We start from the raw sequence: 576,716 nt of genomic DNA, 5'->3' as shown, positions 1-576,716 counted from the left end.
CAATTAATGTCCACATGTTTTAAAAATTGTGATTTCATCTACCTAATTTACTTTGATATCAAGTTTTTCCTGTTCTGAACTATTTATCATTTGAGTGTAATGAAAAGCCTTTTAAAACTCATCTGTTATCATTAAAACTAACACATTTAAGGAAATATGCATAGTTTATTGACTGGATCATGAAGTCTTAATTATAAACCTAATTCAATGACGTAAGCCAAAAACCTAAATCCTAAGGGTATCTCCCTGTATTGAGTAACAGATATTCTATCTTCAGACATAAGCAACCTAATTTGATTATTCAGGAAGACTGTGCATCTTTCATGCAGCAGAATAAGAAATCCCCCTTCGTCTAGCCATTTATACCAGTTTCCAGGAACTGCAGGAGGGAAGAGAACTGTTGTTCTCAGGTCCTGCTTAAAGGCTGTGAGAGAGGTAGGCAAGATGGAAAGAGGAGGTGTTTGGTGGGGTGAGGAAGGGGATTGAGATGAGACCTTTCCTGAATGGAAGATAGAAAGGGGTGTGCAAGTATGGAGAAGCTGCCCAAGTGAGAAGGAGGTGACACCACCACAGGAAAGCAAGCAGGAGACGGGGGGCAGACACAACACCCAGATCTAAATCTGCCACCCCTCCCAGAGTCCTCCTTGAAGCAACTGCCTCAAAAAGGCTTGTGGGGCCCTGTTTCCTCCCACCTGAGTGCCTGGGAAAATAACCCCCTTTAAATAACCCCACTTTTATGGCAGATGTATGGCCCCATGAAATGGGGTGGTGTGTTTCAGTTCAGCCCACAGGGAACTCCCTTCTTATTGTGGGGTTGGCGCTGCTCATGCACACAACTTTGGTTTTGGCGGGGGAGGCATTTCCCACACAACACTGTTGGCATCGAAAGGCCAGTCCATTGCCTGCTCCATTTACCATTTCCAAGGAAATTCCAGTAAGTATCACACACAAACACAGCCTCTTGCCAAGCACACATTTGTGATCTATCATTGCGATACGATTTGTGAATTAAGCCCCCCTCAGGAAGCACCCTGGATCCCAAGATATTGCTAAGTTTTATCAGACGTATTTAAAAGAAAGAAAATAGATGGTTTTGTAAATGTTTTCCCATCAATCTTCGTCCAGACAGTAATAGTATTCTGAGCAGTGGTTTGAAAGGCAAGCGAGGGATGCCCGAGCTGCAGACCGTATACTGTGGATCACTTTCAGAAGAGAAAGAGTACTCTCCTCCCTTTGTTCTCCATCTTTCCTTGCTAATCAACTTCAGGACTGATGCTTTCCTTCCTTCATTCCCCGGTTGTGCCCTCAACCACTGCCTGTTGAAACTGTAAACATTTCGCACTTTTATCTCTGGGATCTTTTTACTCAGCTTTAAGTAAGACGGATAGCCAGTTTCCAGCACTGTGGCATGGATTTGTATGTGAATAATGAGCAGCAAAGGGGAAATGATTAATAATTTTCTAGAGAGGGAGGGGCATGGAGGGGACTGCTATATGGACTGTTATTAGTGCAGTACATTCAGTGCTGACTGCAGAAAAGAAAAGGAATAAGAAAAGGTTTCTTGTGTGGAAATTGTAGATGGCATATAAGAAAGAGAAAGCAGCACAGGACAAAGGGAAGCTGACAAATTGTAACGTAAGGAGGGGAAGAGCAAAGAGAATGAGCAATCTGTGCAGCAAAAAGAAAAAAGGGGGGAGCATTAGCAGAATATTAAAGATCCCTGAACAATTCCTTAAAGAAAGAAATGTCCAGGAATGAAAGGAACAATCAGAGGAGAGGCTTTCTGATTAAATAGTGAAGGTCTAGAGAGTTAGACTATGACTCATGTAAAGGTCTTAATAATTCTTTTTTCTTCCTTTCAAAAAAGAGATGGTGGTTTAAAAGGCAATACTACAAGAAAAAAACCCAACTGATCTCGATCTTGCATGAGGTTACTATACTTTTATAGAGGAGAGAGGAGAAGAAAGAACTGAAGAAGAATATTTCCAAGCAAACCATTCAAAATACAACATATGTGTGGCTGTTTGTTAGATGTACAGAATACAGGTGTCTTCATTAAATATACAACAGGGGCAATGGCTGGAGCATAAGTAGTGTAAATCTTGATGTCAGCATGACTGGACACATCATCATGTGCTAGTGGAGGCAGTAAATGACACCTACCTGTTCATCTCTATTGCATTCTGGAATAGCCGTCCAGCAAAACTATTCCAAGTCCTTAGACAACTAGTAACATCTGGATGGATTGAGAGGATTCACCTAAACAGCTTCATCAGTCCAAGCCCTGTGCAAGGACATTTGCTCAATGGGGCTTTCCTCCTACTCCTCCCTCCACAGCTGTCAAAATTGGCTCGGGAGGGTAGAAGAACCACCCCCAGAACAGTGGTGGCAGGAGGAGAAGAGGGATTGTTCCACTTCATAAGCTGTAATGCCAGCACAGATGTAACAATTAGAAAAGTGTGATGCTGAATTCCACCCAAGGGTCTTCTGAACCACCCAAAACTTGCTGTGACAATTTGCAAGGTGCTTCAATTATACAATTGCCCAGAATTGCCCAGAATTAGATACCACTGTTAGGAATAGTCCTGAGGATGTGTCCCAAGCATTGATGGTTCCTATTATCTTGTATGAGCTTCAGCTATTCCACTTGGATAACCTGCTGTGGATGAAGAGCCATTTCCAGGGAGACAACAGGTTCATAGCTTGGAGGTGCTTCTTGACCCAGGACCATCTCTTGAGACTAGGTGGCCTCAGTGGCTAGGAGTGAGCCTTTCCTGGACAGAGAAAGCTTGGTTGCAGTGACTGATGTTCTGGCAACCTCAGGACTGGGTTATGTCATGAACTCTATGTGGGGCTGCTGTTGAAGTGTTGAGAAGCTGCAAGTGAGGCAAAATGCAGAGGTCAGGATCCTGGCAGACACTATGGGCTGGAAACAAATCACGCCAACCCTTAAAGAGTTGCACTGGTTGATGATGTGACTCTGAGCCCAGTTCAAGGACCATTGCAGCCAGGCAAAATATGGGGTGTCGCCTGGGGAGAAGGGATGTGGTCAAGGAGTTAAAAAGCCCTGGAGGGTCACATTTGGTTCACGGGCCAAATGATTCACGGCCCACCTCTGCTCTGCTATATCGCTCCCTTACATAGCAATCTTATACCGGAAATTACTTCTGCGTAGACATGTATAGCATTGCACTGTTGCTCATATATTTTCTAAACAAAACCACCCCAAACACATTCCACCTGTGGCTAGACTACAGCTATTTAACATCTCTTGATATCAAAGATTAATATTCCCTGGGGAAAAGAGGCAAGTGAATGTCATGTTTCATCCTACAATGAAAGGAAGATAAAAAAAAAAGCAATTAACTTGAAGAGGAGGAGAATGTTTGTTCCATTTCCCTTGGGTTAGATCGTCTGTTGGAAATAAAGCACCCTGCTGACATAATTTTATGCCAGCTGAGGATATGATCCCTATCTCTTTCCATTCATCTGAGCACACTGGCATTCAATGTGATCTCTAAATACGTCGCTTCCTGCTTCAGTAATAGAATATGTGTTTTTAAGGAAGTAATAAAAGATTTTCATTGTTCAAAAAGAAATGTTAGCAAATGAGCAATAATCTACTGATTGGATGGAGTTCAACTCTGTAATAAATGTAGGATTTGATCAAATGTTAGTTGGTTTTGATGTTCTTTTGAAAAGTTGCAATTTCTGGTTGTAGGAGATAGATAATTATTTCCTCTTTAAAGGTGCAAATGCTCATCTTTGGAAAGGTTTGCTGCTATAGTTCCCCATTTCTTGATGATGTTTCATCATCACCCTCTCTTCTCCCATTTCTCCTTTCTCAGTTGATCCCAGGCAATCAGAAATCACAATCTGCATGTGATAATATGACAATGCTATATAGCACATCAGCCTGGCATTAGCAGTTTACAATCTGTAGATCAGTTAACTGATCTGCAGATCAAAGTAACGATCATATTGATCAAATTGGCCATCCTGACTAGTGATAAAATGCAGTGATTATAGTGTTAGTACTGAGGGCAAACAAATCAGATCATTGTTACCTGAGCAGCTGAACACTTTCATCTCCTTTTGCTGCTGACTTTGAAAAATATCTTTTTTAAAGACCCTTTTAAAAAGTTTGTAAATATTGACCCCTTCATCTCAGCCCTGATAATAATTTGCTAACTTAAAAAAATCAAAGCAGTTATGCTTTCTTAAAGCACTTGTGAAAAATGTGAAAGCCTACTGTCTTTTGAATAAGAATAAGCCATTCTTATTTAGCACAATTCCAAATTCTGACTTTAGTAACCTTTAAATCCCTAAATAAGATTGAAAAGAACTGCCTACTCCCAAAAGCTCCGGGATTTTACATATCCCAAATACCTGTTGGTTGTACATTGGCTATGTAAGTCCCTCCTCCTATTTGTTCACCTGGCATCCAATTTGATGACCGTTAGGTGCCAAGCAAAATTATCTTGTTTTCCTGGGCTTTTAATTGTTTCTAAATTGGCTTTAGGAACTCTTGGGGATCTGATAGCTTTTAAATGTTCTTTTGAAGAGTCTGCTACTGCTGAAAAATGCTGTTTATCTGTTTAATAACAGGCCATGCTTGAGAGCCTCTCAGTAGGGTAGAGTAACTTGAACTGTGGGTGAGAATACTCTGCATAAAATAAACCTTTATGGTTCTGTTTTGGATTTAGCAATGCTATCTGATGCTTGCCATCAATTCTTTCTCAGCTTGCAAATATGTTAACACATCCTTATTTGTAGATTTCATTGTGCAGCCCTCTGAAGGAAAACCAAACCCGAGAAGGATCCCTGAACAGGATCCCCTGAACATGACATTGATCCGAGAAGTGAAAGGGAAATGGTATGATGCTCAAAGCTGCCAGAAAACAAGCCCCAACATTGCTTAAGAGATTTAGAAGCCCACTAAAGTATTCCCATATGAAAACTAATTGTTTGGTTTCAGAGAGGAAGACCAGTTGTTGGTTTGTTACAATGCAATTATTTGCTTAGCAAATGCCTTGTGGGCCACTGTGAGGAGAAGATGACGGACTAGATAGAACTCTGACCTGCTCCATTTTCTTCTTATTTCCATGAACATAGTTAAGTATGAAGCGAAGGTGGAGAAAATGAGTAGTAAGGGCAGCCTTCAGCCACAGTGGCTGCATAGTGATTCCTTGGTTCCACACATCGTACTAGACATTGAAAAGTTGTTTAGAATAAGAGACATGGAGAAAAGACAATGTTCTGTTGCAACATAAGGAGAGTATGTGGGGTTCTTAATATCAAGGTAAATCCAAAAAGAATGATAAAAATAGGAATTTTTTTCTTGATCAAGGCATACAATACACTGGGAGCAGGGGGGCAAAGTCAGGCAACACCTATCGTACCCTTTTCTGGAATCCTTTGGAGTTCAGAGGTGCAAGAACAAACACAGTATAGAGAACTCCCAAAATATAGTTACAAGTCCCATAAAGGACACACTGAAAGGTCTCTGGAAAGACTTGTGAAGGACTTGGGTGACTTGTGTAATTCAGGGTTCCTTGGATAGTTATATTGAAAATTCAGCTCCGGTTGGCCGAGCTGATATGGCTCATCTTCCTTTGAGCCCAGCAGAGCATTAAAACAACAAAGACCACAACGGAAGGATGAGGCAGGTATGGGCTACATTGCTATGCTTTATTACTAAGCTATGCAGAGAGCAAAGAAATATACATCTCTCTGTGAGAAGCAGAGAGCAACTGAACAAAGAAAACAAAAGAACAAAGGAAACAGGAAACCAGTAACGTCACATCCCGTCTCCCTTTCCCGTGAGAATCCAACAGTATCTGGACTCTCTGGAATGTAAACAGTCTTGTGACTGCAAGCAGCTGCTCAGTGAGAAACAGAAACTAACAAGTTACACCCATTGATCATAAAGATTCAGGAATGTGAAAGGTGGCTCTGAAACAATGATAGTCTTGTTCCTATATCGGGTGTTAGGATATTTCCGTTCCACCTTAAAAGGGAGCAGGATGTTTGTGTCACAGCCTGCGTATTTCCTGTTCACAGGATGTTTATGTTTTGCTATTGCTTTCGTTTCTCAGTCTGTCGGAGACTCTGACGCAGAACAGTCATGTCTCTCTTTGTTCTGATCAACACTGAATAAAGCTTGTAAATAATGCTCTTCTGCAGTGCAACTTTTGGCTGTGCATTATCTGCTGATAGAGTGTGCATGAGCCCTGGAATGTGGCAAGGTATTTCCAGGAAACTCGTGTCGCTAATTGCTGAATCTGCGTGACTACGGGAGATCGATGGACGTCCGGCACACGGCTTGGGGCCATGATGGACTATATCTCCCTGGCAGTATCCCAGGTGAAAGGTGGCTCTGAAACAATGATAGTCTTGTTCCTATATCGGGTGTTAGGGGTAGTACCTCTGGTGGGGGACATGTTGTGCTCCGTCTGGGGTAGTATGCAAACTTTTAGTCCCCACCCTGCACTCACCTCTCACCTGTGGCTCCTAGAAGCTGTCAGAATGCTACAATAAACACACCCCAGAAATGGCTTCAACCAGCCGACTAAACCAGGTAAGAGTAACCACTGGTCTCAAACCCTTAGTTAGCTAGGGACTTCCCCTGCATGTGAAGACAGGCTCCAGTGGATTGAGCAGATGAGACTAATAGTGGCTCCAATGGTCAAGAAGGCAGTTACTGCATGTTCTGTAGAGGGTCAGATGGGGCTTGTCAACCTGGGAAGGTAGCCCATCTAGGAGAATGAAAACTCCACTGCCTTGTGGGATATCTTCAGGAGAAGAAACGGCAACTCCTGTAGCCTAGCTAGTGCCAAATGTATTGTTCTGCTTTCATTTGGACCACATCAGCAAGACTGGGGGGGGGTGTCTCATCATCTGGACAGCCCAGGTCCTCCATACATACTGCCCATACTTGCACCCCAGATAGGTCACTTTGATGCTGCTAAGTCAGTGGTTTGACTTCACTCCTGGAGGCACCCTCAATTGTCTCTCAAGACAGATGCCAAAAACTTGTGGTTTAACAAAGTAGCATATGGGGTCTAGGCTTTAGAAGGAATTTGAAATATTTCTTGTGAAGAATACTTGAGAATTTGGGCCCCTACATAGTCAATCAACAGGTGAGACAGTGTTGCTTTGATTATATGTAGAACTGGACAAAGATTGATTATTTAATCATTTCAGGACACTGGGGACTGGAAGGTGCAGACACTCCCTTGAATTCCAGTAGAGGATATTGGGCAAATAAACTTTCATTTTGTCCCAGTTTTCTAGATCCTTTCCAGGTTAGCTGATCTTTCCAACAAAATATAGCCATTTGAGCTAACGTGCTCATAATGGGATACACAAAATGGAAGCGAATCTTGCTCTTTAGCTGGCAAAAATTATGCTAGAAAGCAACAGCAATACTCTTTAATAAAGTGACTAAGCACTAGGGTGATGCACATCTATTTCCAAAGACCAAAAGGTCCTCTTCAGGAGCCAGAACTGTGTGCACATAGTTCCAGTAAGGCCGTCAGTGATAGCATTGAACATCTGTTTGGGATTATGTGTTAATAACTAATTTGTGGAGAAGCAATTTCAGTATTGAGCTGTTAAGATCTTCTATTATGAACAAATCTCTTTCTTTTAGCACTAGTGAAAAGCATTTAGAGAGCTCATTTCAGCCACGATAGGGCTGAATGATTGCCTCCACTGGTAAAGTTCCAGTTTGAGTCAGGCAGAAGGAACTAATTGGCTAGAACCAATTAGGATAAAAATCTACAGTGTGTTTTGGTCTCCATTGTCTATGGAGACCTCTGACTATGCAGTCACATACTAATCTGAAGTGGCTTATTTGTGTTCTTGCTTTCTTTAAGATGAAGGTAAGATAGATAAGACAAAAGCTAGTTCACTTTCTGTGGCATTTACTGATGACTAAGAATTGTAGTTATTTAAAAATATACTGAACCCTTAGGATTCATACTTAAGTGTTCAGGATGGGTCAGATAGGTTGAGTCACATCAAAAGCTGCTCCAATTTGAATTTTTTTATATAACTGAAAAATTCAGCTTTTTGTACTCCAGTTTCAAGCAGCCACCTTCAGCATGGCCAATGGTCAGCAATGCTTGTTGTTGGACTGAGAAACATCTAGAGCAGGGTTTCCTAAACCCATCACCCTGACCACTGGTCCTTTTAGCTAGGGATGGTGGGAGTTATAGTCCAAAAACAGCTGGAAACCCAAGTTTGGGAAACCCTGATCTAGAGATCACAGTGTTAACTACCCCGGGGAGATTTGGTTCCCACATAACTGAACAATCCTCTTTTGAAACAATAAACAAAACAAAGAAACAAACAAATTTCCATTTCATAAAATATTGTGTTGTTGGAGAGAGGGCTAAGCTATTATCCTTCCCTGGTGATCAATTTTTTCTATGTGCATAGAATGCTTTGGCATGGAAGAATATTCAGTCATGAGTTTGATTGTGAGCCCACTTTTCCTCTGAAGTGGTACTGTTGAAGACATTTGTTACTGAGAACTAGGAAATTATGTGCAGTGCAGTGGTAACTGAAATAGTAGAACTCTATATGATACAGAGATGAGGAGATCTCTAACCCTCAGCCATGCTGCCTAAGGCTCAAGGAAATTAGAGTCCAGCAACATCTGGAATACTACAGGTTCCTCTTATTGTTTTGGCATACTTGAGTGTAATCTAGGCACATAAAAAAAAAGGCTATGAAAATGCTTTTTAAAAGTTTTGAAAAATATATTGAAATTGCCATAAGCACACCATCTCCATCTAGCACAGTGGTGTCCAAACATTTTTCAGAGACCAAAGTTGTTGACCTTTTTTTTAGGATTGAAGTTCTTGACCTTTTTAAATGATTTTACCCCAAAGTTGTAGTTGTTGAGCTTTTTTAGGGGTTTAAGGTGCTGAGGTTTTTTTAGGATTTTACCCCAGGAAATAAACTGCCACAGAGGCCGGACTAACCTGACCAGCAGGCCAGATTAGGCCCCCAAAACGGTCTTTGGACATGCCTGATCTAGCGTCACATTTGTATAATGTACTTAAAACATTATATTTGCAGCTGTATAGCCGAGCCCCTGGTTTATGTACTGTAAATGCAGCTTTAAAACACACAGAAATATACCTGTGTTAGTCCTGGCAGAGGTCTAACAAATTGCCAATAATTTAGGCAAATTTTAGCAACAATTTACTAAGTGCAGCCCCTGCACAAGCTGCTCATTTAAACAAATGGCATTTGTCCAGCAGAATTGCTCAGTGGATTGCATGCTACAGATGAAACCTGCAGGATGCAAGAGAATTTTGTCCAATCTAGCTCAGCAGTGGATATTAGCCAGTTTTCAATATCCTCATTCTTACTTGAACATGGTTCAAGTTTCAGTTGCATTCAGTAGTGAAAGCATGCCAAGACCCCAACTTTAATCAGAACTGCAAAAAAGAAAATAAACACTCTCTTAATAAGCTCATCATATGTAATTAAAGCACATAAAGATCACATAAATTTACCATTAAAAATTAACAACTGGCAAGGAAAAAATCACAGGTATTACACAAAATTAATCCTATGCATACCTACCCAGAAGTAAGTCCTGCTCCATTTAGGTATGTGGGAATATGATTGTTTCCATAGGGAACTGAATGAATGAATGAATGATAATAAAGGTAGTGCCGTGCCTCTTGTATAAATGTGATATCCTACTGCATCATGCAGCTTTTTTTACCAACTTCTACCATATAGCTTTAATCAAGAAGTTGCCTTTGATGCACCAGCTTCAGATGACTTTTTAAGTAGGTTTCTAGTATAAACTGAGGACTTTTACAGCAATGAGGGATTTATGCTATTATCTCATCTCATAACTTTTTACAGTGTGTGACTAGTATTGGTTTAACCTTCTTGTGCAAACATAATTTCCTTTTGTCTATGAGTTCCCACAGCCAGGATCCCTCCAATGGCTATACCGTTTTCCTATGATTTAGGTCATGAGTGCTAACTTATGTAGATGAGATTCAGTACACTAGCCGCATGTGTCTGTCCTCTGCTCCTGCAACAAGAGAAAGGGCATTCAGTAGCTTCCTTATGAGAGGAGAAGGCACAGCTCAGCAGCTGAGCATAAACTTTATACGCCCATTTGCAATCCTCAACATCCCTAATTAAAGGATTTCAAGTAGCAGAAGTGAGAGAGTCTTCTACTTAAGATTCTCTAGGAAACTGTGCCAAGCAGGCTAAGCAGCAAGTGGTGTGAGGGGGTTGGACTCGATGGCCCTTGTGGTCTCTTCCAACTCTATGATTCTATGATTCTATGAAACACTCATCTCCCCTTCACCTGGGTCTAATTCAAAATGGCAGTCACACCCTGCCCTACAGCCACCTGCCTTTCCTTTTTTTTATATAAGTTTTTATTGTAAAAATAGTTCATCATTAATACACATATACAAGCATACAAACATACATTTCATACAATCCTTAAAAGTGTTCAAACATACTTCATAGAATCATAGAATCCTAGAGTTGGAAGAGACCACAAGGGCCATCGAGTCCAACCCCCTGCCAAGCAGGAAACACCATCAGAGCACTCCTGACATATGGTTGTCAAGCCTCTGCTTAAAGACCTCCAAAGTAGGAGACTCCACCACACTCCTTGGCAGCAAATTCCACTGTCGAACAGCTCTTACTGTCAGGAAGTTCTTCCTAATGTTTAGGTGGAATCTTCTTTCTTGTAGTTTGGATCCATTGCTCCGTGTCCGCTTCTCTGGAGCAGCAGAAAACAACCTTTCTCCCTCCTCTATGTGACATCCTTTTATATATTTGAACATGTCTATCATATCACCCCTTAACCTCCTCTTCTCCAGGCTAAACATGCCCAGCTCCCTTAGCCGTTCCTCATAAGGCATCGTTTCCAGGCCTTTGACCATTTTGGTTGCCCTCTTCTGGACACGTTCCAGTTTGTCAGTGTCCTTCTTGAATTGTGGTGCCCAGAACTGGACACAGTACTCCAGGTGAGGTCTGACCAGAGCAGAATACAGTGGCACTATTACTTCCCTTGATCTAGATGCTATACTCCTATTGATGAGGCCCAGAATTGCATTGGCTTTTTTAGCTGCCGCGTCACACTGTTGGCTCATGTCAAGTTTGTGGTCAACCAAGACTCCTAGATCCTTTTCACATGTACTGCTCTCAAGCCAGGTGTCACCCATCTTGTATTTGTGCCTCTCATTTTTTTTGCCCAAGTGCAATACTTTACATTTCTCCCTGTTAAAATTCATCTTGTTTGTTTTGGCCCAGTTTTCTAATCTGTCAAGGTCGTTTTGAAGTGTGTTCCTGTCCTCTGGGGTGTTAGCCACCCCTCCCAGTTTAGTGTCATCTGCAAATTTGATCAGGATGCCCTTGAGTCCATCATCCAAGTCGTTGATAAAGATGTTGAATAAGACCGGGCCCAAGACAGAACCCTGTGGCACCCCACTAGTCACTCTTCTCCAGGATGAAGAGGAACCATTGATGAGCACCCTTTGGGTTCGGTCAGTCAGCCAGTTACAAATCCACTGAGTGGTAGCATAGTCAAGACCGCATTTTACCAGCTTCTTTACAAGAATATCATGGGGCACCTTGTCAAATGCCTTACTGAAATCAAGGTAGGCTATATCCGCTGAGTTCCCTTCATCTACCAGGCTTGTAATTCTGTCAAAAAACGAGATCAGGTTAGTCTGACATGACTTATTTTTCAGAAATCCATGCTGACTATTGGTGATCACAGCATTCCTTTCTAGGTGCTCACAGACTGTTTTCTTAATGATCTGCTCCAGAATCTTCCCTGGTATTGATGTCAGACTGACTGGGCGGTAATTATTTGGGTCCTCTCTTTTCCCCTTTTTGAAAATAGGGACAACATTTGCCCTCCTCCAGTCTGCCGGGACTTCGCCTGTTCTCCAGGAATTCTCAAAGATGACTGCCAGTGGTTCTGAGATCACATCTGCCAGTTCTTTTAATACTCTTGGATGCAGTTCATCTGGCCCTGGAGACTTGAATACATCTAAACTAGCCAAGTATTCTTGTACTATCTCCTTAGTTATTCTGGGCTGTGTTTCCTTTGCTGAATCATTTGCTCCAAATTCTTCAGGTCGGGCATTGTTTTCTTTATCGGAGAAGACTGAGGCAAAGAAGGCATTGAGGAGTTCAGCCCTTTCTGTGTCCCCTGTTTGCATTTCACCATCTTCTCCTCTGAGTGACCCCACTGTTTCTTTGTTCTTCCTTTTGCTACGAACATACCCATAAAAGCCTTTTTTGTTGCTTTTAACCTCTCTAGCAAGCCTGAGTTCATTCTGTGCTTTAGCTTTTCTGACTTTGTGTCTACACGTGCTGGCTATTTGTTTGAATTCCTCTTTGGTGGTTTCTCCCCTTTTCCATTTTTTGTACACATCCTTTTTTAATCTTAACTCAGTTAAAAGTTCTTTAGATAGCCACCCTGGCTTCTTTAGGCACCTTCCATGTTTCCGTCTCATTGGTATTGCCTGACGTTGTGCTTTTACTATCTCCCTCTTAACAAACTCCCAGCCATCATGAACTCCCTTTCCTTTTAGTATTACTGTCCATGGGATCTCACCCAGCACTTCCCTAAGTTTTATGAAGTCGGCTTTCTTAAAGTCAAGAAATTGAGTCCTAGTATGCTTGGCTGCTCCTTTCCGCTGTATAGTAAACTTCAGAAGAGCATGATCACTCGCGCCTAATGATCCTTCCACTTCTACCCCACTAACCAGGTCATCAACATTGGTTAGGACCAGATCTAAAATGGCTGTTCCTCTTGTTGCTTCTCCCACTTTCTGGACAATGAAGTTGTCTGCAAGGCCAGTGAGGAATCTGTTTGACCTTATGCTCTTGGCTGAGTTTGACATCCAACAAATATCCGGGTAATTGAAGTCCCCCATTACTACTATCTCCCTTCCTTTTGCATGCTTGGCCATCTGTTCCAGGAAGGCATCATCTATGTCCTCCGTTTGGCTTGGGGATCTATAGTAAACTCCCACAATGAGGTCTCTGTTATTCTTCTCTTCCTTAATTTTGACCCAAATGCTCTCAATTTGGCTTTGAGGTTCTAAATCTTGGATCTCTTCACAGGTATACACATCCCTGACATATAACGCCACTCCTCCTCCTTTCTTGTCTGGTCTGTTTCTCCGAAATAGATTGTATCCCTCCATTATTACATTCCAATCGTGGGACTTATCCCACTCAATCCCACAAATTACACTCAATCCCACAAATAATTCCTTTCCCCATCACCATCCACCACCCCTCACCCCACCTTTGTGTTTGACTTCCAATCTACTCAATTACAATTTCTTTCCACTTCTATTACTTTCTTTCACACACCTTTAGCCTAATTTCATACTTCTTTTTCTATTACACATTGTTATCCATCTTATTTGATATTTCAGTATTTGAAACGGAACTTGTTTATTCTAATAGGAGTTCTGATTTTTCGATATGATTTTGCAAGTATCTTTTAAACACCTTCCAGTCCCTATCTATCCTTTCTTTTGAAATCCTTCCAATTTCTTCCATTGTTTTGGATATATTGTAATACTCCAATAATTTGGCAAGCCACTCTGTTTTTGTCGGTATTATACCACTTTTCCAGTTTTTCGCAATCAGTAGCCTTGCTGCTACTGTTGCATATAAATATAAGGTCTTATCTTCTTCCTTTAGGCTTCCTGGTAGAAAACCTTCTGGTGTTTTCCTAAATGAGTATCTAAACATTTTTTTCATTTCATTATATATTATTTCCCAAAATTGTTTGATGTTTAAACAATTCCACCATATATGTATCATAGTACCTTTTCCCATGTTGCATCACCAGCAGACATCGCTACAATTTTTATTCATTTTTGCTATTCTTTCAGGTGTTAAATACCATCTATGTTGCATTTTAAGGTAATTTTCTTTCAGTATATAACACATAGTAAATTTCATATCTTCTTTCCACAATTTTCCCATTGTTCAAACATAATATTTTTCCCAATATCTTGCGCCCATTTAATCATTGATGCTTTAACCAATTCATCCTTTGTTTCCCACTCTAAAATCAGATTATACAATTTAGATATATTTTTAAATTTTTCTTGTATTAAGTATTTATCAAATTTTGATATTTCTTTTTCAAATCCTAACTTTTTGTCTTTCGCTAATCTATACTTAATTTGAATATATTGGAACCAATCACTAATATGAGCTTTAATTTCTGTGTAATCCTTTAATTACAATTCTCCGTTTTCTTCCTTTAATACAGTTTTATAGGTAGCCCAATTTTCTTTCATATTTAATTTTTTCACTGCGACAATTTCTGCTGGCGATGCCCACCAGGGAGTTTTCGGTTCTAGGAGTCTTTTATATTTTATATATAGATTTTCTAGCTACCTGCCTTTCCAAGCAACGGTCCCTTACTTTGGGAGAAGGGGAAGTAGTATCATCAGGGGGCAAAAGGGGTTCATTACCACACAGGAGAGATATTGTCCATCACCATCCCTGAAAATAATGCCCAGAGAGTCATTTCCTGTCAGGAATGATGGGACTTGTAGTTTTCATACTGTTTGGTAATGAATTTTCCTGAAGTATTTTGTTTGTTTTTAGTTGAGAAAGATGGTGGAGAGAAATGCTCGTAAAACCTATATGGTTTTTCGAGGGGTCAGCAAACTTTTTCAGCAAGGGGCCGGTGCACTGTCCCTCAGACCTTGTGGGAGGCCGGACTATATTTTTTTTTGGGGGGGGGATGAACAAATTCCTATGCCCCACAAAAAACCCAGAGATGCATTTTAAATAAAAGGACACATTCTACTCATGTAAAAGCACGCTCATTCCCGGACGGTTCACGGGTCGGATTTAGAATGCGATTAGGCTGGATCCGGCCCCCAGGCCTTAGTTTGCCTACCCATGGACTAAGACATTAACAGGTGGAATATTGGTCTAACTTTATCAGTGTAAGACTATATACCGTATAGCCTTACAATATCCATTATATGTTTTTATTTATTAAATTCATATGCCATCCTTCATCCGAGAATTGTAGGGTGGTTTACAGTATAAAAACACAAAACTAAACAACATAATAACAAACAAAACCATTTCCCACCTCAGGCAGAAGTTCTTATTTCACAAAAGAAGGAAGATACCATTGTGAACAGAGGGAAACCAAGCTGTGCAGGCATGGGTAAAGGAGGTAGTTGTGTTTGGTGTCAGCTGTGAAGTCAAAACACTATCAGATAGGTGCTTGTGAAGATTACATTACATTAAACAAGATTACACACATCTGCAGTAACAGCATCGGAAGAGTTTTTACTGTTGTGATTTGTCATGCCATGCGTGCTACTGGCTATTATGTAGCCACAGGGACACAATAAGAATTCAGGAGGAAAAACATTCACAGACACTACAACTGCCTGTCTACAACCCAAGGAGAGTTATGAGACTGGATGAAAATACATAGTCCTACACCCCTCCCCTCACAACTGAGACCTCAAAACCTTTCAGCAAATGAGGGGCAGGCCTGCTTAAAACCATCCTGATTATGGAAATCTTATTCAGAATTATTGACCACTGGATAACTGGTGAAGGAGGTGGCAGTATTTTCTATTATCTCAGTCTCAGTCAGTTTTATTGCACATAGCCAAAGGCTGCCGCAATGTACACAGAATTATTTGACAATTAAAAGAAAATATACTGAATTGGTAAAAAAAGACTTAAAACATTTATATTATTAAAACATTACGTACTCTAAACAAAGCTATAAAAGTACCCCAATGTACAAATAAAAACATTACACAATAAAATTCATAAGCTAAAATCATCACATGGTCAAACAATGGTTAAAAACAATATCAATTAATACAGTGTGCAATTTATTATTTTCTATTATAATATTTTCTATTATGTGTTTTGTGTTATCAGTCTAGGCAGGTAAGGTCAGTTGGAGGACAGAGCTGTGTATGCCACATGACATGTCCTGGAGACCCCTAAACTTGACTGCTGCTACAGGTACAGTGAAGTTTGCTAACCAGTTGCCAGTGCTGAAGCAAGATTCAGCTGCCACTCCAATCAATTTCTGTATGTAGAATGGAGAGATAAGCCATCTTGTCCTTTGCCTCAGGAAGCAAATGTTTGGGGCTGGTCATGAACACACTGCTGTATCTTGTTCTATGTAGACTCATAGCTACTTTTTATTTAATGTTTGCAGCATCTGAAATGAATGTCTGCCAAACTGAGAACTGCAATAATGGTGTATTTGCTTCAAAAAGCAAAACAGGAAATCTTTTTTTTTTTTTTTTTGAGAGCATGTCTGCATTTTGGTGGGAAGCAGAATAGATAAAATGGCTTTTTTATTATTTGCTGTGCCAATTCAATTATCAAAGTTTGCTAAATTCAGTTATCGAGAGTGGATAACACAACAAACCATTCTAGATTAGTCAAGCCTATGAATTATATAGTACATTCACACCTGGGGCATATTCATTTTATACATAAATGCATGTAACATAGACATAAAAGTTCTTTTGTTTTTCAGTGTTTTTTTCCTAGAAAAAGAGGTGCCAGTACTCACTATGAAGTTGTTACAGTAAATACTATGTTTTTAACCAGTGCTTTTCTTCTAGAAAAATGGTGCTGGTACTGCATAACTTTAAGTACCTCCAGAAAAAAAAGCACTGGCTTTTTTCCTTTTTAAAATGACAAGCAGACTGAAGATGTGATGAGGGTTTTTTTAGTGGAGGAACAGCAGGGAGAAGGTGTGCTTAATACTTCACCTGCTTGCCTTTACTGTCCAAAATCATTCTTTGGCTCCCATTCATTTCACTGGTTCCATATATGTATGCCCATAAGTTTAATTTGGCTTAATATTTACACCCCACTTTTCTATATAAAAAAGTGGTTTACAATTAAAACATACAATATATGATAGAGGCCAAATAATAAAATCACATAACCAATTGACAACATTAAAACAACAATTGGAATAAATAAAAATAAGAAGCACAACAAAATAAATATCCCTAATACTTAGAAACTAGATCACTTCTTAGAAACTAGTTCTCAACTAATGTTTGCACCTGTCAAAGACAATCAGAGAAAGAGAAACCCAGTGTATCTCCATCAGGAGGACATTCCATAATTACATCACCCAGTAGTGGCAAATGTGGTGGGGCAGAAAGCAAGTTACCCTCCTGACACTGGCATCATTACAGCCGTGGAGCCAATCCAATGCTAGTAGCAGTGCATCCAAGCAACTGCTACTTTGCCAACACCCAGCCCCATTTTAGTAAGCTGTAGCGACACCAGTCTAAGCAGGGTAGGACCACAACTCTGCCTAACCACACTGGCACTACTGGCACCATTACCAAAAAGACCCTGTCCCTTGCCCATCTAGCAGCTCATACGAAAGGAACAAAGACCAGGGCCCTACAGCCAAACTGAAAGGCCAACAGGCTCATATGCACAAGTGCTTTAAGCTGAGCCCAGCAGAAAATGAGGGACCAGTACAGAAAGTGTAAGATCAGAGAAATAGCCTCCAAGATCACGATAGCAGCGAACAGCCTAGCAGCCATGTTATGCACCAACTGAAGTTTCTGAGTTGTCTTTAAAGGCAACGCCTCAAGGAAAGCATGACATCAATCCAGTTTGGAGGTATCGAGGGCATGAATGTCTGATGTCAGGCCCATCTTCTCCAGATAGGTTTGTTATCTGTAAACCTTAATACCAAAACCTTCAGTTCCATCCTATTTTCACTATTATAGTTCCACAAACCAGATGTAAAGCATCACACTATGCTTTTCACATGTCATGCATGTGACCACCACCACAACCCACATATTTTTCTTCTAATGGTCAATCCAGAGCAGTACAGAGCTGCAATGGTGTTGGTTATATATGGAAGAAATTTCAATACAATGTTGTTTTTACAAAAAGAAGTAGAGATGCTGCCCTTTGGATTATAAAGTCAAATGCAGATTCCTTCATAGAGAACATTCTAGATGATCTACTTATTTGGCAGCTGGATAACAACCCTTTTCCAGAGCCTTAGAGCTACAGTAAACGTTTAATTGTCTGTCAAGTATTATTGCAGTGTAAAACAAGCCATTTCCTAAGGCTACTTGACAATGCAGCTGGCTAAAGCCCTGGGAAAGGATTGTTAGCCAGCTGCCAAATAATGTGCATGTTTTCATCTAACAAATGTTTTATACCCTCATATCTAGCCGTAAGCATATGTCCCTCAGCAGTGAAAAAAGAGAGATATTGCAGATCACGTCAATGGTGATGCAAACTGGCATTGTTCTGTTGCTTGATGAAGCTGATAACATAACCTTGCCGATCTGGCAAATACAGCAGATTTTCTATCATAACCATGCAGAGTTGAGAAAAATTCTGTTTTTCTATCACCACCATCTGAAGTGGCCTTCCATTTTCTCTGGGCAAGTGGGCATGATTGCCATTTTTCTTGTTTTCAACATATGATACGAACAATTCTGAAACAAGATATATCTGATACTAAACGGCTGAGAAAAGCGGCAAACTGTTTCAATATCTCTGCTGCGTTAAATTGAGTTGATTGAATGCATGGGTTTTCTTTTATGAGGTTTGTGAGTGCCTAAACATGTTCTCTGTGACAGACAGGGAATTTTCCATTCAGCCATCTAAATTCTAAATGCTAAATGTGTTACTTTTAGGCTATATTACCTGAGAGAGTGGGTGTGATTAAGAAGGTGCCTTGGCACGTTCAGACAACACAGGAGTGTACACATCAGTGCCTGAAAGGGAGGAGCAGGAGTGCCCCTATATCTTAGGTGTTGGTTGATCTGCCAAACTGCCTCCCCATCCCCTTTTTGAGGCATGCACAAAATTCACATGGGATCATTTCCCCCTGGAAAATACCTACTGTGTGAAATTCAAAAATATTTGCCCTCAGCTGGCATGATGCTTCCTCAGCCTGATTCAGTTATAAATGTAATATAAACTGTATGTTATATAAACTCATTTAGGGAGGACATTTTGCTTCCTTTGGGGCTATTTTGAAACCTTTGCGTCTTTCTCTTTTGTATCTTAAAATGATTTTTATTTTTTTATTTTTTTAGATCTGTGTTTTCAGCTGGTGGTGACCCTGAAAACTCCTGAGCTTACTTCCCCATAAAGCCAATCCAGTTTGTCCATGCTACCAGCTGTGAGTGCTGAAGGCCGCTCCCTGCAAGGCCCTTTTCATCTGGCCTAGGGGCCAGGCTCACCTTGCCCTACTTCAGCAATGTGGGTGATCTGACACTAAGTAAAAGCGAAACAAAAGAAGTGCCATGGTCAGATCACTTCCTTGTACAACTGGACTTCTCCACAAACCTTCTCCTCTGCAGGGAGGTGGGACCGATTCAGATGGTCTGGCCCCCCCACTTAATGGATCCAAATGGTTTCCAGAGAGTGGTTGGGGATGTTTTATCCCATGTTGATGGCCTTTCAATTGATTCCCTGGTGGCCCGCTGGAATGCAGAGTTAACCAGGGCTATTGACTGTCTGGCTGCAAAGCGCCCTCTTCAATTGCATGGAGCCTGGACAGCCCCGTGGTTTACCCCGGAGCTGAGGGCAATGAAACAATCATTGAGACAGCTAGAGTGCCGGTGGTGGAAAACTCATTCTGAATCAGACCGGATTGAGCAGGTGATTGCTGAACAACTCCAGGCAAACCTGGAGGATGCGGATCATTTGAATCCCTTCCAGTTGGGATTCAGGCCTCATCAGGGGACTGAAACTGCCTTGGTCGTGCTGGTCGATGATCTCCGGCGGGTTAGTGATAAAGGTGAAAGCTGTTTCCCTAACAAATCAGGCAAATGGCTTGCGTGGCAAATCAAGAAAAGAAAGGAACAAAATACAATTAATAAAATCATTGTGAAAGGTGAAGAGATAGACAATCCGAAAGGAATCAGAAAAGGATTCTTGGACTTTTATACACAATTATATAAAAGCAGAGAGAAGAATAATATGAGGAAAATAGAAAGATTTTTAAAAGAAAAAAGGGTGCAGAAGATCCCGACAGATAAGAAAGACAAACTGAACGCCCCAATAGAAATTGAGGAGATAAAAGAGGTTATAAAAGAATTGAAGAAGGGAAAGGCTCCGGGACCAGATGGATTTACATCAAGTTATTATAAAGAATTGAGAAACGCCCTGACTGTACCATTAAAAGAAGTAATGAACAATATTCTAAAGGAAAGAGACATTCCGGAAACATGGAAAGAAGCATTTATTACATTTATTCCAAAACAGAATTCGGATCTAACACAAGTCAAAAATTACAGGCCGATTTCATTGTTGAATACAGATTATAAAATTTTTGCAGGGATTTTGGCAAAAAGAATGAAAAAGATATTACAAGAATTTATTCATAAGGATCAAGCGGGTTTCCTTCCAGGCAGACAGATGAAAGATAATATAAGGAATATAATTGATATTTTGGAGTATCTGACTGCCAGGAATGAGAAGCAAGCTATATTAATGTTTGTGGATGCAGAAAAGGCCTTTGATAATATATCATGGGATTTTATGTTAAAAAACCTGGAGTATATGGATGTTGGGAAGGAATTTTTTAATGGAATAAAGGCAATATATACAGAGCAGAGAGCTAAGTTGATAGTAAATAATGTAACTACGGAAGAAGTTAAGATATCTAAAGGTACTAGACAGGTATGTCCTCTCTCGCCATTGTTATTCATATTGGTGTTGGAGGTCTTTCAACGTTCAGTTAGACAAAATGAATTAGTAAAAGGGGTGACAGTTGGTCAGAATGAATATAAAGTTAAAGCCTTTGCTGATGATCTGGTAGTAACAATAGAAGAACCGATAAAAAGTGTAAAAGAAGTTTTGGAAGAGATTGAACAATTTGGATGTGTGGCAGGGTTTATATTAAATAAGAAGAAAACTAAAATGATTGCAAAAAAAAATGTATAAAAGTATGATAGAAATAATGCAACAATGAACAGGGATAGAAGTGGTAAAGAAAGTGAAATATTTGGGAATATGGCTAACCCCTAAGAATATTGATTTGTTTCAGAATAATTATATACCGGTATGGAACGGAATAAAAAAGATCTGGAGGTGTGGGGAAGAATGAAGCTATCCTTTTGGGGTAGAATTTCAACGATAAAGATGAGTGTGCTTCCAAAGATGTTATTTCTATTTTAGACTATCCCGGTAATTAAGGGGATAGCGATTTTTAAAGAGTAGCAAAGAGTAATTTCAAAGTATATCTGGCAGGGTAAGAAGCCGAGAATTCAATTTAAGTTATTAACAGATGCGAAAGAAAGGGGAGGCTTCGCACTGCCAGATTTGAAATTATATTATGAAGCTTCATGTCTTTGCTGGTAGAAAGAATGGATAAAATTAGAAAATACGGAGTTGTTAGACTTAGAAGGATTTGATAACAGATTTGGATGGCATGCGTATCTATGGTGTGGGAAGAAGAAAAATCATAAAGGATTTGAGAACCACATTTTCCGGAGATCTTTAATAGAAATATGGGATAGGTACAAAAACCTTTTAGAACCAAGAGTTCCACACTGGTTATCTCCATTAGAGGCTATGAGTGTAAAGAAAATTAATATGAGAGGGAGTTGGATTACATATGGTGAGTTGATAGTCAAAGAGGGTGGAAAATGGAAAATGAAACCTTATGAACAAGTTAAAAAATATGTATATGATTGGTTGCACTATTTTCAAGTTAATGAAGTGTTTAAAAAGGATATTAAAAAGAGTGGATATGCAGAAAAAGACTCAAAATTCCAAACAGAAATAATAAACAATGATTCTAAAATTTTGTCAAAAATGTATAAGATGCTGTTGGAATGGTATACGAAGGACGAGGAAGTCAATTCGGTAATGATACACTGGGCCAGAGATTTTGGATATAATATACAATTTGATGACTGGGTAAAAGTATGGAAAGAAAATTTAAAATTTACAGCATGTACTGCGTTAAAAGAAAACATTATGAAAATGGTATATAGATGGTATATTACACCGGTAAAATTACCAAAAATGTTTAAGACATGTAATAAGTGTTGGAAATGTAAAGAAAAAGAAGGGACATTTTACCATATGTGGTGGGATCGTAAGAAAGTGAAGGGTTTCTGGGAGATGAATTAAAAAAGATGTTAAAATATACATTTGTAAAGAAACCAGACGCTTTTCTTTTAGGAATAGTAGGAAATGAAATAAACAGAAAAGACTGCAAACTTTTCCAGTACTCAGTAACAGCAGCAAGAATATTATTGGCCCAAAAATGGAAACAGGAGGAATTACCGACGCTTGAAGAATGGAGAATGAAACTGATAGACTATGCAGAACTGGACAAATTAACTGGGAAGATTAGATATCTACGAGACCAAAAGTTCATCGAGGACTGGGGAAAGTTTGTAGATTATCTGAGAAGCATATGTGATGAGCAAACAACACTGGTGGGGTTTCAAGAAGCTCTGTGAAATTTGAGGGGTATTGTTAAAAAGAAATATGATGGGGAGGATACATTTAAGGCAATACCAAATTTAGGAAATGCGTAATTAAAAATTAAATATGGATGATTGGCGGAGAAGCTGAAGGAAGTCCAAAAGAGATAATTGGTGAAAATTTTGTTATGGAATTATATGCATACTTGTATTAAAAATTAATAAAAATCATATATTAAAAAAGGTGAAAGCTGTTTCCTAGTTCTGCTGGATCTCTCAGCAGCCTTTGATACCATCGACCATAATATCCTTCTGGACCATCTAGAGGGGCTGGGAGCTCGGGGCACTGTCATACAGTGGTTCCGCTCCTTCCTCCTGGGCCATGTCCAGAAAGTGGTGGTGGGGGATGAGTGTTCAGACCCCTGGGCTCTCTCTTGTGGGGTGCCTCAGGATTCCGTCCTCCCCCCATGCTTTTCAACATCTATATGAAGCCTCTGGGAGAGATCATCAGGGGGTTTGGACTGGGCGTTTATCAGTATGCAGATGATACCCAGCTCTACCTCTCTTTTAAATCAGAACCAGTGAAGGCGGTAAAGGTCCTGTGTGAGTGTCTGGAGGCGGTTGGAGGATGGATGGTGGCTAACAGATTGAGGTTCACTCCTGACAAGACAGAAGTACTATTTTGGGGGGACAGAGGGCGGGCAGGTGTGGAGGACTCCCTGATCCTGAATGAGGTAACTATGCCCCTGAAGGACCAGGTGCGCAGCCTGGGAGTCATTTTGGACTCACCGCTGTCCATGGAGGCACAGGTCAATTCTGTGTCCAGGACAGCTGTCTACCAGCTCCATCTGGTACACAGGCTGAGACCCTACCTGCCTGTGAACTGTCTTGCCAGAGTGGTGCATGCTCTGGTTATCTCCCACTTGGACCACTGCACGTGGGGCTACCTTTGAAGGTGACTCGGAAACTGCAATTAATCCAGACTGGTGAATGGCCACCGAGACCATATAACACCATTCCTGAGAGACCTACATTGGCTCCCAGTACGTTTCAGAGCACAATTCAAAGTGTTGGTGCTGACCTTTAAAGCCCTAAATGGCCTCAGTCCTGTATACCTGAGGGAGCGTCTCCACCCCCACCATTCAGCTCGGACACTGAGGTCCAGCACTGAGGGCCTTCTGGTGATTCCCTCACTGCAAGAAGTGAGGTTACAGGGAACCAGGCAGAGGGCCTTCTTGATAGTGGCGTCTGCCCTGTGGAACGCCCTCCCATCAGATGTCAAGGAAATAAACAACTATCTGACTTTTAGAATACATCTGAAAGCAGCCCTTAGGGAAGGTTGTTTTTTTTTAATCATATTTATTAAAATTTCCAATAGTGACAGAATAGAAAAAATAGAAAAGATAAAGAAAAGAAAGAAACAGAAAAACCAATTTTAACCCCTTATTTTCATAACCTTCTTTCTGGGACTCCCTCCTTCCCCTCCCGACTGTATTCCCCTTTCCCTAAGTTGGTTCCACAAGTTCTCATTCCCAATTTAAACCTAATATGTTGTGCCTATTAACCAATTTGAATTACAATCTTAACATCACTCCTCATCTTTAACAAAATAGAAAAAAAATAAATTTCCCCCCAAGATCTACCCCGTTTCCTTCCACGAATTCCCCCTTTTTTTCAAAACATGTTAAATCAAAATACCAAAGTTATATAGAAAGATAAAAGATAAAAGATAGAAGAAGATTCAAAAAGTTGGTTACATAGCCTTTGGATTCTAGAATTCCCCCTCCCTTCCCCGGTTTAGATTCCCCATGTCCATCAGTCTGTATGTTGTCGGCCTGGAGGTCTCAAGTCCACAGCCAAATTTTCCTCAATCCATCTTGCCGGTTTTCTTTAAATTTGCTTGTTTTGATGCTGTTTAACTTCAAAAATCCAGTCTAATAGAGGCCTTTAATTTCCTTTGGTCATAGTTGCTCCTCCCATTGTTCTTTCCGTGGCGTAGTTGGTCCTTTGCTCTTTTATTTCTTACTTTCTCAGGTTTCTATCTTGTTCAGCTGCAAAACCATTCTTATTCCGAAATCTAGTATCTCTACAGAGGTTTGTTATTCAGGAACAAAAACTTACGTCCAGTTCCTACCTTGCTTCAATAGAAAAATTCTATTGTGTTGTCACCTCTGTAGACAAAACAATATTTCAGTTTAGCTGCTTTCCCAGGAGATAAGTCCTGTACCCATCCCAGAGTAATTTTCCACATACGCCACTTGTAATGTCCCAAAGCCCCTCTAGGGGGGTTGCAGTAACTTTGTATCCTCTAATCCAAAAGTCAAGTTGTTGTTTCTTTCCCCCCCCCCGACATTTTGTGTCCATATTTATGTCCAATTGTAACAAAATTTACCAGCAAAATACTTATAACAAAGTCCTCTTTATGTTCTCAAGATTTGACAGCTACTTTGACCGCTGTCAAATTCTCCATCTCTCTCTGCCAGGTTCTCCGAATCGCCCCGGTTCCCAGAGGGGGGTTGCCTTTTCCCTCTCACCCTCGACTTTTCTCCTCCAGCACAATTCTTGTAATATCCCATCGTGGAATTGATATTTTTTGTCAGCAATAAGCTTCTGAATCGATCTTGGTTTCTCAGTCCTTGTTTTAGCATGTTTACAATCAGGGAGGGGACTGACTTCCTTTTTAGATCCCCCCCGCTTGTGCCGAATCCGAAAAAAAAAATCCTTTTTTTCTCCTTTTATACCCGGTTACCCAATTACTCACGGGTTGTTGTTAAATAGCTGAATTTTCAATGGAAGAAGCCAGTGCTCTCCGACGAATGGCATGCGGCTGCGCTCGGCAGGGGAAGCGATAGACTCACAGCACCACGCCGCTCCCCGGCACCCGATCCGTAGCCTTTAAAAAGGCTCCTTCACGAGTCGGGAGGGCGCTAACGGTACCAGCCGAGTCCCCATGTCCACGGGCTCCGTGCCCGTGGTTTTTAAGGGTCCCCGCGTCGCCGGCGCGGTAGGACCCAGCCCCTGCCGAGCAGACTCCCTCCGGAGCTCGGAGGGAGTCCGCCATTCGGCGATGGCGCCAACCCGGAAGTCAGCCCTTAGGGAAGTTTTTAATGTTTGATGTTTTATTGTATTTTTAATATTTTGTTGGAAGCCATCCAGAGTGGCTGGGGAAACCCAGCCAGACCGGCAGGGTATTAATAATAATAATAATAATAATAATAATAATAATAATAATAATAATAATAATAATAATAATAGTTGTTGTTGTTGTTGTTGTTGTTGTTGTTGTTGTTGTTGTTATTGAAGAGAGACAGAAGAAACAAATGAAATGCCTTTGGCTGGAGGAAACTGAAGGACTGATCATCTCATCTGTAGAGTTCCCACTTAGTATTATGCATACTGTCCCTAAAACCGTTCTCCTGGTTGGTCAGGGAAATATCAGTGTGAATGACTAGTGGCTGCTTCTACCAGTCAGAAGTTAAAGGTAAGTGGATTTAGGATTAGAATTTGGCCGAAAGTTGATTCAGAAATATAACAGGTGCTAGAGACACTTGCATACAATACAGATATATTATGAAAATAAAATATTAAGACACCTCAGTGTTTATACTAGGCAATTATAGTGTGTCCTAGTCAAACAATATAAGGGGAGAATCTACTCAGTAGACATTGTGTGATATCCTATAGGCTTTTGCTAGTGAAGGTATTAAACTTATCTACAGTAAAGATGAAAGAACGAGAGAAGCATTGCCTTTTTCTCATTATTTTGTTTAAGTAGGCATAATATTAGGAACAATTCTTTTGTATTTATAACTAACTTAACATCCATATTTTTTTCTTGCACTTGAACACTGGGATTCTCTTGGGAAGTTCAAGTGGAAAGATGAAACAGATCACATACAAAGCAAAATGTGCTGGAGGCCCGAGGCTAGCCACTGGTACTGGCAGCATTCTCTGGGCACAGGATGAGTGTTTTGTCTCATCCATTTATCTTCCATCAAAAAAAAAAGCCCTGGCGCTACACTTCGCATTATTAACCAACAGAATGTTGTTTCCCTAAAGGAAATATAAAGCAAGATTATGAAGACTTAGAACAGTCTAGTATCACATTCTACAGTTTCATAACCAAATTCGAACATCGTACAGTCCCTAGAGATACCGTGTTAAAAATAATTGCTCAGAGCATGTTGACAGTTCCAAAACGCTTGAGTGGCATGGTATTATAGACAACAATAGAGCTCATTCTGCTTCTTATAAAAATATGCTGTGAAAGAGAGAAACCTCTGGCCAAGTCAAATCCATTATGTCAGCAGCCTGCTTGGCACCCCTCTTTCCCACACTGTATATTGGAAAGGAGAGCTGGTTCCCAGAAGGGGGACTTGCTGTGTGGGACTTCCACATTCTCCATGTTCTAGGATTGTTTTCCCCTCTTAACTATTTCATTGGAAATTTACAAAAATAAAGTAGTAGTTTCCAAATCTTGAAGGCCTAAATGCTGTGACTACTTTTCAACATGTGCATATTTTGGGTTGGAAGCCTCTAAACATCTCTTGGCTTAATTAAAATGTGGGAAACTTGTGGCTCACTAGCTGCTGTTGAACTTCACCTCATATCAGTCCCAGCTGGCATGGTCAATGGGTCAAGGGTGAAGGGAGTTGCATGTGAAGTATAATTGGTTTAATTCACACAGAAGTGAAGGAAATGCCTGTGTATTAATGAAAGTTTAAAATGGAAAATGGTTAAATGTGTATTGCTAACATTGAGGGTTTGCCACAGTAGTTTCTAAGTGGTCTCTGAACTCCTTAATGGATTGATAATTAACTAACTGTTGTTTTCTGCTAGCTTACCAACATGTAAATGAGTAACATTAGATCAGGCAATTAAGGTATTGAATTGCAAATCGCCATTTTGAAGGAAGTTGCCTTTGGTTCTTTGTTCCCAAACTTTGTGGAAGGAGGATGTAAATGAAGCTCTCCATATAAACAACCTAAGGCAGGATGCAGGCTGTGGGGAGAGACAGGCCTCTGCTTCTAGTTCCGTTGGGATCATTTCATATTTTCTAAGATGCTGAGCCTGTGCTGGACAATATATTGTTTGGCTATTTTTCATGTATCTTTGATGCTTTTGTTACGTTTTGAAGAAAGTTCTGCAAGTTTGAATAATATCTAATGGGTCTGGACAATACTTCATTTCCAGAAGGCGTCCACTCACTTCAAGCTGTGCAATATTAATACCTGCAATATTGCGGTCCAGAAGTATCAAGTTGAGGGCAACAGGTTTCTCACTTCCTAGTGCATTGAGGTGGGAGGCACGGTGAACCCCATTTCCCAGTCTTCCTAGCAGCAATGGATTCTTCTGAAGAAAGCCCAGGACTATGGGGGAGATAAGCAGCAGGAATTTCCAGACCTACAATGATAAATTCTAATGGCTTTGGTCTTGGTTTTTTGTGGCAGGGGTGGGGAGGGGCTTCTGTGTTTAAAATTTACATCTCTTGTGAAAGTATTGTACTAAAATATGTCAGGTATAAAATACATAATATTTTCCTATGTAGTTGTCCTCTCAGTTTTTCTTGTACTATATGGCCCACTAGCCTAGCGTTTTACACAGGTATAATATGAACTAATTAAACACATAGAGATCATCACTGTAAGGTGATAAAAATGGAAGAAAATGTTCTCTGAAGTCATTTTCATTACCATGCTATCTTCTGCTGAAACAATTTTGAAAATGAATTGGCCTTTGTATTACATGTGTCTGCTCACTGATGAAGCATAACAAATAGGTGAAGCATGAGTATCCAAGGAAATTATTATTCAGCCCTGACTACAATATTGTGAAAAGGTATCCGAGGTTGAAAAAAATGAGGAACTCAAACATTCAGGCTTGATGCTATTTGCCTTTTAAAGAAAGGTCTTTAGTTTAGAGCTGCTATATGTGTCATCAAAACTTGAGCCATCTGGATGTATGTGGTACCATCACTATATAATCAAATAGTTAGTAGGTGCACAGATCTCCAGCAGTACAGTAGTCACACTCAAAGTAGAACCACGGAAAGCAACTTAACTGTTTTGACTTCAGCAGACCTACTCTGAGCATGACTTAGTTGGCTATCATCCTTTGATAGCACCGAGCAGTGGTACTCAGAAAGGAAGTGGTATATATGGAAGACTATTTTTAGGGTATTCGTCTGCCAAAAATAGCATCCAGACAGAATTTCCAAAAATTGGCCAAAATCTCTGGGGAAAACCAGGGCGTATGGCAACCCATGCCAGGAGTGTAGATTGGCAACCATAATTTGGTGGTGTGTGGAGGCTTCTGCCAGGCAAAAGGTCTTCTGGTCCTTTTCAAACCATTACAGTTCTGTGATAATCACACAAAGTAACATAGTGCTTGAATGGCTTCATCTCTAGGCAACCTTAAACGATTTCCCAAAGCTGTCCTAGTGCCATCTTAGTGCCCTTAGGTGATAGCCAACTGGGTATACTCCAAGTATGGCTAACATTGAATATCACACATCCTTCCTCCAAGAAGCATAGGATGGAATACATAGGTAATCACCCCATTTTTAAAAATCACATTAACAAGATAGGGTAGGTTAGAGTGAGAGATAGTAGCTGGCACAAAGTGAGCTTTCTGGTTGAGGGGGGATTCGAACAACTCCAATAAATTGTACTATATTTTTCGTTTTGGTCCCTCTGTTTGCTGCTACTTCTGAAGTACTGCAACAGATAAATGCAAGATTTAAGAGCTAAAGAAGCACCAGGGAGCCAAATGAGTGAGTAGAAGAGAAGAATGCAGCAAGAGATGGATATGAATGAGCAGCAGCAGCAATCTGCATGGAATCTGAGAACAAGAGGGACCAGATGACATGGGATGGGGCCATAAAGAAGAGGTCTTAGCAGTAATTAAAAGGGGAAGAAAGTTGCTCATTTATGTGCATTTTAATTCTGAGAGAGACAGAATGGAGTTGTTAATAGCTGGTGGAAGTTCACTCCAACAACTGAAGTGAATTAAAAAGTGAAATGGAATACTAGCACATAAATTTGAAAAACAAATAATTACAGAATGTTATTTCACATTTTGGAAACACCTGCCCAGAAAACAAAAAAACATTCTGTTCCAGTGCCAGTTGCAAGATGTTCCCTTCCCACCAGTTCATAGTTACTACTGCATATCTCTTCAGCTGAGTGGGAATGTATAGAGCAGCCTTCCTCAATCTGTTCCCCTCCAGATGTTTTGGACTACAACTCTCATCAGCTCCAGGCAGCATGGCCAATGGTCAAGGGTAACAGGAATTGTAGTCCAAAATACTAGAGGGCACCAAGCTGGAGAAAGACAGTATAGAATGGACAGCCCTGCTCGAGGGTGAGCGGTGGTTGCAGATTGTTGCAGGCTCCCTCTCTGTCCCCAGGGGGTGAAAGCTGCTTCTTCATTGCCAGCTATTGGGCCCTCCGCCAGTCAGCAGCTTAAGGTGATGGGATAACCCACCTAACCTAAACTCTGAACTGCCCAATCATGGACAGGCAGTGGGGTGGATCCTGGGCGATAGACCAGAGCCCAAGAATCTTCACTCCTGTCTGCCGCCTAGGAATAAAAGCTGACTGTGCCTGGATTACTCAGCAGAGTCAGCCAAAGAGCAAGAAGACCAGAAGACCAAAGAGTGATGATCCACAGAAGTGACAGAGAGTGACAGGAGGACAGCACAGGTAAGGCATCCTGGTCCGTAAAAGGGTTTGGGATGAAGTAGTGCATCACGGGACGCGGGTGGCGCTGTGGGTAAAACCTCAGCGCCTAGGACTTGCCGATCGCATGGTCGGCGGTTCGAATCCCCGTGGCGGGGTGCGCTCCCGTCATTCGGTCCCAGCACCGGCCAACCTAGCAGTTCGAAAGCACCCCCAGGTGCAAGTAGATAAATAGGGACCGCTTACCAGCAGGAAGGTAAACGGCGTTCCGTGTGCTGCACTGGCTCACCAGATACAGCTTTGTCATGCTGGCCACGTGACCCGGAAGTGTCTGCGGACAGTGCTGGCTCCCGGCCTATAGAGTGAGATGAGCGCACAACCCTAGAGTCTGTCAAGACTGGCCCATACGGACAGGGGTACCTTTACCTTTACCTTTACCTTTACCTTTACCTAGTGCATCACCCCAACCTATAGCAAGTGCAGTCACAGGATACCCTGTTAGAAGGGTTTAAGTGGAAATCTCTGTCTAGAAGCCAAGTGTGGGACCAATGGGCCATAGAGGTTTCAGCAGTGGCCAGGACTGGACCACGTCAATGGATCTGTGTCTTGACATGGTCCATACCCCAGACATGACCCTGCTTAAGCGTCAGCCCTCCATCAGGAGGCTGTAATGGATATACACCCAATACCGGAGCCAAAGCCTACCTATACAGTCGTACCTTGGAAGTCGAATGGAATCCGTTCCGGAAGTCTGTTTGACTTCCTAAACATTCGAAAACCAAAGCACGGCTTCTTGATTGGCTGCCGGAAGCTCCTGCAGCCAATTGGAAGCTGCAGAAGCCCCACCGGACATTTGGCTTCCAAAAGTAGCTCGCAAACCGGAACAGTCACTTCCAGGTTTGCAACATTCAGGAGCCAAAATGTTCGGGAACTAAGCTGTTCGACTTCCAAGGTATAACTGTATCTGTAATCAACAAAGTTGTGGCAATTTTTAATCCCAGATCATTGTCTTCAGAGACTGGTAAAAACATCTTATCTGCTTTTGCCAATGGTGGCATGATATTATTAGATTTAGCAAAGTCTTGCTAGAGGATATTTACTTCCAAGGTTAGGAGTGGCTGTGGCCACCAAAACCTCTTAACGTAGTAACCCCAGGGTCTTGCAGAATCATTGGCTTGTATCCAATACAGAGCTAAGCAACCACCACATCTGTGTAAGAATTTTCTCCCAGGGCCCTCTCCAAACGTGCTTGGGAAACCTCAGAACAGGTTTAGGGGTAGGAGAGGGAAGGGAAGTTCCATTGCAGAAGCCAAATACTTGTGCTGATGAGATGGTTACTTAGCTCTGCATTGTATACAATCTATTGGATCCACCAAGTCTGACACTGTCCAGTTCTCACTATGTGTGTTTGCGTGAGTTTGAAGGGAGCATTTCCATACTAAGGAAACACAGTTGGATAGATTTGCCTGTATCCAGGCAGAAAGAAGGTGAAGCAGGTGTTCCAGGACCTCTTAAGGCTAGATAAGCTCAGTCTCTATGGCTAAGTAGAGTACATTGTTGGAGCTCTGTACTTGACAAAATGAATTCATTACCAAAGGGCCCAGATCTCTATGTCACCATGGTGAGCCAAATCTATGAACCAAACATGGGCTGCTACTATGTCTCATAGCAGCTAACTATTCAAATATAGCTTCCATTCTACCGTTGTTTTGTTTAGTGACAAAAAGATGCAGCTCACGTACCCAGAACACTGAAAGATTGATATATCTAATGCAATTATTCTACTGCTTTCTTTGGGGCTTAATTAAATTCCAGTTACCACCCTCTGAAAGTAGATTTGACACATGAAGATTTAGCTTGGCATGTTTGGCTGCTTAATTTTTGATTTAGGCTAAGTCGTTTACTTTAATGAAGGTGACAACAGTATGCTTACATCATTGATAAAGCAAGTTCATACTTAGAGTAAAATATGCACGCATGTGTGTGTGTGTGCGCGCACACACACACACACATTGTTGGTAAAGAATGCAGGTTTAAACTGTTGAGAATTGGACCCACAAGCCTCACTCTTCCACTGTTTCAACACAGAAAACACACACAGAGAGAGAGAGAGAGAGAGAGAGAGAGAGAGAGAGAGAGAGAGAGAGTGTCTTCTAGTGCATAGGAACCCTTTTGTCATACATGGTTTTTACAGAAGACATGCTACTATTTGAAGGTGGCCTATATTTGAGGGATGTTTCCTGCTTGGCAGGGGGTTGGACTCGATGGCCCTTGTGGTCTCTTCCAACTCTATGATTCTATGATTCTATGATTCTATGAAATCTGGTTTAAACAGGATGGGGGCATAAGAAAGGAGAACAGTGCCCTTAAAGTGGCCACTGGTCATCAGAGTCAGTGGACACAGGACACCTGTGTTCCACACTATGGTGAAATATATTAATATGGTTATTTTATCAAAATTATTATCATTATTTTTAATTACTTCTCAGTATTATTTCTAGTTATGGGACATGGGTGGCACTGTGGTCTAAACAACTGAGCCTCTTGGGCTTGCCGATCAGAAGGTCGGTGGTTCAAATCCCAGCGACGGAGTGAGCTCCCGTTGCTCGGTTCCCAGCTCCTGCTAACCTAGCAGTTCGAAAGCACGTCAAAGTGCAAGTAGATAAATAGGTACCGCTCCAGTGGGAAGGTAAACAGTGTTTCTGTGCACTGCTCTTGTTTCAGTGTTCCGTTGTGACAGAAGCGGCTTAGTCATGCTGGCCACATGACCCTGAAAAAATGTCTGCGGACAAACGCTGGCTCCCTCGACCTGTAAAGCAAGATGAGCGCCGCAACCCCAGAGTTGTCTGCGACTGGACTTAAATGTCAGGGGTCCTTTACCTTTACCCTTTTATTATTTCTAGTTATGATTCCAGAGTATGGCCTGAAGGCGGATAAGCTGCCCCACCTTGGCTGAAGCCAAGCAGGTCCAGAACTGTCAGTGCCTAGATGGGCAACAGCTTAGGAAGCACATGCATGCCATGTTGGGTTCCATGGCAGAAGATAGGTGACAGATAACCAAATATGCATCCACACGTGTAAATCAGCACATGCAAATTTCATGCAAATTTGTATTCTGTCCACTTTTTGTAGATGCGTTTCCTCTTTTTTGGCAGTGCACAACTAGCCACACAAATGATGTCTGGGCATTGGTATGAGCATGCGCAGCAGTGTCCAGATGGGGAAGGAAGCACACTTCCAGGTGTGCCTGCCTGGATGGTGCTGGACATGCCTGAGGTAGCACAGACAAATGCACATCTCACATGCTGTGGCAAATGCTCAGAACATCCAGGCTTCTGTGAAATCCAAATTTCTTTCTCCGTTTTCTATTAACCAGTGATAACTTTGCAAAAAAGAAGAAAACAGTGAAACAGGGAAGGCTTACAAGAGAAGGGTATCATGGGGGAGTGTCTTCACCTTACCAGAGTCCTGTTGGCAAAATTGGAAACACAACGTGGCCTAGAGCGGCTTTGCTAATTTAGAGTGAGCCTGGATGTTAAACAGATTCATCCATAAATGTTCATTTAGGTTGCTCCTTAAGAATCATGGCCATAAAAGAAGAGGCTTTTTAAAGAAATGAAAACATTCTTCCTAATAGAGATACACTACTTGCACTGCTCAAGGAACATCAAGTGCTAAGATCTGTTTAAAACATGCAGTCAGAAATACATAAGTACTGGTAGTTCTATACTGAGTTCAAGATATTCACAGACAAGCCTGGAAGCTAAAGTCACCCCACATTGCTTTTAATCTCTGCAATCTCCTCCTCTCTTTTAGCCAGGTGTAATTCTCTCCAGTGATCAAGAAAGATGTGTGTTTAATGAACTGGGAAATATGTGGATGTGTACTCTATATGTCATATAAGATGTTTGCAGAGGATGTATCATATTTATGATTAATATACTTAGCAAAGCTTCCATTATACACACTGTCTAAAAAGGAAGGCAATTATAACAGCATGGCATTCAAACTGGCACTGCTTAGAGTAGATCACGATTGGCTTTTATTTCTTTTTTAATTACATGGGAAGTGAAGCATCTTGGCTATGGCTTTTGTAACGTAGCAGAGAGAGTAAAGCAACATGAAAGGGGATTCCTCCAAGCCAAAAAAAGAGATTGCATAGCCTGCTTCATGTCTATGTCAGGAATGGCTACCATACAAAAATAATGCTCCTCTCAGTACAGGCTTTCCAGTGTGACATCCTTCTTGGGGGAATCGGACCATTTCTTCATTTCTTGTTCCCCAGTCCTATGAGTAGCCTTCAGCATGTAGGCACTCTGCTTACAGTGGACTGAATCATGGCATCCATTTATATTTTTCTCCCTGGAACATCTTGCAATCAGAGTTTCTATTCAGAAATAAGTACAAAGTATTGCATCAGTTATTATCAGAATGCTTCAATAACGTTACAAATAATAATTATTTTTAGAGCCTATGAACTTTTTGCATGGGGTCATTGATTAAATGTTCTTAACTGTTTTGTTAACAAGACGCTTTATTGATAATGTTGCTGGCTAATTACTGATAGTGTATTGTTTTATTGAAGGTAAGACCTACCATCCATATGCTGCTACTCTTTTCTTTGTTTAAGATGTATTCTGAATTTGCTTTTATCAATGTAATTGTACTTTGTTCACCAAAAGAATTATTTTAATGTTGGCTGTATGGAAAAAATAATAATAAAAATAATAAAACTGAGGCTGAAGCCATCAGTTAGACTTGATTCAAGCTCTCATTTTGTTCTTGATAGCTGGTTAGCACAACTGATTCCTTAGCATAGCTGCTTGAACTGCTAGAGGTGATTGTCCAAGGTTTGTTGGAATATATTTAGGCATCAATTGTTACTACTTTAGGCTTGTGTTGTGTCTGCTGTGTGATCTCGTTAGGGGTCTCCTAACAACTCTCAGAACCTTGAACAAACTACAGCTCCCAGAATTCGGGGGGGGGGGATTGCCATGAGTGTTAGCATGGTAGAATAATACTTATCATGCAAATGTGGCCTAGAAAATGAAGCAGCTCCTGAAGGCTTGTTCTTGGAGTCTGAAGATAATGTTTGGGAGGGCATGAGGAACAGTGCTGAAGGTTCTCTCAGAGGGAACGACAAATTTAATCCTCACTCATGCCTTTTTCAGAGCACTGTGGAACCTCAGGGTCATAACATGAACTTCCTTATGTTAATTTAGGATCCAAGCCTTCATATATGGGACAACAAAGCCTGAATTGACTCCGGAGGGTTTGCTTTCTATTGATCTTTGTATAATTGTGGGAGGGAGAAAAAGGATTGATCAAGCCTCCTATACATAAAGAATTATATCTAGGTGTGTTTTCAATTTCCTTTCCTTAATTTATTACCTTTAACAATAAAACCATAAGTAGGTTCTGTAGCACCATTTGGGCTAATGCCAGTGCTAATGGGATTGCTCTAGAATAACTAGATTAAAGTTCCTGTCCAAAGTCTGGTTCTTAGGGATAATCATTTTTAGATATAAATAGTTGGCATGCCCTAGAAGTCAAAGTTAAGTAGTATAAGCCAAATTGATTTCAGTGGGACAAATGAAAATCAATGGGATTCATTGAAACAGAAGGGCTTATTTTTGGCTGATTTATCCCATTGCTAACAGGTTTTTAAAGCCAAATGCATTTCTTTTCTTCCCAGCACTAGCTAATCTGGTTTGATAAGAAAGAACTGTACAGTGATTTCAGGAGCTTAGTCAGTAGATTACCCTTCACAAGTAGCCAAGATCGTGTGTTAATTTTCACTGATGATGGAAAATAGGAAGCATGTGATGTTTTATGATTTGATGCTTTTGTGTGTGACCAAAGGCAGTCTAAGGAATAACGCATTTCACAAATAGCATTGGCTGGATATGTCCAAGGGACATCTACAAGACAGCTAGGGTTGCATCCAACATCATGTGAATGGGAGGCAGTTTGCTCAACTAATCTTTCTCTTCCTCTTCTCCCTCCTGCAGCGCCCTGAACTTTGCCTGTAAAACCCTCCAGAGGGACCTACTGAGTATTGTCCTCTGTGTCTTATAGGGCTACAGCAGGAATGGGAACCTTCTAGCCATGTGAGATTCATCTGCTCCATTTTGGTTGAGTCCCCCTTCCTCTGCAGACCTGTCAGACTCAGTTTACAATATTTGGTAAGACTTTTTGACTATAAGGAGAAGTTCAGTCCCCCTCCCACGTTTTTGGTGATGTTTCACCACATGGTCACCTTCTTGTTTAGGCAGGTGTTTGTTATCCAATACCTCTACAGTGGTACCTTGGTTCTCAAACTTAATCTGTTCCGGAAGTCCATTCCAAAACCAAAGCGTACCAAAACGAAGGCACGCTTTCTTATAGAAAGTAATGTAAAATGGATTAATCCATTCCAAACTTTTAAAAACAACCCCTAAAACAGCAATTTAACATGAATTTTACTATTTAACGAGACCATTCATCCATAAAATGAAATCAATAAAAAATGTACTGCGGTCACACAATTAAACAATCAGTAGCTGAACTGGGTTCGTCTGTCGTTATTCCAACCCAACACCACACAGTCACAAAAACAAAACAAAAAGCTGCAAAAGCAAAAACGCAAAATAAATAGCAAGAACAGACAGACCTCAAAGTAATACTCAAAACGGAAGTGTGGCACTCAAAACAGAAGCGTAACACTCAAATCGGAAGTGTAACACTCAAAATGGAAGTGTTACAGACTGTAAGACCTATTACAGTCGTTAAGAGTCGTCAACAGGCTCATCTCAGCTATCTGCCAATCTCCCATTCCCACCACCCTTCTGAGTAATACCCCTCCCCACCTTCTCACTATATAGAAGGGTCCGGCAACTTCTGTCTCAGTGTATCTGAAGAAGTGTGCATGCACACGAAAGCTCATACCAAGAACTAACTTAGTTGGTCTTTAAGGTGCTACTGGAAAGAATTTTTTTATTTTGACTCAAAATGGAGCATGTTCAGCTTCCGAAAAAAGTTCACAAACTGGAACAGTTGCTTTCAGGCTTGCAGTGTTTGGGTTCTAAGTTGTTTGAGTACCAAGGTGTTTGAGAACCAAGGTACCGCTGTATTTTATCTGTTGCACTTCCTCTGTTTTTATTACAGTGGTTGGGGGTTTTTTTTGGAGGGAGGCATGTATTTCAGACGAACTAGAAGGGTGGGACATATACAGGACTTCTTTTCAGCCAGAACTCACCAGAACTCAGTTCCGGCACCTCAGGTGGGTGCCATTGCCATTATAAGATATAAGATGTTCTGAGCCATGTCTTGTTGTAAGCAAAAGAACCCTGCAAATGTCAGTAATGGAACCTTGATGTATTGCCAGGAATTTAGAGGTATGTGCTGGAATATACAAGACCCTGCCTATGCCAGATGCACCTTGCTGTCCCATTACATGAACCCATAGAAGAGTAATAGAATGAGAGAAGTCTGTTCATTTCTATTCATTTCCCTTGTGACATGGATATTTGAACTGTTTTCTCCTGTTAGGCAGTTTGCCAGCCTACTGATGTTCTTATGGATGATGAGCTAGGCAGCTCTGGCAGTTTGATCCATATTCTTGGGCATAATTTTAGCAAAACCTTGGTATCCTCTCTACAAACATCTTGGGTTTTTTTTAGAAAGGAGTGAAACTCAAAGCATTGCTGTCTGTCACTCCATCAGCATGCTACTGATGTGCTTGGCAAGTCACCAGAAAGGAGAGCAGCAGCTGCTAATGGCTCCCACTGACATTTATATGCGCAACGTATGCCTTGACAGCAATGATAAATCCACACGGGAAAGGCTTTACTCCAGAAGCCCATGACCCACAAACTGAATTCAATTGAAATATTTCAACTACGTTCTTTAGTGTTAATAATAATAATAAAATAGGAACAGAACAGAAAACCCTCTTCTCAAAAATGGCTCGCATCAACGGAATATTTTTCAGAACAAAATCTTTAGACATTGTCACTGTAAGCCATTTTGCAAGGTACAGTATACTGAAGTGAAGAAAGATATTTCAGTTGGGGAATAATAGTCACATACGCTGTTGACCTTTCTGGTGTGTTGCAGGAGATTGGACAGAGAAGGGGCCAGATAATGCACATTCACGCTGACTGGTTTTTCAAAATACTTTCATGGTATGTCAAATGCACAACCCATAAAGTGCTTCAGGTGGACTGCATGAAAATATTGTATTGCAAAGTGCTGAAAGCATACTGTAAGTGTTTGCTTTGAATATACATTATCAGAGGGCTAGACTGCTTAATACTATGAAGCAGCTTTTAAGGCGCAATAAATAATGTTAAAGATCTGCAACTGCCTAAGTGCTTTTGTTTTGTTTCTATATCCAATGTGGGTATCTACAAAACTCAATGATGCCTCTCATTTTAAGTAACTTGACACTTATCATTCTTACCAAGCCATGGTGTTACATTGCATGGTTCATGCCATCAGGTCAATGAAATCATTTCATTTGAATTTATTTATTTTATTTTTTCATTTCATAAAATGTATACACCGCTTGATTGTAAAAAAAACCCCACCACCACCACCTCAAAGCGGTTTATAAAATATAAAACAGTAAAATCAAGAAAAATTCACAACCATACTTTAAAACATACAAAAGTCAAACTACTAAAGCAATTTAAAATTCCCCCAGCTTTCTAAGCATCTTAGATTACCTTCAAGATGGCTGCACACACAAAAATATTTATTTAGGTGGAACTTAATTCTGCTGTCTTCTACTTCCTGCACAATTAAAGTTGTTTTCACCTATTACAAGTTTAATCTTGCTAGTCTAGGTTGCTGATATCTGTATGTTTTCTCAGTCCTATGGCTCAGATAGAGACATCTTCCCTGCTCTGCCCCTCCTTAAGTGATTTTGCCTGGCTAGAATGTGTACCTGAACAGTGATAATGCCAGAGTGGAAGATGGAAATGTGTGTGTTAGAGACCTTTGATTTATGTGTGGCCATAATGTAGCCCACTGCACAAAGGTAAGTCACATCCATTCCTCCATCCACAAGTGCCTCTGATGCTAGTGCTTGTGATACAGGAGGTAACTGTGTTTACATATGCCCAGCCAATATGCAACAAGCTTATTTATCTTGGGTCCAATCCTACACCACTTTACCTAGTTCCTTTACCTTTACCTTTACCTGACTAAGACGTTTGCTAGGTGACCTTCAACCAACTTTTCTTCCTCCCTATCTGGCATTTGAGAGGCAAGCATAGAATGAAATAACACACCAGTAATAAATAAGAACAGGTAAGGCAAGAATGAAAATTTTCTGGTCTTTACAATTAAGGCAAAGGAACTAATGAAAGAAATGCAGTAGCTAGATTGGAATAAGTTTATCATTGGCAATTTTCTTCCTCAAAGACAAAGACCTGCTTCTCCAAAATTCTCTGTTTGTTTTATCTAATATGAGAAATCTCTTATTAGAGTTGCCAATGCAGTAGAAATGCAAATTACACGATAGTGCTAGAACAATTAAGATTTCGTCTGCGGGTTTATTGCCACAGGAGAACTGTAATTGAATTCATACTGCTTCCAGAGTAGGTGGAAATAAGCTATAATGAAACACATCACTTTTCTACTTCACATGTCATTGTTTGAACACCGAAACATCTGTCTGGAACTTTTCTTCCCACGAAAGCAGATCAGAGAAGTATCATGAGAAAAGTTGCTAAATATTGTTAGTATAACTTCTAATTGTATAAACTCAAGGAATTAAAAGTTATGTGTCCCTAAACTCTCTTGATTCTACTAGGTCTAGAGTAGCTCAGGGACAAATTTTTAAAGAGTTGCATTGCTCACTTTAGAATTTGATTTGGGAAAGAGTTCATTTGTAATTTAAGAAGAAAAATAAAGGTTCCCAGGATCCCATTAGCACACACATTTTCCAATGAGCAAAGGGAGTATATGAGCAAGTATAAATTAAATTAAAATGAATAATGTAGGCAATAGGGCCCAAAGCTACTTTTACATATACTTGAACAAATAAATTGCTTAGTTTTAGGGCCAAGCTAAACTTTATGACAAATATGCAGCTATCACCAAAGATGTTGTCCATGTCTCCAGTTGTCTCTCATCATCTTGGATGTCTAGTAAAATATACTTCATGTGATTTCACAGCTTTCCCTGTTTCTCCATCTTCTATCATCAACCAGATTATGTGGAGCAAGAGTAGAACCCAGAATGCTGTCTGGGTATCACAACACAAGAGGGCAAGTTCTACATGATGCTACAGGATGAAATGGGAATTAGATAGGCAGTCATTCTTTTTGACAGCAAGCACACATCTGCCACAGCATCTTGTATTGCCCTTAAATGCAGCTATGCACCACTTTTCTGTAAAGCTTTGAGTAGAGGTGCAACCCATATACACAGGAGCAGCATACCTACACATGGGACTGTGAGTGATCAAGCATGCAGTGTGCAATTCATACTGGATCAACCATGTGGTATAGTTCCTGACTAAGAGTAGAGTACAAAAGATTGGGATGAAAAATTAGCTTTCTTTGGTAGCAAATAACTCAATAGGACACAATTCAGTGCACTAATAACAGGAATTTCCAAAATAATTGCCCTAGGGCATTGTACTCTCTTAGAACAAAGAACATTGGCTTCAACAGTGCTTAGTTTTCCTTGCAGTCATTTGAACTGTTGCTTCGTGAAATGAAACAGTTTTCTTGTTCCCTAGACTAATGTAAAGTGAAATAAAGCAGTATGAGTACAGGAAAACTCCAGTCATCCTATTCATGTCATTGGAAAACAATACACATTGATTCTGAAACTGTCCCCTGTCCCATCACAGCTGAAGATCCTTCATTCTCGGAGACACTATGGAAAGTCATTGGAGGAAATTTTTGATACTGGACTTTTGGGGTTGTTTTAAAGTCATTAAATTTCACCCTCATAGAAAACAGATCCTGTCCTAATGGTATCAAAGTCATTATTCACATATTTAAAGTTAAGCATGTGATCAATACATTACCTGATCATTGCCTTATAAGTATGCATAGTTTCATCCAACTTGACAATTTGTATTATTTGTTACATGGTTGATGTATTATTCTGTTTACTTCTCAGTTACTGGTTTGAGAGATGGTTGATTTAATTTCAAGGAACAATGAAATAGTACAGAGCATCATTTATCTGCCAAATGGCCCAGGACATAGCCAAAATAGTTGAATTTCCCAGTGATAAATAAACATTTATGCAGACTATGTAGTGATGGGGAGATCCCCATAGTCCAGTCCAAAAATTCTCTCCTGCAGCATAGAGCTGCATGTTTCCTGGCATATACAAGTATTTCTACTTCTCATGCTTGCTCAGTAACACAACGCATATTTATTATTATTTATTGCATTTGTTAAGCACTTTATACAAAAAAGTCTCAAAATATCTTAACGACAGGATAATTTACTCAGAAACAAGCCCTGTTCTGTTCAGTTAAGCTTCTTCCCAGGTAAATGTGCTTGCGATTACTATCTTAATCACCTTTAAGCAATTTCACATGATATTATAGGTGTCTTTTATTACATGGAGATTCATTGCCAAAGTCATTCGACTGTATCAAAAACCTAAACAATACTTCCCTTTGTTTGTAAAGCATAGAACAAAAGCAATATCCATAAAATAGTATCTATAAAAGCTCGTTTTTACTTCACAGTTGCATAACTGATAATGAACTGTTTTCCAGCAACTGGGTCATTTATTGCTGATATTACTAACAATAAGTGACACATGGTCTGATATTTTTCCAAGCTAAATACTTTGTTACAAAGAAGGGTGGATGGAAAGTTGTTTCTTCCTCAGTGTGCCGTATAGCAGAAATAAAATATTCCTGGTATGGGAAGGAGTACAAGTAAATGACTACAATGCAAATGCAACATATTGCCTTTGAATGAGAGATTCTCTCTTTGGTGTGTGACTGATAGTTTATGGTTTTCAAATGGACAAATGAACTGATTTGATTTAGTTACTTCTACTATTATATTTTATGCTCCGTGGAGAAAGTAAAATTCTAAAACAATTATTAAATATAACTTGTGGCTTGAAATATAATAATTATGGCTTGTAACCAAGGCCAGTCCCTAGGATAAATACTGTCCTAGGCAAGGACTGCCTTCTGTCTCTCTCTCTCTCTCTCTCTCTCTCTCTCTCTCTCTCTCTCACACACACACACACACACACAGAGAGAGAGAGAGAGAGAGAGAGAGAGAGAGAGAGAGAGAGAGAGAGAGAGAGAGAGAGAGAGAGAATGAGTCATTTTTCAGAGCCACCCAGATGGTCTATGGGGCATTGTGCAAGTGTGATGTTGGAAGCCCTGCTGCCGCCCACTATACAGACTCATTCACATGTGTAGAAAGCAGGAGGTACATGTGAGAATTATTGCATGCATGGACTACATGCATGAATTCTTGCTTTCAGCAACTCTTGGATTAAGGGGAACGATGGATGTGTGAATCGGGATTAAGTTGTGCATCTCCTAAGTACCTCTTCCAAATTCCAAACCCCTTCTGACAGAACTTCTCTCTTTATGCTTCCTGGGGCTCAGTCTCTGTGAAGTTTAAACTGCATCCTTTGCTTAACAACATCAGACAATAGAAGCAAGGAGTTAAGGAGCAGGTGCAAGAAACTAAATTTATGTACGTTCAGTTTTCAGTGGCTTTTCCCTACCAGTACAGTGGGTATTAATTAAAGACTATTGATTACTGCAACAGTTCCTAGTCCAACCATCTTCCGGGTCCTAGTCCAATAGTCTAACATTACACCACTCTAATGGCTTCTTTCCTTACGTGGCCATTAGAGGGTTTCTTCCTTCTAAAACTTGCACATGCCAGATGCAAGAGGCTCTACCCATTATTTTGTGTTAGCGTTTGTTGCTTTAATTTGTATCCTAGCTCCTATAAATGGAAGGAAAGAGAAAAATAGAGACATAAAATCTGCCTATATGGTTTATCCACAGCTTTTCTTGATAAGAAAAACAAGTTGAACATTTCTCTATGACTCATCTAGGCTGGTAAGCATCCTCACACTGCTTCTTTTAAGAAATGAAAACATGACCTGTGAGCTGTGACCCCATTTCTGCCACCCTTCAGACTCTTTTGGCTCTGTCCTACCCAATCTGAGAGAGAAACTTAAAATCTTCCCATACTTCTTCTTTTTCTGCATTAGAAGTATAGAATGATTTTGAGAACAAGAGCCTGAAGCTGAACATATGTTGCTGTCAAGAATGACATTTTCCCTTTTTCTTGCTCAGTAACTCAGTCATAATAGTATTAAGATAACACATGAAGGCATTCCTGGTCAGCCTGTGACCTTTGCCTGCCTTCGTTTGGACTATGCTAGCGTCTATAGTTATTATCTGCCAGACTTGTTACCCGTGAAATAATACAGCGCAAAAAATTTTTTTTGTGAAGTAGCAGACAGTCTTTTAAAATATAAGGCTCAATCCAGGCAAAGTTAAGTGCTTTGAGATCCATTTATTTCCATTCTATTCATCATAAGGACATGTTATGAGAATGAGCATCATTGGCCACTGTCTTGAATTAGGTCTGCGCTGTTATATGTGACTATTTCTGGATCAGGACCTAGGTTTATTATCACAAAATAAAAGACACCCTGTAGACATCCCTCTGTGTTCATCTCTCTCCAATATGAATTCATTTAATTGTTCTCTTGAGTTCAGCTACAAGGTATATTAATAAGCATTTGTGTTCATCCAAAACTTACAGCTCAGTTTGCTTATTGGATTTCATATCCTTACCTAGGGAACCAAAGCTTACCATATGTTTAATGAAGCATTCATTAGATCTCTTCCCTTTTTAACAAACATATTAAACAGAATGTGGTGTTGAGTTTTGGCCTCCAGCGACATCTGATGGGAGTTTTTAAGGCACACTGTTTCCATGTATACAGGACATGAAGGAAATGACTCTTCCATCTTATACCTACCCATCTATAGCTAAACGATAGTGTATGGGTGCTAGAATCCAGATTTTGATCTAATGCCCATATTTGAGCTTTTAATTTCCGCAATGCAATTATATTTATGCCACTATTTATATTTTCAGATTGTTTAAAATGATAAAAACCAGGTATGCAACACATAGTTTTATCATACAGATTGTTTAAATGATTGGGGCTCCCTTATAAATAAGTCCACAGAAGCTACTATCCTGCAACTTTTTTACTCACCTGCTAAGAGGAGAATAGCCTGTGTTTCTATGCTGGACATGGAAGAGGGAAGAAGAAGAGTTTGGATTTGATATCCCACTTTATCACTCCCCTTCAGGAGTCTCAAAGCGGCTAACATTCTCCTTTCCCTTCCTCCCCCACAACAAACACTCTGTGAGGTGAGTGAGGCTGAGACTTCAGAGAAGTGTGACTAGCCCAAGGTCACCCAGCAGCTGCATGTGGAGGAGCACAGTTTAGGAGACTACCGCTCTTAACCACTACACCACACTGGCTCTGCTTGGTGGTCAACATGGAAATGGAAGCTACTCCAGGTTTATGGAGGAGCCATGAAGCAATCTACTCCTCCTCGGCCAACCTTCTCACTTGCCTGCCTTGTCACCTATAACAACCAGGCAACTTGCTAAATACAAGGCTGACTTAAGGTGTAACTTAGTGATGCAATATGGTCACACAGCGAACACAAAGGTTGACAGCTCAAGATGCAAGTGAAAGTAGCAGCGGCAGTGCTAGTGCACCGAGATGAAACTACAGCATTGTTGTGGCAATGGGGATATTAATATCTTGTCCTAAAAGCTTTTCGGTCAGTGCAAATGGGCAGAGGATTGGTCTGTTAAGAGGATTTGTCATTGTGCAGTGAGGGAGGGAGGAATATAGCACAGCAATTGAAGCAATTCATACAACAGTCTGAACTTCCCATGTCCATTAAGCCTTGGAGTGCCAGGAGGTGCTATGACTGGCTGTGTGTTATATGCACCCACAAATAGATTCATATCCAACATCACAGCTGTTTCTGCTATTCCTTTCACTCTCTGGAATTGATTGGTTTCTGGAAGGGAAGAACAAGGGTATTTCTGTGACTTCTCTTCTCTTGACTTCCTTCTACTGCCAGAGGAGGAGCTGAATGGAAGTGAGAAGGCTGCAAGGGACTTCCAAACCCAACTAGGAAAAGTATTTGTGGAATACTCATCTATCTCTTTTACTTGACAAGGATATTTGAATGTGGGAGGGAAATCTCATCTTCTTTCTGCACAGTTGGAATCAGCTGCTGATCGGTTGCTATCAACAAGGTGAAGCTGGCAGAAACATAACTAATTCCAGTATGCTTGGGTTATGTGGGAGTTGTAGGGAGACAAAGTGATTTTTATGCCTAAAAACTCACTATTCCCCACTATTTCAGTGACACTGTTTGGAACACGATTTTCTCAAGGGTGCTGAAAATACACTTCCTTAATGTTATATACAACCCCAGCATACCTTGCTCTTCTTAGGCTCAAACATTTGAGTGACGAATGTAAGTACACTAATCTCATATTAAGCAAGCAAGCATACATTTTAATCAAGTCTGCAATCAGTGCTGTATTGAATAAGCAAGCAAAATGACCGGCTTCTATGAAGCAATCTGGTGTGTGCCAACAGGTTATTAATTTCACTGGCTCCAAATTAGAGAGCAGCTTGCTGCATTTCAATGAAGCTAAACATATATATTTCTTATCTGAATACATATGACAGAAAATGTAATGCTATAAGACTGTTGAGATCTGTCCGTGGGGAGTCTGAGCAGAACTTTCTGAACATACTATCAGAGAATAAGAGTAGTCCACTTGAGAAACAGGGTGGTGGTATCCAACCCTAAACCAGAAACTGAAAAATTATCATAAAACAAGAAACAAAATCAAGGTCCAATATATATTCTGTAGTACCCAGGACAGCTCCCCAGCAGCAGACACCCTGCTTCAACAATTTCCAAAATCATCAAGAGCCCCTATGTCACCCATCATTCCAGCTCCAGGTTATAGTCTTTATTTGAGGAGCAAAGATCTTTATATAAGCCCTATATGAAGGCATCCCAACACCATGTTGACTGAACAAGCAGGGAGGGACAGAGGGATGACTACTCTGGTTCTGCTTTCCGTGTCCTTGGAGTGCGACAATGCCTCTTGCTACCCTGGATAGAGGACGGAGAGATGCAGGTGTCTCGAAATGGCCAGCTTTTGCCTGACTGGAATGTACCCAACTGTACAAAGTTAAAAGGCATATCCATTAACTGCACAAAGTTAAAAGGCATATCCAAAGTTAAAAGGCTCTGCCCACTCTGACAATGCCCATCACTGGCATTTGGTCCCCAGAAAGATGCTTGTGGCTCTTAGTCTGAAAAAAGCTTCCCTATTCCTGTGTTAGATAAATGTGTGTAGATATGTATATCAATGATGGGTAGTTCTGACATGGTGAAAAATACCAGGGCCACAGCTGGAGACAGTGCCAGGTGGTTGGATCCAGCCTAGGCTATGCTTAGTTGTTATATTCTAATTTAGATTAGAATGGAAATGTGCACAATTAAAAAACTTTTCTGCTCACCTACTGCTATCAAAAGCTGTCAGTGGGAATGCTTTTGAACACCCCCCCCCCCAATAAAACCCTTTCGAAGAGGCTTTAAAGCAAATTCTCAAAGCAACACATTTCTGTGTTCTAGAGACTCTTCTATTAAGGAGATAATTGGTTGAGGGTTAAAAAGAAGAAGAATGTCTTATTCCTGCGGGAGTCTGCTGGCAGGTTTCATTTTAAATAACAGTCAACAACAACAAGGCTTCGTGTTTGCCAGCTGCCTTGTAGAAAGAAAAAGACCCATCAAGATTGGTTGTTCTCACAGGAAAAAACAATGTTCTTTTGTTTTATACCCTAAAGTTGAATCAGATTAAAAGAAAAGGAAATGATTATGTTCCTGTCCTACTTACCTGTCATAAGTTAGCAAAGAAAACAAAATTATGCTCATAGGTCAAAAAGGGAAGAGCAGGGGCCAAGCATGAGGCAAAACTGAAAATGACTAAACTAAAGACTAAGATATGTGCTGTACATAATGCTGTTCTCAGGCATGAAAGAGCAACAGGCTCTTATGGGACATATCCCTGAAATATTTTCTCTCTCACACAACCCTCTTTTGCCATGGCAGTTGCACTTTTTACTCAACTCCACAGATTTTTACTTATTGTGCCCCATGCTAAGCTGGCTCACTGCATGTGTCAGGAGTTGGCTCCATCTTCTTCGCACACCATTGCAACAGGACAAAACGAGGAAGATGGGATTGTGTGCTAAAGATATCTGTCACAGTGATCCACAGTGTTCAGATCATTAACATTCACACAACCTGCAGAATACATGGCATTGTGGCTAAAAGTTACCGTGCTATGGGGTGGTGGTGTAGATAGTTGATGAGTACCAAAAGGTTGGTGAGAATAGCAGAGTCTAATATTGAAAACTCCACAATGTATTCCACAATGATTTATGAAGAAAGATGCATGGTATGGTATGGTATGGTATGGTATGGTATGGTATGGTATGGTATGGTAGCTAGATCAGTTCTCGTGTTATACTGGGACAGAGGCATCCACAGGTGAGTTCTCCTTGACTCATTTCAGAACTAGGCTTGACACACTGAACCCCAAATCCAGAATTCAGCCTCTATCATGAAACCATCAATATAATGGGATCCAATGGCTGGTGCCAAATTGTCCCCTGCAGACCCTCCAGCCAACTCCTGCCCAAACAGTTTCTTCCATTCCACCTACATAAACTTTTCACTAGAGGCTTCTCTATTCATCTCTCATTCCCAATCTGCTTATTTTGTAAGATGCTTTGAGAACCTGATGGTCAAGAGGCAGGGTATCTGTTCTATAGCACAGGCAAACATGAAATTCAAGGTGAAGAAGAAATTTTAGGGGAAATCCATAATGCAGGCAAGCACTTCAGACTGGTTAAGTTTATATTTTGACCAAAGCAAATATGTATTTTGGTGATGTCACTACTTGCGCAAGGATAAAATTGCCCATTGGTTTCATCACTATCCCATCAGAATCTTATGAACTCCTGACAATGGAACAACTCATGCAATAGAGTGTAACTCATTAATGACAGTAATATAGTATAAATCTAACCCAGGGAGAACCAAATATGAAGCCAGGAACAGCACTGATCCTAAAATATGAAGTGAAAGATCACCTCTGCCCATATTTGCCTACCCAAACCTTCAGATCCTCTTCAGATGCCCTGTTCCAGGTGTCCTGGCCAAGTGAATTTAGGTGAGTGGCTACCAAGGTGACCTGGAGAGGCTGACCTGGAGCCTTCTTAATTGTATTTTCAGTGGCATGTGAGGAGCTTTATATTTACCCAGGCTTTTAAATTGTGCTTTAATAGGAGGCTATTTAATGCCATCTCTGTAGTAATGAAAATATTTTATTGCCTTTTATTTCACAGGTTGGTTTGAATCATGAGATACAGCATTTTAGCACTGTTTTGTTTGAAAGTCACCCCCCCCCCCACTGCTTATTGATGTGAGGCTATATAAATGAAATGATTAATAATGGTGGTGATGATGATGATGATGATGATGATGATGATGATGATGTAACTAAGATATTAAAATATTGTGCTGGATTCAGACTTAGTCATGCTTAGAGTAATGCCCTGACATCAATGATAGTTAAAGTAGTCATGACATGAAATCTGATCTAACCCACTATTCTTTTGGGAGGTTTTGTGCATTTATCTCAGTCTGCCAGTCAGTGAAGTAAGCTCTGCTGATGTTGCTGCATTTGCTCTAAGAACGTCATTGTCCTAAATGGAATATATGCATCAATATTCATGGCATAATTTGAATCCTGTATTAAGCAGAAATTCAGTACTCAATTACACAGAATAAATAATACTACCATTTTGCATATATTGTTGGCATAGCTAATTTGTCTCCTTCTGAGAATTTGCAATAAGATTATTATCCGAGCCTACAGCTTCATGTAATATTTATTTACCGTTCCTTAGCCCTTTGTAAATCACAGGAATGGCAAACACATTTCAATACCAACATGACTTTATACAGTTGTCAGAGGGGGCACTAAAGAACAGTAAATCTACCAGTCACATACTATTTGTTCATGATTAATTCATATTTTTGTAATTCACAACATTCTTCTTACAATTTCATGAGACTATAAAGCAAAGACAAATCATATAATATTGTAGTGTGACTGTAAGATTGTTTTAAATACATATGAAACTGACATGTTTTTAGTCAGAGCAATCATTTTGAAAATCTGAGATGTTGATTTAAATATTTTTATTTAATATTCTATTTGCCACTGAGAGCTTTTTATGACTTATAAAAGTTTAAAAGGTGCATATTTGAATGTTTTCAGGTTGTGTTGTGCTTTTTAAGCAAGTGCAACTTGGAGCTTTGATATGAAAGAGCAAATCTTCAGTTTGGCACATCAAAAGAACAGCAATGAAAGATGAGAGGGATTTTTGGAGGCTTCCCTAGTTTGATAAAGTGAAAGCATTTAAATTGTGTACAATTTTTGCATGTTTGTAAGTCACTGAAAAGTTTCCAAATCATGTGGTTTTTACTTTTCTCTTTGTTAACACCTCATGTTTCCAAGTCCTATGACAACATTGGCTAAAAACAAATATGTGTCACATATCTTTCAAATTATCCAATGTATATTGGTAAAGATGTGCAAATTTGCTCAGGTTGAGATCTGACCACAAAATTGAATATTACTTAAGTCAGAATGTCTGCTGTACTCATATACATTGTCCCCCATGTGATTCAGAACCTTGATTGTGCAGGCTTCTGGAGCAAACTTCCCCAATTCTGATCTTCCTTCTCCATCATGTTGAAGATGGCAATGGATCAGAGATGGTACAGCGAGGGAGCACTGTCATATTCCATGCCCACGCCCCCCATGCATGAGGGGGAAGATGTGGATAAGGCAGGGGTAGACTTTGGTAATCTTCCATAATACGCACCCTGTGCAAGGTCAAAATTTGCCACCCCGAAATAGATCTTCTCAGTTATGGATCTTCTCAATTTTTGGCCCCCTCAGCTCAACACCCTGTGTGAAGGAATTGCCCACACCACCCTAAATCTGGCACAGGATAAGGTTATAGTCACGGTGATATCCAAGATGCAGTTATCAAGTATATGCCAGTAACTTCACAATAAAGCTGACTGCTTTATAGGCTGCAACCCAGTGCAAACTTATCTCAGAATAAACCCCATTCAAAACAATGGAACTCAGGCTGCAACCCAAAACCTGGCAGGTCAATGCCAGGGTTTTGTGGATTAGTGGGGTTGCTGCCAAATCCTCAGCGCTGCCACCCACAGCGGCTTGGTTGGAAGGCAAAGGATCTGGAGATGGTGCACAAAGGGGGTCTGAATCAGGGCTAATGCCATCACATGACAGCAGTGGGGCTGAGGCTCCTCCCTGCCCCAACAGAGTTCTACCCACACGTGCAGCAGAATGAATGAGAATCTCTATGCTAGGGAAGTGATGCTGGGGCCACTCTATGGGCAGATGACTGCAACTATCAGCTGGGCTGGACTGAGGGACATCTTTGCCCAATCTAACCCACCAGTCTGGTGCAATGAGTAAAGTTCTGAGTAAAGGATTGCACTGAAAATATTTTTATATTTATTTATTGCCTTAATTGGTATCCTTTCACTGAATGCCCTGGAACAACATTTTAAAAAAATAGAACACATCAAATAGAAGAATTAAGGTTCAATTAATCTAAGAGTCTCAAAAACCATAGCCTATCTACGACCACAATATAATAGGATGCAGACATGTCATTGCCTGAAAACTAGCCTTTCATAAAACTGCCTAATTTATAGAAGGTGGTGTGTCAGCAGCAATATTATATTTTGGCTGTGAAAGAGCTAATGGTGTTGAGGCTCTCCATTTAATCCATCCCTAACCCAGTTCATTAAAAGAACAGATGCACATTTAAACAATTAGAATTGGACTAAGGTCAGTGATGAATGGCGTGCTGCAATGAAGTCTCTTTGGCTAAGCTAACGGATGCACACAGCCTTTGCGGTTAGTTATGCAAATTTCCAGAATTTAAAACTGTATTCTGGAAGGCCGCATTTCATCTGAATGGTTTCCTGGCCTGTGAGAAGCATTGCAGCACTAACGTAAGAGGGGAGGGAATCCCCACACATCAATAAGCAATATTGGTAGTCATAAACTTCAGAGCAGAGTTAATAAAAAGCCCTTTGTCCTCTCCAGTGGTTTTATTGTACAGCAAATGAGCATACTCTTTTTCTTGCTCACAAAACAGACCATCTACATAAGTGTTCTATTTGAAATTCATGCACTTGGAACAGCTGGAGTTGTGTGTGCATATGCCCAGATAGATACTCTGTCACAAATCAGCTGTTCATTGAGAAGTTGAGGGGCACTGCCTCTTATTATTAAATCACACAACCTCACACTTACCTCATTTTCTCACTAGATGGTTTTAGATAATCCTACAACTCTTCAGGCAGTCCTAACTATCTATCATCTTCCTAATATTCAAATATATTTAAATATAATTATTTAACTGATTGATTAGTTAAAAGGCATATGATTAAGCATCTAGGCATTCTTAATCAGTTGACATGCGAGAATTATTACCCATCTTGATGATGTACTAAAATATGCCAGATAATTTTTCAGAGTAAAGCTGCCTTTATATTTTACTTATTCGGGAATATAGCCATTTGTTTTTAAGCATTTAATTATCTTCTCATTGAAAGCTCAGTATTTGTAACAACATTTTAATGTATTTGTAACACGTTTCAGTGTTGAATCATGCATGAATGGGGCTTTCATTTATCAGCTCAGGGATCTTCTGTGGCTGTTAAGTGCTGTACTTCCAAGTATGACTTTTCTACACCATTTCTTGTTATCAGTGATGGTGTGGGAGGGGGGCACAGCTGCAGGATGCTTTTTCAGAGCAGGAGGAATGCCATTATCTGCCAGAGAGCCCCACTACAATTTTTGACTGTTCTTCAGCTTTTGATAGCTTTTAGGCAATATCACGATGAACTCCTGCACTTCAAAATTTGCCACTACACCACTGATCATTATTGTGCATTTAAACATCACCTCCCCTCTTCCACTCCCCAAAGTATTCTTTGCAGAATAGACAGAACAGAAGGAAAGGTTTGGATTCATTTGCTGTGTCTTCTTTCAAACTATATTAAGAATTGGTGGATCAGATGTTGCATTTATCATGGATGTCATCGCAGGGCTGAACTGCAAAAGGCTCTTAAGCCACATACTTTATTGCTGATGTTGACTATGGGCTTTGGCAACAATCATTCCATAAAAATTAAAATAAATGCAATTTTGTAAGCTGATCAGAAAAAGGTCACATATTTCAAGTAGCTAATTGGCATTCCATCCTATTTTATTTATTTATTAAATTTATATCCCACGCTTCCTCCCAAAGGAGGGCCCTGGGCTGCATTTAGCATGATCGACAAATCTCTGGTGATGACTCCTTTATTAAAATTGGCAGTAATAAAAATGACAGGCATTGAAGGATATCCATTAGAATCATTTTGAGAGGAAGGAAAGGCCATTTCATCTTCATATCCTTAGGAATTAAAAGGCAAATCCATGTTATGTCTGGCAGACCCCTGACTGAGTTGGACAAGCAGTAAATCTGGCTGAGACTCAGGCTGGCAGACTTGAAGCAGCCAGATGAGAAAAGAGGTCCAGGACTTGGTCTTCCCTCTTACAATAAGTTGTTCAAACAGATACTCTATTTTAAAGTCTGAAGCTGTCAAGATCCAGGTGAAGCCTCTAATCCTGTCACCTGGCAAGCGCTGAGTCAGCCAATGGCAGCAGGGGTGGAGGAACGGGGTGCGGTGGGTCTAGGCTACCCCAGGTGTCACCACTAAGGGGGGTGACAAAATGCCAGGTGGCACTCACCACGGGGCCTGCAGCGAGCCTGAGCCACGTGTCTCTCCTGGAAGAGACATGGGGGCTTGGGCATGCACAGCCTCTGTCCACCCACTGCCTACACCTCCCCCCCCGGCAGCTGTAGGGCAGCTGAGTGGGAGGAGGCAGGCAGACTTCAGAGGCCCCGTGGTGTGCCCCACCCCTATGGGTGTCTCACCCCAGGCACCTGAGCGGCTTTCTCCGCCACTGAATGGCAGCACTCGCTTCTGGCCAGGTTCGTGGATGATGACCAGCTAGAGAAAATAAGATCCTAGTGGCTCCATCTTCTGGAGATCTGCTATTGTGAGCAGTGAATAAAGTGCTTAGATCTGCCTGCCACTAAATTACCGTATTTTTCGCTCTATAACACGCACCCGACCATAACACGCACGTAGTTTTTAGAGGAGGAAAATCCGCAGGCATGCCACCCGTAGGCATTTCCTCCATAACACGCACAGACATTTCCCCTTACTTTCTAGGAGGAAAAAAGTGAGTGTTATGGTGCAAAAAATACGGTATATGTACAGTGGAACCTTGGTTGTCGAACATTTTGGCTTTTGAATGCCGACAACCCAGAAGTATGCTTCCATTTTTGAGCGTGCCTCGGAAGTCAAATGGTTTCTGAGGCACATTTTTAAAGAGATGCAGAAGAAGAGAAGAAGAGTTTGGATTTGATATCCCGCTTTATCACTACCCAAAGGAGTCTCAAAGCGGTTAACATTCTCCTTTCCCTTCCTCCCCCACAACAAACACTCTGTGAGGTGAGTGGGGCTGAGCGACTTCAGAGAAGTGTGACTAGCCCAAGGTCACCCAGCAGCTGCATGCGGAGGAGCGGAGACGCGAACCCGGTTCACCAGATTACGAGTCCATTGTTCTTAACCACTACACCACACTGGCTCCCCAGAGCAAGACTGGGGAACCTCAGCCCCAAGAAAGTTGCCCATGAGGGCATGTGACCCTTGAAGAAGGTTCCCCAGTCCCTCTGCAGAAGGAGGCAGGACCAGAATTTAGCCTGGGATCAGAGTAGGAGTGAACAGAAACTAAAGCACTGGCACCAGTTTTCAAAAGTGTTTATACATTTTTATACATTCTAGAGCTATCAGTCAAACAGCACATTCACACATGCCCTGCAGCAATATAGTAACCAAAGGTAGTTGCTCTGACTAATAAGTGGCCAGCCTAGTAGTACATAGAGACGGTGCAACAGGAGAATGTTGAAACTTCCCACTGCCCCTTTGGGTGCTGCAGAGATCTTCACCCAAAGATTGCTCTGCCTTAAAGTTCTTGCACTTTCAGCTCAGTCTTATATCATGTCGCTCAGTCATGAAAATTTGAGTAAATTCCTTTTAAGGCCATCCAAAGTTGGTTGCCATCACCGCATCTTGCGAGAGCTGAGTCCACATGATCACTCCTTTTTATCTATCCTGTATTTGAGACTTTAGGTTAAGCAGGTTTCTCATTGCTCCACTTGACTTTCCTCTGTCACATATGGCTTGGCTTACTTGTTTTGTCTTTGAGAGCCATTTGTTTCATAAGCACCTTCTGTGGAGATCCTGCTCCCTCTTGTGGTATAGTGTACTATGGCTTTGGATTGTGTACATTCATTGGCAAGGGCTCGTGGATGTCAGAGAAGACTTTGTCTTTGGTGCTTGAGAGACTTTCATGTTCCTTCCAGAAGGTAGATCCAGTCCTCAGAGGCACTTTATCTACAAACTGCATTCAAATTTCTGGTGGCCATCTGTCAAATGTTTTCTTCATCCCTGCTTTAAAATATGAATATCTTCTATGAAAAATTTGATTGCAGTTTTCAAATCACTTATGCCAAGAAAGTATTTTGACTGATTTTCCCCTAGCTTGATTAATCCAGGGGCTGGTAGCCTTGAAATGTTGGCCTAGAGGCACGGCAGAGATCCGTGAATTACTGGTGGCTCATCAGTAATTCACTACATGCCAGCCTTAGGTTGCTATACTAAGAAGTAATCATTGCTTTTACCTCTAGGAAGATGGAGTGCTGCTGTAAGAAATGCTGGAGGTAAGTAGGAAACCTCAGGCCATGACAGATGGCAAGCATGCAGCATAGAAAGTAATTTACTCCAGGAAAATGCTGTGCACAGTGTAATGTGTGTGTGTACAAGCTCTTGGTCCAACAAATGCAATTATGATTATGTTAAGAAAAATGACAATAACTAGACAAAGATCATACTGCCTACCAAGGAATCAATCTAACTCAGACAAAAACCTTTCAATTCACTTCAGTGGGCATTTTAATCATCTTCAGGCATTAGCAGTGCATTCCAAATATAAGCCCAGATGTTAAAGTGCATCCTGCAGAAGGAGGGCTCCGATAACATAAGAATATAAAGAGGAGTAAGATTTCACAGGGGGAAAAGGATGGTTAGTGAAGTATTCCGGAGACAGAAGCTGAAAGGCTAGAGTCCTAGTGGCTTGTGGAATAGTGACTTGCCATCTTCACAGTTTAATGAAAAACAGTGACCTAGTGATGCCCTCAAAACACAAATAGGCTCAAATATTTCAACATCAGTCACAATTACCAATTATATGAGACAATGAGCGGATAGGCTAAAAGGGGTTGTCCCAGACTATTAGATTCTCATTGTACTGCAGATCTATCAAGTGTAAAAGAGATGCAGGTGCCATTTATGGGCATTTGTAAATGTGTGTGTGTGTGTGTGTGTGTGTGTGTGTGTGTGTGTGTGTGTGTGTTAGTGAAATTAAATGCATATCCAAGCAACATTTGTACATTTAAACTCAATAGAAGAATAGAAGGACTACCTTGTATCACCCCCCCCCAAAAAAAAAGTGGCAGGTGAACCACCCTCTTTTTACCAGATGTCCATATGGAGGGAGGGGGAGAGAGAGAGATCAATATATCACACACAATACCCAAAGTTAGAAAACCAGCATGAGTGTTTTGGGACTGAGATTTAAGCTAAGGATTTCTTTAATTCATTGTAGTCTCTGAAATGGTTGCAAGACTCTTTGATTGCAAAACCTTTTATTTGAACTCCAATGCTTTGTAGAAACTAATTGGCACTAATTAGTGTGATCCTTTTATCTTACTCCAACCAACACAAATACTCTTCCCTCTTCAGCAGTACTATAAGGGACTAAGGAAGAGGGGCCCATTCATCCATACTGTCTTTAAGGACTGTTGTTGTTGTTGTTGTTGTTGTTGTTGTTGTTCTTGTCAAAATAAATTTCAATGCAGTTACTAAAGTCCTAGAGCCTCTTGATTAAATGCTTCAGCAAACAGAAGCTGTATTTCCCATAGCCAGAAGCGACACTGCCTTGTTGTGTACCTTTGAATTTATTGATCTGAATTGGCATTTTGAAATTGTTGCTTCCAGAAATACTTCCCTCTCCATGCTATTTAGGTCTGTGCGGATTCTAGGATATTGAACTTCAAACCACCAGGTTGAAACACAAGGATTTTCTTTCTATATGCCACAACCTTTCCGATATTTTCCTGGTATGTCTGACTCTGTTAACAATACAGTGGTACCTCAGGTTACAAACACTTTGGTTTACAGACTCCGCTAACCCGGAGTTAAGGACTTTACCTCAGGATGAGAACAGAAATGGTGTGGCGGCGCGGCAGCAGCAGGAGGCCTCATTAGCAATAGTGGTACCTCAGGTTATTAGAAAACAAGACCCCAAGGTGGTTGTCACCAATGGAAGCTAAGGCTCGGAAAAGACTCAATATGGAAGCCGAATGGCCGAAATATTGGGAAATAATAGAAAAAGTTGGAGATACTTGGAGGCTGCAGAGTTTGGAGAAATTAAAGGATAAAGTGCGAGATTGGTTACATTATGCTCAGATTAAAGAGGTTTTTAATTTGGACAAAAAGATAGGATTCCAGGTGGAAAAAATCGAAATTAGAAACAGAATTGTTAGAACCTAAGACTAAGGTACTTTCAAAAATGTACAACTTGCTGCTAAAATGGAATACTCAAGATGAAACAGTTAAATCAGCCATGATAAAATGGGCGCAGGACATTGGGTACAACATTATGTTTGCTGACTGGGAAAGGTTATGGACCACCGGTGTGAAGTTCACGGCATGTAATGCCTTGAAAGAAAATATTATGAAAATGATATATAGGTGGTACATGACCCCAGTCAAGCTTGCAAAAATATACCATCTGCATGATAATAAATGTTGGAAATGTAAGGAGACTGAAGGAACATTCTTTCACCTCTGGTGGACCTGTCCGAGAGTGAAGGCCTTCTGGGAAATGATCTATAATGAGTTAAAAAAGGTATTTAAGTATACCTTTCCTAAGACCCGAGGTGGTTATCACCAGTGGAAGCCAAGATTTCCAAAAAAAGGCCCAATATGGAGGCCTATTGGCCAAAATATTGGGAATTAATTGAAAGAGTTGGAGACAACTGGAAGCTCCAAAGCCAGGACAAACTAAAAAGTAAGGTGCGAGATTGGTTACATTATGCTCAAATTCAAGAGGTATTTAAAATGGATAAAAAAGTGGGTTTCCAGATGGAGAAATCGAAACTGGAGACGGAGTTACTAGAACCAAAGACCAAGGTACTTTCGAGGATGTATGACTTGCTGCTTAAATGGAACACACAGGATGAGACAGTTAAATCTGCTATGATAAAATGGGCACAGGATGTAGGACACAACATTATGTCTGAGGACTGGGAAAGGTTATGGAACACCGGTATGAAATTCACGGCATGTAGTGCCTTGAAAGAGAACATTATGAAAATGGTATACCGGTGGTACATGACCCCAGTCAAGTTGGCTAAAATATATCATCTTTCTGATAATAAGTGTTGGAAATGTAAGGAGGCAGAAGGGACATTCTTTCACCTCTGGTGGACCTGCCCGATAGTAAAGGCCTTCTGGGAAATGATACACAATGAGCTGAAAAAGGTATTTAAATATACCTTTTCCAAGAAACCAGAGGCCTTTCTCCTGGGCATGGTGGACCGGAAGGTGCCAAAGAAGGATAGAACCTTGTTTATGTATGCAACCACAGCAGCAAGGATCCTTATTGCAAAGTTCTGGAAGACACCAGATTTACCCACGCTGGAGGACTGGCAGACGCAGTTGATGGACTACATGGAGTTGGCAGAAATGACTGGCAGAATCCGAGATCTGAGCGATGAAACAATAGAGGAGGACTGGAAAAAATTTAAGGACTATTTGCAAAAATACCATAAGTTGTTTGAATGTTAAGATTGTGCACGATTAAGAAATGTTATGCTTCTGCAATTTATCTAAGTAAATGATAAAGTAAGTAATGATGAAAAAACGAGATAAATTAGAAACAAAATATTATGTTTATTAAAAGTGTTGAAACCAAATTACAAATTTCCGAAATTGGTAACATAATAAATTTAAAGGTACAATAAGATGTGAAACAAGATAACAAATTGCTGAACTGGCTAGAATAATGAATGCAATGTTGAGAGGATGCGAGGAGGTCCAAAAGAAAGTGAACTGTTGATATCTAACTTCTGTTTTCTTTTTCTTATTCTTCTTCATATATATAAAAAAAATGTTTCCTGCATGTTGCTATGTAAATTAATCTGTTAACCTATGGAAAGAAACGCAATAAAAAAATTTATAAAAAAAAATAAAAAAAAAATAAGTATACCTTTCCTAAGAAACCAGAGGCCTTCCTTTTAGGCATTGTCAGCCAGAAGGTGTTAAAGAAGGACAGAACTTTTTTTATGTATGCAACAACCGCAGCAAGAATACTCATCGCAAAATATTGGAAGACACAAGATTTGCCCACACTGGAAGAATGGCAGACGCAACTGATAGACTACATGGAGCTAGCCGAAATGACCGGCAGAATCCGAGACCTGGGAGAGGAGGCTGTGGAAGAGGACTGGAAAAAGTTTAAAGACTATTTACAAAAACATTATAAGCTGTATGAATGCTAAGAAAGTGCACGAAAGGAAATAACATGGCATCAGCAATTTAGTTGAAAGATATATGAGAATAAGCGGAATTTAATGATAAAGATGAAACTTGAAGTAATGTTATGTCTAAATCAAGCAGTTAAGCATTTGATAAAAATACTTAAAGTTTGAGGCATAATATATGAGAACTAGAAATAAGAATTGAAATAAGATAATAAATTGCTGTTCATAACTTTACTATGGAGAACGCAGGAAAGGGAGATGTGAGGAAGTCCAGATAGTTATGAAAAAACAATGTATAAACGGTTATGACCTTTTTTATTCTATGTGTATGCTTTTGTTTTTTACTCTATGTGTATGTTTTTGTTTACTTATGCTTTCTTTGTTTGTTACTTTTTGGTGAAGGTATTCTATATGTCTGGTGATTTTCTTTTGTTTAAAACTTGCAATAAAATATTTTTTTTAAAAAAGAAAGAAAGAATGGTTTTCAGGTTAAGAAGAGACCTCTGGAACGAATTAAGTTCGTAACCAGAGGTACCACTGCATTGTGATTTTACACTAATACATAAAATATCAAGTATGGTAATCCTAGTTGTGGTGTTCCCAGCAGTGCCCCCGAGGCTCCATGCCCAGTGCGAGCAAACTAGTCACACTTACCTAAATCCATCTCTGTCCCTCTCGGGTCGGATCCTGCTAGAACCAACCCAAGCAAGAAAACTGCAGATGGGGTACAGATGCAATCAATGTACTTCCACAGCAGGATCAGCCCTGAAACTTTGTGTGCTTTGGTGCACTCTGAGTCTTCATTGACTCACAAAATGTATGTGTTATAATCAATGTGCAATACCATTGCAGCTATTTAGAGAATGGGTGGGGGGACCACTTGCTTAATCTTGTCCATATGATAGACAATGCTAGTAGTTGGCTGGGTCAGGCATTGGCTGAGGACCATATTGCATTAGGAACTCCAACATGTACAGAGTTACAGTGGTACCTTGTGTTGCGTAACCCCCAGGTTACGGCCGTGGCAAACCCGGAAGTGGGTTTGCTGGGATATAACGCCGAGGCCTTGTGCCTTCCTCCAATGCAGCACCACCCAGCGGCGTAGCGTGGGTTGTCAGCACCCGGGGCAAGGCAAGTAATTTGCACCCCCTAACCCGGGGCAAGGCAAGTAATTTGCGCCCCCTAACCCCTAACCTGCCGCCGCTGCCACCTTCTTCTTGCTGCTGCCTGGTCTGGTCTGGTGTGGTTCTCTCCTGCGCTCAGCGCTGCCCTGGGCGGCCGCTGCACTGTCCCTCCCCCAGATAGTCCCTCGCTCTCTCTCCGCACCGCACGCCTGGCACCCACCCCCTCCACAGTGGGCGGCGACCCAGCGGCTCAGATCGGATTCGCACAGCCAGCACTGCAGTGAGAGAGAGAGAGTGAGCCAGGTAGGGGCAGAGAGCTGCGAGTGCGAGCGCGCTCCCCCCCAGATGTTGCACCCGGTGCGGCCGGGCCCCCCCCTGCACCCCCCATGCTACGCCACTGGCACCACCCAGGATTCTTCACTCTGGTCTCCCGTCATGCTGGTGTGACCCATATCCTCTTGTGACATGAGCACACAACCAGCAGAGTCCAAAATAGAAGCGTTAGCCTTGAGGTGTAACATCTAATCCTTATTTATTGTAACAAAATCAAACATAACAGTACAAACAGTACAAAATAAACATGGCTCCTCTTTCTCTCTCTTCCTGGGAGAGAACGCTGAAACAAAGCATCACTGTGAGAGAACAGTGGGAGGAAGGGAGCAAACAGTGTATCTCCCTTTCCTCTTCTATAGCTTTAACAATCAGCAGCTGAAATGCATTACATACAGACACGTGATCCAACAATCCTATATCTGCAGCATAGTGAGGGGTGAAATTCTAACAGGGTTCGCGCGTGTGCTGAAGCGGTCCTCTGGTTACGAAATTTTCAGGATACGGCCAGGCCCCTGGAACGGATCCCATTTGTAACCGGAGGTACCACTGTATTTAAATTATCCTGACCAGCTAACCTGCCTCTTCCTCTTCCTCAGATTGGAAGGACATATGTCCACAGTAATAATAATAATAATAATAATAATAATAATAATAATAATAATAATAATAATACTCCACCCATCTGGCTGGGTTTCCCCAGACACTCTGGGCGGCTCCCAATCGAATATTAAAAACACAATACAGCATTAAACATTAAAAACTTCCCTAAACAGGACTGCCTTCAGATATCTTTTAAAAGTAGGATAGTTGTTTATTTCCTTGACATCTGATGGGAGGGTGTTCCACTGGGAGGGCATCACTACCAAGAAGGCCCTCTGCCTGGTTCCCTGTAACCTCATTTCTTGCAGTGAGGGAACCACCAGAAGGCCCTCAGTGCTGGTTCTCAGTGTACAGGCTGAACAATGGAGGTGGAGACACTCCTTCAGGTATACAGGACTGAAGCCTTTTAGGGTCATATTAGGTTACCTGCAATTAACTAAAAAGCAGAAAAATAAACTCTAGTTGGAAGCGATCCACACATGCCTTTTTCCTCATATTCTTTCTCTCTCTGGTGTAAAACCATGCATTAAACACTTAAGTATCTGTAATGCAGGCTAATATCAGCTATATATTTTTAAAAATCCCCATTTTACAGATTGAGAACTGAGGTTGAGAAATACCGGTTCGCCTAACTCTTCAACAGATGTTTCAATTCTGGCAGTTTAATCAAAGTCTGCCCAGCAGTTTTAAACAGTCTGGTATATAGTAAACAATCCATTTGTGCTGCTTCACTGAGTCAAGTGCAATTTTTGAACCTCTGTTCTTAGCATTTCAAGACCTTGTCTAGGAGCAGGGAACATTTACGTAAGAAGGGCATCATTGTTCCTTTGTGCAACCTTTAAATAAATCTGCAGTGGTTTTTATCATTATTGCTTCATGGAACTCGGCTTTCTGAAACCATTTAGCGGCTCAGAGTTATGGCAACTCCAGATCTTTCAAGGAAAAGTGAATCAGAAAAGGAATGGCATTTTCTTTAGAGTTGGCAGCCAAGTTTTCCCAAGCCACTTCCAATGAAAAAAATCAGGGGCTCATAAAAAAAATCTGCCTGAAATGGCCATCTTAAAAAAGAAATCCTGAGCCAAAGTGGAATTCCCAATTTATCTCCAATTCCATTCTCACAGCCATCACCCTCCCGATTGCTTTCTTTGGTAATCTCAGTACCAAAAGCATCCCCTTCCTCTCTCTTCTCTTACCTGGCAAGCATACGAAGTAAAGAGGAGGGATGTTTGATCTTTCCGTCTTGCATTCTCATTACCACCATGCCTGGGCACAGCAAAGGGGTCTATGGGACACAGTAGTAGCCCTTGAGAGAGAAATAACTGCCATGACTCATACTTTGCACCCTGGTGTGCTGTTCATGGTGATGAAGAACAAAAGAATAGAAAGGGAAGTGGAGAGTATTTCAAGAAGTGGGGTTGGCATAAGAGGCGTCTTGAAGACAAGATAGTAGTGTGCCATTTTTCCAAGTCTCCGAATAGCTAGATAAAACAAGTCTGAGGTATTTTTCAATATTATTTTTTGTGGGGGGGGGGGGAGCTCTGGTCATTTTCAACTTACTCTGAGGTGAGTGGGAAAGCTCTCACCCATGTCTAATTTTCTTGCCATTTCAGTTCAGCAAAGTCTTCCACCAATATCTCCTGACAGGTTCGGGCTTTTTAATACCAATGTGAAGGCATTGTGAAATTGTCGTTTATAGTTTTCTAATCCTTGCTCTTCTAGGTAAAGCCTGACTGATATAGAATGAAGAGCAGGCCTGTCTATGAAGTCCTATTGCACATATTTGCCACTAACGAGACAGTAAATGTTTCCATCGGTCTTGGCATATAATGAGCCTATTTAGTCCAGCACCCTGTTCTCAGTGACTAACCAGATGTCTGTGGGAAGTTTGAAAGCTAGACATGAGTGCCACAGGGTTCTCTCCTTCTGCAGTTTCCAGCATCCATGGAGGCAGAGAATAGCCACTGTGGCTAGTAACCACTGATAGCCTTATCCTCCATGGATTTGCCCAATTATCTTTTAAAGCCATCCAAATTGGTGGCCCCCCCTATCTCTTGTGGGAGAGAATTGCATAGTTTAGCTATGTGTTACGTATGGTATGGCATGTGATCTTCTAACCAAGGCAACAAGGAACTGAGCCAAAGTCTTCTATCTGGCTAATATAGAATAATGCTTTGCTATCTTCTTCCTCCCATTTTAGTTCATTGGAAAATAGTGAAATTAATTGTTCTTTCAAGTTTATTTTAATGGATGTCAGTTGTTAAGCTTAATGATCTGAAATTACCTGAATCCCTGGAAGAAGTCCCATATGGGACAGTGCTATGTACCTATGCATTGCCATTTACATGGTGAGGCCGGATTCCCCCAGCTCACCGAAATAAATACACAAACACAAGAATATTGGGTTAATGGGATAAATAAAACCACAACTTTATTGGTTACAGATGTGAGCGGTTTAGCTTAGGCAATTAGGTGAAGCAAGACTATAAACCAGGCATGTCGAAAGTCCGTTTTGGGGGCCTAATCCGCCCCACTTGTTGGTTTAATCTGGCCCCTGTGGCAGTTTATTTCCTGGGGTAAAATCCTAAAAAAACTCAACAACTTCAATCCTTAAAAAGGTCAACAACTTTGGTTGGCCCTTTGGTCGGCCCTCACTGCCCTTCACTTCATCAAATCTGGCCCTCTTTGAAAAAACTTTGGACACCACTGCTATAAACTGTCTCCTGCCTGACTGCAGGAAGTCTCTTTTAGGGTCAACCACCAGAAGGGGGGGGAGTCCTATGAATTAAGAAGAGGAAGAAGAGTTTGGATTTGATATCCCGCTTTATCACTACCCGAAGGAGTCTCAAAGCGGCTAACATTCTCCTTTCCCTTCCTCCCCCACAACAAACACTCTGTGAGGTGAGTGGGGCTGAGACACTTCAAAGAAGTGTGACTAGCCCAAGGTCACCCAGCAGCTGCATGTGGAGGAGCGGAGACGCGAACCCGGTTCCCCAGATTATGAGTCCACTGCTCTTAACCACTACACCACACTGGCTCTCTGATTTACATCAGTTGACCCCCCGCCCTGCCCCCATCACCGTTGGGGTCGTGGTATGGCCCTAGCCCACGCCCAGGCTTCTGACAGGAACCATACCCCCAGATCCCTTTAACGGGATACCCATGACATGGAGGGGCAGGCGGAGGCAACAACATCCCCTCCCATAATAAGGCTTACCTTAGAAAGTTGTGATGATTGCTACTAGGTAGGCGAAAACCAAATGGTGTGCCAATTTTGCCAAGTGGAAAAATTCCTACCTGGCCCCAACAAACAGGCAACTGACATAAATCATAGCAAGGCCAATAGTCAAACCAAGCAAGAAAAGAGGGTGGATGGGCTGGGAGATCCTGAACTGGAAGCAGTGGAGGCCGTCTCCCCAGCTGCGCCACGGTTCAATCATGGGTAGCCACGGCCCCAGGCAGCCCGACTGGCTGGCCGGGAACGTGATGCAGCCTGGGATGCTGCTGACGTGGGCTGCGTACCTCCACCCAAAGCCGAGTCGCAGGAAGGCCCCAGATTCCCACCCGCAAAGCAGCCCTCCAAAGAGGGAGAGCTGACTTATCTCAACCTCCAGGCTATTAGAAAAGTTTCTGTATGCTCCTTATTTACTCTAACATCTTCAGATGACAGCAGTTCACTTACAAAACCCTCTATAATGACTGTGGGTGGTTGTGTAAAAGATTGAATCTTTGTGCAGTGTTTTGTTTCCTTTCTTACCAAAACTATTTTTAAAAAAGCAATGTTTGCTTTTTTAAAACGACTGAAAGATTGTAGTTTAAAAAGAAGTGAGGGGGCTATATTGATCCTGTTGGAATCAGAGACCTGTTGACCTCTGTAATGTGCTTATTGGGCATCTTGATACTTTTCTTAATTGCCTCACAGAATGTGATGAAGTGGTGTGGTACTAGTAAAGAGAGGATTCAAATCTACAGCCTCGGTTTTCTGAAATAAAGATGTACATTAAGGGTCATTTTCCTTAGTTATTTCTCGCCTTTTTAAAAAAGATACCATTATAATGAGTCAAATTTAAAAGGCTGGTTCAGCTGGACTTCTGGGGGAGACTTCAGTGTGATTGGCAGTAATGAGAAAGCTCTTCATAGGAGCTGCTCTTTTTCCTTCCTCAGAGCACAGTTCTTCTGACAAGGGAAGAAATATTCAGTGTGACACAACATGCCTCAATGTGGCTGTTACTGAGTGTGATCACACATCTCCATGTGGTTGTCACTGCTGCTTAATGTCCAGAAAATGACCAGTTATGGCTGAGTGTCTACATCTGAACTGGAAGCCTTTCACCAAATTTCTAATGGGTGATGAGGGATATGCCCTTTGAACTTCTTAAGATACATTTTCGCTTTCTATTATTTTATTGCATATTCTCCAAGTTAAAGCCTTCCAACTATCTTGAACAGAAAGGAGGAGAAGACTCTGCCATTTACTTTTCATTTGCCAACACAGCCTCACCAAGGAGCTGTGTATTAGAAGGAGCTACTGTAAACTTGATTCCCAAACCTACAAATAATTGTGTGTGTGTGCTTTTAATGGGAGCAGCCATTTTTGTTTCTTTGTTTCGGTGCAAAATACGTTTTGCACCAAGAAGGGGCACAACAATTCCTTGAATCAATCAATCTTAAACTTATTTCAATCTGCAGGTGGTGTGGTTTTAATTTCATTGTGGCTTTTACTAGTCATGAAGACTATTTGTGTCTGCTGTGTCAGAGGTCATATGCCACTGAATATCAGTTACTGGGGATCATGAATGGTGAAGTGTTGTTATGCTTGTTTCCTGCTTGTGGACTTCCCATAGGCATCTGGTTGGCCACTATGGAAAAAGGGTGCTGGACCAGATAGGCCTCTGGTCTGATCCAGCACGCCTTGTCTTATGTTTATTGACTGACTTAAATATTTCACCCCCACCCACCCACATACAGATCTGTACAAATTTGCCATTCATGTCTTAGGGTCATATATTTATTATTTCTGCATATGTCTGGATTGAGAACTTTGTAAAATGTCCCCCCACCTCACTACCATGTACTCTCTCCTCCTCAATTTCTCTCTGTCCTCTTGTCCTTGATTCTTTCTTCCTCACTTTCCATTAACTTATTTTACACCTTTTTTCCACATTTGCTTCTTACCAGAGTGCTAAACCAATGACTTGCACCTCCAAGTCAATATTCTGAGCCACCCCATTTGAAGGGACCCAAGAGTGCACCCATGAGGAATGTTTAATGGGGGCTTGCAATCTCAATGAGCTACCAGCAATTCCACGTCTCAATAAGGATAGTCATACATAAACATAAAGTAAGAATGCTAATAGAATTTGCCTTTTTGGGTGAGGGGTCTTTAATCATGATGCCACACAGAGCCCACTAATATCCATTCTGTGTCAGTTAGCTGCAAGCCTTTTTGGTTTCGAAATTCTGGTCTTCAGGAAAAATAATAATCAAAAACCAAAAATAAAAAGGTGGCAAAAGCTTTTAGCAATGTGGTCCCTACAGAGAGTGACCCAATGACATCAAAGATAGTAAACAGGAAGAGAGGTTCGCCCATCCTTAGAAACAAGCCTCTAAAGCATTTTACTGCCACAAGTCATTTGAGAATGATGGCCTTACCTTTTACATGTCCTTCAAAGTTAAAGGTTTCAAATCTAAGACGTAGAACTTTGCTTCAAAGTACTGGACAAAGAGCACGTAGCTAGAGGCAGAACACACAGAAGGTCTATGCTTATCTCCTCACATCTTCATTTAACAGATCAAAGGGTCAGTGATGGAGGGCTGGCATAGTGTATGACTCCAGGGCAGGAGCGGGGAGCCTGTAGGCCTCCATCTATTGATAGTCTAAAATTCAGATCAGCCCAGATGAGCATAGTCAATGGTCAGGGATGAGGCACATTGGACTCCAGCAACATCTGAAGGGCCAAGGGTCCCCCACCCTTGCTCTAGAGCAGGGTTTCCCAAACTTGGGTCTCCAGCTGTTGTTGGACTACAACTCCAATCATCCCTACCTAGCAGGACCGGTCAGGGATGATGAAAATTGTAGTCCAACAGCAGCCAAAAAACCCCAAGTTTGGGAAACCCTGCTCTAGAACCATACAGTGGTACCTCGAATTACAGACGCTTCAGGTTACAGATGCTTCAGGTTACAGACTCCACTAACCCAGAAATAGTACCTCGGATTAAGAACTTTGCTTCAGGATGAGAACAGAAATCGCATGGCGGCGGCGCAGGAGGCCCCATTAGCTAAAGTGGTACCTCTGGTTAAGAACAGTTTCAGGTTAAGAAGGGACCTCCGGAACTAATTAAGTTCTTAACCCGAGGTACCACTGTAATAATATTGGAGTGTATTGTACAAGTCAGAAGTTGTGGAAGAGGGTCCATCTGTGTGAGGAATACAGCTACTCACGCTTTCTGAAGCAATATACTTTCAACAGTTCAAATTATAATTGTACTGGTGAGTACCATCACAAAAAGCAGTACACAAGGACCATCACCTCTCTCTTTCTTGTTCTCTCTCTCTCTTTCTTTCTCTCTCTCTCTCTCTCTCTCTCTCTCTCTCTCTCTCTTTTTTTTTTTCCTGCCCATGGCAGCCACTTGGTGCTAGTACTCACAGTCCTTTCAACAAGATATGAGCAAGGATGCCAAAAGGATTTCCTGGACCCAGTACACTTTATTTGGATCAGCCCCCTGCCCTGTCCAGCACCCTATTGCCAGCCCATTGTGACCCAGACCACAGGATTGACTCAGGCTCTATCCACTGATGTCAAAATATCTCTCATCACAGGATGGGGAAAGATGCCTTAAACCCCACATTACTCTCTGTTAATTTTCCACTCATTTCTTGGAAACTCCTGCTCTTTTTTCTGGGTGGACAATGGTATGAGTTGTTTTCAGAGCATTTTATCTCTGCATGCTCTTGTTCTTTCCCTTTGACAGTATTCACTGGGAGAGCATTTACATGGTGGACAGGCTGCAGACATGCCAACAAAGAATCTCTAAAAAGATAGTGAAAGTATCCTATTTATCTCTAAAACCATGGAACAAAGAAAAGGGAAGGATAGATCTAAAAGACACTACAATTAATGGTGTTTGAACTAACTTCACAAATGCTACTTTGGAGAGCTAAAGGGTGTATGATTCTTGTAATCCCACACTGCTACAGCTATACCTCTGATTAGAAGCAGCACAGCCTTTCTTCTTCTAATCCTTTTTTTAATAATCAGAACAGTCTCAATTCATCCTACAATAACATACAGGGTGTTAACACATTGCCCAGCTCTACAGGGAACCTTCCCATGAGGAAAGTGGAGTTCTGCCACATGCACACACACAGGCACAGAGAGAGAGAGAGAGAGAGAGCGCTTTCTCCAAGGACAGACCTTCAAAGCAACATTCTAGCAAAGCAATGGAGAAATGCTACATTGCTTTTCTAGATGATGTGTGTTTAAAGGGTTGGCCCTGGAGAAACTTGAAGGGGGCAAAATAAATGCCCTGGGCCGAGGGAAGCTTGTGCTTTGAAAATACTTCTCTTCAACTCAGCCAGGGACAAATAGCAACAAATACAGTGGTGCCTCAGGTTACAGACACTTCAGGTTACAGACTCCGCTAACCCAGAAATGGTACCTTGGGTTAAGAACTTTGCTTCAGGATGAGAACAGAAATCGTGCAGCAGCAGAGGGGCAGCAGTGGGAGGCCCTATTAGCTAAAGTGGTACCTCAGGTTAAGAACAGTATCAGGTTGTGATTCGAGGACCCGATCCCCGCTTGGGGAATAAAGACACGTGGACACAGAATGTAAGGTTAATGGGTAAGGTAAAGGCCACAACTTTATTGATTACAGCATGTGAGAAGGTATTGGCTTAGGCACTGGACCACGGAACATTAGACTCCACCCACTCGTAGAGGGGTGAGTCTGAGGAGGGGTTAACCACCAGTAGGGGAAGCCTGTTGATGCTAATCCAACTATAGGCTCTCTTTCTGATGTCACCGAGGGTCGTGCCATGGCCCCCCGCCACACGGGCATCGGACAGGATCCACGACCACCGGATTCCTTTAGCGGAATACCCAAAATTGCCAGAGAAGGCGATGGCCACACCTTGCCCCCCGAAACACCAACAACACATTCCAATGCCTAACCGCCAAATACCACGAAAGCTGTGACGGTTGCTACGAGGTAGACAAAAAAAACCAAGAGGCCGGGCCAATTTAGCCAATTGGAAAAAAAACTCCTACCAGGCCCCCTGGTTAAACAAGGCGACCAACCAGAGGTCCATAGCAAAGTCTCAGGAACAGCTAATCTAAAGGGAGTGGAGGGTGGGTGACTCGGAGAAAATGTGTGTGCAATGGTGGGGATGGCTGACGGGGCTGCGTTTGAGCAGCAAGCCACGCCCCCGCCGAGCTTCCCTATTGGGTGCCCAACCGGGGAGGGGCGTGGTGCGCCAGCCCTGGAGTTGAAGCAGGGGGCGGAGCGCCCCCTGCATGACGCAGGAATCGTCTCCCGATCACAACCCCTTCCCTTCCTGGGAGGAGGAAAGGCTTTAAGAATGGACCTCCAGAACGAATTAAGTTCTTAACCCGAGGTACAACTGTAGAGAAAACCCAGTAAAGGTGTAACCTCCTGAAAGTGAAAGAGGGGGAAATGGTTCCCGTTCTGTTGTGAGTGGACTGACATAGCAGATCTGTTTATTCCCCAGTCGCGTTCAGACCTTAGCTATTGAATAGAAGGAGAATATGAACCTCAGATTGATTTTGTATGTGAGTATTCTTGACTAGAGTGGAAAAGGACAATCAATTAAACTAATTTTAGGCAAGAAGATAGAATGGAAATTCTTAAAATAAAGATTTAGAGTGTAATAAGAGCCTGTCTGGACTCTTGATAAAATCATGAGACTCTCAGATCATATCATGCAAAATGAAATGAGCTCAGCAATAAAGGAATTTGACTGCTAATCTGAGCCCTTCAGACTGAATGGGATGTGCTGTCTTGGCCACAGCGAGATGTGGGACAGTGGATGGCTCTGAATTTCCAAACCTTTCCAGTTGTCCTGATTTAAGATCCAAAAAAGTTCACATCAGGCTGCTTAGGCTTTATTCAAAGCCTCACATTATCACAAAACATTACCCATAAACACAATCAAAATAATGTTATCCAGATCCATAACTATCAATATTGGGCTGTACTCAATGTGAGACAATTCAGAGTACACCCATTGAAGTTAATGAACATGACTAACCTAGCTCATTAATTTCAGTGGGTCTGTGGTGGGAAAACTTAAGTTGGAATCAACTCACTATTGCTACTCTGACGTAAGCAAGGGGTATTTATAGATGACCCCAATATTATTATTTTTGAAATCGATAACAGGGTCCAACAACTAATTACATATCCCTGTTCACTATGTTATTAACACTAGAATATGCATTGCATGTTTAACAGTGTGTCAATCAAAGGTCCACAAATCAAATGATCAGAAGGAAGCTAGAGTATAACAATTCAATAACAAGGGTAATGAAAAGAATGTATGAAGGAAAATAAATCAGGCCATTCCTCTGCATTAGTTTTTTTTTAAATGTAGGGTACAATCTAGTCCCTTCTGTGTATCTAACAATAGACTATGCAAGCAAGTGCAGAATCATGTTCTTGATAGAAACCTCAAAGGCTAGCAAACAATACAGCAGACCCAAAATGCAGGTGCACAAATAGCTCCCTTTGGTCTTGTTGTTGGGTCTTTTGTATTTTGCCTCAGCTGCCCTTTTGACATCCTCTGGGGTGTTTCTGATCATAGCCGGTCTTATCTGCCGGCTGCTAGGCAAAAGGAGATGCTAGTTTGTTTTCTAAAAGTCACCCAAAGATTTCAAAATGGCCTGTTTTCAGCATTGTACTCCTGGCCTCCACTGCAAATCCCCTCAGCTGCATTTTGAGGCTATATAAAAATGTCATGCTGGGTCATACAAATGGGTCACCTTAGTTGACATTTTAGTGTTGGTAAAGAGAGGAGACTAGCCTCAGCCTATTTGGGAATCTAGACCCTCACCCTGGAAGTCCTGAACCTCATTTCAAGATATGGAATTGTTGAGATTGCATATTAGCAAATGTTACTTTGCATATTCCTACTATGAAAACTAAATGGCCTTGATGATTCCTGGCTCAAATGAAGCTGCATCTATGGACAGTGGCAAATCAGTTGCTTCAGGGTGGTTCACCTCAATTTGCCTTCATACACTCTGAATTCCCTTCTTAATATATGGACAAAACTTTTGTCTCTCTGGAAAACACATTCCGAAAAGAAGTTTAGGCACACACATTTCTGAAGAAAGCAGCTGTTTTCACTGTGGGGAAAGGCTCCATTGAAAGGCTCTATTCAGCAATTCTCCAGCCACCTGTAATGACAAACTCTTGTTACAACCACCCAAATAAAATAGACCAATCAGCCTTATTCAGGTAAGATTCAATTTTGTTGCTTCATTTTTCTTCATGAAGCAAGGTCTCCTTTTATTTAAGTAGAATAGCAAGAAATCATTGCTTGTTTGCCACAAAAGAGCCATGGCTTTAGCAAAATCGTATCATTTTTTAAACAAATCATTAAATTCAGGTTTTCAAAGGTGAGAGTTCTTTTTTGGCACAGACTGTTAGAAAGTAACTCTTGCATGCTTATTATTTTTTTTAAAGGTTATGATTATTCAGAATTGGGTTTGTGTCATGGCTACTTGGAGATCCAGGTTGTCAGGAAACTCAAAAAGAAGCAAGCAAGCAAATCAAATTAAGTGACTTTGGATCTAGACTAGCTGATCTGAGAAGGGACAAATTCATTTACAGAAGAGTCTTCAAAACATTGGAAGCACCTCATATTTGTAAAGTAGTGGGGAAATTTTCCCAGATTCCCCCTACTCCCTGCAGCCACTCCCTGACACCAACTACCAATGAAATAAACAAAAAACTATGAACTGAAGTGCTGATTAATGAGTGGCAGGGAGCTGCCTGGATTGCATTAGCAGATGGTTTTTGCATGCCAAAGAGCCCAGGGCGCTTTGGAGCCTTGAGTTAGTGAAGTTCCTTTGACAGCGGCAAGAAGCTGAGCCTTTATTGCTACAGGCCCAGTCCTGTGGAATGTTCCTTCTGATGCTGATGCACTGACATGGCCGCCAATGTGTTTCCTGAAGAAATGACAATTCACCTCAACTCAAGGTCTTGTCTTGATTGTCTTGAATAGCAATCAGTACTAAAATCAAGAGAGGCTATGCTCAAGAAATATGAACGACATGGGAGTGATTAAAGTGTTTGTCAGTTTCCAGGAGAGCCTCCTTCACTTTCCTTCCCATGGTTATGCCCAACAGCTATTATTTGCCAGATCCTCGTTTTCTTTCTTTACAGTGTAATCCACAACATGCTCACTATCCAGTAACTTTTTCAATATATTACCGTGAGACACTCATATGGTCTCTGGTGGGGTGTTTGGGTTTTTTATGTAACCAAACTTTTGAGGCAGACTTCATACTAATGATGATTAATACATTAATAAGTGCACACAATAGCTGGGGGCAAACCATTGGTGCAAAGAAAAGGACAGAACTGTGGGTGACGTTTGCTGTTAACATCTTTCATGTCATGTGTATTCATGTTTGACTCCAAAACAACCCCCCAACCAAACACACACACACACACACACACACACACTCCAGTGTAGCATGCTTTCATACTGCAGTACGTAAGTTAGAGTCAAAAAGCAGGAATGAACAAAAAGGTAATCAAGTACCCCACCACACAGATTCCATACATCAGAAGTATTAGAGGTAAGTCACATATTTCTGGAAACAATAAACAAGAGCAAACACTGTGTTCCATACCAAAGTGCCCAACTAGCAGATTCCTCCATCAAAGTTGAGGAAGTGAGGCAATGAGTCAAGCCACATTGTACAGAAGGAAACAAAGTCTCTTGAAAGATCTCAAAAGCCCACTCCACAGTAGCTTTCTGTGCTGCTGCCCCTGCTCTGTGGAATAGCATTTCTGACAAGATATGGCAGGTACTCACAATCTACACATTCTGGAAGCAATTCTGACAGGTTCTCTCAGGTGGAGAAATATGTCTATGCCATGAGTACCTATTTTGTATAGTTTCACTTTAAATATATCAGCTGTTTTTTGCTTTAACTGTTTTTTAATCGTATGTAACAAAACAAAAGGCGAAAGTTGGAAAAATTAAAATGTACTATTTATATAATTTGAGAACGCATGAAATTAAAACTTTTCTAAACATAAGTCTATGTTTAAGTTATCTTAGCCAGCCTCTCTCTTCTAGGCAGGGAAACACAAATATTATTTGTGGGGTTAAATTGGGGAGCCATGAGTCACTCAACCAAATGGAATGCCTCATGTTGGAGCAGGAGGAGAAGGCATCCCATGAAGATTTAAAAGAACTTTAAAATATCACTTTTAAAGTGGTTCAAGATGAGTGATTTCTTACCAGGTCATCCTCTTCACTTCCCACTATGGCGGGGGCAAGCTCAGCCACTGGCTGTGGCTATGAGAGAAACAAAATACTTTGAGGGTGTTAATGCTGTGAACCCCTCCATCGTAGCTAAGGGTGTGTGGGTGTGTAAATAAACCATATATCATAAAGACACCACATTATTCACTCTGCCATATTTCCAAACCCCTGAAATTTCACACCACTTAAGAGACTGGGATGACATGAAACAATATGATGCATATTAGCACATTGTCTAGAATTCTTCAAAGTTTGCACAGTAGATTTTAATGCATATTAGAGCCAGAACAAAATGGGTAAAAAAGGGGGGATGGCATGACTTTGATTGACTTTAAGACATTCTTAGATGCATATTTGAACCACCTTATAATTTTTTTTTGGGGGGGGGGGGATATTAGGAAAATACCCAGAAATTGACAGTGAGTTTTATAATTGTAGTGTGTTCGTTGTTTACACAGGGAATATTCAATATGGGATTTAACATCTGCATTCTAATGTACTACAGTACTTAATGCAGAAGTATTAAAGCTGCAATCACACACACACACACACACCTGGCAGTAGATACCACATAATGCAATAGGGATTACTTTTGCTAGTGAGTATAGGATTGTAACTGAAGCCTCACGATAGGCAAGCTCTCTCTGGCTTACTTCAGTTTTCAGGAAATCTGAGGCATGGAAAATGACAACCCAGCTCCCACCAGCTATCCCCATCTCCCAAACACCCCTGTTTTCCTTTACTTGCTCAAATGCAAACAGGAGTGGATATTTAGTTCTCCTGAGGGCTACTGCAATTATGGATTTTGATACAGGTGAGTGCTGAATTCAGGGACTTGTCAAGCTCATTTGAGGAGGGAAAAAATTACCAGCATCTCTAGTTTAGCCTTTTGTCTACACATAACAGCTTCCAATATATTCCACCTAGATCCATTTTTGGCCACTAAAAGGATTGATAATGTTATTTGGGGGCAGGGGGGAGAGGAAAGAACTAATTTATAATGTATTTTAGCTTGGCTCAGCACAGAGAGATGCTGTATTTCAGAGAAATAGAAATGAAAGAAGGAGAAAGTTGTAAAGGCTGAGATAAGCCTGAAGGAAATAGTTATGGTTTCTTGCACAAATAGTACTTTGCCCCTATTCAGAACAATAACAACACTTTTTTCATAGGTCGCAGCAAAAGATCAGCCGAAAAGGCTTAACAAAGACATGTGCAGTGATGCTCCCATTTTTTTTAATAAAACCAACCAAAGTTTTTCTTTTTCTCTTTTAAATAACTAAAAGAATGTAGCCAGTAGATGTTGCGTGTGTAGGTCCCCAGGCCACCCCTCAAATAACTTCACACATAACACATAATTTTGGTTTTGGTTTTTGGGCACTATTTTGGCCACAACTTTATTAAAATACAAAATCAGTGAGTGGTTGTTTAGACATTGGTTATGACTATCTGTCCCCCCGCCTGGGACAGAACTGACATCCCGAGGTCCAATCGGTAGCCAGTAGAAGGGAAAGTCAAACTTGGGGGTCATTTGAGCTAAGCGTCGGACCCACACCGCTCACCCCAGCAGCTCCCCGAAAGCTTGCTGGCCCTGGTCCCATGACAGGGATTCCCATGACAGCGATTGGGCGGCCCTGGTCCCATGACAGGGATTGGACGAAATTGTGGCAAGCCCCAGGATTCCTTTAACGGAATTCCCTTCAGCACAATAGGAGGGGCAGGCACAGACTATCCTGACCCCTCCACCACCAGCATATTATAACCAATGCCTAACCGCAACCTTACAAGTTGTGACGAATTGCTGAGCAGTAGGCAAAAACCAAATGGCACAGCCAATCACCAAATGGCAAAATTCCTACTAGGCCCCTGCTCCAAAGCAGACGACCCCATGACAGGCAAAGCAAGGTCAACCGGAAAAGAGGGCGGGCGGGCGGGTGATACGATGCACTCTGCAAAGAGAAAGAGAAACCAGAGTGCACCAAAATTTAAAGACTATGGTCCCACCCACCCAATTTGCAACATACAATTTGCCCAAGCAACCCGGTTACCCAATCATAATGCCAGGCAACAACTATTAACCTGCCTGGCAACAAGAGGCCTGGCCCGGTGGCCCACACCGCAACACGTGCTCTCCATTTATTGGAGAACACGCTTTATCAAGCAAAAATCTGGAGTATGTTGTACAAACAGAACTCCTTGAAACTTTATTTCCTATAACTATAGGTATCCAATATATATAGCATATTTATAGTATAGTATCTTTTTAATAAGAATAAAGAAAAATAATTGGACAGTAGGGATATAACATTTATATACGCTGCAATGAATATTCAAAATGAGATTAACTGCAGACATGAGGGCATATTAGGATTCCAGATGAATGCCAAAAATTATAGAGTTACACTAACAAATGTCGGCAGCAGACAATGACCTTTAGGTGATATGCACATTCACTGATCTTTCAGTGTTATATCTTTGGGCATTTCCCAGATAGATAAATGATAGCCAGTACTTCCTAATGATGGTTGACCTTGTCTATATTTCACTTGAAAATATATATTGGCTTATGTCTAAAGGGGTCTCATGTGAGCAGAAAAGCACATGAGACCCCTGCTTGTGCCTGGTGCCACCATCAAACTTCCTCATCCTCCTGTAGCTTCAGTGCCCCATCCCACACCACCCCAGAGGACTTTGCAAGCAACTGAACTCAGGACTTGTAAGCAAAGAACCTTCTCTGGGCTCAGAGAATGAAAACTACTTGCAACATCTGATAATACTATGTATGTACATAATGTGTATGTTTTGGCCTAGTAGAGATAACTCTGCTAAACAGTTGTTTCCTTTGGTGAGCTTAGCCACTTCACTGAGCACCCAACAGAGGTCCACTCAATCTTCTCTAGATCCAACTCATAATTAGCAATTTTTTATATGTTAGTGAATGACATGCTATGACAGAATTTGAGTATCAGGCGAGTAGCAAGGCAACAGAAAACTGTTCTTCAGATTCATAACCCCCTGCCTAGCCCAATATGGTCCCATGTTATTAATAACTCATTCTCATGCAATGAGCCACGTCATTTGTGGACATAGTCACATTTATTTAGGTGAACTAATCTGGTCCCTGAAACAGCTTACAAATTCATAAAACAGATGCAAATATATTTGCAAAACCAATTAAAATAAACCAAGTTGATGACTGATTTAGGCTGATGGTGACTAAAATGCTTTTCACTTACTGGAGCATAAAGAAATGGCAACCACACTATGAAGTGATATGAGAAGAGCTCATTGACTTTCAGGTAAGCGTGCTCTCAAAAACATAGCCTTACAAGAAAAGTGCATGCAAAGTATGGCAGTTCTTAAAATATGAAAAAATTGCAAAATTTGCAATCTTTTCTATTTTGCTTCTTGCAGGAAGAAAATTGTAATTAAATTTAAAAGAAAAGATTGATTCCCTGCCATGTTGCATTTACAGTGTAATAGTTCTGCAAACCACTCAAGTCTCCTAGGCAATATGTAAAAAAAATCCATTGAAATCAAAGCCTGATGAATCAAAAACATCAAGTTATAGCATTCACATTAAGGAACATCCCACTAGTAATTACCCTGCCCCTGCCCTTTCTCTTCCTGCCCTGCCTATAGATGCACAGAATAGGGGAAGACATGCAGGCAAAATGAATACGAAGGGGCTTTGCCTAAGCTTCTCTGATCAGACTGAGCTAAGATTAGAGATTGCAGAGCTCTCTCACTTGAGCAGCTCAGGCATTTGCCAGAGCTGTGTGCTGCAGGTTAGCTTAGGAGTTTCATAGTCCCTCAGAAAAATAAGCCTTTGGATGCTTTTGCACAGCTACCTCTCAGCTGTGATTTGTCTCCAGAACTTGGATGAAAAACAGAGGCTCACCATTCATTTTCAGGCAATCTGTAAAGCTGTGAAAGGTTCACCTTCACTGACTATACAAATGACAGCAGAAAAACCAAAACTCACCTGAGTTGTAACCATCACCTTCATTTCAAAATACAGAGGAAAATAAGTTAATATACTGGGAAGAACTTGTATGGGGTGGCCGCTGTGGTACCCTCCAGCTGTGCTGAACTGCCAGTTCCACAGCCCCAGCCAGCATAGCCCATGGTCAAGGATGATGAGTGTTGTAGTCCCAGCAACATCTGGAGGGGATCACCATAGACCATAGACTTGTAGAGTTGGAAGGCACCACAGGAATCTTTAGCCCAACACAGGGCTCGAACCTGTGGCCTTGAGATTAAGACTTTCATGCTCTACCGAATGAGCTATCCCAGGCGTGCCTATCACTCTATCTCTCTCTTAGCTTAGAAATACTAGAATGAAGTAAGGGTGGGTTAGTTGGTTAGGACATCATTGTTTGACCACTATTTATTAAAATATTCCTTTCATGTATCAAAGTATTATTCATCATTTAAAACAATGACAAATATATACACCATAACAGCACAGCAGTAAGAGAAATAACTAGCAAGATAGTTCATGATCAAGGGTCTGCAAATGGCTGGGTAAGAATAAAAACTTCCCCAGTTTCTGACAGAAACACATCGCTAGAGGTAAAAAAAAAAAAAAAGTAAAGGACCCCTGGACGGTTAAGTCCAATCAAAGGCGACTATGGGGTGCAGCGCTCATCTCGCTTCAGGCTGAAAGAGCTGGCATTTGTCCACAGACAGCTTTCTGGGTCATGTGGCCAGCATGACTAAACCGCTTCTGGTGCAACGGAACACCATGATGGAAGTCAGAGCGCACAGAAACACTGTTTACTTTCCTGGTGTGCTTTCAAACTGCTAGGTTGGCAGAAGCTGGGACAGAGCAAAGGGAGCTCACCACCGTCACATGGATTCGAACCGCTGACCTTCTTATAGGCAAGCCCAAGAGGCTCAGCGGTTTAGATCTACATCGCCAGAAGGTTCTCACTTAGACCTGTGTTTTGGGGAGGAAGTTATATTTTCAGAGAACCGTGGGCCTGCATAGTATCCACAACTGGTACCTAGCATTTTAGGATTAGAACCACTTGTAAGATTCAGCCCCAAACATAAAACCTTTGACTTTGCAAATAACCTGTTTGATGTGTACAAAAAGAACCCAAAAAACCGATCAGCACCATCAATTAGCAAACAACACTGGATATCTGTTTGGTATGGGGGAACTACCTCGGAAGGTGGTGGACTCTCTTGAATTGGAGGTTTTTAAAGAGAGGTGGGATGGCCATCTGCCAGGGATTCTTTAGCTCTGATTCCTGTATTGCTGGGTATATATGGATTGGAGAAAAATATATTTAGAATATATTCAGAAAAGTCATACTTTTGGTATTTTATAGGAGAATGCTAATTCATAGTTTATAGGGAAGAAAATTAGGCACTAAAATAATTTTGCTGAAAAGAAAATATGCACGGCCAAAAATATAATTCATAATACTTTTGCCAACAAACGTATTACAGACAACAGTACTATGCCAAAACCATTTAAACGCCACTCAGTTCAAAGCCAAGCAAAAACTCATGATGTGTTTAATTTGCCAGAAATTTAATGAGCCAATACCGGAAGCTAATATTATCTATTTAAAAATAGAGAAACGGTCATAGTGGCAGGGGCCCTACCACTGAGTGAGAGTCCTCTCTCTAATAAAACATGGTGACTTTATCAGACTGTCACCTGGAGGCAGCCATTCCATTAAGTACCTCAGTGGGAGAAAAGGGAAGCAGGGCTTGTTCCACCAGCGTTGTTGAAAGAACAGCTCCATCAGACATCTCCTACCACAGAGCCCCTGTGCCAGTGTGTCTTTTTTAAAAAAAATAAATCTGTAAGTTTCAGGCAGGGACTGTCTTGTTTTAATTGCGTGTAAGCCACTCAGCCTTTTTGGCCGATGAGTGGGGCACAAATGCTCTATATAAATAAACAACTATTTCCTGGAGTAGAAGCTCAAACAATTTTTATGATAACTGAAAGGAACCATCTGCAGGGAATGGAGTGGAATGCTGTCAGATTTATATTTTTCCACTTTTAAAATTCAACATTAATTTTTTTTATTTTAAAAAACTGCACATTTTCTTGGAATAATGCCCACACATCTTCTTGGTGTACTAGTACATAAAACACTCAGACATGCACAATGCAATAGTTCCCCCCCCACACACACACATTATCTATAGCCTATTCTGAGGAGACAATCCTACTAGGGTTGAGCCCAAACTACTCACTGTTTTCCATGAGCAAGTTTGAAATAAGCACCATTCTTTGCACAATTCTCTCTTGTCTAGAAGGTGCTGCTTGTTTAGGGATCACTGCTTCCACTTTGAATTGATTTTATTCACTATCGAGCGATATCAGCATATACTCCAATCTAACTGGCTAGGTAATGCCATGATATCATCAAGTTCACCACACAATGCCTGATTGCCTGGGATCACCCATGTAAGTAATGTAAGGTGGAGAAAGAATACATGACTTGGGGAAATGGTGTCTAAGGCAGAAGAAGTGTTTCATGTGGATTTGGAAGATAGCAAACTGGCCAGCAAGGAGAGGGCCTCTCTACCTATGAGCATCATATTGTCCCTTGTCTTCAGTCTGCTGAAGCAGGACATCAGTTGGTGGAGAGGAAACTGAGAGGAACTGAACACCCTCCTTTATCCCCAGCTTCACAGAGAAGGTAAGGCATTAACATGAGAGTGGAGAGATGGGCAAATCTGCCATTATAAGTTTCTCATTTTCTTCCAGTCTTAAGTTCAGTTCTCCACATTTCTGCATCAATCCACTTTAACAATAACAATAACAATTTATTATTTCTATCCCGCCCATCTGGCTGGGTTTCCCCAGCCACTCTGGGCAGCTTTCAACAGAACATTAAAAACGGAATAAAACTTCAAACATTAAAAACTTCCCTAAACAAGGCTGCCTTCAGATGTCTTTAAAAACCATACAAGTCCTCATGAGAATTTGTTAGCATTTTAGTGCAAATCTATGCCTATATTCTCATATTTGTATGCTGTTTTGCCCAATATACACATTTTTTGAAGCAATTTCCCCCTAATGTAATGCATTTTGTACATTATTTCCACTCATATGTGCATTCCCCTAATAAACACTTTATTGCATAAATTATTATGCTGGAAAACTATCACAAAATTTGGAAAAGTGAATTTTGAAGGCTCACTATGTTTCAGCTTGCACATTGTTTCAGAAAGCACAGATTAGGTAGGTTTGTCTTAAACTCATAACTAATCTGAAGGAGGAAAGGAGAAATGTGGGCGGGGAATTTATAAGAGGAAGGGGAGATGAAGTGGAAGAAGGGGGAAGAGGCTAGGTAAGGAAAGGTGTCAGTGGGAACAGGCAAGAGAAGGATATAGTCCTTGTTTGTCATTATTAATGAACATGAATTCCTATTACTTGATTCTTAATCCTTAGCTGTAACACAGATAGTCTTCAACTAGGAAGCAAATTCAGCTGGGCAATGTGCTCCGGCAATAATTAGACAAGATATCACAGACTTAATTATGTCTGGTCCCAGATTCTCTTTAATGTTTAAACATAAAATATACTTTTAGACAGAACATTTTATCTGTGTTACTTTTGGAGTTACTCCCAACTTTCAAAAAGACCTAAAGGGCAACACTAAAAGCAAGAAACATTACCATAGAACTTATTTGGAAAATAGTACATTTGCTGCTGCTGCTGCCTCTTGCTAAGCAAACTGCATGGTCAAAGAGCAGGCGTTATGGATAATTAGTGTAAAACTAGAATGCTATTTTTGCCAAAGGCTCTTCAGGGTAATTAACCCCCTTGGGGCACTTTAAATTTGAAAGCTATCTTTGCTCGCAACACTGTGTGTGTGAGCATCTGTCTGCACACACGCATAGACACACTTGGGGGTGTGAAACTGCTTGCTGTGCTCACCAACTGCCCTGGCATTTCCCCTATTAATTTCCCACAGTTTCCTCATCCCATTGCAAGCTACTAAATACGCTATTCATTTCCCCAACCCCATTTCTGAAGCCACTTCTCTCATCTGTCCTGCAATCCTAAATGGCCTCGGTCCCGTATACCTGAAGGAGCGTCTCCACCCCCATCGTTCAGCCCAACACTGAGATCTGGAATGGATTCCGTTCGACTTCCAAGGTACGACTGTATTTATTTATTTATTTTAAGAAACCTCCTGTGAAGCAACTTATTTCCTTTTATCTTTGGGCTTTTGTGCATCATCAAGTACACAAGTTATCCAGATAATATTTATAGTACTCTCCAGGTGAGAAAACGATTTTTGGCGAGCCTTAGGAAAAGAAACCCACCAAGAAAGATGCAAGCAAACGCTTGATGTTTTGTTGTAAAAGCTTTCAATTACTTTGTTTATGAGGCATAAAGTATCAGAAATGTGGGTTTATGAAGAGCAACAGCCAACAGACATGTTAGAGCATTTAATTTCATTTAGAGATTTGATGAAGGAAGATGAACAGAGTAACACAAACAACCACTACGCTTATTGTGATATATGTGACATTATCTTTCTATGGCATTAAGAAACATGACCTACCTGAAAATCCATTCAAATCCCTAAACTGATATCCCCAGTCACCCTTTAACTTTATCCTGTGCAATAATTTCTTCTGTACCAGTGCATTTATTTGTAGAGGGAGGGCAGGAGCTCAGTGGCATGCAACATGTCTCAGGTACAATCCCTGGCATCTCTAGGTCACTTCTGCCTGAACTCTGGAGGAGCCACTGTCACTCAGTGGAGACAGTACTGAGAGCAGCGCTTGGAAAAGTCATTTTTAATAGCAGCTAGGATTCGTTCCAGTTCTCCCTGTGCAAAAAAGGAACTAGCTCCAGCTTGTCCTTTTTATAAAATGAGCATGTTTATCCAAATGTTCTCCTTAAGTTTATAAAAAGTTCACCCTTGGCCAATTTATGTTGCTTCAGCTTTTAAAGGACACCAGAGTTTTTAACTGGCTTCCCTATCTACTCAGAAGTAAGTGCTATTGAATTCAGTGGGCCTAACTCCCAGGTAAGTGGTTTTAGGATTGCAGCCTTAGCAAAGGGATCAGAAGCTGGATTGCAGCAATGATCCACCTCCTCTTTCAAACAATATAATCTTATGTGCCTGGCATTTTGAACAGTACAATACTGTAGTGCATTACGAACACTTGAACATATGTAACGACCCCCTTTGATGGGGCACTTCTGGTGGTTCTCCATGCCCCTGAGGTTTGGTAGGCATCTACTAGGGATTGAGCCTTCAGTGTAACTGCCCCTGTCTGCTTACAGCTTTGGTGGGGACTGTCCTTGCTTTCTTCCAGACATTTTCTGAAAACTCCACTGTTTAGAGAGGCCTTCACAATATGGCTTTTTCTTTAAACCAAACAGTACCCATTGATGGTTGCAATTATGTTTTATGGATATTTATAGACTTGTTTTATTGTATTTCACGTGTTGCAATCTGCCTTGTTATATTTTACGAAAGAGCGGATTGTAAACTTTCAAATGAACAAATGTCCTGTGCCATGCAAACTATGTAGATGTGGGCAATACAATAAAATAACCCCCCACACACAAACACACATACCCCATTCCTTTGAAAGCAGACACAGATCCTATTTAGTTGATTAGTTATGGGGGAGGGGAATTGTAAAAGTACCACTTTCAACTAAAACATTCATGAGCTTAAGACAAAGATAGCCAACATGGTCTCCTTCAGCTGTCATTGGGCTCACAAGTCCCACCAGCTTCAGCCAGTATGGCCAGAGGCCAGAAATGGGAGTTAGCTCCACCTACTTGCTGATTTAGGGCCCAAAAAGTGCCCTCGCTAAACTGGTTAGAAATGAAAAGCCACCCCTTCAAAAACATTTTCAATGCAGCTGAAGAAAGAGATAATATTCATGGCACATCGTGCCATCCATGTTTTCAGGGAAGAAAAACAGAAAAAGTTGAGGTCACATCTGTTCTTTCACTTGGCAGATATTCTGTCAAAGTATACCGCAGCTGAGGGGAATTCTTCACACTGAAATCAAATTAAAACTGGCTTTGTGATGGTTTGTTCCCCTCCCCTGCTTTCATTTTTCTTTCTTTGCTTTATATGTTTCCAGATTTGGGAGGGATTTTTCTCCCCCTTTTTACAGCATCCTGGAAGTTGTCCAGGGAAGAGAGTGCTACATTACTTCATAACCATTTCTTCATTTGCTCACTAGCTGATTCCTCACCCTACACACATGCCCTACATATCTGACCCTCATCGATCATGTAAGAAGCAGATGGGTGCCTTGACAAGTATATTCTTTATCACCAGGTGAAATGGACATTGATCTATCTATAAGCAGTTCTCCAAAAGGAACACTCCACAAATGGGGGCCCACAAAATCTATTTGCAAATACAGAAGGAAATACAGTAACTGCTGCCTGAAGCTGGGAGGCTGAGCTAGAAACAGAGAAGGCAAAATCTGAAGCAAGATACAAAACCCAAGAATAATAATAATAATAATAATAATAAATTTTATTTATATCCCGCCCTCCCCAACTGAGCCAGGCTCAGGGCGGCTAACAACAATCAAATAAACAATCAAATAATCACAGATTCTAAAAATATTTCATTATAAAAATTAGTTAAAATCAAATTGATGGCAACCGATTAAGCAAAATTCTGTGCAGGTTGCCAGAGGAGGGAGTCAGGCTGCGCCCTGACCAAAGGCCTGGTGGAACAACTCTGTCTTGCAGGCCCTGCGGAAAGATGTCAGGTCCCGCAGGGCCCTAGTCTCTTGTGACAGAGCATTCCACCAGGTTGGAGCCGCAGCCGAGAAGGCCCTGGCTCTAGTTGAGGCCAGCCTGACCTCTCTGAGGCCTGGGACCTTGAGGATGTTATTATTTGCAGACCGTAGGTTTCTCTGTGGGGCATACCAGGAGAGGCGGTCCCGTAGGTACGAGGGTCCTAGGCCGTATAGGGCTTTAAAGGTTAAAACCAGCACCTTAAACCTGATCCTGTACTCCACCGGGAGCCAGTGCAGCTGGTATAGTACTGGATGAATGTGATCTCGCAGCGAAGACCCCATAAGGAGTCTCGCCGCGGCATTCTGCACCCGCTGGAGTTTCTGGGTCAGTCTCAAGGGCAGCCCCACGTAGAGCGAGTTACAATAATCCAGTCTGGAGGTGACCGTCGCATGGATCACAGTGGCTAGGTCAGGGCGAGAGAGATAAGGGGCCAACTGCTTAGCTTGGCGGAGATGGAAAAATGCCGCCCTTGTTATAGCTGTAATCTGCGCCTCCATAGAGAGGGAGGTATCAAAGATTACACCCAAACTCTTAACGGACGGTGCTGGCACTAATTGCACCCCCGCAAGAGATGGGAGTTGCCCCCTGAATCCCATATCATCCCGCCCCAGCCAGAGGACCTCTGTCTTCGAAGGATTTAACTTCAACCGGCTCCCACGTAACCATCCAGCCACAGCTTCCAGACATCTGGTCAGTGTGTCTGGGGCCGAGTTAGGATGGCCATCCATCAACAGATAGAGTTGGGTGTCATCAGCATACTGATGGCAACCCAGCCCAAAACTCCGGACAAGCTGGGCGAGGGGGCGCATAAAGATATTAAAAAGCATCGGGGAGAGAATCGCACCCTGAGGCACTCCACACACCAAGGAGTGACGCGATGACAATTCCCCCCCAAGCGCCACCCTCTGTCCCCGATCAGAGAGAAACGAGTGCAGCCATTGAAGGACTGTGCCCTGGATCCCCACGTCGGCAAGGCGGTGGTCCAGGAGTTCGTGATCAACCATGTCAAAGGCTGCTGACAGATCTAGAAGAATCAGCAGCCCCGACCCGCCTCGATCCAGCTGCCTGCGGAGATCATCTGTTAGGGCGACCAGAGCCGTCTCGGTCCCATGACCAGCACGGAAGCCGGACTGGAATGGATCCAAAGCAGATGTTTCATCCAGAAACCTACCAAGCTGTTCAGCAACCGCTCTCTCAATCACCTTACCCAGGAATGGAAGATTCGAGACCGGGCGGTAATTGGATAGATCTAAAGGATCTAATGATGTTTTCTTTAAGAGCGGACGCACCACGCCTCCTTCAGTTCCCCTGGGAATATCCCGGTGCCAAGGGACAAATTGATGATATCCCCCAGGGGGGCCTGCACCTCGTCTGGACACGCTCTAATCAGCCATGACGGGCACGGGTCAAGAGGACAGGTGGTGGGCTTTCCAGCTTGGAGGAATCTGTCCACATCGGCTGGAGATATCCAGTCAAAGTGGTCCAATACTGGACCCGAGGACAGTTCCTTTATTGTATCCAAATTGGCAGGGAGGTCATGACGGAGCAACAGGACCTTCTCCGCAAAAAAGCTCGAAGAATCTGCTATTAGTCTGCAAACTCCATTGTCACCTGTTTAAATCCAAGGGGAGATTTGGGGGGATGCATCTCATAATTGGCAGCTAGGAACAGCTTTTTAAAAAGTCTCCTTCGTGTTTATTTCAGAGGGTATTATGGGGATTTTGAGAATTATGCAATTTTGGTACAGCTGACAGGTTCAGTGTGGTCAGGAAAGGAGATAAGCAAAGGTTATCCTCTCAGACTTCTGTATGGTGTAGAGCCATTAATACGACTGACTTCTTATGGAAGACCAGAGCAAGAGGCTATGGGGAAAGTTGGTCTTTAGCCCTGGCAAACACAATTAAAACTGGCATGCAGCGTACATTAGTAATGCAGGATCTTCTTCAGTAAAAGAATAAAAGCTTTACTGAGTTAAAATAAACTTGTTTGCAAATAACAACATAGTGAACAGCTTCAGAGCATACACAGAGTTACTGAGTCATACAGAGTCTCCATTGAGCACAGGCTCCACCTACAGACACACACACACTGACTGACTGACTGAGTCTGCCTGCAAGCAAATACAATGCTTATACAGAGAATGAGTCATCCTCAAGATGAGTCACAATGATTCAGCATGCTAAATGATTCTGCAGCTTTTCAGCATTTCACTACATTTCTAGACTCCTTTACTGCTTCTTCTCTCAAATACCTTTGTCACATGACAAAAACATAATAATAATAATAATAATCATCATCATCATCTGGCTGGGTTTCCCCTCTAGGCGGCTCCCAACAGAATACTAAAAACACGCTAACCAGCGAAACCAACGAAAGCGAACCAGCACATGTCTGAGCCTAGGTTAACCCCTGTTGGATATTTGCTCATAATAAAATTAGCCTAAGCGTGGAGTTCCCTTGGGCCATGTCACAGTACTTGCTTGGAATATGTTCATGAAAAATGTGGAAGTACCACTGGAAGCCAATTCTTTTAAAACCTACAAGTGTATCACACATCAGGAGGAAATCAGCACAGTTCACCTTCCTTTTTTCCAGGCGTGATGGAGAATGTGGCCTGTTTGATTTGAAATTAATACAAAGCAACAGCACTAGCTGAATAAGTTATATATCTAAACTGCTGGGTCTTCTAGCACCCCCAAATGGAATCTAGAAACAGCTGCATGGAGCTAGGTTTATCAGCAAACTCATCTCCTTCAGCATATAGGAATGAACAAGAGAAGTTTTTAATATGTAACGCTGTACTGTTTTTAACACTGATTAGGAGCCGCCCAGAGTGGCTGGGGAAACTCAGCCAGATGAGTGGGGTATAAATAATAAATTATTATTATTATTATTATTATTATTATTATTATTATTATTATTAGTATTAGTATTATTATTATTATTATCATCATCAACATATTCACTCCTATTCATATTATTTCCTCTCTCAAAATGCACAGATGCCTACACATATGCACATGTATTGAAAATTGCATATACATCTTATAAAATCACAGGGGTATTGAAAAAATGTTTTGTTGAAAGGTAAAGATCAACCCTCTTTGACTTCAATACAACACTTTCCTGTTCTGACTGTCACTGAGTCACTCCTTCTCAGACAAAGCTAATATTATATCTTACCTGAAAATAAGGTGATTGGAAAAGTGTTCTCTACTGAACTTTGTTTTTACGTCTTCAAGGTTAGAAACAGGAACTGCAACAAATTATTGCCGTGCATCTCCAGATCTACGGAGGACTTCAGCTCTTCAAGGCACATATGCATATCTAAAGTAGGAATAAACTACTACCTTTTCTTCCCTTGTATAGCCTCGTTTCACTTCCAAATTGATAGGCATTCAACCACCTGAGGTGTTATTAGAAGGAATGATATACAGTTTATGAACTGCGGGTGTTTGTATTAGAATCTTATTTTTTTAATGTTTTATATAATTTTTTAAAATGATATTGTGTAGTTATGTTTCTTTTAAAAAATGTAAGCCACTTGTAGACCTTGGTAGCATGTTTGGTGATGTGCAACATCTGAAAATCGGAAGGCTTTGCTTTAATCGCCACTGTTGGGCTATGTAAATGGCTTTAGTCCACTTGGGAATCTGGTCCCAATAAAGCAGAACAGCAAGCTTGCAATTGTCTCTCTTTGCTGTTTTACAACACAATATCTTTACCCGTCATCATTCTGCAGGTTTTATTTACTTATTTGTAACTAAGAAATTTATTAAACAACAATAATGGGGAAGGTCCAAATTAACATTAGTGGACAAGTTGGGGAGTTGGCATTACTGCACAAGCAGAACTGTAATAGTACAAAACAGTATACAATAGGTTAACACTTTTGCCAACCCCAGGTGCTACTTTGATTTCACTGTTGCACTGCCATAGGAACAGGGCTTCATCTAACAGACTGGGTCTTGCGCTCGTGAGTTGCCACAGTTGGCTCTCTAAATGATGATGATGGTGATGATGATGATGTCTGGGCAACAGCATCTTCACTCATACACTAGAGTTGGAATAAGTATAAAATAAATACATCAATTCAAGAATACACAGAAAGGAACATGAATGGAACATGTCCAGATTATTAGCTGCCCATCCAGAAACCTGCCTTACTTAGTGAAAGGAACATGCTAATTTATGCTACATGTTAGCAAATATTCCTCAAATGCATTCATATCATTTCATTCTTATGCAGAGATACAGCTTGCAAGGGGAAGCTACTTTCATTCTGGAAAGCCGAAGGGATGAGAGTACATAACTATGCTATAGATTAAAGTCAATATTAGTCACAATCTTGTAAATCCACATAGATCCCATGAGGATGAAGAGTAAAACAGAGGAAAAGATTTTAAAGGTTCTGTTCAGTCATGGGTTTTTGAAACCCAGGAGTCTTATGTGTTTGCTTCAACAGATTGACTGCTGGTGTTTAAATAACCTTGTGGTTCATTTATTGAGGGGGAGGGGGAACAAGAAATGTCAGGAATGGCTGAAACTGTCACAGCATATATATGTATCTTTTTCAGCTTCAGTTGACTAGTCCACATCCAGTCTATCACTACCTCTACACAACAGTGCAACATCTGCACAACAGTGCAACATCTGCACAGCCCCACACAGCAAACCAACCCCACTGATTATCCCTTCCTGTGGTTTAGTATAGATGTTAACCAGTAGATGAGACAACGCTATAGTGCAATTGCCATGGAGCTAAGCAGGAGTCTCCCATTGACACTGTCCAGAGCAGAGTGAAGCAAAACCAGCATATCACCAAGATACCATGGTCAGCATGACCAAAAGCTGGTATGAAATCAAGGAGAATAAACTGCCATGATCCATGGGGATTCCTACCACCGGTTAAGAGTCCAGTCATGAATAGATCAGTTGCTTCTCATTCCCCTAGTTGGTCAGGAAAGCACAACGTGGATGTTTGAGGCTGGACATCTAATGTCCTATACTTGGCTTCAAGTGACAAGAAAGGAGATTCCAGCTAAACATATGGAAAAACTTCCTGACAGTAAGAGCTGTTCGACAGTGGAGCAGACTCCCACAAGAGGTGGTGGACTCACCTTCCTTGGAGGTTTTTAAGCAGAGGTTGAATAACCATCTTTATGGATGCTTTACCTGTGATTTCTGCACTGCAGGGGATTGGACTAGATGACCCTTGGGTCCCTTCCAACTCTATGATTCCATGAACCTCTGACCTACCTGGCAGCAAGTCAGTATGTCAAGTCCCCAGTCCAGGGTCAATCCACGGCTGCAAAGTCCCGCAGAGATTCTGGAGCATCCAAGCTGAGGTCCCTCAACATGGGCAGTTGAGCAGACACAGCATCCAGCTCTGCTGCCCTTTTATACTTTGCATACTGATTGCAGCATCTGGGCTCGATGTGGCATGTGACCCTCACCTGTCCAAGCCAACTTCAACTGGGGAATCACACACCTCCTCCTAAAGTTTGCGAGCCCCACCTGGCCAGGATTGTGGGCCCTTGCCTGCCTCTGCCTCCTAGGGAGGACCTCCTGCTGCTCCTTACGCCTTAGAGCATGGGTAGGCAAACTAAATCCTGCCCACAGATGGTCTGGGAATTAGTGTGTTTTGACATGAGTAGATATGTGTCCTTTTATTTAAAATGTATTTCTGGGTTATTTGTGGGGCCTGCCTGGTTTTTTTACACGAGTAGAATGTGTGCTTTTATTTAAAATGCATCTCTGGGTTATTTGTGGGGCATGGGAATTTGTTCATTCCCCCCCCCAAAAAAAAAAATATAGTCCAGGGTCTGAGGGACAGTGGACTGGCCCCCTGCTGAAAAAGTTTGCTGACCCCTGCCTTAGAGTCTGTTGTGTTCAGAGAGAAAGGGCCCCTCTTGTTACCATAAAGCACCAATGCTGCAGCAAGCAAAGGCTCCAGCAGCTCAGTCAGCTGCTTGTGGCTGGAAAGCCAGACAGGATGTTTGTGACTGTTGCCATGGAAACAAAGGGGCAGTCCATTCTGTACTGAGCACCGGATGTTAGCTCAGTGTGTGTGTCATATGACCCGTACTGGAAGTACATGGGTGGAGTTTCTTCTTGCTGTTGTCGAGTGCAGACGTGTTTCTCTGTACTGATATGAGAGACAGAAATAAAAGATGTAAATAGTTTTCTGTCTGCTTCTTTCCCCTCTCTGGGGGACACCAAAGGGGAGAGAGGGAGAACGGTGTGTTCCTCTCACACATCTGAGATGAATCGCCGGGACCTCGCCTGCTTATCAGCAGAGTGGAGACGCGGGGAGGTCGACAGGAATATCTGCCGGTGCCTACGCTGTGGCACATTCCTCTGACCCAGGCAGAATTCCAACAGTGGTAGCAGAGGATGGTTTCGATCCATCGACCTCTGCATGAGAGGCTGGTGAATTGTCCTCCTCTGCTCCATGGAAGCCTGATTTGAGAGGCTGATTCTCTGCAGCCAGAAGCTGACCAGAAGAAGGCTGACAGCCAAGCCGATGCCCAAGGTATGAGACTTTAAGGGCTTGAAAGTGTGAATGCAGAATGATTCATTCACTGCTTCACGGAGAGCGTGTGTGGGAAAGCAGCTCCAACTTAGAAGAGGCCTGCATACCAGGCATTTTTGTGGTTTCCTGTCCGAGGAAAGGAATGCGCTGTTGCTAAGCAACGTCCTTCAGAAGGCTGTGCCTCAGAGAGGAGAAATGGAAAGTTACTCGAGAGGGCTGGACAGTCAGACTATGCCTCAGAGAGGCGAAAACAAAGTTTTGTTATGACTAGGTCCTCACGAACTGGTGGAAGGGACTTTCCAACGCAGCCAGTGTCAGAGTTGCCAGGTGTCAAGAGAGTAAACAAGCCAGCTATTGGATTTTAGAGGCTTGTGTTTTAGAGTCAATGCAAGGACTCAAAATGGATGCTAAGAAGGGGGGAGGCTTGCCTTCTCCACCCCTCCTGACCAATAACAATTATTCATCTTGGTCTGTAAAGATGAAGGCCCTGCTGCAGAATCAGAGACTGTTTGGGGTGATTGAGAATCCCATCCCAGCAGCACCAACGCGTGCTTGGGAGTCACAGAATGTGAAGGCTAGGACTGCTATAATTCTGTGTGTCTCAGATGAGCAGCTTGTGCATATACAGCATTTGGAATTTGCGCAAGAGGTTTGGAACATGCTGCGTACAACGCATCAGAGAGATGCCGGTTCTTCAGCGTTGTTGTATTTTGAGAAGTTGGCCAATCTGAGATTAGCGCCTGATGGAGATGTTCAAGCGCACCTGACAGAAATGAAGTTTCTGCGTCAACAGATGGTGGAACGCAATTTCCGTCTACAGGAGGAAGTGTTTTGCTTCATGATGATAAACAGCCTTAACCGCACCTACAAGGTTGTTGCCAGTCAGCTTGGTTCTCTACCTGCTCAGCAGCTAACCGCAGAAAGAGTGTGTGCTGTGGTCCTGAACGAACACGACAGACTTGCTGCACTGGAAGTGAAAGACAGAGGGAGGCAAGAACAGAGTTCAACTCTTCCCACTGCTGAATCTACTGGAGAGCATGCCATAGCATTGAGTGCTGTCCGATGCCACAATTGTGGACAGACTGGGCATCTACAGCGAAACTGTAAGAAGCCGCGACAGTCAAAAGGAGCCAAGAACAGCTCTACGAAGCCTGAGGCGTCAAGCAAAAGCCGTACCAAGTGCCAGGTGAAACCTGCAAAGGCTATGATGGCGAAAGGAACCACGCCAGATGTTGGGAACGCATTCATAATCGATACGGGCGCCACGAAGCACCTCTGCCCACACAGAGAACTGTTTTCGACGTTGAAGAAGCAAAGCTTCACTGTGAAACAAGCCAACGGTCAAGAACTTGAAGCGACCGGAATTGGAACTGTGTATCTTGAGAGTCTGAACTTGACTATAAGCGATGTTTACCTGGTTCCAGAACTGAAATTTAGTCTGCTGAGTGCTTCGCAGATTGCAAAGAAGGGACTAAAACTGTACTATGATGCCAAAAGATGCAAGATCTACAAAGATGGAGAACTGTTTCTTACTGCCAAAGAGAAAGATGGACTGTATTTGTTGACTTTTGATCAAAGTGATTACATGAAATGTAATACTTCTGATTCTAACGAAATTTCTCTTGCAGGTGTGACCAGTGTGAGCACCAGGAAGGTGGCCAAGAAGGTCCACAGAGCTTTTCAGCGGGTGTATGCTGATGTGATTGGTCCTCTAGAACCATCTAGGGGCGGTGCAAAATATTACCTTGTGTGTGTTGATTGTTACACCAATTATTCTTGGGTTTATATGATGAAGAAACCGCAGGAAACTTTAGAAAAGTTTCAGGAGTTTTGTAACAAGGTTAAAAGTATGCATGATGCTAACATTGATTGTCTTTTCACAGATGACAAGCCAGTTTTTCTTTTACAGGATTTCCAGAGGTTCCTGGATGGAAAAGGGATAAGACACAAACTTGCTAGTTCCGAAGAAGCATGGAAGAAATGTGTCTGTGTTAGGGTGAACAAAGAATTGCAAAAGGGGATGCATGCGCAATTGCTAAGTTCACATTTACCACATGAATATTGGGCCGAATCGCTAGCGTCCTATCTTCATGTGTGGTTGAGAAAAGTCTCAACAGAGTTGGGATGTTCTCCTTTTGAGAAGCTGTTTAATAGAAAACCTTCTGTTGCCTATTTCAAGGTTTTCGGGTCTCATGTGAGAACAGAAGCTCCAAGTGGGGTAAAGAATGCCAGAGGCATCTTCGTGGGTTATGAAAAAGGTCTCTACAGAGTAATTTTGTCTGAATCTGGTCAGGTGATTCTCACAAAATTTCTAGAGAGTGCTCCTGAACGGGAGAGAGTGATTGTTCACACTTTTTCCACAGATGATTCTGATGATGATGATGATGATGAGTTTGATTTTATTGAGTTCAGTGGTACTGATGATGATGACACTGATAGCTCAGACAGCTCAGTTGTCACAGTCATTGAGAGGAAATCTCAAATAATGACTAGACCCTCAGAAGAGGAGGATAAACCACTGATTAAGCTTAGTACTGGTTCTCCAGAGAGTTCAGAGGCTGAACCAGAAAGCAGAGAAGAGCAGCAGCTCTTACGAAGGTCTGAGAGAGCAACGAAGGGTGTACCACCCAAGAGGTATTCAAAGGAGTTTGCTAACCTAGCATATGTTGCTGTTGTAAACGATCAAGGACAGATTGAAGCTGTGTCTGAGTCAGAGACAAAGGCACAACAGAGAATTGTTAACCAAGGAAATGCGAAGTCACACAACCAGAGAGGTACATTGGTAAAACCAGTGGCGGGTAGTTCCAAGGGTGGAACTGAAACAACAGGGGAATGTTATAAGTATAACAACTGTTTGTTTTCTTCTCTGGATGACGCTTTGCTCGCGGCACGCATTGATACTTTAGGGGGAGTATGTTACCATAAAGCACCAATGCTGCAGCAAGCAAAGGCTCCAGCAGCTCAGTCAGCTGCTTGTGGCTGGAAAGCCAGACAGGATGTTTGTGACTGTTGCCATGGAAACAAAGGGGCAGTCCATTCTGTACTGAGCACCGGATGTTAGCTCAGTGTGTGTGTCATATGACCCGTACTGGAAGTACATGGGTGGAGTTTCTTCTTGCTGTTGTCGAGTGCAGACGTGTTTCTCTGTACTGATATGAGAGACAGAAATAAAAGATGTAAATAGTTTTCTGTCTGCTTCTTTCCCCTCTCTGGGGGACACCAAAGGGGAGAGAGGGAGAACGGTGTGTTCCTCTCACACATCTGAGATGAATCGCCGGGACCTCGCCTGCTTATCAGCAGAGTGGAGACGCGGGGAGGTCGACAGGAATATCTGCCGGTGCCTACGCTGTGGCACATTCCTCTGACCCAGGCAGAATTCCAACACTGGTGATGAGTCCTGCTGCTCTGGTTCTTGTCATCTGTCACCCTGTACTTCCTGCACCAACCTTCCTATCCCCACTTTGCCCCAGTCCCAGCTACTGAGATCCTCTTCCTCCACCCCCCTGTTCTGCCAGTTCATGACATCCAAGTTGTACTAGCAAAGGCCTGGTGCAACTAACAGAGTTTTATTTTTTATTTTTTTATAATGCTTTTTATTAACTTTTCATTAGAGCACGCACACACATGACACTTAAGAAACAAACTAAAAAAAACACACAAAACAAATGACAAACATATAGGCATAAATCCAAAAGTTCTTACATACGGACTTATGTTACCCTATTTTCTCTTTCCGATTCTTATTCTATTCTAATAGACTTCCTTTCTCCTCAAAGCAGTTCTGGTTTCGTGTATGATAAACTGTTTCTCATTGCATCATTTCTACCCTTCTCCATATACTATGCTTGTAGACCATAATTTATTTTGCAGAAATTACTCAAAGCAAGTCCAGGTTTTGATTTGGGGGCACTGTTTTTTAAAGTAATATCTGTACATTCCCCGCTCTTTTTGAAAATTTTGGTTAGGCTGTCCCCTAATTGCATCCGTCATTTTTGCTAGTTCAAGAAAATCAAATAGTCTGTCTTGCCACTCTTTTTTTGTTGGTACTGTTTCACTTTTCCAAATTCTTGCAATTAGTATTCTTGCTGCCGAATAAGAATATTCTCTTATTTTCATTTCAGATATCTGAGTCTAATATGCCCAATAAAAAGGGCTTCTTGGTTTTTTTGAAATAAAAGTTTGTTTAAATATTATTATTTTTCATAAACAGTGTCCCAGAAGCTCTTAATTTTGTTGCAGGTCCACCACACATGAAATAGCATCCCTTCTGCTTGGCTACCCCTCCAGCACATTTTAGATCTTGTTTTGTACATTTTGAATATTTTGCTAGGTGTCATATACCACCTATAAAACATCTTTAGGAAATTTTCCTTTATCAAGTGCAACTGACTGAGTTTTATAGCAGGTTGTCATTGACTAGAAACCCCATCTCTTGGTGGTGCCTCCTGGGCAGTTAAAGGGCTGGTGCGTATTTCTGTCGCTTCTTTGAGCTGATGGAATTTCTGGCTGTGGGATCTTCACTCAAGGTTCTGCTAAACCTCCAAGGAGTCTGAGGACCAGCCTCAGAATCTGATGACAGATGGGCTCCACCTCCTTGTGGGGATGAATTGCAGGCCAGCTGGCAAGCCTCCCCATCAGCGTGGGAGGCAGGACTGTGTCCCACCTTACACTGGGGAAGCCCGGCCATGCCAGATAGCCAAGCTAACCAGGCGTCTTGGGGGGCGTGGCCAGGGCCAACTTAAACCATTGCGCGATGCTGAATCGCCCCTTTTCAGCCTCACGCAGGCATTGGAATAGCAATGGGGGGGAGGTGCAGCCATCACCTGCCCCTCCGTGCTCAAGGGTATTCCGTTAAAGGAATCCTGGAGTGTGGATCTCGTCCAAAGCCTGGATAGGGGCTAGGGCCATGCCACGACCCCATCGGGAACCTGGGGGATGCTCGAATCAATCCACATTGGCGGGGCTCCCCCTACTGGTGATTTACCCTTACCAGACTCCCTGCAAGGCAGGCAGGAGTCAGATATAGTCTGCTGAAGCCAATGCCTAAATTTTGCCCATTAACATTAACCTAAAATTCTGTGTCCTTGTGTCTTTATTCTCATGGGGTGCCTTGGGGCTTTGACACACAACTATCTTCTGCAGGTTCAGAGGAGGGGAGGTGGGCAAAAAGCAGCATTTTGATTCATATAAACCAATATAGTAACAGTACAGTGCATATTCTACCAGCACCAAATATTGTATTTTATTTATATATTCAATTTCCTTTTGCGGCCATTTTAAGAGTGACCCTAAAATGTATTCTGATCATATTTATCCAATTTGTTCATGACTTTTGTTTTCTCGTAGTCAAACAAGGACATTTCTCTAACAAATTCTCCACAAAACATTTTGTATTGCACAGGGTTTTGCTGCCCTCTCGTGTTGGGAATTAGTTTGAAGATGTTTCATGCTAGAAATGCAATTCCAGTGGAGAATTACGGCTTCTCTGCAAATACATCTTAAAGCCACCCACTCCCATGGCACTTTTTTCCAAAGTTCTACTGCGTTTTTTGCAAATATGTGGTGCCAGTGTCCCGTCACTTTGGGAGAAACAAATTTTGAGGACTCAGAAAATTGTGGCTGCATCTAGAAAGGGAATAGACAGCTAACTGGCTACTTGCCACTCTTTATTCTCCTCCCCCCATACAACTGTCATAGTGGATTCTGCTTTCTGAGAATCAGAAGGAAGAAATCGGGGAATATAACTCTTAATGAAGAGGAGTGAAACTAAGCAAAGTCACGTAAAGTGCACTTCATTTAGCAGCTATTAGCGGGCAGTGGAAGGGGGAACTTCAGATTTACATGCACACAGAGTTTCTGCATCTATTGTCTTGCACTGCAACATGGATCATGTAGTTTTCAAACTGCTGCCCTATTCATGCATTACTCACAGGCGTGCTGCTGATCCACTCCCAAATTTGTGCACCTGAGCTAGCCATGCTTCCCAATAGCCACATGGATCTTTTAAAAAAAGCTATAAAAAAACCATTATACTGTATAGCTCTCAAAGCAATTTTCAATTGACTGCTGTACACTGCCACCTGCTGTCACATTTTTATAACACGTTTATGTTATAACTCACCAGTATAGATTAGTCTATACTGCCAACCTAGCAGTTTGAAAGCACATCAAAGTGCAAGTAGATAAATAGGTACCACTCCAGTGGGAAGGTAAACAGTGTTTCCATGCACTGCTCTGCTTCGCCAGAAGCGGCTTAGTCATGCTGGCCACATGGTTTTCCCAGTAGTGATGTGTGGTAGTGAAAGCTGGACCATAAAGAAGGCTGATCGCCGAAGAATTGATGCTTTTGAATTATGGTGCTGGAGGAGACTCTTGAAATTCCCATGGACTTCAAGAAGATCAAACCTCTCCATTCTGAAGGAAATCAGCCCTGAGTGCTCACTGGAAGGAAAAGATCCTGAAGCTGAGGCTCCAGTACTTTGGCCATCTCATGAGAAGAGAAGACTCCCTGGAAAAGACCCTGATGCTGGGAAAGATGGAGGGCACAAGGAGAAGGGGACGACAGAGGACGAGATGGTTGGATAGTGTTCTTGAAGCTACAAATATGAGTCTGACCAAACTACGGGAGGCAGTGGAAGACAGGAGTGCCTGGCGTGCTCTGGTCCATGGGGTCACGAAGAGTCGGACACAACTAAACAACAGCAACAATATGTAGACCTCCATAAGTAAGCAGTTGTTCACACACAGGAAATCCTTGGAAGTCATTCAGCATGAAGTCACTGGAAGGCAAGGCCAGCTTGGGGTGTGATGTCAGGGATAGGGACAACAGAACTACCCCACATCAACACCCTGCATGTAAATAATGTGTGGATAGGACAGTCATTCAGACACATGCATGATTTGGTGGCAAAAATGAACATTTTGTCCTATGAATGATAATATCACATGAGATCATTCTGTGGGGAATAGAGATGATTTCATGTGAATGGAAGAAAACTGCAAGATACAGATGGCATGACACAGATGTCAGCAGAACGCAAATTATTTTGCATGCAAAGCTTAAACTTTTGGTATTCTAAGAATTATGCTGCAAATCTATCAGGTGAATGCGTTATGATGGGAGGGTTTCTTCACTTTATTTTACTTCTATTGAAAGACAGAAAGGATGGGAGATGGTTCAGTTGCTAAATTTTATTAGGCCAGATGGGGCACTATTTCTTCATAGCTAAAGATTTGTCAAATCCCTATTTATATTTTATACATAAAATATAAAACATTTGCAATATGGGAATTCACAACTGTTTGCTAGATTGAATTGCTTTAAACTATGTAATTTGAGTCCTCTCTCTCTCTCTCTCTCTCTCTCTCTCTCTATATATATATATATATATATATATAGTCAGTGCAACAGGGTGATATGTCTGTTTTGAAATTGATATTTCCCTCTAAGACAAGCATGTAGTCAGTGTTTATGTAGCACCACTGAATAAAAATATACTAACTAAAATTTTTTTCTTTCCCAGCATCCCATTGCAAGAACGGCTATTTTTAGGCTTCTCAATCTTCAGGTGTGCAACGAATATTATTTCACTTCTGTAGACACTGCCGCAAATTGATTGCTGACTCATAAGATGCACAGTTCAGCCAAAATCTCATCTTATTCCTCTTAGTAGTTACTGCATGCCATTAACGGGGGTAATATGACTCTCACAAAATTGCACTGCATTGCTTTTGTATTTGGGGACAAAAGGGAAGGTTGTGATGGGGAAAGAATAAGGGATCAGAGAGATAGTTCCACCAGTGCAAGCAGAAATGCACTGGTGGAATGATTTCTTTAGTGCTATGTTGAATGCAACCCTTAGCTTCTTAGCCTTTATACGGTAATTCTGTACTAATAGCTAATAGGTATGTACTAATAGGGACGCGGGTGGCGCTGTGGTCTTAACCACTGAGCCAACCTAGCAGTTCAAAAATATGCCAGTACAAGTAGATAAATAGGTACCCCTGCAGCGGAAAGTTAAATCGCGTTTCTGTGCGCTCTGGTTTTCATCGTGGTGTTCCATTGCGCCAGAAGCGGTTTAGTCATGCTGGCCACATGATCCTGAAAACTCTCTGTGGACAAGCACTGGCTCCCTTGGCCTGAAAGCAAGATGAGCACCACAACCCCATAGTTGCCTTTGACTGGACTTAACTGTCCAGGGGTCCTTTACCTTTAACTATGTACTAAATGCTCCAAGATACCCAACAACCATGAAAGCCATAAGCAGGCAAGCAGTTAAACTGCATAGTCTAATATGGCAATCTCTTCACTTGACACAACACAATGCTACTAACATATCATCATTGTAATATGTCACTTGAAGCATTAACAATTCCACTTTAAAAAAGAGACTTTGTCCCATTGTCTGCATATTGTTTTTCCCACACCCATTTAAAATAAGTACAATGTATTGCTGTGTCACGAAACTTTGAAAACCTTTTCCCGATGTGCTTTATCGACTCCTGTCCCTGATTGTTACTCATTGTTAGCAGTCCTGTCATGGCTATTAAATGATTGGGCTGATCCTCTTGGCTTACATTAAGTTAGCACTTAAGATCAATGAAACGTCTTGATAATTAATCACTTCAACAATGAGAACCACTGTCAAATTAAGCTTTAATCTCTTGCAGCTCGAGCCTCATAGTCCTCAGCACTCTTAGCTGCCACTCTTCACACACAATTTCATTGTCTTCAAATTAAAATCTTTATCCTTTCCAGGCACAGTAAAGTTCAACTATCTTCAATCACTTCAATTTTCGTGATAAATTAGGCCGGAATCCTTGTTTTGAAAATGTCAGCCTATTCAAATATCCCTGTATTTTAAAATAAATAAATAATAAAAACTCCCCTCAAGGGTATTTGTAAGCCAGTGGACAAAGATTTTGAAAACCTGGGTTCAAGGCTTACCTCAGCTAAGCTTTTATTGTGCAGCCTTGAGGGAATTGCTATTTCACAGTATTAGTCCCACATCTCTAAAATTGGAATTATTATCCTCACAAATAGGGTAAAACTCTTTGCATAATAATGCCACAATATTGAACATGTTTAGTTGGAATAGAAAGAACTTTATTTCAATTAAACCTTATTTCATGCTAGTACTATATAAAGTACAATACTACAATTTGTACATTAACAGTACAATCTTTACTATACAAAGTTATTTCAGCACTGTCTCTCTAATCCAATTATATCCTAGTCTTCCATAGCTGTCAAGTGTCCCTTATTTGAAGGGACAGTCCCTTATTCCAGCGCCATGTCCCACTGCTGTCCCTTAGTGATGGCTGTCCCTTAAATGTCCCTTAAATGATGTCCCTTAAATTTCAAAGGAAGCAGCTCCTCTCCCTCCCTCCCTGCCGGCCAGGGAGGAGGGAGGCTCCAACTGTGTTGCTTGGCTGTGTTGCTCACCCAATAAGAAGTCTAAGAACGACTGGGGGGTGGAGCTTGCATGCCTTGTGTGTGGCTAGTTAATGCAAGCTGAGGGGGTTTTTGAATGCTGGACGCCATTTTGTTGCACATGCTGCTGCAAACTTTGCAGTGCAAAGCCAGGCCGGGGAGCCATCTTAAGTTGAGGCTGCATAGGCCTTGTGGCGCATGTGATTCAGATTCTATTCAGTTGAACCTCTGGTTACAAAGTTGGTTGGACAGTGTTCTCGAAGCTACCAGCATGAGTTTGACCAGACTGCAGGAGGACAGGAAGACTGGAGTGCCTGGAACAGGTGAGGCTGCAGGTCCCTTATTTTGGCTGCTGGTCCCTTATTTTCAAGGCTGCTGGTCCCTTATTTTCAAATCTGCAAGTTGACAGCTATGGTCTTCTGTGTAACAATCATGTTCTGGGTGGCTTTAAACTTAAAGCAAGAACAGTTGAAGGGGTTCTAGCAACAAGGTAAAATGTAAGATGGGATTGATAATAGATAAACTAATAGGATATGAATTTGCTGAACCAATTCTTAAAAGGGATACAAAAAAGGGAGGCGTGAGGAAGTCAGGAAAATAAGTTAACTAAAGATGAGAAATCAAGAAAGAGGGAGTTTTCTTTTCTTTTATATGTGTTTTTTCTTCTTTGTGTTTAATGTTTGTATTTTTGCATTTTGTAATTTTATATTTTTCTGTTTTTGTATTTTTCTGAACTTTTCTATTGATAAAACTTAATAAAATATTAATTAAAAAAAAACTTAAAGCAAGAACAGTAACACAACATTTTGAATTCACATAATTCCTTTATTCACAACAACTGCACTGCTTGCCCGTTTATTTCTGGGAGCAATTCAAGGTGCTCACATTGGTGTTTGAAACCCTAAGTGACTTAGGCCCCAAATATCTGAAGGAGCACCTCCTTGCCTTCAGGAGCACTTTAATTTTGCTTTGGGTTTCAGGTGCATTCTGGGGAAGGGCATTTTGGCTGAAATTCTGAAGGGGAAGGGGGGAAACTTTGGGATTTGGCTTTGGGGTGTGGCTTTTTACTGCTCCCCTTGCCTTTTTCATTTCTTATTTTTGTATCTCTACTGCAGTATAGTGACACTAGCAGAGCTCTAGTCACTGCTGCCACACTCGCGGTAGGAGTCAAAGTTCTGCTGCTGCCATCCTTCCACCAACTCAAACAGCTGTATAGCAGCAGAAACAAGGGCTCTGGGCAGCATTTTGAGCAAGTGTCAAGACGCCTAAGCATCTTAAAAGCTTTTATTCCTTTCTGCCTTAACTGTTGGGTACTTGTGAGATAGGCAAAGGGAGTATAGCTTCTCCGGGAGACCAAATCACAGCAGAGAAGCTGGGGACCACACAGTTGAGGTCTGTGGCCTCAGCAGGCTCCCCCCTCCTAGCTGATATCCACGGCAATGCAGCAGCAGAAAGAGTTTGTGTGCGCCTCATTGAAATGGATTGGAAATATTCCTTTACTTGAAGAAACTGAAGTGATACTAAACTTCCCCATGGGAGCATTGGGGGGAGATTATTTCACAGGGGAAGGATCTCATGCATTCTGAAAACTTGTGGGGGGCAAGGAAAGGGGGGAAGTGCAGGGGGAGGGGGTCAGTTCTGGTACAGTGGTACCTCGGGTTACAGATGCTTCAGGTTACAGACTCCACTAACCCAGAAATAGTACCTCGGGTTAAGAACTTTGCTTCAGGATGAGAACAGAAATTGTGTAGTGGCAGCGCAGCGGCAGCGGGAGGCCCCGTTAGCTAAAGTGGTACCTCAGGTTAAGAACAGGTCAGGTTAAGAATGGACCTCCGGAACAAATTAAGTACTTAACCCAAGGTACCACTGTACTTTTTCCAGGAACAAATGCTGCAGCTACCAGTCTGTTTTCCACTGTGAGAGGGTGATTTAGATTACAGAAAGATGTAGAAGAGGACTAAACGGTTTCACTTTCCTTCCCAGTGACCCTGCCTCCATCCAGTTTGAGTCTTCCTGCTATCTCTTATACATTATATCAGAAAGTCCTGGATCGCCAGCATAATACCCTGAGACTGGAAAATTATGTATTGCCAAGCGAGTTCATGACTGAGATCAGATTAGCGGAAGCTCACAGTTCAGACCGCCGCATATCAGCTGTCCTGTGAATCTGAGTTTATCTGATATGGCTTTACTCTATACATACCAAATTCAAAATTGATTGATTCATGTGCAAAAGTGTGTGGTTTGTCTTCCATCTCGAGACTCAAGTGATTTGGAGGTCAAACTGCTATCTTCCTTTAAACAAATGAAGTTTAGTGTGATAATGTAATTTATTTCTTTGTCCAATCCAGTTTGCCTCCTGGGCGTTGAATTCTTCACCCACACGTAGCACCATTCTTATTCAACTTCTGCCACTTTTATTTAAATCAGCTAAATGGAAGAAACACAAAGGAAGTTAATGGTGTCTGTTAACTCAATGAATTCAACACCAGCTCCCTTGAAGGAATTCTGGATAGACAGAGTGGAATGGAATTGTAGGGGGAACCTACAAATGTGGGAAAACCTACAAGCTACATTCTGACCTCAATTTCCTACAACATGGGGATTGGGGAAGGGTGCAGGGGTGGAACATCTGCTTGGCAAACAGAAGGACCCAAGTTCAATCCCTGGTATCTCTAGATACTGCTGTAAGAAATTACTGCCTGAAACCTGGAGAGCCACTGCCAGTCAGGGTAGACAAGTATTGGTGGCACTGTGGTCTAAACCACTGAGCCTCTTGGGCTTGCCAATCTGAAGGTCAGTGGTTTGAATTCCCGCAACGGGGTGAGCTCCTATTGCTTTGTCCCAGCTCCTGCCAACCTACCAGTTCAAAAGCACGCCAGTGCAAGTAGATAAATAGGTACCGCTGCAGCGGGAAGGTAAACGGTGTTTCCGTGTGCTCTCTGGAAAGCTGCCTGTGGACAAACGCCAGCTCCCTTAGCCTGAAAGCGAGAAGCCACAACCCCATGGTTGCCTTTGACTGGACTTAACTGTCCTGGGAGTCCTTTACCTTTGACCATTTTTTAAAATAAGGCAGCTTCCTATGATCCTAATATATTAAACATTTCTCAGATTCCTGTAGTGAGCATGGTTATTTTCAAATACCAATTTCACCATGTTTTTATTTTCAAAATTGCTGTTTAACGAGCCAACTAATGATCATCCTGAAACATATGAGGAGTGGTGTGCTGACACAAAATGCCCTCGTGTGGAGCAAATAGCTTGTTTCATGAGGGCACGTTCTATAGGCAAGCACTAATGAAACAGAACAGCAGAGGGCACTGTCAATCCATAGTTAGGAGCCATTTATGCTAAGTTGATTTGGCTGGTCTTTCTCAACAAAGCTAGAAGCTTAAGATTTTCCCCAATTAAAAGTATCTTAGGTTGCATTTGCAGCAAACTGGAGTGATAGCAACAGGTTTTCATTATGTGTTCAGCAAACCTTCAAACCTTCATCTGTCTATGGTTTGTCCAGGGGCTTGCAGAGCTGAAGCAGTCCAGGTAAACATTCTGCAATCGGAACACATTTCTGACCTTCAAAATACCTGAGAATTCATGGCATCAGATTCCTCAGAGAGGCATTAAAATTGTTCAACTGACACCCTGAATGCTGAAATCGGGTTTTGATGCTTCAGTATTTGCATTTTTATGCTGCAGCTGGGAGTAAGGTGAGAGGTGTTATTATACAGGTGCAATGACACAGTAAGCAGAAAATATATCACTGCTTTCATCAGATTTTGCACATAACATTGCAAGCACACACACACATACACCTCTGGTCTAAAAAGATTTGAAAAACTATGCACAAGCCAATGCAAGTAACAAGCATTAAAGATTCCAGATGTGGTGTATCTGATAGGAAAGAGGATGTGACTAAAAGTCAGAAACACCAGAGAAACAGAGGCTACTGGAGCTTTTCCTTTGCCTGATTGGATCTGGATTTGCATTTTGTTTTAGGGGGACCCAGTTTCACTTGAAAATATCCGATGCTGGACTGGACTGTACAAAACTGACTTGTAGATATGGAGGTCTCAGATTTCCCCCCACCCACCCCCGCCCCAGCCTTTGTTGCCAGGCTAGAGAAATAAGAAACTGGTCAAGAGGGCAGGCATAGGAGAACAATTAGCAGTAAGCTACTACCTGGTGGGGACACGGGTGGCGCTGTGGGTTAAACAACAGAGCCTCTTGGGCTTGCCGATTGGAAGGTCGCAGTTCAAATCCCCGCAACGGGTTGAGCTCCTGTTTCTCCGCCCCTGCTCCTGCCAACCTAGCAGTTTGAAAGCACATCAAAGTGCAAGTAGATGAATAGGTACCACTCCGGCGGGAAGGTAAACAGCGTTTCCGGGCGCTGCTCTGGTTCGCCAGAAGCAGCTTAGTCATGCTAGCCACATGACCCGGAAGCTGTCTGCGGACAAACGCTGGCTCCCTCAGCCACTAAAGCGAGATGAGCGCCGCAACCCCAAAATCGTCCGCGACTGGACCTAATGGTCAGGGGTCCCTTTACCTTTACCTTGTCTTGGTAACCTAATTATAGCCATGTGACCTTGGGGAAAGGGCCAATGGGTCCTCCATTGGCACTGACATCCATTGATGTGGAGGGGGCAGGGGCAGGGAATCACACAGGCCACGGGGTAAGCTATACCAGACATAGAAGATAGGCTAGCGGCCCGACACAAGGCTGCCATCTTCAGCAGCAGCCGCACAGCCATTTCACCCAACTGCACCAAGGTGGTTATTGTGTGGATGTCACAGAAAGTGATATAGGATCTCTCCATTTGCATTTTCTTCCTACAGTGTCCACTGGTGGGTATTAAAATCCTATAAATCATAGCAACATTTTTTTGAAAAAAGCCACTTCAGTTTTAACTCACATATACCATATTTAACAAGAACCCTGTCATAAGCTCGTATTTATGGATGTAGTCAATAAAAATCAGTTGGACGTAATTGATAGCTCTACGTTCTTATTGTGTTTAAATTATGCAATTATCAATCCTGGCCTCTGGGTTGCTATTAAAATGTGCATAGTAAATGGAGGAGCAGCATATCATGTTGCCGTGTCTTTCCTTGACAGAAGAGCAGAACACTGAAACAAATGGATTTAGTGTGGCTATTTTTCCCTTGCTGCTGCCTCCCGCAAAGGGAGAAGGAAAGTAATGCTGTTGGCCAGGCTTTTGTTCTCTATGATAAAAGTTTAGCAGCTACCAAATTCTGCTGAGTTTAATGTCTTTGCTCCCTGCCTGAGCTATTATACAGATCTGAATTCCATTATTAAATATTTTTTGTGCAGCTAAGGGGGGCAGGGAGGGAAATGTGGACTCAGGCTGGCACTAGCCATATCTCAGGTAGGCTTGGCCTATCCCATCGTGCAAAGCCTGAAAACAGCTAGTGAATTGGCTGAGATAATCTTAGTGGTCACTAATAAGACTTATTAGGAACCATCCCATTGATTTTTATGGCTTGGATCCAGGCTTGTTCTTCTATTAACAGAAGGGTATTTGAGCCAGCAGAGACTCCAACTGAGAGAAAGGTGAAGGAGTTTGCCACATGCAGTTCCTACAGCATCTCTCTCATATTCCAGAAGAACCCTCAGCCTCCAGAGCAGAGGTGTGATGAGGCTGAAGGAAGAACGAGTGATCGACAAAAATCACTTCTACCCTTCCATGAGAGGGAACATCCCATGAGCTGATCTCTGGATCCAAGCCTGTATTTTTTAAAAATATTTTATGCATTTTCTATCTGGCTATTGTACACAGCACTGAAAATAATAATAATAATAATAATAATAATAATAATAATAATAATAATTTTTTAAAAAATAATTTATTATTTATACCCCGCCCATCTGGCTGAGTTTCCCCAGCCACTCTGGGCGGCTCCCAATCAAGTGTTAAAAACAGTACAGCATTACATATTAAAAACTTCCCTGAACAGGGCTGCCTTAAGATGTCTTCTGAATGTCAGGTAATTGTTTATCTCTTTGACATCTGATGGGAGGGCATTCCACAGGGCGGGCGCCACTACCGAGAAGGCCCTCTGTGTGGTTCCCTGTTGATAAATATTGATAAAACCAGGATGCAAATGGTGGAAGAGTTGAACTCAAGGGATTAGAGCAGGCATAGGCAAACTTGGGCCTCCAGAGGTTTTGGGACTACAACTCCCATGATCCCTAGCTAACAGGACAGGATGATGGGAATTGTAGTCCCAAAACATCTGGAGGGCCAAGTTTGCCTATGCCTGGATTAGAGCATCAGACATACAGCAGTAGATGCACTTCATTGTCCTCCTTCCTGCATGGAGTTTGTTCTCTGAGTGTCAGAACAGAATTCACTTCCTGGGGAAGCATAACTTTACCACAGTCCTAGTTTGTTTAAAATGCTCAGGGCTTGGAATGCCTCCCAACAGGCCTACTCTTTGACACACAAGTGTAAAAAATGAGGGACCAGAAAATGTGACTGTGAAAGAACAGTTATCCCTGCCTTGCCTAATATTTATTTTATGTGGTTTTCATAATGTATCAATTGCCTCGTCAAAAATACTGCCCCAATAAAATACGTAAAACCTATACGATAAAACATAATAAAACCAGACAAAAACAACTGAGTATATTCTCATAAAGGAGCTCTTAGCCCAAATACCTGCCTAAAGAGGAAAGTATTCATCATTTACCTAAGAAGAAACTGGCTCAGGTGGGCCTCACTGGAAGAAACTGCCAGAGAAAAAAGGCAGGTAACCTGCTGTCACGGAGGAGCAATATTTCCATTGTTCTGTCTGCAGTGAGCCCAGCTTCTGATATGTCACTGTAGTGCAGATAATGCTGGTTTACTTGTAGGTGGCATCTTCTAGTTCTTTACCACCCTGATTTTGATGCGGAACATTGCTTACATGTTAAAAAAAAAAAAGTGAAATTTTCAGTGCAAAATCTGAATTCCTGCAAAGTTTATTGTTCCACTTCTAAATATTATCGAGGATGTGCAGTGACTTCAGACAAAGCTGAAGCAGGGTGTTTCGGAGTGTTTCTTGGTCTGTCTGAGGTAAAGGTACAATGTGCACTTCATCATGCATTTGACACCAAAAAAGAAAACAAATGTCTGCGCAAAGCAAAACTGGTATCTCTAAGGTTACCATATAAGGGAGACACGGGAGGGAGGTGTAGAACAAATGCTCTTCTGGGAAGAGGGCAAATTCTGTTGTAACTGACAGGTCAATTTTATAATCAGAGGGGATGATTTACCCAGACTCTTCAATCCCAATGCTTTGGGGAAGGGATGTTGATGGAAATAAAACAGCCTCTTGTTCATGTGCTTCTTTCTCTTTGCAAATTGCTCCCCCCCCCCAAGAAGCAGAACTTTACAGAGTTCTGCTGCAGCCTTTTGTTAACCACTCATCATTCCAATCTAGTTCCTTATTTATAACCCATTTTCTTCCAAATAGTTTTTTTAAAAAAAATATTGACAGATTCCTTATCTAGGAAGAACTTATTTCATGTCTGCTGTTTTCATAACAATGGGAGAGAGTGAGTGATTCCATTTTTAACCCCCCAAAGAGAGGCTGACGTGATCCCTTTTCTGAAGTACCAAATCAGAGTCCTTGCCAGATCTTGTGGTCATTGCACATCCCTATTATTCTTCTGTAGGTTTGCTCTGCCCCACATTCTACTTTGCCTGTCTTCTATTTTACATGGAGAATCCTTTTTTTTTTGCCAGATACTCAGATTCACACTCTCACACCAAAGAAGCCCAAGCTGAAACAGGCAAGGACCGAGTGAGAATTCACCTGGCAACTGCCATTTGCTTCTCTGGCCTTGCTCACATTGCACATATGACTGCATAGGAATGCACAGCCTTGCTTGTCGCGGCTGCATGAGCATTCTTGCAGATTACTGTATCTGGAATGAAGCTATCAAGAAAAAACAACAAGTGGCACTTTTAAGTATTAGATTAGGTTGATCTTCTGATTGCTCAACTTGTATATAAATTATAAAATATTTTAAAAGAGCAATATTAAGTCTAGAAATCACAGTTGTTTCATTCTTCACTTGCAGTTTTGGCTTTTTTATGAAAAGAAAAACATGGACTGAGCTCAATCTTTATGTATTGCACTAGGTAATAAGAGATGGAAGTGAAGGGTAGATATGCAAAGGAAGGATGCTTTCTCTTCTGCAGTACCAATGGCAAAGGAGAGATAGAACCATCCTCCTCTTTGTTTTTTATATAGTCATGTATGTTAGATCCACTACAGTGGTACCTCGGGTTAAGTACTTAATTCATTCTGGAGATCCGTACTTAACCTGAAACTGTTCTTAACCTGAAGCACCACTTTAGCTAATGGGGCCTTCTGCTGCTGCCGTGCCGCTGGAGCACAATTTCTGTTCTCAACGTGAAGCAAAGTTCTTAACCAGAGGCACTATTTCTGGGTTAGCAGAGTCTGTAACCTGAAGTGTATGTAACCTGAAGCGTATGTAACCTGAGGTACCACTGTATATGGTACATTGCTCTCTTAAACTAGCTGATCTGATCCCTCCCTCACTATACCCAGGCACACAGCCCTGCACTGCAAAAATAAACACAAAAATAAACACACACAAAACAGGCTAACAGAATGTCTAGTAGAAAGCTTGAGAATGATGATGCTTCCAGACACCAGGGTTACAGTTTCTGCACTGCGCTACATACACTTCATCCCACATGTATTATTTGGGGATCTGCAGATCAGATATTTCAATGGTCTATTGAAGCATTTTCCTTCCGTCACTGTTCTTCAGATGCTCTGCCCACATAGAAACTGTCATGAAGTAGTGGTCCTGTGAGCAAGTATCGCTGGTTGGGGCCCCTCAGGCAGGTGGTAACAATTAGTTCCCCAAGTGGGAGCATGTGATGGGGATGGCTGGTTGCTAGCATTCCCCAGCCACTATAAATCTTCAAGTTAACCTGCCAGGAGAGGCAGAGAACATGCCGTGCTTTAGACTTGATGTTCCGTAGCTGGTGCCAGAGAAGAAGCCGAGAAAGTCTGGTAACCCGTTTGGTGCCTGCGTGTGATTGATCAGTAGCTTGGAGGGAAGACTCGGGAAAGCGACCCCCTTCTTGACAGAAACTTCTAAATCTTTCTTTCTTCTGAGAAAGCTATGTGATAAGGAATTTCTAGTCATATATACCACAAGTCTTCTTTGAAACCTTTTGTATGTTTTCTTTAGCTTAGCAGCACTGAACAATAATATGGAAGCATACAAATTTCTTTAACAGATCTGACTTGTTGAGTCCACTGAATATAGATGTTTCAAACAGCAACCAATACAGTTTCTGTATATAATGTGTAGAGTTTAGAATGCGAAAAACATGTACACAGTGTTTTATTGGGAGATGCAAGTATTTGTACATAAAAGGGGAAAGCACAGCAGTTGAAGACTAAAAGACAATGGGAGCGCATTGTCAATATATCTTTAGCTTCACATGTTTTGTTTTTGTCTATTGTATCTTCAAGGAAGATGCAGTCACATAGAAGAATGCAAAGTAATTTTATTAAAAGCCTTTCAAAACAGTGTAAGGCTCCATTTCATTCAGTAAATGATCAAGTAGTCCATACATTCATTTTGCAATAATAGAATGTAGCTTAATACTGTCTTTTTAAGTCTATGGGAGCTGCGTATGCAGTTAATCCACAGGAGGTTGCGGACTCTCATTCCTTGGAGGTGATTAAGCAAAGGTTGGATGGCCATCTATCATGGATGCTTTAGTTAAGATTCCTGCCTTGCAGAGGGTTGGACTAGATGACCATCAAGGTCCCATCAACTCTACAATTCTATGATTAAATGATTCCAACAGTTTAGATTGGGGCTGCCATACGTGCAGACATTACCGAGATTTCCAAGGCAGAATTGATGTTCAGGGGTGATTTCCAAAAGGCAGCGCTTTGTCCTGGGGTTTATCTAAGAAAAGCTCAACAATTTTGGGGCTGCTCTGGTTTTTACTTAGTTCAGCTTCCATTTCCTGAATTTGCAGGTAGAAATTGACCTAGCCCAGAAACACCTGTTTTCCTGTTAATCATTTAGAAGCATGAACATCAAATACTTCTGGCTTAATTAGTTCAGGGATCTGAATTTATTACCATATGAATCCATATATACTTCTTCACAGATTGATATTACTTGGCAAAAGTAGCAGAATGGGACAGCATGAAACATTGATTGAGGACTGTTCAGCTGTCACCGTCATTAAAAAATAAAATCTCAGCACGAAGACTGGGATAATATCTGAGAGTCAACAAGGACCATTACTGTAACATACAGACATGTGAATCAGTATCCTTGTCGTATCTGTCTAGCTAACTGCCTCTACCCTGCTGCACCTTGCTTCATAAAATAAACACAAAGAGGAAATTAACCAGCAAAAAGTATTGTAGCCCCTTAAAGACTGTGACCTAAATAGAGGTGGGCACACTTGAGCCATTGATTTCAATGGGCTTAAGCATGGGATAACTCTGTGTTGGATTTAAGCCGGAGACTTAACCACAAATTAACTACAACATATTCAGGACTGGTGATGGAAGTGAGAGCTGGACCATAAAGAAGGCTGGTCACCGAAAAATTGATGCTTTTGAATTATGGTGCTGGAGGAGACTCTTGAAAGTCCCATGGACTGCAAGAAGATCAAACCTATCCATTCTGAAGGAAATCAGCCCTGAGTGCTCACTGGAAGGACAGATCCTGAAGCTGAGGCTACAATACTTTGGCCACCTCATGAGAAGAGAAGACTCCCTGGAAAAGACCCTGATGTTGGGAAAGATGGAGGGCACAAGGAGAAGGGGACGACAGAGGACGAGATGGTTGGACAGTGTTCTCAAAGCTACCAGCATGAGTTTGACCAAACTGCGGGAGGCAGTGGAAGACAGGACTGCCTGGCATGTTTTGGTCCATGGGATCATGAAGAGTCTGACACGACTAAACACTAAGAACAACATTCAGGACTGGTGAAGTTTTGGGTGCAGAGGGCTCCTGCTGCTGACACATCTACTTGGCGGAGCCTTCCTCTAGCATACAGAGCTGCTAGCTCCTTCCCTTGATGGACAGTTCCTCTCCATTGGTAGAGCAGTACAGCTTCCAGTGGCTCCTCAGCCTCTGGCCAGCTACTGAATTACTTGGTAACAAATTTATTATGACATAAGCTTCCAAGTCCAGAACACCAGAGGAGTATGTTTTTCAGGCTGCAAAATTGTTGGCCTGCCTGGCCAAGGAGTTGGTGATGCTATGTCCAGCTTTTGTCATATTGCAGACCACTAGTGGGAGAATCGCTCTTTTGAATGCTCCCCCTTTATTAGATTTTTTTAAAGTAAAGTATGCTACAAGAGTATTCAATATAATATCCTTAAAAAAACCATTAAAAGTATTGTTTTTCTTAACATTTTAAATGTTGATGTTCTCTTATTTTCTAATTTATGTGCATGAATATATATATAGAGAGAGAAAGAGAATACAGTTTTATCCCTGAAGTCTAAAGCATTACTGTCTAATTCATGTGATCCAGATGATTCTACATCTTTCTCTGTGAGTCAAACCACATATTATAGTTGTCATGAAGATACCATCAAGAATGGCTTCTCCGTTTTGCCTGCCTGGTCCATAACATTTGAACATACTGACTGCCTGAATTGCTCTCATGATATTCTGAATTTATATGAAGCCCAAGCTACTAGCTGGAACATGAAATACTGCCAGACAAACTAGCAAGGGCTACTCAGAATTATATATTCTTCAAGTGGGGGGGACCTTTATAAAAGCAGTTCAAAAATTATAGCAATAAAAATGGAGCAGTTTAAAAGTTAATCTGAAATTTTGCAAGCAACTGCAGTGATACCAAGTGCTCAGCTTCCACATCTCCGGCTGATGAAGTCGAATGCTCCAGTGGGATTCCTGGACCAGCCCATCTATTTTTCTCTGTTTAATTTAGTTTAGCCTTTGCTGAGCAGACAATTGTTCATTACAGAATTAGACAGCAAACTGATTTAATGTCATATCCCACTGAGCAAGCAACTGAGTGAAGAAATTACTTAAGGCAGGCAAAGAGCCTAGCATTTGAACAAGTTGGTGTTGTTCAGCAAAGGTCAACTTAAAATTGCCAGAGGCCTCTCAGTGGTTTTCCTGAACTGCATGTGAGACAACTACATTGAAAATGAACCCAAGTTTGTAGCTCTGTTGATAAATCATGCCTAGGATTGCCAACGTTTTCTTGGCATGCCTGCTATACCTTTAACAAGCAGAAATTCACCAGGTTAAGTTTTCCGACTGCTACCCCTACACACTGGAAATCTTTTGCTTACCACAGAGCCATTAAATGCACAAACACCCTGTTAGGAAAGAAGTACCTTATTATGCTTTTTTTGGTAGTTGCCTCCCCAGGGTTGATGTAAACAAATCATTATAAATGGCAGAATTGTAAAAAGCTTCCATTTTGCATCTCCATTTCTCTCTTTTGTCCAAGCTGAAGGCCATTTAAGAACTCTACTGATTATCATCTGATGGGCAGCAGACTCTGTATGGCATGTGTACTGCATTCTTGAGTGGCATCCTGTCTCATTCTTTGGACTTGCCCTGTGGCACACTTGCAAAAAGGTTGGCCAGCTCCACAGATGTATGTCAAATATCTCCTAGGACTACAGCTGTTAAAGGCAAGGGAGATCACCGTTCGAGGCCAAAGCTGACACTTCTAGAATAAAAAAATATATGGTCAGTTCCCCAGGGTTCATGTAAACAAATCAGTATCAATGACAGAACTGAAAAAGCTTCAGCTTTGCATTTCAGTTCTACCTTCTGGTCTCTCTGAATTCATAAATTGTGAATTCCATTGGCCACAATCTGGCAGCAAGAAATTCTGCTGAACACTCTTAGTTGGAAATAAACTGCACCCAATAAATGAAAATAATTTTAAGCGGCCAGTTGGAGCCTGGAACTCACAACACTGATGCATTTTGTAATTTCAACATTTTGGGTCAAATCCATACATGAGCCACTAGCTATCTAATTTTATGCGTGTATATATTTGAAATATTTATATCCCACATTTTAATTTCAAGAAAATTCATGAAGTAGGTTCTTTAAGAACACAGCAAAAAAAGGTCTAACATTCAATAAAATGCAAACTCTGTTAATTGAGCAACCTGGCAGAACACAGCACAAGAGAATAACAATAATAACATCAACTATTCATCTAAATACCAGACAAAGACATTTGACTTGGCACTGAACACTTTATAGGATAGGCACCAGAGCTACTATTTCTGAAGCCGGTGTTCCCCAGTTTGACATCACTGCCAAACAACATCTCATAGGATCAGAGAATTGTAGAGTTGGAAGGGATAATGAGGATCATTTAGCCCAACCCCCTGCAAATCAGGAATATGCAGCTGTCCCATATGGGGATTGAACTTGCAACCTTGGCATTATCAGTACCATGCTCTAACCAACTGAGCTATTCAGGTCTTAACTGGGCAGGTTCATACATGAGAAAGTATTCCTTTAAATGCCTAGCTCTCAAGCAGTAAAGAGCTTTTCATATCAAAACCAGCACTTTGTATTGTACCAGAAACACACAGGTAACCACTGAGGATCTTTTCACATGATTAAGATATGTTCCACGTGAATAGTTCAAGTCAATATTATTTCCACAGTATTTTGCATCAATTGGCATTTTAGCAGACTTTGGGCATCCCCATGGAACATGCACTGCAGTAATCTATTTGCATGGATAAGTCATCAGCAAGGGCATGGATAATTAATCCTGCTATCTCTACCCTGGAGGGGTTATGCTAGCGAAAGGTGCTTTGTATATCACAAATGTCATCTGGCAATCTAAAGTAAGGGCTGGACCTAACAACTGTGAACAGTTCAAGCTGTTAACCTGCTCTTTGAAGAAGAGCACAGACTCATCCATTATAGGGTGAATGCCAACTCCCTGGTCAGAAAAGTCAACCACTGAAACAGACACCTGGAGCTTCAGGTTATTCACCCTCATCCAGTCCATTACTGACCCCTGCTCAGAACAGATCTGAACCATTGATTCTGTGAACATTTGTGTACATATGCTTTAGCAAAATGTGCCCCAGGATCCCCTTGTTGTTTCTGCTGTTTCTGCTGGGTTCTGTGTATTTCTTCCATGTCTGGGGCTTGATGACACAAAAGACTCACCCCTGGTTCAGCCTGTGCATATTGGGTCTCTCTGTGTCCACATGGCATGCAGCCACTTTCAGCAGTTTTTCCAGGGGCACTGCTAGCCTTGTACTTCATAGCAGCATAATGCAAGTGTAGGATTGCTCTGTCTATTATCTTAAATGAATGTGGAATATTATTATCTGAGGCTTAGAGCTAAGCAAATTTACACGTTGAAAAATATGTGCGCACAGACAAAAATGCACATGCACTTTTGCAAACAAATATTATGCTGCTGATAGTCATTTTTGACAACATGGAAATATACACAGAAATAACAGGGAAAGTCTGTCGGATTGCAAGAATATACAAAGATGATCTTGACTATCAATAACCTTCCCTATCAAAAGATTATAGCAGTTAGTGAAACTAGGAAGAGGTTCTACATTATGTACAACCTACATAAAGGGATTTAATTGATGTCATATTTTACTAGGAAATATAAATCGACAGATTAAACATTTATGTCCATTAAGCAAATTTTTTGTATTGTGCTCAGCGGCATGCCAGGCCTTGGTAGAGGATGCAATGGGAGTCAATTTCTACAACAGTATGATATATGATGTTTACAGTAGTATGAACAGGAAATGAATTAATAAAGGAGTCTAGGGGTTTGGATTTTAAAATTTAACAGAAGGGCAAATTTGTCTCAAGCTTTGCCTTGCAAAGTAGAACACAGCAGTTGCTCTAAGACATATCAGTTCCGGCATGGCATATGCAAAAGCCCACATGGCTATCACGAATCTCACAGACCATTTTGTTTGATTGTAATTGCATGAAAACCAATATAGGAGTACATCAGCATAAAATTGAATTAGTGCCATGGTAAATCACAGACATTTCTAGGTGCATGCATTGGTGATTAGACAAATTTTTGCTGCCTCTAATGGTAGTGATAAAAAAGAAAGTCTTGTTCTTAGAACCCAACTGTGCACAAGCTCCTAGTAAAAGGAAAGATAATAGACTTCAGCCAATTAAAAATTTAAACAGATTTCTTATTTAATGCAAACCATCTGGTACATGATAATACATGCAACGTGTCTGGAGATAGAAGAGATGGACTGGGCCAGATTCTACAGAAGCATTCCAACCACTTACTTTACCTCCCAGTTTTACTGTGCAAGAACCTTAGACTAAAGCTGTGCTAAATACTTTGGGAATAAGTGGGGCATGTGGTGTGAGTTCTCTGGAAAGGGCTAAGTCAAAGTCTATTATGGTTCAGCCTTGTCTCAAACCCCAGTCACCATGTAAAACAGGAATGGAGAACTTGTGACCCTCCAGATTTCATTGGACTTCATCTCTCATCCTCCCTGGCCTTACTAGCTAGGGCTGATGGGAATCGGAGTCCAACATCTGGAAGGCCATAAATTCCCAAACACTGATGAAAAGCTTAATTACATTGCTATATTTCTTTCCACACTTAAGTCACTTTCTATATACTGATGTATATTTCATCAGTGATAGAGTTTAGGAATGTGATTCCTTTGTAAATACAGTTTATTTGTGCCAGGAAAATAAATAAGAATCACTCCTGTTATGTTGGCATGAGAGCAAGGGTCACATCGATTTTAGCCTGGGTTTGTGGAGGGTGAGGATTATCTCCTGCTGTAGTGATTATTTCATACTGGATGTGCTCCCAATTTTGTTTTAAAGACATTTGTTTTGTGAGCAGTTATTTACACTGATTCAGAAATGTAATACAGGGGAACATAAGGGAGGCAATTTTTGGATTTTGCAGGGCAGTAGCAATGGTGCTATCTGCCAAAGCACCAGGATAATGGGTGGGTCCTCCTTACTCTGGCAAGTGAGTGAGGCGATAATGAAGCTTTCACATGTTCTGCTGTTTGTGATGCATATTGCTTGAGATACATTAGCATAGAGGAAGCCAGACAATGAGAACAAAACAATATACAAACAGAGGCTGGGTACCTATTTCATTTTATTTTATGTTCCTACTTCATGCTAATAGTTTAAATTGCACATCTATTTGATGGGATACTAGGGAAGGTCATGACCCTTTGAATTATAGCTAAGCAAATGTTTGAGTTCCACACAATCTAGGTTTCTCTAACCTTGAGACTAATGGGTGGAAATGTGTTTACTTATGGCTGCAGTGCCTCAGGCATTGGAATATTCCTTCATCAGGTCTCTAGGATGGCCAATTATTTTATTTTATTTATTTATTTTATTTTGTTAGTTAGTTTTGTTAGTATGTTAGTTAGTATACTGCCCTTCATCTGAAGATCACATGGTGGTTTACAACATAAAACTACAAAATGGTAGGGTATAACAACAACAACAACAACAACAACAACAACAACAACAACAACAACAACAACAACAGACCAATAAACCAAAATCCCCCTCCTATAAACACATTTAAAAGGCCATAGATTGCTTAACCAGCTCAAGGCCTGGTTACAGAGAAACATTTTTGCCTGACACCAATTAGTATGCACACCTTGCTGATGTGATTGCATTAGGAATGACAGGGGGGAAGACACCTTCATAGTCAGGATGCCTCATGTATCTTTGCATAATGCCCAAGGGTTACTGCTATGTTCTATGCTAATGGACAGCAGACAGGATACACTCCTGCTTGCTCGTGCCCTGGGTTTCTAAGTCCAAGATGAAATGGAGATTTTAGCAGCCAAGGTATTGTATGGATACTTAAAATGAGAGCAAGGTTGCGCCTCTAGGTAACATGTTAGATTACACAACTTTTTCTCATTATAACATGTTAGAAAGAACATTATACTTTCACTGGCCGGTCACACTTCAGAAGTTTTCTTTTTGACATTTATATTCTGCCCCTTGTCAATCCAGTCCTTAAAGGGTTAAATGATATTGTCACGCTGGACCTGAGATGACCAAAGCCTTAGACCTCACATGCAAGCAAACCCTAGACTCAGATTGTGTCTGGGAACATGCTTTTCAAACAAAGAAGCTATGAATGCTAAGTATGAGCTTGTGATGAAAAATCACACCGTGGTTTGATATGCATAGATGTTGCATGCAGTGAAGCTACTGAGAAGCAGCAGAGGTTATTTGGTTAAGACCTAGCAGGTGCAGGTAAGGAGACAACTGAGATAAAAAACAACAACTCAGAAGGTAGTGATAAAAGATAGTGGGGCAAGAAAGTATTTAACTTGACAGTGCCATGCCACAACACAAATGATCTTGTGTTCAAAGAACAATGACAAGGCTGGCGACAAGACATGTCATCAGAGGCTCAACGACAATAAGGGTTATATAAGGGTTTTTTGTTGATTTGAAGGTTTTTGCCAAAAAATAAAGCAAGATATCGAAGCCAACATCAATGCATTTTGTTTTGACTTTGTTCAGCGGACACAAAGTAAGGGGACACTTTTCTGCAGAATAAAAGTCACAAATTGTTGTCCGTCTGCTAGCCACTATGGTACTGGTTGCTCAGTACCATAAATGTCATGATGGTGTGAAGGAAAGATGGGTCTGTTATGGTCCCAGTTGGATTTTGATTTGTATTGGAATACCCATACGATTCATGAGCTTTGGAGCAGTCTCCTTTGTGCAGTTCTAATGTGACTAATGACAGTAATATTACCTGGCCAGTTTTACTCCAAGCGTCTCTGCAAGCTTTGTGCCCTGTAAATTTTACTTTTATGGCATTTCATGCTTCTGCACATTGCCACCAGAGCTACCTGCAGCATTTATTGCTTTAACAACATTTTCAAACACTCTGCCAGAAACTAATTGGCTTTCAATGTCACAAAGTAAACATGGCAAAGGCAAGTTAAGGAACATCAATGTCTAACAAATAAGCAGACAGATGCATGGATCCAGAAAAACCACAGTGACATTTAATCATATTAGCAAGAAAGAAAGAAAGAAAGAAAGAAAGAAAGAAAGAAAGAAAGAAAGAAAGAAGGCCTATCATTTGCTAAGTGTAAAGGCACACTGTGGAGTTGACTCAGCTCATATTGAGGGTTCCAACAGGGGCAACTATGAAACCATGGAAGTTGCTTTCTCAAGAGACAGTGATGGCAACCAACCTAGATGGATTTCAAAGAAGATAAGACAAATTCATGGTGGAGAGGGCTATGCTCTGCCTCCACAGTTGGAGGCAGTGATGCTTCTGAATACCAATTGCTGGGAACCACAAGAAGGGGGAGTGCTCTTGAATCCTGCTTGCAGGTTTCTCACAGGCATCTAGTTGGCCACTGTAAGAACACTGCAATGAACAGGCAAATGTTCCATATGGGGATTGAACATGCAACCTAGGCATTATCAGCACCATGCCCTAACCAATTGAGCTACCAACCAAGAAACATGCACATACAGTGGTACTTCAGGTTACATACCCTTCAGGTTACAGACTCCACTAACCCAGAAATAGTGCTTCCCGTTAAGAACTTTGCTTCAGGATGAGAACAGAAATTGTGCTCCAGCAACGCGGCAGCAGCAGGAGGCCCCATTAGCTAAAGTGGTGCTTCAGGTTAAGAACGGTTTCAGGTTAAGTACAGACCTCCAGAACGAATTAAGTACTTAACCGGAGGTACCACTGTACATACATACATACACACACACACACACACACACACACACACACACACACACACACAAGCAAAGCTGGATGGCCACTTACATATCACCAAAAGACGTCAAAGACAGCGTATACACAGAGACACATATTGAGAAATAATTTCTATATTTTAAATATAAAAACAAGGCATCTCGCTATGTTGTGACTAGGTTGCCTGGGTGCCTGCTCAGCCTGCTTGCTGTGACTTCCAGCTCCCTGCCACTCTTCCTTCTCATGGTTCTTTATCTTTAAAACAGACTTCGACCAGAGAGCCCTTTAAAGAGAAGAACTCCTTCAAAGAGAAGACTGTCCTCTGTAAAGTAGGATATATGACCATCCTAATTTAAAGCATGCAGTTCTAACTGGGGAAACTGCCACTGTGACAGACAAGGTCTGAAAAGCTACATTAAGAAAGGCTAGCAGGTGACAATGGGGAATAGTATGCTGCCTTGGAGCAGAGGAGCAGAGTTCACATTCGCAGAATGGGGCTATTCCATCTTCCCTCTGTAGTTCCTGGCCCTCCCCCATCCCCAATCTGCACACACCAAAAGAAGAGAAGCTTCGGAAGCCAGAGGAAATTTCAGCTACCAAAAAAGAAAAAAACCCAAAAAACTTCTGCTTTGGAGTAGATTTCAAGGTGACTTAACAGACCAAACTGACTTCTATCTAAGCATGTTGTATATTTTGTGTAGGCTTTTCATAACATGTCAAAACATCATTTTGTGTTATTGGGCAGAAATCTGCTGCCACAAATGGAGGGGGGAAACCACCCTGATTTTTGATACTTACCAATCCTAAGTGATGAACTTGGACAAACAGTCTGTAACAAGGGTTTGTGATATTAAATTAACTTTATTCTTCAAATAACTAATCACTCGATCAGCAAATTCTAGGGGAGTCGAAGTGGATGAAGGAAGGAAAGAAAACAGGTAGTTCACAGCTTGCTACCTGTGACAGCCAATAATGTGGTATATTGGGAAATAAGAAGCTGAACAATGGCTGAGTGGCCTAGATGCCTTTAGCATTGGGTGCTTGGAAGAGGAGGCATGGATATGGTGATACCAATGCCATGCAGGTATGCAGATGCTAACAGATCAGTAGCATCTAAAGCAGGTCTGAAGCTCATTCTGGGTTATGCCAGCCGGAAAACAGTGCATGGTGTTAGCCTAGTAGCTGTCATTCCACTGCCACCATCTCCTGCCACCTATTAGAAAAGGTATTGGTCTTCCTAGCTGCTGTCTAACAGCAGTAGTCTCTTACTTTCTACTGAACCATGTATGGGCTCCTGCCGCTTGCCAGTTTCACAGAAGAATGACTAACACCAAGCCTAGAAATGCAATCTGCTTGTCCATCCTACATCCTACTTTCTAAAGTTGCTCTGAGAGTCAAAGTAGCTGGTGACAGAGGCTGCCATTAAAACAAGGCCCACCATTGTGTTCTCCAAATTCTAATTTGTATATTGTTAAAAATTAATTTGGCAGATTTATCTGTTCAGCTGTATTTTGTACATGAACTACAGTGGCTGGTGGATGATGCAAATAATTATCTTTATATCAAGATGGAATATGCAGCCTGTAATGTGTGTGTGTTAAAAAACTATGGTCTCTACATATGGAATGTAAAATTATTTCAAAATGCTTTATAGATGGAACTGTTTTTAAATGTTCTTACACTTTTCTTCTTTTGTGGTTGTAATTGTTTTATAACTTGCTATTTTATTATTGTAGTCAACCCTGGAACTTTACAGTAAAGGACAGGAGAAGAAGAAGATTTTGGATTTGATATCCCGCTTTATCACTACCCTAAGGAGTCTCAAAGCAGCTAACATTCTCCTTTCCCTTCCTCCCCCACAACAAACACTCTGTGAGGTGAGTGGGGCTGAGAGACTTCAGAGAAGTGTGACTGGCCCAAGGTCACCCAGCAGCTGCATGTGGAGGAGCGGAGACACGAACCCAGTTCACCAGATTATGAGTCCACTGCTCTTAACCACTACACCACACCGGCTCTCTAATCTAATCTAATCTAATCTAATCTAATCTCATAGAATCATAGAATCAGAGTTGGAAGAGACCACAAGGGCCATTGAGTCCAACCCCCTGCCAGATTATTTCTTAATCTAATAAGAGAAATAAACAAATACATACATGCAAACATACATACATAAAAAATCTGAGGAAAAGATCAGTTACGGAGATATAGAGTGCAAGAAAGGAGGGGCCATGGTGAAAATGGGGCTAGGAAAATTCTTTTGAAGGACCTAGGCACATGAGGGACTTTGTAGTGAGGGGAGAAAGGGAGAGTTTTGATCATTTATTTAAAACTCTTCAATTTCACCTTTCCTTGGTGGGGAACAAAAATAAAATCAGAAATTAGCATTTAAGATATCCCTTACAAACACTAGAACACTAACACTTTAAATCAACAGCAGAAACAGCAGCAGCAATAAAAATAAATAAAAAATATGCAAAGTTCCAGAGACAGTTAAAGTCATTTTCATAAAATTTATGACCCAAAGGCCTTCAGAGGTTGTGTGTGTGTGACAGTTTGATTTGTGAGCTGTTGTAGGATTTCCTAAATTAAACATGGTATATAAATGGACCTAATAAAATAAATAATGAATAATAAAATGGAAACTTTTTCACTGATTTATGAAAGGCCATTAGAGAGGAGGCAAGGTGGACAATTGAATAGACAACTACTTTGAGAAGGGCTGCAGCTCAGGGGCAGAAGACCCCAAGTTCAATCCATGGCATAGCCAGGTAGGGCTGGAGAGACCCCTAACATAAAAGCCTGGAGAGCCATCATCAGCCAGTGTCAACAATACTGAAGTAGATGGACCAATGAAGCTTGCACCTTAAAGAACTGCAGAGTTCATTTTTAAAAAAATGATATTTATTAATGTTTCACAGACAATAAAAACCAATTCCAACATTTAAACTACAAAAGCATAACAAATAAAAATACACAGTAGAAAAACAGTTGATAAAAGAAAGAAAAGAAAAATAAAGAATAAGGAATAAAGACAAAGAAAAACACCAAAGTTCAGAGCTAAAAACAAAAAGTAGATTAATATTTTCAAATCTTATATTTTCTTCACTAGTTTCTTGACCTCCTCACACCTCCCATTTTGTATTCCAATTCAAATATTAAATTCAGCAAATCCTTACCCTCTAACATTTATCCTTACTCCATATATTAACCTATTATTATAAATATCCATTTCCAATTATCAATCCCTATTTACATTTTCTTAAACATCTCTTTACCAGTACCACTTATTTTCAACCAAACGTCATTTCAACATTCCTTAATTTTACAGTGCTTCTGCAGGTAATCTTTAAATTTCTTCCAGTCTTCCTCCACCGACTCTTCTCCCTGGTCACGGATTCTGCCAGTCATCTCTGCCAATTCCATGTAGTCCATGACCTTCATCTGCCATTCTTCCAGTGTGGGTAGCTCCTGTGTCTTCCAATATTTCGTGATGAGTAATCTTGCTGCTGCTGTTGCATACATAAAGAAAGTTCTATCCTTCTTTAACACCAATTGGCCGACAATGCCCAGGAGAAAGGCCTCTGGTTTCTTCAGGAAGGTATATTTAAATACATTTTTCAATTCATTATATATCCTTTCCCAGAAAGCCTTAATCCTTGGGCATGTCCACCAAAGGTGAAAGAATGTACCCTCAGTTTCTTTACATTTCCAACATTTATTATCGGGCAAGTGGTAGATTTTTGCAAGCTTGACTGGTGTCATGTACCACCTATAAATCATTTTCATAATATTCTCTCTAAGGGCATTACATGCCGTGAATTTCATACCTGTGGTCCACAACTGTTCCCAGTCAGCAAACATAATGTTATGACCAACGTCCTGTGCCCATTTAATCATAGCAGATTTGACTGTTTCATCCTGAGTATTCCATTTTAACAGCAAGTTATACATTCTTGAAAGTATCTTGGTATTGGGATCTAACAATTCTGTTTCCAACTTTGATTTTTCCACCTGGAAGCTAAATTGTATACCTCTCTTATTTGAAAATAATGAAGCCAATCTCGCACTCTATCTTTTAATTTCTCAAAACTCTGCAATTTCAATTTGTCTAAAGAACTGCAGAGTTCAGAACATTCAGCTAGGTAATGTGTCTTCTGTAACAGAAAAGGCCATACCTCTAAAATTCTTCTTTCTGTGCAAATGCAGAAGCCGTCTCTGCCAGAGGGTGCATCTGTAAGAAAACCCTAAGAGACCCAAGAGGATAGTGTGTAAATGGACAGGGATTCATAAACTGATTTGAAGCCAAAGCTACCAAACAGTGAGGCACAGCAAATCCAGAGTCTGGGAAAATCCTTAAGCAGGATGTTTAATTGCTGTGGACCCATAGATGGGCTCTTAACCACACGGGAAGCCATTTGTGTGAAAAGATTTTCCATGTTGCGTCTTTCACCATCAAAACTATCTGAAAAGGAAGACATTTGCTGGCATGGAAGAGCAGTACAGTGGTACCTCGGGTTAAGTACTTAATTCATTCCGGAGGTCTGTTCTTAACCTGAAACTGTTCTTAACCTGAAGCACCACTTTAGCTAATGGGGCCTCCCCCTGCCGCCGCGCCACCAGAGCACAATTTCTGTTCTCATCATGAATCAAAGTTCTTAACCTGAAGCACTATTTCTGGGTTAGCGGAGTCTGTAACCTGAAGCATATGTAACCTGAGGTACCACTGTACCTTCAAATAAATTGTTTCCCAAACGGTCAGAAAGACACCCAGTTTGGGTACCAGTGTAACACAGGGATACATCACAACTGTTTGCTCTTGTTTTATCCCACAGTTTCAAGTTCCCCTGCTGAATATGTCTGGTTAAGCATTTCCAAATCACAGTAGGATAAATGCTGCTGCAACTGTTTTAATTCTTGTAATTTTCAGTAGATTACAGCTAGTAGCAAATAATTGTAGTTACTGTACTGCAATACTACAATTTCATGTTCCAGCTAGCAGTGTTGTTAACATTGGCTTTATAATATACCCTGTATTCTTGTGCAGTCTCTGAAAATCTAATAGTAAAACAAAAATCCCAGGAAGGCACATATATTTCTATAAAGCATCGGCAAAAGCACAATACGGCATGAAAACCTTCACCTGAGATGCTCTTAATACACGTGAGAACCATGATTTATTTAAAAAATCTAGTTTGAAAAGCTTTATAAACAGATACATTTATTTTTTTACAAAAAGAAGTGAGCAGCTCATTTCTATAGTGCATTTGTGACTACTTTACTGTCATAACTGCAAGCTAGTGTATATTCTATACTTAGTAAACAGTGTCAAGAGTCATGACGTAGTCAAGATGATACAGGTATGTTTAGATCAATTGTACAACCAGTCACAATGCTGGGCCTGAACAACTTCCCTGCCAACTGCACAAGGGAAGCGCAATCCATACCCATATCCTTCCTTGGAGGTTTTTAAGCAGAGGTTGGATGGCCATCTGTCATGGATGCTTTAGTTGAGATTCCTGCATTGCAGGAGGTTGGACCACATGACCCTTTGTGTCTCTTCCAACTCTAAGATTCCATGATTCTATGAAGTATCACAATCATGGGGAAGGGCTGTAGTTCCCATTGTAGAGCACTTGCTTTGTATATAAAAGGTTCCAGGTTCAATGCCTGGTATCTCCAGGTAGAAGTGGGAAAGATACCTTTTCTCTGAAACTCTGGAGAGCAGCTGATGGTCTGTGTGGAAGTGCTAACCTAGACTAGATGGATCAATGGTATGACATAGTACAAGGCAGCTTTTGATGTTTCCTAGTTCAAATCCATATCCCCGTAGGCTATGTAATTTCATTTTCTTAACTGGAATAGCTGCTTACAGTTAGCATTCCCAATACTACTCAAAACTGACATATATTGGCATCTACATAATTGAAATAAGTGTTTTGCAACAGTTCGTTTCAGAATTCAGTATAGTAGCTGTGTTGAAGCCGCAAACACAACAAAGGCAGACACATCACGACACCATCAAATGCAAGAACGCGGCATGCATTTGATGACATAGGACCTTGCCCGCAAAAAGATTGTGGTTAAATACATTTGCTTGTCTTTAATATGCCACTGATTGGTACTAAAGGGGGGGAAATGGATGAAGGTATCACACAAATCCTTATCACTGAAGAAAGGGTAGAAAAGGTATGTGTGGAGGATCACATCCAGTCAAAACAGTGGGATTTGGTGGAAATGGAAGAGCTCAGATGGCATGAGCTGCTATCTCCTGGTGTCAGATTTACACATCCAAATGATGTGTGCAGATTACAGATAACAATACTTAACCAGCATCAATGGCCATCAGAGTTGGGATTTGGAACTTCTTATTTCCACAAACTTAGCAAAATAATTTTTTTCTGCTCAAGGTAGTCCAAAGCTTCATGAAAATAGAATTTTTTTATTAATTTACTTGTCATAGAATGCTTTTCATCACATCCCGATCACTAGTGGTTTCCAATATATTCATAGAACACAATTAAGATTATCACAATTTATAACAAAAACAGTGCAGTCACTTCTAAAATCTGGAGCATGCTAAACAAGTCTTTCAAAAGCCTGTTAGAATATTTATGTTTTTACTTGGTGGTGGGAAAATGGCAATGTGGTGGTCATCTGTGCTGCCAGGAAGACGGAATTTCACAGTTGGTGTGTCAGAGAGAAACTATGCTGTACTGTGAATGTTGTACTGTGTACCTGCTGTCACCCAACCACCACCAAGCTCAGATTGCAAGTTGGCTGATATGGGAACAGGCACTTCATCAAGCATCTCAGCTCAGGGCTTTATAGGTTAACATGAATACTTTAAATTTCTTATCTCATTATACATGACTTAGCCATTTTTCACCTTCTCACCCCTTGCCTTTTCCTGTAAGACCTATTGCAGTCGTTAAGAGTCGTCAACAGGCTCATCTCAGCTATCTGCCAATCTCCCATTCCCACCACCCTTCTGAGTAATACCCCTCCCCACCTTCTCTCTATATAGAAGGATCTGGCAACTTCTGTTTCAGTGTATCTGAAGAAGTGTGCATGCACACGAAAGCTCATACCAAGAACTAACTTAGTTGGTCTTTAAGGTGCTACTGGAAGGAATTTTTTTATTTTGACTTTAAATTTGGCCATGCAATGTATAGGCAGCCAATGCATGTCCTGTAAAATGGGTGTCATATGTAGGGCTGGATCAACCAGTACTCTAGTGGCAGCATTCTACATTAGCTCCATTTTTTAGACCATCTTCAAAAGAATCGGGGGAGCAGGTTTATGGAGGTTATAACACAAGCCCACCCCCACCTCACACTTCCTGGATGTACTCACTTTTTTCTAAACAAAAGAGGCCCAATTGTTGTTATCGTCCCTCGTAGAGATCACCTGTTAGTCACGTGACATCATAGCAAGATTGATGGATTTGGTAGGTTTGACTTGGGAACTCCATAAGCTGTAATATAACAGTGTTTCAAAGGGGTGTGATTCATGAGAGGGCCGTGCTTTGCTGATACAGTCATGATCTTCACCTTCCTCATGGCAGTAACAACCAACCAAGTTGGGCAAACAAATGTGGGACAAGAATGCCATCTGACTAATACCAATTGTGCCTGTTTCTGATGGAGAAGACTTGTGGCTAATCACAGTAGGTGTAAAGCTTTTTGACCAGGAACAGAGCAGCACCAGGTATAGTTAGGTATATGGCCTGTGATTTGCACAATACAAAACTTACACAAATATATATATGCACATAAGTGTGCACTTTTATCAGGTATCCAGTTCCAATTTCAGATAATGTATTGTCTAGGCTTGTAAACTTTTATTAGAGGTACATTAAGTAGGTAGGAATTTTAGTTGGGATTCTGAAATGTAGCCTGTTATTCAGAATGCATGAATCTGCTGTATAAAACAGTGAGAAGATGGCATTTTGCATGGTTTTTACCTGCCATTTTCCTATTAATTCTAGGCTGCTGGGTTGCTTTTCTGGTTCCCTTTGCCTAAAATAAATATGCTATGAGATTTTCTTCCAGGCTGCAGGTATTTGTATGCTCAATCACGTCTAGGGAGAGCAATTATTCCTAAATATGGTAATAGGCTCCGTGAAAAAAGCTTCAAATAGAGGAATTGTGCCCTCTTTTTTTGCTGGTTACACACAAAAGAGGTTAGGAAGAGGAAAAATTACATTTCACACTCTGTAATTTTGTTAAGTGTTGCCAAAAGCAAAAGCCTTTAGCAGTTTAATACTAAACCAAAATTAACCTTATTTATGGCAGTTTTAAATTAAGTAATTTGAGGAGAAGGTTCTTGTGTAATGCATCCCTGAAAGCACCATACCAAATGTTCTTCTGTTGGTCAAAAGTGGTGGATGAATATCTATCCAACAAACAGCACTGCATTATATGAAACAGATCTTTTCCCATTCCTGTTTGCTGACATAGTTCCCCTATCTGTTGCCTCTTTAGTACCATCTATTTATTCTAATCACTGGGCCTTCTTTGTCACAGAATAGTTACATGAGTGAGCAAAGCCAACGGGGACTATGGAGTAAGTAGGACAGTCATCATGCTGTGTGGCCAGTCAAGTCTGTCTCAACATCAAGCCAATTGAGAACAAGTGTGGTCCTTTCTGAATCAGTTACATGTGTAATCCAGTCCATTAGGGCAGTGTTTCCCAACCTTTTTGGGGCAAAGGCACACTTGTTTGATGAAAAAAATCTCGAGGCACACCACCATTACAGCCCCGTGACCTCAGCGTGCAGCGTCACGCCGGGAGGGACGCACGAAAGTGTAAGTTTCAATTTTTTTCCCTCCCCCTTGCCGGGGAACCTCCAAGCTTTGGGGGTGGGGGGGGGAGGCAGCAAAGCGAGGCAGGAAGGAGAGCGCGGCTTGGCTGGGTGAGCTTTGGCAGGGGCAGGGAATGAGAGCCGCGAGGCGGGCGCTGCGGACGGAGGCGCTGCCCGCCGAGCTCGCAGGCAGCCAGGCAGGCAGACGGCGAGAGCCCCGCGCTGGGCGGCCTCTCCTCGCCGCCGCCGCCCCGCCTCTCACCGCCCGACTCGCCCGCCTCCCTCCAGGCAACATCTCGCGGCACACCAGGCAACATCTCGCGGCACACTAGTGTGCCGCGGAACAGTGGTTGGGAAACACTGCATTAGGGATCACACAATGAACAGGACGATGTCACAACACTATACAGTGGTACCTCGGTTTTCAAACAGCCCTTTAAAAAAACTATTCGGTATACGAACTCTGCAAAACCGGAAGTAGGTGTTAGCGAACTTTACCTCGGTCTATGAATGGAAGCCGAACGGTGGAAGGGCACCAGCAGCGGGAGGCCTCATTAGGGAAAGCGTGCCTTGGTTTAAGAACGGCTTTGGTATAAGAACGGACTGCCAGAACGGATTAAGTTCGTAAACCGAGGTACCACTGTACAGCTAATCACATTTCAATAAAGCACAATTCTGAGGGCAAACATGGCCAATACAGAGTTAGGGCAATGCTTCCTGAGTATCTGGAACATTTTCCTCTCTTTTGTCACATGAAAAAAAATCACTGAAAAGGGGGACTTTTTATTATATCAAAAGTGTTCACAAAAGTGCCTTCCCTTTTCATCATGGTTCTTTGTTTTGAGCTGGTCTTCATCTGAACACAGCTCACATAAAACTTCTATTTATATGCATGTTTATTGAGATCTAAATAATGAATTAATATTGCTCTGCAAAATGCATATTTTCTGTAAATCCATATGATCCTTTTCTAGGGTTTCATATTTGGGGTTTGACAACTCAGATTTTGTCTTCATTTCCAGAGACTTTCCCTTCATATCATTTGATCATATTGTTTGATTTCCTTCATAACCCTTGATATTGTTTTCAAATTCTTTTTCTCTATGTTCTTTATTTCTCTCATGCTGCTGAATCAAACACATCCTCTTATGTATTAAGCTGAGATGCTTGAACAAACTGGGCCAGAGTGAAAGTTGTCTATTATGTAGAAGAAAGCCCATCATCTTGTTCAGCACAGCTGTAAATCTGCATAACTGGCAGCACAAAACAAGGAAGCAAACTCTACCCAAATATGGAAGGGGAGGTTAAATTCATTGGCAAATGAGCTTGGTGTTTCTTCTCCTACAGATGGGTAACCTGACGCAGAATCTTTTAAAGGCATTTGGCTCCAATCACAGTGCAAGGCAGTGGTATAACTGTGAAAAAGCTGAATGTATGCTTGGTGGGCATACAATTAGAGTGCCTTTTCAGCGGTGGTTCCACTTTTGACTATGAGACTGATGTTTTTTGAGAAAATGTCCCTGGTTCCCTTTATCAAAGGGAGAAATGTTAAAGCAAATGTTAAAAACCATACAGTTATTCAGATTCTTTAATGTGGAAGCAACCCATGAAAGCTTTCAGATTGGTAGAAAGCTATCTATATATTAGACTTGGCAGTAAAACTTCTCTAATAACTGAGGATATATTGGTCAGTTCCACATTTTATTGTCCTTACATTCATAAGCTGGCACCAGAGTCCTTTTACTTAAATGTCTGGACTAATGGATCAGTCCAATTAATGTTTTTATTCTCCTTGAAGGGCAGGCTAATAACAATTAGATTGCTTTATTCCTAAAAGACAAATTGAGATCTGCAATGTGCCTCTATATAGTCATAAACAAAATGTCTGATGTCATCACCTTAAATATCGGGAAAGAGAGACATTGGCGTCTATTGTAGCTCTTTTTGAAACTAGCTAGCATTTCCTTATGTTAACTGAACCCTTCTACAGTAATAGGTATTAATTCAGCAATGCCTATTGTTCAAGACAGGCTTGATTAACTGTCAAATCCCATGCTGCTGATACCAAGTCCGAGGCTCCTTTCTCTGACAGTTGAGCTCTTAACTTTTAAGATGAATGGAAAGTTTAAGAGATGACTTCATGTACCTACCTCAGGACCAAGAGCTGGAAATGGATATTTTTTCTTGCTAAGAGACAGCCAGTAGCATAGCTGTGGAGCAAGAGGCCACTCCATCTGACTTCAAATGACACAACAGAAAATGTCTCTGAACATTTAAAGTACTATTTGGACTCAAAAGACATACTCAGTATCCTAGAGAGACTAATTTAATTGCCCTCTGCTGATCTACTGAAAATGCCTTAGCCTGGGAAAATCGCATGCTAGCCTCTGAGGCTTCATGTATATTCTTTTTTTAAAAAAATATCCATGCAATATCAAAGGAAATGCCCAAAAGAATATATATTCTGAGCATGCGTTTGCTAATATCAGATTTTTCTGAACAGGATGCAGAAATTGCTAGGTGAATGTTTTGGGCTTGCATTAGACGAGAGGTCACATAAAATGATGGGTTCCTTCAGCCTTAAAAAATCTATGAATACATTTATCTAAGGTTCCTTGCAATTTATATTCATGGTGAAATTTTCCCAGAGTCCGGTTTTGATTCAAAGGGGCCATTTTCACAGTTACAATGTGATTTAGCAACAAGAGGCACTTAGGCTTCCTACGTAAGGTTATATCAGGTAAGAAATTGTATGCTGCGTCTTAGCATTTATGTCTTTTTCAGCACAATCCCATCATACATGTGTTTATTTGGAAGTAAGCTCAGAGTTCATTCAAACTTACTGCCTAGTACCACAGTCTTAGACACGTTGTAGCACATCCTGAACAAACCCCTAATGTATCTGAATAAATCCTTTTAAGTGTTATTTTTATCGGCTTGTGATTTATTTTTTTCCTTATTGGGACCGCTGAGGGTGTCACCAGTTGCTGTAATCAAACCATTATTATTTTATTTTCAAGTTCCTATTCTAGTTCGAGTTAGACGTATACTTTCAGAGAGTGATTCACCATTATGTTCTGTTTTGGGAAACAATAAAGATTCAGTCGCGTTTGACTTGACTCCCTGACAATGTGAGCAGCTGAGGAATATTGACTTCCACAAGAATATATTATTCACAGAAATATGACAAAAGAAGGGCAGCTGAACCAAGAAATTCACGATGGAAATGGACTCAAATGGAAAACTGTGACACCTAGGATAACCCCAGATTCTGACTCTTACCCACAGCATACTGCAAGTGCTTCACCCCACATTCATGGGGGGTAATGCCAAAGGGGATCTTCCTCTGTGGCGGCACAACAATACTCCAGCTCAGCCTGGTTCATGTTTGTATTAAAAATTAAGAAAAAAAGTTTACTATATGTATAATGTGTGAAGTATCATGTATGTGATAGAATATCATGTATGTGATAGAATATATAGATTCTAAGGATTGCAAGGCTGCTGGAGGAGGGAAAGTATTGAACAAAGAATATCACTTATATTGTTACATTTGGGAGCATCTTACTCCTTAAGATGATTAACCAAGCACCCACAATTTAAAGAATTATTTATAATGCCATTTCGGTAGCAATTTAGATTTGCTTTATGTAAATATACATATGAGACCAAAAGTTACTGCAAAATATGTCCCTATTCAAAGTTTAATAAATGAAGGTCTGTTCATCATCTTATGAAATATCCAATAGAATAAACTTTCATATTACTGCTAAAATTAAATCAATTTTCCCAACTATGTTTTACAGTGCCCTAGATTAGAAATTTCTATAGAATTTTTTGATATTCAAATAGCGGGAGACAAAAGAAAATAGCAAGTGACTTGTCCTTGGAACCAAACATAAGGCTGCAAATAATAGCCTTTATTGTCTTTCTGTATTCAGACATCACCTTCCAGTAATTTACCAGAAGCATTACTCACTGGATGAATCATTAGCTATTGGAGAAATGTTGGAAAGTGTCATATATTAAAAGACAAATTTATAAGTTAGAAACAGAGCTTTAGGATATCTAAAAATGTAATCAACATAGATGGAAGTTATATAATGTCATATATTGTTACAGCAAAAACTTCACATCTAATCTGATTTTAAAACAAACAATTTCTCAACCTAAGGAATAAGTATGGTCAGTATAGTCATGTGACCTGAGAACCCAGCTTAAGTTAAATTGGCAAAAAGGGTGGTGTAATGTTTAAAGGTTTGTTTTCCCTCTGTCAGATTTATGCTGGCTTAGCTAGCAGTAACCCTGTGAGAAAATGGAGTTTGGATCTGGCGTATTTTTGCCTTGGCTTAAATAACTTTATATAGGTATAAGTATAGTGTACAGGATATCCCTGTATTATAAAACTTGACTACTTCAGTAACCATTTTTTAAAAAAATCTGATGATCAGATGGTTAGTCTTTTGCTGTCAGCAATCACTGGATGCATTTCATTTGTTCAAACTGCTGGGCTATTCCAACTGTTTTACAAATTAATGTGGCTTTCCATTGCCACTTTTTATGTAGCAAAGTGATTACAGTCATCACAATGTGAAAAATCCACTTGCCAGCAGGGATGTGATGAGATTATCAGTGTGCTTAGACAGACCCTTTGTTCAAAATTCATCTTAGTGTGTGTTTGCACAGTCAATTTTGACAATAAAGGGCACATTGAAGTGAATTATCCCTAGCACACATTAAGTTTATTGTGGATGTGCCCTTGTCTTCTGCAAATAGATTTTATGTTCTTATGCAGGAAGTTATTCTGTAAGGTCCTTTATTCTATTTAGTCCATTTTATAGACTGCCCTGTGAGGGCTTTAAGAAGTTGATAATAAAACAAAATAATTAAATGATGTGGTCAGTCTTATATTTAGTTGGATTTTGAAGCAACTTATTTTTATGTTTAAGTTTATGGTTAAAATATAATTATGGCAGGTTTTCATAAAAAAAGAAGCTTAACCATACTAGAATGATAGTGGGAATTGTCACCAGCTGACTTTTTCCTGGACAAAATAATTATGTGAAGCTATTCTTATACAATACACCATTGGAGTGCTTCACAAATCTATCATCCAGAAACCTCCTCCACAGACTTACCATCAAGGCAAGTGCACGATGGAACATGTGACACAGAGCACCTGTATTTCACAGGCCTTTCGCCACTAAGGGTAAAGTAGTGAGGGATCAGGAATCCACCATATGGATGCATGTATGTGTGTAGCTACTATTCTACCTATGGGACACTTGTTAGAGGGAAAGCTCTTGCACATTCTCACTAACAGAAGTTGGCCAAATTAGAGTTTCCAGCTTGCCGACTTTATCTCTCAAACTGTTGAAAAGATAATTCCTTGCCATTGCTTTCCTGCACGAAGTGACATTTGTCAGATTTAGGCAATGTGACAGCATAGTTGCACCAGTCTCCAAGCTGTATTGTTCTTTAGATGCTGTTAAATGTTGCAACCCATTCCCATCATGTCCTCCAGCTAGCACTGTTTCTGAGGTTTAGTTCTCTCCTGGACATTAAATATGGACAGCTGGCTCTGCCCTGAATATAGGTATTCTCATGATAATATCCATGTATCTTCTACGTGCATGTTGACTTGCCAGTTGTTATTCTGATCCACCAAGCTGCATGTTCTTGGCAGAACAACATATGTCTGGAATACGGACGTTGACACCTGCTGAATCAGGCTGACAGCACATCTAGTCCAGCATCCTCTTCTCACAGTGGCCAACCAGATGACTGTGAGAAGCCTGCAAGCAGGACCTGACCACAAGAGCACTCTGCCATCTGCGATTCCCAGCAAGTGGTATTCAGAGGCATACAGCCATTAACAGTGGAGACAGAACAAAGTCATCATGACCACTAGCCATTGATAGCATGGCCGTCCATGAATTTGTCAAATCCTCTTTTAAAGCTTCCAGGTTGGTGGCCATCATCACTGCCTCCTGTGGGAGTGTGTGGAGAAGTAATTTCTCTCTTTTTTGTCCTGAACCTTTCATCATTCAGCTTCACTGGACGCTCACTAGTCCTGAATGGTCTCCTGGGTCCTGAATGGGGTAACTATGTCCCTGAAGGACCAGGTGCACAGCCTGGGAGTCATTTTGGACTCATAGCTGTCCATGGAGGCACAGGTTAATTCTGTGTCCAGGGTAGCTGTCTACCAGCTCCACCTGGTACGCAAGATGAAACTCTACCTGCCAGCAGACTGTCTTGCCAGAGTGGTGCATGCTCTAGCTTGGACTACTACAATGCACTCTACGTGGGGCTACCTTTGAAGGTGACCCAGATCAATTAATCCAGATCAATTAATCCAGAATGCGGCAGCTAGACTGGTGACTGGGAGTGGCCGCCGGGACCACATAACACCGATCCTGAGAGATCTGCATTGGTTCCCAGTACGTTTCCGAGCACAATTCAAAGTGTTGGTGCTGACCTTTAAAGCCCTAAATGGCCTCGGTCCAGTATACCTGAAGGAGCGTCTCCACCCCCATCGTTCAGCCCGGACACTGAGGTCCAACGCCGAGGACCTTCTGGCGGTTCTCTCATTGCGAGAGGCCAAGTTATAGGGAACCAGGCAGAGGGCCTTCTTGGTAGTGGCACCCGCCCTGTGGAACGCCCTCCCATCAGATGTCAAGGAAATAAACAACTATCTGACTTTTAGAAGACATCCAAAGGCAGCCCTGTTTAGGGAACTTTTTAGTATTTAATGCTGCATTGTTTTTAACACTAGATTGGAAGCCGCCCAGAGTGACTGGGCAATCTCAGCCAGATGGGCGGGGTATAAATAATAAATTATTATTATTAGTAGTAGTAGTAGTAGTATTCACTAGTTCTTGTGTTGTGAGAGAGGGAGAAAAGCTTTTCTTTATCCACTTTCTCCATGCCATGCATATAATTTTCTATCATGCCACCTCTTACGCACCTTTGCTCTAAGCTAAAAAGTTGCTAACACTGTAGCAATTCATCATAGGAGAGTTGCTCCATCCCTTTGATCATTTTGGCCATCCTTTTCTAGAAGATAATGTAATGAGTTGAAGAAGAAATAAAATGCTTAAGAGAAAACTGGCAAAAGAATGACTGGAGGAGAGGTCCAGTGTTCCAGTGAAAGGGGTGGGGAAGCCACTGCGTAAGGTGGTACACTTGTACACTGGGGCCTCTCTGCGGGAAGCCCATGCAATAGTAATGCAGGGGGGTAGATTGCCTGTGCAAATTGTTTGATAAATATTGTACAGCTCTCAAGCTTTCTAGGGGCAAAAGCAAAGGAGCTACAGCCGAAGAAGCTCGAGAGAGGTTCGAGAGAGCTCAAGATGCCCAGCAGCAAATTTCTGCAGGAGAAGAGCAGATAGACAAATGCTAGACAAAGAAAAGGACGCCTATTGTGTCAGAATCAGTTGTGAAAGTAAATGATAACAGGGATTAAAGAGCATCTTATGAAAGCACAATGTGTTGCTGGGGAATTGGAACAGCAGAATGGGAGTCTGTTCAAACAAGTTTCTCAGATTGCTGGACTAAAGGAATTAGTTACGGAGTTAACACATGAAAAGCATGTTCCATCTCCCCCGTGTTCTTGAGAGCAGGGAAGGAGGAAAATGGAACAGCACTGTAAAATTGTAAGATGTTTGTTTAACTGGGATTTTATTAAATATGAACAATTCCTTGAATTTAAGAATTTGAGGGGTTAGAGTGTGTCTTTTTCAGCTTATATGGACACTTCAGTCCAATTAGAGAAGTTGGGTATAATGGAAAAATTAATATGTCAATATGCATTAACTGAATGGCCTAAAGTAATAGGTTTGTTCAACATAATGGATGTATCAGTTTGCAGTCAAAAGGAATAAGGGTATTGTCCATGTCATAAATCACATTATCTTTAGCCTGAGTAAGAATCTAGAACACTTATTGGTGGCTCTGGAAAATGATCTGTCTCCAACATTTTTGAAATATATCTCAGTTGGATAAAAATAAATATACTGGATGGAATAATGTATCTGCTTCTCAGTATCAGCCTCTGTGTGAAAAAGCCATGCGATTTCTTTCTTTCTTTTTATTCAGATACATTAACATTGTCTGGGGCAAAAAGAGCACCCTATTGGCAAAAATCAAAATATTTCCTGGTATAGTTTATTCCCCAGTCTCTTTACTGGTTTTCAAAAAATAAAACTCTTTCTTCACACTTAGACCTGTACCACTGGAGTTTTTTGTCGGAAAGAAAAATTACCCAGACTCATTACATTGGCTGGGTCAAAAAACAGATCCCCACATGTAAAATTCGATTGGTTTACTTCCTCCCTCCGCCATTTTTTATTATTATTATTTTTGGTCCCTGGTGATTTTTCTGTACAGAATGAAAACTGAAAACAGTAAGTGGCTGAAATGTAGAGACATTGCTTATTACTGGACAGGACTACACTGTGAATCTACTACTTCTCGGTCAATTCCAAAACAAGAAGCGCACTCGGGTGTAATTTCACCCTCAAATGTCTGGGCCAGGGTATTAAAGAGCTGAGTTAAATGATGATGAAGAAGAAGAAGAAGAAGAAGAAGAGCAGAAAGGAAATTGATTCTCTGTTGTCTGTCAAATGATTCCCAAGTATGTACTCTTGCTTAAGTACATAAGAAGTACCATGTTGTGTCAGGCCAAGGACTACCTAGTACATTCTTTGCAAAAGCCCAGAAACCAACAGGTACACGACTGTCCTTTGGGAACTGGTCTTCTGCTAGAATGCTAGATGATGGTCTGCCTTCTACCCACCCACTCTTTAACTGGCCAACTAAAGACCCCCCCAACAGTGATGTGCCTGTTTTTGTATTTGTGCCAACCAGAACCTTCTGACTAATCATCAGGTTCTTCCAGTGATTCTAAATCCTTGTTGGTCCATAACTAAGGACCATTGATTCTGAAAAGAGTGGTTACTAAAAGACTTGCCTCAATTTGGCAATTTTCCTGGCTTCCATTAAAGCAGTATTTTACCGTTAACTTCCACACACACAAGGTTGAAAACCTTAGCTGCTTCTTGGAAGATCGCATCTTTTTGTTTGCTTCTAGCTTCAGTCAAAGTGAACTGCCAGTTTATCATCTATCAAAGTTAACCCTTGATAACAGTATACTGTTGTTATTGCTTAACCATTCCCTCACAATCTAATTGTTTCTTCAAAGCATGAATCAGAGGTTCAGCCACAAGGAAGGAAAGGAAAGGTTGGGTTTTCACCATAATATACAGAGAGAAGTTGAGTGAGGACTTGGCAAGAAAGAGAGAAATCTAAGATAAAGTCAAGACCTCTTCTCTAGTCAGTGAGATATATGGGCATTGTCAATGAAGAAGGTCTTTTTCCACACACAGTGTATAAGAAGGCTGTTTCCCACAGGCATCTGGGTGGCCACTGTGAGAATAGCATACTGGACTAGACGGGCCATTAGCCTAATCCTGCAGACTTGTGTTCTTAACCAGAACTTGTGTTCTATTTTATAGAAGCCAAGGAGATACATCATAGGAACATAGATGTCCAATACTATAAATGCCTACTCAGAACTAAGTCTCATTGTTTTTTCATTGTAACTTACTCCTGGGATTTGACCCATTCTTAAATTATTATTAGGATGCAAGCACCAAATATTGAGAGCCACAGTCTCTGCTAAGATCGGACATGGGCAAAATAAAACCAAGTGGCATTTCACATCCTGTCGCAATACAAGTGCAGCTTTAAAATGTCGCTTGATATATAACACTGATGGACATAAGAAAGGTAATATATTCTCAGACCTATCTCTTTCTTTTTCATTTAATAGTAATAAATGGAAGCGAATTTAGTACTACTTAGTTTACAAGTCACATTTAAATGTATCTTCTGAGAACTACTTTCCTATGAAGAATGGAACATTTCATGGTTTTTCCCTTAAAAACCAGGAGATTAATTTTCAGCAGTCGGTGTAGGAAAATGTACAGATGGTTCCTTTCAATTAGACACAAAAGCAGTATTTTCCTCTCAACTGCTCTAAACTTTTATACAGGTGTATCTCAGATGAGAAATGACAATTCTATGCATTACTTTCAGTTCACATTTTTGAATTCTGGGCCTGAGTGACCTCAAAAATCAGGAAAAAGGTCAAAAGTCTTGCATGAGGTTTCTATTCTTTTTTCCCTCAAGTCTGCATTCATACATCCTTAAAAAAAAGCTTTTCGGGTATTGTGAAGTCTACGGCAAGGCTTTTCTGTGTTTGTAAAGACAGCCATAAAACTGTAGGGGGCAGAGATTGAGGCACTATCGCTTGAATTATAGCTTCATTCTTTTCACACAAAGCTCACCTCACTTAAACATAAAAAAATGAAATAAAAATCAAGTTATTGTTTAGAGAGCTAGCAAGCAATAGATAATAAGGAAAGCATGTGGTAGGACACAAAACAAATTATTGCAGTGTTTTTCCAACTTCAAAACAAGAAAAGTTCTGGTTCAGGGACCAACCCATCTGAAATGGGAGCCTTGTAGCAAAGTTTGGGGTTCACAGATGACACCAATGGAAGTTGGCCCATTTGGGCAGGTGCGATACTGTCCCCCCAACCTCAGTCTTCCCTCAGCAATCCACCCACCCACCTGCCTTCTTTCTTACAATGAGTCCAAGAGGTGACACTGCATGCAAGCTTCCTCCTCCTTAGTCTTGGTGTTGTCACTGTGGAACTCAACAAAGAGGAGGATGGGCCTAGGGGGCTAGAACTGGCTCTTTCTATCATTTTCTCTGACCACCTACTGTTGCTGTCCCTTGTGGCCTTCCACCTTAGTTGTTCCAATGGGCATCAGTCGCCACTGGAGGACATTCCCCCCCCCTTCATTTCCAGCCTCCTGAACCCTTCCAGTTATGTACTATGTAGCGGTAAAGGCCTTAAGATTGGAGTCGCCAGCTCTGAACCTGACTGCTTTATTGTAACTTAACTGGAGGGGAGTAGTGAGAAGATTTTTAAACTCATGGTGTGAGGGATTCAGGGCAGTATCCTGCTAAATAAAGGCACAAGACTTTGACTTGCACTATGAGACTTTCAACCCTTCTCCTCTGCTTGTGTGCCCACTGCACCATCTCTGGAGGGCTGAGGAGTTCTCCCTGGTCCAATTCCCCCTGTCAAATTATTGGCTTCATTGCCCTCCACACACTGTGTGCTGAAATTTTGCAGCAAGAAATCTTCTCTGTTTGTATAGATCCTGGCATGATTTAGAACACTGTTTCCCCTGCCACATGATCAGGAGAGAATACCTGAAGTTGCCTAGCTTCTAGTTTCTTTAGAATATTTTTCCTGCAGGGCAGGTGAGATCTTTCCATTTTTTAAAAAAACACAGGGAAATCCAAGATAGGATAGGATAGTTCCTATCTTTGGCATTCACGGCGAATCAGTAAGTTGCCTCACCAGACATTGCAGTGAATAGCATCAAGTACTGGACTGATTTCACTTATCCAATCAAGTCAAAGCGGAAGAACTGATGTAAAGTCTGAAAACAATGAGAAAGACAGCATTCATTATGAGTGCTGTTATATTCAGCTTGCTCTGAAATTAACATTTCCATGGAAAATACAGCAAAGGCATTCTACAGAACCAGTACAGTATAAAGAAGCAGTACATAACCCACAAAAGCAAAGAAACAGTATAACTTAAAGGGTAAAACATTTGGTCCCCAACTGCAGCAAAGTGATCTCCTTCCCAGGGCAACTTGCAATTCAAGAACAGACTGGTATGGTGACAGTTAATGTTGATGCAGCAAAGGAAGCTGGAAGTTGGAAACAAAATCTGTGCCAGGGGTGGGGGGGTGAGGAATAGAGCGGAAGTCCATAAAAGAGATTTTGTTTAAGAGAAAACATCAAGCTGTACAAATGATAACTAAACAAATACCAGATGGTGGATGCATACGACTGGATTTGCTTTTTCTTTCCCTAAGATTTGTAGTCATTGTTTCAACAGGAATATTATGAATGTTTTCAGTACAAGCTTTGTGCATATCTGACAGCATTATCTGATGAGACTCTGACATCACAAACAAACCAGTGTGCTCATTAGCACCAATAAGTTGTCATTCAGAGGACAATTAACTGTGCTTTAGCTAGAGGTGTCTTTCTGCATATAATTGCAGAGACTAAGAATGATAATTGCTATGACATGAATGTTATGTAACTTACATGCCAAGAAGATAGAACAGTGCACCCCTCTGTCTCTGGCCATTTAAGTCAGTTATTACAGTGCTAGGGTATTCACTCTGGTACTGCCCATTCACCAGGATCTACGGACCAGGACTTCCTGCTTCTTCCATTGCCTGTGCAGCATCCAGAGTGTGAGCCTTTTCTGCCCTGGCCTCAAGCCTTTGGAATCCCCCCTAGTCCATTGTTCCAGTTCTCTAGTCGATTACATTTTACTTTGATATTATTTAAGAAAATGTATGATGGCTAAGCTTTCTTTTGAGCAAAGGGAGCATAATGTTTTCTTACTGTGTCTAGCAAGAAGATTCTTTATAGTCAGATGTTATGAGAAATGAGGTGCCTTCAGTAATAATAATAATAATATTTTTTATTTATACCCCGCCCTCCCCAGCCAAGGCTGGGCTCAGGGTGGCTAAGAAGCAATAATAAAAACAAGTTGAATGAATACAACTTAAAAACAAGATTAAAATACAACAATTAAAATATTAAAATGCAGCCAGAAAGAGGGGGAGGGAATCAAATTGGCTCCAAGCCAAAGGCCAGGTGGAACAACTTTGTCTTACAGGCCCTGCGGAAAGAAATCAGATCCTGCAGGGCCCTGGTCTCATGAGGCAGAGCGTTCCACCAGGCCGGAGCCAGTGTTGAAAAGGCCCTAGCTCTGGTTGAAGCTAATCTAACTTCCTTAGGGCCCGGGACCACTAGGGTGTTGCTATTTATGGACCTTGAGGCTCTCCATGGGGTATACCGGGAGAGGCAGTCCTGTAGGTATGAGGGTCCTAGGCTGTAGAGGTTGGTCAGTTAGGGAAATGAGGCAGTGCCCTGCCAGCCTCAGTCTGCCCCCAGTGAATCCAAGGGGTAGAACTGCCTATCAACTTTCCTTCCTCTTTTAGTCTCAGAGTTGCTCTTGTAGAATCCAGTAGTGAGGAGGTTGGGGACAAAGATAATATTAGTTGGCTCTGCCCATCATTGGTGGTGCTTGTCACTGGCTCTGGCTCTACCTATAATTTGGATTTCTTGCTTTACACCCCAACAGTCTCAGTAGGCATCAACCACCACTGGGTGCCTTTAAGGATTTATTAGATCAAACACCAGAGCTTTAGCTGTTTCTAGCCCGTACCAAACACATTTGGTACTCTGCCTCAAAAATCTCAAAAACACAGTGATAATAAACTCTTACACTAACAGGGAAACAGGGAATTTTCAAAAGGCAACCAGTGGAGAAACCCACATCAATAGCTATAGATCAGCTGTAGAAATGGGTTGCATCACGTAACAGTGCTAGTGAGTATAAATCTGGATTAGAACTGCAAAGCATGCAAAACTGGGCCAAGGGATGTATAGGGCTGACGTTGCTATTTGCTACTAATTGCTACCATTATGCAGTGTTGAGAAGGGCATAGAAAACAGACGTACTTTGGAAATGAGTCAAGAGACTTGTGAGAGAAAATATGGATCCACCCTTCCTTCCAGCCCCCACCTGCAACAATATTAAGAAGACGAGCATTAAAATAGTTGCCAACCAGCTCACATGCAAATATCCAAATTACTCTAATTGGAATGGCATTCTAGAAGAGTATAATGACTCCCTGAATTGGATGTACTTAGACCTAATAGTCACAAGCTGCAAACGAGCTGGCAAATTTGTGTCTGCTAGTGGACACTCAATGACTAAACTTAAATAAATAAAAACCCTGCACATGGACAATTAGATACCAAGGAGAAGTGTTCTATCCTAATATAAAAAATAGTCCAGTAGCACCTTAGAGACCAACCAAGTTTGTTATAGGTATAAGCTTTTGTGTGCATGCACACTTCTTCAGCTACCTAGTCTTCCCTCAGACATACCAATGTCGGATTTCGCCCCACCTTGGAAACATTTAATCATCGCCACACCTGTATCTGAAATGGTACAGTCCACATCCAGAGCTCACACTAACATGCACACCTGTGAGCAGCTTTCAGCAGTATACATTGCAGCCCCTATCCAGCTGAGGGTTATATATGCATGGAAGCAGGTCTTGGTGTATGTGTGGGAGTGCTATTGGCATTCAGTTCCCTGCCATGGTTCAGCAGCTGGAAACATGTGTTTTTAGCCCTTTTTAAAAAGTGGAACTCTCGCTAATTGGGTGTTCTGGGAAGATGGATTTCATCTCTCTCATTGCCCCTTCTTTACCAAACAGCTAGTTGGTGGGATTCTAACCTATAAAAAATTAAGAAAGGCTGCCTGCTCTGCTTTGTGAGTGCTACATTGGATTGAAGTTATAAAGTACAAGTGCATATGTGTGTACTAAATGGAAGAAGATATCTTTTTTTAAAAAATAATATTTATTAAGTTTCCAACAAATTAAGCACAACACTACAAAAAAACCGAAAAAAGAAAAAAACATACAATACAATACAATACATAATATATATATATAAATAAATAATAATAAAAGAAACAAACAAGACAAAATAGAACAAAACAAAAACCATTTAAAATTTCAATTTCAACATCTTATCTTTCTTTCCCTTATTTCCTCGACCTCCTCACACCTCCCTTTTTGTATTCCACTTCTGTTAATTGTTTCAGCAATTCCTTTCCATCTTCCTCTGTTTTCTATCCTATACAGTGGTGCCTCGCAAGACGAAATTAATTTGTTCTGTGAGTCTTTTTGTCTTGCGATGTTTTTCGTCTTGCGAAGCACGGTCCGTCGCAACTGCGCCTCTTCAAGCGGCTTTAAGAAAAAAGCGAACAAACTCGCAAGACGTTTTCGTCTTGCGAAGCAAGCCCATAGGGAAATTCGTCTAGCGAAGCAACGCAAAAACCGAAAAACCCTTTCGTCTAGCAAGTTTTTCGTCTTGCGAGGCATTCGTCTTGCGGGGCACCACTGTAATTATCTTAACGCATTCTAACCATATTTTTCCCTTTAAAGCTCAATTAATCTATTTATACTTAATTCCGATTCCTATCCATCTTCCTCTGTTTTCTATCCTGTAATTATCTTAACACATTTTAACCTTATTTTCCTTTAATACTCTATTAATCTATTTATACTTAATTCCTTATAACATTTCTACTGAAGCCATATAACTTCATTCCAACGTTCTTCTAACATTCATTAATTGTACAATATTTCTATAAATAATCTTTAAACCTTTCCCAGTCTTCTTCCACCGACTCTTCTCCCTGGTCTCGGATCTTGCCAGTCTTTTCCGCCAATTCTATCTAGTCCATCAACTTCATCTGCCATTATCCAACACTTCCAGGAGACAACCACTCTCTCAGCCAGCAAAGAGCAGATGATTCACAACAAAATTTAAGGGTCTGGCAGGGCAGGTCCACCTCCTTCTTTAGCATCCATCAATATCTTAAGTTTTACTCGAGGCTTCCTGCCCTGCCAAACAACTCCAAAAACATCCCTCTGCCACCTCCTGATACAATCCATCCCATCCCAAACTTGCACTGTTTGAAACGAAAACAACATCCCCGGCATCCCAGCAACCCTCATCCCCACCACACAACTCGGCCCAACAATAGCAACTTCAGATTTGTCCATATTTCCCAATCCCCCTTCTCTTCAATCCAACGTCCTTCACAGTTACCCTTAAATAAATTCACATTTTTGGCGGTCATACTGGCCCCCCAAAGCCTCTCTTTCTCAACCGATGTTAGTCCAGTCTCCTCCTGAAGCTCTGTCAGGCTTTCCTTTCACAATTCAGGTAGGGCTCTGGTCCTCAAATTCTTCTGTTTTCCTTTAAGTTCCATCATAACAGATGTCACATCGAATTGCCTTTGAATGGATGGGGCTCTTTCACACTCCAGTTGTATTATTTTACATTCAGCAGCAAGGGTTTTCTCCCTGACTTCATCCGCAGTTTGTATCGATCTCTGAATGGTTTCTGTGTTAGTGTTCACCTTTTGTCCCAAATTGTCTATTTTCCTGTGAAGCTGTTCCAACGAATCGTTTATTTTCACTAAAGCGACCACTAAGGCCTCTTCTGTCGACATTTCACCTGTTTTTTCCCTTTCCATTTACCATAACACTTGAGAAATTCAAGGTCAATCCAGAGTCTCACAGTTCTTATCTTGCAGCTGGAAGTCCCCCTAGCCCAGCTCTTATAAAGTAACCAATTTCAGAGATTTCCACTAGGGGGAAACAATGTCCCCTTTAAACACAACTCATACAGTCCAAAGTTAATTTCAGATTTCAGATACTTTTTACTCCTTTTTAGAAGCAGCCGGAGACAATAGAAACAATGTATTTCTCTTTCTTTGCTAGCTGTCAAGGAACGTTCTAAATGCTGTCAATGAACATTCCAAAACGTCAGTCCTACTGGCAGCCCGTTTCCAGGGTCAGAGCGGCTTTATTTTAACTCCTTTCACTCTCTCCTGCAGGCATACTCAGTCCACAACTTTCCCCCCTCTTCTCCTGCCTCCAAGGGGGGTTTTGTGTTCTTTACCGATGGAAATTTAGGCTTTTACAAAAGGCTTTCCAAGACTTCAGCCTACAGCCTTCTTGCCTCAGTCTGTTTACAAGTAGGAAGGCGGACTTCCTGTTTTGAACCTCCCCGTTTCGATGCCAAATTAAACTTTTAAAATCCGATTCTCCCGTCCCAGCTCTACTCACGGGTAATTACTTTGGAGTCAAATTGTCCACAGGAAAAAGTCAATGCTCTCCGGCAACAGCTATGCGGCTTCGCTCCGTGGAAGAAGCAGACGATTCGAAGCACCGCGCCGCTCACCCCACGTCGCTCCGGATCCCCAAAACCGGGCTTCCCCGCGAATAGGGGAGGCGCAAAAGGTGCCCGCCGAATCCCACGTTTACAGGCTTCTCCCGCCTGTTATTTTTACGGGTCTCTGCCTTCGCCGCGGTGGTACAGACCCAAATTCCCACGGGGCAAGTTCCTCCCGATCAGAGGAACTCCGCCACTGCCGGAGGCACCAACCTGGAAGTCCTAAATGGAAGGAGATATCAACCTTGGAGAACAGATCACATATCTTTTTATTAAGAAAAGCTTCTGGGATCAGAGACACTATTTCTTTTTATTTTTCTATTTTCATATTTTTCCATGATGAACAATTACATTGCTAGCAATATGCCCATCATTGTGATTCATGAGACATGTCTGGAGGCAGGGCTTTTTATTTCAATGATCCCTGTGCTGCTGCTCTAATCCCATTCAGGGGGCAGAGGAAAGCTACTTCTAAGTTAAAATCAAAACCATCAGGAGATCAGAACAAGAATCTCTTACATAACATATAGTTTGACAGTAACTTGTCCAATTAATGTGAAAGTTACTTGAGAACTATATTTCTTGACTGGGGCCATACATTATTGGTTATTTCTTTTTGTGTGGCTATGGCACATTTCTGCAGGAAAAAGAAAAGAAAAGAAAAGAAAAGAAAAGAAAAGAAAAGGGAAATTGAAGGCTCCAGAGGCAGGTGGAATAAAATAACTTCCTGGGACACTTTTTCTCCCAGTCATGGTAAATAACATCCCTGACATTTTTCAATGTTCATTTTTCAGTTAGTGCTGCATAGCATGGTTGTGTACAGAATTGCACAGAAAGACGAGCCATTTCATATAAAGTTTCAAAGGGTGGCACAAGGTAGGCCAGAAAAAGTTTGTTTACCAGCTTGTTTAGATTCCTTCTGTTACAAAGGCCTTCCAATAACAGAGCAGAGACTATTCACTCTTTAGGTTCATATGCAGAGCGGGGGGGGGGGACAATTGCAGCACTGTTTGTTCTTGTTGGTTTGCAGGATTGTATGTGTGTGTGTCCATCAACCATGTCAATGCAAAATCCTGTTTATTTTGAAACAGGCTGGTGATTCCCCAGACTGAGAAAGGTCATGTTTTCCTGTGGGAAACAAAAGGGAAATCTCCAAATTAATTCAAATTAAAAAGAATGATATATGTATACCAAGGAGGGGGGTGTTAAGAAAAAATTATGCAGTGTGTGTGTGTGTGTGTGTGTGTGTGTGTGTGTGTGTATATATATAAAATAAAATTGTAAGGATGTTGTCAGAACTAAAGCATGAAGGCAGAAGAACAGGAAGGGGCCCCGGGTAAGCAGTGTAGGTGTTGGGTAGCCCAGGTAAGCTGCAGAATGAATCCTTTATTTGTACACACACCTTCTCTGGCAGAAAAAGACAGGTAATTTTGAGGTACATATGTATATAGTTTTATTGCTACAAATTGTCTGATCATGAAATGCTAATTAATTAACTGGCAAGGATCGTAACATGGATAGTCAAGCTGTAGTGTGGGTGTCATTTTGTAATGGGTCGATAATGATGAGTTATAGGCACAGACTGAAAGAAAACATCCTCTTCTGTGGGAGCACACCTTTCTATTAAGAAGCTAGGTATGTAGCTTGGCACATCTTTTGGAGCATGTTTGTTTGGCCTGAAAAAAATACATTTTTATATAGCTGATTACCTCATAAACACCGTTTGGTTTGTTCCTTGGGATGTAACAACAGAAAAAGAATACTTAATTCTTCAAACAAGCAATTTAATATGCCAGTTTCAGATAAAAATTCTATATACAATACATTTTCGGCTTTTGAGGGTTTTATTTTGCAGCCACTACTATATTTCCACAGCCCTCTGTTTCCTTTGCTTTTCATGCCAACATGTCTAAATTTCCTCAGGATTTAGTATTTTAAAACCGTGCCTTCTAATCATGTCTCATCTTCCTTGTATTGTAATAGATGGTGCATGCTGATCGCCATGCCTTCCGCAAATTAAGATTTCCAGCTTTGGAGCCCTCCAGATTTTGTTTGTGGCATTTTGATTGGCTCATCAGTATTCCTAAGCCTTTTAGACTGTCTTTGTTTCTCACTCTTTGTGGCCAAGTTTTCAGTTGCGAGGGACAAAAACAGCAATGGGAAATGGCTCTGGTAATCACAATACTGTTACTTCTTTTTCTTGATTTAGCTCATTGCGAAGTCTATCACAATAGCAGCGTTGCTGAATTCAAAACTAATGGTGGGCTCTCAGCCTCACCTGAAGAGATCCTCATCTCACAGTAATTGACATTCTCAGCACCTGCGTTCAGCATGGTGGCACTACTGGTGTGGTATTCTGGCATATTTATTTATTTTAAACATTTATATCCCACCTGTCCTCACACAGAGTTCCAGGTGGCTAACAAAGGCAAGTTAAATCAAATAGGAGTGAAACAATAAAAAGGACAAAAACAACAGAGGAGAAAATGTAAACACAAAATAAAAGGTAAAATCAAATAGGGGATGGTAAACTGAAAAGGCCCCCTTCCTAATCCCAAGTATGCATACTTCAGGTATAGACAACAGAACATCCAATGAAGATCTCAATAGACAAGTGGCAGGATCATATTGGAGTTGGGCTTTTGAATTAACCACGCACAGTCCCCTTAATGATAGTCCAGGCTCCAGGCTCCTTGGTCTCTCCTCTGCCTTTGGACTAGGACAAACCTTGTTGTAGGCTTGTGTTTTTAAGGTCCTGTCAGGGAGCAACATATATAAGCCTGTTATGTTGTCAGTTTTGTACAGAGCTGAAGTTCAACAGACCACACAATGTTGTGCTATAGATACAAATCTTTGTCATTGCCCTTCTGATGATGTCTGTCAGCCTTTTGCAGAATTTTGGAGGAGCAAATGACTAACAGTAAGATCAGAGCCACTTATTGTTCTGGGTTAGTGTTAAAATATTATTAGTGCATCACCTAGAAAATGTACTATATGTGGGGCATCTAATAAATATTAAAGAAATTAGTGTGTAAGACAACAAAGCAGTGAAGAATAGCATCTACTAAATATTTTTGAAAGTGGTTTGTCTGTTTGTCCATCTGTTCTCAATAGGTTCAGCTGCCTCTCGAGATATCATTCCAAACTCAGGGTTCCTGTGGTGGTGGTTTTCATCCATACTGGGCAGTAGGCCACCATTTTGGCTCAAAGGGACTTGATAAGAGCCAACAAACTGAAGCTCAATCCAGATAAGTCTAAGGCACTGTTAGTGGTTGGTTCCCTAGACTGGATAGATGGGAAGGTGGCCTGTTCTCTTCCCTCTGAAGAAACGGGTATGTAGTTTGGGTGTGCTCCTAGAACCTTTACTGTTGCTTGAGGCTCAGGTGGCCTCGGTGTTGCGGAGTGCCTTACATCAGCTTTGGATGTGTCCTTAACTGAACAGGGATAGACAGATTGAGCATGTTATACTGATCCTGTCCTGACTGCACTGGCTGCCAATTACCATATTTTTCCGTGTATAAGACTAGGGGGGTTTTTTTAACCAAAAAATTAGGTTTGAAATTGAGGCTCGTCTTATACACGGGTAGTGCTGGGGAGATGTTTTCTTAATTTGGAGTCCCCCAAAATAGAGGGTGTCTTATACACGGGGGAGTCTTATACACCGCAAAATATGGTAGTTTCCAGGTTTTGACCTATAAGCCTTGAAATAGCTCCGGTACTGCCTCTCCCCACATGAGAACAAGTCCTTTCTGTGGTGGCTCTCCATTTGTGGATTGCTCTCCTCAGGGAGGCTTACCTGGCACCTTCATTACATATATTTAGGCACCAAGTAAAAAAGGATCTCTATAACCTGGCTTTTGGATAATTAATCTGTGGCCTTTTAAATTTGTTTGTGGGAGGAGTGCTATTGGTTTGTTTTTGTTTTTATGTATTCTGTGTTCTCTTTTTGTATTTTTATGTTGTGAAGTGCCTTGTGATCTTTGAATGAATGGCAGTATATAACTTTAATAAGTAAAATAAATCTTTTGGGGTGTGACTTGGGTGTTTTCTTGGCATTATGGACCCAAACTGCACCAATTTGGATGCTTCTGAAGATATCGGTTTGACATGAAATGATGCAACTCTGCCAATTTGGACGCCTCTCAAGAGGGTTCCTGTTGTGGAGGCAGCAATATTTGTCTATGTTTGGATGCTGGCTGCTATTTCAAAACAAGCAGCCTCATGAACATGCAGTGACACCAATCTACAGTTTATATGTTCCAGACTGCTCCTTGTTGGCTCATAGCAGGTTGGTCTACAATTGTTGCTAATCATTATAATTTTGAATTTATTTTTTTTTAAATCAACTTTAGTATTTCATTACTAAATAACCTGCCATGGTAGAAATGATAAAAAAACAACAACAACCAGTACATCAGAAAAGTCCTTTGGAAATAGGCACTGATTTATTCTTTTTTTTTTTTTAAGTAAGCATCACATCTTCAAGAGGAGCAATCATAATTTATCCTATCCTACCTACCCAAGGTACAATGAAATACAGTGAGATACTGGGGAAGATGCTCACAAATGTTAAGTGATGGATGAAAATAATGGGAACAATTTAACAAGACTGACTCAGATAGAAACTGGAAAGGGATGCAATTCAAGTCACAAAAGGACTTGAAAAAATAGGCTGGATTTCTTTAAAAAAAACTTAGGGTGGCATTCACCTAACAAACCCCATCAGCAGAATGCCTTCAGGGAACAGATATCAGCCAATTGATTAGAAACAGCAGAAATAACTAAACTCAGTGGTGTGTACAGTATGAACAATGGAAAAGATATTATAAGCTCAATGTCTGACATACATTAGATTAAAGTGCCTTCAATGAAATTATAAATTAGCTGTTTGAACTTCTCACTTAAAACACCAAGGGGGGGGGAATACTACTTTTACTTTTATTTATTGTTAGCATTGCTGAAATGTTGGTTAAAGAATGTTTGTTTCACAAATACAATGAACCAGGTAATATCCAAATCATAAACCTTTCCTAAGAAAAGAAACAACAACTTTGTTTTTAAGTAGTTCAAATATTAGATTTTCTCAACCAGACAATCATAATTAATGACAAACAAGCAAAGCAAGTGATATAAATGTACTACTCAAATACTTAAATTTGCTTAATAGCTAATGCAAGACGAGTTTTCTTAAGTGTTGCCTAGCAATGGATTAAGATACTTCATTCAGCATATCAAGGCAGGTTTGGGATAATAAAATTGCCTCCAAAAGAAAATAGTTTTTAAGGAGTTGTTCTTTAGTACTTGGATATAAGTTTTATTTATTACCCATTGCACCATAGCTTGTAAGTACTCCTGGATCCAACGCTGTCTTGGGAGACTCAAGTAGCCGTGGAGCTAAGTGTTGACTTCCAGCAACAGCTCCTTTTGCACAGAGATGACTTGACCCCTGTAGTCCATGCACTGGTAACCTTCAGACTGAAGTTACAATGTGCTCACCTTGAGCCTGTCCTTGAAAATGATTTAGAAATCAAAATGCAGCAGGTAGATTCCATTTGGAACTGATATAGCTACACTGGTTGCCATTTTGTTTCTGGGCCCAATCCAATGTACTCACGTTTGTGTTTAAAACCCTAAACAACAAATATCTGAAAGACCATATCCATCCATATCAATCTTCACAGATATTAAGAGTCACAGAGGATGTTCTCCTGGTAACTCCACCACCCTCAGTATGGGGAATGGCAGTAAGGGAGAGGGCATCTAGATGATGCATCTAGCATCTTCATGGTACAGCTTCTGCCATATGCTGGAGACACACCTCTTTACTTTGGGCTTTGACATTTCGAGTATTTTGTTCTGTGGGGCTCCCACCCCTTTAACATTGTTCTGTTCCATTTGCAATGGTTTTATGTGATTTATAAATTGTATTTGTAATTGTATTTTCTATGCTGTAACTTATAGTGAAAGGTGGGTAAGAAATCTTTAAGCCCTTTTCAAGCTTCTGGGGTATTTTACATTCAAGAAGCATATAAATTTTATGAAATAAACAAATAAAATCGTAGTGTGCTTTAAAACATTTTAACAATTGTTCTATGTAAGCTTGTAAGCTGCCTTATGAGGATTATGCAGTGTTCTAAAAAATGTAAATATATTAAATATAGGCTTAATGTAACATATAGTTTGACCCTGGAGAATAGAAGAGGCTTCCACTGACCTCCTACTTCAGAGATTGGGACCTGGGGCCCATCTGAAGTTTGGTGGTCTGGGATGATGGTAGTCATAGTTCAACAACCTCTGGAGGGTCTCGGCTTCCCCATCCCTGTCCTATGGTGACAGCTCCCTCACATGCATGGCTATGCCCACATGGGGATCGTTTTACATGACTGTAATTTTAATTGAACCAAAAGCAACCGACCAAAGTGATTAATAGATTGTCTGGCACACACAAGCATGCACAGACACCACCAACCAAATAAAACTTAGAATCTGCAAGCGTAAATCTATTCAGCAATTTCTAGTCTCTTAAATATTCATTAGAATGGATGCCAAGCTCAGCCCATGAAGGTGATAAGTGCTTTGGGAAACTGTCCAGTGAGGGGTGGGGATGGGTTGCAATGAGTTCTGTTATGTATAGGAATCCCTCAGAAATCAATTAAATCGTCCTAAAAAGGGCACTCAAATGAACCAGAGAGGCAAACCAACAAAGTAAAGTTGCAGAGCAAGAGGCTGGTGTGTGGCGAAAGCTAAAGAAAAGGATGATCATATATGGAAGACATTAACTTCTCCTTCCTCTGCCGCTGCTTCAGTAACATGTACTAGATAAATAGGGCAGAGCTCTTCAGCACCAGTATTTTTAAATGGTACTGGGGAGACAAACATACTCTGAGAAGAAGAGGAATGAATGGTAGCAGCCCTTCCATATCCTCCACCTGTTTTCTATACCCCTTGCACTGTACAGAAGCTTATTTAGTATGCTGGAATGGTGCCATCCATCCTAGAACAGTAAAAGGGTTCATGCCACACTGCTCTGGCAAAAGGAGAACGTACTTCTTTGTACTGTCACTGAGGCTGTGTCACACAAGATGCTCTGCTTGAAACCTTGGCCAGCCACTCCCAGTCAATGTAGACAATATTGAGCTAGACGTGCCAATAGTCTGACTCAGTAAAAGACAACATCTTGTGTGCCTATGTTTCAGTGTCTATTGAAATCATCTGAACAAATTAATCAGGCCTAACCTAAGAGCCCATTGATTTTAACGGATCAGGGCCAGTATCTTTAAGCCACTGATTTTGCTTTTTTTCTATGTGGGCTGGTTGAAAAAAAAAGTTAAGTGCTGCTCTTGATGTCAACAGGAGGCTTAGGATTAAACTATATGGTATGTTGGACCTCTGTGTTTAGAGTTCACATCATATATTCCTTTTTCTTAAAACAGGCACTAGAGGGTCAATTCAGATTAGGCTCACCAGCTGAAGCTGATTGAAGGCACTCAGTGCCACTGAGGCCCCAAGAGTCCCAAGCAGCCATTCCCCTACACCAAGGCCCTAATCCAGATGAGTAGGGGAATTGGTGGGTGATTTTACAGAAATGAGATTACTTTGGGAGCTCTAAAGTCAGAACAATGTTACATGTAGTAGTCCATTGAATGCATGCTCTAATGCTAATCAATGGGAATTAATGGTATTTAAGGTTTGGATTTGGAATTATGCCATTTGATCAGTTTTGTCTCATTAATTGCCAAATGGTGATCTGACACTCACCATGCCATGGCAAAAGCTTCATTTGGAAATGCCATACAGTAAGAGTCTATATAGACTCCGCTGAAGATAGTTAATTTTAATTCAGTCATTTAATTCATCTTAATATGCATTATTATGCACAATTCATTTTATCTTGGTTTATGCTATTTCTGATTAATGATGATCAACTTAAATGACAACACAGTTTTTCAGTTCTGCTCAAATTACAACTGTTGCTGGATTGGGATGGCATTGCCAGGATATCACTGTAGGGCATCCATCGCTATGAGCAAACTATTTCCACAGGCCATACATTTCTAAAAGTGATGTCTCTTGTTGGTACTGATGAGATTCATTAGTAAGCTCATAGGGATCAACGGTGTACTCCCTTAACATCTAGTCTGACTCATATCAATAAGACTTTCACAGATGTTCTTTATTGGTTGTGCCCTGTTGTATCAACAAAAGAGCACTTTTTTGCTTTGAAAAAGTTGCACAGAAATTTGGCAACAATTTACATTCATTTATAACAACCTTTGCATGGTTTCCAACTTTTCCTCCCCCTTGCCCCCCCCCCACCCCCACCCCCGCCGCATGCACCCAGCCAACACCTGTGTTGACTTCAAGCTTGGCAGCTGCAGTAAAGTCTTAAATTGGATTTTTTTTCTCAGGTTATTATAACTAATTAAGGCTAATGAACTGTTTGCAGAATCTGCTAATTTGGTGGAGTCCAATTTTGCTGCTCCTATTAAAGTCAATGGGATTTCTCCCACTGGGCCATTGGGAGTATGCAATTTCAATACGATAGTATCTCTTACTGCTGAGTACAGGGGAAATCTGCAAAGTCTAATATATGGTCAGTGGTTCTCTGTTCTGTTAGCACGTTACTTTTCATGCCAAGTACCATTTTTCTTTAGTTCTCCTTTAATTATGTGGATATGGCAGACTCTTGACAAGATCCATGTCCTTCGACTGTAAAATATCCTTGCACAGCCATATGGGACTGAAAGCATGCCTGTCTTAACATTGTGGAAGCTATGAATTAAGTCCTTTTCACTGCCTGCTGCTTTGTTTAAAATGTGCTTCCAACTTCAGAGCAACAGACAGATAGGGGAAGAATTGCAGCTCAGTGAAATGTGGAAGACCATCTAAGAAACATTTCATTGCCTCATAATCATTTCCAGTAGGGGATAAATGAGCTTTTCTGTACTGCTCTGCATCACAGCTAACAATGCTGAAGTTGCAATCTTGGAAATCTCAAGGGTGTGGGGTGGAACCATAGTATGTGAATTCGTGCAAATGTCACAAATGGAATATCTATGCCATGTAGTCCTGAGGTCCAGTGATGTGTGCATGTAAATGATATGTGCATGTAGGTTAAAGTACTGGGGGGGCGGGGGGACTAGAGCTACCGTAATTTTTTGTGTTATTTCAGAAGTGTTTTCATTGCTAAAGAAACAACTAACTTTTAAAACCAAATACGTGTGTGTGTGTGTGTGTGTGTGTGTGTGTGTGTGTTTAAAAGTGGAAACTACTGCAATGAAAACAATTACAGTAATGGAACTGTAGCAGAATATGTGGATCTCACTGCTCTACTTGCACAATCACTTTTTTGCATCCTGGTATGGTACTTATTTTTGGTTTTTGTGTTGGTGGTAGATTTTTTTTGGGGGGGGGAACCCCGAACATAATTTGGCCCAAATGCCATATTTATTTGTTTGTGAATCTTAGCCTGGGACAAACAACCCTCTCCTGACACCAACGAGCAGGAAAAAGCGTGCCTTGCTGTGGTGCATTTCCATGTCCAGAAGGGGTGTGAAACAGCTTCGTGAATTGTGTACATTTCCTACCCATAAATTACATTCCCCATAACAGGAATGCTTCTTGAAGACCTGAAGACATTACAAAATTCACTACCCATTCCCCCACTCCAGAAAGTGTTATCCTTACTGTCTTTCCTTTTCAACAACTGTATTTCATGGAATTACAGTCATGTCCGACTCCCGAAGAGTCAGATACGACTAAACGACTAAACAACAACAACATTTCATGGAATTGCATTTCATGGAATATTAGTTTCAGCAGCCTGCCACTCGATTATGATATAAGTAAGAATCATGATAGTCCAACAGGAATTAGGTAGGATTAGGGCTGTATTAAGCAGACATTTTATCCCTTTAGGAGGGCATATAAAAGGCCATGGTGATTATCAGCCAGATGAAGGTGCAAGTGGAAAGATTTTCCAAGGAGGCATTGCTTCCTGGCCCTTCAGTCTTGCAAGTGGCCAAGGCAAAAGAATGAAATGAGGAAGTTCAACCTTCTCCCCATTTAGACTCAGACTTTGGGAACATGCCCTCCTACCAAATCTTTTACTAACTGAACACCCATCCTTGAACATTGCTTTTCATATGTGCCTTTCATACAAATCTCTGAGTGGTGCAAGATTCCAAAGCTTCTAGGAACTTACCTAGGATTTGTGTTTCCTTTTGGATTGAGGCCCAGAGGAGATTCTGGCATCTTTGTGATATATGGTTTTTTTAACATCTATATATACACCCAAGCCTACGATGGAGGGGTTCACAGCAAGGTCTTGTTTCTTGGATTCAAACAGAAATCAAATGTTGCTCTGAGTCTTTCTCGGAGCTTTACTTCTAGGTCACATCACCCCCACACCCAACTCCAAACTCTGGCTTTGTCTGTTGAGGGAGCAGCCATTTGCCATCTCCCACCAGAGTCCCTTTATCTCCCATCACCTCACCAGAAAGCTATGAGTACAGGGTACAATGAGTACCCTGTTCAGTTCCCCCCCTCCCATCACAACACTCTTCCTGCAACTCTCTTTTGTGCTTCCAGCCCCTCCAGCATTGTTGTAGCTACTTTCAGTAACTACAGAGAAAATGGCACATGCTAATCTAAAAATTGAAACTATCTACAATATACAAGAAGGGAATATACATTGCTGTGCACCCCCTGAATTATAATTATGTTTCAGTTAGAGCTTTAGTTGGTGGTAAATATATTATTAAATCTACAGGCAAGGGTTTATATTTTTTTACTGCTACTGTAAGTAATAAACAGCTGTGATATACTGCAGCTGTTGAAGGATGTGAAACACTGTCAAAGATTAAACCTAGAATTGCACACTTAGTAGGATCAAAACGGATTAGAAGCATTTGAAATATGGAATTATGGCATAATTAGGCAAATGGGAAAACATCTTTCTTGTGCAAACATAATCCATGTTACAATGTTCAGAATGTACAAGCGAAGCACAAAACTGTTTGGTAAACTTGATAAGTATAGTAGAACAGTAGGGTTTCCAGTACCTTGAAGGTTATGTTTATGTCACCCCCAGAATTTGCACCCTTTAAAAGTCCCAAGCCGATTATTTTGTTAATAGCCCACATCTGGCTCAGATCTATTTTCCACCTCCACAATTCAAATGTGATGTATTGCATTAGGCTTATGTGGATCAATGCCACCGTCCTGCTCATCCCTTCTTTTCTTGAAGTAAATATCATATTACACACCTTGTTTAAACTTCAGAGCTTCTGGGACTGGGTGAGGCCTGGGGCCACTCATGCTGGAGGGCATAACAGCAGGTGTGTAAGCAACTCCCATAGGTGCAGCTGTCATTGCCATGCTTTGCCACAACCCTACCTTGCCTTTGTTGGATCAACAGAATATGTTTGCATGGGTGTGACTGTACAGCACAGGAGAACAGAAGTAGATTGGGATCTACTTGGCATTTTCAAGTTTCAAATTGGGACTATACAGCTTGGGACAAGGATCACCTCTCATATGCCCAATCAACAGCTTAAATGTGTACGTGAGAGCATCCTGCAGATACCATCTTTGTAGGAGGTCTATTCCTCACAATATAGGAATTGGGTCCTTGGTGTTCTGGCACCTACCTTTTGGAATTCCCTCCTGTTAAATATTAGACAGCAACCTCCTCTGTTGTCTTTTGACTTTCCTCTTCAGAAGAAATTGTTCCCAGTCTGCACTGGTAATGAAAGTATGTTTAAATGCATTGCCATTTGCATATTTGCCACCCTGATCTTCCTTGGGAAGAAGGGTGAGATATAAATTTAACTATAAACAATGTTTTCAACAATGGATGCAGGTGCACAGCCTGGGAGTCATTTTGGATTCACAGTTGCCCATGGAGGCACAGGTCAATTCTGTGTCCAGGGTAGCTGTCTACCAGCTCCATCTGGTATGCCAAATGAAACCCTACCTGCCAGCAGACTGTCTTGCTAGAGTGGTACATCCTCTGGTTATCTCCCGCTTGGACTACTGCAATGTGCTCTACATGAGGCTACCTTTGAAGGTGACCCAGAAACTACAATTAATCCAGAATGCATCTAACATATGCAGAATGCATATAACACTAGTCTTAAAGGATCTACATTGACTCCCAGTACATTTCCAAGCACAATTCAAAGTGTTGGTGCTGACCTCTAAAGCTCTAAAAGACCTCGGCCCAGTATACCTGAAGGAGTGTCTCCACCCCCATCATTCAGCCAGGACACTGAGGTCCAGCACCGAGGGCCTTCTTGCAGTTCCCTCACTGAGAGAAGCGAAGTTACAGGGAAACAGGCAGGGGGCCTTCTTGGTAGTGGTGCCCGCCCTGTGGAGAACCCTCCCATCAGATGTCTAACTTTTTGCCTGGCCCAGTCGGGGCTGAAGAGGTTGAGCCCAGTCGTTGGCACTGGCTCAAAGGTGAAGATGACAAGAAGACATCTGAAGGCAGCCCTGTTTAGGGAAGTTTTTTAAAATATTTGATGTTTTATCATGTTTTTAATATTCTGTTGGGAGCCGCCCAGTCAGATGGGCGGCATACAAATAATAAAATTATTATGAATTATTATTACCCTCCTCCCAGCTTCATTGCTGAATTAAAGGCTTGGGGAGTGTATTTTGTGGGTAGAAAGACTCGCTCACTTGTGATACTGAAAACAAAACCCTGGTATGTGTACAGAGACACCCTATTCCTCAATTCTAAATACAGTGGTACCTCAGGTTAAGTACTTAATTCATTCGGGAGGTCCGTTCTTAACCTGAAGCACCACTTTAGCTAATGGGGCCTCCTGTTGCTGCCGCGCTGCCGGAGCACGATTTCTGTTCTCATCCTGAAGCAAAGTTCTTAACCTGAAGCACTATTTCTGGGTTAGCGGAGTCTGTAACCTGAAGCGTATGTAACCTGAGGTACCACTGTATGTTCAGTCACTGCTTGGTACCTTGCTCCAGTTCATGGTGTTAATACGCCTGTCCCAAAATAGACCCCACAAGCTTATCATTGATAGAGCAATGTATCCCAACCTTGGGTTGCCAGCTGTCTTTGGACTACAACTCCCATCATCCCCAGCTAGCAGGACCAGTGGTCAGGGATGATGGGAACTGTAGTCCAAAAACAGCTGGAGCCCCCAAGGTTGGGGAAACTCTGCTATAGAGAAACCACACCCACTGCTTTTTTCAGCCCTCAGTTCCTGCACTTCTCAGGTGGGTGCAATTTTGCCATTAGAAGGGAATGAGTGAGTTCCGGCACCTCTTTTTATAGAACAATGGCACCGACCACACGAATGCAAGTCTCCCATGCAGGTGCTGAGCTCAACCGCTTAGGTCCCCAAAGTATTTTGGGTCCTCGACACAGAGCTTTCGCAAACCAACTTCGTGGCCACTGGACCTCAACGACACACACCTGCATTTACAAACCCCAAGCCTTGAGAGTCTGACCCCTGGGCAAGAGTGTTGCAAGACGCAGAGACGGTTAAAGAAGCTCTGCTGTTGCACACAGTACTTTTGCGTTGATGAGGCAGCGAGCAGAGAAAGTGCCAACATTTTCGCCAGCGGACGCCTCTGCAAAGACGCTAGCTAGGCCCCGGGATGCAGCCCAGCCGGGAGGAGCCGGTTCCTTTCCTCCGCCGCCAGCCGCCGCCGCCGCCATTCCACCGATCGGTCAGCAAGCGGCGCCAGATTTCGATGATTCACGCCGAGCCGGCGAGGAGGCACGCGCGCACACACAGCCCGACACTTACACAAGCGCACACAAAGCGGCTGGGCGAAGCTGGAGCGGGGCTCCGACGCCGAGTCAGCGGGGAACGGCGGCGCAAAGCCAGGCGGAACGGGTGGCAGCGCGCGGAGGACGGCAAAGCCCTCTGGCCGAAGGTGAGTGCGCCTGGCATAGCTCGGCAGGGAAACTTGCAGGCTGCTTCTCGCGCCGCCCTCGAAAGGTACCCGCGTCTCCCTCAGAGCGTCCTTTGATTCCCTCAGCCTGAGGGGCGGCTGCTTTCCTTTGGGGAGGAGGCGCAGGGAGGGGCTCCCAAGGTAGGTCAAGCCCGTGAGGAGAATCCCTACTTCTGCCACTCAAACTTTCCCGGGAACCCGCCGCCCTCCCCTCCCGGTAGGACTGCTGCTGCTGCCTTGGCAGTTTTGGTTCCATCTCCAGGTTCCTCTGACGGAGCGCCCTGTGCGGTGGAGCTGCTCAGGAGACCATCAGCTGCGTCTCCCATCAAATGCGTGGCTCACCCGCCTCCCTTGCCCCTCCTAGAGCTATTAAGCCGCTGTGTTTTGAACGCTTGCCTTTTTCTTTTTCTTGTGGACTGATTGACTGAGACAGGTATTTGTCCCTGTTCTCCCCACCACCACCACCTCCTCATCATCACCTTTCTTCTCTTCCTGCTTTCTCCCTCTCTCAACCACCCCGCGCCCCGTTTTGCAGATGCATAGGATATTGGCCATAGTTGTTTGGTGTTTTCTGCAAGTGGAAGGCAGGCATCCAGAAATCATCCCCGGGAGCAGCAACAATGGCAATTTCTTGGACAATGACAAATGGCTGAGCACTGTTTCCCAATACGACAAAGATAAATATTGGAATAAGTTCAGAGATGTAAGTACCCCTGCTTTCCCCCCCTCCAAGCTGGTCCTTAGAGATCCCCCCCCCCCCTTGCTAGGGTCTGTCTGATGGTTCAGGTGTGTTTCGGTGGGGTCAGAGGGATGGGTATATCTTTCAGTATATGTCAATGGTTGCTGTAGATTTGGAAGAAGATCCTCATCCTTTAAGATCAGCTGTGTTTCAGTCTTCTTACTATTAGTATTCTGTATATGTTTGGTTAAGGACTCATTTTCTTGGTCTTCAGTTTTTCCTTAGGGCATAACTTTCAGAGAACTTTCTGTGTGCCTGTGTTAAGAGATTAGTTGCTGTTAAATGCAACCTTGGGGGGGGGGAGGATGCAAAACTATTTACCCACTCAAGCCACGAGGTGGTAAACACCTGAAGCTCTCTTCATGCACATGTGGCAGGAGACCAAAGCAGAAGATTCTATTATCTCAGTTCTGCTCTCAGGGGTATTTGTTATGGTGTCTGTATTTCTCTGCCTTGGCATACTAAACATTCAGGAATGATTTCAGCTAACATTGTTACTCCAGTTTATGGATTGTGCTGAAACTTCATGCATTTGTATGGGCAGGGAAAATGTATTTCATAAGCAAAACTTTAGGGAAAATGAACACTTCGAGAAGCAATTCCATTGTGGTTAACTGCCCCAGGATCAGTAAGGGGGGGGATGTAATGGCTTTGTTACTAAGGCTAGGTATTTGAGAAGCTTAATGTAACCCATTTAGAAATGTCTAAAGGAATATTGTGGTAAGCTATTAACAGATACCATTCCATTCCCTTGCAGTTGGTATAAGCAAGGGCATTCTGCCAAGTGGATTGTAGGGAGATGGCTGGGAAGAATTGGTCACCTGGTGTTCTAAAAACAATGAGGCAGATTCACAGCAACATTTATCTGCTTATGTCAGGCCTTATGGGAAAAATAAGACCAGATTCTTAAAAAGATGGCATTTACTTGACTATGACTATTGCAATCTGTTATTTACTGCAAGCAGTTCTCCAGTTGAGTAAAGCCTCAGTTCAGTCCCATTGATGCTATTTTCATTTTTATTCAACTTCCTTATATATATTAAACAAAATTCTAAGTATACCTTGAACCATCATGATAAATGTATCTAAGCTGGAGGAGGTGTTATGATTCAGTTAATGTTTCTGACTGAAGAAGGATTGATCTTTATGGTCAGAAGTCAACAGGAATTTTGCTATTGAGTCTGGTGGGTTTGACTTGCAACCTTTTTAAGAATTTTATTTAATGAGTGGCCTTCTGCAGTCTCTGAGCGGATTCTCCAGGAGATGGCAAAAGATTCTCCACATCTGCTCATTTCAAACCACCACTATGCTTGGCCTGTGGTTGCTAACTGGCAAGGGGGAAGTGTGGTCTTTATCTGCCCCCTTAAGAAAGGTTTTATGTGCAGAAAAGAGAAAATTATACTTTCCATGGTATGAAACTAAATATATTTAGCAGTATGTAGGAAGCAGCAAGAGATAGCAGTATAGCTAATGGACTAAGTCCAAAAGTTGGCAGCCCTTTGCTTAGCACACATCAAGTATACTAGTAAGGAATGCAGGTTTATTTTGCAGAAAATATGGGGAAGGAGATAAGTAAGGTGTGTAACACATGGATGCTACATTTATCTGTTTACATATTTATTGACCATCCATTAACAGCACTCTTGGAGTGGCTTGCAGGTGGTTCAAAACAACCTAACATTTAAAGAAGTTATAACACAAACACCAATACGGAAACCAGCACAAAGCATTTGAAAAATATTCCTTCCACATACTTGATAAATCAGCCTTGCAAATAAGTCCACAGCAGTTCCTAGACTATTAACCTACCTGCTCAATAATGCCATATAAGTAATTATTTTATGGCACAACCATAGCCTTCCAGTGTGAGGGGTCAGGTGGGGGTTATTCCAATTAAGGGCTTATCCACTCTTGTCCTGCTCCTCCTCCCACCCTCCAGGGGAAACTGCTCTTTAGTGCTCAGTTGGAGTAAATGGCAATTTGGTTTTTCTCTGGATTGAGACTTGTTTGGTTTTAGCACTAAAGAGCTGATTTTTCTCTGTGAAAGGAGTAAGGCAAGGGGAAAACCACTCAGATCTATGCCTAGAAAGTGTGGGTCAAACAGAAAATTGCTTGGGCCAATCCTTTCTAGGCATGGGACAAGTAGAAGTACGACGGAATGAGTAGAAGTGTGAATGAGCTAACAAAATTATTACCTACTTGATCATCTTGTCGCAATTTTTATTTGCCATAGCATAGGTGAATAGGCAGGTAGGCTAGTCTTGATGAAACTTTCTAGTTACTACATTTTATGTATTCCCACTGTGATTTTTGAAGACCAAAAGATAGTAATTTACATAAGCACATTTAAGAGTTGGTACGGTTTAGTGGATGCGAGTGAGCTGGGAAGTTGACCTGATTGGGTTCAACTCATTGTTTAGATTGGATTTGGATGTTTGAATTTTTCTTTTAAGTAAAATTACAAGCTGATTTTTGAAGTTTCCTCTGTTTTCAAAGTGGTTTGTTGTAAGCTGGCCGAGAAACACAAAATGTATTTTGCTTTGCATCTCATTTTTTAAATATATCTTTCATTATTATTCTCCACACCTCGTAGAGGAGTATACAGTAGTTTTGGCTGTTTGATTGGTCCAGTATGCTGTGCTTGAAGAGAGCTATTTATTTAATATGATCCATTTTCCTCAGAGATGAAAGGAGGTAGCAAAGGCATACTCTACTATGACATTTGGGCCATTGAAATGAGCATTACCCGGAGCAGCTCTAACTCATGTCATTGGGCCTAGCACACCAGAAAACTCGTAGATTGTTTCTTAGGATGTCAGGAGAAGATTGCTCACCAGTCATCATCCTTCTTCTTGAAGAGAAGCGCACATTATTCAAATTCTGCATGGCATATATCTTTAAAAGGAGATTTGAGTACCTCAACTCTGGCAGTAGTAATGCTGTCAAAAGATTATTTATCAAAAGACAGGAAAACATTAGGGTTTAGTATGTAGGTGAATGGCCCTGTGTGTACTAAATCTTAAAACCACATAAGTAATTAACAATTATGCTTCTTTCATGACTTGGATATTTGGTGTTTTGAGCTACCATTTGGGGAATGCACTTCGTTACAATAAGAAACTTAAGTTGCCAAACTAGATGTGCTGGGAGGTGTTTTTGCTTCAGTGAATGCCCTTCCATGAAAACATATGTTTTTCCCAATCCTATGAGCCAGCACATTTGCTTACCTCTGCCCTCAAGGCAACGAAATGTACTTTGGTGCAGTAGAAGAGAAAGGAAGAGCAAGCCATCTCAGATCCCTGTGGAACGTTGCTTCCCCCTCAGGAACGGTTAACTAAATTTCATAAGGGATGTTTACACATTGAATTCAGCTAGTGTACAATCCCAGTATGCAGATTGTTGAGCTGTAGACTTGTTTATGCAGTTATTTGCATGTAATGCTTAACAAGTGCACAGTCTGTGTACCTGGGTAAATAATACCTGCACAAACCAACAGGCTGCACACTCTTTTACTTAAATGCTTGTGCATGTGTAGAAAAGGCTTTTACCTGGGTTTAGGGTAACATGTGAACAAACCCATAATAATAATAATAATAAATTTTATTTATGTCCCGCCCTCCCCAGCCGAAGCCGGGCTCAGGGCGGCTAACAACAATAAAACAGTACAAAAGTACAACATAAACAACATTCTAAAATCATTCATAATAAAAATTAATTAATTCAAGCCACTGGCAACCATTGGGCCAGAGCTCTGCGAAGATTGCCGAGGGAGGGAGTCAGGCTGTGCCCTGGCCAAAGGCCTGGTGGAACAGCTCTGTCTTGCAGGCCCTGCGGAAAGATGTCAAGTCCCGCAAGGCCCTGGTCTCTTGTGACAGAGCGTTCCACCAGATCGGAGCCACAGCCGAAAAAGCCCTGGCTCTAGTTGAGGCCAGCCTAACCTCTCTGAGGCCTGGGACCTTCAAGATGTTTTTATTTGAAGACCGTAGGTTTCTCTGTGGGGCATACCAGGAGAGGCGGTCCCGTAGGTACGAGGGTCCTAGGCCATATAGGGCTTTAAAGGTTAAAACCAGCACCTTAAACCCGATCCTGTACTCCACCGGGAGCCAGTGCAGCTGGTATAGCACCGGGTGAATGTGATCTCGCAGCGAAGACCTCGTAAGGAGTCTTGCTGCAGCATTCTGCACCCGCTGGAGTTTCTGGGTCAGTCTCAAGGGCAGCCCCACGTAGAGCGAGTTACAATAATCCAGTCTGGAGGTGACCGTCGCGTGGATCACAGTGGCTAGGTCAGGGCGAGAGAGGTAAGGAGCCAACTGCTTAGCTTGGCGGAGATGGAAAAATGCCGCCTTTGTTATAGCTGCAATCTGCGCCTCCATGGAAAGGGAGGTGTCGAAGATTACACCCAAACTCTTAACGGACGGTGCTGGCACTAATTGCGCCCCCGCAAGAGATGGGAGTTGCCCCCCCAATCCCATATCGCCCCGTCCCAGCCACAGGACCTCTGTCTTCGAAGGATTTAGCTTCAACCGGCTCCCACGTAACCATCCAGCCACAGCTTCCAAACATCTGGTCAGTGTGTCTGGGGCCGAGTCAGGATGGCCATCCATCAACAGATAGAGTTGGGTGTCATCGGCATACTGATGACAACCCAGCCCAAAACTCCGAACAAGCTGGGCGAGGGGGCGCATAAAGATGTTGAAAAGCATCGGGGAGAGTATCGCACCCTGAGGTACTCCACACACCAAGGAGTGGCGCGATGACAATTCCCCCCCAAGCGCCACCCTCTGTCCCCGACCAGAGAGAAACGAGCGCAGCCATTGAAGGACTGTGCCCTGGATCCCCACGTCGGCAAGGCGGTGGTCCAGAAGTTCGTGATCGACCATGTCGAAAGCTGCTGATAGATCTAGAAGAATCAGCAGCCCCGACCCGCCTCGATCCAGCTGTCTACGAAGGTCATCTGTTAGGGCGACCAGAGCCGTCTCAGTCCCATGACCAGCGCGGAAGCCGGACTGGAATGCATCCAGAGCCGATGTTTCATCCAGAAACCCACCAAGCTGTTCAGCAACCGCTCTCTCAATCACCTTACCCAGGAACGGAAGATTCGAAACCGGGCGGTAATTGGATAGGCCTAAAGGATCTAATGATGTTTTCTTTAAGAGCGGGCGCACCACTGCCTCCTTCAGTTCCCCTGGGAATGTCCCCGTGCCAAGGGACAAATTGATGATATCCCCCAGGAGGGCCCGCACCTCGTCTGGACACGCTCTAATCAGCCAAGACGGGCACGGGTCGGGAGGACAGGTGGTGGGCTTTCCAGCTCGGAGGAGTCTGTCCACATCGGCTGGGGATATCTGGTCGAAGTGGTCCAATACTGGACCCGAGGACAGTCGAGGGGCCTCCAGTTCCTTTATTGTATCCAAATTGGCAGGGAGGTCATGGCGGAGCGACAAGACCTTCTCCGCAAAAAAGCTCGCAAATGCCTCACAGCCGTGTGTCAATTTGTTATATAAATTTGGCTGTCCCTCAAGGGACGTTAAAGACCTGATTATACTAAATAATTGCGCTGGGCGAGAGCTAGCGGATGCAATGGAGGCCGAGAAGTATGACTTCTTAGCAGCCTTCACCGCCATCTCGTAGGTTTTCATAAAAGCCCTATAAGATGTTCTTGAGGCTCCGTCACGGGCACCCCGCCATACTCGCTCTAGCCGTCTGAGGTCCCGCTTCATATTTTCGGAGCTCCTCAGTAAACCAGGGAGCCCGGTTTCTGCGGGGTCGCAGAGGGCGCTTAGGTGCGATCTCATCGATGGCTGCCAGGAGCTGGGCATTCCAGCCCTCAACAAGCTCAGTCAATGAGTCGCCAGGGGGAGCAAGGTCCCGCAAGGCTTGGCGGAATCTCTCAGGGTCCATCAGCCTCTGCGGGCGAGCCCAAATTGGCTCGCCACCTAAGCAGGGTGGGGGTGGAAAGTCAATCCTGGCTTTCAGAGCGTAGTGATCAGACCATGGCACCTTAATCGAAGGAGACATGATCACATCTATACCGACGCCAAAGATCAAATCCAGCGTGTGGCCTGCTTGATGTGTGGGGCCCGAAACAAACTGGGAGAGCCCTAGTGTCGCCATGGAAGACACCAGGTCCAGAGCCTGTGAGGAGGGAGTGGCATCAGCATGGATGTTGAAGTCCCCCAATACCAATAGGTTAGGGAACTCCAAGGCCCAGCCGGCCACCGCCTCCAATAGGCCTGACAGGGTGGCTGCTGGTGCGCTAGGTGGCCGGTACACCAGCCAGACAGCCAAGCTCTCCTCGGAGCCCCACACTAGGCCAACACATTCGATGCCGGGGATCGATGGCGATGGTAGAGCCCTGAAAGGACAATCTTCCCGGATTAATAATGCCACCCCTCCCCCCCGGCCCACAGTCCGCGACTGGTGGAGGACAGAGAAACCCGGGGGCGCCATCTCTCGTAAGGTAACTGTTGCCCCTTCGCGCACCCAGGTCTCCGTCACACAAGCCAGGTCGACCCCCTGCGAGATAAAGAAATCTCGCAGGGTGGCGGTTTTATTGCCTATAGACCTGGCATTGCACAGCACCAGTGACGGAGGTGAGTAATCCTTGCTCACCCTACCCTCGTCCCTCGGGATGGGGCGCAGATTGGAAAGGGTACGAGCGTATCCATATCTCGATCCCCTTCGCCTGTAACATCTGCCCCCCCCACTTACCATTATCACTTACCATTACCCACTTAAAGTCATAGCCATCTCTTTTTACTATCCTTTTAGTCTAGGCCTGTGAATTTTAATTATCCCACCACAATTGCAGTAGTGTAAATAAAACCACAGTTTCTAAAATAGCACCAGGGTTCCAGTATGAGTTGTAATATATGATGCATTATGCCTGAGCAGGGAACTGCAACAAAAGTAGGGGCCAGGGGTTATGAAAGCTGGTCCCTCTCCAAGCATCCCTGTCCCCAACCTTGAGGAGGAAGGTCTGAAGGGTGTTTCTATCATCAGTGCACACACACACACACACTTCCCTCTCAGAAATAAAGGGAGGACTCTCTCACCAGATAGCAGGATGTGCATTTGCTTTTCTTCTCTTGTGTCTTAAAGGCATTTTGTCATTAGATTGGGGAGTCTACTTCAATTGCCTGGGCTCCACCATACCTCTGTCTTGCCTCAGCATTCTAGGATGAAAACATTGATATCCAGCAAGGAGGATGTTAATAAAAACATACATATCCTGCAAGAGGATATTGGCTAAGAGGGCAGTTTAGCACAGCACTACACCTCACCCCCAACCCCACATCGCCAGCTAGAATCCAGAGCTTTCCACTTCCCCAGACTGGCACTTTGTGTTAACTTCCCCTGTTTCGATCAGTGGACTTTTCTCCTAGGATATGGAGAAGGAATGGTGTTTGTTACCACATTTGTAGTTTAGAGTGAATGTGATCCACTTCCATTGAGTTCCAGACCCTCCAAGTGTCCCTATTTTCCAGGGACAGTGCCGGATTTACAGAAGCCGACCCGGTTTCTTATTTGATCCTGGAATGTCCTGCTTTTCCTTAGGACATCCCTATTTCCATCAGAGAAATGTTGGAGGGTCTGGAGTTCTGGTGGATCAGAATAAAAAATACCTTCCATGCCAAAATTTAGCAGCGTAGAACCCATTCATACTTTCAAGAGAGAGCATCATGTTTTATTTTGAAGGCCACTTCCTTGAATATAATAACTCAGTGGTCAGCAATCCAAATCAGATTCATTTGGCTTCAAAATAGGAGAGCAACTCATGGCAGGAAATCTAAATTAATAGTACAGCAATGCTTTAGCAGGAGTGATAATAGGCTTCTCCATTTGCTTTGTGCTCATAAATCAGTATTTGATAAATCAATTTGGAATAATGAATTTTAATCCAAGGAACACATATTCTGCAACTTGTGTATGCAAGAGCTAAGAAAATATTTAGACAGAGAATATTTCTAGCTTCCAAATATATAAAAAAAATTGGGGAGTCTTAGAGCATGCATTAAGAAAGGTGTCATGGTCAGTGCAAAACTGAAAAGCTTGAGTGATAACAGCAGAAACCTTGCAAATGCGTCAGTTTAGTCACATGTATTCAAATATTTGAAGATAAAATAGTCTAGGTTTGTATTTGCTTTATAATGCTTATATAGAATAAAGAATATGTTTGGCACAAGTTTTTAACCCAGTAATCATTAGCAGTGAAGATGTAAATGACCCACTGAGATCATTAGAAATGTTTTATTTTTAAAGCAGTTGGATTGTAGCCACAGAGGTCCAAGCAGTCAAATGATTATGTATTATGCCTGCATATAGATATTTTTCATATCTGTATTTCCTGCTGCTAGGTTATTGACATGCCAAAAAAAGTGTTTCTTCATATTGCAATGTTTGAAAGTAGAAAATACATTGGGTGCAATGGCTTTCAGGGAGCTTTCTTTTATACAATGAGAAATGTTGAACTGAATTATGAACAATTACAGTTATAGAGCTGGACAGGGTTATCTCTGTATTTGCCAGTATGTTTTTAAGGTAGTTTTCATCAGCTTGGGCTGCATTTTTTAAAATTATGCCCATGTTTCAAATTTGTCTGTCATCTTAGAAAAAAAGTTATAGTTTGCTTTCTGGATGTTGGTTATAGGTACCAAAAATAGCCAAGCTGCAGGGAACTATAATGATGTTGAGATCATGCTATCTTCATGTTGTGGATGGAGAAAGAAAAAGAAATATTTCAGCTTTTGGTGAATTGTTGGATAAACTAAAATGAAGAAACTTGACAACCTTTATATGGAAGATGGATGCCTTCGAGGATGATAAGGGGCAAATTGGCAAATTAGATCTTACCCAGATGTGCTTGAGATGTGAATTGTTTTTAGATTGATGAAATCCTAAACCCTTGTTAAATAAGCAGCCTCTGGGCAAAATTCTCTTTTTCAGTAACATTGGCAAAACCTAAACAGAAATGAAACAGTATTGCCAAAAGCACTTCTGTGTATCTCCTCATTAAAAAGTTGGTAAGAGACAAAACAGGTTTGGAAAACAGACCCACATTCTAGTATACAACAGTGTAGCTGTGGGTTTGTATAGCTATAAAAGAGTCAGCTTTTGAAAGTACACTACTCTATTGGGACTTGATGCTGCCCTCCTGCCATGTATTTGTGAAGAGACCATTTGATGTAGCAGCTGCAATATTAGGTTCAAGTATGAGAAACTTAAATTCATATCCCTGGAGAGCAATGAAGTTCCAGTGATGGTTATAATAAGTCACTTTCTTATTCTAAGGTCCTTTCTGGTCTTTTAAAGAGGCCCTGATACTGTCTAGTTTTGTGGAAAAGAAGCTTCCCACCCTTCAGGGCCATCTACACTGGCTGCCCCTCTTCTGGGTAGATGTTCTGCCTCCCTTACAGTTACATAGAGAATAAATCAGACTGGTAACCTCTTGCTGAACATATAATCCCATGTCATCCTGGTTTCTCTTTTCCTCTGCTCCCTTTGCTGACCTTTGTTCTTAATTTAGATTGTAAGTTCCTTGGGGCAGGAACCTGCCATCTTCATTTGTTACTCTGTAATGCTCCATGAAAAAAACAGGTGGTAAAATATTATAGAACCAAGAAGTAATATGAGGCTGGGGCTTAGTGCAGCTTGGGGACATCCCCAAGCTGTGCTAGTTCCCACTTTGCATGATCCATTGACCCCTAGCTGAGAGGAGAAGTGATGGCATTATTACTTCCTAACTTGGCTGAATGCATTGAAACATATAAAACAGGTATAGCAAAACAAGGGAATGCCTGCAGGCTGAGCTGGTTTCCGCCTTGCATGTGACGGGGCTTGATTTTTCTGTAGATTATCGGAGGTGGGGTAAATTTAGAGATCAGTTCAGAACCCAGAACTAACATCCGGAGGGATTCAAGGAACCAGAGTAGAAATTTCAGTAAATGGGATGCGGAAAGGGAAAGCAGTACATCATAAAAATTAAAAACCAAGCACTGCAAGCATTTATGAGATGTTAGCATCCATCTGTCTTGAGAGACAATGGGGTGTGCCTACGGGGGTGAACTCCAACTGCTATGTTAGCAGCACCAAAGTGACCTCCCTGTTGTGCAAGCCTGGGCAGTGTGTATAGAGGTCCTGGGCTGATGTCCAAAGGAAAGCAGAGCAATATGTTTGGCACCAACTTGGCTGCAGGAGACATACAAGGTGCCATCCAACAGTCTTAGGGACTCTATTCCAGATTTTTGTGGGGTTTACTCCTTAGCCTTTTCTTCTATCTAGGAAGGCAGCAGAGGTTTGGGATCAGAATTTTCCTTCTCTTAGAAGGGCTGCCTTCCCAGGCTGACAAGCTTCATCTGCCCCTCCCTTCCCTCTACAGTCCATGCAGAAATCCCATCTTCTTGACTGTTGGACCCACTGTTGATCTAAGCTGCTCAATCTTCTAGAGCCTGTTTTCATATTCATGGGAAGTCCATAACTCGCTGAGGATTTGAGATCCATCGGTTACGCTCACCTGGTTTAGCCAACTTGTTTAAGCCCTTTCCTGGGGTGTAGGCGTGTTGAATGGTGATAGCTTCTAGAAGACACAAGTGAGATCTGAGTGCAGGGTGAGTACCAAAGGTGGACAAACTACCCCAGAAGGAGCACGATGTGTCCCCTACCACAGGCACTACCCCTCCCCTAACCATCCCATAAACCCCATAGTTTATGAACATGCCTGATCTCATCTCAACTTGCAAGCTAAGCAGGGTGCTTGGATAGGAGAAAACCTGAGAATACTGGGTGTTGTAGGCTTTTATCTCATGAAATGTATATGTTATATAATCTTGTTAATTAATTTGATCTAGTTTCTAGTTTAAAATGACCTAATAACAAAGTTACTGTTTGTCCAGGATGATATAAAGCAGAATTTGGTATGCTACCTATACTTTTCAAGATCTCGTATAGTTAGCATATCAAACACTGCATATCTAATTTATTTTTTATATATACACCTTCTCTCAATTATTTCCCAGACATTATACTCACCATGTTGTTAACCAGTGTATCTAAACCTTGATTTCAGTTTTACCAAATTACTTGCCCCTTAAATTCCTGAATATTGTCACTTCTTTGTTATTGCTTGAAGAACTTTGTTCTGCCAGTCTGACATTTAAAAAACTGAATGTTCATTTGAGCACGGTTGCTATTCCATAGTGGGATTCAACGGCAAGTGGCATTTTAAGAGGCAGCTTATAGTTAAAATAATTCCTAAAGTTGTGCAGCAGAGGCTTTGTCAGGGAGGCATCTTGGGTTAGTAGACCAGTCTTTTATCTGTCACCTAAGCTGTTTGGTTTGTAATCCATTGTAGCAGAAAATCAGTCTCATTAAATGGGCGCAAGTGACTTAAATTAATTTGTGGAATCCTATTCATATATACTCAGAAGTAAGTACTACTGAGTTCAGTTGAACCTCCTACTCTTAGGTAAGTGTATAGTATTGCAGCCTTAGTTTACTTAATGATCTACAGTAAGCACCATAAATTCACCCCGCTCCTTCAACATATTGAGCCCTTCCTCTGTGTTTTCTCAGAATACACACATTTTAACATGGGTATGAAAACTTTTTCTTCTGTATTTCTCCCAGGCTAGGACTCTGGAGAGTAAGACAGCAGATGATAGATGTATAAAAATGTCCTTGGTAGTGTAAACACTGAAGCCAGTTCAACTGTCTCCTTGTTTGGTGTGCTTGCTATATGCTTGTAGCGGGGCAAGAAGAGGACAGCAGAAAACCTTTGAGAGGCATTTGCAATAATATTGTGTTGTATCCAACTAAACTATTATATGCCCAGAACAACTTTTGCAAGGGCAGTGGAACTTTCCCTCTGTCTCTTGCCCCTTCATTCCCCAAAAAATTCTATCTGCGGTTTTACCCAACCTATGGAGCAGACTTAGAGTCCAGGGGGAGCAGAGGGAGGGGGTGTTCTTTTGTGCTTGCAGAAATCATTCTGTGCACAAAATGATTTAGTTTGGATATAAGCCAACATTATCACAGCACTATTGGGCAATATGTATTTATATACAATCTTACGTTTTTGGCCTGCTGTCTGAAATTGTCCTGTAAATAATTTGAGATTGCGATGAAAACCACAAATCTCTATTTTGTTAGTTTGGGGACATGTTCTTACAGAAGGTTCCAAAGCAAACTCTTAGTAGAACCTTTTTTGCTAACAGAAGCACATGAATAATCCCCACACAATCAAGATTTTATAACTTGGGTATCCCAAGTGATAGCCAGCTTTCCCAAACCTATTATACTCAGAACATCCTGACCTGTATAAGAATTCTATTACTTTTCTAGTGCTCTCATATGTACCAGGATGCAATATACTGTGTCTTAGATTTCATTGAAGCTTTGCAAAGCTTATTCATTGTGCTATGCAAACACTTTGGTGTAGCTATGAGTAATAATCATAAAACATAGAAAAGAGATTGCCTTGTAAAGATAAGAAAATGAAAGATAATAACAAAATGAAATTGAGAATAACATTTTCAGTGAAGGTGTGCATTCTGTCTTCCAAATGTAATTGTATTAGACTTGGGAAACCTTGTTTCATGCATGCTTATCCAACTTTCTTCTCTTCCTCAACATAAGAAAAAATAACAGTTACGGTGAAAACTGGGACCTCCTGTTATAACACCTAGGGGGGAACCTTGTGACCCAGAGTGTATTTGTAAATCCACCTAGGCTTCTTGGAGCTTGGGTTTTAATTCTCATGTAGATAAAGTTCCCATACTGTGGTTTAACTATGCTCAGTGGAAACAAAACAATGCCAAACCAAAACTAATGAATCTGGACTGCTTTCACCAACCGTAGATAAGATTAAGCTCAATTTAAAGTTTGGATGACATGCTAAATTGTGGTAACTCTAAATGGAAAAAGAAGCTCTTGAATTCATTGCCACATGGCAGTTGTTGTCCATCACATCACGCTGACGTTTAAGCTTCATTCTCGATAGATGAAATCAGATATAATTACATTTTTGTAATTTTATCACTGTATTACATCTTCATACTTTTTGGAGAGGGTTAAAGATGCATTTCATTATTGTGCACATGTTAGTAGTACTTTGCATAAGTTTTTTGCTATTTCCAAATTCTAAGTTCAAATGTGGATTTGCAAATCCTTCTTTCTCTTATCAATATGACCTAGGCCTCCGTAGCTTCTGAGTGCTATCCAACTAACATGTCCATCAGTGCAATAATGTCCCATTCTGCAATGGAATTCCCCTTTCACTCCTTTCAAGCATCACACCCTTGCCAAAGCTGTTCTGGAGGGTAATGGGTAGCAAGAAAAACAGAAGATTGCAAAATTTGAACCTAAGAATCTTCTGCATGCAAACCATGTTCTCAGTGGCTGAGCTATATGCACCCCCTGCAATGAACTACTGTCCCAGTTGAAACTGAACTGACAGCTTCTCATTTCTAAGGCATACTTTCTTGATTGGGGACATTCCCATGGAATTCTGTATTAAACCTGAATATTTGCTCAATATTTTAACAGCAAGGCTTATTTTTATTATCTGATCCTTTGTAAGCTTAATATCACAGATGTATCAACCTGATGCCTTGCTCATCCTCATTGTTCTGTCCTCATCTGCTGCTTTTTATATAATTGGCCACAGAGGACCTTGTTTTAGCTTTCTGCTCTCCATTATGCTTATCATGCTATTATTGAATGACTTTCAAGGTAAAGTCTTGTACAGGTTTTCCCCCCTTCAAAGATAACTGTTGGTTTCATCATTTAGTTGTTAAAGAGTATATAGAATTCAGCTTTATATAGTTGGTACATAAAAGTAGTTTTAAAAGCTGCTTAACTTGTCATCCACCAAGGTGAGCATGACTAGCTAGTTAGTTGTCCCTCAGGTTTCATGCAGTTAGTTGTCACTCAGGTTTCGTAAGCCTGACTCATTTAAACTTAGAAGTCAGGCATTTAGAATTTCTGTTCCCATGCTGTGGGACACTGTTCCAGTAGACATTCAGCAAGCATCCTCACAGCTGACTTTCAGGTGTTTTTTTATGACCTTTCTTTGTGCCAACAGGCCTAATTATTTGTTTAAATTTTCTTAAGTCAGGCTTAATGACTTAATGATATTTTGTATTGTTTTCATATTTTATGTTCCATTGTATTTGTGATTGCTGTGCACTGCCTTGACATTTTATGAATGGCAAGTTTTAACTATTTCTTGTTTTTGATGCCTGCATGAGACCATGGAAACAGGTCAAACACCCAACAGGTCATGATACATAGCTAGTGGGATGCATTTGGCTTCATTCCATACCTCAAATTGAAGAATAGGGTACTAGGAATTGCATCCAAGAGAAGGAAAAATATCTGCATAGCATATTCTAAGGCCCAGCTGCTACAAGCTGAATTTTGCATATATAATTAATGCTGATATGCATTAATTCTTTCTGTAATCTGTAGGTGATCATTATAAAGCACTTTGATCATAAGATGTACCTTTTAAATAATATGTATTGAATCATTAGTTTTAATTTCAGTACATGCTTTTACAGTACACTATACTGGCCAATTAAAACTTGTCCTGGAAAACTAGAGCTTTTTCACTTTTTCACTTCTGTAATAAAGTACTGGATGATCACTGGAAAAGCAGTGTGTAGTATTATTATCCCATGTGTCTTTGTAATTATATGTGTGGAAGTGGTTTCCTTTTTTTGTGTGGTGTACAACTTAAACATCAATGAGCAAATACCTGCAAAATAACTAATTTTCTTCAAATATTTTGACAGTTCACATTTCTTTCATTGTACATTGGTTCATTACCCAAATATCAGGGTGTATGTGTATAGCTATTTCAAAATCTTCAACACTTAAACCAGGCATTTCACTTCACACAGCATGAGGATCACCTGATCTAATCTTTAATAGTTTTCCTCCAGTTCTTACGTATTCCATACTGAAGTTCAGTGAAGTGGACACACTGTATTTATTAGTTTTAAACTGCAGTTTAAGATTGCAAACCACAAATAGCTCAGTCTGGAATGATCCCAAGGAGTTAATTTGGAATACACCATAGAAGAAATATATTGTCATTGTGCCTTCCAAGTGACATTTAGTTTGGTCTCCCTTGTGTTTATGAAAAATGTGAAACCTTACAGGGACTACTCTCCTTATTTCTACCTGTCCCAAAACTGAAACATCAGCAGGAGATGTACAAAACCATGCTAATCAAACCAACCCACTTGCAGATGTAGACTGACTAGTTTCTGCCTAACTCTAACATCTGTGTCTACTGCACAAACTGTTATGTTGGCATTCAGTAAGTCCAGTTGCTTTCATCTGCAGTTTTATTTCTCTACAGATGGAAGAGGATGCTTCACTGCTACCATTTTAGATCCACAGTTGTATATAACTCAGTGCTGAGCTTTCACAATGATGATTATTCCAAATTTTGTAGAAACCACTAAATTTGAAGGAGAGCTGTGTGTGTCATAAATTAGTTTTCTACATTTAATCTTATAGCCATGTGTAGGAGTCCTGTGCAGTTACTTGGACACATTACTACATATACAAACTTAAGAATGTACTATTAACAATAACTCATAATTTCCCTTTTTTCAATGATGGGTGGCATAAACATGTTTTAAATAACTAGAAATTATCTAAATTAGAAGTTTTTGAATACCAAACATTTCTATTAACTGTTGCTACTTCACCACCCTCTTATAAATTATTGTGTTTGTGCCCTTAAAAATGTATGTTGGTCCCTTTACCATATATTTTCTTTTAAAGAACTTGAATTTTTCAATAATGCACCCTTTTTCCTGCCTGGTTTTGATGCCACAAGGAGCTGTCCAGTGCTGAATAATTCTACAAGCACCTCATTGAGTTACTGAGGAAAGCCAGATTGTACAGGGTGAGTCTTTTTAAAAGAGGCCCCGTGGAACATGTGTACTCTGTATCCACGGGGCCTCTTTTAAAGGACTCACCCTGTATTACCAGAAGAGTGATTTAATGTAGGAAAGGTAACCCAGTCACTGACTCCTAGGTATAATTATCATTGTCCTTGGTATCCCCCACTCCACTACCATGTAGGAGCGCCTTAAGCAATATTTTGCTGAATGCATGTCAAACACCACATTTTTATCATGTCTTCTCTCCCTAGGAGAGCTGCACAACAGCAAACAACTTTAATATTAGTCCCCTCTCATTCTGTCTTGCCTGTCTAGGCTTCACTTTAAATGGAGAACTGCAAGTCCATTTGTGGAAGGAGCACATGTTAAATTACTTAACATTTTTGCTGAGGTAATGGCAAAAGTTTGTTACATTCGTAATCAGAAATGGAACAGATGGCAAAGTCCTAGTTTTACCCACTAAACATTCCAATAATACATACTTAGTTTACGTTGCTTAGGTTTATACAAAGACAAAACAGTGCTTTAAAACAGATACAAAGTACTAAAAGAAATACTTTTGGCTAATTGACTGAGCAAGCCAGATCAATGTGCATAAAATATACTGCCTTGTATAAACCACCGTACTGGCAGGGTGATGAGAATTCACACTGTGAGGGTGGGAGGGGGGAAGCAGTAAGGATATAGATGCTGAGGGCCAGGATCTAAGAAGCATTGGGAGGGACAGAGGTATTCAAAGCAGAATAACTCATCCTTTTTCTGCTTGTCAACTTCCAGTTGTTTTTCTTCACAATTGTGACAACTAGAAAATTGAGCAACCCAGATTTTATTTAGCTGACTTTTACTGTATTTGCTTATTGGAAAGTGATACTTTTTTGTCAATTTTGAAATTCTTAACAGTTGCAGAGAAATTGGGATTGTATATCTGATGTTAAAAACATGTTAATAGTGCCATTATTTGGCCAACCTCTAGCCAAAAGATGTTACTTTTGTGTAATGCAGAATAGCAAAAGTTTTCAGTTTGGTCTTGATTTATCAGTGATATATTATAATGTGTTTACTTCCTCCTTTTGGGAAAACAAAAACATTTATTCTCATCTTTCCTGTCTTCACATTAGCTCTTTAAAGCCAGGAAATGTGTGAAGGAGTTTCGTAAGCATTTCACAGTGATACTAGTTCTACATAGAAAGCCAGAGGGCAAAACAAAGTGGTTTCTTTTGGTCCATGTAATCTACTTAGAAAGCAGTTGTAGCCTTACGGGCACAATCACAAGGGTCCATGTGAGCTACTGTTCAGGAAGATAAGATTTTAGATGCAAAAGCTGTGTAGTGATTAGTTCTGAGATGGTCCTTTGTACAAATTTCAAACGGGGGGAAAATGAGTTTTTCCTCCCTTCTGTGTGAGAAGGAGAACCACTCTAAAGTACTCTATTTCTCTAATCTAACAGATATATTATTTTTATATCCTGAAGAGACTCGATGGATTATTGCATCCTGTCCTATATTGCCAGGATCAGTTGGTTTTATTTTTCCAATTTCTTCTTGGTTCACAATCAGATGGCTTCAAAAAAAGCCAAAGATAAACGACATTTTGGATGCTTATCTTGTAAGATAGCTTATATTTATCTTCAGGCTACAATGAATAGAGCATTCTGATAAACATAGCAGTCATGTTTTATACTGTGCTTTCATTCCTTGGACTTCTAAAGGAGAGAGAGAGAGAAATGATTTTGACAAAACAGGGACGGCATCTTCAGGTATATACAATTAGAACTTCTAAGTGTATAGTATATATTTCACTTCCAGATGAGTAATATTTTGTGATGCATGCCTCTGTTCTGTATGTTGAACTGTAAATTTTGATGCTACATTGCAGACAACATCTTCTGTGTGCCACTAGTAATGTCCTGTATTTCTTCACAACCAGAATCACAAGAAATGCAGAAGCAGAAATATAAGAGTTACAGTGTTGGGCAGGAACAAAGTTATTCTATCTCCTAGGGCAAATTGTTGGAAATAGTGGTCAGGGATGGTGAGAGTTGTAGCCAGCAACATCTGGAGAGCATCAGTTGCCCTGTCCTCCTTTTGAGGAATCAAAGTTAAAAAGAAATACCACATACTTTAGATAGCAGCTGAGAAGTTCAGCTCAGCTTTGAGTTTTGTGAAGTCTTTTAAAGTAACAGTCCATGACATATTGCTCTAGTTTTGCATGGTGTTCATTTTTGTCTTTTATAAACATATCGGTTTATTTTATTGAGCTTGCAGAACTGGTGAATAAGTGAACTGATTCTTCTTAATTCGCTTTTTGTGTAAGCATTAAGAATATGTTTGAAATAATAAGAAATAGATGCTTAGATGTTTTATCACACTAGCTAGGCTCTCTATGAACACCAGAACTAAGCCTGTGAGCTAGTGACTTTTTTCATACCCACTCAATATAGGAATGGGCATATTTCTGCAGTATGGTAAGAGTAGCCCTAGATTGTATCCTACTAAATTAGTCGTGTTCATTAATTTCATTGTGTCTACTCTGAGTAGGATTTCTGAATTGCAAGGACTGTGTCTTGGAGTTTTCAATTGTTCGCTCTAGCATGGGATCCTATGCACAGTAACAGCTAAGAGCAATTTCCAAGTAGGCATACAAGACTTGTGTTATAGCTACCCTCTTCTCAAACTTTTATTACTTGCTATTTTCTCATGAAGCATGAACTTGTACATGTTGAAATAGGGGTCCAAAGCTAGTGAACTAATACTGGCACAAGTACTATATGAATATATTGTATATATCATATAGTCCTAAGTGAAGCCAATCCCTGCCAAAAGAAGGGTTGGCAGTCAGAGTTGAATTTAAATTTGGTGTCAAATGCAAGCCCTGCTTTAAGCAGGAATCTTAGCAGCCCTACCTTGGTTTCAAGCCATGGCTGCAGTTGAAGAAAGGAAGAATCAGCAGTGCTCTTAGTGTTTGAAATTTGCCACCTGACATCTCATGACATCAGGTGATTAGGTGGCCCCGCCCACCTATCAAAAGTGGCCTGTGGAGGGTGGGCCAGATCTCCCCTCTGACCTGTACACTGGCACCAAGGATTGATTCAGATATTCTTGAAATCACTTCTCCACATTTCCTTTTCTTACTACACAGATAGGCGACTGTGAAGCACAACATCATCTCTTTCTTTTGGGTTATGTTAGCTAGAAGCGCATTTGGAGCAAAAAAATTGAAAAGCCTTTTCACGTCTGAGCATCCAGCACAGAGTTCCTCTCGGCTATATACAGTCAGTTACAGACCTAGGAATTCCCAGTATCATGACCCTTTTATCGATCACCATACTTCATGTTATTAGTTTAGCCTGTTTGTGAACAAAGAACACTTTGCTAAAGGCTAGAAGGCAGAGTTTGTTTGAGAGTTGCTGAGAATATCAGGTTTTTTAAAAGCTGGCTTCCCATCTCAGTTCTTTTTCTTTCTGTGCTTTTACTTTGCTCTCTTCCTTCTTCAGACATTGACAAGGCCATCTGAGCTCATGTATCGCTGTGGGCTAGACTTTAAACTGCTTCATGAGTCAAGTACCTTCAAGTTAATAGTCGTTAACTTAAACGCCTTCTGCACTATTTGGGGAGACAGCATAATCGTTTCAACACACTTTTGGTCCTGTGGTAACCCTCAGTTGTACAATTGCATTCTAAATGTTTTCATTTGCTACTTTGCAACTCATCCAAGCTCTGAGCAACCTTAAACTTAGGGGACACATTTTCAAGCAATTTGTTGTCAAGTTCATATTTTAAGAGGACAACCACTGCACTGAAATATTTTGAACTGTCTGCTGTTCTGGAACTTTCTTATACATTTAAATGGTCATTTCCCTTAAATCCAAAAATCAAGGTGGGTACTACAAATGGATGTAAATCGTGTTGCAGTCTGAGGAGGAAAGAATAGTGCATTCCATATTCAGTCTCTATATTTCTTTTAGTACAGAAACAATCTCTACATGTATCTAACAGTGTACAACATGCTGATGGAGGTAAAGGGCAAGTCTGAAGTGAACTTGAGAATTAGATTAAAGTTTGCTTCAGATCTAGAAATGGCTAAGAGAGTCTTCCTTGGTAGTGCATCATTTTAGTCCTGACTCCATGAGGCATAATGCCATCTTCTGCCTCTGATTTATGCAGGCTAGTATGTAGGACTGTGCATGCTAACCCCCTCCGTAAGATGTGATTCCTTTGTAATTAATTATTACAACTATTTGGAGATAGACTTTCTGACTTTTGATAGACCGTTTACAGTTACAGAGCAGCATAAATGACTACAAATTGTTTTGGGTCCACCCAACCTGTTCTGTAACAATTAGTAGCTATCTCAACTTCATCCCAATTCAGCACAAATCAGTACAAGTTGACCTGATTTGGTTTGTGAGTTGGTCAAATCAGTTGCATAGCCACAAGACAATTGCCTGCATGTTTAGGGGTTGTTGTTGTTGTTGGGGGGGGTTGCGGGGGGGAGTAGGTAGCAATACTAACGTGGAATGGCAGGCAATGTGTCCAGTGCTAGGGGTAAGACCAAGGGTGCAGTCTTGCTCCTTAGTACTTGCATGGTGCCCCTTCATATCTTTAATATATTTAGGGGCCTTCTGTGTTCTTATGGACAGATGACATTCTTATGCAACCTTTAATCAAATAAGATTCTAGGACAGTGTACAATACATGTAGATCACAAGCAGAAATCCAAATATCCTTTAAAGAAAACCCCAGAAAACATTGAGGCGTTGCATATAGTTTAATAATGGATGTGTTAATAATGTATAAAAACTTGTAAATCACATATAGCTCTTCTGGGAGGGCATTCCAAAGCCAAGACACACCATTGAAAAGGATGTATAGAGGACTTAAGGATTTTATCCTTAAAACTAATTTTCTAATATTTAAGCTACTGTTATTGGCTATAAAGATCAAGAGAGACATCTTTAAAAGTGCACTATCCATCAGACAGATTAAACTCAGAGAGCTAGAGGTGCAACAAATTAAATTGTAATTTATAAGCATCTGTAGCTGCCCTTTAGTTTTGCCCAGTTCTACCAGCACACCTGTCCTTCTAAGAGCAAAAGTCACTGGTTGACTTTTGTTTCACACCCACTCAATACTCTAAAGCAGGCTTGCCATCGCATCCATTTTTTTTAGGCAAGCTCCTATAAATATTCAACAAAGGCCTCCAGTTTGTGTTAGCAAAAAACTGTGTCCCCTGGAATTCATATTACATTGCAGTGTGTTGTAAAGAACTCTGATGAGGATGAAGTTCAGGCTGCTAACTCAAAGGGAGAACCATCAGTATCATACTTGGGGACCTCCTGGCCACAATGCCACCTTCCTCTGATTCAGATAATGAAGACTCTGCAACACCTGTCTCCCCCACCCTCGCAGAAGTAAAGTACTGCAGATTAAAGCCCTTGAACCTCTCAACTCCTCTAGCAGGTTAGAGCCTACCACACTCCAGGTCTGGTCAGCCTACACAAAGCTTCAGAATCTGTGTATCAAGCTTCATCTGCCATTTCCAGGCACTACTTGCTATAATGGAACTATCACTCACCTGTCACCGATGCAGTAAGAAGGACATGATTCATTGTGTATCCATTGAACTTTGTTTGATGCTTCCTTTCTGTGGGCATTCTACTAGGTGGTAATGATATGTGTATATTTCAGAATAAAGTTGATAATGAGAGAGAACACAAAAGGAAGCATTTGTTGTTCTAAAAGCATCAATCAAGAAAATATTAGGTGTAGCTTTTTAAATGCTCTAGGTAGCCTTGAAATAATTTGGAAGTTAATGATATATGCCAAATGCCAATATTATACAAGACCCACTTTTTATTTCTGAAGACAGAGAGGGAGAGTGATTGGCATCCTAATGAGAGTTGAGCTCTCTTATCTCTTGCAGCCCTGTGTACACTGCTGGAACTGGGACATATGCTTTAAAGAGATGTCTCATATTTTGAAGGACATTCCTGTTAGCAGAAAAACAGTGCACCATAAAATATTCTAGTTTCCTCTTATTTCAGAAAGCAGCTACTCTGTTGTAGCTCATCAAATATTTGTGCCATGGATATCCATGTTGTAAAATGTTTTGTCCACATTTTAAACATTTAGCTCAACAATAAATTATGTCTGTATGAAAGGGAAGTGGCACCTAGTTGAACATTCCACAGGAATACTGAACCTGCAAGTGCTTGAACAAGTAAAATTCCAAAAGTGTATTCATAGTGCTGGTGAAGGTGGGTAGTTGTTGCCATCCTAGGTAATATCATCTGATTAGTGCTGGAATTGTTGCTCTGGTAATCATTTTACATTCTTCCACCTGAGCAGAACCCTATTTAGAAGATGTGTTATCAGCACTTTGTTGTTGGGGTGCAGCCTTTAAGAGGATTACCCCATAGCAATTTGGAAATGCCCTTATTGAGCCTTTAGCTTTTGTAAAGTCAGCTGCTGTTCTGAAAATCCTAGATGAGGTCTTCCATTTCTATCCTATCCTATCCTATCCTATCCTGTACTGTACTGTACTGTACTGTACTGTACTATATATACATAGGAAAAAACCAAAGCAAGAAACAGTATATGTGCAATATGCTTTTATTGTATTATCTCTCTGTTTTCTAAGATGCCTTACTTTGTTTCCTAAGTTTCTACTGTTCTCTCTTAGATGCATTTCAGTAGTTGACTTGAAAAAAAGAATCCTCTCTCAAAGAAAAACACCTTTCAGCTTGTTTACAGTGGGAGTTAATGGTTCTTAAACACACACACACTTCCCCCCCCCCTTTTTTGACTTCTTTTAAAATGAGCCAACATGGTAACATCAGTTGAGTCATTCTATGAGTCACATAACTAATCTTTGTTAAGCAAAGCTATTTACAGTACTTGTTTTACAGTATTTGTCTCACTTGGCAAGAGCAGTAATAGGGCTCTTATTTAATGGCGCATGGCAGTGGTTTTCAACCAGTGTGCTGTGGAACCGTGGGCTTCCTTGAATGATGGTCAGGGGTGGTGCCACCGGCAACACTGACCTCTGTCTCTGGCAGGCGAGGGAGCCCAGCCAGCCAGTCCACCAGTCCTTGCTGTTGGGAATGGACAGACAAGTCCCAGGCCCCTGTGGGACATTGTGAGGAGGCACCTTTCTTTGGGGTGGGAGGCATTTAAGTTTTTAAAGAATCCAAGAGAGCCCCTCGGAACTCTGCAGGCAGTGTTCTAGACACATTGAAAGGTCTATTGCATGGGTAGGCAAACTAAGGCCTGGGGGCCGGATCCAGCCCAATCGCCTTCTGAATCTGGGCTGCGGACAGTCTGGGAATCAGCGTGTTTTTACATGAGTAGAATGTGTCCTTTTATTTAAAATGCATCTCTGGGTTATTTGTGGGGCCTGCCTAGTGTTTTTACATGAGTAGAATGTGTGCTTTTATTTAAAATGCATCTCTGGGTTATTTGTGGGGCATAGGAATTTGTTCTTTCCCCCCCTTTTCAAAATATAGTCCGGTCCCCCACAAGGTCTGAGGGATAGTAGACCGGCCCCCTGCTGAAAAAGTTTGCTGACTCCTGGTCTATTGGGAAACTTGTAAAGGTCCATTCATTGATAAAAACAACCACTAGAAGGAAAGGCTGGTGTGAATTTTAAAGGAAAAATACAAACAAGAACACACACTACTTGCCCACCTCTTAATTATTTTAAGGGAGGAAAGAAACAAATCTCCTCTCCCCCACCTTAAAGGACCATGGATGAAAATTTATCTGTTTTACTTCCCTGACAAAAAGATTATTGGCCTATTTGTCTGCAATTTGGCAGGCTTAATTGATTGGGGAAGGGTTCCTGTGTCCATAAATTTCACTGACTTTGGTCAAAATGTGGAAATGTATTAGCTATTTTTAGATTCCTCAATCTGGAAAAACACAGCTTGTCTTGTACAAAGAGGCTCAGAACTGATGTGGAGACAGCATGGAGTGACTCAGAACCAGAATGGAATTTTTTAAAAGTACACAGGTGGAGGTCATATTGGGCACACTCCTAGTATACACAGTTTAGCAAAGGTGTGCTTACAAACTCTAATGCAACTCACACTTCTTTAATTAGTCTTGGGCTGCACTTGATTATTTGGGTTTTTTACTAAGAGCAAAATGTGGATACCTGATTAAGATGCCATATGTACCAGTTTATGCAAATAACACCTCATGTGAACTGTTTTCAAAATTTTATCTCTCTTCACATAAAATTAAGTCAATGTTATAAAACCATTTATTTGAAATATGGCAAACCTTATGTGATACATTTTTAATTCTATGTTCATGTGATCAGAGTGGCTTTACATATAAAGACAGTCATTAAGAAAGTGGAGCTAGACTAGTAAATTTCTGATCGGCTACATTGGCCACTGACATCAGAGATGCAGCAGATCTCATGATTGGACCAAACACCCATTTTAGGATTTTCTAAGATGAAAGACATGCCTCTGAAGCTTTTACTGGTTTCAGATACGCCCCCCTCCCCTGAATAGGTGAGGCTTTACACTGTCCTTGTGTTCCTGAAACCATCTGATCAGGAAACCAAGGATACCGTCTCTCAGAATCTCTCTTCTGCAAGGAATTTTGCACATGCACTGAAACCCAAAAGTCAACTGGAAAATGATGCCACCATTCTTTCCTTTTAACTTAAATGGGCTGAGAAGCCCTGCGGGGACTGGTCAATTCCATTTCACTAAATATATCCCATGATGGCTTTTCTATGAACTGAAGTGTCACATATATTCAGTCCAGCAGCATTCAGTGCACAAAAATGAGATATGGAGAACAACATGACTAGATCACAAGGCATCCTAGAATGAACCGATTGAAAAATATTACTTATTACTGAGTAATTCTAAAGTCAGAAAATGAAGCAAGTGGATATTTTTCTCACTGCAACATATTTCAAGGCAGCACACTGAAATGGTAATACATATTGGCCCTAAATAACCTTTGCTGTGGAAGTTTCCACAGTGCATTGCAATATATATTCAGTCCTATTGTACGTGCATAGGATGAAGGCATTTTTAATGACTGAAGAAAGAGCTTGTTAGCTTTTTCACGAACCTTTTTGGGTGGTATATGAACATGCAGAGATCTGCTGCTGCACTGCTTTTGTTTTATTTGAACATATTATATGTAAAGTTATATTTCATCTGGTTGAAAAGTTGTATGGAAAGAATGTGACAAACGGCAAGAACTGAGACATGGCTTTGAAACTGTGCTCTGCAACTTAAATGACAAGGGAGTTGAAGGTGTGCTAAAGGAGGATAGGGAGATTGCTGATAAGCTGAATGAATTCTCTGCACCTATCCTCACAGCAGAAGATATTAAACTGTTCAGGCTGTTAAAACAAAAAAGGGGGAGGGAAAGAAAAAAGAAATTGCAAAAGGAAAGGAACAGAGTGAATAGGTAGTAAAATGGCAAATGCTGTTCATTGTAAACAAGTGTAAAGTGATACATGTGCTTGGGGTTGGGGGGGTGTTAATTTCACATACAAACTCACAGGCTCTGAACTGATGACAACTAATGAAGAATGAGACCTTGGGTTTGTGGTGGATAGATGGATGAAGATGTTGACCATGTGTGTGCAGCTGCAAAAAGAAAAGGCAAAGTCCATGCTAGGAATCATTAGGAAAGTAATTAGAAATAAAACTGCCTGTATCTTAAGGGCCATTATACAAATCCATCATTCAACTCCATTTCAAATACTGTGTACAGTTCTGATCACTTCTCCTCAAAAAGAATATTGTAGAGTTGGAAAAGGTTCACGAAAGAGTAACCAATAAAGGGATGGAGAAATTTCTCTGTGGGGAAAGGTTGGGAGCTTTGTAGTTTAGAGAAAAGGAGAATAAGAGGAAACAGATGTGTACAATATTTAGCATGACATGGAGAAAGTAGTAAGAGGAAACACTAGAACTCCTGGACATCCAGTGAAGCTGAGTGTTGGAAGATTAAAGACAGACAAAAGAAAGTACTTATTCACGCAGTGCCTAGTTAAACTGTAATTTGCTTCCGCAAGAGGTAATGATGGTTTCCAAGCTGGATAACTTTAAAATATGATTCGACAAACTGATGGAGCATAAAGCTATCAGTGGCTGCTAGTCATGATACAGCCAGAGGAACATGCTTCTGAATGCAGGTTACTGGAAATGGAAGGGTGAAAGACCCAGGCTTCCCTTGGGTTTCTGGTTGGCCACTCTGAGAACAGAATGCTGGACCAGGTGGGCCTCTCACCTGATACAGCAGGGCTAGTCATATGTTCTTACTTGCCATGATTCCACTCTGAGCTGACCGATGTCTAAAAGTATATCTGGGTGGGGGAAGGGGAAATGGAAATATGAATATCCTACATGTCAAATGCAATGTTTCATTTAGAATTCTGTGTATGTTCCGGAGTTAGTATGACCCTGTTTTTAATCTGTATTAAACCCCAAAGCAAGATTTTTGTCTCTATTGTGTGCATGTGCAAAGTCATACATTTTCAATGCTGAGAGCAAATTAATCAGAGCTCTCTCTTTTTTGGAGTTGAGGGAGAGAAGCATGTTTAAATAGGTTACTGAAAACATATTTCACTTGTTGTTCTTATTGAAAATATGATCAAACGATGAAAGGCCTTCCAACAAGCTTCATTTCGTTTTCTAGTTTTTCTCCAAGGAGCCCATATAATTAGTTCCTTTTTCTGTGTACAGATAGAAAGCTTTCCCCTGGAGCTTGAAATGCACTGTGTGTTATTTTATCCTGGGTAACAAGATACTGTTGCAATTCCTGTAAGCATAACACGAATGTAGCAGCTTATTAAAACAATACATAATATAATTTCATCTATTAAGAAACACAAGATAATTTATTGTTATTGCTGCCCTAGATGCAGTTAGGACAGCATGGAGCATTTATGGTCTCTGCTGGACAAGTGGGGGAAGTAGAATAAATCTTCACACTGTTCATTTAATGGTCACAATCAATCATTTAACTGTTCTCCCAGATAAGGCCATTCTGGACCACAGCTGAGACTTGCATCCACAAAGATATACCTAGAATCCGGCCACCATTAACTGTGAGAAATGTTATGAGTCATACATTGCCACAGAATTTGCTTCCTCTGATTTCCGGGTGCTGGGGGAGTAAAGAAAGGCTGTTTATCATTTGACTGGGACTGCCCCTCTCTATATGAGAAGAGGGATCACATGATTAGTTAAATCGGTTCTCTGTTCTTCATTGCCTTTTGATTCAATCCTTGGGACTTCAAGAAATGGTTATTATTTTTTAAATGTAACACTTGCAGACTTTTATCTATGCTTCTGGCTAGCATCTACTTTAAGCAGAGCCAACATTAATAGTAGACTGGTAGCAGAAGCACAGACTGCCAGACCCTGAAAAGAGACACAGAAGCCAGCAAACATCGCCACTCATTGCTGTCTTTGTTCTGCATTGTGCACATAATCAGACATATGCATAATGAAGTTGTTCCTCTCCTGCAAACAATAACAAGCAAAAGGGGACAGTGTGGTATGACAATGGCACTTTTAAATATAGGAGCCATCATCCTATGACTTTGCAATACATTCAGCCTCCTCTGTCAATTGAGAAGAAGGGAGAGGAGATGCTATGTTGGAAAACATCACTGCTTCCATTCATGGGAGCCAAAGCAATCTTCAGCTGCAGAAATGAGAGGGAAAGTAAAATGTGCCACAACTGCCGCCAAAGTACTGGATGTAGAACATAAAATGCAGCTGCTCTACTCACTCGTCCGCCACATGGATTGCTGGGAAGTTTAAATAATCCCCTGGCTGGGCGTAATGTGTGGCAATCAGAGGTGATGAAACACTGAAGAGCCAGTTTCCAGACTCCTTCTCTGCACACTGAACCTAGAGTGCCAGTTCCTAGAAAGGGACACTTTTTAGAAGCAATAAATACAGGGAAAGAGGCCCCAAAGACCATACAAATCTGGAGCCAGTCCTCCATTTAAAGCTGTACCATTATAGTTTCTTATTTACAGTACCATTTGGGGCACATTATTAAAAAACGAGTACCTGTGTTTTCAAGTGTTGGATGCTGAGTGGCATTAACTGATGAATGTACCATTCCCAGCTAGGCTCACATTTCTTCATTCCCTGCCCCATTACGCTTTGTGTTTTTGTTTGTGGCTGATTTGGTATACAGCTGTCCATGGTCATTCAAGTGTGTGGTGAGCTTCTTCTTCCTTGGTGTAAATAGATAACGGCTAAACACAAGGGGACATGAGTGACACTTTCCATAACACAGTCCTGGGGTGTCATTTACACAGAAACAGTTTGCTTCATTTGAAGAAATCCTCTTACGGATTTTTTTCTCTCCGCCTTTTGTCATGAAGAATGCTATGTGGCATTTGCTGATACATTACCCTGCATGACAGTGGAAATAACGTGCTGTCAGGTGTGATTAATAATGTGCTGCTAAGCTCTGTACAATTAAATGTTGCTACTTAATGAAATATAGTTAAAACCTGAAGCCAAAATCTAACTACTTTTGTGAAATGCTTTCATGACTCGGTGTGTAAAATGTATAAAGAAAAAGCACATTTTAGCCCTAGAGAAAAGAATTTGCTAGTCCATGGCTATGATGTCATCTATATTTTATGTTCCACCTTTGGGGATGCTACCTTTTGCATCAGCTTATAGCTAACTGAACTACAGTGTGTAGTGAGGCTGAAATTGATAGTGGTTGTGACAGCTGGGTTAGTACCATATTTTGTATAGCAGCATTTCCTCAGCCAATGATGGGTAGAAGTGAGGCTATTGCAGTGTCATGGCTACTACTAACTATGTAAAAGCCTCAGAATAATGGAGCTATAAACTTGGAAAGTGCAACTAGGAGTTTTCTAATTTACTCCTGCCCCCAAGTACAGGGTTGGCATTTATCGGGGTGAGTGTCTTTCAATACCCTATGTAAACCTAGTCAGCCCCAATTCAAGGCAGTAATACTGTCTTTTTTCAAGGAGTTCCACCAAAACACATCACATTATAGTAGATTGGAACAAGCTGAGGTAGATAGTAAAGCTAAGTAAGGTGTTAGCTAGGTATATGTGCCATTAAAGTTCTGGGTTTTTATACAAATTGCTAGTTTGTGGGATTAAGAATCCAGTGGGTGAGGTAGGGGGCATTTTAACCCTCTGCATTCTTCTTGGGCCCCAATTTGGATTGGCATTCATGGCTGTGATTTGTATTGGGGGTGGGGGCTCCCATTACTTTTTAAAATGTAACTTCTCTGAAACAGTAGATTTAGTGATGTGCAAATAAGAGTGCCTTTTCTTGCAGAAATATGAGTATTAGGGATTAAATGGATATCCCCAACTCTCTGGGTTGCAGCCATAGTTTTCAGAAGGTGTACAAGCATTTCTGTAATGGTCCCAGGACCCATTTATTTCTTCCATTGGACCACAATAACTCCTGCCTGCCATGAGGTGCATTGTCTTTCTTGACTTTCTTGAGTGCCAAGTGAAAAAGTTTTTACTCTGATAACTTGCTGAGGGTTTTTTCCTCTGCTGCTACTGCTGTTTGTAAGCCATATTTTTAAAAATGATTTTAGCAGACAGGCAAGACATAAATATCTTAATAAAAACTAGTATGAATTATATTTTAAAAACCTATGGAATATTTGGTCACCTGAAGAGTTGTTGTTGGGGAGTTGTTGTTTACAGAAAGTGCATGCTCTTGATTGGCACCTACAAATCTATTATATTGCAAGATAGCTAGCTTAGGAATGGAGACATATATGCACGTGAAGTCATGCAATGGTTTTCTGTAGAAAAGAAATTCTAAACACTATGAATGACTAGATTGTAGCATTTGAAAGGCCAGTGTCTTTCCTAGTTGAAAACATTATCACAGGCAAAAAGTGTCAACACTGACCTTGCCATTCCTGTCTATTTTCCTTGGGGCACAAGGGTATGAGCACATTGGAAGGTGTAAATTAATGCTCCTAGCACATGCTGAAAGTTTAATGTAGGTCCCTGCCTCTGTATTTGGTAGATTCCTGAAAAGGCATAGTTAGTCAGCTTACGGCATGACCTCACTCCTACTGAAGCTAAAGGCAAATCTCCTACTGGCTTCAATGGTGTTGGATAAAGCCTGCAGAATTGATTTCCTATAGTGCCTGCGGTGCTCGGAGTTGTTAAAGAAGCTATAGAGTTTGGCACATTGTTCATGACTGCAATACTAAACATTTCTGAAACTCCCTATAAGAGAATCTCTTGCTTTGTGTTTTATGGCTTTCATGTAGAATTCTACTCTTTATGAAATTGCCTGAAATGGCCAGTAATTTTAATCAAGCAATTTGGTGTCAAATAGGCTGCGGCTTAATCCAGCATTTATTTCTGCGTGCATGCGCAAGCAGGCCATATAGGACTGATTTGGGATTTAACTTTAAAACTGTGGAAATAAAAAAGCTGCATCTTGCTGTTTAGGTTAACTTAGCAGTTGTAGAGTTTGCAAATGAATGATGGAACTGGTCATGTTCCTGTTGGGAAAAGGCTCAGCTGGTATATCAGATGCTCTGGGGGATTATTCATTGGATAATCCTGTCCAGTTGAAGATCCTGCCAGAACCCTGGTGTCACTATGGAATGATGAGATTAAATGTACTGTTGACACAATTGCTCCTGAATGTCTTCCCCAGTGCTGTGGTGCCAAAGTGGCTACTTGCCCCAACCTCTAGTCTCTGCTTCTCAATTTGTATTGTATTATTTTATGTACTGTGGCTTGCTGTTGTTTTATTGATTATAGTTTAGAAATTATTTATTGTAACGAGTGGGTTTCTGTTTAACTTTTATATGTTATTATTATTTTATACTATTCTAATAATTGTTGAATGTTACTTTTTTGATGTAGGTTGCTTATTTTAAAGTTTTGTTTAATTATCACATTTTTGTATTGCATTAGATTGTTACAAGATGTACATTTTTTGTTTCTTCAGCTTGTAAACGGCCTTGAGTACTGTAAGATAGAAAGATGGTATACAATTAACGATGGTGATGGTGATGGCAGTGCAGGCAGTGAAGAAGGCACATTTTGCAGTTTGCATTGCATCTTTTAGTAGCCGGCCAGTGAAGTTATTTCAGACTGTGCAGAGGTTATTGACTTGCAGTGTGGTGGAGGAACCTGTGGAGCATTCAAGGAACTACTGTGACCAACTGACTACAGATTGTTAGGATAAAAGTCACTTGACTTCAGAGGGGGGAAAGCTACCCCCTTCCTTGGGAAGATGGATGAGAGGCTTGTAGTGGGGCAGCTACAGGCATTCTTGGAGGACACAAACCATCTAGACTCCCTCTATTGTGTGGGCAGGTAATCCCTCCCCTACCTGGCCTGGTCTCCTTGGCAACGCTTCCCCCAGGTGGGATTGGACAACTGACTGAGGTAGGCGGAGACCTCCAGGTATCCCACCTGAGGGAAGGCAAACCAAGCCTATGTTGTTGGAGCCGCTCCAGATCTAGGGGCTGCGCGCGTCCACGCAAAGGGCGCCCCCCGTTTTAAGCGTGGAGTGGTCATTCCAATCTCAGTTTAGGCTGATGATACTTAGCTCTCTTTATCCATGTCGTCTGAATCAGGAGAGGCTGTGCAGACCCTGGACTAGTGCCTGGATGCAGCAATGAGATGACTGAGGAACAGCAAGCAGAATTCAAGCAATGCTTTAATGATACAAGCACATCTACCAATAGTGGGAATTTGACATAATTCTAGAATTGCTGTTCATATTTTTTAAAATTCTGTTTCATAGTCTAGTGAACTGCATCTCTGGTACTGTTCCTTCTTGCACAAGAAATTATTAACCACCTAGTTAGTTGTCACGCTCTAAAATATGACTGAATAGTAACTTATACTCCTGAGATTAAAAGACAACTTGATGTTCCACTTACACCCCTTCATGGGAAGCGTTTTTAAAAAATGGTATAATAAGTTTTAAATCAAATACAGATTAACAGACATCTGAAAATGGATCTAGGGAGAGCCTTTAAAGTCACCTTCATTTTTAATGGAGCTTGGCTAACATTCAGCACCTTCTGTATACAATCAGAATAAGATAGGGAATGAATATTCAATTTAAGATTTATTTACATATAATTCCACTCAGATGGGATTTAGAATTGCTCAACCAGACACTCCTGTCAGCTAGCAGCTAAAACCTGTCAGTCTCAGCTGTTTTGATTTGATGCCTCCATTCCTAATCATGATGTGACTGTGCAGCAGTATGTGGAGTAGGATTTAAATTTTAGTGAGAAGGATTAAAATTTTGATTTCAACTTCAGGCAGCTGAAATCTTGCTTTATATCAAAATATTTGAAGCTAGCTTTCAAGCAAGATTCATAGGAAGTGCCATGTATATGGAAACGTGATCCAGACCAGAGCTCTACATAGATGATAAAAATCAGGTCAGAGATGTACCTAAATCTAGGCATACTTAATGAACCTGACATAGTACAGGAAGGCAGGAATGGAGAACCAGTGAGTCTCCTGATGTTGTTGGACTCCAGCTCCCAGCAACCAAAGCTGCCATGGCCAGTGGTGAGGAATTGTGGGGGTTGTAGTCTGGCAGTATCTGGAGAGTCATAGGCTTCACATCTCTGCACTAGGGTTTCCATAACCAAGAGTGTGTCTGTACTCTAAATGCCCAGGTGTGTTCTGCAATGGCATCTGCTGGCTTGTTTCTTACCAGTTCCTCCACATGTTCTTTTCCCTGCCCCTTGAAATAAACAGAATGCTTATTTTTGTTGATGAGTTTTAGAACTCTTCTCTTCTGTCCTCCACACTCTGATTCAGGAAAAAACAAGCTGTTCTCGTTTATTATTGCTGACTATGTTTAGGGTAGGGGATGCGGGTGGCGCTGTGGGTTAAACCACAGAGCCTAGGACTTGCCGATCAGAAGGTCAGCGGTACGAATCCCCATGACAGGGTGAGCTCCCGTTGCTCAGTCCCTGCTCCTGCCAACCTAGGAGTTCGAAAGCACATCAAAGTGCAAGTAGATAAATAGGTACTGCTCCGGCGGGAAGGTAAACGGCGTTTCTGTGCACTGCTCTGGTTCACCAGAAGCGGCTTAGTCATGCTAGCCACATGACCCGGAAGCTGTCTGCGGACAAACGCCGGCTCCCTTGGCCAATAAAGTGAGATGAGCGCGCAACCCCAGAGTCGGTCACGACTGGACCTAATGGTCAGGGGCCCCTTTACCTTTACCTTTATGTTCAGGGTGTTCTTAACTGCTCCCCGCAGTGTGTATTCTAGCTGCAGTGATGGGAGTAGATATAGGTTGAGCACAGAGATTTCATGAGATCTGATGTTTCTAGTGCAGAATGTCATGGGAATAGCTGCTTGCAAGGATTTCCAACCCATTACCAGAAACAATGGTCAACTCAGTATGGTCCACATTTGGTTAGGAAAAGCAGCTCTCTTGTTCACTTCTCTCTCCTATCATGCTGCTACAAAATAGTTCTGGAAGAAAGAGGGCTAAGGTGAGCCTTGCAAGGGGAAGAGGAAGGAAGCTGGTTGTAATGAAGATTGAAAAGAGAAACGTTTGGAATGGACTAGGCAGGGGCAAACTTTGGTCTTTCAAATTTTCTGGCAACACACCTTAAGACTTACTGACTGAAGGATGCATAACTAACTCATCTGCAAAAGAAATGTGAATGTGTGTATGCATGTGTTCTACCCTTATTGTTGTATATGAAACTTATAAACAGTGTCATGGCTCAGCAAGGATACTAATAGTCATAAGTTGTCCTGCTTTGTATATTCTACATTATATTAAGTGTGCTGGACTGTGAATTCAACTCTTGCATGCATAGTAATCCACATCAGCTCTTGGTAACAGCTGTCACTAGGTGGAAGAGATCCTTTCACCTCCCTTGTCTCTGATTTTGTGCTGATGAAGCACAATGTGCCAGCCATCTTAGCTGGGTGCATGCATGCAGCCCACTCCTGTGTCCAAACTTCTCTAGATCAGCCACATAGACTCCCTATAAAGGTAAAGGTAAAGGTACCCCTGCCCGTAGGGGCCAGTCGTGTCCGACTCTGGGGTTGCGCGCCCATCTCGCTTAAGAGGCCGGGGGCCAGCGCTGTCCGCAGACACTTCCGGGTCACGTGGCCAGCGTGACGAAGCTGCTCTGGCGAGCCAGCACCAGCGCAGCACACGGAAACGCCGTTTACCTTCCCGCTATAAAGCGGTACCTATTTATCTACTTGCACTTAGGGGTGCTTTCGAACTGCTAGGTGGGCAGGAGCTGGGACCGAAAGACGGGAGCTCACCCCGCCGTGGGGATTAGAACCGCCGACCATACGATCGGCAAGTCCTAGGCACTGAGGTTTTACCCACAGCGCCACCCGCGTTACAGTATGCAGTCGAGAAAATGAAATGAAGGGGACTGAGGAAGGAATGGTTTGGGGTTTTTTAAACCCAAGTTGAAGGAATTATGAAATTAGCCCAGGACCCCCTGCTTTCTTGGGTCTTCAGTCACATTCCAGAAATACGAGAGGAGGCATTGTGTGCTCCATAATGTGCTCAGCCTATTCCTTACCCGTCTTCCATGTCTGAAGGCCTCCCATCATGCAGAGCAATATCAATAGCTGGAGGGCTCTAGAGTGGATGATGTAAAGTGACTTGAGATTTTCCCAGGCTGAGCTGAGACTCCCCAATCCCCACTCTCCGGAGTGCTACAATGGCGATAATATCTGCTCAAGCCTGAAAATAGATTGAGGAATTCATTTCAGATGCCCCCATCTAATAAGAGATTCGTTAAAATAGAGTGAATTGAATCCATTCTTCATAAAAGCTTTCTTGCAGCAGAACCTAGTGATTCCACTCATCTGTAAGGTCATAGTAACATCACATACAAAATGGCGGGGGGGGGGGAGTTTATATACTTCTTAATAGTGGTTAATTAACCCTGGAGAAAAAAATAATGTTGGCAATCCTATTGAGGGTACAAAAGCTAATCAAGTGAAATAATTTTCAAGTTGGTGATCTTAAAACTAGAACACAAATGTCCCTTCTCCTCTGGGTGATGATTTTATTTTTCTGCAAAGTTCCTTCTCCTTTTATTTTAGAGGTCATCAAGATTGGGTTTTAAAACCAACACACGGATCAGCAAATTCCCCATTTGGAACCTTCTGTCTGGAAGTGCTATCGGATCTATTTAATTAGGTTTCAGTACAGCATCTGTAGCACCAGTAAATTCCAATAATTAAGCTCCATGATTTCTTCTGTATTATAAATGTCACTAAAATTGCTGTTGCAGAACAGATAATTTCTTTTTATAATTGGAATTTGTCATGAATTGTTTCCTCACTTACCGCTATTACAAGTTACAAATAATTCTATATAATTGGACTCCTTTTATTATTTTAGTTTATTTCCTTTTTGGTTTTGTATTTTAAATATATAATGCTTTTCTGTGTTCCTATCGTCCAATGTGCCCCCTTTCCTCTACTCTGTACAGCATGTTGGTGAGCTGCCACATTAAGGCCTGCCTTGTAGATGAGCTAGAGTAGAATGGTTACTGCCACCTGGTGGTTGCTCTCTCCCAGTGTCCCAAAATATTTGCAACCTATCAGGAGTGGAATTAAGATCTTGGCTATTAAAATAGGTAAAACCTTTTTTGTGAACCGCCCTGAGACCTCTGGGTATAGGGCAGTATATAAAACAAACAAACAAAAACAAACAAACAGACAATTAAAACAGTTTATTATTGATATTTTGAGGAGGGGGAGGGACATGAAAAACATTGGTGCATGGTTGATTTCTCTTTTTGAGATTTGCATAATTGGAGCCAACATCTGTCATTCATGGACTAGGAAGCTTCCTTGTCAATAGCTCTCCAGAGTTTCAGACATGAGTCTTTCCCCCTGGAAATTGCAGAAATACATCTGGGAGTTTCTCCAAGCAAAGCATGCCCTCTACTGTTAAGCTATGCCCTTCCCCAGTGATTCATATGATGTTGAAATCACAGTGCAGTCATCTGAGTTATTTCCTTTTGCCAAATGCAAAGAATACAAAGCAATTTCTGGTTCTTCTTTTTCCTATTTCTCTTGCTGTTTTATGCTGCCCAATGGAACTAGAAGTTCTGCTTGTTTACCAATCCCCTTCCAGAGCCATTTTAGCTCATGGGGTGAGGAATGTATTTAGTGTAACACAGCAGTAGGTAAATCTGTGAGTTGAAATCAAATAATAGTAACTCCAGATGTAAGTTGAAGTCAACTAATATCATCTCCAGTCAGCATTACCAGTGGTCAGGAGTTGTAGTCCAGCACCATCTAAAGCAGCCTATTTCTAAACAACTGGGTCCCCAGATATTGTTGGACTACAACTCCCATCATCCCTAGCTAGCAGGACCAGTGGTCAGGGATGATGGGAGTTGTAGATGACTGTATTAGGGGACTACAGAAATAAGGAAAAGAAAGGCATACAGGCAGGAAATGTGCAAATGGGTCCAGCAGAGGTTGGGGGCAGATGTAATTTCTGGAAAGATTGCGGCAGAACAAAGTAACAGTAAAGAGTCCAGGGTTCTATCTTATAATAATGGGCAGAAGCTTTCCAGAGTTTTAGATAGGAGCCTTTTACCCAACCGTCCAGGGACTGGACCTTGGAATTTTACAATGTGCTCTATGCTCTATGAGTGAGCTGTGGCCTTTGTTTCTAGATGAGGCACAAATCAAAGAATCTTTAAACAGATGGAGCCAGTCTTGTGATTACTCCCAATGCCTATGTGATATGTCTGCCACAAGTACATGTAAACTTTCTTCTAGGAGACTTTTCAGGACTGAAAAATGTATTGTGAGCATGGGATACAAGATTTCCCAGGATTTCCCTGGAGGGGCTGAACTCGGCACATTAAAACAATAGAATAGAACGAGAAATTCCATGGGAAAAGAGAGAGAATTGTAGCTTTTGAAGGGGCCTCATAGGCCATCTAGTGCAACCCTCTCCTGGTTCTACTGGTCCATGTGATAGTGCAACTGGACTCCTTTGTAAGACATTGGAATGCCAATGATGCCCAAAGGCTGGTCCATGTGATAGTGCAACTGGACTCCTTTGTAAGACATTGGAATGCCAATGATGCCCAAAGGCTGAAAAAAAATGACTTTTGCTATTTTTTATTTGAGCTGTCTCAATTTTGTGAGGATGGGTGTCATGATTAGATGATACAAATATGTAAACTAAATAAGTTGAAGCAATTGCTGTGATAGAAACTTAAGACCGAGTGTATCCAAATCTTAAATTAAGCTCTGTGTCTAGCAGTGCCAAGTCAGTAATACACATTAAAAGAAAATATTGATCAGATCCTTTGATACGATATGTTACATTAAGATTTATGTTGGATTTTTTTCCCTGGCAGGTTTCTATTTGTTCATTTTGCTGTGATAAGAACTTACACAAGACTGTGGCAAATAAAATAAAAAAACCATCCAGATCAATAAAAGCATTAGTAATAAATGCAACTCTCCTGGGTGAGCTAATCCATTGCGCTACACCAAAATGAAGTGTTGGTTGGAATATATTGGCCAGAAAAAGCGCATTATAGACCAATCAATACAGAAGCCCTCCAGATGCATCAGCTTAACATTAAGTGCTATTATTGGCCTTAATAAAATATGTGATACTCTACAGTAAATACTGGGATAATGTGGTAGTAAAGCAGGTCTGAACTCTGGAAATCATTTTGCCTTAAACCTAGAGCTTATGATCTCCAGGAAAGTTAGGAGTGATCGCTCCCTGCCTACAATGGTCAGTGAAATCAATGAAACGGAGGAAAGTTTGGCTGGAGTGGGTTCTGCTATGGATCTTGCTTTGAAAATCTGGAAGTATACAAAAGCAACAGTGGGTCTGATGCCAGCTAGGGATCAGCAGCTTTGAGTTGCTATGTGCTGAATGCTAAAAGTGCTGACACTAAGACATAATACATAATTCTAAGGGAGCCTACGGTGTGTGGCATGCATTCCTGTGTTAATAAAGTTTGTGATGTTATTAGGTGTTTGTGGTTGGGTGCCAGTTTAGTACCTGCCAGTATATATTTATGGCTTTTGACAGCATGGAGAAGAAGGCTCTTCTTAAGTTATTTCCCAGTTGCCCCTGAATAGCTTAGAAGAGTTAGATAATCTAATAGTTAAGATACCAAGAAGAATCTTTATACGTTCATCATTTGGCTGCTCTGCAATGTGTTGTCAGTTGTATAAGAAAAGACAGGAATAATCCTTTCTGCATGGTAATTTGCAGTCCTGCTATATTCTAGAACATATTTCTGCTGTGTGTTCCATTAGCAGTATCATTCAAGTATCACCTCAATGTTTAATTGTAGCTCTTTATTTTAGCAGTCACATGCTGTTATTTGAACACAGTAATTATTTCCCAGTGGAATATTGCTAATATAACAAATGCAATTTCTAAACAAATACAGTCAATATTTTTCATCTCCTTTACGAATTTTGTCACTGTCTAGATGAGGATAATCAAATTCTTTCAGAAACATCAAGATTACTGCTAGTTTATAATATAACTTCCATACCATGTAATGTTGCAAATCTTGCATTCCTCCAGATGGCATCCTGTTTTAAATTGCATTCAGGAAGCTGCTTCAGTAAACTCTCCAGGTTTTGTCAGCAGATCATAATTGTTGCTGTAATGGAAACTGCTCTTGGCTATTTTATAGTATTTTTGAATTTTTAAACTTGGAAATGGCTTTGAGACTTTTTTCTATGAAAATTATGACTAAAATTTAATAAATAGAAATATAATCAACTCAAACTCTTTATTCTATTATTTACTTCTGCTGCAGTTTGCTTTTTGAGTCCAAGTGTATTATGGTAAGGTAAAAGTTAAAGGACCCCTGGATGCTTACTTAAGTCCAGTCAAAGGCGACTATGGGGTTGCGGCATTCATCTCGCTTTCAGGCCAAGGGAGCCGGTGCTTGTCCACAGATAGTTTTCCAGGTCATGTGGCCAGCATGACTAAACCACTTCTGGTGCAAGAGAGCACTGTGACGGAAACCAAAGTGCACAGAAACGCCGTTTACCATCCTGCCGCAGTGGTACTTATTTATCTACTAAACTAGTGTGCTTTCAAACTGCTAGGCTGGCAGAAGCTGGGACAGAGCAGTGGGAACTCACCACCATCAAGCGAATTTGAACCTCTGACCTTCCAATAGGCAAGTCCAAGAGGCTCAAGTGGTTTAGACCACAGCTCTGAGCACAAACATTCCACCCATCATAATGAGAGGCATGTCACTAGAAATAAAGAGTTCTGAAGTGCTTTTAGGCTATTTCAAGTAGACAGCAATGTCTGTTTAATTCAACTAAATGTAGAAATACTTTGCTATCCATGTTTCCTAATCAGACATTTAACAGCATTCTAGTCATAATTGAACTAAATAATCATATATGATCTTGGCAGGCAATTTTACTTTAACTGATGAATTTTGAGGAAAAGAAATTTGAGCCTCTGTAGTTGTTATCTGTGCAGGAAATGATCTGCAAGTGGTATGTAGTCCAGATTGCACCTTCAGTCTTTAAAGAGTCCATCATATGGGGGGGGGGAGAGAGAGAGAAGAGAACAAACATATGAGGCCAAGACTCACTAAAAACCATGGTTTGTGACTGCATCTAAACTGGGCCTAAATGTCCTATTTTGAATCTGTTAAGTAGTTAGAAAGGGTAAGCAGCTCAAAATCTGTCTTAGTATCGGATATAGCTGTTGGTTAATAGCTGCAGTGGATATGTAGCTTGCCATTTTTGGTTTAGATGGACAAGAATGTTTCCCAGCTGCCTGAACTTTTGATGTTGAAATGTCATCCAGGAGCATTCTTCTCAAGCCTGTATGTGGGCTATTGGTTCAGCTTCACCTCCTGCCTTGAGTTTTTTATATCTACGTCTGAAATTGTCTCTAAAAATCGCTTATTAATTGTCTCTAAAAATCGCTTGGCGCACTGAAGAACAAATCTGAAATGGCTCCTACTTGCACTAACAGGTACTTAGTTTCCATACTGTTTAAACTTGATCTTTGGCAGCATATCAGGTCCTGGCCTCATTAGTATCTGACAGTGATGTATGTCGATACATATTGGTTTCTGTTGTATTTAGTGGGAAACATTTATGTTCTCACCCATGATCACTGAACTCTTGATATAAGAAGGGTTCTGGTGCTACTCCAGAGTCCACAGGATACACTGCCAGTGTGTTAATACACAGTATATGTTTCTTCAAATTAGAAGATAGCAGCTGCATTTGCAGCATGTCTGTTAACTTACCTAAGCATGAATGTGAAGTTATTTGCAGCAGAGTCCACATCTTCTGTGGCGGGACGCGGGTGGCGCTGTGGGTAAAACTTCAGCACCTAGGACTTGCCGATCGCATGGTCAGCGGTTCGAATACCGGCGGCGGGGTGCGCTCCCGTCGTTCGGTCCCAGTGCCTGCCAACCTAGCAGTTCGAAAGCACCCCCGGGTGCAAGTAGATAAATAGGGACCGCTTACCAGCGGGAAGGTAAACGGTGTTTCCGTGTGCTGCGCTGGCTCGCCAGATGCAGCTTGTCACGCTGGCCACGTGACCCGGAAGTGTCTGCGGACAGCGCTGGCTCCCGCCCTATAGAGTGAGATGAGCGCACAACCCTAGAGTCTGTCAAGACTGTGGCAGAAATGACTGGCAGAATCTGAGATCAGGGAGAAGAGGTGGTGGAAGAAGACTGGAAGAAATTTAAAGACTACTTGCAGAAATACTGTAAAATTAATGAATGTTAAAGGGATGTTGGATTGAAAATAAGCGGTATTGGTAAAAAGATTAACAAGAATATGTGAATACGGATTGATAATGGTTTAAAATATATAGTCATAATAGGTTAAGATATTGAGTAAAGATAAATGATAGAGGGTAAGGATTTGCTGAATTAATTATGTGAATTGGAATACAAAAAAGGGGTGTGTGAGGAGGTCAGGAAACAAGTAAATGAAATATAAGTCATGAAAATATTGATTTCTTTTTAACTTTTTCTTACTTTTTATGTGTTTTGTTTTTGTATTTTTGTATCTTTTTTCTTTTATTATTGTTATTCTTTTTATTTCTTACTTTTAATCTTGTAACTTTTTATTGCCTGTAAAATCTCAATAAATATCATTAAAAATAATAATAATAGAGTCTGTCAAGACTGGCCCGTACAGGCAGGGGTACCTTTACCACATCTTCTTTACTCATAAATAAGCACCACTATGTGTTCCCAAAGCTACCAGCATGAGTTTGACCAAACTGCGGGAGGCGGTGGAAGACAGGAGTGCCTGGCGTGCTCTGGTCCATGGGGTCACGAAGAGTAGGACATGACTAAACGACTAAACAACAACTTGTTTCCTGTATTTCATTTCAGCATGTAAACTAATTGTTTTTATTTATGCAAAAAGATGCATCAAAGGAAAGATTACCCATTTCATTTTGTAGCCCTGATCTGTAACATAGTGTTGTTCATAGCTAAACATTTACCATTGATTCAGTATTTAAAATTAAGATAATATGTGACCTTAAGCGAATAGCTTGCATTTCCATGACATATGATTATTGTTTTTCATTTTCCACATTATAATGACTACCTTGTCCTTTTCCATAGCTGCTTTGCCTGTTGCTTTTCCTCGGTCATTATACAGAGAGAAATAAAGGAAAGTATATCTTAAAAGTGAGAAATGAATAAGATTTAGGATTTAAAGTGTGATCTCTAGTTTCCTCTGCTTCAGAGGCTTAATTTTTCCCAGTCAAACTTCTTGGGAGCTGTAGGTAACCTGGAGGTTACACCTTTATCCATCTTTTGGAGCTTTGCCAGTGAGAATTTTCTATCATGAAAAATCCTGGTGGACCTTTTATGGTCCTGCCAGTTTCCAGCAGGTGCTCCTCCCACTTGGAAACTGCCTCTCCTGGAAGACCAAACTTAGCTTTCCCCCTTCCCTGCCCTTTCTAGCCACATTAAACTGGGTTTTTGCCCCTCTCTGCTTCCCAAGTAGCAAACGTTACACCTTGATCTTTCCATTTATTTGATAGCATTGTAGATGCAGACAGATGAAAGTTGGGTACAGCTGAGTATTTCACATTAATTAATGCTAGGCATTGTTGCTAAAATGCTTAGGTATTAGAGAATTTAAATTAGTACAGCTGGTAGACCCAGGAGGCAATCAATAGCATAAAAGAAGCTGCCAACAGGTTAAAGTATCGAGATTTATTATGACAGAAAAGTTCAGTAGTGATACTTGAAGTCTGCAAATTCTGATATTGAGTTTTGAAGTGTTTTGCTTTTTGGGTTGTTGTTGTTTTTTGCCTATTAGGCTGAAGTAAGGGAAGTTATAATATGCTGCCCCTTCCCTTAGCATATGGCAAAGATTTTTCATTTTGCTCTGCACTTTTGCCCTGGGAGACCTGTGATATTTCTGAGTGGGAATTCTCTGTACTGGTCATCTTTTCTCTGGCAAAGCTTTTTCTCTGGCTTCAGGATACATTAGTTTTTGACACCCATGAAAATATATGATAAGAGAGAGAGAAGCATAAAAGGGAAATGGGTTCTAATTGCATAAGAAACCCAATAAATAAATAAATAAATATTAATTAAATAAGGTATATAACAAGGCAACAGTAGCATTTAATAAAATTCCCTAAAAACTAGATACAGCACTGAACAAAATTATATATCACAAATAAAATGGAGCCATATACAAAAGTATAGAATTCATTATTGAGAGCCATACAATAAATATAACTTTAAAAGAAGCATTTAAAGGCCATGACTATCTTTGCCCCAAAAATGACCTGACAGAGGAAACTCTATCATATAATGGGTGCTGTTGCTGAGAATACCCTGCTTCTGCATTGTCACCAAGTGGCAAAACCCTTGCGGTTATTTATTTATTTATTTTTAGGAGAAAATGTGGTGTCTGTCTTGCCAGCAGTTACCTTCAGCACTGGAAGAATCCTTTTGGGGAAAGGGGTAGGGAAAGGAAATTTAGCTCTGAGGACATGAACCTGAAGGGAAGCATGATTTTATTCTAAACTGTCCCTAAAATGTAGGTGTAAAGTGATAGCAGCAGTGTTCTGTTGGAAGTTCCTGTGCTGCTGTGGCTTAAGTCATTGTCTTTAAACACTGTGACATCCCATGAAAGTGTAAAAAAGGTGGGAAAGCATAGTCTGATTTAAACATATGGTTAGAAGCAATAAATATCAACACCTCATGGAACTTAATGGATGGTAAGAGAAGACCCAATTCAATTTAGGAACATAAAAAGAGCCTGCTAGATCAGGCCAGTTGCCCATCTAGTCCAGCATTCTGTTCTCATGGTGATCAACCAGATGCATGTAAGAAAACCTTAAGCATTGTTGATGTTGCTGTTATTGTTTATTAAATTTATATACCGCTCTTCATCCTGTCTTTCCTTTCCATTCTTTCATTTGTTGTTGTTTTCTCTGCCTGAGAAGCAAATATGTCTGATGTATAATGGTTTTGGCTGCATATTGTGGTGGTGATGATGATGATGATGATTACTGGTAATTTTTAACTATCTGAGTTGACAAATATCAAAATGAAAATTTTAGGTCCCTGAAGCTCAGAAAAACTAGTTGAATCACTGTCATGTCTTAGAGACTCCCCCCCCCCCATGAGGTGCATTTATCTTTGAGTAGAATCTCTCATAGGAATGTTCTGTGAAATAAACACCATTCATAGTTGTTCTTCTTTTGCATGTTCAATGAACACATGAAACAATGAGGTGCAGGACAGAAAGGGCTGTCATTGGTGCAGTCATTTAGCCCATGTCTCTGACTTTTGCATCTAGTGTCAGAGGTCTGAAAAGCAGGAACAACTGGAAATCCAAGTGCCCCTTTGAGGACCTAAGCTCTTGTTGTGAAAGTTGGGGGCAGGACCAGACAGGTTTGCAACACTGGGGGATTTTTACCATACACGTGTTCGCCATAAACATGGCTATTCTATGAATGTGACCATAGTTTCAAATATATGTCCAGGTAATAATGAGATGGTGATAACCACACATGCCTACTTTTAAAGGTTTCTGCTACACATGTATCTGTCAAGGGTATACTGTACATGGCAACATTTAGACCAGGAATGGATAAGTTCTGATCCTCAAGATGCTTTTGGACTACAACTCCCATCCATTTTAGGCAGCATGACCAAAAGTCAGGGAGGATAGGAATTTGCCACTACATTGGCTTCTCTTGATATAGACAGACTGAGAATATGCATTGGGCATGGGTAATAACATTGTTTAAATTATTAAGCCTGTGGAAGTTGTGTTAAATAAATACATATCTTTCCTATGCCGATTTTACTTGAGAAGTATTGGAAACATTTTCAAATATGGTGTTCACATCTTTCTTATAGCCTGAAGCACGTCACATAAAGGTGACATTAAGCAGAAGGCAGTGAGCCTTAGGATGGTTTCAAGATTAAAGAAATTAATTGCTTTTACAGAGGGTCATGACGTTGTTACACTTGATCAAAATATTCATGTACTAGAGGAGTATATGATTTTTATAATCTGGCATTTGTACACTGTGGGGAAGCAGGGAAATGAGGGCAGCAACAACTGATGCAAAGTCAACCTATGGTAGAGGACAAAAATAATATTTATGGAAGCATCACTACCATCATTATCATCATCATCATCAGATTTATTTTAAAGAAAAACTGCTGAAAGCAGCTCTTAAGAACAGTGAGGACGAAAAAGGAGGACCAGTTTCAGGAAGCTGAAGAGTATTTCAATTTTTAATAAACGCAAAACACTTTAGATTATTGAGATTAGTTCTCTCTCTCTTTTTTTTTGGTCTTTCATATGTTTCATTTTTGCAAGCGTTTCTCAATCTATAGTGTAGGTACATCAAAAATATAGTCATAAATACATAATTTCCACAAAAATAGTATTATACACCCACATTAGCAAACAGACTAATATTCATATTCATAGCTAGGCACCTAATAATATAAAAAGAGCCTACTGGATCAGACCAATGACCCATCTAGTGCATCACCCAGATGCCTGCGGGTATCACCTCTAGCTGCAGTAGCTTCTTTTGTGGCTAGAGAATGACAGGGCTATGCTCCTCTAGTTCAGGTGAAAATGGGCAGGGACAAGGTCTTCAATGACTCACTACAAGTCACTATTGTGCATAATGTGTTTTGAGTACAGCATGCTCTTAACTGGAGGGAACTGCCGCTACTTTTCTCCAGAATCAGGAGCTGCTTCCCCTTCTGTGATAAATGCTTCCATAAGGCAAGGGGTGCTTCCATAAAAGAGTCTTTCAGCTCCACTGAGACTTTGCTTTTTCATAATTATCTGGAAAAAAATTAAAATATACACAGGATTTAATATAATGCCATATTACATATTTCCCCATAGCCAAGATCTTTCTATAATTACTCAAAAGTTTTCCATTCAACCACATTCCTCAAAACTTCAAATAAAAGACCAAGTTCCCCTTGAACAGCCCTTCATCACATATGTTCAAATGACCATTAATTGTTAATAGGAATATATAGTTTATGCTTGCTTTACTGTTCAATGTATTAACCAAGAACTGGCTTTAGATGACACTTCGGTTTTATTTGAAAAGCTGTGTAGTTCTAGAAATGGTTATTATACCTATTGTCGCCTTTTCCTCATCTCCAAAGTGATGACTCTGTGTATGTGGCATGACTTACCGATTTTTAAAGAAATAAAGTGACAGCTCAGAATTTCAGGGGGTGGATTCCTATTAAAAAATTGGGTGAGGTATGGGTCAAAACCAAGCATAATTAATAAAATGTACATTTCTGCCTCTCCCCCCCCATGTTGCAAATACTAGTATTGTGCCCAAAACCTGACCTCCAATTTTTTGAAAGTTTTCTCCCATCACCCCACAGTGAAAGAGGCTTTGTTTTTCCATTTCATTTACAGAGGGATTTCCAGTCATTAGAATATCAGTGGAGATATACTGTATTTTTCCGTCTATAAGATGCCCCCATGTATAAGAGGGGGCTCAGATTTTGAGGGACTCAGATTTAAGAAAATGGGGGGAGATGTATCTGTGTATAAGACACCCCCTAATTCTTGACATTTTTAAGGAAAAAAACCTAGTCTTACACACTGAAAAATATGGTACTTTATTACAGTACAAGCAGACCAGTGGTAGAGTGTGTGCATTTCTTATTCATTTATTTATGTTCCAGGATTATTTTTTGTTCCCAGCAGCATTGTCTCTGAATTTTTTTTTCCTTTTGGTATTATCATCAACATCCAACAACCAACCAAGTTGTCAAAGTACTGGTATTTCTCTAATTTAACTTAAGTAACAGTCTGGCCCACACAACCAGGAACTGCATCCATCTGTTCGGGTTTTTTATTATTATTATTAATCTTGTAGAAATATTTTTATGATGCTGGCATAGAAAAGGAGCAACAAAAATTTCATGTGGCTTTTCACCGATACAGGATTTGGAATAATTGTTCATCATTAAAATGTTGGTAGCAAAATGTCTGTTTATGGCGTTTGGCATCCACACTGTGTGTGTGCACGTGCTCGGGAAGATTTCCAAAGCCAGATGCACAGGCCTCTGTGCACAAAGTCCCCTTGCATTCCTTTCTCTGAGTGTGGTGTTTGCGAGTGAAGCTCCTTTAAGGAACAAGGAGCAAAGGGGTGTGGAACAGCAGAAGCTGGAAGATTAATCGTGACGGAATTCTTTAGTATTAAAGCAAAATAAAACATTTGTCATTTCCTTACAAGTTCCTAGCTTTGTTCTTTAATACAAGGAACAACACAGTGCTGGAAGCTGGGTCATTTTTGCATCAGGGTTGGAATGTGTTTTTCATTTATAAGGGAGAACTGGAAGGGTCATAATCAGACACCCTCATGAGAGGGGTGCTTAAATGAGCTTTATAACCATAATTTGCATAATCATATCCCTTTTTCTAATCCTTGGTGATGCACCAAAACACAGACCGTACTTGCATGCATAGATTTCCCGCTGCTTCCCCATTCCATTCAGTACATTACAAGGCAGGGCCTGTGTATCTTTACCACTACCCTTTTGAGCTTTCATTACTTGCCTCTGTGTGTTCGTATTTAGAATATTTTATATACAAATCTGACTTTTAAAATGCAAAAGCATGATTGATTGATTGATTGATTGATTGATTGATTGAAAGTAGTACTTCAGTGGACAGCACAACAATACTTAAGCTTGACAAAAAAAGTATTACTCTTATATGCTTGGCATAAGCACTGAACTTGTTATGTATTACTTTTGTGCGTAATCATTGTGTGTGTAATCATTTCAATGATTACAGTATGAGAGGTATTTTGTACAAGTTCAATGTGACAGCTGTGGCTGTAGCAGACTATGCTCCTTTGCTGACCCTCACAGATTGATGCCAGAAGCTGGTTAACTATGTTCTTGGATGAAGTAACGGCAAATCTTTGACCCACAGCCAAAACAATAGGTACTGTAGATTCAGAAAAATAACTTGGGGATGTTGCTTAGACTAAATGATTGTGTTGCATTAGATGTGCCAGTTTAAATATCAAAGGCTGCTTTAGTTTGTCTTCTCTCAGACTTCTTCCTTTGTAGCAAACATCACTGTTATACAGCCCGTTTGTGATCCCTCCATTTCATAACCTTAATGTCATCAGGCCTGGCTGCCTGGTAATTTTATATCCCCAAGGGGAAGGATTAGACCAAATGCTCAGTGTTTCATTGAACTTATTCATATGGACTTCTGAAACAACCTTTCTCAACCTAGTTCCTTATAAATGTTTTGGACTGCATGCCTCATCATCCTTGACAATCAACCTTGTTGACCAAGGTGGATGTGAATCTTAGTTCAAAGCATCTGGAAGGCACTAAGTTGTGGAAAGCTGGCCGGAAAGACTGAGTGCACATTTAAGCCTTCTTGATTGAGGAATCAGGAAAGGCTCCTGCTCACATGAAAACCTGTGTTTGATCAGCTCCTCATGCATAGGTTTCTTAACTGCAGATGTGGGAATCTGGGCAGGCCAGCAATGCAGCATTTTCACCAGTGGTTATGTGGTGCACCCAAGGCTTTTTTTCAGCTGGAACTCAGTTCTGGCACCTCTCAGATGGGCTCCATTGCCATTATAAGACAAGAAGGGAGGCATTCAGGTGAGCTCCGGTACCTCTTTCTCTAGGAAAATAGCACTATTATACACACATGAAAGGAACTTGTGACATATGCAATTCTCTGTCAAGAAAAATGTAAGACAGCACAGCATTTTGCAAGCTATTTTATGTCAAGCTTTACAGGATTTCAGACAGAAGTGTTTCCAAGTGCTGCCCGGAGGTGCTAGGAATTTAACCTGAGACCATCTGCATACAAACCCTGTGTTCTACCATTAGGCTAAGGCTCAAAAATTGAGAGCTTTTGCTGGCTCAGAGCAGAGTGCAGCATCCAAGTGGGACTATGTCCATGGTGTGTTTATTTGACAAGTTATGTTCATGTCACTAGGGTAGATTTAAAAGGCATTTGTAAATAGATGCAAAGGAGGTGTGTTACAGCACACATGTTTTAATGGCTGTAGAGAAGCTCAAATCTGCTTGCCATATCTCAAAAGTATGCTGATATATTATTTTTATCAAATTTCTATCATTATAAAATATGAGACAAATGAAATTATATAAGTTATGCAATCTTGTTATATGTATATTTACTTGGAGGAAAGTCCCACAGAATACAATGGAGTACTCATTTTGCTTTGTTGCATTGTGTATTGAATGTGTCTGATTAAGGCAACCATCATTTTACCCTTGGAGAATCACCAGTCGAAGTTCATCGTATATCCAGTGCTCTTGATAGTTCTTTTTGATATTCTTTGCTTTGGTTTGCCAACATTTCAGGATCAGATGCTGCCATTTGCATAATAGATTGTATAGCTTTTTCCTCTCAATTGGCAGTTGCAAGCATCATTATGTCAAATGCCACTTAGTGGAGCTTAAAACTGATTTAGCATGATTGAAAGCCCAATCTTGATATCAAAGATGTGGATGTTTTTGTAAAATGGTATGCTGATATTGCTTTGGAAAATGAATTGAGGCACAATTTTTCAGTTTCTCAATTTGCTTATGGCAGTAAGTAGCAAATGACAATACTGTGCTCGATTCATTTTACAAAACTAAGTGTCATTTTATTATCATGTCTCATGTTTATTAAGCTACTGTTAATAAAGCCTGAACCATTTTGCAAACCCATTCATGCACTATTCAGGAAGCAAGCCTTCAAATGAGTCAGTAGGGCGTAAGACAGTCATTTGAAACAATGGTGATGTAAAGGTTTGTGTCTACTGGAATGCTTAAGCTTCGCTTGGTAAATGGAATTGCTAAGCATAGATTAGCTGCATACATAATAAACAGTAGATAAATTGTGTATGGATATTGAAGCAAGCATATTTAAACTATTCCTTTGTCTTCTCTCTGTGAAATCATACAGCCATTACATAGTAATGTATCTTGAGTCTCAGAACATTCTTCACACAAAATAATATCCATAAAAAGGAGCAGCCTTTTTTTTTAAAAAAAAGTCTAAGCTTTTAAACTTTTGAATGCTCAGTAAAACATTTTATAATAGTCTGAGAATTCTCTTTGAGGCAAAGATGAATCTGTATGTTTTAAATCTGTTTTATAGTTTAACAACGTTAGCATTATATTCAAGATAAGAAAATCTTTTCAAATGCTTACTATATCTTTGTTGTGATGAAAAGGTTATATAGGCTCACTACCAACGTCTGGTGTACTCTGTGTTTAATTGTTTTGGGACGAGGCCTGCAACAAAAACATAGTTCTTCTGATTTTAAAGGAACATGCTAGCATTTCGCCCCCATACCAAGAAAGAAGACTCAAGACAACATGTTGGGTGGTTTTAAAAAAGCTTATGTTTTATAAAATACAATGAATTAGAAGATTTGCTGCTTTGCCAACTAACTAAATGCAGGCAGAGGAATCAACGATTACACGTGAGGAACGTATCCCTCATCCTCCAGTCATGTGAGCTACCAAATTATTTGCCCCCCCCCCCAGCCAAGGATTGGGAGAAGTTTCACCTTGCTAAGTGAAACTTCGATAATTAAAGTTCAGCCTGTTCACCTGGGCCCTGCTGTCCATTGTTTACCATGGTGCACAGGTCAGGCCCTAATGGCACCCCAAAGCCTCAGACTATTGAGTGATGACTGAAGGCTTCCCTTTATCCTCATAATGCCTAAGGTTGGCAGTGAATTAAGGTTTTACCTGCCTACACTGAATGCCAAACAGGCAAATTTTGCCAGATCAACACAAGGTGCTATACAGTGTGAAGTCTGTGAAAACAGGGAGACCAAATTGCTCATCAGAGGTTCCCCCAAAATTCCTACTCAGGCCCAGAAAAAAGGCAGCTAGGCAAAGCTCACACTATAGAAGGAGGGAAGGTATTGCAAGGCAAAAAGAGAGGGAACAGGGGATGGAGCAGCCTTAAATGTCAGACAGTTCTGGCCTTTCGCTCTGGGCACTCTGGCTGGCCCATGTAACTCACAACCCTCTCCCCCCAAGAGAGATCAATTTGAGACTCTCTTTGTCCCCACTGAGAACACTATGACCATACATGTTCTATTTGCCTGTCTGCTGTCGTGTAAATGTTGGCTACTGTGCTACAAATGGGGAAGTAATACATTTGCCAAATCCAAAGGTATAGAAGGTACAGAAAGTGTGTTTTGGGGGCTGTAGCTATGACAAGCTACCTGTGCATTGCTCATTTGTTTCCACAGAGTTCTCCAACTGCATAAATCTCCTGGCTTGCAGAGATGAGCTCTTACCTACTTTGCTTCTCCCTAGTCTTTTTAGCTTAGCAAGCTTCAAATTAGTGTGTCATCCAAACACAGGATAGTGTTTAATCTCTCACCTCATTGCCCATGGTCTTATAGCCTGATCATAGTGGTTCCTTTGTCATTTGAAGGTGTCCTTATACTCCCACCACATGGTTGTCCTTGGAGATTGGCATCCTTAACCTGAGAAGCAATAGATACAGAATTTACAGGGACAGGTAAATAAGTGGTTGGTTTTAATGGAGGAAGGGCAGGCTACAAGTGTAGTAAAGCAGTTTCTTCTCAAGCTATAGTTTGTGATCTGTCTAGTTGGTAAATCCCATCAGATTATCTGATGGACCTGATAGCAGGCTGAGTGCAAAGAACAGCCAAGAGGTCCATACTTTTCTATCTGCAGTTCTTGTCTATCAGTGTCTCCAATCCATTTTGGATGTCCTTTGCAAACAAGGAGAAAAGGGAGGGGAAGCAAACTGTACACATTTATTGGAAACCGAACCACATTTATTGGTTCTGCTCCATACTTTCCAGTCATTACAGAAAATTTCAGATGATGCTGTTACCTAGTGATATATTTTACATCACTATCAATCTGTGCCGGGGTGACTAACCTGTGGCCTTTCAGGTGTTCCTGGTCCACAGCTCCCATCATCCCTGACTGTTTGTTGGTCATGCTGGATGGGGCTGATGTGAGTTTGACTCCAAAAAGTATGAGGGTGGGGGCACAGGTTAGCCACCCTTGATCTATGCAAATGAGACACATAGAGCTGTCTTGTTACTGCACAGTTTTGGAACTCAGTGTTTCAGCTGTGTGTTGACTAGATGTTTTCTGTAACTTTTGAAGTGCTTTCATGTTTCCAAAGACATATATAGTAGATAGAGATACTATTGCACTCCACCCCAGTTTCTGTGCAGTGCAAGGTTCCAGGGATTCCAGGCATGCCTTCCCAGGGTTCGTGTTTTCTTTTGGGAATGAGGCACAGCAGAAAATGTAGTGTCTTTATGATATATGGTTTATTTACACATATATACAACCTGAGCTGATCATGGAGACACGTACAGTATTGATACTCTCAAGAGGGTCTTGCTTCTCCCATAGCTGCAGCCATGGATTCAGACAGAAACCAACCATGGCTGTGACTCTCTGCAGCTGGCTTGACTTTTTCAGATTGCAAACACTTCCCCCTGGGTCACCTCACAGCTAACTCTGAAACTACTTTTAAACTCTGCCTTGTCTTCTTATCTAAACTATGAGTTGAGGGAGGGGCTCCTCCCATTTTCTATCTGGCACAGAGTCCTCTCTTTTTGGCTTTCCTAATGGCTCATTAACTTCCCCTTGTGTTTCTTAATGGCTTGTCTCCCATGTGATTTCCTGACACAGGGATCTGGCCTGGCTTATCCAGTTTTAACACTCTAAACATAAATTAAAGTCTGGCATTTACTTAATCCAGGAATTTAGGGTGTCTGGCATGCAGAAACTCATATCAATACATACCATTTAGCCTTGGCCAATCACTGTAGTTTCACAAATATCCTTAAGATGTTTCAGAAAGTACTCAAGATGTTTCAGAAAGTACTCAAGATTTCAGGTACTCCTTTGATACTACAAACCTTAAAGGAGTGAAATTGTTCATAATCAAACAGTTTTCTGGGAGACAAATTTTCTAACGTGTTAAAGTTATGATTTCCTTTTCAAAAACTATCCTAGTTGGAATTGAAGGGAGAGAGAGAAAATCAATTGCAATGTTATGCCACCTTGTCAGCCTAAATTTCAATTTATACTAAGTTCCTTATTGCACTTGACTTGATTCATTAGTACTTTATCTATTGCTTCAGAGATATCTATGCATATGTCATCTGTGAAGTTCAGTGTTCTCACATGATATCTGGCAAGCTTTCATTTTGATAAAGGAAAAGGGCATTATTAAAATACGTTTCAAACTATGATTTGTCCATTTTAAAACGAGCAGCCGCAAATCTGGTGATGCAAAGTAATTTGATATTGAACCTTGGACATTGCTTCCCAATATGCAAAAATTAAATGATTCTGTTCCAGGGCAAACTAACATCACCAAGAAAGAGAGATGAGTGAGTGCATAATTTATCATCCCTTCCTTTACCAAATATACTACTTACCACCTGTAGGTTAAGAATTCTCATGCTACATTAAATACCTTGGTCACGCAGGACCTTGTTTTGGTGTTGCAGCAAAAACTGCACAATCTACTCTTAAATTTGCCATTATGTATTTATTATTTACAAATTACAATTTTCAAAATATTAGTTTCTTTTATTTGCAGTTTCCAAAATGCACAGTGGCCTTTAATCTAGTGCACCCTTTCTCAACCTTGGGTCCCCAGCTATTGTTGGACTGCAACTCCCATCATCCCTGACCACTGATATTGCTAGTTTGCAATGATGGGAGCTGTAGTCCAGCAACATATGGGGACCCAAGGTTGAGAAATCTGCTCTAGCAACATCAGTAGAACATCAGTTTCTTTCAAGTTCCTTTTGGCAAGCTGGTGCCAAGCATATTGCTCTGCTTTCCTTTGGACCACATCTGTGAGGCCAAGAGGGGAGTTTTGTCTTCTCGGAAGCCCAGGACCTCCAAAGACATTGTCCAGGCTCATGTCACTTTAGTGCTGCTAACACAGCAAAAACAATGCAGGAGGCCACAGTTATGAGTTACTGGTCTCTGCAGCCACAGCAGGTGCCGTGATTCTCCAGCGGTTTGACTTCACCCCCAGAGGTCTGTTGAGACAGACAGATGCTAACAATTATTTGCAAAGCATTTCCACTCAAATGCTTTATCACATTTCAGATTAAAATTGTATATGATGAATGTGGCAGATTTGTTGACTCTGAAGTAAGCATTGGTGTAGTGCCATGATTAAAGCAAACAAAATGTTGCAGGGTGACGTGTATGTTTTGGAAGGTTGCTTCCAATTTGCAGACCCTGGCTTACAGATTGGCAGTGTTATATCTGTCTCTTACCACAAACTATATTTCAGATTTTGCATTTTTTAAACCTTCCCTTTTAAATATGTCTTGTGTAATAAAATAAGAGGCATTTGCAGACATAGGCTCAGTGAACCAGGGTTTGGAGGTGTGAAGGTATCAGTAATGACCTGGGAATGAAATAGCCCCAACTTTTATTGATTACAGACAGTGGCAGAGGAACCCTCTCCGACACCTGGGGCGGCGCAGCCCATATGGAGTGCGCATGTGGCCTACATGCTTACCATACAGGCAGCGCACGCGTGGAAGCCCATACAGTTGCCATGTGAGAGGCAGCCCATATGGACTGTGGGCGCCTTTGGCCACTCTACAGCTGTGGGGAGGCAGGGGCCATCTTGTCACCCCTCCCAGAGAGGCACCCGGGGCTGACCGCCCCCTCCATCCCCCCCCTTCCTACACCACTGATTACAGATGTATGTAGACTTTGGTATAGGCAGCGGGTATGTATCCTGAATCAGTCCTATTCAGTTGTTGGTTGATTGCTTCATTAGGATCAATCCTGCTTTAAAGGATTTCCCCCCTGGACATAGATCAAATGGGGCAAACCTGCCAGGCCACCACTTGGAAGAGTGTTATGACCCATTAGCCCCTGTCTGGGCCTTCAGACAGAACTATCCTCATGGACCCTTTATTGGGGTACCCTAAACCTTTGTTCCAATTTAACTAAGGATCCAACTTAGGCCTTTTCCTCCGAAAGCTGTGACAGTAGCTATAAGGTAGGCAAAGCCCCCAGATAGGCCCAATTTATCTGCAGGCAAATTCCTCCCTTGCCCCGAGTACAGCAACGGATTTATTCCACAGCACGAACATGCAAAGCACTCTCCACTTACCTTCAGAGAGTGCACAGATATACAGAGTGGGCAGGTGGGATATATGGCAGAGAGACATACCTGAGTGGAAACAGGCTCCCGCAGGTCTGTCTCCAAACACTATGCCCCCAAACCATCCCCGATCGGCCATCTCGAATTTGAACTTTTGGCAGGAAGCCTCCATGACTAGCCAAGACTGAAGACACTATCAGTCATGCAACAGAGGATCCTCAGTCCTTCTGCAGCTGTGCTGGACTGCAGCTGCCCCTGCCAGAGATATGGTAAGCAGTGTTTCTAAGCTGCTTGTTCTCAATGCACTGAGGCTGCCATTATGAAAAGCAAGTCAGTAAGAACCTCCCCATAACTTCTTCGTCTAGATTATCGCTTCTCAAAGATACAGAAATCAGTCTTTATTTCTGTTTCCCAGAAAACTTTGAGACATTACATTCTGTTTGCATTTCCAACAGATTGATTACAGTTGACAAGTGTTTGTGATTATCAGCTTAATCTAAAATGAACCTTCCTATCAAAATAACACAAAGGTAAATGCTCTGACAAAAAATAACTAAAATAGACACACAGCTTTGGCTTGGTTGCTCCAGGGGAATATGCCATGCATTGAAATTATGTTTCAAGAGAAAAGAATGATTATGATAGGAATTTTATTATTATAGAAAAGAACCTAATGGGTTTATACATGATGGGGAAATGCAATATCTTTCATCTAAAGGTTCGATCTTAATGCATGGGTGACTTTACCACATCAGCTAAATGTGAAAAAAGATGCATGCTGTGAGGTTAAGCATCTTGATTACAGCAGTCCGTTTTGCAGATCTGAGAAAAAGCCAAATAATGAGTCCCTTACATCTGATTTATTTATTTTAAGTAATTCATTCTTGCTTGCTTGCTTTTTCCTCTTTGTTTAGTCCTTGAGCTCTTTCTGAGCTTCCATATTTCTTAATTTCATGCCTTGTGATAACTCTTAGAAATTTGTTTTTTAAGTCACCCAGTTCATACGTTTACTGAGCTAGCAATAGTCTTTCTGTGTTGAAAGGACACTACTCTCATTCCTCTCCACCAGTGCTTCCCAAAAGTTATAGGAACTGCAAGCTAGCTGCTGTTCAGGTCCAAATTAAGCAATTTCTATTTTGCATTTGGCCAATATGCTTTCAAGTCTGAATTCACAATAACCGCTGTATGGAACGGCTCCTGGCCAATATGTGCGTTTTATGGTGGTTTGCAGCAGTGTGAAAAAAGCAAGGTCCTGTTTGTGGTAGCATCTGCATATCAACATGGCACCATTGGCTAATGCATCAGGCAGCCACAGAGCAGCCGCAGTTAGAGCTAGACAGCTTATAGTACAATGTGTTGTATTTTAAACATACTGTACTTTCCCCTGTATACAAGGTTGGCTGCATTTTTGGAGTTGTTCTTGTGCTCAAAGAATAGCTTGGTTAAGAATTGCAAACTATATGACACCCTCAACTTTGGGGTTCAATAAAGGGTCATTTTGACCCCACCCTTATTTTTGGCAAAACGCTTGTGGCTTTTAAGCTTCCAAGTCTGTATATGATCAGTTGAGCTGAGAAATACATATGGTACTTATGACCTTCTGGTTTTGCACTTTAGTATTCAAATGGTCAGGCTTCTGAGCTTTCATTGGTATCCACATAACCGAGAAATGTAATCTTTCAGGTTGCTAAATGTAAACAAGTTAATAAATCGAGGAACTGCAGGCTCAAGAACTATTCAGAGGAAGAAACATGTAACTAACTCTGTCTTCCTGCTTTGGAAAAATTGATTTCTCTAAAAAGTAGATGTCAGCAGATGGGCCAAACAAATTAAATCCAGTTGAAACAAATCTACATTGATAATTATACAAATCCCATATAAATTAACCAGTGAATACTTTGTCTGCTTTATTTCCAAAGATATAATGGCATGCTGGATAACATTTTATCCTAATTTTTTTTTTTTAAAGCATCTGTAAGGCTAGACCATGGAAGCTTGCCTCCAAACCCAAGTAATACAAATACAAGTGTGAGATTCAATGGCCTGTTCTTACTGCTGGAACATAAGCGTATACTGGGATATAACATTTGTGAAACTGAACTTTATATAGTAGATATATTAAAAAATTCAGATGATTAATGCTGCTGTATTTGTTCAAACAAAATGCCATCTAGTCATTTTAATATTGTGAAGTGATTAAACACAGGATTCTGTTTTTTCTTTAACATGCTCTGTCTCCTATGTCTATGAGTGGAAATTAAACAAAGAAAATGAACTTAAAAGAGATTTTTTAAAAACCAGTCCTATGAATATTCAAATAGGCAGACCAGAGAGAGAAAAATGAGCTGACTTGTTGGAGAAAGTCAGCATGTGGAAAAGGAACAACAGAGAGAAAATTGAAAAGGCAAACATTTCATTTAATTTTTTCTGTCATCTTACTCTGCCATCTAGGGAACCGGTAAGGCCAGCCTGGACAATTTCGATTTCCATGCCGCTGCTTGGCCCTAATTAGAGAGCTGCTTTTGGCTCACATTAGATTGGTTCAGAAATGAGACAAGCTATTTCCCTGAAAGTTGAGGCATGGCTCTGTTAGTTTCTGAAGAAATCTGAATTCACCAACTTATCCTTGGGGAAGCCCTTCAAAGGAACCCTTGATGTAAAACAACAAAGATGCTTCTCAGTTGCTTTGCCCAAGGCAGGGGTTCCCAAAGTGTGCTCTGTGGACCACCCATGGTTTGTGAACTTCATTCAGGTGGTCCACGATGCGATTGTAAAATTGTTGATGATGACAGGAGATGGCATATCCATCGTATTCGATGGAATTCAAATTTCCCTAAAATACAATATACAAAAAATAAAATGAAAGCAGCAATATAAATACAATTTAAAACCATACAGCATCTCACATAGTGCATTACAATTGATATACTGTAACAGGCACAAAAATAATTAAGTGGAGAAAGTTTATGAACCACTGGCCTGAGATTTTTGTATTAATTACTCCACTTCCAGATCAGTAAAAAAACCAAGGCGCGGCTTCCGATTGCCTGCAGGACATTCGGGTTCCAAAGAACATTCGAAAACCGCAACACTCACTTCCTGGTTATCAGTGTTCAGGAGCCAAAACATTGGAATGGCAGTGCCTATCAGTTTGGGGGGTGCCCCCCTCAAGGGGCGAAGGCTCCTCAGCCCCTAGGAGTTGGCTCTTTTGAATGAGGTTGCCCAGGAATGAAAACTGGAGCTGGAGCGTAAAAGCATGAGAGCATTGGGACATGAGCAGAAGAACAGTTTTGAGCCTATTAATTCTCATCTGCATTGGCAAGTCCCGAAACTTAGTTTCATCAGTGTTTGTTGTCATAATAAAGGTATCACCACCACCATATCCCCAAATAAACCAAGTTAGTGCAAGTTTCTGGTCCCATCACCTGCTGGCAAATAGAAGGGGAAGAAATGGAGGCAGTGAGAGATTTTACTTTCTTGGGTTCCATGATCACTGCAGATGGTGACAGCAGTCATGAAATTAAAAGACGCCAGCTTCTTGGGAGAAAAGCAATGACAAACCTAGACACTATCTTAAAAAGCAGAGACATCACCTTGCCAACAAAAGCCCATATAGTTAAAGCTATGGTTTTCCCAGTAGTGATGTATTGAAGTGAGAGCTGGACCATAAAGAAAGCTGATCGCCAAAGAATTGATGCTTTTGAATTATGGTGCTGGAGGAGACTCTTGAGAGTCCCATGGATTGCAAGAAGATTGAACTGATCCATTTTTAAGGAAATCAGCCCTGAATGCTCACTGGAAGGACAGATCTTGAAGCTGAGGCTCCAATACTTTGGCCACCTCATGAGAAGAGAAGACTCCCTGGAAAAGACCCTGATGTTGGGAAAGATTGAGGGCACAAGGAGAAGGGGATGACAGAGGACAAGATGGTTGGACAGTGTTCTCGAAGCTACCAGCATGAGTTTGACCAAACTGTGGGAGGCAGCGGAGGACAGGAGTGCCTGGCGTGCTCTGGTCCATGGGGTCATGACTAAATGACTAAACAACAACAAGTGCAAATTTTGCAAGCTCAGGGTGAATCAACTGATTGAATCTTTTTTTATATAAAAATTTTTATTGGTTTTACAAAATTTTTAAAACAATACAAACATATAAAAAGACATACAAACACGTATAGTTTCATAACCTTTTTTTTCATGAACCTTGTTTCTCAGACTCCCCCATACCTCCCCTTTCTGCATCCCAATGTCCAAAGTTTTTTAGCAACTTCTAGGTATTTCTGTCAAGTCTCTGTCCTCTTAATCTTTCCTTTAGTCTAATCTTATATCGCTGTAACCCTTTCTTTCTCAAAACCTCGACATTCTAACATTCATCAAGTTTATAATAGTCCTTAAGATAAATTTTAAATTTCTTCCATTCTTCTTACGCCGTCTCCTTTCCCTGATCACGGATTCTGCCAGTCATCTCAGCCAATGTCATGTAGTCCATCACTTTCATCTGCCATTCTTCCAGGGTGGGTAGATCTTGTGTCTTCCAATACTTTGCGATAAGTATTCTTGCTGCTGTTGTAGCATACATAAAGAAAGTTCTGTCTCAACTGATTGAATCTTAACATCATATTAAATTGTGATGGTTAAAAATACCTTCTGGTAGAGCATTCTTCTTTTATGAACCTAAATATTTGTTCTTTGTATGGAATCCCATTTTGTCCAACTCTGACTAATATACAGAATATTTTTTGGTGAGTTGGGGAGTTTCTTTTTTATGTGTTTCACAAATATTGGTCATCCAGAGCTCTGGATAGAAATCAGGATAAACTCTGAGAACTGTAGCAAATCACCCTGGCTTGCCCCCGCAATTGAGGAAGTTGGCGCTGCGCAACATGCTGATGTGTCATGTGCATGCTGTGCAGTGTGTGTGCATGACATGAGCACGTTGCACGGCTTTCAGGTATTTTGTGTGCATGTCACCATGGGATATCAAGGGGGCCCAGTCCCCTCCTTGAAAATTTCAGAGAGAAAGCCCCCCGGAGTCCCCTAGATACCCCCTCCCTGAGTGTAACACATCTCTTCCAAAAACTCAGTTCTTCTTAATTGATATTGCTAATTTCACTTATACCTCTTTTTGCCAGTCTCATCCACACCTCTTTTATCGCTTGTATTTCTTTGGCTCAAAGAAGTATGAGGCATGTGGGGCTGTGTTGGATTATGACTTCAGAGAAGAAGTTTAACTTCCCTTCTAATTTGCATGCTTGCAGCTGCATCAGTTATAAGGCTTTCTAGGGCTTTGGATGTGACTTCAGGTCAGACAGAAAATGACTTGAACTGTTTAATTGAAAAAGGCCAAAATGTTCTTGTCTAGTTTTTCTGGTGCTACTTCCTTCTGTCCATAGCTATAGCCCTTATTGCCCTTGCACCTGTTCCTGGTATCCACATTTTTTATTGTTGTGCAGCTGTATTTTTGGTACTTCATTTGATTTTGATTTTTGCGAGCCACTTCGGGTTTATTTTTGGAGAGAAGAAGGATATGCTATAAAAATAAAGTAAGTTTTTTTTTCTTTTTACAGCTATGCATATTCAAAACACATCAGAGCACAGGAAGTAGCAGTCGTGCCTATAGGAATAAGTGCAGCAGGAGGAGACCAGGTGTCTGTTTAGGCTTTTTGGAAGTCTAAATATTAGAACACAGAAACAAATACTCCTGAGTTGAAAGCAAGTGCAGATGCTGGTGCTCATGCACAGCCAGCCTTGGATGTAAAACAAATGGGCAGCTACACTGTATTGCTTATGTCTGTACAGCCTGCTGATCCATTTTAATGCTGTGACTTGCTTTGTGCTCAATACATGCAATGTTTGGATAGCTGTCAAGCAGATGACTGTAGTTCAGTTCTCTGCATGGTGAGTTTTCATTGTATCATGTTAACTCTTTGGAATTATTTGGGTGACTAAGCTTACATCACACCGAGACCTACACAGATGTTTGCTGGAGACCTTTGTCCATGCTGTGGTTTTCTCAGCTGCTAAATATGAAGCAATTAGTACTGATTCATGCTTTTTAAGTAGTGCCTGAAAATGCAGTTAAGGAGGATACATTTTGGGGGGAGTGTAAATAAGTGGTGCAGCAGCAGTTTTAATAAGGTCAGCTGTAATGTTACATGAATTGATCCAGAGGGGGTGGGAATTGTGTGAGTGACAACATGCATACTAAAAAGGGAGCTGTATAAATATTGTTGAATTCCAGAAAGGTTTTAACATGAATAAATTTGCATGAAAGAATACCTTGCATCCTCTCTGAATGAGGGTAGTGATTCAGCATCACAAGGCAGAAATAGATTTCTCTCTATATGCAAAATTTCCAGTAATCTGGACTTCAGCATTCTGCATGCTTACTCTTAAGAAAGTAGACATCCTTAGAATTGTGCTTTAAGACATGACCAGAAGGACAGGGTGGGGCTATACTGCATTGCATAATTGTAAAGCAGCATGCAGAAATCGAATTTTGAGAGAATCAATCTACAGCATTCATAGGAGGTGAAAACAATAGTTGGGCCCAGTGATTTTGAATTCAGTGTTGCTCCATTGACTTGAAGGAAATTGACAATATTTGGGGCCATTCATAGCTTGCACTAAAGATTTGTGTCAACGCACCTAATGGTATTCATATTTTATTGTTGCTGATCAAGAATTATTTCTCACCTTCATTGTATTTCTTCTGATTTACAGCAGCATGCTAGTGTGTTCCATTCAGTATTGATCAGGCTTGTATCTCAGAACCCATAAACAATTTAAAATCCATTTGCAACCCACCAGCTATACCTAAGAAGTGCCATTGTGCAGCCCAGAAGACAGGTGGCTCTGTCTTGCTGTGACACCGGCATTCTTCAAAAAGTTGTCCATTGTTGAGGCCACAGCCCCTCTTTCTCTGGGAAAGGTGAAATAGAAGCCTCATTACTATGGGACCCTGCTATGTAGTTTTTTAACTGGGAAGTTAAAAAGGACTTAAATATGACCAAGTAAGTTCCTTCTTCAGCTAATGGGCATGTCACTCAATCATTCTCTTTGTCAAGTTGGCTAGATTTGTCACCCCAAAATGCCAGTCATTGTTATGATTCCCTGCTTTTTAGTGTTTTTAGCCAATGAATGAAGAGGCTAGTCTCTCCTTCTCCTTCTCCCTCTCTCACCCCCACCTTTGGATACCTATTGTTCCAGTAATGAAATTGTTGTGATTATCTCTTACATTGGAAGCTAGATTTTCTTTAGCAATTTAAATCAGTATTCTTTGTGGCCACCAAATAATTTATGGATTTGGTTAGAAATGATCAGCTGGACTACTCTTTTCAAATAGGCTTTTAACCTCCAAGGGTAATGGAATTTACCTGTGTTTATGTTAGATAATGGTGCTGATTTCTTGTTTGTATTTATCTCTGCCTTCATGGTTGTGTTTAAAGGTAAAGGTAAGGGTACCCCTGCCCGTATGGGCCAGTCGTGTCCGACTCTAGGGTTGTGCGCCCATCTCACTTAAGAGGCCGGGGGCCAGCGCTGTCTGGAGACACTTCCGGGTCACGTGGCCAGCGTGACGAAGCTGCTCTGGTGAGCCAGCACCAGCGCAGCACACGGAAACGCCGTTTACCTTCCCGCTATAAAGCGGTACCTATTTATCTACTTACACTTTAGGGGTGCTTTCGAACTGCTAGGTGGGCAGGAGCTGGGACCGAAAGACGGGAGCTCACCCCGCCACGGGGATTCGAACCGCCGACCATGCGATCGGCAAGCCCTTGGTGCTGAGGTTTTACCCACAGCGCCACCCACGTCCCTCCACAGCGCCACCCACGTCCCTTGTGTTTATTTTTAATTAATTCCCCACTTTAAGGAAGATTCTGAATCAAAACGTAAGTAGTCAATCCATAAAATAGCATTAACTGTTAAAGCCTTCACAGATATAAATACCTCAGCCAACCTATTTATTAGGAACATCAAAGATTAGGCGGTTGCCCATCGTATGTTCTATGTGTGTTCTTTCTTGAATGAACAGAACCTCTGGATAGAGCAGGAACATTTTGCCAGTGTGTATTTTCCCCCAACTAACTTTAGCCTCCAATTCACAGGCTTTGTGTTTTCACCTCAAATAGCAAATGCCTGAGCAAAAGATCCACCTACATCTGTAATAAATAAAGCTATGGCCATTTTCAATCCAGATTGTATTTACTGGATTGAGGGGGCCCCACTCTGACTGCTATTGCAATCATCTTGCCCTGATAAGCTGCGTTCTACAAGATGTGTCGTTTTAACGTTATGTTTCCTAACCTAGACTCCTTTGGGAGGAAAGGTGAGATACAAATTTAATAAATTTGGCACTAGCAAGACTCTTTCTCTGTGTCTCTCTGAGATACGGTTTGTTACTTTCAAACTTCTACCTTCCCAAATACACGAAACCAAGTTCTGAGTAAACCCGATATAGAAAGTTGCATGTTGAAATGAAAATGTGCAAGCCAAACTGCACCTAAGTTGCAGAGTTTCTGAATGCTTGTCACATGTCTACTTACTATTGTTTCCCAGTGGTCTAAACAGCCCACTGGATTCAGATGAATTGCTTACATTTTATTAAGTCTGGCAGTTCTGTATTTCACCATTGATTAGATGACCTAGGAGCACTGTAGGTTGTTGTCCGCGGATTGAAGAAGGATTGGCGCTGCCTGCCAAATTAGGCTGAATTGCTGGGAAATATCAATGTATGCTTCCAAGGATTTGACAGAAATTAATAAAGTCAAAAGTTTATTCAAGGTAGTCAGTAACATAATGAGAGCTATTTATTTTCTTTCAGTCTAAGCAAAGCAAGGCACTATTTTTATTGGTGTAAAAAGCAGCATTTAAAAGTGACTGTCGCTTATTGTGAGCACAGTGCAACAGCAACAACAACAACAACAACAATAATACCCCATCCAGCTTGGTGGCAATAAACTAAGCTAAGCAATATATCCCTCTTTGAATTACCTGATACATTATTCCCATTAAGAATGGAGATTTCAGTACCTATGTTGAAAAGAGAAAGAGCCCAAAGTGTAATGCCTCATTCTTCCCCATATAATGTTATGAATACCAGTGATCATAATGGAGCACATTTTTTTCTAAACAACTGTGCTATATGAAGTTAACATACCCTAGAACTGCTTGGCAACTTTGAAGAATACAAACTGACCTGGCATAGTGATTTCTTTTAAAAATTGAGTCCTCTAACTGCATTAGTTAAGCACAGGATTCTTAACCAAAATGCCATATTTATTTTCCTGTGCTCTGAAAGTAATATTACAGATTTGGTTAAAGCAACGGCCTAAACCCTGTTCCATTACTTACACACAGTAGCATCCACACTTCAAAAAAAACAAATTTTTCTGCAGTGGAAAATATTTGGACTCAGTCACCGAAACTGCATTTTCCAAAATTCGCTGCTTCACTCATACAGTTAACAGACTCCCTAACCTGTTCCTATGGCAAAGGATCAGGTGTGAAATGCCTCTCTGCTATGCATAGCCTGTTGGCAATCTTTGAGGTCACCAACCTTGTGGGCCTGTGGGCACATGTAGCATTCTGAGAGAGAGGAATTGTGGGCATCCAACACATTTCACCCCCTCTTTCCCATGTACGAATTAAGAGGCCCACTTGCCACCTCCACACACATACTGCACACAGGTGCATAATATTACACACACATGCAGCACACACCATGCATATACAGATGCAGACACACAAAACATTCATGCATGCATTAACTAGACATACAGATATGCTCACTCAGTCCCATTCCCTACGCCCAGACAGGCTTTTAAAAAGTATTTTAGCTTTTTCAAGGCTAATATGAGGGTGATCTTCGCAGAGGAATGGGTTAAGCTCCCCCCCCCCCCAGCTATAATCTCCACAACAACCCTCATAACAAATATGAGCTTAATTGATGCTGGGGGGGTTCAGTTCATATGGAGGGGTCTCATCTAAGGAGTCATGACTCCACCCCCCAAAACAACTCCTTTTCAGGGGGCCTTTTTTGGGCACAGCTGGGGAGGGCACAGTCTCAGAATGCATCCTTTGCCACATTCTGGCATGAAAGATGCTTTCCGTTGGCTATGATCTTCAAGCCTATTTTCAGCAGGCAGGAAGGCAGGTGGAGAAGCACTAGGGTCCTCTCAGTGTATGTGTGTGTGCATGCCAACAATCTCAACTTCACAGAGGTGGTGTGTCCCCTTGCGCCACTTGAGACAAAACAGGAAATGCTGCCCAGCTCTGCCACCACCACCACCGGCAATGTAGAAACAGCTTCAGCATCTCATGAGACCTTGCTGGAAATCAGCACTGAAGCCAGCACTGCTTCTATGCCACCAACAGATGTGGTCTGCAGGGGCACTGCCTCAGGGACTTCTGCTGCCCAAAATGGCTGCTTCAACCCATCTCATGGGTGAGCCAGGCCTGCAATTTTAATATCTGTCAGTAGGACATGGGAGGTGCATGCATCTCAGGAAGAGACTCGGAAACCTTGTGATGCAAGAACCAGGTTCTAGGTTTTCATTTCTTTGACTATCATTTCAGGGATCATGGGGTTGGGGGGCGGTCTGTGGTGTGTGTGTGTGTGTGTGTGTGTGTGTGTGTTAAAGTGAATGTCAGTTCAGAAATGTGCCACCCACACTTTCCTGAGCTGCTTCTGCCCCCTGTTGACATCTGTCTGTCTTGGGAAACAATGGAGGAGTGTGCCTTTGGCGACTGAAGTCAAAGCTTCTGCCCCGCAACCTAATCTTACATTACCCGCACCCTATCTTCCCAGTGATGAGCTGAGTAGCAAGGGGACAGTGTGGGTCTTCATGAAAACAGCAGTCTATCCTACTTTTCACCACTGTCAGTTATTCCTTTGGCTGATGTGGCCAAGGATCAGCCTCTGGGACACTCAGCCGTAAGTTGTGAGTGATTTGCGCGGCACTTTGGGGATAAAGTTGCTCAGCTCCATAGTGCGTTAGATATCTTGAGTAAGCAATCAGTGTGTAGTACAACTTAATGTTTAGGCTGCAACAAACAAATGTTGATGCAGTCTAAATTGGAGAAAGCAGGTCTAAAGTACAGTAGTGTTGTTTGGTTTTGTTGTTTTTTGGTGAAACCTAGGCTTATGCATGTTTACTCATAAGTTCCACTAAATTCAGTGGGGCATATTCACAGGTAAAAATTACAGCTTCTTGAAACTTCTTTTTAACTTTAAAAATACCACTTATTCAGTGTCCTTGAAATTACATGACCCATTTATTATTAATTTTATACATTCATTTCACACACCCACCCACCCTGGGATTTCTTCCAATATAGATCTCATGCCATAGACTCCCCAGCTGACAGGCTGTAAATAGTCTTCCTTTGAGGCTAATTGGCTATGATAGACAATTTTTAACCATCCATTCCCAAAATGGAATCTTAAGAAGTAGTCCTCTATTATCTGTGTTCTGTATGCTTTGTGATAAGTTTGTCATGGGGAGAACTGACAAGAGTGCCTATTAAACTGAAGTTCAAAGTATAGAGATCCTTCATCTGATCCTGCAGTTCTTGAACATTTTAGCCAGGAGGTATAGGTACAAACCTTTTGCATTCTTCATTTTTTATCTTCCATGGCAAAGTTTCATTAAAGCAACTCGAAAGGTATATCAGAATTTTTCTATATCAAAATATGAAGGGGGAAAAACCCTTACCTCCTACAAGGGCTTGTAGCTTCTGCACAAAAAATAATGGTATGATAAAAGGTGTCAGAACAGGCTGGCGCTAGAGTTGAAAGAGTGATTAGAAAATAGTAATTCTAATCTAAAGAACATTCAGCATGTTCTGCAAAAGAGGCTGCACTGTATCGTGTATTACTTTTCATATCTTCAGGAGATATACCAGCATATAAAGTCAAGCTAACTTTATGGTGATCTTAACAGCCAGAATTAAAGCACGTTCAGGCCTGTGGTATGGAACACTGTGAAACAAGTGGTTCTGTGTTTCTATTCTGACATCCACATTAATTTTTACACAGTGAGAATGTATTGGGCATGAATATAAAATATTTGAATCATGCTATAGCGATTATAAAATGAGAGAAGGGGATTATTCTCTTATTGCCAGCAGAATAACTTTCAGCCACCACAGAATATCTCTTTCTGTTTGTGTGGAGTGATGTGTATAAATGGAGGGACCCAAGGTGTAAATCGAGAAACCCAATGGAACATGCTTTGGGACCTCATTGTGGTGAAAAGTGGTTCGTTCATGTGTGTGTGTGTGTGTTGAGTCTTTTGGTGCAGTCCTACTGGAAGCATTTTTCTGATTTGCTTATGTGTCAGCTATATGTGTTCTCTTGTTCTTTCTGTCATAGCAGGAAGAATCAACACTAGTCCTGCATATTATCTGAAGCTTGGTCCTTTTGATTTGTAGGATGGTGTGCTCCAGACATAAAGATTGTAGCTTATGCTCCCTGAGAACTGCAACACTGTAGACTTCTGAGACAGGGTCTCCTCAGTGACAAACCCATAGACACTGTTGCCAGCAATTGACTGTTTACTGATCCATAGTTCTCACAGAGATGGTAATCTTGTCTCTGGGCTGAACCACTTCAAGCTGCAGGTGAGACCTCAAGCGGAAGTGGGACCATGAAGGGGCTTTAACTATTTGCCTATGCCTTGGTCCCAATCTGAATTGCAGGTGTTTCTGACAGCTTTTTACAATTTGAGGAAAGTGTGAGATAAATCCAACCTCATAAAACCAACATACTTAACTCTAATTAATGCATGAGGGGATTGAAACCATAGAGTATGCTGTCCTGAAAGATTTAGCTAAGTAACGCCTTTGGGAGGAAGGGCTGCCAAACTCTTTGTTCTCCTACTTTCCACAATTCTTTTTTTCTACCATGTAACCAACCAGTAAGGCTGTCTGAATTGGTTGCTCCAAACCCAGACCTCATGACTTTGGCAAGCCATCTTTGTATTTCTATACAAATAATTTAGAAACATTTACTAATTTTGAAACTAATTTACCAATTTTGAAACTAAGTTGTACTGCCTGTCTTTTCTTGCTGCTATATTGAAAAGCACATGAATCTGACCTTTGCTTCGTTTGTAAGTACCAGTAAATCATAATTAACTTGCCAAACATGTGGTCTCTTCTGATGCTAAGGGAAAGTGGGAAGCTTTGGAAGAAACTTAGAATGGGATATTTTAAATGTCTAACAGCCTATATTTCCATGCTTTACTTTGCTGCATGTTTTGTGATTTTAAATCTTTGTTGGAGTTTTCTCACCAAAGAATACTTGTCCCAAACCTGGATTTAGGCACCCAGGGAATTCCCCTTTTGTTCTTTAACCAAATTTACTACTAAAAACCAGCAGAAAGTTCCCATCAATGGAAGCTTTTATTCCATTGCAAATAGCCTAGATGCCTCCCCCCCCCCCGCCACACCACAATGTGGACCATGGATCAGAATCATGGTGTGGGCAGAGGTCTAAAGCCTCCTTTTAATAACCAGGGGGGAAAATGCATGTCTTGGCTAAAGATGAGAATACAGTTTAGTCTAGCATGGGCCTAAATTTCTTCTTCTTTGCCAGTTTTAGTATTTCTTCTGCTGGATTTCTGCAGTGTCCTTCTAGAGCAGCTTATGTAATATACTCTTATGTATTGAAAATAAATTTAAAAATTCTTTGTTTTCTGTGAGCCGGACAGTAGATGTTATTGATCATCAGAACTATGGTGGATTTCCTGGCTTTTACCCATTGTGTAGCATGAATTAGGGCTACCCCATCATATTCATGTCCATGTGACAGGGATTGGGACTCGTAAGAGGATGATAATTTCTAGTCTAGACATTCCTGAGTTTGTGATAAATTGGAAAGTTACATGAGACCTGATTAGAGTCTCAGCCAATGAGTGTGAAACAAAATGGGTGAACAGAATGCAGTGTAATAATCTAGACAGAAATGTCAGATTCTGGGTATTACAGCAAAGCAATGTGATATTTATGTAGTGAGCATTTTACTTGTATCACTGGGCTGGATCAGCAAAATATTCTGGTCACATGATGTCTTTTGCAGCTTAACTTATGGGGGGCATGAGGAAGCTTTTTGTGTCTTCTGTCTTCTATGAAGCATAAGATATCTGCTTTGAAGCAAAAATTATATTGTATGAAAGTCTCTGTTGAAGATTCATTCAGGGATTTTCATGCAATTCATTAAAAATTCCAAAGGACTGAATGTAGGTAAAGACAGTAAGAGGCTTTTTTGATAATTATCAGGGGAAAGAATTTTAACATTATAATTAACTATGGTGTGATTTAAAATAATTTACATTTGGGCTGTGAATAAATGGTTCCAGTAGATGTACTTTACTATCCATTCTTTTTATTTGCATTTTCACCCAAGAAAGAAGAGAGTAGAACATTTCATAATGGAAATTGTAACACAGGTTTCTCCTAAAAGCTGGTAGTTTAACCATTAATTATAAAATTAGAGATTGAACTATCCTTTCTTCCTTTAGTGTTTGCCTTCAGAGCTTTCTCTCCCTTTGCAGAGTGGGTATGCAAAGAAGTAGCAGGTGGGAAAGTTGTCAACCTTTTCTTCACCTACCACTTCCTCCTCTCACAGCACATATTTGTGACACTGAAAAAGCTCTGATTTATGTAGGTCAGACCTGGCCTGGATCATTTGTAATCTACCAAGCCAAAGGCAACTCACCAGCCTTGTACTGTGGCCTGTCAGGTGCTGGACCACTCAGTTGCTTGTCACCTGAGAGAGCTAGTAAAAACAGGAGGATTATCAAGCCTCAGCCTGCTTGCCCGGTGGGCTGCATTGGCCTTGGTATGCAAGCTTGTTACTGGTTAACCAAATTCTGAGAGAGTCAAAACACAAAGCAGAGTTATGCCTAACCAAATTATAATTCACGAAAAGCCTGGAAGAATGACAAAAAGTCTTAACTGCCCACCTAAAATATAAGTAAAAAGGAGAAGTCTAAATGTCAGTTAAATCTTAAAGCTCCCTTGGAGTTTGATGTGAAGATAAAATAGATAGGTGGAGAAAAAAATCACCAAGCTCAATAGCAATAGATTTATTTAGTGCCTCTTATACTCCCCTATCTCCAAGGAGTTCAGGGATTGATAAATAATAAGCAAATAAGAATTATGTTGAATCAAGCCAAAGGCTGATCTGATTTGTCAGGTTTCTCACAGGAGACAATAGTAGGGCTTTAACTAGGGGTACAAATAAAGCCCTTCATGGGCAGCAGCATGGTGTTTGTAGGTGCTGGGTTGGTAGCCCCCAGACTACAGCCTCCCCTAAGATTGGCAGTGGGTGAACCCCCTGGGGATCATTGGGGAGGGGTGCATGACTAGTAAAGAAAGAGGGACACCAGCAGCCTATTCTCTAGACTGAACCATTTGCTTGCTAAACTAAGCCAAGAGCTAATGTTTGAGGACAGAGGGAGAAAGCATTGAGAAAAACCAGCCGTAAACACTGCTGTTATATAATAATATGTACCACTTCATTACTGTTAGGCTTCTCTTTGAATTTATTTTTAATATTGGAGCAACTTGAGCTCCCCCATCTTAAAAACACATTTTATGTTTGAATTTTCCACTATATCAGTGACTTTATATTCATTATCTTTAAAAGGGGTGGGGATCATCAGGTTGTCTTTATTTTTATTATGTATTTTGTGTTTTTTATATTGTGATTTTATGTTGTGAACTTCGCTGAGATCTACGGGTATAGGGTGGTATACAAATCTAATAAAAAAAGCAATAACAATAATCTCCTGTAACCATATGGGTATGGTTTTAAATTCCATTTCTTGCTTTTTAAAAAATTGAAGTTCAACTCAAGTTTGGGGGGGAAATTGTCAGTGTAATACTTTCCCAACTGTATTTTCCACATAATTGGCAAAAATGACTGGCTTATTTGCTTTCCCCCTTCCTGTCCACTGATTTAGCAACAAATTATCAATATCTTCTCTGGGTTAGCTTTTCAGCTGACTGTGTATTTGCCTAATGTTGCAGTACAACTCAATTTTTTCTATCTGGAATTGTCAAGTATCTTAGTGATCCTGATACACATTACATAATTAGATTCTTTCATCTTCTCAGACTGGTTAAACTATTAAAGGGAAAAAAAATCACTGGACACAATCTGGCCCACCTTAGTTCTGCGCAAGGAGGGCTGGGTGTAGACGCCTTCAAATGGATGCCTGGTGCTTATCATGAAGGTCTGCATACCATAATAATGGCAGACCCTTCCATCCCACCCAGCGGGAAAGGGTAAGAATGACCTCGAAAGCTGTGTGAATGAGCTATATTGGAATTATTCCTATGAGAGATAGTCACATAAAACTTCATTATAGGATAGCAACGATTTCTAACTTAATATTGAAATACTTTGATTTGAGCATTGCGTAGAGCAAGCCAAATTCATATTTCTCCAAAGGGGTTGAATTTCTTTTTATCCTAAACTTTTCAACATTAATTTTAACTTCAAAAGTGTCATTAAGGAAGTTGTAATCAAAGCTATGATTAAAGTACAGAAATAAAAGATGGTATCGAATATTGCTATGTTCGCATAGATGTTTCTGTTTTACTTATGGGTATGTTTGATAGTAAATAGGGAGCAGGAGGCTCAGAATCCCTAGATGGGTCCCTAGATGGACATGATTTCAGTTTATGTTTAATGGACTTACATGCACATGGCCCCAGTCATGGGTAGTCCTGCTCTTCTCTTCATAGCAAATATAATTTCCTTTTCACTGAGTAAGAAGATGCTATGGAGAAAGAAATCTTTTTTCCAAGAGTCCCCTCCCAGGTCATAATGATGCTGAAGGTAATGTCACTGTTATATTGTCACTGACCCTTTGAAATTGTAGTTGGTTTAACTTGCACCAACTATAGCAACTGTAAATTCAGTGCTGACCACACGCCCATCACCATCTGCAAAGAAGAATCAATTGCAATAAACAATCAGGAGAATTCATTAGCCCAAGTAAAGAAGATACTTGGAAAAATAGTTTGTTTGATCAGGTAGTTCTGGTTGGTATATTACATATCCGTAAAAAAGAGTTTCATTCAATATATGGGGTTGACTTCAACAACTTTTGCACCTGTAAAGCAGCTGACTTGGGGCAGCTGGTCTGCTGAACTTTGTACATCTGTAAATTTTATTTAGGATACTGAGCCAGAGAAGTGTTCTCCCCCCCCCTTTTTTTAAAAAAACATGGCACTCAGTAATGTCAAAAAGGAAATTTTGTCCAAGTGTAGTACAGCAGACATTTTATTTGATGGAGAAAGCTTCCCTTATAGAGATTTGGGTTGCTCAAACTATCTACAAAATAATATTAAGATTTCCCTCTTGATTAACATTGATTACCAGGAAATCATTACAGTGCCAGAGGCAGTTTTCTTACATTAATAACTATTTTATATTTAATCATTAAATATCTGCTTATAGGACAATGTGCTCACATACACCATTTATATGATGTAACAAACAATAGCTTTACACAAACATTTAAATCATGATTAGCTTTAAGCAGCTATTTCTATTATGTTCTGCCTTTGCTGGATGATTGTGTAATCTTAGTGGTGCCGTTCAGCAGCTTTACTCTAGATTTTACATTGGTGTAAACAAAGAAAGCAGTTGGTGCTGCTGTTTTGACACAGAAGTTTATAAGATTTTGTAGGACAGCCCATCACAACTGTGAGACAATAGTAGTGTTGATAAATATCTGAAGTTGATTTGTTTCCTTGTGTGATGCCAAAGGGCATGCTATCCAGTGGTATCTGCAACTATGTTAATGTTGGAGGGGTGTTGGTTACAAATGTCTCTCTATTTTGTAATTTTTACTTGTGGTCATGTTTAGATGTCTTCCCTAGCTATTTAAAATCTATTGGGTTATATTCAATGCTAGTCCTGCTCATAGTAGACCCATTAATGTTAATCAACATGACTAATTTAGGTTCATTAATTTCAGTGGGTTTAATCAGAATAGAATTTAGTTGACTACAATCCCATTTTGACAACACTGTGGAGAACATTATTGCCCAAATAAGCATCTAGGGCTGGTAGGAAGCATAAGTATTGTTCGTAATTGTTCACAGATTACCTGGATAATGTTGAGTATGAAAATATCAGCCAGCATTACCAGCAGGCAGAGGTGATAGAAATAGTAGTCAAGCCATATCTCGGATTTCTATAGGTTTTCACTTTCTCATCCAAGGCCTATCTCCTCCGGCTTAAATATATTTATCACTATAAATGATAGTAAGAATACAACATAGCTGAAAACTATGGAAGGAAATGCTCTCTAAGAGAAAGCTGACAAGGAAAATACTTGATCCTATTGTGTGCCTGATCAGTCATTGGGAACAGAATAAGAACAAATTGGCCTAGGTTTGTTTTAAAATTGGATTAATTTGGGACATTTGTTCTCCATATTAATCTTATTTCAGGGGATCCTTTCTTGCACAGGATGTCTGCCAATCCCCATGCTGTTTAACGATATCTAGTAATCATAGTATAAAAGCATGATAGTGGAATTGCTCAGAACCTGGGAATATGTGAGTATACAGATGAGAATTGGGTTTTTTTCCACATTTCTTAGGAACAACTGTCAAGCTTCCACATCTTGGCCACTTGCATGGAGCTCTGTATCGCTGAGTATGCACTCTACAAGATCTGACCCTCAGGATTGTTTTGCAGCCATCAGTGGAATTCTATATCCAGTAAACAGTGATTGAATAAGATTTGACATTGTCCTTTGTGTAAACACACAGAAGGTCTGGAGATGTTGCACAGCAGGGGAGCTGAGCAAAATAATGCTGCCTGCTCAGGAATTATTATTATTTTTCAATGTGAGGAAAACATCTGATTCTGACAGTTTGTCTTCTCATAAAAGGAACAGTCTAGAATGAGGCTACAGGGGCAGAGATGAAAAATCTCTTCCCACCTTGTGTGGGCAGAAGGGGCATGGATGGCCCTTCTGCCATGTCAAAAGTGGGATTTCCCTAAGAATCTATGCTGGGGCTGATGTTTTTGAACTTGTTCATAAATAAGGTTGCCAAGTTCACAAATCATGCTACAGAATCCAAGGCGGTTAGAATAAAAATAAGAAAAGATTGTTAAGAGCTGCAAAAGGATCTCTCCAAATTGGGTGAATGGCAATAAAATGGCAGGTTTTGGTCAGTGTAGCTGCACATTGAGAATGGTGAGGGGTGGTCTTCAATGCACATAGGCAGTGTAGGGTCTTCAGAATAACTCAGTGAAAACATAAAGCCAGTCTGTGACAGATGTGAAAAGGCAAATCCAATCCAATGACTCATTAGGGAAGGAATTGAAAATAAAACTACCATTACCCTAATGATGTTATACAACTCTGTGTTGCAATGGCACTTGGATTATTGTCTACCATTCTTGCTCCCTCGTCTCAAAATGTACAGATGGAAAGGGACAATCAAAATAATCAGAGTGACTTCCATATGAGGAAAGCTTATAACTTTTAGGACTTTTTAGTTAGAAAAAGTGAGCGAGAGATGTATAGAACTATGCACAGTATGGATAAAGTGGATAGAGAGATGTTTTTCTCCTTCCCATCCAATGAAGCTGAATCTTGGAATTTTCTTCACACAGAGTATAGATAACTAAAGTTATTATTGATCACAAAATGCGGTGGTGGAATTATACAAGCTCATACTAGATAACTTGACATCATACCATGTGTTTTCTTTTGTCAGATGTTTCTAGGAGTGAGAGGAGGCAATGTGTGCTTGTTGCTTTCAGCGACAGCTGTGCATTCAACTTATTTTACTTCTGTGCATGAAACACAAAGTGCATGTACATCTGTGTGTACCTATCTGATGCTGTACATAGTTGCCAAAATCCTTAGTAGGAATGTTCACCCTTGTTTGAATGCTTTCCAGAAAGATTGAGGTGAGTAGGGCTGTGTTGACCTGGCTATAAAGGCTAAGAACTTACCTTTGGGTCCAGTGAAGGGGAAAATGGCAACGGAAGCTGTGATGGGCATTCCCAGAGATCTGGTGGATCATGTTTTCCCACCAGGAATGGGATTGGGACAATCAGTCCCAAAATCTCCAGCAGTAAAACACTATTTACTTTTCTGCTCGGGAGAAGGGCACAGTTTCATCCCCTTTCTTATCACTTCCTCTCATAAGAGGGCCCTCTCCCCAGATGAAATTTTGTGAATAGTAGAATTTTTCTGCCAGGGATTCTGGGACTCATAGTCCCAGTCCCATGTCTAGTGGTTTAAGCAGACTTTGGGAGTGCTCAACTCTGCCATTGCTTGGGAACTGGAGTACGGCACAGCAGTGAAAAGGTCCTAAATGTTTAACTTACAAAACATGTGCAGCAGTGACTCCACAGGTTTCTATCAGACGCAGGGATAAAAGAATCCAATAAACTATTTGGATTCAACATCTTTTGTGTCTCCAGGACTTTAAAAAGATACTATTGATCTTTACCATCAGACACCCAGGCAATCAGTCATGTGCTGACAGTCACACATATGCAAACTAGAAGTTATCATATCTAGCAGTCTGCTCCCCAGAGAGATATTGATTTTGACTTGGTTTGGAGAGTTTTCCAAAGATACCCTAACAACTTTTCTTTTTTCATGCTGTAAATGATCTGTGTGGAAGGGACAAATATGCAGAGCTGGACAGCGCAATGCTTTCAGTGCTATCGACATGCTTGTAAAACCTCAGGCCCGGGAGGCTAGTTTAAAAGTGGTATTGATTTTTTTCAGGAAGGTTATTGAAGTCTTAAATGCTTAACTACATTCTTTCCATTCAATTATATTGAAATCACCAGTCTTAACAATTAGCCAAGTTGGTATTATTAGCTGTTGAGAAAGATTTATACTGAATCCACTGCACTGTCCTTCACAGAACATCAATAGTATGTATATTTTAGCCAAAAGTGTTTCAAAGTATACCATCCAACCAGGGTAATGGTCTTAAAAGCAGCACAAAGATCTCCCAATGTATTTTGTTCTATAGCGTTCTAAAGCAGTTGCCTTATGCACATTTCTTTCAGTTGAACAGAGTGCAGCTTCTGAGCAAACATGCATAGCACATGGCTTTAAATGGGAGTGTTCTTAAATGTAATGTTTTCAGCATAGTTGTGGTAACATGAAAGAAAAGAGAGTAATCTCTTGTTCATTCAACTTTCAGTATCATTAAGTATTCAAATGCATTCACTTTTGGATAAGGGACTGGAATATGAACTGCGGGTTATATTATATTAATTTAATCAAGCGAAAACGCCAGTGCCGTATTGATTTCAGTGGGCTTTGGGTGGCTCCTATCAAAAGTGACAATAATGAAAATGTGTCACTTTCTACAAGCAAGGATAATTAAGTGCTGTAAATCATTGCCAAGAAAGATTATCAACTCTTTGCATTGATTATTAGATGCCTGTTTATAAAAGATTAATTCAGCATTCAAATAGTACAAAAATTGAGTCTGCAGATATTGGCCGGGATTCAGTGCTCTCTGACCACCAGCACAAGGGCTGTTGCACTAGCATAAGGATGGAAGTAAAGGTTGTACAATATGAAATGCAGTTGCATTAGCAGAAGCTTGCTGCACAGCAACTTGAGCAAGTGGAAGTACTTGGGACTACAGCAGGACATCGAATTGGGCATAAGGTGCAGACCATTCCACTAGTGCAACTTGAAAGAAACATCAGTGGGTGAGGACAGTAGTTCTCAGAACTGGACCAGAATCTCCAGCATCCACACTCCTCCAGCCTGAGAGATCAAATTGCCATTCTCTGACCCAGCTCTTGTGTGGCCCAACTAAGCTACACTAGATTCTGTGCCATTGGGGTCAAATTCAATGACTGTTAAGGCAGTCAGTGTCTCATTAACCAAAGAAGCTTTGCTCATTGTGAGGAGCTGGCTAATCAGATGGAGTTGCAGCTTTATCTGAGGCTCAATCTAGTTTTGGTGTTGAAACCACAGTCAACCCTGCTACCTGATGCTTCAGCCTGTCCTCTGCATTGCTTGCTGTGTCATTGTTTTGACTGACTCACATCAAACCGGGATTTGGCTTGGCTTGGCTTGCTTCTCTGGAAATTGAACCTTGTCATTCTCTACCTTGCCATGCTGGTTGTGCTGAATCCAAACCAGTCCATAGCCCTCACCACTAGAATCTCAAATGTCCAAATGTTTCTAACCAACTTTATGCAACCAGCCATTCTCCCGATTTCTGGGAAGGGTGCTGCTTGGGATGCTTCCTACCTTTTTGGGGGGTTGCTGCTGGTCACCTTTCCAGATGCTAGAAAAGGGTGGGGGGAAACACACGCACACAGAGAGAGATATTTCAAAAGAAAATAAATCTATGAGAAAAGTATATGAACCATAAAACAGAGACATAATTTTGAGAAAGGCACCCCCTCCAATTCCACCTACATATATACCCTGCTTAAAAACATGCAGACAGACTAACCTGTTTTATTTTAAGGGGTGATTAAGCAATTTTTCACATTATTGCTTATGAACTGTGATTCTAAAGCAGTATAATTTTTTCTATGGGATTATTTTTCTTTTCCCCTTGGTATTTGGATAGTGTAGATGTAGATGTAGGTTTATTGTTTGTTCTCAAGTTGCTATAAAAAAACTCTTTTTTAATTAAAAAAATCCATATCAACAGCTATATAATCGCATTTGGCTCAGTTAGCTCAAAGTGAGAGCCAGATACAAACTATTTGAATTGAACTGTGGGTTTTGAAGCTACACTGATAAGGCTGGAGTTGCCTTCTATTAGAGGATTATAAATCATTCAGGAGAAATCTCAAGTTAGTTTAAACTAAGTCACGTAGGCAGTAGATTTGTTGTCAGAGAGAGAAGAGCTTATCACTAAAAGTGGGTTGAAAGCTGAAGCCAACTGTCTGCAAGTTGTAAAATGAAGCAGTAGCTCTTACAGTCCAAAACCTTGGAAAGAGAGGAAAATACAAAGTTTTTAAGCATGCCCTCAGTCTTTGAGGTTGTGGTGAAGCGTGTTATTTTCTCCTCTAATATGATATTCTCTGCAGGACAGCCGTAGCCCCAGGGAAACACACCAAACACTTAACAGAACTTAATCCTTGGAGAGTAGTTCAAGGTGGTGACACAATTCATTTTGCATTTTCTCCTCAATGATACATGGAAGTTTGTATGCTGCTAAAATTCATACAGAACTGTTTCTTTTTTATTTTTTGCATTATGACTGAAGGCATGATTCTGCAAAATGCTTGAGTTTCTCAGTAAACCTCTGTCTATAAGTTGTAGTGACAACTATAAAAGTAGCTGTGGGAGCCGAATTACAGGTTTTCCAGTGTGATACACTGCCTAATCCTGTATGGGCTTCTTGCTCTCGGGGGGGATAGATGATACACCACACATAAGCAGCAGCCTTACATATTCCACTTTAATCTGTTGCTCCTCCCATGATATGTGCTAAAACTCAACATGAGTATTCAATGTTACATATTTTGTTATAGTTATCCTGTTGTCATACTTATTCACTTAAATTGAAATAAACACAGCACTTCCACCATTTATTTATTTGTATGTTAAATTTCTCACCTCCCTTTCAGCACAAGGTCCAAGGGCAGCTTACAACAATATAAGAATACAATATCATTTTTGTCAAACATGTCTAAAATGTTATGTTTCTTCCACACGATAGCAAATGCTTCCTGTCCCAAATTTCCGTCAGTGTTTTATAATCTCTGTACTTCTGGTGGTGATCTTGCAGCTGCCAATATGAATGTTAATGTCTGGCAGGTATCCTCGCTGCGCTCTGCCAATGGTGTCGCGGAAATAAGGTTTAAGCAGCTCTGGGACTATATGTAAATAGGTTTCCTTGTAAATACTTAAGTGCAGGAATGCTTGTCTGGTGTCGAATTTTACACCCCTTCTTCACTTGTTCAGTTGAGAGGATGGAATCATTTTGCTTAATTCCAGAGAAGGTCATTAGTTTCTTGTTAAACTTTGTTAGTCTGTTTTTATTTTGCTTTTTGCTATTGGGGGGGGGGGTTCTGTTTTTGAAAATGATATTTCATTTTTAAATAAATGTTGTATTAGAAGTACTTCCAACAATGCAAGACTACAATATAAAAATCAGTTAAAACAAATTATATTAGATGAGTGTGTGTGTGTGTGTGTGTGTGTGTGTGTTTCAGCTGTCAAAGACCTAGGTAATGATTCACAAATTGTCCTGTGTGTGACTGAGTTCTGTTCTAAGCCAAGTGAAGAGTGCTGGGTGGGTGCTTCAAAGGAAGAGGCCATGGGCGTATCCACAGAACAATTTGAGAAGCCCTTAAACATGTACCTTGGAGTCCATATCTCTCTCATATCTAAATGGGCCAAATATTTATTACTATTTTTACAGCCTGGCATTATTCTCCTCCTAATGGTTAAACAATAAAACATGGGTTTGTCTGAGTTGCTAGGCTATACCTTGAGTGGAAAGCAGGCAGTATGGTGTATGATTTAGTATTGTCACTATAGTATTACCCTAAAATATCAGGGCTCTAAAATGTGCAAGGAGCCTATACAGATTCAGCAGACTCTGCTGATGATGATTGCCCTCTAGTTCCTGGCTAGGGGATAGCAGTGGTGTCAGCAGGGTGGGTACTTGTCTGCACTTCCTTTTCCATGTAATGTTAATCACATGCATAAAGGGGCTCCGGAACATGGCTATTGTCTTCAGCTCTCAGTGGTTATCCTACTGTTAAAACGAGGAAGATAACTAGAACTGACCTTCTCTATGCCTTGCATTGTTTTAAACTTATACCATGCCACTTCTTATTCACCTCCTCACAAAATTGTCTTAACCTTTTAGAGCTTTTCTCATGTGGAAGACTTTCCATGCCTCCAGTTATTTTTGTTACCCTTGCCTGAACTTTCTCCAATTTGCCTCTTCCTCTCAGAAATGGTGTGACCAGAATTCAACACAGTACATTAATGTCAAGACTTATTAGTATAATATTTTTTCCTTCCACTCAGTGTAGCAGAACACTATGGCTTGTTTCTGAAATCATTGTCTTTGTTTAAAATCAGAAGAAACGCCACCAAAGTCTGTTGAGTAAATCTGATGAAGGTGGGTTCACTATCAGCTTCTTCTTGTCTTTAAATAAATAAAATCTGCCCCAAACCCTTCCTTAATATCATTGTCATGTGGAGTTAAGAATGTATCCTATTAAGGCTATAGGAACCACATATAATCTTATGTAAGTTTTTCTACCTAAGGCTTCCCTGTAAGTCCCATTGAATTTAAGGGGGCTTGCTTTTGATTATTTGTGTACAGGGCTGCACAGTGAATGGATCAGCTTACCCCTTTCACTAGTGGCAAATTTGCACATGGTTGTCATTTGTGGGTCATTGTTTCATCTCACACACCGAATGTGCATTGACGAGTACAAGCCTAGATTTGGCCTTGCAAGTGTCCCATACCAGACTTTACCAATCTGGTGCCCTCCAGATTTTTGGGCTGCAAGTCCCATCAGCCCCAGTTCCATTCACCAAGCAGCTGAGAATGAGGACAACAATTTGAATAGTAGATTGAGGAAGTTTGTACTATCTAATAGAACCAGTCTTAATTCAGGTCCCATCAGTTTCATAACAAAGTCCCCTATAATATGCATTTACAGTGGTACCTCTGGTTAAATACTTAATTCGTTCCAGAGGTCCATTCTTCACCTGAAACTGTTCTTAACCTGAAGCACCACTTTAGCTAATGGGGCCTCCTGCTGCTGCTGCGCTGCTGCCGCACAATTTCTGTTCTCATCCTGAAGCAAAGTTCTTAACCCAAGGTACTATTTCTGGGTTAGCGGAGTCTGTAACCTGAAGCGTATGTAACCCGAGGTACCACTGTATTTTCTACAATTCAAGCAATTCCATTTCCACGACAGCTCACATAATTTTAGCAAAAGAATTAACATCAAAAGATGAAAATATATTAAAGCTCTGAAAGAGACAGCAGTATAAAAAAGCAGATTTTTTTTAAAAAAAATTCTTCTGAATAGTAAATGGCAACATCATTTATTTATTTATTTACAAAATATGTTTATGAATAAATTGTGATGCTTTGAAGAAATAGAGCTGTGTGTTATCAGTACGCTGATAACATTGTGCTCCTAAATTCTGACGGCTTCTAAAAGCTTCATATAGATGTTAAATAGCATTGGCGACCAAATGTGCCCTCTGGAATCCCATAGCTCAAGTGCCCCCAATGAAATTCTCTGGACTTGCCCATGCAGATAGGAATGAAACTACTGCAGTGCAGTGCTTCCAAAACTCATCCCACACCATCAGTTCAGATGGAAACCATTGCCGGTGATATCAAAAGCTGCTGAGAGAGTAAGAGTAGCACACCCCTCTTGATTAAGGTCATCTATCTGGGCAAGCAAGACTCATTCAGTCCCAAACACAGCCCTGAACATAGGTTGAAGGGGGTCCAGTTGTTGCAAGAGCTGCTGAAAATGTACCATAACCCTCTAATATTTGATGGTTAGAGATGGTTAGAGAAGCTAGATCATTTTTTCTTGGCAATAGCACAGTTATCTCTCTCTCTCTCCTCTCCCCCCCCCCCACAAGATGGTTATTATAATTATCACTATCATTATCACTGAAATAAACTTAAGATAGCAGAAGAGTACAGGTTGCCAAATGTATTTATGTGAAAATCAAATTTGGCCACACATTTTCATCCACACAAATGAATCCAAAAAAATCAAATCTCCACACAAGAGACTGTGTGCCTTTTATGCTCTGGTACCAACTTTGCAATAAGTTTTGAAACAAATGAGCCATGTTTGCAGAATTAAATTTGAGGTTCAGTTGCTTTAAAGCAAGCTCCTGACAGGGAGTGTTATTTGTTTTTTATAAGCTTTATTAATAAGTAATAATTCTTAGAAACTATACAAAAGTTACAGTAGCACAGTAATCTAAATGAACATTACAGTATTAATTCTCCAAAGTACCTAATGTGAAATTATTAAATACACCATAGCATTACTTTACAGTTATATATTTATAATATTTATTCTAGCAAATACAAGACTTGGTAATAATAATAAATACTTCAACTGATGACCAGCTTGTTCTTCATTTAATCTCCCTCCTTTTCCTGGATATTTCTTCACTGCAGAACATCATGTGTTGTCTATAGGATACTTGTGCATCCTGTATGCTAATAAGGTTCTTAAAACAATACAGTGGTACCTCGCAAGACGAATGCCTCGCAAGACGAAAAACGCACAAGACGAAAGAGTTTTCTGTTTTTTGAGTCGTTCCGCAAGACGAATTTCCCTATGGGCTTGCTTCGCAAGACGAAACGTCTTGTGAGTTCTTGCGAGTTTGTTTCCTTTTTCTTAAAGCCGCTAAGCCGTTAATAGCCACTAAGCCGTTAATAGCCGCTTAGCCGCCAAGCTAATAGCCGTGCTTCGCAAGACGAAAAAAAACGCAAGACGAAGAGACTCGCGGAACGGATTAATTTCGTCTTGCGAGGCACCACTGTACTTGCAAAGTAGTTTTGATGTTAAGAGATTGCCTTTATTTCTAAACCATAGAAAAGAAGTTAACTTTAGCAGTGAAAAGTTTTTTCCCCAGACTCTTCCAAATAAAACATTAGTCTTTTATTCTGTGGTGGTGTAGAAGGATAATACTGTGATCATTCTACTAGGTAATAGACTTTATCATTACTGGAAGCCAGTTCTTTATAAATTCATTTATCAACTCCCTGCACCCTCAGAGCTTTTCCCTTCTTATATCTCTGGGAATTAAATTTAGTTATAGCTGTGGTAATATTGCTTTCCTCTGTACATCATTTTCTCATGGTGGGAGAAGATGTTTATTCAGTCAAATAAAAAAGTGGTTTTCTGGCAATACGGTCAAAATGCAATCACCAAATAACTGTGTGATTGATGTGGATTCCAGTTCTAATATCTAAGGGACAATGAAGGCCTGTAGTGAGAACAGACGCAAAGCTTATTGTTCCATCTTTCTGACCTTTATGCTGAGATCCAGCACTCAAATGTCAAAAGGCTTGGAAAAGCCCGCCGCCAGAGATTTTGCTTTATATTTTAGCTACATTTTCTACAGAAATGGTGGCAAGGGTGGATATGGATTTTTATATCCATTGGTATTGGTGCAATCCTTTCAGCTGAGGATGGATCAAGGTTTTATTGATTTGCCCCTGAGAATATGTGTCAGGAGTAGACCAACAGAGTGGAAATTAGTACACACTCTTCTTCATAGTCCTAGTCTTTGATCGCCTTTAAAAAAATCTAGATTCCATTTCATTTCTTTATTTTTCTTAACATGATTTGTATGCAACTTAACCATCAAAGCCCTCTTACACGAAGCAATAAAAATAAATGTTAGAAGTATATGTTAAAAACAAGTTGACACTCCTGCCCCCCCCCCCAAGAAAACCAGCAGTTGCATTCACGATGTATTTGGGAAAGTGGTTTCTGTCAGTCAATCTTTTCTCCATAGCCTTGGGCACCTTTCGAAATATTGTCATCAAACTTGGTACAAGGTTTCTTGAGCTATAGTGGGAGTCAAGGTCTTGAGCTATGATGTTGGATGACAGCTGCCATTTTGAATCAAGATGACGGACTAAAATGTCACTTTGGCGTGACTTAGCCCATTTTTGGCTTAGGTTCTTGTGATATCACCAAACTCATCATGAGGGTTCCTGAGGTGGGGGTAACAGACTATGTTTTTGTTGGAGTGCTGAGCACCGTTTTGAATCAAGATGGCAGACCAAAATGCAACTTTGGTGTGACTTTAGGCATAGGTTCGGCTGCCTCTTGAGATATCATCACCAAACTCAGCATGCGGATTCTTATGCTGGGGCTGGGGGTCTTCATTGATGTTTGGATGCCAGCCATGACTTTGAGACAAAATGAGACTTTGGCGTATCTTCACCCATTTTTCGGCATGATGGGTCCAAATTCACAAATTAAACTATGCATTTTTTAACAACATAGTTTTTGGTTTCTACAAATTCCTGGGCAATGCTGGGAACTCCCCAGTAGTACATAAAAATAAATAAATTGCATGCTAATATATATGTCAAAACTTCATATCTGAGTGGACTTTTAATTGGGTTTTTAGAAAGTTTTATTAAGATTTTAGCTATTGTAATGAATGTCTATCAATAGGTACCTTCTATTAATTTGTGTAATCTTATAAAGCCAAACACGTGACATGAGCACATCTATATTTCCTTTTTGTGTGTACTGGCACTTGCTGCCATTCACTTATGCTAAATTTTCAGCTCCCATTTTACTTCTTTTTTTATGGAATTCTTTCATGGAATACCATTTAGTTCAACACTTTTAAACATGGGACGCAGGAAGCTCCCATAAAGATGCACCCTTGAAGTGTTTATAGGAATGAGCAACTTATAGACTCTGCCAAGTGTGCTAATAGCCCTTTGTTTGTTGTTAAGACACATTTTACAGTTCATTTGATTTTAAGTATTTCCTGAATAAAATGGCTTTTTTGGCAGGTGTATAATAGAAATTCTTCTCATATACCTGAAGACAGGGCAGCTTTAAAATCATACCTCAAATTGACACTAAAGCAAAGAAATTATTTTCATACCTTTTTGACATGGCTTTTCACTTTGGAATTGAGTCAGCTACCTATAAGCATTCAATGAATTGATATATTATTGCCATGCTATTACTGTCAGTCATTGCTTTCTGGTGCAGCTGCATATATAAAGATAAATGAGTGATTAAAACAGACTTGCTACTTCATTTGTGCTCTCGTGAAATATATTGTTTGTTACAGCTTTAGGATATCTGGCTTCAAAGTGCATTTCAGATTTTCTTGTCGCTTGCCCGAGTTCTTTATTTGAACTTGCTAGCTAGCCTTTTGTTTTCTATATCTTCCCAGATTGGCATACCAGCTAGGACATGAGTGGCCTTCAAGAAAATATGGCATAGCTTTTAACAAAAGTGTTCTTGTCTAGCACTCCAGCCAGCCATGCTGTCCTTTAGGAAATTCTATTACATGGTTTATGTTTTCTTTTCCATCTAACACTAAACATTCTATAGCTATTGAGCGTGCTAGTCAGCATGTTTTTGGGCTGTTCTTTGCTACCTAAGGTTTTTTGTTAAAATATTTTTTTTCTGTACTTCTGAAAACACCTGGGTTCACACAACTCACTGATATATCCCTCCATCCCTAACTAATCCAGTTTTTGGTTCATTTTTGTCTGCACTCACTACCTGGGTTCTCTGTTGGAGAGAGTGATATTAAGCTGTTAAGCACAAGGTCCCCATTTAAAATCCAGTTGCTGTGTGCAAAGTCTTATTCAAATCACATACTCTCAGGTTCAACCCTCCCCACATACAGTCTGTGAGGTAGGGGCTGTAACATATCTGCATTACTGTATGTAACCTAGATTAATTAAGTCATATCAGTCTAACAAATAATTTTTATCAACAGGCCAATCAAATCACATTAATTCCAAATCACATTAGTTCCAAATTATACAGCCAAATTGTTAAAATTTTGTTGGGGGTACCCATACTTCGAGCTCCGAAAGGGATCCAAACATCACTCTTGTTGCTGCTTTAATTACACAGTTCTGTCCAGTTCTGTCCAGATAGTCTCTTTGTTATTTTCCTCATCTTCTTGTTGTTATCATATATTCCTTTCTTTGTGATCTCTGATAATCTTCACAAGCGGGTTGAAAACAAACATATCCTGTGTGGATTTTACACTCTCCAAGAGCCATATCACATAAAGGACAGACGCCATTTCCACACCTCCACAAAAAACATTCCCACAGTCTGTCCGTTGATTTTCACAGGCCTGCGAAACTGTATCTCAGGGGGCCCTGCCAGGTCAAATCCACATTCCGATAACCATACATTCACATTCCGATGACCATGGTCCTCCTCCCCCTTGTCCTCCTGTGAGCAGGCCTGTCTTAACAAATCTCCATTTGAAACTGTGTCACAAAGCTTTCTTTCCATCAAACGTTCCCACCAGTCCTCTCTTTGATCAGTAATTTATTTCCACACAGTTCTTAATCTCCTGCTTGTGATTAGTAATTTGCAACGATTCTTTCTCTCTGGGAGGGAGGATTATTAGGTACTCACATAAGACAAAAAAAGAAAAGTTTTTCCTCCCCCCCCCCCCCCGCTTTCTGTTTCGCTCCGACATACCAATCTTTTAATGGTGAGTCTTCACTTGATTTATTGTCCAGCCCGTCACTCTGCTCACAGAGATCCCATTAATCAGCAGTCTTTACTTCCGATCTTCACTTGAAGTATGTGCATTTGCTTCTGTTTCCAATTATATATTTCGAGTTGATGCAAACCAGTGCGCGATCAGAGACAGCGTCCAGGAGAGCCAGACCCACCCAAGGGCTTCATGCCTAGTGCCCTCACCCCATTCTTTCGAATCTTGGGGGTGAATTATGGGCACAGCAGGCAAGGCAGTCCCCCCCATTCCCTTGGGGGGGCAAGGAAGGCTGCATACTCGCAAAACAGCCTCTTAATTACCTCGTGTGTGTCGGAGAGATGTTATTGTCGGCCATCTTCCAATGCGCCCCCTGGTGGCCCCCAAGTCATATCAGTCTAACTATTACTTTACCACGTAATCAAAGGTGGTAAACTCTGGTCATCAGGATTGGCACATTTTTTCTGACCTTGATTCCATTTAAGCCCATTAAGCTCTTCTCTAATTTACTTCATACCAGAAAGAGCCTCATCTACTAAATTTCTGTGTGTTGTGCTACTTTTGAAGTCAGGCCAGTGAAATGTGTCTGGCCAGTAAATAAAATACTTTAGAAGCTTTTACACACTCAAGGACTGTGGGGGCTAATGTAATGTACACTGATGCTGTCTAAGTTGACATTGAAACTCCATGGCAGATATTCTCCAAGAGGCTCCATGAGGATTTTCTCAGATACTTGAACCCACTGTGCTGACTGCATACATTCTCTTCAGCACAGGTTGGCAACAGGCCAGGAGTACTACTTTAATCATCAGTAAACATCTGCCCAGCATTACTTCTGGTACGTAATGTAGTAGATCCCATATTTCAAAATTACTTTGATATCATAAATCTGTGCCACAGTTTTTTCTTCCAGTTTATAAATACCATCTGTGATATTGGCACCTTAATTTGGATTCAGCTTAATTTCCTCACACAACTAATATAATCAGAATGTGATTAATAATAAGACATTAGGAATGATGATGCTTCCATTATTGCAATTATGTATTTGTCAGCATATATTAGTATCGAAAACTACATTGTTTTGTTTCTTATGTTTTCACCTGGCATTTTAAATAAAAAGGAGCAACTATTTAGAAATGTGCAGAAGAATATAACAGGCAATAACACAATTGGATCAGATGATTAAGTAATGTATGACTCAAAAATATATAAGAACTAAAAGACGGATGCTTTTGCTTGACAGGTTTCAGAAGTGGAATATATTTCTGCTCCAAAATCTGAAGTGAAGCAGTGTGGAATATTGGTATTTTATTAACATACTAACTCATAACTGTCAGGTGTCTTTGCGGTATGAAAAGGGGATGAATGAATAAGCAAACAAAAATGCACAGAAACTTAGAGAGTGGTCCTCGAATCTTATATAAATCATTGGAACTATTGTAAGGGAGAAATGGACTGTATTATGGTGAATACTTGTTGAAATTGACTGCTTTGAAAGTTAAAGTTATAGAAAGACTAGATTGAAGGCTACGTTTGACTCATCCAAAATGATCAGCAAACTGAAATATCAGTCCTAGCTTAATCCATGTTCTGTCCTTGGGATTTGTCTGAAACTGAATATTTCCTTTCTCCATGGGTTTTGAGGTGACAGAATTGTTTACCAGAATTATGCCAGGATCTGTTTCATCAACAAAACCTCTGAGCAAGTGTGATGAAGTGATTAAAGTATTGGACTAAATGGTGGGAGATCAGGGTTCAAATCCCCACTTAGCCATGAAGCTTGGTGGGTGACTACATCATTCACAGGGCAGGATTTGCCTAACAACTTCCAGGGCTTTGGCTTCTGCAGTGGTGCTCTCCCCTTTATTCCTGTTCAGGAGAACCCCCAGAACAGTGTGGTGATGGAGGGGATGTTGCGCCATCTTGCGAGTTGCAATGCTTGTGCTGATGGGAAGTTCACCATAGCATCACATTGAAATCCACTCAGTCTCTCAGCCTAACCTTTTCTCACAGGGTTGTTAATGGAGAGGGAGATGAACCATGTCTACCACTTTGAACTCCTCTACAGACCTAAAAGCAGGTTTTGACTCCATTCCCAAGTTTAACCTTATTGTTGATAAAATACTTTTCTCTCTTATTAAGGCTCTGCATAGTAATGTTGTCATTGTTACAGTTAATGAGCCAGGATTGGTGATATATGGTCAAACCACCTTGCCCCAGTGAGCAACCTTACCTCTGAATTCTGCACCAGCAGAAGTTTTCAAATCGTCTTCAGAGGCAGCCCCATATATAACACACTGTAGTCAAGTAACATAGAGGGCCCTTGAGTATAGACAACAGAACTTAGGTTATCCCTGTACAGATAGGGGTGCAGCTGGGTTATCAGCCAAAGCTAATAAGAGGCACTCAGTGCCACCAAGGCCACTTTAGTCTGAAGCAATAGCAATGGATCCAGCAGTACCCCCAAACTGCTTACCCGCTTCCTCAAAAGAAGTGTAACCCCATCAAGAGCAGACAGCCTCCCATCCATCAGCTCTCAGGAACCACCCATGAACAGTGCCTCAATCTTATCTAGATTGAGCTTCATTTTATTGGCTCTCATCCAGTCTGTTACTGAGGCAAGACAATGGTCCAGCACACCCACTGCCACACCTGCGGATGTAAAGATGCAGAGCTATGTGCCATCAGTGTGTTGCTGACAACATAGTCCAAAATGACCCCATCCAGCGGTTTCATGTAGATGTTAAACAGCATGGAGAATAAAATCAAACCCCGAGGAACCCCATATTGAAGGCTCCCTGGGGCTGAAACCACTCCCCAAGTATCACCCTCTGGAAACAACTATCCAAGTATGACCGGAACCACCGCTAAGCGGAGCCACCAACCCTTAGCTTGGACAGCCACTCCAGAAGGATATTGTGGCTGATGGTATCAAAAGCCACAGAGATGTCAAAGAGAATTAACTCTCTCTCCCAAGAGAGGTCAGCATGCAAGGCAAACAAAGCAGTTTCTGTGCCCAAACCAAACCTAAACACCAATTGAAATGGATCTAGAAAATCAGTTTCCTCCAAAAGCACCAGGATCTTGCCCACAACTCAGAACTTTGCCCAATAAGGTGAGATAGGCAACTGGCTGGTAATTACTTAGATTTTCCAGACCCAGGGAGGGTTTATTGAGGAGTGGCTTTACCTCTGCCTCCTTCAAACAGTTCTTATATACCTGGATATAAGAAACACAGATAGATGAGTATTTACACCAGGGCAGAATCCAACCCAGATCTCGGCACATTTTAAACTCTAAGATTCAATTGCCTACATATAAGGGATGAATATATTTATTTACAGGTGGAACAAGTGTCCTGAATCAATCAACAGCTTTTACAACTGATTGTAGATTCACAAATAAAATAATAAGTAACATTTTTTGTGCAATAAATTACAAAATCAAGCCAATTAAACAGAATGAAAGAACATGAAATAATCTGCTCTTTTGAAAACAGTTTGGTACAGTGTGAAATAACAAGGTGGATAAAACTGAAGGGGAACTGTGATACATGAAAGCCCATCAGTACATGAAATAGCAAGTCAGTTGATAGCATGTGCACATTATGCTAAAACTAAGTTGTAGTCTAACAGGAACGACATGTCCTGCCATTACATATCCACTTTTTTGGATTAATGCCCTGAATTTGCAGCATCACACTTTAGCAAACTGAGAATTTCCATGGAAATAATACTCATCCCTACCATACCTTTATTTGATAATGCCCCATGAGTGAGAGTTACATTGTGGGGTATACAGAAAAGCCAACAGGATATTTAATCGTAGTACCTATTTACACTCAAAACTATAATCGGGATAGCACTTGTTTTTGATGTGTGTTTTCAAATCACATTGTCCCTAAAAATTAATTAATTAATTAATTCCTGGCTAGCACTTCAAAATATGCTCATATTTATAATAAATTTTATGGGCATATGGTATGTTTAAACAAGCAAATTGACAGCAGGTAGAGCCAGCCTCTTGGGAAATTGACATTCTTAGCACTCTCTTATCTACAAAGCATGATTGCTTGGATGGTGATGCTGTCTGAAGATAAAATACACTACAGTACTGTGGGTAAACTAGCATGGGGAAATGTCTCAGCAAAAAAGCCAGAAATAAGGAAGTGGGGATCCTTCTGAAATTATGTTATCTGGTTACCATTATTACCATTGTAACAAATGTTAAAGAAATCTGTACTCTAAAAAGGAGAGAGTTCCTCAGAATCACAGAGCTTATTTTTATTTCCTTTTCTTACCCTGCAGCAAAAACGCTTCACCAATAAATTTTAACACGTGAATGAACCAGCATTTTGAGTTGACTCTGGCATGACTGAATTACAAGGGGGAGCAATACTTTATTTTTTGATCAGCACTTAACCCATCACATTAAGTATAGCATGTTCTAAGAATGGTACATACAAAGTAATGGCAACAGCCTTGCTACTAACAAGCTTCATTCTGAACTCATTCATTTAACCCAGGGGTTGTCAACCTGGTCCCTACCGCTCACTAGTGGGTGTTTCAGGATTCTAGGTGGGCAGCATAGTTGTCAACCTTCCCTTTTTTTGTGGGAAATTCCCTTATTCTAGTGCCGTTTCCCGCTACTTCCCGCTGCTATCCCGGATTATTAGATATCCCGTAGACTGTCCCCAGGACAGGTGAGGCTGCTGATCCCTTATTTCTGAGGCTGCTGATCCCTTATTTTCAAATCTGAAAGTTGACAGCCATTTTGGGCGGTTGGGGGTTCTATGGCACAAGCTGAATCCTTCTTCCATCGAGCACTGGTGGGCGGTAAAGAAACTTTACCATCAAGAAAGATTCATTTGTGGGAGGTAGGTATAAAAAGGTTGACTACCCCTGATTTAACCCATTGTTAGACCCAAAGATCCAGGGATTAAAGTAAGGGGTGGATGGGTGGCAGATGTGGCTGGCAAATTCATTTCTTAAGCTCTAGCAGTCTTTATGTTTTCTTCAAATCTTGAAAGAGTAGCTATATAAAGCCTGCTTACATTACTCTCTGTGGTAGACATTCTATTTGGTGATTCTATAGCTCAGTGGCAGAGGTTATTTGCATGCATATGGTCACATGGTGGCAGTTAAAGGCTGCACAATACAAGGGCTATGCAAGAGTCATTATAAGGTGGTTTCATACCTTCGAGCCAAATACACATCTGGATTTTTGTCCCCAATTTTGTTTGTATGGAATGACCATCCACACTGGGCTAACTACATCTTTTGCTAATTTATCACTGGAAACCTTTTCCTTTTAAAGTATGGGTGGGGGGGAATGACCAGGTCCATGCTTTGAGCCTTTTACCATGAATGAATAGTTATGGGAACAATTTAAAGGAGTTTTCATAGGGCTTCTGATTTATGTGCTGCTGCTGCTGCTGCTGCTGCTGCTGCTGCTGCTTCAGCTCTAAGAAAGTATAATACCAACCGTCTCTGAGCATGCTGCATTTAATTTACTGGCTTATTTATTAATACAATTAGTTTTGTGTTAGTAATGACTAACTTGAGATGGATTCAGGTTGATACTAATTTCTAGATCAGGATAGCATAAGTTATGCATATTCAGTGCTAGCACTCAGATCCAGATATTTGTATTAATAAATTCTCGCTGTGAGATAATTGGTTTGTAAAACATTTGATTCAACTAACAGTTCTGTATTCCAGGGTGAAGAGTTGCAGTCAGTGTGTTTCTTTGCTCAGTACATTGGGTACATTATTTGAACAGGAAACTAAGGAAGATGCTTTTCACACAAAACTGAACTGTTAAATATCTTCATCCTTTTGGACTTGATTCAAAGTATGTAGGGATATTTTTGCATCCAACTATAAAAATGCAGACATAACAACTTTTGAATGAAATATGTGTTCATGAACACATTGAAGTTAATGTTAATAAAAGAGATGGTAAAGGGATTAGGGAATCTATTGAGTAAGATGAACAATTAAAATTAATAGTGATTTGGCAGCCACAATCAAAGAACCCATTCACAGTTCAGTCAAAGTTCTCAATTTGTCCTTATCACATCTAATCCTCTCATCCAGGTATATGAATGACTGGAACTTTGAGACATTAAACCACTTGAGAAAATGACTCCAAAAGGATGGCATAATTTGGCTAAGAAATGGTTTGATTACTTTGGCTAAGCATCAGAATTTTGTAGTGAAGAAGGCAGAGAAGGTTGGAACAATTTTATTATTAGATAGAGAGGATTATTTTAAAGAGGTGTTTAGACATTTGCCCCCTTCATGGATCACTGCCTTGCCGTGGCGAAGGGGCTTGAAGAACTCAGAGAAGCTATGAACTACGCCAAGCAGGGCACACAAGATGAACAGGTCATAGTGGAGAGTTTGGACCAAACGTGATCCACCTGGAGGAGGAACCGGCAAACCACTCCAGTATCCTTGCCAAGAAAACAACATGGACAAATACAACAGGCATATAAAAGTTATGACGCTGGAAGATGAGCCCCTCAGGTCGGAAGGCGTCCAACATGCTACTGGGGAAGAGCGGAGGGCAAGTACAAGTAGATCCAGAGCTGATGAAGCGGCTGGGCCAAAGCCGAAAGGACGCTCAGTTGCGGATATGCCTGGAAGCGAAAGGAAAGTCCAATGCTGTAAAGAAAAATATTGCATAGGAACCTGGAATGTAAGAACCATGAACCTGGGTAAGTTGGAGGTGGTCAAAAATGAGATGACAAGAATCAATATTGACATCCTGGGCATCAGTGAACTAAAATGGACGGGAATGGGTGAATTCAGTTCGGATGACCATCACATCTACTACTGTGGGCAAGAAACCTGTAAAAGAAATGGAGTGGCCCTCATAGTCAACAAAAGAGTGGCGAAAGCTGTACTGGGATGCAATCTCAAAAATGATAGAATGATCTCGATACGAATCCAAGGCAGACCTTTTAACATCACAGTAATCCAAGTGTATGCACCAACCACTGGTGCTGAAGAAACTGAAATTGACCAATTCTATGAAGACTTACAACACCTTATAGAAGTGACACCAAAGAAGGATGTTCTTCTCATTATAGGGGATTGGAATGCTAAAGTAGGGAGGCAAGAGATAAAAGGAACAACTGGCAAGTTTGGCCTTGGAAATCAAAACGAAGCAGGGCAAAGGCTAATAGAGTTCTGTCAAGAGAACAAGCTGGTCATCACAAACACGCTTTTCCAACAACACAAGAGACGACTCTACACATGGACATCACCAGATGGGCAGCATCGAAATCAGATTGATTATATTCTCTGCAGCCAAAGATGGAGAAGCTCTATACAGTCAGCAAAAACAAGACCTGGAGCTGACTGTGGCTCAGATCATCAGCTTCTTATAGCAAAATTCAAGCTTAAACTGAAGAAAGTAGGAAAAACCACTGGGCCGGTAAGATACAATCTAAGTCAAATCCCTTATGAATACACAGTGGAAGTGAGGAACAGGTTTAAGGATTTAGATTTGGTAGACAGAGTGCCTGAAGAACTATGTATGGAGGCTCGTAACATTGTACAGGAGGCAGCAACGAAAACCATCCCAATGAAAAGGAAATGCAAGAAAGCAAAGTGGCTGTCCAACGAGGCCTTACAAATAGCGGAGGAGAGAAGGCAAGCAAAATGCGAGGGAGATAGTGAAAGATACAGGAAATTGAATGCAGATTTCCAAAGAATAGCAAGGAGAGACAAGAAGGCCTTCTTAAACGAGCAATGCAAAGAAATAGAGGAAAACAACAGAATGGGAAGAACCAGAGATCTGTTCAAGAAAATTGGAGATATGAAAAGAACATTTCGTACAAAGATTACCATAATAAAGGACAAAAGTGGTAAGGACCTAACAGAAGCAGAAGACATCAAGAAGAGGTGGCAAGAATACACAGAGGAATTATACCAGGAAGATATGGATGTCTCGTACACCCCAGGTAGTGTGGCTGCTGACCTTGAGCCAGACATCCTGGAAAGTGAAGTCAAATGGGCCTTAGAAAGCACTGCAAATAACAAGGCCAGTGGAAGTGATGGTATTCCAGCTGAACTATTTAAAATTTTAAAAGATGATGCTGTTAAGGTGCTACACTCAATATGCCAGCAAATTTGGAAAACTCAGCAGTGGCCAGAAGATTGGAGAAGATCAGTCTACATCCCAATCCCAAAGAAGGGCAGTGCCAAAGAATGCTCCAACTACCGCACAATTGCACTCATTTCACACGCTAGCAAGGTTATGCTTAAAATTCTACAAGGAAGGCTCAAGCAGTATGTGGATCGAGAACTCCCAGAAGTGCAAGCTGGATTTAGAAGAGGCAGAGGAACCAGAGACCAAATTGCAAACATGCGCTGGATTATGGAGAAAGCTAGAGAGTTCCAGAAAGACATCTACTTCTGCTTCATTGACTATGCAAAAGCCTTTGACTGTGTCGACCACAGCAAACTATGGCAAGTTCTTAAAGAATTGGGAGTGCCTGATCACCTCATCTGTCTCCTGAGAAATCTCTATGTGGGACAAGAAGCTACAGTTAGAACTGGATATGGAACAACTGATTGGTTCAAAATTGGGAAAGGAGTACGACAAGGCTGTATTTTGTCTCCCTGCTTATTTAATTTATATGCAGAATACATAATGCGAAAGGCTGGGCTGGATGCATCCCAAGCTGGAATTAAGATTGCTGGAAGAAATATCAACAACCTCAGATATGCAGATGACACAACCTTGATGGCAGAAAGTGAGGAGGAATTAAAGAACCTTTTAATGAGGGTGAAAGAGGAGAGCGCAAAATATGGTCTGAAGCTCAACATCAAAAAAACGAAGATCATGGCCACTGGTCCCATCACCTCCTGGCAAATAGAAGGGGAAGAAATGGAGGTAGTGAGAGATTTTACTTTCTTGGGCTCCATGATCACTGCAGATGGTGACAGCAGCCACGAAATTAAAAGACGCCTGCTTCTTGGGAGAAGGGCAATGACAGGCCTAGACAGCATCTTGAGAAGTAGAGATGTCACCTTGCCAACAAAGGTCCGTATAGTTAAAGCCATGGTTTTCCCAGTAGTGATGTATGGAAGTGAGAGCTGGACCATAAAGAAGGCTGATCGCCGAAGAATTGATGCTTTTGAATTATGGTGCTGGAGAAGACTCTTGAGAGTCCCATGGACTGCAAGAAGATCAAACGCATCCATTCTTAAGGAAATCAGCCCTGAGTGCTCACTGGAAGGACAGATCGTGAAGCTGAGGCTCCAGTACTTTGGCCACCTCATGAGAAGAGAAGACTCCCTGGAGAAGACACTGATGCTGGGAAAGATGGAGGGCACAAGGAGAAGGGGGCGACAGAGGACAAGATGGTTGGATAGTGTTTTCGAGGTTACCAGCATGGGTTTGACCAAACTGCGGGAGGTAGTGGAGGACAGGGGTGCCTGGCGTGTTCTGGTCCATGGGGTCACGAAGAGTCGGACACGACTAAACGACTAAACAACAACAACAACAGACATTTGCAGGATGATTCCTATTGTAAATTTATTACTGTTGATGCCACTAAACATATTTCTTTTATTATTACTACCATTGTGATTGAGCGGCACTATGAAAACACACATACAGTGGTACCTCGGGTTACATACGCTTTAGGTTACATATGCTTCAGGTTACACACTCCGCTAACCTAGAAATAGTGTTTCATGTTAAGAACTTTGCTTCAGGATAAGAACAGAAATCGTGCTCCGGCAGTGCAGCGGCAGCAGGAGGCCGCATTAGCTAAAGTGCTTCAGGTTAAGAACAGTTTCAGGTTAAGTACGGACCTCCGGAACGAATTAAGTACTTAACCCGAGGTACCACTGTACATTTCTTCAAAATACACGTCCTCATGAACCAGTTTTTTAATATTTTTCCCAAGATACATAAACCTGGCTTTCCACCACTGGGGCGCCCCATTGTTTCTGGATCTGATTCAGTATTACAGCCTTTGTCTTAATATGTCCCTATGTTTTTATAATACCTTCATATATAAAAGACAGAAATATTTTTATAAATAAGGTATAGAGCATGTACATTCCAGAAAATGCAATCCTTGTCTCTATGGACATTAATTCTTTATATACTAGCATTCCACATGATGAGGCCCATGCTTATTTTCTTTTAGAACTGATGGATATGATTCAAGAAAAAAGAATATATATATATATATGATTCAAGAAAAAAGAATATATATATATTCAAGAAAAAAGAATATATATATATATATATATATTCCTGTACCCGTGAAAATCTACGAAAGCAAATATCTCACCTCTACGGGGAGGAAACCTTCCAGCTGACAAGAACCTACGAGAAACTAGAAATCCGAAGAGCCACCATCTTATGTGATCTCTTGTTCCTACGCAACTGCCGAGACAACACAGAATATCACTCAAGAAATCACTCAAGATATCCCTCAAGTAATTAATGAACAAAAGAAGAAAAGACACACTAACCTGGGAACTTCCTCTCTGCCCAGAACGTTGGAGGCTATACACCACACCCCCTCAACAGTATTTATAGGAACTCAAACACTGAGATCCTGCTCTGTTCCAGTAACAAGAAGCCGAAAGCACCAGCCTGAAGATGACGAGTGAGACCTCGTCGAAACGTCGCCTAGACACCCCAACTCTTACACGGGAAGACACCCGAAGACACCAAAACCTGCATTCCTGTACCCGTGAAAATCTACGAAAGCATATATATATATATATATATATATATATATATATATATATATATATATAGTATCAGAATTACTTTCAGCTTAGAGGATGGCCATGGGTTCATTTGCCCCCAGTGTGGCCAATTTATTTTTGGCATTTTTTGGAAGATAATGTAATTTGTGTTCCTATTCGTAATCCCTTCTATGTTAATATTTTATTTTACAAATAATGTATTGATGTTTTTTATTCCAAGTTTGTAAATCAATAGCTTGCAAGACTTTTAAAATTGAATCAACACCGTTCATGTCAGTCTAAAATTTTCCTTTCATTCAGATCAACATAGTATTTAATTTCTAGATGCTGAGGTGTATAGACATCATAATCAATTTATGAACTTTCATCAAGCCCACAGACAGAAACTCTCTCTTGGATTTCATATATTTCCATTCACTTCAGTGATGCAGAAATTTGCCTTATGGACAATAGCTTTGTCTTAATGTAAAAAGAAAGGGATTTTGCCACACACACAAAAAAACAAGATTTAAACCTCCTTCCTTCACTCTGTTGGCCTTAATTCCATTCCATGGCAAACATGCGTCAAAGCCCTCAGCTGTGTCTCCTCTAGAACGCAGCAAATGTCTAGGCATTTGTCTGGCTATTTAAATACCAAAAGCTGGTTCGCCCTTCTACTTCTCCTTATGTATACTAAGCTTTACCAACTATATCATCCCTCTTCTAGTTTACCACAAAGTAAATCAGTGGCTTTATGCTTGCTCTCTGTCTGTGAAATAATGTATATCCTCTAATTTGTTTATCTTATAACATTTACTAATTCAATATTTATTTTGATGAATAATTGTTTAATAGGTATTTAATTGCTCATTTTCTGTATTTCTGTGACTACCACCACCTCAACCAAAGGACATTTCCATTACATGTGCAGGCCTTGGTTAGTTACTATGAGTGAACTATACAAAACACTGAGGGAAGGAAAATTCCAGTGCCAACAGAGTAAATTACACTGTGCTCCCACCATGCTGGGGCTGAGCTCAGAAATGATTAATGTAGTATAGATTTTGTACAGCAGGCCAGAAGGGGAAAGAAAATAATCCCTTCATTCTCACCAGGAGTCACACCCCTCTGTTCGGTGTGTTCATCCACACTTTGACTGTCCAAAGGATACAAAACAAATGGAGAAAAGGATATTGATCACAATTCTGTTTAACTTCTGTTTAGGGAAGTTGACATTAAAGTTTCATTACGGAAAGTACTAAAACCACAGTTGCAGTCCTGCACATGTTTTTGTGTGTTGAATGTGCAAGTTGTGCATGTGGCCACTGTGTGGTTGATTTACGCCCAGGATGTGTAGATTTCAATCTGTTTTGTTTATATATCACCAGATATATGGAAGATACACATTTCTTTAAGAAATCATTCCGCTTTGATTTTTTTTCTTTCCTTTTAAACTGTCTTCTATGTTACCAGTAATTCTACAGTAATAAGAGAAACGCACACTCTCTTCCCTTACCCATATCACATATTAACTAATACTGTTAGTCTTTGTCTAAACTTAAACCACAGATGTGGTGCATTTCTTAGTACATCCCACAGGACTGGGAAAGCTCATAAGACCCTGGGTATAAAGAAGACTGGGTGAGTGCAGGGGTTCAAAATTAGATTATGAGGTTTGCAATAGTGTTGTCTGAGAACCATTGTGATGTAGTTGTATCTGTATCTAGTATAGTGCCAACTTGAAATGCCTTCCCCGGTTTTGTCGTTCCTATTCAAAAGCTGAGAAGATCAGTATTTGGGCATTTTTTTGAGGAATCCTATAAAGTTGGGACAGGAAGTACTGCATTCACACCAGTTGGATTCAGGATGAAACAATGCTTTTTACCCTCATTCTGTGACTTTCTGAGGGGAAAACTGGGGGAGCTAGGCACTGCCATTACCAGAAAAAGGTAACACTAGTGGTATCTAAAAAGGGGAACCAGGGGGAGCAGTTGCATGAAATATTTCACTTTGCCTCCATTTTCATCCCTAAATCTCCACTGTTGTTTAGCTCTAGTAATGATCCTAAGAGAAAGCAATGAGCTTTACCCCCCTTTTCTTGATATAATAATATAATAGAATTTATATTTTTCAAATACAATAGAAGTGGGAAAAGATTAAAAACACTGCCAGCTCACATTAAGAATAAGAATAGTCTATGAATTCCAATTCATAGTATAGTAGATTACTATAAGCATCTTATAAGTCCAAATAGGTATCTAAATGAGTTTGATTATTATAAGCCATGCTTTTGAACATAGAATTCTTAGTGTCGATGTAATTTTAAATATTAAAATCTGTGAATAATAGTTTTTTAAAATAATTGTTTGACACTTAAATGTAACTCTTGCCAAACTTTTCCTACCAGATATTTTAGCAATTTCCCTATTTCTAGTAACATATGTGTGTTTTGTCTATCCAATAATGTATGGAACTGAATTATGTAACCTAAGATTATTTTGACAATGATCCACAATTTGTATTCTTTCTGTTCCTTGAGACAAATTGCCAAGTATAAAAAAATCATTTCAGCTTTGTTGATTTTTTTATAAAAATAAAATGCACCAGAGTAAACACAACTTAATATAATACTGTTACATATTTCCAGTTCATTGCTTTCATTATTGAGAAATAAGCAACAAAGTAAAGCGTACACTGTAATCCTAATCAAAAGTGAAATCTTGAGTTTATTTTTAGATTCAATATTTCTGTTTAGCTTTCCACACAATGCATCTACATTCTTTGAGGAGTGGGGTGGGGTAAGCTAGAAGGGTCCCCCCCCCCACTCCCATCCATTACTGGTATCAGATTGCAATTTAAATGAATTGGGTTTATGGATGGCTGCAGAAACTGTCTTTATTCACACTCCATAAACATCCATCAGACACTCTGCAGAATTTTACTGCAGCAGTAGGGGAAGAGCTAATCAGAATCACCCAGTGGAATGTTATGATAGGAAAAAGAGAAGAATAGATTACATATTTATGTAGTCTCCAGAAATGCATTTGGACAGAGAGAGTGCTTATAATGTAGTCGGCACTTCCATTACACGGCCAGCCATCCTAAGCAATAATTTGTGAGCTAACTTCACTGGAGTTAGATGTGGGATATTTTATCTCAGGTGAAACTTCTGTTAAACTTGGGACATGGATTGTCCTGAACGTATTGAAGTTTTAATGAGTTTCCTCCATTACATTAAAAATACAATTTTAAGAAGGTGACATTTTATACTTGTAAAAATAAAGCAAGTTCTCTCCATCCGCTCTGCTGAAAGATCAGCTTCATTAGCCTTCTCCCTCAACTATCATCTACAGTAGTGATTCCATTAGACTGTAGGGAGGGGTGGCACTGTGGTCTAAACCACTGAGCCACTTGGGCTTGTTGATCAGAAGGTCAGTGGTTTGAATCCATGTGACAGAATGAGCTCCCATTGCTCTGGTCCCAGCTCCTGCCAACCTAGCAGTTTAAAAGCACACCAGTGCAAGTAGATAAATAGGTACTGCTGCAACTGGAAGGTAAATGGCGTTTCCGTGTGCTCTGGTTTCCGTCAGTGTTCCCTTGCACAAGAAGTGGTTTAGTCATGCTGGCTACATGACCCAGAAAGCTGTCTGTGGACAACCACTGGCTCCCTCGGCCTGAAAGCGAGATGAGCACCGCAACCCCATAGTAGCCTTTGACTGGACTTCAGGGGTCCTTTACCTTTTACCTTTTTAGGAGCGGGAGGGATATATGACTGTAGGACCCCTCCCTCAAATCTGATGAAACCTTTGGTTGTTCCTCTACTTGGAATACCTTCATTTCAGGGACTTCCATTTCTTTTCTCCCCCCTTCTCAATTCCTTTTTCCATTTGTGTTGTGTCTTTTACATCATAAACCTGAAAGAGGTAACTGCCTTTCTACTAAGATTTAAGAGTTGCTTTGGAAGCCTTCCTTAGATAAACAGCAGAATAAAGATGCTTGTTAAATAAAACAGATCAAGGAAGATTGTAGAATTTTATATTCAATTCAAAGAATACTGGAGAGAGAGAAATCTTTCCAATGTTTTTAAATATCCAAAGACTTAGTGTTGGTTCACACGTATGGCAATCCTTTCAAAAGTTATTATTTGTTACATTTCTTAGTCACTTTAAAAAAACACACACAAAGGGACCCCAAGTGACCTACAACAATAAAGTTTTCCTTCCCTGAGCTGTTGTTTGAATGAATTTCAGAGGGATGAAGTAATATTTACACAGGTAGTATATATGCTGGTTTGTATACAGTATAAGAGGGATGCGGGTGGCGCTGTGGGTTAAAGCACAGAGCCTAGGACTTGCCGATCAGAAGGTCGGCGGTTCGAATCCCCACAATGGAGTGAGCTCCCGTTGCTTGGTCCCTGCTCCTGCCAACCTAGCAGTTTGAAAGCACGTCAAAGTGCAAGTAGATAAATAGGTACTGCTCCAGCGGGAAGGTAAACGGCGTTTCCGTGCGCTGCTCTGGTTTGCCAGAAGCGGCTTAGTCATGCTGGCCACATGACACAGAAGCTGTACGCCGGCTCCTTCGGCCAATAAAGCGAGATGAGCACCGCAACCCCAGAGTCAGCCACGACTGGACCTAATGGTCAGGGGTCCCTTTACCCTTTACCTTTTATACAGTATAAGACTGTGGTAATCCTTGCAGTTCTATCACAATAGAGGGAATTAGTGCAATCTTGTGTAATTGTGTATAACTACATAAGAGCATAAGAAGAGCTTGCTGGAGCCATCCAAAGGTCCACCTAGTCCAGTGCTCTGTTTTTCTCAGTGGCCAACCGCATGATTCTTGGGAAGCCCACAAGTAGGACAAGAAGGCAATAGATGTCTCCTGTTCCTGCTCCTCAGCAACAGGTATCAGCTGCTTGATGATTACAAGTAGCCATCATGGTTAGAAGCCATTGTTAGATTTTCTTCCAAGGATTTATCTAATCCCATTTAAAAACTGTCTAAGGTACACACAACACACACACATTGGAGAAATAGCTCTGCTTTTATGAAGGTCCCAGGTTCCATCCATGGCATCTCCGGGTGGGCTTGGAAGAAGCTCCCTGCCTAAAAGCCCAGAGAGGCAGTGCCAATCAGTGTGGACAGTATTAAGCTGGTCTGTATTAACCAATGTGGACAGTATTAACCAGTGTGGACAGTATTAACCAATGGTCTGTCTCAGTGTAAGGCAGTTTCCTATAAGATGAAGAACACTTGCATGAAAGAAATTAAACAGTAGAGTCACATGTGAATTAGCCTTGAAGGAGGTTGGAATTCTATAATCCAATGACAGTTTAACAGGTGGCTTAATAATGATCCCCAGTGCTGCAGTCCTGAATTCAGTGAAACTTACTTCTGAGCAGACATGTATTTACATTTAAAAATCATTGAAATGTATTTACATTTAAAAATCATTGAAATTGAAACTTAAAAAAACATGGAAGCTGAGGACAAATACATTATTTTTAGAATTGAAACAGGGAGTGTAACTTCACATGTGCTGATAAATTATGATCCTCCATCATTTTCAATCTTTTGATCAAGAGCTGTTTTATGTTGAAAAAGGATAATATTTTAGGCATATATAATTTTGTAAGTGATGTAGTCAGAAAAATTACCAACTTCCTTCCTTCCTGACATGGGGGGGGGGGAACAGAGCTGGCAGGGTTTTAAGAGACTTGTGCCTTTTGATAACATAAATTTATCATGGATTTTTCAGTGAGTTTAGACCAAAGTAGTATTGATATTTATTCACACAATTAGCAGTTGCATCATTTTTGCATGTGAATGAAGTAGCATCTGCCAAGGAGGCAGTGGTCCAGATCAGGTTCACAGGATAGGCTTTGACATTTTACCACACTCTCAGTCTTTACTGATCTGGATCAGCCCTCCCCAACCCAAATTGTGTTAGGGAAACCAATCACATAATTGCTAATTGAGTGAATAATGTCAGGTCTAATTTGGCCCTAAGAAGTTGAGACGTAAACATGTTCAGCAAAGTTTGTCACCCTCAAAGACACAATCTAAACTATTAAGGGCATGTTTTTTAAAGAAGTGTTGAGCTGGTGAATTCTTTTGTACTGCCAGGGAAGTTTTGCCACTGAACTAGATCAAAGTGGTGATATGTCAATGTTGCGTTTGTATTGGAAATCCTACCTTAATGGCATTGTAATTGAGTGCCTCTTGAAACTGCATATGCAGCTATCCAAATGTTACTGTTTACTTTTAGGATGACCCTGAGTAAGATGACCATTTGCTAATTGGCTGAAAATATTGGCCAAGAGATTGACTTTTCTCAGATCTGAGGCTGCATCAGAGGGTGAGCATTGCTGTGTATAATTACCTCAGCAAGACAACATGCAGCTCAGGACACATGAAAATGAATTTGAGTTCACTTACCAATTTGCCCTTTTGACTGCCACAGAAAATTACATACAATTTGGCATGGCTGGTGGCCTTTTTAACAACATAAAATCGAAGTAGCAAAGACATTACTCTCCAGAATAGGAATTGCACTAACAAATACATAAAAACAAAAAGCTGAATGGCCAATAAGGCTCTAATGGGTACTGCTTTTCTTGGGGAGCCACCTGCATTTTAAGCCCCAGTTCAGGAGACCAGAAGCACACAAAAGCTAACTTGGCTGGCTAGAATTGTTGCAAATAGTCTCCTCAAACAGCAATAATCAGCTTGAAATAAAACAATAGCAGTAACACTCATCACTGGTATGGAATGGATAAAGATAATCCACATTCCTTGCATATCACATAACCCCTAAACTTCAAAATTTTCCAGTGGTTCCATACTTCTTGACTAGAAGTGCAAGCAGTAGCAGGTGGCATAGTGGGTTGGTGGCACTTGCCTGAGAGCTGAGTTGCTGCTGCTTACTGGGAAGAAGAATGGGAGGAGAAAGGCAGAGGTTGGCATGGCTGGAAAAGATGACCTGACACACTGGCTAGTATGCCTACACCACACTGACCTTCCTCCCTCCCCTCTCATCCCCCTCTCCTTCCCAGGAAGCAGCAGCGGTGTTACTATCAGGAGGCCCCCTCACCGTCCACTACTGAGTGTAGGTGAATCAGCCAGGTTATATGGAATAGCATTTAGAGGTCATGGAGGGGAAGGGGAGGGGAACACCCTCTTTGCAATGTTTATGGGACAGCTCAACTAAAGACCTAATTAGCTGATGAGAACTGACTGTTTTCTCTTGGCAAGCCCCTAATAGCACCATTTTATTCGGAAAGGCACAGAGTTATTTGACCAAAACAACTGCTGAGTGTCCATCCAGATTTCTCAGCAAATACTAATGATGCCATAATCTATGCTGCCCACATGCCGCTGCAATAGTTAAAGGCTCTGGTATTCCCATTCATAGTAGTTTATATGAAAACTGCTCCCACATCAAGATGCATTAACAAGTCAATATGCTCTTCAGCTTACTTTAAATTCCAGAAACACAGGTTGTTAGATCCCTGTGCAAACTCAAATCTGACAGTAGTTTTCTACTTTTGCACATTTAATCTTCCATCAATTTCACTGCTCTCTGAATATTTCATCCAAGCTGAAGACTTTATCGCACAAGGAGCCTGAGATAGCTTGATATTATCTCATGGGAACACCTCGCTATTGCCTGGTTTACATCAAAGTGCACTTGATGAGTATTATGCCTTTGACACTGCGCAAGAGCAAGGGACACAGCACAGTCCCTTGTGCAAGTTCAAAGAAGCTGAAGCCTTTGACTCTTCACGCTGAATAATCTGTACTAGCAGAACCTAGTTTTTTCTCCATTCCAGTACGCAACAACTTAGTTTCTCAATTTCAGATAAAGGTTTTCCAACCCACCAGTCAGAAATGCTTCAGCTGAGGTTACAGTTATCTCCAATCACAGAGAGCCTCAGACTTTTTTTGTTGTGCTGTCAAGCTAAGATATGTTGTTGTGTGGGGTGGGTATTTGGCCAAGAGGATTTTGCTTCATTTTGCTCTTCTCTTACCTTCTCACATTCACAGTCATAGACATTTGCAAAATATACAATAATGTCACAGAGTCATGCTTTGAAAGCTCATCTTTTTTATCCAGCTGCTAGGACTATGGCAGCACTTTATATGCTATCTTAATTAACAGTGTGCCCACCTTATGTATGTTGCTATGAAGATATTCTGCAGTGGGTTGTCCAGATCCACAGGCCCAAAGGAGAGCCTGTTTGAGTGGTTTAGTGCAAGGATACCAAAGAAGAATGCCAAAGACACCAAAATGACCAGTTCTAAGGCTTCATTAACTAAAAGTGTGAAATTACAACACAGCCTGCAAAGCCCTGCTGCTGTTATAGACTCAGGACGGACACAGAAGCAGTGGGACTCTTTCATGTCTTAACTGTGAAGTGCTAATATATTAAGCATTACTTATACAAAAAGCAAGCTACATAAGCTGCACCAGTAGCCCAGTTAGCTCATGCCTCAAATAGAGGCCCCTCCCCAATTCTCATCCATCTCTTGGATAAGGGAGTAGCTGACAGGCAGGCAGCATGAGAAGCCTCTCCTTTCCCAACTAACTGAAGAAGCTACATCTACATTTACAGCATGAAGAAGCTCATGCTGTAAAGAATTTGTTAGTCTACTGGTGCGTCCAGACTGTTGCTGTTTTCAGGTGGAATTCAATCATGAACCAGCAAATTTAGTTTGTGCTATTATAGCTGGTTTGGCAGTCATTTTGCACAATCAATCTGCTTCCCAACATAACTAAAAGGAACATAGCTGTCAAGTGTCCCTTATTTGAAGGGACAGTCCCTTATTCCAGCGCCATGTCCCGCTGCTGTCCCTTATTGATGGATGTCCCTTAAATGTCCCTTAAATGATGTCCCTTAAATTTCAAAGGAAGCAGCTCCTCTCCCTCCCTTCCTGCCGGCCAGGGAGGAGGGAGGCTCCAACTGTGTTGCTTGGCTGTGTTGCTCACCCAATAAGAAGTCTAAGAACGACTGGGGGATGGAGCTTGCATGCCTTGTGTGTGGCTAGTTAATGCAAGCTGAGGGGGTTTTTGAATGCTGGACGCCATTTTGTTGCACGTGCTGCTGCAAACTTTGCAGTGCAAAGCCAGGCCGGGGAGCCATCTTAAGTTGAGGCTGCATAGGCCTTGTGGCGCATGTGATTCAGATTCTATTCAGTTGAACCTCTGGTTACAAAGTTGGTTGGACAGTGTTCTCGAAGCAACCAGCATGAGTTTGACCAGACTGCAGGAGGACAGGAAGACTGGAGTGCCTGGAACAGGTGAGGCTGCAGATCCCTTATTTTGGCTGCTGGTCCCTTATTTTCAAGGCTGCTGGTCCCTTATTTTCAAATCTGTAAGTTGACAGCTATGAAAAGGAAAGGGATGGGGAAATGTACGGGAAAGTGTGGGATAACAATTGCTTGATGCAATGTTATATAACTTCCCCACAAACAAATCAGAACAAATGCTCAAGTAAAAAGCTGATGTCATCTGACTTCCTTGCAACCTAGAGGGTTATTGTTGGTTTTTGTTGTTGTTGTTTCCTATTTAATGCTCTAGAGTGCCAGTTACAAATCATAAGATGGTAGTTCTGCAAATGGTCCCTATATGTGGCCTAAGCCATTTACAACAACTTACTCGAATAAACAAGTTTAAAATCAGATGGTACCTGACATCATTTGGCTTCTGGATTTTAGTGGTCTAAGGGTGATGGAGAAAATTAACATATATAGCTGAGCTGCAAGTTGAGAATGGAGACTGACTTAGTAGATAGGAAACGCAGAAAAATAAACTTTGTTATGCTGAGAAAGAGACGTCGCCTTTCCTATCCTACTCACATCCTCAGCCTTTACTTATGCCAGCCCACGCAACCTTATTTGCATTTCAAATATCTGGATGCACTAAAGGCAGCTAGACCTTCCAGCGTCACAAATGATGGGACATTTCAACTAGCAGGTTGCTGACAGCGAGTTCAGAAATTTCCTTTAAGGCTTTATTTACATTTGATTAATGCGCCTCACAGTTCTGACATGACAAGGAGTAGATCTCTTGGATCAGCTTTCAGGCTGTCAAGCTGAAACTGAAGCTTAGTGTTTTTCTTTCAGCATACTGCAGGTTCTTGCAAGTTTGGCTCTGCAATGATACTGTTAAATTTTGGGTCAGCACAGGAAAAAACGTACAGGGGGAAATTGGTGTATCCAAATTGGTCTTTCTTGTACAGTAGTAATATTCCAGGATATAACCCTGCTGCAAGGTTGCTGGCAGCTATCCGTGTTATTGCAAGCTCATGCAGTTACAGAATTAAAACATTTTGCAGGTCAGGAACCTAGGAATGCCTTACTCCTGGTCAGACAACTTTCCTTTGACCCCAGCATTGTCTACTGACTGGCAGTGGCTCTCCAGGGAATTAAGTAGAGGTTGTTCACACCACCTACCACCCAGTACAGTTAACTGGAGAGCCTAGGGATTGAATGCTGGGATGCTGTGCATGCAAAGTATGTGTTCTGCCTCTGAGCTATGGTCCTTCCTGATTTAATATTACATTTAGAATGCAATTGAATGCTCTCAGATTATCCAAAGGAAATATCTGGCATTGTGTAAATTAAAGACAATTTTGTATCATTAGGCTTTTTAAACTAAGAATGCATTGGAGGTTCTTACAATTCGTACTAACAAACGGTAAGATTTTAAAATGCCTGGTTCTTTTTATTATTATTATGGATTGCTTTGGGAGGTCATCTTACATGTACAAGGTGACTGCAGGCTCTTACTATTTTGTGGGAGGGATCTAAGTGCAAACTGGAAAGTTAGTTGCATAAAATTCCAATGGGTTGATGCACTCTGTCACTCTAGAGCACAAATCTACTGGGGGCATGGAAAACTTTGCTGTAAGGAAGGTAATGGGAAAATGCACTGAAAAGTGTGGGATGAATGATTATTGAGAAGACATGCAAACGCTCATCCAGCAAATCGGGATGAAGGCTCATTGTTGTATAACCACCCTTTATACAAATAAAAATAAACGCTCCATAAAGGCCAGACATAGGCTAGTCATTGCACAAACAAATCAGGATGATTGCTGAATAAACAGGTCATCTGGAACAGCCCACAGATACATGATTAAAAATAAAGTAGCATCACATTTCAATAGCATTCTGTAGTCTGCCAGGTTCAATTTCTAATGTGATCATTGCCTCTCCTTATGATTTAATTTCAGTTGCAGGGGCAGGGGGCTTATCAGCATATTTACATGTACACTCCTGTCATCATGACGGGAAAATGAACAGAAAGCCCACGGCAGCTGCATTGATAGGCGTTGTCATTGAGAAGTTAAAGGGAGGGGAAAGGGTACCTGCTGTCCTCTGTGAAGGTAAATGCACCTGCCGTATCCAAATCAGAGACCGATTTCCCACCACCCCTCTTAGGAGGAAATGAACCCCCACCTCTGTCCACTTTGCTGCAGTCCTAGTTTCATCTCTGCTATTCACAATCTTTCAGGTGGCAACTGTGCAATATGCAATCCCTGCTTAAGGCCAGAGAACTGTGTACAAATGTGTACAAATATAAGTGGGGGGGGTGTCTAGCAATTCTCATAGTTACCCTTTCCTGACTTAATAATTTCCAGAAATCTCTGGTACATGAAGTAGCATTTTGGTGTATTTGTTTGAACTTATTCTTGTGAGTAAGTCTTGGTAGAAATATCAAGATAATTGTCCCAATATTCATTTTCAGATTTGCAGCTTATTAGTCCATTCTTTGAAGGATGTTTGGAGATAACAATATGAATTATATCACTTTGAGTTAATCCCTGTTTTGTTTCTAGTGGGAAGAAAGTTCTTTATGATCATAAAACTGTTGTATTGTGGAGGAGCAGAAATTAGCATATGTACAGATTAGCCTACAAGATACATCAAGTCTCTCTGGCTTCCATCAAACTTCTATAAACATCTCAAGGGTTTGAAAAGCTTAAGAATATTAAGCCTGCAACTGTAAACTTTTAAACTTATCTGAATAGTATATTTCTGAAACTTTTTGAACTCATCCATATGAAATGCAATGGGAACAACATGAGATAAACATTTTCAGTTGTGAAGGACTAGTCGGCTCAAAGTACTGTATTTTTTGCACCATAACACTCACTTTTTTCCTCCTAAAAAGTAAGGGGAAATGTCTGTGCGTGTTATGGAGGGAATGCCTACGGGTGGCATGCCTATGCTTTTTCCTCCTCTAAAAACTACGTGCGTGTTATGGTCGGGTGCGTGTTATAGAGCGAAAAATACGGGTAATTAATAGACACATTGTTACCCTTCATGTAGCTAGTTAAGTGTGTGACATCCTATTCTCATCTAGATCAGGGTGGGCAGTTAGGATGTAAATCAAGGGCTTACTATCTGCCCCTAGTCACTAGCTAGGCATCACTGTTCTGTCTAACCAAGAGGCAGTTTCCCATTCCCACATTGGCATAGCACTTCCTTATCCTAACATCCATCAAGTAAAGAAGCTGGAACTGGATACAACCAGCACACAGCACATTTGAAGGTTAAAGCAAGAGGTAGCCTAGTAGGTGGTCACCGGTTGGGCTACAGGTGGAGGTGGAAATTGTGGGAAGCAACCAGTAATTTATTTCCTATTGCTTGCATTCTACACTTACTTTCTCTAGATAGCCCCTGTCTGCTTTCTGAAAGAAGCCTGCTCCTGGAAAAGAACTGGCTTTCTGATTCTGCCAGCTGTAACCTGTGTTGCAGTCAGGCGCCCACGGGGGTGGGGGAGCCTTGCTTAGAAGCTTTGTGGTTGGCACTAGCAATGCACATAGGAATCGGCAGATATGTTTTGGTCTACATTAACCCATATGCTCACTCTGCCCCTTTTCCGCATTAATCTGTGATTTTTTAAATAGCACAGAGACATTTCTGTTAAAATATGTTTCAGCATATTTTCTCTCAAAATACACATCTCTAAATGTATTTTGATGCAGTTCCTGGTTAAGAAAATGTGTTGGAACATTTTTGAAGTGTGAAAACTAATGGATGGTGAAGTTCTGTTCCGCACTTCAGTCTGGCCCCTCAGATCATCATGGTTTCTAGAAAGTTCATCAAAGATCTCTAGTTTGCAGTGATGCTGTAACAGCTTCATTTGCACATTTATTTCCACCATGTTTGGAAGAGTTTATTTATCTATTACATTAATATCTCAGGATAGTGCACATGAGTCTCCTTCCCCCTCAGCCATTTTTATCTTCACAACAGCTGTGTGAGGTAGGTCAGAGTGAGAGGCAGTGACTGGACCATGTATGGTGCATTATACCCCTTTAACAAATTGTCTTATTGGTGTGGCATTGACTTCCTCTGTGGTTCGTTTCCTCAACTCAATTCTAGAAAGGAGTTCCTAACTGTGGTTACTCGTGACTATGATATATTGGGAGTAACATGCTGTTTGAAGTACAGTGGTACCTCAGGTTACATACGCTTCAGGTTACATACGCTTTAGGTTACAGAAATAGTGCTTCAGGTTAAGAACTTTACTTCAGAATGAGAACAGAAATCGTGCTCCGGCGGTGCGGCGGCAGCAGGAGGCCCCATTAGCTAAAGTGGTGCTTCAGGTTAAGAACAGTTTCAGGTTAAGAACTTAACCTGAGGTACCACTGTAATTGCATGGCAGGAGCTATATACATGGTCCTAGCGTGATGTAAGAGGATCCAGGAAGATTGTATTAACCACCCTGGTGAGAGAACATATGAAGTGTGTTTTAATAGGACAACTGCATATTAGTGTTTACTATGTTTTGCTAAAAATAGAAGAATCAATTGTTTCAAGCCCTAAGTGTAAGTTAACAGCTTATTAGAATTCCAGGCTTCTCGTGTTTGACAAGTTCTGCTGCTCTTAAATATCACATTCTCACCTTTGGATTTTCAACAGCTGTTTTGGTTTGTTTGACACACCTCCTGATTTTCAATCTTTTTTGCAGGTAGTAACTATAATGTCTCAAAAACAGGAAGACATTTCTGTCTTTATAACTTCAAGTTGAAAATTGCTTCTTGGTGATTCGGGAGCTCTATATTCTCTTGAGCAATAGCTATCTGGTTAGGAAGCCTTCTGAAATAATATTTTGTTTCATTTGATTTCCTTGTGTCAGAGGTCAGGCTATGCTGAGGAGAAAGGAAACCCTGACCTTTTATCACTGAAACACAGAGGAATGTATTCTGGAAAGTTCAACAGAATGACATTTTTTTCTCTGTGATCAGACTTCATTGCTTGTCTGTACTGGATTAAAGAAATGTGCAACTTTTGTACAAGGAAGCTGTTTTTAGTTGTTGAAGAGCTAAATCTCCACTTTTGTTGCTGTTTGCTCTGTTTTTTAAGTTTAATAATAATAAGAATAGTTTATTATTTATACCCCGCCTATCTGGCTGTGTTTCCCCAGCCACTCTGGGTGGCTCCCAACACAATATTATTATTATTATTAGTAGTAGTAATAGTAAATACTACTACTACTACTACTACTACTACTACTAATAATAATGTGATAAAACAGGGCTGCCTTCAGATGTCTTCTAAAAGTCAGATGGTTGTTTGTGGGATTTTGGAGTAAGTATTTTGTATATTGTGAATACCATCCCTTTCCCGTTTCCCTTTGGTTTGCCGGGTTTTTATCTGGAGGTTTTGTGCTGCGCGATGGAACAATGGGTGATGTGCCAGGGGAATTTGTGGGGATGGGGTGGGGACCGTTTACCTACTTCCATTTTCCATGCTTTAAGCATGGTCTGTGTGAACCTGTTTAGTGTTGTGGGAATTTTCTTTAGTTTGTTTGGGAGTTATGGGTATGCTGTGGTGCAGGTATTTTCAATTGTGTCCCTCTCCAGGTGTACCCATTGTTTTGTCTCGTCTTCTAGTATATACGGGATTATGTGGCATACTTGGTTGAAGACTGACTCAGTTGTGGATCAATCTCATTGCTATGCCTTATTAACTAGGCTAATATAAAAATAGGTGAAATTAAGGAAGCTTTTTCTTTTTTAAAGAGCAAGAATTTATTATAAGGTTAAGTTAAATATATATATAATTTGTCCATAGACTCTTTATTGGATGAGATAATTTTTGTTGATTTCTTTTCATACCCTTGCACAGTCTCTAATGCTGATTAGGAGGGTTCATTCTTCATCTGGAACTGTTTGGGGCCACTGGGGAAAGAGGAATTGGTGAAAATTGATCTTCCTCCATTGTTGGTGCAAGTCTGCTAAGTGGAACGCTTGCTCCAACTTGATAAGACTCTCTTATGACTTGTTTTTTACCTGGGTAGATAATCTAACTATTCAGTAAAAAAAAAAAAAGGTAACAATACAAACAGAATATTGGGCTATACTTCCTAATTAATGATGTGAAATCACATATATTTTTAAGTGGTTGATTTATTCCAGCCAACATGGTTCTGGACATTTTTGTCTTTACCCCATTACCCTGACATTTCTGCACATTAACTGCATTCTGTTGATGGAATATCTGGGATGCTATTGTATTATTAATGGACGTATATGTGGGCACTGCCATTCCCAGTCTTGAATGAAGAAATGGGGTGTCCTTTTGACCCTGCTAACAATGGTACGAGCATTCATTCGGTTTTGTCCTGATCACTAACATGAAAAAGTGAAACTCCCTCCTTTATCTTCTTTCAGGAAGATAACAGGGAACAAAAAAAGCCCATGTTATGTCTACCACCCAAATGCAATGTTTGTCCATATTCAGAGGCCTAGCTAATCTCCTATCAAAATTGTGGTCTTGAGCATTAACCACTTAGCCAGTCATTTTCACACTGAATACAAATTGAATTGTCATTCAATAGCTGCAGCTCAAAGGATTGGGAATTACCTTTATACTCTGCAACGTAGAGCGCTCATGAGGAACAGACTATGATAAAAGTAGGTAGTCATATTCTACTCCCCTCTCCCCGCCCCAATAAAATTGAATCTGTCTCCACGGTAATTCTGCTCTGTGGATACTAACAACCTTTGCATTTGAGTCTCACTGCAATCGTTATTGTAGTTTAGTGGTACATCCACTGAACCAGTATATTATGCTTTTTGTCTATTTATCTTATTTTTATTTCCTCTTTATTGACTATTCTAGCAAGCTCTTTCAAATTCAAACACTGTTCAAGCTTACAAAAAGTTTATCTTGGGAATATTATCGCCTCAAGCAGATGACACCATGCAATTTTATGGCTTATAACTTTTTGTCATTCATTATTAGTCTTCCCACACAGGTGCTACAACAGACACTGCTAATACATTTCAGTTATTTTCTGCCTTGCAATTTGAAAGTCCAGATACGTATCAGCAAGTGCATATAAATATACTTTCAAACATTTGGAGGCCAGTTCACTTAATTCACCTATCTGGAATTGCATGTGGTAGATATTCAGATCAACTTCACACAGTTGGAACAATCAATTTCTACAAAGAATGATAATTTTTGATAGCGCGCAGCCTAAAAATAATAAAAATAATGGTAACATAGGTGAAGTCAACAAGCCAGCATTACAGTGGCTGCAGTAGGCCAGTACAGTTCCAGGTGATCTAGAGCCAATCGTGATCACCTCTAGCCATTCTTGTTTCTCTTTAGACCTTGAAATATTGACATGGCCCTTATTTGTTTGACACAACCACAAGGTTTTGTGTTAGCCCAAGCTTCATCTAGATTCCTAAGGAGCATGGCTGGAGACTTCCTCAAAGGCCAGGGGTGATGGTACTGCATGAAAAACAAATTTAGCAGATTAAAAGAACTAGCATATTGATATATACTTCCTTTCCTCAATGTGATTGGGAACCTACTACCAAAAAAGATGGGAAAGTGCTTCTCCTGCCCATAATCACACATATTTATGTGAAGAGAGGCCTCCCTCTATTTTATGACAACTCATTGTGTGTGGGAGAAGAGGAGTAGGGAATTGTGTACATGTGTTCCCATGTTAGTTCTGGTGTCAGCTCTAGATGAATGGACAACAATATGGCAGGCATTAGTGGTACAACAACAAAGCATGAACTGTGAAGTACTTCATGGAATGAAACAAAAAATAGTGATTTCACAAAATGATTCAAGATATAAAGCTTTGTCCTCACACTCTAGGTGTTCCTTCCTGTATGAGGTAAATTGCCTTTTGCCACAAAAGTGAATGTTAAGGAGTGAGGCTCAACTAGCATCCTTAAATAGACCAGCAGGCCACCTTATGATTGGTTCTTCCACAAGATCCTGGTCTCCCATTGCCACATTCTTTGAGGCTGCTACTTAACTCTTTTGAGGGCAAGGAGACAGAACATTCTGTCATGCAGCATGTGAAAGTCTGTGTGGCTGTTAGTGTAAGAACACAAAGACTGAGGAGATGCATAAAAAGAAGGCATAAAGGGAACACATATACAGTGGTACCTCAGGTTAAGTACTTAATTTGTTCCGGAGGTCCGTACTTAACCTGAAACTGTCCTTAACCTGAGGTACCACTTTAGCTAATGGGGCCTCCTGCTGCTGCCACGCCGCCAGAGCACGATTTCTGTTCTCATCCTGAAGCAAAGTTCTTAACTCGAGGTACTATTTCTGGGTTAGCGGAGTCTGTAACCTGAAGCGTATGTAACCCAAGGTACCACTTTAGTAGCAGGAGAACCAGGATATTCAATTGGAAAAATAGAAAAATCTAATTAAAGCGAGTGTGTGTGTGTGTGTGTGTGTGTGTGTGTGTAAGAAATTAAGGCCACAAATATAGATGTGGCAGAGTTTGGAAGCAGTAAAGTTTGGGAAAGAATCTGAGCAAAGAAACCAGTTGATATAAAACTTCAATAGTCTAAATAAGAATATGGTTTTAATTTACTCTTACAAGGCAAGATAATAAAAACATTTGCCTATTTCACTGGACTGGCACCTTTAGATCATGTGCCAGTCCACTGAGTCCCCCCTTTCATATCTCTTATGGCTTCCCTTTATTTCTCCAGCAGGTATCAAACCCAACAGAAAGCAGTGGTCATGGGCTACAAGTGACTATGGTTCAGTCTCTTATCCAGTTAGTATGCTAGTCTGATTTCTAATCAGCAGCAGGAAGAAGTTTATTAACTGATTAGTTTCCTGACTCAGAGCAACCTAAGTATTCAAGTACCTTCATCAGATTTCTAATATCAGTGTTTTCTACTATCAGTGAAGGTCTGTATAATTATAAAATGTGTGGAGCAGTACTAAGTGACCATAGCTAAAGATCCTTGAATCAAATTTGCTTTGTGTACTAGTCTACACGCAAAGTTCACATGTGAACCTGATACTAGTTGACTGTCATCTAGAATTCATAATGATCCAGCTATTGTTGGAAGTTTAAGATTGTAGTTTCCTGCTGGATAATTTGTTGCTGTTTATTGATGGAGGAGTTGGGTGGGCTATCTCTGTGCAAATTCCCATACCTTTTCATTTAAATTATTGGCTTGGTGTGCATGGTGTGCTCTTGTCTCTGACATGGCTATCAAAAAATAAAATGGATTCCGCTTGTGCTACTTGTATTAATACAGTAACATGGATTCATCTTGACCAATGTTTTACTGCTAAGCTTTCTGCTGGGAAGTTTTCAGGCATACAAGGAATCTAGGCATCTCACCTGCCAGAAGCAATAATTTCTGTGCAGATTTGTGTTAGGGGTGGCACTGTGTTAGAGGTGGCACTGTTCTACCTATTAATTTTGAGATGATGATAAGGTGATAATGACAGAACTTAGCATGATATTAAATTTGTGAATGGATGTAGAGAGGCATTAAAAGCTACCCAGCAAAGTCATCTAGACAGAGCAGTAATAATATTATCAAACTTTAGAGGAAAATAAGAGGAGGAAAGTTATTTATTAAGTATATTTTCAGCCTTTTTGATGTGTTCCAGTGGTCGGTTACAATATAATTGCACAAGAACCATTCCAGACACTTAAAGATACAGCATTGAAAGTTCAGTCAGTCATTAGAACTACCAGAAATGCAGTGATGGCATAAGTGCACAGAAAAATGAATAGGTCTTTGCCTGGTGCCAAAATCATATATGATTCTAGGGGAGGTTATTCTAGAGTCAAAGTGTTACCACAGAGAAGTCCCATGTGATGAACTGATGTATTTCCCCCTCAGTGGTAGGACCCAGGCATGTTGATAGAAGGAGAGGCATTCCTTCAGATATCTGGTTCCCCAACTGTTTGGGGACTTCATAGGTCATCCTGGAAGCAAACAGGAAGCCAATGTAGATCTGTCAGGATTGGTGTTTTATGATCCCAGTTCTGAAAGAACTCTGGAGAAACAATAGGAATTAAGGGTTGGTAGGGACAAGGACAATAGTGATCATCAGATAGCAACACATGCTGGAAAGGTGCTGGTGAGTAGAATAGCAAGCAGTAACTTGGGGAGCTATTCATCTTGGAATAGATTGTTACCTGGCTATTGCATTAAAACCCTTGAAGCATTTTCACACACACCCTCCTTTCAGAGTACTGCCTTCAACACTTTCTCCTTCCAGAGCTGGCATTTTTTCAGGCTCTTCATCTTTCTTACAGTGTGTTCAGCACTGGCCAAGCTGAAAGCATAATTCATCACTGCCATTACAGAAGACAGTGAGCCTTGGTATTGTGAGAAAACATGAGTTCACACCTAATAACGGGCTAAAAAAGATTAAATGAGATTTCCATTCCAGGAGATGGAAAGATATAAATTTAATATTAAAAGCAATAAGTTAAGTTGGGAAATAAGATTCAGGAATAATTCAGCAGCTACAAAAGTATTGTCTGATTATGTAGTTTTTATGAGCTATCAAAGTTAAGTATTCAAGCGACAGTAGCTATGGTGGCAGGGTTGTTGTTTTTCAAAGGAAAGCATTTCTAATTAAACATACTTGATAATAAGACTAATTCAGTAAGCATGATGAACTAAGCAGGGGAATTGATCATGTATCTATGATAGCCATGGCTGGCAGAATCAAAGTGGATTTGGCAAGCTTATGCAATGAACTCACTTCCAAAAATAAAAAATAAATATGGATTATTATTTTTTGCTGTTAGGTCCTGTAAGCTCTCCACAATCAAATCTCAATGAATATTCTATAAACAGTAGCCAGTTTATCACCTCCACACAAGGTTTGTGGAAACAAATCATACAGAATGCTGAAAGTGATCTAATTTGCAAAAGTGACAAATTATAGAAGGAAAGCAATGGTAAACTGTTACAGGAAAAACAACAAATATTCCCGTGATACTTTAAAAACTAACAAACATGTCATAGCAGTAGCATTAATGGGCCAGAAACAAGGGTGGGGGAGAAATTAGATTCAGTTTGCATTTAAAGGTGGATGTACCTAATTCACACTGAAGTGAACTGAAACATAGCCATCCTTTGAAATTCACACTTCTCCAAATTTTGCAGTGCAGTTGTCCAACTCAAGTAATATGTACAACAATTCATATACTGGGGTAAACAGTGCGTATAAATGCATATATTAGTGAAAGGGATGTGAAGAAATGTGTATAGTAGCAGAAATTCGCAATAAATTGTTGATGATTTTCACAAGGACTTTCCTAAAAAAGAAAGAAAGAAAGAAAACACAAACCAATGTGGAAATGTGGAGAGGTGAACCTAAGACTGGTAAAATGAAAAATTAGAAAGACTGAAATTGACAGAGTCACCCATCCCTAGCTGGAGCCTACAATTTAATATGTCATAAGACGGTTGGCTGGTTAAGGAACTATGTTCTAGATCAGAAAAAGGTTGCCCGTCTTAGTTAAAGTTTGAAAATATGTTTTATATTGTTATTCAGTGGGGGGAAACACCCTACTAGTTTAATAAGAAAGTTAAGTTTATCTCATGTTGGCTCAAGCTCTACAAGGCCAGGAAAGTGGAAGCTAAGGCTGATGTCTTAACAACAACAACAACAACAACAACTATATTTAACTGCTAACCACATGGCATCTCATTTTCAGACTGGGAGGAAGCCTTTAAATTCCATTATGTTCAGTAGGCTAGCACAGACAAATCTGGTCCAGATCTGGAAGCTACCTTCACAATCCCAAAGCTCAGGCACATAACTGATAGAGGTATACTGGCTTCAGGACCACTTAGTCTCTCTTTCTTTCTCGCTGTTTCAGGATCAGTTAAAAATAAAGATTACACTTTAAAAACTAACAAACATGTCATGGCATATTTACCCAGTCTCTCATGCAACTAGTTAGTGCTTAGGATCCTTACAAGTACGGATACAGTAGCCCAGAAGTTTTTCCAGTTTATTGAAAGAAGCTGGAGGTAGGAGAGGAAAGAGACACCAGCAAGTCATTGCCTGTGTAAATGTGCGCAAGTGAATAGAAATGACCATCTGCATTCAGAAAGATTTAATTCTGGATAAGTTTGCTTAGGGTTGCACTTTATTCTTCTTATGTGAGATCTTATAGTTAAATTGCACAGTGAGAACAGTAGCTTGTATATCCTTGTGACTGTAAGAAGAAAGTATTGTGTGATCTAGCAATGCATGTGCTCATTCTGCCGCTGCCGCAGATCATATGTGAACACATCCTTCTTGCAAAGAGAACAAAAAGTAGCTTTGCAAAATAACAGTGTGCTTTGTGCTAGGGGAAAATGTCAAAAATCAGACAGAATGCTTGTCATCCTTATTTTGCACCAAAAATGAAACTTACCATTTTGAAGTGTCTTCACCTTTTCTGTCCATCCTGGAGAAATATGCTCATTACTGTGTTGTTGCTTTTACTGTGTTGTTCCCTGTTTAGGGAAGTTTTTAATATTTAATGTTGTATTTTGTTTTTAATATTCGATTGGAAGCCACCCAGAGTAGCTGGGGAAACCCAGCCAGATGGGCGGGGGCATAAATATATTATTATTATTATTATTATTATTATTATTATTATTATTATTATTATTATTATTCCTTTTAATACCTCATGTAGGAAATACCTCCAAAGGAGAGAAAAAAATCTTTCCCCCATAGATGCATAGTCTTCATGGCATCCATATTCATATGAGATCACTTTTTGCTACTTTACTTACTGGAGAAGTAAAAAGAGACAGGAAGAGTCTTGTGAGTAATGAATATTCACAAATTTTTGAATCCTGAAGAATTTTCAGGCAGAAGTGATCTGAGCGCTGTGGTGGGCAAGGAGCAGCACATGCTTCGTATGCTAGGTTCAAAAGCCAACATCTCCCATTACAGCAAGTAGAGTTGGGAAAGATCCCTATCCTGGGACCCTGGAGATATAGACTATAAGCCTGACTCTGCATGCATCTTCATCTGATTAGATGACCATGAGTCCAATTCCTAAAAATCCCTGCATCAAATAACCATTCATTCCATGGTGTAGAGTCATTACCATTTTTAAGTCTGTTTCATATCATAAAACTGCTCTGATAGAACATAGATAGATAGAACATAGATAGTGCTATATGTTTAGGTAAAGTGCATGACAATGGTACTGTATTGTTCAGAGTGTTGTATGATCTTTGATGAAGGAAAAATTAGGGCCAGATTCAACTAACACGTACTAACAGAAGTTAATGCAATAGACCTTTCCCCCTCTCTCCTCTCTTGCGCCCCCACAGCTCCCCCACATCTGCTTCAAAGGGTCAGAAGAATCCCAGAACAGCATGCAGGAGAAGGAGAGAGGAGATTGTCTCATTGGGCAAACATAAACGTTTGCACTGATGAGACAATCTCCTTTGCATTAGTCAGCTCCCCCTTTTAGGAGGGGTTGCTTTGCGGGTGGGAATCCGGGTCCTCGCAGCAACCCTGGAGTCTTATATTAGTCACCTAGTTGTCGGGGCCAGGTATGAATTTTTCCACTTGGCAAAATTGGTTTTCACCTACCAAGTAGCAATTGTCACAACTTTGTAAGGTTAGGTATTGGGTAAGCCTTATTATGGGAGGAGAGGTTGTTGCCTCCACCTGCCCCTTCTCGTTAAGGGGATCCCGTTAAAGGGATCTGGGGGTGTGGTTCCTGTCCAAAGCCTGGGCATGGGCTAGGGTCATGCCACGACCCCAGTGGTGACCCTGGGGGTGCTCTTAAATTATGTACATCATAGGGCTCCCCCTTTCAGTGGTTGACCCTTAAGAGACTTCCTGCAGTCAGGCAGGAGTCAGGATATAGTCTTGCTTCACCCAATTGCCTAAGCCAAACCGCTCACATTTGTAACCAATAAAGTTGTGGCCTTATTTATCCCATTAACCCATATACTTGTGTTGGTGTATTTATTTTGGCGAGAGCTAGGGGGTCCAGGGCCTCGCCACACAATATTGTAGTCCATCCTTAAAGCTGAAATTTGTGTGCATTTTTAAATATTTGTCTATCACAAACAGCAGAAATTAGTTGGTCATTTATACAACTCCTTGAAAAACTTTCCACATAGTGTTTTCAGTTATCTCCATTGAGGTAGAACACTTGTAACACTAAATGTCAAAATGAGATAAACTGGTTGTACTTGACTGGTATTTGTTTCCCTATAGATTTTAACCAGTGGGGCTTGTAGTTCTTTGTGGAACATAATTACAATTTGATTTATAATTTAACTTGCAGGGAACCATGACTTCTGGAGAGCACTCGTTTTATCTGATATTAATTATTCTCAAAATGATTAAGAGTTAAGCCAATAAAAGCAAAACTTTGAGTTGCTTCCATAACACAAAGCAAAAACTATGGACATATATTTCATTACTAGCCATTGTTACCCTTGTTACTTGCTCTGGGTAGCTCAATAGTGAATGAGGTTTTAATTTTATGTTCTTCTTTGACCTCATATATTTAGATATCATTCATGGGAAAACCAAGAAATTACAGGCCTGTTAAAGTCTGTCATTACGTTAGTGAAAGGCATTATTGAATCTCAAATTCTAAGTATATAGGCCTTGCTGAGGACAAATCAACATGGTTTCTGTAAAGAGCAGTTCTGCTTCATGAAAATCTTTAGGGTTTTCTTAGAGAAGAAATGGCAGCCGGCAGCCACCAAAAGACCTATGAGTGCCATGAACAGGTTCTGCAAACAAGCAGTGAGCCAATGGTGGTTCCAGGGAAGTTCTCATCCAACTAATCCCACAGTTTTAAGCTCCTCTAGGAAATGGCTTTGGAAAGACACAATTTTCAGGGAAGATAGTATAGGTGAGAGGAGGGATACTTAACTCTTGCCCCATACATCACTTCTTCACCACAGTGGCTGTCTACCTAATTAGGGTTCCTAACCCATGTCTTTGTAAGGGATATGTGAACACAGTCTTGCTCACCCCCAAAATCGATGAGAATTTTTAGGGTGTTGCTATCGGATGTTGAAAGAAAAAAACCAATGCAAGAATGCTCAAAAGCATCAAATCTTATAAACCTTTAAAATCACCTTGACATCATAGCCTTAGACTGTTATGCAACTTGACCGGGCCTGAGAGGGTTTGTATATTGGACTGCTACAGCTGGGGATCCCATGCTATCCTCTGCTTTGCAGAGGAGAAGTAGCCAGGGTTTGGACTGTCAGTTTCGCCTAGTTAGTGAAGAGACAAACATTTTATCTGCGGGAAGAGTCCATAATTTTAAAAGGCCTCGGAAATGAAGTATGTTAAAAAGGAAGAAGCTTAGAGGAATAGTCTGGTTAATTATTAGATCCCAAATAAGAGAGACTCACTGTCATACTGTGCAGAAGTGTATGATTTTATCTTCATTGTTTAACAAAGTAAACAAAATTTATATATTTATAAACTTATGAAAAGCAAGCATTTATACATATAGACACATTCAAATGCATACCCAAAGCATCTTCAAACTGGTGACTCTACTAAAATTTCGTAAGCAATTGAGGTGCAGCAACCGCAGAGATCTTGATTCCCCCAGATCTGTACTGCTATCCAAAATCGTCCCTGCCATATATATTTTGCATTATCTTTTCATGTGCACAAGTAGTATCACCTGACTTCCAACTGCCTTGGCAAATGTATCAGCATGTCTTCAATTATTCCTTCTGCCAAAGGGTGGATGGAGGGATTTCAAGAAATATCTCAATAGTATATGCAATTCATTCACTGTGGAAACCAACCTAATTGAATGAATATTCTCCACCTCCCAAGAGACAGGGCAGAAAATGATAGCTAGGAAAATTACAATGTGCTTAGAAGGTTGAGAGACTAACCTCTCTTACTAGAGCAGGCTCAACTGGGAAATCTCCATTTGAATTAAGAGGGGGAAATGTGTAATTTGCTGGTACTAGAGTTTGCTTTAAATGGGCATTAGACCTTGGGGAGATGTTTATGGTATAGGCTAGGTTGGTTTCAACAAGCAGCTGCTCCAACCTTTCTTTGATGTTGAGATGATTTTCAATATTACAAAGCAAGGGCATCAAAAAGCACAGGTGTAACAAACAGCCTCAACAAAGATGGATGCTGGGTATTGTGAATGATATTATGTGTGTTCTACTAGATAAAAGTTTTCACTGCACCCACAGAGCAGAGGTCTACAGTTAACTGTTTGAGTCAGCATTCATGTTTTAACAACAGCAAGGTGTAGTATTTCCGTGAAGGCTACCCAGTGACAACTCACTCTCAGCTCGGACGTTCAAAGCACGAGGAGGCATTTATGGAACAAAACTATTTTTTTATTTAATTACAGTCAATGAATGCTTAACATTTTCTGGTTTCAAAAGTGTGGTACAAAACTTAGTTTAAAATACAAACTCTTTACATAGGAACTTTTAAACAGCAGTCTTTTACAAACCAAGTCAAAGGTAGACAACACCCCCCCAAAGTCTATCAGTGTTCTAACCAGCAACACCCACTCATCCTTTTCTTGAATTTAACTTGCCCTTGGGGAATGAAAACTGGGTTGCCCTGCCTAGCTAACTGCTCCCAGTTCTGATCCCAACTGTCCACACTGTTAGTCCCTCTCCCACTGAGAGTCAAATCCCTATCTTTGAGAGCCAATTCACTATCTGTCCCTCCTGACAGATACGCGCTAAGAAGACCGCTCAGACAGAAAGTCCCTATCTGCCTGTTAAACTGTCAGCAGCTCATTTAAATTCCACAGTCACTCTCCTGATTGGCTGATTGCCTCAGCTGCTATCACTGCTTCAGCTCCTATGATATTATTGATCTACCTGGAAAGTACAGTGGTGCCCCGCAAGACGGAAAACTCACTAGACGAAAGAGTTTTCCGTTTTGGAGGTGCTTCGCAAAACGAATCTCCTATGGGCTTGCTTCGCAAGACGAAAATGTCTTGCGAGTTCCTGCGGGTTCTTTCCCTTCCCCCCCCCTTTTTCTAAGTCGCTAAGCCGCTTATCAGCTGATCCGATAAGCCGCTAAAAGCCGCTAATAGCGCTAATCCGCTAATCCGTCAATGGGCTTGCTTCGCAAGACGAAAAAACCGCTAGACGAAGAGAATCACAGAACGGATTCTTTTCATCTTGCGAGGCACCACTGTAATGGTCACCTGGCCTTGGTCTGCTGTTCCAGGACACTGATGCACAAAAGGCCATTTCTTGCCATTTACTTAATGCAAAATTAAGATTAGCATTTCAGTCCCCAAATATGAGAATGTATCAAGAGTAGTACACTCGCTCTAGAGCTCTTTTATTCATCTTATTGCTGCTAGATTAGTGTACAATGGATAACTGCAATTTATCCAACATTTATAGTCCTATTTAGCTAATGTTTTTGCTATTCATAACCTAAGCATTTTATGTAAGCTTCCTTTTTTTGACAAGTTTGCAAAACGTCTGTGAAATGTGTTCCTGTGTAATAAAGAGTTTACTTGCTTCAAGGAGTTTAATTATCAGGTTTATAAAGCAGAAGTTAAAAAACAAGAATGAGATTCTGGGTGGAGTTGCATAAATTTGGAACTCATCAAAGTTAATCTGAGCAAGTAATTTTTTGTGATTTGATTTGACTTTACTTCTGTTGTGATCTCTATGTCTAGGATAGTTGCAGGAGAAGTTAAAGCTAATTTCACCCTTCACATGGTAAGGGACAAAATATGGGCTGAAATCTTTTTAAGCAATCTATAAGCTGTTCCAGGGGCCTTTTTAAGATGAAGAGTGGAACAAACATTATTTTAATAAATGCTGATGGTGCTATGCCACTTGGTATGTGTATATTGAACATTATTAATGCTCCTACCCACGCCCACCTTCAAAGCTTTCACTCTGGTGTCTTACATTAGCAAGTATAATGTTCTGAAGACAAGTGTGTGAAATACAGGTGAAACTCAAAAAATTAGAATATCATGGAAAAGTTCATTTATTTCAGTAATTCAATTTAAAAGGTGAAACTAATATATGAGATAGACTCGTGACATGCAAAGCGAGATATGTCAAGCCTTTATTTGTTATAATTGTGATGATCATGGCGTACAGCTGATGACAACCTCAAATTAACAATCTCAGAAAATTAAAATATTAAATGAAATCAGCAAAACAAGGATTTGCAAATAGAGCAATTCTTCCCAGCACCCAAAGCTGCTGAGAACTTTTGAAAGAAAACATTCACTACTTGATGTGCAAAAGTGGAGAACGGAACTTAAGATTCGAAAAATGAGAAAGCGAAAGAAACAAAAATGGACAGATTCTCCTATCCCATACTATGACTGAGCAAGAATGAGTACTGCTGCCATAATACACTTGGACTCAAAAAGCCAACTGCAGTAAAAGTAAGTCAAAGTAGAATAAATAAGAAAAGAAGAGCTTGGGAAAGGTAGGCAACAAGAGTTTGGGTGTATTGATTGGAATGAGGAACACAAAAGAAACTTCCAGAGAATCCCACCAGAACTCTTCTTGCATCCTGCTCCTTAGAGACAGGACTTTCAAAAGAGAAAGAAACACTGAAGAGCAAAGCTCTTTATTTCATAAGCACCTCTTCATCCCAAAGCACTGTGATGGAAGAGCACTGCTAAAATTATTCCCTCAGATTACAAAATAGATTTGTAATCTGGTTTGGAACCCTCCCTTTCACATTTCCCCCCTATAGTAAGCTTAAATACATAGTTTGACTTTTTAGCAGATGCGCTGTAATTGTGTCTTTGACACCCACATCCCCAGTGCACTACAAAATGCTTCAGGGGACATTGCTTTGGTTAAGGGCATGTTGGACAGATCCTGTTTCACCTTGAACAACATTATTATCCCTCCAAAGCATTCTGCTTGGGATTCATCTGGATCCCTGCACACCACTAAGATTAACATATTCTTCATATATCTGATTTATAACTATTGATATACTTAGTAGATAGCATACAACTACTAATATTGTTTAAATTAAAGCTTGGTACTGCATTGCAAATGTTTTAAAGAAAATTTTAAACATTTAAAATTGGTATGTTTCAATATATTACAATTTATTTCTTATTCCCAATGGTTTATAATCCTCTCACCTTGCTGGTTTCATTACATAAATGTTACATGTCTAAATAATATGTACTGTTGATGTAAAGGTAAAGAAAGAAAGGTAAAGGTGGTGCTGTGGTCTAAACCACAGAGCGTAGGGCTTGACAATCAGAAGGTCAGCGGTTTGAATCCCCGCAACGGGGTGAGCTCCTGTTGCTCGGTCCCAGGTCCTGCCAACCTAGCAGTTCGAAAACATGTCAAAGTGCAAATAGATAAATAGGTACCCCTCTGGCGGGAAGGTAAACAGCATTTCCGTGTGCTGCTCTGGTTCGCCAGAAGCGGCTTTGTCATGCTGGCCACATGACCTGGAAGCTGTCTATGGACAAACGCCAGTTCCCTCGGCCAGTAAAGTGAGATGAGCGCCACAACCCCAGAGACGTCCGCGACTGGACTTAATGGTCAGGAGTCCCATTACCTTTACTAGCCACTCATACTAGTGAATTAAGATTCCAAATGCTCAGATGGGCAAAGACCCTACTGAGGCCACTACTGATCAATTACTTTTAGGGAGTATAGTTCTAATTGTAATTAGCATTGGGGGGTTTTCTCCCTCCCCCTACCCTTTCTAACTTCACAAAACATAGGACTTTAAAAATTCAGGTCTAGGTTTATCCACAACTATGGCAAAATCATTCAACATAACATTAAGAGCTCATGAAAGATAAGCTCATTTCTGTTTAGTTTTCCTATACTTGTCAAGCATGACATTTTATTACAGGTTTTTTTTTATAAATAGTATTTTATTGCCTACAGAACTGTATATTTATTTAGGTAATGGAAATAGCTAGATGACTTGCAATGGAATTTAGAAAGTATAAATGGATATTCTGATTTTAAATTTTGTCTTGCATCAAATGTATCTTTGAATTGTTGGGGGGGGGGCTGAAAAATGTTTGCATTCTTTCCCAATATTTAAATTCATTCTTTTATGTTTCCTCATTTATTATGCTTACGTCATCAGGAAGTTGAGGTATGTTTGCTTCTTCTTGTTAACAATTGAATACCTAAAAGGTACTGCATGGCATTTTATACACAGTCAACATTTTAAATAATGGTTTAGCCTCTTTGTTCCAAAACTTGTTCATTTTCTGGTCTCTGGTCTATGAAATAGACTGGAAAGTATTGAGCAAGAGTTCGTTCTGTTTGGAAACTATATCAGGTGGTATTCAACTAAGCTTTCCTCAGAGTAGACCCACAGAAATGAGCAAAATGTAGCTGAATGCTGCCCATTAAACTTCTGTATTGTCATCCCTGGTTTAACATCTGGGTACAAAATGGCTCTAGGCAAACTGATCCAGTAGGGAGGGAAGATCAAACTGGTACAGGCATTTAATCACACAAACTTCACTAAGTGAGCACTCCTCGAACTTTTCCAGTGCTCAGTTAATAAAGCAGTAATAGCACAATAAATGCTGTTGTTAATCTTTATTTATTTATTTAAAATATTTATAAAGTGTCTCCCATTAACATAGTATCACCACGTCAGTGTACAAGAAAGCATGTCGTTTTCTACATGCTAAAAGTTTATATATCAGAGAAGGTTTCTCTAAAAACAAAAACCCCCACAGTTCCCTTATCTATGTATTTTCCCCCGTACACAAACATGCTTTTATTCCTAAGAGACTTTGAGTTGTATTGAACATAGCATTAAAACTAAGGTTCCATCAGTGCCCCTCCTCCCCCTGTGTGCTCCCTAAATCTGTTGTTGGAGTTCCCCCAACTTTCCAGAGCAGAACTGGGGATAGCATTCTCATCACACTAGATGGAATCATTGTGCTGCCTTCCCCTACAGTGCAGTGGGTTAAATGAATATGTTCCTCTCAATTTAGATAATGTAAGTAATGAATAGCTTGGGGAAGAAAAGACACTTAAGAAATACTAAAGCATTGTATTTTGTATAGGAATAAATTAAAAGCAATTAAGCTTAAAGCGGGGGTCAGGTCTAATAATACTTTTTGTGAGAGTGAAATATGCTTCTGCAAGTCATTTGTTCATTTGAGCAGTAAAACTTCGTAGTAGTGAATCCACTGCATTAGAAGAAGCCCTGGGATGCAGAAGCTGCTAAAATAAAATGATGCTAGTTTAGAATATGTACATTGAAAATATCTTCTTATTCTTAACTAGCTGTCATTTCCTGCATCGTGTGATTAGATCTGCATTTGATCAATTTCCCACTCCAGCTCACACTTTTTATATACCGCTCTGCCCTTTTGTAAACCGCTTTGAGGTTTTATTACAATCAGGAGGTATGTAGATCTTATGGAAGGGGGAAAACCCCATTAGTATCACCTTCAAAATATGCCTAATGCCATATAAATTAGCAAGTTGCGCACAAATTAAGCAAGCTTTGTCTGTAGGCTTGCAATCTAACAAAAAGGCACGATGATATTAGGGAGGAAATGGAAGAACGGTAAAAAGGGGTTGAAGAGCAGCAGTTGGGAGAAGCAAGAATGTAAAGGAGTTTTTACTTCATTGTAAAAGAGAGTCAGCTGTTAAATGGAAGAGCACTCCAGGGAACGAGAAATGGAAGTAGGTGGGGAATAGAAAAAGTGTACTTAGGTTTAACTAGGAAATTGGTACCTTTAGAGTGAAGGTTTTAGGAAGAAGTGTGTATAGAAATAAGAGATGATAGAGAGGCGAAAAGATAATGCAAAATTATTTAAATACAAGTAGCTTAAAGCACTGATGAGAAGGAAGAGGAACCAAGTGACAGGAGCAGTATAACCAGAGTGGGGTTGGGAATTGCATGAGCTGAAAGGCAAGTAGAATATATCAGGCAGGAGGCAGAGTTGAATACAGACTATAGAATTTTGAGAGCAGAAACAGCAATACCAACAAGAAGAATGCTAGAATTTATCTGTGCAGAAAATGGAGGAAATAATAATGACCATGAATAAGTGCAGTCTACTTCTTTTGGTAGTGAATGGTTTGCCTTAAATGTTAAGACTTTGAAAGACCATGGACATATGGAGGAAATGAGAATGCCTAGATTTTAAGCTTGAGGAGAAAAAACAATATGAACACGCGCAAGAGAAAGTTCTGCATAAGAGGAAAAATCAGAAGCTCAATTTTGACCCAAATTAAGTTTGAGAAAATGGATATGATTCATATGAATACAAGGGTATCAGAAAACCGCAGGGGGTTGGAACATGAAAAGAAGAAATGGCTTGGGTGTAGGTGAGTATAGTTGCAACTCAATATAAATGTGGTATGTGAGAGGAAATAAGCAGATAAAAGAGCTAAAAGGGAGAATGTCAGGGATGAAAAGAAAAGGGCCCAGTACTCAGTTCTTTCAGAAAGGATAAGAGGTGGTTAAGCAGAACCATTGTTAGAAACTCTGAAGTAATGACAAGAAAGTTACTGCTTAACTCCAATACTCAAGCAAGCAATGGAAGTGGGTCAGTCAGCTGGACTAGAGGCTAAAGAACCAGAAGAAGGAATACAGAGAAGAGATATTGCTGCAATAAGATTACTAGAAATAGAAGTGAGAGAGTGAAAAGAACTAAAACCAATTTAAAAATGACCTATGGAAAGACTATACTTTCTAGAATTATCTCTGTACTGTCAAACAAGGGCTGTAATCAAAACATTTGGCCAAGTGAACTGTGAGGAGCAAACCTTTTCTGAGCTGGAAGCAAGTGGGCAGTGTTGCATTCATGTAGCTGTTACTTGCTATTTTTTGACCCTTAAGCTTTTTTTCTCTAAGAGGGTTGGAGGAAGAGAAGATCGGCTGAGCGGTTTTTTTTTTTAAAAAGTGACAACATTTGGAGGAGGGAAAGTAAGACATTGGAAAAGAGCAGTATCCTCAAGAGAGAGAGGAACAATGAGAGAGAGTGGGGAATGAGAATCAAACACTTTTTTTGTGTGTAACAAGGGTAGACTTACAGGAATGAAAAAGAGAACATATAGAGAAAAATTGCAAATATGCAATAAAAAGGAATGCTAGGGCAATGGATGTCAGGAAGCAAGAGAAAATTGAGTGAGGGGCATGAGTAGTAGAGTGGAAAGAGAGAATCATGAAAGACAAATATGAGTGAATAATCACAGAAAAAGAAGCAAATAAGGAAACCTCAGCCAATACAGGAGAGGAGGAGGAGGAATGTAGATGGGGGTAAAGGGAATGGATTTTTAAAATCTGTTTTAAAATGCTTTCACCAAAAACTTCTGGAGGAAAGGGTGAAAGGAGCAAGTGAAGAAGTTATACAATGTCCACAGCAGCAGGGGACTGAAATGGAGAGAGAGATGAAGAGAAGCTCTCAGAATCAATTGACTGAAGGTTGCAAAAGGGACAAGTAGCAATCATTTTGCTTCATTAAGAGATAATAATTTGTTTTTTATTTGAACAAAATGATGTCCAATATTAGTGATACTCAGAGTAGACTCACTGAAATCAATAGGTTTTATAACTTAAATCCATTGATTTCAATGGGTCTACCCCAGAGTGTATTGGATATAATCCAAGATCACTAAAATTACCACGTGCAGTATGACTAGACAATAGCAAGGCAACTTTAATTCATTTTTAAAAATGTAGATAAATGTAGGGGAAGGGTAATGTACTAACGTTGACTAGTTAAACTGTTAAATTAAAGACAGCTCACTAAATCCTTTGCTTGTTAAGTAGTTGAAAATATTGGGTTTTTTAAATGTCATTTGCATGCCACCCTTCATGACTTCTTTATTATCCCAGAGTGCTTTATAGGAGAGGAATACCTAGTAAAAAAACAACAACAAACCTGTAGTATTTTTATCATCTCTAGCACAGAAATATGAGGCCTACACCCAGTCAATTCTCTCCCATGCAGGATATGCACACCCAGGAAGAGCCATTTGCAGTGGCGTAGCGTGGGGGGTGCAGGGGGGGCCGGCCGCACCGGCCGCAACATCTGGGGGGGCGCTCGTACTCGCAGCTCTCTGCCCCTACCTGGCTCACGGGTTAGGGGGCGCAAATTACTTGCCTTGCCCCGGGTGCTGACAACCCACGCTACGCCACTGGCCATTTGCCATGCTTACAAAATCTGGTATTGTGAATTGGAATCCTGATTGTGCATCTTGAGGAGGAAGAGGAGACTTAGCTAATAGCAGCCAGTGTGTGGCCCTGTTGAGAAAGGAAGCAACCTCTGCCTCTGCTTGTCTTGTGCTCACTACTTGCACAATATTACAGTTCCTTATGCATAGCTCTTAAACAGATGCCTTACCACAAAGGCCAGTTTCACAGACTTCATTTGTAAATATGTTGCTAGTGCTGATTTTTACAGGTATACATGCCAGAGACAGAGGAAAGGTCACTTACCACTAACGTGTGTAATGGGTAAAAGAACCTTTGCTATCAGATTTAGTCACTGCAGTTCATAATGCCTTTGCTTTGAATATGAATATCAGCAAATTAAAAAGCCCAACTGTAATATGAAGCATTATTACTTCCAGAGTTTTCCTCTAACTCAGATATAACCCAAGTTAACCCTCTTCCTTTCCCAATCCATTCCAGGTATAAATTTTGGAATGGAGTAAGGGAGAAAAGTGAACTGGTTATGGGGAAGGATTTCAACCATGTCATTCTCCACATTATGTCATTGGGTGTGCAATGATATCCTGAAAAAGTTTGGGATTGCACTCAAAAATAACCAAGCTCTCTGCTGAGTTTAAAAGAAAATTGGTTGGGCTAGATGAGCCCAATTCCAAATGAAGCCGAGAGGAGTTTTCCCTTCACTGGTTAGGCTTCTTTGAAATTCCCTGGATATATACACAACCCTGGAGCCACTAAGATAGCACAGTATTTTGAAATATATCTTCATTTTCTGTGTTATATTTTGTGTGTATATGTTTGAAAGCAACATTTTAAATTTTTAAACTTTGTTTTATCTTGAGGCCAAACAGTAAATGGATTACAGAAAAAGAGTTTGCATGTTTGTTTAACAAAGAAATAAATAAAAGACTTGCCCAAAAGAATACCTACGTTTCATTTTAACAGTTTAACTGTTTTCACTCCTATTTTCTTCCCTTTAGGATGATTATTTCAGAAACTGGAATCCAAACAAGCCTTTTGATCAAGGTAAAAGAAATATTATATTCACTCTATAAAATTGCTTTGTTTTATAAGTATCAATATCCATAATGCTTGGTTTCTCAACAACATAGCTTCACCTATTGGTTTAAAACAGCTACTGACAGGAGCAGCCAGCCTGGCTTATTTCATAGAAATTGCTTACAAGGCTACCTGCACATTTTGCTTCACAACTTCCTTTTCCAGGAGGGCTAGAACCTTAAAAACACTAAAGAAAGCAAATAAATCTTAACATCTAGATGCTCTGCCCAGGAGCACCAGTGAAGGCCTTCACAGTTATCGTAGTGACTGTGGGCGCTAGGTTGGTGACCCCAGATTAAACAATGAAGTTCCATTCTTTCAACTATACCGTAGTCTCACTGAATTCATATTATTACAAAGGGTCAAAGTAGTTGCAACATGGAATTAGGATCTTTTGTGATACTTCTTTTACTCATTAGCAGCCCAGTGGGAATGCTTTGAAAACTGAGAAAGTGGTGCTTTGGAAGAGAGTGTCTAATTTACTGTTGTGCCTTTCCCCAATATAAATTACTTTCTCATGAAGACTGGTGCTTCGCATGTTCTGTAAAGATCTCATTTTTTGCAGTAACCTTTCTATGATCTCTCATCTGTATTGGAATAGTGTTGTGAAAGTAAAAAAAAATAATGCACTGCAAAAAACCATGCATATTTGTTATGTTTTGTGATTCTTTCACTTGTAATATCTTTAAATACATTTTGTCAAAGTTGCCAGTTTATGATGAAACAATTGTGCCAAACATGGCTTTAGAATTTCAACAGCATCATCTGCTGTATTTTCATTTTTCTTGCTACATTTCTGTTCTTTTTCCTTTTCCCTTTTTTGTGTGCTTGTGTGCAAGAGATATTTTAGCTTGCTTCCTCATCTGAAAATAAAAGGTCACCGTAAACAATAGTGTAACGCTACCCCTGGAAAGACTGCTGTTAAATGCAATTTTTGTTTCATTGTGAGTGCAAAAAAATCTCCCACAGCAAAGAGTACACCCATCAAATGTGCTAAAGGAAAAGGTGTCAGAGCTGTCTTGCTCTCATGTGCAGTATACAGAAATAAAAGAGTCAGTGCTGTGATGCAGTACCATATGTTGGCAAGGAAATACTGGTAAAGCGTTGATGAAATCTATCACTCAAGAAAACAATGTTACCAAATGATGGAATCATTAACCTAGCAGACCAAAACTCACCTGCCTTGAGGAAAGTAAAATGGTGAAGGAATATCTGGCCGGCCATTACTCTATAAATTCATATAGCCGAATAATAACCTGTCTATAACGGTAACATATGCCTGGATTCCAAAGGAATATAGAGCAGCAGAGTATATTCACGAACCATTTCTAGTCAGATCAGTTTTGGTAAATCACAGATTCATGGAAGCCACAAGTACTTTAGGAAAGGTATTTAATAAATTCTGATTGGCTGGAGCACATAGAGATTCTACATGTGGGTAGTTTAGAAGTTTATCATAGCATCTAGAATTTCCAGAGACTCTACAGCAGTTTCTCAAACTTTTAGATCATCCTCCATCCTTAATGCCTGACTCTGGCTTCCGACCCTTTTATCTTTGTGCTGTCATCTGTTGTACAGATGAACATGCCAAGATCCTTAGTTATAACCTCATTTATAAGGCCTGTTGCTGCTGCTTGTGTTGATCTGTGGGATACTAATCTGAACACTGGCACTATAAGAGGAATAGAACATATCTCTAATCCTATCCATAAACTATAGTCAGGAAAATACCGTTAACCACAAAGTGACTACTCTCTCTAGCTCCCTTCTTTTCAAATCATATTAGGATGTTAGGAAAGTGGGGGTGCTGTCACAGTCCTCTGTCAGGGATATATAATGCACCCAGGTCTTGGCTGGAGGTCAGGAAGGCATTACTTGCTTAATGAACATACATATCCATGTTCCTTTCAAGGGGGAAACCACCATATTGAGAACCCCTTCTATACAGGGTTGTGCAGCAGATTCTTTCCAGATCTCATACGGAGATGATAATAAGGCACATTAGCAGTCCTGCTGGGGTTGTACATATCAGTTTCTGCCAGTTGAGTAAAAAGCAAAGAATCTGCAACCATTCAACTGGAAAGTAGTTTAAGTGCATATTATAAACTGATGGTACCACACTAGATTTCTAACAATGTGACGGCCACATTTCTCCCTTAGAACTTAACATTTCTGCTGCACCCAACAGCACGGCAGAAGAATACCATTCTGCACTGGTGTCCTGAAAACCCTTAAATAAGAAAAGGAAAAAAAAGCTGCTTGAAATAGTTTTTCATTAAGACTCTGTTACTAGCAAGGAGAACATGTGGGACAATTAACCTTCCCTGGGTCTTGCCTCATTAAAATTTTAGCAGATGCTATTGATCATCTTTACACTGCATGGTGTCTACTGCAAACAAGCACTGCTGGCACTCTGGCATATATAAGAGGACAGCTTCCCAGGCTGGTGACCAGCATTATAAAGCATGCAGTTTTGTAAATTACTGTGCAGTAACCAACCAGTTCCATTACAAATTTTAAAAATCCCTGACATTTCACTGGCACATTACAGACAAATAGTATTCTCTTCCATATTTATTGCTGTATTATGTGATGTACATCACAGTAGTTGCTGACCAATATGTGTCTGATGAAGTGCTAAAAGTATCCTTGAGATCCAATCATTTCTACAAAAACAGCCGGATTGTGCTGTTGTTCTGCCCTGGAATTTATCTCCTGTGTGTTTCTGGATGCAACTTAAGGACAATCCACTCATGCAAGTTTCAGGTTTGCCACTACTGGAATACCAATGAAATACATCTCTGTTTGGATTAGATGTTCAACAGAATGTCTGTAGGCTACCTAAATCCCTCCTTAAGCCTTGTGTTTCCAGGATTTAAATTTGGGTTTTTTGTTTTTCACTGTTGATTGGCACAGGAATTACTTTCCTCTGTGGACATACAATGATTTGAATGTGCAATTCTTAATGCATAATTATCTCGTTCATGCAAAGAAGGTATTTGTAAAAGGACTCGCCCATTTTCTAACCGGTACATAATCACAAGCTTCCCGGCTGTATTATGTGGTGATTGAATGTGCATGTGTAATGGTGATGTGTGTTGGGGTGAGTTCAGGAGGGCTCGGTTTCATTCTTTACTGAAATGTGACCATTTTATATAAGTAAGCCTTATGCTCCTGCATTGCATTGCTGGTTTTTATTGTCTTGTATTTCCTGGGATGCTAATGTATTTGTGCTCTTGGAATTCTAATGATGTCAAGTTCTCTCTCATATTTGTAATTGCCTTACTTTCAAGCTGCTAATCAGTTTGCTGTTATTGTGAATGCCACGTTTCCTCTCCAGGGCTTCTAAAGCTAGTCTGCACATTTTCTCCCCCTCTCTCTAAAAATCCAAAGCACAGCTATTGCATTCTGACATATAATCAGTGACCTGTTTAAAATTATTGATTTAAGCTGTTCAGAAATCAGACTTCATAAACTGGGCAGTTTTAATACAGATAATTAACTCTTGGCAGTTAGGTCCCATTACCTTAGGCCAAAATAAAGCAGGGCAGGGAATGATAGTGTTGTTGATACAATGCTACACAACATACACCTCTGTATGTCCTAATTGTTAAGAGATTCATGTCAAAGCCTCCATTGTTAGATGGGCCAAGTAATCCTTCTTCCATAGTTTCCCATCATCAGAATACCACTCTGTGAGATCCAAGTACATGTGAAATGAAGTCAGAGAAAAGGGCCCCATGTCATGTGTCTTATAGTCTCCCTATATGAGGTTTTATATTGGTGGTAGTGTGCTGTGAATGGGAGTTGTTATGCCATATCCTATGCTCTGCCACAGCAATATTGGTAGGATGGAAGGTGACCGGAGGTGGCTACTTTGTTTTGGGAGGTAAATTCCTTACACCAGGTTGGCAGCTTGTCTAAAGCTTTGCAGCCATGTTCTGGGTGCATAGAAGATTTTGCATAAGTGTGACCTTACGCTGTCCCATCCACAGCTCACCCCAATTTCATCAACATACTTTCACTGGTGACATAGCTCTGCAAGCAGAGTATTCTACAGGTATGTCAGAGGAGTTCTACTGGCAGATCTGTCAGGACAGTAGCATATTTCGAGTTCCACCAGCATAATTAGGCTTCTGCAACTTCACAATATACCTCTGCTGGTGGATCGGACTGCACCCTGAAAGTCTCAGATAATTGATCAGTAATCAGCAGAAGTACGTAGTTCTAATTTCAAAGTCTGGGTTCATTTTAATGCTGGGAATGTGTATTTTTGACTGCTCGCTGTGACTAGGAAGTAGGATTGGGGGATAGGAATTGCACAGGTGGCAGGTTTGCCAACTTGAAGTCTTATTCCTGAATTTAAAGTGGAGGGGGGAAAGATATTGGCAGAACATGTTTATAGTCATAAAATGGAAGGGATTTATAGCCAACAATTAAGCTATTAAAATAACCATTAGGATTCTATTCTCCTCTGAGATTACAATATTGACTCACTTTTCTCCCCTTAGAGAATGCGGAAATTCTTTCACTTCATATGTGAGGACTTGACAGAGAATGAGAGAACAGGTACACAGGCAGGAGGATGAAAGGGAGATTTTTCTTCCACTCTTAGCCCCGTAGACTAACAATGGCACCCAGTAGAGATAGAGAAAACTCAAGGGTTGGAAGCTTAGAAGCCGCAACACTCTATGCTCTTTTGCTCTTGGACGTAACACATTCAGAATTAAAGATAGCTCCAGGGACTGGAAAAGAAACCAACAATCTGTACTTTGTCCAAAGCAGTTGTGGATTTGAGCCAAAAGAGAAGCGCACAATGGAGGTTTCTTCTGATATTATGGAATGTAGCAGTTACAAACAAATGCAGATGACCCACACTGCCATGCTTCCACATCTTTCCTCCTTCATTCAGAATAAAAGGTTCAGATTTATATTGTAAGCCACTCTGTGATCCGTGGTATAGAAATGAAATAAATAAATAACTTTTCCAAATGAGAATATGCCTGTACCTGCCCCTGAGAATGGAGGGAGAATGCAGAAGTTTGGCTTTGCATGATAAAAGAGAAGTGCAGGGTATTTGCACTCCTCTCTGCCTGCCACCCATGTCCCATGATGATGGAGGTTTATTGCCTGCTAAAATAAGGAAATATGTACATAGGCCACAAATGCACCCCTGATTGCCTATTGGCAGGAGGTGTGACTTCACTGTCTTACTGTATTTCTTGTTCCTAGAAGAGCAGCAAATACAGCTTAGTCGAAATACCACTGCTTGCCCTTCAAGTCATTCCAGAACTTGGGTGTTGTGTAAATGTGCCATATATCCCAGTTGTGCAGCCTGAGCCCCCCCCCCCCCGCACTTTTTTGCAAATAGTGTCCTTCCTGTCATTTTTACTATAGCTGTTCTGCTACTGCTCACTGAACTACATTATAGGGCCGGCTCTCAAACATAAAGAAACCCATTAAACATGCTCTATGGACTTGAACAGTTCACCTTGTTACATTTGAGTCCTGATCCCTGCAATTATTTTCTCTCTTTTTTAATAAGATGGTGTCAGATTTTAAAGAAAGAGCTGGAAAAGTGGTTGTATACCTTTGCTACATACTTCATAAGTACAGGAGAAAAAGTCAACAGTAGGTGCAGCATAACAGCAACATTTCAGTGTAATCACTATGAGCAATAACAATAATATATGTAGATTATAGAGTGTTTGGCTCTATAAATAATAATACAGACCTTTGCCCTATCCTCAATTCTCAATGCAGTAGAGATGATAAAGGAAGAGGAGTTGAAGGTGAAGGTAAACAAGGGAAGGATATGTTTTAGTTCAGTTATAGGTACTTCAGCTTCACCACACTAGAGGATAAGAACTAAGAAGTTGTGCCAACAAAGTTGTTGTTAAGAATAATATTTATATCATCCCCTTCCTCCTGAAGGAGCTCAATAAACACATCAGTGGTAGAACAATACAATAAAACAAAATGAAAACAATCCTTGATTAAAAACAATTAAATATATCTGTATAAAAATAATTACAGGTGCAAATCAGCATAAAGATCTCCATTTAAAAGTCTAGTTGAAAGAAGAAGGAGATTTTTTATGAAGGGTTTGAAGGAAGGATGTGCCATCAGAAATGTGTTCATTCTTATCAATGGTTAACTGTTGAAATGTTAAGTTAAAAGAACATATATCCAGCACAAGAAATCTTACATGCCACTGTAGCAGAGGTTCATTTAAATTCTTAACAGATTTGCAGAATCCTAGATATGCAAGCAGATGCTGTTAATTTTTCTGGTAATGTGCACCAATAAAGAATAAACATTGATAGCCTTAAAATCAGTGAACCAGTTTAGAATGGTTTATAATTTGTTTGCCATATGGCATTTTAAAAAGCATCATTACCCAAAAGGCAGAAACACTGGAAGTAATGGAATGCTTTTTGTACTGCAGAAATATGCTTTGAATTAAAAAATACTGGTCTCACTGAATGACCATTATTATTTCTAATAAGCAAGCAGATGGATACACTGAAAGAAGAAAACCTGTCTCGTAAATGAGACTATATCCAATTTCTCCAGAATGTTGGGTGCAAGAGATTATAGAACTGCCAGATATAATAGATGTAGGAGGTGCAAGTGTCATTCACCTATTTGGCAGGACCTTTCGAACTACATTTCCCACACGCTCCACGGCAGTTTCTGAAATTGCTCTAGTGAGGGTATACAAACATTTGTAATTAACCCCAAATAAGCAACCCAACCTCTCAAAGTTCACAGTTACATTAAAGCAAAATATCAACTTAAAAATGGCATGGTGCATGAATCTTCATTAATATCTTATTTCTGTATTGACTAAATACCAAGGATAGCATAAATGAAAAGGCTTGATGTCACGATGGGTCTCAGTGGTTCAGCAGAATTGGCTGCTTTCATAAAGAGATCTCTGAGACCCAGACTAGACATGATACTAATTGGGACTGAGGAAGGGGAAGTTTAAGTCTTTCCTTTCTTGCCATAGTCCTGACAGAAATCACTCAGTGACCCAGTTTGCAAGTAATGCTAATGCTGAGCCAAACCCTGTCTCAGAGTGAATGAACAAATGAGAGGCTTACAGAGTGATATCACAGCTGCAGGACTCCTCCCCACAGTCTGACCGCTACCACATTACCCAAGGCTAACAATGGGTTGGCTTAGTGTTACTGAACTAGGCTTCACCAACATTAATTGCAGGGCTCCATCCCTTAAAAAACAACTTAGGTCAAACTAGGCATGGCAGTGGCTCAGTTTACATGTAAAGCTAAGGCAGATCTTGTCTTAGTGCATGCAGGCTCCCAGAGAGGAGATTATGATGCCTTTGCTGCTCCTCTGGTCCTCCTGCTGCTGTGAGCTAAGTCATAGCCATTAGTGTGTTACCTGAACCCAGGTTTATGGTTTTGTCTTACACAGTCTTTGCTTGCCAGCTTTCTGTTTGATTGAATGTTGAACTCTAGAGCATGGATAGCCAATGTAGCACCCTCCAGATGCTGTTGGACTACAACTCTCACCATCCCTGGCCATTGGTCATGCTATGGGGGCTGATGAGACTTACCGACTAACTACAGCATATGAGCGCATTGTTTCTGCTACTCCTGCTCTAGAGCCTGTACCCTTAAGGAAGACCAACCAGTTCCCAATACCAATATTCCAACTGATGAAAATCCTCATCCATTGTGTTTATGGTATTCTGATTAGATCCACTAAGTTTGTTCTGGTATAAGCTTTCATGTGCATGCACACTTCTTCAGATACCTTCAGATGCTACTGGACAATTTTTTAGTCCCCTCTCCTGACTTCGTCAGACCAACACGGCTACCTACCTGATTAGATCCAACATCTTTGTATCCTTTTCATGGTTCCACCTTTTGAACCTTTTCTCATTCTTCCCTAATTTTGAACAGCCACTCCTATTCTTTTTACCAGGCCAACTCGTAACTCGTTATTTCTTGCTATCCGATTTTCCACGCCCTGTCATCAAAAATGATTCATTGCCTTTTAGCTCTGTGTTTTGTGCAGGAAGCAAATTCCATCTATGCATTCAGGTCATTATGCCTTCTTGTTCTCTCATGTGTGGAAGAGAAGAAGTGGCTGGCAGACACTTATGCCCCGTTTGCGGCACCTAGAGCTTTAACCCTCTGTGCCTCTTGACACCCACAGCTAGGCAGTACAGCTGGTACTGCCTAAAAGGCCCAAGAATGCCAAAACTGTTCAGATTTTTAAAAGGCCAGTGAGCATGCAGTGTAGTAGATTATTCTCTCTTCTGGATATTGTCTTTTCCCCAAAAGGGGGGGGGCTGTTCTCAGACACAGGTATACACTATAGTAGCTCATCCTTTCTATTTTCACAAGATTCTTTTTTCCAAGAAGGAAGGATAATCATCAGAGATATCCAAGCATCCTTCTGCACAGAAACTCCTTTATGCTTCAGCTGGAAAATATGATTCATCCTCTGCTCCCTTCTTCCATTGGTATGCTAGCTGGTTTCTGGGCAGCCTTATATAAACTGGTGCATGTGAGACAGCAATATGCCCACTGGTCCAAGGAAGAAATGTTTCCAAGAAGCACGATAAGGTATTTAGCACTGTATCAGCTGGGAGCCCCTGGCATCCGTGTACGATCATTAAAGCTTTTATCTACAAACACCTGAATGTAGATCAGTCCTTCCACTTTGCCATATGAAGTAAGAATAGGACCCACATCTTCCTAGTGTCTGACAGCTGAATTATGACCCACAAAATGGTTTCTCTCAGTACTTCTGGGGGGTGGGGGAGGGAGAGAAAGAGAAAGAGAAAGATGATGACTGGAGTTAATGAATATCCTTCCAGAAGGAGATAATGAGAGAATTGTGATGCAGGGTAAAATCATGGAACCTGCAATTATTTTTGAAGGCTTCAATTTTAGTTTAGCCCTAGCCAAGATGTGCTTTTTGAGAAGCCACTCATAAATCCATTTTCTGGAATTGTTTATTTCTGTATCTATTTTGCTCCCCATAAATGTGCAGTTTCCTAAAATCTTTCTGTTATTTCTGTTTCACTTGGCAGATTTTCTGTTTGGCCACTTATACCATCCCCCTCCCCCCAATACTCTGGGTTTTGATGTTTATTAATAAGAGTGATTGCCCAATAAATCAGCTTTATTTTAATAGTGCTTGAATATGCAGAGAACAATAACTGAAACTATGAATGAAATGAAGTACTTAGCATTAAAAAATATAGTTGGAATAGCTGTAGGCTCTGACAAACCACATATGAGCAAAATCTATAAGGATGTCTTTCTGTATTATTTAATTCTTCAGTACGCCATATCAGAATGTCTCTGTGTTTGACTTGCCATCAGATTTGTAATTCAGTTTGACATTAACAGAGCAATCCTAACCTCAGCCAGGCAGCAGCAGGGTGTGACCAAGCAGCACAGCCTCTGCTGCATCCACCACTCTGCCGCTTACACTGGGGCTGGGGTAGAAGACAAGGCAGGCAAACCAGGAGCGGACATAGCAGCTGAGCCCAATGATGGCATGGGATGGCAGAGGATCCAGCTCTAGGGATCCTATGTTGCCTTCCAACATGCTCTGTTTGGGGGAATTCCTACAGGTTGCACACTGGGGAACAGAAGACGACAGAGCTGTTTGGGGCTGGGTAGAGCAGGGGTCGACAATTTTTTTTAGCCTCAGGCCGGTCGACTGTCCCTTGTGGTGGGCCGGAGAAGCGGCACCAGTGGGGGGGGTAGCTGGAAGAAGAGGCGACGGGGGCAAGTAGTCCTCTCCCCACCCCCCAGCCCCAGCCACTGTGCTTACCTTCCCTGGGGCTTCCACCACTACCACCACCGCTGCTTCTCGTGGGTAGGCAGAGCGAGCTCGGCCGCTCCGCTCTCTGGGCCACAGGAGCACCAGGACGGCAGTTGCGGAGGGAAGATTAGCGGTGCGAAAGGGCTGCTTAAAATGGCACTCAGTCAGGTTAGCCCAGCCCCCTTCCTCCTCTAGGCAGGGTGGGAAGAAGGAAGGAGGGAGGAGGTGCCGCCATGGTGTGGGGGGAGGAATGGAATGGCGCAAGGGGAAAAAATGGTGCAGCCTGAATGAACAGAATCCCCACGCCAATCCGCAGACAGTCTGTGGACCGGGTCCTGAAAGCATTTTGGCCTGATCCGGCCCACAGACCTTAGTTTGCTGACCCCTGGGGTAGAGGGAGATTTCCACCCCATCAAATCCTGTGATAGCAGGAAGCCATGAGTTTAATTTCATATGGTGGTGGGATAAAAAGTTGGGGGGAAATCAGGATCTATAGGGTCAGGTTCAAATGATGAATTTCAGCAGCAGAAGTCCACACAATGACTTCTGCTTGTGCAGTGGGGCTCCCCACCCCAGAGGTATAGGATCGCAATGTAAATATGTATTGTATACTAGTGAAAATTGAATTAAAGTTGCAATTAGGAAACATTAAGCACCAGTATTGAAACTGTCAGACACCGGTATTTTGAGGAGTGTAATAATATTGCAAAGTATTATTGGCATCATCCAACCAAAGTTTATAAACAGCTTATGCTTAACCTTGTCATTGAAATTAATTGAAATTAAAAATGCTTAATTTTGGCTGTCTCAAGATTTATATATTCAGATGAGACACAAGATCTGTATAATTTGTGTTAACTTTCTGCTTTGATTTTTACATTCAATTTTCTGTGTGTGACCTTACTTAACCCAGAGTGTCTGTGTCTCAATTTGCTCATAATTAAAACAGAGGGTAATACTTAGGCTTGCACTCAGAAATAAAACACTGTGAAGTAAAATACTCCTGTTAAGTGGAGGGACATTATTTTAATGCTGTGCATATTTTTAGATTATAGATTCTGAAAATAGATGAAAAGCCTGATTAGAAACACAATGGTAATTTTAAATACCTAAATTGTCTTTGTGTCACACAGTACGATGTGCTATAAAGATTTATTTAGATTTTTTATTTATTTACTGTCTACATTTTTTATTAGAACAATAAATGAAGAGGTGAAATGATTTGGATGGTGAGGGAGCCAACATTTCGTTTAATATCATAACCTGGCAAAAATCCAGCCTGATCTTGATAGATTACCTTAGTCATTTAGTACGCCTTTCATTGCAAAATACACCATTACCACTTAAATAAATTTGCATTTTTTTCCCTTGAACTAACAATGAGAAAATAGCATTTTTTAAAGTATTTTTGGTGACAACTTCTACAACTTTCATGTTGTAATAATTTGAAGTGTCCAAGGAAAAGAAAGGCAAACCAAGATTACAATAAAAAGCTCGGATAACCCTTTCAACTATTAGACGTCCAGGTGCTATTTTAACACAGTGCAATTTGTTTTAATGCAAGCAGTAATGACGATAACTGCAAATCACTGCATCAAGAAGCTTTTAGAGACTGAGCGCATGAAACAGAGGTCAAATGTTCTATTTCCCGTTGTGAATTTTACATGAGTTTAATACATTGGCATTTTCAGTACTGAAACCTGTGAAATACTGGCCAATACTTCAAAGGCACAATCTAATAGAGCCTCGTAAAAATTGGACTTTAAATGTGCAGATAATTTTCCTCTTATATTTTCATTTGCATGGACCACATTGCATGTGCAAATAAAGTGTTTCCCTGCTTTCACATTCATATAGATGTGTCCATTGAAGTCCTCTAATATGATCAGTGCAGTTGGTGTCTGGAACACAGAGGAGGGAAAGAATTGGCAGCTCCAGCAGCATTAATGGTGATATCCGTCTTGCCCACAAAACAATGGAGACTGCCCGTCCAAACTAGGTGCACATCTGCCCATTTCCCTACTCTCCTCTCGTACAGAAGTTGGGTTTGATGCCAGCAAGTAACACTGTGGGTTCCCAGAAGAAGCAGAATCACCGTGTTGGATAGAGGTACCTGGACTGGGAAACCACCACTCCCACCCACCATAACTGGACAAAATACCAACATAAATCTTCTGTCGCTTTGCTTCTTAAAGCTGCAGACAATACACAATTTTTGTAGAACATGCTTGATAAATTAAGAGTGTTGCCACAAATGTGTAGCATGGATAGATTGTGTAGTGCATTATAAATGAACTTTTGATCATATTATTACTTAAGAAAATGCAGTAAGGCACATTAAGTATTGCGCTCAGTGGGGTATACAATTAGCTCAAAGTGGAGATTCATGATGTGTTTATCTTGCCATAGTTGCAAATATTTTTATTTTCAAAAAACAAATACACAGTGGACTTCATTCTGTTCACAGGATGGGTGGCCAGCAGAAGAATTTGTTGCATGGAACTGCCTTCTTCTCATGTAACCCTATCTTCAAGTTATAAAGTAATGTGGCTGACAGTGAAATCTGTGTCATATTATATATTTAAGCTGTATTTAGAGCTAAGGGAAAGTTGGCAGTTCTCAGTAGTATATGGATTTTATGTCTTATAAGACTGTGGCTCAATACAACTTCAAAAGAGACACTGCCGAAAATGTTTGTTTCAAACCAGTGCATTTCCATTGTCTAGTACATATCAAAAGCAATGCACAATCGCCTCAGGATCTGATATGCAGTTGGTGACTCTTAAGAATGCTGGCCTGTGATGACAGTTGGAAGACCCTGGTGCATAATATAGAAGGGGCATTGCCCATAGCTGTCCATCTTCTTTGATGATAGATAGCTGAAGAATCTATTCCAAGATTGGCAAGCCCTGCCACAGTTTTTCCATCTGTGTATTTCATTGGAAAAACCATGAACAATGCTTTGCTTTCTTGTGCTCACTTCTGTGCTAAAATTGTAGGGGTAATTTCTCATCATAATTTTGAGTGCCAGCCCAGTGCCTGTAATGCCAGATGTTTCTGTTACTCGCCAGACTTTTCCACTCATTGGTGTCAAATTCTTTTAAGTCACTTTTACAAACATCCTTATATCAGTCAGAGCATTGAGGTCTGAGTGGCTGGGCATATGGCAGGTGTATAATTGCTTCAGAACATGCACAAAGTAGAGAGTTGTGAAACATCCCAGAGAAAATTCACTAGAAGACCAGCTTGCATCCATCTCTAGAATTGGCATAGTGAGTAGTGTGTCAGATTACAAATCTTATATGGTTCCATTGACCTAAATTTACAGTACACAAATTGGGGCGTGTGAATCGTGTTTCATACTATGTGCTTTATCAGTGAAAGGGCTAGCAAGACATAATATTTGAGAAGCTTTGCCAGAAACAACGTTGTGCTGTATTTTTAGACCTTAAAAAATGAAACTATCAACAGTTTGGTGCCAGCCTTAATGAATTCCATCTTTCTATATTGTTCTGCAGGCAACCCAACTTCTGAACTGCCAGGGCAAATGCTTGTGTTCTGGTCCGCCAGGTGTTCCAAAACCATTGTTTTTCTCAGAAGGCAAGGAAAAGCATACTGGTGAACTATGACTAAAAACACAAGAATCCTGTCAGTTCAGACCAGTGGCCCATCTAGTCCAGCATCCAGTTCTCTCATAGGCCAATAGGAAGCTTGGAAGCAGGAAATGAATGCAGTAATACTCTCCTCCGCAATGGAGAGTCATGGTTTTTAGAATATATTCGGTGTGGTGGTCTACAGTTGTGCAGGGTATTCTAAAAGCCCCAAAGTGTTCATCCATTCATGTCGCATGTGTGTACCCTGAAGTCTTGTAATATCTGAAGTTGCTTTAGGTCAGATTTGTATGATATTTTTACTGAGGTTTCTTGTCCTCCCTCACAACTCCTATACACCCTCAATCCCAAAAGAGATTCACATCTCTAAATAGGTAATGTACTTTTATGGTATAGCCCATTCCTGCTTGCTAAAAACGCCCACATCAAAAATACTTTAGTGTGATTCAGGAAAGAAATGTGAGATTAATTTTGCAACATGTTCCTTTAGTGGACTTGCTCTTATTTTTTAAAGAAGTTTCAAATTCAGTATTAAAATATTCAATCATTGTTTCATTGTAAGACACTGAATTGTCTAAAGGCATATTCTTTACCTGGCATAAAAAAATATTAGTAATAAGCTTTACTCGACTTTAGGTTTGTTTTGTTTCGTTTTCCAAAGTGAGGAAATTGTATGATGGCTTTGAATAGGGATGTCACAAGATTTCAAAGAGAGGTGCTCTAATAGGCCATGCTTTTAATGTTCATAAGAAGATTGGGTCTGATTCATGGTCTACTGCTAGCTGGGCTAAATTCATTCCCTAGTACTATGAATCACCACTGAGGACCCGCTTGGTCCACACAGGGTTATAACATTCCACTGTCATTTACCTGTCAGGGATCCTGGGACAGAAAAGTGTCATACATGTTCAGCTGAGCATCTTTAGTTTTGAACAGCCTGAAGTGCTCTGGGTGCCTATACAATGAAGTGATTGCTTCAAAGCCTAATATAATTCTTTGGGCAGTTTATTTTAGTTCACAAATGGTTTGTTTTGTTTTTGTTTTTATTATTTATTTTGATCTTGTATTTTTATGCTGTAAACCACCTTGAGATCTATGGATGAAGTAATAATAATAATTCATTCATGGGTGGATGGGGATTCCTCATGGATCCAAACAGCCATCTGTAATCTCTGGGTCAAATACATTGTGACTGGTGAATCTTTTTCAGCCCAAAGGTCACAGTCCCTTCTCAGCAATCTTCCAAGGTCATCTGCCTGTGGTGGGTGAGGGCCAAAGGCAAAAGCGGGCAGAACAGTTAATGTAAATTTTAGTTTTCTGCAGTCGGTTGGCTTCTAGAAGAAGAAGAGGAGGAGGAGGAGGAGGAGGAGGAGGAGGAGGAGTTTGGATTTGATATCCCGCCTTTCACTCCCCTTCAGGAGTCTCAAAGCGGCTAACAATCTCCTTTCCCTTCCTCCCCCACAACAAACACTCTGTGAGGTGAGTGGGGCTGAGAGACTTCAAAGAAGTGTGACTGGCCCAAGGTCACCCAGCAGCTGCATGTGGAGGAGCGGAGACGCGAACCCGGTTCCCCAGATTACGTGACTACCGCTCTTAACCACTACACCACACTGGCTCTCAATACATACCCCCCTTTGTCCTTCACCCAGAGAAGCAAGAGGCATTCTGAGAGTTCGATTATATATTCCATCCAGGCAAAACCAGTCTGTGTCAGTGTGGGGTATGGCCTGGAGAGAATTCTGAGGGCCAGAGCTGAAGGTCTGCATTTGGTCCCTGGCCCTGAGGTTTCCCACCATTGAAATATATGCTAAAGTACATGATGCATCTGTATTAGTTACATTCAGGCTTTCTTGTGTGTCAGTTTCTCAGATCAGATACACACAATCCCATTTTGTCAGTTTTCATTTGTTTGAATTACGAAACATCTAGTGATCTGCTTAAGAAAAATTGGTTAATTCACATTCTTTTTCTCTAGTTGCCCAATCCCATTGGCTATTGTAGTGGCAAAGCAGCTTATGCTTGAGAGTCATGGGTCGCCAAAACAGTGGAATAGCTGGTGTCCTTACAGTGATACTTTCCCCCATATAGCTCCCAGGGCATATAGTGAGCAGGTTAACCTTACAAAAAAGGATGCGGGTTGAACAAAGAGGTCACTGGAGCACTAAATCTTCATACCATAGTTTCCTAGTCTCCTCCTTGCTCAGCAAAGACAGTACACACACTCTGCCATCCCTCAAAGGTTAATATTGTGCTGTACGTTCAAGATGTAAGACATGGCATTCAAAACAATTTTGAGAGCTAAGGTTTGGCTCAGATAGCACACCAGCTTGCTATCTAGACATGGAGGTCATATGCAAGCTTAGTGGCAATGGTATGCATTTAGCTGTACCAGGTCATACGTTTTATCAACATATGTTCACGGTTTAAGTTAAAGGGCAGTCATTTGTGGTCATGACTAATGGTCTCAAAATAATAAGAAGTACAATTTAAGGATGCTCAGTGTAGATCATTATTTTCTATCCACATTCACTGTCATGTTTTAAAGGCAATATTCACTTCAAAAAATGCTATAATTTAATGCACTGATGGTGATGCTGATTCAATTTTCTGCTTGTATAAATATCTTCCAAATCCCTTATTATGAAAGAACATGGTTGGCCCTAGGTAGAAGAATTCTTTTTCTAATCACGGAAGCAACCAGAACTAATGATTTGGTAATGACTCTGTCATTTGATAAACTGATCAATCTGACCTCATATACTGTACCGTGCCATTGTGTGTGCATCAATTAGTAGAAGGCATTAAATAAGACAAGATCTGTTAGTACTAAGCAGGATTAAAGGATTATTTAATGGGAGAGAAGCAATGAGGGTGAAATTATTTCAAACAATGAAGAAACCAGCTTGCTGAAAGCTAGGAATTGTAGCAAAACGTTGGTGAAGGCAATGACTTGCTTAGGTTTGAAGACGAACCTAGTTTTGATTCACTCATGTGCAATACCTTTTCTTGTAAGAAAAACATAGCAAATTAATTTTGTTCATTAAAGTTGTAATGAAGAAAGTGTATGATCATCAGTGTGTAGCTGTCAGGGTGGTACTTTCCTCTCTTCACCACAATCACCACTTCCACGAGGTGAGGTTTTATGGTCTTTATACACAAGTATTTACAAAAGTCATTACAAGCTCATCACCATCAGTCTGAGTCTGAGAGATCAGATACCCCCCAATGATTTATGATTCTGTTTCCAGCATCTAAACTGTGGGAACTTTACAACTCTTCTTTGACTCTGCCTCTTTTCCTCCTGCCTGGCTCCAGCAAACATAAAACTCCCTCCTCCCTCCAACTCAAAGCTTAACCCTCACAGTGCCTGCGAGACTGCTTGCTCATCTGCCACGCCATCCTGCTTCTCTGCCTGCACCAACTCCAACCCTTCTCTGCTGGGTCCTGCTTCCCCCCACTGGCGGAAGAAGAGGAGTGCAGGGGAAGCACACCACCCCCACAGCACGATCCCGGTGGGGTGCCATCGCGGCTGCCCCTCCCTCCACCTGTGCTGGGCACCACGCCCCCGCAGGTGGTGTGCCATGCCCCCAGGACACGTACCACGCCCCTACGGGTGGCTCACCATGCCCCAGGACGCACACCCTGCCCCGCCCCTGCCTGCTCTCCGCCCCCTGGTGTCAGAGCATAAAGCTCCGCCACTGCTTCCTCCTCCTCTGTACCCACACTTTCCTCTGCTGCTTCTGGCTCTTGCCAAATGCTCTCTTCCATGTCTGGGGGCACTGGAGCTCTGACTCAGCCCTGACAGTAGCAAATGAACTATTAACAGGAAAACATACTAACAGTGAATTCACCATTAAACTTACATCATACAGGTTTGATACACAGGGAAGAGATCATTTAATTTTACATTTGTTTGCGGACCATTGATTCACCTATGCCAACTTATATTCACATAGTGATGGTACAAGCATAATAAAGTGATATTTCTTAGCTGTGGTTACACACGTTTTTTCATCCAACTCTGCCTCAGAGCAACTGATCCCCTGCCAAGTTAACCATCATGGGGCAACTGAAATTCAAATTACCCCTGCTTTGTGCCATGCCTGGCTGCTGGACCTCACTGTTACCAGTACAACAAGGAGGTGCCAGCCTGGATTCTGTGTTTTATTCTGGCTGGATAAGCAGTGGCAGCAATGGAAGTAGCATGGTGAAACCAGGCTGAGCCAGGCTGTCTGTCTTGGGCAGTCACACACCTTCAGCCACTGTCGGGACATCCCAAATAACTGCACTAGTAGTGGCCTTATACTGCTGCTGAAGGGTTGCATCAGAAGGAACAGGTGGAGAAATAATAACATGGCATCCCATTTGAGCAAAGGACTCAATCAACACATCCTTGGCATGGAGAAAGAAGAGGTGCAGGTGTGCATCAGTGTGTTTTGCAGCCGGGACCTCAAACTCCCACAAGCTCTTTCTAAAGGTCCCCTCTCATTGAACAGATACTTTAATTTCCTCTGGATTCATTACTTTAATGTGCAGCAAAGCTGGATCTTGTTTTGTATGGCTCATAGTTGCTGTGAGTAGCAGTTCAGGGGCAGATACTAATTCCTGAATCTCTGAGGAGATTAATGTTATAATATCCCATTGCTTAATCACGATGCATCTTACTGTGAACAGACATAATCCTGCCTATTTGGCAGGCTGGCTTCACATAACCATATTTCTTTCATTTGTTTTTCAGCTAAAGGTAAAAACAACTACCGTTATTTAGGAAAAAGCTTAAGAATGTATTTCACTCAAGAATAAGTAGCCTGACATAGGAAGGCCAACAAATAACTGCTTGAATTTTAGGAAGAAGTCTAGTTGCTGTAAAAAGAACTGGGAAGAGAGGATTTTGTGTGTGTGTTTGTTTGTGTGCGCGTGCATGTGTGTGTGTGTGTGTGTGTGTGTGTGTGTGTGTGTGTGTCCGTCTATCAGGAATGTTTTAGTTCCAGGTGGCTAACTTGTGGCTCTCTGTATTTTGTTGGACTCTGAACTACAACTCTCACCGCCCCTTGACCATTAGCCATGGGGTTGGAGTTGACATCTGGAGGAACAGAAGTTCCCCACCCACTTGACTGTTTACACCTCAAGCCTGAGATGAGAACCATGTGAATCACATTGTGCCTGGCCATTGGGCTTCTGTGTTGCCATAGCAATAGTAAGCAGGAGTCCCTGGTAGACTGCTTCACTAGCAACAGCAAAGGCATTATAGAGAAACAGAGCTGGGTGACTGGCAAGTCGTATCTTTTAGAGCCACCTGTGACACGCCTTTTGACCGCTCTACCCCAGTTAAGAAAACTAGCTGTGAACCAAGAAGCACTTGTTTTAAATCTCATATTCAGTCACAAGCAAGGGCCCTGCCTTTGGAGAAGCAATGTTTCTCAGTTCCCTGTATGTAGTATGGAGACAGTAATATCGTACACATGTGGCAACTTATAAGGTTGTTTATAAAAATGACTGGTGCAATGTATGTAGAATACGGAGGGTCTAGACAGATTTAGCAACATTAAGACTGTTGAAGCAACCTAAAAGTGAGGAATAATGAAAACCATGGAAGCTAGAAACACTTGACCTGCATCTGTTTTACAATGATATAAATTAGAGCTGCACAAAATGGTCTGTTTTGATTGTTTGACCCTATGAAGGTGGGGAGCAGTAATATCCTGCCCCCAAAAAACCTTTTTAAATGTGTGAATGTTTACCCCTTTTCCCCCCAAAGGTGTTTGCTGCCCTTGTTTCTCTTATCTGATGTTCCTTTTTCTTGGTTAGCATTTATTTCTCCTTATCAGAGTGATCTTGAAAGTCCTGAGGTCATGGAGTAAATGTCCTGGCTTTCAAGAATGCTATTCAGCCAATGAGGTTTGGCTCTGTGCCAGCAACACAGAGGGCAAGTGAAGTTAGCTTAAAGTGAGGGCAAAACTGCCTGCACATGTATGAATCTAAGTAGTCAGGTTACTGACAAAAGAAAGAAAGACAAGAGAGTGACAACAATGTTCTCTGAATAGTTTTCGGTACATCCCTCAACAATCCTTTCTAAAAAAAACATTAAAGGGGAGGGCCGGTGTCTTTCAGTACTGGCTAATTTTCTTCTTCTTCTGAATGCTTCTCCTCCACTTCAGCTCAGCTGTGTATAGAGCAGCTTGGTCATATAAAGAAATCTGGTACTAAAGTACATTGGGACTTGTCATTTTGGAGTAACTAGTGATATAAACAAGCACTGGTTCTTCACATATTTAGAAGGCAATATATTTTCTAGGCCAACAGAGTATTAGCCTTTTGTTACTTGCAGTTGGATGTAACACAGTGCTTTGCCAGGGAAAAAAACCAACCTCCCAATGGAACTAATAAAACAAAGTGAAATAGCTTGAATATTATCACGCAGTTATGCTCTACTAGATACCTAGAAAAGCAATTAAAGGGACGCCATCAATGAGAGGACCCATTGGAATGAAAATGAAACCCAATATTACCATTGTTTACCTTAAGCTTCTCTGAACTGAAATTACTTTTTGTTGCTTCTGTATTCAAACACAATGACAAGAGCAATTTAATCTAATTTATGCCTTTTCAGAGGTTCCCGAAGGGAATGTTCTTGTTCCCAATCAGCCTTAGATTTATTCATCCATAATAATGAATAGTACTGTGGTCAAAAATGCATCAATTTTAATACTGTCTTTCATTTCCAAAGCGTGCCACTTAGAATTTTTTCCTCCAAGGCTTTCCTCCCTCTTTCTCACCACCATTTATGGCTTTATTGAAAGTCTTCCTGTAGAACGCAATGTATGTTTTTCATGAAACCGCCATTTAGTCCTGAAGTGAGTGATTTACATTCTATAAAAGGTTGCTGGTGTAAATAGCAGGCTCAATGGAATTAGAGTTGCAACTGAATTTAGCCTAAATGAAATACAGAGCTCCATCAAGACACAATTATTTCCCAAAATATGAAGTAACATGAGCTATATCTGTCCTACTTCAGAGGATTCAGACTCGCTTCTTTTGCACCTTTTAATTTGTTGGGGTCATTGTAGTAATAGAAACAAGAGATCTGATACAGCCAACCCAATGAGGAAGAACATTCCTGTGCTTTTTATTTTCTTAACTTACTGGGTTTGCCAAAGACGAAGCACAGCAATTAAAGCTTTGGAAGAAGGCATTGACCCAAAGGAATTTTTCTGTATATTTTACATGACCATGCAGACTTCAGATAACACAGACACATATTCCCAAGCAAGGATTCCTAACTGCACGGTGCTTGGAAGCAAAGGTAGCTTTAGTGCATTGTTTGCTGGAACTTGTTCCACTGTCACTTTAGAAAATGCAGAATTAGTTTATACATAGTGTAGACAACTGTGGAACTTTAAATATCCAGCCTTAATGCAAAATTGTAGATAGAGAACATCCGTTATGATTATGAACATTTAATATATTTCTATTAAGTAGTACTATACTGTAAATGGCTGGTGTATCTCTGAACGATTCATGAGTCTTGCCTTATCCAGTCATCATCTACTGGGACTTGGTCTTTTTGTATATTCAACCCTATTTCAGAGATGCAGCAGGATTACCTGCCCTCATAGGATATATTTTGCATGCCAAGACTTTCCTCGTCTTGCCTCCTTTCAGTTTGGAGGCATGGTCACAGCCACCCAGAGACAACTTCCTTTCTGTTTCCACTGCCCAAGACAGAAATCTCAAAAGCTCTCTCTCTCTCTCTCTCTCTCTCTCTCTCTCTCTCTCTCTCCTTTCATGTGGGGTCTGGGTAGAAGTCAGATCCAGCAGAATGAAAATAGATCATCTTGAATTTGTATGATTTCACACAGAGTCCGACCTCCCCCAAATCCACCATTAAATTAAAGTTTACGCTTGTAGACTGGGGGTGGGGCAGGGTTGTTGAGTGGACTGTTTATCTACCCGTTGCTAGTTCCTATTAATTTCCTCACTATTTCAGTTCCCACGTGGGAAGAGATTTAGTCTCCCCCCCCCATTGGAAAAAAACACAAAATAGTACCACTCCCCTAGAACAAATAAAAGATAAAACACTTTCAAAATCCTGAGTGAAATTACATGCAACTTCTTTGAACATGTAATTTGGTCCTAAGGATTTGGACTACTGGACGTTTTGTACCTGTCTTCAGTAGAGAAGGCAATCTTGAATGTTATATCTTAGACACTAGGAATCATGAGTGACTTGTGTATTCTCTCTTCACTTGTTTGTAGAATCACAAGCAGAACTTGTGCATCTTCCTCCCTCAGAGTACATTTTAATTCAGGTGATGAGCAAGAGCAGCAGCACACATTCCTGCTTGCCCTGCAGGAGACAATACCCAAAGCTTCTCTGAGAATGAATTCTTTTGCCTGGGTACTAAAATGGAAACTATATTTTATGAAACAACTTTAAAAGAAATGAATGGTAGTGAAGGAGTAATAATAACACTCCTCAGTTTGCCTGTTGGTAGCTCTGCTGTGATATAGGTTTCCTTTTGTTTGTTAATTCCTGTAAAGTACTAGTTTGGGAAAGGTATCACTCCATCCTTGAACATGAGTTAAGAATTTGTGGTATGTACCAAGCAGTGTGCTGAAGTGGCATTGTTAGTGTCTGTAACATACCTCACAGATCTTTTGTGACGGTGAGCACAATCAAATTTTGTGCTATATAAATAATAAACAGTGGCAGTACAGAAAGGAGGCCACTCTTCGAAATGCTCTTATAGAGCAGTCAAGTGTTGACTTGATCATCCTGAATTATTTACAGCCTGAAAGCCCAAAAACTGGAATCCAAAATCATACATAATGAAATTTAGCACAGAACTTGTTGATATATGTTTTGCATTTTGTGAACTGCAGCCCCCCTTAGTAAAATAGGGTTGTGTGGTATTTTTCACCTGAGCACGTGCTTCAATATTTATTCTTGGTATGCTTTTTGTAATCAGACCTGCCAAATAAGTGTTGACACCCATAGAGTATCTGTTTAGTCCTAAAGGCAGTGCTCGCTCGCTCTCTCTCTCTCTCTCGCTCTCTCTCTCTCTCTCTCTCTGTGTGTGTGTGTGTGTGTGTGTGTGTGTGTGTGTGAGAGAGAGAGAGAGAGAGAGAGAGAGAGAGAGAGAGAGAGAGAGAACACTTTAATTTGTGGCTGCTACATAATGACATTTTGAAATATGCACTGGCATTTCTGCTTGGTTGCTTCTCATCATTTTGTTTCCTTGACATGAAAAATAAAAGCTTACTAACTCTGGAAAGAATTAGCATGAAACGTGTCCATCAATCTCCATGAAGAAGCATTATGCTGTAGAATTATATTAACTTTGAAGTAAAGGTGGCATAATTGAACAGAAATGTGTGCAATCACTGATACCTGTATAATGAGAAATTCTCTTCAATACCATATTTGCTCTGTCCAAAATTTAATTAATTCTTACCTTGCATCTTTCTGTTGTTATACTTTTATTTTTTTATATAAAAATACATCATTCCAATATATAAATGTTATATAAATGTTTTATGTTGTGAATAATTTTACTTTTTAGTATATTACGCATTACTTCCTTTTTGGATAAAAGGGTCCAAATTTCCATATATTTTGGAAATGAATTTTAGATTATTAGAGTGGGACAATTTTTTCTCTCAACTAGTCTATTATCTGATCTACCTTCCTGTTCTGGGAATCAGATATAGGAAAGGAAATAGAGCAATTTGTAGCTCAGCATTTAAACTGACCATATGCATTATATTCCTTTATTTACTTCATATGTCAACAGAAACCTGTAAACAGTTTTCAAAGTCCAATGAAAAAAATCAGCATAAGAAACACAATTTCCACATTCTAAACCAAACAATTCTACAACTAGTTATAGTAATAACAATAATAATTATATATTAATAATTGTACATTATTAGATGCAAACTAGAACTGTGAAGAAATATTGTTTCTACCCAGAATTCATGAAACAGACAAGTAGAAATATTTATGTTGAATTTATCTAATTGAATTCTATTTCATTTAGAGGGCTCTTTGCTGGTTCTCCTTGGGCAAAAAGGGAGGTGCTAAAGATGACTTTCCTGAGGACATTGGCTAATAAGGAAAAGAGTAATAGCTAGGACCTTGCTTTTTCTGGTTGCCTAGGCAACACAAGAGAAGGTTACTCTCTGCAATTCGTGTGCAGTAGAACTGCAGGCTGCAGCAGGAAACTAAGTTTGTCAAAGGCATTTCAGACTCACAACCACAAGTGATTCTGAATCATACTTACTTGGGAGTTAGTGGATTTACATGTGAGTAAATATTGTTCCTGTTGTAGATTGTGGTTATTGGATGGATAGCACGGATGACCCATGTGTTGAAATTTTCACTTAGGTACAGTCATTCAACTAGCCAATTTTTTGTTTGGTTGACTTGGTTATAAGAAACTATGAAATAAAAAATAATTGTTGTTAGAAATTCATTTTCTTCTTTTCTGATTCCTTTGCTTACAGTTTAAAATGCAATACTTTCTTGACAACTAAACTTTCAAACAGGAAGAAAGGGGTTTTGAGCACTTCTAGCCATGGTGGTAGTAAAAGAGATGATTTGATTCCTAGTCACACTATTATTTTGAAACCTAAATAAATAAATAATATTTTAAAGCCAATTGGCTGGCAGTGAAGTTGATTACTCTGGACGCTGTAATCTTGAGGTGGCTGGTGTCCATTGGGACTGATAGGGTGGAAGGCAGGAGCCAATGTCAAGCAGAGCCAACTAATTCTAAACTTCTCCCCATCCTCCCTGACAAGTTCCACAAGGGCAACACTGAAACACTGAAGGACAGAAGCTGAGAGGCAGTGCTGTTAACCTGGACTAGTTGCAAGCAGGTAGGCTAAGCCAGGTGGGGCTGACTGGCTGAGGAAAGACTATGTGGGGCAATGCCCCATTTTTCTTAATAGAGCAGCCTCCAGTGGCAGATTTCCTCAGTGAGATGGGAGCTAGGCAACATGACCAAGTCAGGTTGCTTATTATTATTATTATTATTATTATTATTATTATTATTATTAATACCCCACCCATCTGGCCAAGTTTCCCCAGCCACTCTGGGTGGCTCCCAATCAAGTGTTAAAAACAATACAGCATTAAATATTAAAACTTCCCTAAACAGGGCTGCCTTCAGATGTCTTTTAAAAATAGGATAGCTGCTTGTTTCCTTTAACCTTTGTCAACTCCTGCCTACCATTCAGGGGTGCTATATATGTGGTTTCATATCATATAAATCAGCAGCAAAAGTTCTTGATATTGGAGCTCCTTTGACAACTTATTCTATGATCTAAATGTAAACTAAAGGTGAGGGAACAATGGAAACAAAAACTGTATTTTTATTAACAAATACTCAATGAGGTATAAAGCTTGACATTTTCACTATTAAGGCACAGTACTTATTTTCTATCACAAGTTGTGTTTCAGGTTTAAACAAGAACTTTTCTTATAATTCTTCACAACAGAACTGTTGCTGTTAAATCTGTTCTTTCCTAGAATGGCTGTCTGCTTTTACTTCCCTAGCCAGGCCCCATTTGCCAGTTCAACAGTTTTAACATCTTCACACTCTCCTGATTGGTAGTTTCTCCTCCTTGCCATGATTGGCTAAGGGTCTCCAGGAGGACAACCCAATGGTTTGTTTGTCACCCTTCCATTTCCAGATGCCATATATCCTGCAAGTAATCCTTGTGAGTTGCTTCTAGCTAGCAAGTTTGTTGGTGAGCTGCGATTAGAATTTGGTTCATAGCTCATGTGCTTAACCACTGTGCACTGCCATTCCACAGCTTCACATTTCACTATAGCTAGATATAGTTCTTCATCCTTTTATTTATTTTGTACAGTCCGTAAGTCAGTATTTCTGTGAAATACCAAGGTGATTAATTGTGGCATAATTTATTGTCTACATCCAAATAGCATTACTGTATTAAAGCTTTTTCTGCAAAGGAATCACATTCTTAAGATACCAACTTCCATCTCATTGTCATTGGTTTTGAGAAGTATAGATGAATGGTGCCTTTATCCTAGTACTGCATGGCCTATTAGAAGAGCTTTGGGTGCTTCATCCATTTCAAGATCAAGCTTGCGGGCTCATCTTCAGAAGCAACTGTGTGTTAAAATTCATGAGAACTGCCTTTTAAGATTGGTTATGCCAAGAATGTAAATGCTGACTACTGTGCAAATAATTTGGAATTAAAGATTACTTAGCTTGACTATTACCAGCCTTGTTCCCATAAAAGGAGTGTATTTTATTTTAACAGATTGCCGGACAAATTGTTAGACTGATGAAAGCTTTTCCTGTAGGCAAGTGTGGAGTTTATATAAAATTTGTAAGGGCTATGAAATGTGGAGCAGCAAAAGACTTTGCAGCAAGCATATTGATGGCATGGCCTAACAGCGATCCCTAGAATAGTGAATTTGGGATTATAATTCATTTTAGGTTACTATGGGTTAAAGATTTCCCTCTAAACCCAGTGTAAAGAGAGAGCGCCTACTTTGACTTTGAAAGCTATGTTCATAAGGTTAATTAGGGCGCAGTTGAAAGTGTGCTAACCTGCTGTCAACATTTGCAGACTGTCTTCAAATGAAGTCACACAAGATTGGCCTAAAACAACCACATGACTCTATCATATTTCTGAATAGAACGAGATCTTCAGACTCATGGGTTAACCACAGAGTCTGCCAGAAGGGCAAGTGGTTTCATCATATGTCATGAAACTGTATATCAGGCTTCCTCAAACTCGGCCCTCCAGATGTTTTTGGCCTACAACTCCTATGATCCCTAGCTAGCAGGACCAGTGGTCAGGGATGATGGGAATTGTGGTCTCAAAACATCTGGAGGGCCGAGGTTGAGCAAGCCTGCTGCATATTACATGCATGTTAGTATATAAAGCCTGTGAGCACTTGGGACCAGTTTTCTCATGGGATTGCCTTACCCAATATAAGGGTAACCACTTCGATATGCAGAACTGACGCTTGTAAGAAATTGATCCAGTGTGACAGGACCTACACTTTGGAGCTCCATTTCTTTTGACACCAGGCAGGCATATTTGCTGTACTCCTTTTGGCACTTGCTTAAAACAGTGTAGAAGTAATTTGTGTTTTTGTTTCTTTTTAGCTACTGTTGATTTTAATCATCTTTTGAATATTTTTAATACCATTTTTTCACTGTATTTTTTTAAAAAAACAATAATTACATTTTATTTTATTGTAAACCATTTAGATTGAATTTATTTACAATGAAACGATTTAAAATTTTTGATAAATAAAATGAGAGAGGTAAATCAGGGACAGAGAGGAGAGAATCTTTAAGGGAGCTGCATCGTTACAGCTAATACTTCTGGAAAAGCTTGCACATGAAAAGTGTTGCATGCAGTATCTGGGAATCTGCTAAACTTATCACACAGAGTAGAGGTCAATAGCCATTTATATTTGTGTTTGAAGCATCTGAGCAAGAAATGAATATATTTATAGATTAATGAGATTGGAAGCAGGCAGTCTGCTTGAACTATTCTTGTCTCCTGCATTTACAAGTGTCTTTGTGTATAAAATTGACTGAGCGTGTGAATAGTGGATCAGGTTCTCTCTGGCTTACATGTCTTGGGTGTCATTTGTTGGGTGTCTAAGCCTAAGATATACCGCTTTGGTTATTACCATTGTTAAAATGCTTATCAGCGATCATTCAACAATCATGTTTCATTCCAGCCCATGTGTGTCCTGGATGCTAAACACGGCTGGAACCAGGTTTGAGTCAGCAGTGAGGAGAAGCCTCAAGCATTTTAATTTCCCACCATGCCTTGTAGGGTCATTAGACTGGATGCTCCGGGACACTGTGGAATTTTTTAATGATGGCTTAGAGACACCTGGCAAAAGGACCCAAGGACAGATTCAGTACCCCTGTTGGGATACTGGGGACCTGTCATCTGCCTGTGGGTGCCAGTCTTCAGCAAACCTCCCCTGGGTCGCAGCTTATGTTCCTGCTACTACATCACTGAATGTGTATGTACCTTTCTACTTCACAGGGTGCCTTTCAGCTAGAGTTTATATACACCTGTAAAGTACTCTGGATAGCAGGAATTGCTAAATGCAATTTGGGCTTATGTGAGCCTTCTGAACACAGCACTGGGAGCAAAATATTTATTTTGATGCCAAGTAAAAACAACAACACCTTTTTCAGGCTTTTAGCAGCTGGTGGATGAAGTCATTTCTGAGTTTGGATGCTGCTAATTATGAGCATTGTTTTAATGTTTATGTTTATTATGTATTACATCTTGTATTGCCTTATTCTGATGTAAACTGCCCTGTGATCATTCTGGTGAAGGGGAAAATAGAGATAAATTCAACATTGTGCTAAGTCAGTTGCTCTGTCAGGGCAAGTATTTCAGCTTGCCAGACAGAATGATCCCCCTCTCACCCTCTCACGACACACACCCCAAGCCAATTTTGGGGGGTGCAGGGGGCACGAGGGGGAGGACAGGGAAGCCCCCCTGTGCAAGCAGAAGTCCTACTGATGGGACTCATTAATTGAATCTGCCCATAAATAATATATAAATCAATCTATAGCTATGTGACATTCAAATTCCTAGGAATCTCTTCCTATTTTCACGCAGATATCTGCATCTGCTCTGACTGACAGTAGCACTAAAGCCTTTGGAAGCATTTTATTTTATACATTATGTACAGTAAATCGGGGGTGTTGTTTTGTTTTGTCAGATTCAATCAAGACTAATGATATGTTATCTACTTCGCAAACTGGGAGAAGAGTCTCTTGATACTTGACTAAACAAATTGTTATGAAAATTGTATTCCCTGCCTGGGGTAATGTTCTTCTTCTCCTACTTGTACTAAGTAAATTTAGAGTGTTTTATAGAAAATGCAGAGGGAGGGGCATTTCTTTATGTTTTAAAATACTATACTATAGTAAGCAATTCATTCACAAATTACACAATGCTGCTTTCAATATTTCTACCAGGAGGTTTGCGGAGTGTTGATTTTTGTCTTTTGCAAATTTCACTTTCTGCAGTGAATGCCATTTGTGAGCTATTCTTCTGTTATTGTTGGGAGTATGAATTCCTTACTGAATGCATTGAGAAAGCTGCAGCCTTTCCATTTAACCAGGGGTGAACAGAATGTTAATAGAATGATCTTTGGAACCATGTCTATCTATGATGAATCCATTAACCAGCTTATGCTGCAGAAAAAGAACTATAAATGCTATAACCTTGAGGGTTCTCACTGTTGTTGTTGTTTTGTTTTCTTTCATATTTCTTTTCTCATAAAGGCTTAGAATACTATGCTTATTGTTGCCTGTTTGTTAACAGAAGTTAATGTTGCGTACAGTGTCAGTATTGCATGAATTACCTTCTAAAATGAAACATCAGCTGGGTAGATAGTTACCCAGAGAAATAGCAGAGGGGAATTCTCCATCACCACATAAGTGGTGGTAGAAAAGTGAATAGACTGAAGTCCATGGGCTCACCCATGGAGCAATGAGAAAAGCACAATATTGTTTGCCTAGAAGTAGTGCTTAGGAAAGGTTTGTTCCATTTATGTTTGGCAGAATTTCATAGAAGTAACTTAAGGCAGTATTGAGAAAGCCTTATGATTACTGACTTCTTTCCTTTAAGCCACATACCATCTTGCCATAGTACAAATATTTTATTATTTTTAAAAAAGAACCTGTTATAGTTTTCATTGTGGTTTGGGAGCAGGGGTAGTTGAGTCAGGCTCTTGTCAAAGCTCATGGGTTTGCTTGCTCAGCAAGGCTTCCAAATGCTTAGCTTTAGAAGTAGCAGTTGAAATGAAGGGGGAAAGTACATAATGAATTGCTACGGTCCTGATGTGGTATAATGGGACTGTACAACACCTGACTGCAGGTAGAAGGATTTTAATGTTTTCCCACATTTCACTTTTTTTTTAAAGCCCCCCTAGACTCCAAAATAGGGGCATATATTTGTTATAGCACACAGTTGTAATTCTTAGTAGCTATTATAGCAAAGCAGGGAAAGTCATGGAGATCAGACTATCCTCAGCAGATTAGCCCTATTTTCTGAATCTTGACCCAAATCCATTGGAAATTCCATTGTTGTATTGCTTCAACCACAGACTGTAGAAAGATGAAAGTGTCTAGTGTTCCCTCTACAGCTGCATAGAGAGAAGGAGATTTTTTTTAAAACTTTGCAGTGGGGAAACTCCCTCCTATGACCTGTGCAAAATGCACATTAGTCCCCCCCCACCCTGTAATCCTTTTGTATTTCACATAGTTTACAGGCCCTCAGCAAATGGTTTCTGCAGAGGGTACCTTTTCAGGTCTTTACTACAGGCAGATCAGTCATCCATATGTGATATGCATAATACAGGTCAATTCTCAGCACAGGAGGGAATTTGAATAGCTAGATCCTCAGACACTTTTAACCAGATGTTAACACTACTCGTTCCTGAGCTTTAATTTTTTTCAAAACGGGGTGAAGAGTATCATAGTCTAGCTTTCCTGTGCTACTGCAAGCTGTCGATCACAACTCCTGCACTAATTGGTTTTTTAAAACAAAAACCATCAGGGGGGAGGGAGCCCTACCTTTGGAAGACTGAGTGCTTTATAGATGTAGAAGCCAGTAAAATCTCAGGGGCAACCTGAAATTCAGACCAATGTAGAGACAAAAATCTGTGCTGTAGTTGCTGCAGGAGAATAATATTCCATTGCTATTTTTAAAACAAGTTAGGAGCGAAACGAGGCTTTATTTCACCCGCGTGAAAGCCTCAGTTTGGTACACACACACACCCTGCACATTTGCGTATACACACACACACACACACACACACACACACACACACACACAGAGGCTGGGAGCCTCAATGGCACCCTTCTGGAGCCTTCACCCAGAGTAAAAAACCTGGGTAGTCCCCCACCCCCAGTGATGGCACCATTTAAAGTCATGATATAATGATCCAGCAGGCAAACAAAATCTGATCATCTGGCTTTCCCAGGCACTTGACATTCACACTTGGTAATCAAAGTAAGCAAGAGATGAGTCATTGCCCATGTTGTTTTCCAAATAACAAGCGTTCACGAATCCCTGTCTTATGGATGAATGGAAGTGTAACAATGATAATCTTTTTTTGAGAAAAGCATGAGGCAATATTCAGATTGCAAAGTCACACATATTCCTTCAGAAGGAAACAAAAACTAGAGAAGGTTAATGTTAAATGTAGCTTTCTTGCCCATGCTTAATCAACAGACTTAAGACTTCCAGTCTGTATTCTGCCATCTTATTAATGAGAGAGAAGAGGGGGGATTTCCTAGTTTCATTGCTAGATTATGGGACATTCAGCTTTTTAACCATTTTACATGTGTAATGGAGGAGACATATTTCAACTTCCCAAATCTCAAAGCACATAAGAGCATTTACTTTTTTCTCAGACTTCATAGTGGTTCTCCAATTGTGTTATGTATAAACAATTGTATTGTGTGTGTTAAATTATTACTAGTTTCTTGTTGGTACTATATAAGCACACAGAATATTTCGAATAACAGTTTAAAAAAAAAGATTCTTGGTACAATCAGTGTGGGAAGTACTCTTGAAGCACCAATGTATTCTTGTGCATACATTGGATTGGGGAGAACATAGCATGGCATGGATGCTTATTCTTCAAGCAGGAGATGAAAAAGTGGGAACCACAGATTGAAGGTGCCAACAGAGAGTAGGGTGACAGCAAAAAGGGGACTGAAAATGAGTGACATAGCCTGTTTGGTAGAGAGATACAACTATATTAAATTAGACTAGAGCAGGCAGGGAAGGGAGGTCAGAAGCATATGCAATTCTGAGGAGTGAAACAATTGATCCATTAGTCATCTGAAATGGAAATTTTAGTTATGATAATTCCAGCTACTGTACATGTAGAATCAGAAGCTGAATGAAGGTTTGTCTCAATTTTGAAGGAACTAAAACTCACACAGTTCTGAATGTTTATGGCACTGCCTTTTCAGGGGAGTTTTCCAACAAAACAAAACTCTTTTCTATTACTTGGGTTGCACCTATTTCCCCTCTGATCTCCTGTTGTACAGTTGTGAGTGTGGAGCAAGAAACTAATTCCCATGATCAGAGCAGCAGGATATAGATCACACTGGGATATAGATTCCAACACACATCATGTTCTGCACTGCATTGTTCTCAATAGAATCCATACAGTGGTACCTTGGGTTAAGTACTTAATTCGTTCTGGAGGTCCGTTCTTAACCTGAAACTGTTCTTAACCTGAAGCACCACTTTAGCTAATGGGGCCTCCTGCTGCTGCCGCGCTGCTGGAGCACAATTTCTGTTCTCATCCTGAAGCAAAGTTCTTAACCCGAGGTACTATTTCTGGGTTAGCGGAGTCTGTAACCTGAAGTGTATGTAACCTGAAGCTTATGTAACCCGAGGTACCACTGTATTTGGATTTATTAATTTTATTCATTTCATAAAATTTATATGCTGCTTGATTGTAGAACAAAAACAACAACCCTCAAAGTGAATTACACAAAAAAAAAACATGATTCATGCTCCTGTTTAAGAAGTGTGGATCTAAGCCCCTTGACAAGGACACATCTTCCCCCTGGATGCCCATGTTTTATAGTTTCACAGTTTTCCAAGAGATTCAGAAAATCATCAAAAGGGACTTCTTAGAATGTACACAGAATGCTGTCATTCCATTTCTGGTCAACATTAATTAGAAATCATTTGCCACTCTGAAAAATCTGACTTCAAAGCTTTAAAAATATATCTCAGATTTGTATATTTTACAGTACGAACCTTAGAGAGCAGTGATATTTCCAAGCATGCCCCATTTTGCTGACAAATAGCATTAGGTAGCAATGGCTCTGGTAGAACATTTCAGTTTGCTGCTTGAAGATTTTAAGAAGTAATAGGAATAACAGTGGTTTGTCTTAATCTCTTTGATTTAATCTGATTCTGTTAAAATATGTTGTGCCATCAGTTGAGAATTATATGAGGAGATGATTTTCCAGTGTAAGGTTTGCAGATAGTAGTGTTACCGTTGAAACATGAAGGTGACCTTGGTCAAGTAAAAACTGCTGACAGGAGAAAAAATCCTTGATGTTGACAGTGATCTACAGGAACTCTTATTTAGAAGTTTTTATTTTTCCTTTTCTTTGGGGTAGCTGAGAGCAGTATTGCGCAAGAAGTAAATGTATTGGAACAGGTAGCCTTGAAATTTTATATAACCATACAAAGAAAATTAACTGCTCCAAGGGCACTGCAAATTTCAGGTTGGATGTGGAGTTTTTATCCAGTATGGGAGAATGTAAGCAACTCTTTATTGGGTAAAGGCTTGTTTTAAAAAACAGAAAAAGCTTTAAGGTTCATTCAACTTTTTTATTGTGTAAACATCCTTGTACAGGTATTGTTTTTACTTCAAGTGGATGTTTAATGTTAGTAGAAATTTGTTCTACTTGTTTGACATAGGAACATGCCTCACATTTGAAAAAATGGGAGGGGCTTTTGGGCACTGTGACTAATATGATTAGTCAGTGTAAAGCAGTGATGCAATGTTAGTGTACTACAGCCTCCATTGTCTCTCACCACCAACCATACTAGCTAGGACTGATGGGAGTTGGAGTCCAACAACAACTGTAGGGCCACGGGTTCTTTACCCCTCATGCTCATTTAATCATTTAATCATTTAAGCGGCAGGAGACAGAAATACAGTTTTCTAGCTATATGCAGTTCATATCAACTACAAGAACACTCGAGATTATAAAGTTGATAGATCTCCACAGTAAGATGCTAGAAATGTTAGATGGTGCCACAGTAATGGCATTTCCACCCCAGCCTGTCTCTGACGATACAAAATGCTTTTGGGTCTTAAGAACTACTAAATTGGCTCAGTATGACTTGCTAAGAAGATCACCCAACCTAACAAGGACCTAAAATTTTGAGGAGTGGAAGTAAGCCATTGTTCCTGTCCTTTGCCAGCTAAATGTGGTGTTTTTTTGGGGGGGGGGGACATTCTGCGAGGCAGTAGGAAATCCTAGTGTCTAATCCTAGTTGGGGTTTTCCCTAGGGTCAGTCAAAATAATGGTGTTTTTTGGAAAACCGAGATATCCAAAGATTTTGCAGTAGTGGGCAGTACTTGATAGTAGCAATGCAGAGTTGAAATCAGATGGTGTCTAACATGTAGCAGTTAGTAGCATCCTACAGCTGCTGGTGCCTTATATAAAACATGCAGCAGCGTTCAGAATTTGACAGATCTGACAGCTTGATCTCAGCAGACTTTAGTAATATTTATATTGACAAAAACGTGACTTTCAAATTTAGACGGCAAAGTGTGATTCTGAAATTCAAATGGAAAGGAAAACTTTGTAATTTGAAAAGCTGCTGCATTTTGAAATTTGGCATGTTTGTTTGTTTGTTTCCAAAATGCCCGTAATGGTGATGGAAGCACCAGCAGTCTCACAGTTGGCTTTGTAGCTGGGCTGCGAATTATCGCCTGGAAATTCATTTCTATAATATATACTGTTTTAAGCATTGGCAGCTGTAACTACATTGTCCTGATTACAGCTTGCCACTGTTTATGATTTCTGTAACACCAAGAGCCTGCTGCTCTCTGTGCTGCTGCTTCCTTTCTTGTGTAGCTAGTGTGTGGACTGCGAAAGGAATCAGCATCTAGAACTGTCAGTTCAGTACAGCACTTTTCAGTAGTATTCACTTAATCAAACCCAGTGAAGTCTGGCTTCAGGAGGATGAATATGTCTCTCAAAGTGACAGTGTACTAAAATTCCTTTTCATACCCTGACAGCAGCATACATGATGGAGCAGAATTGAAAGGCACCCCCTGATGTTCTCTCCACTTCTGTCTTTTTCTTTCCTTTTTTTGAATTCATTTAATGTGTTCTGTTCTGATATTATAGCAATCATTAATTTGTACCTGGTGTTGTTATAAACATCATTTCTCAGTTTTCTTTGAAATGCCACTCAGATGAATCACAGAGGTTGCATTTTCTATTAAAGAGCCAAAGGTTTATATTTGCATACACAATATTGTAGCAAATGCTTTAAATGTGGAAATTGTAATGAGTAATCTTTTAGACCCCTGAATTAAGAGCCTGAAGCCCCAACCCTGAAATATTTACAAACTGAGATTGAATCATAACTTTCCTGCTGAAATCTTAAAGAGATTGAATCATAATCTTTTCTTCCACCATATAAATTTGCAACAGTCATATTGTGGAAGTTAATCACTGAAGCCCAAATCTTTAATCAATTCAGATATGTATGTGGATGCCCCACTGCACTGTATTGGGCTCCTCTGTGAATTATTGTTCAGACTCTAGCTCAAGTCCCAATCATATTTCTAATAGGTCATGGTTCTGAATCCATCACACATGCTCAGCATACAATGACTGAAATACATCTGAGCCAAAGAAGAATTCCTGACTTCTTTAGCCCAGCCGCATCCAGCTTCCCCTGCCTCATATGTCCTGCTAGTTTATCACCACCACAAAATGTGGTGCACAAGAAGAAGGAGTAAGATGACTTTTGGACACACATGTATAGAAAAAAGAAATTCTCCTGAATATAGAATGTCAACCTTATGCAAATCTCCTTTGAGGGAGATACTGAAAATACAAAGAAATATCAAGTGTACACACGCATCATATGCATGCACGATAGGGCTAAAAATACAGCAAGAGAATAAATGGCTCTATGAATATTGATGAATTGTCAACATTTGAAAGTTGCTGGACAAGTGGTTCAAAAGGAATAAGCCCACTAAACTGGAAATGCTTGTTTTAGGAGTCTCATGCATATTCAATAACTAGATGTTTAATCAACTAATCAAAGCACTTCAGTAATTGAATGTTGATTGCCTGATGCACTAAGGGGGAAAGTCAGCTTTCCAACCATGGCTGAAGGTGGTCTAATAACTAATCATAGAAAGAGTTCTTTTTTAAAAAAATTAGTTCTTACTTGTAATACAAATATTAACCTTCTAAAACACCATCCTCACCTATTGACTATTAATGTATTAATTTCCCCTGCTTTTTAGAGGTTCAGAAGTCACTCCTGCATTTGTATTATTGGGAAACAACACAGAAGCTTCATTACAAATGTAGAATCCCAGAAATAGGCATTCACAAAGTTTATGAATTGGGCAGAGAGACATCCAAAGAGGGACTGGGGGAGAGGGAACTGAAAGTTGATGAGCCCTACTTTTTATGCAGCAGTGGAACAGAAGGGAGTGTTGGGTGTTTTTCTTTCCCCCTTGCCCCGCAGGGTTTTCATTCTGGAATATTGCTTCTTTCATTGGAAACAATCCACCAACTCCTTTGGGTCTGTGCTCTTCTCCCAGCAGAGTTTGCGGAAATAATTTTTCAGGTTCCTGGCACTTGTGTCATGGGATCTCACAGGGTTCCATCTTGCCCCACCCCCATTCCATTTAACCACAGTGTGAAGCCACCAGGAAGTGTTATCCAAAGCCTTGAAATAAAATATCAACAGTATTCCGACAATACATAGATCTGTTTTTCCATGTTATCTAATGCAGTTGAGGCAATGAAAGGGTCAAATTGTTGACTGAGCTCAGTAGTGTTCTGATGTGGGGAGGGCAATAAACAGAAGCTTAAACTTGATAAGACATGGGCATTGTGAGTAGAAGCCAGGATTCATTTGTCTGGTAAGGAGGTGAGGTTCAGATGGGGCTGCACTTTCCTGTAAGATCAAGTTTACAGTTTAAGAATAATAAAGCGTGTTCTCATAAAAGAGAGAGCACGTGTTGCGGATGGGGCCGAACAAAACCCCCAGTTAGTGACCAGGCCATTGATGGCAATGGGCTGGAGCAGATTGGATGAAGTTGTTACTGGGGTAAATTTGATGTTGCCAATTAGGGGTGGGACTAATGCCCTATATAAGTAGGGTCCACAGCTTTCTCTTTCTCTTTCGCTGTGGACATCGGATCTCCCGCCCGCCCTCCCTTGATTTGGGCTTGCGCTTTGACCTTGCTCTGCCTGTCATGGGGTCGTTCGCATTGGTGCGGGGGCCCAGTAGGAATTTGTCCAATTGGCTGATTAGTGCGTGCCTTTTGGGTTTTGCCTACTGCTTAGCAAATCGTCACAACTTGTAAGGTTGGCGGTTAGGCATTGGTTAAAATTGGTTGGTGGAGGGGTATGGATCGGCTGTGCCTGCCCCTCCAATGCTGCTGCTGACGGGTATTCCGTTAAAGGAATTCTGAAGCTTACCATCCCCTTCGTCCAAACCCTGACGGCAGGGTGCGGGCCGCATAAGCTTCAAGGAACATGCGCGGAGCAGTTGAGGGCCTGTGACGCAGCTCCATCTGACTCTGACCTTGTTTCCTCCGGGACTGACTAGGGAGTCAGTGCTGTCCCCCCAAGGCGGGGGGGGACAGGTAGTCATAACCAATGCCTAAGCAACCACTCTCAATTTGTATAAAAATAAAGTTGTGGCCAAAATTATGCCAAAAACCTCAAACAAAAATCACGTGTGATGTCTGAGTTATTGGGGTAGGGGTTTTGGGGGACCTCAGCACGCAATTGATCCAGCTCTGTCACTAGAGACACAACTGTACTTGGTGGCAGTTTTTGCTTTTTTCCACCTTAGACTGGTAATCCTGCTGCGATTTCTTCTAGACAGGAATAGTCTGGTTAACAGTTTTCTAGTATCAACCCGATCAGACTAGTGCAATGTGTTGTGCCTGCAGTTACCCTTAAATACAGTTCAAAGGCTGCATTTAGTTCAAAATATGGCAGCTAGAATTCTAACTGGGATGGCTCACTGGGAACATTCCACTTTATTTCTAAAATTAATTCAAGGTTCTTGTTATATCCTATAAAGTCCTTCATGGCTTGGATCCTAGAAACCTTAAGAGGTGTTCTCTTCCATATCAACCTGCACAAGAGAGAAGATCTTCCACTGAGGTCCTTCTCAGGGTGTCACTGCCATAAGCAAATAGCAGCAAGAGCCTTTTTTTTTTTTCATTATAGAATTCTCTCCTCAGGGAAGTTAATCTGGTTACCTACACGGTGGTTGTTTGGGCACTAATTAAAACATTTTTTCTTTTCCGAAACATTTTAAATGAAATGAAGTTTTTAGATGTGATGGATTAGAAAGCTACCATATAGTTTGAACACTAAGGGTGTCATTCAGTATTACTGTCTTATAAGTGTTTCTCCAAAAGCAATTGCAGAAGGCACATAGGGTGGGGGTGGGGAGCCCTATTGCAAGGCTTCCACTGACAGGGCTGGTTAGGTGAATCCCACTCTTCATAACTGGATCATAACCATTGCCAGAATTGATTTGGGAGCTGTAGCGAAGTTGTGAAGTGTTTCAATTGGGTTGCGGTTGGTTGGGTGTGTGCTTTCTTTTTATTGTAATTTCTTCTTTTGAACCAACTTGGGATGTATGGAGGTCTGTTTGTAAAAAGAGTGAGATACAAATATGTTTCATAAATAATTCCTTTTGATCCATATTATGCAGAGGCTTTAAAAGCTCATTTTAACCAAGCTTTTATGAGTTCTTATCTGAACTGGGCTTGTAGCAAACTGTGTGTGTGTGTGTGTGTGTGTGTGTGTGTATACGTGTACGTGTGTACAAAATATACATGCATATACTGCATATACAGTAAGTATTATACCCAAGGCGAACTTTTCTAACTGTTGTATTAGTTTTGGTATTGCTGGACTGAGTACACTATTGCGTGCAGAAGTTTTCAATAATGCTTTGCATGCTAACAAGGGAAATATTAAAATTCCCATAAAAACAAATTGAAATATACTAATGTTGCATTTTTGATAAACATTAGAGCAAAGGAGCATGCAAAGTCAATTCAAAAACAGATCCATGCAGCAGGGGTCCCTTTTTAATGTTATATAAGGGTGATGAGTGTGCATGATTTCTGCTGTGAGTACCTTGCTTGTGGGTGTGCTCAGGAAGACCTTAATGTTGTTTCTGTATTAACAAATATTCATCACTGGCATTTGCTGTTCAGGAATAATTATGCTTCGGTTCTTTGGGCACTTTCAGAAATCACTGGTGAATCATGCTACATCCAGTGATGCTACCATATCTAAGGTGGAGGTTCAGACAGCCTAACGGTCTATCAACATTGGTTTGATTCTTTGACAAAACAAGCATTTAATAATAGGACCACAAGAAATAATCTAGCAATGCAATCGTAACTCTGAAAGTGGGAATACACAATAATATTACGCGGTAATAGGCATCAAGATTTGTCACATGAATTAAAGTCTACTTTGTGTTAGCTATGTAACAGATGCTATCTTGGCCACTGCTTAGTGACACAAGTTTCAAAAAGCCCCCGATTAGGAGCAGTAAACCAGTTATATCAAAGTTCCTCTCAAGAGAACACAATAAATATATTTATTACAGAATGGTGAGAATGTGGCCCTCCAGTTGTTGCTGGACTTCAGCTTCCATCCCTGACCCTGCTGGCTGGGGCTGATGGGAGCTAGAACCCAGCAACATCTGGAAAGCCGTAAATTCGCCAGTCCTATTGAATTAGGACCAACAAAAATGTCACAAATTCACACTCTCTATAACTCCTCTAAAGGAGTGAGAAATTGATTACGATAGAAAATCCCAAAGCCTGTAACTGACTCAGAAACAACATGGCCTCTGCAGGCAGTATGTGCTCTACTTGATAAGGTTCCATAGGAATGCCAGGCTGTCCTGGAATCATAGATTGTGGAGTTGGAAGGTATCCTAAGGGTCATCTAGTCCAGCCCCCATAAAATGCAGGAATCTCAGCTAAAGCATCCATGGCAGATTACCATCCAACTTCTGCTTAGGAACATCCAAGGAAGGAGTCTACAAACTCCCATGGGAGACCGTTCCACTGTCTAACAGCTGTCCTGTATGAGGCAGTACTGATGTATGGACACACAAGGGCTAGCTGGGGAGTCACTCATGCATACATAGAGAGTTTTGTTTTAAAAAACAGAGTATTTATTTTTGAGGAGGGTTGTTTCATAACCCATTGGGATAAACTGTTGACTCAGTGGGAGGTGGTTTAAGATTGGCACCTTCCAGAATCATTCCGTGTTTTAGCATATTTTGACTTTAAAAAAAACCAAACCAATTGTTCAGCATTTCAGTATGACATTCAGTTTGTTTACTCCCCTTAGCAGCTTAGTGCACCAACTCTCTTCTGCCTTACATCTTCCTGCAACAAAATAACTCCCTTAAGGGAACAAAATATAAACCAGTCTTATTGTGAACATATATATGCAACACAGAGAGAATTCATCAAAGGCAGTAGGATTCAAAATATTTCTGTGAATATCTAGACGCCCAAGACTCAGACACACAATGAAGACCTGTAATCACTCCTCTTAAGGGGGGGCATATTACAATCTGTGAAAATCTTCTGGGTTTCGAGCAAGGAAAGCAATAGTTTCTTTGGTATTTATAATAAGAAAAGAAGTTCATAGTAAGAAGACAATGCTCAAGAGCTGTGTGTGTGTGTGTGTGTGTGTACATGCACTTATTTATACATAGTGCCCTTGGTGCAACTTTACGTAGTTTTTTAAGCAGAAACACAAACAAGTCTCTGCCCTCAACCAGGGTATAATCTGAAACACAGAGACAATGGGGATAGAACCAAGGGTATGGAAGAGACACAAGGTTTGGAAAGCATTTTGAATACCACTCCTGTGTTTCTCTTTCCTCCTGTAGACAAAAATAGGTATAGATATATCATAGAAGGACCTTTCCAAGTTCTCTCCAATCAGATTAATGCAGTTGGTGACATTTATATAGCACTTGAAAAATAGACAAATGTGCAAAGTTCTGATAGTTATCTTTTAATACAGCTATTTGCCCAAAAGGATCTACAAAGCAGGAAGAGAGTCCTGGAAGAGAGGGGGACTTAAAGAAACTTCCTGGTATTCAATTTTCACAGTTTTCTGAATTTTAGAGATAATTCCCTCCCCTGAAATAGCACTCTATCGCAGTAGCCTGTTTATCCCTTTTAAGTCACAGAACTTGTCGTCTAATGTAATCATGGAGATATGTCTTGGGGCAGGATTTGTGCACCAAGGCCAAACTTGTGTTGCTGTAGTTTCCACTCCAAAGCCTTAAATTAAACAAGTTTGAGTCACGTTAAAGGATTCCAATGTGGCGAAATAAAATGAAATAAAATGAGGAGCATAAGAAAGAAAGGCAGGTTTGGAGTGATTCAGGGTGTTTATTGCATAGACAAGAAGGAAAGCATTTCAGCTGGAGTAGAATTACTTGTCCAAAATTGCAGTAATACTGAGGAAAAGTTTGAACTGGGCTGCACTTGCGGTGAGCTGACTGTGTTATCATTTAATCATTGTGGATTAAAACACACATATGTTCTTTTTCCCCCAACTGGTGGTCACAGCCAGGTGGAGATTTCATCAGGAGTCCCAGTTCAAGACAAGAGTTCAGGTTCAAAGTAGCACCATGGACATCAATGAGTTATGCTGAGATTGAATACAAGGAGAGTCAAATGTTGTTTCAGAAGCCGAAAGCTCTAGTTTGGGACTTAAATGTAGTTTGGTCTGGATTTGCCTCATCTGGAAGAAGACTCTTATAGTTAAAGAGGTCTTGTCTGAGCTATTGGCCATTGGCTCTGATGGCATGGGAGAGACTGTGGGGAGACTGTAAGGAAGCTGTGGAAAGATGGGATCCTCATGAGCTGGAGCTTCTAGAACAGTGTGGTCAGCCAGATCTGGTGCTGAAGGAAATAACCTCTCCATCTCAATCACCTCCTCGTGGAGAATCTTACTCCAGAGCCATGACAGTGTAGAACATACCAACCTTTCTCTATGCAGCCATGTACCTATGCATTATGGTTCTTATTGTTATTATTTAACAGTCTATATATATTTTTAGTGATCAAAATCTAATGGGGGTGATATGTGAGCCTTTCATTAAAGATACTGAAATGACAAATATCTCCACTGTCATTTCCATTCTAGCTGTGGAGTATAAATTCCTTCTGTTCTGAGGAGGAGAGAGGAGTATTTATTGAATAAGCCACTGCGTGTTTTACAGCACTTCTTCCCCACCCCCCAAAAAATAGTATTCATTTTTACATGCTTCTCCTCTTCATTCCCACTGTATCTTACCTATTGCCTCCCTCATTATGTTCCAGTAACATGTGGAAATACTAATAATTGTGTTGCTGTGACTCAGTAATATACATTGCCTATCAGCTGTAATTGTTTGGTGGTGGCATCTAGCATCTGTACAGTACAACGCTGTACATGTCTACCCAGAAGCACTCACATAAGCAAGCAACTGTAATGAACTGACAGGACAGTGGGGAAGAGGAAGAGGATCCTGGTGAGGGTTGTAGCCAGGACTGGGACACACCAGGGCAAGCTGGAGATGGGGAAGAAGAAGTTGGTGTAAGGTTACTAGATTTTTTTCAACTTCAATTGATTTTGTATGGGGAGTGATTTGTAAATCCGGGAACTGTCCCTGGGAAATGGGGACGTCTGGTAACCTTAAGTCGGTGTAGTAAAAGTACTCATGGAGTGACAGAGGATGATGACAGGATGGGGTTCAGTACACAGGAACCAGAGCAGCAGGACCCATCACCAGAGCCAGAGGGGCTGCTGTCTCCATGAACACTCTGAAGTATAGGGACAGTGGATAGGACACTCCAGGAAGCTGAGGCAGGCAAGGGCCTACAGCCCAGCTCCCTGTAATTCCTCAGCTGGAATAGGCTTGGACAGGTGAGAGTCATGTGCCTCATCAAGCCCAGATGCTGCCATCAGCATGCAGAGTATAAAAGGGCAGCAGAGCTGAGGTGATGTGTCTGCTCAACTGCCCATGTTGATGGACCTCAGCAGGATGGTGCTTTGATTTGGACTTTCAGACACGTGGATTGACCTTGGACTGGACACTTGACTGACTGATTTGCTGCCAGGTAAGTCAGGGGTCCAGGACAACAAAAAACATCAACACTGGACCAGGAATGGTAACTCTCAAGTTCATGTAACTGGCCAGCCCTTTGGGTGTCTCCATTAGCCAAGACATTAGTGTGTGTACATGTGTATTTGCCATCAGTTACTGACTGCAAACATTTCAATAATAACACCCTTTGTTGTTCAAGATAGAATAAAATACCCCCCCAAAAAAAAATAATAATTCCCAACTGTTCTTTGTAAGAGATGAAATTGTGAAATTTGTGTGGGTGTGGGTGCCTGTGTCTGTCTGCCTTTCAGCATTCCTTGATCAATGTATATTCATCTATACATCTAAACAATGCTTCATTAATCATAGATGGTCTAAATGTAGTGCTCCATTTTGTTGTTTCCCTTCTACTATGAGTGTCATTTATTTTCATTAAACTTTTATCTAAATGAAAAACTATCCTTTTTCATTTGTGGATAGTTGAGGAATTTATTTGTTCCAGTAAAACTAGTTTAAAAGGGAGAAATTATAACCCTGCTATTTCTTTTTTTATTAATATTTATTAATATTTGCATAGAGTTCCTATGCAACTGTCCTGCACAGTCTCTGACTTGCAAGATAGAGGCTATATTGTATTATATAGTGATTAGTATATAATATGTATGTATGATTCACAGTCATATATCTGCTCATAAATAAGCCCCAATGAGTTCAATGGTATGTGTTAATAGGATTAGCTAGATAAGTGTTAATAGGATTGAAGCCTTCGAGTTGGCTCTCAGTGTGCCAGCATCCAAATAAGAGTTGCACATAAACACAAGACTTATTCACAAGAGCATAAGCTGAGGAGGAGCCATCATATTGCATGGATTTGTGACTTAATTGGCATTCTGCTTGTGTGAGTAAGCTGCACACGAGAACACTGCTGCCCTCTCTGTGTGCCATGGGAACTGAGTCTGGCTTAATTGAATTGATTCTGGCAATTGCAGAATAGTAAACTGTACCAAACCCTTTGAATACAAAAGAGCATTGTGCCTGCCAGAATAGTGAAGACTTATTTTCTGTCGTAGGGTAAAACTTCTATGTTGGTCTTTTTTGTGTCAATGCTCACTGTTTCACACTACCCATCATATAATTCCCAGCTGAAATGGGAATTGAAGGTTTTATATTTGACCCATTTAGAATGGATTTATAAGATAGCTGCAATGGAGGAGTGTGTCTTTGGAGGTGAAGTTAAAGCTGTTGGAAGGTTACAAGAGAGCCAGTGTGGTGTAGTGGTTAAGAGCGGTGGGCTCATAATCTGGTGAACCTGGTTCGCTTCCCTGCTCCTCCACATGCAGCTGCTGGGTGACCTTGGGCCAGTCACACTTCTCTGAAGTCTCTCAGCCTCACTCACCTCACAGAGTATTTGTTGTGGGGGAGGAAGGGAAAGCAGATTGTTCGCTGCTTTGATACTCCTTAGGGTACTGATAAAGCTGGATATCATATCCAAACTCTTCTTCTACAACACCTGCTGTGGCTGTAGAGACCGATACATCCTGTTGTGCTGCTGCAGATGCACCGTGATGTTTTTTCTCTCTTTGCCCCTCCCAGCGGTCATTCCTCCTCTGGTCACTGCTGTGGTTACATGACCTGTCTCCAGGCATTGCAGTCGTTTTCTTGACTGTTGGTTCAAAGGCTTTCTTCATGCCTTCATATATTTTGCAAGTGTTTCCTGTGTCAGCAGTGAGTTGAATGCTCTGGCACAGCTTTAGCCAGTAGTCATTGGCACACTGTCTACAAAACATTATTATTATTAGTAGTAGTAGTAGTAGTATAGTATTAGTATTATTAGCATCATTGCATGTCCAGGGCTTGAAACAGCAACAGTACATTAAAAGCATGCATAATAATGACAATCAGCTGAATTTTTTGAAATGAAACCAAATAAATATGAAAATCCAACTCTACCTGGTCAACTTAATCATAGGAACCAAAGGTCAGGCACCCTCACCACCACTTTAGGAGAAGGCTAAGACTCTGATGTGGCCACATCTGCAGCACATGATAATATCAAAGCTGAGGGCACACCACCCTTCATTGAAGTGTCCTAGATCTCCTAACCTAGCACACAGTAAGTACGCCCAAGAAGGGTGCTCCTGGCAGAACGGAGATTGTGATGAGGAATTACTGTTCAGTCTTATGCAGTGTTGAGCAGAGTCCATTGTAATACCAGAAATGTGTCTTCAAGTTGGAAGTTATATGGAAACCAATAAGTTCTTAATAGCGGGTCAGCTTTATGGTGCTCTGTTTTTCTAGGGTTTAGTTGTTCAAACTGTTGACCCAAGAATTGCAGCTGTACAACATATTTCTTCTTTGTATTTTAAGATTTAAATAAGGAAGTACTCTGTGCACACACAGTGTAGTATAATTTATACACAAGCATATGAACAGGCTGAAAAAGACAACAACAGACAGTTTAACATTCCTGTTTGCTTCTCTAGTGCAGTATTTTAATCCTGCAACTAGATAATTGACATTGGAGAGAGGGGAGCACACCAATGCTGGAGCTTGCTTCTTTTTATTTGTGTTACTTGACTGTAGGGCCTAGTGGGAACAAATAGGGGCTCATACACACAAAACATGATAGCACTCCAAAGTGCTAGGCAGGCAGCTACCCAACTAGGGTAGACTTCAATTAGCATGCATTATCCAGGGTTGTAAGAACTCTTCACTTTGGCAAGAGCTCAGACATTCTTTCTTTGCACTGGGAATTTGCTCATCTCTTTCAGAGACCGTTTAATGAGCTTTATTCAACACAACAATACAGAAAACAACTGTTCATGCTAGCTCATAAATAGATGGAAAACCAAGATACAACACAATAATTTTTTGGTTTTCATTTCCCCTTAATTGAAATTATATTCCATTTAACTAAAATTACATCAGTAGGTAGAAAATATTTTGGACGAATGCAGGAACTAAGAAAATATGCATTTAGGTAAAATAAGTACCGTATTTTTCGCCCCATAAGACGCACTTTTTCCCCTCCAAAAATGAAGGGAAAATCTGGGTGCGTCTTATGGGGCGAATGCAGGCTTTCGCTGAAGCTTGAAGAGCGAGAGGGGTCGGTGCGCACCGACCCCTCTCGCTCTCCAGGCTTCAGGAAGATATCCGCCGCCCAGGCAGCCCTGTGGGAGGTCCCACAGGGCTGCCTAGGCTGCGGATAGCAGCCTGCTTCTCGCAGCGTCGGGCGCCCTGAAGGCAGAGCGCCCGACGCTTCGGGAACCATTCCGCCGCCCAGGCAGCCCTGTGGGAGGTCCCACAGGGCTGCCTAGGCTGCGGATAGCAGCCTGCTTCTCGCAGCGTCGGGCGCCCTGAAGGCAGAGCGCCCGACGCTTCGGGAACCATTCCGCAGCCCAGGCAGCCCTGTGGGAGGTCCCACAGGGCTGCCTAGGCTGCGGATAGCAGCCTGCTTCTCGCAGCGTCGGGCGCCCTGAAGGCAGAGCGCCCGACGCTTCGGGAACCATTCCGCCGCCCAGGCAGCCCTGTGGGAGGTCCCACAGGGCTGCCTAGGCTGCGGATAGCAGCCTGCTTCTCGCAGCGTCGAGCACCCTGAAGGCAGAGCGCCCGACACTTCGGGAACCATTCCGCAGCCCAGGCAGCCCTGTGGGAGGTCCCACAGGGCTGCCTAGGCTGCGGATAGCAGCCTGCTTCTCGGAGCGTCGGGCGCCCTGAAGGCAGAGCGCCCAACGCTTCGGGAACCATTCCGCAGCCCAGGCAGCCCTGTGGGAGGTCCCACAGGGCTGCCTAGGCTGCGGATAGCAGCCTGCTTCTCGCAGCGTCGAGCGCCCTGAAGGCAGAGCGCCCAACGCTTCGGGAACCATTCCGCAGCCCAGGCAGCCCTGTGGGAGGTCCCACAGGGCTGCCTAGGCTGCGGATAGCAGCCTGCTTCTCGCAGCGTCGAGCGCCCTGAAGGCAGAGCGCCCGACGCTTCGGGAACCATTCCGCAGCCCAGGCAGCCCTGTGGGAGGTCCCACAGGGATGCCTAGGCTGCGGATAGCAGCCTGCTTCTCGGAGCGTCGGGCGCCCTGAAGGCAGAGTGCCCGACGCTTCGGGAACAATTCCGCCGCCCAGGCAGCCCTGTGGGAGGACCCGCAGGGATGTCTAGGCTGCGGATAGCAGCCTGCTTCTCGGAGCGTCGGGCGCCCTGAAGGCAGGGTGCGCAAGGCTTGGGGCGGCAGCGGACTGCTTGCGCGCACCTAGAAGCTTGGGGCGTGCTGAGGTCAGCGCGCCCCAAGCTTCTGCATGCCGGCAAGCAGTCCGCTGCCGCCCCAAGCCTCCCGCACCCGGCAGGAGGTCCCGCCGGGTGCGCAAGGCTTGGGGCGGCAGCGGACTGCTTGCGCGCACCTAGAAGCTTGGGGCGTGCTGAGGTCAGCGCGCCCCAAGCTTCTGCATGCCGGCAAGCAGTCCGCTGCCGCCCCAAGCCTCCCGCACCCGGCAGGAGGTCCCGCCGGGTGCGCAAGGCTTGGGGCGGCAGCGGACTGCTTGCCGGCATGCAGAAGCTTGGGGCGCGCTGACCTCAGCACGCCCCAAGCTTCTGGATTAGCGCAGGGGTCCGCTAGCCCTGGGAGAGGCGCCGGCTCTCCCACGCTAGCGGAGACCTTGCCGGCACGCAGAAGCTTGGGGCGCGCTGAGCTCCGCACGCCCCAAGCTCCTGGTGTAGCGCAGCGCACCTGGGGGGGAAATAAAAATTTTTTCCTTCATTTCCCCCCCTAAAATCTAGGTGTGTCTTATGGGCCGGTGCGTCTTATGGGGCGAAAAATACGGTATTTAATCCAATTTAGAGAAGCAAACTTTCATGATATTTATACAGATTCCTTTCTACTGTACTTATTTTGTCTTTCCCCCCATGTCAATAGCTACAGGGTTAATGTGGTGTAGTTTTTAGAATGCCAGGGTAGGCTTGGTGACACCTGGGTTCAAATCTCCACTCAGCTTGGAAGTCCATTGAGAAATCTTGAGCAAGTCATTCTCTCTCAGCCAAAACCTCCTTCAGCACAGTAGTTGTGATGATAAAATGAAGGGGCAGGAGAAGACTCATATAGACCACTTTGAGGTCTGTGAAAGAAAGGTGGGATAAAAAATATAAATAATAAAAATTAAAATAATGTACAGTGGTTCCTTGAGTTACAAACGCCTCAGGTTACAAACGCTTCAGGTTACAAATGCCACTAACCTGGAAGAGTTACCTCGAGTTGAGAACTTTGCCCCAGAATGAGAACGGAAATCGTGTGCCGGTGGTGCAGTGGCAGCAAGAGGCCCTATTAGCAAAAGCACGCCTCTAGTTAAGAACAGTTTCAGGTTAAGAACGGACCTCCGGAATGAATTAAGTTCGTAACTAGAGGTACCACTGTATGTTATATAAATACATCCATAATCTAGAAGTCTGAGAAATATATTTTATTTATCAACTTCTTGAGTAGCCTAAAGTCTTCACGGTACCACATTATTTTTTGATAAGTCCACTATATGATTTCTTTCCAAATTTTATATGGATGATGAGAAAACACCAGTTTTGTAATCTAATGAGTGCAGTCATGCCGCGGTACTTTTCTGAAAGATTTCGTTAAGTGATTATAATTCCTTGATCTGCCAATCTGCACATCAAAAGAATCTGCTTTGTTTAAATACTGTATCTACCAAGATTAATTTAACAGAACAGGTGAGGAAAGATACTCTACAATCTAGTAAATTTTAAATTTGGGGGCCTGTGTTAAAATCTCCAACAGCCCCATTTTTATCTAATGCTAGATCAGCAGCTGCTGTGGCAGCAGAATCCCCAGATGAAAGGCAGAAGAGATAAAAGGAAAAAAAGAATGTTTATTAATTAACTTCAGTTATTTAATGGGCTGCTCTTCCAATTCACTCTATCTAAAATTACTGGCATGTATTATGGTCTGCAGATGGGTTGACTGAGGGTGTGCATATGGCTGTGAATTTCTAGCACATAGATCATCATTTTGAGCATGTTGAATGACTGGATTCTGCAAATGGAATTGTCCACAGTTGTTTAATACAAAAAGGAACATAACGTGGTGCATTGCATGAATTGTTGCAATAATTCACATAAAGCTCTGTAAAGATTCACCTATACTTCTTTGTGTATAGGTGATCTGATTTGAAGAAAAAATACTCCCAAGTAGTAGTCATAGTAGTAATATAATGCTGACAATAATAATAATAATAATAATAATAATAATAATAATAATAATAATAATTTATTTATACCCCGCCCTCCCCAGCCAAGGCCGGGCTCAGAGCAGCTTACAAGCAATAATAAAAACAAGATGAATGATTACAACTTAAAAACATTAGATATTGATAAAATAATAAAATAAAAAGCATAATAGTATGACAAATTCTTCATGCCACTGGTGCAAAATATCACATTTTAAAATCAGCCTATGTTTGCCACTCCCCTCTCTCTCTTCATTGCCTATGCAAAAGTTAAAGGAAGGGAACTCTGACACTTTTTTTTTTCATTGATTATTCTTGGAAAATGAAAAGGAGACATCGACTCTGCCTCTGTATGCAAAATTGAGCCATTAATTCTTTTTATTATGTTTTATTTAAGATTTGGTGCTACCTTGACCTTGTGTTGGCCTTCTGTGTATAGAATTAATTGTATAAAGATCAAGTGCTTAGTTTACCTCATTTTAATTCAAAAGTAAACCAATATATCCAACCATTGCTATAAATATAGAAGGGCAGTGTAAAAAATCTGACAAGTATTGAAGAAGCACATACTTAGAAGCATTTTCTTCTAGAGAAGGTGTACCGGTATAACAGGAACACAGGAAGCTGCCTTATATTGGGTTAGACCATTGGTTGTTGCACTCACAGAACAATTTCCATTTGAACAATTTCCTCTCCTGACCCCACCCCACCCCTTCAAATCTGCCCTAAGGGTTCCCCCAACCCCCCAGAGCAGATCTGAGGGTGAGTGGAAGGAGAAAAAGTAGAAGTTCTGTTGTGCAAATAGAAGTTGTTTGCAATTGCAGTGACTTAGTTGGATACAACTCTTAGGCCAGTGGGAATTTTTAAGTATGTGCAGAATTAGGCACCCCTGCTGCTGAGGGGTCACCAGGTTCATGGTATACATTGTTAACTAAGAGGATACCTTTGAAATGTGACTACAAACAATTAATTGATATTGTTGAATTCAAGTATTTTAATATCATTTATTCTACTCCCAAGTAAAATCAATGGAGGCTGATCAGATAGAGTGGAGATCAGTAGCCTTCACTGGCACCCTGAGATGCCAGACTGAGATACCTTCCCCACTCCACCTTTTTTAAGTAAGTATTTTCCCCTTTTAGAAATAAAGTTGTGATGCACAACGTGCAGGCAACCTAAGCTGGGGGTTGCCAACCCAACTGAAGCAAAGGGATGAGTATAATTATTATTTTTGCTCTGCAGCCAGAGCACTTGCAGAGGTTGGAAGGTCCCAGTCGCTTCCCTCTCCCCTTGGCTATGATGTTAACTCCTCCCTTCTTTTCTGGAGGGAAGGATTTCCTTGGGCAATTTTTGCAGGACGAACATGGAGAAGAAAGAATTGGCAAATGTTGAGGGTGTGGGGGAGTGCTGAGGTTGGTCCACTTCTGTTTTGGCTACCCATGAAGAGAGGAGCTATGAAGGGCTTTGCCTGTCTTGTCTTCTCTTTGCTTTTCTGCCCATGGAAATGCTTATTGAAAAGTGGTTGGGGAGCTGGGAAGAGAAGCTTTCTTGTTGATGGAGAGGCTTTTTGAAAATCAGGAAGAAGTGTCAGGGCCTCTTTTCCCTCCTCTTTGCTGCCCACATAATAGGGAATTGCTGGGCTAAATCCTGTATACCTAGTATGTTATCTTTACTTGCACAGTATTTTTTATAGAAATAGAGTAGCATTCAGAACTGATATCATCATGTGAAGTTTAAAACAGTAATCTACTGCTTCTTACCACTGAGTAGCTCACAGCTCAATCTGTCTCAGAAACCAATATACTGTAGCAAATATGGAAGTTCATTTTGCTTATCCCCAGCTTTCCTGCAGTACTAAAAATTAAGCTGACAAGGTAACAGCCGAGTTAGTCCTTTCCTTTGTTGGTTATTGGAATTAATGGCCTCAGTACTTTTTTCACAGGGTCTTCAGAACTGGCAGTATGCTTTTGCTCTGTGGGATTATCTTGTTCTGAACAGCTTGTTTAGCACTGATAATAGGTATGTGTGTCTACAGAGTTGCCACAGAGGTGGTAACGTGCCTCTTGGTTTTACAGAACCTACAATGACTGGAGAACTTACTGGGAATGAACAACATTGTTGAACTATTGGTTCTGTGATTTCTTTTTGTTTTGGCAGTGTCTCTTGTCTGTGAGTGCAGACTCAAAACTGATGCCTGAGAAATGTACTTCCGCATTGTGGTTAGCAATTAACATTGTGTTGCCATTTAAACACAGCAAAAAAATTCAGAAAGTTGTGAAGTGGCTTCTGATTGCTCCTGCATGACATGATATGTTAGTGTTGTGTTCACTGTTGCTATCTGATGTTGTTCTACCCAATTGTGATCCTACTTTGCACCTCCAAGAAATTAGAAAGGAACTCCTAAATGTTAAGTAGGAGGCTGTTTGACTGACCCTAGGAAAATGCACGAGGTACTGGGTGAAAAGTGCAATATAAAAAAAAATGTATGAAGTCAAATCAAATATTTGTTGCCTGCTGGTAGCTAGGTGCTGTACATCACAAGACTTCACCAGTGAAGATTAGTGGTGCTACTAGAATTTATTAAACTCATTGTGAAGCATCAACCTCATAGCATATGAAGGCTTCTGAAAAACTAGAAGGAAGCAATCCATCAAGCAAAGCTGCTGCTGCTCAACTTCCACCATGCAAGTTCAATTTAAAACTAATAGGACTTGTATGGAAATTGAAAGTTCAGTCCATCTTCCCCGGGGCTCCTAATGGTCTCCTGCCCAGAGACTGATCAGGCTGCTGCTGTGGAAATTTAGATGGCAAGCTTTTTGGATAGGAAACTGTTGTTTTGTCTATATTACTTTGTAAACCAAAATTTACAGTGATATAATAAGAACTCAGCATGGTTTGAGCATTTCTCCAGGCTTACCAACTGAGGTGGCTATGAAAAGATTGCCTTGGAAGGCCACTCGTAGACCATAGCACTTAGGCTCTTCTACCTCATCTGTGAGACATGATAGGCAAGAACTGAAATATATTGCAATACTGCAGAGAAGAGTTTGGATTTGATATCCCACTTTATCACTACCCTAAGGAGTCTCAAAGCGGCTAACAATCTCCTTTCCCTTCCTCCCCCACAACAAACTCTGTGAGGTGAGTGAGGCTGAGAGACTTCAGAGAAGTGTGACTAGCCCAAGGTCACCCAGCAGCTGCATGTGGAGGAGCAGGGACGTGAACCCAGTTCACCAGATTATGAGTCTACCGCTCTTAACCACTACACCACACTGGCAGAGGTATTCATCTCTCACACGGACATTTTTTACTTACTTATGCACACATATGTTCTCTTTCACAGATTGTTGTAGTTTAGTCATTTAGTCGTGTCCTACTCTTCATGACCCCATGGACCAGAGCACGCCAGGCAGTCCTGTATTCCACTGCCTCCCGTAGTTTGGTCAAACTCACGTTGGTAGCTTCGAGAGCACTGTTCAACCATCTTGTCCTCTGTCGTCCCCTTCTCCTTGTGCCCTCCATCTTTCCCAACATCAGGGTCTTTTCCAGGGAGTCTTCTCTTATCATGAGGTGGCCAAAGTATTAGAGCCTCAGCTTCACGATCTGTCCTTCCAGTGAGCACTCAGGACTGATTTCCTTAAGAATGAATAGGTTTGATCTTCTTGCAGTCCATGGGACTCTCAAGAGTCTCCTCCAGCACCATAATTCAAAAGCATCAATTATTCGGCCATCAGCTTTCTTTGTGGTCCAGCTCTCACTTCCGTACATCACTACTGGGAAAACCATAGCTTTAACTATACAGACCTTTGTCGGCAAGGTGATGTCTCTGCTTTTTAAGATGCTGCTAGGTTTGTCATTGCTTTTCTCCCAAGAAGCAGGCGTCTTTTAATTTCACGACTGTTGTCACAGTCTGCAGTGATCATGGAGCCCAAGAAAGTAAAATCTCTCACTGTCTCCATTTCTTCCCCTTCTATTTGCCAGGAGGTCATAGGATGGGACCAGTGGCCATGATCTTCGTTTTTTTGATGTTGAGCTTCAGACCATATTTTGCACTCTCCTCTTTCACCCTCATTAAAAGGTTCTTTAATTCCTCCTCGCTTTCTGCCATCAGAAAACATAGGCAGAGTACAAATCTTCAGTGTTGTGCTGTAAATCAGAAACAAGCCATTAAAGGAAAGTCCAACTCACCTTAGCTTATAATAGTTTGGTGTTGACATTCTCATCTACTGTCCCCCTCCCCTTTCCGAATTACCATACTTTTACTGTACACACGTACACACATATATGTCTGTATACAAGTACTTCTTTAAAAAAAAACATTTTTGTGGGTTTAAATGTGCTTTATCAGTAAGTTTATTCTGTAAACTGCTTAGGGAGTTTTGTGATTAACCAGTATATATATTTTCCTAAATAACATAAATAAATGTCAAGTTGTGAAGAGATGGGAAAAGGGAAATGACAACCAAAGCATAAGCCAAGAATTGCTTCTAAGCTGCTCTTGTGTTGCTGGTATGCATTATGGGAAGCGTAAGGAGGAGGCTTTGTCATGATTTGGAAGATTCATTTGTTTCATATCCATTATAGTTTCCAGTGTCCCTATCCACAGTGAAAGGTCAGAGCTGTTGTGTTTATCACAGAGACATTTCTTGATTCACATCAGGATTTCAGAATGCTCTGACAGACTAGTCCACCACATGACTTAAAGTAGTCTGGCAGTGCAGTGGGTTTTCTGGAAAGAAGAACACCAGTCTGCATGTTGCCTTACACAAGGAAATAGAACTACAATACACAATGTAGTCTGAATCCAGATTCTTATTTCTACGAGTTCTGTGCCTTGAAATAAACAGGAGCGTGCTCCAAAACCTTCATTACGGAAAGCTGGAGTGAAGCATCCAGGAGCCGGGAAGGCTAAATGATTGAAACCCTGAACAGAAACAATTTGTTGCAGTCCCACTTGCAATTTTGTAAAGTTCAATAATCCCAACTTTCATCACCTTGGCTCCTCAAGCCAAAAGAAAACTCAACCTCATTATTTACTTTCCTCATAAGGAAGGGACTCCAACCCCTCAGTCATTTTGGTTTCCCTATTCTGAACCCTATATATCTCTTCAAAGATAAATATATTGAATATATAAAGGCAGACATATACAGAGGAGAGAGGGGCAGGCAGACACAAAGTGCTTAGGGCTATGTTGTTGAGGTTGGTTTTTATTTAATGCTGTTAGTAGCCTTGTGAATTTTGTAAAGCAGGACACATGTTTTAGGAGGAAAGTATTTGTTTTAACGGCACTGGAATACATGTTGCTTTATGTTCAACATTACGTTCATCATTTTTCAGTGCCACATCATACTGTGTTGGTGTCTGCAGTGAGCTCTACTGCTTGGATAGCCACGGCCAGCTCAGATGCAACTGTGTGTATGTGGGAAGTTAGGTTTGTTTGGGGATTTTTGGTCTCAGTATTCTTCACTTAAACACACTGAATCTCATTTGTTTTATTCATTCACCCAATTTGGAAAGGTCATTTTGAAGCTCCTAACGTCACTTAGGGAATAGGCTGTAGCTCAGCAGGTACAGCATATGCTTTGAATGTAAAAGGTCCTAGATTCATTTCCTGGCATGTCCAGGTAGGACCAATGACTGTCTAGAATCACTGGGAGACACATAGACAGTACTGAACTGGAGGGGTCAATGGGTAGGACTCAGTGTAAGGCAGCTTCCCATGTTTTAAATATACTGAGAAAATTGTTGTCATCCACAGACTTGAGTATCTCACTGCTCACCCCTGACTTGAGACAATTATGAACTTGTTGAACAGCGTCTGTCTCAATAAAGATTCTTGAAGGACACACTATATCAGCAAATCAGATGATTCAGGGGATTAAAAGCCTCTCTTGAAACTGAATGTCAAAAGCCACATTTAAAAGTTTTCAGGGGTTGTATTCTGAAATGTTTGAGTATGTGTGGACTTTCAAAATATTCCCTTTTAAGAGTTACTCTGGTGAAATCTGAATGATCTGAGAAAGAAAAAAGGAACTGTGTAACTGGGCAGATTTTTCATACGACAAGTTATTATCTTCTCTCTGCTTATGCAAATAAATAAATAAAAACCTGACATCCTCTGAGAATATGAGAAAGTAAGCAGAAAATTCAGCTCTGATGTTGATGGTTAAACCTGGAATCAGAAGCTTAATGGAAACAGAAATGTATTGCACTTCTTTTATGATGAGAGAACAAGACCTTTTCATAAGTCTAAAATAAATGAAATACTCTTGCAAAATTAGGTATATGCTTTTCATTTGCAAGAAATAATGGAGGGAGATGCTTTGTCTCCTGTTAATAACTTTACTTCAGTCTCCATTGTGGAGAATTAATGGAACACCACAGCAAGTTAGGCGAAAGTACTTGATTGTATACAAGAAAATGACAAGAGCTTTTCATAGGGTCAGTGTTTATTGAATGGAGAGCAGTATGCCTCAGCTTTACATATAGAACCATTCTTGGAAGCATTTAGAAATATTGTGGTTAATATCAAGCAATGTTGAAATTGTTTATACAACCGTTTACCACAGCCATTGTTATCTGTAGCTTTGACATGAATGAGGCGTGTTTAGTTGCCTCGTGTGTGTATGTATTTAGAAAAGCATTTATATCCTGCCTATGGCCCTAATAATTGTAACTATAAAAAACAGACAAGTCAAAAAGAGAAAATACCCTGGAGTCGGAGAGATGGTTACGAAACAATTTTAAAGAATTGAAAGAGGAGGGAAATGGAGCCCACTTTGAAAGGAAGGTGCATGGGGGACCAGTTTGACCCTGGGAAGCAAATAGCTCTTATAGGCCTCAGTGTCGGTGTAGCCAGTGTGTTGCCCTGCAGGTGTTGCTGCTCTACAGTTCCCATCATCCCTGACCATTTCCCATGCTTGCTGAGGCTGATGAAAGTTGAAATCCAGCAACATCTGAAGGGCAGCTAAAAGATAGGCTGCTCCAGTGGAAGAAATCAAGAATCTTGCCATGGGGTAGTAGCAGGCAGGAAAGTATCTCTGTACCAATTTCACACTGTCTTTGTTGGGATGAAGGAGGAACGGGGGAATTTCTGCCTGTCAGCCTTACAGGCCTGACAGGTTTTATGGCAAGCCCTAGCCTAGGCATTTTTCCAAAGCCAAAGCCATGGTAGGAGTAGCAAGAAAAGGAAGAAATTGGGACTTCTTCCATAACTTGCGGCAGATGCAAAGAGCTTTGTGGGCTTGGCACACAGAAATGTGCACAAGGCAAGGCAACAGACAAAGAATCACTTCACAGAGAGACACAATTTGATTAGAACTTTGATTTGATCGCCATTGAAATCTGGGTAGAGGTTCTTTGCCAAGCAGCAAGAGTCATATAACAGACATGGAATTCTATTCAGAACAACACAAAGAAGAACACATCTCAAGGGGAATGTGTTGTTGATGTTAGAATTAAGTGGGTTGTAACTCTAAGATAAGTTTATATTCAGAAGCAGCAGGGAGGGGAAAATGCAAACCCATCTTAGCTGGTACAGAAAAGAAATGCAAATGAGATGAAATGAATTTCCTTGAGTCATCTAGATTCCCCGTCCCCCCTCAAAATAAATAAATAAATAAATATTGAATGTAGCTCTGATATGGCAAAGTGAATTTTGTTCCCTCCTCTACCCATGTAAGGGAAACACATTTTTTCTTTTTTCTTTTAAAAAAACAACGATCAGATGTAAGAAATGAAAGAGCGAAGCCAAAACACTTCCTACATTTTACAGCCACATTTGTGGGAGAAATTTGGAAGCGGGTGGTGGACAAAATGGCAACAGTGAGAAGTTCTGTTTCCGGTGATTGGCAGCTGGTAGAAGACATCTGGGAATGGTAGTGTGATGATGAGGCATAGCTCCCAGCAGTTTTGGAGTGGGAAATGACAACCACCTGAAGCAGTACTTCTTACTACCACTGTGCTACAGGCACAGTGTCCCCTTTTCTCCCTTATATCATCTCATTGGACTTCAGCCAATCTGGTATTCCTGCTAGTGCATTTGTGCCAGTGGCGGATCTTGGAGTCTCACATTTCAGTGGCACCCTGTGCGATGGCAAAATTCTGCACTCCTCTGCCTCTCACGCTCCATTCTAAAACATAGTTGTGGCATCCCCAATGGTGCCCCCAAAGCTCTGCCCCCAGTGTGAACGACTATGCCTCTCTCCCTGTCCATCCTAGTATTCTGCACTTACTCAGGTGGCTGGAGAGCTGCTGCTGTTTGGAAGCCTAAAAGGATGTTTATCTTTGCATACCTGGATGTGGGACAAGGGCTTTAGGTAAAGGAGAAAAACCTTTCCTTGTCCCTTACCTCTACTGATGGTCTGACTGGGGATGTTTTTGTCTAAGAAAAAGCACGTTTATTAGTTAATGGAAAAATCATTTAATATGTGTGAATAGCTAATTATCTTTTTGCCTTTTATGTTTTTGATTTTTGATTTTTCTTATTTCCAAGACACTTGCAGCCATTAATAATTTAAGGAGTCTCTGTACAGTTGTGGAGTCTTACCTGGCAGGGGGAATACGTAGGGTTGTGAGTTTGGCCTTCTGATTACTGTGAATGGATCTATCACTTTGTTTTTGCCTGAAGTATCACCTGATTGAGGCCTGCGTTTGACAAAAGAACTTGAATGTTCCATTAAGGGCTGTGGGTGTCTCCTGAATGGGTTATTCACCTGCAAGAGCACAGTCTCAGCCCAGTGCTGTTTCAGTGTAGATTTCTGTGAGATCATATAAAAGCAGTTTCAAGTTTGGAGATGGGGGGAAATGGTAGTTGATTAAGCCTGAATCGTTTTAGGGTTCAGTGTTCCTTGTGCCCTCCCTTTCTCAGTGGAGATCTGTCTATCAAAATCAAATGATTTTTATTTATTTAGAATAATTTTTAATTTAGATCCCTAAGATGTGTATAGAAAAACAAAACAAAAGAAATCTCACCAGTATACAAGCAAAAAAATTAAAATCATGTATATATCTAATAAAACAAGTATGCTGAATTTAGAAAATTCAGTGGCAGTGGCAGGGCATATGTTTTGTATGTAGAAAGCTCAAGCGCCAGTCCTTAGTATTTCAAGGTTCATTGGTTTTATTCTTCTTATGTTCATCATATCGGTGCTATTTTCTCCTCATAAACAAGTTTATGCACATTTGGGTAACGTATGCATTTTTTGCAAGCAATTTATCCTAATATAATGCAAATTGTACATTGTTTTCACCACTCTTCATTTTTGTGCATATTTTAAACTAATATATGCATATTCCTAATTATTGGTTGGTTGGACAACTGCATAGCAAGATTTAAATAAGTGTGAACTTTGAAGGATGGTTATAATTCAATTTTTGTATTGTTTCAGAAATTGTGAATTTGATAAAATCAGCTTTGAATGCAAACTGAATCAAATTTATCCCCCATCCCTAGCTGGCACCCATGGCACTCTTACTAATATACGAGCAGCAGCACCATTTTATTAAATCCAAAAATTACTGTCTAGAGGGGTCAGCAAACTTTTTCAGCAGGGGGCCAGTCTACTGTCCCTCAGATCTTGTGGGGGGCCAAACTATTGGGGGGGAATGAATGAATTCCTCTGCCCACGAATAACCCAGAGGTGCATTTTAAATAAAAGCACACATTCTACTCATGCAAAAACATGCTGATTCCCAGACTGTCCTCAGGCCGGATTTAGAAGGCGATTGGGCTGGATCCAGCCCCTGGGCCTTAGTTTGCCTACCCATGACTTGGTAGAAAACTCTAGAAAACTAGATCAGGGCTCATAATTAGACCCAGCGTTGGTCCCAATTTAACCATTTCCCCCAAACAATGCCCTGTTCCATAGCTGATGTCATTTGTGGTTTCAGGTGTGGTGCAAGTATGGAAACAGGGGAAATGTCAAGAGCTTATGATGAGCTCCCAAGTCTTCTCAGCAAGTAGGGCTTGTTCTGGTGTCAATTAGCTGACTGGCACTGACAGTGAGCCCCACTGGGACCAACTGTTCTACGGAATGTCCCATTAGGAACTCCTAGTAAAGACAAGGGGACTCAATGTTGGTACCGAACTGCACTGTCAATGAGTCCCTTTGAAGGCACACTTCCATTATCAATGCTGTGAGTTCTGCTTTGGCAGTTTGCAGGCATGGTTTGCACTTTGAAGGTGTGTGTGAATCCAAACCATGCCTGCAAATGTACTTCAAAAGGACTCATTGGATCCATAGATCAGCTGAGCAGTGCTTCCAGTGATCTCCTTTGAAGACACACTTCCCAACCAAATCTAATAGATAGATATTAGTATTATGTGACACTGATACTGGTATTAGTGACAAATGCTGTTGGGGTTTTTTTTAAGTCCCAAAGTGAGTTTGAAAATACTCTCCAATTACAACAATAATTACCCCCACCACAACAGATTTGATGCTTAGTTCTTTAAGACTATGTATGAGTTGAAGCCTATTTTTCCTAATGTAGATAGGATTAATAATATTTTCCATCTTTTTAATAGGTAATGGATAAATTCAGTATTTTTATTTGGCATGCGTATTACTGCAACGTGCAAAAATAATTTCCTCAGCAAAATGCCTGTCATAAAGCAATATGTCTGCTTTAATAGCTAGGCCATGTAAAGTTTGTAAGACAGAACATTTCTGAACCAAGGGAAAGAGAAAGATGAATGCTGGAAATCTGAATACAGATGTGAAATGTGAATTTTTCAAATGTAATTTTAAAGTTTTTATTATTATTACCATCCATACTCATCTCCGGCATTAAATACGTGTGTCACTGTGTAGTCATAGTAGCATTAATTTTTAAAGCATCAGGTTTTTTAAAAAGCTGCTTTACTGTTGCAGAAGATGTCTATTATACTACAGTGGTACCTCTGGTTAAGAACCTAATTCGTTCTGGAGGTCTGTTCTTAACCTGAAACTGTTCTTAACCTGAAGCACCACTTTAGCTAATGGGGCCTCCCGCTGCCGCCGTGCCGCCGCCATGCAATTTCTGTTCTCATCCTGAAGCAAAGTTCTTAACCCGACTCTTCTGGGTTAGTAGAGTCTGTAACCTGAAGCGTCTGTAACCTGAAGCGTCTGTAACCCAAGCTACCACTGTACTGTTGTACAAGCCCACATACAAATTAGCAGTTAGTATCTCACTGGTGAGGAATGACACTTTCTCTCCTCAGATGTTTTCCAATGACTGTTTCCTTACTTTGGAAGGTACAGACTATATCCACAACTAAACTTTGGCATTGTAGGAAAGATTCTCTCCTGCTTTTACTTTTAACCTGTGGTCGTTGGCTGACTGGAATTGTAGCATTTGCTGCTTGACTGGCAGAGCAAGACACAAAGTATGATTTGAAATTGCTTCACAGTACATATCTGTAATTAATCAGCGGAGGGCTCTGAGCTCAGGAGTCCAGTCAGCATCTCCTTTAAGATTTACTGTGTCACATTCAGAGCGCTATTCGTATCTCTGGAGGAAAACAAAAGTTCATCACACAGTCTCTCACACACCTACACCTCTCTGCACACTATAGCAAAGCAAATAGGTTGCAACTGGGAGCACATGGGGTTGGAAGAAGGCATCAAATCGTGCTCCGACCTGTATTCGTTACAATCGGGGCTGTTTCCATTCTGCTGAAGTTTAGTTTCTGCCAAATAGTTTGACAGAATTATTTCTGCCAAATAGCTCCCCTGCACTTTGGTTTTTCATCTCACTTCCCACTGTTAAAAATATATTATGCAACTAGTTACATGAGTTGCATTACTTACTTTCATTTAAAATAAAACATGAAAACAATGTTTTTAAAAGTCATTAATTACCTTTCTTGCAGACTTAAAAAAACAACACCAAATTTCTTTCTTTGGGAATTCTCTGTAATCGTGGGAGCCTGGGCCAGGTGGTTAGATATAGATATATATTGAAGAATAGATATAAAGCCAAGGACTGAAAAGTTGAAGTAAAGGAACAGAAGACAAAGGGGAAATATGAGCAATCAGGGGTGTGGATGAAATTGTACTTCAAGGTCAGAGTCTCACTCAAGGCTAAGAAATGGGAAAGTCAAAAGAGCCTCTTAGTCAAGACATGTTATGAAGCCACCTTGCTCAAACTATGCAAATGTGGGCCTGTTCAGAGCCTGGACACTGAGAAGCTGCCTTGGAACCCTATATATGCTACCTTCATTGTGAAAAAAAGGAAGTTTATACATGTACTAAGTCAGTGAAGAAACCTCCCATGCAATTAGGTATGTCCTGGGATCATTTTATGAAGCTACTTTCCACATGGTGCAGCCATGATTCTAGAGTTGCATAAGCAGGGCCACAGCTCTAGATGAACTGATCAGCAGGTGACAGGGCAGAGATATCCACCAAAGATCCTGGAAAGGTGGTTTTACATGTTTTAAAACTGTAATGGTTTATCTGTTTTTATAATGATGTGCTACTGTTGTAGCCTGTCATAGGGCCTTAAGGTAAAGGGCAGGTAAGAAATCATATATATAAATAAATATAGCTATCAACAATTTTGCGTGCGTTTTTCATTCCTTATGACAATGAACCAATCCAAGGGAAGAAACCCCCTTACCAACATTATCTAAACTGCAAGGTAAATGAAATGCCTATAAATTCCTTGTCTCCACCGTAGAGGTAATACAGCCAACCTCTCTATAATTGGATTCACTTCATGGCAGCAGAGATAGCACAGAAATTTTGTTAGTATTTACCTTTGACTTATCAGCTAATGCATATTAATACAGGAACTGACTGAACTCATCCTGATTTTTCTTTTCTCCTTTAGGCCTTATTTCATTATCAGTGAGTTTCACTGGCACTGCTTTAGTAAATGTTCTTCTGATGCCTTTACAGAATATTATATATCAACTCCACTCTGTCAGTATAGTTTTGGAGTTTGTTTAACAGAGGCTTCCAATAGCTAGGCTCTGATTTGATTTCCACCTTCTAGTTTACCCTGTCATTAATAGGTAATGGAATAAGAAACAATTATCCCTGATGACTGATGATATGATAAATGAAGGTAAGTTCACACAACTAATTATCACGTGTTAGTTTATCAATTATACAGTGGTCAATGAACAGTTGCCCTCTCCCACTCTTTTTTTCCGATATAAATTTGGAAGCGCAGAGAGATTCATACTGGGCAAAAGGAATACATACAGATAGTACATTCTTCTGGCAAAACAAGTGGGATAATGAAGTCTTCTATTGTATTTCAAGAAATCTAAGCAATTTATTCTTTTCGAGAGAGGGCAAGGATAGAACGAAATATATTGCACCCCTCCTGGTCTCCTTTGCAAATTATCAGTGAGCAATCTGAAAGCTCTTTTTTAAAGGCTAAGATAATTTCATCTAAGTGGGTTATTGAAATGCCAGTTTCCATTACCAGCAGCAGTCCTGCCCAGAAACATTGTGAAGGGTATTTTAGCATGTAATAGCACAGGTGTTTTAGCTTCTTAAATTTGCCTTTTAAATTTCATGAAACTGGATAGCATCAAATCTTTAGGGCTGTATCTGCACCCTTCATTTCTGAAATTCAGTACTTCACATGTTGCTACAGCACACTATTTACTGTGCATTATCAGCATTAAACGCAGCATAGTTTCACTACCATTTTCAAAAAGAGGACCTAGGTGTAAAGAATAACTGATTCCAAAGTGATAATTCTAATCTGTAATACAGAAGGCTCGTTGGAGGCTAGAAAACGTGCATTGTTGCCCTAAAGCTTTTCCCTTTACAAAAACAAACAGCCACCTTTCACTGGGAATGGTATTTCCTTACATCTGAATCCATACGCTTACTAGCCTGGTCTTGTATCTTTTTGCAGTCATTGTGTAGAATGTCAAAACAGGCATGGGGAGAAACATGTGCCCGTTGAAAAGCACATGTTTTTCATGCAGAAACTCCCATGTTCAGTTTCTGGCATCTTAACGAAAGGAATCAGGTAGGAGGTGATGGGAATGACCTCTGCCAAAGATCCTGGAGAGAGGCACCACCAGGGTAGATGGTCAAGAAATCTGACCTAGCATAAGAGGGTCAGAAAGATTTGAAGGCTGTGATTTGGTGAATATATTCTGAGGCTGGTTATGATTGTGTACATAGCATTTCAACTCCATGGTAATTGGTAACATGTTGGTAATGAAAAGCGTGTACACAGTGGTTGTTCAGCAAGTATCTGGGGTGAGTAGCTATTGTGTGAGCAGCTTAAGACACAGAAATGATAACACTGAGTACCCTCAGTTTGCAGGTACTTAGGACAGCTGCAGACAGGAGAATATTTTTCCAGCATCAACCAAAAGAATTATGATGGAAAGATGCTCTGCAGCCTAGAAATTCTATTAATAAAATGTAATACAACAGCAAGAACATATGGTACAATAAAGTATATTTCTTTTCCCAAATAAAGTTCTAGAGCACAGGTTAATACTTTATAACTTTCACCTTTTAAATATTTAGCTGATACGATTCTTCATATTTTAAATGAATTTATCGCTAGTCAGTATGCTAAGCCCTTTTATGATACATGTGGAATGCAAAAGCCTAAGATGTATGATGTAAAGAAAATGTTAACACGCTGTTAATTAAGGCCGGATCTTGAAGAGGGGCTGAATGTCTCTCCGCTGTTTCAGTGGGAACCAAAGGTGCTCTGGACATTCTCCAGCCTGACACTGAGCTGCCTGGAAATGAAAGTTCAATTTATATTAATGAGGAAAATTGTTCTTTGTGCAGTACATCAAGATGATAATCTGTAATTTATAGAATACACTGTGGGCAGGAGCATACAAATTTGAGGGCTATCAAGATAGCCGCCTGTCTCTCCATAGTAGTGGCTGGAAAGTGCAGGGTGGGGAAAGCTTATTGACAGAAGTTATATCACATTAACAACTTCGGCTACGTGCCCGTATCCTTTTATTGCTTTTAATTTTCCTGATGTAGTCTGATAGCATTCAGCAGAATCAGACCAGGACAATTTCCAAATCACTTTCTCTGGCTTGAAAGCACACGTTGAGAGCTCACTGCACTGTGAAGGACATGTTGGGAGCTCAGCCTTTTTTATATTAATGTCAGCGTACAAACTAATCAAATGTTGATATCGAATCTTGTCTGCGCTGGCTTGCTCACCTGCCCTGTTGCTTCTGCTGCCCATGCTGCCTTCTTTGGCAAGGAAGCAAAGCAGCAGCAGGCCTGCTATTTAGCTACCTTTTTGGTCCGTTGAGGAAACTATGTTTGTGTTCTCAAGTCTGGAAAATGTCTAGCCTGAAGCCTGGCGAACAGAAATATGCAAGCAAACTAAGCAAGGCCTCCTCCCGTATACAGCACCTTATCATGAGCTGAGGCTAACCAGAGACTTTAATGCAAGTGTTTTGTGGCTTTGTAGTACTGGGGAGGAGGATTGCCGATTCTGCACATCAAGGTCTTGCATATTTCAACAATATTGTACCCCTTATCATTATTTCGTTGTCTGTTTCCCCCCCCCACACACACACACTTTGGGTCACAGCAATGGTTATCACTATAGCTGTGGCTGCTGGTAAAGAGGAACAGATTCTATCTAATGCTGTTCCACTTGTGCAACAGACTTCCACCTGTGCAATGTAAGTTTTCCCTTCTCTGCAGCTCCCGTCACCACCACCATACACCCTCAAAATATGCTTCAGAGTGTTGGGGGACCCTCCTGGGATATTTGGGGGGTACAGGAGTGTTGGGAAAGCACTCTGGGCTATCTGCAGCCTCCCCCCCACCCGGATCTCCAAGCGTCCTCCAGTGAGCATAGCCCTGGAAAAGGCATCACCTTATTTTCCAAGGCACTCCAGTGATTTATGCACACTAGCCTTCTGGCTGAGCACAGCAAGAAGAATGAAGCATTGTAGTTCTAAACTACTATTTATTTAGACTATATTGCACAGACAGGGAATCAAGGTGCTCTCTCTCTCATCCCGCTCCGAGAGAGAACAGGCTAAAGTACAACACAAAGTACATACAGATAGGACTATACCTGGTTCTCACGCTTGCTCTCAGACAGACCATGTGATTTCCGCTAATCACAAAATATAGCCTCGGAGGAGTGAAATTACTAACATCCTCCCCCATTTAAAGTAACCGGTGCTTGATAGGCTAACACAGCAGTAAGTGAAGTTAACATACAGTTGTCATACACATAGTATACCCCTGTACAGTGGCGTAGCGTGGGTTGTCAGCACCCGGGGCAAGGCAAGTAATTTGCGCCCCCTAACCCGTGGAGCCAGGTAGGGGCAGAGAGCTGCGAGTGCGAGCGCGCCCCCCCCCCGATGTTGCGCCCGGTGCGGCCGGGCCCCCCCTGCACCCCCCACACTACGCCACTGCCCCTGTAGTACCCATTCCACCTTTGGAACTCCCTGTGACCAGATTGGTCTCGAGTTTGACCTCCTTGCACCTCTGGTTACCTCCCTTCCATGGTACTAGAGCCTTAGCTAACAAGGAGAACAGGGAAGGAAAGAGAAGTCTTGTTGTGTGAGTGGAACTCTGTACACATAGCTTTAAATGCAGCCCAAAGATATGAGAAATCAGGTACAAAACTTTTTCACTCTATAAAGGTTCAGAGAATAAATCACTCTGGATCAGTTCATTGTGTTGCAACCTAAAAAGCCTTCTCTGTGCTTCAAATCGTAGCTAGCATGTGCAGGCAAGTACTAGGCACCATAAACTTTGTGGAGACGTAGGATATAGAAATAGTTGTAACACTAGTCATATTAATAGTAGTATGTGACTAATCATTTCCATTTGCTGCATGTACTGGGAGCAATCAGAAGTCCATATGGGCTAGGAGTATCTATGGCTGCAACGTAACTGAAGTTCCCAAACCTATATTAGTCTTCTACTTCATAAAGTCATCATGAGCAGCAAATGAGCAAAAGCTATGTTAATGGAACCCACCCTGAGTCCTTGGAATAGTGTGGGAAAGAAATTTAAATAAGGTCTAAGTAACAGTCAGGTTTACAGACTCTTGATTGTATGTTGGGTCTGTGAAGTGATTTCAAGTGAATCACAGCTACTTGTGCAACCAGATAGGATGTGTCTTAGCGTTCTAAGGTCTTATGTGACTTGGATATATGCAATGAAAACAAAAGGTGTTGAATGCTGTTCACAAAAATGCAGCGCAATAAGCATACCCCAAGCTTTCGAAGTATTAGAGATAGGGAGTGAAGGTCAATCAACTCACTTTGCATGATCAGTTATTGAAATATACTCAGAGTCGCAAGGTGATTTCATGCTCTTTATTCAGCTCATAGTGGTGAGGAGGGATGAATGAAAGTCCCCTCACAGTATCTGCTTTATATACATTATTTACACAATGGGCTGCACATGATTGGCTAATTCCGGAATTCTACTGTAAGCCAATCAGGTTGTGGATTCACTTCTATCTGGAGCAGGATTGGGTGGTTCCTGCCAACCAATCATACTGCTGCATTGTTCTAGGACCAATCAGACTGCTGCATTCTGAATCCTATTGTTCTAGGACTAATCAGACTGCTGCAATTTGGATCCTATTGTTCTAGGACCAATCAGACTGCTTCAGTTTGGATCCTATTCAACTCAGTACATAACACCCCTCCCCTCTAAGTTCCAGTCCTGCCCGGGAGGTCGCATTCATAGTCCTCGAGGTACGCCGGCGGCCTACGTGTGCGTTGCCGCCTGGGGTGTTCCCTGGTCCGGGCTCCAGGTTCTGGCTCATGTTCCAAGGATGCTGGCTGTGATGGGGCTGTTTGGTCTGGTGCAACCGGCTCGCTCAGACATGGTTCTGGTTCTGGTGTCCTTTCGGCCTCACGGGTCCTCTCTGTATTTACTGATTCTGCCTCTCCTGCTGGCCCCTCCTGCTCTATGGGCCTCACTGCCCCGCTGTTCCCTTGGGACTCCTCTGACCTGTCCTCCTCCTGGGTTTCTCCCGGGAATCGTCGCCGTATCTGGTCGCAGTGGCGGCGCCAGCATTGCCCCCCATCCGTTAGCACCTCGTATGACACTGGGCCAGTGACCCTGGTGACTGTGGCGGGTACCCATGCTGGGCCTGCCCCAAAATTCTTTGCGTACACTGGGTCCTGGGCCTCGAAGTTCCGGGGGTTCCTGCCTTCCCCCACCACTACCTCATCCTGAGCTCTATCGGGGTGAAGGCGGTCCAATCTGATTGCAAGGCGCCGACCCATTAGTAGTTCAGCGGGGCTCCGGCCAGTCGTTGAGCTGGAGGTGCTGTGCTGTGCTAGAAGGAATGTGGCAAGGCGGTACTCCCAGTCCCCTTGCGTCATGCGGCGAAGGGTGTCCTTGGTGGTCTGCACCATGCGTTCTGCTTGGCCATTGGTGGCAGGGTGGAACGGCGCCGAACGGATGTGGCGGATGGCGTTCTGTGCTGTGAAGGTTTGGAATTCTCCTGACGTAAATGCAGTCCCGTTGTCTGAGACGAGAGTGTCAGGGAGCCCGTGGGTTGCAAACAGCCTGCGTAATACCTGGATGGCTGCGGACGTGGAAGTGGACGGTACCAGTGCGACTTCCAGCCATTTGGTGTAGGAGTCCACCACTATGAAGAATGTTTTCCCCTGAAAGGGGCCAGCGAAATCCACATGCAGGCGTGACCATGGTGCTCGGGCGGACTCCCAGGACTGGACTGGGGCCCTTGGGGGATCTGGGCGGGATTCTTGGCAGGCCTGGCAGTGTTTGACCCAGGCCTCTATCTCTCCATCGATCCCCGGCCACCACACATAACTCCTGGCAAGGGCCTTCATTCTTACTACCCCTGGATGTGTCTTGTGTAGGGCTGTGAGGACCCTTTTGCGGAGGGGCTGGGGAACAACGACTCTGCTTCCCCATAACAGGCACCCCTTGTGGGCCGACAGTTCATGTTTGCGGGTTGTGTAGCCGGCGAATTCTGGCCCGGGGCTGCTGCTGGGCCATCCCCTCCACACCCAGTCCAGGACCCGGGAGATGACCCTATCTTTCTTGGAATGGTGTGCAACTTCTTGTGCCTGAATGGGGCGGTCGGGAAGCAGCTCCAGGCTCATAACCTCTTGTGCAGGTGCTGGGTCAGGGCCTGTTTCCGGTAGTGGTAGCCTGCTGAGGGCGTCCGCATGGCCCATCGCCTTACCAGGTCGGTGAATCAGTGCATACTGGTAGCTGGCAAGGAAAATTGACCACCTGAGGACGCGAGGAGACAGCACTTGGGGGGTCTGCTTTTCGGGGGCAAACAAGCCAAGCAATGGCTTGTGGTCAGTCACCACGGTGAAGGGCCGCCCGTACAAGAAATCATGGAATTTTTTTACTCCCTTCACGATTGCCAGACCCTCCTTGTCAATTTGCGAGTAGTTCCGCTCGGTTGCGTTGAGTGTCTGGGAAAAGTACGCCACCGGTACCTCTCTTCCATCCGGGAGTTGGTGCCCCAGGACAGCGCCAATGCCATAGGGTGAGGCGTCGCATGCTAGCACCACCGGCAGCCTCTCGTCGAAGTGTGCCAAGACAGAGTTTGAGACAAGCAAGTCCTTGACTGCCTGGAATGCGGCCTCCTGGCGCTGGCCCCACACCCAAGGGGCCCGCTTGTCCAGGAGTCTGTGTAGGGGCTCCGCTACCGCCGCCTTGTGGGGAAGGAAGGAATGGTAAAAGTTCAATAGTCCCAAGAAGGCCTGAAGTTCAGTCTTGCTCTTGGGCGCTGGGGCATCACAAATGGCCCGTACCTTGTCCCCAGTCGGGTGGACCCCTTCTGCGTCCACCATAAATCCCAGAAAGTCCGCCTGAGGCACTCCTAGTAGACATTTTTCCCGCTTCACCTTGAGACCCGCCGTCTGGAAACGGTGCAGAACGGTGCGGAGGCGGTCCTCAAACTCCTCTGGTGTGGACCCGGCAATCAACACATCATCGAAGAAGGGGGTGACACCAGGAATCCCTTTGAGGAGAGAGTCCATTAGATTCTGGAATATGCCTGGTGCCACGCTGACCCCGAATTGCAGCCGCTTTACCCTGAACGCTCCTCTGTGCGTCACAATCGTCTGTGCCTCTGCTGTGGCCTCATCTACTGGCAGCTGTTGATATGCTTGGGCCAAGTCCAGCTTGCCAAAAATTTTCGACCCAGCCAGGGTGGCAAGGACATGGCTGACCACTGGCACTGGGTATGCGTGGGCCGTGAGGGCCTTGTTTATGGTACATTTGTAGTCCGCGCAGATGCGGACCGAACCATTAGGCTTGACGGGTGTGACGATTGGAGTTTCCCAGGGGGCATTAGGCACCGGCTCCAGCACTCCTTGCTCCACGAGTCGGTCCAATTCCTCGTCTATACGGGGTTTCAAGGCGAACGGGACCCGGCGGGCCTTGAGCCTGACCGGTCGTACTGCGGGGTCAAGCTGTAGCGCAATGGGGGGGCCCGTATACTGTCCCAATTTCCCGTCGAAAACCCCTGGAAATTCCTTGCATATGGCGTCCACGTCCACTTGTAAGGTAGTGTGGTTCACCCCGTTGACAGCTAGCCCCAGTGGTCCAAACCATGCCAATCCCAGTAAGCTAATGTAGGGGCCCTTGACCACGAGCAAGTCCAGTTGCCGCGTCCGCCCTCGGTATTGCACCCTGAAGGTCCCCACCCCCATTGTGGGGACCTTACGTTTCTGGAAGTCCCGGAGGGTGAATGGGGCCGGCCTGAGTTTGGGACCCCCAGTAGGACACAGTTTCCTTAAGGTCTTTGCCGAGATTATGGATAGAGTTGAACCCGTGTCAAGCTCCATGCGGCATGGGGCCCCCTCTATCTGTACCTCTACATAAATTTTCTCTACGTTGGGGTGGGGCAACTGGTATACCTGGCAGTCCGTGAGCTCCGTTGAGTTGCCTTGGTGCGTTGGGCCCCGGGACCTGGGGCTCTTGGGTTGGTCATCTGATGCCTGGTGTCGGGTGGGCCGAGCCCGACACACCCGGGCGATGTGTCCCAATTTTCTGCACTGCCTGCACTCTGCGTTGCGGAAATGGCAGGTCCTCCTCTCGTGACTCTCCCCGCAGCTTGCGCAGTTTCCTCCTTCTCGTCGAGGCAGCTGTGGTCTGTGCGCTGCTTGAGTGCGCTGCTGTACTCGGTGCACCTCCTCCCTGTCAGATCCTGAGTCGTCGGTGAGGTCTTTGTGGTGGACCCTCGGTTGGGATGGCAGGCTCGGCCGTGCCTCTTGTGTTGACCTCTCGGCAGCTTCCGTTGCCAGGGCCTCCTCTAGAGCGACCTGGAACGTTAGGTCCTTCTTGGCGTAGAGGCGTCGTTGCAGCTTCTCATCCTTCAGGCCACCGACGAGGCGGTCACGAAGCATGTTCTCCAGCTCTGAGAAGTTGCAGAACCGGGCGGCTTGGCGGAGAGAGGTCACAAACCCAGTTATGGTTTCCCCAGGGGCTTGTCGCTTTGCGTAGAAGGCATTTCGACGAGCCACCACTGAGGGCTGCGGCGAAAAGTGCCCCTTCAGCTGTTCCATTATTGTTTTGTATGGAACAGTAGCGACGTCTTCAGGCGCAAGGAGAGCCCGGGCGATTTCAAACGTCTCCTCTCCGCAGACGCTGAAGAATATCGCCCTCTTCTTGGCGTCTTCTTCGTCGGTGACCCCTTTGGCTTCTAGGAGGAAGGTGAAACGGGAGGCGTACGCTTCCCAGTCTCCAGATGCTGGGTTGAATGGCGAGAAGCTGCTGTCGGTTGCCATTCTGAGTTCCTTGTGTCCCGGAGCTGAAGCCTGGATACACGGTGCGAGGCAGCGGTGCGGCAGGTGGCGGTGCTGCGGTGCTGTGTGTGGCAGTCAGCTCAGCGGGATCCCACCTTCGTCGCCAGAGAAATATACTCAGAGTCGCAAGGTGATTTCATGCTCTTTATTCAGCTCATAGTGGTGAGGAGGGATGAATGAAAGTCCCCTCACAGTATCTGCTTTATATACATTATTTACACAATGGGCTGCACATGATTGGCTAATTCCGGAATTCTACTGTAAGCCAATCAGGTTGTGGATTCACTTCTATCTGGAGCAGGATTGGGTGGTTCCTGCCAACCAATCATACTGCTGCATTGTTCTAGGACCAATCAGACTGCTGCATTCTGAATCCTATTGTTCTAGGACTAATCAGACTGCTGCAATTTGGATCCTATTGTTCTAGGACCAATCAGACTGCTTCAGTTTGGATCCTATTCAACTCAGTACATAACAGTTATGTTCCTCCAATACTCTTCTTCTAACGGTTGAAGCACTTTCAGTTTTCCCCGTCTCTGTCTTCCCATTTTGAAATGGTGACTCACCCGCTATGTTGGTGGAGCACAGTATGTAAGGCCCTAAACCATTTACAAATGACAAGACATATGTTGGTGGCTGTTTAATTATCCCATTTCTGTGTTGCTCATTGGAGATTTGCCTTAGGAATTTTAGTTATTTCTGTTAGATGAACTGATATTTCACCCTTGCCTGAGGGCCTTTATAGGCTGTCATATTGTTTGGTGCTGTCACTTTGCATTGCATTAACTGTCCTGCTCTAATTTCCAGTCCTATCAAATTGCTAACCCCCGTCTCCTCCCCACTGTGCACATCTCCTTGGCAATATCAGTAAGCCTTTTTAAGGCTGGCTATAAACAGCCATGTTTCGGGACCACTTAGCTCTGAATAACATTTTCAGAACTGTACACTGCAGAGGCTGCTGTTTTCTGTTTCACGTTGCTGCCTGCAACATATAAAACCTTAAAATAGATAACCTGTTGCCCTGAAAAGTAGGGAAGTGAAGGGATTCATTTAATTTTGAAGATCACTAGCATACAAAAGGATTAAGTCTGTGTGGGAGTATACCTGTACAATAGCCATACACAATAGGAAAAAGGTCAAAACCAGCCAGCATAATTGATCAGCGCAGTCAGTGAAATCAGCACATAATTGTTTATTAACATATTGAGAGTTTATCAAGTACCCACTGGAAAAGCTCTCAGAATCTTTCATTTGGTTATACATGGTAGTTGGGGAACGGGGATGGTAGGAAGAGATCAGACCAGTTTAAAACACTATTATCTGGCTCTGAACACTACTTACATAACTTAACATTAAAAAGTAACAAAATAATGTTTTTCTTCTTCCCCATCTTGTTTTAATTCAAAGTCAGTGGTGCCCTTGGAGCAGATGTCAAGGTCCACACTTAGCAGAATGAACAGGAAAGCATCCAGTAGCACCAGGCAAGGCACACCACATTTTGAACTAACATGTATTACCATCTAAAGAGCCCCCGCTTCCCCATAAAACCATAAAATCCAGAGTCTACAATTACCTAAGTACACCATATTCAAATTGTACTGAAATCTGTATTCCTAGCATTTACATTCCTTTGGGACTCTCCATACTAAATTGTTCATCATTCCACCCCCCTCAAGTAGCTGCATTCAACTTACATATAACCCTCTTCTGAAGAAACACTTTTAACACTTCAGTTTTAAAAAACACAGTGTGAAAGTGGATCTCTCCTCTGTGTTCTGTGCTTCGCTTGTTCCCTTTTGAGATCATGGTAATACTTGGCAGGAATCAGCATTGCGTGCACAAGATTTAGCATCAAATCAATAATGCAGAAATATTCTTACTCTGGAAATTAAGTAGCTTGTTCTGTAACCTCATGCATGCAGAGTTTTCTGCCCAGGTTTGCACCATGTTCCTCAAGCCTCATGTGAACCATGCACAGACTCAGCATCAGCACCCAGCACAGTCAGACTAATGCAGTTGTCTACATGTTCTGGGGCAGTGGCCCACAGTGGCTCCCACCTGGGCTGGTGACAGCCTCTTTTCAATGAACAAATTTTTAATTAAGCCAGGATTTAGCAAAAGCATTTGGCAAGTCAACTACAGACTCTGTGGCTATCTTTTTCTTTCCAATGCCTCTAGGTCACACCCCAAATATGTAGCGCATGGCAGTGATTCTCCACTGCTGACCAGTCTGTGCTGACCATACCCACCAAGAGGCAAAGAAACAACTAAAGATGCCTGTCAGGAAACTGCCACCTCCACCTCCAGTGGGTAAGAGGTGCAAGGACCAGAGGATGCTGGTAGGAGCCTTAACACCGCTTCTGGGCAAGCCGGACAGGAGGGAAACACACCCTTGCCATCGCCCATCCTGCGCAGTAGTTTGGGGCGCAGAGAGGGGAGGAGATGCTTGGGGGTAACAAAACTCTTATATTGGGGGAGGTCCAAAAAAAGACCACTCCTGGATTCTGCTATCGATTGAGCCAGACATGAGCTTTGGGGCTCTTCACTGTAAATAGTTAGCACCAAAATAAAGCCTGTAAAACACAGGTCGCAGTCCTGCCTGGTTACTCTTGAGCAACTGCAACAGCCACCTGATAATGCCACAGGGTCCACAATCATTGTTGCCAAAAAGCCTCTGCAATGATATTCCAAATGCTTGGCCTACCTCTAAATCCCTTTATAAGTGTGACTCTGTTTTCATGCCACAATACAACAGAAAGCTCTATAGAGCCTGTGCTTTTACTCAGCTCGCAGACAAGAGTCCCTAAGGAAGTGCGTCTTCCTAGGTGATGTGTGAGAAGATATTTTCATAGAAGTTGGAAGATACTCATGGCAGATAACGTTTGCAATGTTCAATCTCACTTGGAGAAGAAGCATCTAGGGAAATCTTTTTTATAAGAACCATGTTCTTGAAATTCTTCACCCCAAATAATTATCCAGATATTTAGGCAGTTTGACAGATTCGTCACTAGCTGTAGGTTGTGTCTGAAAAGCATTTCACAGTCTTTATGGTAGATAAAAAAACTCACATGATGTTAACAAAACAAGAAAGGGGTAACAAAGCAGTCCTTTGGTCAGAATGTATGCCTTCTGTCACCTTATTTTTTGGATTGAGAGTGTACCACAGAATCTTCCTAGCTAACACCAGTCTCTTCTTGGAAATAGACAAATGACTCTAAAGTGACTGTGTTGTTGGAGAGTCTATTATACTTGCTAAGAAGTGTGGTTCCCCAGCTGACAATTCACCTTACATTATAGACTATAGGTACTGTCGTAATCTTGTGGATGATGAGAAAAAAACAAAGCATGGAGATTTGTGGCTCATTTTAAAAACTACAGGGCATGAAATTGATACTCTTATGAGGAACAGAGAGAGAAAATCCCTCATTAGCTTCTGTATGTCGGTGCAAAGCTTACAGTGGCTTTATTGTTTACTGATGTGTTGGTGGGTTTTTTTATGCATCTTCACAGTCGCACACTTAGACATTCCACAAGGAGTAATACTTGTGAAAGATTGACATTTCTCCTTGTTGTGGTTCGCAAATGGTTTAATTTTGTTTTTATGCAAGCAATAAACATGGCGGGAGAGTGATCATTACATAAATAGTTCCATTGAACACTTACCAGGTCAGAACCTCCAGAGACTTGTTTTACAGTGAAAATGTTTACATTACAGACCACAGGTGACTGAAGAGGAGTCCTTGTGTTTCAGATGGCCTAAACATGTTGAGGTTAATCAGAATGTCCTGGCTTTACGTGCCAATAAAGTGGCATGAACAGTTTGTGGATCAAGTGCTTAAATTCTGAAGCAATGCTTTAAAAGCATTGTCCACTCAGACATACATTCATAGCTCATATTAAACCCAAGTGCTCATTCTGAAACATAGTAGAAATTGTGACCCAGGATTGCAACCTGTTTTGAATGGGGTTGTGCTCTCTCTGAAATATCAGGTTTGCAGTTTTGGAGTGCTTCTGGTTCCCACATTGCTCCTGAATGGCACAATGGCTGCTGAGGCTAGGAGTGCCATTACCAAAGCACAGCCAGTGCGCCAGATGCATCCCTTTCTTGGGAAATCAGATCTGATGCATGGTTACATATGCCTTACCAATATCTAGGTTAGGTTACTGCAACACACTATCCATGGCCCAGCCCCTGAAAAGTTCAAAAAGTGGCAGTCTGCATAGCCGTTATCATACCAGTCTTGTTACAGTTGGGCTGGCTGGTGTCTCATTTCCATGCTGAATTCAGAGTGCTGCTTATTACCTACAAAGCCTTGAATGGCTTGGGAGTGAGGTGTTTAAAGGACCACCTCTTCCCACATAGACTTTCCCATCATTTGCAATCAGAATTGTAGTCCAGCAACACCTGGAGGGAGCTACCCGTGCCCTAATTGCACCTGTCACTACTAGATTCAATAGTATTTATTTCTGAACACTCAAGTCGTTGCTAGGATTTCTTTTTAAAGATGAAGACAAGAACTATACTTAAAAGTAAACCTGGAATTCTGAAGGTTCAGGCAGAGATCCCAAGGTTTGTTGCTGCTTCTTCATCAAAATGGTTCTTGTAATCATCCCACAATCCTTAGTTGATTTCTGTGCAACAGAAGTGGTGCCTATATAATGTGTGTGTGTGCCTGCACATAAAAGATATACGTAGTTAAAATGTGGGCCATGCCAGAAGCGGTGAGAGTGTTTAGTTCTGTTGCACTAAACAAAATTCAAAGACGGTTTGTTGAATTCTATAGACCAATAAGGATTTAAAATTATTGATTGCACTGAAAGATTCATATGATTCAACTCCAAGACTTGTGAATGTTGATTTTCCCTCTCCCAGTGGCTCAGATTATTCCAAGATAAGATTAATGAAAATATGGCTGGCCTATGTTGGGCCCAGAATTTAACGGGTGTTTTCCAAGTGTTGCCTTCAAGTACCATACTTGCAGAAGCTTTACAGATTTTGTGTGACCTTGGAGAAAATGCTTACAAAACACTGATGTGCCTATTGAATTCAATGGAAAGAGACAGTGGTTTCCACTAATTTCAGTAGGCAAATTTAAAGAAGTGGCATGGCCACTAATAACAGAGGGGGGTGGTACAGTGAACCACCCCTCTTTCACTTAGAATCTTTAGGAGTAGGATTGCTCCTTGCATTTCACCATCCATTTTCAGCGGTGGAGCATGCTTAAACCTGCCTTTTGAAATCTGTACATTGATTTAAACAAACTGGCATGCCTGGAAACAGCTGGTGGGAGGAAAATAGCAAACAGACAAACCCAAAGATGATCATGTCACAAGGCTCTTCATTGTCAGGTCACTGCACCCACCACCACCCATATTTTTGGAGCTGCAATCTTCAAATCATTTGAGCCTTTGTGTATCTATCAGTTTCAATCTGAGAGCACTGCAGCTGCAAAATCAGCTGCTATGGGGTAAAAAGAAATATCCCAAGGGGGTCTTCGGTGGTGGGTTGCTTTTTTCTTTGCGCATGGTGTTTTTGCAGCTACAGCCTTTGCAGCTCTAGGGCCAAAGGTGCTGGCAGGCATTGTCAGCAGTCTTGATCTTAGGCTGCAAAAGGCAGCCAACCCCAGCGCAGCCTTGGGGAAGGGGAGACTGGCCTATGATGGAGCGCAAGCAAAGAATAGATAAGCAATTTCTCTGCCTCTGATTACAAAATACTTTGAGAGCAGCACCGTTGTTGGAAAATGGAATAGCATTTTTTAAAAATCTTGAGAGATCCTTCCACTGACTATCTGTGAAGCTATATTTACAGCAGAGAACAATGAAATCAAGAAAAATAAAACTATCATATATTATTGCTATTGTTGAAAATACCTGGTCTCAGGAAATAAGCCTAAAGCTCCAAACTGACCACAGTGGAGAGTAAAAATGGGCTGCAAGACCAATTGGCATGCTGTCTCAAACCCCAAAATAGAACCCCCACCCCATAGGCACATCATGAAAGAGGGGATGCTGAGATCTTCCTTCTCCTTCAAAATGAGGGATTTCTCCCTTGTATTATATAGGGTGGTTATTCTTGCTGTACACCTATTAGTAGGAATGGTGTACAGACCCAAGTCTGTTCTATCTTATTTCTGTATGTGTTCTAACTCAAGACTGCCTGTTCTATTCTATTCTATTCTATTCTATTCTATTCTAATATATAATATCAGCTGTCAGGAATGACTAGCACATGGAGCTCCTCCCATTGTACATTTTGAAAATAGTGTAGCATTTCCCCCTGGGAATTATGGGATCTGATGACATACCATTTCTCCCAAGGAGATTGTACAGAAAACAAGCATGACTACTCACATAGCTTTATGTGGGCTGTTTCCCAGTACAACCTTCCTGGGTATCGTGGGACGTCATCAGGACCCATTGCTCCCAGGGGAAATTGTTGCATTATTTTCAACATGCATAATCCATGGTGTCTGGTGTCTGTTGGGGCTTGTAGTGCATAAGACAGGGGGACATATGAGGCTGCTGGTTCAGGCTAATGAATCATCTGGTCCAGCATCTTGTTCCCACAGTGGCCACCCAGATGCCAATTGGAAGCATGCAAGCAGGACTAAAACACATCAGCAGTCTCCCATCCTGCAGTTTGTGGCCAACAATAAGTGGAGCCAGAGCCAGTAATAGGTGCAACCACAGCTAAGGATGGGCTGAGCAGACTAATTCTTATTTTCTCTCCATCCTGCTTCTTGCTGAATTCTACAATGGCAAAGAGCCCTTTTGGGTGACTGGTTTTATCTGGCGAGAGGTGGCCATTAGACAACCTCATCATGAAGTCCATCAGGAGTGTGGATTCTGAGGTGGACCTACATCCAATCTACATATTGGTCTGGATGGTACAGGTGAGATGAGTCTGCTGAGGAAACTGAGCTCACCAATTTCCAGCCCCACCCCTACCTATAAGTGTGCTATAATGCAAGGTCGGTCTTTGGAGGTTTTCTGGCTGCCCTAAAATGACTCAGAGCATTAGTCTATTTAGCTCAGTACTCTTTACACACTGAATGATAGTGCCTATTCAGGGTTTCAGATAGGAGTTTTCCACAGCCTGAGCTGGAGATGCTAGAGATGGCACCCAGGGCCTCTTGTGTGCATGTGCTTTGCCACTGAGCTGTGGTCCTTCTCCTTACTGTGTTTAATAGAACAGAAAACATCAGTTAAAATGTCCATGAGTAGCATATGCAACCTTTGATTTTTAAAGTCCTCTCTTAAATTGTAAAATATGGAGATATTTATATCAAAATATATATTACCTGTAGAAGTTCATTTGGGGTTCTGGTTCATTTGTTTTAAATGAGTTGATTGTCCTGATCGAATGTTACATTATTTTCTGTCTGACAGATTTCGGTCTATCAATTATATCACAATGGCATGTTATCTCTACAAGGTCTGTATTTTAGTACAGTGATTTCTCTAAAAAGTGACCGAAAATGAACCTGGAGAAGCAAGTTTCATCCCTGAAGAAACTGGATTTTTTTTTTACCCAGTATAATTTTTTGATTTATTCCTATATGCATACAAGTCACAAGCATAATAACGGCAGCACTTCAGCCATGTATAATAGCTGCTTTAGAAAATGTCATTAGAAACGTATGGTGCAAACTTTGAGCAGAAGAAGCGGGGTGGTGAAGATTCTGTGCTCCATCTATGAAGAGAGAGATCCATAGCATCCTATCTCCACAAACAGTAATGCTTCTGATTACCACTTGCTGGAAACTTCAGGAGAGGAGAGTGCTGTTGTGCTCAGTTGTTGCTCATGGATTTTCCATAGACACCTAGTTGGCCACTGTGAGAATGGGATACTGGACTAGATGGACCAGTGGGTTGATCCAGCAAGCTCTTCTTATGTTCTTAACCCCTTAGCTGCCACTCAGCCTCACCCCCTGGAAGCATAGGCTTGCTCCCTAAAATATAAGTTCAGATCCACCTTATAGGCCCAGGTTATTAAAAAATGAATCTAGATAAAACTGTGGTGTCTGGGCGATTTAATTTTTTTGGACGGAAGATCATCCTCTGGCTCAAAGATCAGCATTATTCATTTCACAAAATGTACCTTGTTTTCAGATACATTCCTTGGCAGTAAGAGTATTATTTACACGTCACTGGAATAATTTGACTCATTGTGGGACTTCCAGTTTCATCCTATGTGGAGTACTGCATATGCCTAAATCCGTTGAAATGTATGTGCTTACACATGCCTAACTCTGCATGGAATTGAGTGGTAGTTCTGCTGCATCATGCTAGAGAGAAAGAGACCGGGATGTGTGAATCATTTCTTCATTCATGAAGATTTCTAAAGGATGCTCTTATTTCCATATAAAAGAAACATGATTAATCTTTGAAATTTCCCCTCTCATTTTTGCATTTGGTTTTCTCAGTGAAGACTAAAATTAACATAATGTGGAAACAAGTCTTTAATTGTTGATAAAGGAAATAAAATGCTTCCCCACATTTCCTTGGTAACAGGCAGAAAGCTATGATGAATTATCATGGCTCTGAGCTCTGCAGGGGTTTCTCAGCTGTTTTGTATAATTTCTTTATCAAAAGTAAACAGAAACTTGGCTTTTAGACGTGGTAGCATGGCAAAAGGTGCTCTGTGAGAACTCAGGTAACCTACAGGTAGGCATTATTGCTCTTATTTTAAATGTGGGGGGGAAATGAGAGGCAACAGTCCTAAACCATACAATGGAAGAAGAGAAGCAGAACTTTGAATGGATTTTCTGCCACAGTGAACTAATACTTTATTTCTAACAGTTCTGTCTTATATTCTCTGCCAATGTGGGGGTTGGTAGAGGCAAAGTAGCTTGTTGTGTACATACTGAGATCCAAAGGACAAAAATAAAGTCAGATTTGATGCCCACTTAACCTAGCAGTTTGAAAGCACACCAATGCAAGCAGATAAATAGGTATTGCTGTGGCAGGAAGATAAAAAGCGTTTCTGTGTGCTCTGGCTTCCATCATGGTGTCCCGTTGCATCAGAAGCAGTTTAGTCATGCTGGCCACATGACCCGGAAAGCTATCTGTGGACAAACGCCGGCTCCCTCAGCCTGAAAGCAAGATGAGCACTGCACCCCATAGTTTGCTTTGATTGGACTTAACCATCCAGGGGTCCTTACCTTTACTAGGGAGGGAAATCAGTGATCTCTAGAGACAAAGGAGAGTGGACTATAAAGTCATTGAACCCACCTCCAGATTCAAGAGTGTACTTGGAAATGTAGGTATATAACATTAAAGTGGATTAAAGTGTTTTGTTGCCGTAGCGCAAGAAATCCACTTTAAAAAAGAAACAACCCTTTTTGCATTTAGGAAAGTGACAAGGAATTGCTTTGAGAAGCATTGGATGAACAAATGATCAATACAAAGCCATAGAAACACCACACAAGCTAATGAGGATGGGTGCTAATTGTCATATACGCGCCCCACAACAAATTGGAACAAAAGCTCAGTAAAGACCAGATATGGTCTAACCTCCTCAAGCAAATCAGGATGAATGTTTAATAAATAAGTCATTGGGAGAAACACTGAGTCTAGATACATAACTTCCTTCCTAAGTCAACCTCTGTTCTCTTCCCATTTCTTTTCTGGCAAATTGGCTGGATACTCCCCCCATTTGAAGCCCCATCCTCTCTTTTGTGCTATTTCCTTGCTAGTCAGATTGAGCTGGTTCTTCACTCAGTTTCTGTGTTGGGTTCTCTGGAGATTCCCCACTCCCAGTGCTTGTGCTGCATATTTATGGCTTAGACAAAAAGTAACAGTTCAAGATGCTTCCCCTGCCCAGTGAGACTAGAAGCTATGCTATACTGCTTTCCCAAGAGGACTGAGTAACCACCTCTATTAGATGCTAACAAGGTGAAAAGCATGTGAAGACCACCAATTTTGTTCTCACTATTTAGTTGGAAAGGAGGGGGCCAGAACCAGAAAAGCACCGTTGAAAGAAGGTGAAATATTACAGTTGCCCTGGATGTAGTTGAAAATATAACACAACCTATCATTATACCTAATTGCTTTTGTAATTCTGAGTGTGTTTTGGATGTATAAGATTGATTCCCTGAATGGGAATTACAGGCACAGTAATAACTATACCACATAGCTTGTCAACTCCCTATGCAATTCCACTCCGCATATGTGACTCAGCCTTTAGGGATATGAATTTTCAAAAGCTCATAGGGACTGTGGTGTTTACTAGGAAACAGCCTTATTATTCCTGCTGAAGTTCAGATTCATAAGCTTGATAATTTGTTGCTTAATTTTCAGCAAATCATAATGGGCTCAGGTTTATTAATGAGGGCTTCCCCCCCCCCCGGAGACATAGTCTGCATGCAAATCTGGAAATTAAACATTCATGTGGTTCATATGCTTTCAGTAGATATAACGATATAAATGGCTACTGCAGAGCTATATTGTAGCCCTGGTTAGGATCTCTTATTTAAGAATGACAAAGAAACTATATAACCAAAGTAATTTATTCCAGTTACAGTGTATTATAACATGAAACTTGCAAGCACCTGAATGCAGCTCATTTGAATGCCTGCTAGCACCTCCTACACTCTCTCTTATTTAAGAACAATGAAAAAAAATGATATAACCCAAGTAATTTGCTCAAGTATTGCAACATGAAACTTGTAAACTCCTGAAAGCGCCTTATTTGAATGTCTGCTAGCTCATCCCCCACTACATTTTAAAATTTACCAGATATGGATGCAGACATGAACAGCTAAGTAGCAACAGCAGCAGCCTTTCCCTGCCCTTCCCACCCTTAACTTCTAGTCTTATAAAGCATTATCCGCAACTTGAAAGTTTGCACACTGTCTTATGACATTTCTGTTCCTTCCCTGTATGGGGTTGGGGAGGGGGGCACATTTGCCACACCCTCTACCCCTGAAAGGAGGAGAGATGATCTCTTCCACAGGAGTGACATGAGCAACCGCATAGGGGTGATTTGCCCTATAGAGGAGAAGTAGAGATCAGACTACAGTGGTACCTCAGGTTAAGAACTTAATTCGTTCTGGAGGTCCATTCTTAACCTGAAACTGTTCTTAACCTGAGGTACCACTTTAGCTAATGGGGTCTCCCACTGCCACCGCGCCGACGCCATGCAATTTCTGTTCTCATCCTGAATCAAAGTTCTTAACCCAAGGTACTATTTCTGGGTTAGCGTAGTCTGTAACCTGAAGCATCTGTAACCTGAAGCATCTGTAACCTGAGGTACCACTGTATTTAAGCCCGCTCCACCACATGTTCTCCCCTCTTCTCACTGAATGAGGCTAGGGAGAGTGTGTTAGTCTTTGGCCCAATCTAGGCCAATGCCTAAGCCTTACTCTCCTCTCTCCCTTTTTTGAACATTATCTTATGACATTTTGATTGGCCTAATAAAGGTATTGGTCTAATGCTGCTTTGGGGGAGATTTCTTATAGGCCAGCATGACTACCATTGTTCTTAGTATAATATAGCTCAGTCAGGCATTGCAATCTTAGTTGTCTGGTTACATAGGTTCCATCTCACACCAAAGATTGTGGGTGCCCACAACAATGGGCTTCAACTTTGCCCATTGACTTTGAGGGGGCCTAGTCCCCACCAAGATATTATTGTGGGTGCTGAAGCACCCACGGCCCCCCAGAGTTGGCTCCAGTGTCCGATTAGGATTGTGTCATGGCTGGGAATCTCCAAAGACTTCTACCTTTTGTTAGCTCATGTCTCCTAATAATCATTGTAGTTGCTAATTGAAGAATGGTACCGCAGTTTGACCAAATGTAGGCACATGTAACTCGTTCGGTTTTCAAAGGAAGCTCAAGCATGTGCTTTAATCTCTAGCATTTCTATCAATGGGGTTTAGAAGCACAAAACTTTGGTCAGACCATGCCCTGCGCATCACATTTAATGGAGCATCAGAAGCATATAATTATCTTAACCTTCTTCAGCAACATTGTGGGGTGTAGAGGAGTCATCTCAAATGATTTTTATGATGACTGATGAAGTGGAGTCTAGCCCATGGAAGCTTATGCTACAATACAATTGTTAGTCTCTTAAATTCCATGGGATTCTATGTTATTATTAGGGTTGCTTCTCATGTTAGCCCTAATCCAGGTATCTGCACATACAGCTATCAAAGAAAGTGGTCTGCTTTGAAAGCCGTATGTAGGGAAAGGTCTGAATTAGTAATTGCCAACTTAAACTGATAGCTGTTGCTCAAGGCTACTGAACACTGGTCTTCAGCTGGTGGGTTGGGATTTGCCATTTTGTGGCCTGATCCAAGGTGGGTTGTAACAAGAGCACTACCACCATGCAGATGTATGGTAAAATATTACAAAATTGGTCTCCAAATGCATGTTTGTTTGTTTGTTTGTTTGTTCAGAAAGTCCTAGTTCCTGGGTGTGAAAAGGTTGAAGATACCTGTTCTAGAGGATGCATATGTGGAGCTCATTTAGCTCAGATGGCAATATGTCAGTCCTGAATTCTGGAGGTGGGGTTAGGGTATTTAGTGTACTCCACATGGTACCCTGTTGCATGCAAGACACAATGGAGCAACATGATTCTACACAGAGCCCTCCTTCTGGACATGAAGTGATATGGCAAGCTTTTAAAAACATGGATGTACCCTTGAGAATCATATCTTAAAATATGAAAATGAAGCTCATGCTTGGAGAAATAGACAAACTGGTATGAAAAGGCTCTGACATGAGGAACAGGCTTAAACTCCAGCCTTTTAAGTAATTTCTCATTTGTATTCTCCATACTTTGCAGAGTTAATAATTGGGTAAACAGCCAACCACTGACCTTGTTTCAAATCTATTTAGTTTCAAACAGAGTTTGGCCTTGAGCTTATCAGGACATGTGGCATAGCTGCCATAGAGGGAGAAGCATCCAAGAACAAATTAACTCTCACAGACAGCAACTGGGACTTAAGGGACCAAGATGCTACAGATGTCAGATTATAGATTATTAGTCTAAAAAGAATGGTCTTTGCATCCATTCGTTAAATGTTTGCATTTCAGACCTCATCCTTGTTCCATCCTTTAGTTTTAAATCTAAAATATACTGCAATAGATGCTTTTGTATTTCTTTGTTACATTTTCAAAAGGTAGCATTTCCAACTAACTTGATAGTTGCAGTACAGTGATTTAATAGTCAAATTAAGGCAGCAATTCTGTTCAGCCTTACATGGGAGTATGACCTATTTGACTTATTTATTAGTAAACATGAATAGGGTGGGGCTGTATGACTTTATTCTACTGTTTTTGCTCTTTCGTGTAAATCTGTTTTACATAATCTGTTAACCATCTTGGAACACTGAAGGGGCAAGGTTTGTACAATTAAACAACACGACAGCTGCAGAGAAAGCTGGATCCATCACTTACCCATCAACCTCTGACAAATACATGGGGTTTTAGCCAATGCTTTGTGAACAGAGTTCCGCTTGAGCAGTCGGACTTCCTCTCCGTGTGTGTCCCTGAATCCTGCTCTGGAGGGTCTCCCAACCCCCTGAAGCAGTTTTTGAGGGTGCACAGATGAGAAGTGAGGAAAGGGGAAGTCCCGTGGCACAAGCAGGTCTGCTGTGCAAGTGAAATAGTAGCATTGGATTGCAACCCACTGAATGTAGATACCTTCAAAGCAGAAATCAGGCCATCCAATTGCTTTCAAAGTTCTGTTCTGAAAGTTGGGCTCTTTTCAACGGCTTGACATCGTACGCCACTGGTTTGGTGATTCATGTCTTGTTATTGGAGACAAGGAACTTGTTTCATTTTATCCAGGTGCACTTGCATACAATGTGTTTCCTCTGAGCCTTGTTCGCTACTTCTCTGTTTTGACATGCTGATTAATTTTCAGGATGTGAGGAAGATGTGACTCTTCATGAGATAAACTGAAGTGTGTGCCACACATTGATGTACTTAGACAAAAAAGGACCACAATTTTGCAAGGTGCATGTATTCTCAGTAAGTCCATAGATTGCTTGGACGTCCCCGTAAGGATGTCATTTGCATTCTTGAAAGCATTAATATTATTAATGCACATAAATGTTCATATCAGCATGAAATTCAGGACCATATATTTGTCATATTCATTGGTGTTTATCTCAGGCATCCAGCCTGGTGTTTTATAGCCATCACCTTTTATAGCTGCCTCTCGTATACCTTTTATCAAACAGGCTGTTATTACTGAGGTTTCTTATCACAGTTGGGAAGCAAATCTGCCCAGTCCTTTTACAGTATATTTTGCGTGGATATCCATCAGCACCTTCATACTTCAACAGTGAAAGGTTATTTTGGAAATGCCAATGTAAATAAAATAAGTGCATTTTCCTCTCTTTCTTACTGTTCATATGCTATAGTTTATATAAAACAAAGCACGCTGCAGAAAATGAGTAACCCAACAATTTAGTCTGTCTAGGTTGTATTCAACATACTGCTGTGTCAGGGTCCCATTAGCCAAAGGATGACTGCTAGTACAAAGGGACTTCTCCCTTTCCTCTTTCCACATGCCCCCTAATTCTGTTCTAAGGGTTCCTCCAACCCTCCAGAGCAGATTTGGGGGACGCATGAGGTATGTGCAGCAAGAGGGAGGAGTCTCATTGGACTAGCAGTACTCCTTGTGCTAACAGGACAACTTAGTTGCATACCACCTTCTATTTTATTTTTATTTTTTACAGTGTGAAGTTTACTTACTTGAAATTAATTCCTTCGTGTGTCTGAAGCATTCATATCCATGATCATACATTAGTTAGATCCATTTCTATATGCAAATGACTATAAGCAATAATGGGCTGTTGTTGTTTAGTCGTTTAGTCGTGTCCGACTCTTTGTGACCCCATGGACCAGAGCACGCCAGGCACTTCTGTCCTCCACTGCCTCCAAACTCCATGGACAATAATGGGCTAGAGAGTGTTAATCAGAGCCTCTCCCTTTACAGTAAGTGGTACCTCGGGTTACATACGCTTCAGGTTACAGACGCTTCAGGTTACAGACTCCGCTAACCCAGAAATATTACCTCGGGTTAAGAACTTTGCTTCAGGATGAGAACAGAAATCGTGCTCCAGTGGCGTGGCAGCAGCAGGAGGCTCCATTAGCTAAAGTGGTGCTTCAGGTTAAAAACAGTTTCAGGTTAAGAACGGACCTCAGGAACAAATGAAGTACGTAACCAGAGGTACCACTGTATATGTGCTGCAGGAGGGGCACTGAGAATTTCTTTTACTAATGAAGCAGGATGGTTTATACCAGGATTTGTAGAAGGAACATACAAAAACTTACTTATATGCAACTTATTTTTTCCTCTAATTGGTGCTACTAAATAGCATTTTGTAAAAAAACAACAAACCACTATATACTGTAACATTGCTATTGAGATCTTTAGATTACTTCTTCATCAAGCTCCATGTAAACTGTAATCAAGGCAATGTCTTGACTTACTAAAAGGCATTAAAAACATGTTTTATCTTGAATAACTAACTATTGACTGCATTGCTGAATGCTTGTTAGGACAAAGGATTAATGGTTTGGTCTTAAGGGTTCTGTTCCCTCTTTGTCACTGGCAATGCTATATGTAGGTCTTGCTCCCATGAAGGTTATAACATTGGATTTTAATAGCATTTTAATTGGGCATTTCATCTTTTTTTATCATTGTCCTCCCAAAGATGTCAGGATTCATTTGGCTATAATTACAAATAGACTGGACAGGGGGACATTTTTCTCAAGACCGCCAGTATTCTGATCAGCTTTTATTTTTTCACCAAGGCAATGTAAACTTTTCCTAAATCAGCTTCTGTGGAGGACCTACCCAAACAAAGGGGAGTTGTTTAAGAGCTTTTATAGGGACTGGGACCCCATATATTTGGCTAGTTTGGGGTACAAGCCTTTTCAACTCTTTTGACTGATGTTTTCAGACTCTGCTGATATTACTTGTTTTCAGACTGTATTTTTATTTCACACACAGCTTTTCCTGGTTGCCTGAGTACTTTGGGACACAATAAGCCACACAGATAACTAATATATTGTTCACGGATTCCAGACTAGATTGAGGGGAAAGTTGAGCCAAACAGCCCTTGACAGACATGTGATTCACCATAAGTAAATAATAATAAATAGTGTCTGTTTCTTTCCCATTTTTAGAGACTGTTTCTCAGTGACAGGGATTTTCTCACCTACTTATTCTTGTTAACTCATAACATGTCCATTTGCATTAGTTGCTCTATGTGAGCAAGATGGCAATATACACAATGCAGAGCTGTACTGTAGGGCAGGGATGGGAACCTCAAGTCCTGGCGCCAAATGCAGCCCCAAATGCAGCTTTGTGAACCCCCAGGCCACAATCTTCATTGACCCTGCTCTGTGGCCTCCTTGAGTGCATTTCTAATCATGCTTCTGCTTGCCTCAAGAGGGGAGATGTGGGGCAGCTGTAGAAACCTCTTTGCATGGCTGGAAGATAGCCTACTGCACCAAGCTGTAAGTCACACCCCCATTAACCCCATCACCTGAGAGTAAGGGTGTGGTGTCAAGGAGACAGGCAATCAATTCGTGCATCCGTAGCAGCAACCAGATGAGAAATGACTGCTGGGAGGAGCATGGGGAAGAAACACCGTGGTGCGTCTGCAACAGCACAACATCATCTGCCCCAGCTGTCTTTACAGCCACAACAGGTGCTGTAACCATCCAATATGACCTCACCCCCAAATGTGCTCGCCTCCATTGTCTCTCGAGACTGACAGATGCCAACGAAGGGTGTGGTGCCAAGCCCCACCCATTCAGACACACCACCTGCAACGTTCTAAATACATTAGATGTTTCCACAAGTACAGGAGACTCCCACTTCAGACCTTCATCCTTCAGCTTGTGGAGGGCTATGGTGTGCTGTAGTGTGTATGTGATTTTCAATCCCTAAATAGAACTAGAGTAAAAGCTGAAAGCTAGTTGTGAGCACTGAGACACACTGGTCGTGAGCGCTGAGACACACTGGGTATGTGGGTGACGCTGTGGTCTAAACCACTTAGTCTCTTGGGCTTGCTGATCAGAAGGTTGGCGGTTTGAATCCCCGCAATGGAGTGAGCTCCCATTGCTCTGTCCCAGCTCCTGCCAACCTAGCAGTTCAAAAGCACACCAGTGCAAGTAGATAAATAGATACAGCTGTGGTGGGAAGGTAAATGGCGTTTCTGTGCGCTCTGGCTTCCGTCACGGTCTTCCGTTGCACCAGAAGTGGTTTAGTCATGCTGGCCACATGACCTGGAAAGCTGTCTGTGGACAAACGCCCTCAGCCTCAAGCAAGATGATCTCCACACTCCAAAGTCGCCTTTGACTGGACTTAACCGTCCACGGGTCCGTTACCTTTACCTTTTTTTTTTTTTTGCCTTGGGGGTCTGATATGAGGTAGCAGGTCTGGTGCCTACTGGGAGTGAGTATGCTGCTTGCTTCCACTTAATTTCTAGTTGTATATTTATTAATAAATCAGTTATTACAAAAAATGCCATAAGCTCCTGAGAATATTTTCTCCAAAAAGGAAGCCAAACCCGAGGAGTGTTGCTCCTGGAACATCTCAGAGCTCAAGGAAATAGGGAGTGTGTAACATTATTTTCCTTCAGTCATTTCTGAACAGATGTTCTTTCTTTGTCTTACACCAATAACAATTTCAAAGGGATTATTTGAGGCAACTCTTCTTGACATTTCATTATATAAAAGTCCTTTTGCTTTGGAGTGATCATGCTAGTTACAGTAGGGCAATATTGAAAACAGAGAGTGTTTACATAATGCCATATTACCTTTGATTGCCGGCTTTTAAAGAAAAGCTATACTGTATCGTTGTAAGCTGGATGGATTTTCTTAATAAAAGGATGGCTGTGAAGCAAAATCAAGTTCATAAATCATCTTGCAAGTGTGTTATAAAGTTCTGTAGAATTGTGCCTCTATCGCAGAAAGCTTTTGGGAGTATTTATTTGTTATCACCCTCACATGTATGAAGAATAGATTTGCTGTGTTGGGTGTTTAAAACATATCCTAGAGCTACAATATACTCTTATTATGCGAGCCCTCCAAAGGATTTCTACTATCTTGACTTGAAAAAAAATTCTCTCAGGTCTTATGTCTGTCTTTATAGCAGCTATATATAAGCATGAAATATAATGGGAAAGTAGTTCAAGCACTGCTGTTAGCTCTTTGTCCGGCAATGATTTGTATTAAGTTACTCATTTTGCAATAGGTAAGGGACAAAGCAGCCTGTATTATTCATAGTAAAATGTTCTGCTCTCTGGATCATAAGAAGGCAAGACAAGTCGGGGTCTGAAATGCAGCTCGCATTGCGTGTGTATGTATGTGTTTCTATTTATTTATTTATTTATTTATTTATTTATATACCTACCTATAACAAATTCTGGTTGGTAGTTTGTTAAGGACCTAGTACAGTTGTTGGCGTTTACTTCCCAATTATTTCGATAGCTCTGAGAACGAGCTGCAGAGGATTTATAGATTTAATAAGGGGCTTAGAAAGCTATGAATAACAAAAGGTCAGCTGGAAAACACTGAAAGAATATGCTCTCCCTGCATTTCACCCTTTAATACTTGAAGCCAGAAATTTGCTTGGATAGCTTGGCTTTGGACAGGAATTTGAAACACTGTACATAGATGGAAGAATCTTTTAATCTTGCCTTGGGTTTAGCTGACCTTTTGCCTGCCTTTCAGCCAGTGTGGCCTCTCAGCAGGTTTTGGTAGCCATAGAAACTCTATATCAAGTGAGTTGTTGACCTTGAGTTTAAACTTGCTCCCAACCATGACATTCCTGTGAAATGTTCTTAATTCCTCTCATCTGTTGTGAAAATTTGTATTGTTTCATCTTGGTCAACTTAGTGAAATTTCACAGGCCTGGCAAACCCTTTATGTTCCCACCAAAGAAAAAGAAAGTTCACATTTTCAGGGGAGGTGTTATTTTTATTCTTTTAATTCCCTTTTCTGCCCTGCCACTAGCACCCTACACAAATATATTTTATGACCCATTTTATGACCCACTGTGTGTGTGCATGCAAACCAGGCATAGGCAAACTTGGCCCTCCAGGTGTTTTGGGACTACAATTCCCATCATCCCTGGCCACTGGTCCTGTTAGCTAGGGACGATGGGAGTTGTAGTCCCAAAACAGCTGGAGGGCCGAGTTTGCCTATGCCTGGTGCACACAGACACATACACCCTGATACCAGCTGAATGACATCTGTATGGGAAAGATTTGTACAACTGGCACTACCCATATGGTGCCGGTTCTTTAAACATTACCACAGAGCTTTGGGATAAAGCTATGGAAGGGTGGCTGCTACACAAGTTCTGAATCACAAAAGGGCACCAAAAAACAATTCCCAAGCCAAGAGAGAATACACATTTTAATATTCTGAGCTCCTTCCATACTGAGCAGAAGAAAAGTACTAAAGAACCACAGTTGTAATAGATGTCTGTTGGTTGAAGGAAATATTAACTGACTCAAGGATGCAGTCAAAACCAGCTCCCCTGGAGAGCAATTTCTGCAAGATTTGGGGGGCGGGACCCCATGAAGGGCTTCATACTACCTCACAATTCATGTACAGTTCATGTACAATTCATGTACAGTTTCTTAAACTGTGGTTTGCCCTCTCCCTGCACGCAGCACTTGCACACATATATAAGATTGGATCCAATATACAAGCAGAATGGATATTTGCTCATACAACAGCATTTTGCCTTTCTTGCCTCCTCCTCCCCTGCAGCCTCCCATCTTGGGGAACACTCTGGGCAGATTCTGGGGGCAAGAATGTCTGCAGAAGGGAGGAGGGTAAGGTGAAATCCCATTGCACAAGCAGAACACTGAATTCAGCCTTTAGTTTACTCCTGGAGCACTTACAGTATCGCTCATGTGAGAGCGCTGCATTAAAAGGAGTCAGTCGCAGGTTAAGGACTCTGTAGACCAGTTGCTTGTTCACGTGACACACAGCACAAGTATTTTGCTTCACTGCAATTTTTTTTACTGAAAATGTTGCTGTATTTCACGAGCAACCAGAAAATAAGCATGTAATCATAGCCAAGCAAACCTGTGTGTTTAAAAATCAGTAGGCACAATTCAAATCTCCTATTGGGGCCTCAGAAAAAACATAAAAACTTTACAAGGTAAATGTGTCTTTCCAAAACGAGCTGTCGTTTTTAGTAAAAAGTGAGGTGAATACCTTATTTATTTATTTATTTATTTATTTTATTCAAATCAATGGTTATATTCCCATTAAAGAATCTGCATGAAATGATCAGTCACATGCCTTGACTCCTGGCCTACTTATGCAAGCAAACGAAAATTGGATTGGGAATGACTCTGCTTCTGATGGCAACAGACTGCTCTTCTGAAGAAAACACCACATCGTATACTGAGTGAATATAGAACAGTCTGTGCATTCCTCCATTTTGCAAACATATGGCCTTATGTTTCTCTGTCAGTTTTAGTGAGAATCACCCACAGAGAGAGAGACAGCTTACAATAATTTCTAAACACTGCAGGAATCTTCTGCTCAGATATTAGATTATATATTACACCCTGTTGTCTCTCAGAATTGTTTCTACAAATTATGTATCTTGACGTGGTAGATGCAACTCCAGCATATAGGTATGGTGGCTTCTTTGATACCAGCATACAAATGAAGGGTGGATAGGTGTGGAAACGTTGCCTTGTTTGAATTCTGTGGAAAGGAATTAATAAATTCTGAGTCACGGTGGTAAAGGGTGCTTCCTTTGAGTGGCGTGGCAAAATTTAGACTATTCTTTCATAAAACTGAAGCGCAGCAAGGAAACTATCCATGTAACATCACCACTGTGAGCTGCTGTACCACCTTATTATAGCACTTATTTGCATTTCTCTTGCCAGGTCTTCATGAATAAATCCTTCATGCTCTTGTCTTCCTTCCTTCTCTTCTTCTTATGTGCCGAGATTTGCAACTGTTCGCTTCAAAGCTTTCACGTTCAACGCTTTAGGACACAAAGAACTGTGATGACAAAATACAGGATTTGTTTCTCTTTAATCTTTTTCCCATGGGTTGCCTTCCCCTACAGATGATGAGCATCTGCTCCTAGAAACTGATTAATGACACATGATCTATCATTAACATATTTCAGAAAATGTCTCTTATCCTATTCACAAGGCAGATGGGATTGAGGTGTTGTCTCTTAAAAGAGTGACCTAGCGTAATCCTTTAAGGTGCTAGAGAAGTACTATCAGTCCTAGGAAGTGTTCAATGCTCAAATAATCAGAAAGAAAATACCACCTTTTTGTTTTTGTGCATCCCAAGTTAGTGGAGCTAAGTACCATGGTGGTATGACAGTTTTGGGGGTTTTTTTCTTATTCTGGCTAAGCAATGGGTAAGCCAATATGGTGCCCTCCATAAATTGTTGAACTACAATTTCTGTTATTCCTGATCATTGGCTTGGTGGGAGCTGGAGTCTAGCCATATCATTCCTAACAATGAGGAGAATCAGAAGTTCATCTGCTTACCATGATAATGATATGGAAATTATTTATGATTCAAGTATATAAATAAGTTAAAGCTCTCCAGTTCATTCTGCATAGGCCCAAGTACTTTGCTACTTTGAATATAAAGAAATCTATCCTAAACTACAGTGGTACCTTGGGTTACATACGCTTCAGGTTACAGACTCCGCTAACCCAGAAATAGTACCTTGGGTTAAGAACTTTGCTTCAGGATGAGAACAGAAATCGTGCTCCGGCGGTGTGGCGGCAGCAGGAGGCCCCCATTAGCTAAAGTGGTGCTTCAGGTTAAGAGCAGTTCCAGGTTAAGAACGGACCTCTGGAACGAATTAAGTACTTAGCCCGAGGTGCCACTGTATAAGTGAAGCATTTTTTATTTGTCTAATTTTCAGCTATTGTTCTTTCTATCCATGAGAGGAGACAAGTGATAAATTTGAATGTTGCTATGCAGCAATGAATCTGAAGTGCTGTGATGAGTCAGCAACGGAGGGTTTTGTTTCCAAACTCTTCTTACAGCTAAGCTGAACCTGTGTTTACAAGTTCCTTCAAATTATACATAAATGTTTCCTTAATGGAAACTAATGGAAGGTTGGCACTTAACCCCATAATGAACTTCTGATCCACCTTCTCATTACCTTCTCCTACAGACTTAATTGTATTAAGGTGCCAAAACTATTGACACTTTTTAAAATGTTTATTTTGAAGACTTCCAGTGACTTGTGCTAAATGTACCATATTCAGTACACTTGAACCAGTTGTGCTCAGTTACCCAGCCTACATTTCAAAGGGGTGTTAATGCAGAACACTATTGTAGTTCTAAATACCTGAGCCAACACTGAGCAGCTACAATACTCAGCTCTGGGAGAGGGGACTGAGGAAATTGCTAATTGTGAGACAGTCATCTGCAAAGTTAATACAGTGGTGCCCCGCAAGACGAATGCCTCGCAAGACGGAAAACCCGCTAGACGAAAGGGTTTTCCGTTTTTGAGCTGCTTCGCAAGACAATTTTCCCTATGGGCTTGCTTTGCAAGACGAAAAAGTCTTGTGAGTGTTCCGATTTTTTTTTGCTCCCCCCCTTTTTCTAAGCCGCTAAGCCTTTAATAGCCTTTTAGCCGCTAATCCGCTAAGCCTTTAATAGCCGCTAAGCCTTTAATAGCCGCTAAACCACTAATAGCGCTAATCCGCTAAGCCGCTAATAGGGTTGCTTCGCAAGACGAAAAAACCGCTAGACGAAGAGACTCGCGGAATGGATTAATTTCGTCTTGCGAGGCACCACTGTATTGGTGATAACTGAGCTGAAATACGGAACAAACAAAGGTTCCAGTGATTGTTTCTTAGGTAACTATTCCAGAATAGCTGCAGACTTTGCTAATGTGCATATGAATGTGGAACTTGGGGGCCGCTCTAGTAAGTGCCTTTTCTTATAAAAGCAATGTGTGCATTTGTGCTTGTGTATGTATTTCAGATTTTTCACATGTGTATTTATTTATGCACATACTTTCTCCACCATTTTATGTGCCCACTCCAGGTGCCTTGACTCAAATGCTTCCATTTTGCCTCCCTGGGAAGGAAAGCTAATAGAGATGTAGCTAACCAGGCAGATCAAAGTTTAAAAATTTCCCATTGAAATGCTCCACTGATGGACAAGTGTGTGGCCCCTGTCACTATTCAGCTAGTATGGGACCTCCTCAGATTATAAATTCCAAGCCTTTCTCCTGTTCTAACCAAAGCCTCACTATACCGCCCTTTTGAATTGGCCATTGAGAGTCCTGAAAAATTAAATGACACTATACCATAAGTACCATAAATCCCACTGCAACCTAGACAGTGGGAAATAGCTCTCCTATTTCAGAAGATCAGGCCTATTGGATCATGCCATCTAGTTTAGCACCCTGTTCTCACAGTGGTCAATCGGATGCCCATGGGAAGCACGCAGGCGGCGCCTTTGTTTTCTGTAACTCTTGATTAAGCACCAAAACACACACTTCTCCTGTATTTGTGCAGTCAGTATTCACAAGACTGGAACCCAGACAAAAATGGATCTAGATAACCCCATCTTTTCTAAAATCATCTACAGCTGAGCCACGTGATGAGGCACTTCATTCAAATAAATCTTGACTGGCCAGTAGTTGGCCATATCAGAAGAGTCCACTGTTTTAACTGGTTGAACCATTTCTTCCTTCAGTGCTGGCATTTTCTCCATCCACCCATTCTATTCTGTCTTGGCAGTTCTGGTTAGCAAAGCTGGGCAAGTGTTGAGAATGCAAGTCATCATACTTCCTAAGGACAACAAAACAGTTATCTCTGTTTAAAATAGATCCTGAACAACAGGGCAAGCAGACTCTTCAGATAGCAGACATTGGGCCACAGACAGCTGCTCGTGTCCCATCTCTGACACTTCTCCCAATTGAATTATGCAAGCTCTGAAGAGTGATTTGTGTTGAGATGCTTCTTTGCTGATGGGCAATCATTTTGCTGCACCGCTGCATCAGGAGTGATTCAGTGAGATCCAGTCATGCGTGATAGCGAGACAAATTAAAAATTCCCCACCCCAGTGAAGTCTGGCATTAAGGACACAAGGCTCAGAGCAGTAAATAATGCAAATGGGTAATGGGTGACCTCCTTTGTGGGTGGTGTATTTTGGGCTCACAGGAGCAATTATTCGGTGCGATCTAGTGCATGTCTACACAGAAGTAAGTCCCACTGAGTTAAATTAAGATTATTCCAAAGCAAAAGGGTAAGCCTGCCTTGAACATAGTGAGACTTAATTCTGAGTAAGCATGTTTAGGTTAGCACTGGCAATTACTAGTTTTATTCCTTAACAGCACCCTACCTTGTGTATTATTGCTTTGGATTGACAGTTTAAACAGTTCATCCTGATGGGTTCTTTTAGAAATTGGGGGGGGGGCAGGGTTTGCATGCGCAAACAGCAACAATATACAAGATAGTCATTATGACAAAATAACTGATTGTGTACATTTTACAGTATCAGCTGATTGTTGGCCCTTGCAATGCCTGACTTGATACCATGCCTTCAAAGTCCATTTGCAGCCACAGTTTGTTCTCCAGCTAACTCTGCAATTGGAAATGAAAAACATCTGTTTGCTGGCATAGTTTGAGTTCAAGCCACACCTGAAAATGGAGTACTTTCCTATCTCTTTGCAGATATGGTTTAAATGCAAACCTGCAAACAGACTTCAAAGGGGTCCTGTGCAATCAGTGTTAATCAGCTCCACTGGTGCTCCTTTGAAGTTGTCATCTGACACCAGGTTTTGACAAATGGGAGGACCCGCTCTCCTATCAAATTTGCTATTGGGGGAGGTAAGGATCCAGCCCACCAGCCAGATCCAACTCCACTTTTTTATGAGCAAAGTTGTTTGTAATCCAAATTTCTGGTCTTTCACCTTCTATTTTACATTGCCTGTCACGCCTCATTTCCAATGCTACCTGAATTTTGAGTATCTGGTGTATTGTGTCTTTCTGCTGAAACCTGCTTGATGTAGAGATTTACTAAAGGGCTAAAAATGAGATAGAAAAGGGAAGATATTAGTAAAGGATGGAATGGCATCTTTCTGAGCGGTGGCAGAATGAAACTTGGCTTGAGAATGGTTACTGCATGAGATTTGGCTCCAGAACATTTCTCACAGGGTCAGATGATCAAAGTCTCAAATGGTTTCATTCCTCTTTCTATCCACTACTAATTTATCCTTGTCAGACATAATTTATCCCTGTGCCTCATAAGCATACATCTGAGAGCATGCAGTTTTCCCCTTAAGAATAGATGAAAGCCAATGTGAGGAACTCATTCACCTCTGTGAAATGCTGTGAATATGTATCATAGGTGGCAAAGTGCAGCTATTCTGCATATTAAATTGACATGTAATTAGATTAATTGGTGTGACTCTTCTGGGATGCCATGCCATGGCTAATATGCATGTGGTACATCTTCTGAAATACTATTTGCACAGTTTTAGAGTGACAGAAAAGCATTTCTAAAATTTCTTGGAAGATGGCTCTCAGTTAATCAGAACATGAATTTATGCACTCTTTATGGCTCAGCAGATATATTTACTCAGAAATCTATACAGAATGTCAGAAAGAGTTAAAGATTTCAGTGTAGCACTTAATGTGGGGAAGCACATTCTAAAATGCTTGAAAGTAAAACAAACCATTTCCATGCCATGAATTCCATTTTTCCAAATAATAAATTGTATTGAAAAATGTAGTAGAAACTTAGAAATATTACTGTATTTACAATAGTTCTCACCTCAACAATGAAGGTTTAGAAGGCCATGGAGGGTGGACTCTCGGGCCCTCTCCTCTTCTACAACAGAGGGATAGCAATACTGACCTTTCAAACATTGTTATTCTAAAGATAAATGAAGTAATAAATGTCAGTTGCTTCAGGCTGCACAATTTCACTAAATAACATGAATGGGAAGCAGGACCATACTGCTGTCTCTCATTGAGTGAGCAGCCCAAAGCCTGATAGAACATGCAGCACGTTAAGCCTTCTGCACTAGACAGCAGTTTGGGAGGGTGGCAGAACAACCACCAATGCCTGCTTGCATACCACCCGTCACCCACTTGTCCACTGCCCACCCACGGCTGCAATTCAAAGTGAAAGCCAGGGCAAGCCCACGGACTTCATCCTACCTAACTTCATTCAGCAAGTGATGAGGAAGCAGCAAAAGACCTGCTGGCTGTGTCTTCCAGTGTCCAGACATTTGTCCAGGAGGTGATAAGAGTTTCTGAATGCACTGAGGAGTCTTTCATACATTCAGCCATGCATTCATAGACTTACACTGACAGTGAACACATGGACATTGGAGGCAGAGCATGCAAGAAGGATGCCGTGCTCGCCTGGTGCATTCAGTATCCACACAGGATGAGTGTATTTGAAGTAGCTTGGATAGAAAGCAACAATGCAAAAATTGGTCCAATAATAATACTGCTCTTGAGTTTCAGACACTTCCCTTCTTCTACCCTTCTGTTATGTTCACATATTCATGCTGCATACAAAAAAGGTTTATCATAAGCTAAATGGGACATTTTCATAGGAGCCCCATCTAATTGTTGGCAGAACATCAGTGGGCTGCTTACAGTCCCTCGAGATCTTTTTTTGGATGTGAAAAGGTTTTAATCCTTGTGTCCTGGCAAAATTCCAGATTTGTAATTATTTTTCTTTCTGTGGAATTAAAAAGACAGCCTGCAGTTTAACCACGATATGACATTTATTAATTCCTTTGAATCTACATCCTGGATCGGTGCTGCCTTGCTATGCCGAGATGGGTACCCAGGTGTAATTGTATTTAACTGGCAAATGGAGCGTCATCCGCATGTGTGTACAGAGAACTTCAAAGGTTCTTTTGGATTCTTTGTGAGTTAATGTTTAAAGGTGTGATTGCTGCAATAATGATAGTATCTCTATTCTACACTAGTATTTGCATGTCATGCTGGCACTAGCTAGATCTGGCATGCTGTGTTTTTGTTGATTTTAGAATTATGCTGAATACAAGAAATCACACATTGTAGTAATACAAGACTGCTTCTATTATATGGGGCTGAGCAATCACTACATGTCCTGCTGCACAGTAGCAATCATTAAGTAGCTGGCTGTACAATTGTTATTTCAATAGATAACTGTGGCATTTTGCTACAGTCCAGAGTTCCATGCATGATAGACTGGTGATATTCTAAGCAGTATTCTTCTTTTAAAAAAATATAGAGTGATCTATCTAAAAATAGTTTTAAAAATCAATTAGGATGTGGATGTTAAAATCAAAGGAACAATGCATAATGGATACAGAAAGCAGTTTTTCATGCCAAATATTTTGGAGTCCAGGGAGAATTGTTATTCGGCACCTAGTTTTTCATGCAGCCTGTTTTTGTTTCCGTTCCTCACCCTGAGCAGTAGGGCACCTTCACTACTTTTTTATTTATCATATCAATTGCTATTGGCTCTGTACTTATGTATGATCTAATAATAAATAGTTATGTCCCACTTAAATGGTGGCATTGGGAGGCAAGAGGTGGATTCATCCAGCTGTGTACAGTTCTGTGATTCTGCAGATCCAAGCAAAAGTCTATGTAACTAGCAAAAAACCTGTGATGTTGCAGTGGTTAGAACACAGGGCCTGGATAACAGATCTATGTAGCTTTGAATCCTAATTGGATGGCTATAAAGTACATTGGACTGTATCTGAGCATAATCTTTCTTGCAGAGTGGTGAAGATAAATGGGGTAAACATTTTTACACTGAAAAGTGTTTCCTCATGAGATGCTTGGCTCATTATTTTGGCTAATGAGGGAGGAGAGATAATTTTCTAAACTATTTCTTTATATCTTGCTTTTAATAGCTCTTGATCCTTCCAAAGACCCATGCTTGAAGGTAAAGTGCAGCCCACATAAAGTGTGTGTCACTCATGACTACGAGACAGCCATTTGTGTAAGTCGCAAACAACTGGTACACAGGTAAGAATGTTGTGATTTATAGTTTCAATTAAACAGCTCTGATTGGTTTTCAGAATATTCTGGGAGCTGAACCTATCAGTGTCCTGATGTTATGGCACCACATAGCCAATGTCAGTGAGAGGAAATGAAGCTCCTGATTTGGGAGAGAGAGGAAAGAAGGAAGAAGAAGGGAGGCTTCCCCATAATTGAGACAATCAGATGGTTCCAGTCTTGATATGTTGTGTGGGTGGTTTCATTTTCTTGTAGCAAAACAGGAAGAATTGGTTTGAACCACAGGGGCCCAGTCCTTCTCTCCCTCAACACTGTTCACCCTGCACAGTAGGCAAACTCTGTTTGCAACTCTCAGAAAATTATCATGTTTTTTGCAAGGGTCAAAAGGACCAGTGAAAAGTCTCCTCAGTGCCACCAATGTGGGTTCAGTTCTAATTGCAAGTGTATGAGAAAGAGGCTTCTGAGAATAATATAAAATATAGAATAATATAGAAGATAAAATGTAAGAATGTCCATGTGTTACAAGAACTCGATCCTGACAGTATTAAGTATCCAGCAATTTGTCTGTTATATTGACTCAATGCTGTTGAAGCCTTTGTTATGGACCAAAGAGGCAAATAGTGCGAACGTGTGTGCGTGTATGCATCTGCGTATGTTTTAAAGATCTGGACAAGTTCCCAGATAAAACATCTGTCCTCCTACATTGCAAATCAAGGCCTTCTGTTGAGTAGAGAGGCAGCAGGCAGCATTGGTAACTGCATTTATCCCAAAGAAGTGAAGCTAATCTTTCTTTCTTTCTTAAAAAAAAATCTAATTCCACTAGTTAGTTAGCTCCCTGTGGCAAATAGAAGCTGCAAAGTCATTTCTCCCATGCATGCTAAACTATAGTTGCTTCCCTCCTAATCTACAGGGTGTTTCATCCAACTGTGCCTAAAAGGAAAATTTAGGAAGGGAAGATACTAATCATTGCAATAATTTCTTATCCTTGACCACTTTAAAGAGATGAAGTAGCATTTGGGGCATTCTGTCTCCTTTTTAGGCTTTCTGGATGGGTTTTAACAGTGTGTTATTTTTAGTTTTTTCCTTCCTGTGTGTGTGTATATATATATGTACACACACATATATAGACACCATTTGCATTTTCTTTTAAGATTTGTTGAACATAAAGTCTATAAAATTGAACAATGTGTCATTAATCTTTTTTTAAAAATCACCTATACATACCCATGCTTCACTCTTTTATGTTCATGCTTTACCAGAATGTTAATTAAGAGCTGACTTGCGTCCAAGCACTCATTTGGGCGCAGTTTTTCCATGTATTAAATGTCTGACCCTTTCCTTTTTATAGCCAAGACAAGGTGAAATAGCGCGTGATTCTTGAGGCATTCCTCATTTAATTCTGAGCAACATACAAATGAGTAGCTATTTATGGTTTTTATATTTATATTTATATTTTATTTATTAAATTTGTATCCACACTTCATCTGAAGCTCTCAGGGCAGTTCACAGCATTAAAATACAAGATAAAAACACAAAACACATAAGAAAAACAAGAAGAAAAACAAAGTAAACCCCGCCGCCACTACCATCATACTCACATATACACACACGAAAGAGACTGGTTGAAAAGGCAGTTTTTGGCCTGGCACCGTAAAGGTGTATAATGAAGGTGGCAGGTGAACCTCCCTCAGGAGAGCATTCCAGAAGTAGGGAGCTACTGCAAAAAAGTCCTGTCCTCGTGTAGCCACCTTCTAGACCTCTCATGGAGGAGGCACACGAAGAAGGGCCTCCAATGGTGATCCAGGTCAGTTCATAGGGGGAGAGGCAGTCAATCCAGCTGGATGCTTGCAGAAGCCCAGCAGCAGGACTCGTCAATTGTCTTCTCCCATGGTTGTTTCCCAGGAACTGTTATTCAATGGTATAATGAAGCTGGAAGTTCCACATAGCTATCTTGAGCCATAGCTACAGAGAGATGCATCCTCCATCAACCTGTCTAATCCACATTTAAAGGCATTTACCACATCTGTGGTAGCAAATTCCTTAAGTTCATAGGCATTGTGTGAAGAAATACTTTAAATGTCCTAAATCTTTGTTTCAATCTATTAAAGCAGTGGTTTTTAACCAGTGTGCCGTGGCACCCTGGGGTGCCTTGAATGTTGGTCGGGGTGCTGCAGGCAACACTGGCCTCTGTTCCTCTTTCCTTCCATCCCTACATTGATGCTGTCTCACATCTCTGCCTCCCAAAACCTTGCACAGCTGTTCGTTGCAGCAAGCCTGGCTACAAACTCCCCAGTCGAATGGTGCCTCTGGGGCTGGCCCAGGGGTGCTTCCCAGGCTCCTGTGGGGCAGTGTGAGGATGCACCTCTCTTTGTGGTGGGAGGTCAGCTCAGAGACAAGGAGTGTCAGCTGGACTGCCAGGGAGAGGGGAAAAGAGAGGAGGCTGAGGGAACACTGCACAAGGAAGGGTTCAAAAAGGGTTGAGGAGCTGCCAGCTCTGCAGACAGGGGGTGACATAACTGGGCTCCTGAGCCTCACAGGGGTGCCACAGAATGTATGTAGTTGGTCAAGGAAACCATGGACCCAAAAAGGTTGAAAACCTCTGTATTAAAGTACTATTGGAACTACATTCAAACAACCAGGTAGGGTGCCGAGCCTCCTTCTCTTCCTTTGCATGTTTGGGAAGGAGCTTAGAAGCTTCCCCTTCTAACTGTAGTAAATAATACTTGGCTTGTTTCTCTTAATGTAGCAAAATATGGTTAGCGCAAACCATAGTTTTCCCTCAATCCAGGATCCCATACCCGGATCAAACCATGATTTGCCATACTGCCTTGAGAGCTAACTATGTTTTGTGCAAACTGCAATTAGTTGTATTTGGACAAAATTGTAAAGTTATTGTTCGCTAAGGCATCTAAACTCTCATCACCTGTGAAGGAAGAGTAGGCAAGTGCCTGCAAGCCCAAATCTTAGTGCTCCACATTATTATACTGACAAACCATGATTTGTTATTACATCCAAATTGAGCCTCTAACTTCTACACCCCAAGGGAAAACTTGAGAGTGGATCTGTATCCCTTTGGGAGAGCCTTTGAGGCTGAGCAGTGCAGGAAGTGATATTCCCAGGGAAGGGCTGGAGTTCAGTGTTACAGCATGTGTCTTGCATACAGAGAGCCCCTTGTTCATTCCCTGATATCTCCAGATAGGCCTGAACAAGTATTTCTGTCTGAAACCCTGGAGAACTGCTGTGAGTAGCTAAGCGTAGACAGTCATGAGCTAGATGTATCAATGTTCCTATTCATTTCCGTTAAACCTGTACATACTTCTTTTTCATCCACTGTGTATGGGAATGTTGTAATTCTAGTTACACCAACAAAGGCTGGAGCTTCCCTTGCCTGTGGAGACATTCTATAAATTTCAGTGGCTCAAAAGAAAACAATTCTGTAAACTACTGTTATTGGGATGTGTTTGCCAATGTACAGTTTCTCTAGCTACACTCCAAGTTACAAGAAAAAGGAGAGTGCTCATTACTACATTTTTATTTATACTGCTATGTTTTGAGATTTAGAGCTCTTTAAACTTTTGTTGCTGTAGAGTTGGTTTTAGAACCCAAAGAGAACATTCAAATATTGGATTCATCCCTTATGGGGGAAAAGATCATCAGATTTCTTTGTAGCTGGGGAAGAGTGGAGAGAATATATTCTGGTTTCATTAAATGAACATATGAGCAGTAACCAGTAAGCATTCTTCCTCTCCGGTCTATCTTATAATACTTCCTAATTTACATGAAATTTGCACATGTACTGGAAGTGCAATGCGGGCCAGGACTGACTTCAGCATTTTAAAAGTTCTTCTTTTTATATTTATAATCTAATTCCTTGCAGTAGGTTCCATACTTTACCATTAGTACTCACCAATTGTACATTTAAAAGTACCCGATTATGGTTTATATGATCAGGAGAAAGTTGATCTGGAGGTCAAGGAAAAATGTATTACCAGACATGAAAAGAAAAGAAGAGAAACATATTGAAAAGCAGAAAGATGTATAAAGCACTGAATCTTTTGCCTATTTTACAAGATGGCTAGACAATTTATTACTATGCACTGGAGCTTCAAAGTTTATGACAAAGAAATAATAGCCAGCTAGAAATATCAAATATTTTGGTTCTTTCTCTGCTTATGGAAAATTGCAATAAAATGTCTGTTGGGTAGGTTCTGTTTGGACCTATTTTGCAGCAGTTTTGTTCAGTTAAATGCTCTTGATAAGTTTATTTTTAAAATACAAGAAATGGTGTCTGCAATTGCCCCATTTGAAAGTATGTCATTGGTTGAATTTTAACTATGTTACAGATATAGTATGTTAGTTGTTGTACATTTCTGCATTGAGACATGAATGAGTTCAATAGTAGGCAACGCTGAAGGTGTTATTTGAGTCAGATTGTTGATTTCCTTTAGAAAAATACTTCTAGTAGAGACACCTTTTATCAGTTCACTTCCAGAACAGCTGTAGATACAGCTGGTCTGGATTCCTACACACTTTTTGGGGGAAGTGAAATTTATTTCTAAGTAAAAGTATTTAGATTCCAAATTTAAGATTTTTTTTTGAATTTTCTGATATTCCTTAATATTATCTGAGCTGTGCTTCACAATGTTTCTAGCAGGAGTGGGCAGAAGGTAGATCAGAATACGTTTGTAGATTTCTGGGTGATTTGAAGTCACTCAACAAGGATTTCTGACTCCAAAATGTCTAGCAATTGAAACATTTTTATTCCAAATTAGGCTGCTGAAATGAAGAAAGCTTTGGGAGAAACCTAGAATGGATTTTTGTGTGAAAGGGCCATGAGCTCAGCTCTGGTACTGAAGACAAATTCTTCAGAGGTGCCCTGCTCCTTACTTCTAAGCCACTGTTTTGTACTTGGCTTCAGCTTGTTTCAGCCTGGGGTCCTGGGGAAAAATAAAGTAGATCCCACAAGCAAGAAGTCCACTCACCCCTGACTTACAGTCTAATTGCCTTTTATTGTCTAAAAGTCCCTTTTCCCCAAGTCTAATGTGTTATCCTTCTATCTGAATGCTTTAGCTTATTCCAGGGCAACTGGGGAGTCCTTTAGGATGTAAGCCTCAAATCTACTTTTCTTTCATCTTAAAAAATAATAACACGTCTCTGGCAATTAGGAAGTTATTTCACTGTTGTACTGTGGTACAGTTCTACTGCATTGCAACAATATGATTGAACAAACATCCATGTTTTACAGATTTGGTAGCAAAATGCAGTACATGCCCCAATATGAATGTTTGTGATTTCTAAATAGTTGTAGCAGCTCTGTGGAAAGATGGCACTTCATTGTGCAAGATGTTTCACTATTAGGACTGCTTTGTGGAACATTAGCCAGTGTCCTGTGCTGTAGCAAACCAGAACTTTCTATCCTAAGCAGGGTGGGCAAGACTTTGTATGGGGGAACTAGATGAGAAACAGTAAGTTGGTCAATTCTTTAAGTGGGAGGCCATGTGCAATTAAGCCTCACCATTGTGAATAATCATAATCTTTTCATAAGGGGAGAGATGTGTATGTTGTTACCAAGTATTCATTTTACATGTGTCCCATGCCTCTTGGCTCTAGAAATCTCAATACTTAACTGGAAAGCTTGCAAAGCCAAAGCACAAACACCCAGGGCAAGAAAGCTTCCCTTGGCATTTATTGACCTTGATGAAATTGACCAATGAAATGCACACAGTGGGTATGCAAGCCAATGCCTTTCTCTACTGCCTAATTAAGCCACCCCTGATATTTCCTAGTTTACAGTGTAAGCTTAGCAATGGGGCTTACTTGCAGGTAAGTCTTGGTCATCTTCAATTCCTGAAGGAGGAAATGGCATGCACCAGCGCCACTGGAAGGCACATGAGTGCCAAGTAGCATATGGGTCATTCCACATCATTTCAGCAAGGTCATGTCACCCTCCATCTCGGATGTTGATGAAATTTGGTTTACACCCTTCCCTTATGGTTGAAAGAACCCCCCCCTTAAATTTTTCCCCTCTATCTCAAATGATTTTAATTTTATAGCACTTCAAAATTTCATTAAATCTGCGTTGTCTGTCACTCTTGAGAACTTCGGCACAAGATACCCTTGTGTACATTTTATTTATTTTTTCCCCATAACCAATGATGACCAAGTTTCATCAAAATCCAAGATGGTGGGTGACAAAACCCTTGTTTTTTGCATTGATTTGATGTGGAATAACCCATTAGGGATAGAATCCTCCGCTGAAAGTAGGTACACCGAATCATTTCTACACCACAACATTCCTTTGCCCTCAGCAAGAAAGCAATAACCATTTGGTTTACAGTACAGTGGTACCTCAGGTTACATACGCTTCAGGTTACATACGCTTCAGGTTACAGACTCCGCTAACCCAGAAATAGTGCTTCAGGTTGAGAACTTTGCTTCAGGATGAGAACAGAAATCGTGCTCCAGCGGCGCGGCGGCAGCAGGAGGCCCCATTAGCTAAAGTGGTGCTTCAGGTTAAGAAGAGTTTCAGGTTAAGAACGGACCTCCGGAACAAATTAAGTACTTAACCTGAGCTACCACTGTACATAACTTTAGGGCCTCCCAGTGCCATAGATTCTCCTCTTCCTTTGTTCTGTGTAAATTCCTCTCCTTATGTAGTCTAAGATTTAAAACTTCTCTTCTTTGAATCTTCAGCATAGAGACTATGAGGGATCTCCACAGATTTTTTCCCCAGTCTTAGTCAGCCTGCCTCCCCCTCCTAGTTTTCTCCACAGTATCTCTTCTTCCTTTTTGTTACTCTATGTTCTGTTCACTTTGGGCCTGAATTCTTCTCTCTAAGCCTTCATCAAGGGATGCTCTAATTTTCTTTTCCCCACTGTCTCTTTCCTCCTCTATTCCTCTAAGCAAGTTAAGCCAAGCCTGCTCCCAGCCAGCACTGTTTAAGTCTAACCTCTAACTCCGGTTTAACTCCTTGCATGCCTGCCTGGTATCTCTTGCCCTCCTTCCACCATTTGTGTTAGATCCTTTCCTCTACTGGCTTCTGAAGTTAAACCTGAGATTGCTGCTCTAATTTAAGCTGCCAGCATATCCATTCTTTTACTTCTGAAATAGTTTGCATACCAATCAATCTTTTTTCTAATGTTGTAATACATTTCTACATTATTTAATTCCAAACACTGAATTATTGTCTGGCTGATAAATCTCCCTGATGCTAGGGTGTTTGGAAGTGCCAGAAATAAAACTGCTAGCACATTTTGCAAAGCTAAGCAGGGTCTGGTATGGTTTCAAATTGGATGGTGGGCCACCGTGTTGAGATTCCAGATGACCTTCTGGGGTCCTTCCAGCTCTCCAATTCTATGATTCTGTGCTTCTAATGTTAATGTAAGTGTAATTTGCCCTATTGTACATCCAAAGATATATGTTGAGTGTAGTATGCTTTGGATTCCATGTACATGTGTAGAAAGGACACATGATAACGTCTGTGCATATGCACTTTTGCAAAAAAAAAACAAAAACCAGTTACCATATATTTCCCTGTATAAGATGCCCCCATGTATAAGACGACCCCTATTTTTTGAGCTCAAAATTAAGAAATAAATAATCGCAACATTCCATGTATAAGATGACCCCCAATTTTAAACTTTAAAAAATTGGAGGGAAATATAGTCTTATACAGTGGTAGCTCGGGTTACATACGCTTCAGGTTACATATGCTTCAAGTTACACACTCCACTAAGCCAGAAATAGTGCTTCAGGTTAAGAACTTTGCTTCAGGATGAGAACAGAAATCAGGCTCTGGCGGCGCGGCAGCAGCAGGAGGCCCCGTTAGCTAAAGTGGTGCTTCAGGTTAAGAACAGTTTCAGGTTAAGTACAGACCTCCAAAATGAATTAAGTACTTAACCTGAGGTACCACTGTACATGGAAAAATGCAGTGTGTGCTTTTATGGGAGCAGGTAACAAGGTGCAGTAAGGATCTGAACTCACTTGTGAACCAACAAATAAGAAAACCCTACCCTCATGAAAATTCCTGACCCTAGAGATGTAGTGCCAGTTTTGACAAGAATAATAAGGAAGATTTTACCCATCATTGCACCTAAACATCTCTGTTGATTATGCCAAAATATCCTAGAAGGAATACAGGTCAGTAGTTGGAGCACTTCAGTGTTTTGCTTCCAATAAGCATTCTCCCTTCTTCTTCATTCAAGCTCTTACTTGTCCGGCTATCTTCCCTAGCCATTATCTTAATATTAATCTTAACAGTTTGCCCATTTCAGAACTCAGTAGATAGTTGTCATGTTATCAGTGTGTTGTTAACTGTAGCTGAGAAATCCACAAAACTGGTTCTTTGATTTGAATGCTTTTTGTCTTTTCCCCTGTTTTTGTCTTATTATCATCAAGCTCTTAAGAGCAGAAAAGGGCAATGTGAACTCCTTTCACACTGGGGACATCACTATAAATTAGTTGTAAGTAGATGGTTGTCATAAGTGTCTTCCTTTGGACAAATCTTGAGAGACCACTACTAAAGAGCAATAAAAAGGTTATGCTAGTAAATATATGCTAAGATTCTTTTAGTGCATCTTTTGTGTTTAGGGAGAGAATTAAGATTACACATGCTGCAATAACTCTGACATTTTCTTGACTGATGAATGCTTCGTTGAGCAACCTTCATGTTTCATTACTGCATGGTTTGACTACATTATTATTAATAATCATTTCAAAATAAACATCACCCATCACACCTATCAGTTTCCAGCATGGGCAAAAAGTGATACAAAGGCAGTCATGACATAATCTTGAAGGTTCTCACCATTTTAAATTGCACCAATTCCCTGTATACCCAACTCTACATTTCTTGGCTGTAAAAACAAAAGCTGTCCAGCATGACTCTTGCTTAAACTAGAGACCAGACATGATGCTCTAAGGCAAGGTTGAAAGAAGTATTGTACACGGCCTAGCAGAAAAGCACCAGACAAAGGCATTCCTTTTCGCCCAGCCCTTTGGCGGATTTAACAGTCTATGGCCTTTTTAATGTGTTGTGGAGTGTTATTGTTTTGTCATTGTTGTTGTCGTATGTATTTTGTGTTTTTATACTGTAAACCACTTTGTGATCTTCAGATGAAGGTTGGCATATAAATTTAATAAATAATAATAAAAAGAAATGCACTGGAATATTAGGCACCGTTATACGCTCCAATTATTTGACTCCCACCAGCATTCAAGCCAGTTGCATTTTGTACCAGCTGTGGATTCTGAACCATCTTAGTGACACCCCCACATAAAGTGCATTGTAGTAGTCCAGCATAAAGTAACCAGGGCATGTATAACTGTGCAAGATCCACTTTCTCTAAAGAAAGTCACAATTGGTGAATCAGCATAAGGCTCTGATACAAGGTACCTCTGTCTGCCAGTTTCCTAGTTCTTTCCTCAGCTAGACTATCAAGACTTAGTTTGAGGGTCACAAAAATGTAACTGATTCTACTATGTCAATTGTCAGCTTTGACCCATTGGGTCAATTGACTAAAATGTTTCCAGCAAGAAGAGAGCTTCCATAATTCCATGGTTCGTTGTGATAGGGACATGCTGCCTAAAATTCCCCATAATGTTTTTAACATATTGATAGTTGTAACAGTTGTGAGTGGCATGGGGGAGTGTTGTCACTCCCCTGCCCTCCTGTTGGCTGCATTGCTGCTGCTGACCAGAAGCAAGGAGTAGGAGCAAGGTGGCAGTGAGGTTGGCGTGGTAGTGCAAATGCACCACCACCATGCCAGCCTCCCCACCGTCTCACCCTAGCCTCTCTACTTCCCAGTAAGCAACAGCAGCATGAATGTCCAGAGGTCAGGTGAGCATCATGCTATCCGCTACTGAGTTATGATAACTGTGACGTAGCTGGCAGTGATGCTGAACACAACTATTTATTTTTATTGTTTATCCATGACTAAAATTGGCTGAGCAATTCACTCAAAAAGAAATTGTTATTTAATGTTCACAAATGACCACCAATGTTGCTTCAATCATTTTTTATTTATACAATAATCTACTTACGAGAGTTTCTAAATTTATTGCTTTCCCCCCTGTAAAGCCTCAGGACATGAATGTGTTGAGCAGGAAAGTCTTTTTAGTGCTAATAAAAGGCATGCTTTTATAATATTGAAATTGAAGTTTACAGGGAAGGGATTTTTATTAAAGCCTTTCTTCAATTCCTAACATCCATACTATATTGGTGGGAAAGTGTTAAACGTACAGCCTTTTAAATTACTATCTTTGGGCAGATGATATTACAAACTCCTGTAGCAGTATAAATTATGAACACAAAATATTTCATTCATATGAAATATGCAGATTACCCTCTTTAAAATATTGCAGTTCCTTTCAAGGTGGTCAGTATATAAAACCTTTTCTGCAGCTTTTTATCCATTATGAATTAGGAGTTTTCTTCTCATAGTATTATATCATGTTAAACATAATCAGATGGTAACATTTTATTTTTTAAAAGTGGAATCTACAGAGGAGTGTTTTTATCTTTTTAACCACTTTGGAAAGGTCATTCTTCCTTTCTACACACAGGCCTAATTTGCCCAACTGTTTCATAAATTCATTCACAAACCATAACATGTGTGAAGTACCAACAATGGAATCTTGAACATTCTACAAACCTATTGTTGGAACATGTTCCATTAATTTCTGGAAGGCTTACTTCTCCTCTGAGGTATGGTTGGTGGTATCTCTCTTTGCTTTTTGACACCAACCGAAAGTATGTTAGTTTAATCGGGGATTTATGGAATTGTTTAGTGTCCAGACTAAAGCACTAAGATGTATTTTAGTGGTTCTTGCTCCTCTGATCTGTCCCCCCCCTCCATTTTATTCTATGATGGTCCTGTTGCTAATATCCCTGTTAACTGAAAGGTGATAGAGGGGGAGGTTCAACACATGGGAATGGGTGTGCATGTTGTACTCCTTAAAGTTCAAACCTGCACCTAAACAGATGACCAAATCTAACAGGGGCATGGCAAAATTATGTGTGTTTTGATATGGGAAAGGCAGATCAATACTCCATTCCTATAGCCATCTTCCCTGCATTTACCAAACAGCTGAATATACCAATTATGAATTTGCCCTCACTTGAGATCAAGTGTTCAAGTATCCCCAAAGCAGACTAGCTAAGTTGGTAGTGATCCAAATACAAAAAGGAACATAACAAGATCTATGTGTGTCCTGATGTTTCAGATTCCCCACGTCTCCAAAGCAGCTGTTGTCATTGCCTGATATACTGCCCCCAAATTCAGGGGTGGGTGGGGGTTTAAAAACTGATTCCAACACAATAAACAGAGATTTGTGTTACCAAACAACAACAAAGCTGTAGTGAAGTATATCCATGCAAAGGATCATTGACATCAAAGGCTCAAAACATAGATACCTTTAACACTGCACATTCAAAGGTCATGAGGCTTTCGACAGGCCAAGCAGGAGTCAATTTAGGCTTCGGTCCTGTAAACACATACCTGAAATGAAGCACTGCCAAACTATAGTGGTACCTCGCAAGATGAATGCCTCGCAAGACAGAAAACTCACAAGACGAAAGGGTTTTTGGTTTTTGGAGTTGCTTTGCAAGACGATTTTCCCTATGGGCTTGCTTCACAAGACGGAAACATCTTGCAAGTTTGTTTCCTTTTTCTTAAAACCGTTAATACAGTTGCGACTTGACTTCGAGGAGCAACTCATAGCACGCGGTGTGGTAGCCTTTTTTGAGGTTTTTGAAGACTTTGGTGATTTTTGAAGCTTTTCCAAAACTTTCCCGACACCGTGCTTCGCAAGACGAAAAAATCGCAAGATGAAAAAACTCGTGGAACGAATTAATTTCGTCTTGCGAGGCACCACTGTAAATGGGACTTACTTCTGAGTAGACATATGTAGGACTTATTTAGAGTTGTAACACTAAATAATTTAGTGCAGACCCGGAGCTGTTGGACATGCAGAGATGCAAATGAGAGTCTCCTTCTCGGAAGGTGGGTAATTGTGCTGCATCTGGAATGATTGAATGATCCAGTTATAGTTTATGCAGAGATGTGGTACAGCTTCCCCTGTCAGTGGGGTCTTATTTTATTTATTTATTGCAGGATACTAGCAGTTTTCTAACAGTAGAGCAGAGGAACAACTGGCTTAAACATAGGAAAATCCCAACAATGAATGCTTTATAAAGAACGTGGATTAAGCAGGGGTGGCCCAGCCCTTTTCACCACCTGAGGTGAAATGGGAAGCTGCCATACACATCACCACCACAGCCTTGCTTATTGGGGTTGTTCTGTGGCAACAGTAGCTTCCGGTGAGATCTCACAAGAGAAGATCTCACTGGAAGCCACAGCAGCAGCTGTGCAACCCCAGTGGTAGCAGAGGTGGGCAGGAGCAGTCTTCTATCCAGCTTTGCTTGCCAATTATTTGCTCTTTTAAGTCTTGCTGTGGTCCTGATGCAAATTCCATCCACCTACAATCTGCTACTTACATTACGAGAAAAGCTTCATTGATGCGTACTGTGACTTCGCTCCTGATGCAAGTAGCAGCTACTAGGGGAATTTTTTTTATGGAGACCATATTGTAGAAGTTAAGCTCCCCCTCTCCATTCCTTGTGGTTCTATTGCTTCTCCTCCAATACCATGCTTTAAAAATCTTTGCCTTAATTGCAGTCACACTCTTTTTAAAGTGAGTTTTCACAATGTAATCTGATTCCAAGAGAAGTATCATCCAGCAATCACCAAACATTTCTGCTTTTAAGTATGAGGAAAGGGTGTGTGTACATTGAGTGGTTAATGTGCATAACAACCGGTCATTGTGCACATTCCCCAGGCCCCTATGCATAATGACTGGAGAATGTACAAAATATATTCACATTCTGCAAGGCCTGTTGGAGAGTCTGTACACAATTCCCACTTGATGGTCAGACCATGAGTCCTGGTGAATGTGCACAATGACTGGTTGTTATGCATATTAATCGCTCAACTTACATTCCTACTAACACACATATTCCTCTGGGGTTGGCAGTGTGGCACCCTCCAGAAGTTACTGGGTTCCAGTTCCTGTAAACCCCAGTCAGACTCAGGGAAGATGAAATCCAAAAGCAACTGGATTGTTTGTTTGTTTGTGCACACACACATTCTACAAAACTCATGGTAAAATCCTGAGTTGACAATACTAAAATAAAAGGATTTAATGCAACAACATTTTTCTGTTTGACATATGTGGTCTTACCACATTTATCTTCTAATCTGTTACTTCCTAGTACTTTCATTTTTCAGTTTCCTCTCATCTCCTTTTCAATTAATAAGCCTGCAATTGCCTGCTTAGCATTCTGCCAAAACTCATCACGAGTTCAACCCACAGATTTTCAATTTAGTCATTTTCTATCAGATTAATTTGACCAATGAACCATGAATGACATTATTTATGGGCATCAGCCATATAAGTGCAGTCTCTTTCTGGCTCTGAGTTTATGGGTTATATTAATGCTGGTCTAAGATTAAAGCACATGGATTTGCTTGTTTAAAATAGATGCACTGATATGCCATTGTTTTAGTTATAAATTATTTCCAAAAAGGTCACTAATCAGGTCTGCACCATGGTCAAAGAAATGCACCAAGTTTCACATTTAGGAGAAATAGATAGTTTCATACTGTGAAGTCAAAGAATGTTGAACATAAACTTTACAGGATCATGTGTGCCCTTTTTAGCTCCTTGGGGCAATAAGACACTGCTGTCCTGATAATTTCAATGCTACCCTCTTGCCATCTGCAGCAGTGGCCATGAAACAGAGCTAGCCAGAGGGCCGTCCCCCTGTCCTCAGTAAGCTACTGCAGCAACAACAGGTAGGGTGCAAGAACCCTCTGTTCTAGAACCTCTGCACCTTGCGGTACAGTTATTCAATATGTATTTTCATGCTTATGTAGTTTGCTGCCGCCGCCTGTTGATCTGTATGCACAAAGCAGCTCACAACATATCAAATGAAGAGCAATAACAATTTCAAAAAACATATTAAGAGCAATTACAATTAATCATAATGCCAATAGTGCATCGATGTGTGTAACATTCTGTAAAGCAATACCTACTTTAACAGGCTGAAATTTAACAGGGGAGAACATAAAACCTAATAGAGGAATAAAAGCAACAGCACAGATGGTCCAAAATAACTTCATACCACTAGGCATTCCACAAAGGTTCACAATTAGCTGACCTGTGTTAGATGGCACTTTTCCGCTCTTCTACCAGTTCATTCCCCATTTCTTACTGGGGGAATAAATATTACTCTTCCCCCCCCCCAAGCCCCACATAGACTCAGTTTTGTTATTGCTCAATTTCTCTTATTTAGTTTGCTAGTTAATTAGCTGGGTGAGTTCATTGAGAGTCCTTATTCTCTGAGCTTCAAAAGTAGTTTGTAGAAAGAGTAGGTCACAAATTATCATATGTAATCAATGGGTGTGTACGTGTAAAATATATAGGTGGGTGATGAGCATTTCTGTCTTCTCTCTGTCACCAAATAGCATACCTTTATCTTATCTATACAGGAAACCTACTACTTACTTATTTTTTCCCTTTTGCTTCAAACCTAGCCAAAGAAACTTTTAAGATTGTTTTTAACTTTTCTTGCAAGCCTGAATTCATTCTGAGCTTTGGTCTGCCTGACCTTCTCCTTGCAACTGTTGGCTACTCATGTATACTCTTTCTTCATGATTTCCCCTTTCTTCCATTTCTTATACATGCCCTTATTAAAGCTCAGCTCATTTGTGAGCTCCTTATGCAGCCACACTGGGTTTTTTTAGATGCCTCCCACTTTTCTTTCCCGCCAGAATTGTCTGTATTTGTGCCTTCAATATTTTGCCTTTAAGAAGTTCCCATCCATCTTGGACTTCCCTTTCTTTGAGTATTTCTGATCAGGGACTCTCACCTAGAAGTTCCTTAAGCTTGTTGAAATCAGGCTCCTTGAAGTCCAAAGTGCATGTCCGACTACACTTAGCTTTCCATTGCTTCTGTATCATGAAACACAAGAGGACACAATCACTTCCTCCCAAATTTTATGGTACTTCTACCTCATCAATCAGTTCTTCCCTATTGGTGAGGAGCAGGTCCAAGAGAAATGATACTCTTGTTCCTTCTTTTACCACCTAGGAAATGAAAATGTCAGTGTGGTAATTGAAGAATTTGTTGGTCCTTACATTCCTGGCAGAGTTTGAGTTCTAGTCCTGACACTGCAGCAGCTCGCTCCCAGGCCATGTCTCTTGGTTCTAAGCACAGCATGAGGCAGCACTCCGGGCCTCCCCCTCAATTTCCCCTGCTAAACACCCTCGCAGATGTCCCTGTTTACTAGTCCTGTTCATGATCTCCCATAGGATCAAAATCTGTGAGCTACCCTTTCTGATAGTTGCAGCTAAACTACTTTGAAAGCTCAGCAGAGGAGTCTTGATGATTATGAGCTGCTGTTTGGAAGTGGGTGGGAGGGGAGAAGCCTGGTGGATGCCCAAGGAGCTGCTGTGCAGACTGTTTCTTAGTGAAACAATAATTGGTTCCATGGCATCTAGAAACATGCCTGAGAATGCTTAGTGATGTGCCCATTGGGGCCATTTTGTAGATTGGTTCCCACAGGACACTTCATTGTCTTCACAGTAAATACTCTCTGACAGTTCATCTTGGAGTCCCTTTGATTTTGTCACCATCTAACCTGCCTAGGAGCTGGGGACTTTGCAAAGAAATGACTGCATCCCTATAGTGTAAAAATAAGTGTTGCCTCATATATCTGAGTCAACATGACCCTATACAACCTGCCTTTAAACAAGTGTGTGTGTGTGTGTGCATGCGCGCGCGCACACACACACACACACACACACACAACTATTCCTACTGCTAGAGACTTTTGTAGTCATGTGCAATTTTGTATTGATGCTTTCCTTGTTGAAATGGAAAATAAGCTGCTCCATTACTGTTTTCTTCAATGGGGTCCAGCTGTTTTCCCTGTGATGAATACCATGGTTTATATATATTAATTACACATATTCATTTAAAGAAAATACACATTTCTGTGTGATACCTTATTCTACAACTCCCTTGCATTTAAGAAAGTGCTTTTGTCTCCCAACAGCTGCCATCAGGAAATCAGTCATTTTGAAACTAATCTGAGCCCAAACAAAACTAGTTTTCTTGTTTCCTAAAGTATTTGCATTTTCATTTTTTTGTTTTGTTTTGTGTAGTCACTATGACTAAGAAAAACAACAATGATTGGTGTAGTTGTGTGTTTTTCGGGGGGGGGGGGAGCACATTTATAAACCAGCCTGAAGACACTTAAGTCTTAAAATTACACTCTTAAAATGCATTTTGTTTCAGCTTGATGCCTGTGGCTTGGTTGGTAGTAGCCAAGGAAAATGCAATAGGATTTAAAGGCATAAAGGGTGATAAGAGTTGCAGAACTGGTTTATCATATATCTATTGAGAACAAGATTTTGAAAAGCAACCGTGGCAAAATGACAGCTTGAGGAGAAGCACTGGAAAACCATGATTATTGGTCAAATTACACGTAGGTCCTACTTTCCAAATGCTCATTATATGAAAATTCACTTATCTAAACACAAGGAATTAGTACCTAAACCTCACTATACACACAGCAGATTCAGCTATCTAAACAGCCGGACCTGTGTGTAGTGCTGTAAACTAATAAGGAGCCTTAAACAAGCCTTCCTTTTTTGTGTTTTGCTGGTGTGCAGCAGCTGTTTTGCCAGAAACAATAGTGGGAGGGAGGGAAGGAAGAGACCAATAAAAGAGCATTTTTTCACTTTATTGCTTGCCTTTTGCAAGGTTTCAGAGCATTTTCCTGGGTTTGCCTGGGCTTTTTCATCATTTTGGGCTCAAAGTTCCATGGTCGGGAACACATTAGAAATTTCTCCATAGGAACCAGTGGAAATTGTCAACTCGTTGTGCAAACGCTTTTCTAACAATCACATTCCAGCCATGCAAAAATACTGAATGAAGGCCTAGAGGCGGCCAAAGTAGGATGTGGCCTGGGGAGAATCCCAAGGACCAGATCAAGGCACTTGGAGGGCCTCATTTGGCTCTCAGGGCTGACCCCTGTTGTTAACCATTCAAAATCTGTGTGAGTACTTATATGAATGGTGTTTGAATGGTTGCATGTGATGATACAACGAGCTGCATTTAACAGTAATATGCTAATTTGATGCAACTATTTGTTTGAATGTATCCTAAAAGGATGTTTAAAAGTTTATTTTTAATATACTTTAGTTCAGCCATACTGGGGCCAGTCAAACTCAATCGACAATACCCGGCACAGCTGAATTCCAGGAGCTTTAGGATAATTAGAAAACTTCCCCAGGAAAAATACAACATGTCCTTTGTTCCCAGTTGCAACTCTTTCTTTCCTACTGTACACATAAATGTATGGTATTTACTTGTGTACATTGCAGTGTCTCCTTCCTTTATTTCATTCACTTGCATAGAAAAGCTCAGCCAAAGCCTTGAGAAAGAAAGAAAGTCTCCTGACCCCACAAGATGCAAGGAATTAAGATAGCTGTGAGCTGACCCTGGCTGCTGCAAGCCAGACTGGATGTGCATTAATAGGCTGCTGGTTGATCACTGTGTCCCTGTTTTGCAAGCTACTCGTGTGTGCACGAATAGCTTGCAGAATGCAGACCATGTTGTAGCATATTGCAATACTACAATGTATTATCAAGAGACACTCCAAATGAGAATTGCAGTTTTCTTCCAAAACTGAACTTTTAATGATTTGCCATGATACCTTTGTTCTGGTGGGCCTATCATAGTTTATACCATAACAACAAGAAGAAAATCCTAATAAAGACATTGCATATCTAGGATGGCAGTTTGGAGTGTTGTCTTGTTAATTTACTTGACCTCTATCATTCGGCTTTTGATTACCAGACAACCTATCTTCTTTCATTAACAATCCCCCCCAAAAAATCCTGAATAATTACCTGTTATCAGTAGTTACCATCAACTACCAGGGACTAATTAATGTCAGGAGTAAGTCAGGATGTTTAATTCATTCTAGAATTGTATTTTATGCCAATTCACTGGGTGTCAAAAAGATTGCTTAAGAACTTTCAGTACTAAGTTACATTACTCCCACTAGTAGCACAGTAGTGGGACTTCACAATGCCTAGAGATGTCAAATGATGATGCAAGCCACATTTGACTTTCTGAATGATTTCCTATGCCCAATTCTTTTTCCACCTTAATACTTGTTTTGCTCTTGATGCTTGGGTTTTCCATTTGCAGCCATCTAGTTCTACAAGAAGTCTGTTGTTGTTTGTTGTTTAGTCATTTAGTCGTGTCTGACTCTTCGTGACCCCATGGACCAGAGCAAGCCAGGCACTCCTGTCTTCCACTGCCTCTGCAGTTTGGTCAAACTCATGCTGGTGGCTTCGAGAACACTGTCCAACCATCTTGTCCTCTGTCGTCCCCTTCTCCTTGTGCCCTCAATCTTTCCCAACATCAGGGTCTTTTCCAGGGAGTCTTCTCTTCTCATGCTGTGGCCAGAGTATTAGAGCCTCAGCTTCAGGGTCTGTCCTTCCAGGGAGCACTCAGGGCTGATTTCCTTAAGAATGGATAGATTTGATCTTCTTGCAGTCCATGGGACTCTCAAGAGTCTCCTCCAGCACCATAATTCAAAAGCATCAATTCTTCGGTGAGCAGCCTTCTTTATGGTCCAGCTCTCACTTCCATACATCACTACTGGGAAAACCATAGCTTTAACTATACAGACCTTTGTCGGCAAGGTGATGTCTCTGCTTTTTAAGATGCTATCTAGGTTTGACAAGAAGTCTAAACGATGTCTTTTATTTTATATTATTATGCTTCTTACATTGTACATGCTTCATACATTTACCAAGATGCTGCTGTCGCTGAACTTACAGTTGTCCACAGGGATATTTCCAGCAGCTGATTACAGGTGCCCTGTATCAAATGCTTCTGAGCAGAACAAGGTGAACATAGCCCTAGATGCAGCCTGCTGCAATCCATGAGAGCAAAGTTGTTTTTACTCCGGTCCTTCTAACTGATGCCTTCCCCTTCCATTGCTCCAAGGTGATAAAACTTACCTTCACTCGGGCAAAGGGGATTGCCCAGTTTTACTTTCACATTGAGAAAGTGACTGAGACTCCCAAACACCAGCATCCCCACTGGGAAAGAGAAGCTGCTTGTGCCCAGGACTACACATGCTGGGAGCTGATGTTCCAGTTCTCCACCACATCAGTAAGAAACTGATGCACTGCATCTGTCTCCACCTTCACCTGCCCATATGTACGTTTCTTTAGAGAGAGTTGGAAGCAACACAAGTGCTCTTGCTGCTTCTTTTACCTTGGGTTTCCTTTGGACGAATGCAAAGGGGATGGTGCAGCCCTGGTGCTCTAGTCTTTAAAGTTAAGATAAACCAAGAACAAGTGTTACAGATTGTGTTTATCAATATTTTTGCATTTACATGTGTGGCATGTAATGTGTTTATATATTTATTCCATTTCTACTTCCCTTTCAATGCAGAAAGATCTCCAAAGCAGCTTAACACAACAATTAGAAATACTGTTATGCTATTCACAGTCATTAAAACCACTTCAAAACACAAATTCCAAAACCTGTAAAATGAAGTTTTTTTAAAAAAAGCAGAGGTGTCCACTAACTGCACCAACCCACTATGCATGAAGTAGAAATGTTGTCATCCTCCACAGCACTTGGATAGCGTCGTGGGTGCTCTTAACCAGGGAGTTTTACAGATAAGGGGGGGCCATTTAAAAAGCTCTGTTGCTTGTAGCTACCTTCTGAGGTACAGAAACCTGACACAAATAAAATAATATATTATTGGTTGGCCATAAATATAGTGGGAGATTTGTACAGAACTTATTTGGCGTTTAAACGATTAAAATTGGTGAATTTCAGAACCTGTCTGAAAAAGACAAAAGCGCTCTGAAAAGTGGAGGCTCTTTTTGAAAATAAGAAAAATGAAAGCAAAACTAAGCAGATTGTTTTGTCTTGGCTCTAGCGTTAATGCCAAAGATATAATGAGATAATAAATCGCTGCAGAATTTGAGCTATATATAGAACAGAAAGAGCTACTTGAACTTCATCAGTCTGCAAATGGACTAAAATAAAGCTCTGAGGGAACACAGAAGATACAGCAAATTGTAAGACAGCACATGTTGGAAGAGCTACCTGAGTGACAGGAAGACAAAAACTACAGAGAAGAACAAGACAGGTCCAGGGGGTGACATTTGTATAAAAATGTTCAGTCAAGATAACTACGATATATTTTTGTGCAGCAGAATGGATCAAGTCATGCCTTTTGTGACAACATTCCAACTCATGGCCCTCCTCACCCATCCCCTATTGCCCGTGGTTTCTATTAATGATCAAGGTTAAATGCGTGTTGGAGTTCCTTTTTAGCTTACGACTGAAGGGCACTGAACTATACAAGTAAATATAAGAAAGAGAAACCACCTTCCTTCAGACATCAAAGACTTATCCTTTGTCTTGGAAGTCCTGTGCAAGTTTCAGAGGAATTATTGGCATAGTCTAACCCTTAGGGAGAAGTCTTCACAACATTGGTATTTAGGCTATTCTAACTTGCTCAGGTAATCAGGTGACATTTTGAGAGGACATAAAAGTATTATTTTTCCTAGGAGAATTTGAGCAAATTATTTCTGAAAAGCAAAATGAACACGCAGAAAAAGTTTCCCAAAAAGCTAGTCAAAACTCACTACAAATGAAGTACAGGATCAGGTTTAAGGTGCTGGTTTTAACCTTTAAAGCCCTATACGGCCTAGGACCCTCGTACCTACGGGACCGCCTCTCCTGGTATGCCCCACAGAGAAACCTACGGTCTGCAAATAATAACACCCTCAAGGTCCCAGGCCTCAGAGAGGTTAGGCTGGCCTCAACTAGAGCCAGGGCCTTCTCGGCTGCGGCTCCAACCTGGTGGAACGCTCTGTCACAAGAGACCAGGGCCCTGCGGGACCTGACATCTTTCCGCAGGGCCTGCAAGACAGAGTTGTTCCGCCAGGCCTTTCGTCAGGGCGCAGCCTGACTCCCTCCTCTGGCAACCTGCACAGAATTTTGTTTAATCGGTTGCCATCAATTTGATTTTAACTAATTTTTATAATGAAAATTTTTAGAATGTGTTATTATTTGATTGTTTATTTGATTGTTGTTAGCCGCCCTGAGCCCGGCTTGGCTGGGGAGGGCGGGATATAAATAAAATTTATTATTATTATTATTATTATTATTATTATTATTATTATTATTAAAAAGAGAGATGTTTTCATGGAGCCCAACTTTATCTCAGAACCTGTTCCAGAGAAGAGGGTCAGAGAAAATAGGTTCTAGGCATTCATTTTACAACCTACCTTCTCTGAGCTTCTTTTTACATCACTCTTAAGCTGAAAAAAATTCCAGAGGCAGTTTATAGAGATCAGCTCTTTCCATCAGGCTTACAATCTAAACAGCATGAAACAAAAGAAAAGGACTTTAGAAGGTAGGATAAAATGTTTAAGACATGGTATTTGATTGCAAGATCATTATAAAAAATGTTTAGAACATAATTTTAGAGAATTTGCAAAATTACCGGTATATATTTTGTACTAGTATCACATCACAACAAGTTATAATCTGACATCTGTACACACACACACACACACACACACACACACACACACACACAACCTAAACACAGTTTCTTTAATGTAAATATACTGAGTGATCTAGCATCAGTAATACTCATTGTAGACCCATTGAGAGCAATGGACTTCATTTCAGTGGGTATTTTCTAAGTATGAGTAGCACTGGATATCACCAATAGTTCATTTTGAAAATTGAATTACATTTTACTTTTTTTAAAATGGGATAAGTGGGTTGTTCTCAATGTAGTGCTACATTAATGTTCCATCAGCACAAAGATTTTTGCTTGCATAATGTAACATTCCTTTCCTCTCCTTCCCTGCATGCCTTCTAAATCTGTTCCAGGAATCCCTCAACCCCTTGGATCAGATCTGGAGAGGGCATGGGGTGCAGAGAGCAGGGAAATCCCATGGCATAAGCAAAAAATATTGTGCTGATAGGATGGGTTAGTTGAGTGCCACCCTATGTTTATTTTAAAAAATAAAACTTTCCCAACATTTTTCTAAAACAGCTTACTTGACACACAGGGAGAGAAATGCAGTTGTACCTCTGTGTGGAAATCATATATATTTTTGGTAGTGGACAGAAATTGTTTTTCAAATATCCTTATTGTTTAGTGTTCTGTAGCTTCTTGAGAATGCAGTGTTTGCCTCTTTAAGGCAAAGTGTCAGAAAAGGCAAGCATTTTGCTAGGACTTATTTAAGCTCATTATTTGTTTCACAGTGGTCTGCGAGGGTGCCAGATATTATGCAGCACATATGAAATGAAATATTTGGTTTCTTTCTCTTAAGAGCTAAGAGCACTTTTGTTTCCTAATTGTTCTGGGATTCCAAAACCCCTTTCCAGTTTAATTCATGCCAAAATTTATAATTCCTGAAAGTAGCTGGGGGAATTTTTCACATGTGCCCTTTACCTTAATCAGAAAATGTGTTGTGTGAGATTCTTGTAGTTTTCTTTAAAAAAACCCACTGCATTGGTGAAATTGGGCAAATGATATGTATCTCCATCTCCATTATTTTTGGTTTTGTATTGCTTTGTTTTAGGGGAGGGAAGAAAAGGCTTTGTTTGGTGGGCTTGGGTTTTATAAAATCTTACTTTGAAACAACTTCTGTAACCATCCTTGATTAAGGATCACCTTGTCAGTCCATTGGAAAGTCTTGAATAGGGATGGAATTTTCTGAAAATCTCAATGTCAAGCTGATTCACACTGATTTATTTATTTTTTAATTCTTTAAATAGGGAAATGGGCATGCTGTAGGCCAAAATTCTAAATGCATTTGTAGATTGCCCAGTATTATTCATATTGATTCTAATGTAAGGGTAAAACAGAATGGCCAAGAATGTATTAGCAACAAAAGCAAGTCTTTGAAAGAGATGCATTCTAGTTGCCTTAAGGTGTTTGGGAGTTCAACTCCTGACTATTGGCCCCACTGGCAAGGGCTGATGGAAGTTGGAATCCAAAACATCTGGATGCCGTATGGGGACGACTGCCTGGTTTTTGGTATGCAGTGGTGGTGTTTTAAGCCAGCAGGGGGGGGAAGCCTCCAAGAAGCAAAGTACTATCAAAAAACTTTAACAAAGTCATTGCTTATGCTTTTGTGGCAGCAAGAATATGTTTACACTTTGTAATGGTGTATATGGTAACTATTCATAATAATAAGTAACTATAATAACTTACAATTTTATGTGCTGCATTTTGTATATTTGGCTTCATCATGGCTCATAGATTAGACCAGTATTCATTTACAATGGTACCTCAGTTTTTGAACGTCTCTGTTGAAGAACATTTCGGTTTTCGAACGCCGTGAACCCAGAAGTAAATGCTTCGGTTTTCGAACACGCCTCAGAAGTCGAACATGACACGCTCTTCCGCTGAGTGCAAGATCCTGAGACCTAGCTGTCGGCTATTGAGTTTTCAGTTTTTGAACATTTCAGAACTCAAATGGTCTTCCAGAACAGATTACATTCAAAAACCAAGGTTGTGGGCTTCTTTGGTTCCTAGAGATGGTGGTTGTAAGCTACCACTTAGTGATAGCAGCTGGAAAATACAGTGTGCCCATGCGCCCCTCCATGGGACTCAATGTTCAAATCACACTGTTATGAAATGCCCCTGGTCAAATTATTGTAGACTGGAAGAGTTAAAACAGAGCACTTTGACTTTAAATATTAACATTTCTCCCATCCCGCAGGTTCTTCTGAAATTCTAAGCTCCCTTTGCTATTGTTTCTGCATTTTTGTTTTACATTAACGTTAGTATAAAAATAGCAATAAAAAGAAAACAGGTTTTTTTCTTAAATGTATGAAGTCCAGGAAGGTTGTGAAGCTGTGTTGTATGTTCAGTAGATCACAATGGTACAAAACAAAACAACAAGGCTTTTTTCCCCCCGGGGTGGGGGTGTTGGGCCAGTGCCCCTTTAATATTTCAGTTTATCTGAGTATGCATGATACAGATCAGAAAGAAAGAAGAACAGATATCGCGTGGAATGGTAATAATATGATCCTTTGAGCAAAGTAACATCCTTTTGAAAAGAAAAAGTTTATAAAGAGTCCAAAGCCAGCAATATACCAGCTGCTCCCATGACCTTCAAACAGCCTAGTTTCAGTCCAGAAAACAGCACCATTGGCAGGATGCAATAACTAGAAGGGTGTTTACATTAGAAAAATGGGCTCATAACACAGCAAGTCAGCACTGTGATAATAATTACTTGTCAAATGTTTATCTGGATAGCTACTTCCTTAACAATTGTAAAACCTTGAAGATAGATGAATAGCCCCATTTGGCCTTGCTTGCTGAGGAGTGCTGATGCTGAAGGATGGTGATACCATGCTTGCTAATACTATCGGAAATGTTTTAGTTCTTCTACGGGGAGGTCTGGGTGGCAGAGTTTCAATGAGCAGCAGGTGGGAGGAGGATGTGGGTGCTAGTTGACTCCACAAGCTGACATAGATGCTTTTATTGTGCTGTATTTTGAAAGATGTAAAGAGCTGGATGTTGTCCTGACAGGAATGAGATGGAATGGTCCCCCGTGGGGCTGGATGTGCTGATTGCCAGCAGTAGGGAGGAAATGATCAGTCTTCCTCAAGGAATGCCCAAAGCAGTGCTTAATTCAAAGCGTATATAAATTTAATAAATAAATAAATAAACATAAATAAAAAGCATAGCAATTTGGTTCTATTTGCACAACCCTGTTAATTTTTTCTTATAATAATAATAATAATAATATAATTTATTATTTATACCCCGCCCATCTGGCTGGGCCTCCCCAGCCACTCTGGGCGGCTTCCATAAAAACCAAAAATACAATAAAATATCACACGTTAAAAACTTCCCTGAACAGGGCTGCCTTAAGATGTCTCCTGAATGTCAGGTAGTTGTTTATCGCTTTGACATCTGCTGGAAGGGCGTTCCACAGGGCGGGCGCCACTACCGAGAAGGCCCTCTGCCTGGTTCCCTGTAGCTTTGCTTCTCGCAATGAGGGAACCGCCAGAAGGCCCTCGGCGCTGGACCTCAGCGTCCGGGCAGAATGATGGGGGTGGAGACGCTCCTTCAGGTATACTGGACCGAGGCCGTTTAGGGCTTTAAAGGTCAGCACCAACACTTTGAATTGTGCTCGGAAACGTACTGGGAGCCAATGCAGGTCTTTCAAGACCAGTGTTATATGGTCTCGGCGGCCGCTCCCAGTCACCAGTCTAGCTGCCGCATTCTGGATTAGTTGTAGTTTCCGAGTCACCTTCAAAGGTAGCCCCACGTAGAGCTCATTGCAGTAGTCCAAGCGGGAGATAACCAGAGCATGCACCACTCTGGCGAGACAGTCCGCAGGCAGATAGGGTCTCAGCCTACGTACCAGATGGAGCTGGTAAACAGCTGCCCTGGACACAGATTTGACCTGTGCCTCCATGGACAGCTGTGAGTCCAAAATGACTCACTTACACTTTGGAAGAACCAAAAGCCTTTTTTTCATAATCTAACCTTAGCATAGCTCTGTTGGACTGAATTACAGTGGTACCTCGGGTTACATATGCTTAAGGTTACAGACACTTCAGGTTACAGACTCCACTAACCCAGAAATAGTACCTCGGGTTAAGAACTTTGCTTCAGGATGAGAACAGAAATTGTGCTCCGGAGGCACAACGGCAGCGGGAGGCCCTATTAGCTAAAGTGGTTCTTCAGGTTAAGAACAATTTCAGGTTAAGACCAGACCTCCGGAATGAATTAAGTACTTAACCCGAGGTACCACTGTATATCTAGATTTTAAACATGTGCTTTAGCAGCTGTGCCTGATGCTCTATCACCTATGAAGTAGGAAGCATGAGTAAAGTCCCATTTAGAAGTGTCTTCTCTAAGTAATCATTATGTGGGCACATGGCTTCTGATGGCTCAGCTCTCCAAGTAGCCCACTGGGGTGGAGGAGCTCAGAAACTGAAAAGGTTCTGCACCCATGCCTTAGGTCCTTAGGGATACACTAGACAAGGGCACAACTCTCTTCCTTCCCTCAATTCAGAAGTCATCTAAAATGCATTTTTTTTCTCCTGCTGTTCTTCACTCCTACAAGTCCCATAGCTGAGTCTGGCCTTTACATAACCTTACCTGTTGAGAGAATGCCTGTGTTAAATACTGTTATAGTCCTATTAGACAAACAGGTGTGATTTCACTGCTATTTAAGAGCTTTCAGTAGAAGTGGATTTGGAACATATATTGAGGCACAAACAGAACAACCAGAGCGAAAATCAGGGGTCTTCTCTTGTCAAGACTGTTCTCAGTCATTGTGTATACTCAACAGCAAGCCAACAGGCCTGCAGTTTATTATTTCAGATGTTTCTGGGAGAAAACCAAGGGAGTAAAAGCAATCACTTGACTGAAAGCGTGTAAAATGGCAAAATCATTAATTTCATTCAAATCACAGAAATACCATTCAAATCTTCTATGCTGATGGTGAAACAGCAAGACAAATCCTCCCATTTTTGTTATTATTCTTTGCAAATGTATATAATCCAGGTGGGAAATGACTAATTTGTGCCTTTCACTTTACGGTGTTAAATGAAGAGTTTATGTTTCATTCAAAATCATGCTTTATTGCTCACAAACAGAATACAGGTGGAGATTATTTTTTCCTCATGAAATGATATCTGTGCAGAGGGCTCTTACAGCAGCTGTGGATCTATGCTGCATTTATTTAAAAATTTAGAAGACTATTAGAATGTGCCTTACCCCCACTGCATCAGTAAATGTGCAGAACAGTGATGTAAGACGAGAACATAGCTTTGACATTTATCCGAGCAAATTCAGAATCTATCATTTCCTCTGTTGAAATCGCAAGAAACCTCTTACACAAGGTAAAGGCAAAAAGAGGCCAGGGACTAGTGGTTCTCCTGTTATAATAATAAGTTCCTTTCCAGGAGAGAAGAACACTGTGTGCTCAAGGAGCAGTCACTTTAAACAAAACAAAACAAAAAAACTTTGCTGTTTTTTTAACTATGAATCATTTCACTGGCAGTGAAATATTTGAATTCTACTTTGACTCTCAAAATATTTTAGCAGAAGTAAATATTTAGTGGCAGTTTTGCTCAATTTTTATTTATTTTTTTACAATTCTCTCATTTGCTTTTATACACAAAGGGTGCCATCCTGTCCACACTTGCATGGGAGTAAGTCCCACTGAACTCAATAGGACTTACTTCTGAGAAGACTTTTTTTTTTTAATCAAACCCTGCCCTTTGTTGTAACCTGCCCTGGGGTCTACAAACAAGGAACACAAAATTATTAAATATTAAAAGGAGTTGAAATAAACTTTCTTTGACCAGCAGTCTGTGGCCCAGGCATGTACTGTATCAAAAGCATGTCAAAAGACCCAGTTTCTATCTAAAGCTAAGCCAGGTTTATACCAACCAAATGTCCCTGGCAGATATGTTCAAAAACTGGGGTGCTATAACTAAGAAGGCCCTGTGTTGAGTTATAGCTCATCAAGCGTCTCTCACAGATGGCACTGCCATCAGGGCCTTATCAAGTTATGGGGTGGTTGATACAGGGAGAAGCTGCCTCATAAGTAGCGGAGTCCTAAGCCGTGTAATACAGCATTTTATAGACTAAAAGTAGTGTTATGCCACTAAATTTGCCCTGCTTTGTGCTTTTCCTCAATCAAATGAGACAAGGAATTGCATTTGAATTGATAATTCTGTGTGTGTGTGTGTGTGTGTGTGTGTGTGTGTGTGTGTATATATTTGCTTTCGTAGATTTTCACGGGTACAGGAATGCAGGTTTTGTTGTCTTCGGGTGTCTTCCCGTGTAAGAGTTGGGGTGTCTAGGCGACGTTTCGACGAGGTCTCACTCGTCATCTTCAGGCTGGTGCTTTCGGCTTCTTGTTACTGGAACAGAGCAGGATCTCAGTGTTTGAGTTCCTATAAATACTGTTGAGGGGGTGTGGTGTATAGCCTCCAACGTTCTGGGCAGAGAGGAAGTTCCCAGGTTAGTGTGCCTTTTCTTCTTTTGTTCATTAATTACTTGAGGGATATCTTGAGAGATTTCTTGAGTGATATTCTGAGTACCATTTAGGAGGGTCATTAGGTGTGGATTAGTTGCTAAAGCTTTCGTGTCTTGACCTCTTGAGCTTGTGAAGAGTTTTTTCTGAGAAGATGGCTGTACTGCACTTAGTTGTGCTCTGGCTTGGCTTCGTGTATAGGGGCGAGCTGTGGTTTTGTGCCTTGTGCCAGCCAGATCTGTGTAGGGATTGCAGGGGGGTGCAGCATCCGGAGGTGCCACTATGGTTTGGCTACTGGATGGTGTCTGTAATTTATCTGTGGAGAGGGTCTGGGTTTGGGTCTGGTGAGGTTGATTGGAGATGGCGTTCTGTGTGCCTCTGGTTCTGGTGTCGGTTTTTGTGTTTCTCATCGAGATAGAGAAACACCCTCACAACATGAACAAGCGTGACGACACGTCCCGCCTGCCAGACATCTGGAAATTAGCCCTCCCCACAAAAACCGACACCAGAACCAGAGGCACACAGAACGCCATCTCCAATCAACCTCACCAGACCCAAACCCAGACCCTCTCCACAGATAAATTACAGACACCATCCAGTAGCCAAACCATAGTGGCACCTCCGGATGCTGCACCCCCCTGCAATCCCTACACAGATCTGGCTGGCACAGGGCACAAAACCACAGCTCGCCCCTATACACGAAGCCAAGCCAGAGCACAACTAAGTGCAGTACAGCCATCTTCTCAGAAAAAACTCTTCACAAGCTCAAGAGGTCAAGACACGAAAGCTTTAGCAACTAATCCACACCTAATGACCCTCCTAAATGGTACTCAGAATATCACTCAAGAAATCTCTCAAGATATCCCTCAAGTAATTAATGAACAAAAGAAGAAAAGGCACACTAACCTGGGAACTTCCTCTCTGCCCAGAACGTTGGAGGCTATACACCACACCCCCTCAACAGTATTTATAGGAACTCAAACACTGAGATCCTGCTCTGTTCCAGTAACAAGAAGCCGAAAGCACCAGCCTGAAGATGACGAGTGAGACCTCGTCGAAACGTCGCCTAGACACCCCAACTCTTACACGGGAAGACACCCGAAGACAACAAAACCTGCATATATATATGCATATATATATATATATGGGTTTCTGAGGATATTGGCTATTTTTTGGTTGGTGCAAAAGGCTGTTAATATCCTCAGAAACCCAAAAGATAAAATCCAGTTAGAAAACCAAGGGGTCTATGAAATACCCTGCAAAGTCTGCCCAGCCACGTACATTGGACAAACAAACAGACGAATAAATGCACGTATCGCAGAACACAAGAATGCCGTCAAAAAAGAAGAAAAAACTTCCTCTCTTTACCAACACATGAAAGAAACAGGACACGAAATTAATTTTGCAGATTCCAAATTGCTCTTTAACATGGAACATCACCACAAGAGAATAATCATGGAAGCCATCGAGATAGAGAAACACCCTCACAACATGAACAAGCGTGACGACACGTCCCGCCTGCCAGACATCTGGAAATTAGCCCTCCCCACAAAAACCGACACCAGAACCAGAGGCACACAGAACGCCATCTCCAATCAACCACACCAGACCCAAACCCAGACCCTCTCCACAGATAAATTACAGACACCATCCAGTAGCCAAACCATAGTGGCACCTCCGGATGCTGCACCCCCCTGCAATCCCTACACAGATCTGGCTGGCACAGGGCACAAAACCACAGCTCGCCCCTATACACGAAGCCAAGCCAGAGCACAACTAAGTGCAGTACAGCCATCTTCTCAGAAAAACTCTTCACAAGGTCAAGAGGTCAAGACACGAAAGCTTTAGCAACTAATCCACACCTAATGACCCTCCTAAGTGGTACTCAGAATATCACTCAAGTAATCACTCAAGATATCCCTCAAGTAATTAATGAACAAAAGAAGAAAAGGCACATTAACCTAGGAACTTCCTATCTGCCCAGAACGTTGGAGGCTATACACCACACCCCCTCAACAGTATTTATAGGAACTCAAACACTGAGATCCTGCTCTGTTCTAGTAACAAGAAGCCGAAAGCACCAGCCTGAAGATGACGAGTGAGACCTCGTCGAAACGTCGCCTAGACACCCCAACTCTTACACGGGAAGACACCCGAAGACACCAAAACCTACATTCCTGTACCCGTGAAAATCTACGAAAGCAAATATATATATATATATATATATACACACACACACACACACACACACACACATACACTGAGTGGAATGCAGAATTTTGTTCTATTTACCTTACATTCAAGGTTGTCATGGAGTGTTTGTGACTAATGACCTTTCTTTCATTCTATAAACCTCCACACGGTAGCCTTCTTGGCTGCTTGCATTTCCTGAGGAAATCCCAGGAAATCCTCAGCTGGGTTTTCACATAAGCACAGGAAAGCAGGAAGGCTGCCAACTGTGCTCCTAACAGTTGTTCTTTATTATTTTTTAAATAAAGCCATTGTACTTTTAAGTGAAGCCTTTTCTTACTAGAAATCAGTGTAGGAAGATAGTTTATAGAGGTTAAAAGAAAATCAATCGGCATACAAGATCAATTGGTATCCAGCATCCCATGCTTCAGTTAAAGCCCAGGGAAAGATGCCATGAGGTAACCCCTCCCATGAAGCTTTTTCCATTCAGGGATATTGGGCACCTGGGGAGGCTGCAGAATGGTGGGGTAATGTTTAATGGAAACATTAAACATTGCCCATGGCCACTTTGCAACAATAAAAGTCAGCTCAACCCTGTACCCACCAAAATTCTGAAAAAATTCAAAGGAAATTTGAAAGCATCCCGAGACAGAGGGAGAAAATTTGAGGTCTCTTCCGCAGGGGAATTGATGATGATGATGATGTTGATGATGGAGAAACTGAACAAGATGTTTCAATACAGCGCTAACTATAAAACATTGAATTGGGCTCAATTGGCAGTGAGTGCAAATGTTGTGGCACTGCATGTGAGCTCTTTGAAACTCTTTACCACTATATTCCCATTGTTTGTACAGTGGTACCTCTGGTTAAGTACTTAATTCGTTCCAGAGCTTTGTACTTAACCTGAAACTGTTCTTAACCTGAAGCACCACTTTAGCTAATGGGGCCTCCTGCTGCTGCTGTGCCACTGGAGCATGATTTCTGTTCTCATCCTGAAACAAAGTTCTTAACCTGAAGCACTATTTCTGGGTTAGCGGAGTCTGTAACCTGAAGCGTATGTAACCCAAGGTACCACTGTACGTACTTTGAGTAAGCATGCATCAATAGGTCACATGTGTCAATATTATTTTCATTGATTTTAGCTTGGATAAAATATTGGAACAGGTGTGGAATCAACATAGGACATTATATATTTAGACTTTTCCAGCATTGGTACATTTTTTCAGAGTTGTGGCTATAAAATAGTTTTGATTGTTGAACTGGTTTTGCTACTCTGATTTCCTGCATACTTAAAGTTTTGGCCAACTACAGTACATTGTTCCGTGGGGGTTTTTCCCCCTTTTTGATATTCTTTAAATTCCCCATCATTTTAAGTTTAGGAATAGAGCAATAGCCCGTCCTTCAACATTTCACTTTGCTGAAGGCCAGAGAGACCAAACCAGGTTCCCGTCTGTCTCTTGGAACAAAAGAAGCTGATTGCAGAGGTGTCACCAACTGGTGCAACCCTCTGGCCAAACCGGAGTAATTCATAAGCTACTTGATTCACAAAGCTGAATGTCAATGCTAAATGCACTGTCTGTAGCCTGAATTCCTTTTTTAAAAAAGAGAAAGAAATCTTAATAACCATTTTTAGAAATAGATTTACTTGTCTTCCACAGTAATCCCAAAGTCAAAATAGCTTTGCAGTTTGTTCACTTTGATTCCACGTTAATCACTTGTTACGTTTTAAAGGTCAATATGTAACTACTACTATTACATCTCAGAACACTAAAAAAGGCTTTGTTTACACATATTAGACTCACTTAATATTTAAGTGTTCCTTTTTAAGGCAGATTGAATTCTTTAAAAAAACAACCAACGTAATTACAATTTTAACCCCCTTAATTGCTGCTTCAATTACTGATTTGGCTATTTTGAATCACCAGCAGCATAATGAAGAAAGTGGAAAGGTTGTCTGTGGATATTGTTTGTCATTTAAAATTATAGTATAATGGCTCAGCTCTTCTGTATCAGAGTCATTATGTTGAGGATGAAATTATTTTGCTTGTTAAAGCTTAATAGGCTCGTGTTACATGATAAGCTGTTTTCTAGAACACATGCACTTGGTTTTGTTTGTTTGTTCATTCCATATTCCATATAAAGGCATTCTATGTAAAAAAAACTGCAAGTCTCTACTTGTGGGCAGATTTCAAGCCTGCTACTGAATAAATTATAAACATCATACAGAATAGATTGTCTGAAGTGTTGGTCTGGAATTTTAAAGATGTTTTCTTCATCTTTTCTTGAACGAAATCTTAGTCTGGACCTAAGCTGAAGCACAGTCAGTTTCTTCCCTTGTTAGACAAAATGAAAGAACATATCAAAGAACAGAAAATTGCATATTAAGAGCATGGTTTTATTTTATTACTTTTTCTGCTACCTGCTTAGCTGGAAATCTTGGGGGAAGTACTCTTGTCCTCAAAATCCTGCTTGTGAGTTTCCCACATGCATCCAGTTGGTGACTGTGAGAACAGGTTTCTGGACTAAATAGACCATTGGCCTAAGCAGGCATGCTCTTCTCATGTTCTTACCCCAGTTGGATCTCTCTTGCAATAATCCTGCTTTTTAACTGAGTAGGTGTCAGGAGTAATGTTTATTTCAGTATTTTGGAGTAGATCTAGAACTGAAATAGATAGTCAGCCATCTAATTTTCCTTACCCATTTACCTCCTGGGTTGCCATGCTAAGGATGAGGGATATGGAAGTCCAAAGGGCTCCTAGAACACCATATGTCTGGTCAAATGATGTGCACTGTGGAAGAGAAAGGAACCCATACCCACTTGGCCCCTGCCCATTCAATAGGCTGAGATCATTTGCAACTGGGAGTTCACTGGGAGTTCAGACGAAGTAGAAGAAAGTCCAGCTCCAGCAGCTGCACATAAAAATAATTATCTGCTTGACTGTTTGTGCATGAATTGAGCAGATAATGTGAATAAATTCTGTGAATGTTGCTATCACGTCTGGCTTGATGATTAAGTCAACATACATGAAAATGCCCCATCATCTTGAATGTGGAGTCATGTAATCTGTCAATCACCATTTCATTTGTGATTGCTGAACTCATTTGAAATTTCTCCAGTGTGAAATGACTTCTCCTTAGGTTTTGTTTTTGGTTTTTTTTGTAAATAAATAAAAGACAGGTTAGAAAGCTTCATGGATAGAACAGATGGGAGAAAGAAACTAGAAGTACAGTGGTGCCTCGCAAGACGAAATTACGGTAATCCGTTCCATGAGTCTCTTTGTCTTGCGGTTTCTTCGTCTTGCGAAGCACGGCTATTAGCGGCTTAGCGGCTGTTAGCGGCTTTAAGAAAAAGGAAACAAACTCGCAAGAACTCGCAAGACGTTTCGTCTTGCGAAGCAAGCCCATAGGGAAATTTGTCTTGCGGAACGACTCAAAAAATGGAAAACTCTTTCGTCTTGCGCGTTTTTCGTCTTGCGAGGCATTCGTCTTGCGAGGTACCACTGTACTGTCTTTGCTGGGGCAAAGCAAGCTGTTAAAACAGTTCCCTTACTCCTTTAAACTGCAAAGGGGGTAGTGTTTCAGCAGCTTGGGTCCTAGGAGTGTGGTAAGCAGGGGTGGACCACCCCACATGACCACTTGAGGTATAATGGGAATCTGCTGCCCTTTGCCCACCGCCCACTACCACACACCACCTCACCTGCTGCCCTGCCCTGCCCTGCCTGCCCCACCACTTCTACTACTGCTGGAATGCCCCCCTCTTGCTGAACTTGCCAAGAGGGGGGCATTCGGCAAGACTTTGCTGCTCATCTTCTCCACCCCAGAGGTGGGGAAAATGAGTGGCAAGGCCACATGCTGGAGTGCCTCCCTCTTGCTAAACTCTGTGTGAGGACAGCTGTTCTAGCAGCACTGGAAGTGGTGGAAAGGGCTGGGTACCACCTCTTGCACTTTTGCCACCTGAGGCAACTGCTTCTCCCCACTTCATGGGTGGGCCAGCTCTGGTGGGGGAGGATATAGAAGATAGATGCAATGGGAACTGCCTTGTACCACTTCAAACCATTGGCTTTCCAGGGATTGAGGCAAGAGTCTTTCCTAGCTCTACTGTATGTTCCTGGGGGTGAACCTGAGACCTTTTGCATAGTAAGCACATGTTATACCACTGAGCTGCAGCCCTTTAACTCTAGGCTTTGAGCGTGTCTGCTTAAATGCATGCTTTCTCTGTGATCAGTTCCCTCTTACACTTTGGTAGAACCACTTCCTTCCATGATTACCTGCTGAGCTGCCAGGCTAAGATCTGTCTGCCAACTTTTCTCTGCCATTGGTACTCACAGGGCTCTGCACATTTTGTGGATAAAATATATCTGCGTACCTGGGAGGCCCCATGATATGTATGGATCTCCTTTCTTCTCATTTCCTCCTTTTTGCAGCCAGCTTATTATCACATGGTATTTCCTGTTTGAAAACATGGGGTGTGATTGTGATCTGCATGCAGTATACCTGTTCAACACTATATCCTCTTTCAGAGATACTAGGCACCTCAGAGTCCTTTATCCCATTTCCAGCTGGGTGAAAACACTCACAGCAGAAATCTCAGACACTGCCTTAGTTCTTAACTGCTATACCTTATTATATTCTTTGTTGATTAGTAGGAAGGTGGTAAAGGTATAGCACCCCATCAAAATATTCATGAATTTGAAAATAAATTGCATGGAGATAAAGGTTCACATGTTTCTAGTTGCTCTTGAAACTTCCCCACCTCTTCCCCCCTGCATATTGCAAACATTTCCCCACTGAATAGAAAATGCTTTCCTTCACTATTCACTGCTGAGCCTGCTGCGGAATTACAGTAGATTCTTTCAACTGTGGATCTTAAAGCAAGGATTACAGGCTGTTAAGTTTTTCAGCAAAATAGAACTTCATTTGCCTTGGCCCAAGATGTTTCAACACATTTATTCATAAGCGGGATGATTGGCATACCAAAGTAGATTCACAGTGTGTATTTGCCCTTCCATTGAGAAGAGATTTGCAGTCTGTCAATTTAACTGTAGCCGACATTTCAGTCGAGGTTTTAATTTGTTTGTTTGGGATTTTGAATTGCTGTTAGGGGTTATTCTCTTGAAAAGCATCCCCCCCCCAATTTTTTTTTTTTATTCTTGCTCCATAAAGAAGAGTATTCACTTATTCGGTTCAGCAGCTGGTGTGGTGTACCTTCCATACTCTTCCCATCGGAAATAGATCCCATCATTTCAAAAAACTATGTTAACACAATTAGAGTCAACCACAATGAAGTAAACTGCGTCTAACATACTTTGACTTGTGAGTCAAGGCCCCGTGGCCTGCTTTATGATGAAATAAGACACATGGTATTTTAGGTTAATGGGCTAAAAATGGCCACAACTTTATTGGTTACAGAATGTGAGTAGTATTGGCTTAGGCACAGGATCTGAACAGACTACATTTGACTCCTGCCTGCTCTGTAGGGAGTCACACAAGAGTTAACAACCTGTAGGGGGAGCCTGTTGATGCAAATCAACTGGAAGCTTTCCCCTAGAGTCACCGGAGGGTTGTGCCATGGCCCTAGCCACCACCTGGGCATCAGACAGGAACCATGACCACCAGATTCCTTTAACGGAACACCCATAAAGGGGAGGGGTAGGTGATGGCCACAGCCTCCCCTCCAACACACAATGCATTTTCCAGTGCCTAACCGCCTAACCTTATAAAGTTGTGACAATTTGCTACAAAAAACCAAATGGCTGGTGCCAATCTGCCAAGTGGCCCCTTCAACAGGCAACCAACCGAGATCCATAGCAAGGTCAGGTGTGGAATGCATGAGAATAGAGGGAGGGAGGTCCATGTGTGCAGGAAACAAACAGGCTGAGCCACAGTCCCGCACTCGTATTGGCTGACTGTGGGCCTGACACAGGCCAGGGACTCTCTGTGACGCAGTGGGCCATCCACGCCCACTGCGAAGCATGGGAAGCGAGACCCGCTCACAGCCTCTCCCCTCGGGGAAGAAGAGAGGCTTTGTTGGCTAAAGTTTGCCTAATTGACTACAGAAAGAGTGGTTTAACTGTCAGAATAAAAAAATGTAAGTGTATTTTTACTTTGGAAACACAAACTGTTGTATGTTATTAAGGGCATTCTTGTGGCGTAATGTAAACTCAGCTGGATCTGGCCTGCCAAACCACAGGAAGTGGTCCCACAGCTTTATCTCCAGATCTGATTGGGAGATAACATTTTAGAGTGATCCCTAAGTAGCAGACACAGTGCTTTATCTCTCAGTTGGATAGGGAGATAGAAGATCCCTTTAGAGAGGTGCCTTCTAAGAGTAAATCCCATAGACAGCCTTCCTCCTCCTCAGCATCTTCAGTATCCATATCTTTGCCAGACCTCTGAGTCATCACAGAATTGTAGCCCCTCTCTTGCAGGGCACCTGACCGTGGCAAGCCAACTGGGCACATTGAGACTGCTTCCCCCACCCTGGCCAAATTACAGCATAGCGCCTGGTCTTTATTAGTTGCCCAAGGACTAGTAAAATTCTATCTTCATTGAGAGAGGATGGAGGTATCAGGTATGCCTTAATTTTTCTTTCAAGAACTAATGTTTGCTTTTGAGGCAGCTGTGAAGAGGGCATCCCAAGTCACAAGCCCTTTGCATTGTTTCTTTATTCTCTGTAAACTGCTGGGGCAGATCTTCAAATTTAGTGAACCACTCAAACCACTCAAAATGACTCTTAAAACTGTATTTCTAAATGACAAGAGGGCCAGAGGAGCAGAAAAATGTTATTAGCACTAAGATTCATCTCCTATTAGATGAATTTACTCCTGAAAATTATTACTCCTGAAAATGCCTCTCATATGAGTGTGAATGGGAAAGAGCATGAGTTTTCAGCTGGGGTGTGACGAGAACCTATGTAGAGACAGGACTAATTAAACTATCAGTGAAAATACACCAAATTATTTCAGATAGACTGAAGTCAGGTTTTTATTGTTTTGATTAGATTGTGATAAATCAAAAATTACAATGGAGGTGCACCCATAATAAATTGAAGAATTAGCATGTAGCATAACAAAGCTGTCAGGTTCTGGCATATGAATGAGAAGGCGTCATCAGAATGCACTACCACTGGCTTGCCAGTGATGGGGTAGACAACAATGCTATGCTGTTTTAAAAAGAAAAAGGCCAAAGCTTTATTTGGTTGTATAATGTCATATGTGTGAGAGAGAGAGAGAGAGAGAGAAAGAGAGCGCTCCTACCAGTTACCTGCAACTGTGTTGCAGAGGTGAAAGGAGGCACACTCTGCCCCCTGCCAACAGATTGGTGACCTAGGACCACAGATAGACCACATCCTTGTATTTCAGGAAGAACATCATGGCAAAGGGAAGACCAAACTAGTCCTATCCATTGTGGCTTGAAGCTCCCATGGAAGGAGCAGCCTTGGCCCAGTATACCTGAAGGAGAGTCTCCACCCCCATCGTTCAACCCAGACACTGAGGTCCATCTCCAAGGGCCTTCTGGTGGTTCCCTCACTGCGAGAAGTGAAGTTACAGGGAACCAGGCAGAAGGCCTTCTTGGTAGTGGGGCCCACCCTGTGGAATGCCCACCCATCATATGTCAAGGAAATAAACAAGTATCTGACTTTTAGAAGACATATGAAGGCAGCCCTGTTCAGGGAAGTTTTTAATGTCTGATGTTTTATCGCATTATTATTATTATTATTATTATTATTATTATTATTATTATTACTATTATCATCATCATCACCATTACTTATGTTGGGAGCCTCCCAGAGTGGCTGGGGAAAGCCAGCCAGATGGGCAGGGTATAAATGAATTATTACTATTATTATTATTATTATTATTATTATTATTATTATTATTATTATTATTATTACTGCTGCTGCTGCTGTAAGGCTTGCTTTCCTCTCACCACCTCTCCCCCGCTTTTGTGAAGTATTAGAATCTGAACCTGGGCAAGAACTGTCTCAACTTTTAATACGTACAAAATTTAAGAAACTTTGGACAAAACTGTTAAACCTTTTTTTAAAGGGAAAAAACTACTGCTACTACTTATTACTATTTTGCTAAATAAGTATTCATAATAGGTTGCATCCATTGTTAGTTATTTAAATCACATATGCAGAGTAGACCCATTTAAATAAATGGGCATGACTAATCTCAGCCAATGAATTTCAATGGATATACACTGCATAGGACTTACCGGTAGTTGGAGTCATCATGCCAAATAGAAAATAAAGTTGCTATTGTTATATCCGTTGTACAATGAAACTGGCAGCTTTAGCTTTAGGTGTGACTTTAGCCTTGTGCAGATTACATATTCAGAGACAAGGAAAGTGTGCCCTTTGGCCTGCCCTCCAACCTTCACATATTAATTCACCCTTGTGACCAAAGCAGACTCAGTACAGCATGCAGACTCAGAAGGCTGCATAAACACAGGGAACTGGGATGAATAGTACTGGTGGCACAACCCTGACCCTTCCTTTAGTTATTTTCTCTGGATATGTTGTCTGCACAAGGCTACTGAACCAATGGCTTGGCTGCTGAAGCAAAACAGTGACGAAGCTTCTAGGATCGACAAAAGCCATGGGATGCAGTTCAAGCAGGATGAAAGGAACCGTGCTGCTCCAGAGAAGCGGACACGGAGCAATGGATCCAAACTACAAGAAAGAAGATTCCACCTAAACATCAGAACGAACTTCCTGACAGTAAGAGCTGTTCGACAGTGGAATTTGCTGCCAAGGAGTGTGGTGGAGTCTCCTTCTTTGGAGGTCTTTAAGCAGAGGCTTGACAACCATATGTCAGGAGTGCTCTGATGGTGTTTCCTGCTTGGCAGGGGGTTGGACTCGATGGCCCTTGTGGTCTATTCCAACTTTATGATTCTATGATTCTATGCTTCACACCTGCTGGAGTGGCACATATTTATTTAAATCTTTGTTTTACAGCACCAGTCATGAAAATTCATAGATGAGGAAAACAATAAAAACAACATTCAGTAAACCAAAACAAATTACATCAATAAATCAGCGAAAGCAACAGTCCCAGTAAACGGCCACTAAAATAAGCACAACTACCCTGAAAGTAAATAGTGTTAAAGATGAAAGGTCCTCTGAGAAGGGACAGCCTTCAACTGCCAAAAAAAAAAAAAAAAAACCTAGCAGGGAGGAGACTAAATGAATCTCTTTTGGAGGATACTTCTAGAGCAGTGTTTCCCAACCGGTGTTCCGCGGCACACTACTGTGCCGTGAGACATCGGCTGGTGTGCCGTGGGAGGGAGGCGGGCGAGTCGGGCGGTGAGAGGCGGCGGCGGCGAGGATCCGCGTCGAGCCGGGGGCGGCTCCGCGGTGGTGGTGCCGAGCGGCGGGGCAGCGCGCGCAAAAGGGAGGAGCGCGAGACAGCGGAGGAGGAGGAGGCCGGCATGTCCGGGCGGCAGCAGCAGCAACAGCAGCAGCAGCAACTCCCGGCGACGGCTCCTCAAGCCCCGCCGCCGCCCCCTCCTCCGCCCGCTATCGCCGCCACCACCACAACAGCCGCCGCCGCCTCAGCTGCCGCCGTCCCTCAGTCCCTCGCTCTGCTGCCTCCTCCCACCCCGGCAAGGGGGAGGGAAAAAACTTTCACTTTTGTGCGTCCCTCCCGGCGTGACGCTGCGCGCTGACGTCACGGGGCGGGGCTTTAATGGTGGTGTGCCGCGAGATTTTTTTCCGGTAAACAGGTGTGCCGTTGCCCCAAAACGTTTGGGAAACACTGTTCTAGAGCATTGGGGCTGATCCTTGTAGACTCCCCATAAAATGTTGCTAAGTTGATCCCAGAGAACACAAAACGAAGAAGAGATAAGAAAAGCATGCTTGCTTCTTAATGAGGTTTTCACAGCCATAACCACTGCATGCTGACTCTAAATGTTTACATTGTTTTTATCAATCTGCAATGCCATGGGTACATCCTTGCAATGAGTGTGAAACTAATATGGAGAAGGTTTGGGTGGGAGAAACCTAAGTTAAAATCCTCATCCCTGCCAAATTGCATGTTATAGCAGATCTTGAGCTGTAGCCATATGTGGCTGGCCAATGCCATGTTCTTCACTTTTGCATTTCAGTGTAGGTTTGCTTACTTATACTGTTACTACATCATCTCAACATTAATTTACCAGCCTCTCGTCAGCAGTAGCCAACAACCTGGAGAACTGGGGCAGGGCAATGCATGATGTGACAATGGGAAGACTTGGGGTAAATGTTGGGTTCATTTGTCCTTGTTTGCTGTAATATGCTCACTGAGGTAACTTAGGGCCCAACCCTACATCCCATAGTCACCAAGAAGTAAAAGATGCCTCTTAAGTGTTTTAAAAGTGGGTGAGAAGTAAATTGTTCAGCGTTAGTAATTGCACTTATCAATTGGTATTTCCCTAACTAACCTTTGCTTGTTTCTTCTTACACTCATATAGCCATTATTTCCTCCTATTTTTGGCATGCTGCTAGCTGGCTTCTTTTTGTTGTTGTTTGCTTTGGGGTTGCAAAAAAGCCTAAGATTCAGCAGCACAGGCTTTTCTCACATGCTTTCTTCCCAGATCCATTAACCACTCCCCCACCACAGTTTGACATAATAGGGAATCCAGCTGTGCAGGTGGGAAAGGAGGAAAGACAAAAGAACTCTGGGGAAATGGGCAGGAGAAGACATAGTTGTTGAGTCTCTCAATCAATAAATGTAAAGATATAGCAACAATTTCCAGGTTGTAACTGACAACCCTAGTTACACTTTCTGAACTACAGCTAATTAGGTCTTGGTCCAATAAATCATTTTAAAACATACATTTTTGCACAATGTGTCTCTCTGTTTCATGTCCACATAGTAAATTATTATAGGTATGAAAATGTTACAGGCATTAACATTGTTACAGGCATTAACATTTTCCAGCAATCCTACATGAATTCTATTTACCTACCAAGAACAGCCATAACTTGAACACTATCTCTTTAGAGAGATGTACAGCAAGAACCCTTCTATGGGTGTTTAAAATCTAGTCTTTTAAAACCTGTGAGATAATATGAATGCTGCATAGGTGATAACATCCCCAGGCAGGCAGAAATAAGATAATAAAAAATATTTTTTTCTGTCTGGGTTCTGAATGCTGGCAGGTCATACTTTTGACTCAAAGCACATACGCTTCTGGAACTGAGCAAGACAGAGAGATAAAGTTAAAACGAACACACGTCTCTGTCAAGCTGAAAAGACAAAACGTTCATAATAGAAGCCACTCTAAAGCTATTTTGTTTCTGACGTATTAGTGGAAAAGGCATTAATACAATGCCTTTTCCACTTAAAAGATTTGTGATGTATTTTTTTTTTCTTTTGAAACCCTGTTATTAATAAATTGAAGTTGCTTATCAGACCATTTCTAACAGCTAGAAGAAAGTGAAATCTTGAGAAAAGCCAGTTTAGCTGATAATCATATTTTATACTTTATTTTAAATCTGAAGGTTTTTGGGGTTGAGAGCTGTTTTTCTGCCACCAAGTACTAAGTATAGATTTGGTGGTGGTGGTGGTTTTTTACCTTTTCACTTCAAAATGATCTGATTTGTATATTGAATATTATATGAACTTGTGCAAGAGGGCTGTGCAGTATTTCTGCTGAGAAGTTCTGGGTGAAATGACTAGTGGGTTGAGTGTGGCAATTAATACCTCACATTTGCGTTTGCTTTATCTTAACATAACCTAAGCCCAACTTATGTTTTCTGTTGGTCTTTTGGTCTAAAAGCCCAATAGGGAATGCAATCCAGGCTGTTAGAGCATTTGGCAGGCTTCTATGTGATATAAAAGTTAAAACAACGATATATTTTTAGATGATCAATTCAGACACATCATAAAACTAGCACCTGCTATGCAAATTGTTCCCCTCGGGAAGTTGGCACTCTTATTTTTCCTTTTCCATAGCCAGTCCTCATTCAGCAACATTTCCCTCGCATTTTCAACTATAGAGCATGCCATAATAATATCCATCCTTGATTATTCTTTGGCATCTACGGAGCCGCATTAGCAATCACATTGATGGATTAAGTGGAACACATGAATGAAGAAGCAGACAATATTAACTAATTGCAGTTGTTGAGTAGATGGGAAAGAGATGGATGTGGTGTGGTAGGACTCAATCGATCATCAGCTTGAAGGAACAAGTAGAAGGTTATGACCCCTCATGGTTGGACTTTTTGAAACAAAAGCAATGTTGAACACCTCAGGGACTAAATGCCTATTTCAGCTGTTTTCTAGTTTTAGGGCTCTTCCAGACAAGTTGCTCGTTGAGCATTCCTTCTGCTTTGGTTGCTTACAGGTAATATGACATTGCTGTCATCCCTCACTTTCCAGTTCATTTTCCTGTCACTTTTCTTACTACAGAAATGTTGTTGTATGCAAGAGGGCCAACTTTGCTTTAATTGCACAAAATTTGCTGGCAGAGTACTGAGTATCATCTACAAAATAGTGTAGTCCGAAAGTAGCCTGAGACTATGTTTGGAAGTTAGCACTTTCACAGCATGTGTTCAACCAAATAGCAACAGACATGTTGCTTAAAAAAACACACACCATGCAAAGCATGACACTGCTCAGTAGCCATCTAACCAGGGCACTTCGTTAGAGTAGAAGATGAACTTGAATGCCGCCTTTTGAAATGTTCAAGTTAATTAGCAACTTAATAATCTGCAACCACAGCAACTTTTTTTTTTTAACCAACCCATAAGATGGAGTTGTTGCTTTCTTCTAGCGAGATTCTGTACAGAAAAACATATGTGCAAGTTACACAAGGGGACTGTGTGTGGGTTGCACATATGGCTTGTGAACTTTTCTTCCCCCTAATGCTCCTGCTCCTGTGATCTCAGGTCCCTGGTAGTCACAGCTTCTTGTGCTTTTGCCTCCTAGCTATGATTATATGGCACGGTTTTTAAGATACTTAATTTTTTGCAGGCATTCTTTCGTGCAAAGATGTAGAGATATTGTAATATTTGGGTAGCATCACTGTGAGCTTTATGAATTTGGACCCACCCGATTTCACACATCATTTGCAGAAATTTTAATATGTATACCTCACCCTTTTTGGTTCAATCCAGAGTATTTTACTATTCACCTATCTTAATTAATGAGGAGTTAGTTTGTTAAGGAAAGTGAACGCATTCTAGAAGATTAACACTGCTATATACTGACAGAACTGGTTTTTGATACTAAGGCTTTGATTGCAGGCTTCTCTGTCTCTCTCTCTCTTTTTGGTTGGCTTTTTTATTTTATGATATCGTGATGGGGTTGCTTCTGTAGATGCAAGCTTCCTAATAGTGCTATTTATCACTGTGACAAAGGCTCAAGCAGAAGAAAGCTTTAACTGAAATGAAAGAATAGCATTTTTATTATTTTAGCAGCTGAATGTGATATTACAAGAGAGTTTGAATTGTGCAGCAAATTGCAAACTGAGGCAAAATTGCTTTAAAGAGCATCCATATGTGTTTTCTAAACCATGATAAAGGCATTCGGTGATGTTTTAAAATGTTTTCCTTGTCTCGGCTAAACTGCTCTGATGTGCTTTCATATTAGGGCAAAGCAGTGGGATTGCTATTTCTTCCAAATGCTTGAGGTAGAATTTATATATTGTTATGAAATCTAGAAAGCCAATAACACATGGAGCTACTTCACACATGATATTTACAGTCCCTCAATCATGGTTAAAGGGGTGGGCCATTGGACCTTGGGAGGCCCTCTGTCCTTACTAGAGCATATTCCCTCCATATGCCCTCCTATCCTTACCCTTGATTAGGTGTAATGTTAGCCAGGGCTTATTGTTAAGTAGGATTCAGTTTCATTATTTTTATTTTTTAACACAAAAACAAAGGGCTGATTTTTTACAAATGGGTATGAGACATACAAATGGACCCTGGATGGGCGTGTCGTAAAACAAGTTAGTAATTGAAAATACTTGAGAATTACTTTTCAGTCCACTCTGTCCTGGTCACTTTGAATTCAAAATATTGCATTGAGTGCATGGACTATTCCAGTGGCGTTGCTGAGGTTCTGCTGTGCAAAGGATAGTGAGCATATACTTTTAGTTTGAAGGTGCCCCCAAAATGAAGGAATTACCAAAACTATGTACATAATCCAGGTGTGCATATTAGGAATGAATGAATCAATCAATCAATCAATCAATCAATCAATCAATCGCAAAAGAGGAGAGGACACAAACTATTTTTTTGAGATCTTTGGTGCCCCAGCAGTATAGGCTTTGTCTATATTCATCCTCAACAGATTATGACTACCTATCCCTGGCTTTTTTCTTGATAGCTCAACTTGCTCCTGGATTCAGCACCATCTTCTGTCACTTGGGTTAGAAAAAGCAACCAGCTACATTAAAGAGGCTTCTAGATCATAACTTGAAAAATTTGTCAAGTCTGACAAATTGGGGGTGGGTTTTTTCACCACTGTCCTTTAGTCTAGAACCTAAAAGAGATCATTGATTTGCTAGGTATTTAGCAATTTTGAATATCCCTAGGTAACAGAAGAACATTTCCATGTGCTGGTTCAGTGCTTTGCTATCAGCATTTAAGGTCAATTTTCCAGGCTGCCCTTGGCACTTGACAGTTTGTCCCTTGCAAAAACAGCTCAGTTGAAACAATAGCTCATGTCCTCCTATACTGTAACTTTTATAAAAAAATTCCTTCCTGTAGCACCTTAAAGACCAACTAAGTTAGTTCTTGGTATAAGCTTTCGTGTGCATGCACACTTCTTCAGATACACGTGTGTATCTGAAGAAGTGTGCATGCACACGAAAGCTTATACCAAGAACTAACTTAGTTGGTCTTTAAGGTGCTACAGGAAGGAATTTTTTTATTTTGACTATGGCAGACCAACACGGCTACCCATCTGTAACTGTAACTTTTATAGAAAGATACCAATCTGAGCTAAAGCTTTTAGAAGGAATGACTATAGCAGGCACCAAATTGACAATAGGCATTATCTCTATTTATAACGCTTTCTGATTATTCATGGATTTTCTTATACTCTCATGTTAAAAGGTGCATGCATGTATTGTCTTGATAACTGTATGTACTGTATTTGATGTTATGATTTGTAGACCAGATATACTGAAAGCGATCATAGAAAAGCACAACCTAAAACAATATAACATTTAGTAACCTTAATAATACTTAACTAGCACAACTATGCAAAATATAAATGAATCTTAAAAATAGAGTTGGCGTTACCCTTAACAATTATTTAAAAGGCTTCTATCAGGAATGCCAGTCCTATTTTTAAGGTGCTTATATTTAATTTTTAGATAGAAATATAATATTTTTAAACAGACATTTATATGGCACTTTGTTCATTGAATGCCCTTTAACTTTAATTTCATAAATCATGCAGTGGTTGATTTTTCTTATTTCTCTTGGGCAGGATCAGAACAATGGTTTCAAATCCTGGGTACTGTTAAATTCTGCTTGGCACCAAGACCTTGTGGATATGTTTGTATGCTAAGAAGGGATACATCTTTATTTAGTTGACCATGCTAATTTGATGGACTGTAACATAGCAAATGTACAAAACTACTCATACAGAGGAATCTTAGTATTGTGCGACTGCAACAGATCGGAGGGTTGGCACAATGTCAGTGGACATTGGACTGCCAAGTGTCGAATTTTATTTTATCCATGGTGTTATTCACTCCTGTATGAAAAAGGAGGCCATAGTTCTCATAGCATTGGTGATTCAGGGGTAGCAGAGGCTTTCAATATCACAATATAGAATCTAAAATCCAACAAGTTAAAAAAGACCCTAGATCTGAAACCCCATAATATAATAGTTAAAGTACTGAAGAGAAGAAGTGAGAACATCAATGACACAGTCAAGATAGCGATTCATTTTTGAAGTTTCAGATATCCAGAGTGGTACATTGCAGGCTTTTCAGCAGCTTTAGAAACATTCATAATCCAAAAATGGGCACATTGCAAAGCACAAAGAAATGTGAACATTGTAGTAGATAAAGTCATAGGAGTGACCTCAGCTGTGCATTGCCCCATTTTAGAATATTTCCTATGAGATTAAAAAATAAAATCAGCTTAACAATACAGTATATTCCTTAAATAGCAGGCCACTGGAAACAGAAATATAAAATCATAGTATCTAGCTTACTCATCAACTGAATGAGCTTCTCCGTACATACCAAGCTAATATACATATTAAGCTAGTTGTCAACATTGGTTATACTGAATGGGGTTTTCTTGTTGTAACTTTTCATTTTAGAAGGATCCCTAAAATAGTTTAAAAGCATATAAAGCTACATTGTAAGGCTGTCCTCCTAACTGAGTATTAGCAGCCCTGACTGGCAACTGCAGTCCAGGGTGTCAGGCAAGAGTCTTTTCTCACTCTACCTGATGATGCCAGAATTCAAATATGGTGCTTTCTGCATGCATGTGCTCTAATAGGGAGAATGCTAGACAAAATGCTAGAGAATGTTAGGGAAAATGCTAGACAAAAAATGCTTCTACTTAAAATTGTAGCTCTCTATGCATAATCTGTTTGGGACACGGGTGGTGCTGTGGGTTAAACCACAGAGCCTAGGACTTGCCAATCAGAAGGTCGGTGGTTTTAATCCCTGTGATGGGGTGAGCTCCCATTGCTCGGTCCCTGCTCCTGCCAACCTAGCAGTTCGAAAGCACGTCAAAGTACAAGTAGATGAATAGGTACCACTCTGGCGGGAAGGTAAATAGCGTTTCCGTGCGCTGCTCTGGTTTGCCAGAAGCGGCTTAGTCATGCTGGCCACATGACCCGGAAGCAGTACGCCGGCTCCCTCGGCCAATAAAGCGAGATGAGCTCCGCAACCCCAGAGTCAGTCATTACTGGACCTAATGGTCAGGGGTCCCTTTACCTTTACCTATGCATAATCTTAGCTTCACTTTCCCATTCAGTACATCAATCTCTTATCTAAAACATATAAAATACATTCTAGATATCCCTATCATCCACATTTCTATTACTGTACCTTAAATTATTGTTGTTGTTGTTGCTGGTGGTGCTTTTTGTTAATTATATGCTGTTTTTATGCTATTGCTAGTTTTCATGTTTATGATTTATTTCTGTCTCCTATGGCTTTTATTGTTTTTCTCATACAACCAATAACAGTAATCATTTTGTTATATAACTACTGGAAATAAACAATATTGCTTTGCCAACAATTATAAATTCACTCTTTAGCTGGCCCTGAAATGTGCTTAGGCAGAATTAGATCCAAAAGGATTCCATGCACAAAATTTAGATTGTTTTCAGGCTTCAATTTGGCAGAGACTTGTCTTAGTTGTCTATCACATTCACACAGACCCCCACCTTCTCTTCCAGCCTTCGGCAAAAGAAAGGAAACCTTCCCCAGAGGCACTGGAATGGACCAGCTAATTTAGTAAAATGCAAGCCATGCCCTCTGATGCATGCCAGTGCGGTTTGTGGCTCCGATGGACATACTTACACAACAAAGGTAATGACAAAAGCGCTTCTGTCGTAATTCGGGCATTTGCAAAAGTACCATTTAGGTATGTGAGCTTTCAAACCCAAGCCGTTTAATGAAACATGTAAGACTGTGAGTAAGGAAGGCTGTTACCCTGATGCTCCTCATGTCAACTGAAAGTGCCAGTAGTTCAAGAGAGTTCCTCTACACCCCAGACTGGAAAGTGAAAGGGGGTCCAAATTTAGAAGCATTTGTAAGATTGCCAGATTGGATGCCAAACTTCCTGCACAATGGAAATAACGTGGATCTTGTGTTTAGAGTGTGCAGAAAAAGCAGTAACAATTGATTGAAGACACCTGTTATGTGAATCTGTGGCTTTATGTTTCCCTATATTTCCTTTTCTTTATGGTGTAGCATAACGCATTAAAATGAACGATGTGCACTGCATTTATATCACTCAATGCATGGTTGTTAGAGAGTAAAAACCTTGGTGGGAAGTGTAACATTTGACTTTATAGTGAAAATATAATTCACTAGGTGTGCTGCATAGGTCATATATATTCTAAACCAGTACACCAAAGGCATAGCTAAAACACTAAAGGATTTCCACATCTGAGAGCAGATAATGCAGTCAGTGGATATTTTTCATTGGCCTGATTATTAATGCCTTAGGTGTTGATTTGGTAAAAAATACAAAACACCTCCTTAGTCATGTTTAATTCAAGTGTTGATACTTCACTTTTTAAGTGGAATTAAGATGTTCATGTTTTGTTCTTTGCGGTGTACTATGTTGGATTAATCATTTATTCATACATTCATTGCTATAGACATATAATATACCCTATTCACAAAGGTTTTGCTTGGATATGATGCTTTATGATAACAAGTCTGAAAACATAAACATAAAGAAGAAAAGATAAAATGCATCAATATATATATACCATATAAAAAGTGCCCCAAAGGGCTGTAACTGTGATGACCTAACTCACTTTAATGTATATTTAGCTCCTACATTGTATTAGCAAGTACCCAGGTGATAAAAATTGCATGATCCATGCACCAAGGATTTATCATCTATATCAAGATAGAGAAGTTTGGCTTCGATTGTGTAAAGGAGATGCTGTAACAGAATCAAGCGGACGCAGTAGGTGAGGGTGTGAGAAGAAATGTGGGTTAGAAGGAATATATAGTGATCCTGAGTGGTGGCATAGAGAAAGGAAGACAAATTGCAGGAGGAGGATTGTTCCAGGCACAGGAAACAACAAGTTAGAAGGTATGGAGATAAACCAGATGAGTGGGTGAAGAAAGGAAGGAGCATGAAGTTATAAAGGGCCATGAAAAAAGAAATCTGATGCCAATTCAGTCATGCATGTTGAGATCCTCATATGGGAACTGTACACACAAACAACACATACACAATTCTATGTATGGGGGGCAATATGAATGCATTTGCTTCTGAATATTCTGAATTTGGATCAGGGCCAGAGCTAGGGGAAAAAACCTTCGTTTTTGAATTAAATGCGGAACATGCCAACTTGTGGAACATGACAAAGAGGCAGTGCGACAATTGTGGAGAAGTTGAGTTATCCATAGTGATAAGACAGACTAATTTTGCCAAGATATGCTCAATCAAGCACCAGAGGGCAAGGTGTATATTGGGAAGTTTCATTGGCTGAGCTAGCACTTGCCTGTCCATCTATGTTAGATGGCAAAATAACATCTGTGAGCTGTGTGCACGTGTGTGAATGTTTCCAAAATATTAGAGAATATTTAATCACATATAACGAGATTATCCCATAGTAACAATGAATTATTGCACTTGAATATGTGTTGTACATTTAAGGGAGCAGTCATAGCTTGGTGATATAGCACACTCTTTTTATAGGTTCAGTTCCTATTATCCTCAGTGCCGGATTAAACCCTGTGAAGGCCCCTGGGCAGTTGAAATCTCGAGGGGGGGGCTTGCAAATTATATCTGAATACTTTTTGTAATTTTATTTCAAGAGCAAATAAATATTATTTTGATCCATTGTTGCAGAGCCCCTAATAGGCCCATAGGCCAGTGCCTACTCTACCTATTTGGTAATCTGGCAATGAATATCCCCAGCCAAAAGTATGTCCAGTACCAGGACTGGAAAATGTCTTTTCCAGCAAACCATGAGAGTTTCTGTCTGTCTGGGGAGGCTGTACTGAGCTCAATGGACCATTGGTGTGAGTAAGACAGCTCCATATGAACCAGCACTTTGCTTTCATATGGCACTTATGTATGCACCAACTAGATTCTCTGTTACTGATTCCTTTAAGTCTTCTTTCAAAAATACATTTCCATTCTCTTGTGATTATCTTGCTCTTCCATGCTCTTCTTAGCCACTTAGAATATGCTCAGATAAAACAAAATGGGATTGACTTGATAAATCCATGGTAAATGCCTTTTATTGTATATTCAGTCAATCTGTTCCACTGGCTTATCGTGCCTTTACTGCATGATTTAGGCTGAGCCCCAGATCTTTCAGAAGCCCCTTTGATTATTTATCACTACATCCAAATACTTTTTTGATCCAGAGCCATTGATATTGTTAGTTCACTAGCCTTCTCTGGCTCAGTTTTGATTCTGCTAGTTATAATGAAGACGTCTAATGCCTCCTGCTGTTGCCTATAGCTGTCTGGGAAAGGCAGGCTCTTCCACCCCTCATTCCACTTTGAAAGAGATCTAGGTAAAATCAGTGTGTTGATGGGAGGCCAGCATCTCACCCATTGGCATCATTTCCTCCTTACCTCCTATATTAGGTGTGTAGACTTAACAAGGTACATGTGCAATTATACCCAGCATGCTTGCAAGGTAGAGATTTCACAGGGTATAGATTTTCCATGCACCTTGCATGCACATATGCTCTATTTGAAGAAACATGTGGAAGATGGGGTCAAGAAGAAATAATTAATAATTAATTAGTGTTTGGTGATTGGTGATTAGTAATACCACCACACCCATCTGATTAGGTTGCCCCAGCTATCTCCCAACTCCCCACATATTCATTCTACTGTGTTTTTATCTGTACAGGACTTAAGTCTTTTAATAATGTGCTTAAAGAATAATGTCCTATAATGCCCATTTCAGTGGTTTGTGGTCCCCACAAGGATTGTAAGGAAACTTATTTTGACACCAGTTTCTGGAAAATGCGGCATGGATGACTTTGTTTATTTTCCCCCAGTAGTGTACTAGACGCCTTCCCATATGCTGGGCAATTATAGTTTCATTGGCTTTCATTTTAATCAAGTCCAGAATTCTTCTGCTATTGCTATTTTTTTCCTCCTTCTGTTGCATGTTTCTAGCAGGTTTGCTTGAAAATTTGGATTGAAGTTTCTGCAGGTGACAGTTATAATGAATAGCAATTTCTCAAAGGATATGTCAATCACAGCTACCAAACACAGGATTCTTTTGACCTTTATACTACAAGGAAGTGGTCCATTGTCAGAGTGCTTTCTTGTAATAGTACTTTGTTGCAAATGATGCAAAACAAACGTGTATCAGGTTTCACAGCTTGACTTGGGTAACATTAAAAATCTCTGACTCCAGTTTGTTGTTTCTTTCAATATAAACTTTTCATCACTCACCCAAAATAAGTAGTATTTTTGTGCAGTACTTCTCTTGAAACCAGTTCTTTCACATGTTTATTAGTAAATCATAACAAAGTCTTAGATTCTCCCAAAAAAATGAGCTAAAAGTCAGAACAGAATAAGAAAATTTATAAGAAATAATAATGCATACAAAAGACTTCGCAGTTTGCTTGTTCGGAGATTTCTAAACCACCTCTGAGGGTGCGTGACCCTCACAAGGCACTGTACAACATTCTGCCACAAAAATATATGATATAAAACCATCTGAATAAAGCAATGTTTCAGCCGCGTTGTTTAAAACATGATACTACATAAAAACCATTGTTCCATTCCAAGTGACAGCTCAGCAGTATAAGGCAAAAGTTTATGTTCAGGCAAGCTGAACCAAGTAAGGAATAGTAGGGCAAGACTATTCACTGGCACCCCGGTGTCAAGAGTCTATCTGATCCATAACTCACAATTGCCCCTAGGCAACCTGAAGTGCCTCAAATCATTGATGTCTCACTTGGGCTTTGCATAATACCTACATCCACATGTTGCAGCCTGTCTTGATCCCTAATTCTTCTCATATTCCACTGCATTTCTATGGTACAACTTATAAATTTTGTAAATATGCAGATATATGGGGATGAGAATGTTATATCTACCACCATCTCAAGTAGGAGGGAAATCTTTTGAAGTAGAATGCCTGCTTACACTCATAGAGGATTCCATCACAATTTAAAACCCAGTTTTCCAGTGTTTTAAATGTGTGTGGAGCCTCCATATGCACAGCAGTCTCTCCGCATCAGAAAATGACCCTCCAACTCATGGAGAGTGATCTGAGGAGTGACAGAGAGGTAGAGCATGTTCCTATAGTGTTTACTGAACTCATTCAAAGGATGTCTGAAGTGTGCTCATGTGTCTGAGATTCTGTGCAACAGACAAACTCCAGCTCTCTTCCCAGACACAGAGCGGCAGCAGAGGGTGATGAATTGTCCCGGACTTCATACTGAATTTCAGAGACCTGTCCCATGATCCTACCCCATAGGGCAGACCAGGGTTATTGCAACTACAACATTTGATTAGCAACCAATGATCTCTGTACGTACATTTTGGTCATTGCACAGATTTTCCATTTTCTGGGCGCATAATTTTAGTTATATGGAAACCTTAGTACGCCATAGAAGCCAACTTCTACCCTTTGCTGTTTGAAAATTTCTGTGTTTGCAATGAGTAAATGGTTTAGCAGGGCCATTCTCTAAGGAGAAATGTAAAACTGACAAGTGTAATGCAGGATTCCCCCCCCCCACTCTAATGTTACCCACATGGTTCTCAGCAGTGCCAGCTTTTATGGGCTTGGCATTTATTTCAGCTGTTTGACTTCACACAAGGTTTCATTTCCCAGGCAGCCTAAATTGTTTCAAGCAACTGCTGTGAAACTAAAGGTCAAGATTTAATGTCCTAGCAAATAAAATGTTGATGATTGTAAGTAATTATCAGGAAATTCTAATGCCTGCCCAAAATTTCAGGGAATGTTCTAGGCTTCAGCAAGCAAATGCCTTAATGAGCTTTACAAAATTCAGAACAGCAAAAGTGGCATTTGTGGATTATCATTGTTTTGAAATGTAACACAGAAGACACAATGCATCTGACATAATAGAGATAACACTGTCGTATCATATAGCTTCCATGTGTATCTAGAGTGGAGAAAATTAGTTGTCCTCCAGAGGCCAAACTTATCAGAAGAGCTAAGAATTGGTGTCCCTATCTTGGAACATGATTTGCAGGATCCCCTTTGTTGTCTATTTGTTAGTCCCCACACCCCAGGAATATAATGTCAGAATGCATGAATATCCACAAATATAAAGGATTTATCCAAAACAAAGTTAACACAAACAAAAATCAGAAGGAAGACACCATGGGACATCATGCATCTCAAGGGTACGGTTTCAGCATTACATTTATTGCATCTATCTGAACTAGTCAGTTATTTCCCATAAAGGTGCTATAAAATCCAGTATACCCAAAACATCATTTTTTGTGAAATCAGTCTCAGTTTTAAATCTAAGCACTACTTATTCTTCGAAGGACAATAAAACTGTGTGGTCCTTTTAAACTGGAATGCCAGTACATTACATGACGGAGTGGGTTTATGATAACCAAAGCCACTGTCAGATGAATATCAGCTCTTCGGTTGCTTTGGCTGTCTACAGCAGGGCAACCTTTTATAATAAATGGCCACAGTGTTTCTGTTTTCAAGCGCTCCCGTGGCTCCTACTGTGCTGTCAAAATTATTGCACAGACTGCAATCACACAACAAGCCACCACAGAGACTCTTTCCAGTTTCAGCAAAGGTTGAATCTCACCAGCTGCAGTTCTGTTGAAAGTTGTTGGCCAGAGGGGACAATGATATTTGTGAATTACTGTGTTTGTCCTTGTTCAAACACACAGTACCTGGGCAGCTGCATGTAACCCAATTGTCAATAATGACGGCTGCATCCCAGCACATTCCCATTCGTCATTCTCTGGTAATGATGGATGGCGATGTTTGTACCATATTTTGTTGCTGTTGGTTGTTGCAGATTAACACCAGTAATAACATTTTGGCTTGCGGTTCACTCACTGGCAATCCAGCTTTTGTATCTGAAAATTGGATTTTGGATGCTTTCTGTCATGAAGCTGTAGAGCACACGGGTTGAGTACATAATAGCTAAACAAAACAAAATTCTGATGCCAGAGACTGACTTTATTTTGTACAATAATTATTATTTCGGAACATTTATGATAATTTTATAGAATTCTCCGCATTGAAAGTCTGGCACAAGTGTTAATTACAGTCTCATATAACGAACCAAAATCTGGACTTTGATATGCTACTCACAATAACAGTAGCAAGTCCTCCAAACCATTGGTGGCACCAGAGGGGGCGGAAATGATGGCTGCTCCCTGTGGTTATTTGAAGAACACTCAAATTTCACATACAAATTGTAACTGGATCATAAACTTAAAATTAAAAATAAGGCTGCCATTCTAAGCATGCTAAATCCACCTAAGTAAACAAGGCATATTTCACATTGGGGCAAAGTTTGTTCCATTCAGTTACCTTTTCACACACACACCCTTTCTGGTGCCACCATTCAGTGGCGTAGCGTGGGTTGTCAGCACCCGGGGCAAGGCAAGTAATTTGCGCCCCCTAACCCGTGGAGCGCGGCCCCCCAGATGTTGCGCCCGGTGTGGCCGGCCCAGCCTGCACCCCCCACGCTACGCCACTGTAGCACAGAACACCATCCCTAATCCTGCAACTGCAAAAAGTTCTGCAACACAGCACAACAGACCGTGCAAAAGGATCGTTGTTGATGCTTTTATTAAAAAAATGTAAACAACAGCCATCTTTATTTACACTATGAGCTAACTGTCTGAGATGGGTAAAACCAATCCCAAAGGGCCCTTACAAACAGTAGATTATGCTACATTTTCCTTCTTTAAATCCACAATGTTTTGGTTTTTTTAAATGCACTCTACCTCCCCACCCTTATACCCTTTCCACCCAAGACTTACACCTGATGCCTTTGTCACACATTACATGCACCCAACCCCTTCCCTGCAGTCAGCTAGATTTCCCTCGCAATAAACGTGGGTGGGTAGGTACCGGAGAAGGGAAACCTGAAAAGAGGAAGTGGCTGCTTTCCTGCATTCTGCCTCAGGGTCTTACTGCCCACCCTGCTCTGTTTCGTTGCTGTGTTTGCTCAAACGGAACAAAGAGCAGGGAAAGCCCCTCCCCTCCAGGCAGAGAGAGAGAGAGGCGCCCTCCACGAGTTGTCGAGCTTGGGCAACGGCTGCGCGGCCGACGGCGAGGCGCTAAGGCGCCGGCTCCCCAAGCTGCAGCGCTTGGCCAGGCGCTGCGCTTGCATGCCTGGCCGCGCCCAGCTCGCCTCAGCGCAGCGGAAAACAGAAGCAGTGGCGGAGACGACAACCCCCCACCCCAACCAAGCCTCGATTGCTTGTCCCTTCCCTCTGGACTCGCGCCCCCCCCAGGTGTTGCACCCGGTGCGGCTGGCACCCCTGGCACCCCCCACGCTACGCCACTGCCACCATTCTCAATATTGTACCACAGTGTGGATTTCCAGTTCATTTGGATAATAAGGCAGTGAGACTCTGCACTGAATGGAAACAATGTCTATTAATGATAATGGCAGTAAAATGGAATTGCCAACTCAATATAGCATTTGCCTGGAACAGCAGGAGATCCAGGGAAAGAGAATTTAGCATACATTCCTGCTGTGTATTATATGATTCTCAAATCACATCCCATGATGCACGAGCTGGCAGGGTTCTAAATTCTAGAAGAGGAGGAAATTAAGAACTGCAAAGTATTCCTGGATTATCTCCATTTCCTGGACTTTGTTTGTGACAATATTGGGTGTACATCTTGGGTATAGCCTCTTTACTAAATTAATTTCAAGACGTTTTTATAGTTAAATGACACATTGTGGTTGTAGAGTTCACTTTAAAGAAAGTAATCTAAAAGATAAAAAATGCAACACAATGCAGTTTGTAGTTCGTAGCTCTTTCCAAGCTACAACTTCTCCGGTACCCTTACAAACTTATGGCTATTCTTTAAAGGACACATTCCCCTTTCCTCAAAAACAAAACAAAAAAAACCCATAAACATCTGTCGGCAGCAGTTCTATTCCATCCAGTGGAACCTACCCACCTATATCTGATATCGCATTCAAAATTCATATTCTTGTACTTCTAAACAGACAGTGCACTAATTGTCAATTTGAAGATACCCAGGATCATATTCCTATACATCTTTGAATTGTCAAGTTCTTAGTACACCAAAATCGTAATTAAATTAATTAGACACTGGGGAAAGGCTGGGCGGCTTATTACTTCTCAGCTTGACCTTGAACACATTTTATGTGGAAACGAAGACCTGGGCAAATGACATTAAAACTAGTGATGGTGAACATATGGAGTGTGAGACCGGGGCTGTGCCTTCTGGCCCTTCTCCTAATCTCATGGTGTGGATCTTCTTTATGGACCGAATACACAAGTTGTATCCTGTCACCTGCCCAGGGCTGATGCTTCAATGGAGCTTGTTTTAAGGAATTGGATTTAGGTTCAAAACCTTTCCCTGCTTGTTGAAAGAATCATAAACCATACAACTGATGTTCAGGTAGAACTTTATCTTGTTCTCTGGCATCACACCAAGTACCAATTCATAGCATTTCCACCATAGTATTCACAAATGAATTATGCCAGCAAATATTCCAGGCGTCTAAAAGGAATATGTAAGCAATTAGTTAGCACTTTTTCCTGAGCAACACATTAAGCAGAATAACTGCGTAGCTGCCACTTTTACAGGATGTGTAATTAAGCTAGTTAATAAAGCAATTACCTGAACATGACGATGACTGTTCTTCACTAATCAGAAAATGAAAATAAGGGTAATCTTAAATTACCAAATACTTCCTCAGTGACTAACAGCCCTTTCAGTGATTGGAAGGTACACATAGGTATAATTATTGTGCCTCCAAGTATGTACATTGTTGTTTGGCAAATTTAATTAAATGATTGTAAACAAATTAATCCAATTATCAAGCCTCTTGTTTGAAAATAGGAACAAAAAAATGCCTACTGTTGTCATAGCACTCACTAATTCGGCAAGAAAATTGGAGGCAAGCAGTGTTTCCAGAAATTTGGGAGGGGAGACGATGCAGTAGTTGATGCCTTAGTGAACCAGTGAATTTGAATTTCTCTTTGCTTTATTGTATTCACCAATGGTCACCTCTACACTGTCACTATTTTATGAGAGGGATTTAGTCACATACCAGACATTTAGGTTTTCACAGTTAAGTGGCTTAGAATGTTTCTGGTGTTCTAGCACAACAAATCCACTTTAAAAAAAAACTTGTGGTAAAGAAAGCGACAGGAAATGAACTAAAAAGTATGGAATAACTATTGATGGATGAGAAGTCACATAACCTCCAAGCAAACAGATCAGGTGGAATGTTCACTAAACAGGTTATCAGGACAAGCTATGCGTCTGCATATGTGACTCACTAACAATGGAGAACCTGCTTAGTCCATGATAGGCATTAATGGCCAGAATCAAAGGAAGATTGTGCTCCTGTATTTTTAATGGCGTGTAGAAGAGGAGAATTCCAGTAGTTGCAACTTTGCTCGCCCCAGGGGTGGATTTAGGGCTGTATGAACAGTGCACATGCACTGGGCGCAGTCTCAAAGCCAGATAAGTGACTCACTGGGCTTTGAGAAGGAGGCTTGAGGCTCTCACAAGGTCCTAGAGTCCTCCCCCTCCTTCCAAAAGCCAAGTTAGTGTTTTCCTGCCTTTGGGAAGGCAGCACAAGGATGGGGGGAGTGCGCCACTGCTTACCCAGCATGTCAGATGCATTTAGTACCTGTAGGAGTTTAGTATTAGACAACTATTTGTATCTCTTTCTGCCAAAGTCACAACAGCCAAGTAAAGCTGCTTCTGTTCCTAGACTGTACTGTATCACCCAGTTTACAAAAAACACACCCATAAAGCAGACCTGGGAAGCAATGAACTGGTAGAATGCTCATACAGTGGTACCTCAGGTTATGAACTTAATTCGTTCCGGAGGTCTGTTCTTAACCCGAAATCATTCTTAACCTGAGGCACGCTTTCGCTAATGGGGCCTCCTGCTGCCACCGCCGCACGATTTCTATTCTCATCCTGGGTCAAAGTTCTCAACCCAAGGTACTACTTCCGGGTTAGCAGAGTTTGTAACCTGAAGTGTTTGTAACCCAAAGCATTTGTAACCTGAGGTACCACTGTATTTATTAATTATAACAGAAGATCTTCAACCTGATTAGGCAAATTCAGAAAGCATGGGCAGGTGAGGTTCTGTGGAAATCTGGTAGGTGTCCTGCTCTGGCTCTAAAACACACAAGCAGAAGCTCTTTCTTATAAGGAAGGAAGGAATATCTACTCAGGCAGGTAACAGTGCAGCTTAGCAACAGACACATTGCTCAGGAATCATGGTTTAGGAGCTCAGGAGCAGGGCAAGAAGTTCTGAACTGGGAAAAAATGACAAAAATATCCTGACAAGTTTCCACACTCCATCTGCCAAGCTTTTAATGGTGAGTGCTCACTCACCTTGTGGGAATATCAGGATTGCAAAGATGTACACATGCTCATAAACTTCAACCTTTACTGGCTGGAGGAACACAACGGTACGTAAGGGGTGTGACTATATCCACAGAACTTTTCTCAAGTTAGTTGCAACCCATCACCAGTGTGGATGGGAAAAACCACTCTCACTCCCTAATAACAGTGACATGTGACCAAAGGTGCAGTCAGTCAGTTTCAGATTAAAAACATCAAAGAGCAACTGTACCACTATAGAAGATGTACAGAAAGGCCCTGAGTCTTCTTAAGTCCCTTAATGACACCAAGCTTTTTCCCTAAACATGATGTGCCTGCCTTTTTATTCTCTCCACTCAGAACCCCCTATCCAATCACAATGTTCTCGGAATTCCGATATCTCATGGGCCTATAACTAAAGACCAATAAGTTTAAATGGAATGGCCACTGAATGATGGCCCTTTTTGGTTTCTACTGACCTCTTATCAAAATTGGGTTCCACAACTGTTCTAATGGAAAATCTGAAAAGATTCAGCCTCCTCTTTAGTAATTGTATCAGCCTAGCTGTTTCTTGCCAAACTGGCAATGAAGAACCCCTGTACAACATATCTCCTTTATTGAGGTGACTTATATGCTAACCAGTTTTTATATCATAATATTGTAACATTGACTTTTCTGCTCAAAATGACAGCATTCCACCTCACTAGGCATAGGGAATAAAATTTCCAGTTTAATGTCTATTCCTGATGGATCTCCACAGTGGGTTTAAGGTGGATCTATTAGATCTAAGAGTCCATGAAAGTAAGCGGAACTTCATTATCTTAAAATATCCCAAATATAAGACCATTTGCCAGTTCAAATGTTTATTGTTTGTATCAAACCTGCTTTATTTCCTCTTTGCATGCTTAGTATTTGTTTGCTTTAGTATGTAATAAAGATTTCAATTGCCCTTTTCTGAGGTCCCAAATGTCTTTCTGATTTTGTTGTTGTTAAGATTGGCGTTAAGGTTGAAATTGCCCAATATTTGAGATCAAGCTTGATCAAGGTAGCTGAAACTAAAGAGGAATCTCACTGGGATGATTAAGTCATGCTAGGCTTCCTTCTGTCAACTCTAGTTGCTCCTTGTCTTAATGTAATAATCTAGTGTATGCTTCACATGTCATCCCCCTTCTCTTCAGCTTTCCTGGGCGGCTAACTCACAAAGATCAAAGACAGAGCACACTATTAATCCATTGAAAGATGGTTGAGGAAGTGCTGACACAGGCAATAATAAACTATGCATTGCAACGTTTGACACTGTAAACAAACATCACCATCATCAGTGTAGCTGCTATAGCTTCCAAATAAATCTTGCAGCATTCCTTCAGGCTGTTTTTCACATCTGGATTATCGTGCTTATGTAGCATGATGAGTGTAATGGCACTCAGTAACCCAAATTCTCATTTGAATTGGACCAAATTATTGCTTTTGTTGTAACTGGAGCAGCTCCATCACCCCTTTAGCATCTCACCAGTTTATACCAGAAGCATGGAGAAGGCAAGTTCTTTTTCAAGTCATGCTGGAGAGAAGTGCCAGCCTCCCCCATGGCTACCAAACTGAGACCCAATAAGAGGCAGCTAACAGTGACCCAAATGAGGTCCAGCTGGGATGCAAGGACTAACAACAGGAAGTGCAGGTCCATCCATTCAATTTGAAAGGTTCTACAGCATTATTGAAAATCGTTTCACCATATCTATATCTCTATATCTATCTATTGATCGAGCAATCAATCGATAGAAGATAGATAGATGATAGATTGATAGATAGATAGATAGATAGATAGATAGATAGATAGATGATAGATAGATGATAGATAGATAGATAATAAATAGATCTACTGAAGTAATAAGCAGTAATATCCAATAAAACAAAGGGTTACTTGAGGATGGGATACGTTGGAAGAAGAAAAATATTACCGTACTGGTGAATGAAGCAAACTATAAGTTTCTAAATCCTAATGTGATAGTTAAATGGAGAGGATGGGGTAGCCCAGCATTATTAGTTTCCAAAACTGGGCTAAAATGCTTTGTAGCTGTGAGAAGATCTGTAGTTGTGATTTTTAGAAATATTTTACTTTCATGTTCGAAAGTGCCTCAGACGTATGCATCTGGTTATATTAGGGGGCTATTATGTGAATTCTCGTCATTGCATAGTTTATATTGTTTCCTTTCCACTTCCTTTTCACCTGCTAAATTGCTAAATTGGAAGGATTTTCACCCAAGGAACCAGTAAGATTCAGTGACATTCTTCCAATGTGTTTCCAGAAATTTAAAGAAGTAGCTCACTTTCTCCCTCAGATACTCAGCTTAGATGTGAAAAATTTGGCAAATCCCGCAGCCAATTACAATAATGGAACTCTTCCCTATTTCCAGATATATATTTTAAACAAAAACTGATATTTTTGAAAAGCAGAAACATTGCTAGAGATGCCTGTGCTTTGTTTGGCATTTAATAAGTGTTTCATTTTATATGCTGAAGAGGGTCTCACTACCCTCACACTCAACACGCAGTCTTTGGCAATGGAATTTCTGTTCTCTGTTGTGACTTATGATCCAAATAGTAAAAACTGACTGAGGGCAGACTTTCCCAGACATTTAGCATGATCTAGAAAAAGAATTCGCCATACAGAAGCAGGCTTCTTCTTATGCATCTCTTCCTAACTCAGAATGGGTATAAATAATATGCGTATTCAAATTATTGGAATACACATCTAAGTGTGAATGCCATCTATTCACATTTACACTGCTTTTACTTGAGTGCACAGTTCAATGCTTATCACCATCATGGCAAAACTAGTTGTGTGTAAAATACCAATACTAAAGAGTGACTAGAGCAGATCAGGTGATCAACCTTTTTATTAAAAATAAAAAGTATGGAACTATCTAAATTCAGCATCTCCAGCCCCTTTGTATATGCACCTGGTGCTGATAAATTCAGGAGTTAATATGTGGCTAAGGAGGAAGGAAAATGGTGGGAGGAAAGATGGACTAGCCAACACAGGAAATTGATTAGTAGAGAGCCAATACAGTTCCTATTGATTAGTAGAGAGCAAAGCTAGACACCTACAAAAACAAGAGATACGGTGGAAATTTTGAACTTTGTGTATTTTAATTGCAAAATGGAACAAAGCCAGAGTCTAGAGATGATTCTAAACCTAAATCTATGTCCTTTATCTGTTCATATATTGAACCCTGGCAGTAACTTGTCACAGGATAGTTAAAGAGGAAAAGGTGCCTTACGGCCAGTCCTTAGATGAGCCATTCATTTTAGTGCTGCCAGAGAGCCCTTGTCCAGATGATGTGTGTAGAAGTCTGGTTTTGCCTGCCATCTCAGTGTCTTCATAAAAAATCTGAAACACTGGAGCAATCTATTTAAAGAAAAACAAAGTTTTTGGAGCTATAGCAGCTACTCCATTTTGTAGAGAGTTTTGACCAATCCATCATCAAGCAGGAGAGCTGTGATCTTTGCCTTCCCTCTGCACATTTCCTACTATGGCATCCTGCAAGGATTGACAATATTATTAATGTATCATTATTTCATGCCTTGAGTATGGCTGTTGAAATAGTTTTCCTCTGAAGGGAAAAGGATCCCTTCTGTAACACACTGCTCAGCGATGACAGGTACCATTCAGCTCTCTCATCTTCACAACACCCCAATGCTAGCCTTTAAGTCCAACTCTGAATGTGGGTGTATGTGATAATACGAACTAAGCAGCCACCTGATCATTGATTCCTGGTGTTAGAGGAAAGCTTGTTTTCACTGGTTAGATGCTTATTGTCATTTATTTGCCAGGACTCTGCATACTCCTTGCATATGCATTTTGGTGGAATTAGGTACCTTTTAATCATTCCTTTCTTACTCCTTTTCAAGCCCTTTTGTTTGTGCAAAAATGCTTGGAGGTGTAAATAAAATGTCTTGTGAGTCTTTATAAAACAAGAAGTGTTTCTAGAGCTTAGCAGATAGCATTTCAGTGTCTTGCTGTACACATGACTAGTATTCTTCCATAACTCTTCTTGTGCTGTCTCACCTCTCAGCTACTTGATCCCCCATCTCTTTCCATTCTCTCCTCCCCAGTATCCCCTTCCACTCTTAACATCACCAAAATATGAACCATAACAGACTTGTTAACATCACAAATAAAAAATTGTATTTACGCATTATTCATTAATTCATTACTGTATCTATACCCCCACCTTTCCTACAAGATGCTCAAAGTTGAGTCCATAGTTCTCTTCATTTGATCCCCACAACAACCCTGTGGGGTAGGTTAGGTGACTGAGAGAATGACTGGCCCAGTGAGCTTCATGGATGGCATTATCCACAGAGGCAGCCATTACTCAAATAGGTATATCATAAGACAGGCATAGACAAACTCCGGGCCTCCAGATGTTTGGGACTACAATTCCCATCATCCCTGACCACAAGTCCTGTTAGCTAGGGATGATGGGAATTTTAGGCCCAAACATCTGGAGGGCCAGAGTTTGCCTATGCCTGTCATAAGACACCGACCCAATTGCACCCTAATATTTAATCAGTGTCACTGATTAAATTCTAGTTAGTTCTGGCTAGGGAAAAAAGTCATGGGTTTTCCATGATTTGGTTGCAGTTTGAAGTTACATTTTCCAGCTGCTTATTTTGGACTTCCGAAAGAAGGATGTAAGACCTAAGAGATCCCCTCATAGAAATTGCTTGCTGGAAGTTTGAAATTGCAATAAATTCATATCCCCTCTGTGAGCCTATGTTTTCTCCACTTTGTTTTGATGCTATAGCCTGTTTTCACTGCTCCTACTGTACCACTGAATGAGTAGATATGTTGACAAAGGTATGCATGCATGCATAAATGCACCCAGCATTGACATCATCATTGGATTAATGGACCAATATATCTGCAAAGCATTATATTGGAATTGTGGTCTTGTCTGACAGTTTCCCTTTAATTATTTGTCATGAGTTCCACCATCAAACTTTATGTAGCAACATGGGTTAAATTCTAATGACAGCATGTCTGTCAGCAAAGTGGAATGTACATAACCTTTTCCTGACCTTGTCTAACACATTATTTTCATGTTTTTCCCCCTTTGTTTTTTGTTTGTTTGTTTTTTGGTATTAATGTTGCATACACAAAGCAATTTATAGATTTTTTCCCCCTAGGGTGTTAAGGAATAGGTTTCTTACAGTTAGTTTTTCTTGTGTGGTTATGATGTTTTGTCAGTTTATTGATCCCTGCTTTTTATTCATAAACCTTTTATTTTCAGAGGCAAGTACTTTTTCACAGTTGCCTGGTTTTAATTGTGATCAGGAAGCCACAGGATTTTGAAGACAGTTTTTCTAGTAAATTGCAAGCCATCATCTTTTTGTATTGAATTAAGAATTAGAGGACTGTAATACAAAAGGAATACCCATTATATTTTATGTGCAGTAACCATTGCTCTGCTTGCTGTGCATGTATTTTAGTATTGTAACTGCCTATCAGAGTATTTGGACATCACAGGTGTGGAATTGACTTCCACAGGGCTAGAGAGGATCTCTGCCATCTCTACCAACAGTAGCCAAGGATTGTACATCGCTGGCAGTAGAAAACAGCTCATATGCACAGCCCTTCACCAGGGAGGGCTGGAAGTTTGGATGTCTGAATAGAAGTAAATGAAACTTGGGCACACTTTTGACACCCCCAGGTTTTCTCTCACCTGACAATGCCATGGATTCATTGGGCAATGGACTCTGATGCACCTGAGTCCCCCCTTGCCACTTGGGAGGGGAACTCTGTTCCCATACTTAGCAGCCCTGCTGGTTCATTGTGGATACCTACTGACATCTTAAATATATGCCTGTTCTGTCTCGTTAGCATCATATCCATGGGCAGTGCTATTTTTCTAGAAAAAGAGGTGCCAGAGCTCACCATGAATTTCTCCCTTGTTCTCTTAGAATGACAATGGCGCCCACCTGAGAGGTGCTGGATCTGAGCTCCAGTGAACTCTTGCTGGAAAAAGCCCTTGGTAGCAAAGAAATGGCCATTAGGAAGAGACTTTGCATGGAAGCAAACTTGATCCTCACCCGATGCTTAAGTAAAAATGGCTGTAATTGAGGGCACAGGGTTGAATTGAATGCTGTCCTACTCAGAGAAGACTCATTGAAATTTATAAACATGACTAACATTTCCCACTTCTACAATATCCTTTTTGAGGGGAGACAATCAAAACAGCACACAGTATCAGTGGTGGACTTTGCGCCTTAACATTTCAGCAGCGTGCTCTGCAACACTAAAATGTGGTGACACCCCCACCCCCACCCCCACCTCTCACCTTCTATTGCTCATCATTGTCTCAGTATCCCCTGCAGCACCATCTCAGCTCAGCGCCCAGTGTGGGCGAAAACTGGTCGTGCTCCCCTCAATCCGCCTCTGAAAGTATTCCAAATTTAGTCTCACTATGGATTTGCATAACAGCATTATGATACTGGCAGTTTTGTTTTCAGTCCTGTTCCTAATGATCCCTAACATGGAATTTGCCACAACTGTTGCACACTGGGTCAACATCTTCACCTAGCTATCCATCACAGTGTTAGGATCTCTTCCCTCGATCCCATTAGCATATATGTGGAGTTTGGAATTTTGGGTGCCTTTGTGCATCACTTTGCATGCTTACATTGAATTGCATTTGCCCTTTAAGTGCCCATTCACCCAGTTTGGGAAGATCCTTTTGGAGCTCTTCACGTGCACTTTTTGCTTGTTTTTTCCCACCCTGAACAATGCGGTGTTAGCAGCAAACGTGGCCATCTTTCTGCTCACTTGTAACACCTGGTTATTTAGGAACAAGTTAAAAAGCACAGGTCCTGATACTGCTCCTTGTTACCTCCCTCCATTGTGAGACATATTGCTCCTGCACAGTAGGAATAAGCAGTCATCCATCACTTTGTCGGATGGAACCATCCTCCTTCTCCTCCCCTCTTTTGGAGGTTTTCCTGACCTCCCCAGAAATAATTGTGGGGTGTGGGAGGGGAGGGGTGAAAGCCCCATTAGTGGGAGTCCTTGCACTGACTTCCACTAGTAGGGCTCAGTGGTTGAATTCTGCCCCCTGCTTCCAGTTCTTGAACTAGTTACTAATCTATAAGAGACCTGCCTTCTTATCTGCTAAGCTGATGAGTCTTTTGTGATGGAATATATGTAAAATATAAGATAGTGAAGATCATGGCAAACTCTTTTGGGAGAAGGATAATATCTCTGATGCTCACATGCTTTGCACAATGAAACCCTGACTTATTACCACTAAATAAGCAGCATACTGTTATTGATAACAGGAATAATAGTGTTAGCAGTTCTGGAGTTTCTTGCATAGTATCTTCCCAAGCAGTTGTTGTTGTTTTATCCACTTCATTTATACACTGAACAGTATTACTGGCTGTTTCCCATAAACTTCACTCATGATGGCCTCTTTGGGTTTATTTGCCCAGTGGCAGTAAGAAATATTAGATATTTAGTGGGAGAGAAAGCATAATTATAGGATTTGTTTTGAAAGGCATGGAAGAGGTGTGCTCTGAATGACAGCAGGCAACGTGCTTCATAATAACCTTCTGCATTAAAATTACAGTAGTTGCACAGGGAGAAGAGGCATTGAATAGGCTATGCCATGCTTACTTTGAATTAGCATGTCAGTAATGATGGATGGAGCAAACAAAAAAAATTGACCTGTCACGTTATGATTATGAGCCGGAAAGCCTTAAGGCATTTGTAATTGGCTCCAACCAGCAGTGTTAACAAAGAGGAATTGGAAAATGAGATTATTAGGGTGATATGATCTTCTTTACATTTTTAGTATGCAAAAAAGAAAGAAATTGCAAGCTCCTTTTTTAAAAATGTAAGCCATAAGGCGCTCAATTGCAAACCCTCATTCATTCCCTTGAAAAAATAGAAATAAAGGAATAGTGCCTTTTAAGCTGACAGTTTAGACCATGAAAAATACATGAGCTACTGGAAACTAAGACGCTGGGCCTCATTCTGAAACTGTATAGGAAGTTGGCCTAAACTTCTCTTTGCCCATACTAGGATTGATATGTGTTCATTTTTTCTATACATTATGCATCGTTCTCCAGAGGGTCTCTGTGGGTTTCAGTGTCGATGGAAATGACTGTTTTTCACTTGGTGAATTTTCAACATACAGCAAAGAAAGTAAATGTGTAATGCAATACATGCCCCCAATGCAAGAAATAAGCATTGATGTTAGAATTAGCATCATCTCATTCCCTGCCTAAAATATTTCTTTTAAAAAATAGTCCATAAATATTGAGGGCTAGATTCAACTCCTCAGTTCCATTACAGGAAGCCAGTTCAAGGACTCCTAGCAGCATAACAGGGCTTCCCTCCTCCTCCCTCTGAATGTCTCCTATGCCTCCCCCAAATCCACTCTGGAGGGTTGAGAGAACAGTACATAGGGGAAAGGAAGAAGAAATTGTTCCATTGTGAAAGCAGAAATCCCTTAGCTCTACACTGCATTCTACCCTGACAGTGTATCATGCAGAAAAGAATAGAAACTAAGCTTTGGGCCACACCTGTGTGGAAGTATCTTGTACCAGGTGGCATTGAATTGTAGCCAATTCTTCATTTGGGTACAGAATACTGTCAGGCAAAGTGCCCCCATGCCAATCATAGCAAATATATGCAGGAAAAAAAATATGGAACTGAGGTGGGCACCCCACAAGCTAGACACCATGACTGCCATGTTTTTCATTTTAAACTAGGTCTTCTGTGCCATCAAAGTGGACATTTCTGTATGACAATTTTGTATGAGTTTCTTACAGAAGCCTGTTACAGGGACTGGACATGGGTGGCTAACCTGTGTCTCTCAAGATGTTGTTGGACTCCCAGCACCTATCAGAGCTAGCCAGTATGACCAATGCTCAGAGATCATGGGAGCTGGAGTTCAACAACTTAGGAATGGCCACAGGTTGGTTTCACCTGCTTTAAAGTCTTGTCTTTGTCTTTTTGTTGTTACAGTCTGCCTTGTTCTGGAATTTCCCCCTAGTTATAGATGTTCCTACAGCTGCAGCAACATTCCATGCAAACCAGCTGGAAGAGATAAATCTCAACACACACACACTTTGTGACTTGCAAACTCACTATTGCCTAATTTCTGGGTAACTACAGACTCATTTGATTCAGATTCAGTAGGGAGAAGCTGATCCTAGATGCTATTGGTGCAGGAACAGTGGTCCACACAGCATTGTTACTTTCTGATAACAATCCATGCTGCTTGGATGTACTTTCATAGCTTACTTGTAAATAAAAGCTTTACAGAGCTTTTTTCTATTTGTAACTGAAGCTGCCCTAACCTCTGAATAGCTGTTATTCCTCTCTGACAAAGGGGAGCTGCATGCAGGTTGCTTACTCCAGCACTTGATCTCTCTGCCACAGCAGACGTGAACTCAGTATGAGGCCGGTATGAGGAAGGTCATAAAAATGTGTTCTTGCTTCCCCACCTGTTTATCTGATGCAAACAAATGTATTTGTAGGAGCAAATTATTCACAGAGTTTGGAGGAATATGCAGAACAAAGATCTCTTCCCGCAGCAGCAGAACAATTCTCTCTTAAGAATATGTTCTTTAGAGCATCTTTGAGAGCCTAATCCAGGAAAGATGACATGAGGACTGTAACATACATATGTAGCATGCGCATCATCAAGCACTCTTGGGACTAGGTAGAAAAGCACTTAGGCTTGATTAAGCAGAGGAAAGGAATCTGTGTATTTGTGAGCCACTTAGCCTTACCTTTTCTTCCTATCAAGATAAAGCTCATTACCTCCACAGCATGCTGCCTCTCCATAGGTTTGGAATGATACTAGATAACTCCAGCAGCACAGCCAAGTGTTTTACATCACAAGCAAGTGCTGAAGTGGCATTTTCTGGCTCCTGAAGTTAGCAAATCTAAAAAGAAACACCAATAGGTCTCCCCAAGGGCAGCTACTGCCATTTCACACCAAAAGTAGCAATCTTTAAAAAATCAATAGGGTTTTCTTTAAACACTGGAACAAAAATTGAATAGAAATATCCTTCAAGTTATTATTAATTTTATCCTTCAGATGTTTTATACTGCTGAACCGGTATTGCTGATGTCTCCTGTAGCCAGATCTCTTTTGGGGGGGCCAAGGAATTCAAGTGGGTTTTATAAAAGGGTTCTTAGCCTACATAGCAGCATTAAACTGAACAACGAAGCCAAAGCCAACAGATTTTAAGCAAGTCTTTCTTTAATTTATGGGTACATACTGATCCCTTTGGTGTGATTACTGTTGTAAATTAGATGAAGTGGAGAAAGACAATTTTATGTTGATAATTCAAGTGTAAGCTAAGTTTTCCTATTGTCATTTGCACTGTGTGCTTTGCAGTCTTGGGCTGGACGTTGGCTGGCTTAGCAACTCATCAGAAGAAGGTAGGATTCCATTCTCATTTTTCATTAGTTGGGTAATGGAATGCAATTTGGCACAGCTGGCAGCTTCTGCTAAAGAAACGTCCTGTATTAAATGAGAATGGTGTCAAAAGGCCAGAAAGAACTGCAGTGCTGTAACAGCTCTCTGCAGAGAAGCTTGCATGTTGTATTTTTCATATATTAATATTTATTACTGACTTCACATTACTCTAGTACCCAAATACTCAGCAAAAAATCACAGAGAGCTTTTCCCTCTCTTAACATCCCAGGAGCAAAGGGAGCAAAACATATGAGCATCACCAGAATAATTAAGAGGTTAAAGGGAGGCCCTTTCAAGAGAATGAGGGCATTCCTCCTTTAATTTGATCATTCCTCAGGAACACCTATATTTATTTCCAACTGAATGATTCTGCTTGGTGAACGAATATTGGTTTAAACAATTAATTGGGTTTGTATGCCAGCTATGCTTACCAAAGCCACAGTTCCAGGAGTAACAGTATCAGGGCTTTAAAAGATAATTAGGTTTTTTTAGCTATTGATCCCACCCTGGGCCTGCCAAGCTCTGCCTTTGACTGTCATATACCTCCAGATTTAAACCTGCCTGCAGCTAGGAATGGATGAATCTGTCAATCCGGTAAGCCTTGCAGCCATGATGCATTCCCTTATGGCCTGCTCAAATTGTCCTCAAAACCATTGCCCAGATCTGCCCCAGGAGACCAACAATGTGCAAAGCTGCAGCAGTTTGCTGTGGAATTGCAAAGCAACAAGGGTGGCAATGAGATAGCATGCCATTTCTATGAGAACACACACACACACACACACACACACACACACACACACACACGGTTACGGGATGCTCTCCTCAAGGAAGTTTACCTGGTGCTCGCTCTGTCATTTTCAGCAGCAGGCAAAAATATTTTTGTTTCCCCAAACATTTGGGCTGTGTTAATGGTCCAGCTTCTGCCATCAGTTGGGTAGGGGTGGCTATTCTGTGTTTTAAAAGGTAAAGGTACCCCTGCCCGTACGGGCCAGTCTTGCCAGACTCTAGGGTTGTGCGCTCATCTCACTCTATAGGCCGGGAGCCAGCGCTGTCCGCAGACACTTCCGGGTCACGTGGCCAGCGTGACAAGCTGCATCTGGTGAGCCAGCGCAGCACACGGAACACTGTTTACCTTCCCGCTGGTAAGCGGTCCCTATTTTTCTACTTGCATCCGGGGGTGCTTTTGAACTGCTAGGTTGGCAGGCGCTGGGACTGAATGACGGGAGCGCACCCCGCCGCAGGGATTCGAACCGCCGACCATGCGATCGGCAAGTCCTAGGCGCTGAGGTTTTACCCACAGCGCCACCCGTGTCCCGAATTCTGTGTTTTAGGTGATTTCAAATGAAAACATTTAGTATATGTTTATTGTTGTTGTTTTTTAAAAAAAATATTTTTATTCAGTTTTTTTAAACATAGAATAGAAGATCACATAAAAAACATACCATCAAACAATATAGCAGAAGGAAGAAAGAAAAAAGAGAGAAAAGAAAAACCATTACTTCATAACTTTTTGTATAACTAACTGGACTTCCTCACATCTCCCTACCCTGCATTCTCTATAAATAAAAATTTCAGCAAATTATCACCTTGTTTCAGTTCTTATTTTATACCTCTCAAATGTTCTACCTCTAATCTTAAAATAGTTTTTAACAGTTGGTTATGACTTAAATTAAACATAATATTATTTTAGATTTCGACCTTTTCTTGCATATCACTTAATTTTCTAAATCTTTCAAACGAGTTACTGGAACCATATTTTCCCCAATCATGCACTTTCTTAACATTCAAACAATTTGTACTGTTTTTGTAAATAGTCCTTAAATTTTTTCCAGTCCTCTTCCATTGTTTCTTCTCCCAAGTCTCGGATTCTGCCAGTCATTTCACCCAGTTCCATATAGTCCATCAATTGTGTCTGCCATTCTTCCAGCGTGGGCAAATCCTGTGTCTTCCAATGTTTTGCGATAAGTATTCTTGCTGCTGTAGTTGCGTACATAAAAAAAGTTCTGTCCTTCTTTAACACTTTCTGGCCAACAATGCCCAAGAGGAAGGCCTCTGGTTTCTTAACAAAGGTATATTTAAATATCTTCTTTAACTCATTATAAATCATTTCCCAGAAGGCCTTCACTCTTGGGCAAGTCCACCAGAGGTGAAAGAATGTCCCTTCAGCCTCTTTACATTTCCAACATTTGTTATCAGACAGATGATATATTTTTGCGAGCTTAACTGGGGTCATGTACCACCTATATATCATTTTCATAATATTTTCCTTCAAGGCATTACATGCCGTAAATTTCATACCAGTGGTCCATAACCTTTCCCAGTCCTCAAACATGATGTTGTACCCAATATCCTGAGCCCATTTTATCATGGCTGATTTTACTGTCTCATCCTGAGTGTTCCATTTAAGCAGCAAGTTATACATTCTTGAGAGTACTTTAGTCTTTGGTTCTAACAATTCTGTTTCTAATTTCGATTTTTCCACCTGGAATCCTAGCTTTTTGTCCAAGTTAAAAACCTCTTTAATTTGAGCGTAATGTAACCAATCTCGCACCTTATCCTTTAGTTTCTCCAAGCTCTGCAACCTCCAATTATCTCCAATTTTTTCTATTATTTCCCAATATTTCGGCCAAGTATATGTTTATTGTTTTTAACAGATATTTTATTCTGTAGTATTCTGTTTTACTTCTCATGTAAATCACGACGGGACTCCTTTTGGTTGTGTTAACTAAGCATAATAAACTAAAGTGATGAAGGTGACTCTACTACTTACCTTCTGGTTACTGAAATAGCTAGTAAGGGAAAGACTTTTTGGACCTATGTTCTACCTTAGTTCATTATTCATCTATGGAGAGTGATTTCCTCTGGATATTTTGAAGATTCCTGCTGTGTAAAGAGGAACTGACCTTTTGCCATCCACTTCAAGCTTCTCACAGAATCAGAGCTTGCAGTATTGCATGCTGGTGCCCTTGGCTAGGGCACAGACAAAGAGATATTTGAGCAGACCTAAGCAATTTTCATCTCTCTCCCCCCACCCCACCTCAAACTGAAACAATAGGAAGAGAAGAGACAGGAGACTACTGAGATTATACAGCTTGAAGGTAGGCATGCCATCCAGAACTGCTTTAGTTGTTAATTTCATGCCTGTAGGCAGCAGCATTTTCTAAGTTGGTCTTGGTTGATTTAACCAGCTTGGATAGCACTCGTTGGCCACAAGCCTGCACCTTTGATGTGTGTGTTCTTTTTCTGACCAAGGGAATATTCACAGTGGGTCCTCATTTGAAGCAAGATCCATCAAACATGTGAAACAGTATTTGAACTGAAACATAGCTCTCCTTCCAAATTTGCACTCGGCTCAATTTCGGTATGCAGTTTGCCAGTCAATATTTACAAAAACACATACATAGGAGGAAACTGCTTGCAGAAAAATGTGTACATTAATCAGAACGGCATCTAAAATGTGTTTCTTAACAACAACAAAATGCACTAAAATTATTGTTGGCATCCATCTGTCTTGAAAGATAATGGAAGAGTACACCTTTGCAGGTGAAGTCAAACTGTTGGAAGGTTGCAGCGCCTGCTGCGGCTGTAGAGACATATTTTGTTGCATCTGGGGCAGATGAAGGCTGCTGTTGTTTGCTGTTTGGAAAAAAAATGTGTACATAAGTCAAAACCGCATCTTAAACCACTGAGAACTGAATTTGAGATCCAAAAAAATGAGAAACTGGGATAACTGAAATTGACAGATGCTTCTATCACTAGTCATCACCACAGGAAAAAAGTATATTCCTGCACACGTGGGATCTGGGCTTCAGCGATGGGCACATATTCCTTTAATACAGCTGTTTAAAACAGCACTCTTACTCTGTTCTCTTCTCTAAAACTCATTTTCTTCCTTTTTGTGTGCAGATAAATCAGAATCCTTCCACAGATAACTTGTTCAGCTCACATTACACCCACTTCACCAGCCATAAAAGAAAATGCCTTCTGTCAATATTTGTGCGTGTGTTTTAAATACGTAGACTTTTATGTAAATGAGTAAGTTTTAAGGCAATGTTGTAACTACATCATACATTCTGCCTATCTACAGCTCTCGTCCTTTTCATTACTTTGCTGAAAGTGCAGAGCATAATGCAAAAATAATTAAAAGAATCTCCTTAAATATCATCATGCAAATGTAGCTTGGCAGCAGCAGCATTTTCTGTAAATGACGGAAATTACTGCAGAAAGCACAGACGTTGTTGCACGCAGTGACGGGGTTATTACTGAGACAAAATTGTCGCACACAGAAATGTTGTTCATTTTCATCTTATGTCTCTCTGAAATGTCTTGGAGCTGTACTTATTCTTGGACCTCAATTTAAAACTCAGGTTTACCAAAGGAAAAGGCTACATCTCATCTGTGGAATTTATTTTTACATTGACCTGTGCTATTGACCCTGCCAAATGGGTATCACAAATCCACTTTAACACTTTAGTTTTAGTGGAGCCGAGTGCTTGCTCTTGGTCTGGGGCAAAAGGTTGAAGGACTTTGTACAGTTCTTGAAAAGAGGTGTCTAAGCTGTTTTAAAAGGTTCTTTTATAGTTAAAGAAATGATCCTTCCTCATTTTCAAAGTCCTGCTAACGGTGCAGGTTGTAAGCACATCTGTAACAACAAAAACAACAGTCGTAGTCAGAGCCACAGTAGTAGTCATAGGAAAAAAGAAGCAGCAGCAAATATATACTAGTTTCCCTGCGGATTTCAAATGCTGCACATACATTATCTCACATCAACCCTCTATTGCATACGAAAGAGACGGGGTTGAGAAACGAAGGTTCTTGCCAAAGGCAATCTAGTAAGTTTGTGGTTCATGTACGGTTTAAATTACGGGCTTCCTGGCTCACAGCCACTGCAAATGCTGTTTGGGTTAGCAACTTTTAAAAGGAGGGGAGGTGGGAGTATGGAGGTATATTTGAGATTTCCACCGCACTACATGAAAAGACTTAGGCCTGCACTAATTTGTTTCTCTGTACCTGAACTTTACCTACAAAAGTTCATGGTAGCTCCCAAACAAGAGCCTCAGCATATGCTAAAAGATAAAATAAAAGTAACTTATCACGGCAGACCAAGAGTTAAAACAGCAACAATAAAAATCAAGTGTTCAGTTTTTTAAAACAGCATTAGAAAGCCCTCCCAAGACAGCATTGCTGACCAGGGGGTGAAGTCAGATCTATAAGGAGGAAAGGCCTTAGTATCATAGAATTGTAGAGTTGGACAGGGTCCCAGGGTCATCTCATCCAACCCCCTGTGATGCAGGAATCTCCGCTAAAGCAGCCATGACAGTTGGCCATCCAACCTCTGCTTAAAAACTTCCAAGAAAGGAAGAGTCCACAACTATCAGGAGGCTTGAGGCAACCAGAGTGAGGGAGTCTAAACGCATCCAAATAAGGACTGATTATGACCCATAGTAATAGAACATTGTGTTTATTGAAAATGAAAACTGGGAGGCAACGGAAATGGAAGTGGTTGGCTGGAAGTAGCAAAGGGTGGCCACAGCAGCAAGGAGGCTGCAAAACTCTTGATCTGCTTGTCAGGGAGGCTGTTTGCGAGAACATGCAAGGAGCTCAGAGCTGGGCAAGGTGGAGAGTAGAAAGCTTTCTATCTCTTCCTGCATTGTCCTTTTTGCCATTCTTCTTCGTTTTCCTTCTCCAAAAGCAAGAAGCACAAGTAGGCAGAAGAAGAGACACGTGCATACAAAAATGTGTGAGAAAACCCATCTCATTTTCTGAATAGGTCATTTCCTGAGAAACTATTGTTTACATGTCCCCAGCTTTAGGAAAAGAGAGTTGCCCATAGAAATGAATGTGAAAATCCAAGATTTTAACATAGCTGAAATTAGACATCGGTGCATCTATCCCCCCCACCCCACCCCGAAAAACACCTCCCAAGATGTAGCAGGAAAGATACCAGTTCCATATATTTCTAAATCAGTTCTTATTTAGTGTGATGTGTTTTCCTTAAATAGCTTTGCTAATGCAAATTCCAAAGAAAATGCAGTTCAGTGTTTCCATATTGTAGGTTAGGGCATGCAGTGTAGTTCACACTGAATACTGCAGATCATATGTGGAGTGCTTTATAACCACCCTTCAGAATCACCCATCTCTTTATGCTACACCCCGTGTAACATAAAAAACATCTGGCGAGTACAAGACAGGGGAAGACTGGGCTATAGTGTTCTAATTATGAGTGACCTGGAGTGCTTAGAGAAAGGCGAGATTTGGTTGCTGAAAAATGAATTTGCTATTCACCAGAAACTGGCAACCCAACAAAATTTATTAAGACCAATATTACTAGAGTCAAAAGTATGCGTAACATTCATGAAGCTGCTCCCATTTCCCCTACTATGACCACATGCTAACTTTTATAAAGGTTGCTTTGCCTGTGAGTTAGTTTTAATGTGGTTGCAAGCAGAAGTTAGTAACTGAATATGATGTGATGTTGTTGCTATTACTCCCTTTAACTGCCTCAGAAACTGCCCTGTTAAAGATAACATATACAGGGAGATAATTGATTGAATTAATTATGTGTAGGAATTACATGATTATGTGAGATAGCAACATCAGTACTATTTATTAGTTTTGAATACAGACTATCTGGAGCCATTAAATGACATATTGCATCAAGTTCTGTATTAATTTTTAATCTCATTTGTAGAGAGAAAGCACATACCTAGGACTGCATTAAATGCCACATAAAATTCAGTGGAGTACTTAAAGTCTGTGGTAGATCACGGTTTCGTATTGTTAATGGCCTTTACCCTGTAGATGTCAGATGTCCACTTTTTCTAAGGAAACCTAGTCTCTCATCCATAAGAGAACTGCTCACTGGAAATTCCAATTTTAAAGTCATCATGTGTAACATGTTTGAGGGAGACATGTCAAGGAGCAACATGGTGCCAAGAGGGGTTAAGCGCAGTTGTTGATGGAAGCATGAAATCTGACAATTGGGCATTTCGGTAGAACACACACACACACAACCAATTTTGATTTGAAAGGAGCTGAAGTGAAAAAGTCATTTGAGCCTCTGCAGTGTGTTGGAATGAAACACAATCAGGTCACAATCAGGAGAAAGGATATCAGTTGCAGACTGCATTTTGCCTAGTTCCTATCTATACTATCAAAATATTTCTTGTAAAGCCAGACAAATGAAAGGCAAATGGCCAAAATCTATCATACCAAACCCTCTTCAGGAAAGTGCTCAGGTTTTTTTGTTATTATTTCAATAGGTTTTGTGCAGGTAGCAACAACAAAACAACAACAAAATAGGTTTCGTAATTCAGTACTAAAGTGTCTTTCGTTTCATTTTTTTTATTTGTAAGGCAAGGGTTATACTCTCCCCTAAAAGATGTCACATTTAATTTTTACCACTAATGTGGTACATCTGAGTATTTTTCAAAAGTGTGAGTCATTTTGCGGTATGTAAACCCTTCAGTGCCCCGTCCCCATTGTTACAAGGTTTAGCTGCAGTTTTTCTAAAGTATAAATAAATAATTATAGTCTAAAGACGTATAGATGAGAAACGTATTGTGCTATGTGATCTATAATTATTAGTGATGGAGGCAAAGTTCAAATTGGAAGAGCTTGGAATACAAACTCCCAGATAAAAATGCCTCAGCTAAACACCCTTTCAGATATTTTGCCTTTGTGTGGTAATCAATGTGTAACTAGGGCAAGCCACATTTCCTGTGTTGTGGACCATTCTGGCCTCATCCCAATATCTGAAGTACCTTCAGATATTCAGACGATGTCTGAATAAGGGAAATGTGCCTAGACATTCCCTCTTCATACATTGATGCTCAATGTGTGGACATTGTGACCAGCTAGTTGGGCCCTGCTTGGGAATTGGTTACAAGCTTTTGTCAAAATTTCTGATACTGGCAAATATTTTATTTCGTTTATTACCTCAAAAGATGTATATACAATTTGATTTTCTAAAACAAACAAACACCCCTCAAATATGAGCTGAGCTTAGATCCTTCCAGATCTAGTCCTGGGCCCACCAAGCTTTCTGACTGTCAGTCTTCCCCATTCCCCTTCTTTTCTCCCTACCTTACCTAGCAAAATCTTTCCTGATTCTCCTGCCCCTCTTTCTGGCTTTTAGAATGGAAAAAAGAGTTCTCATCCATCAGATATGATGGACATATACATGTATTAGTGCTATGTATATAAATCAATAGCATTCTGCCCAAAATACACAAGGTTATAGAATTAGGAGGATGTCATGAAGAAACCAGATACAAGCACAGCAAAAGATATGTTTTGAGTGAAAGACACCTGGAGGCACTATCGGTGGTGTGTAAGTGCATTGCTGATGGCTCTTTTGTGAAAGATAAGAAGAATCTGGTTTTAAAAGATTCTTTTGAATTCTTGGGGCAAGTCCTGCTAGTGGAAGCCTGTGCAATGGCTTCCACTTGCACAGTGGGACTCCCCCCCCCTTCCTCTGTGCACCCCCATGACCCCATAAACTGTCTCTAGTAGGTCAGGAGAACCCCTGGAATAGTGTGCTTCTGGGGCAGGAAAAGAGGATCATTCCATCTGGCAAGCTGAAATACTTGTGCTGACAAAAAGGTTAGCATACTGTTGCACTGAATTCTTTCCTTGAACCACATGTATCTCAGTAAAGGTGTCAATTCTACTATACCTTAATACAAGTTTTAAAATGAATGTGTTTTTTAATGCTTAAAGAGTTATTGAAATATACTCGGAGTCGAGTGTGGATTTCATGCTCTTTATTCAGCTCATAGTAGTGAGGAATGCAACCCCCTCCCCCCGCCAAAGTGTCGGCTTTATACACATTATTTACACAATGGGCCCCACGTGATTGGCTAATTCCGGGATTCTCGTGTAGGCCAATCAGGTTGCTTATTCCCTTCCACCTGGAGCTGGATTGGGTGGCTCCTGCGGACCAATCAGACTGCTGCATTCTGGATCCTATTGTTCTGGGACCAATCAGACTGCTGCATTTTGGATCCTATTGAACTCAGTACATAGAGTTCTTCCCAACAATTTTGTCACCATTCCAAGAACCCCTGCATGAGACCATGTGTGCCCATGTGCCCCCTGGGTTAAAAGCAAAACAAAACATTATTCTTTTTGAGTGCTGGGTGTGTGCAATGTTACTAATATAGCAGGAGCAATTTAATTTGCCCCAGATAAAATTCCATAGAATTTATGTAAATTCAGTATGTACGCTTTTCAGACTTCGGTTTCAACAGTTTCAAATGACACATTAGTTAAGGTTGCCATATTTCAAAAAGTAAAAACCAGGACACCCCTAAAATGGTTTTTTTTTACATTAATTCTATATGTGTGTGTGTGTGTGTGTGTGTGTGTGTGTGTGTGTGTGTATACACACTTGCCTAAGATCCAGGACAAATTCCCCCAGGACCTCAATTCTGCCTTTGAAATCCCGGACGTATGGCAGCACTAACGTTAGTTTGGTAGGACCTACACTCACTTTGTAGCCTTCTGGAAACCAGTTCTGTGTATAAAGAGACACATAGGGTTGGCGAAAACTTCAGAACCTTTGAAAACTATGCGCCTTTAGCTATTTTTATTTTAAAGCTACAAACATCATGGTGTAGTGATACTTTGATCTTTGTCAAAGGCTTGCCAGCAGCTTCCCTTCATGCAGGAATTCTCATTATGTATCATAACGCGGGCTCTGGTTCAGCAAAGTAGTCCTTTCAAATGCTAGCAGGTGTGTTTCATACATAGTAGTCAAGAGTTGGGTGTGTCAGGCAAAATGAGTACAATTAGACCAGAAATAATTAATCAGCGCAGCTGTTCAAGAAGTTCATCAGTCACAGATTGCCTTTGGAGCCAACCCTTTCAAAAGTGTATTCAGTGTTAAGGGTGATGTTGTGTGCAATTTTGTGCATCCTTTGAATCACATAGTGCACTTAATCTCCCAAATAATGTAAGCTGCTCCCCCCCCCCATGTTTTAGTTAAAGGGCAAGAGAGTTAAATGAGTAACAGACGACTTACATAAAATATACAGGGTTTTCAGTCATTCTCAGTACAAACAAAGACAATGAGAGATAAACCGCAGAAAAAGTCAGTCTTGCATTTCAAAATGCATGTGGAATTCAAGCAGGCATTGAGCAAGACTTGGATAAAGAAGGGGGCATCTTTGGGCTGAATGCCAAACTCAGATGGTTCTCAATCAGGATATCAATTTCATGCTATATTTGTTGTTGGCTCAAGTAGTGGCCAGAATCCGTACACTGAAAAAAAATCATTCAAATTACGCTTCAATTCTTTTATAACTTTTATGTTGGCAAAGCTTTGTAACAAATTTAAGCCTTACTTAATGTGTTACACATCATTGTCATACGTTTTCTATTTCTATTCCTTTTTTTTTGTTTGTTTGCTTCTGCAGGTTAAAATAATCATCCACATTTACAGAATGGTGATTTGCATCCCTCCACATCTAATCAGACCTTGGTAATGGTACCTAACAGATATATGGCCATCACCCGACTTCTGTTTGGGTTCAGCCTTATATGAGCACTGAATTGATTTTATGAATAAGGGCTTCTCTTTTATCTATTTCAAAGGTGGATGCATTTTCAAATGTTTACCTGACGTTTAATTTCACATATGCATAGTCGAAATTGTTTGTTTATGCTGTGTATGGGTGGAGAGCTTGAAACGTGAACCCCTTCTGCCTCCTGAAAAATCTGGCTAGTCAACTTTATTAATTAATTTTTTTACGCACATGCTTAAAAAGGATTTATGTTGGTTAATGTTGGTGGCATCAAACCTAAAGAAACAGAGAAGTCAGAGCAGCATAGTTTCACATGAGCAATTCAATACATTTTCCCCCTTGTATGCACCTTGCTGTGCATTATCTAGGCATGCCGGTCATTTAATGAACACTATCTGAACCACAATCATTTTTACCTAGGTAGATCTTTCAGCTTCTGTGATTTTGTATTTTGTGGGAGGGTGTGTGTGAAACATTTGGCTATTGAAGTGAATTGACTTTGAATATGTAAATAGGCTCCCCAAACACACATATTGTCAGCATGAAGCATGCAAATGAGACCTGCATGTTCTCTTTCCAAGGCTTCCTAGGAGGTAAATATTTGTAAGAGTTGCCTTGTTTGCTTTATTTCATTCACATTTAGCAGCACAGTGTTTTATCTATACTAGAAGAACTGGCCTTTTCCACTTCAAGGCATCTATTAATATGTATGAAGTCATTGAACATCTTATTGCAATAAAACATTTTTAAACTTCTGAGCCTTGGAGTTCTTCAGCAGATAACATCTAAGTCATACTAATAACTTTTTTGCTAATTCCCAACTGTTTCTAAATTGTACAGTAAAAGATATCACATGTGCAGACTGATATACAGGAGACTGGAAATATGTGGAGCCCAGAAAGCAGTAATTCTGATACAATGTTAATTTCTGACTAATTTAGACTGTATGTTGTACCACAATTATAATAGCCTCTCATTAGAAATGCTTTTAGGTACAGAGTCTCTGGGCAAATTTAGTGTCTTGACCCACAAGAAGAGAAAGGGTAGCAAAAATGAATTGCAGAAAGGCTTTACAGTGGTACCTAGGGTTACAGACGCATCAGGTTACAGACTCCGCTAACCCAGAAATAGTACCTCGGGTTAAGAACTTTGCTTCAGGATGAGAACAGAAATCACGCAGCAGCAGCAGCACGGCAGCACGAGGAGGCCCCATTAGCTAAAGTGGTGCTTCAGGTTAAGAACAGTTTCAGGTTAAGAATGGATCTCCAGAACAAAATGTGGTATAGTGGTTAAGAGAGCCAATGTGGTGTAGTGGTTAAGAGCGGTGGACTTGTAATCTGGTGAACTGGGTTCGCTTCCCCGCTCCTCCACCTGCAGCTGCTGGGTGACCTTGGGCCAGTCACACTTCTCTGAAGTCTCTCAGCCCCACTCACCTCACAGAGTGTTTGTTGTGGGGAGGAAGGGAAAGGAGATTGTGAGCCGCTTTGAGACTCCTTAGGGTAGTGATAAAGCGGAATATCAAATCCAATCCAAATCCAAATTAAGTTCTTAACCCGAGGTACCACTGTAGTTTAGCAAGGATGCATGTTGCAGAATACCTTATAAGAGGAGTAGACGTCATCAAACTTCTGGGAATCAATAATGTGCATTTCCAAACTCCGCAAATAGCTCTGACTCTTTAATCCTATCCTCTGTGTATTCAGACCCATGCAGACCTTAAAAACTGCTTGCCGTATGGCAGTGCAGAATTTAAGAAGAGGCCTACAAACAAACACACCAGGCCCTCCAAAAACTACACATATACCACCACCAACCTTGAGCTATGAAAAAAAACATTTTCGAGGCTTTCAGACTGATAAACAAGAAATGTGTAGTTGTCATTTATGTGTCAAATTGCCCAAAGAACACAAAGGCATAGAGTGAACTAATGGCATGTCTTGTACAACCTTGACAAAAAGAAGGTTAATGAGAATTCTAAAAATATAATGTAAAAAATAATGTGCAATAATCCGAGTAGAGCCTACAGGGAACCAGAATAAGCCATAGTTCAACTTGCTTACATCTTTCATCACCTTTTGGGAAATATCCTTCAAATGCCACCGTATATCTTCTTTGAATGCATCATTTGGAAATATTCAGCTGTACCACACTGGAATTCTTCACCACAGAGATAAGAACAACAGCAGTAAAAATGAAATATTAAAAATGGAGACACTTACAAGATTCCTGGTATCTCTGCAAAATGTGGCTGTATGCACATTTAGTATTGTCACCACATAGGACCAACAAAATGAAATTGTGCAATCTCAGTTAACATGAAACACTCCTTTTTTGTTTTTTAATCTGATTCTCATAAACCTGCATAAAAGTAGTGGCTTGTGCCCACTGGAACTGGTAGGTCATAAGGAAGGAGACAAATAGCAGATGGAGTTAGAGTCAATGACAGAGCCAGCTAATTTTATCCCCATCTTCCTCCGTGATGGTCTCTACAAATGGACTGGATGTAAGTAAGGAAGCAAACAGCAGAGGACTGGTTGCATTTGTCAAGGCAGAGCCCCATTTGTCCTAATGGACCACCCTCCACAGCTACTAATATAGGAAAGAATGATATCACTGTGGTGAAGGGGCAGGATTAAAAAAACCCCAAAGCCAGGAATTGAGGCTGAACCAACAACAAATAGATTGGTTCATTCATGAAGTAGTAGAAACAGAGAGCAGAAGTGATCAAGGTCTGCATTCCAGAGAGGCCTATAGACCCGGGCACGGGTGGAGCTATGCTCTAAACCACTGAGCCTCTTGGGCTTGCCAATCAGAAGGTCGGCAGTTCAAATCCCTCAACGAGTTGCTTTGTCCCAGCTCCTGCCAACCTAGCAGTTTGAAAGCACGCCAGTGCAAGTAGATAAATAGGTACCACTGTAGTGGGAAGGTAAACGGCATTTCCATGCACTCTGGTTTCCATCACGGTGTTCCGTTGTGCCAGAAGCTGTTTAGTCATGCTGGCCACATGACCCAGAAAGCTGTCTGTGGACAAACGCCGGCTCCCTCAGCCTGAAAGCGAGATGAGCACCGCAACCCCATAGTTGTCTTTGACTGGACTTAACCGTCCAGGGGGCCTTTACCTTTTACCTTTAGACCCGGAACAGGGACCCTGTGGCTGTCCAGGAGTTGCTGAACTACAAATGCCATCATTCTGACTGTTGGTCATAATCACTAGGGCTAATGGTGGGAGTTGGGAGTCCAACCCCATCCGGGAGTTGTGTGGGCAAGGGCTTCCTATCACTGCAGTAGACTTTTTACACATGTAGACTTCACACATGCAGATCCATTACACATATACATGTGTGCCTCCATCACAAAATGGGTGCATCAACAAGCACTGATATGCTTCTAATGAAATGAAAGCTTGTGCCATAACCATTTTGTTACTCTAAGTATTACGTGGCTCTCTCTTGTTTTGCCGCAACAGACTAACCTAGCTGTCCTCTTGGACATATCACAAAGCATCTCTGATCAACCGTGGAACTTTAACATCACCTCAAACATCACAGTTCTAGACATTTAGCTCATCATATAACATATGAGTATGATTACCATTTGAATATCATATTCAGCTTATCACATGAAAGTGTGTAGGTGTTTTCAGAGCTGGCCTTATTAAAGGGGTCAGATGGGGGGGAGTAGAGGGGTAAAGTATGTTTCTCCAGAATTTCCATATTAAGCATATGAAAATGTTGTAATTTTGGATGAAAAATGCAGTTAAGAAGTAAGCATGCTTCTCCTTTATTATATGATTTTGAACCTGCCTCTAATAAAAAACAAAACAAACTTCTCTAGATCAATTATCTGAAATCATTGTGAGTTGTACATCAATTTCATTATAGTACTTTAGAAGTTTTGGAAGTTTTGTGGCAGAGCCATCCATTGTGGCAAAGTTTTGCAAGGCGAGGATGGATCATAAAAAAATCACAGAAAGGTACTTTGCGATATATGGCCCATTTCACACAAGGGACATACGTCTCTTCTTTTGGGAGTTCAGCCGTGAAATAGCAGGAGATGTTCAGCTTGAAAAGTATATAAGAAATTGCCATTGAACTATTGGTTAATATTTTAGTTAGCGTGTTCTCAAACTGTGAAATAAAGGTTAGCGGTAGCCATTGTGTGGTTGTTCAATTAGAGGAACTCATCAAAAATAAGAAATTATTATGTAAATTACAAAATTGGGAAGATGCTAATATGAACATTTATACCCATATTTTTCTCCAAAATGCCTAAAGAGTAACCAGGGATTAAAGGAATCTCTACTAATTCTTATTTTTTCACACCTGTACCCTGTTTGCCTTTCAAAAAGCTCAGAACACTTTGCATATGCCATCACGGCAGTCCTAGTAGTGCTCAGGGTCAAACTGCCTGCTTCTGAATACTAGTTAATGGGGAACATGAGTGAGGAGGTTCGAATGTGATGCTCACGCCTTGCTTGCAGGCTTCTATAGGCATTTGGTAGGCCACTGTGGGGACAGGATATTGCACTAAATCAGCTTTTGGTCTGGTCCAGCAGGGCTCCTCCTATGTTCTTAAGCATATTTTCACCAATTACACTTGTGCTTTCAGAACATTCAGACCCTGTATGCTACTAATCCTTAAAACCAGTGCTTGTTTTCCTTAAAAAAAATGTTTAGTTGTATTCTCGTTTGCCTACTTATATTGAAATACTGCCCATCAATGAGGCCAAACTTAGATTCACAAAATGTCTAGGGGTATGCATACCGCTGTATCCCCCCAGAAAAAAACTTAAAACGTTAGTTGATTTCACCACTCCAGTGTTATGACTGGGATCTATGGCCTCCCCGCTTGCTAACAATGTTCTCCGCAACTGGTGTAGTGTTTTGTCTAAGACTTTGATCTTTGGTCAGATAAATTCCTGGTTCAGCTCTTCCTTCCACCAACCAATCTTTGGAAAGTTATTTTCTTTTAGCTTTACATCAGCAATATGGGGACAACAATATTGATCTACATTGTAGGATTGTTGTTAGAATTGCTCTGAAGAATCTGAAGTGAGATAGATGATAGATATAGATAGATAGATGATAGATAGATAGATAGATAGATAGATAGATAGATAGATAGAGATAATAAGCATAGCAATTCTATTTTCTGTCTACAGACTCTAGTTGCCTGCATATCTTTTCTATGAACCACCCTGAGACCTCCGGGTATAAGGCGGTATATAAATTCTAATAATAATAATAATAATAATAATAATAATAATAATAATAATAATACCAATGCAGCTCCAAACTATGTGTACCCGCAGGGAAAAAATTTTTAAAAATACCGTATTTTTTGCTCTATAAGACTCACTTTTTCCCTCCTAAAAAGTAAGGGGAAATGTGTGTGCGTCTTATGGAGCGAATGCAGGCTGCACAGCTATCACAGAAGCCAGAACAGCAAGAGGGATTGCTGCTTTCACTGTGCAGCGATCCCTCTTGCTGTTTTGGCTTCTGAGATTCAGAATATTTTTTTTTCTTGTTTTTCTCCTCCAAAAACTAGGTCCATCTTGTGGTCTGGTGCGTCTTATAGAGCAAAAAATACGGTATACTGTTGGGAGAATGTTGTTTTATTTTCTCTTCCAGTTGACACCTAAATCACTACTTAAGCAAGATTGGGTTTTCTACTTTTGTAAAATTGGTTTTTAGCAGGCACACAATTAATTTTAAAGATCAATGTATTTTTTAATTACCAGCTGTTTGTTTATGCCTAAAGCTAGTATAATTTAAAAACTGTTGATAAATGGGGGTCATGTAAAAGTGGACAAGGATTGATAACTCTGCCAACATCATTTGTATAGCTAAGAGTTATACATAAAATTACTGGACAAAGGAGTATTTAAGTGACATAGCATGGTGTATGTAAGTGATAAAACATGAGATAGTGATCAGAGGACTAACCAACTTAGGCTGCCCCACTAGCAAAAATTCTGTTATATGTAAGCTCCCATATGGGAGTGAATACAGTAGTCAAGGATGGCAGAAAAGGAACGCACATAGGTGGTCGAACTGTTTCCCGGGTATCTATTGACTAAAAATTAGACATGTAAACTTTTTATGATGTAAAAGATGAAGTTCAAACTAATGAACAGTCTATGGAATGAGGTGGCCTTGCATTGCAATTAACAACCCCTGAAAGTAGTACAACTTGTGTGCTTCCTAAACACTAATTTCATATTGTAAGAAAAGATCAAATGAAGTATTTTCAGACTTGGCTAAAACCAATTTATTAAAGGCAGAGACACATGAATATGGCAAAGGGGATTAGCTGTGGTTGCTTTGTTTTGGAACTAAAACAATTTGTAAAGCATTTCTGTATGGGTTTCAGTCGCAACTCATCCATTTTTTTCCTCCCAGACATTTAGTGTAGACCCGTAATGTGTTGAACTGCATTTTGCTTGTTCTTGTTCTTTTTTGCAGATTTTAATATTGTGCAACATGAAGCAACTGGATGCATAAAAACTGACTTTTAGTGGAATAAAACATTGCCCAGACCAATTAGATATTATTCAAAACTTTACTTGGAGACTTTACTTTCTTCAAATAATACATCCAAATAATACCATACAATATATTGTGCATGTTCGGCACAGGCTCAGCATCTTATAAACAGACCTAGAAGCAAAGGTCTCTATCCTTACAGCCTCCATTTTGCCTGGAGCTGTATTCACTCTCAGAGAGGCTCATTTACAATCTGGGAACAAAGACTAAAGGCAACTCCCTTGTTTGCCACAAACTTTAATTTTAAAACTGTTCGCAGTTAATCTTAATAAAAAAATTCCTTCCAGTAGCACCTTAAAGACCAACTAAGTTAGTTCTTGGTATGAGCTTTCGTGTGCATGCACACTTCTTCAGATAAATCATTGAATTTCTGGTGAAAGGTGTCCAGGGTCTGTTGACCATGTGTCCAGATGATAAAAATATCGTCAATGTTTTTATCATCTGGACACATGGTCAACAGACCCTGGACACCTTTCACCAGAAATTCAATGATTTTCACCCCACAATCAACCTTACAATGAATCAATCTATGCAAGAAATACATTTTTTGGACACTACTATAAAAATACAGAATGGGCGCATAGACACCACCTTATACCGCAAACCAACTGACCGACAAACATATCTACATGCCTCTAGCTACCATCCCAAACATACCAAACAGTCCATTGTATATAGCCAGGCACTACGTTACAGCCACATCTGTTCCAATTCTACAGACAGAGACTCTCACCTAAGAGATCTACAGCAAACCTTTTCAGAACTAAAATACCCAGCAGATGAAGTTAGACAACAGATCAACAGAGCCAGACTGATACCCAGAGAGAACTTGCTGCAAGACAGACCCAAAAAAGAAAATAACAGAACACCTCTAGTCATCACATACAGCTCCCAAGTTAAAACAGTACAACGCATCATCAGAGATCTACAACCTCTCCTGGACAATGACAGTTCTCTTTCTCAAGCTCTGGGAGGAAGACCTTTCATTGCCTACAGACAGCCACCCAATCTTAAACAACTCCTAACCCACAATAATACTACAACCAGACTTAACACGGACACTGGCACCAGAGCCTGCAATAAACCCAGATGCCAACTTTGCTGCCACATACACCCGGACAACACCATTACTGGCCCCAACAACATCACACATACCATCTCAGGACTATTTAATTGCTCATCGTCTAACATTGTGTATGCCATCAAATGCCAACAGTGTCCTTCAGCTCTCTATATTGGACAAACAGGCCAAACCTTACGCCAAAGAATAAACGGACATAAATCTGACATCAAGAATCACAAAACAGAGAAACCAGTAGGAGAACACTTCAATCTCCCAGGACATTCTATACAAGATCTCAAAGTAGCTGTTTTACTACAAAGGAATTTCAGAAATAGACTGGAAAGAGAAGCTGCTGAATTGCAACTCATTACCAAACTTAAAACCATGGAGAGACCTGGTCTGAACAGAGACATTGGATTCTTATCTCATTATACATGACTAAGCCATTTCTCACCTTCTCACCCCTTGCCTTTTCCTGTAAGACCTATTACAGCCGTTAAGAGTCGTCAACAGGCTCATCTCAGCTATCTGCCAATCTCCCATTCCCACCACCCTTCTGAGTAATACCCCTCCCCACCTTCTCACTATATAGAAGGATCTGGCAACTTCTGTTTCAGTGTATCTGAAGAAGTGTGCATGCACACGAAAGCTCATACCAAGAACTAACTTAGTTGGTCTTTAAGGTGCTACTGGAAGGAATTTTTTTATTTTGACTATGGCAGACCAACACGGCTACCTATCTGTCACAGTTAATCTTGTCAGGCTTTTCTGCATATATATTCAGTAGTGCACAGCAGTGTGGAGCAGCAGCACTTAACTGACCTCACAGTGGGTGGGTCACTATTGCTTACCCAGAGGCATAGTGGGAGGAGCAAAGTGGTGGGGGGGTCAGTGCTGTTAGAATGCAGCAGTAGAGCCAATATGACACTCCTGCTGGGGTGTTTGCACAGCACCAATCTCCCTGTGACTCCTCCCACTCTCCCAGTAAGTGGCAGCAACTCTGCTGCCAGGAAGTCGAGTAAATGCCATCTGCTTTTGTGTGTGTGTCGTTTCATTGGCTGCCAGTAGTTTTGTTCCATAACTGTTTACTCTGAATTAAATGTTGCTTGTTCAGTTATTTTTGTAAATACAGGGATGTTAAATGCACTGGATTGGCAAATAGATAAACTGACCTTGTTTTTAAACAATCTCTCCTATTAAATAGGCTGTGAAATGGAATACAGTCAGTTTCCAAGAGCATTTTGCACAAAAGATGTTCATTGAATATGCTCAGAAAGGGTAACTTTTGCATTTCCCCTTGTCCTTGAAAGGGCATATAGCTCAACAGTATTTTGTGTGCTGGCTATTATTTCTGTCTGTGGTGCTTTTTATTAGAGTGGGAGGTTCTACTGGTTTGGCACACCCAGAGTACAGCAACTGCTACAAGATTTGTTTGTCTCCCGACATATGACTCCCAAGAGTGTATCCTTTCTATTTCAGCAGTGCATGCTTTACTTCAGGGCATGGGGAAATTAGCAAATTATGAAAGGTATTCCTGTTGGCATCCATCTGTCTCAAGAGACAATGGAGTGTGCCTCTGGGGGTGAAGCCAAATTGCTGCGTTAGCAGCACCAAAGTGACCTCCTCAGGGTGCAAGCCTAGGCAGTGTGTATGGAGATCTTGGGCTGCCCAAATGCCCCACTGATGTTGTCCAAATGAAAGCATATAGGTATAGGTATTATACCTATGTATTAACTAAACTATCACCCTTGACTTTATTTGCCTATTATTGGTTCCATCAATGACAGACAATATTGTATGGGAGTGTAGGGCTCAGTAGTACAGTGAATACTTTCCATGCAGAGGAAGGACAGTTCAGTCTAGCATCACAATTTTTAAGAAAGCATATTGTGGTAGCAGGGGTAGCAAACCTTGGTCTGACATCTTGGAGAGTTAGTAGCTGCTAGAATCAACATTACTTGCTAAGAAACCTGACTTATCTATTCAACCCTTGTCCAAAAACATAGCTTACTTTACTAACACCTCTGGGTAAAAAGTTGACCCCTTAGAAATAGCTTGTTCTCACTAATTGGAAAATGATCTCATGACTTGCACCTGTGCTGAGTCTTCAGCAACAATGGCAGTTAACTAATCAAAAGATACCTCAGCTGTGGGACAGAAGGCTCTCTTTAAAGTTTTGGAAGGTTACAGCTTGCTTGTGCCTTGATTGGGTAGGAAGGCTTAGCTCAGTACCTAGGCCAAACTTTCTCTTTTCTTGTCTGGTGCCCCACACTTTGATTTCTGACACCTCTGGTTATGTTTCTGTGTGGTCCGTTGCTCTGAATGGTTTATATTAGAGCCTGGTAAGTTATCTTTATTGGTTTTTGCTCAGTTTTGGTATTAACAAATGTACTCCTAACTATTTCTGTTTTCTCGCTGGTACACAGTTTCTTTTTATGCTGTTTTTAAAAAATCATTTTAAATCCGTATCTTCAACTCTTGTGTATTTTCTAAGTGAAAGCCTTGGCGCTGAGTCCAATTATCTTGGCCTCTTGGTCAAACTGCTACTGTGGAGCTTTTGTGGGCCTGAGGCTCAAGGACAGGAAGCCTGGTTTTTAGTTTTGGTGCTGTGAATCTCAGCTGACATCTGGTAACATCTGGGAGCCTCCTGGCCCAAACTGTGTTTTACCTTGCAGGGTTGATTCTTGATTCTGGTTACCTGGCAAATGAACAAGGGCTGGTTCCCAGGGTTTGGGGACCCCAGTAACCACACACACACACACACACACACACACACACACACACACACTGCCTTTAAAGAGTATGATCTACACAGGCTTTTGCCTTGGAGAAACCAAACTGGTAATTAGAAATGTTAAAATAGACCACAGTCCGATAATAGCAAAGGAGTTTAAAGCAATATTTAAATGAAAGAAACCAAGTGCACTAGTCACCCATTATATAGTAATCAGTATGTTGGGAAAGAGAATAAGTACTCACATGTGAAAGTAGCAGAAGGCAGATTATTAGTCAGTTACATTATACAACCCACAGGAATCTGGTATGTGTTTTCAAGCAGGAAACATTGGCCCTTGTGTACATTCATTCTGCCTGAGGAAGTACCAGAAAATCATAAATAACAAAAGGGCATTTCTCTTCCTTAGAAGTGTGAGTTATGAGGTACAATTGCTGTTCACCTTTCACTGCTTGTTGAAAACTTATCCATTCACTCAAGCCTTTGTGTGGACTGATGCGATACATGTTTTAGAAATTGACTACTGCTGCTTGTTAATGAAATACAGTTGGCTGCCAGTTGTGCAAATATTTAGTTGAGTCCAGCCATTATGTTTTGTGTTTGTAAGGAGTCTTTGCCATCTTTTGTGTGGTTGCTTTTCAGTTATTTATAGCGTGTTATCATGTCCCCCTCAGTCCTCTTCTCTCATAAAAGGACTGTTGCCCACATTAAATGTTTTGTTTGCAGGTCATCCCAATGGAAAAAAAAAAAAACCCTGCTGAAAACTGAGAGGATGAGGAAAAATGTGATCGAAATGGTGAGCTGTTGCTCTCCTGCACAGTGCTTGAGAGTGCGGTCAGACATTTGTATTACTGCGCTTTTGATCCCTGGCCTTCAAGCTGATAAAATCTAGCAGGAGGAGGTTGACTGGATGGATCCAGAATGGGTTCATGCCTTGCTATGGGAGGGAGTTTTGCCTACCACCTTGAAAGAGGTAGTGCAAACTCTCATAAAGTGGTCCTCCATGGATCTGAAGGTTTTAGAAAACTGCCAGCCAATCTCTAATACTCTATTACTGAGCAAAGTTATTGAGAGGGTGGTGACCAGACGGCTGTAGGTATGCCAGGAGGAAGTAGAGTATCTGGACCTATTTCAGTCTGGTCTTAGGTCTATTTTTGGCACTGAAACAGCATTGGTTGCCCTTTGCCAGCATATAGATGGGGAAGTACAACCCTGTTGGTTCTCCTTAATTGCTCCATGTGTTTTCATACCATTGACCATGGCATCGTTCTGGACCATGCCCAGCTGGGACAGCAGCTGTTCCACTTTGCCCGCCTGCCCAGGGACCTGGTCCCTGCAGTCCTCTCTGCAGTCCTCTTCGCTTCTGTAGCAGCAGCAGTCCTCCAAGTGGGGGAGACAGCAGTCCCCCCAAGAGCCGCAGCAGCAGGAGTCTCTGGGTGGGGAAGTTGGCAGTCCCCACCGAGGGGTTGCAGGGTCAGGTAGATGGAATCCAGGGCAGGCAGGCTTTATAACGCTGCCCCAGCAGCTGGACCATGACCAGCTGGGGCAGCAGCTGCTCCCACTTTGCCTGCCTGCCCAGGGACCTGGTCCCTGCAGTACTGTCTGCAATCCTTTTCACTTCTGTAGCAGCAGGAAGGGTAGCATTTTAATGATGTGAAGAGAGCTGGTGTGTGAATTGATTTAACGTTCCCCAAATGTGATGGCAATAGCATGTTAGTCTATATAGCCTCCTTCTGAAGAGGCTGCCTGGCCTTGAATCAGTTTAATGCTTTGGTTAAAAAGCTTTATTAAGTACCTGCTGGATTTTTAAAATCTCCTTTGGACTGGCATATCCTTGCTGTTACTGTGCACACATTTTTATCATAAAACCAATGTGATTAACTGAACTTCTGAACATTTCTGCTTCTCCCAGAATGAGCTGATCCTCCAGCTATTGCTCAGAACAATTTATTTGGCATTAAAATAGCATTTTATGCTTGAGCAATCCATCTGCTGGGCCCAAAATTAGCTGATTCTGCTAGGTATAGATGAGCAGTTTTATAGCACTCCATGATTACATACTTGGTTTTCAGCCCTGCTGAAACTAGAACAACTGGATGTTTCAACCAGTCTGTCAATTGTGGGTCTACATGCCCCCGCAATCACTAATGTAACAGAAGCCTGCAGAAATCCAGGCTTTCTTGTGAAATCAGAAGAGCACTTAAGGACATATATAGGAAACAATAAACAGTGCTCTCTAGGTTAAGTTAATGCCAAGCTCACAAAATTCAAATAGATTGCTGTTCAGACTAAAAACTACAGAGGGGAACAACTTAAATCACAACAAAACAATAGGTCCTACAGTTCAAAACTCTGTGAGATTGTTTGATTTTCTTTTACCTCATCACATGTTAAAACTAGAAAGTGTATTCCCAGAGAGTAAGGGGAAATTTCCATTCACCACTAAGCCCACAACCTTTGTTTCTACCAAAAAAAGCAGGGGTGATATAAGGAAAACAGTAATTATTGTTGGTTCTGCACATTTCATAGCTGATAACCAGAAGTGTAGAGACTGTTACAAAAGTGTTTAATCGTCCATTTATAACTGGAGTTGCAAGCATTCTGTTTGGAAACCACCATCCATTTCTTTGTGGTAGTTTGCATGATCCTGTGTCAGATTTCTGACCGTAGCCAGAAGTGTAACAGGTTCAAGAGCTGTTGCTCCAGTTTCTCTCTGGGCCATCTTATTGTTACAAATAACAACTTTGGAAGTGGCGCTGGCTTGATTCTAAGAGTTCCTTAGCTCATCCATACACAGATGGCTGGTGGCAGCACAGGAAAACGTGGCATTGGGAAAGGCAAGAGGCAAGAGTGGGCTTGTTCAAAAGCTGCAGTCACAGCCACAGCTTCTCACAGGTACCATCAAGGCAGCAGCAGTAGAGCAAGTCAGGAAGTGGACTTCTCCAGATTTGTTTCTAGGAAGACTGCCTAGAGCCTTGCTCAGTCGACATTTCCATGGGGAGGATGGTGATAGTCAGGACCATGCACTCTGGCTCTGAACTCTTTGGAGAAGGTATATGCAAATTGGTTCTGTACACAGTGTCAGCCTGTACACACAAAGGCTTTGTGAAGAAGTTCAGTTAAATTTGTAGAGGTCAGATCAGCAGACATGATTCACTAACACATTTTCATTATCAATTGTCATATGAAAATGTGTTTGTGTCTGTATATAGATACACACAGATGTGTACCTGTGCACACACACACTGCTGATCTGGTTAGGTATGTGCTAGTTGTGATAAGCCACCCCAGAAATTCAAAGCCTGGAAACGCTCTGCTCCAAGGCTTCTCCTGTCTTGCTGAAATCCAATTCCGTAAGTCATTTCCACCATCACCACCCCCTACTTTTCCTCCATCTGCCCTGGAGACAGCATCTGTGAATCTATCAGCAGCCTATTTTAGGCAACAAGAAAGGCCATGACAATATGGTCACCTGCTGCCTCTTATTTGGTAGTGACAGCAGTGCCTACATAGGTGTCCATGCCTCCAAGGGACCCATTCCTACAGATATTTTGGTGACTTCGGGGGGCGGGGCGGTTATCGGAATTGTCTTCCCACCTAAAAAATGCACGCAGTTCATTGCCAAATGATGTCTTTTGTCAATATGTACTGAGTCTCCTTTATGTGGAAGCTTTCCTAATGTATACTGTTTTCCTAGCTGCTTAAGAATTGCTAGACTGCAGTGTAAATATGCACTGAGAGGGGAGTTTTTAATGTGTATTCGTTTACACAACAGTCAATAATGGTCTTTCATGTCAATTTACATTTAGATGCTAGTAAAACTGGTATTTCTGACCTAATCAGCTGTAAAATCTGCTTCAAAGAGGCAAATAACATCCACTTTAGAAAGCAAATTTAACACCCGCATTTCCCAGATGGCTAAATACATATTTACACAATAGACTGTGAATGTTAATTAGGGGGTCTTGGCCAGACCACCATTGCCAGATTTAATGCCTATTAATATTAATGGCAGTGGTGCATATTCACCTAGAGAACAGTGTTCTTAATTAGAACAGTGACAATTCCAGCCCAATGGAGTTCCCTGGCTGAATGCTCCTTTAGTTACGTGGATGTAAATCTAGTTTAATATATTTAATAAATGGGAATAGAATGCAGCATTTGGAAGACTCGTGCATATTTATTATTCATTGTTTACTCAATAATAAGTCTTTGAAGCTCTTTACATAATATAGCTAAAATACATTAAAATGCTAAAAACATATACATTGCAGTTAAAGCAGCATGCTGGCCACCTCAAACCTGAGTTCAGAAACAGCAATAAATAAATAAAGAACTATATAACATGTGAAACATTTGTCAGTACTTTAAATAATGCATCATTCTCATGTTTTAAAAAGTAGTCTTCACAAGTTCAAGTAGTAAACTTGACATGGCGAAAAACAGTACAGCAATTATAAAGAAACATTTCCCATTTGCAAGAGAGTGTTAAAAAAATCAGTGTTTTTTAATTTCTGCATTATTTTTTTAAAAACAAGGAAACCGCATTGTTTCTTGCAGCTATGTATTCCATGGCATCTTCCCCAGCCCCATTTAAGCCAGAAACATCAGAAGAGAAAGATTTATAATGGAAACATCAATAGAACTCTAGCAGACAGTGCTCAAATACATGTAAACAAAATCTCTTTCTAAAAGGGATGTCTGAATTCCAATTGATTCTAATTATCTGCTAAGAGACACAGAAAAGAAGGAAAGATTAGGGGAGGATGACAAACATCTCTATCCTGTAGTTTCAAAATTTCACAGCTTTTTCATGTAGCAAATGAGTAAAAGAAAGAATTTTTTTTAAAAAATCATTAGCGTTTGCTGCTGATATATTAAGCACACAGAAAGAAGCTAATATATTGAAAGGAAACAGAAAAAACCCATAAAACAAGTTGCATGTTGACACCATTCTTTTGTGAGATTTAAATAAGACATATGCTATAAAACACAAGCATGTTGTAGAACATTTTTAGTTTGAAGTTGTGTTGGCGTGCCATTTAGGAAGACGGTGAGAAACTTAAATAATATTGAATTGAAATCCTACACTATGGTTTCAAAGGATTGACAGCCTTTATTGATCATGCTCAGCAATCTTCTGGGCAACCCTAAGACATGAAAATGTAGACAAGGGAAAGTATAAAATTCAAATTTGACCCCATGGGCCTAGAGACATTATCAAGAGAGGGAAAGACTAAGCTGAATTCACATTCAAAGGAAGCAGCTACTGGCTTCTTTTGGAGATGATGGCAGTCCGCTGGGGTCCTACAAAAGAGAGAAATATAAAATAGCGAGGAATAAATGTTTATGGTGTTACTTTATATTTCCCTTGAAATGTGAATATTTATGCAAAATGCATTGCTGTAGGTTTTCTGCAAATGAAAATTAAATCATCACACATGTAAGGTGGAAGAATCTCAGGGGCCCACTTTAGCCAAAATACACTCTCTAACAACTTGCCACACAGACTCAACTGTTAAACCTAGCACCAGAATTTTCAAGGGCTGATTTCTGTCATTGTTCTCCCACCCCACATGTATTTTATTGTATCAATCTATATTTGGCAGCAAATACAGCAGATGATTTCCTCTTGTAGTAAAATGGTTTTGGAACACTTTGGTCTTTGGGGATCACTGTGAACAAATGTAGCTTAAAGCAGTATTGCATTTATCCATTGAAATGTGCCATAGGAGAAGTACGGCATCATTATGGAACTTCAGACAAAGACGTGTTAGCTATCACACTGGTATGAGGTCTATGGCTAGCTGTTTCTGTTTCTGTTCAAACATTGCCGTGAGTTCTATTGGAAAGAACAAGAATTATTCTGCCCGTTTTCTTCTTAAGTTGTAAAATAGGGGTTGTCAACATTTTGGGGCCATTGGGCACATTGAAACCACAGAATCTGTCAACTGGCATCAGACATACCCTGCAACCATGCACACACAGACTCATTGCAATAAAACTCCCAGACGTGCACTTATTGCAACCACTGAAATACGCACACACACTGCAACTACACATACATGAACTCCCCCTCCCCCAGCAGTGGTGTGGATATTTTCATTCCCCCCCAAAAAAAAAACCACATAATGGGCATAGGATGATCTTCCTGGAGAGGGCAGGTGCGAAAGGGGGAATTACCGTCTTTTTCCATCTATAAGATGCTCCCTATTTTGGGGGTCTCAAATTTAAGAAAATGGGGGGAGATGGCCTAGAGTATAAGGTAAAGGTAAAGGTAATAATAATAATAATAATAAATTTTATTTATATCCCGCCCTCCCCAGCCAAGCCGGGCTCAGGGCGGCTAACAACAGTCAAATAAACAATCAAATAATAACACATTCTAAAAATATTTCATTATAAAAATTAGTTAAAATCAAATAGATGGCAACCGATTAAACAAAATTCTGTGCAGGTTGCCAGAGGAGGGAGTCAGGCTGCGCCCTGACCAAAGGCCTGGCGGAACAACTCTGTCTTGCAGGCCCTGCGGAAGGATGTCAGGTCCCGCAGGGCCCTAGTCTCTTGTGACAGAGCGTTCCACCAGGTTGGAGCTGCAGCCGAGAAGGCCCTGGCTCTAGTTGAGGGGTAAAGGTACCCCTGCCCGTACGGGCCAGTCTTGACAGACTCTAGGGTTGTGCGCCCATCTCACTTAAGAGGCCGGTGGCCAGCGCTGTCCGGAGACACTTCCGGGTCACGTGGCCAGCGTGACAAAGCCGCATCTGGCGAGCCAGCGCAGCACACGGAAACGCCGTTTACCTTCCCGCTGGTAAGCGGTCCCTATTTATCTACTTGCACTTAAGAGTGCTTTCGAACTGCTAGGTTGGCAGGCGCTGGGACCGAGCAACAGGAGCGCACCCCGCCGCGGGGATTCGCACTGCCGACCTTTCGATCGGCAAGCCCTAGGCGCTGAGGCTTTTACCCACAGCACCACCCGCGTCCTATTTTTGACATTCTTTTAAAGGAAAAGAACCTAGTCTTATACACGGGAAAATATGGTAATCCAGCAGCAAGGCCGCTCCACTTCCCTGTGGAGCGGTGTTGCAGGCAGGTCACATGCTATTACCGTGTACAGCGGGGCGTGTCAGTGCCATAGGGGAGTTCCAGCCGCATCACGCCCCCATTTGAACAATCCGGTTGGCCGTGGGGCGTGGCTTACCTTATTTAAGCAGCCACATGGCCGGGGGATCTCCCTCTTGTTCCTCCTTCCCCGGATCTGCTTAATGCTTAGGTCTCTAAAACGTGGTTCATGGGAGGGGAGGTTGTGACCATCACCTGCCCCTCCTCTTTAAGGGTATTCTGTTAAAGGGATCCGGGGGTGCGGCTGTCATCCGAAGCACGGGTATGGGTAGGGCCATGCCATGACCCCATCGGGGACCCTGGGGGAGCTCTCAGTTGATGTACATCAACAGGGCTCCCTCTACTGGTGGTTGACCCTTACTGGACTACCTGCACGGCAGGCAGGAATCGGATATAGTCAGTTCAATTCTAGTGCCTAAGCCAATACCAGTCCCATTCTGTAACCAATAAAGTTGTGGCCTTCATTAGCCCATTAACCTAAAATACTGGTGTCCATGTGTTTTATTACTCAACAAATGGGGGAGGGCTCGGGGCCTTGACACACAATTCTCCTCCATGCACACTGCTACAGCAATTGGACTTGAAAAAGGGAAACATCAGTGGCAGACTTTAGGCTCTCAAATTTCAGCAGCACCCTATGCGACACTAAAATTTGTCCCTCTTGCTCCCTTCTACAGCGTTCTTGTGGCACCCACTGCAGTGAGGTGCCCAGTGCCACTACATCATCCTAAAACTACCTCTGAAACCATTATAATATTTTTCTCAAGTCTAATTACAGAGGGGAGGAGTGAAGGGGGGGAATTCAACCGGGGCGGGAGAGTTCATCCTTCCCTCGCTGAAATTTCTCCTCCTTTGATGCAATTAGTCTTGAATAAGACCGTTATATATTGGCTCATGTTTATATCCTTCCCACAAAAGTTTTGTTTTTATCCTGACCTTTTATATCTTTTTTCTTGTTTTCTCTCCCCCCCCCCCCCGAATGTCTTTGTCTTCCTCTTAAAATGCCTTGAGTAGCTTTGTTATTTTTAACATTCAAATATCCTTCTTCTTGTGAGTGGATTCCAGCATACCCCGTGATGTCCACTTTAGGGTAGTTGCGTGTGGTTCTGTTGTAGCCACACTTGTCAGAACCATGCAGGCAAGCAAAATATCAGAAAGTATCTCCTGAACAAAGCCTCAAGCAGATAGCTGGCTGTGTCAGTGAATTTTCTAAATCTGAAGGACAGAATATCATAGGGAGTATGCAATCACCAGGGTCTTCTGAAGTTCAGAAAGCGCCCAGGAGATAATGTCATTGGTACAAAACGTTGTCAGAAGATAATGGTCTCCTGCTGCTAGATTAAAGCCTGGGAAGACTGAGCCCTCTTAGCAAAACTACACACAAGCAGAACCAAGCTACTGATGGTATTTTCAAAGTAGGAGGCATTTATCTTGTAACAACATCCTATTCCATTCACTCTGCTCTTTTGTTGTGGCAGAATAGAAAAGAACTGTGTCATTGTTCAGAATATGCCTTGCTGTTTTCTGATTGGTTCATCTTGCTTTCCAACCTTGCCATGATTCTTGGGCTGCTGTCCTAAGCATGCTTAAATGGATGCTTAAACCCCAATTTAAATCAATAAGGCTGCATCCTTAAACACATGTACTAAGGAGTAAGCCTGACTGAACACAATAGGACTGACTTCTGAGTATACCTATATGGGATTGCACTGTTATTACTGTCTTCCAAGCATTTTAATACTCTACCTTTCTATTTGCAAACACAAATTTATTTCATGTGAGGAACTCAATTCCTCTGAATATGATAAAACAAAAGGCATCTCTCAAACATATATCCTCTGCTCAGCTGAATTTTATTATCAAGAATGTGTAAATACAAACAAGCAAATACCACTGCTTGAAAAGGAATAGCACTGGTGGTACTTTAGTTATTTACAGACTAAATAGGCAGGGCATAGTTGAGTTTGGCAAGGGGTGTTTTTTATATCCAATATCTCCACCTTACACCAAATATTTCAGCTCAGTGCTGATCTGTGCTCTAATCAATCAGCCATGCTCAAGAGTAGATTATTGTTATGCTTTATATACCGTTTTAACTTTCAGGAGCATCCAGTACTAAATCTACAGTATGCTGCGTTGAAACACTGGATCACTGATGAGCTCTCTTCCAGTGTCACCAGTCTGTAAAAATAACAGGTTGTAACCTTTTAAATTTTGCACAAAAAAGAATATCTCCTCAATGGAATCATCACACCTATTTATGTATTTCATAAGATTTATACTCTGCTTGTGTTCCTTTCTTTTAAAAAATAAAAATAAAACAGTAAAAATCCATAAAAACAACTCTGTAAATCATTCAAAACAATTTATAGGATCAGAAATTGACTTTATTCTTTTTTTAAAAAATCAAACCAGAGCAATAACTAACAGCACAACCCTATGCATATTAGCTTGAGGTAAGCCACACTGAACACCGTGGAACTTATTTCTGAGTAAACATAGGATTGAGTTGTAATAATCTAAGCCTGAAATCCTATGCATACTTGCCTAGGAATAAGTTTCATTTAACTCCTTAGGACTACGTCTGAATGGATATGCATAGGATTGTGTTGTTAGACTCAATTTGGATTATCTTCCAAGTAAGGCAGTATTTTTTATTACCACAAACTGGATTACACTTTGAAGATATGGATAGTAGAAGTACAGTGTTTCTGCTCATGAAGGAGTCCTAATGCTGTTATATTAGGCTCAGACCAAGTCTTCCTCTACTTTTGTTCTAATCATCATCCTGACTTATTCATTGCCCCCAATCTTCAGTTTTTATATTAGGCTTGTTGTGTTAGGTCAAGACGATTGGCTAGCATGTGTTTTGTTTTGGTTTTTGCCTAATAGTATAACCTGTTAGTGGCTTTTATTAAAAGGGCTTTTTTGCCACATATGTTAGTCAGAGTGCCTTTTGCATATGCTCAGCATAAACCTGTTGTGAGGGAAGATTAAGTGGAAGGTATTGAATGGAATGTTGGATGAAGTGAGAGTGAGTGACAGGCATATTTGGGTCGGTTAATAAATTATACTTTGTGGGTGTGAGAAAGCCATAAAAAGGACTGGGGAAAAGGAGAAGAGATATATATAACAGTGTATTTTGTTTCAATTTATTTATTTTATTTTAGGTTTTGTTGTTAAGGGTTAATGCATTCCATCAGTATAATGAAAAATCAGGGGGCAGTAGGTTCTACAATTTTTTTAGTTTAAAAATGTCTCAACAAATAGATTTGAAACTTGCCAGTACAAGAAATAAAGATTTGAGGACTCTCCGTTACAAATTTGGGGTAGAAAATATAAGAAATGGCTTATTCTGAATGAGTTAAAGGGTGTTTTTCTTCTACAGCATTTGCCGTGGTTGTTCTCCATAAAGATTTCTTCCCTTGCACTGTGTGCTTTGGAAAATGGGCTGCTGATTTAGGTCAAAAGGAAAGCCTAGTATTTGCTTTCACCTATGAGTTCTGTAATATTAATTGTTATTAAAAATGCTTTTTCCTGGCCAATGTTAGTCAATGGACCTGTTATTCCATTGTTGCTAAGCAGCAGTTTTGGGCCAATCTTAGCCTCTGAAGTACAAGATTCTCATAGAATAGGCCTCACTCTTGAAGAGCTTACAGGTCAGGTCAGCCAAGAGGTGAGATGTTAGGTGTGAAAGGACAGGGAGAAGAAATCACAAGAGATGAGTAAAAATAGTTTGCGAGGCATGGAGGAAGAGGAAATGTCTTTAAGGTGCACAGTGGTGGGATTTCTAACAGGCAGCTTAAAGGCCCTGAGGAGTCTTCACAAAAAAAGGAAAAGTTTTAGGTGGTAACACTGTGCTGTATCTGCTGAATTTCTTTGTTCTCCATTCCAACTTTTAAAGACCAGCCTTACCAGTGCTGGCCACCACCCACCCTGCAAATTCAGGCCTTCTCCTGCACCTTCAATAACTATAGAATGTGCAGAAATTGGCTAGAGTGGTTGTAGGGCATGGACACCAACATTGTACTAATTGCACTTGTAACGCAAAGGTTGTGGTGAAGATGGAACTAACTACAGAACTATAGAATACCATACCATATCAATCTCGCCTAAATTACACACCTGCAGCTTAGCAGTTGTAATTTCCTGACATTTTGGAGCCTGTGTAAAGACGGAAAGCCCTTAACACAACATATTAAAGCAAAATATTTTTCGTTTATTGAACAAACACTCAAAACTGGAATTCTGCCATACCATGAAGAGGGAGAAGGAATACCAGTGAAGTACAGTGATTGGCCAGGCACATGGATATTCTTTGGGAAATAAGCTCTTTAGGAAACAACTGCCACCTCAAAGGTCCTAACTATTTGGCAATGTGTAATTTCTCTCTCTTCCTCCCCCCCTCCACAATTGTTTTACCTGAAATGAAAGGCCCTTGTTTTGTTTCTGTTGCAATTACAGTGCAAGTTGGAGTTTCATGCATGCACATCTGGCAAAAACATTGCAGCTCGCTGTGAAGGGCCTTGCCCATGCCTTCCAGGACAGGAAAGTCTAAAGCACAAGGCCGAGAAAACTGGTGAGTTGATCTGTTGACTTTGATATGAAATGTCTTTCTAATTACTTTTGCTGTTGGTAGGCTGTCCGGTCCAATCCATATTTACTCTGAAGAGAGATCCACTGAGTTTGGCGAGACTTATTTTCAAGCATATGGCTGTTGGAATGCAATCTGTGTGGTGGCAATAGAATTACAAGTCCTGGGGCTCTTTTGTTATAACTTGTGAAGAACGTGGAAAAAGCCTCTAGCCCAAGCATTCTGGAATCCTAGATGAGTGATTTCCAAATACTGAATGGGTCACTGGAGCCTTGCAGTTGAATTAAAATGCTACTGCAAGTTCATGTGAAGGGTAGTGCATCAGAAGAACGTGGCAGGAATGTGTGTAACAGCTTCATCAGTGTGGGAACCAGGGGTTGGGCTGTGGAGAGAGAAAATGCAACTTCCTATTGGTAGAACCCTCTGCAGAAATTTTCTGACTTTTTTAGAGCATTTGTCTTTGACTGGTGTTTTGGGACATGCTATGCAGCGAAATCCTATACATGTCTAGAAGAAAGTCCTATTAAGTTCAATGTGGAGCTTACTCTCACATAAGTTCTGTAGTATAAGATTGCAGTCTGAAAGTGGGTTGCAGCACTATCACCAAGCAAATAAATGTTTGAAAATTAGGAAGTGGGTCACCAAATGCATGTTTCAGCTAAAGGCAGCCCCTGAGTCTACTAAGGGTTAGGACTACTGTTCTGCATGAGTTCTAAGAACACTTCTTGTTTCTCAAACATTCAGTGTTTCTCACTTTGCGAGATGCCATCAACAGGTGTGTTAAAAAATGCTAACTGGGCAATCAGCAGAGTGGCTAGCCCAAAGACCATTGCAGCATTCCCAGCTAGTGGAATAGAAGAAAACAGAGTGTCCATGTCTATCCTAAGCCTTCACTTATTGCCACCTCCACCAATGGCTTCTGGTTTTCCTCTCTCATGTCACTAATGAGCCCAATGAGGACACATGCCAGCCCTGTTTAGGTTTCCGAATCATTAACATGATGAGGGTTTGTGAGGATGAGCACACTGGCGAATGACCTATCATTGCCCCTTTGCCTTACATTAGTTCAAAGAATAACTTCTGGGTAGGGAGATTTTTCTACTCATGTAGGTTCCTTGTGTGATTCAGAACCCTGATTTTCCAAGATTCTAAATTGCGCCCTGAAAATTGTAGAAAAGCAACCTATATCTAAAAGGATATCTTTATTGTATTATTTTTTTATTGTCTTTTAGACCCAAGGAAGATGCTATTATGCTGCAGCTATTGTTCTAAATAACAGCATTTAATTTGGCTGCTCCTCTTAAAGAATGCATCATTATTTCCCCTGCTTACCACATTTTATCAAATTTTGAGAAAGCATTTTCCATGGTATGGTCACCCAATATTACACATGTGTTTAGTAATCCCTGATGTGGCTGGGATGGTTTTGGGGGGAAAACTCACTGATAAATTGCCACATTTTTATTTTCTTTTTTTCTTCTCTTAAACAAATACACATGCACACCCACTGCCTCACATTATCTGCTCTCTCTATGCCCTTTCACATGCCCTTATCAGAGGCTGTATCATATTAATAAATCTCCAGTGACATTTTAAGCTCACAATTTCATTCACATAACAGAATAAATTCTAATAACCGTTAGGTTGATAAATGCAATTTGACAGGATGTACGTATTCAGCAGAGCAAGCTTTTGTTTTGCTTGAATCTCTGATTAGTTAATTCTGCTGTGCAGAGCACATTGTGATGTGTTCACTCTCTTTCTGGAAACACAACTTCTCAAGTGATTGAGACAATAATTATTTTGGAGTTGATTCTCTTAATGACCATCCTGTATGTTACTCTCACAATTAGTGCATGTGTGTAACTGATCTACCCATTTTTCCAATCACTGTACTGCTCTCTTATGTGGCCTGTGGCCAATGCAGGTGTCAAAATCCACACCCACCACGTTTTCCAGGTACTTGAAGGAGGACAACCCTATGCAGTCCAGTTCTAAGATTAGTGGTAGAAATGAGGGCCTTCTTTCCACTCCCACTACAACCAATGTGTTCTGTGGATGCACCGATGCCTGTCAATAATTAAAGTTATGGCCTAGTAATATTCCAAGACTGGGTCCTGCCTCTTTCTTGCCAATCACAATACAAGGGTGTTGCTTATCTCAGCCATCTCACAAAGGTGTCGGGTTTTCTTCTTCTGGCAACCAAGGTAGGCAGCAATAACCAGAAGCAGATTGGCTAGTGGGATGGAGCTACAGGAATAGCCTCCCAGCAGCACTGTTGTGGCTCCCTACCAGAATGGAGATGGTGAAACAGTGAGTGGCACCAATCCAAGACTCCTACTACTATGCTCACACAGCCCCAACCTCAGCTCTGCCTCGCTCTCCCTTCTTCCAGTAAGCAACAGCAATGCCACTGCTATGAGGCTTTTTCTCCTGCTACACCCACCTCTTGCAATGGAGGTGCCCACACAGATCAATATTGCTGCCTCTGCTGGCTAGGGAAAGCAGATGGCTGCTTCTTTTGAATAACTAAGAACTGTGGCAGTAAGAACTGTAACGAGCATCCTTATCTTTGAGAAGGGCCAGAAGGCCTCAGTGATGGAGTATCTGCTTTGCGTGCAGAGTGTCCCATATTAAATCTATGGCATCCATAGATAAAGCTGGGAAACACAACTGCCTGAAACACTGTAGAACCACTGCCAGTCAGTGCAGACAATATTGAGCTAGATGGACCAATGGTCTGCTCATGGAGGATATATTTCTCTGGCCAAAACTGCTGGGATAAAAAAAAAAAACTTGATGAGGTTATTGCTGGTGGTTGTGCTATTCCTGCACCTCTAACATTGCCTTTGAGACCTAGCCTCTGCCCACTCGCAGTATCTCCCTGATCACACCCACCCACCCACTTATGCACAGAATATTTTATAATGTCTCTCCCTATAAAGCTAGCAATTTGGTGTCCTGCCTGCAGTTCTGTTATGTAATTAGCAAGGTCCAGTTTGTGCTGAGGTAATGTAAATAGAAAGTCTCTCAGAGATTAATTTATTTTCTCAATAAGAGTGTCAGGTACAAAATTCCTTTAACTGAAATTTGCTGACAGGTGATGCAGTATTTCCATCACTTATGAGAAGCTGAATTTGTGAAATCTATTCAGACATGACCATATTGCTAAGCAGAAATAAAAGAAGGCAGTGCTGAAACTGGTGCTTCAATAGAGGGATGTTAGTGGGAAACTACTGAACAGAATTACAGTGCCAGAGTTCTGAGCAAAATGGAAGCATGCCTCACCAAACTGCTGCATAAGCTTTCTTAATCCATTTATATGAGTTAAATATATGTAATTTTAAACTTCTAATTTCCAGGCTTCCACTTTGTTCCACATATGTTCACTTAGTTGAGCACAATTATGATTCTAAGTTAAAGGTATAAAGAAACATTTTATCTCCAGGGTGCTATTAGATTAGTCTTTTAAAAAAAAAAACAACCAAAAAATGCCATGTGAATGATAAACACAGAGAGCAGTATCGCTGTGGCTTACCTGAGGTGGGATCTCAGATGATATTATTGGAAAATGTTTGCGATTTAAGCAACCACCATCTTACAGATCTTTCCCTTCTACTCAAAATTCTATTGTGCAATTTTATCCAGCCCATGTGGCTTCTTAATTCATGTGTTTTTCTAGTGGCAAGAGATCCCACTATAGGAAAGCAGCTAGCACAACTCCCAGCAAGGCAAATGGAGCCTGACAGGTGTGCTTTGAAATAAAACATTGCTTTTAGTAACTTAGAGCATCTCCATGGAGACTCAGATCAGAGAATCAGAGCTTCAAACTTAGGGGTGCAAAACAGCCTGATGGCCACCTTCCCATGGCCGCAGGCCAGTGGGGCAGCAACAGAGGCAAAAGTGGGCATAGGAAAGAATGTGAATCCTACCTTTGTACAGTAGGCTAGTTTCTATACACACTTACATACCCTTCTCTGTCCTCCAATCAGTCAAGCACATTCCACTTTCACCTTGATGAGAGGTCAGTGGCTCTGGTGGGAAGTGGCAGCTGGATTTGGCATCCTTATTTAGAATCTGAACGGATCCACCATCGCAACTTGTGGTATGGCACCTTGGCCATACCAAGTCTAGTGCTGATGGTGCTGCAGAGCTGGCAAGGACACCATGAACCTGACATGGAACACCTGGGATCCACAAGCGCTTCCTGTTGCATGCCAGGGGATGACAGGAATGGAGAAACAGGACCTTGGACAGTACCATTGCAGGCCACTACTGCTAACATTTGATGTGTGGTGCAGGAAATTTGGTGTAGCTCATTCATTTAGTCTGCAGCTTTCCTGGGAGTAAGGAAACCAGTATGCCCTGTATGAGACAAGATTATATAGCACTGGCCTGATTTAGCTGCAGAGACCCATACTATGAATGATTTGATTGGAGCTAAATTTGTAAAAATTATGCTGCACATCTTTCATGGGTCTCTTTCAGGATCTATTTTGCAAGCCCCATTGAGTTGAATGGAAGTGTATTAGCTGCAGTGCCTGATTGATTACAGTTCTGGTCTGAAGAAGGGTAAACTGGACTAATAATTTCTTTAATAATAGCTCCCTGTTAACATCAGCACCCAGTATCACTAAGGCATTCACATCATAATAATCATTTCATTTGAATTATAAGATGGTAAGAAGGAAAATTAAAGGACGATTTGTCACTGTAATGATATATGCTCTCTGCATTGTCTGGTATTCTGCAGTAAAATCTTTGAAGAGACAAGCAAATTGTATTCTTTGGTCCCTGTGTTTTGAAAATTGGATTTTGCTCAGTTCTCCAAGAAGCAAAACCCTCATAGTGATGCTGTATTACAAATGGCATATTTTTAAAGTGAAAGCAAATGTTTAATCCACATTCTCTGCCTGCCTGCCTGCCTGCCTGCCTGCTTGTGGCACACAAACTTTGAAGTTCATCAAAACATGGGATCTGTGCTTCATTATTAACAGCAGCACCAGGTCTTACAGTCTGTTTTGGTGACCATTTCCAACTCAGCTGTTGAAAGATAAAGTTTTATTTGTAATCAGCTCTTGTTAGCTGCCCTTTCAGACAGTATGCCCCTGCTTCCTGCAACAAATTCAGTACAGGAAATATTTCAGCAAGTCAAGGGAATGAATACTGAAGTTTAAAGCAAGAGTCTGTGGTCATTTAATAGTGTTGGAGAGGTTCTAGTCCAAGCCTATGTGCTAAGAGAGAGTTAATCACAGAGCAGTACTTGCCTCCCTATCTACCCACAAATCAGCACCACAGTGTGTTGCAGAGAGAGAAAATGGAATGGGGCAGGGTATCTCATGAATGACAGTAAATATTATGGAGCTGGTCCAAAGTTCCTTGGTTGCTCTGATTTGGTATTCATTCATTTATTAAACTTTTGAAATTGCCCTTCAACCAAATGGATCCCAGGGCAATTAACAAGATGATAATGAGACACCAACTGAAAAAAAAAGTTAAACAAATTATTGAAACAACACTGCAAGATATAGCAGCAAACATAAAATGGAGCTTAAAATCCACAACCTTCACAACACTGGACATTCTAACCAGTTTTCATCAAAAGCCAGATGGACAGATGTGTCTTGATGCATTGTCAGAAGCCCAGGAAGAAGGAATTCCACAGCTAGAGTCACTACAGAGAAGGCCCTGTTCTGTGCAACCACATAAGGGACAATCCCTGCTGGTGAGAAGAGAAATGCCCCTTCTGCTGATCTCAGATCCAGATAGGGGAAGGTGTTGCATCAGATCCCAAACTAATGTGACCTTCTTAAATTGAGCCCAGTAGCATTTAGCCAGCCAATGCAGATATATCAAAATAAATGTAACATGATTCCACACAGGTGTGCTAGTCAGCATCCTTACAGAAGAATTATGCACTACCTGAAGTTTTTGGAATGTCCTCAACCCCACATAGAGCATGTTGCAGTAATCTGGAGATTAGAGTGCTGAGCAAAGACTCCTCAGGCTTTGCAGATCCAGGGCCCACCTTATCATATTTGTGTCTCTAAGTCTTCTGCCATTATGGAAAAATGAGAGTTCTAGAGAGTTCTTCACGTGCCACTGGAGGGAAGCAGATGAGCATCACTGAATAAGTCTCTTACTGGCAGTGTTGCAGCTTCTGTTGAACTACTGTAATAGCAATTAAGCATCAGAATAACTTAATTTGCCATTGGTATGTTTGTTTTGTAAGGCTATAAAATTGGCACAATTGTAATTGGCACAAGTACAAAGCTACAGTTGTAGTTTTGCTGTTTTCATTTTCTTTTGTTTCTCACAACCTTTTATCAGAAGGGGAACAGAATGTGTATTACAATAAATTTCACAAGCATCTATTGTTATCACAACTTCAGTTTGAGGCACTAGGCAAAACTTCTTTTTTTAAAGCTCTCTCAAGCTCTTAAATAAGTGACATTTCAGTTCCATAAAGTTAGCGTATAATACAAGAAGGGGCAATACTGTAAATTAAGGATGACCCTTAAAGAAGAAACAGCTGGCAATCCCAAAGGAATATACCTTGGCAAGTGCTGAATTTTAAAATGGCAGTCAGTGTACTCGACAATCTGTTTTTATGCCCTTCTGTAACCTCTGTCACCAGACTAACCTATAACAGTACTTCCTATGTCTTTCTAACTTTGCGTTCTTTAGCGTGTCTAGGTGGTATTATACTATACTTTTTTAAAATACCAGTTTCTGTGTGTATTTCATTTGTCCATGGATATATGCAATAATTCAGCAACAGCGGTCTTTACGACATAACATTTATGTGACTACAGCAACAGCAGTAAGTGGCAATGGGGCAGTTTCCTCCATTGCACCTGAGGGCACCAGTTATGGGGGTGCAGGACAGGCCATGTGATACATACAGCTCTGTCCTCTGACAAAAGAGTACATCCAGGGGGTTCAGGAACAACATTCAGAGGGCAGTGCTTGCCACCTAGCATCCTGCTTGGCAGGGGGGTGGACTCCTGCTTGGCAGGGGGTTGGACTCGATGGCCCTTGTGGGTCTCTTCCAACTCTATGATTCTATGATTCTATGATCTACTGTCTGAGATGGTTCCTTACTCTGCCTAAAGGTAGGCCCAGTCCAGCCCCTTCCTGTTTTAATTCATATCAGGAAAATGGGGGGAAATAAGCATTTGGGCCATACAGGTATATGGCATACCGATCTTCCAACTTCCTTTCTGAAAGTCCAGTCATTGTAGAATAATGCAGATACAGCTTATATTGACGACTTCCCCTCTAAATGTTACACACTAAAGTGCACATCCTGTTCACGGTGGAGTGACTATCCTATTGTTTGTGCTCAACTACCTGTCTTCTCCTCTACTGAGTAACAAGTCAGCTACATTTTATGAGCTAATCAATGACAGTTAACTCATTTCCATTCAATTTCAATGGAATTTCTTTAATCAGCATTATTTACCTAACATCCATCAGAATATAGTAAGTAGTTGTGCTGTATTTCAGAACCAAGAGAGAAAAAATTTCCCAGACGTGAAATCGAAATGTCATGAGCCTGAATACTGCAGGATGACATAAACCTTTAGGACTTCTGCTCAGAAAACTTTGACAGCCCCTAGAACAACAGCTTTATCTTTCTTTTTTTAAGAAGGAATTATAGAAAGGAGGAAGAGGAGCCTTCAAGAATCTATACATTCAAGTAACCTACACCAACTCAAGCTAATTCCCCTTTCAATACCATTATTGTAGTGAAGAACTGTAAAGCAAATTTCTGAACAGCCAGTGCTTGGACCACAGTTTTAAATCAAAAGAGCTTTAATAATCAGTATGACTCAGTAACATGAGTGTTATGGCAGCCACCTGTCTTTCACCTCGAAATGCCACAAAACCTCTTAACTGAAGGTCCCCACCCAACTTTCCCCATGAGTTTTGGAGATTTTGCCCTAAAGCCTCCCTAAAAGCTCCTATTAATAATGTATTTGAGTCATATCTTCAAATGACACCCTACAGATTTAAACAGCGGCCCTTCTATTATACTGTTTTGGCATATGTGGGCTGTTCATGGCTTTCCAATTTTCTCTTTACCTCACTTTTTTACTATTTTGGCTCACATTTGAACATAATTGTTAGAGACTCTGCAAAGACCCAAGAATGAAGCTCAAGGTCTCGGAAATTCTTATAGCTTCAGTGGGGTACATTTTATAAAAAATGGTTCCCAATTCCAGCACATTATTAATGCTCTTCATGCAGCTGTAACTTTGTCTGTGCCTGATGCGGCACTCACCGATATTATACCAAATTGTTGGCAGATCATAATGTTAATTTGAAAACAAATGCTTTAAATGCTCTTTCTCTAAGTATGTGCCATTGTATGTGTTTTATTCTGGAACACTGGCTGCCTAATAAGCTTTATTGCATTTCGAAGCATAAACCTGGAATTGATCCTGCTCTTTGTAATGCTGTTTTTCCCAGAGGGGATATTAATACTTTACAAAAAGAAAATAAATTAAAATAGGTTTGTTTACTTTCAACAGCCCATCAAAGGAGCTGTTTCACTTGGTATGAACGAGATTGTCTTTTACAAAAAGATGAAATAGAGAGCCAAAGTGTACTTTTCAGGGGCTATTTTGTATATTGAACTGTCTCAAAGGTATTCACAGTAAGTTATAAAACACTTATGTAAGACTAGACTAGGGGTGCACAAACCTGTCAGTCTGGGTTTTTCTCCATTCTCTCTCTCTCCCCCCTCCCCCCAGTATTTGGGGTAAAAGCCTGTGTACTGCAATTTTGCCTGGTATATATGTATTTTGTGGGCACTTTTCATTAATACAGTGGTACCTCGGGTTACAGACGCTTCAGGTTACAGACTCCGCTAACCCAGAAATAGTACCTCGGGTTAAGAACTTTGCTTCAGGATGGGAACAGAAATCGCGTGGCCATGGCATGGCAGCGGCAGTGGGAGGCCCCATTAGCTAAAGTGGTACCTCAGGTTAAGAACAGTTTCAGGTTAAGAACGGACCTCCAGAACGAATTAAGTTCTTAACCCGAGGTACCACTCTATACATTTTCAGTATGCATGGTTTGGGTGGGGGACTAGAAAACATGAAATTCAGAGCAATGTGAATTTAGGAACCAATGAAATAATAATAATAATAATAATAATAATAATAATAATAATAATAATAATAATAATAATAATAATAATGCTCTAGGGGTTCTCCAGACCTCTCTGAACCAATTTCAGGGGGAGTGAGGCCACTCAGGGGGAGGAGAGGGGAGAAGTCTTGCTGCACTGGTGGAAATCTGTAAGCAGGTTTTAGATAGTAGGACTAGTTCGTTGATTCCTGCCCATAATATTTAGATTGGGCTCAGATTATTATTGAAGATTAATTTCAGAGTACAAGCTTTCATAATTAAAACAAACCTGACTATTAGTATCACTTCACATGTTGCATGTTGCATAAAATGTTCGGAATGTGGCAAATCTGCTCTAGGAAATACATTATCATACTATAGGTACACACTGCTCAAAGAGCATTGACTGGCTCTGACTCCATGTTGAGTGTACACTCAGTGGCAAATCTGGGTTCTCCTTTGCTTCTATGAAAAATGGTCCCTACCATACCTCCCAGAATCGCTTCACAATTGCTTTCTTCAAGGGTACATTGTAGAAGGTTTTACAAGCAAAAAGTGGGAATGCAAAAATGTGGTGTGTATTAAGTTATGTGTTCCTAGAGATACACTTGCAAAGAGGCAGGGTTGATTGTGTCTCCCTTCCAAAGGAACACTAGGCACTTACTTGACTTATTGGTAAAAGATTGGAGATTGTGTGTTCAAATCCTTCAGATGATCCAGTTTCCTGTAAGCTCCCCTGAACTGTGATTCTGAAAAGGAAAAGGAAAAACACTGCCGGGTTAAACTGCAGGTGACAGTCTTCTCAATGACTCTGCTGATCAATGGAAGTAGTAGCAAGGAGTATGAAGCCTTTTTTCTGTTTCAATTGAGCTTTATTTGAGCAACAAGGTCTTCCTGAGCCTTGGTTATTCTTAAGTGATGACTCCTCTTTGATTCTGTCTCCTGATTTTTCCTACAGTTCTGATATGTCTCCTGAGTTGTCCGCTTGCTCTGACTTGCTCTTCAGTTCTAACTCTTGGCTGGGCCCATGGCTCTTGGCAGACTGTATATGAAAGACAGTATATATCACATACCTGAGAACAGTGGTATTGCTGCTAGGATGTTATCAGATATTTTAGAAGAATGTGCATGTGTCCTGATAAACAACAACACAGAGGTTATATATAAGGACAGCTGTGATTCCCAGTTGTCACAGTTCCTAGAATGTCCTTGGGAAGGTGTCATGGCCTTATGCCCTGGCCAGCGATTATTGTAATCGAACCAATATGATGGTAGAGACCTGAGCAGAAAGACTATTTAGAACAGATTTTATTAAAGCAAAGCATAACACTGTGATATGATAAATTTTAAAATCGTAAGTTTTGTAACTTTAAAAATAATTTATGCTGCATGTATACTTTTTATGGCTCAGCATCTGTTCACATTACAACTGCTTCAACTCACATAATTGGAGATAACAAATTCTGTACAGCTTAGGAGTTGACTGATCAGTGAGTTACTCCTATGTTCTCTCATAATGATGATATTTTGATGCCAGCTCATCTCAACACTGGAAGATTTGAATATTAAAATAATAGAATGCCAGTTTGGGGGCACAATTTGACTTCATGAAGATGGAAGCAATTTTGATCCTCCAGCAAACAAAATGCCTTGTTAGGCCTCAGGATTTGACCTTCCCCCAAGAAATTTCTCAAATGATGAGATTGTAATTTACTTAAGCAAAGTTGATAATCAAGAAACTTCTCAAAGGCATAACAAAGACAAGATTATCAATTGACTCTTCTTATCTCATTGCCATTCATGGTTTTGTTAACAGTACACATACTGAGAGACTTCAAAGAAGTGTGACTGGCCCAAGGTCACCCAGCAGCTGCATGTGGAGGAGCGGAGACGCAAACCCGGTTCCCCAGATTACGAGACTACCGCTCTTAACCACTACACCACTGGCTCTCAGATGAATGTGGGTCTCAGTTCTGGTCCTTATGTAGCCAAAATGATACCATCTGTAGAGAAGAGAGAGATCAGCATGCTTGAATGAAGTACAAAGAGCCCTCCTATGACCAGGGGCCGAGGAAGGGGGGGGGCGGTGGCAGCAGACCGTCCCAGGTGTCTTCGCTGAGAGGGGTGACATTTGGCAGTCACAGGGGAGCAGCGCACCGAATGTCTGCCATCGGCGACTCGCTCCGCCCCTGTGGGCGGCTCACTCCACCCCTGGCTGCAGGGCACCAGTGCCTCTCCATGCACCCGAGCCACTATCCCGCACCTGGGAGGGCTCCCTCCACGCCCTGCCCCCCTCAGGAACAAACCCGCCCTGGGCAGGGCGGCCATATGCTCCGTCGCTGCATATGACCAGAAATAAATCCTAAGGAGACAAACAACAATGCTGCAAAACAGTCCAGTGAGGACTGTGCATGCTCTGTGGGCACAGAATGTCAGTTGAGTATTGCCAGGGGTTTTTTTGGGGGGGGGCAGAAAAGCATGGGGGAGGGGGTGAAATGAAGTGGCTGGAGCCCTTGACAGAGCTGAAAGGAAGTATCCCCACACTGCAATTTTTTTGTGGCAGCTCCCAGTTGCACTTCCAGATTCCAGCGTGCTAGATAACAAGAGCGTGCACAGCACAACAGATGTGAATAAAACTTAGTTCATATTATATTAGTGATGTTAACTCATGGATATAGGCACAGAACCAATTTAAGAATAGAAAAGGAGCATACTGGAGCTGACATGCCAGTTGCCTGTTTCCAGGGGAGTAAAGTGGCCCCTTTGTTGTGGAGATTAATACGTACTATTCTAAGACATTGTTTGCATCTATTATTTCTGTTGGCTGGTTTTTGATCCCTAAAGTACTGGGATAAAAAATGCACTCTTCTTTGCTTGCGAGTACTTCCAAGCGCAACTGACAACAACATCCCAGTGAGTCACTTATTTCAATTCTGGTATTTTAACTTAACTGAAGAAGTACCACAGCTAATGGAAATATTCCCCAAGCCTTGAATTATTGTACACGCCAACTTAGCAGCCTCAGGCTCAGAAAATATGGTTTGAATAAAAAATAATATTTTAGGAGTTTTAATACAGGCCATGATTAGATGTGCCTTGCCCCAGCAAGCATCTTCATAATTTTCAAGTCAATTTATTTTCCCTGATGGAAGGCTTTGAGTACTGTGTGAGACAGTTCTTCTAGCAATAGAAAAGAGCACAGAAAGATGGAAAACAATATGGACTCTGAAGCTGTGTCTGTAATGTTGCATGGATTATGCATGGAGCTTTGCCCTAGTGGGATATTATTGTAGAGATTTAAAACAATCCTTCATGCCCTTCAAAGAAAACTACTTTAATTCAGATTCTTTGCTCAGTGAGGTTCTCTGATGTTAAACCCAAAAGGAACATGTTTATCAACTGTTTTGGTGGGTGCAGAGGCAGGCTGGGGCTGGGAGGATGGTAGCGAAATGGCTGTTCCATTTTTCACTGAAAAGCAGTCCCATGTGTGAGAGCTTTTAAACCTTTATTTTGAATCTCTGGACACAATGCTAGAAGTAATGACAGAAAATAGTGCTTTTGGTGACTTATGCAAGTGTGCCTACCCTATGGAATACTAATACATGCAGCATATAAGATATAATTAGCAGGGCTGCCTGGTTAATTAGTTTTAAAATGTATACAGTATATATACATATTTAGTTTTGAAAAATGTATATATTGCTAATGTATTCCCCCTCCCTTTAGTGTTAATGTATCTATGTTGGGGAAATTGCAAGTTGCTTTGGGTTGCCCTGAGCAAGATAAAGCGACTAACAAATTTAATTAATAATAACGCACATATAAAACATTTTAGCAGTGATGAGCGAGTATAAAACCACAGTTAAATCTGAGAAAGATATAAAAGCAAACATCTTGTGGGAGCTCTACAAACCTTTACATCAAACTTGCCCTTTCAGAAGAAAAGAGGGTAGCCATCCCTACTCCCCAAAGTGGTGAAATAAAATATGATAGCCAGTTTTCAAACAGCTTGTCAATCTCTCCTATACATACACAAGTACGTTCTCTGCTTGAGAGATAACAGAACTAGATATGGTGCAGTCTGTCATATTCTGAGAAATTGCTGTTCGTCAGGCCCTCACACCTGAGGTGCTATCTCTGTTGTACTATCTAAGAGAAATATTTTTAGCTAACGATTCATCTCTGACTCTGGACTTCAGCTGCAGTAATGTGAGCAGAGGTGCCTGCTATACAAGGAGACCTGGTGTAACTAGTCTGAGAATCAGAGAGATTGCCAGATCATCACATTCAATCATTATGGCAGAATTGCTAAAGGATAAGACTAGGGAAGCAGACTTCACTTTTCTTCAGCTAGTTCTTCACTCAGTATCATAGTACCGTTTACCTGACATAATGTTTTCCCTCTACAGAAAAATAAAATAACCATGAAAATAACAGAATGCAAATGAACACGAATTTTAAAGGGGGGATCGGTGATCTAGAGACTAGAGTGCTTCGTGATCTCTCCTTCAAATCCGTGTGGATATTGTGCTCCTCCAGTGAAATGATTTTCCCAAAGAAGAAAAACATTTGAAACAGAATCAGTCCACAGAGAACAATTATATTCCCATGAGCAATGCCATGTGTTCTTGACAGCATAGCTACAGTGGGTACTTCTCCCTCTGAAAGAATCCCATGTGGCACCAACTCACCTGGGAGATGATGCTATGGAGCAGTTGAACTTATAGCCTTGGAAAATAGCTGTTGTTGATTCTCAGAAAACAGTGCTGCAGGTTTAAAGTTGTAGAGCAGGGCTGATGATTGTTACAATTGTGCACATACATGAGGTTATATCCCTTTAAAAGTGTTTCTTCGTAAATAGCCTCCAAAAGATAGTTTCAAAAAGAAATATATAATCTATCAGCTCAGTATACTTGGTGCAGTTGTGTCATGTTTAGCAATTTACATTGAGCACAGCATATTCTTAGACTAATTCTGTGTGTGTATGTGTGTGTGTGTGTGTGTGTGTGTGTGTGTGAGAGAGAGAGAGAGAGAGAGAGAGAGAGAGAGAGAGAGAGAGAGAGAGGTCTCTAGGCTCTTCAGAATTGTGGGATAATTGCCATTTGTTTTTCTCCTTCACCTTTTTGCTCTTTTGAAAACAACTAGCATTCCACAAGGGGATTTCAGTGATGAAAGGTGAAGTGAAGACTCCACTGGCAATTGGATATTTTGGCTTAGTAGAGTCATTGCTGCTTGAAAGAGAAATTGGCTTCCCTAGAGAACATGTGGGCAATAAAGAAATAAAGTCACAGATGAGTTTGTATAAGAGCACATAAAAACTCACCCCTTTTGTCATAGTCATCTATGTGGGGAAACAGAGAACTAAATGGCTCACTAGTAGCATGACCGTTATATTTGTTTAAGTCATTTTACAAATCCACACCTCTTTTAGAAGTGTTTATTTCCCTGAGGAGACAAGCAAAGGGTTCTGTCTTACAAGTCAAGTATGCCAGCCTGTAACAGGATTAAATGGTGCTTTGCTGTTGGACTGAAGTATGAAAAATGCCCTTAGCATTAGGTCAGGATGTGAGGAAGTACTCTGGAGAAATCAAGCTGACCTGGGGGCTACAATTTTAAGCCTTGCCAGAAGATGTCTGTTTGGGCTTTCAGAACTGCTTAAGGAAGTTAGAGATCTAAAAATTCCCTTGATGATTAGGTTAAATATGCCTTTGATAGTCCAACTGTTAATGTGTTAGTTTGTAGTAGCAAAATAATACCAGGTAGTTAACAAGTCACAAAGATGTGACCCTGTCTTAATTATCCACTGGGCTGTCTGTTGGTGCCTATGGCTTTAAATGCTCCAAGGCATTTGTTGGATGCATGCTTCCCTGATCTACTGTGGGTCTCTTTTGCCCACCCCCCATGGTCAGCAAGAACACGTGAATGGGAAAGAGGATAGGCAAGAGCACTTGAACAGATCTGTCCCGGAAAATCTCAATGTTGAACTAACCCAGGGAAGCGTTTCCGATTCCCATCTTGCTCCTTGATTGGAACAAGAAGTGATTGGAACAAGAAATATTACCGTATTTTTCCGTGTATAAGACGAGCTTTTTTGACCCAAAAATGAGGTCGTCTTATACACGGGTCGTCTTATACACGGGTAGTGCTGAGGGGGAACAGGTGAATGATTTTTTGGCACGAGCCCAAGATTGTAAGTGGTGATTGGCCACTGGATTGTTGGGGGGGGGGAATGCTGAAAATCACTCACCCACCAGAACGCAGCACACAACCGCTCGCGTCGCTTACAATTGCCACTTCCAATCTCGGGCTCGCACTTAAAATCTCAGGCTCGCACTTCATTCCAGCGGGTGAGCAATTTTCGGCATTTGCCGCCTGATTGTTGGGGAGGGGAATGCCGAAAATTGCTCACCCGCCAGAACTCAGCACACAGCCGCTCGCGTCGCAGCTGCCCAATCGCTGCCATTAGCCCTCCCAATTCCACTGTGGCAACCAATAGACAGCTGCCCTTGTCGCAGCAAGCGGGAGCGTGATTGGCAGCTGCTGGCGGCGATCAGGCAGCTGATAGGTGCTTTCTGCGACACAAGCTCCAAGTGACTGTGGAGGCAAATTCTGGATCCACATGTCCTTCCACAGGGGGGACATTCGTTTCTTGGTGGGAGTTGATCACGGTGTGGATTTGCCAAGTGTGCCTTCCTCCTAGCACGTTTCTCCCTTGTGTCCTGAGTTCGAGTGTCTTCAAAGCCCATGACACCTTTGGTAAAGGCTGTTCTCCAATTGGAGCGCTCGCAGGCAAGTGTTTCCCAATTGTTGGTGTTTATACTACATTTTTTAAAAAAATTGCCTTGAGACAGACTTTAAACCTCTTTTGTTGACCACCAGCATTACGCTTTCCATTTTTAAATTCGGAATAGAGCAGTTGCTTTTGAAAACGATAATCAGGCATCCGCACAACAATTGATGTTGAAGAATCATTGCTTCGACACTGGTGATCTTTGCTTCTTCCAGTACAGTACACTGGTATTAGTTTGCCTGTCTTCCCAAGTGATGTGTAAAATTTTTTGGAGACACGGTTGATGGAATCTTTCGAGGAGTTGGAGATGGCATTTATAATGCAATGTTGAACACATTTTATTGTCTGCATGCAACATGCCACCCTACTCCTCCTGGCCACTTCAGGCTCAGAAATTGTGTTGCTTCATGCCTGACCCTACTCCAGTCCACTTCCATGCTCCATCTCCCAGTGTTTTTGGTTTTGCAGTCACTCACTGTGTTTTTTATGTACAATATATACATGGTCTTTTGTACGTAATAAATCAGGCTTTTAAAAAAAAGGAAGGAAGGGGAGAGAGAGAGAGAGAGAGAGAGAGAGAGAGAGAGACTGGATGTACAGGAGCAGCTGATGAGTAAGTTGTTGCTTGATAAAAAAGAAAACAGCAGTCCAGTGTGAGCAAAGTTTGATCACACCAGAAGCATTTGTGACAAGAGAATGTGCTTTGAAGTGACAGCAGTGGCGTAGCGTGGGGGGTGCAAGGGGGGCCGGCCGCACCGGGCGCAACATCTGGGGGGGCGCTCGCTGCCTCCGGAGTCGCCGAAGAGCCTCGGGTGCAGGCTGTAGCAGAGCCCCATGTCTCGCGGAACCGACGAGCTGGCAGTGGCTCTCAGTGCTCACGCGGTCCCCGCGCGTCAGGGCCGCGGAGGGCACGCCAGGCAGCCCCTCCTCACAGTCCCGCCGCCGCCGCTGCTGCTGCAGCTGCTGGGCCATGTTGCATTTCCCTCGTCTCTCTGCCCTCCTCCTCCTCTGGGCAAGCAGCGTCGTTTGGGCGGCAGCGCCAGCATCAACTCGCCTCAGATCACCTGACGCGGCAGGTTAGGGGTTAGGGGGCGCAAATTACTTGCCTTGCCCCGGGTGCTGACAACCCACGCTACGCCGCTGAGTGACAGCAGTGTTACTCAGCCATATTCAGGTGGTCTTGCCAATATTAAATTCATGGGTTTTGAAAGTACAAAATGGCACTATTTCCTTCAACGGGCTTTGTGAAGGAATGTAACTTTTCAGTTATTTCTTAATTCTGTTTTTGTTTGTAAAAATGGTTGTCTTCAGTTAGAGCAGGAGTGGGGAACCCCCAGGCCTCACTAGACCACATCTCTTCCCCCAGGCCACACCCCTCACTGGTCCAGATCTGCACCCTCTCAAGTGTTTTTGCCTGGCTAGAATGTGTTCTTGAACTAGATGGATGGTGGAGAAGCTATCGGACATGAAAGTCATGCACAACGTGTACTGAAAAGACTCGGTGGCTCCTTTCCTGGGGATCAAGCTAATCTGTCCATCCTCAGTGAATTTAACATGAGAGACTCCTATGCAAGAGTCAGAAGCCCCCCTTCAAATGAGCCCCACCATTTGGTCCCTCTCCAACTTGCCATCCCCACTGGCTCCATCCTTGCACATCGGGTAGAGAGTGTGAAGGGAAGAACATAAGCATATTCAGTTGAATATGCATTGGCTCTTCCATGCAGTTCAGAGCCTACTGTGATCAGGCCTCCCAGTCAGATACAATGTGATCTGGGTACCTCTTCAGACATTCTGCCCAATGTACAAAGGCCTGAGGATATTGATGGAGCTCCACTCTTCCTCACACACCTTCTTGGAATACAGGGTGAGGTTAACTTCTGAAATAGCCTGAAGCAGACTGTGGTTTATGACCCCAAACTATCAGAATGCACCAGGCGTTTAGAGCTCTTATTAGTTAGCTAACTCTGGCAATTCAATATTGTAATGTGGAAAGTGACCTTAGGAATTGCTATGATGGAGTGTGTCAGGTACTGTAGTGCTACTATCTAACTAAGCATGGTTTTACCCTTGGGTTACATAGGCCTTCAAATATTGTATAATCAAATAATACACCCATACAAATATCCAGTGTCATTTTTATGACTTATGGTTGAGGAAACTGTTTTCTTGTCTATGCATTTATTTGTTATCTTTTTACCCTGCCTTTCCTCCCATTGGAGCCCCAGGTGGCATACATGTTGTATAAAATATATAGTATTTGGAGGGTTGGTGCGTGGATACAGATAACTGAGGTGTGTGTGTGTGTGTTGAGACAAAGAGACAAAGCAAATGCTATTCACAAGCTGCTGTGGGTACTGTATGTCAGTGAGCTAGAGTTATAAAGGCACAATATATGTGGTTGCTCTGCTCTGAATAGTACTTTAGGTTTAGAAACCAAACTCCTACCTTTTTGTTGGAGCTAATCAAGCCTAAACTGTCCCCAAAGGAGCCAAGCAAAAATGGAAATGAGAGAAAGGTGATTAGATGTTACCGTGATGGTGTACAACAAAAGCTGATAGCTATCAGAAGGGAGGATGGATATGCTGCCATCACTACTTCAGTACAACAATAAAGGAAATCACAGTGAGATCATATAATTATGTTGCTAATTATATTGTTTCTCATGTTAGCAACACAGAAATCTGTGCAACATAATGTATCCTGGATAAAGGAATTGACTTGGAAAGGAGCCAAATGCAGACAATCTTATAGTCATGTTTTCTTTTTCCTCCTGCCACTTTTATTCTGTTTCTTTTCTCAGTACTATGAACCAGTTCACACATGAGAAGGCCCAGCCATGGGTGCCTTGGGAGTGTGCAGGTCCCCCACTGGGTTTGAAGCCAGGCCTGCAGAGAGATGCCATTCAAATGAGTTGCTGCCTTCATATCAGATATAGATAGATACAGATATGCCCTGATTTTTGCAAACCAGGGTTTCTCAAGAATAAGTGCAGCTCCATGTATTTCACCCATGGTGTATATTGCTTTGCAAATGTACCACCTTTTAATATAATTTGAAATAAAGAAGACATTCCAGAATGAGAAATTCTGAAACAATAACAGTAATACTGTAATATTGTGTTCAGTGAAGCTGTGTGTTCTCTGCCTGCCTGCCTGCCTGCCTGCCTGTCTTTGTGTGTGTGTGTGTGTGTGTGTGTGTGTGAGAGAGAGAGAGAGAGAGAGAGAGAGAGAGAGAGAGAGAGAGAGAGACAGACAGACAGACAGACAGACAGACAGACAGACAGAACCTGACAAGTCGACCCAAAAACTCATTTGGTACAACCTCCCTTTTTCCTCAGTAAATGTCTGTATAGCCTCCAAAATTCTTCATTATGATATGGATTGTTAGATAGTAAAATGAATATTAATAAAGGCAACATGAAAGGAAAGAAGGAATTGCTGTACAGCTGTATTTGTAAACTTCCTGGAAGATCTGAATTTATGATCAGTATACTATCCAGTTAATGTAATGCAACAGGTGTGGGGAACCTTTGTTCCTGAACTACAACGTCGTTGCCAGCCATTGGCCATGTTTTTTCTGGGGCTGATGAAAGTTGTTGTTCAGCAAATCAGTTCTGATTCCAAGTGGGTCCGGGTTTCGCTCGGGCCACCAAGTCCCACCCCCGCCTTAGCGTGGTGCGGGGTAGCATCCCGTGTCACACTGAGGGTGCCCCAGCCATGCCATTGTTTTTTGGAGAATGTAGTAGAGATATCAAGGCATCACCTGCAGGTCAGCAAATGTCCCCGCTTCCCACTATAGTAATACAAATAAATAAGTAGAAGCTTTGTGGTGGGTGCCCATGTTCAATGCTGCTGCTTCACATATGTATGCTTTTATGTGTGCATGAAGCCACAACAGTCTACACCAAGCATCCTGATTTTTAAGATGATCTGCTTGACGTGAATGTGAATGCCCATCATGGAAGTAAAGTTCAGGAAGCTGCAGAGTGAGTAAATAATGATGTGTGCTTAAGTTCCCTGGATGCTTATTATTTATCTATTTAATATGCTTTAAACAGCCTTTTGAATATGTAATCAGGGAAGCCAAAGAGAGATTAAAGGGTGGACCTTTCCCCCTCTTTCTATGCATGTACAGCAGGTCATTTTTTTAGCACTTGCTCTGAAGCACTTATCCCACCCACACAGCTGTTGACCGTGGCACTGTTCACATTGGCAGTTACCTGGAGGTGATAAGAGAAGCATCCCTAATTATACCTGTCAAAGTGCATGAGGCTAAGAGTAATCTCAAAACACATTCTAAAAGGATGAGGCCTTCCTGTGGCTATAATATGCACTCACCATTCAGTAAATAGCTGCCTTTTTGAATTAGGATGACATTCAAGATCCTCAATCTGCCCCTGAGCTGCCTCTCCCTCTTATTTTCCTTCTAACCCATTAAGGCAGACGTTAAGCAGTTCTGAAATGCTGTGTGTGAAAAAAGGGCACACATTCTAGGAGCAAATTGCAGGGTGCCTATATGACCTCAAAGGTTCACTGCTGTCTTTATCTTTTCATCTCAAACATGAATGTCATCATCGTAGGGATTATGCTGGATGACAGATTTACCTGCTTAAATACAGAAATGCCGGGGGAAAGAAATAACAGCCTGTTTACCCATCAATTTAAGAGCAGAGTGTGTGGAGATTTGTACTTCATTTGAGGCAGGTGTGAGGTTCCTACCTGTACATGATTTTTATGGAATGTTTATAATTCAGGAGCAATACCTATAAGTAAGTAAAAAAGAAAACCCAGTTTGGATGAAACTCTTCAGTGATTGTTTGTCGTGATTGTGTGACAAGTTTCAATCAATTGCCTTCAGTTCCAAAAATATGCTTTTGAGCTGGGGAGGCAATCAAGAGCAGTGGCAAATATGCTTCAGGGAGGGGGGAGATTGTTTTGCAGGGTAAATAGTTCTGTAGAAAACATAATGTTGCTTTGTTTACCAGCCCCACTCCAAAAGCTGAAATTGCTGAGTAAGGGGATATCAGTTTATTTAGCATGTGTTCCATTCTCCAACACAGAAGTGTTTCCAGGGTAAAAAGAATCTAGGCTTCCCATACGTCAGGAAAATTCCTGATATGTCCCTGTTTTCAGGTGTAAAAATAGCGTCAGGGGGGAATTTTGGTGAATGGGCAAATTGTCAGGGGGAACCCGGATGTACGGCAATGTGATGGAAAAAGCAGCAGAAACAGCCCCAAAAACTTAAAATCACTATTTTGGGGGGAGGTTTTCCCAAAAAAGCTCAAAATTTTGGGGGCCTTCCTAAAAAAACCCTCAACTTTTCGGTGTCAGGAATTTTACTTCTGGAAAAAATGGCAACTCTGTAGAATCAATAACATCAACATAAAATCTCATGCAACAACATAAACAGGACAGAGAAAGACCAGCAGGTTAAAAAACATATGAAATGACTCAGCAGCGGTTTTAAGGGTGGGGCAGAAATGACATCAAAGTATGTGTCAGAAACACATACCGGGAGAGAGCATTCCCTTAACAAGGCAATGAGGATGCTCCTTTCAGTGGTCCCCATCTTTCCCCCTGAAAATGTCCAAGGTATAATGCTGTTCTGAGGAATGCCAAGAGGCTGTCCGGCACTGTCATGAATAGTAAGTAAAAAGGACTGCCCCCTGTCACCACAAATGATAAGCCTGTCCCTAAATTTCAAAGAATTTTGCTCCCAACCAAAAAATAATCACCAGTTTCAGGGATTCCTGAATTCCCCTTGGCACCATAAATGTATGGTGTGAATGGGGTCTTAATGTATATAATAAAGCCTGTAGCACAAGTGTGGTTAGGGATTGATGTTAGTCTTGTAAAGATTCGGTATTTCGATTGTACACTTTTCCACTTGTTTCCCTCAGACTGCTAAGGCGGGGGGGGGGGGGGAATGACCAGGCAGTCAAACTGCAGAACCGTGAAAAGGTCATATAATGAAATGTATAATGTATTTAGTGTGTATTACGCAGCTGTCTTCCCCTGAATTTATGGAGGGTTTAAAAACCTCTTGCAACAAAGATCATAATGGGAACTGAAAATGCCACAACATAAATTGATTTTGTGCTAATGATTGTGACAAGAATTGAAAATAAATGGATGCAAACATTACCTTTTACACTTAAAACCTGTCTTGAGACATTATGTAAATGTAATTGCATGGCCTGCTTCATATCGCTACTGCCCTAGCTTTAGAGATAGAGATATGCACACATGCACACGTATATGCAAAGAGATAGGGTGGGAAGAGACGGTTTTCTCACAGGTGTCTGTTTGGCCACAGCGAGAATACAATTCTGGACTAGATGGGCTGTTGACCTGATGCAGCAAACTCTTCTTATATTCTTATGGATTTATAACATCAAATCAAACAACTTTAAACTACTCACTCCTATTGACTTTACCAAGAGGATATAACATGCTTTGGTGTATGATGGAAGACTAAAGTAAGAAGGCAAACTCAAGTCTCCTGTGGGCTCAAGATCCACGCATGGAAAAATTCGATAATATAGCTTTTCCTCATTCATTGCATGGAGCAAGTAGCAAACCGATCAGTTGTGAGGATTATGAGATTGTGAGTGTGCATCTCCTTTGTCTATTTATTTTAGCAGTTTACTTCCTACTTCTTTCCAGGGTGGCTTACAAAGAGTTAAAATCACAATGTCTCAAGGCATTGCTTGGGCTTAAAGCTTAAGTTGTTTGAGCTCATTATTTGAGCTCTGAACTCAATTGCAGAGAGCAAAGGCTGTATGTGTACAAAATGCACAACCCACCCACCCCCCATTTCCCAAAATGCCCATGTGCACTGCCTGTATGTGTGTGTATAGGGGGGAAGCCCTGTGACATTCTCCAAATGTGAATGCTGCACATCATCTCCTCACAAATAATTGTTAAGCAGTAGTGGGACATAATGGCCTCTTTTAAAAATAACGTTAACCATTGATGAGATATAGATAAATACTTCAACTGTCTGCAAAGAAACAAACCAGTAAAAAGGCGAATGGTGAAGGTTAACCTCGTGTGTGTGTGTGTGTGTGTGTGTGTGTGTGTGTAAAGTGGTACCTCGGGTTAAGTACTTAATTCGTTCTGGAGGTCCGTTCTTAACCTGAAACTGTTCTTAACCTGAAGCACCACTTTAGCTAATGGGGCCTCCTGCTGCTGCCACGCTGCTGGAGCACTATTTCTGTTCTCATCCTGAAGCAAAGTTATTAACACAAGGTACTACTTCTGGGTTAACAGAGTCTGTAACCTGAAGCGTATGTAACCTGAAGCATATGTAACCTGAGGTACCACTGTACAGTCATACCTCGAGTTGAAGTAGCTTCGGGATGAATATTTTTGGGTTGCGCTCCGTGGCGACCCAGCAGTAACGGAGTGCGTTACTTCCGGGGTTTTCCGCTCACACATGCGCAGACGCTCAAAATGACATCATGCGCATGCACGAAAGCAGCGAAACGCAAGCCACGCACGCGCAGACGCACAGTCGCATCTTACGTTTACTTCAGGGTGTGTGTGTGTGTGTGTGTGTGTGTGTGTGTAGATAGATATAGATATAGATTGCGTAAGATATGCGTATGGTCAGAATGAAAGCTTTCAAGCTTCAGCAGTAAGTGCCACATTCAATTTCTTATGTTCAGGGAAGAAATTGTTACAGGAGTGGTAATGATGGAACAGGAGGTGGGGGAGGAAAATATGACAGTTAGATGAAAATTACCACATTAAGATTTCCCCCTATCTGCATTTTCAGCAGAACCCTTTGAAACCGAAACAACTAAATCATATGAAGAGCTATGGGATTTTAAGTTCTCTTGACTGTGCTGTGCTAATTGGAAGGCTTTATGAAAGAGAAAGGGAAATAGACCTATCTGGAAAATGAGCATATTGTTGAATAAATAAAAATGAATAAGGCATTGTTGCAGTAAATTTAAGGCCTTCTGCAAAAAAGAAAAAAAGGGGGGAGGAATTGTCTTCTTTAGGCCAAAATGATGAGAAATCTTGTGCAAAGGACAGCTACCACATGAAAACAAGTTCATAATCAATGCAAGCTTGAGTGCATGTGAATTCAGTTGCCTTATACTGCATCAGCCACTGTTCCTTTTAGCCCAATGAAAGGGGTCTTTCCCATCATCTACGTCTTGAATCTTCTTTAACAGGAGATACCTAGGATCAAATCTGTGAGCTTATGCATGCAAAGCGTAAGCTGTATCACTGAGCTAGAGCCCCTACTCTTTACTCTTAGAAGAGTAGATGAAAACCCTTTCTAAGCATCTCAGTGCTAAGATTGGAGATAAACATCTATCTGCTTTTTAACAGTAAAAGGTAGCATGTGGAGGCTCATTTCCAATTTTAGGCAGAGACCTATCTATGTGCTGTGATTCCACAGCACTGCACTCAAGAGATAACAGCCTGCCTGCTCTTTAAAAGGCAGCAGACATGGACTTGGTGCTGTGGGACCACAGTGCTAAGTTCAGAGATAACTGTCTGCTATTACTTTAGTGTCAAAGACCAGGCAGAGGCTTATCTCCAGTCTTGTCACTATAGTCCAACAGCACTAAGATTAGGGAGAAAAGCAATGCATCCCAGGCTTTGACCATAAAAGGCAGCATTGCCACCCATTCCTAAAGCTAAAAGGTAAAGGTAAAGGACCCCTGACAGTTAAGTCCAATCGCAAATGACTCTGGGGTTGCAGCGCTCATCTCGCTTTACTGGCTGAGGGAGCTGGCATTTGTCCACAGACAGTTTTTCCAGGTCATGTGACCAGCATGACTAAGCCGCTTATGGTGAAACCAGAGCAGCACACAGAAATGCTGTTTACCTTCCCACCAGAGCGGTACCTATTTATCTGCTTGCACTTTGACATGATTTCAAACTGCTAGGTTGGCAGGAGCTGGGACCAAGCAATGGGAGCTCACCCCGTTGCAGAGATTCGAACCGCTGACCTATCAGCAAGCCCTAGGCTCACTGGTTTAGACCTAAAGCTAGCAATGGCTAAAGAGCTGGAGAGGTAGCACAGGCTAGCTTTTCGCCACTACTATCAGATGCTGCAAAAGGCCTGTGTGTCAACTTCCTATATGTATAAACAATTGAGAGGTTGAAGTGTGATAAGTGTTATTCTGTTTTAATCCTTAGAGCAACTTTGTAAAATAAGACAGTATTGTTATTCTCTGTAATGCCAATAGGAGAACTGAGGCTGGGAGAGAGTGGCTTACCTGAGGCCATATAATGGGTTTGTAGCACAGGTAAGATTTAAACTAGAGACTTCCTGATCTGTAGCTCAGTCTCTTGCAGTGCAATCCTAAGTGTGTCTACTCAGATGTAAGTCCTATTAAATTCAGTGGGACTTACTTACAGATAAATGGGGTTAGGATTGCAGCCTTAACCACTAGATGCAGCACAGCACACTACTATATTATTAAATTCTGAAAATATGCATTGCCTGAAAAATTGGTTTCTGTTCATGATAACTTTATAGTGTCAGAATCATTATGCAATGAGGATCTAATGCACGATGATCCTATGCAACATTCATTTCCAGGTGCACCCAACCCAAATACAGCACTATAATTTTAGTGGTAATTCTATGTGTCAGGCTATGTTAAAAAGACAGTATCCCATATGAAGTTTTTCACTGCCTTCATTCTGAAGCTCACAGAGGACCAGTGATTGTTAGAGGTTTTTGACTAAGGCCAAGATGAGGACAGCCTTAGATCAGAAACCAAAGAAGCAGAGACCAGAAACAGAATAAGCAAAGTGAAAAACATTTCAAAGTGGTGCCATATTATTCTTTATTTCCTCATTATTTTGCCATCTCCTTGAATTAAATTCATATTTCCCATAGGAATCACACCAATTTAAATAATCATTCCTTAGCTGAAGTCATGCAATTTCATCCTATTATTTTAATCCATTCATCTGATTACCAAAGTAGAGCTGATATTTAGTTTCCTTGTGTTACTACTGCAATCCAGTCACTAATTGGTGACGCCTGTGAAAGTGCTAATATTTTGCTCTATGAGATTGTAGCAGATAATTTGTTGTTCTGATTTTCATAGACAGATGAATATGATAAAAGGGTAACTTTCTCATAAAATGCCAGCATGTTTGATGCGGCAGACACATTTGACAAGTAAACAGGACACCTGATTTATAGTACACCATGTGGAACTTGCTGTGATTAGACTTTTAATGATGATAAAATGTTTGTGACTAAGACACAAGGAGGACAACCACATATTTTATTATAAGCAAGAGCAAGCAGCAGAATCTGCCCACATCATGATATCTGTAGCAAGGCTTATTTTCTTCAACTAAGTTTACTCATTCAAGAAATAACATAACATGCTTAAAAGAATACATTTTTATTGACATTTATCTTGCCTAGAAGATACCAGATTTCTCTATAAAGAATTCATCTCACATTGTGAGCTAGATAAAATAAATTAACATGAAGAGGTTTTAGTCAATGCATTATGCATTGTTCAGCTCTGCAGCCAGAATGCCAGTTTATACTTTTGCTAGTGGAAGGGAAGCTCTTTGCTTCTTAAGTGACCCACATAAGAGACAGTACCCCAGCAAACAAGCCTCAGCCGTGGTCTACACATATACAGTTGGTTCAAAAACCAAGGTGCAGCTTCTGATTGGCTGCAGGAGCCACATCGGACGTTTAGCTTCCAAAAAACATTCGCAAACCGGAACACTCACTTCTGGGTTTGCAACTTTCGGGAGCCGATTTGTTTGACATCTAAGGCATTCAACTACCAAGGCAGTGTTAAAATGGATTGCACCATGAGACTAAAAGTGGGGGGGGGGGGTTGTTTTGGAATGCTCTCTTATTCCCTGCAAGAAGATGTAGCTATCAGGGGCATCTGTTGTAGCCATTCCCTTGTCCCTGCTGTGGTAGTTTACAATTTACAGAGTGATGTTATTGTTAATGCAGGGGCATATTTAGAAAAGTGATTTCCTGCCTGAAGCCTAAAATTTTGCTTTCCATTCTACCACCTCAGGACTCTACCACCTCATTCCAGAAATTGAGGGTCTCCATATAATACATATGCAGTTGACATGCAGCAGCTCTCTCTTTTTCTGAACCAGTGTAAAAGGATAGTTCAGAAGTGAATGTGGACAAATTTAGGCTTAATCCAGACAAGTTAGAATTGCAGATGAACACACATACCAGGCTCCAGTTTCAGAACAGATTCTTACTAGGGATTCCTTTCATTAACATATACTGGTGTTTTTTTCTGGAGACCTTAACATGTGGGACACAACTTGCCCAACTAGAAATATACTTTGCCCCTTCTGTGCCCTCCTTCCAGAACTGATCTTTTTTTCCTGGTGCCACCACTACCTCCATCACTTTCTCCCTGGCTGTCTGGTATAGTCAAGGGAAGGACACCTATTTCTGCTGAAGGTGGTGCCTGCTCACAACTTAGGATAGGGGGTCCAGAAAAGCAGCCAGGGGAAACTAACCTTGCCTCCTCTGGTGCCTTGTCTGGTGCCTCATCTCCCATTGCTTAATATAAAGATACAGCTGTTCATTGATTTCCCCATAATACTCACTGGGGAGGCATGAAACTTCAGTTTTCTGAACTGGGGTTCTAAATTGGACCTGCAGTGAAGTAGGCAGCTATCAAAGTGGTTCAAGCCAAACTGAGCTGATTTCTGAATTGGGAGACCTAATCATATTTGTGGTTGGTACACACCCCAAATTCCTACCCCACCTCTAATAAATCACCCAAGCTTAATTTTTTTAAAAATAAAATTAAAATCATCCCACCCCCAGGACCTGGAATATCTGCTAAGTTACATGTTTGTTTGGCAGCCCCCTATAAAAAAGAAAATCCATTAAAAGAAATATTAAAATATTGCTCTGCTCAGCATGTGGAAATAATGGCTTTCTGCCTGCTACCACAGCCAGCCAGTTGACTTTCTGCACAGCCAGGTAAAGAGGAAGGTAGTTATTTGTTTGTAAAAACAAAGGCTGGCCAATCCACACGCTGCACATCTGGACAGGAAGCGCTGTTAGTCTAACCACCAGGCAAATCAGGATGAATGCTGAACAAACAGATTGTCTGGATGAGCCTTAAGTACTTTGACCATGACAAAGTGGATGTGTGGAGCATTTCCTGGCAGACACAGTTCTGTGGATCACTAATAAACCTCTCATTGCCCAATTATCATGTACCAGTTGATCATTGGTATTCGCCAACTGCAAATACAGGATCTGGAAAAAAGCAAACCATCTGTTGTCCTGCCAGAGTTTGTGCCAAGGATTGGAATACCATTCGCTTGGAGTCATCCCATGCCCATGTATAAAGCACCACACACTCTGGATTTGTTCCTCTCGCTTTTGGCCACATGAGAGGGGTGAGGGAGGCAAATACAGATGTAACTGGATAACAGGAATGCCACCTGTCAGGAAAACTATTTGAATGCACTGCTGCCATTTGTGTGGTTTGTTATTGGTCCAATTCCCTCCACACAAAAGCTTCAAGGGAGCAGGGAGACCTCTGTTTTTATAGTAAAATTTGAGCAACTGTAGTTAATTTCAGGCTTAGCTTCCCTAGCTTTACGCCAGTGTAGAGGTTCCAAGGAAATGAACTGTCAAATGTAATTTTTGTCTATCTCTTAAAGGGAAAAAAAAGCTTGATGGAATTTTATGCTTATAGGATTAATCTGCCTAGCGGATCAGCCATACAACACAATTTTAATTACACTTACCATCCTTCACTGCATTCTTTCATTCTCTGGCTGAATCGTATCAGAGCGAAGGTCTGTGAGATGTGTTGAGGTCTGCTAAGCACCAAGTCTGAAAGTTTGCTTTGTCATTGTTTTAAATAAATAAAACTCACACTGGTGTTTTAGAGAGCAGTGGCAATTATATAAAAAGATGTTGCATATGTGGCAGACAGAAGCTACATAAACTACTACATGTTTTCCTTTCCTGAGGGGGTTGAGGATACTGAAGAATCACTGGAGAACTTTCAGAAATGAATGACAACAAAGGAAGTGCAGAAGTGCTGAAGCAGACCAGAAGCATGTTATGGAAGATAATTATTGCCAGTTGTTCATTATGTATCATGCTATGGTTAAGTGAGTTTTATTGCCTTTATTTGCATTGTAACTAGAATTTTCCTGGTCGTCGCATGTCACTGCTGTATCTTTCCAGTATCTAAATGTAAATCTGTTCTAGCTGCCTTTATCAATTCAGATTTTTTTTTTTTAAAACCCACGTAGGAAACAAATGAAGGCTTGTCACTTAAGATAACTATGAACTGACAAGTTTTTCTACACACATCATTTGCCATGTAAAATATTGAGGTGGCTACATTGCAGATGCCTCACTTAAATGCTGTTGCCTCATAAGCAGATAATTTTGTAACTTCATTTTACAACTGAACACACCCATACAAATACAATGACTTTTTTTTGTTCAAACTGAACTGAGAAAACATAGGCAAGGAGAATATTTATTTCTATGTAGTTGTGGTATTTCTGTCCTGCAACTTCTGTGCTGTGGTTTTTCCGCAGTCGGTACACCATAGTCACATTCATAACATACATTTAATGCACATATAAAGTACATGAATTTCATTTAAAAAAAACCTGGAAACTGTAGTTTGTGAAGGGTCCTGGGAATCATAGCTATCTGAAGGGTAGACAACACTTCCCAGGATTCCTTGGGGGAAGCCATCTTTGTTAAGTGTGCTTTTAATGTATTGTGTGGATATGAGGCCAATCCACACTGTTTTTCTCTGATCACATTAAGGCAATGTTGTATGTATGATAAGTTTGTTATTTCTCAATGTCTGTAGTGTAGAGTCTTTATGGGACCCCATGTCAGGGAAGTGCAAATGGATAGAGAGCCGGGGGGGGGGGAGAGACTAGCACTTATAGAGAGCCGAAAGAGCTTATTAGCAGCTTCTCATCTGACTCGGAAGAAGAAACAGGGAGGGGGGATTCAGAGCCCGGAAATAGCTATTCACTGAACAGAGGAAGTAAGAGGCGGGTCTTTCGACGATTGGCCTGCTGGGGGAGGAGGAGTAAGAAAAAGCCATTTGAGGTATCTGAGTGAGACAGGCACGGACATGCCTTTGAAGCTCTTGTAGCCGTTTGAACTTTGTAAAGAAATCTTCAAGACGGAAACTGGCTGTGAGCCTGGAGCTTTATCTATGCTAGTTTTGGCAGCATCAACCCCTTACACCCCACATAGAAAATTATGTCATCATAATATTTTATAGTACCTTGGTTCGAATATACTGCTAGGATTTGCCTCCGTTCTGGGTTTTCCTACATGTAGTGTCTGAGCATACAAAAACCTGTGTACGTGCTCAGTAGGGATGGTTGAAGCACCTGCCCTTACTCACAGGATAAGCAACCTGAAAAAGAAAATATTTAAGTTCTGCAAGTGGTTCTTCAGTATCCTTAACCCCCTCCAGAAAGGAAAACATGTAGTAGTTTGTGTTTGCCACATATGCAACGTCTTCATAAATAACTGCCACTGTTCTCTAAAACACCAGTGTGAAGATTTTGATCACCTGAAACAGGTGTATGCCTTGTCTAAGGTAACGTCTGACTGCAACTCCTAGTGATGCCTCTCCATGTACCAACTTTTCTCCTTGCCTAGCAATTTCAGTTCCCCATTTTCGCGGGACATCTGAGGTCGCATTCTATGGTTCCCACTTCATGTACAAGAGTGCACTTGTATTTTTATATCAGCTCAGTACTTCTCCAGATTTGCCCTTTGCCCTGTATTCATCTGCCCCTAGTATCACTACTTATTTTTCCCCATTTTAGCTAAGTCTCCCCCCCAATCAGCAAGCTTGAACTTTGTTCTTCCTTTGAAATCCAGTTTGTCCCTCTTGCCAACAGTTAAAAAGAATGTTTAAGATCAGAGTTTCAATATATCAAATAAAGCTTTCCAGAACAGGTAGGGGTCTTAGTGTCCTACATAAAGCATAGGATTATGAGAACTGAACAAAAGAAGAAATGTGTAAGGCTATAAAAGGTTTTTCTTCTGAATGGAAATCTTGGCATGTTATGTCCGAAACAAACTATACCAGTGCAAAGAAGGTCTAACTCTGTGGCATGCTTTACTGAGAGCTGTTCCATTGCACTCAGTGGGATGCACTGTTGAGTACGTGTGCTTAGGACTGCAGCCTTAGTCTACCAATTTTATCTTTTAGGCAATCCTACTGTTTGCTTTTCCTGCTGAAATCCTCTTTCTTATCAGTGTGCCAGTTCTGCTCATTTTGCACACCATCTGGGGATCAATACTGAGTCCTAGTACAGCTTTTTTTGCTGCTTAAAGCCGCCAGGAAGCTAATCTACAGGAACAGTCAAGGATTTCCTGAGACATAGAGGAATTCGTAGATGCCACTAAGGCTGCACAGGCTCGTGCTTATTTTATTTGTCTACAAATCTCTCTGTAGTTCTCAGCCATTGCTTTCAGAGATCATTTTTGATGCGTCATGAGCAGTGGACAGATGGTCTTTTCAAGTGCAGTGCCTAACACTTCATCAGGTCACGTTTCCAGTGATATCATTGAGCCATGGGTTGCACAGTCTTTATTGCATCTCCCAGCATAGGAATTAAAGGAAGTGGCTATTCATCCAGCTCTTGGGAAGCAATAGTGGAAATACTGTAACAGAGAGAAGGGCAAAGAGATCAGGATTGTACAACAACTACTATCATAATAAGGTTTATGCAGTTTAAAGTAAAGACATGTGTCATAAATGTGAAAAATAAATTTTGTAGAAGATGTTAAAAGCTTTTCTGAAGGTACACTTATATGTTCAGGTAAAATTACTTTTGCTTTTATTAACTACACACACTCTCTTGCCACTAGTAGCACCTTGGTTGCTTTGTTCTTTATTGCAGTGTGTACACAGCAGCCAGATGTAACTTCTTGTCACATGTGCAATCCTTAGCGCTGTGAGAATCAAGACCCCTAATAAACTAGCCACAGAACTGCAGCGCTATATAAGTGAATTAGCATTTCAGACAGAATTTCATTCAGCCCTGCCAAAGTGGTGAGACCAGCATCCGAAACAAAAATTGGTTTACCGATGTCAGTCTCCAGTGAAGATATTTGACGTTGATCGCTCCTCGCCGTGCTCCCCATAGTCCCCTGTCTTCTTTCTGTGTGCCTGGCTTCCCTTCTTTGGGGATCGCCCTTCAATGACCGCTGAAAGGGGGCTGGTGAGGTGTAAACGGGAAGGTTGTATAAGCTGTGTGCCGATGGTGGTTAGCAAAGTTTAGGGGGTTTCAATAGGGGTGGAAGGTAGAAAGGATTGATGGGCAATGTGAGCAGGGCCACATACATAAAGTGGCATCAGGTGCTTTATAAAATTGCACTGGCAAGTAATAGACGGGTGCCCAATCTCCCTCTAGGAGTGTGCAATCTAAACAAGACAATGGAAAAAAACAGAAGAGGGAAAAGAGACAAGGGTAATGAAGGGTGACTTGAATCTACTTCCTATATAGCACTCCTATACTCTTCAAAGTCCCATTGAACTAAGTAGTGCTTCTGAGTAGACATGGAGGGGTTAGAAGTGCAGAAATCAAAGACATTTGCAAACAGTTCTACATTCATAGCTTCATTGCTTCCAAATATATCACCATTTCTGAAACCAGTAAAATGTTTTATTCGTAGCTCATTTCTCTGTATCTGTGTGGCTTTTTAGATTTGGGATTGCTGGCTTTTCTAAGAGAAGGGAATTTATAAATGCTGAACGGGATAAGCCAGCTGCGAGAAGTCACAATTTTGTTTGTTTCTGAACTTTGTCACCCTGAGCAATCTGTCCATTTGGAGAGGGCAGGATACGGGGTAGATGGGTTATTTCCCTTTTATTCTTTCATAGCAAAAGGTCAGAGGACAACAGTTCTAAATGAAAGGATGAGAAATGTCTCAATCTTCAGACCATTTTTCCAAAGTAATTTAAAAATGCTGCTCTCAAACTTCCATTGACTTTTATGGATTTTGTTTGATTTATGTAGACCTAGCTATTCATCTTCCACTCAGCTACTTTGCCCAGATTCTGACGGTGAACTTTTTTTACACTGGTCCCTTACATAATTAAGGAACAAGCCTGTTGTCTTCAGAACAGTGTGCAAAAAATATATTGTAGATATCAGTACAGTGGTACCTCAGGTTAAGAACTTAATTCGTTCTGGAGGTCTGTTCTTAACCTGAAACTGTTCTTAACCTGAAGCACCACTTTAGCTAATGGGGCCTCCTGCTGCCGCTGCGCCGCCGCACGATTTTTGTTCTCCTCCTGAAGCAAAGTTCTATTTCTGGGTTAGCGGAGTCTGTAACCTGAAGCGTATGTAACCTGAGGTACCACTGTACAGCCTTCTCTTCCCTACCAAGCTCTGTCTGCAGTAGGCATGACACAGCATCATGGCTTGACCTTCATTTGAGGTTAGGGCCCACAAGCACCAGCTTATTCCTTTGCAACCTCCACATGCATTCTCTACCCCCAGCCCTGCTCAGTTGCACATCCCCAAAATTCCTCCCACCTGCTCCACTCATAGAAGCCTCTCCTGTCAGCCACTGTACAATTAAATGAAAACCCAATGCATAGAAGCAGTATACCTCTAAATACCAGGGGCTGTTTCCCTAGTGCCCTGATTGTAGGTCTCCCAGACACCTTTAGAAATAATTGCAGTAATTTAAATAGAAACACAGCATATCTCACTGTGGTGACTTGTGGGTCTGTTCAGTGTGCTGAGCAGGTCTTAACTGTTTGTGGGCAATTTCAAGGGCCCTGCTCATCCTTCTTCTGGCTCTTTATTATTAAACCAGACTTGGACCTGACAACCCTTCAGATGTCAGAGGTGGGAACTACAAAGGTCAGTGGTGATGGATTACAGATCCCATCATCACTAACCATTGGGTTCGTACATACAAATTTGCCATATGGCTGTACCCAGGATGGCCATGTGTCTTTATAGAGGACTGTCCTCTATTATTTGTTCTCTTATTTCAGGTATGATGAACCTGCACCCCCTACAGATGTTGCTAAAATTCCAACCCTAGCCCGTAGGGTCTATTATTAAAAATGATGAGAGCTATAGAGACAGTGGTTTTCCATCCTTGTACTACAGACTTGCCAGAGAAGGGCTGACGAAATATTGAACTATGGAAGAACCCTAAGAAACTGGCGAGTATCTAGATCTAATAGAAAGAAAGGCAGACAAAGACTAGTATCATAACAGACTATGAGATTGCTAGTTGATACTAGTGTGTTTACATTCTGTGCACCAGTACATTGTTAAATTTGTCCTCCCCCCAATATTCAGCTAAATAACTATTTTGCTTCCACAATGTATACTTTATAGGTGTGTGTGGAGGATGATCCTAATGAGATCTGCTGATTGATTTTTCAGTTTGCTGGCTTTTTCCATGAGTTAAGAATCAGGGGTCTCCATCCACTGCACTCCAAGTTGAAACCTTGTCAACATTATCATCACCATTATTGAGTCGCTTCTTCTTTCAACCCAGTTCACATAGTTGATGGAGCAAGGAAGTGTATTTGCCTGCCCAGATGGGAATTATAATTATTGAAGATACCACACGGAGCTACTGTTTAGAATTTTCTGAATTTATACCAATTCCATATGATGAGGCAGCACCTCCCATCTGTGATCATCTGGCATGGCTGTTTGTTTGTTTGTTTGTTTGTTTGTTTTAATTATTGTTGCCTAGATGCTTCCTCCCTCCCGAATAATTCATTCCAATACTTGAAGTGACAATCAGCTGACAGTTTAAGGTTCATGGAATGCAAACCCCATTATATTTGGTTTAAAGTGACAACTGACAGAAAATTGTATTGACAGGCCATGATAGAGTGTGATTTCCAAACAGGAAGCAGTCTTCTTGAATTAATTAATGATAATAGAAGTTAATTTGGAAATTTTGGTGGTTCACAGTTCCCTGTCGAAATGCTTATCTGATTTTGCTTGCAGCGGTTGACTTATTCTGAATGAGATGTTTTCTCTTATAATTAAACTAAGAGATGCTGACACTTAAAGAAGTGGTGTGTTAGTTGCTGTATCAGCACTATAGACACTATAACATTTTCTATTCTAGCCTTGCAAGGATGTGAGCTCCGTATTGAAAAAGTAAATACCTCAAGGATTTCCAGTTTTGCCATCAGGTCTAACTTTACAGGTGCCTGTCTTTGCTGGGGGCTTTTAGCATCAGTAAGGCTCTATACATGTGTGGATTTTTGCTTCTTAAAGACCCATTAGAATCAGTGAAGCATCACAAAGCCTTAAAAAGCTGTTGGGTTGTTTAAATGTTAAAAGTAAAAAAGAAGGTGTGCAGAGTGTTTGCTGTAGCAAGAAGTGCTAAATGAGAAAAGTGTAGACAGAAAGTATGTATATTCCAAAGAGGACTTTAAATGATCTATAGCATAGTATATAAATAAGACAAGTTAAGATCAGATGTCTCCCTTTCAAGACCTTTTCCCACTACGGTGCTATGTGTTAGTTTACTATAATGGCATTTGCTGTAAGTTTATAGCTGTCTCCAAAATTCTTTTATCATGATTTACATATACACTTCTTTTTCTTTGCTATTCTTCTACATCCCTCTTGAAAGGGGAATGAACTTTTGAAAGAGGTATGAATCACTGTTTTTTCCCTGATCCAGTGGTTCCTACAGAAGTCTGAGTGGAATCACTGTTTCAAAAAATAAGCAAGAATAAACTTTGGCAGGCTGCTTAACACTGAGCATGAACTTGTCTTCATCAAAACCCATCTACACTTATTTTATTTTGCTGTACAACAAAAGCCCACTCTAGGTTTCCTGACATACATTAAGAATCTGAGTCACTCCCTGAGATGTGCTTATTTAGTAGTGCTGAAGTTCATCTGATCAGGTAATGGATAATTTTTTTTATCTCAATTGACAACCTGCTACAACTGTTCATTAACTAAGGATTTACTGCAGGTATTGTCAACTAGCACAAAGTTCTTCCCATATAGAGGAACCTCCAAGTACCTGGTGTGAAATCCCATGAACGAATGGAGAGGATTCTGTGCTAACATGTATCTCAGTTCATGTGGGGTGCTAGCCAAGGTCTGTCCACCCTTACAATTCCCCAGGCAAACAGAATGTTCCCTCCTACAACTTACAACTTTATTGTAGTATTGGGAAAGATGGCAAATGGGGAAATTCTTGACAAGCTTCCAAAGAACCCTAGTGCTCCCTGGAATACAGTTTGAAAGGCCATTTGCAGAAATGGTTACTTGTCTTCTATGAATCCCCATGTAACGATGTTACTCTTGATGTTAAGTAGCATCAGCCTGAGTCATTTTGCTGCCTTAAGTGAACAAGATAGTTGTGGCGCCTGTCCTGTGGAACGCCCTCCCATCAGATGTCAAGGAAATAAACAACCATCTGACTTTTAGAAGACATCTGAAGACAGCCCTGTTTAGGGAAGTTTTTAATGATTGATGTTTTAACATATTTTTAATATATTGTTGGAAGCCGCCCAGAGTGGCTGGGGAAACCTAGTCAGATAGGTGGGGTACAAATAATAGATTATTATAATATTGTTATTATGCCCTTTCCCTTCCATATGCAGAAGCCAATTCTACTGGCACCTGAATCTGGCAATAGTTCAGCATCCTTCACCACATTTGAAGGCAACAAACACTAGCTTAGGGAGCACAAGTTAAGCCATGTGACACACACAGCTCCAACACCCTGTTGTATTTCCCCCACTGCTTCACAGAGCACCTGCTCACTCAAAATAAATTCTGCAATGCAGTGGTGATAACACCAGCGTGCATCATGTGAACAGAGCAAAGCACGCACATGCACAATGCTTGGCCTGGAGCGGCTGCCTCTCTGCCTACTAACTGTTGAAATAATGAAAGTAGGCCAAACAGGTAGACAATTCTGGCCAGCAATAAGGAAGCATCGTTGCCACCAGCGCAGGAGGGTAGGAACAACCAGGGAGTGTCATGTCCCCAAAGATGGACTCTTTCTTTTCAGAGGATAAGACCAGAGGAGGTATCAGAGGGGAGGGCAATGTGTGTCACCTTGAGCTCCTTGGAAGAAAGATGGGATGTAAATGTAATATAAAATAAAACTTTGTTCGCCAATCATATTTTCTAAGCACTCACAATTCAGTTATTGCTACTTTTTACTTCCAGACTAAGGGGAATTAATATTTCTAACCTGTCAAGTAGAACAAACATCATTTTACTTTCATAATAAACACAATATGAATAGAGAGAAAAGTCTAAACTCTGTAATAAAGTCCCACTTAAAGCCACAGTGTGTGATTTAGTTCTCACACGCTGAATACAATCAGCAGTGGAAGAGGCAATCTGTGCCATTTAGAGTAAGAAATAACTGAAATGTTTTACCTAGGCATTAAGGTTTTTTTTAAAAAAATAATAATAATATGAAGCAGATAATTTGGTGTCATTACAAAAAGCAAAAAGGCTTCTTCCATTTAGGAAGTCCAGACACCTTAGATTTCCTGTGCCGGCTGTATTGTTCAGTTAATACACAGTGCAAATGTTGTACAACTTCTAATGCATTTCTTTTCTCCCCTTCTCCCCCCCACCAATAGCTGAAATATTATCATTTGGATCAAGGGAAACATTAAAGGCTGCTGGAATTTAGTAACCTGGACAAGCCTTAATTGGTTTAATAAGTAAATGTAATCCACTTTCGCAAGCAGGTTCTCTTTCATTTCTCTTACAGTTCTAGTGCTATTTTGTCTCCCCTAGCGTTTCTTCCGGCTGCTTTTAAAGCAATTTGTTCTTTAGATGGGGGAAAATACAGGGCAGTTTGGCATGCCATATCCACATCAGGACAATGTGCAGGCACCTTTTAAGCAGCAGGGATAGCAGGTATGAGAGTAGCAGATGCTTCCCCCTTTTTACCTATGAAAAGGTAGAGGCTGTATGTGATTGTAAGGATATGCCTCTTGACTCTCTTTTTTATGGTGTTTTGGCACCATTTGAAGACTTGGCTGTTTCTGCTGGTGTTTGACATACCTGGCCGAGACTATATTATCCCCCAAGGTATGTTTTTAGCTATTATGTCACCTTTAATAAATAAAAGAATATGGCTAGCAGGATGTGTGAGTATGGAAGACTCTTGTTTTTCTAAGTGTGTAAATGCAGTGAGATCCCCAGTCAGTCATGGCTAAGCTATCCAGTGTCAGGGGTGTTGTGACATGTTTTGCTCCCATCACAACAATGTCAAAGGGCGCTGACTTTATGGCTGCCATTCACTCCTATTGAAAAAGGTAAAGGGGTCCTACGGGAGGCATCAATAGTTTGAGAGGTAAAACTGTTCTCTTTTCTTATGTTCTCTCACCTGAGGCAACTGGCGGAAGTGATTTCCCCTCTAATGTATGGCACATCCTATTTGAACGATTAGGATTGCTTTTTCTAATCTTGGAAAAAGAACTGGGACCCATAGGAAGCATGCAGCTACAGCCCTTGAAACTACAGCCCCTCCCAGTTGTGGCTAAATGTTCCTTTGATACACTGTGCCTTGTTCCATGTTGTAATACTGGCTCTTGAGAGGCTGCTAGGAAACTGTTTGCATGTACAGTGGTACCTCAGGTTACATATGCTTCAGGTTACATACACTTCAGGTTACAGATTCCGCTAATCCAGAAATAGTACCTCGGGTTAAGAACTTTGCTTCAAGATGAGAACAGAAATTGTGCTCTTGCAGCGTGGCAGCAGCAAGAGGCCCCATTAGCTAAAGTGGTGCTTCAGGTTAAGAACAGACGAATTAAGTACTTAACCTGAGGTACCACTGTATAGTAAGGGGCGCAGGTGGCGCTGTGGGTAAAACCTCAGCGCCTAGGGCTTGCCGATCGCATGGTCGTGGTTCGAATCCCCGTGGCGGGGTGAGCTCCCATCCTTCGGTCCCAGCTCCTGCCCACCTAGCAGTTCAAAAGCACCCCTAAGTGCAAGTAGATAAATAGGTACCGCTTTATAGCGGGAAGGTAAACGGTGTTTCCGTGTGCTGCGCTGGTGCCGGCTCACCAGAGCAGCTTCGTCACGCTGGCCACGTGACCCAGAAGTGTCTCTGGACAGCGCTGGCCCCCGGCCTCTTAAGTGGGATGGGCGCACAACCCTAGAGTCGGACACGACTGGCCCGTTCGGGCAAGGGTACCTTACCACTGTATAGTATCATGCCTTGGTGCAGGAGCTGGGCAAATCATGTTCTCTTCACTGAGAGCATGTGTTGCGGTGAGATCACCATAAACTCCCCTTTGGTTGCTGGGGCGGGTATGTTTGGATAGTCACAACTACCCGATTGGTTCCTCGGTTGCTGGGGCAGAATCTGGTCAATGGGATTTCACAAATAGTAGCCGGGGAGCCTCTTTTATACTGCTGCACGTTGCGTTGAGCTTCCTCTTTTTCACACCCACCCTCCCTCCCTATATTTAGGGTATTTCTGACCTTGCTATGTCATTTGGTGTCATCTGTTTTGTAGCAGGGGCACGGGAGGAATTTTGCCATTTGGTGGATTGGCTGTTGCCTCTGTTTTTGCCTACCACGTAGCAAATCGTCACAACTTTGTAAGGTTTGCAGTTAGGCATTGGTTAAAGGTGTTCTTGGAAGGGATGTGGCTTGGCTGTGGCCTGCCCCTCCAATTGTGATGGCGTGGGTATTCCGTTAAAGGAATCCAGGGGCTCGTCTTGCTTTTGCCTGACCCCTGAAAATGTGATAGGGCCACGCGAGAGCCCCTGGGAGCATGTTGGGGTGATCTTAATACTGCTCCCAGACCAATCAATCTCCCAGGGTGTTTACCCTTACTGCGCTGGCAGTTGTCAGTTCTGCTCCTGTCCTGGACAGGTTCAGATAGTTTGGAACCAATGCCTAAGCAAACCACTCACAGCCTGTAGTCAATTAAGTTGTGGCCAAAATCATGCCAAAAAACCTTAAACTAAAATTTGAGTCCTTTGTGTCTTTATTTGAGGGGGTTTTGGGGGGTCTTAACACGCAATATCACTTCATAGCTCTTTTAGCCCTATAGCTCTATGAATCTGTTCCCAGCTTTGTGTTTCTACATCCTCGTGAGTCGTGCAGCCATGTTGTCAGAAAATGAAGACATTCTACCTCAATAGCCCCCTTTTCCACTGGTCCTCTAGTGCATTCTTTTCCCTGCTGTTGCTGAAAAGGTACAAATTGCAAACCATGTGGAACCCAAAAGCCAGTCAGTCAAGACTTTGAATTCCTTCAAGAATTCCTGTAATATAGTGTATTGGGTGAATAAATCTGATAAATGGAACTACCCAGGCTTAACATCACTTTAGATATACAGTGAAGTCTTATAAAAATCCACAATTTTTTTTAAAAAAATGTTAACTACATACACTGCATGTCACTAAGCTGTTAGCAGTTAAACAGCCTCAGCCGTAATGCTGATGATGTATGCATAATGTAAAAGTTTTATCTAGAGCTCAGAATCCTTCATTATAAAAAAATGCCTGGCTGGACCTTTTACAAGATTTGTTAATTGCAAACACTTTGGGTGCATTGATCCATAACCACTCTGATGAAATAATTATTCAGAACAGTACCTATGAGGACTGACAGGAGACTGGCTTGACGAACCACACAAGATCTACATTTAAATGAGGGCTGTTGCCAAGCTCCCAGAACGCTGCTCTTTGCTTGCATTTTCTTTCAATAACTACAGTTCCAACTATTTAATTTTCTCTAGAATGACTAACGTTTAAAGTGGATTAGTTGCTTTTGCTGAAACTGTCTTGAATACATGGACAGTTCACACACACACACACACACAGAGAGAGAGAGAGAGAGAGAGAGAGAGAGAGAGATTTCTGGCTGTACAGTTACTTATTTGCCCTTCTGTAGATGAAAGCAGTTGTGCAAACATCAAAGGAATTGTTTGCTTTGTTGTTGGAATGGTGTGGGTTATGCTAGGGATGTAATGAGGTACATGTAATGAGGGATGTAATGGAGGTCTTTAAGCAGAGGCTTGACAACCATATGTCAGGAGTGCTCTGATGGTGTTTCCTGCTTGGCAGGGGGTTGGACTCGATGGCCCTTGTGGTCTCTTCCAACTCTATGATTCTATGTTTGGGCACCTTACATTTCCTTTCAATGCAGTTGTTCAACCAGTGGGGATATTGTAGTGCTTGGCTATCAAAAGTTAACTTACTATCCTGCTCCTTGACTTGTCAACTCTGTCAGACTTTAACTCTGTCAGACTTGCTAGAGGTCAGCTCAAAGTCTTGGTTCTAAAATGCTCCCTTTATTAATGGTGGAAGGCTCAACAGAGAGTTTGCTACAAGATGTTGAATACATACTGTCAGGGAACTGCCATCAGAGGGAAGAGGAGAGGAAAGTCGCTCCAGTGATGCAGGGGAGGGAACTAGCAAGGAGAGAGAGAGGGTTCCCACGGGGGAAAGAAGTCCAGGGGACACCAGGGAGAAAGGGGAAGCCGAGAGCAAGGCGGAGGGGAGGCTCAGAGACTCTTCCAGTGAAATCAGCGGAGAGAGCACAGGACCTCCGCTTGGCACGCCCACGCTGCGCAGAAGGCTTCCACGCAGGGAATCTAGGAGGAGACTTGGAGTTAAACAACTCCTATGTTGGCGCAAATTTAGGTCCCGCCCACTGACGGATTCTGCCAGTGACTAAGACAGTCGCGTTTCAAGGGCTGTCAACCGGGGAAAGTTTTAGCTACACGGCTAGCTTGGAGCAGTTTGCAGTTTACGCACAAGCAACCCCAATTCCCATTACACATACGTTGGCATAATAAAAATTTCCTTCCAGTAGCACCTTAGAGACCAACTAAGTTTGTTACTGGCATGAGCTTTCATGTGCATGCACACTTCTTCAGATACTTCTTCAGATATGTTGGCATGTAAGTGTTCAAAGAACTCTGCACTATTTTAGTCAATAACATTAGCAGCTTAGCCAATTGCATACAATTGTGATTTTAAATTGGCCAGTGGAAATCCAGATTGTTGTAAGGAAAAATGGGGTGATTCTGTTCTTCCTCATTCCTGGAACATGGACAAATGGCTAAAATCACCACAGTAATGTTGATGGTTGGTTGGTTGGTTGGTTGGTTGGTTGGTTGGTTGGTTGGTTGGTTACAATCAATAGGTATATTATATGAAATAAATAAAATATTTCATACTTCACATTTAGAGAGAGGAGGACAGTTATAAGAACAGAGGTTAATTACCTCTTGCATACATGCTAGAACAGATAATAAGAACACAACACAGCACTAAGGTGTGTAGAAGGTGCTGTGCTATTCTCAAAGTGAGACAACAAGGATTCTTTACCTAGTGTATTTGGCTGTTGTCTGATCTTTAAGTATAGGTGTGCCTGAGAGTTCTAGGGAAATTATAGGAATTTAAGTGTCAGCTAATTGACACTTGGGCATCTCTACATTTCATATAAGTTTACAACTCCCCTCAAATTTGTAACCTGTACTTGTACAAATCAGGTATCCCCTTGTGCATGCACTCTCCCTCTGATAGAATATATGGAATGGACCCTACTGTCTTTTGACTCCTCAAAACTAGCTTCTTGTAAAAAAAATCAGGACTTCTACATAGAAATAATAGGAAATTGAGGGATAGTTTGTGGAAATGTTCTATGAAAAGAACAAACTATGGCTGGAGAAGACAATGGATTGGATCCAGACTTGGGCTGCAATCCTAACTTTACCTACTCATCCTGTGTTGCACACTGAGCTTCCATTCTATGTGTATGTTGACTAAAATATATTAACAATGACTTCAACTTAGTTTTTTAATGACAAAAGCAATCCATTAAATAAATTAAATATTTGAATCCAGAAAATCAGTGCTAGACCCCTTTAATTGTAAGGAAAAAGAATACTGTTAAGACTTTTTCAGGATTTACATAACCATTCTTATTGGTGCATGTGGCTGCCCATTTGCAGGATAGATTCACACTTTAGGGAAAGTGACGGCCTAGACATAAAATTATGGTAATGATACACACGTAACAGTAGGTACTGCACCAGGTAGGAATTCTGATCTCCTCTGACATTTTGCTTTTTAATCTCCTCACCAGATGTCTACTTTATTATTAGCCCACTAGCTGAGGATCGATTTGCTTGCTCTGGATGCCTGTTTTGTTAGGAATCCTGACAGCCAACCCACCTCCCAGGGCAACACTTCCTGAAGCTGTTTAGTTTTAAGTCAGAATAATTTCCATGTCTGTGTAGCTATAAACATTTTTTTAAAAAAAATCAACTGTTTTAAATGAAAACATAGTATCTATGTAGATTCCTAATCAACAAGCTACTAGTCACTTCTCTGGTTCCTGGGAGAGAAAATCATTAGGTGATGATTTCATCATATTAATGTTCTTTGCACTGTGTGCCCTCTGCAGCCAGCATAAGGCTTATGCTGTTCTTCCTTACATGATTGTAACATAGACACAACTGCAAGCAAACACAGGGGTCAGGATCCACCTTCCTTTGTACAGCACAATTATTATGGATATTTTGGGGCCTCAAAAGCAACTAAACCACTTAAAGGACACTTTCTGCGACATCTTTCAAAGTCAGAGCAGGCATACCCTTTCAGGACAACCACAAATCTCTGAAGATATGTGCAAAAGCATTATCAGAATTGCCACTAATACATTTGTCTCTGAGACAGTGTCCATGCATAGCAGAACATACCTAGACATGAAGTGTGCAGAGACAGAGGGTTGTTCCATGTGTTTTCAGAAATAATTAATAATAATAAAAATATTATTTGTACCCCACTCATCTGACTGGGTTGCCCCAGAAATGAGTGATGTGTTGTAGATCACCCCTCTCTTTGAAATGTTTTACGGAAGAGAGTTGTGATTTCAGAAGCTGGAAACCTCAAGCTGCAGCCCCCTTCTGCCTTCATTTAATTTGCCTTGATTTGAATACAACCATGTCCCTACTGTTTGCATGTCCTGTCTTTGGGTACAGCATCAGAATCGTGCTTGCTTAGGAGCTGCTCTTCAAAGTGCCCTGCCAGCAGAAGCTTCATTCATTTCAATTTAGAAGGAACAGCAGGGTAGAGAGATTCTTTGTTCTTTCCATGGAGTTCTTTCCATTGCAGCTCACGAGGGAGCTGCGTTTTCTCCTCATTTGCACACACTCATTGCCTTTCTGTCAGGTTTTCAGAAAATTGCAGGGAGGATCCATTGGGACACCTCTAAATGCTGCCATCCCCATGATGCCCCAGAACACCTCATTTTCCTTTTGAAGTCTGTCTCTGTTTTCACATTTCAGAGTAATTCGCTGTATGACAACATTCTACTTTAATGAAGCCCTGGTGGTAGGAGACATGATAACATTCAGCAGGGAACATACAAATAAAAGCATAGAGGACGCACATAATATAAAATCAAAATCAGCTGGGCATGCAAAAAAGCTAATGGAGGAGAAAAACGGTTTTTGTAAGCATATGCTGACTTGCAACTGCCTCTTTTCATCTTGCTGGAGCCAAGTCGAATTAGATTTATGTCAGTTCAGCAAAGATCCCTTCTGGACAGCAAATTGGGGAGGGGGAAAATACACACGTGTGTTGATTCTCATCTTAGTTGGCCACTTACATGTTGGATTCTTAAGACCTATTCCCAATTACACAGCTTCTGATCTGTAATACACATCTGCCTCCTTTCTAGTTAAGTATGATACCTTTATTCAGACTGTTCCAAGTTCTGAGTGATATTTCAACTAAATCACAAAGCAGGAAATTACTTAAAAATTACAATAATTCAGTATCCATAACCACATAGATCCTGAGACAATTACTAATGAGTCTAAGGAAAGAGAATAAGCATTCTTTCAGGTTCCTTTAATTACCACATATATTATTAGAGAGAAATGAGTCTTTGTATATCTATATGTAATGCTGCATCACAATAAAAAGGGCATTTATCTTCACTGCATTCTTATTGACGAATGCACCAGCATTTAGGGGGGTGGGGTTTGTTCAAATAGTTACATATAACATTTGCTTCCAAGTTCTGTTTGCAGTCCTCCACATATTAACAAATAGCTTGGAAGCTGAGCTTTGAACAGCTAATCCTCTGTTATTCCAGTACTTAAGTTAAGCCAGCAATGGACAGACAACCTGTGACATTCCAGATACTATTGGATTCCAACTCATCCGAGCCCCATCCAGCATGGCCAATAGTTAGAAGTTGCCCACCCCTGCTTTAACCTTTGCTGTTTTATCTAGCAGTCCTCTTCCCTAATCCCAGATCTGTGGGAAGTTGGGAGCTGGCTGTCCTAAGGGAATGGTGCTGTGTGTGCTTCAATACATGCTTTCCTGCTAGAGTGCAGGCTTATAGACCAATGCTTGGATCCAAGGCCATCTACTGAGGTCTAGCTGTGTAAATCAAGCCCATTCTTCTGGATGGAAATGCACCTAATAGGATTGGTAAACTCTGCTATATTCCAGTATATCCCTATAAAAGTAGTGTGACAGTGTTTAAGGAAATGTTGGGGACTCCAACAGGGTTGCTGGTTCCAGTCTCAAGACAGATGGTTTACTTTATATTCCCTGATGAAGTGGGGAGCTCAACTGACTCAGATTTATCTATTCCTTTTTCATTTGTCCTTTCCTGAAGCCCATTGTTATTTCAAGCTGAGAAGAGAATAACCAAAAGGCCTGGGACAAATGGCCTTGGCAAGCAAGCAGTTGTATTTGGTGCCTTTTAAATTTGGTGCCTGTGAAAGAACAAAGCTTTGATGAAATGGACTGACTGTATGGGCCTTGCTTTTAGATGGACTATTATTGTGTATGATGTGGAAATGCAAATATTTCTTGCCTGTTCATTTGAGGATTATAGGGCTACCTTGCTATACCTAATTTACCCTGCGACTCAGATGAGAAAACAGTAGAACTCCATTGTGTGAAGGATTGCGGGGACATTTATTGTCTGAGGGGTTCCATGACTTCTTGTTGCCCGCTGGGTGAAACTTATGATTGGCAGGAGGCAGGTGGGCAAATGCTCTATTAACAGGTAGCCAGGCTTGGTTGGTTGGTTAGTTAGTTATTTAGTTAGTTAGTTAGTTAGTTAGAGGATTAGTTCACTCAAGAGACAAAAAAAGGATTATGCGGGCTCAGAGAGAGTGGAGCAAATTATATGTACCAGGATTGGAGGACAAGATTCTACTCTAGGATATGCAATTATAAAGATGGAGAAATAATGATGCTTAACGCTTGTGTGTTCTTTTTCCCCGTTGGGAAATACTCTGTCCCTTTAACACAAATTTTTCATAAGCCAGTTATCTTTTCTTATTTTAACACCTCCATGCGTAGAAACCATAAACTACACCACCTTGAGAGGCCTAAGGGAAGTTTATAGGTTGATTTAAAAGGGGCAAGAGTGGGCGAACCAGAGAGGTGTACTACCTTTCCTCTGATGGCAGGGGCCCCGGAATGGCTGTGAGGTGGCTGTCACAGTGTCAAATGCAAGTTCTGCTGGGATTGGTTACACTAGGCAGCTCCCAGTTGGAGCTCCTTTATATGAGTGTGAGGGGAGTCAAGTACCCAGGGTGGAGATGCTGTTAGATCCACCCCTTACTCTAGATCAGGCATAGGCAAAGTCGGCCGTCCAGATGTTTTGGGACTACAACTCCCATCATCCCTAGCTAACAGGACCAGTAGTCAGGGATGATGGGAATTGTAGTCTCAAAACATCTGGATGGCCGACTTTGCCTATGGCTTCTCTACATCATAGGTCTTCAATGAGTGGGTCATGGCCTGATCTATAGTGGGTCACAACTGCAGTGCTACAACCAAACCAATATATTGCTAAAAACCTTAGTGAGTCCTCAAATGCATGCTTGGGCTGAAAGTTGATCCTGGGTCTCAAAAAGCTGAATATTGCTGCTCTAGATGCCACCTGTGGCACAAAGTGCCTTTTCCCAGCTTATGGTAGTACATCAGCTATTATCACTTTTGAAAAAAGAAAACCTGACCACTGTTATCCGCACCCTGTTCAAATCCAGATTAAACTACTACAGTGCATTCATGCCCTGAGCTGCCTTTGAAATTGGCTCAGAATAATAATAATAATAATAAATTTTATTTATATCCCGCCCTCCCCAGCCGAAGCCGGGCTCAGGGCGGCTAACAACAATCAAATAATCAGTCAAATAATCACACAATCTAAAATATTTCATTATAAAAATTAATTAAATCAAATTGATGGCAACAAATTAAGCAAAATTCTGTGCAGGTTGCCAGAGGAGGGAGTCAGGCTGTGCCCTGACCAAAAGCCTGGCGGAACAACTCTGTCTTGCAGGCCCTGCGGAAAGATGTCAGGTCCCGCAGGGCCCTAGTCTCTTGTGACAGAGCATTCCACCAGTTTGGAGCCGCAGCCGAGAAGGCCCTGGCTCTAGTTGAGGCCAGCCTAACCTCTCTGAGGCCTGGGACCTTGAGGATGTTATTATTTGCAGACCGTAGGTTTCTCTGTGGGGCATACCAGGAGAGGCGGTCCCGTAGGTACGAGGGTCCTAGGCCGTATAGGGCTTTAAAGGTTAAAACCAGCACCTTAAACCTGATCCTGTACTCCACCGGGAGCCAGTGCAGCTGGTATAATACCGGATGAATGTGCTCTCGCAGCGAAGACCCCATAAGGAGTCTCGCCGCGGCATTCTGCACCCGCTGGAGTTTCTGGGTCAGTCTCAAGGGCAGCCCCACGTAGAGCGAGTTACAATAATCCAGTCTGGAGGTGACCGTCGCATGGATCACAGTGGCTAGGTCAGGACGAGAGAGATAAGGGGCCAACTGCTTAGCTTGGCGGAGATGAAAAAATGCCGCCTTTGTTATAGCTGTAATCTGCGCCTCCATAGAGAGGGAGGTATCGAAGATTACACCCAAACTCTTAACGGCCGGTGCTGGCACTAATTGCACCCCCGCAAGAGATGGGAGTTGCCCCCTCGATCCCATATCGTCCCGCCCCAGCCAGAGGACCTCTGTCTTCGAAGGATTTAACTTCAACCGGCTCCCACGTAACCATCCAGCCACAGCTTCCAGACATCTGGTCAGTGTGTCTGGGGCCGAGTCAGGATGGCCATCCATCAACAGATAGAGTTGGGTGTCATCAGCATACTGATGGCAACCCAGCCCAAAACTCCGGACAAGCTGGGCGAGGGGGCGCATAAAGATGTTAAAAAGCATCGGGGAGAGAATGTGGCAGCTAGATGGTTGGCAGGTGCTGGTAGCCAGTTAGAAACCACACCACCAGTTTTAAAAGAGCTGCGCTGGCTTCCTATCCTGAGCTCAGCTCAGAATGTTTAGGGAAGCTTTTAATGTTTGATGTATTATAGTATTTTAATATTTTTTTGGAAGCCGCCCAGAGTTGCTGGGGAAGCCCAGTCAGATGGGCGGGGTATAAATAAATTATTATTATTATTATTATTATTATTATTATTATTATTATTATTATTATTAATCTGAAAAGCCCTATATAGCTTGGAACCCAGATTTCTAAAGGCCCATATGCTCATCTTTGAATAACATTCTCCAGAACCGCCGCCCCCCCTCGCTTTGTTTGAGGTGACAACTAGGGTGGTGACTTGAATAAAAGGCCTTTTTAGTGGTAGCAACTCAGCTCTACAATGCCCTCTCCAAGGTTTCTATCCAAACACCTAGTTTCATCAATCTGAGGCACCAGGTTAAATTTAAAATAGTATGCAAATGTGGATTTTCAAGCCCGTTGTTTTTAATGCACATTAATGCGGAAATGTAATGGAAGAGATTTATGAATGAACACAGGGGAAAGTGATACAGATTGGAAATAAGATGATTCATCCCTTCCAGCTTGATCCAGTTTTCATGCTAATTTATTTAGATTTATATGTTAAGCATTGTGGTCATGAAATAAAATTACTTTGAAATTAAGTATGTCAATCCTCACATTAAAAAACCAACATCCTCTCAGTTTTCCATCTTTCATTTATTTTCCTTTCTTGGCAAGTTGATTCAGTCTTTGCCTATTATTTTTTCCTGTGGTTTTTAAAATGATGCATGCACACCACATACACATCTTAAAGGATCGGCAGATGACATGGATCTTCTCAATATGCGATGGGCTGCAAGCCAATGCAGCTAACCCACGAGTAAAGCATTATAATGCCATACGCATGATTACACATATTATACTAAGTAAACAGCTCAGATTAAAATAAATGATTTGGCTCCGTACAAGTACAGTTGATAATTTCATATTTGCTTACCTTTTTGCTAAGTAAATAAATAAGAAGCACATCACAAGGAGACTTACTTCATTTCCCATGGGTAGGTAATGAAAGAAACAAATTATGAAAACATCTAATTTTTAAAGGAATTAAAATAAAATAAAAACAATAACCAGCTGGGATCTAATTAATTTCATATGTCAAACATATTTGAGTAGAGCTGCATGAGTTTCATTCTGCAGTTTTATTCTTATGAGCTGCCACAGAATTCATCATTAGTTACATTGAATGAAAAACATTGAATGAAACCACAGCAGTGTTGTTGTTTTCACTGAGCCATACATGCAGAAAGGTCCCACTAAAATTCAGAAGTCTAGCTGAGAGGGCAGAAATGAGGGCAGAGAGAGTTTCTTGTGTTTCTCCTTCCTTTTCTGTTTTGTTTTGTGTTTCCAGTGGAAGGGAAATAAACTGCAACAATTCCTGGGCTGGGTTAGCATAGGTTTCTCCTTGGATTGAGAAGGCTTTGGATCCAAGTCCTCCTCCTCATCCATCCCACCAGATCCTCCAAGTGTCCCTATTTTCCAGGGGTGTCCAATTTAGAGAAGCTGTCCTGGTTTCTGATTTGATCCCAGAATGTCCCACTTTTCCTTAGGATGTCCCTATTTTCATTGGAGAAATTTTGACGGGTATGGCATTATTCAACCCCTGAGCCGTCTGAAGGCAATCCTGTATCGGGAAGTTTTTTTAATGTTTAACATTTTATTATGTTTTTATATGTGTTGGAAGGTGCCCAGAGTAGCTGGGGCAACCTAGTGATATGGGGAGGGGGTATAAATAGTAAAATGGGATTGTGGAATGGGAAGTCCTTATTTCCATCGGAGAAATGTTCGAGGGTATGCAGCACGTCCCTTTTCCAGGCCTACCAACTCTGCTACTCTGATATCATTGGGGCTGCAAAGGTTTCTGCAGTGGTGGGGAGGGGAAAATCTGACATCAGTTCTCATTTGGAAGAGAGAGATCTGATGCTTCCTATGGAAGTTCATTACTTTCCTAACCAGTGGTAAAAACAAGAAAATAAAAAAATAGGGTGTGATGCAGAGAATCTAATATTGTCAACATTATTATCTCCATAGTTAGCCTGTGCTTACTTTCAACCAGTTCAGACTGTGCCTAGCCATTGTAAGCACCACACTCTTAGGATACTTTTTTCACTGCTTATTCCCAAACAAAGACCATGTCCATTTGCCCTCAATGCAAACTTAGCTGGGTGAGCTGGCTTTGATTTACAATGAAGAATACTGATTTGCCACAACATCACCTGGCAAGCTACTTGGAAGGCTACAAACAGAACAAAGAATCTCAACCCGTATTTTTCCACTAAATTAGTTCTGTTTCTGTTCTCCTTAATGTACAGGCAGATTGTTTTCATGGTCATTAGGATTACTTCAACTCTCCAAGGAAATCACTCTTATTGTATAGATTGCTGCAGAGTATTCATGTTAAGCTTTCGTTTCTTTTAAAGAAGCAGCCATTTCCCTGAGAAGCCCTACTTATGTGTAAAGCTTAAAATATTTTTTCAGTGAAATGTGACATTTACCATTATCTTAATCTCGGAAAGATTGGCAGGAGGGGAGTTGGGTGGCTTCTCTTGCTTTTCAAAGTCTACCTTGCTTTTCTGTCTATGCATTGATCCAAGGTTGTATGCAAGTGGGAAAGACTTGCGCCATACGAAGTGGGAATGTGAATTTTGCAGCATCCATGATCACATGCACAGAAACTACATATGATGGTCAGATAAATGTGATAACTGACAGCAGTGAAAGGCACTGGGTTTTGTTAAGACATTATGACATTCTTCCTGTAATGTTAGATGAACTGCAACAGCCCATGGACACATGCAAGTAATTGCATAATGTTGCAATCATTGGGCATCACATTTGCCTACTTCCCATTGGCACCAGTTGTATCTGTATACTCCTAACTTCCTTATGGTTTGAATTTTTGTACACCACAAGCTTTGCCCCAATCTTATGAAGTGCATCTTCTTTTTCCTCCCCATGTTGAGGCAAATAGGGCCATGCTTTGGATGAGAAAAAAGTGGTATTACATTTGAAAAGGCAGTAAAGAATGAAGGGAGAGAGGGTGGTTGGAATATGTGTGGGATCTGCATTGGCATAGGAATAAAAGGGGTCACTAGTGGAAGGAAAGATGGGGAATGAATTCAGTTCAGCTAGCATTTAAAGGTGACCCTGCAACATTTGCATTTTCCAAAATGGCAAACTGAAGCACAGACTTCCTTCAACATTCTCGCAATTCTGCAATGTTCTTGCTGCAGCTATCCTGTTTTTGCAGTGAAAATGACTGCTAAAACAAAACAAAAACCCCCAAACACTGCTTTCTTTATCCATTGCCAAAATCACAGGAGTCCTGACAGAATAAAAGGTAACCAATTAATTGGCAACAACAACAGCAACAAATAAAAAAACTCATATTTTCTCACCAGAATAAATTTTGCAACTTGTCAGTGAGGAGAACTTGTAGCATCACTACACTACCATGCTAGAGAAAGCTACACAGAATTGCAGCCTGTTGTGCAGCTGTTGAAAGCAGAAGCACCATGCCAGAAAGGGAGAAACATCTGGCAAAGCATTACAGGTGGTGTACAATAGAGAAGTATAATCTTCCTGCCCAGTATGCTAAAATAGTTTGCACCAGTCTCTGATTAGCTTCCAGATTTCTGGGCATCTGAGTAAGCTGAACTGCCAAAACTTTCAAGGTTCTCACAGAATTAATTAACACTTACAGAGAAGCATCTGACATGAACTAGGAAAGTAGGTTATGGCACTGTGCTTCTCTCTGTGCATCTTTGAACGGCAGCCCTCTGTCTTTGTACTATTTTATCTCTGATCTTTGTTCTTTAAAAACCCTGTTTTATGTAAGCTCCACATCAGAATGTGTTTCCTCTGTTCGGCTGCTTTGGCAGGTCCTGCATTCATCTCACAGCTATTACTACGCATCTTGTTGTCTCCAGCTTTATTTGCAGCACCAGGTGTAAATAAGTGACAGGAGGATCAGAGGTGGTTATCAGGACAGGCACTGTGCTTCTAGAAAGCTGGCCATTAAAACACCCAGAACATTGTGTATGATAACACTGGGGAACCACTTTGACATGAAATGTTTGTATCTGGAAAAATGTAGTTTCCCCAGCATTGAAGAATAACAGCCTTTTTCTTCTTCCCTCTACAGGCAGTGGGGGATGGGGACGGGGACAGAGAACGTTAGTGTAAATACGCACATTTATTTTCATAAAAGAGCTACTTGCTTGGTTTTATGAAATGTCAGTAGTGAATATTAGGAAACCTGTTTCTAAAGTGCGTTCCCAGCTTCCCAACTGACTTTAAATGGAATTTCTACTAGTACTAACAGGGGAGAAATATTGGAATGCAATCACATGCGCATGCACACACCCACCACTGTGAGCATAACTCCCCATTTTCCTTTCCCCTTGCCTCCCCCAAACCACAGATTCCTAAGGGAAGACATTATTCCACAATTTCAAATGCAAGCACAATGGATGCTGCTGTAGTTGATGCTCTGTCGAGTATGTGATGAAAGGGTACCATGTATCTATAAAATCACCCCAACCTCTCTTTCCAGCTAAGGCTTTAATTTTCTTGGTCATTTATATATATTTTTCTGAAGGTAATCCAAACTTTCATTTCCATTGTGACATTTGCAAGTGTTCTAATTTTGGGCAACAAGTTGTCAAACTGCTACTTAAAGAAAAGCAATCAATTATTTGTATCTCAGCTTGACATTTTCATTTTTAAAGATTGTTACCAGTACTAAAGGTGGAGTGCAAATAACATTTGTTTTGTGATCAAACTTATTTCACCAACAGCATTTTTCCAAAATGGCTGTAATTTGCTGCAGGCCCATGGCATATGTCTATGTTCCAATCTCTTTACACCCTCTCCAGCAAAGAGCAGAAATAGCTTCATTAATATGACTGCACCTCAAAGGTGTTAAATACCATCTGTGTAGCAGCTTAAGAGGATTCTGTTTTATGAGCCTGGGCACTGAATTTAAGGGCTTTTTGCCCCACAGGCTCTGCCAATCTACCTCCTCAATTACTGTATCTAGATCAGATTACCTGTACCAAGTACAGTGGTGCCTCGCAAGACGAAAAGAATCCGTTCTGTGAGTCTCTTCGTCTAGCGGTTTTTTCGTCTTGCGAAGCAAGCCCATTGACGGATTAGCGCTATTAGCGCTATTAGCGGCTTTTAGCGGCTTAGCGGATAAGCAGCTTAGCGGCTTAGAAAAAGGGGGGGAAAGGAAAAAAAACCCGCAGGAACTCGCAATACATTTTCGTCTTGCGAAGCAAGCCCATAGGAGATTCGTTTTGCGAAGCACCTCCAAAACGGAAAACTCTTTCGTCTAGCGAGTTTTCCGTCTTGCGAGGCATTCGTCTTGCAGGGCACCACTGTATGATTCATCAAATTTGTTTGTCCTAATCGTATGTCACTAATGATTTTATAAATTATTGATTATGCACGTTTAGATTCTGTGTTAGTAGTTAGATTTTCAAATTGTGTTAGAGTTCTGGCTGCATGCACAATAACTGTTGGATATGCTAGAAAGTGCACCAGCCTTAGGTTTACAGGCTCCCTCTTCCACTTTCCCTTTCCTTTCACATACCAATACAGTGGTACCTCAGGTTACATATGCTTCAGGTTACAAACTCCGCTAACCCAGAAATAGTGCTTCAGGTTAAGAACTTTGCTTCAGGATGAGAACAGAAATTGTGCTCCGGCGGCGCGGCAGCAGCAGCAGGAGGCCCCATTAGCTAAAGCGATGCCTCAGGTTAAGAACAGTTTCAGGTTAAGAACGGACCTCTGGAACGAATCAAGTACTTAATCCGAAGTTCCACTGGATTTCTACACTTCCTGACAAGCCATAATTTGCTCTCTGGTTGAAACTTGAGAGGGGGGAGTTTGAACAAACCAGAGTTTGCCCACGAGAACCAGGAAGTACAAAAATTGTGGTGCATGGGGGGAGGGGAGAAATTACCTCTAAGTGTTTTCAGCAGCCCAGAGTTTTTCCAAAGGGCTTCAACAAGTAAAACTGATGAGAAATGGGAAGTATTTTTTCATTATCAGCAGTTCAGCTTTTGGGAGGAAAGAATACTTCATGTCCTCAGATAATTCATTAATTAAGGTATTTTGCTCCTACGTGAAAGCAAACCAAGGAAGAGGAAGAATATAATAAATAAAATATAAGGTTACATATGTTTCTGATAATAAAGAAGAGAATGATGAATAATACATAGCCTTTTTGGTAATAAAAACAGCATTCTTGTTAAAATTGCATTTCCCTTCACTATAATTTGCCAATTTTACATGTTTATGTCTTTGGTTAAGAAAAGAAAAAACCTTTGCAGAACTTTGAGATCATGTAAGAACAGCAAGTCTTCATTTCTTCTTCAGTAGATTTTGTAGAGCCCAGTTTATTTGCTGGTGACTTGAGAATGAGTGTGAAAGTTACCATGATCTAGTGAATAGAGCTGACCTAACCAATGTAAGAGCCACCATAACCTGAATGTAGTCCACCAACCATATATAGTGGCCAACCAAGATGCCTGGACTTCCCCCACCAATTGTTTTTGTAGTCCCAGGCAGGTCACAGGTAGCAAAACACAGTTGTTTATTGTACCATGTAAAGAAATTGGTTTTTTGGCTGCTGAGCATATTTCACAAATGAAGTCTATGTTCTCTTGCCTTCTGATATGATCTTCAGTTGTATTGGTTCATGCAATTGATTTTGCCTTTGCCTTTGATACACTGTCCTTCTGTTGGCCATCCCTGTCGTTTGTCATGCTCTTTTTTCTTCTCACAGTTTTAAACTCTAAGGTCGTTGCAGCAAAAAAAAGAACCTGTCGTGTCACTTAGCTTTATAAAGCACAGTGACATTCATGTGACTCTATCAGAGATAGTTGGAGGGGCTGTATTAAAATATGCAGTGAATGGGGATTCTCTGCTGTGGATTATTCTGTAAAGCATGTCCTATGCTACTAGAGAAAAACCTTCTTTTGTATCTGAAGAAAAGTTATTTAAATTTTAGAATGAGTTTATGACAAGAATGATAAAATGGCTTCAATCTGTGAATTCAAACACTGAAGATAATGCAAAGCTGGAACATTCTTTGTGTCAGGAAGCACTGTCTAATTCCCCCCCCCCCCCCGCTAATAAATACTGGCTTCTGCTGGGCACTAATCTCTTGGCAGAAATTTATGAGAAAAAATTAGATGTTTCCCAATAAAAATTTATAATGGAATCAAGCAGTGTATGCTTTCATCCAGGTAAGATGAAGAAGCAGAGACCACCCTTAAGAGGTTGCAAAGTCTTATTTGTCGTCAAATTGGAGAACATGACAGCTTCCATTAAAAGAAAGATTTCCTATTGCCATGACAATAGCTTTAAACTAAACCAAACAAGGGATATAAATTATTTTCAGGGTCTTGTTCTAATAGCAATGCTAGATGGCTTTCTTTTTTCCTATTGCTGTTTGATTGATGTTCTTTCTCAGAAGACCTAAAAGGTGACAACCAAAAAATTCCCACACATCTTGTGAGATGGATTTTTGTCTGGATTGTAAACCATAAATTGTCTCCCACTTAGGCAATATTCAAGTTTAATAATAAATCTTGTCTTGCTGCCTTGAATTTTCTTGATAAACCCTTCGACCTGCTACTCCTTGTCTCTTTGAAATCTAAATGTCTTTGAATCAAAGTTTATTCTTCAAGAAAGAGAAGAACAATAATCATCTTCTGTTAGGACATGTGTAGCATGTTCTCACTAATTTAATTGTTGTCATTTTCTTAACAGCTTGCACAGACAAGGAGCTGAGGACCCTTGCATCCCGCCTAAAAGACTGGTTTGGTGCTCTTCATGAAGATGCAAATCGTGTCATCAAGCCAACCAGCTCGGATTCAGCACAAGGCAGTAAGATGACAATCTAAAAATAAAGTTTGAGATAAGTTCACAAGTTCAGCAAGTCAACAATAACTGTAATGACAGCTAATGTGGAATCTGTCATTTAATTATGCTGTGGTACATTCTCCAGCTATTTCAAACTACCCATTATTTTGTTTTATTTTTCTTTATTTTTTGCATATAGAAACAAGGTTTGAAATTTAATCACCATTTGCAGTCTGTCAAGTCGGGAAACTGTGAGGTAGCTAATGGACCATCTAGGGAAGAACTGTACCCTGCAATGCATTAGACAAATAGGATAATACTTGGGGTTAGGCAAGGCTTACCAGGCATGGGCCGAATCACTCCAGTGGAGATCCTCTGTGGGCTGGGCCAGCGCAGTGCGACACCAGAAATCACTTCTGCACATGCCCAGATGCCAAAAATTGCACCTGTGCAGAAGTGATTTTCAGCATCTGGGCATGCGTAGAAGCGATTTCCGGTGCCGCAGACATGCGCAGACGCGATTTCCGGTGTCTGGCCTTGTGCAGAAGCGATTTCCAGAGCCACAGAAGAGAGTCCCCATGCTGCGCTGCACTAGTTTAGCACAGCACGCGGGAACTCACCAAGTGGGCAGCTCAGTTCAGGGGCGGCTCATGGGCTACTTCCGGCCCATGGGCCTTAGGTTGCCGACCTCTGGGGTAGAGCAACGGCTGTGACTCCTGCTGGATATCAAGCAAAGGCCTAATGTTCTGTTTCCTACATTGGCCAGCCAATGGCATATGGGGAACACACAAGCAGGACTGGGGGGAGTAAGGGGGACAGCCCTTGCCTGTTATTGTCCGCTAATAAGTAGTAGCTTGCTAGCTTGCTACCCACCCTTCAACAGGTCTTAACAATTTAAAATTCAGAAATTAAAAGCAGGTAAAAGAAAATACAGCCGCAAGAACAGGGTGGGTCCTGAAAACATTCCTCTCTAGTGTAAAAGGCTATGATAAAGTTCTGGGTCTTCTATGTTCACAGAAAGCTGTTTAGGGAAGGTGTGAGACATACCACTGCAGGGAGTGAATTCCACAGCTTACAGAACCATCAAGCCTTGTAGACATTAATAGCCTCCGCCCCACCATGAATTTGTCTAATAATCCCTCTTTTAAAGACATCTCAACTGGTGAGTGCTGTGATTTAAAAATGTGTTGGTTCTGTGGAGGAAGGGCACATAAGGGGGCTAAATACAGTCTCTTGCCTGAGGGCCCACAGAATCTTGCATCCAACAGGTGCTGTGTCAAGGCTTTGTGCAAGAGGAACAGGCCCTCTGCTGCCCTGCTGACTTTCCAGTGACTGACAGCATGCAGTAGGCTGGGAGCAGGGGGGGGGGGAGAGAAAGGGGCTTTCTGTCAGTCCTGTTACTCCTTCCCTCTAGTGAGGGGCGGCAGAGTTTGCTGAAACTAAGTGAAATGTCAGCAGCCTCCCACCTGCTCTCAACAGAATTTGTCAAACTTGGGCAATTTTTCAATCTGTAGGTTAAAAATTCACAGCAGGCTTTGTGTGCTACAAATATTCCCACGGCAGGCACTAGATTGGAAACATAATTTTAACAGAATGCTTTTTTATCCATTTATTATTAAGCATGCAACCGCCTGCCTCTGAGCAAGAAACTGCAAGACCTTTTCTGTGTGAAAGTGCCTTTTTTCTTGGGTTAATGAGTATTTAGGGAGGGAGGGTGCAGATTGTAGGCAGGCCTAAGTGTTACCATGGAACAGCAATCCTGAGTAGAAGCTATTGGTGTGTAACTATATCTGGCTTTCCCTTCCATTTATTTTAATTATTTAAAAGGACAAACTGCATTTGTAATCTTTCATGAAAACCAAGAGGACACTAAAGATGTTCTTTTGGATAGCGCAAGCCCCTTGAATGGTACACCTCTACAGTAATCCCACCCAGGAGCCTAGTAAATACGAAGTGCAGACTCCATGTTTGTGGACGGTACCGCGTCAAACTGCTTGTGGCAGAATAGCAGAACTGAATGATCCTTAATATAAAACTTCCTGCTCACTTCCCACCCCAGTGCTGTTTGTGTGAACCAGGCATAAGTTTCCAGTGCTCGTGAATCTCCAGCCTTTCACCATTCTGCTTGCATTTTCCTCCACTGACATGTGATCACTTCATTGACATGAGCTGTCAGGTTATGCTTATAGAGCCATAAGAAGCACATGTTTTTTTCACTGCAATCTATTTTGAGTATTTCTCTGTGGTTTTAAAGCAACTTCCAAATGATTGGAAATGATGGCTAAGATTTCTCTGGATACACTGCATCTGAAGAAGGTGTTCCACTGAATTTTTTTCCTGTGCTGCAGTTTGATAGGATGCTGCTGTAAGTTAACAAAAACCGAGTGGATCAAGTTCATCTGCAGGCAAAAAGTAAAGATTATATTCTTCCTATTCATTCGTGAAATGGAAGTATTGGCACAGTTTTAAATTTTAACTACTGTAATCTCATTCGCTGACCACTTTAGGCAAAGCTCTTTTCTTTCTTATTTCCAAGCAACAGAAACAAAGTTATTCAGAGCACCAGTGTTGTTGTTGTTTTTGCAATTAGTACCTTTTCTAAAGTGAGGTGGTGTTGTTTTTTAAATGTCACTGGAAACTAGTTATTCTGTGCAGTGGAAGCCTATGCATGTTTTCTTGAAAGTAATTCCCACACTGTGTTCAGTGGGTTTAATGCCCTAAAAAGTGTGGTTAGGATCAAAGATGCAGCTAATTTAGCTTCAACAGCCCAATCTTAGAAATTAGAAATTAATTAAGTCTTAGGGATGGAGCCCACAGATCCACCTACATGTATACAAGATAAAGCATTCACATGGCATATAAGCAAGTGTTGAGCACTGCATAGTTTTATTTGGAAAAAAATTATCCAGATTTGCCTTTTTGTCTCCCTTTTGGTTTGTTCATTCCACTAGTCCAGCACAAACACAAGGCCCCAATATATATAAACTGATATTTTATTTTACCTGCAAACAATAATGCAGCATATACAATTGTTACAGTAAGGCATAGGGAATGCAAGTGTTCTTATCCATAGTTTTTTCTACTAAATAGTTGTTTCCATCCAAGTTATAACATTCATCTATATCCCATTCATTTAAGAGAACGAAAAATTTGCACATTTTTAAAGATTAGATCAGTAGTTATTCTAGTTCAGATGTGTACAATCAGTACACGGGTTCAGCTAAGCTGGTGTGTCGTCAGAAGCTCCACTGAACTACGGTCTGTACCCACAAATTTATGTGTATCTTTTTCTATATTGAATCTGGCTATTCCAAAACTATTTATTATAGATTGTATTTTTATTAAGTCTGCTTCTGTCTAAACGGTGCATTGTGCCCAGTGTTTCAGTGTACAATTTTCTGTTCATTTTTACGTGTGAAATGTGTAGGTGAAAAGGTTTTGAGACAATAAGAAGCCTTTTACAAATAGGTCACTTATTTGAATCTGTTCCAGAATCTGAAGTGGTTGGAAGCTGGTGTCTCTTGTTACCAGCTGTCCAAGACAATGTTACATGTAATGACTTAAGCCCACTTTTGGTTGAGCAGGTGCTTTGAGTCCAACGAATCCCCTTCTCAACAGGCACTAATTAATAACCTTTCTAGAATTGCCTGCAAATATATCGAGATACTTGAATGACCTAAAAAGCTAGCGAGACTTTTGATCTTTGGCCGTATTATTTGAGGCTGTGGGGTGAAGGGAAAAAGTGAAAAAGACAAAGCTTTCTCGATGCAGGCGTGTTTGAGCTGTAGCATTGAATAGGTTTCTTGCTTACTTCCAGCCAACATTTTAGGAGAGGAGTAGAGAACAAAGTCGACATCATATTTTGAGTGAAAGAAGTATATTAAGCTTCCCAACACATATAAAGAAACCTAACATTCAGCACTGTTGTCGTCTTTACCCTACTTTTCTTGCACATCCATCTCCTACACTTCTGAAAACTGGCTGAGCACTGCCATGGAAAGGAAATATATCAATATGTAAAAGGGTTCCTCCTTTTACATATACCCTATTAATGTCTATGTGACTGTATGCATTTTGACAGCCTATATCTTATCAAATCATGTTTTTTTGTCATGACCCATCATTTGAGCAAACCTTTTTATGATCATTAGACCAGTGATGTCAGAGGGATCTGTGTTAACAGTAGCATGCCCTTTAAAAGATATTCTTCACTGAGTATCCTACAGCACTATGATTTAGATTTAAATAGATATTCCATTCCCTGCAAAAGAGGAGCAACTAACAATAGGCAGGTGCTCAACTTTCTCACTGAAATCAATGGGGAGCTTGGCTGGGTTATGTCCAGTGTTTCTTTTGACCACTGTATTATACTGAAAATGTAAAGCTACAGGCGTAAAATTCAGAATTACAGTTAATTCATTACGTACATGTCAGTATGTAGGAGCTGGAGCAGGATTTGGGCTGGGTTTTTATCCCTCAGATGGAACAGTGCAGTGCTGCTTGTGGTAAAAGCAGTCTGAGTAAGAAACCACTGTAGCAAGACTTTTATAGTGTGGCAGTTTTGGTGAGGTGTTTTCCATTATCTTAGTTCAGGATAACAATGTCAAGGACAATAGAATTCCTATTATATATATTATTCACACCTTGGAGTTACACATATCCGTTTAAGCATAGGTTGAATGGTCATCTGCCGTGGATGCTTTAGCTGAGATTCCTGCATTGCAGGAGGTTGGACTAGATGACCCTTGGGCAGTGGCGTAGCGTGGGGGGTGCAGGGGGGGCCGGCCGCACCGGGCGCAACATCTGGGGGTTAGGGTTAGGGGGCGCAAATCCACGGGTTAGGGGGCGCAAATCCACGGGCTAGGGGGTGCAAATTACTTGCCTTGCCCCGGGTGCTGACAACCCACGCTACGCCACTGCCCTTGGGGTCCCTTCCAACTCTACAGTTCTATGATTTTGATTTTGATTTCATTACATTTGTATCCCACTGTTCCTCAAAAGAGCGCAAGGTGGCATACGCAGTTCTCCTCCCCATTTTATCAAACCTGTGAGGTAGATTAGGCTGAGATGTATCAGATGTCTAAGAAAAAGGTAATAGATTGATGTGATTATTTTTCTGTAGTTTCTTGAAAGTCACTGCTTTGAATAAATGTATGCCTCATTTTTTCCCTTAAAGGTTTAGTTGTCTAGAAAGAGACAGGAAAGTGTACATAAGACTTGGCAATCTTGGACTTGATTGTTGACACGGGCATGTCAAGTAGTGATTCAATCAAAGCAACTTTTATTCAAAGGCAATTTAAAGTGGAAATAAACACTTGCTGCCACATCTCAGCACCACATCTCGCAAGACGAAAAGAATCCGTTCTGTGATTCTCTTTGTCTAGCAGTTTTTTCGTCTTGCGAAGCAAGCCCATTGAAGGATTAGCGGATTAGCGCTATTAGCGGCTTATCTGCTGATCGGATCAGCTGATAAGTGGCTTAGCGGCTTAGAAAAAAGGGGGAGAGGGGAAAAAACCAGCAGGAACTCGCAAGACATTGTCGTCTTGCGAAGCACCTCCAAAACGGAAAACTCTTTCGTCTAGCGAGTTTTCCGTCTTGCGAGGCATTCGTCTTGCGGGGCACCACTGTACTTGAAAGGCTTGATCCCTCACTTCCTTGCTTTAACCTTTTAAACAGCAATAACTAGCTAGCTAAACTTTTCATAAGACTTCTTTAAATGCCTGCATATTAAAGTAGCACATTATTATTTTCTAGTAGAAGTCTTGAGAGAAAAATTTTGTAGCAAAGCTTCTGCCACTGTTATGGGAAACGCCAGATGTAATAGGTATAAAGCTGTAGAGTTTACCTAGAACCACCTTCACCACGTTTATATGAATGTACCCACTTTTCTTCAGCATAAAGGTCCTCCCATTTTTTAAAACACAGTTCTACAACTTTATAGGAGAAGCCAGTGGTACATGGTCCTAATTAGTGTCCACCCCTCCCCTGCTGGATGCAACAAGAAAACTCCTCCCTCCCCTTTAGAAAGAATTTCTTTGTTTCTTTTAAAGGAACAATCAATGAATGGAGTAACACAAATTTGTTGCCACTGTTCCCCTGAAACATGAGAATGGATGGATGGATAAACTAGCATACCCTGCTGCTGAGGGATGCACTCGGAGCTCTCTTCTGCTCTCTATTATCTGTACATTATCTGAATTAGAGGCATTTCTAAAATCTTAATATCTAAACAGCTCCAAGTGATAAATAAAAATACAACATAAAAACAATGAAACTGTATCACAGAAACTGGAAACCAGTAAAATGTTATTATAAAAAGGTGTAAAAACAGGAAAGAGCATCCCTGTGCAGGAACAATGGTAGAAAATGCCCTTTTTCAGGTCACTACCCTGTGATATTCTATAGGCTGCTGTGCCACAAGTAAAAATTCCCAAGACAATCTAAATGATCTTACAGGTCTGTACAGGGGCAAACAGGTATTTTTTTAGATATTCTTCAAATATCTAAAGGCTGTCACCTGGAAGATAGAGCAAGCTTGTTTTCTCTTGCTCCGGAGGGTAAGACCCCAACCAATGGCTTCAAGTTACAAGAAAAGAGATTCTGACTAAACATCTGGAAGAACTTTCTGGTGGTAAGAGCTGTTCAACAGTGCAACCAACCCTCTTGGAGGTTTTTAAGCAGAGCTTAGATGGCCATCTGTCATGGATGAGATTCCTGCATTGCAGGGAGTTGGACTTGATTACCCTCGGGATCCCTTCCAACTCTACAATTCATATGATTCTATGAAGCCTCATTCCTCATGTATCAATTGTACCCTATCCTACTGTAAGAGGAGATCGTGATCACTTAGCCTCCATTCAACACTTCTCAGTTTCTTCCGAAATTAAAGTATCATACATCATAATAATTTGTGATCACCAGGATCATAAGTACTTAATTTCACTCTGGGAACTCAATGTCAACCAAGGAAATGAATAATGAATAACAATAGTAATTATGGCAATGATCTAAAATATGTGCAAGAAAAGCCCCTAGCCCATCTCTACAAAGCAAGGTACTGGAAAACTCAGACACTTGCTCTCAGGCCCCAGTCTCAGTCGTCTTTAGCTTGGAAGGAAATCGGTTTATCTTTTTGAAGTGGCGTGTAATAAAATAGCATTAATGTTTATATTACCTGAACACCTCTGATGATTCTTCAGTGTCACAGAGAACCCTCCATCAGAGTTACACCTAAAGAGCTTTATTCCAGTGTGATGCCTTTCTGATCCTCCACTTAAAATAGCAGAGAGACTTCAGTTCTATTCTAGGCTTTCATGACAGTTCAGTCTAAGAAGTCTCCATGCCACCCTCCCACCCCCCACCCCCCGCAGTTATGAAGAAGCTCATATAATGGGGAAATCTTCCTTTTATGCACCCTAAGGAAATGACAGCTGTTCAAAAGGAGAATACATGTTCTTCAATGGATTGGTTGTAATATGTGGTAACCAATGTACGATTTGCCACCATCAAACCAGAGCTAGGTGCTAAAAATACATCTCAGAAGGGGAAATAGAAGACACTGGGTATACAAACTTGACTTTCTGAGCATTGCAAACAAATCTTTGACAAATTATGTGTCTTGCTTAACTCTGGGAGAAGCTATAGCAAGATGAGGTGTGAGTGGGGCATCCAAATGAAAAAGTTGCTTCACACTATGAGTTGGAGGTGGGTTTCCAGGATTACAAGCAGAGATGCCAGGGTTCTTGGAGAAGCAGAAAGTCCTGTAATTGTTTTCTTGAATCAGAAAATGCAAGCAATTTAAAAAAAAAAAAGCTTTGCCATAAAATACATGCTGGCCTGCTAATCGCTGACATCAAATTGGAGAGCTAGTTGTTAACATGCAGAATGCAGCATTCAAAAGAGTGTATTGCAGAGAAGAAACATTTACAGAAAGAATTTTATCATTTTAAGGAATGTGAGAGGAGACTATTAAGAAATTTAGTGGAGAAAAATGGGTATCTTTCATGATGTTTTCTGTTCTCTGATTCTAGGAAATTTGAGAATGAAGCAAATGTCTACTCCCAAGTCATTACAGTGTTGCTTCTCTTTAAGAGGGGAGGGTGCTCCCAGACCTTGTTATATATTCCCCCTGCCCCGCACATGTGCAGCACTTTGCATTGTACATTAATAGAATTGCTGTGAGTAGCTTTGGGACTAGGTTTTGGCTGAAAAGCAGGATAATATGTGCAGGATAGTAAATAAATGTGCAAATGCACAGAGAGGGCAAAATTGAATTCTGAACGAAAACAGGCTTCAATGAACTGTGAACCACTTACCTTGCCTTTTCATTCACATTTGTGAAACAATAATGAATGGCTATGACTGAGAGTATTATCCATCTCTAAGGTTTACCCTGCTGTCTTTTAGCCCATCCATTTCATTCACACTTTGTTCTGAATTGGGATCATCATGTTCCATTTTCTTACAAGTCAAGAAGGAAAGGTTAATCTGAAATCAATTTTGCCCCCGTTATCTGCAAGACTGAAAACAGAGTCAATTAGCAGGGCTTCTTGTTTCCAAGAGAAATCTGTATGTTTTAGCTCAGTCTAGGTTGTTTGCTCCTGCCTTTACAGGATTTGACACTAGCATATTACCAATCTGCAAGGATTCGTTGGGCTGGATGTTCAACAAACTGGATATGAACTATGACCTTCTCCTCGATCACTCAGAGATCAATGCCATTTATCTTGATAAATATGAGCCATGCATTAAACCGCTCTTCAACTCCTGTGACTCCTTCAAAGATGGAAAGCTTTCAAACAACGAATGGTGCTACTGCTTTCAGAAGCCTGGAGGTAAGTTGCTAAATTTTGTACTAGAAAATTGACTCTGTGATTGCATGTTGATACTAAAATATTTATACAGGAAAACTAGCTCCCATGTAATATTAAAAGGCAAATGCATTATTAGGATTTGTATAAGGCACATCAACATACCTCACTCCTAATAAAGTTGGCATAGTTTTAAATTGATTAAATGAGGAGACATGCTTGATTTTCATACGGTAAACAACACTGATATTATTACCACTCCACTTACCCACTCCACTTACTTGTTACGTATTGAGTGGAATTCAGTTGAGTAGCATTAGATGGCTAGAAAATCCTGGGTGTGAAAATCCTAGCATCAAATAGACACTGACACCTAAAACGTTGAACCTGGTTACTGAACACAGCAGGAAGCAAGTTTCTTCTCCCATATTTACAAAACTTGGCCACTGCCACTTCCTTAGTCCCTGCTTCTCCAGACCAGTTAGTTCCCATGGATCCAAAATACTTTCATTACCATGGCTTACAGTGCTCTCAGCCCTTTCAAGATAAATTGGAGGTGGGTTAGCAGCAGATCCAGTTGTTGCCATCCCCTTATCTTCTTTAAACCCTTCTAGCACTAGCGGAGGAAGAGGAGTGCAGGGGGAGCGCACTACTCCTGGCAGTGTGATCCCGGTGGGGTGCCATCATGGCTGCCCTCTCCACCCACGCTGGGCACCACACCCCCACAGGCTGCGCACCATGCCCCAGGATGCACGCCAGCCCCACCCCAGCCTGCTCTCTGCCCCCCCCCCGGTGCAGGAGCATGAAGCTCTGCCACTGCCTTCTAGGCCAGCTGTATCCCATCAGCAGTGGGCCCAGAAGCAGGTGGGCTTTTGCCACCTGTGACTTGGAAATTGCTCTTCCCCAAGTGGATGACTGGAGGGTTAGTCATTATTCTACGATTAATTTACTATTATGTACTTTGATATGGTTTCTGCATAAGGATTGCCCTTCCCATTTCTTCCCTCCCCAAACATAACTTTGTGTACGGATGCGTTTTTCTCTTTTTTGTGTGCAGTTTGTGTTTAATTCATTTTTTTATGAGATAATGAGAGCAAGAGGAGAATGACTGGTAGTATTGTTTTGTTACTTTTAGCAATATCAGCCAGACAGTCCTCATTGCCTAGAAAGACAAGTTCTTCGACGTTTACTTTCCTCTTAGGTTCCTATTTTTTCTTGCTTCTCTTTTTCTGTTCCTCTCTTATAATTTGTTCATTCTTTTCTTTCCCAACATTTTAGTTTTCCTTTTAGAATAAATTTCTTTCTAATCCAGGCATCCTTTAGTTTGCCTTTTCCATGTAATTCTCTCCTTATCATTCTTATCTTTCCCATTTTATTATTCTTTGTCCACAATTTTTGTTGTTGTTTCCTTTAAACATCTTCCTTAGACCCAAGCTTCCTTCCTCCTCTATTACTTACAAGAGCAGACCATGATTGTGCATAACAGAAGCTATTCAATTAAGTGGGCTTAACTCCCATTAAAATTATTAAGTACATGATTTTATGTGAAGGCTGCAAACTTCTTGTATTTTTAAATGCACTCTTTTGGGCACTCTCATGCCTCTTCCATATCCATCTTTGGACCTGTTGAGAGGAATAGAGACCTTCCATTGTTATATCTGGTATACATTTTACACACAGTGTGGCAAGGTCTCGGTCTTCTATCCCTTGTGGGTGTGGAGTAGAAGTTGGTGGCGTCATGTACGTGGCATCCATTCAAACACACCAAAGTCTCTGTGTCCTCTTATCCATATATAGGCCAAAGAGTCTAGATTAGGTCCATGGCCTCCTACTTGGTGGCTAAAAAATGCCTGTGAGGTTCCTTTCACATGGTGAAAGGAAAGCCTTATTCCATTGGCTAAGGAGCAGAGTGTGCCCTAGGAAATCTAGACTATGATCATGGTTTGCAATCTCAAAATTTGTTCTATTGGTATTAGCTTATTGCTTATGTCATTGCTTATAATGTGAAAATTAGTCTTTTAGCAAGCAGTAAATTAGCATCCTAGCTTTGGATCACGCTGGTGAAGGGAAGGAAAACTGTCTTAATAACCAAAATGGCCCCCAAACACACTTTTTAAGCAAAGCATGTTGTGAATTTTTTAATTAGTAAAGCTAATGGCATACATTTGTTCTGCAGTACAGTACAAGCATATGTAGTTCATTCATTCCCAGGTGTGCAATAGACTACCACTGCCTGTCAATTGCAAAGCTAATCATTAGAGAATCTGTCCCTTACCATCTGGAAACTACTCTCATGTATTTTGTTTTAGGTCTCCCTTGCCAGAATGAGATGAACAGAATTCAAAAGCTGGGCAAGGGGAAGAGCCTGATGGGTAAGTTCAGTTACTTGCCACTCACTCATTTAAGCTGCTAATTAAAGCTTCTGTTATTACTGTGACGTTACATGCTGCAATAGGGTCCCAACTGTGTGCTTGTGCCACTTCAGGAACTCATATAAATAACAGAACATCAGCCTGTGCTAAATGTGTTCCATGACTTGGCATACTAGGTAACATTATGCAGAACAGAGACTGTCTGTCTACTGAAATCTCAAATCAGTGCCATTAAATTGACAGAGCACATAGATTTATTTCTTTATTGTTTGACAAATCCAAAGTAAGAAATAGGCTTATTGGATCTTCCCCTCCCCTAAAGTATAAATTGCACTTTTAAATGTGCTGTAATGATACACACATTAAGGTAATTTTGGTATGTTGAGCACATGCCATTGGGAAGTTGAAGAATCCATCTGTTAAACTGTAGGTGTATAATACTAACAGCTTTGGACACTATGGGCTTAAATCTGTGAATTTCAGCGCATTTCTCTTCCACATTAAATAATTCATAATTGAAATCAAATAATACTTCCAATAATGCACAGTGAAATTAATACAAACATCATTCTAAAGCAGCAATACTGAAATGCATACATAAATTGAAAACCATGCAAGTAGAAAAGGAAAGAAAAATCATTATGACACACAGGCTATGTGCGGAGAGGCAGCATTTGTACTTTTTAATGCCTTGAAGTATCTGCACAAATATACTTTGCCTGGGGATTCTTATTGAAGGTGAAGGAAACACAGCATGGCAGGGCAAGTCCCCCCTCCCTTCAAGAATATTATTTTCAAGTACTCCCCTCCCCCAGGACACATTTGGAGGTAGTAATAACCCTGATCTGTGGACAGAAGGTAGGTTTTGCTTTTATTCCGTTGTGCTCCTAAGAACAACCCGTTTACCCTTGTACTACATAGCTCAATGGACTCCTTTAAGGACTGAGTTGGTGCCATGTATATGTTCCTGCTTCCTTATATGAAAGTATTCCTCCCACAAAACAGAACTTAACAATGAAAATAGTGTAGAAAGGTATTCCATTGCTGTTACTAGGAAGCTACATTAAGCCCATGAGGCATTCCCATTATTCATGAGATCAAATTTATTAATCCATATAGCCCAGGGGCAAACTTTCTTAATGGTCATTTGCAACAAATTGGTAGACGAGTAACTAATGCATGCATGATGTGATGCCTAAATGAACTGCAGTTATAGCTGTTGTGACTCCTGCACCTGGGCCCCTCACACTACCATGAGGAAGATAACAATGAGGAGGAAATAATTTTTGCTGAGATACTCATTCCCTTCCCTTGGGCCATCCTGACCTGAGGATGTAGCTCTTCCACATTCCTTAAACCTATTCCTTCCACAGTACAGGTCAGCACCTGCAAAATCAGACAAGGTCCCTTTAAATCACCACAGCCAACTCCTCAGAAAGGTGGGCCAATGGCTGTTAATGCCAGTGTACCTAACGCCTCAGATATTCCTCATCCATGTGAAATGGAGTAAAATAGCCCTTTTGACGTTATGTGTGCACATTGCAGAGATGCATTGATCTACAGTACTGGTGAAGGAAGCCTTTTATTTATTTTAGTAGTAAATCAAGTACCGGTAGTATCTCTCCAACAAAGGTGCTAGGTATTTTCTCAGATATAGCCAGACCCAGTAAAAGTCTGCTCTTCTGTGCCTGTAACAGAAGCAAACAGTAGATGATGGAAACTGCTATATAAAACCCATGCTCAATATTCTTCTAACTGATCTTCAAGTAGACGTGGTTTGTTTTAAATTTATGCAAGTACATTTGCACTGAATCCGTTGAAGCTGATGGCAGAAATATCAGCTTTCGTGAGAGAGGAACAGAGAGCCACAATGATAAACAGAACCAGTTGTTGTCACTGCACTTCTTATAAAATCAAGGCACTTTACGGTTGTTGTTGTTGTTGTTTTTCTTTATTTCAAGATAACAATTTGAATTGCAGCCCTTTTGCACCCTCACAATCTCTTCTAAATGCTATTTGTGTGGAAGAACCTTACTGACAAAAGAACTGGTGGTGGTGGGCGGGGGGAGGAAGAGAGAGAGAGAGAAACAGTATGCCTGACCATTTCAACCTGCTGTGCAAACAGTCAAAGAAAGCCCTCCTTGAACGTCAGGGCCAGACAAATGCAAGTTTATCTTCCTGCTTAGCTCTACAAGTATTTGTATTATTGACAAGGGCACCATTTGCTATCCCTAGGAACTTTCATTCCACGGTGCAATGAGGAAGGATATTACAAAGCAACTCAGTGTCATGGAAGTACTGGGCAATGTTGGTGTGTTGATAAGTATGGAAATGAGATAGCTGGCTCAAGGAAGCAAGGGACTGTTAGCTGTGGTGAGTAATGGCATGCTTTTCTCAGATAAAATAAGAATGAGTGTTGTGAGAGCCCTTGCCTGCTGCTGCAAGCCTGACTATGAGTCTACAGAATGGCAAAAAGAGAAACCTATTAGCCATCATGACAAGAATCTTCAGGCCTTCATATTTATAATACAAATGTGCTCATACAAGTAAGCTCTCTTCCTGAGTAAGTGTGACAATACGAAATTGGCAAAAGCATTTGAGGTTTTCTTTTCACCAGCTTACAAACTGCAGTAGTTTGTACTGCTAAAAAAAATACACTGGTTAGGAAGTTATTGCAGGCTGATCATTTAAAAATCCAAAATTTAAAAATCAACATGTTGCTCCCTGGAACAGAAAGAACAAAATTAAGGAGTCCTGTTCATCAGGGCTGCCTTTTGAAGGAAAGACTTAACCCCATGGAGGTTTAATCTGAACAAACAATTGCTGCTGAAATTACCCCACAAGGAGCACATGTACACATAATATAAATGTGTGCCGTATATGGCAATCGCTACAGCTCTTCTAGTGGAGAAAATGAGTTTATAATGAAACATCTTGGCATAAGAAAAATGTCTTTTTGGAACTTTTAAAAGCCAAGTGCTACAAACATGTAGGGATGGAGGAGAATTACATTTGGTCTGCATTTCTAAGTGAACTGACCGAATTTGTACCTCCAGGAGAACTAATAGACAGGTCATAATGTAATAAGACTTCAGATTTTGCAGTTCTCTGAATTTTGCAATGCCGTTCAGCTCAAAACAACCCAAATGGATTTTTATAATGCATATATTTAGGTAAGTTTCTTTAGAAATGTGTACATTGAGATAAAATGCATATTTAAATATGAATATGGATTTTTGTACAATTTAAAAACAACAACAACAACCCTACAGACAAATGCAGAAGCAGGATAAAATAGAATTAATGGAAACGTGGAATTGATGTGGAGCGGAAATGGGCAGATTCATCCAGTTTTGATAACCCTAATTTTGATAGCTATAGTCTTAATTTGAAGCCCTGAAGTTCCTATAAATAAAAGTTCCAGGCGTGACATTTCATCTTCAGAATTCAAGCACTGAAAACAACTCTAGTGGTATGCTCTTCCTTCCCAAAAATGCTAGAGAAAAGAAAGGTAGTAGCATTCTAACTTCCTTTTGAGAACCCTTTACACATCCAATTGTCTACAAGAGAAGGGATATATGTGTAACTGCCATGAGACTCCTTTGTACTTCAAAGAATTATGGGGCTCATTACAGAGGCAGAGCACATTTCAAAGGGGCACAGCACAGAACCAGACCTGAATAGTTGCTCATGAGCCCCATAGCACATTCAGCACACCTCTACAGGTTCACAATGCGGGAGGAAATCGGCAGTCGTGGGAGCACCAAGGAACCCATTGTTTGAATGCCAAATTTGAAAAAAAAAACTGTAGTAGACTCACAGGAGTATATAATGACATCAAAATAGCAAGGTGTCAGTTTCAATAGCCTTATTCCAACTTAAGACAACATTGCACATGAAAAATTGCCACCTAATCGCCTTTGGCTGCCCAGAAAGAACATTTATTGTCACCTATTAGCAACACCAAGCCTTTTATATATTGTATGTGTTTGGATTATTAGTGCATTTGGATGACTTTGTATGATTTTTATTGTTTAAACTTATACCAAGAAAGGTAAACAAAAACAAAAATCAAAACACCGAGTTAAATGAACAAGTAAAGTGACAAGCAAATCAGCCTGGTTATTTTGAGGCAATAGAAATGGACCTTTCCAAATGTAACCCCTTATTTGTCTCAGCTGGCAGGGCTATGAGATTTTCTGGGCCAATTTACATTCCAACTTTTTCTGGACAATATCAGGACAGAAACAAAGATATCACTTGGTGATGTTTGTGGTGAGGTTTTTATGAGGTACGCAATTTACTGAGACCACCAACTCATTTCAGATCTCTTCGAACACTCATCAGATGGTGGTGTCTTTCAGTCACCATTGACCTGGAATGGATTTGAACCAACAATTTAGAGATGTAAGGTTCTGTCTTCAGCTATTGCTTCCTCCTGAAAACGTGTGGTTTTGTGGGTGTAGTAGAAGACTGTATATTACTCAGAGCACTTGACTGTGTAAAAATGTTTTAATATTTATGTTTTTATTTTATTTTAAAAAGGCAGACATGTTAGGGGGGGAGGGATGAATTAAATAGTTTAAATAATGAGAACATTGACATGTTTTGATAGAAAATTGGGCTTAAAGTATAACTGTGAATTCTTCCCGGTTGCAGAAGAGGAGCAAGAAACCTCGGGGGATTTCGGTAGTGGTGGATCAGTGATATTATTGGATGATCTGGAAGAGGAACATGAAGCAGCAAAAAAGGACCAAGAAGGGAAACAGAAGATCCATGTAAGAGCAGCTAATGATGATGATGAAGATGAAGATGACGACAAGGAGGATGAAATTGGCTATATATGGTAGTTCCCATAACTCTGAGGACTCATGTTTTGCACAATATCACAAGTCATTTCGTATCTCTGCAATGGTAACTGAAACATCAGGCATTGCATATGGAGCTCAATTTAAACCCGTTTGGGCATTCCAATATGCACACAGGTATCCCTTACAATTGAGCTTCCCTTTCACTTTACTGCTGGGCGTAACTCCACAAGCACAATGGAGATGAGCATGCAGAGCTGAACCTGACATTGAAGTGAACTGGGAAGACCTTTCACATCTGGGAGCTCCTTGCACATGTGGGACTTGGCACACTCATGTGCATTGGAGCTCTTGTGGCCAGCAAACTGCTGGATGGAAGCAATTATCTCTCCACTCAATTTAATTTAGTACACTGTGTTTAATTTGGAAGACAGCTTTCCCACCTGACTAGCTATTTTTTGGCATAATTGTAAGCATTGTTCTATTTTACTGACATGGTGACTTTCATAGCTTAATCTGCTCACATGCGTCTTTTATAAAAATGGAATATGGAACATAGCAAGTGGGTCAGCACATCCAAGCACTGGGCTCTTCTGATGTTACCAGAACTAAAGTTTTCAATTACTTGATCTTTTTTAATTGTGCCATTTGTTATTACTACTGTGGTTTTGCTACTTTAATGTTAAAAGCAGGTAGGGTTGGGGGTTTTTCTGTCTTGCCATCTGGAACTTGTTTGAAAATATCAAAATCGCCTTAACATTCTGATTTGGTCAACCACTGGCTTTAAGTCAGAAATAATTCCATTTAAGTTCCTCCTCGTTTTTCTTTAACATGGTTGGCAGAACCACTGTCTTATTTTAGCAGAACTCAATGAAAGTTCTCCCCCGCACCAGGAGTGCAGGATAAGATCTCAGATGACTGTTTAATCAAAATTAGTTCACTTTAAGTTAAGCATCATGATCTTGATGATTGGTATAGTATATGCACACAACGTTTAGCAAAGGAAACAAGCCTGGAATGGCCTTTCAAAACATGTGAAAAAGGAATGCTTTGCAAATGCATTTCTTTACAATCGTTTTTGCAGGCTTGCAAGTCTTGGATTTTGCTTTGATCAAGTTTGCACTAATGCTATGCAAGCTGCCTCTGCTTCCTGGATAGCATACCACTGGTTTTGCTGAAAACGCTTTTTCTTCATTTACTCTAAATGAATCCTCATTTGGAAGTGCTGAAGCTGTCAGAGGCACTAACCATCAGCAGTAATAAGCTGTCTTCCCTTTATTTTAAGTGTTGATATTTATTTGCTCTGCTTTAAAAAAGAAAACATCTTTAGGCAGTTGCGTTTCTGGTTAATATCACTTCTGGTTAATATGACATGTAATACTTACACATATGAACCAGAAGAGAATGTGATTAAAATATTCCACATAGTTATATCTCCATAGCAGCATCTCATTGTTCCCCATTGCCATTCAGTGTGGGGAAATGAATTTGCCATTGCAGACCTTTTATTATGTTAGCTGTCCACGCAAGGACAAAACATGATGAGCATCTATGATTGGTTGGGAGGGAAAAGATGGATTTGTAACAAGCCCCATCTTTTTCTCATTAAATGGAAGGAAATAAATGCCAGATAGGTCTTAAATTCTGCAAACACTAAGGACCATACCACTTTTGTTGATCAGGGCAATTATAGTGCTGTTATACCAGAACTGAACATGGCCTGTACACTTTAAAGAAAGCTTATATTTCTGTGAGAAAGTGCTAATTTTTTAGTGTGAATTTCTATACAGTTTTCAGGCGGCTGCACAATGGCATCTATCCTCAGACTATTGTTTGCTATGTGTGATACTCTCGTTTGTTTATGCCTTTTGCTTCTGGTGTGATGAAGTCTGGGGTTGCTGTTTTTTAACAATTCATTTTAACACAAGGTCTGGTTTGTTAATGAACCCTTCAAATAGTAATGCCAAATGTCATGATGTTAATATTACATTTCAGTTTGTTTTAATATTCCCAACAAGTGCATCCTAAATTTACTGGCTTTGTGAAATTATGATAATATCCAGCTGAGAAGTTACCTCCCATCAGATATACAGCCTTAGCCTGAAACCCTGAGCTCAATGGATTCCAGTAATTAAGTAAGTTGGTTGTCCTTTGACTTTTAAAGATGCCACTGCTACAATCCAGAAATGTACATCATACACACTTAAAAACTCTGCAGTTCCACTGAAGAAAATCCACACAATTGCTTTGGCCTTTCTGTCTTCTTTAGCCATAGTGATGCAAATTGTGTCCTGTGCTGTCGTGCTTAAAGTAGGATCCAATGCCTGGTGAATGAAGCCATTGGGCTCTGCCCTAATTGCCAGTTGACCTCTATCCCAATCCTCATCGAGGAATGCACTGTCCATTCCTTGCTATTGTAAAAGGACATAGGCTGTCATGCAAGGGGGCTGTGGATGCCCTGCTCTTCCTCAGCTTTGCCCATCTCCAAGTAAAGCCATGTAGCTATCCTGAATAGGCCAGCTACAACACATTAAGGGGTAGGGAGCAGCTGCCGGTATACGACTACCCCACTCCTGTGAGTTACCATGTTCACAAAGCACCTCAGAGTACCAGCTAATGGCATTGTTATCCAGAGCTCACACTTGAAAGTAAGTTGCATGAGATTAATGGGGCTTTCTTCCAAATGAAAGTGATGTTAACCACTAAATGTTTTAAGAATATGGGTTTTCTGGGGTGCACTCTTAAGCTGTATTTGAACACTGGCTGGACTAGTATACAATAAAAGTCACCTACTGTAATACCATCCAATTAGAAGCTGCAACATAGCTATCATTTTCACCATACTGCTTACCTACTTAAATTAATAAAACCTGCAGAAGTCAAATTCACTGTGGTTGCAGAGAAGTGCTATTATCTTTTATATACTTACAGTAAAGTTTCCATTTAGCCTTTGTTCTTGCTACGCACGCAGAGCAGTGTGAATGCAGCTGCTTTCTGGGGAAGTCCATCATTGCTGGGGTGTGTGTGAAGATTGAAACCACATGGGTGAGGCCACTCAGATGGGTCTTTCCCAACTGATCTGCCGCCTTCAGCTCCAAATCATAGCCAAGTCCTATTGAAATCAATAAAGAAGACTTAAATTAGCCATACCACACCTAACCTATTCTACTGATTTCAACAGGATACTGGAGACATTTAATTTCTGGAGCAGGGACATTTTATTTATGTGAGTAAAAAACAACAACCCTGCAGATTAAATCTTAAAGTCAGTTGTGGTGTTAATGATGTAATTAATCTCATTACACATAAACACACACAAAAACCCATAATCCCTGCCTCCTCTGATGTTGCTTCTTTAGCAGCAATGCCTAATTGCTGGGCTCACTGTCTTAAACACCATGACTTTTGTTTATATAGGGTTTGTATGTATAAAAATTAACCAACACAAAGTTTTTGGTTGTTTTTTCTTTTAAGAACCATTTCAAATTCTTTCCCAGCAATTCCCCACTCCCAAGCAAACCCATGATAATATAGATTACTTCATACATATCAGTATAGAATTCATTAACGAAAGTGAAAACAGGCAATGTCCTTAGATTCAACAATTTCCCTGAGAGTTAGTACATTTAAAAATAAGCTCTTAAAGACAAATTAAACTCAGTTTTGTCTGCAGACTATAATCATTCTCTAAAATTCTTGCTATTTGATTTCCTGTCTGGAGAGAAAAATATTAAAATCAGAAAAGGGTGAGGTACAAAAATACTATTTATTATTGTAACTAAAGGTGGAAAACCTGAAGCAGCAGCAATTGGAGACACGCCTACAATTTTGTCAGATTCTCAATAGCATTTGAAGGAAAAATGAATCCTTTGTAGTAAAGCCCTTAGCAAAATACTAGAGCAATGCCAGAGAAGCAGAATGAAGTGGTGCCTTCAGAGGCAATGAAAAGTTGCAGTGTCATCTGTTTCATGATGACTCAGTTTCACCTCCTGTTGAACCATTTGTCTCCCCCATTGCCCATGTAAGATTCAGGAACTCGGAAAAGATGGCGAAGCTACATGAAATTTGACCAAGCAACTCTCAGAAGCCTTTTTGTTCCATTCTGCAACAGTGCAGAACTAACACAATCCAAAGCCACGACAGGTTCTCTTGAGTTCTCTATCAAGACACAGGATAAATGCTGTAATTCATTTCTCATTACATTTTCTGGGGGAGAAATAATAAATGTACCTACAATACTGGCTGACCAAGACATTAATAGGCCTCCTGTCCTCACCTCTGTGAAAATTACTTTGTTTATAACTTCTAATGGCTTTAACCTCTACCAGATAAAATATAATGGTTAATTTCTGCTATGCCATATAACAAGAACATACAATAGGTTATTTTATACAATAGTATATATAATTTTGATACAGTGGTATGCATCAGCAGTAGGCTCAATCAACAACAGTTTGGACCCAGCCTTATTGTGGATTTGTCTCGGAAAGTGCAGCTTTCCATCTCTATTTCATTTAAATCATTTTTTTAAAGATCAGTAAGCTACATACAATTATCTACTAATCTTAGTGGCAGCTCCACATACTAAACTGCAAAGACTGCGGGAATTTTCGTATCAACTGACTTTATCCTTTTAATTCTAGTCTGCAAAGGTGACCCATGCATAGAATCCAGCTTCCACCTTTTTGGATGTCATTGCATGTATACATAATGATGGTGCAAGAGAAAGTAAAAAGCACTCCGAAAATCCAATGCCAAATTTGCAAGACACTGTGAAGCACAGAAGTTGCCAATGTAGGCTCCACCCCTCCCCAGCTGTCCTGGACTACATCTCCCATCAGTCCCTGCCAGCATGGCCAATGGTTGGGAATGATGGGAATTCCACCCAGCATATATATTTCCCAAGCTCATCAGATTCACCAGTTCCCTCACAACAAAATTAAATAGCTATGCACATTTATGAAGGGCTATGCTCTCCTATCCAAACATGAATAACCTTAATGTTACTTCATGATGTTCTTGACGTTTATCTGAACAGAAAACAAGGCACAGCATATCTATTTGAGCTCAGAGGCTGGGGGAATATTGCTTTTCAATATACATTTGTATTAGACACTGTTTAAAAGTAATGCAAGAATCTAGTATAAAGGAAAATAGAAAAGGTGGTTAACATGGGGGGGGTGTTCACTTTCAGTTTGGCAACCCCAGCCTCCTTAATCCTTCCCCAGTTCAGTAGCTTGCCCTGCTGAACCAAAAATAAAATGTTAAAAGCTCAAGTGCAGACGTGGCTCTCACCTTAACATTATTTGGGAACATGAATTAGGCATGCCATATCACTACCAACTGGTGCTTGAACTGTGGAATACATGCCATGGTTCATCCTTACTACTTCTGGTGATGTATGCATTTCCACTTCTCAATATTAGTAATATAAAATGTGAATTCAAAGGGTTTACTTTTCCACCAGTGAGAAGGGTCATAAGAAACCAAATGTAACATAATCTAATACATTATGGATCAGAGCAGAGATTTACTTCGTCTAAATCAGTGGCATTCAGTATGTGCATTTGATTACAGAATGTGGCCATAGTCAGCTCATGCTATATACTATTGCATGATATTTGCCTTCATCTGATAAGTTAGGCTGAGAGCTTTGCACAACGTAAGTGAAAAAGCTCAAGTGCTTATTGAAAAAGAATCCTAAAATCAATGTCAAGGAAATGGTTGCATATTTCTACATATCAGAAACATCATTTGGAACAGCATCTTCATTCTTTATGTTAGGGTGATCGTTTTGACTATTTTCACAAACTACAACTCAAAATAGTGTTGTTGTTTTTCAGTCAACCACTATGCAATAAACTTACTTAGCTCAACAAAACATCCAGTCTGCAATTCGGCATACAGTGGTGCCTCGCAAGACGAAATTAATTCATTTCGCGAGTTTTTTCGTCTAGCGAATTTTTCGTCTTGCGAAGCACGGTGTCGGAAAAGTTTTGGAAAAGCTTCAAAAATCACCAAAAACCTCAAAAAAGGCTACCACACCGCGTTCTATGAGTTGCTCCTCGAAGTCAAGTCGCAACTGTATTAATGGTGTTAAGAAAAGGGAAACAAACTTGCAAAAAACGCAATACGTTTTTGTCTTGCGAAGCAAGCCCATAGGCAAATTCGTCTTGCGAAGCAGCTCAAAAACCGCAAAACCCTTTCGTCTAGCGAGTTTTTCATCTTGCGAGGCATTCATCTTGCGGGGCACCACTGTACATTAATCACAACGGTGTAATCCAATGTTGTGGGAGCAGGCCTCTGTTCAGACAGCAAGACTTCCCTTCCTCTCTTCCCACACCCATGTTCCCCCAAAATCTGCTCCAAAAGAAGATGGGAGGTGTGTATGATTTTATGCTGTGAACCACCCGGAGATCTACAGGTACAGGGCAGAATACAAATTTAATAAATAATAATAATAATAACAGGTGACTATAGAGTGGGAGGAGCAAAAGTTGAAATCCTGTTGTGCAAGTGAACATCTGTTGGAGTCAGTCCAGTATCTTTTCAAGGATTATTAAATGACTTGAGTGCTTATTTGAATACATGCTGTATCATTTTCAATTCTTCACAGCCCACTGAAAAGGGACAGGTCTCGTGACTATCCATGATTCAGGGGCATGTCAGGCTTCTTGGAAATCTATGTATACTTCAGATCGTAACTTCCCTTAATTTGCCCCCAGCACAGCTCCAATTCACCTCTAGCACACACCCTTTTCAGCCCTACAGATCAGTAACATCAGTGGAGCAAGTACCATGGAAGTTTCTGCAATGGCAGGGAGGGTGCATCCAACATCAGTTCTCCCTCTCTCAGAGAAGAAGGTCTGATGCCTCCCATGGGCCATGGTATCGCAGGGTTGATCTTGCTATTTAAGAAAACAAACAACCCTCGCCATAATTACGCCTGTTGGTTTTCTGGAAATGCCTATACAATAAAAAGGTTGATTTGAAAACAAATCTTGATAATCCAATGGAATTATTTTATAAACCCGCAAACCAAAATATCAACAACACTGGTTATCAGAATCTTTGTCAAATTCTTGGCCACCATATTTGTTCATAATTAATACAAAAGTCAACATGGTTAATGCAAGTATCATTATATTCATATTTCAGAGTTCTTATTGCTTTCTCCCCACCCCATTTCACAGCATGCCTCAAGAAAAAAAAGTGATACTCCAGATCATTAAAATGTTAAAGAAATAAGGCCTTTAATGCAGTATACAGTAGAGCCCCTGGCTCTTATATCCCACAGCAGAATTACCTATTCTATTTCTCCCTTATGACAGTCTAAAGCTTTTAACTTGCCTACAGCTTGACTTAAATTTCTGATTCCATTGGAAGCTAAAATACTGCATTTCCTTCAAATTACTGACCTTCCAAAAAGTTATGGACAATGAAAAAAAAACCTCCAGCACCAAAAAAAAAAAGGCTACTCTGCAGTCTTCAAGCCAATCATTCCCTGTATTTAAATGACTTTCGAGGAAGTAAGCTTTGAAGGATGCATCCTATTTTTTTCATGATACTTTACAAAATAATAATAATATTTTGGAGCCTTGTTAGGTTTTTGTATTGCGCTTCGGTGTGTTCTTTTTACAGATTTCACAAAAGGTAACATCTGTTCACTTCTAGCCTCCATTGTGCTTTGCATTCTTTCACACCTGATTTAAAACTACATTGTGTCCGCAATCCAGCACAGAATTAGGTGAGATAAACCCATTGATTTCAGTGGAGTTAAAATATAGCTAAAGGGCAATTCTATGCGCACTAGAATATGTTGCATTGATTTAGTGGGACTTCCAAGTGAACGTACGTAGGATCAAACCGCCTCTGTGTTCAATTGTTGCCTATGAGTTTATATGTAACAGTACTTCACATGCAACAGTCATATAAGAAGCAACACAATCTGCTAGTCAATACTTCAATATTAGAAATTTCATACCATTTTCTCCAGGTAGCAAATGACACAGAACACCAGCCAGCCAAAGTTAAGATGTTTAAGTCACACTGATATTAGTTAATGGCAGTGTTAAGCATGTGGTTAATTTTCTCCCACTAAAATCAATGGGAACTCATTAAATTTGGCCGGATTGTGTCCACTAAATCTAGGGTCATTATTTGCAACAGACCACCAGAACTCCCAGGATTTGACTCTCTTTTTTTTCCATAGAAATTTGATGGCTTTCACTGCAGACTCTTCTTTCTGCCATTCAGTTTTCTTTTATTGCACAGACTGCTTTGTACTGTTAATACACATCAAAGAGCCCTTTCTACAGTAGGTGGTATTTGGTCTTTTTATACTTTTCTCAATGCTGCTGATGTCCGTTAATGTTTAATGTGTAGCGTTGTAAGGAGAGATCCAGATATTAAGTGTTTAAGTTTTATGTCCCTACTGTAGATGGAATGTACAGTATCATAGTTAATTAGAGTAGCATAGTAAATTATGAATGCTTTTTCCCCCATGAAGATTTAAATGGAATGTGAACATGTTGCTGATTTCCTTGGTTAATTGTAAATGCTGAATTGTAGTACTAAGTAGTTGCATTTTTGTCTGTCTCAATAAATTTTAATTTGTCTGCGAGTCCCCATTGTCTGACTTCTGTTTTGTTAAATTTCTGGAATATGATGAAGTAGCACGTACCACTTTGTCTGGAGTGGTATGAAGTAAAGATAGGCAAGATCTGGACCAAACTACCCTCCAGGTTATAGCAATCCATGCCTCGCTTAACCTGGAAGACAGATGGAGACCCTGTTACTACCTCTGCTACAATTTGTTGGCACTTTGTGAAATTGAACATATCTACACTGGCCTTTATTTAACGATGCATACCAACATCACTAGAACTGTTCCATGCATGTAACTCTGGTGAAACAGACTGGGGGAACTCCCTTATACTGAGTCAAACCATTACTTTATCAAGCTCAGTACTGTGTATAATGACTGTTCTGGCAGCTTCTCTACCCACAAACAGGGCTGATAGTTTTCACATCCCTCTAGCTTATACATAAGGCTTTCTTTAGCTGGACTGAAGTTAATGACTTTAAGAAAAACACTTTAAGAATCCCCCACTAGGAAGATTAGCATTGCAAGGGAAAACCTATGCTGCGTTACCAGCTTATAATGAAAATAGTATAACTAAAGTAAGCAATTTGTTTCTGGGTGTGGGTGCTGCAATGCACATGAACTGCACAGAATGACTTTGCGATCTGTGCTGGAGAAAGCCAATTCCTCTCACCTGGAAATTAATTGCTAGTGGGTAAAACCCACCCACCTTGATTGATAAAAGGCATGTTATTCAAAGCAGGAGGAAAGGGCTCTAGCTCAAGTGCGTGGTTTGCATGCAAAAGCTCACAGGTTCAATTCCCTTGGCATATCCAAGTAAAGTTGGGAAAGTGTATGTCTATAACCCTAGGAAGCAATTGCCAACCACTCTGAGGGTTCTCCCGATCCTCCAGAGTGGTGTGCATTCTTGGCTAAAAATTTTAAAGCTTGCTGACATCTTTCACATGGCGGCTTTTTCCCTGTTGCAGGTTGTTACAAGCCTCCTTTACAGGTTTCTAAGAGGTCTTACAATGAGAAGCTATCTAAAACACTGCCTGCAGAGTTCTGAAGAATTTGGGGAGCAACGTAGGATTAAAAAGAAAAGCTTAAATCAAATTTTGAACTTAAAGCACAATGATGGAGGTTTTTCTTTTTTTTTTAAACAACGAACAATTTAGATATCCTCTGTGCTCTGCAAGCAACATTTTCAACAGCCTCACTTTTTGCAAAGTCCATGGACAAAAAGGTAATACAGGGAAATACAGAATAAAAAAATTCCTTCCTGTAGCACCTTAAAGACCAACTAAGTTAGTTCTTGGTATAAGCTTTCGTGTGCATGCACACTTCTTCAGATACACAGTGTATCTGAAGAAGTGTGCATGCACACGAAAGCTTATACCAAGAACTAACTTAGTTGGTCTTTAAGGTGCTACAGGAAGGAATTTTTTTATTTTGACTATGGCAGACCAACACGGCTACCCATCTGTAAAGGGAAATACAGAACAGTTTTGACACAGAAAAGTACAGAAACAGAACAATTGCTCTGTGAAGGCCCCAATCTGACCAAAAACTATCCAGTTTTCAATGGGCTTTACATGCATACTCACCTACATGTACAGAGGAAAAATAGGTAAAATATATTTACCTCCTTCCTATTAGTAATTACAAAATATAATTGGCTATTTATTTTGCTGGCTGTTAGTTTGTTTGAATATTTGAAATCATTTTATAAAATTGAAAAAACAAGTCTTAGCACTAAGCAGTTTAGATCTGTGGTGGGCACAGCAATGGGAAAGACAGGATTTATTGCAGGTCAGGCCAGCTCTGCAGCAACAGCCCCACGGCTTGCCAGCACCCACTTCATTCTGCTGCTCCTCAGAGAAGCCGGGCTTGCTGCCCACAGATCTTAGGTTGGCACAGCAGTGCTAGAAACATAAATTCCGGCAAGTAATGAAGAGCTACAGTGGCCTGGCTAGTAGTGTTGATAGCAGTGGTGGCAGTTGCAGGTAGGTAACAGGCTATTCGGCAGACAGCTTCATGGGTCCCTTGTGTGCGTTTATGTAGGAGACAAAGACTGAAGCCCTTTTCAAGAATTCTATACTTGCCTCAAACAAAACACGTGAGGGAGGAAGTGGAGACATGTGCCTAATTCCACTCCACCATTCTTTTGGTTGCCCTCCAATTCAGGGAGTGCGCTACTTCTGCCCCTCTTTCATCGTTCTGGAAAACCAGAGTTTTAAAGCATGTGGGGAGCTTTCTTGAGTACAGGAGGCTCCCAACTTCAGAATTTTCTTCACCATGATTTGGAGAATGACCTAAACAATGATGGAGGCAGACCTAACACACTCATCCCAACATGGTGCCTTCCATATGTTTTGAACTACAACTCCTATTAGCCCCACTCAGCATGGCCAATGGTCAAGGATGCTGGGATTTGTAGCCCAAAATATCTGGAGGTCACCACACTGATGACCTCTGCTACAGTCAGTCCTTGTTTCTTTCAGGGGGTTATTATCTTGATTTCATCACACTGGGATGTATTATAAGCACAAAATTAAAAATAAATATTACCTTATTGTGAGCTTCATTGATAAAACTTAGTCATAAACTCACCTTCAGTTTGTTCTTAGCTGTTTTTCAGCTGTTAGTAACAAAATTACATGTCAAATATATGTAAATTGCCAAACTGTAAGAGCATCCAAACTGTTCCCCAAAGCAAAAACCTGTCAAAGCTGTTCAAAATGTTTGTTATATTGTACTAAAGAGATTTGCTACTCTCACATTCTAGAATGATTCCAATTGAGAAGCCCAAACCACAACAATTGTGAGAACCTAATTAGGAATTAAATAAAGGTTCTTTCAAATACATATAGTGTATTTTGTTACAGGCACAGAGCCTTTAGGGGGAATTAAATGTTACACTAAGGCAAATTATTCTGTCAGGGCAAGAATTTGGGCTTGCCAGATAGAGTGATCCCCCCCTTCTTCCCTGCCACGCTCTTCCAGCAGCTGTCCTCACCCCAATCTTGGGGGGCACAGGGGCGCACCAGGAGGGGGAGAACTCATTAGTTGAATGCCATCCTTTGTCATGAAAAGTGATGGAAATATTGAGGTTAGTTATGCACACAAAAGCCAGCATCAAATGAGCAGTCTATACTGGTTGTCCATACCACCATACCACTAATTATATACTGGGCAAAAACCACTATGGAATCAATACAAGCCCTCTGTGCTTACATGCTGACTAATGTTTGCCGCCTTCCACAGATGTTTTTGTTAAAAGAAAAAAATAGGGTACTCTTTGGGAGATGGTAACATGCATGTATCGTGTAAGGTCTAGTTTGCCTAATTAGCAATGCACTCATATACATGTATACTCAGGCGTAAGTCTCACTGAGTTCAAGTTAGTAAATATAGGACTGAGGCTTCGTTCACTTAAAGCAGCTGCATTAGAGAGACTAGCCAAAGCGCCAATCAATTCTTTCTCTACCAACTACTTTTCATGCAGAAACTAGCAAAAAGCGGCACTGATTGATTGGACATTGACAGAAGCAAAAGGAACTGACAGCACCTTTGCTTTTATTATGCAAGCTAAGTTATTTAAGGAGAGACGCCAAGGGCTAAATCAGACACTTGCCGGCTCGTGCCTGACATTTAGAAAAGCCCACAAGAAAGTTCCCTCATTCTTATTCTCGTCCTGAATGCTCTTCCAATACTTTTCCAAGCTGGGGTTTCCCTGAAGGAGCAGCATGCCTTAGCTTAACAAAATGCACTGATTATTTCCAGCTTGTCAGTCTGTAATTTGAATTTATTGTTTGTGGGTTTTATTTACAAATGCTCATTACTCTCCCATTTTCCTCATCTATCCTCTAAGTTCCCTTCCAGCTTTTTCAATTATTTCCCCATATTGTCAGTTTATCAATTATATCACTAAGATTCATTCTTGGTGAACACAATTTGTTCCTATTGCATGAATTTTGACAGCATGATTCATTCTGGAGCTCAGTATGGAATTCAAAGACATGGTGCTTTTAGAGCAAAACAAATATGCAGGAAACCTTTTGCTCCTGAATGAAACATGTTGGCAGGATACATCAGGGGGAAAAGTGTCTACATTCACACCACACTTTAAAGCAACAGAAATAGAGTAATCTCTGATCATATTAATTTCATTGCTTTATCTAACTTCTTTTAGTGTAGTAGGGTTGTGGTTTGGTATGCAGCATTATGCTAAAGTGCCGAAGTCCCACAATCTATTTGCCACCCATCTCCAGGTGATAGAGAAAGATAGAGAAAGCACCATCAGGCTCTTCAAGAGTTCAGAACATCTCCCCTTGAAGTATAGGAAAAGCATTTGGTTGGTTGGTTGGTTGTTTTTTTAAAATTTTGACAGACTAAGGGAGAACATAAACACAAGTTTGAAAAAATAAGAACTGTAAAAATAATAGATTTCTTATTTTCTCTCAAACTACTACAACTTAGGGTCACTCAATGAAAATGAATCTCAGTCTTGACCTTACTGTCAACTTGTCAGTCTTATTTCATTTATTTTATAAATATGTGTGTTTTCCCTTCCAAAAGTTTAAAGCAGCTTGCAAAATATTTATTTAAAATCTATTGAAGATGAGAATACTCTTATCATTAAGACGAGTTACCAAAAAGAACCCAAACAGCTGTGGGAATGTGGTGAACTCGATTTACGGTTGGAAAAATGAGAAAATTGGGAAAATCAAGACCGACAGATTTGTCCACCTCTAGGGCAGAGCTAAAGTGCTCATCCCCACTGCCTCCTTCTCATGTGATCACTTCTCATGTAGTTTTCACATGAAGAGGGTATATAATACCATGTTCAGTTAACTAATGCAATTCAGTAGCACAAGATGTGACAATAACCATTAAGTTAAATTGCTCTTTTAAAAAAAAAAAAAATTACAGGAGAAAGGTATATCACTGGTTATTGGTGATTTAACTATTATAACTAAATGGAGCCACCAATGTCTGAATGGTAGATGATGGGGACAGCCAAAAGTGTTCAGCTCTTCATCCGAGGATCACATTTACAAAATATTTATATTTATATTTACAAAATAAAACCAAAAGTATATATAACATAGTAACAAAGAAAAACAATACCCACCCCCAAGTTTAAAAGTCCATAGGTTGTTTAATTAGCTAAATGCCTGGGAGAAGAGGGATGTTTTTGCCTAGCACCTAAAGATGGGCCACAAAGGCACCAGGTGAGCTTCCCTGCAAAAAACATCCCACAAATGGAACCACCACAGAAAAGGCCCATTTTCATATTGCCGCCTTCCAGACCTCTCACGGAAGAGGCACATGAAGAAAAGCCTCAGATGGTTATCACAGGGTCCAAGTTGGTTCATATGGAGGGAGGTGGTCCTCTGCTGTTTGACTTCAGTCCCCATTCCCTGACCATACTGGC

The 576,716-nt window shown here is 41.0% G+C and overlaps 1 protein-coding gene across 2 annotated transcripts; it reads left to right on the top strand.

Moving 5' to 3' along the window:
• The first annotated feature begins 158,528 nt into the window (after positions 1 to 158,528).
• Positions 158,529 to 571,315, top strand: SPOCK1 (SPARC (osteonectin), cwcv and kazal like domains proteoglycan 1). Of its 2 annotated transcripts, XM_081185602.1 has the most exons (12): positions 158,529 to 158,825; positions 159,379 to 159,546; positions 290,575 to 290,620; positions 388,842 to 388,956; positions 436,655 to 436,787; positions 490,431 to 490,545; positions 546,610 to 546,726; positions 555,315 to 555,536; positions 557,822 to 557,884; positions 560,120 to 560,257; positions 562,211 to 562,291; positions 562,544 to 562,679. In XM_081185602.1, the coding sequence occupies exons 1-11, from the start codon at positions 158,544 to 158,546 to the stop codon at positions 562,285 to 562,287; spliced, it is 1,476 nt and encodes a 491-aa protein (XP_081041728.1). In that variant the 5' UTR covers positions 158,529 to 158,543; the 3' UTR covers positions 562,288 to 562,291; positions 562,544 to 562,679. The 2 variants fall into 2 exon arrangements, with proteins under 2 accessions (XP_081041728.1, XP_081041727.1); XM_081185601.1 differs by lacking the exon at positions 562,211 to 562,291 and having other exon boundaries at positions 562,544 to 571,315.
• The last annotated feature ends 5,401 nt before the right edge of the window (positions 571,316 to 576,716 follow it).

This window comes from Podarcis bocagei (assembly GCF_964188305.1).
Source record: "Podarcis bocagei genome assembly, chromosome: 2".
NCBI classification, from domain to species: Eukaryota; Metazoa; Chordata; class Lepidosauria; order Squamata; family Lacertidae; genus Podarcis; species Podarcis bocagei.
The sequence above is the reverse complement of the archived record's forward strand: the minus strand, read 5'-3'. Positions and strand labels throughout refer to the sequence as shown.

Excerpts from the sequence above, each read along its gene's own strand:
- SPOCK1 (XM_081185601.1), top strand. The coding sequence starts at position 158,544 with ATGCAGCCCAGCCGGGAGGAGCCGGTTCCTTTCCTCCGCCGCCAGCCG. Across the intron at positions 490,546-546,609 it reads GCACAAGGCCGAGAAAACTG|CTTGCACAGACAAGGAGCTG; the intron begins GTGAGTTGATCT and ends TTTTCTTAACAG. Across the intron at positions 557,885-560,119 it reads CAAGGGGAAGAGCCTGATGG|GAACTTTCATTCCACGGTGC; the intron begins GTAAGTTCAGTT and ends TGCTATCCCTAG.